Source organism: Pinus tabuliformis, chromosome 8 (assembly GCF_031772625.1).
Source record: "Pinus tabuliformis cultivar Carrire ecotype Pingquan chromosome 8, CPIR1, whole genome shotgun sequence".
NCBI classification, from domain to species: domain Eukaryota; kingdom Viridiplantae; phylum Streptophyta; class Pinopsida; order Pinales; family Pinaceae; genus Pinus; species Pinus tabuliformis.
In genome coordinates, this window is record NC_142294.1 from 770,439,174 (window position 1) to 771,015,889 (window position 576,716).

At 38.8% G+C, this 576,716-nt stretch overlaps 4 protein-coding genes and 1 long non-coding RNA gene across 6 annotated transcripts; 2 read left to right on the forward strand and 3 right to left on the reverse strand.

Moving 5' to 3' along the window:
• Positions 1 to 12,124: 12,124 nt before the first annotated feature.
• COQ3 (coenzyme Q 3) lies at positions 12,125 to 304,822 on the reverse strand. The gene is made up of 9 exons (XM_089366879.1): positions 304,430 to 304,822; positions 224,171 to 224,260; positions 199,194 to 199,272; positions 179,980 to 180,057; positions 106,976 to 107,024; positions 91,037 to 91,086; positions 33,943 to 34,092; positions 12,661 to 12,741; positions 12,125 to 12,515 (listed from the first exon to the last, which is right to left on the reverse strand). The coding sequence occupies exons 1-9, from the start codon at positions 304,690 to 304,692 to the stop codon at positions 12,408 to 12,410; spliced, it is 948 nt and encodes a 315-aa protein (XP_089223005.1). The 5' UTR covers positions 304,693 to 304,822; the 3' UTR covers positions 12,125 to 12,407.
• On the forward strand, positions 80,121 to 81,232 carry LOC149237863 (uncharacterized). The gene is made up of 2 exons (XM_089366878.1): positions 80,121 to 80,403; positions 80,535 to 81,232. Exons 1-2 carry the CDS (start codon positions 80,276 to 80,278, stop codon positions 81,010 to 81,012), a joined length of 606 nt encoding a protein of 201 aa, XP_089223004.1. The 5' UTR covers positions 80,121 to 80,275; the 3' UTR covers positions 81,013 to 81,232.
• A 92,639-nt stretch (positions 304,823 to 397,461) lies between the features above and the next one.
• On the reverse strand, positions 397,462 to 398,091 carry LOC149237864 (uncharacterized). Its single transcript, XM_089369413.1, has one exon. The coding sequence runs from the start codon at positions 398,089 to 398,091 to the stop codon at positions 397,462 to 397,464; it is 630 nt and encodes a 209-aa protein (XP_089225539.1).
• Positions 398,092 to 487,202: 89,111 nt separating this feature from the next.
• On the forward strand, positions 487,203 to 500,266 carry LOC149237865 (malate dehydrogenase, mitochondrial-like). Of its 2 annotated transcripts, none has more exons than XM_089372847.1 (6): positions 487,203 to 487,627; positions 496,957 to 497,130; positions 497,967 to 498,135; positions 498,497 to 498,558; positions 498,715 to 498,842; positions 500,022 to 500,266. In XM_089372847.1, the coding sequence occupies exons 1-6, from the start codon at positions 487,358 to 487,360 to the stop codon at positions 500,029 to 500,031; spliced, it is 813 nt and encodes a 270-aa protein (XP_089228973.1). In that variant the 5' UTR covers positions 487,203 to 487,357; the 3' UTR covers positions 500,032 to 500,266. The 2 variants fall into 2 exon arrangements, with proteins under 2 accessions (XP_089228973.1, XP_089228972.1); XM_089372846.1 differs by lacking the exon at positions 500,022 to 500,266 and adding an exon at positions 499,734 to 499,847.
• A 53,203-nt stretch (positions 500,267 to 553,469) lies between these two features.
• LOC149237866 (uncharacterized) lies at positions 553,470 to 554,349 on the reverse strand. Its single transcript, XR_016245318.1, has 2 exons — positions 553,677 to 554,349; positions 553,470 to 553,564 (listed from the first exon to the last, which is right to left on the reverse strand). It is a non-coding gene; the product is annotated as an uncharacterized LOC149237866 (long non-coding RNA).
• Positions 554,350 to 576,716: the final 22,367 nt, after the last annotated feature.

Here is a 576,716-nt window from a genome sequence, read left to right on the forward strand (position 1 = left end):
GCATTTATTACTTGGAATAAAATCCAATCATTCTGAGCAGAATTTATCAGGAGCACAGCTCCTTGCACCTACACTTGTCCTTGTTTTTTCTCTAGAGTTGTCTCACTCTATCTATCAAGTGTTTAGCTCCTCCTCAAATCTTATTGTTTGATGTTCTCTCTTCTTCTCTTTCCCTCACCTCCTTTATTTTCCTCTAAGCTCTTTGTGCCCCCACATGGTACTATTTGTTTCCCATCCGCTTCACATCATGGAAGCAGGGAAACATGGGAATCTCCTCTACCTTTCCATTTCTTTCCAATTGTTTGGTGGTGTGAATTCAACTAAGCCAACCAACACCACTAACAAATCTCCTTTAGACTATGAATTTGTTATGTCCCTATAATACTAGTGTATCCCCCTTATTGTTGTTGTTAGTGTAGCCCCCTATTGTTATTTTTGTACCCATGTATCCCTCATGTTGTTATTTTTGTGCCCCATAGAATCCCACTATTGTTATTGTTGTTCCCTTGCATTATTATTGTTATGTAGGCTCTGATTATATTGTGACCCCTTAAAATCCTGTCCATACCAAGGAGGTGTTATCATTTGTATCATCCAAGAATTGTTCATTTATGTGATGTAAAGGAGATTCCCCCCTTGAATAGGTTATTTCTCAATTCATTGATCTATCTTTTCTTCTATTTTGTGAGTTGGTCGCATAACATTTGGTATCAGAGATTTGGATTTTAGGGTTTCACTGTCACAAATAGGACATCTTGGAATTTTCGCTATAAATTTTTTATACGAAGGTTCAGAAGCTGAAATTGCAACCACGTGCAACCAAAATCTTGATGAACTACCTGTAAAAATTTCAGATCTTGGTTCACTATATTTTCAGATATATGGTTTGAAGAAGTTAGGGTATTTTCATGCTCTATAATTCAGTCTCAAACATGTGACCTTGGGAAAATCGTCATAAATTTTGTTCTGAGCATTGGATTTGAATTTAGTAAAAAGTAATGGAACAAAATTTAGTTTTTCATGTATCATTTTCAGGGTCGAAGGTCGAAACAATGACATGTGGCACTTCATACAAATTCTCTCTATCGAACCAGTCTATAATCAAGTCATCGTGGGAGATTGGGCATAAAATTATCTTGAAGAATCTAATTTTGGTCTAACTTGTGGCCTTTAAATAAATACTTAAAGGGATACCACAATTCAGAATTTCAGATCTTGGAGATACGAAATTACAAAGATACAACAGTTTCAATATCATGCTCCAAAAAAGCAATAAAAATGTGTGTATTTTTTAAATTGTGCATAAATTTTGTTTGAAAAATCAATTTGAAGTAATTTAAAGGGCATAGTGAAACATAGATATCATTATTTTATTCCAAAATGCCTCTAAATTAAAAAAAAAAAAAAATGGGCACACCTGGTAAGCAACTAGAAATCTCTTCTATGATGCATGAAGAAGAGGTAGAAATGCAACATGATATATCAAAATTATGAGACCAAGTGCAACAAATTTCTCTCTCGCAAAGAGTAACCAAAAATGAACTGGAAGCTAAGATGGACGGTATAGAAGCAAAAATGAAAGGCAGCATGGAAGATTTGAAAAATTGTTTAAAAGAAGACCTGGAAGGTTTGAAGGAAGGTTTGACAAAGTTGTTACAAGAAATGCTTCCTACTGGTGACAAGGTACTCCATGAACATCAGGATGAGGACAAAAAGAGTATGAAATATGATTTTAGAGACTCCAACATTGGCTTTAAGACCCACCACATTCCAGACATAGATATGAGGAAGTTTGATGGCAAGTATCCTGTAACATGGATACTATAGATGGAGCAATATTTTGATATCCATGATGTGAAACACACACAAAAGGTACACATTGCATCTTTATATTTAGAACCCAATCAGTTTGTATGGTATCCATGGCTTTTTTCTCTTAAACCACTTTTCACTTGGTCAATTTTTACGGAGGAAATGATAGCACATTATGAGGATACAAATATAAACACCTTCTTTAGCCAATTGATAAATCTAAAATAAAAGGGTTCAATGGTGTAGAATATTGAGGAATTCCAAAAATTGAATATCAGGGTAATTGATATTTCATAGGAGCATAAGATTGATGTCTTCATAGGAACCTTAAAGGATAACATCCAACATGAGGTTCGTCTTTAGGAACCTGATTCATTGGAGAAGGCATTTAGGGTGGCAAGAAATGTTGAAAGTAAAATTATGGCAACAAGGAAGTATACCACTCACAACTATAAAGATGGATGTGTTGTTTCTCCTATCCTTCCACAACCTACAAGGTTGACACCACAACAATTGGAGGAAAAAAGAGAAAAAGGGCTTTGTTACATTTGTGATAGAAAATACATTAAAGGCCATAAGGGTGTTGAAAAGGAACAAGAAACATCAAAAGAGGGGCATATACACTAGAAACCAACCCCATAGAAAGAACAAATGAATCTGACCATATCTTGTAATTCATTGGCAGGAATTACCACTCCTCAAACTCTCAAGATAGAAGGATATATCAAGAAGAAAAGGTAATAGTGTTGATTGATTTAGGTAGTACCCATAATTTTATTCATTGTAATATAGCTAAGGAATTGAATTGCTTCCTATATCCAGCACTAGAGTTTCAAGTGATGGTTGCAAATGGAGGAACTATAAACTTCTCTAAGAAGTCCCATAATATCAAGCTAACCATGGGTGAATATGTATTGAATATTCAAATTATTTCCATTACAATGGGTGGTGTTGATGTTGTTCTAGGATTATAATGGCTACAACCTTTGGGGACGATAGATTTTAATTTTCAAGAAATTTTCTTGAATTTTTTTTGGGAAGGAAAGGAAGTTGAATTAAGGGGTATCACATGGAAACCAAAAAAGATAATCAGTTCTAATGGCATGACAAAGCTTCTTAAGAAAGAAAAACGAGGCATAATTGCACAATTATGTTCACTAGAGGTTCAAACATCGAAATCATCTATCTATTTCTCCATTTCAAGGTATTTGAGGCTTCCAAAGGCCTCGCACCTATTCGTGATCATGATCATGTTATTCATTTGAATCCAGGAAGTCTTCCTCTTAAAATCAGACCTTACAAATATCACTATGCCCAAAAGAGTGAAATTGAACGTATGGTTACAAAAATGCTAGAGGGTGGTATAATTCGACCTAGTCAAAGTTCTTTCTCTTCTCCAGTAGTATTGGTGCACAAGAAGGATGGATCATGGAATTATAGGGAGCTCAACAAGGTCACTATTAAAGATAAATTTATCATTCTTGTTAATGATGAATTGTTGGATGGATTACATGGAGCAATTTACTTCACCAAGTTGGATCTTCATTCAGGATATCATAAAATTAGAATGAAGACTAAAGACATTATGAAAATAGCATTCAGAAGTCATGAGGGTCATTATGAATTTTTGGTCATGCCTTTTGACCTTACTAATGCACCTTCCACATTTCAAGGTTTGATGAATTCCATTTTAAAACCCATCCTTAGAAAATTTATTTTAGTTTTTTTCATGATATACTAATCTACAACAAGTCTTGGAAGGATCATGTTCAACGTGTTGATAGGGTGCTCAAACTATTGGAGGAGAAAAAATTATATGCAAAAACATGCAAGTGTTTTTTTGGAGTACAAGAGGTGGAATATTTGGGTCATATTGTATCTCATGAGGGTGTTAAGATAGGCCCTAAAAAAAATTAAATCCATCAAGGAATGGAAAATCCCCACAACCATAAAGCATCTTCGAGAATTTCTCGTGTCGACGGGGCATTAATGCAAGTTTGTTAATAATTATGGGAGAATAGCAGATCCTCTAACAACATTACTAAAGAAAGATGCATTTTCTTGGACTCCGGAAGAAACTAAGGCCTTTGAACATCTTAAAGAGGAAATGTGCCAAGCACTGGTCTTAGCTATGCCAAACTTCACAAAAACCTTTATTGTAGAATGTGATGCCTCGGGAAATGGAATTGGTGTTGTTTTAATGCAAGAAGAAAGACCCATTGCTTTTTAAAATCGTCCAATCAAAGGAAAGTATTTACACAAACCTATTTATGAGAAGGAAATGTTGGAAATACTGCATGCACTAAAGCAATGACGACCTTACCTAATGGGGAGACACTTCAAGGTAAAAACATATCATGATAGTCTTAAATATTTTTTGGAACAAATATTATCTTCAGAGGAGTATCAAAAATGGGTCACAAAGATGTTGGGTTATGACTTTGAAATCATCTACAAAAAATGGAAGAAATATGTTGTTGTAGATCCACTCTCAGTCATTCTACACATCCAAGTGAGCAACACAAAGGCTACGAGCACAAGAAGATTGCCTCTATTTAGGCCGCAGGCTAGGGCAGATTCCAACGAAGGAGAAGAGGGTTAGTTCAGGCCTCTTTGTGACTGTTTGGATGCCTATGTGACCTTGGAACAGGGTCGAGTAGGAGAGCATGTTTTGTGCACTGTTTTGGGTATGATTGCAAGAGAAATACATCTATGTGGAGGCCGCAAATTAGATGCTACTTCACCAAAGGAGAGTGAGCATGTTGGGGTCCTCTTATCACTATTTTGGAGTGTGAGTCAATCTGGAGGAAGGCCAAGTAGAGAGGGAGTTGTTCTAAGCTTGTTGTGGCATGATAAACTCTTCCTAAACATGTCTTAATGGTAACTATTTTGCTGTGATTGAGCCGCAGTCCTGTAGTGGTTGTTTGGAGGGCCAAATAAACCTAGAATGGGGTATTGGAGTAGTCTATGAGGGCAATGAGTTACCAGACTCAAAGAAGGGAGGAGGACGCAGTCTTTTGTGGAGGTTTTGATCACAAATGGTGGGTTGTTATGGGCTGCAAGGATGCCCTAGCAAGCAACCACACTTCAGTCCATGGACAACAGTTGAAAGGTATGTTATTTCTCCTTTCTTGCCTTGTGCTGGGTCGAGTTTTTGGACCAGTGTGGATGGTTGATTTGACAAGGTCTTAGGACAACCCAAGGGCAAGTTCATCAACAATAGTGCATGTGTCAAGAGGAGAAACAAGAGGTTGCAGAGCAGAGGTATGTTAGTCCTCTTGAGTTGATGTGACTTGTAGGTGGATGGTGTCCTTGGAGACGCAGATTTGAGGAGTCAGTTAGCAATCATGTGGAAGGGTCTCCATAGGTGTTGGATGCCCTAACTAGGAGTAGATGCTACAACAAGGCTTGGTCACTCATGGTATGTTGGAGTGCAGTGTGAGAGTGGACCAAGTGTGGACAGTGGATTGACCATTTATGGTATGTTGGAGGGCAACGTGATAGTGCCCAAGTTGGAGCCCAGTGTGCACCATCATCATGGATTTCGGTGGTTGCTAGAGTGGCAGTTGTATGAGCTCAACAATCTGATCAGCCAGGAGCAGTTTGAGTAGCCCTTGACTTGTGTGTGGAGAAGGACATCTACAGTAGAAAATGGGCAGTCCTCATAACCCGTGTTCATTATGAGAGATGGGCATCTTGTGGTGATAGGTGGTAGCCCTTTGTGCCCTATGTTAGTCTTCATTGGAGCAACGCAGGAAGACTATAGTGGGTTGGAGTCCCTGAGTAGCTGAGGAGCAATAGTGGGCAGTTGAGAATTGTTCACAAATGGAGGTGTGAACAACTCGACAAGAGTCTCGATGTGTTGTGTCCATGATGGACTAAGGCACAACTAGTGAGAAGATTGGATAGTTGAGGTTCAGTGACCAGATGGACTTGGATCGTTGTTAGAGGCAGTGCTACAAATCGGGAGCCATAGGACCAGGCAGATACAGGGTACAACCGAGAGGAGCTGAGAGAGCATGCGATAGCTAGATGGGTAGAGTATCTTGTTGAGGGTAGATTGGTTGTCGATGGATTAACACCAAGCCCAAGTTTTGTATTCTTCTACTAGTGGATATTTGAGGGCCATTATCCCTGGTATGGGAGCCCTAGGCAATTGTATTATTCAGTAGGATTAATATAACGAAGTTGGGTTATCATACAAACTTGTGTATATTTTGTGCACTAGTAGATTTACTATTGTTTATATTTTGTTGTGCAAATGAGCTTCATTGTGATTCTTGGTTTGATAGCATCATTGATTTAAGATTCTATCCTAAACACCAGGATCATGGAAAAACAACATGGTATTAGAGCGTAAATGAGCAACTTTGAGGGACAGTGAATTAGAGTGTGCACAACGAAGCAACTCAGAGGGAGATGAGATTCTAGACCATGGAGCAGAGGGTTCAGCTGAAGACATCGAGATGTGGTCTTGACTGGGTTGGCGTCAATATTGGTTGGGAGTTTTGGTGGATTGGTGGTGAGTCTGGAGAACAAAATTTTGTTGTAGTACAAGTTGATGATCATGGACTTCATATGATTTTCCATGGATCATTGGGGCAACTCAAGGATTGCTTTGGCATGGATGAGATCAAGATGATCGAGATTGCTTCATGTGATGGACTACATATTAGCACGCTAGAGTCTTCATCAGATCATGATGTTGCATATCTGAGATTGGAGGAATTTGCACGAGTGGTATTTGATCCATGAGGATGAGTGCTTGCAAGACTGAGCCAGTGGAGATCATGTAGGCTCAGCAGGGGTCTAGCCTCAGAGGGAGCAACCCTATGGAGGTTTGGGATCTTTCGGTTCATATGTGATAATGTAGAGGCACTATCAATATTATCGGGTTCATTCTACTAAGCACGTTGCGGTGATGGACGCCAGATGGGCTATTGTCGGCGGATGACGATGGTTACTTCCTAGTCTTGGCAGTACCTCCCTCGCTAAGAGGGAGTGTTGATTTTTGTAGCTTGGAAGGTACTACAACCCTTAAGGATCAAGGGTTTGGAGGAAGGAGCTCTCAGCAAGTGGCTTTGTGGGCTTGAAACCCAAGCTTGGGATTTTGCACCCATCGATGGTTGGGGCAAAACCATGGAACATTTTGGACATGTGATGGATGGAGATGATAGATGATGACGAGTCGAATACAACGCATCGAGAATCATCAAAATCTGAGTTGTCGAAAGAGAGATATTAATTTTTGAAGTTAATGAGTGGGCTCGTGTCACAAATTTTAGGTCAACCTAGTGTTTTTGGTCACCTTATGACAGTTGGTAGCCCACCTTCATGAGATTCATTGAAGCTCTTGACAAGGCTATATATTAAGGGCATGTGTGAGGTTATTCTACACCCAAGTGAGAAACACAAAGGCTACGAGCACAAGAATACAGACTCTGTTTGGGCCGCATGCTAAGGCATATTCCAGGGAAGGAGAAGAGGGCTAGTTTAAGCCTTTTTGTGATTGTTTGGATGCCTAAGTGACCTCGCAGCAGGGCCGAGGAGGAGAGCATGTTTTGTGGACCGTTTTGGGTATGATTATAGGAGAAATACATCTATGTGGAGACCGCATTTTAGAAGCTACTTCAGCAAAGGAGAGAGGGCACATTAGGGCTCCTCTTGTGACTGTTTTGGAGTGCAAGTCAATCTGGAGGAACGCCAAGTGGGGAGGGAGTTGTTCTGGGCTTGATGTGGCATGATAAACTCTTCCTAAACAAGTATGAATGGTAACTATTTTGTTCTGATTGAGCCACAGTCTTGTAGTGGTTGTTTGGAGGGCCAAATAAGCCTAGAATGGGGTGTTGGAGCAGTCTATGAGGGCAACGAGTTACCAGACTCAAAGAAGGCAGGAGGTCATAGTCTTTTGTGGAGGTTTTCATCACAAATGGTGGGTTGTTGTGGGTTGCAAGGATGCCTTAACTAGTGACCAAGCTTCAGTCCATGGACAACAATTGAAAGGTATGTTATTTCTCCATTCTTTGCCTTGTGTTGGGTCAAGTTTTTGGACCAGTTTGGATGGTTGATTTGATTAGATCCTAGGATAGCCCAAGTGCAAGTTCATCAACCATAGTGCATGTGTCAAGAGGAGGAGCAAGATGTTGCAGAGTAGAGGTATATTAGAACTCGAGTTGATGTGACTTGCAGATGGATGGTGTCCTTGGAGAGGCAGATTTGAGGAGTCGATTAGCAGACATGTGGAAGTGTCTCCATTGGTTTTGGATGCCCTAACTAGGAGTAGATGATACAACAAGGATTAGTCACTCATGGTCTATTGCAAGGCTACGTGAGAGTGGACCAAGTGTTGATAGGACCAAGTGTTGATAGTGGATTGGGAATTTATGGTCTACTGGAGTGCAGTGTGATAGTGCCCAAGTTGGAACCTGATGTGCACCATCTTCATGGACTTGGGTGGTTGCTACAATGGAAGTTCTATGAGCTCAAGGGTCTGATCAGCCAAGAGCAGTTTGAGTAGTCCTAGACTTATGTGTGGAGAAGGACATCTACAACAGAAGATGGGTAGTCCTCCTAGCCCATGTTCATTGTGAGAGATGGGCATCTTACAGTGATAGGTGGCAACCCTTCGTGCCCTATGTTAGTCTTCATTGGAGTAGCTCAGGAAGACTATAGTGGATCGAAGTCCCTAAGTAGTTGAAGAGCAACAATGGGTAGTTGAGAGTTGTTCACAAACAGAGTTGTGAACAACTCGACATGAGTCTCAATGTGTTGTGACCTTGATGGACTAAGCGACAACCAATGAGCATATTGATAGTCGAGGTTCAGTGGCCAAATGGACTTGGATTGTTGATAGAGGCAGTGCTGCAAATCGGGAGTCAAATGAGTGGGAAGGTACAAGGTACAATTGAGAGGAGCTAAGAGAGAATGTGATAGCTAGATGGTGAGAGTATCTTGTTGAGGGTAGATTGATTGTCAATGGATTGACACCAAACCCCAGTTTTGTATTCTTGTACTAGTGGATATTTGAGAGCCATTGTCCCTGGTATGGGAGACCTAGACTATCGTATTATTCAATTGGATTAATATAACGAAGTTGTGTTATTATACACACTTGTGTAAAAGGTTGTGTATATTTTGTGCACTAGTATATTTATTGTTGTTTATATTATGTTGTGCAAAGTAGTTTCGTTGTGATTCTTTTTTTGTAGCGTCAATGATTTAAAATTCTATCCTAGACACCAGAATCGTGGAAAAACAACAAGAGCTGGAGCAAGTGTGAAGGACAAAATCTAATCAAGATGAGGAGATCTTCAAGCAAAGAGAAAGAGCACTTCAGCTACATGTTGATCATACATTGGTGGCTTTATTCATTTTCATTCTCTCTCTCTCTCTCTCTCTTTGTACTATGATGGACAATTGAAGAAATTTAATAAAGAATCATTTGGATTTTCCCCGTGCGAGATTTGCCTGTTCATTGGACATAACTCTTAGTCTCTCATATTTGTACTTGGTTGTCTTCATATTATCCTTAAGTTTATGCCCTATCTACAATTGTTGATTTGAAAAGTTGTGAAAAAGAAATTTGCATTCTAAGTAATTATAATAGCGCAAAACATTCCATTTTCTAAAAAGTACATTCAGTTCCATTTAGTTTTCTGCAAAGTAAATTTAATTTTTTGCAAGTACACTCAGTTTTCTACATAGGACTTTCAAGTTTCTACCAAAAAAAAATTAAATTTCTGCATAGAACTTTCATATTTCAACATATTTCAATAGTTGCATATCCCAATGCGACTAAAACAGTTTGCCAATTTTATAAACTTTTTTGCCTAAAAAAACATACCAATAATCCTTCTATCAAACAAATTTATGCCCAGGAAATGATGAAAGTCGGTTATAAAGGCCCATATACATTGATGAATAAGTGACGAGTACCGAAACTGAGATCTACATAGTGGGCATGAGAATTGATGAAAAAACCATTTCGTGGTGCAACTATTATGAAAAAATTAGTACACGTCAATTGTTTCATGTATTGTCTAATGAAAACTATTTCATGACGAATTGCGCATAACAATCCATCACAATCACCATCTCTCAATCGATCACTATCATGATCACCACCTTTCATAGCTACGAGTGAAGGGGCAACTTCAATTATATACCCATCGCCACAAAATTCAACAAAAGACGTGAGAAATGTAAAAAGGAAAGGTATTAATAAAACATGTCAATCACTACTCTAATTCCGACTGTTCTCTCTATCCATCATGTGCCAGCTTGCTTGGAACATATATCAGGACAAACTATCAGCCATTAAAAGACTAAAGGAGATTTCACTTGTGCCATCTCATGCAACGTAGGGTATTATTTTCACAGCATGCCATAGTAGTTGGTCGTCACTCGCAACACAACTTGGAATCGACAATGAAACATTCATTAATTGGAATGTATTTATCGCTGGGGCTACGCGGATAATACCCTCATTGGCACCGATTTCTTCTTAACAAGTGAACAATAGTGAACCACCATCTTTGAAAGCTCGACAATTTTATCAACGAAAGGAGAAAAATACCATTACTCTCGGATCATATCAGAGATAATATTATTAATATATCAGGACATTAACACATCGGATCAAAGATGAGCATAATCATCAACTATTGAGTCACTTGATCTAATCTCACTGGAACAAAAACGCCACATCGCATATGCTATCTTGATCTGAAAACATTCACGAAGAAATTGTAACCTAACTAACAACCATAAGAAACACCACACTTGCATCTGCGCATTGAATCACACTCAATCGTTCTCAATCCTCAGTAGAACCACCCCTCTTAAGAGTCTAAACTACATGTTGCTTGATCCCATCGCTTGAACTTTGTATTGATTCAAAAAACTCTTGGTTGCATATGAGATCACACTCTCTTGCTTACTTTAATGCCTCTCGGGCATACAATCTAAGGCCCTCAACCTGTCTTGCTTGTCCAGGCTTGCGGTCCTTGGTGCTACGGCCCTGAGGTCGGGCCTTTGGTCTTCGGCCCTCCAACTCGTTCGCTTGACAAAAGTTTAATTCGGTCTTCTTCTTCCTATTGGCAACGACTTCTCTCTAGGACAGATCTTCAATGGCTGTTTTTTTTAACAAGGCTCTACCATGTTGAATTTTCTACATTTTCTGATCTGATAATTACATCTAATGATCCTTAATTAATTCTCCTTATCTCAATGATACCATTAAGCAATTATACACAGAATCTTAACAACGTAGTATAAACAATAAAGATCATAAAGAGTGAGACGTAGTATAAACAATAAAGATCATAAAGAGAGAGTCATTCACAATAGAGACAACAAAATTTTCCCCGGGAAATCCAAACTTGGGAGGAAACCCAGCAACTTGTCTTCTATGAGAAATTCTTCTTCAACAATGTTTACAATAAAATGTCTAAACATCCATGCCAAAAACCAAGTCCAAAATTTAGCCATTTCATCATTTTTTTGCTCCCACCAGTGCCTTCTATATAAGAGAAATGATGAGTGACTGAGATAAATGAAGTGTCACATCATGTGTATACATACAAGTTGAATGGGTGCATTTACCCCAATGCCTTGTATGTATAAACTGCAAAAAGAAATACATCCACAGAGATGTTGCAAATAAACAAACTGAAATCTATTCAAGCATTTAAACTGATGCCACTATCATTACTCCTTCATATGATATCAAGCATCCATGTGTCCAGTTACTGCCAATATTATTTCACTTAAATTATTACCAGTATTGTGACCAATCCATTCTTTGCATGATATCAAGCATCCATGTGTCCAGTTGCCAGGAATATGAGTTTATAAACAATGTTGTGCTCTACATTCAACTGTAAATGTTGCTGAGAATCTTCAAATTATGGTTTTAAAACTGAGAATTTACAGAATCTATGTGAGATTTTTCACGCTTCACAACATCTATAGCATGCTCATATACATAAGAAAACCGGAAGGGTCCATGCAGTACTGCCAACATATTTAGACAGGTTTTCTAGCAAGAGAGTACTTAACCATAAGATATTATAACAAGATAATGTCATCAGTCAGTGACCCGATTCAAATAGTATATCATAGTGATGAATTCGGGATTTGCATACTGATAGCAGCTCCAGAGTAGCTACGCAATAAATTGGATAACTGCCTTGATAACAAGAGAAACTAATCTGACTCCTGAGAAAGCCTGCTGAGATAAATATTTAAGCATATATTTTCTCTGGAGTGAAATTTTTTATGAAGCAGCTATTCATTTTTTTTATTCATCATAAACCTGTAAAAATCACTTTATTAGAAATATCTCTCATTTTCAACAATATCTTTTCTCTGGAGTGAAATGTTTGTTGAATCAGTTATTTATTTTTTTAATTCACCATAAACCTGTAGACATTACTTTATTAGAAATATCTCCAATATTCAAGAAGCCCCCTACCGAACACTTTATGGACACAGGTTTGTTTTGAGATGAAAATTTCATTAAAAGAAATAACAAGCGTTTGCAGGATTGGAAGTTATGTTTGCGAATAAATCACGTCGACATGAAAATAGTAACGTCATAGATTCTGCTTTACTCCAAAGACAATATAGTTGACATCTGTATCATCAGATAATGCCCAATCATTCCTCAAAGGATTGTAGACAAGTCCTGCCATTTCATGAACCTGTATTTGCCAAGAAAGTATGATATTTTTTGTCTTCCAAGAAAAAAATTTAGGATAAAAATATGACAACTTTCGTTCTCATTTTAATTTAATGTGAAATGGCTAAAATAAAACGGCAAAGACCTAATGTGTATTTGGTTCTTACCGAAATAGAAGCACGTTTCATCAGCAAAACAAGCTCGACGGGTGTAATTAAATTGGACCAATCATGTGTTCCTCTTGGCAACTGCATCGTATTAAACGAGTTTCCATGTCAGGAATAAATCACATAGAAAGCTAATGTCAATTCAGTCATGTTGATTGTTAAAATCAGAGAATAGACATTATTGAACACACAAAAATGTCAGAGCGCTCTACACAATGTAATGGTACAAATATAAAATTTAAATACACAAAATGTTGTCTCAAGATAGGAAAACTCTCTTGGACACAATCACAGTTGAGATAATATCTCAACCACACTCCAATCTAGGAAGCTAACTACTTGGAGAGAATCTCTCATCCAATTAGGCCTCAAACAACCTCCTAACTAATAAGAACAGCCTCTTTGTGGAGACTAGAAATCTACCAACAATGATCAATAATTCAATAATTAAACATATGATTACACAAACATGACAAGTAGTAGTTACATATTCCAACACTCACCCTTAACAACTACTTGCCATAAACTTCATCAGCTAAGGTCTTCAACATCTTCCTTTGTGCAACAAATGCATAACTCCAAACTAAAGAACCTCCTAATCAGCAAATTTTGTCGCTGCTCCATCCTGGGATTTTACCTCATACATCGATCATGCAGACATCACCAAATTGTTGACATCCATATAAATGAACAACCATCCACTGAAATGCATGGGTACCTAACTGTTGCAACTTCTGATCTAGTAGGATGTCCTTCACGTACATGATTCATTCGACTTATTGATGAACTCCCCCTAAATGGAAAACTTCACATCTCAGAGTCTACAACCAATATCATCCACTCAAGTGTATCCAACCAACACATGGCCCACTCTTCAGAGTGTTAATGAACTCCCTAACAAAGGCTATTGAACTAAAACTAGACAAGAATGTTGAAAAATGTGTAACTAGGTTCGGTCTTCATAAATATGAAATGTACTTTTGATTCTTGTAAATTGTAAAATGAAAGAAAATTTATTATTATTTTATTTGGAGCATGGGTTTCATGCTCAAGGTCTTTTCTTTTCTAGGTCAAGCACCCATTGAGTGCTTCTAGGGTTTGCCCCAGGTCAAGAAGTCAAAAGAGTCATTGTCATAAGTTGAAGACCCTTTGGGCACATTGTCACTTGTAAAGAAAATTATTTTTGTCATTTAAAGAGTCAAAATACCCTCCAAGACCAAAACGGCCTAACAGTTGGCAAGTCGGCCTAAAAGAAAGAGCCACATCCACCTTGAAGAGCATATATATAGGAGGAAACTCGACCTCCTTGAGAGACATTCATCCATCACTCATTCTAGTGAAGAAGGAGGAAGAAGAAGGCAACGAAGAAGGAAGAGGACGAAGGAGACTTTTGTTTGGGCTATTTCTCTCTCACATGTGCTAAGGAGGACTAGGGTTTCTACAACAAATCTGGGGTTTCTATCTATAAGATTCGATCTTGAACAAAAGAAGGCAAGAAGGTCAAGTGAAGGTCACCAAGGGTCATCCTCAAGCTCCAGAAGTCAGGGAAAGGCAAGCAAAGGTCAAAGGAAGGCTTAGAAGGCAGATCGAAGCTCACACGTGTGGTAGCAGCAACTGATGGGGGGGGCCAAAATTCCAGATCTGCAATGGGCCAAAATTCTCCAGCTGGAGGTCGAAAAAGCGCTACTGGAAGAGATTTGATTGGGTTTCACTGGATCAAGGTTAGCACATCATCCGAAGAGGTTGGTCTTGGTCTTGGAAGGTATTGGGTTCAATCTTAAGATCTTGGAATTCATCAATTGAAGAATCTATAAGGAAGAGAAGAGATTTGCGAGTTTTCCTCACAAGTGGAGAGGTGTTAACCCTGGCTTGCAGCGTATATTTTGTGTTCTTGTTCTTCTTGCTTTGGTAGTTGTTTGATGATACACACACATAATAATAAGTAACAAAGCTAACAAGTAAAAAGACATCACAAGCAGTTATCAAGTAAAGATAAATCACTGTAATCATTGCCCTATAAATTTCTCAACATGGAATCAAAGCCAGGTTGGCTAAGGGCATTATGAAGATCTCCACTTCATTAAAGAAGTTCCTCAAGAAGTGTTCAAAGGTAGCAAGTCATTTCAAGAAAGGCATGGAATCTTCTATTTACCACAAAGAAGGAAGTAATCAAGACAAAGGATGAAGGTCTCTTCTCAACACTCATTGGCTCATGCCAAGACGAGAGTATTTTGGGTCATCGATAGTGGTGCATCAAGACACATGACTATTCATCACAAACAACTAAAAACATTATCAAAGGAAAAATCTTCTTACTCAGTGGAACTTGGAGATAATCCTGTAAGAGAAATTTGATCAACCTCTATAGAGTTGGAAAATGGAAGCAACATTCATCTCAACAGCATCCTATTTGTTCGAGGTTTGCATAAAAACTTACTTTCTATTTCAAGTTTAGAAGACAAGGGTGATAGAGTAGCTTTCATTGACGGAAAAGTTGTAGTATGGAGTAAGAACTCAAGCATAGAGAATGCTAGAGTAATTGGTATTCGTGAAGGAAGACTTTATAGGTTGATATCTCCTCTTGCACAAGCTTTGGTTCACATTGAAATCGGCCAATGTGAACTCCGGCATAGAAGATTTGGCCATCTTCATTTCAAAATCCTTCCAACTCTAAGTTCTATAGTAGATGGAATCCCCGAATTGAAAGAAGATCATGAAGGAGTATGCAAAGGATGTGCATTGGGTAAGAACACCAAGAGACCATTTGGAAGCAGTGCTTCACGGTTAAAAGAAATCTTGGATCTTATTCATTCTGATGTTTGTGGTCCTATGACTCTAAAATCACTTGGAGGTCATCTATATTATGTCACATTTATAGATGATCATTCAAGAAAAACTTGGGTTTACTTAATGAAATCTGAGGATGAAGTATTTACCAAATTTCAAGAATTCAAAGTTGAAGTAGAGAACCTTACAGAAAGGAGAATCAAGATACTAAGGTCCGATAATGGAGGAGAGCATGCATCCAAGGAAATCATAGCCTTTTGTAAGGAATCTGGGATTAAGAGGGCGTTGATAGTCCCATATAATCTGGGAAAAAATGGAGTTACAGAGCGAAAGAACTGATCCACTGAAGAAAGTGTAAAAGCAATGTTGCATGATCAAGATCTACTGAAATTTCTATGGGGAGAAGCCACTAAGACAGTTGTATATATTCAAAATTGAAGCCCCACAGGTCTCTAGATAACAAAACCTCCAAAGAAGTATTCACTAGAAAGAAACCAACTATGGATCATCTTTGAATCTTTGGTTGTCCTGTATATATTCATATACCAAAGGACAAAAGAAAGAAGTTGGACCCTTCAGGCATGAGAGGAACATTTGTTGGCTACAGTAACTCCTCTAAGGCCTATAGGATCTACATAAAGGAAGGACACCATATAGAAGTAAGTCGAGATGTTATATTTGACGAAAGCATCGCATTCAAGAAATCTAAGGAACTTCCTATGGACTCTGATGATGAAGAACTTCCAGTATTTGAAGAAGAAGTCACCAGGGAAGAAGAAGAATCTAATCATGAAGATGAAGGTCCCAGTGAACCTATTCAACCTGTGGTCATCCCTGAATCAAGAAAGAGACCTAACTGGTTGAAGTCTACACTACTTGATGCAGAGGGTCATGGAGCAACTCAAGGCACATTCAGGGAAAGCAAGAAGCCCAAACGATATTCTGGGTATGCAACCTACATGACAAAACTAATAGAAGTAGAGCCATCCACTTTTGAAGAAGTTGTCAATCATCAAGAATGGAAGGATGCCATGAATGAAGAATATCAATATATAATGAAGAATGGAGTTTGGGAGATTGTTCCTAGGCCCGAACACAAATCTATGGTAACTTCCAAATGGATCTATAAGATCAAACATGCAGCAAATGGAAGTATTGACAAGTATAAGGCAATATTTATAGCTAGGGGTTTCTCTCAACTAGAAGGCATCGACTATGAAGAGACATTTGCTCCGACAACAAGGTATACAACTATACGTTTGTTGGTCTCTTTGGCAGCATCGATGGGATGGAACATCCACCAAATGGATGTCAAGACTGCATTTCTGAATGGCACAATTGATGAGGAATTCTATATAGAACAACCCTTGGGATTTGAAGTTAAAGACAGAAAGGCATATGTTTGTAGATTGAAGAAGGCATTATATGGCCTCAAACAAGCACTAAGGGCATGGTATGCTAGGATGGATGCATATCTTCAGAGATTAAACTTCACAAAAGGTTTTGTTGATTCGAACCTTTATATTAAGGTTGTGAAGGGTGAACCGGTAATCATTCTTTTGTATGTAGATGATCTTCTCTTGATAGGTGTAGAAGGTCGAATTGAAGAATGTAAGAAGCAACTAGCAGCAAAATTTGACATGAAGGATTTAGGGCTAATGCATTACTAATGATGAAATCTATCTAGGTCAAGGTAAGTATGTGATTAAAATGTTGAAGAGGTTTGACATGATGGATTGCAAACCAATGACAACTCCGATGATCACAAGTTTGAAAAGACTAAGGAGTTCTGAATCGAGCCCTGTGGATCTTTCCAAGTAGAGACAATTGATTGGCTCGCTGATGTACTTGGTGAATACTCGACTAGACATATGCATTGCAGTAAATGCAATGTTACAGTTATCGTTATCAGGATATTATCAGAAAGGGAAAAAATCGGGAAAAAATCGTAATCGGGAAATAATCGTAAAATACAAAAATATTCAATTTTTTTCAATTTTTTCATATCTAAAGCATCTACAACATAAAATAAATACATTGACACATAAATATGATAAAAGAACTAATATATAAGATGTGTAATATCATTTCTAGTGCTACATCACACATAACAATGAATCATGTCCTAAATAGTAAATCCTGACTCCTGAGTCCCAACTCAGCCTCAAAATATCAACAAAAAATATAATAATGTATCTCATATCATGAGTCATAATGTCATATACAATGAAATGAACCAAATAACTAAAGTCTAATACTACTGATTTCCTCTGCCCCTCTTGCGAGAAAATGCAGGAGCTTTCCCTTTCCCTCTAGATGTAGATGTCGGTGGAGTTGGCAGTGGACTCTGTTGTGCTCTAGAAGCTGAAGAACTAGGAGCTACAGGAGGTAGACCATGTCCTCTACTGGTGAGGGGGGTAGCCTCGGTAGGTTGTGTCACGTCCTCCTCCTGTTGCTCCTCCTCCTCATCAAAAAATCGGAAAAAAAAAAAAAAGCGTTCTCGTTGAGGCAGAATATATTGCAACATGTGAGGTAAGCAAATAAGCGTTCACGTTGAGGAAGTTGTTATCTGACCTATTCAAAGGACCAATGGACCCTACAGAGATACATTGTGATAACACCAGTCATATACGATTGGTTGAAGACCCAGTGTTTCATGGAAAGACAAATCATATCAACAACAAGTATCACTACATTCGGAAGCTAGTACAAGATGGTGTATTGCAGCTACAGTATATCTCCACCAATGAATAGGTAGCTGACATATTGACAAAATCTCTCCCTAATAAGAAGGTTGTGTATTTGAGAGACAAGCTTGGTTTGGTTGATATATCCTCCCTAGTTGAAAGGGAGAGATAGGCACATCATTCTTTTCTTCACTTGGAAAGGCAAAATGGAGGATTGGGTAAAAGCATCTGGCATCTGATACTCTCTGAGGATGTGGTAGGGCATCCAAGATGAGAGTAGTCATGGACCGATATTCTTGCAGGACTGGCTATCCAAGATAATAATAGTCCAAAGAAGGTCATATTCTATGAACACCCGGGTGGAGTATGTACCTTGAGAGACAATAATGATGGTTTCTATAAATCATTGGTCTCACTAGCATTGTGCTCTGATCTTGTGGAGAGATAGAGTTGTTAGTCAAGGCCTTGCTATGTGACAATGTTGGTTGGTATGATGTTAAACAGATGGGTTACCAATCTAACTCTTCTTATGAGATCTCTTCAAATTGAGAATGTCCATGTACCATTTATGAATATCTCCCTAGTTAAGAGGGAGTGTTGAAAAATGTGTAACTAGGTTCGGTCTTCATAAATATGAAATGTACTTTTGATTCTTGTAAATTGTAAAATGAAAGAAAGATTATTATTATTGTATTTAGAGCATGGGTTTCATGCTCAAGGTCTTTTAAGCACCCATTGAGTGCTTCTAGGGTTTGTCCTAGGTCAAGAAGTCGAAAGAGTCATTGTCATAAGTTGAATACCCCTTCAGGCACATTGTAGCTTGTAAAGAAAAACTATTTTTGTCATTTAAAGAGTCAAAATACCCTGCAAGACCAAGTCGGCCTAACAACTGGCAAGTCAGCGTAAAAGAAAGAGCTATGTCCACCTTGAAAAGCCTATATATAGGAGGAAACTCGACCTCCTTGAGAGGCATTCATCCATCACTCATTCTAGTGAAGGAGGAAGAAGAAGGCAGCGAAGAACAAAGAAGATGAAGCAAACTTTTGTTTGGGCTACTTCTCTCTCACATGTGCTAAGGAGGACTAGGGTTTCTGCAGCAGATCTAGGGTTTCTATCTACAAGATTCGATATTGAAGAAAAGAAGGCAAGAAGGTCAAGCGAAGGTCACCAAGGGTCATCCTCAAGCTCCAGAAGTCAGGGAAAGGCAAGCGAAGGTCAAAGGAAGGCTTAGAGGGCAGATCGAAGCTCACACGTGTGGCAGTAACAACTGTTGGGGGGGCCGAAATTTCAGATCTGCAGTGGAGGCCGAAATTCTGCAGCTAGAGGTCAAAGAAGTGCTACTGGAAGAGATTTGACTGGGTTTGACTAGATCAAGGTTAGCACATCATCCAGAGAGGTTGGTCTTGGTCTTGGTCTTGGAGGGTATTGGGTTCAGTCTTAAGGTCTTCAAATTCGTCAATTGAAGAATCTATAAGGAAGAGAAGGGATTTGCGGGTTTTCCTCTCAAGTGAAGTGGTTTTGGCCCTGGCTTGCAGCCTATATTACGTGTTCTTGTTCTTCTTGTTTTGGTAGTTGTTTGATGATACACACATAATAATAAGTAACAAAGCTAATAAGTAAAAAGACATCACAAGCAGTTATCAAGTAAAGAGAAATCACTGTAATCATTGCCCTATAGATTTATCAATAAAGAATTACCAAATAATCATGGAAGCATGACAAAGGGGCATGCATGCCTCTCTAAGTCTTATAGCGATATGCCCTTTTCATTTTACATAGATCTAGGTACAACATTCCAACTCATGAAGATACCCCGTACATCAAACATTTCAAGCACTACTGCAAAACATCATATCAACACATGACATATAGACTTGCTAGAACTTTTCTCCTTGACATCTCTTCAACCGATAGCCAATAGCCCCTGATTGTTGATTTATTTTGGGCTAAAACAAATGAGATCTCCAAGACCCAGAAATCGTTTGGTGAAATTCCACCTGGATTGTATTTTATTAAAATAATTAATATTTTTAATGTGGCACCTAAGTCTAAACTTAGGAAAATTAAAATATTAATGGGTATTAATGAAAATATGGGTGAGAAGCTTCTAAGAGACGCAGATCAAGTCTAATTTAATCTTAGTTGTTGATTAGAGACTTAATCTCGGTCATTGATTTCTCAACGGGAAAAGTATAAAGGAAGGCTTGGGGTCAGTGGGAGAAGAAACACAGAGAGATTGAGGAAATCGATTTTCTGAGGGGAGAAGTTCTCAGTAGGAAAATCGATTGGGGAGATCTTGCAGCTGAGGGGCAAGGATAGTTCGGGAACACAGACAGAGAGGCGGAGAGAAGCTTGAGGAGGCAGCGCAGTAGCCAGGAGAGCTGACACTGTGCCAGTCTGGGCCCACGCAAACTTGTCGCAGAGCCGGAAGGACCAGTGCAGAGGGAGAAAGTTGCCTTCCACGCAAAGAGTCGGAACTGTCGGGAAAGCTGACGCAATGGGAAGACGAGTTGATGCAGAGCCTAAGAGAGCTCCACGGAGGCCCACGGAGTTACTGCGAAGGGGCAGCGCAGTTGTAGCCCGAGTTAGTCAGTTTTGTTGCCGAACCAGCCGGAATCTGCCAGGTCAAGTGAGGTAAAGCTCACTCAGGTTTTCCGCCATTGTATTTCTCTGTCACTGGTTTGCCGAGAGGGAAACCAACATTTGTATTCAGAACTACTGCTTAATAATAGAAAACCCTCAGAGTTGTTGAACCGGTTTTCACGCATTGGGTTTTTCCAGGGATGTTTAGTCCAAAAATAATGTGTCCTTTGTGTGTTTGTCTCATTTATTTTTCAGTACTTGATCTGTATATTGGTGTAGGTTGCAGTGTATTTGCATTAATATCTTCTGAATATTTCTGAAAATAACTTGATAAATGAAGAACACAAGTAGGTAATTCAAATTAGTCTACTACAATAGGATTTATGACTTGTTCGATTCAGAAATTTTCACATGGTATCCGAGCGATTGCAGATCACGGAGGACTAAAGCCATCAGCGAAAGAACAGAAGAAACTCTGTGTGCGAAGGCAGCTATCCCAAGAGACAGCGCAATTTCTGACCGAGAGAGAAGAGGAGGGGTGACGCAGTCACCAAGGGAGGCTCAAGCAGAGCCTGACTAGGTGGCGTTGTTGCTGCAGAGGGCAGCATAGTGATTGATGGGCCAGCGCAGAGACTGTTGAGGCTCATTTTACCGGTTATCGTGGCTAGAGGTGCATTGCAGATTTCATCTGGAGTTGTTGGTGGGGTGATGATTCTGTTGGTGCAGAACAATACCTAGTGGGGCAGAAGCAAAGTAGAGGGAATTAGTTCCTTAGAATATTTCTTGCCAAGAAATCTAAATCCAGTGCTGAGCAGCAACAAAGAGAGATCAGAGAGGAGTGGTTCAACAGTGGTTGGCAGAAAGATTTCCGTGAAGGAAATCAAAATTCATAGGGAGCTTGTTCCTTAGAGGATTTCTAGCACCAAAGAAATCCAGATCCGAGTTTTGTTGGGGCTGCAACAAAAAAGGAAGAAGAGAACCAGTTCGACATTCACTTGAGCAAAGACGACAGTTAATGGACTAAGGGATCAGGAAAGGTTGGATGGAGCATCCAACTTCGTCATCTGTAAGGCTAGGATCCTGGCAGTTTTGGATAAAAATTGCATCAAGGATTATGCCTTGAAGATGGTTGTTGTTCCGGTTGATGTTGATCCTCTCAAGAAGTACGAGGAGGCTTAGGCAAGAGCAAAGTGCATGATCTTGGAAGGGGTCAAAGATCATGTGATCCCACATATTACTAAGAAGGACACAACAAGGGAAATGTGGGAGGCCTTGACCACATTGTACGAGGGAACTTCCATTCAGCGGAAGATGTTGCTTGAGAGTCAGCTGAGACAGTTTCAGATGTAGAAGGGAGAAGAAATTGATCCCTTCCTTCTCAGGTTGCAAACGATCCGTGACCAGCTAACTTCCGTAGGGGCTACACAAGATCCTGAATTCATGGTCAGGACTGCCCTGAATGCAGTCACTGAAGACTGCAAAAACTTTGTAAAAAGCATCTTGGGTAGGGCTTCTCTTCCCAGTTGGGAGGAGATGTGGGCCTCTCTTCGACAGGAAGAGATCAGACTGTTGACCAAGGCAGGAAGCAGCAGCAAAGGGATCAGAGTCAAGAAGGAGGAAGAGGAGGATGCAGCTCTCGCATCAGCAGGACAACAAGGGCAGCAGAAGAGAAAGAAAAAGGACATATCCAAAGTCAGATGCTTCAAATGTGCAGAAATGGGTCATTTCACCACATAGTGCCCTTGGAAGAAGGGCAAAGAAGACAAGTCTGAATCAAAGGCTGCTCCAGCGCAAGCTGACAAGGAGGACGATGAGGATTGTTCCATGAGTGCTCATGCACCTCTAGAGAAGTGGTGGGGCGATATTGAGCTGTAGTCAGGAGGACTACAGTAAAGGGCAGGACCATTGAGGTGCCCAAACTCTTGGATCATATACGACTACGGGAGCCCTTAATGAGAGTAGCAGAATAACGGGAGTCAATTCATGCAAGGGATGATGAAGCAACAGTGAAAGAGCTAGAGTGCCAAAGTCTGAAGTAGCGCAGTGGAGTTTTGCAACAGTGCGGAAGGCACAAAGCAGATACAACAATAACGCAGTAGCATCAGAGGTTCGGCACAGATTAGTAGCAGAGGTAGCTTCAGTGTCTAGGGGCATCCAGACTTCCCAGCATATTGAGAGGGAGTTGTAGTACAAATGCAGGAGTGACAGTGGCAGTGTCATGTGTAGCAGTACAGATTGTAGTAGATGAGGGGCAGCAGGCCGAGCATCAACAGCACAGAGGACCGATGCCATAGACCAGTGTGATACTTCTGATGGGAAGTATTACTAGAGCACATTCCTCGCTAAGAGGGAGTGTTCATTTTTTTTGGATAGCATCAGATGTGCTCTAGCTCTGAAATTTTGTGGAGGGGCTAGAACACGTGAGATCTCCAAGACCCAGAATTCATTTGGTGAAATTCCACCCGAATTGTATTTTATTAAAATAATTAATATTTTTAATGTGGCTCCTAAGTCTAAACTTAGGAAAATTAAATATTAATGGGTATTAATGAAAATATGGGTGAGAAGCTTCTAAGAGACGAGGATCAAGTCTAATTAAATCTTAGTCGTTGATTAGAGACTTAATCTCGGCCTTTGATTTCTCAACAGGAAAAGTATAAAGGAAGGCTTTGTCGTTGATTAGAGATTTAATCTCAGCCTTTGATTTCTCAACAGGAAAAGTATAAAGGAAGGCTTGGGATCGGTTGGAGAAGACACACAGAGAGATTGAGAACATCGATTTTCTGAGGTGAGAAGTTCTCAGGAGGAAAATCGATTGGGGATATCTTGCAGCTGAGGGGCAAGGATAGTTCGGGAATACAGACAGAGAGGCAGAAAGAAGCCTGTGGAGGCAATGCAGTAGCCAAGAGAGTTGACGTTGGGCCAGTCTAGGCCCATGCAGCCTTGACGCAGAGCAAGAAGGGTCAGCGCAAAGGGAGAAAGTTGCCTTCCACGTAGATAGTCGGAACTGTCAGGAACTGTCGGAACAGCCGAAAAAGCTGACGCAGTGGGAAGAAGAGCTGACGCAGAGCCTCAGAGAGCTCCACGCAGGCCCACATAGTTACTGCAAAGGCATAGCGCAGTTGTAGCCGGGGCTAGCAAGTTTTGTTGTCGAATCAGTCGGAATATGCTGGGTGAAGTGAGGTAAAACTCACTCAGGTTTTCCTCCATTGTATTTCTTTGTCACTAGTTTGCCGAGAGGGAAACCAACATTTGTATTTAGAACTACTACTTAATAATAGAAAACCCTCAGAGCTGTTGCACCGGTTTTCCCGCATTGGGATTTTCCGGGGACATTTAGTACAAAAATAAGTGTGTCCTTTGTGTGTTTGTCTCATTATATTTTAGTACTTGACCCCGTATATTGGTGTAGGCTGCAGTGTATTTGCATTAATATTTTCCGAATATTTCTGAAAATGACTTGTTAAATGAATAACACAAGTAGGTAATTCAAATCAGTTTACTGTGGTAGGATTTTTAACTTGTTCAATTTAGAAATTTTCACATGGTATCAGAGTGATTATAGGTCAAGGAGGACTGAAGCCATCTACGAAAGAACAGAAGAAAATATGTGTGCAAAGGCAGTTGTCCCGAGAGACAGCGCAATTTCTGGCCAAGAGAGCAAAGGAGGGGTGACGCAGTCACTAAGCGAGGCTCACGCAGAGCCTGCGTCAGCCTAATTGGGTGACGTTGTTGTTGCAGAGGGCGGCGCAGTGATTGTTGAGCCAGCACAAAGACTGTGGAGACTTGTTTTTCCGATTGTCGTGGCTAGAGGTGCAGCACAGATTTCATCTGGAGTTGCTGGTGGGGTGTTGATTCTGTTGGTGCAGAATAGTACCTAGTGGGGCAGAAGCAAAGTAGAGGGAATCAATTCTTCAGAAGATTTATGTTGATTTGGGGTAGCATCGAATGCGCTCTAGCCATGAAATTTGGTGGAGAGGTTGGGGCACATGAGATATCCAATACCCAGAAAGGGTTTGGACAGATTCTACACAGATCAGGAGATATTAAAATAATTAATATTTTTAATGGAGTCCCTAAGTCTAAACTTAGGGAAAATAAAATATTGATGTGTATTAATATGAATCTCTGTTAGAGTGGTCCAAAAGACATGGATCAAGCCAGATCTAATCTTAGCCATTGATTAGGGACTTAATCTCAGTCGTTGAGATGTCAACAGGAAAAGTAAAAGAGGAGGCTTGAGGGTCACTTGGAGAGTACACCAGATGATCAGTCATTCTATTCTCTAGAGCGGGGTTTGGTAAGAGAGATAAAATCAGTGATCGGGAGAGCAGCTGAGGGGCATTGAGTACAGATAAACAGAGAAGGTAGAGATTGTGCCGGGAGAGCAGTGCAACATCCAAGGAGGGTGACGTAGAGCCAGCAAGGGCTCACGCAGGGCCACGCAGAGGCAGCGAAGTACTGCGGAGAGAACCAAAGGGGCCAATGCAGCTGACGCAAAGGCTCCCAAAGCTGACACAAGGCCTCCTGGGGCTAACACAGGCCAAGAAATGTTGACGTAGGGCCAGCGTGAGACAAAGAGGGGCTGACGCAGTCCAGATTGGGCAGACGTTGGGGTTGCAGGAGCAGTTTTGTGCTGAAGCGTTGCCGAAAGGATTTTCCGAAGTTTCAGCCATGAGATTTCTCTCAAACTATGAGGTATAGCTGCTAAGGAAATTCTCTGTTGGGTAGGCGAGTTTCGGCACCTAGATTGTACTCTGATATTGCTTAATAAGAAAACCCTCAGATAGTTGCACTGGTTTTCCCGCATTGGGTTTTTCCGGGGACAATGGTCCAAAAATAATGGTGTCATGTGGTGTGTTTGTTCTTGTTTCTTTTAGTTGTTGATCTGTACTATGTTGAGCACGCACTAGTGTTTATTTTCAGTATTTACTTTGTAAATAACTTGTTAAAGAAAAAATAACAAGTAGGTAGGAATAAATCAGAAAAAGTGCATGAAGGGTTTCTAACTAAGGAAAATTAGAAACTTCAACAATTTCTTACCAAGAAATCTAGATCCAGTGTTGAGCAGCAGCAAAAAAAGATTAGAGAGGAGTGTTTCAACAGTTGTTGGTAGAGAGATTTCTGTGAAGGAAATCAAAATTCAGAGGGAGCTTGGTCCTTAGAGGATTTCTAGCATCAAAGAAATCTGGATCCGAGTTTTGCTAGGGCTGCAACGAAAGAGGGAGAAGAGAACTAGTTCAAAATTCATTTGAGCAAAGATGGCAGTTAACGGATTGAGGGATCAGGATAGGTTTGATGGAGCATCCAACTTCGTCATCTGGAAGGCTAGGATCCTAGCAGTTTTGGATAAAAATCACATCAAGGATTATGCCTTGAACACTGTTGTTGTTCCGGTTGATGTTGATCCTCTCAAGAAGTACGAGGAGGCTCAGGAAAAAGCAAAGTGCATGATCTTGGATGAGGTCAAAGATCATGTGATCCCACATATTACTGAGAAGGACACATCAAGGGAAATGTGGGAGGCCTTAACCACATTATACGAGGGAACTTCTGTTCAGTGGAAGATGTTGCTTGAGAGTCAGTTGAGACTGTTTTAGATGCAAAAGGGAGAAGAAATCGATCCCTTCCTTCGTAGGTTGCAAACGATCCGTGACCAGCTAACTTTTGTAGGGGCTACACCAGATCTTGAATTCAGGGTTAGGACTGTCCTGACTACAATTACTGAAGACTGGGAAACCTTTGTCCAAAGCATCTTGGGCAGGGCTTCTCTTCCCAGTTGGGAGGAGATGTGGGAAGCTCTTCGACAGGAAGAGATCAGATAGTTGACCAAGGCGGGAAGCAACAACAAAGGGATCAAAGTCAAGAAGGAGGAAGAGGAGGATGCGGCTCTCGCATTAGTGGGACAGCGATAGCAGCAGAAGAGAGAAAAAAAGTACATATCCAAAGTCAGATGCTTCAAATGTGGAGAAATGGGTCATTTCGCCACACAATGCCCTCAAAAGAAGGGCAAAGAAGACAAGTTTGAATCAAAGGATGCTCCAGCGCAAGCTGACAAGGAGGACGATGAGGATTGAGCCATGAGTTCTCATGCACCCCTAGAGAAGAGGTGGGGTGATATTGAGTTGTAGTCTAGAGGACTATAGTAAAGGGCAGGACCCTTGAGGTGCCCAAACTCTTGGATCACATACGGCTACAGGAGCCCTTAATGACAGTAGCAAAATGACGGGAGTCAGTTGGTGCGAGGGATGATGGAGCAACAGTGGTAGAGCTAGAGTTGCAAAGTCTGAAGCAGCGCATTGGAGTGTTGCAGTAGGGCGAGAGGCACAAAGTAGATACAACAGCAGCGCAGTAACATCAGAGTGTCAGCACAGATTAGCAAAAGAGGTAACTTCAGCGTCTAGGGGCATCCAGACTAACCAAAATGTCATCTTTTGGTGGCTTTTCAGTTGCTTACATAGCAACTAAGTTGCAGTGCGGTAGTTAGCAGTGGCAGTGCTATGGGCAGCATGATGCAGCATATTGAGAGGGAGCTGTAGTACAGATGCACGAGTGATAGAGGCAATGTCATGGGCAGCAGTAGAGATTGTAGCAGGGCAGTAGATGAGGGGCAGCAGGTCGAGCATCAGCAACACAAAGGACCGATTCCATGGATCAGTGTGATACTTCTGCTAGGAAGTATTACTAGAACACATTCTTCGTTACGAGGGAGTGCTGATTTTTTTGGGTAGCATCGGATGTGCTCTAGCTCCAAAATTTTGTGGAGGGGCTAGAACACATGAGATCTCCAAGACCCAGAAATCGTTTGGTGAAATTGCACCCGGATTGTATTTTATTAAAATAATTTTTATTTTAATTAATTTTTAATGAGTATTAATGAAAATATGGGTGAGAAGCTTCTAAGAGACGAGGATCAAGTCTAATTTAATCTTAGCTGTTGATTAGAGACTTAATCTCGGTCGTTGATTTCTCAACAGGAAAAGTATAAAGGAAGGCTTGGGGTTAGTTGGAGAAGACACACAGAAAGATTAAGGAAATCAATTTTCTGAGGTGAAAAGTTCTCAGGAGGAATATCGATTGGGGAGATCTTGCAACTGAGGGGCAGGGATAGTTTGGGAATACAGACAGAGAGGCAAAGAGAAGCTTGTGGAGGCAACGCAGTAGCCAAGAGAGCTGACGTTGGGCCAGTCTGGGCCCATGTAGCCTTGACGCAGAGCTAGAATGGTCAGCGTAGAGGGAGAAAGTTGCCTTCCACGTAGATAGTCGGAACTGTCGAGAACTGCCGGAACAGCCGGGAAAGATGACGCAGTGGGAAGAAGAATTGATGCAGAGCCTCAGAGAGCTCTACGCAGGCCCACGCAGTTACTACGAAGGGGCAACGCAGTTGTAGCCGATGCTAGCCAGTTTTGCTGCTGAATCAGCCAGAATCTGCCAAGTGAAGTCAGGTAAAACTCACTCAGGTTTTCCCCCATTGTATTTCTCTATCACTAGTTTGTCGGGAGGGCAACCAGCATTTGTATTCAGAACTACTACTTAATAATAGAAAACCCTCAGAGTTGTTGCATAGGTTTTCCCGCATTGGGTTTTTCCGGGTCATTTAGTACAAAAATAAGTGTCCTTTGTGTGTTTGTCTCATTTATTTTTCAGTACTTGATCTGTATATTGGTGTAGGCTGCAGTGTATTTACATTAATATTTTATGAATATTTCTGAAAATGACTTGTTAAATGAAGAACACAAGTAGGTAATTCAAATCAGTTTACTGCAGTAGGATTTCTGACTTGTTCGATTCAGAAATTTTCACATGGTATCAAAGTGATTGCAGATCAAGGAGGACTGAAGCCATCGACAAAAGAATAGAAGAAAATTTGTGTGCGAAGGTTGTTATCCCAAGAGACAACACAGTTTCTGGCCGAGAGAGCAAAGGAGGGGTGACGCAGTGACCAAGGGATGCTCAAGCAGAGCCTATGTCAGCCTGATTGGGTGACGTTGTTGCTGCAGAGGCCAACGCAGTGATTGTTGGGCCAGAGCAGAGACTGTTGAGCCTCGTTTTTCTAGTTTTCGTGGCTAGAGGTGTAGCATAGATTTCATCTGGAGTTGTTGGTGGGGTGCTGATGTTGTTGGTGCAGAACAATACCTAGTGGGGTAGAAGCAAAGTAGAGGGAATCAGTCCCTCAGAAGATTTCTTGCCAAGAAATCTAGATCCAGTGCTGAGCAACAGCAAAGAGAGATCAAAGAGGAGTGGTTCGACAGTGGTTGGCAGAAGGATTTTCGTGAAGGAAATCAAAATTCAGAGGGAGCTTGTTCCTTAGAGGATTTCTAGCGCCAAAGAAATCCAGATCCGAGTTTTGCTAGGGCTGCAGTGAAAGAGGGAGAAGAGAACCATTTCGACATTCATTTGAGCAAAGATGGCCATTAATGGACTGAGGGATCAGGACAGCTTGGATGGAGCATCCAACTTCATCATCTAGAAGGCCAGGATCCTAGCAGTTTTGGATAAAAATGGCATCAAGGATTATGCCTTGAAGACAGTTGTTGTTCCGGTTGATGCTGATCCTCTCAAGAAGTACGAGGAGGCTCACGCAATAGCAAAGTGCATGATCTTGGACAGGGTAAAGAGCATGTGCTCCCACATATTACTAAGAAGGACACGGCAAGGGAAATGTGGGAGGCCTTGATCACATTGTACGAGGGAACTTCCATTTAGCAGAAGATGTTGCTTGAGAGTCAGTTGAGATAGTTTTAGATGCAAAAGGGAGAAGAAATCGATCCCTTCCTTCTCAAGTTGCAAACGATCCATGACCAGCTAATTTTCGTAGGGGCTACACCAGATCCTGAATTCATGGTCAGGACTACCCTGAATGCAGTCACTGAAGACTGGGAAACCTTTGTTCAAAGAATCTTGGGCAGGGCTTCTCTTCCTAGTTGGGAGGAGATGTTGGCAACTCTTTGACAGGAAGAGATCAGACGGTTGACCAACGCGGGAAGCAGAAGCAAAGGGATCAGAGTCAAGAAGGAGGAAGAGCAGGATGTGACTCTCGCATCGACGGGACAACAAGGGCAACAAAAGAGAAAGAAAAAGGACATATCCAAAGTCAGATGCTTCAGATGTGGAGAAATGGGCCATTTTGCCACAAAGTGCCCTCAAAAGAAGGGCAAAGAAGACAAGTCTAAATCAAAGGTTGCTCTAGCGCAAGCTAACAAGGAGGACGATGAGGATTGCGCAATGAGTGCTCATGCACATCTAGAGAAGAGGTAGGGCGATATTGAGCTGTAGTCGGGAGGACTACAGTAAAGGGCAGGATCCTTGACCTGCCCAAACTCTTGGATCACATATGGCTACGAGAGCCCTTAATGACAGTAGCAGAATGACGGGAGTCAGTTGGTGCGAGGGATGATGGAGCAACAATGGCAGAGCTAGAGTTCCAAAGTCTGAAGCAGCGCAGTGGAGTGTTGCAGCAGTGCAGGAGGCATAGAGCAGATACAACAACCGCACAGTAGCATCAGAAGTTCAGCACAAATTAGCAGTAGAGGTAGCTTTAGCGTCTAAGGGAATCCAAATTGACCAACATGTCAGCTTTGGGTGGCTTTTCAATTGCTTACTTCTCAGCAACTGAGCTGTAGTGCAGCAGTTATCAGTGGTAGTGTTATGGGCAGCATGATGCAGCATATTGAGAGGGACCTATAGTACAAATGCAGGAGTGACAGTGGCAGTGTCATGGGCCGCAGTACAGATTGCAGTAGCGTAGTAGATGAGGGGCAACAGGCCAAGCATAAGCAACGTAGAGGACTGATGCCATAGATCAGTGTGATATTTCTGCTAGGAAGTATTACTAGAGCACATTCCTTGCTAAGAGGGAGTGTTGATTTTTTTGGGTAGCATCGAATGTGCTCTAGCTCCGAAATTTTGTGGAGGGGCTAAAACACATGAGATCTCCAAGACCTAGAAATCGTTTGGTGAAATTCCAGATGGATTGTATTTTATTAAAATAATCAATATTTTAATGTGGCTCCTAAGTCTAAACTTAGGAAAATTAAAATATTAATGGATATTAATGAAAATATGGGTGAGAAGCTTCTAAGAGATGAGGATCAAGTCTAATTTAATCTTAGCCATTGATTAGAGACTTAACCTCAGTTGTTGATTTCTCAACAGGAAAAGTATAAAGGAAGGCTCGGGGTCAGATGGAGAAGACACACACAGAGATTGAGGAAATCGATTTTCTGAGGTGAGAAGTTCTCAAGAGGAAAATTGATTGGGGAGATCTTGCAGCTGAGGGGCAAGGATAGTTCGGGAATACAGACAGAGAGGCGGAGAGAAGCTTGTGGAGGTAGCTCAGTAGCCAGGAGAGCTGACGTTGGGCCACTTTGGGCCCACGCAGCCTTGACGTAGAGCCACAAGAGCCAGCGCAGATGGAGAAAGTTGCCTTCCACGCAGAGAGACCGAACTGTCGGGAAAGCTAACACAGTGGATAGAAGAGCTGACTCATAGCCTTAAAGAGCTCCATGCAAGCCCACACAGTTATTGCGAAGGGGCAGCGCAGTTGTAGTTGGGGCTAGCCAGTTTTGTTGCCGGATCAGCCGAAATCTACCGGGTGAAGTGAGGTAAAACTCACTCATGTTTTCCACCATTGTATTTCTCTGTCACTGGTTTGTCGAGAGGGCAACCAACATTTGTATTCAGAACTACTACTTAATGATAGAAAACCCTCAGAGTTGCTGCATCAGTTTTCCCGCATTGGGTTTTTCTGGGGACATTTAGTCCAAAAATAAGTGTGTCCTTTGTGTGTTTGTCTCATTTATTTTTCAATACTTGATCTGTATATTGTTGTAGACTGCAGTGTATTTGCATTAATATTTTCCCAATATTTCTGAAAATAGCTTGTTAAATGAAGAACACAAGTAGGTAATTCAAATCAGTTTACTGCAGTAGGACTTTTGACTTGTTCGATTCAGAAATTTTCACACTGACAGCCACCGATGTAGCCAATATATTGTGTCATTTTTCTCTGCTCTTTGAATCAGTCATATGTCCCCTCGCCCATCTGTTGAGAGCATATATTTGAAGGTGGGTATTCCAATTCTAAAGGTATATTTTTCATTGTGCAAATGGTTGTTTATGCTTGTTTTTCCTTGGGCATATTGGGGATGGAATACTGGGTGACTTGGAAAAAGGAAGGGTATTGACCCTAGTTTTGTTCCCTCACCTTAAATGGGGGGTTAATCCTCAATCCTAGTCTTGTTGGATCTCTCCTATTGGCCTATGGCTCTAGGAAGGGCACTACTTAGGAAACCCCAATTTTGGTAGCGCGGTCCTATTTTCCCATTCCATATTTTTCAATCCCCTTTGCACATTACAAGCTCTATTTCATCATCTTTCCCCTCTGGATCCACATGACCACTAGGTCCACAAGGCACTAGTACACCCCTTCCCCTTGTCCCAATGTTTGCAATGGGCCCGAAATGTTTCCTCGGAGGATGATGCAGCTAAAGGAACATTAAAAGCATATCATGACCACAAACAAGAAGAAACAAAAGAAAAGAATATTATAAAATGCAAAAGATGGGCAGGATATTAAAATAGCACGTGGGAAAAAGCCAAACATGAACTCTAGCCCTAGTTGGTGAGAATCTCTCATCCAACTAGGCCTCAAACAACCTCCTATCTAATAGGAAGAGACTCTTTCTCGTAGAGACTATAACTCTACCAACAATGACCAATAATTCAATAATTAAATATATGATCACACACATGACAAGTAATAGTTATATATTCTAACATTGATTACTTGTAGACAATCTTGGAAAGGTTTCTACTTGTTGACAATGGATTCAAGAAGTAGTCTTGAAATATTGTAACAATTTAACCTGTCATCCCCATCGCACTTGATGTCTTTGTTCATATTGAAAACCTTCAGTCCAGAGTTGGTATGAACCAGAACAAGAACCATGTTTAAACCCATTTGGTTTGAAGCAGTGTAGAACTCATGTTGTCTTCTCAAGGTAATTACAGGGTTAACAGATGAACAAGTTTCACCTAAGAACTTTCATTGCCTTTTCCATGGTATTAGTTTTACTATTCTTCCATAGGAACTATAGTTGTGAAGAACAAATTATCTGGTGTTTCTTAAATTTAAAAAAAAAAAATTAACTCGTCTAAAATGTTTGAGTAAGCATATTAAACTATAAAGTTTTATGAAACGTGGCTTCTCCCTATCCTGTTTAATTCTTTTGACCGTATTAAACTCAAAGAAAGAAGTGTTTCATGCTCTATTGCCTTACTCTCCAGACATTTTGTATTTTCTACTACCACCACTGTGGACAAGTCAGGTTTGTAAGAAGCAATATCCATACCTCATTTTCATTGCATTTATGCTTGTCCAGAGGCATGGATATTGCTTCTCACAAACCTGACTTATCCACAGCGGTGCTAGTAGAAAATGCTAAATGTCTAGAGAGCATTAAACACTTCTTGCTTTGAGGGAAATATGGTCACAAGAATTAAACAGGATATGGAGATGCCACTTTTGTAAATTGTTGTAGTCTAATATGCCTACTTAAAAATTCTTCAATAGGACCTGTAGTTGCAAAGGATAAATCTAGTGTTTCTTAATTTTATTAAAAAAGGGTTCAACTCTCTTCTAAAGTGTTTGAGTAAGCACATTAAATTATGACATTTTATGAAAAGTGGCACCTCCCTTTCCTGTTTAATTCTTTTGACTGTGTTTCACTTAAAGCAAGAAGTGTTCCATGTTCTGTTACCTTATTCTCTAGACATTTAGCATTTTCTACTAACACTGCTGTGGATAAGTCAGATTTGTAAGAAGCAATATCCATACCTCTGGAGAAGCATAAATGCAATGAACATGATCATAAAACAATAGTTTCACTAACAAAGCAGAAAATATAATCTAGAAAACTAAAATAAACAGATTCTACTCGTAATGCCAATTCAGGGAAAAAAGAATAAAAACATGCATCTTAAAATACCATCAAATGGTTACTCTATCCTAACATATGCTAGGTACTAAAAGTTTTCATAACTGAAAATAATACGATCAATATTTCTTGTCAGCCTAATACGTTCAATATTTCTAGTCAGCCTAACCATCACTTTGGTAAAGACAGCATAGCTTCACAACCAGCATCAACCAATTCACAGTTCCACATTATCCCTTAATAGTTATGTTGAAACAAACCAGTATTATAGGAATGCAAAAACATACCCAGCCTAGTATGTATTCAGCTGCAACAATGGCCATAAAATATGATCGAATGGTCCGGTTAATGGTTGAGATGACTACAGCACCATTATCAACAGTCAATGCTGCCAGCGACTTAACAAATTCCTGTGGATCTGCAACATGCTCAATTACCTGCAAGGAAATTTAATTACACACAAATAGGTTTATATGGTCTGCATATAATGTTCTATCTTGTTCAGAAGATGTGACTATGATTTCTTCTTTTTTCCTTGAATATTCCACTAATTTTTCTACCCTTGTTTTAATTTCATATTTAGTCCCTTTCTTTCAAGTAATAGACATTTGAATTATCACTTCTAAGCTAAGTCACATGACACGAGGGACACGTTTCATATATATATATATATAAAATACTGAAATATAGTGCTTGATCCATATAGATATGAACCATGATGATATTTATTTAATATTTAGTATACACTATTTAATATTTAGTAATTTACTACTTAGTTTATTAATTTACTACATCAATGATGTTCGCAGTTCAATGTTCATTGTTCATAATATAATTTTTGTTATTAACTTCAAACAAGTTTGATCATGTTCAAACTTCACATAAGGTAGTTTATGAACTACAAATTTATGTGTTCAAACTTCATTGTTGACCTGAGCATTAATCGAGTTTTCCCTTCCTTTAGACCTCGAAGGTGTAGTGAGAAATGAGCACATGATGGGGCGCTGGGATTTTTATTTCAACACACGATCTATACATGGTCATGCATGTATAATTAAGTTAAGTTCCATAGGCTATAACACAACTTACAGGAAATTTAAGTGTTCCAAACTCTCAGCGAAGCACACAAATGTTCATCTCCTGCATCTACAGGTCCAGGTTGATGTGAAGTTGTGAGCATTGCAGTCGAATCTGATGGAATTCCTCCCACTGCACAACAAATTGGATTTCGGCGGCAAGCAAACTCGACTTCGGTGGCGAACAATGACAAAAAAACCCAAAAATAAACCATGTTGCAGGTTTTAAATGTCACTTTTCATCGGACACGTGTCCTAAGAACCAAAAATGTTAGGGTACGTTTTCGCCACGTCCAAAACACGTGTCTTGATTGGAGGACACAAAGAAAAATGCTTTTGACACGTGAAATACGGGACACGAGACCCTGAGGAACGTGTCCTGTGACTTTAGCTTCTAAGAGAACTTTATCATTATCGTTATTGTTATTTATTAATATATGTACTACTAAAGTTTGGATTGCATTCACCATTTTCCACCACCATCGATGTGTTGTCGTCTCACACACACACCTAAGTTAGTGAGAAAAGCCCTTAATCCCACAAGGTGTGGTTGGTGGAAAAATTAAGAGATGGAGTTGTCATCTATTCCCAACTCTCTCCGTTTAAGCTCTCTCCTAGGTAAGCTAAAGGGGGTGGTCCCTAAATGAAAGAACTAAGTTATAAATGATGTGAGGTTTCTAGTAGATGTTATGGTCAATTTGGATTACTTGACATTATGAGCAAATATGATGAGCAATATGAAACGAAATATACTTCAATAACCATCAACACATAAATAAAAGATGAGCATATAAAACCAGTGCCTTCAATATTGCTTCAAAATAAATAATAATTGCTCTAGAAATGGAATGTTTCAAAGTGAAACACAAATAACCTTGTCAATCAAATAGATGTTAGAATAAGATGATATCACTTGCAAGATATAAAATTGCTTTCAAAGAAATGTTTTCAAAATATAACCATTCATTATTTCTAAAGCATGTAAAGAAGCAACATAAAACAACTTGCAAAAATGAAACAAACTAAAACTTCACTTGCAAAATGAAAGATATGGTACTTGCCCAAATGAGATATCAATTCAAACTATTTTCATCATGACAAGTATATAAATAAATTGCAAGTAAAATAGCTTGAAAAGTAAAGTGTGTTAATATGAAATGCACTTAACTAAGATTAGATGCAATTATCTTGGCTAAAACTAAGATTAGATGCAATTATCTTGGCTAATTTTAAGCTAAATGCCTACTCTAAGTGAGAAATATTCCTCTTGAACTCTTGCCAAAGGGTAAAGATTGGGGTGGTTGTAAGAAAGAGGGGTTGAAGACACGATGGTGTCGTTAACGATACCCTTCCCCTGAGTCTTACTAGTGAGCATGTGTTTTCATTCCTACAAGGGGACAAGCCACCTCCATAACTGCAAGGTCACACACTCTTTACTTTACTTCGTACCAATTGGAAGAATTTTCTAAGAAAGGCTTTTCCCTATGATGTCTATCAACCAAGCTTGTGTTTGGAAGTAAATTGAGTTAAAATGCAAACTATGTTAAAATGCCTAAATTCTATGCAAGTAAGTTTTCCCAATAGAGATTTGCAATGCTTCAATATAATGGAAATGAGATAGTGCTCAAATTAAGTTGCAAATGTGACTTCAATTGGAAAATGAATGAGCTTGAAAGTAAATTAAAGTGATGCAAGTAAGTTTGCTTTGAAAAAGAGGAATTGCCTCAAGTAAATGGAAATGCTCACAATGATATAACTTCAAAATTGTTCAAGACACATAAACATAAGCTTCATAAGCAAATGAAATTGTAAATTGCTCCAAGTAAATGATAAGCCAATAAACTCAAGCAAAATTTAAATGATATGGAGCCAACAATACAATACTTGCATGTAAAGTATGCTTGGAAAATAAGTGACCAAAATAATAAATGAGTCTATAGTGAGGCCATTGTATCCCAAAGAAAGCAAATTGTTAAGCAACTAAATTAAACTTCCCACATAACTCCAAATACTTGCATGTAAGAAATGACTTTCTCTCAAACAAAATATCGACTTGTACTTCAAAGCAAGAATGAAATGCAAAGCATCAAGTGAAACTTGTAGCAAAATTTAACTTATAAATTGAAATGTGATGGTAAGGTTGTGTTAATTTTAAGGCATGCAAAACGAGCTAAAAAGGAAAGTTAGAAAAGATGCAAAATTAATCCACCCACACAAAATTCTCCTTCTAAAAGAGGAGAAAGGATGCCTTAGGTAAACCCAAGCTCCCACAAGAAAAAGAGATCTTTTATTATGATATTATAATGGAGTTTGTTAAAATTGGCAACTAAGGCCAAACTCCATGTGGGTCTTCTTATTTATGGCAACTGATATTTTTCTTGGATTCCTGTCATCGAGAGGTGTAGGATTGATCTAAAGATCATCCGATTCTGACATGTATTCGTGGAGATATGAATTTATTTGTGTTACTTGACAATTCGTCAAGGTCAGCCAGCAACCAAATTACTCCCATCTATCCTCAACGTTTTACTATAAATAGAGGTGGCCTTCAAGTCATTTAGTCACTCATCTCTTGTGATTTCTTCTTCTCCACTCGTTTGGGTTTTGGTGGAAGGAGAAGTCACCAAGAATATACATTGCCTTACAGGGGGTGCCCTAGGCTCTACGTTGCCCTAATGTAAAAGTCCAAACATAGTCAATGAAGTAACCTTAACCTTGTCATGGAGGACAGCTCTTAACACAGTCATGGAGGAGTCTAAGAAAGGTTCCTACGCTGTCCTAAAGGAGACCTTTCTATGCAGCAAGGAGAAGCCTATATACCCTGCTAATGGATGCTCCAAAAGGAGCCCTAGTTGTAGTCTTCTTCTCACACAATTAGGCGCAGTCCTAATGAGAGGATATATCCTAGCCGCAGATAATAATGAGGGCTCTTCGCCGTCAGGGAAGGAGCTCTATAAACACTGTCCTAATAAAGGATGATCATCACATTGATCAAAAGGCTTATCACAGTCATAGGAGAGGCTTTAACACAAGTAAGGAGATGCCCTAGGAGCAGTCACAAACTCGGACGTGTGGTACAGGTCTGGATACATTCTTGAATGGATTTGACTTCTTGTTGTCAACCTCGAGTTAACCTCGCATGACAAGGAGCAATATCATATCTCGACATATGTATAGGCAGCATACCTGTAGGTGTTGTTTTGTCTCACAATCAAATGGATGGAGCAGAAGACCTTAAGACCTATAACAAGAAGTAGTATAGTCTCAGCATAGCTATAGTCTTTGGTGTAAGATCTCGGTGACTAATGCAGTCATGGATGGAGCGAGATTCATATTATAGAGGACAGTTTAGGATGTCCTTCTCGAAGGTATGATATCTCGGATGAGGTACAATAAGGTACCTCTGCTATATCATATTTACAAGTTACAGCTAGTTGATTTGCTAGGTTGTAAGCCATAGCAAGCAGATAAGGTTGTTCCATGATAGTATTGCAGTATGCAGCATGAATGGTGCAGCATAGTGATGATGGATGCATCATGTTGGGTGCAGCATAGTAATGAAGTGCTACATAGTGATGATAGGTGCAACATTGTAATGAAGTGTTGCATAGTGATGATAGGTGCAGCATAGTGATGAAGTGCAACACAGTGATGAAGTGCAGCATAGTGATGATAGGTGCAAGATTGTAATGAAGTGTTGCATAGTGATGATAGGTACAGCATAGTCATGAAGTGCAGCATAGTGATGATGGGTGCAGCATGGTGATGGAATCACCTTGGAGAATCTGTTGTAGAATGAGATCTGATAAGTGTGCCTTCACTTGAGTTTAGATTTGCAGTGCTTGTCATCAAAACTATTTTGTCATCTTCATGGTGAAGATCTCAGATGTCTGATCTTCTATCTTGTCAAGTCAAAGTGTTGACTTCTAATGTATATGTACTATCTCTCTCTCTTCTAAACTATTGAAGAATGTAAGAAGAATTGATCAAGGGTTTCCCCACATTGGTGTTTGTCCCTGGCTGACGCCACATCTCGTGTCCTCGTCTTGGCTTGTTTTCTACAATTTATGTTTATGTTCTATCTGCATTTTACTATCATGCTAAATGTGATTGCTAATCTGGAATTGATATTAAGCTAATATGGAAAATTGAAGTAAATTTGCTCTAAGCATAGAACATACCTAAAATTAATAGAGTTAAAAACTCTTAGAGGGCTGCCCAAAAGATGAAGGGAATTAGTACAAGATTTGGAGCTAGAAATAGCTATAATATCCCTCCAACAATAACAACCTGAAGGGCCAATGAAGACTTTCTAAAATCTGAAAATTACAATTTCAACGAAGGCCCACAGCCTATCCTTATTTGCAGCTCCTTCTATTGCTCAAGGCCTCCTTGAAATAAATCTTGCATGCTTGAGAGGTCCTACAAGAAAACTAGTTAGAGTTCAATAGTCTTTTCTCAAGGAACTTGTGTCAAAAACTCCAACTATGGGCTGCAAAACTAATATAAAATTAGTGTAGAAAAGCATGTAAGTATGATACGAAATAATATACAAAGCCAAATCGAGTGATGGGAGTGAATCCCATCACTTGTCTAGCTTGAGAAATGCTCTTAAATAGCTAAATAAATCAATGAAAGCACAATTTTTTTAAAGAGATTTAAATTAAGAAGTAGTTTCTTATATACAAGCTATGCCCAAGAAAATCCCTGCAAGAAAATCACTTCGTAAGATAAACTATGGAATTCAAAGAACCAATGAGAGCTCCTTGGAGAATGTGTCAAGAGTGGGTTGGTCTCTCCAAAGACTTCCCCTCACACTTGATATTTGATCCAACAAGATTTTCCTCTACAAAACTTCAATCCAATAATAGTCCCATATAGATTTAGCAAACAAGAAATGATAAGAAAAATCTAGAAATTTATTGGAAAATAGCGAGAGATTTCTACACCTAGAGCATGCTCATAAATCAATTGTCAATGCAAGATAGTTTTACATTAAAAAATCTACAAAAGCATATGGAAATAAAATAAGTCAAAGCATGAACAAAGGAAATTATACCAATAGTGGGTCAATCATCATACTCCAATGGAACAACTCATGAGTGAACCCTAAAGTCTTTTATTGCAATTGAGAACAAGTGTACATAAGAGAAGAGTTTTCCCAAGCACAATAGCTTGTAACATTGATTCATAGTGAGAGCCCATGGCTCTATTATATAGAAATTTGGGAGCCAATCCCAAGGCAAATGGTAACAATCACAATGCATCTACATCAAAATTCGAATTTCCCAAGTGGCCATTCGATTTCCTCTAGAGAGGCACACGAAATCCTTGATGAGGGAGCTCAAATTAGATGAGAGGACATGTGGGAGAGTGAAGTGGAGTGGTAGGAGACCACTCTCCACCTCACTCAAGTGAACTCTAATCCAATCTCAAGTCAACTCATGATATCTCCTTGAAGCTCGAGTTAATTTCCTCAAATCATGGATCTTGTCACTGGAACTCGTTGCCTTCTCCACAAAAAATTTGATTTGTTTGATTTGTGTCTTATGTGGAGTCCACATCACTTGGTAACTCAACTTTGATCTTTGGATGAATTTCCACCTCATTTCCACATCATTTGAGCATGTATGGATATTTATTTTTCTCCATTTATTTAATCGTTGGGATAATTTATTGCCACATTTTCCACTAAACATAGAAAAGTGGATTTTGAGGGTCTAGAACTTATTTTTTACCCCTCAAAGTATGTTATAGTAGAAATTTGAAGGTGAAAGGTGTAATTTTGAGCACACATACCCCATACATCTTCTCTAGACATCACTTATTAAGTTATTACATTTTACATTCAAATTTTTGCCCTGCAAAAAATTTAAAAAATTATAAAAATGACCCCTAGACTTAATCAAATTCCACGAAATTTTGTGTGATCTAGTATGGTAATATACAATGGCTCTAGACACTAGGACTCGCCCAAGGCCTCACCTTCAAGTCCTACTCCGGCTTTGGGGTTATGCTTGGAGGAAAAAATTCAATTAATTACTAAGTCTCCGTAAGGATATAATAATTAACAAAGTGAAAAAAACCTCCCACAGCAAACTCACTTGGTGACAAGGTTCCAAATTAACTAGGCTTATTACATTACTCAACTTCATCAAACTAGTATCACTTTACATCATCTCCACACTGTTTGTGGAATCTGAGTACAACAGAAGAAGATGAGGAAGAAGTAGAGTTGAAAAACTCTGATGATATGATGAACTCTGATGGTACATGAAGCCTCTAATACATCCTTGGGCATGGAGTCTTCAAAAAATCTTCAGGTGCCACTCTAGTGGTCAACAGGATGCAAAAGCGATAATCAATAAAACAATTACAGAAACAATGCAAAAGTTTATTGCCTTTCACGAAGAACTTTTCCTCAAGTAATAAAGATTACAAATGCAACTCTGCATTGTACATAAACTATTAGAACTTAACATAAAAGTGTTATCACTTGAAATTTCCCTTGAAGAGTTTAACTCCAAGGGCACTGAATGAACACTTAAGTGTCCATGCCACCTAACACAATCCCTTTTGCTTTGGGCTAGTGCTTGCTAGCCTCAAGGGGGGATCCTAGTGATGTGAAGTCTAAATTCTTCAAATATGCCCTACAAAATACTTCAAATCTGAAAAATAGACTCACTGAAATCTCTAAAATTATGCAGATTTCTGCCCCTAAAAACCTTAAAACAGCAAGTTCAGAGTTTTTTTCAGAGGAAAAAAACATTGGTTTCTATTAAAATAAAATACCAGTACATACGGTCACTTTTTTGAACTTAAAACTTATGAAAAATTGAAACCAAGGAGTTCTCTTTACGCCCTTTTCAAACTCCTTAAACATGAAAAGATTGTAGAGTACTTGATTGCTCAAACTCGTAAAAGTAAATGAACAACCGTCTATTTAGTATAAGTTTACTCCTGTCTGCAGCTCGGATCTGGAAAGATGGCTAGGGTTACCAAACAGATCTGCGCCGCCGAAGCACCACAGACCAGGGAAGCGGGCACCAGAAAAAGAATACGCAATCCGTCTAGGAGAATAGCAGCCGGGCTCTCCGAATCAGGCGCACAGTCAAAGCTTTTGTACTGTAACGAACCAATAAGAAATTACCCTGCGGCAAATCGCTCCTTGATCAGGTATCTATTCAATATTCATGAAAAATCCCAATTGACTTGGCCCGGATCCTCCACCGGGCAGGTTGAATCGAAACAGACGCTACAGACCCTGGCCATAGCCCATACTCTCTTGACCCAGGACGTCACGCACAGGATGGAGTTGGGGTATATTTTACCCAGCGCACAAAGCTTCGATGCAGCCATGAGGAAGGCGGAGGAGGGGAGCGCGAAAGCAATTGACCCGCAATGGAAGTCCAATAAAGTGCAGTTGAAAACAAAAACGCAGGGACGGAGACGACTTCGAGGAGACAAACCCCTCAGGGCAGATCGACCCCTGACGATAGATCGGCTATCTTACAGGGTTTTCAACCCACCCCCATTCAAATCTGCACAAGACTTAACATCCAGACTGGGAACGGCTGCTCCAACAATAGCCGCACAGAACGATACACCTCACATACGCCCAGACCCTGCAAATACAGGGATCAACAGGGGCGATCCACTGCGCAGGGGGACAGATCTGGCTCAACAGAGGATCCACAGAACCGATCCAACCCACACAGCTGCAGATCTAATACAGATCTTCATCAAAATGCTCGAAGGAAAACACTACTGCATGCGACTAAAGAAGGCAACAAGCATCCAGGAATTAAAAAAGGAAATACAGAGCCGCCATGGAATTCCAGAAAGATTACAAAATCTCATCTTCACAGGATACAATCTGCAAGACAATAAAACCCTGCAACATTATGGCATAGCGAATGACTCAACCATAAATCTAACCCTCCGACTGCGTGGCGGAAGTTCTGGAACCAGCTCCAAAAATACAGCTACCTTTCGTGATGCAGTGAAAGGAAAGGAAGAAAAACAAGAGAACAAAGCAGCACCAACAACAGAACTGCCAGGACCCTACATTGTCGAACAAAAGCCAGAATCACCAACTCTTCAGGTATCTATACCAGAGGTAAATAACCTATACATTGATTTATCAAATACTGCAGTCATATGTAGATTCAATGGCTTCTGGCCAAAAGCTGATGCTCTGCATCAATGGATTTACTCTACTTGGACACCAAACTGCGAAATTTACCTCTGCCCAAAAGGGTTTTTCATAGTAAAATTTGATACAGAACAGGAAAGAGACAGTATAATTAAACAGGGGCCTTGGTTTTGGGGCAGTGCTGGCCTCTTCACAACCCCCTGGTTCTCGGGATTTGATGCTACTATAATGGTAGTCTCAACCACGCCTGTATGGGTGAGGCTACACGGGCTCCCACTGCATTTCTGGCATCATAAAGTGCTAACTGCCATTGGGAACTCCCTAGGGAAATTCCTAAAAATGGATGAAGACAGAGCAACCAGAGGTATCTTTACATTCGCCAGAATATGCGTTGAAGTGGATTTGAGCCAGGGGCTACCTGACCACATCACGCTAAATTTCAACAATACCCAATGGATACAACAGCTTGACTACGAAAACACAGCATTTCGATGCAGGAACTGTTTACAGACAGGGCATCTCCAAAATGACTGTCCAACAGCTCGAAAGGTCCCAAGGAAAACCAAGAAACAACAAAAAAAGCCCAAAGGCTGGCAACACACAGAGCCTTTGGAAGAAGAGGACATCAAGGAGGACCCTCCAGAGAATCACATGGAACCAGAACCAGAAATGGGACAGAAACAAACACAGGAAGCAAAAGACCATCACACACATACAGGGCTGATTATTACAGATCTACATCATGAGCTGCAAATGGAAGTTAGTGGCATAAAAAGAACCCATAGTTCGGAGGGCTCAGAATCAGATAAAGAACAACAAATAATCACCATGGACAACCAGCTAGTTATACCCACAGCAGATTCGGGAGGATGGCGCCGGGTGGAGAAGAAAAAGGGAAGAAAAGAATAGGCTGGCTGGAATATTATTTTACTTTTTTCTGTTACTCTGTTTTTGTTAGGATGAACAGCTCAATACAGTGAATGATAACATACCCTGCGTGGTATACAGCAAACTGCAATTGAAGATACTCTGTAAAAAACTGCTTTTTAATGAAATACATATTGATTTTTCCAGTGGAAAAAAAAAAAAAAATACCAGTACATACATCTTGATGTGTTCAAATTGTTTCCATTATGGCCATCATCCTATGTAGCCCACCTACAAAACCAAAACATCAAGGCGAGAAAAACTAACAAAATTTTTGAGATTACAACAAGACAGTTATAGTTACCTAGGCACCAAAAAAATACCAAAAGGTCCCAGATTATTCTATATTAACAGTCTCAACTTCTGTGATCACATTGGCCTCCATCAGCTGGAAATGGATAAAACCAGGTGGGGCGTTCAGTTCACAGTTTGATAGGGAGTCAGCAAGCTCATTCCAGCATCTGAATATATGCAGAAATGTGATATCCCTGAAAGACTTAGACAACATGGAGATGTGTTCCAGCAAGTTGATCAGAGAGTTATTGGAAAGAATAACACGACCGTTAACCACATCTATGATGACTTTGGACTCTGGAGTCTCCATTATTGGCAATACAATGGATTTATAGTTGTTGAGCAAATTGTAATAAGCCCCAAAGTGGCAAGGGTTCAGCCCGAGTGTTGCTGCCAGAGCCACCATTCCAGTGAAGGTGAAAAGAAGAATGTGAATTGATCCTGATAACCGCCCCACAGCCACATTTTCCGGCTTGAGCAACCCCATCAAAAAAACCTGCAGACAAAATATAATGGAAAAAGGGTTCTCGAACACTGGGTAGAGTAGAAGAGGTATTCTTGTATGTCGAGTCCATCCAGACAATGATGCGAGATCGAGAACAGATATTATGGAAAATAGGCACAGTGTTGTCAAATATCAGTGGATTCCCCGGTTTCCAAATCTCCCAACATCTGAAGAAAGAAAGTGATTTAATCTTTCCATTCTGGGCTGCCCACCAAGAGAAACAGGGGATGACAGATAAGTATCATGGAGAAGGGGCACGAAAATGAGCAATAAGAAAACTCCAAACAGCCTTCGAGAAGGCGCAAAGGAGGAATAAGTGTCTTACACTTTCTAGACCACCATTACACAGCGAACACCAGCTCGGCCCTATGAAGCCACGTTTGGAAAGATTATCCCACGTGAGAATGCAGTTGTGCCAGGCGAGCCAGCCAAACATAATAATCTTGAGAGGTACCTGCCATTTCCAGTAGGAAAAAACCAACATCGACCAATAAAAGGATTTTGAACACGGGAAAAAAGTTTGTAAGCATCAGCGACTAATGCAACCCCATCATGTAGAAGCCCAACCCAGGCTATAGAATCCTCCCCCGGTTTCCTCTATAATCCTGCCAAATAGATTTGCAAGGTATATGCATTCTAATTAATCTCATCTGCCCCATAAAATCTGAGGTCAGCAGCCTCCTTCCAAATAGGCTGAATGGAAGTCTCATTCTTGAAATAACAGACTTGGTCCAAGTAAAATAACCCTCTAGAGTGTAGGCGTAGTATGGTGCTGACCAGTAATGTAGAATCAACCACTCCCAAAATGTCATCAATACCTAAAAGAATCTTATTACTACCAGCAAAAGTCCATTTCAGGTTTGATAGGAAAGATGTACTCACTTTGTAGAAATTGAGCCAGATGTATGAACCTAAATTGGTACCAAGTGTGCCCAATCTGAAGCAATCAGTGATATCTCTTCTCTTGAGGTGCTTATCTTGCAGGATGTCTTTCCAAATGCTTGTACCCAAGAAAGCTCTCCATATGATCTTCATAAGCAAAACCCGACCAAAAACACTGATGTCTAGAATTCCCCAGCCTCTAGCTTCCTTGCTCTTGGTTAGTACATCAAATTTGACAAGGTGGAATTTTGAACCCCCTTTTGCACCAGACCAAAGAAATCGAGCCATAATTTCTTTGATTTCCTGGGCTACTTTCACCGAAACATGAAATATATGCATCCAATAAAAAGCCAGTTGTTGAAGTACAGATTCGATAAGGGTCAGTCTGCCCCCCAAATATAACCATTGATGTGTCCAGTTTGTGAGTCTCCTCTGGAATTTCTCCAAGAGCCAGGACCAATCAACGTATCTATAGTCACATGGCTTTAATTTAAAGCCAAGGTATGAGAAACCATCTTTCACATGAGAAATCTTAAACCCTGAATTGTTCAGCAATGTATTGGACAATGTTGAAATCACCCTCTGAATAGATCAGGATTGATTTGGATCCATTGATATATAGGCCAGAAGTCGCTCCGAATCTAGAAAAGATGTGAAAAAGGCATATCCATTGCTCCTTATCAAGTTGACCAAATGTAAGAATATCATCCACAAAGAAGGAATATGAAGTGTAGACAGCTCGGGAGACCCTTAGTTCGTGGAAGTTACCTAATTCCCAGGCCAGTCTAATCTTCCGACTCAAGCAATCCATAACCAAAATGAACAGTAAAGGGGGCAGTGAACACCCCTATTGCAGGCCACACATTGCCCTAAAAAATTCTGATGGGAATCCATTGATCAGAAATGCATAGTTGACCAATTCCACACACGCCATAATCCAATCAACTATCTCCCCAGATAAGCAGATCTTGACAAGAATCAAACGGAGGAACGACCAATCTAAACAATGATATGCCTTATGAAGGTCAAGTTTCATAATCAAAGCCTTCAACTTTCGAGAGTGAATGGTATGTAAACATTCTTGTGCAATGGAAATAGTGTCGTGTATCTGACGCTTGGGAAGAAAACCATACTGTTCGGGAGAGATGTGGGAGGATAAGACATTGCAGATACGGAGGGTAATGATCTTGGAGATGAGCTTATAGGTGATGTTGCAGAGGGAGTTGGGCCAGAAATCCAGGAAAGTGGTGGGCAAAGTGGATTTAGGAATTAAGGCAATGAATGTGGAATTGATGGCTCTAGAGACCTTCCCCTGTATGCGAGACTCCTCAACCATGTCCAAAAGAGCACCACTCATAATATCAAAAATATGTAAGAATAGTTCAACTGTGCAACCGTCCAAGCCGGGACATTTATCCTTGGAGAAAGATTTCAGAACAACGAAGATTTCATCTGTAGTGGCAGACCGAAAGATCTCCACATTCAATTCTAGAGTGAACATGGTAGGCAGAGACTCAATACCCCACACAGCAAGTTCAAAGTTAGATGCAATAATATTAAATCGACCTGTGTCCTATGTAAATATGCAAAAACACACTTCAAATTTGCAGCAAAAAGTTGCAGATACGCAATTAAAATAGTAAAACATCAGCTAAGAAAATAATTAATTTATCTAAGTTGCATGGTACAAGAAAATGACAATATATATATATATATATAACACTATAAGCATTAAAATCAGATAGAAAAAACTTAACATGTCAAATCCAGATTTTGTTTGAGTAATGGGCACACTTGTATTAGGGTCATGATCAGTGTTGATAATATCGGTATCGGCAAAATATAGGTGAGGGTCTAGAAAACATCTTATCAGCAATATCGGTGAAAATATCGGCAAATATCAGCAAGCATAAAAAATGCATAATGTATTCATTTTTTTCAGATGTTTAAACATATAAAGCAATAACAACATGAAATAAACACATTGGCACATAAATATGAAGAAAGCATTGATATATATGATGTCAAATAGAAATGATACATCAAAGGCGATACCAAATCCTACTGATCCCTGATAATTGTCCAATAAAGGACTCAAATGTGGAGAACCAATACAAAATAACATCACATATATAAAAGTATCTCATCATCATGAGTTATATGTAGCAAAACAAATAAAACTAGCAGCTCTCTATCTGAAATCAGTGCCCTCTCCTTCTACAGGAAAACATGATGGGTTGTTTGCCAGGCCTGCCCCTAGTAGTAGAAGACCCTAGCCCTGCCCCTGCACCTAATGTCAAATAATGAGTGCTAGGTATGGAGTTGTGCCCTCCTATATCTATAGCGGATGGTGTTGATGCTAATGCTCCCACAGCCTCCTCCTCCTCCTCTGCCTCCTGCTCCTCCTCCTCTTGCTGCCCCTGTTCTAATGGATCATCTGGCTCTAACCATGAAGGTGACTCCTCCAAGATGGGCTCTTCAGACTCCACCCTCCAATGAGACGATAAATCAATATTGTCTAAGGAAATGGCATCTGGATCCAGTGGTGCTTCTATTTGCTTCACTCGAAGTCGGATATTGTAATGCACATAAACTAAATCATTGAGGCGTGCGAACTCCAACCTGTAAGAGTGTCAAAAAAACTAATGAGTCTTGAATCTTGACTCTGGACACTTGAAGGTCATAAATTAAAAATTTTAAATTACAATAAGTGTAATTGCTCAACTGAACGCTGGAGCTCAAAGTTATACCTGTTGCGCTTTTTTGCGTGTATTTTCTCAAATACACTCCAATTGCACTCACACCCTGAAGAGCTACATGTTTGACTCAAGATTCTTATGGCCAATTTCTGCAAATTTGGCGCCCTTGCACCATAGCTTCGTCACCAAATATCTACAACAGAATAAAGAAATAAAAAATTCAAAAACTTAAAACATAATTAAACTTTCAAATAAAAGTAAAATAAGCGAATTTTAAAAATCTAGAATTATAAGTAAGGAAATTCTAAATTGAAAATTCTAATTTCTAATGAGTGATGACTTGTCACTTACGTGGCATGAAGAGGGTCCTTTCCCTAATAGCATCATCAAAGCCAAATAGGCCAACACAATCCCGATAAAACTGTATCTCACAATTGATTTTGCTACGAAGCTCAGGATCAGGTACCATCCTATGAATACAGGAATGGAGCCCTTCCATCACCTCGCCATCAAAATCAAAGCCACATTTGTATGAAAATGCGGGGTTGAGGAAGAGTGTTGTTGCATGAATGGGTCGATGAAGCATCCCTGTCCACTGACTATCAATCACATCCCATAACATCATATGCCTATCAAGCCCAGCAGAACCCTTGTCTGCATAATAAGAACGAATGGCCTCCTTGGCCCTATCCATGGCCTCATACAAATAAGCCATTGCAGGCTTCTCCCCATCTACCAATCTCAGAACCTTTACTATAGGTTCACTAACTAAGCATGCTTCTTCTACTCCCTGCCAAAACGTGTTAGAGTACACCATTTTTGCAATGGCTCTCCCGTCCTATCTCTTGTTGTATCTACAATCACGCCACTCATCAGAAACAAACATTTGCTTCAACTCGAACTGGCATCGAAGCAAAGACTGAAGAGTAATAAAGTTTGTGGCAAAACATGTGATTGTAGGACGCTGCAACTCCTTGTTTCTAGTGAACCTCCTCATGAGGCTAAGAACAAAAGCATGGTTATAAATAAACTTGGGGACGCTCCTAGCCATATCAACCACCTCCTTGATGAAGGAGAGTTTCCCCATATCCTCAAGTAGCAAATCGATACAATGTGCTTACACACAGAGTCCAGAACAATGTGTGATGCCTCTCCATAAGCATCTTGCCAACAGACACATAATTAGCTACATTGTCTGCTATGACTTGCACCACATTCTGCACACCAATCTCCCGAATGAACCCATCTAACAACTCACATATCGTTACTGCATCTTTGATATGTGCTGATGCATCCACTGATTTAATAAACATGGTACCTTTAGGACAATGTACCAAGAAATTTAGAAGGGTCCTACCCTTCCTATCTATCCAACCATCAGACATCACTGTGCATCTAGAAACTTCCCATGTTTTTTTCAACTCCGCCAATCTAGAGTTGATGTCCTGCTTTTCTGCTTGAAGAATTGGCCCCCGCAACTCCTCATATGTAGCACTTTTGTACCCTAGGCCCACAACAACAATAGCATCACACATTGGCTGCCAAAATGGATTGGTTTTGGTGATGTTGAGAGGTAAGTCGCTCCAGAAAAGACACCTCCCCGTGACTCTCTCTGCTTCTTGCTTCTCCTTTTTTTAACAATTGATTTTATGCCAGGTTGTGCTGCATGTTGTGTTCGTGGAACAAAAAATGATGACTTCGCACTAGCAATAGGAGGTGATGTTGTAGAGCCCCTCCCACTACCCTCAGCCTCAAAATCAGAAGAAGATATCCCGAAAGATCTACCTGCACGTTCAGCCTTGTTTCTTTCTACTTCTTCCTTCTTTCTGTCTTTTTCATCAATTGCTTCAAGAGCTTTTTGTATAAGCTCCGAACTAGAAACTGTACAAATCCCAACATCATGTCCAGTGAGTCTAGCCAGATGGTATTTCAATTGCGTAACCCCTCCTGTCATCCTGGTCCCACACAATTTGCATGATAGATATGCCCGATTTGTCCCACCATCAGGCTCCCCATACTCCCAAAATGGGTCCAAGGCTTTTGGCATATTTGAATTTTGTAGTGAGCTAACTCAAACCTAGGGCACCAAAAAAAAATGGAATTAATAAGTAATAACCACCTCATTTTACAAATTAAACTTTTTGCTACATTATTTGCAATGTGAATTCAATGAAAAATGACAATAAGAGGGTGCATTTGAAAGTTAAAAAAAAATGGAGTTTGATGCCCAAATATGGAGAAAACCCTTGCATTGGCTCATGGGCATGAAAATCATAGCAAATGGTAAAAAAAAAAAAAAGCAAAATGTTTGTAGGCAAAGAGGCAAGCAAGAATCACCCTAAATCTATCAAAAAATCATTACATAGGGGTTTTTTAGAACAAACCTCTTAATGGAAGAAATGAAGATTGTCTCACTGTTCTTAAATCTTTGATCAACAAAAAATTTGTTGTGGGTGTCGATTCCTCCTTGACAGCAAGCACAATGCTCTCCCCTTCCTTCTCCAACAACCAGAAAACAAAAATGAGGAAAAAAAATCTAAATTTGCCTTTTTTAAGCCGCCGCGCTGCATTTTTTACCCGTCTGGCGATATTTTGGGTCATAGCGTGATATTTTCCCGAAATATCGCTATATTTTCGGGGAGAGAAAATATCACGATATTTCCTTGGCGATGTTTCGTCTCCCCGAAAATATTGCGATATTTGCAATAATCGGCGATATTATATACAATGGTCATGATAGAGAAGTTAAAAAATCAATGCCACTAATGTACATAGAGGGCTTGGTGCTTTTGATTAAATTCTAGTTCCATACAATCGTACACAACATAATCCAATGGAAACATTGCAAACCCCTCAATCTTGAAATCTTAGAAATTGTTAAGTTTGCCTGATTTAGAGTGGGATCTAAAATTCTACTTTTTCCATATAAAATTCAATGAGGTTGGAACCACTCTCAAACATTTTGAGTCAATTAATGGTGATGTTAAAAATTTAAGTAAAAGGATGAATCCTTTCAATTTAAGAATTTAACATCACCATCAATTGCATAGCATATTCTTAACATTACCATTAATTACATAGCATTAATAGGGCCCTAGGGATGCCTCACTCACAAATTATTGTTTTTGTCATGTCCTCATTTTTATTCTTCTTCATGGTACAGCCAGAGTGGATTTCCAGGACAGGGGATGGCCAAGTACCTGGCCAGGTCAATGGAGCAGGTTTATGTCATAAGGGGTCTCGATGGAGCTTTGAGGAGTTTTTATGGGATTGATGGCATTCGCTTGGCATATTCCATCATCAGCACAGTTTGCCTTTCGTTCTGTTGCATTCCAACAACTTTCAAAAATCAGCATTATTATTAGACATAACTTAATTAATTATGCTTGAGGTGGCATTCCGAGGAGATTAATTGATGGAGCACCTCAGTGTAATAGCTCGTTGGAACCAGAACGAGAAGATCTACATGATGGGACTACTCTAGCAGTAGCCCCAGGACGGAAACCCTCAAGTGATTCAGTGAGAGTGGGCGAGCACCCATCTCTTCCCTTGGTGGATCCATTCAAGGTTCACAGGTTGTAGTGTATTGTTTTTTAGTTTGTTTTGGGAGGCCCATTGTGGCATTATTGCAGATCTGTTGAGGTTAGCTATCTCAGCGATTTTTCCAGTATGTAAAACCCAATTCTTATATTATAATAAAGTTGAGATTGTTTCTGCTTATCGTATTATCAAATTGCATGCATTTTATATGTTATATTTTACATGGCAATCTTCTGTTTATGAATAGAATTTTTATCTGGAGATTTTCTGCGTTAAAATTCGAGTTGTTCCAAATTTATTTCAATTGGGAAATTATAGTTTTTTATACAAATAATTTGTGTTCAACCCACACACACCACACAAGCATGTTGTACCAGCTTGCACGTCCCATACAAATGTTCAAAAGCAAGGTTTGGTGCCTGAAACACGTTTCATCCAGGCCAAAATGTGTTTCCCAATTGAAACATGTTTCACTTTTTTGAAACGCATTTCAGGGTTTCATATCGAAATGTGATTGGGACGGGTGGGGGCATCCCACATTTCCTGCAACTTAGATTGTTATCTATTTTCTCGACATGCAATCATAAGAGAAGAAAATTGATGAGGTGAGTGTTACTTGAAGCTCATCAATTCATAAACTTTTACATGGAACCATTAATTTTGTCCATAACAAAGAGTTGGTTTCTAAAAGAGTTATTTCAAAGTTGTAAATGCAAAATCTAAGAATTTTAAATCAACACCATAAGAACTCGGGGAGATGTGAAATCATTGCAAAAGTGCTTTACCCTCACAATACTCGGGGACAATGACACATGAAGACTATGAGAGAAACTCCCAAAACTCAATCACAAACTCGAATATTTGGCATAGGATTCTGAAAGTGGATTATGGAAGGAAGTGGAAGAATGGAGAATGAGAGGATTTGAAGGTCACCAATCCCTATCTCAATGAATTTTCATCTCTTATAAAATTCTAATGGATCAATACAAAGAAAATTCCCTAGAACACTACAACGCACATAATAGAAACCCCATAAGAATGCTAAATCAATAAAAAGAGAGCCCTTAGCTTTGAATAGTATGACACATTCAGGAGAGTTAAAACAAGTGGAGTGCTCAACACATGCATAATATTTATTCTCATAAAATAAACCAAATGCTTTAGGCAATGCACCCTCATATGCTTGCAATAGAATGGATGAAGGAATGAAATAATATGCCATGAATAACCATTGGAATTGTTATCGCTCAAATAGTACATTAAGGTGATGAAAGCTCCAACCCACACTGTACAGTCTGAGTGGAACCTCAATAGGTCACCCACAGTCACATTAGTGACCTACCTTGCCTCTTCAAGATGGCTCTACTCCAATTTTGAAGGGGCCACCCTACTCATTGTAGCATAAATAATGAGAAAGGTGGGATCACCAGTAACTTTAGTGAATGAATTGGTTTTTCAAAGAAAAAGGGAAATAGTTGTGATGAAGGGATGTGAAGTCTGCGCCAATATTCAAGAGTGATGAAGTCAAGGGAATCTTAGGATGAGAGGATATCAAGAAGAGTAACCTTCCTTAGGTCAATTATCCAGAATAATGGATTAGGGAGGAGGAATTAGTATCTAAGGATGAGTAGTTTGCTGACCAATTATGGTAAATTATAAGGTCAAGAACCCACTAGAAAAGATTCCTAAATAGGATATCCCTAAGCCCAAGGATCGACTATGGCATAAAACAAGCTAAGCATTTAATTTGGAAAACCCCCCCAAAGTTTTCCTAGAAAATAAGCTCAATGACTAGTTCATGCCAACAAAAGGGAAATAAAGACCTAAGTCTTTGACACCCCCTTCCACATGACCATCATCCCTTAATGGATTGATCTGAGGCTTGAACGGTTTTGATTCTTGAAGGTCTAATAGAAGAGTTTTGATTCACCATTCTTGAAATCTTCGTCTTGTTATCACTCAAACTAGCAAGGGTCCTAGGAGGGGATCCTATAGAACAACTACTAGGTCAAGTGGCAACAATGGAGCAATAGCCCATTGTCACCTTAGCTAAAGCTCCCTGCTCTTTACGGACCTTTACCGATGGGAATGTTGAGAAATCTAGGGCATAGTAATTATGTGATTTCTCTTCTATTAATCACTGCTTGTTAGTGATTTTTACTTCTTTACATTAGGATCTTATTTTACTTAGATTATTAGTGTTCTTCTTCATCAAACATCTACCAATGCATACACCATAAAGAGACAAGAGACACAAAATATAGGCTATCAGCCAGGGCCAAAACATCTCACTCTTTGAGAGGAAAACCAGAGCAAATTCTTCTTATAGAGATTCCAATTGACGAATACCAAGACCAAGACCCTTGACCTATTTTCCACTCTAGGACCAAGACACAAAGCCTTCTTTTTCTTCCTTGAGTCAACGCTAGTCAAACCCCTTTGCTTCTTCTATTTCTCGGTTTGCCTTCTGAATTTCAACCACTTGATTTAGTCCTGCAACTTTTGGTTCCAAATAAGAAGCCATCAATTGTATAGTTGACTACCTTAGACCCTTAACAAGCCTCTCTTTAGAAGGAGACTTCTTCCTTTTGATTTGGCTTCTCTTTGACTTGTCCTTCAACCCAACTTGGTTACCTTTTGATGCTTGTAACCTTCTTGGCCTCCTTGCTACGATAGACAGTTCTGAAACTTCGTATGTGTAGAAATTCCTTAGCCCAAAATAGTGACAAAACAATACTGGAATACTTTGCAACCTCTTCCTCTCTCTTTGTTGGTTCTTAGGCTCCTTTATCACCTTCGCACTGTTTTATTTCAGACTTGTTGTACCTCGCACTTTAGACTGTGATGACCGAAAATATGCCTCGGAAATGATGTTGAGAACGGCTATTTATAGTTGTTGCCCAAGGTAATTAGCCGACCGGACATGTAGGTGAGCCGAAGTCACTGTTGGAGGAGACAATTAATTCCACTTTGAAGCCAACTTGAGGTTAATGCTTGTGCTTGGTCTTGGAGGCCTACTTGACATATTCATTGACTCATATACAAATATAATACGCCCAAGAAGGGTCCTTCATACATGACATAGACTCAAATTGACTTTTATGACTAGATAACAAATTCTAAAGGCTCACAATGGAAGCTGTTGTCGCGCAAACTGGCACGACAACGCTCAGACCGGGGCTGTCACTCTGATCCCCGGTCTCTCCGTTTAAGCCTGTCTCCCACGGCTAAGGGGGGTAGACCCTGTAAAATGATGACGGCTAACTGCCAAACAGCTAGGCTGGGAGACGAGAAGCACTAAGATGATTTTATTAATTTGATAGATCCAGTGCCTTAAGAGATTTGGTGCTTAAATGATTACTAACTGGACGATATAAGAATATGAACCACAGGCAGCAATCACTTACATCAAATAAGAGAACAATGCTTCATATATCCAGTAAAAACCACAAAGCTCTTCGAATGACGATATCCAGCAAAACTAAGAGATAATTTCGCTTCAAATAACAGTAAAACCAGATATCTAATTTAGATTCAGATCTCAGCGTAAAGATATGCAATGACAAACGACTGAATGCAATAAAAGTAATTCTCCACACACACAATTTTTTTTTTTTTTTTTTTTTTTTTTTTTTTTTTAAAAAAGAAAATATAAAAATCTATCTAAAACTAAACTATAAAACTAAATCTAAAAAAAAATCCCTTTTTTTTTTTTTTTATATAAAAATCAAATCTAAAAAAAAAAATCTACAATCTCTAAAACCTAATTCCTATAAAAATTTAAAATCTTTTTTTTTTTTTTTTTTTATAACAAAATTTAAAACTATTTTGAAATCTAAGTAAAAACACAACCTAAACTAAATCTAAAGACTAAATATTAAAATCTATTTTAAATATAAATGAAAATATATAAATTTTAAATCTAAAACATTAAACCTACGCTAAACCTTTTGGATTAAATTTGAAATACAAAATCCTAACAAAATGAAAACGAAACTATGAATCAAACTATGAATCGAAACCCTCATCTACAGCTACGCTATTAACATGAATCAAATAAAAATCAAAACACGTGGAATTTCTTTTTTTATTTTTATTTTTTTTGTTTGAAAACTTATAAACGTAAATCGTAAGCGACGGGTGAGCTATGGCAGACGGCGGAGGGGGTGAAAGGATGCGACGGCGGGGGTGCTTGCAGGTATACGAGACAGAGCTCCGACAGGCACGGGGCCGCAGGCCAAAACTCAGAAAGAAAACGCGGATGGACACGCTGATCACTGAGAGACCTCGACCTAAGACACCAAAACGCAAACGATATTGACACGAAAGGTCCTATGGCGTGCTCAGAAAAAAAAAACGATGGGGACGTGATCCACAACTGAAACTCAACAGCGGGCTCTGCAGGTGTGAACGATAACTTCGTTGTGGTGATACGCATTACCAGATGCGTGGGACGGCTCAGACACAGCCAAAACCAGAATCTATTGCAGCCACAGGACAATGCGTGGGAGGAAGGCTTGATTTTGCTGATGTTTAGAGCAAAAGGGTGGCGTAATACAAGCCTCAGCACGTCAATACAGGAAGCCGAAAGATGAATGGATACTAGAAATAGGAAAATCGTGACCCTGCGTTTGCTTGGAAAATGTGTTTGAAATGCGCAGTCATATGAAAACGACAAGCAGAGGGTGATAGCAGCAAAAGAAATGGTTTGGTACTTACCTGATATGCGTACACAACAATGGCGATCAAGACAAATATGCTCAGAACGTTTTCTGTTTGCTGACTTGCAGGTATTCAACAGTAACAAGGATCCACCGCCTTCTTTTCCAGCTAAATGTTATGCTCCTTTTTTGGAAAAATGCAGCCGGCGGTTTGGAGACAGTCAACAGCTCTCAGATGCACTGCTATTTCAAGTTGAGATGCTGGAAATAAAACCCTGCCGCTTCTAGCAACAATGACCTACGCACTGCCACTGCAAGGAAACCCCAATATCTGGCAGATACATATGCAAAATTTCACAGTAAACCTTTCACAAAAAATTGACTAAATTCAAAATTTTCACAGCTCTAAGACAGCCAGATTTGGCAATAATGACAGCAATGTTCTTGAAATATCAGAAGAAAATTCACTGTGAACTTCACTGTAAATCAGAAAGAAGAAGTTCTCAATGTAAAACATGAAATGAACTTAAAAAAAAATTAACCCAGGGCACAATCAGCTGGGCTCTGCACAGAACAGCCTGTGGGAGTCGGCTGGTTCAGCCCAGAACTTCCCCAAACGCCCACAAATACCCTTCACCTCAATGCTTTCCTGCACACCTCGAGCAAACATCAGCAAAAAGGGCAAGAAATGCTGCTAGATTTCAAGAAAAAATGGAGATACCTGCCATTTTCCAGAAACCCTACAACATTTCAGACCCTAGCACGTGAGCAAGATACCTGTACTCACAATGCTCTGAAAAAAAACAGCTATTTTAACTGCTGAAAACTAAAACATGCAGGAAAGCAATAATCTCACAGCAATTCCAGAGAGTAACACCAGCCAGTTTGAACCCCAAAGTCTTCTTTATTAATCAGAAATCAGATTTACAAGAGCTTTTCAGTACAGACTCACAGATCAGATAAACCTGTAAAATGACCCCCTAAGACCCTATAAGAAGGAAATGATCCCAACGGCTAGTTTTGGGTGATCCATGTAGAACTGATCTCGACCGTTGATGAGGATCAAGACACCTCTTGATCTCATCCGTCGATTTTATTTAAAAAGATATTTTGCATGTGTCCACAAAAATATTATTATTTTATTATTTAGGGTTTTTGCTTTGTTTTATGAATTTTTTATTATATTTTTTTTTTTATATTTTATATTTTTTATTATTATTTTTATTTTTTTAATTTTTTAATTTTTTAATTTTATTTTTTAATTTTATTTATGTTCTAAATGGATCATTTGAACCAAACCGTTGGAAACATCCCCTAAGACGTAGGACCTAGGACTCACGAGGGGATTTAAACATTTCTCAACCCTCAAGACACATTACATCATGACTTTTACAATTTACATCTTAAGGGGACGAACCCACTTTAACATAGACCCTCATAGGCCACCCAGATCTGCGACACAACTATAATCTAGCAGATTAACACGCTAGGATTCTCCTAAAGTCCTAATAACGAAATGCATCCCGGCTTTGGGGTTGGGTTTGAAGGAAAACTCTGCCGATCCATGGATCGGTGAGACTAAAAACCTCCCGGGACGCAGATTGTCATTAGAAAGTTAGGTCCACCTAGGCAACTTTACATACATGACTCTGATCTGCTTAGATTATTTACAATTCAAACGTGCAGACTGGGTTTACAACAGGAAAAATCAAGCTGTCGATGACTGTAGGCTGGCACAGACATGTCGCTCAGGAGCTACCCTTCTCTGCCAACAGAAAGGAGATGCACTGCATGGGTAGTTGACCAGTAGTGGTCAACATCTGGCTCTACTTGGGGACACGTTGTTGCACTGGTAGGAATGTGAGAATCCAGAATCTGCATCCATACAACACACAAATAAAAATAAGTAGCGTCCATTCCCAAATCATCATATGCATTAAGTACAGGAAAAAATAAAAGCTCTTCATTTATTGACTAACTAATAACATGAAAAGTAAATCTAATCCTAAAAACAGAAATAAAATGCTGAAAAGACAAGGAGTAGGGATAGAAATACAATACAAAAGATGCCCCATGGCATCAGATATCATCTCTGAAGAACAGCTTGAGCATTTGGCCGTTCGCTGGTAGATGAAGTGGTTCACCATCCAATCTGCTCAAGTGGAATGAGTTTGGTCCAGCTATGTCTCTAATGATGTACGGTCCTAACCACAAGCTGTCAAACTTTTTATGCTTTCCTGGTTTTTCATTTTTGCGATCCCAAAGTAAAACCATATCTCCAACCTGCAAAGATCTAGATCTAGAGCATTTATCAAAGCTTTTCTTAATATTAGATTGATTTTTACATATATTTTCAAAAGCTGTCCGACGAGTCTCATCTAATTCCACAATCTGATCTATCCTATTCTGAACAACATCTTTATCAGTGGAAAAATTTTGGAGAAGCTGATAGGCTGGCAATTTTAGGTGCACAGGTAAGGTAACATCCAAGCCATAAACCAATTCAAAGGGAGATTTACCAGTAGATTTCTTCTTAGTAATTCTGTCTGCCCACAAAGCATACTTGATTTTGCTGTCCCAAGACTTCTTGTTATCTCCTACTATTTTCTTGATAATGGTTATGAGATTTTTATTACTTGATTCAGCCAAACCATTACCCTGAGGATAGTAATTCGATGAATGAGATAAGACGATGCCATATTTGAAACAGAAAGATGTAAACTCTGAAGAACTAAAAGCCTTGGCATTGTCCGTAGTGATTTTAGCGGGGACACCAAATCTAGTAATGATGTTATTCTCAATGAAATCCATAATCACCATTTCAGTGGCATTCTTAGCCGGAATGGCTTCTACCCATTTAGTGAAGTAATCAGTAGCAGTCAAAATCCAAGAGTAGCCATTGCTAGAATTTTCATGGAACTTGCCTATGAAGTCCAGACCCCAATGCTGAAAAGGTGCCTCTACAATGACAGGCTGTAGAGGAAGGGCAGCAAGCTTCTGTTTCCCAGTGAACAGTTGACAGGCTTGACACGATCTAACAAACTTGTGCACATCAGAAAAAATTGAAGGCCAATAATAGCCAGCTCTCAGGATTTTGTGGGCAGTAGTTCTAGCGGCATAATGACCACCACAAAATCCTGAATGAAATTCGGAGATCAATCTTTTGGACTCAACATCGTCAACACACCTAAGCACTATGCCCTCTGGATTTCTCCATCCAAGGCCATCCTTCATAAGGCAGTACTTAGTGGCTTTTAGTCTAAGAGCCCTTCTTCTATGAGCGACTAAGTGGTTAGGACAAGCAAGATTTGTTAAGTAGTAAACTATGTCCTGATACCATTCATGCTCAGCTAACCTTCTTAATTCTGGTGAAGAAAGATCGTCAAGGCAAAACAGACCAAGAGTCTTTTCATTACTTTCAGCTAACATTTGAGCTAAACCTCGTCCTTTGATCAGCTTAGTGGGTCTAATCTCTAAATCATACTCCTGTATCTTAGTAACCCACCTAGCGCGAGTCCCTAAGCAATCAGTTTGAGTTAATATGTCTTTAACAGCAGAATGTGGGACGAAAGCGATGATCTTAGAATAACCCACATAAGTTTTAAAATGCTTAAGAGACTTGACTAGGGCATAGGCCTGCTTTTCCATGGCATTGTACTTCAATTCGGAATTTTGAAGTGCTCTACTCATGAAAGCGATAGGCTGCTCGTGACCTTCTCTATTCTTTTGAAGTAAGACACCGGCAATGGTATCCTCAGAAGCGAAAGAAAAAATCATGAAATCTTTGGAGTAATCAGGACTAACAAGGACAGGAGCCTTCGCGATAGCAGACTTGATTTCTTGGAAAGCCCTTTTGCCCTCTTCTTGCCAGACAAATTTCACATCCTTCTTCAGAAGACTTTGAATGGGCTTGGCTATTTCCGCATAATTCGGGATAAATCTTCTAATAAAATTTATCTTTCCAAGGAAAGACTGAAGGGACTTGAGGTTATGCGGGAGAGGAATCTTTTGAATTGCTTCAACTCGTTCAGGATCGACCCTGACTCCTTCCTTAGAGATGATATGACCCAGAAGTTTCCCTTCAGTTACCCCAAAGACAGATTTAGCCGGATTCAAAGAAATTCCATATTCTCTACATCTATCGAAAACTTGCCTAAGATGATCTATATGACCGATACCATCTTTAGAGAAAACAGTAAGATCATCTTGATATATTTCGATAATTTTCCCGATCAATCCTTTGAAGGCATAGTCCATGGCCCTCTGGAAAGTAGCTCCAGCGTTTGTTAACCCAAATGGCATTCTGATGTATTCAAAAGTGCCCCATGGTGTTGTGAACGTGGTCTTGTGTCGATCTTCCTTTTTAACCCAAACTTGATTATACCCAGAAAAACCGTCTAGCAATGACATCATTCCAGACCCAGTTACTCTTTGCAACAAAGTTTCCATTTTTGGCAAAGGGTAATTATCCTTCTTGCACGCTAGATTAAGGTTTCTAAAATCGACACAAAGTCTTATTGTACCATTCTTCTTCCTGACAATCACCAAATTCGAACACCATGTCGAATGCCTAGTTTGAGCGATGATTCCTGCTGCAAGCATCTTCGCAAGTTCTTTTTGGACCAGAGGGGCTAACTTAGGATTAATCTGCCTAAGTTTCTGCCGAAAAGGTTTAGCATTTTCGTCCTTTAAGGGAATAGTATGCTCCATAATATCTTCCCTGTAGCCCTTCAACTCATCATAGGAAAAAGCCAAAACATCTCGATATTCACGAAGTAAACCAATTAACTTTTTCCTTTCCTCCAGACTAGTACCTTTACCGATTTTAACCATTTTCGGACTTTCAAAAGTACCAATGTTAACTTCAAGGTACTCGCCTGGGTCCAACTTGTCTTCTTCTCTCAGCTTCGTGGCATCATGCCGATCAAAATATTGCTCTAAGGCAACTACATTTCTGGGAGTGGGATTTATGATATGTCCTTGATCTAAAGACCCATCCTCGCCAGAAACTAGCCGGAAATCCTCAAACTCGTCTAAACTATTGAGAAAACGAACGACTTGCTTTTCATCATTAAAAACTTGCCAATGCTCTGAGTTGTCTGGGACAGATGGTCTGAATATTATCTCCATTTTAATTTTATCGTTGATTAACTCATCAGACAACTGGAAAGTGCTAGCAGCTACGGCAAGTTCATCTGCCGAACTATTTAGCTCTCTAGGAATTGCTTCAAGGTTAAGGGCATCGAAGTGCTCCATAGTATCCCACACAGCATTTCGATAGTTTCTTAATCTCTGATTTCTACATGTGAATTTGTTCTTAAGCTGCATGATAACCAGATCGGAATCCCCCTTTATGTTAAGCAATTTAATCTTCAAAGCTTTGGCCAATTCAAGGCCCAACAATATGGCTTCATACTCAGCGACATTGTTGGTTGCTTCAAATTCTAGACGATAGGCAAACTTGAATACGTGACCAAGGGGAGACTTAAGCACAATCCCAGCACCCTTACCATGACTAGAGGAAGCACCGTCGAAATACATATACCAGACTTCATCCTTAAGATCTTTAATCTCATCATCGGGAGGAATTATGAAATTGGACATGATAGCATAGTTCCCGATGTCAGATTTTTCTTTAATTATCTCGTTATGAGGCTTTTTAGGATTTTCAACATGAAATTTCCTCTCAGGCTCTCTATTTAGTCTAACAAAACCGTCTCCGCTAGGAGAAGGAATCATAGCATATGACCAATTCATCTGAATGCTTCCCCCTAGATCAGAGGCCCACTTCCTAGATAACAGCATACCCCAAGCATCAGGTACATCAACGACAACAATATCCATAACAACCATGATGTCTGGGTAGACCGAAAGATGAACTTGCAAATCCTTGATTAAACCATGTACCTCGATCTTCTTAGAATCCATGGCGCATATATTATAGTAGGGTCTGGAAACTCTTAAGTTAAGCTGTTCCATAACCCTTTTAGTCATAACACAAGCAGATGCGCCTGAATCCAACATGCAGTTATTCAATTTATACCCATTGACTAATAAGGTGATAAAGAAGGGTTGATGATCCTTGTTATCAGCATCTACGCTTTGCAGATAAATAGGAGCATCATGATAGTCAACCTCACGAATCTTCTGCTGAGAAGCGTTGACTTGAGGACCCTGAATTGCTTTTAGTAACTTGTCCCTTTGGGAAGGGATCTTAGCGATCTCAGACACGGGAACCCAGATTTTAGCATTATTAAACCAATTCCCCAAATCGACATCTATTCCAGAGTTCATACCAGGGCTTAGAGTTCGAGGAGGAATTTGATTTCCGCTCTGATCTTTATCCCTTCTCTGGTATGTTAAACCCCTATCTCTAGCAATTTCCAGAATTTTCTCAGGAGAAGGTTTCTCACCATATATCCTAGCCAAAATGTCATCTTCGTCTTCAAGGTTATTTATGCTAAAAGCGGATTGAGGATTCACAACATCATAGCTCCTTTCCTTAACCTCTATCCAATCATTCATGGGCAAAGGGAACTTGCTCCCTACTACATTTATTTGCTCACCTGTCCCAAGCATTCCATTATCGAGAAGTCTTCTGATAATGGGACAAGAGGACTCTTCGTGAAAATCAGCACAAGCACGACAGTAGGGAGGAGCATCATCCACCAGATTGGTAAGCGGATTAGGGGGCCTCTGCTCACTAGTTTGACCCTTTCTTTGCCAGTTACTATTTCTGTTATTATTATTTCGAGGCTGAAAATTTTGCGGTTGCGCTCTTTCCATTTGAATTAACCTATTCTGCAAAGTGTTTATCTCCTTGTTATGATTAATTTCCATGGTTTCAATTTTCTGAAGCAATTTGAGAACAAGTTCATTTTCAGGCTCTTGGGCTGCTTTTCCCTTAGTTTCCTTCAGTTTTGTAGCAGCCCTGTCATAACCTGGGATTTCAGACTTCCCAGAAGCTGCCTTGTCCTTCTCAAGTTCTACAGCTAAGGTTTGGCAAGCTCGATAATCAGTAAGTTTAGCACGCCTTAACTCATAAGATGGCTCAGGACCAAAGGCATCAATATAAAAATCTTGGAGAGTTTTATCTGAAGGTTTATAATCTTGAGGTAGTTCTTTAATAATGCTATTAAACCTTCTATTAAATTCCTCAACAGTTTCGTCTTCTCTCTTTCTCATCAGAGTAAGAGCTCTTACAAGATGTCGTCCCTCTCTTTTATCTCCATATTTTTCTCTAAATGAATTAACGATTGATTGTAAAGAGTCAAAAGAATTAGGAGGTTTTTCTGTAAACCAGTCATGAGCATCACCTCCTAGAGTCAAGATAAAAAGGGTCATCCTGACATCCTCATGATCAAAATCAGGAGATCTAGCGTACTTAGCCATCCATATGTTGAAATCTCGCAAATGGGAATTAACAGTAATGGCATTATCTCCATGAAAGCTAGGCAATTTGTCTATCCCAACAGATGGAATATCATTGGGGGCTCCAGGAATGTTAGAGAAATCACAAGGACCCAACAGACTCATGGTGTTGCGCCTAACTTGACCCCTAAAGAGCAGATGAACGTCAGAAAGGGCTTCTTGTCCAAGATTTGTAAGGAGTGCACGAGAAGCGAGTTTGTGTGATCGCACCCTGTAAACCTTTTCAGGATCCGGAGTGGGGTTGCACAGACTGCCTGGATGTCTTCTAGTGTACACTCTCGCAGATAATAATGGAAGTGGAGTCGCCACTTGAACAAGAAGTTAAGCACAGCAGAGCTTGAAAAACAAGGACCAAGGACAGAAAAACTCTATCCCCGGCAACGGCGCCAAAAAATGTTGTCGCGCAAACTGGCACGACAACGCTCAGACCGGGGGCTGTCACTCTGATCCCCGGTCTCTCCGTTTAAGCCTGTCTCCCACGGCTAAGGGGGGTAGACCCTGTAAAATGATGACGGCTAACTGCCAAACAGCTAGGCTGGGAGACGAGAAGCACTAAGATGATTTTATTAATTTGATAGATCCAGTGCCTTAAGAGATTTGGTGCTTAAATGATTACTAACTGGACGATATAAGAATATGAACCACAGGCAGCAATCACTTACATCAAATAAGAGAACAATGCTTCATATATCCAGTAAAAACCACAAAGCTCTTCGAATGACGATATCCAGCAAAACTAAGAGATAATTTCGCTTCAAATAACAGTAAAACCAGATATCTAATTTAGATTCAGATCTCAGCGTAAAGATATGCAATGACAAACGACTGAATGCAGTAAAAGTAATTCTCCACACACACAATTTTTTTTTTTTAAAAAAGAAAATATAAAAATCTATCTAAAACTAAACTATAAAACTAAATCTAAAAAAAAATCCCTTTTTTTTTTTTTTTTTATATAAAAATCAAATCTAAAAAAAAAAATCTACAATCTCTAAAACCTAATTCCTATAAAAATTTAAAATCTTTTTTTTTTTTTTTTTTATAACAAAATTTAAAACTATTTTGAAATCTAAGTAAAAACACAACCTAAACTAAATCTAAAGACTAAATATTAAAATCTATTTTAAATATAAATGAAAATATATAAATTTTAAATCTAAAACATTAAACCTACGCTAAACCTTTTGGATTAAATTTGAAATACAAAATCCTAACAAAATGAAAACGAAACTATGAATCAAACTATGAATCGAAACCCTCATCTACAGCTACGCTATTAACATGAATCAAATAAAAATCAAAACACGTGGAATTTCTTTTTTTATTTTTATTTTTTTTGTTTGAAAACTTATAAACGTAAATCGTAAGCGACGGGTGAGCTATGGCAGACGGCGGAGGGGGTGAAAGGATGCGACGGCGGGGGTGCTTGCAGGTATACGAGACAGAGCTCCGACAGGCACGGGGCCGCAGGCCAAAACTCAGAAAGAAAACGCGGATGGACACGCTGATCACTGAGAGACCTCGACCTAAGACACCAAAACGCAAACGATATTGACACGAAAGGTCCTATGGCGTGCTCAGAAAAAAAAAACGATGGGGACGTGATCCACAACTGAAACTCAACAGCGGGCTCTGCAGGTGTGAACGATAACTTCGTTGTGGTGATACGCATTACCAGATGCGTGGGACGGCTCAGACACAGCCAAAACCAGAATCTATTGCAGCCACAGGACAATGCGTGGGAGGAAGGCTTGATTTTGCTGATGTTTAGAGCAAAAGGGTGGCGTAATACAAGCCTCAGCACGTCAATACAGGAAGCCGAAAGATGAATGGATACTAGAAATAGGAAAATCGTGACCCTGCGCTTGCTTGGAAAATATATTTGAAATGCGCAGTCATAAGAAAACGACAGGCAGAGGATGATAGCAGCAAAAGAAATGGTTTGGTACTTACCTGATATGCGTACACACAATGGCGATCAAGACAAATATACTCAGAACGTTTTCTGTTGTTGACTTGCAGGTATTCGACATTAACAAGGATCCACCGCCTTCTTTTCCAGCTAAATGTTATGCTCCTTTTTGGAAAATTGCAGCCGGCGGTTTGGAGACAGTCAACAGCTCTCAGATGCACTGCTATTTCAAGTCGAGATGCTGGAAATAAAACCCTGCCGCTTCTAGCAACAATGACCTACGCACTGCCACTGCAAGGAAACCCCAATATCTGGCAGATACATATGCAAAATTTCACAGTAAACCTTTCACAAAAATCGACTAAATTCAAAATTTTCACAGCTCTAAGACAGCCAGATTTGACAATAATGACAGCAATGTTCTTGAAATATCAGAAGAAAATTCACTGTGAACTTCACTGTAAATCAGAAAGAAAATTTCTCAATGTAAAACATGAAATGAACTTAAAAAAATTAACCCAGGGCACAATCAGCTGGGCTCTGCACAGAACAGCCTGTGGGAGTCGGCTGGTTCAGCCCAGAACTTCCCCAAACGCCCACAAATACCCTTCACCTCAATGCTTTCCTGCACACCTCAAGCAAACATCAGCAAAAAGGGCAAGAAATGCTGCTAGATTTCAAGAGAAAATGGAGATACCTGCCATTTTCCAGAAACCCTACAACATTTCAGACCCTAGCACGTGAGCAAGATACCTGTACTCACAATGCTCTGAAAAAAAACAGCTATTTTAACTGCTGAAAACTAAAACATGCAGGAAAGCAATAATCTCACAGCAATTCCAGAGAGTAACACCAGCCAGTTTGAACCCCAAAGTCTTCTTTATTAATCAGAAATCAGATTTACAAGAGCTTTTCAGTACAGACTCACAGATCAGATAAACCTGTAAAATGACCCCCTAAGACCCTATAAGAAGGAAATGATCCCAACGGCTAGTTTTGGGTGATCCATGTAGAACTGATCTCGACCGTTGATGAGGATCAAGACACCTCTTGATCTCATCCGTCGATTTTATTTAAAAAGATATTTTGCATGTGTCCACAAAAATATTATTATTTTATTATTTAGGGTTTTTGCTTTGTTTTATGAATTTTTTATTATATATTTTTTTTTATATTTTATATTTTTTATTATTATTTTTATTTTTTAATTTTTTAATTTTTTAATTTTATTTTTTAATTTTATTTATGTTCTAAATGGATCATTTGAACCAAACCGTTGGAAACATCCCCTAAGACGTAGGACCTAGGACTCACGAGGGGATTTAAACATTTCTCAACCCTCAAGACACATTACATCATGACTTTTACAATTTACATCTTAAGGGGACGAACCCACTTTAACATAGACCCTCATAGGCCACCCAGATCTGCGACACAACTATAATCTAGCAGATTAACACGCTAGGATTCTCCTAAAGTCCTAATAACGAAATGCATCCCGGCTTTGGGGTCGGGTTTGAAGGAAAACTCTGCCGATCCATGGATCGGTGAGACTAAAAACCTCCCGGGACGCAGATTGTCATTAGAAAGTTAGGTCCACCTAGGCAACTTTACATACATGACTCTGATCTGCTTAGATTATTTACAATTCAAACGTGCAGACTGGGTTTACAACAGGAAAAATCAAGCTGTCGATGACTGTAGGCTGGCACAGACATGTCGCTCAGGAGCTACCCTTCTCTGCCAACAGAAAGGAGATGCACTGCATGGGTAGTTGACCAGTAGTGGTCAACAGAAGCCATCATTAAAAATGAAATTCCTTGCTCATGAAACCCATGAGACAAGCATAACAATAACTTTATTTTTCTTCTTTTCATCAATTACATAAAATCACAATTACACATGTCATTATGAAGACCGAACTTAGTTACTTTTCAACACTCCCTCTTAACTAGGGAGGTATTCATAATGGTACTTGGTCATTCTCAATCTGAAGAATTTCTCATAAGAAGAGTCGAATTGGTAACCCATTTGTTTAGCATCATATCAACCAGCATTGTCACATAGCAAGGCCTTGACTAACATCTCTATCTCTCCACGAGATCTGAGCACAATTCTGGCGAGACCAATGATTTATAGACACCCTCATCATTGTCTCTCTCAGAACATACCCCACCCGGGTTCTCAGAGTGTGTTCCACCAAGACTATTCTTATCTTGGATTCCCAGTCCTCAAAGAATATCAGTCCTCAACGACTACTCTTATCTTGGATGCCCTAATACATCCTCAAAGAGCATCAAATGCCAGATGTTTACCCAATCCTCCATTATGTCTTCCCAAGTGAAGACAAGAATGATGTGTCTATCTCTCCCTCTTAATTAGGGAGGACATATCTATTCCAATAAAGGAATGTACTCATTCCTACGGAAGTAATGTACCTAAGCTCCCTCTTGGCTTAGGAATTTCCAAGTTTCTTCCAAGTGAGAAACTTGTTTCTAGGCTCCCTCTTAATTAGAGACCTACAGCAGCTTCTCAGGTGGAGATGATGGAACAACCGACTGCTTGAAGAACTCTTCACAATGTCATGAACTTCTTTTCGTCATCTAGGAGAGTCTTCATGTTTGGGACTTCTACATAGGGCACCGACCATCCATCACTTTCATTCATGAGTCAGCCATGTCATCATCGGAAAGTGATCCATCAGTCCATATCTGGCCTTCCTTTATGCCATGTTGCTTTCGTCATGTCATGTTTACTAAAGGATCTTTCATCCTACTACATGTGCATCAATGGTGGAAGACATCCATAGATCTTCCCTCAGCAGCCTTGCATAAACCCATCCAAATATTTGTTCAAAAATAAAGGAATGAACATTAACATTACCTTTGTGATGGTCTTTCATCATGACATCTTCTAGTTTGCATCAACATCCTACATACATATCGACACATCTCCCAAAGATATATATTGTCAAGGGTCTCTTTCTTTTTTAGACTCCATCAGAGTCTTCATATCTTCCATGGAGATATCCTAGTCAAATCTTCTTGGTCTTTCAGATGTTGATTGTCTTTACCATGGTTGCATATTCCATGATCTCTTCCTTCCTTTCTTCACAAATTTCATTCCGAGGAGCTTTCAATCAGAGCTCCTCAATTGTAGTCAACCACCTCATACTTCATACGAGGACATATTATGTTGATTTCATCTAGTGAATGTGTGACCCATGCATTCCTGCATCCCTTTAAGGGAGGAGATCCTTTCATTGATCATGCTCTTAAGATAGAGTATTGGTTCATGATACCTGCAACCATATGACATGACTTCCACAATATCAAATGCAAGCATACATACCACAATTTTCCTTTGGGTCATCTAGACTTCCTGCAGCAGCTTCCTTGATTGAAAGAGCTTCAATCCCTTGATCTGCTTCACTTTTATGTCATCATACCATCATCCCATGAATTCCACAAGATTGGAATTCTTGATGAAACACTTGCTTTTCCTCATGATCGTTGAACCTTTCAATGAAGATTCCATTAGAGAATATTAAGGATCTAAAGTATCCCCATCAGCAGATGTTTCCTTTTGATGAACCTTGTACTAGATGACCTTGTCACTTATGTTCCTAATGATATTCCCAAGAGCTATATCCTTGACTTCCAAACCCTCTTTCGTGCTTCTCTATGATGATCTATCGAGCTCTTGCTTTCAATGCTTCTATAATGCCTTGATGCATCCCATTTAGTGAATCGTGATAGCCATATCTTACAACAGAAGACTTAGGAATTTATGTGAACTTAAGTGAGGAAGACTATCTCAGTAATAGAGATCTCTTACTTTCTCTATCTTAGACTTCTTTTTTTCAGCTTCCTCTACTTCTTTGGCAATATGGGTTTCTTCTCTTCCTCCCTTGTTGTCCTTCTTGACCTTAGGATGATCTCTTTTGTAGTGCCCATATTCCTGACACCCATAGCATTGAATCTTGGCTATGTTCTTTTTTCAAGGACCAAACTTTCCAAATTGTCCCTTTCTTCTTGTCATTGTAGCATAAGCTTGATTTTGCTCCCCTGCTCCCACCTCGGATTTGGCCTTTAGTCTAGATTCTTCAATCTTGCACAGTGACCATAGATCCTGGAATGGAGTAGCTTCTTTCTTCCCATAAATACTTTAAGTAAAGTTACCCCACTCGCCTGGTAGTGCATTTAATACCACTGTAGTCATTTCATTATCAAACATGACTTCTCCCATATCTTGTAGTTGATCCCAAATCTCAGATATCTTCATAAAGTATGAGGCTATTCCATCTTCCCTAGACATCTTCAGCTTGTAGAGTTATTGCCTTAATGAGATGACTTCTCCAACAGTGCTTATGGAATACAACTCTACCAGTTTGTCATAGATTTGTTTTGAAGTTTCGAGTTTAGATACATATGGGATGAGAGGATCCTTGATGGATTCTATGAGAATCCTTTGAGCCCTAACTTCCTCTTTCATATACTTGGCAAGAGCTTGAGCATCTTCCTCTCTTGGTTTGGTGATAGATCCTTTGACATGTTCCATCACCTCATTTTCAATGAGATTCAGATCTGTCCTTTTCTTCCATGCAAGATAGTTTGAAGCGCCAACCAATTTGTTGTTTTCCTTGCAAAAAAACATTTTGACAGATTCGGGTGTGGACATAATATACTTACTTGATAGGATGCCCCTTCTTCTTATTACTTTCTTGATGTTGATGAGGATATAGAGGATATAAAACTTCTCCTTAATGAAGGTAGTTTTCTTCAAGAATGATCCTTGATCCCACAGAGAGTGAGATGACACTGCCTTTTGATCAAGCTTCCTTTGGATGAATAGTCTTCACTTTAACTTGGTTTTGGCCTTCTCCCTTTTCGATGATGATCCCAATACTTCCTTGTAGACTTCTTTGATCTAGGGTTTTGACTTCAAGATGTTCTTCGCCTTGCTGCCTTCCTTGAGATTTGATCCTTGAGTGTCCCTTCATAAGATTTCCTTCCTTGACTTAGTCACCTTGGCTCTGATACCATGTTGAGAAACCTAGGGCATTGAAATTATGTGATTTCTCTTTTATTAGTAACAGCTTGTGAGTACTTTTTACTTCTTTAAATTAGGATCTTCTTTTACTTAGATTATTAGTGTTCTTCTTCATCAAATAGCTACCAATGCATACACCATAAAGAGACAAGGGACACAAAATATAGGCTATCAGCCAAAGCCAAAACCTCTCACTCTTTGAGAGGAAAATCCGAACAAATTCTTTTTCTTATAGAGATTCCAATTGATGAATACCAAGACCAAGACCCTTAACCTATTTGCCACTCCAAGACCAAGACACAAAGCCTTCTTTTTCTTCCTTAAGTCAACGCTAGTCAAACCCCTTTGCTTCTTCTATTTCTCGGCTTGCCTTCTTAATTTTGACCACTTGATTTAGTTCTGCAACTTTTGGTTCCAAATCACAAACCCTTGATCGTATAGTTGACTACCTTGGACCCTTAACAAGCCTCTCTTTAGAAGGAGACTTCTTCCATTTGATTTGGCTTCCCTTTGACTTGCCCTTCACCCCAACTTGGTTACCTTTTGATGCTTGTAACCTTCTCGGCCTCCTTGTTGCGACAAATAGTTCTGAAACTTCGTATGTGTAGAGATTTCTTAGCCAAAAATAGTCACAAAACAATACTCCAATACTTTGCAACCTCTTCCTCTCTCTTTGCTGGTTCTTAGGCTCCTTTATCACCTTCGCACTGTTTTATTTCAGACTCGTTGTACCTCGCACTTAAGACTGTGATGACAATCTACCTCTGGAATGATGTCGAGCACTCCTATTTATAGTTGTTTCCCAAGGTAATTAGCCGACCTGACATGTAGGTGAGCCAACGTGACTGTTCGAGGAGACAATTAATTCCACTTTGAAGCCGACTTGAGGTTAATGCTTGTACTTGGTCTTGGAGGCCTACTTGACATATTCATTGACTCATACAAATATAATATGCCCAAGAAGGGTCCTTCATACATGACATAGTCTCAAATTGACTTTTATGACTAGATGACAAATCCTAAAGGCTCACAATGGGAACCATCACTAAAAATAAAATTCCTTGCTCATGAAACCCATGAGACAAGCATAATAATAATTTTATTTTTTTTCTTTTCATCAATTACATAAAATCACAATTATACATGTCATTATGAAGACCGAACTTAGTTACTTTTCAATGGGGAGGAGTCTTGATTTGGGAAGAATCACGAAGATAGATAGATCAATAATAAGATGTGGAGTGATTCCTAAAGCCTATCCACAAGACAGGCTCAGATAATTGGCTTACTTGCTTAGAAAGAAAGGTGATGGGCTCTCTAAGAAGGGCTGAGGGGATACCTAGATCTAGGTTCAGAGAATATCCCTTAACAAGAGGTATCCTAGGCCTAAGAATCCTAAAGGAAAAATGGTTTCTATGTAATCCTTGTGGAATTTGAGTCACAAAGTTTTGGGACCACAAAGAACCCAAGTGGACACAAACTACATCAGGGGTGTGGAGTTGATCAACAATAGAGGGACTTAACCAAGTTAGGGAAGAGAATAGGATAAAAGGAATAATTTTCTTTGGAAAATATAAGTGCAATATTCCAAGTGAAGTCACTAACCCAAGGTATCATAGGGAGAAGAATGGTCTTCGGGCTAGGTCTTGCAATAGCTTTGGATTCAATTCAAGAAGAATGGTCTTCGGGCTAGGGCTTGCAATAGCTTGGGATTCAATTCAATGTTCTTAAATTGCTTACATAAATTATCGACCGGAGTTGGTAAACTTGTGAAGTGCAAGTGCACTATATATGCTAGAAGCCTTTTTGAGTTTATTAAGATGATGATCGTGTTTGTTGCTTTATTCCTATGTTCCTAATGAAAACTGAAGATTTACAATTAAATTCCTACAATCAACTCTTGAAAAGGAAAGTAAGACAAGCTATCATGATCCTATTTAACTGACTATTGTTAGTTTCAAAAGAATTACTATGCAAGGTGATGGAAAAGCAAAACTATTTTGTAAATTCTGTGAATACTTCTTAAAGATAAATTGTGTTTTTGAAAAGAACTAAAAGAAAGTTATTCTGGAATCTATAACTAAACTACTTATGTTCTAGAAAGACAATTATTTCTGCTCTAAAAAGAATCTCTTCTATTCAAGAATAAATTTATAAAGCAATCTATGTTAAGATCTACACATACTGCAATTAACAATTCTATTTGAAATAATAAATTGAAAACAGAATGAATGTGATCTGATCAAACGTAATTGCTATGGAAAGAAGAGGGTTATGTACATAGTCCTATTTTAGAAAGCATACAAATGACTTGAAATTGACAGACAACAAACGAAAGACTGTAAACAAATAATTACAAAGAAATTGAAGCTGCGATAATGCAATTCTGGAAATAACGAAAGTGAAATGAACTGAGCTAGAAATAAAAGAAAGAACCTCGATTGTTTGCAGGGGCCCTCCACAAAACAGCAGGTTTTAAGACTTTAATTCAATAGCTAACTGCGCATGAGATTGACGAGAATACTTCTTCAATTAAAAAGAACAGAGTTATGAAACTTCAAACTGTTAATTAATGATTACATATATGCGTCCTCGCTTTCTATTTTCAGAGTTATATATATAGAATTCGTGCTCAACAGATTGAGACTTTTATGCCTTAAAAACTTAAAACAATCCTAATCTGAATTCTAATCTTATAACAGAGAAATAATGTTTCTCGATGATTTTCTATTTGGAAAGCAAATCGAAGAGTCGTGATCTATTTGAACTCTCACTGCTCTGTTTATCCACGTATTGACCTGCTTCTTTGACTGCACCACTGGGCGATTTCCTTGATGATTTGGCTTGGGCGAATAGGAGGAGATCCATGAGGAGATCAATCCCCATCTGCCCATGTGCTTCTTTGCTTGGCTGGCGTACTGGAATCTGGCAAACCATGGAGATAGCTGCGGAATCATGAAACAACTGCAGAATCGTGTTAATTTCGTAGCTATTACAATCTTTAACTTAATAATAAGGCACATTAATAAATATGAAAAATAAGACATCTAAGTACCTTACCATGTCAAAATCTATAGTTTTATTGTTTATTTGAGTTGATAGCAATTATAAAAAGAGGAAAAATGGATGGAAATGGTGTCAAAAACAAAACAGTCATGAGACTCTACATTCCCCCATGTTGAGGTCTTTGCATGTCCTCATGCAAAACACAAAACTGATGTCTCCTGTTTAATTACTGCATTTCTTTTGAGACCTCTGCAAGTACATCCAACTTCATCTTTTTCCCTTTCTTTCCAACCACTGCCATCCTTGGCTTTTTCATGAGAATCTTGTACTTCAGGTTGATGACTTGTCTTTGTAAAGCTTTGTTTCTCTGCTTCAGCTTCTTATTTTTCTTATACCACAGACTTAGGTGTAAAAGGAGATTGTCACTCTTAGCTATTTGGATTTCACTTTGCGCCTTTAGGGTTTGATTCTCCTTCTGAATGTACCTGTTTAGTGTCTCCAACTCGAAAATTTCTTGTTTTAAAATATTTATTACTAGAGGTTCTTATGGTTTACTAAACTAGACTTCTTCTTGATTTGAAGCTGATGTTTTTGCCGCATCTCTTTTCTCCAGGGACTCAATATAATCATAAATCTCCTGTTGTACAGGATCAATTTCAAGTGTTCTTTGGCCTGGACTCTGAGGAGGTGTGATGAAAGTTGGCGAAGAAACCCTTGAATCTTCCTTTGCTTCTAAGTTGATATGCTCCATACTTTTCGAAGGTCGTTCTTTTGTTTCTGGATTGAGTCTAGTACGTCTTCTTAAGCTTGTCACAGGAGGCATTTGAACTTTTTCTTTCTTTCTTTCTATCTTAGGCTTCTTTGTTCTGGATGTATTCTCTGTCTTTTGGCTAGCTTTCTTTCTTCTAACATCTTTCTTGTTCATATTCTCTAAAATTTCTGCAAGAGGAATGTCATCCTCCAACTGCTCTCGTGACTATTGTTGTCCTTGTTCTACTAGTCCTTCAGTTTTTCTTTTTCTCCCTCTCTTGGCCTTGCCACTGCTCAGTTGTTCTTGGTTATCTTCCTTAAAATGGTTCCTCACTAAAACAATTTCCCAATTATCACCCATATTTTTAAGATGAAATTCAACAAGGATTTTAACAAGACCATGGTGATACATGGTGTTCTCTATAAACTGAATTTTCCTTTGAACATTCCCTAACATCTTTCCTAGACTATTAAGTAAGAAATATGGAAGATTTATTTCATTATCTTCAATAAAATTCATGAACATTCGAATATGATAGAAAAACATGCATCCAAACATCCCTCCGCAAGTAACAAATTTTTGAATTATCAAAAGTAAATTTTTCCACTTACTTTTCAATGTTGTGCTCGGAATGCCCTTCTTGACAATGGTGGTGTCCATGCTAGGGTTCTTCAAAAAAACCTTTTAGTCTTCTCTCTCAATAGTACCAGTGTGGAAAAAGTCAGGAAAAAATCGGGATTAAATCCCCAAAACGCGATTTTTTGGCTGGCCGATTAAATTGGCCGATTTTTTCCCAACTGAAAAAATCAGGATTAAATCGGGACTTTTTCCAAAAAATCGTGAATGAGGTAATTTCTTTAACGATTTTTTAATTTTTTTTTAATGGGATTTTATTGAAAAAGTCTAGATTTTTTCAAAAATGAATATTTTATAATTTTTTTAATTTTGCCGACTTTTTCAAAAAACTCCCGACTTTAATGACTTTTTCAACTTTTGGACCCTTGCCGATTTAATCCTGACTTCGACTTCTTCCACATTGCTCAATACCTTTGTTTTTAAACCATTTTTCTCCAATTCGAGGCAATCCAGTAGCTTCGGCAACAAAGGATTTTGTCACTGTAAATTTTATGTCCCCTATCTCGACTTCCACCCAATCAAAGGCTCTGGCGAAGGATTTGGTTACTTCTTTGTGGAAACCGTCAAATTTCTCCACAAACTCCAGCCACTGCGCTTTCTGCAACAATTCTCTTGTCTGTGGATATCCTTCTAAAAATTTTCTTCCTGTTGGTTTTGTTCTAACTATAACTCCCATGGCTGAGAAGCTTTGTCTCAAGACTGTTTGTTTGACAGGGTATGAAGGTTTCAGAGGGTTTCAGAGTAATGAGGACGAGAGTGTGAATGATGGGAGTGTAAGTGGTAAGGGTATGAAGAAGTGTGACATAATCTAACCGTTGAGAGCATGAATGAGCATGATTTGGGCGATCGGATCAATAAAATCAGGATGTGGGTTGGAGCGTAGGTATAATGATGAGTGAATGGTGGATTAGATCCAATTTGACACGATAATATCAACTCTTAGTAATAATGATTTTGAATTTGGTAGTATGATGTCTATATAATTCATACAATTAATGTTTTTGATCCCTATTATCAAATTAAAGAATTGCATACCTTTGAATTATTGCTTTCTAACCTTTGGTTGTTGTCCTTTGTATTGTCTTCAGGTGCTTTGCAGTGGAGGGAGTCAATCACTCTTTCAATTATTCCATCAAAAATTTCTATCAAATTGGCTGCAGAAATCTGTTAGAGCTGCAGAAACTCAATAATTCTATAGCTATTTTATTTTTGAAAAAGAAAAGAGTGGGACATAAAGAAAATGGGTTTAGAACAAATGTGAAGAAAATTTAAGGTGTCAAAAATTGATTTTCACCTTAGATTTTCTGTATAAACATGCCAACCATTGTTGGTTTTCAAGTTTATACATTTTTTTATGATTATATATATATATATATATATATATATATATATATTTCTCAGAAAGAAAAAGACTTTTGGAGATCAAGTTGGAGAAGAAGGAAAATCCTTCTTCACCAACTTTAAATCAGTATTATCTTGCAAATATTTGATAAATTCTTCCTTGGTCAATGGCTTATGATAGATTCTCAGTCGATGACCATTCAAAAGAAAAGTGATCCTTTCTTCATCAATAGTTCTAATCCTAACTGTATCATTGTCAAAGACTGTTTCAATCTCATAAGAACCAAGTCAATGAGTTTGAAATTTCCCCTGGAAATCTTTGAACTTTGAATCAAACAGTAATGCCCAATCTCCTGGCTGGAATTCTCTCTCTTTGATATATTTGTCATGCCATATGGATCTTTGTTGTTGAACTAGTTTGGTTCTTTGGATTGCATCTTGTCTTATCTCATCAAGTTCATTTAGTTGCTTCATTATCTGTTTTTGTGCTTCTGAAAGATCAAGACGCAATTTGACTGTTGTCTTGAAAGTTTTGACTTGAAACTCAATAGGAAACAGGACTTGTTTTCCATAGACAAGCTCATAGGAGTATGTCCTATAGTATTTCTCCATGTGGTACGGTATGCCCGTAGAGCTTCTAGAAGATTTTCTGCCCAATCTCTTTTATGCAAATGCACAGTTTTGGTGAGAATTGCTCCAATGACTTTATTGGTGGACTCCACCTGTCCATTTGCTTGAGGATGATATGGAGTAGACTTTCGACGTTTGATTTTGTATTCATCCATTATCTTCTATACCAACTTGGATGTGAATTGAGTACCTTGATTTGTTACAATTTCTCTTGGAACACCAAAACGGGTAAAAATATCCTCAAAAAGAAATGAAACTACAACATTTTCAGTAGCAGAAAGAAGTGCTTTAGCTTCAACCCATTTTGTGTAATGATCCTAAATAGAAATACAAGTGATATTAAACAAATAAACTATGCAACAATTTATAAAAACGAAATTCACATTTAGGCATTCACAAAAAGCTGCAAATATGGAATTGCTGAGCCATTTTATTAACTTTCTAAAGGCCAAATACAATAGATGATGAAATGGTGCACCTGGGCTTGTCTCAATGGACAAGCACGACCAAACCCAGGTAGGAAAATGGTTGCGCTGCCCAAAAAACTGTTGCTCTGCTGAAGTTTGAATGGCTGGAAAGTGCACTTATATCGCCCAAAAAATTGTATGCTTTTAACCAGTGTTGTTAAAATCGCGATTTTTTCCTCTGCCCGATCAAATCGCGATTTTTATCCGTAAAAATCGCCACTTTTTTTTTATACCGATTTTTATCGAAAAAATCGCGATTTTTTGAAAAAATCGCGATTTTTTCTAAAAAATCGGCAGAGGCGCGGGCAGCGGGCTTTTTATATGCAAAATCGATTTTTTTTTTATTCATTGTGCTGTCCGCGCGGAGGAGGAGGAGAAGAGGTGAGGGAGAGGAGCTGAAGGGTTTCCGTCGGATTTGGGAGCGAATCCAAGCGTTTTTAGGAGGAATCCAAGCCAAGATCACCAATTTGTCCATAAAAGAGGTATGTAGATTAATTTTTTTTGGTTTTGCTTCTATAAAAACTTTGGTTTTCATTGTTTTTAAAGAATTTTTTGAAATTTTTCATTGATTTGGGATGGGTAATTTGTTATGACTATGAGAACCAATTTTTTATTTTTATTTTCTCATTTTTTTTAAACATTGTTTATTTTTTTTTAATTTTCATTGTTTTTTGGCATTTGCCATTGGCATTTGGTTGGGTAACTTGGGTTTAGAAATTGGGATTTTGGAAATAATTAACTTGTAATTTTGTAAATGCTAAATTGTAATTTGTATTATGTAATCCTAAATTCCTATTTCCTAATCCTTATTTTTCCATAGGCTTGCAAATTCAAAATTCAAAAACAAACATGCCAAGGAAATTGGATCCTTTCTGGGAATATGGTGACCCTAAAACTCCGAATGATAGACAAAACTTGTATTGCAAGTTGTGTGGAAAGGAAATATTCGGGGGGGTGTACAGGTTGAAGTTCCACCTTGCACAAATCCCTGGACATGATGTGGGGCCCTGTCTAAATACAAATGCTGAAATTATCCAAAAAGCCATGAGAGCATTGGGAGAATTAGAGCACACTAGAGAGGCCAAAGAAGAACTCAAAAGGCAACTAAAAAGGTCAGTTGAAGGAAGTGGGCCAAGTGGCACTGGTTCTACTGCAGCGTCAGTCAATCCGGTAGCTGCATCATCATATTTTGTTCCTCGAACCACACCTGGTTCACAACCAACTATTGGTTCAATGCTAAAAAGAACTGAAAAAGAACAAGCTGACAAGTTGATGACAAAATTTCTCCTCTGGAGTGATATTCCTTTCAGCATTATAAGGAATAATCCATTTTTCCAACCTATTGTTGATGCTATTGCCAGTGTTGGCCCGGGGTACAAAATCCCTTCTCTTCATGATTTCAGAGGCCGGCTTCTTCAAGATGAAAAGCGTGACTGCACCCAAAGATTGGAGGATTTTAGGGCATCATGGGCACAAACAGGATGCACTGTTATGTCAGATGGTTGGACTGACCAAAAGGGGAGAACCCTTATAAACTTCTTGGTTAGTTGTCCCAAGGGGACTATGTTTATCAAATCTGTTGATGCAACTCATCAAATCAAAGATGCAAGAACTTTATGTGATTTGCTGGATGTGTTTATTTTGGAGGTGGGTGCAGAAAATGTTGTCCAAGTCATAACGGACAATGCTGCAAATTATGTTGCTGCTGGTAGAATGCTTATGGACAGGCATCCTGCTTTATTTTGGACACCTTGTGCTGCCCATTGTATTGATTTGATGTTAGAGGACATAGGGAAAATTCCCTTTGTCAAAGAGGTTGTTGACTCATCAAAAAGCATCACAAAATTTATTTACAATCACACATCTGTGCTTAGCTTGATGAGAAAATGCACCAACAACAAAGAGTTGGTGCACCCCGCCATTACACGGTTTGCGACGAGTTTCATATCTCTTCAATCCCTCTTGAATTCTATGTGGGATTTGAAGAGAATGTTTCTTTCAGAGGAGTGGCGTGCTTCGTCAATGAGCCGCAAACCAGAAGGAGAGGCCGTCTGCAGACTAGTTTCATACCAGGAAGACTTCTGGGCGGGAGTGCAGGAGGTGTGCGCTGTTACAGAACCTTTGGTAAAGGTTCTTCGGTTGGTTGATGGTGAGAAGCCCGCAATGGGCTATTTGTATGAAGCCATGGACAGGGCCAAAGAAGCCATTCGGTCCTACTATGATGATAAGGGAGATGATGGGTTTCAGAGACAACTCCTTCTATGGGAAGTCATTGATGAGCGATGGAACAACACACTCCATCGTCCCATTCATGCTGCTGGGCTTTTCCTGAACCCTGCATTTTCTTATGCATGTGGGTTTAATTTTGATGTTGAGGTCGTGGAAGGATTATTAACCTGTGTCCAGAAGATGGTGAGATCTCCAGAAGTACGTATGGAGATCTCTAGACAAATTGAGCAATATAAGTTGTCAGGTGGCACATTTGGCTTTGAGATGGCTGTCATTGATAGGACGATTAAAATGCCAGGTATTTTTTAGTTTGTAGTATGTACTTTGTAACTTTGTTTCAAATTTCATTGTTTCTTCAAATTCCATTTTTTTCTTATGTTTATTTAAAATTTTATTTGTAATTTTGTTGTAGACGCATGGTGGAAGATGTATGGTGGCAGAGTACCCCTTTTGCAAAATCTTGCCGTACGCATCCTCAGCCAAACATGCAGCTCCTCGGGATGTGAGCGCAATTGGAGTGTATTTGAAAAAATACACAACAAGAAGCGCAATAGGTTAACACTTAAACATTTAAAATATTGCAAATTTCCAAATAAATTTTTGAATTCATTAAAGTTTTAAACAATATTTTTTTTATAATATTAATTATTAATTATTAATTTATTATTTCATGAACTTTGTACAGGTTGGAGTCCCATAGACTTAATGACATGGTCTATGTCTACTACAATCTTCGATTGTGGGTGAAACAACTAGAGAAGACACCTGATACGGAAGCCATCTCATTGGATGGGATTGACACCACTGCTGAATGGAGGGTTGAGACCGAGAGGCCTCTCATGGATCCCACTGAGGATTGGTTAGTGCAGGATGAGGGGGAGGAGGAGGAGGAGGAGGAGCAGGAGCAGGAGGAGGAGGAGTTGGAGGAGCAGGAGGAGGAGGTGACACCGCCTACCCGGGCTACCCGGGCTACCACTACCACCAGTAGAGGACGTGGTCTCCGTCCACCTCAGCCTCCTGTAGCTGCTACTACTAGTTCTTCAGCTTCTAGAGCACGTCAGACTCCACTGCCATTTCCACCAGCACAGGCACCAGCTTCTACATCTAGAGGGAAAGAGAAAGCTGTGCCATTTTCTCGCAAGAGGGGCAGAGGAAATCAATAGGATTAGACTTTCATTTTATTGTATATGACATTATGACATGATGAGATACATTATCATATTTTTTGTTGATATTTTGAGGCTGAGTTGGACTTGGGACTCAGGACTTACTATTCAGGACATGATTCAATGTTATGTGTGATTTTAGCGCTAGAAATGATATTAAACATCTTATATATTAGTTTTTTTATCATATTTATGTGTCAATGTATTTATTTTATGTTGTAGATGGTTTAGATATTAAAAAAATTGAAAAAAAATGAATATTTTTGTGCCAAACGCTTTTTTCCCGCTTTTGTCGATTTTTTCCGCTTTTTTCCCAGCGCCGATTAAATCCCGATCGCGCTTTGTGCAACATTGCTTTTAACCTCGGACTCCTTGGCCTAAACCTACAAAAACCCAGAAGGGATTTTAGCTAGTTTGGACCTCTGATTTTCGACCTGCTTGGAGCCTCACCTCAGTGGTAACTGCAAAACTCAGCTTGCTGGAAACTGCCTATAAATCCCCCTGAAATCTCCTCCAAAATGTTGATTTCACCCTTGCTATCCAACCCCTGTCTTCCCAGATGAGCTCTTAGCCAAAATCACCTATTCCCAAGCTCCACGAAAATCTGCTAAGTGGCCTCTGCATTGTCCCTCGGGCCTCAGCCCAACGATTCAGATTGCTAGAATGTTGGCTCAGCTGGTTGTAAAACCCAGCGAGAATGTTGGTCTAGTGTTGCTACCTTAGCTCCCTAACTCCCCAACAAGCAATATGATCTCTACTGGCCTCAATCTCCCTCTATGTGTTTCCTGGCTACCCAGAAATATGCACTCCTTGCTCTGCGCTAGCTGCTAGTACTATGTCACTGCCCGGAACTCCTGAAAATCCTTGTGGAACAGCCTCCCTAGGGCGGGCACGGATGGTCCCCCGAAGTAGAGGATGAATCTCCCGCTTGAGAGACTCGTGGCTAAATAGCTGGTTGACTCAGCTAAACAGCAGAGTGAACAGTTGAGTGGTTGTTTGCAAATGTCAAAGATAAAACCAAAATGAGAGTTGATATCTCCTTATAGCTCCTTGGGCCTCCTTAGCCTCATGTGGGCCCCTCCATCCACCCATTCAATTTTCCCTCCAAGCATATCGAATGGCTAATTCGAACTCCCATGTGGGTGGCCCCCACATTCCACTAGCTGCTAAATAAAGTCGATTTGGCCCCAAAGTCCCTAAGTCGAAAGTGTGGGGTCCTCTTCCTTAGTCAAAAATGTGAAAAATTGTGGAGCAGCACCCAGTTACTAATGTCTTTGAGAAGGGGCATGATAGTCCTCCCCTCCCAAATGTTGTTTGCCCTCAAGCAACCTCAAAGTTGGGTGCTCCAACATGTGCTCACCTTCCCAAGTGGCATCCTCATCTGGCAAGTTCTTCCAGCACACAAAGAACTCCCTAATGGTCCTGCTCCTCAGTTTCCTCTCCCTACTCTCCAAAATGACCTCTAGTTCCAACACCAAGTGGCCCTCATCATCTAGTGGGGGTAGATCAGCTGTTGCTATTACCTGTTGTCCCAACACCCTCTTAAGGCATGAGACATGAAAAACATTGTGGATACTACTCCCCTGAGGCAGCTCCAGCTCATAAGCCACCTCCCCAACTCATCTAATCACTCGATAGGGCCCGTAGAAGCATGGTTGTAGCTTCTCGACCTCGTTTTGTTTCAGTGTGCCCTGCCTGTAAGGCTGCAGCCGGAGGTATACCAAGTCCCGCTCCTCAAAATGTCTCTTTGTCCTGTGTCGGTCTGCATAAAGTTTCTGCTGATTTTGGGTTGTCACGAAATTATCCTTGAGAGCCTTGAGGATATCTTGGCTTTCTTGGACCCAGTCTTTGGCCTTTGGGGCCCGACTGTCTCCAAAAACAATATCAGCAAAAGACAATGCGTCATATCCATAAAGGGCACGGAAAGGAGTCATACCAATGGACATGTGGTGTGTGGTGTTGTAGCAGTACTCGCTCAAATGCAACCACCGAATCCAAGTCCTCTGCTGACCGGTCACGTAGTTCCTCAGGTACCTCTCCAACCACTGATTAACTCTCTCCGTCTGGTCATCTGTCTGAGGGTGATAGCTGGTGCTAGGAGTGAGCTCCGTCCCAACCAACCTGAAGAGTTCCTGCCAAAAGCCTCCCATGAATCTGTTGTCCCTGTCACTCACTATGTTCTTGGGGAGCCCATGCAATCTGAAAATCTCCCGGAAGAACAGCTCGGCAACCTGTGCAACCGTGTACCTGGTGGGGATGGCGAAGAAGTGGGCAAATTTGGTCAACCTGTCAACCACTACATATATGCAATCCTTCCCCTGCACTGTGGGGAGCCCTGTGATGAAATCCATCGAAATACTTTCCCATTTCCCCTCCGGGATGGGAAGTGGCTGTAGCAAACCTGCAGGGTGGATCATCTCCCCCTTATTCCTCTTACAAGCCTCACACTCCTGTACGTGTTGTTGCACATCCTCCTTGAGGCCCTTCCACGTGAAACTCTCTTGAACAACCATATAAGTCTTCTGGAACCCCTGGTGCCCGGACAGTGGTGAATCATGTGCTGCTTGGAGTACCCTCTCCCTCAACTGCAAGTTAGGCGCTAAGTAAATGCACCCCTTGTAATAGATGACCGCATCCATCACACGGTAACGCTCATATGCATGGGTACCCTCCAATACCTTGCATGCCCTCCTGTCTTTGGAGTACTCCACCAACAACTAAGCCTTCTAATCATGGCAGATGCTCATGAGAGATAACCCAGTTGGTCTTCGAGATAGAGCATCGGCCACCACATTGTGCTTTCCCCGCATGTACTCTATATCAAAGTCATAGACCTACACCTTGCTGAACCATCTCTATTTCCTATTATTGAGGCCTTACTGCCCCATGAAATGTCAAAGACTGTTGTGCTCAGTGTTCATTCGAAACCGGTTGCCCACCAAGTACTGGCGGAACTTGGACAATGCATGCATAATGGCCAGCATCTCCTTGTCATATATGGAATATGACAGCTCATGCAGTAGGAGCTTTCGACTCTCGAAAGCAATGGGATATCCCTCCTGTGACAATATTGCTCCAAGTCCTACCCCGAATGCATCACACTCCACCATGAATGGCTGGGAAAAATCCGGAAGTGCCAAAACAGGGCAACTTCTCATCACCTCCTTGAGGCGATCGAAGGCAACTTGTGCTCCATTAGTCCATGCGAAGGCCCCCTTCTTGGTCAAGTCGGTCAAGAGCGCTGTCAACTGTGAGAACCCCTTGACAAACTTTCTGTAGTAGGTGCAAATACCCAAGAAGCCCCTCAACGTAGTCACATCTTAGGGTGTTGGTCAATCCCGGATGGCCCGAATCTTCTCCCCGTGGACCTTCACCCCATTAGCGCCAATGATATGCCCTAGGCAGAGCATCTCTGTCAACCCAAACTCACACTTGGAGAGCTTAGCATAAAACTATTGCTCCTCTAGAATGCGCAATACCTCCTCCAAGTGTTGGAGGTGCTCCTCCCATGTCCGGCTATAAATCAGAATGTCATCGAAGAAAATTAGCACGAACCTCCTCAACTGTCCCTGGAAGACATGGTTCATGCATGACTAGAATGTGGCCGGAGCGTTGGTCAGCCCAAATGGCGTGACCAAAAACTCAAAGTGCCCATAGTGGCACCAAAAAGATTTCTTAGGGATATCCTGATCCCTCACCCTGATCTGGTGGTACCCTGAACGCAAATCAATCTTAGAGAAGTACTTGGCTCCTCTAAGCTCATCCATCAGCTCATCAATGCGGGGAATGGGGTACCGGTTCTTTAGTGTCTTCCGGTTGAGGGCCCGGTAGTCAATGCACATCTGAAGGGTTCCATCCTTCTTCTTCACCAGCACCACTGAAGAAGCGAAAGGACTGGAACTTGGCTTGATATGGCCCAATGCTATCAACTCCTGGATGGCCTTCTCTATCTCGTCCTTATAGGCTTTGGGATGCTTGTAAGGAGTGGTGATCATTGCCTGCACACCTGGCTCCAACTCAATAGTGTGCTCAAATCCTCTGTCTGGTGGCTGCCCTGGTGGAATGTCCCCAAACACTACTGCGTATCTGTCCAGCAAGGCCTGTATGTCTGTCGATGGTGGCTGAGCCCGTCCTCCAACCTCTAAGATCCTTAGCTCAACTGCCCATGCAATGTCCCCATGTCGTAAATCCACCTCCATCTTGTGGGCTGAAACTGTCTAAAGTGGATAAGACTACATGCCTCTCAAGACTACCAATTTTCCATCCGGCCCAATGAACTCCATCTTCGACTTCCTCCAATCTGTTAAGGGAATACAGCCACTAGACACCCATCACCACATTGGTGTTTGGCACATCGACCACAAAGAAATGGTCTGTCATCGAGTAGTTTCCCATAACTACTGTCAAGGAGGGCACATATCTAGTGCACTGTATGGTATGGTCACCTGGTACTAGGACTGAGAAGCCCTCGAACTCTGTTGTGGTGAGGCCCCTCCTCTGGACCAACTAGGCATCTATGAAATTGTGGGTAGCCCCACTGTCCACTAGTACTGACACCCTCTGTCCCTATACAGTGCCTCTGATCCTCAGTGTCAAAAATTTGGGAATCCCGCATAAGGAAGCGAGAACTCCCCCTGCTGGGGCAAGGGATGCCCCACCCTATGGAGGTGGTGGTGGTGGCCCTCTGTCTGTCGGACTCTCGCCATCTACCCCACCACAATCCTGCTCCACCTCGTCCTCCTAGTCACTATCAGAAAAAACCTCAATGTAGTGTTCTCTCCCAGCAGTAAATCGATGGCTTGGTGCCCATGGCTCTCTGCATGTGAAGCATAGTGTCCTTCTCCGAAGGTCCTTTCGTGTCTCATCTAACTGCCCTCTCCCCTGTGTGGTCCTCTGAGGTGGAGGTCTAGTCTCATGCCCCTTTTGTGGGAAAGGGGTTCGTGCAGGAAATTGTGCTCTAGTCTTGGGGATGGCCCCCTGCAGATCTTTGGCACACAAGACTGCTTCCTGCAGCGTGGAGGGTCTGCATGACTTCACCAGTCCACGCAGGGGCTCAAGCGAACCCTTAATGAAGGTATACACCCTCCTTGCAAATAGATTTGGGACCATCACTGACACCCGCAAAAAATCTGAGAAGTACTGCTCTGGCTTGCCTGTTTGGCGCAGTTGGGTTAGCTCTTTGAAATGAGCCTCTGGATCCCTCAGATCAAATCGCTCCACCACCCTCTTGGTGAAATCCTCATAAGAAACTATGTGGGCATGCCCTATGGTGGTCAAGCTATGAAACCACCAATCATGGGCTTCCCCCTCCATGTGCACTGTGGCCATCTTAATGGCTTCCTGATCTGTCATCTGATTGAGTTGGAAGTAGGTGTCCATCTTGTCCTGACGATGGATCCCGGTTGGGATTCGAAACGTTGGCAGAAAATGGTTCTTACTGTGGATTCTCCGGTGACTAAGTTGAAAATAATAAACCACAGAGGTCTTAAATCCAGGTGTCCATCTTCTCAACCCAAGCCCTGGTCATGCACTTGGAAGTGCCATCAAAAGTAGGGAAATACATCCTCCCCATGGTTCTCTGCAGCTCGTAGTTTTGGGTCCCTTATCCTCCATACCCCTAGTTCTTCTCACTCGGCTTGAGCTTGCAGTAATCTCTGAAGGAGAGGGCTTCTTTAAAGTCCTCATCCATAGACTACCACTCTCTAAAGTAATCTCCCATTTGAGGGGGGTCTTCCTCCCTTGCAGGCTCGATTTGTGCCACTGGCACGAAGGAAGGTAGTGTAGCACGAGTTGGCACACTGACTGAAGGGCACTGCACTGCTGGTGAGGGGTGATCAAATGGCTGAGAGGCCACAAAAGTTTCCCCACACAGAAACCCTCTAGGCGTGGTCCTCCTTCTGTTTTCTTTTCTGGGTTTTGCTCCGCTTGTTTAGCAAGCCTAGGTTCCACTACTCCTTCATGTTGACGTACTCTTTCTGGTGGATTAATAAAATGGCTTAGTGATTTTATTGGCATCTATTCATGTATCAAATTGCTAATTGTGTGTCTATTTGCGATCATTTTGCTATTCAAGTTCATTTTTAGAATCTACTGTTAAATTTTCCATTAGGGATACTACGAAATTCTTTCTAACAAACTCGAATGTTAGGGGAATTCCAATAGATTGCACCAGTGTTTATAAAATTGTTGATTTTTTAGCGATGTGCTGAAAAATTGTGGTTTTTTCAACCAATTGATTTTTTAGCCTGAAAAAATCGTGATTTTTTCCTTTGGCGATTTTTTCCCATTTTGAAAAAATGAATATATTTTGTATTTTTTAATGTTTGCCACGGTTTGCCAACTTTTTCGCCAATGTTTCCAAAAAGATGTTTTCTGAAACCTCATCGATTTTTTGCCGATGCCAAATTTTTCCACGTTAGATCGCACAAAGTACTGTGCACCAATGTCCTATCACAAAATTATTTCTAACAACCTCGAGTGTTACAGTAGTTTATGTGGATGAGAACCATCTGCCAAAGATCTCACAATCCAACCCCCTAGATCTTCTCTAAATTCTTCAAATGACATCATCATTCTTCTCATTTGTCCCTTTTCAACCACTAGTGACAAGGGGGGGTTCCCCTTCTCCCCTCTACTCCTACTTGTATCTCAATCTATGATGTGGATATTGAGCTAGGGCCATGCTAAATATCTAGCCAACACCTTTTCATTCTTTATTTTGACATTATATCTTCATTCCCCCTCATGTAGTTCTCATGTACCTATTACTTTAGCCTTAGATACTCATGTAGGAGATAATTGTGAAAATTCCTACACTCGAAGGAACCCCTACTGCAGCAAATCTGAATCTACTTCACCTACTTGATTTTTAAATTACATTCATCAAGTTATTCTTCTGAATATTGAAGCAAATTACTTCTACAGCCACACTAATTAAATACTTGATCTCATGAAACAGAAAACAGAGCGAAGAACAAGATACATAGAACACACTTATTTTTGGACACAATAGTCCCCAGAAAAACCCAATGCGGGAAAACCGGTGCAACAACTCTGAGGGTTTATTATTATGCAAGAGAAATATCTGAATACAAATCCAGGATGCTCATCTAGCAATCCTTTACAAAGAAAATACTAACAAAAAATCTGAGTGAGTTTTACCTCACTTCACACAACAAAATTCCATCTGATTCAGCAAAAGACTGGCTAACCCCAGCTATTTCTGCACTGGCCCCGCATAGGCCATGCGTCAGCCTTACAGGATCTGCGTCAGCTCTCTCGGCTACTGAGTTGCCTCTGCATCATCTCTCCTGGTTGTTCCGGCAATTCCCAGTAGTTTCGATTGTTCTGGCAGTTCTGGATTCTGCGTGATAGGTAGCTTTTCTGCGTCAACTCTCCTGGCTACTACGTTGCCTCTGCATCAACTCTCCCGGCTATTCCGATAGTTCCCGACAGTGCCCAGCAGTTCCGGCAATTTCGGTTGTTCCGGCAGTGTTGGATTCTTCGTGATAGGCAGCTTTACTGCATCAACTCTCCCGACTACTGCAATGCCTCTTTGCAAGCTCTCTTCGCCTCTCTGTTCTGTATTTTCCGAAAAGTCCTCCTTCCAAATTCTCTCTATCCCTCAGCTACAAGATTTCCCCAATCGATTTTCCTCCAGAGAACTTCTCACCTCAGAAAATCGATTTCCTCAATCTCTCTGTGTGTCTTTCCAAATGAACCCCAAGCCTCCATTTTATACTTTTCATGTTGAGTCTTCAACAGCCGAGATTAAGTCTCTAATCAACAACTACGACTAAAACATGACTTGATCCGCCTTCTAGATCATTCTCACCCATATTTTGATAAATTGCCATTAATATTTTAATTTCCCTAAGTTTAGACTTAGGAATTCCATTAAAAATATTAATTATTTTAATAAAATACAATCTGGGTGGAATTTCACCAAACGGTTTCTGGGTTCTTTAGAGCTCATGTGCCTTAGCTTTGCCAATTTTCAAGGCTAGAGCACTTCCGACGCTACCAAAAACTAATAATAATCACTGATTGTACTTTTTTATTTTCAATCCCACTTACCATTTGTTGATTTGGGGTAGCATCGGATGTGCTCTAGCCACAAAATTTGGTGGAGAGGTTGGGGCACATGAAATCTCCAATACCCAGAAAGGGTTTGGGCAGATTCTAGACAGTTTAGGTGATATTAAAGTAATTAATATTTTAATGGAGTCCCTAAGTCTAAACTTAGGAAAAATAAAATATTAATGGGAATTAATAGGAAACTGTGTTAGAATGGTCCAAAAGACATGGATCAAGCCAGATCTAATCTTAGCCATTGATTAGGGACTTAATCTCAGCCGTTGATATGTCAACGGGAAAAGTATAAGAGGAGGCTTGAGGGTCACTTGGAGAAGACACCAGAGTGATCAGTCATTCTATTCTCTAGAGCGGGGTTTGCTAAGAGAGATAGAATCAATGATCGGGAGAGCAGCTGAGGGGCATTGAGTACAGAGAGACAGAGAGGCAGAGATAGTGTCGGAGAGCAGCAGAGCAGCCAGAGAGAGAGACGCAGGAGCAGCCAATGCTCACGCAGGGCCACGCAGAGGCAGCTAAGTGTTGCGCAGAGCACCAGAGGGGCCAGCGTAGCTGACGCAGAGGCTCAGAGAGCTGACGCAGGGCCTCCTGGGGCTGACGCAGGCCAAGATAGGCTGACGCAGGGCCAGCACTGGGCTAGGAGAGGCTGACACAGTCCAGATTGGGCAGACGCTAGGGTTTCTGAGGCAAATTGGTGCTGAGTAGCTGCTAGAAGGATTATCCGGGGTTTCAGCCAATAGATTTGTTAGAAACTGAGAGGTATTACTGCCAAAGAAATTCCCTGTTGGGTAGGCCAGTTTTGGCACCCAGATTGTACTCTGATATTGCTTAATAAGAAAACCCTCAGATAGTTGCACCGGTTTTCCCACATTGGGTTTTTCCGGGGACATTAGTCCAAAAACAATGGTGTCATATGGTGTGTTTGTTCTTGTTTCTTTTAATTGTTGATCTGTAATATGTTGAGCATGCACTGGTGTTTATTTTCAGTATTTACATTGTAAATAACTTGTTAAAAATAACAAGTAGGTAGGAATAAATCAGATAGAGTGCATGGAGGGTTTCTAACTAAGTAAACTTAGAAACTTCAACACCATCCTTTTTGGTCATTCATTGGAAATTAATATAATTATATTATCTTATCTAGCAATGCATATTTATTTATTTCATGCTTATTTCAAGTATATACCATGTAGATCAAGGAATAGGTTTTGGTGGATTAACTTATTCACCTATCCTTTCTTCTGATTGTTGGATCACCTTACTTCACAGTAGTAGCTAGCTATAACAGATCCATCAAAATTACATGCCAGACAATTAAAAAAAATCATCTAGGCATCCTTGCAAAGATTTCAAGTAGAGGAAATGTAACAAGAACATTGAGTAATCCCGATCAAGATGCAGGATGGCCAGGAAGGTCAATAGAAAGTTGGTTAGTCAAGAGATGAGAAACCTAGTATTTCACATCCATGAATGCATATCATATTCCATAACTGCGTATTCTTAAGAGCTTATGGGATCAAACTGTTCACTTAGAGAACTTGAATGGAGAATTAGAAATGCTAGCCATAAAATTGCAATCCTTCCTGCAAGGGAAAGTTACAGATTCAAGTCCCAGTGAAAAAGGATGCCAATAAGGGACTTGCATGAATTGCTCCATTTTGTTTGGCTGATGGGAAGACAATTTTACATGTATGGCTCACATATATTAATATATACCATTTAGAAAACTATAACAGGACATGCCATAATTGCAAGTAGAATACTGTTGACGTGGCAAGAAATGTATTTAGAATCTAGTGATTGCACAATCTATTTGTAACTGCTCTCTCTCCATATTTATGAGCAAATATATGAAAACCATTTTATGACCATCATCAGAGAAGAATTCAATTGGAAACTACTATTTTTGCTCTCATGCAACAAAATATACCTCTAGTGAAATCACAGCATCGAACTGTTCTTTCTCTTGTACCAGCTGCTCTGTCCAAATAGCATGCATACACATTAGCTCTCTTTGACAATCTCTCGTGAAAATATCACTCCAACCATGGATAAAAAAGATCTTGTTCAGATAATATAATCATATTGAACTTCCTTGTTACTATGCCATCCACAATTCATAATACAAATCATGAACAAAAGAAACATATCTTAGGAATCTGTATTATTAAAATTAGTATGGTTATTCTACATAAAGTCAGCAAAAAATTATATACTGATTGCATCGTTTTGATATCTCACTATTCCTGATTTTACTCCCATAATATTTCATCAACTGTTCTCAAATTTTTACCATATGGGTTTAGTAAACAAGTAATGACTTGATCAATCTATTCCATCAAAACAACATATAGAAAATAGTTATTTTCCATCTAAAAATTTTAAAGTTTAATCGATTGGAATCTTCTCCCTTATTAGTAAAGTCTGTCCATGTGGCATCCTTGCAGAGTCTTCATCATATTGTTATATTTCAAATATGTGTTTCGTTATTTTGCAACTTTTTTCTTATAGAATTTTGATTACTTTTTTCCTGTAGAATATAGAGGATTATCAATGCAATAAGAGGGTCGAACACCACCTATTAAAATTACCATTTAAGCAAGTGAGATAGACGTTGACAAAAGTGAGTGCATAAGAATAAAGTACACTACTAGCACATCCCCCAAGTAGAGAGAATAAAACAAGAAGAGTAGATACTCAATAAAAAGACTCAAGACCAACTACCTTTGGATATGTGTCCTTAACGAAAATGCCAAACTAGGACTGTGAACAAAGTACCCAGATCATTGGAAGAAATTCAACCCATGCAATTGTGCGTGGAGTTCTAATGATGCATAAGTGCCACTCGAGCCATCAAACTCAAGAAAAATACCTATGGATATGGGTCCTATTACCCCTCTTTCATCTGGGGTACCTATATTCTATTGCAACATTTTTTCACATCATTCTAAGCCCAAGGTCACAAGTCAAAAGCCATGTAACAACATGTGAGGCCCTGTATGGGGCATAAAGACCTTGTGTCATATTGTGTCAATTTGTTTTCATCGGACCATGGCCTGTCTCTTTGAGTTCATTGGAGGACCTTTGATGGGCTTATATGAGGACTCATGGTTTTACGAGAGATTGTTTTTGTAGAGGTTATCATTGGTGTATGTACCAATACAATGCATGTCAAGGTGTACCTATGTCTCAACACATGGCTATGAGTCTATTGAGTCTGTATGTGGACTTGGCCTTGGTCTAGTATCCCTCAAATGTTTCTCAAACATGGTCGTCTCACAGTCGGTGACATTTCACGCTTTCCAAGGTAGTTCGCGTTTCCCAATGCAAAGTAGTCCTAAAAGCAAAAGGTCAACCAAGTCTTAGATTGCAGAGCTTGATGAGAGGATGACATGCCAAATGGAACTTTTTCATTTTGATGAGGCATTATCAAGTTATGATTGGTCAAAGTTGGTCAACAACAAGATGCAAGTTTCCAAAGGGAAAAACAAGTGGAGTGTTACAATGTTTTGGACATGCATTACATCCAAAGTGGTCTACTCAGTGAGAGGAACGAAACTCATCATTCGATTTTTCCAAATCTTCGTGGACATTAGAGACCATCCATTTGGATCTGATGACGTGGCAGAACAGGTTTCCAAGTGTTAGAAAATCAAAAAGGCAGAAATATTTTCTTATATACATAATTACTCGTGATTCTTTTATCTTTATGTTCTTCTTTCATCTTTTAGTTTATCAAGCAATTACCAAAACAATAACACAAAGACACCAGATATAGGCGGACAGCTAGGGCAAATCACCTATCTAGGGGAAAACCCAGTCAACAATTCTTCCTTCAATAGTTTCATGAGATAATCCAAGACTCTTGACCTAGACAAAGACTTCCTCCATACCAAGTCAACCCTCTCTTCCCTCTTGCAGATGATAACCCTTCAACAGCAACTTTGACCTGGCAGCAACAACTTGTAGCAGCAGCTTCAACCCAACAACTAACAACAATTGGCAGTAGCAACAACTTCGATTTGGAGATAAAGACTTTGATCTTCATAGATACTTCACTTGAGTGAGAGATAGATGGCCCAAAATTTCGATTTTGATGTCTTCTTCCTTCCTTCCAAATTTCGTACCCTTTTCCATCTCTTTTCCGACTTCACACTTTTTAGCTGCCTTGTCTTGAAAGTCGAACTTGTGTGTCTCAAATGAATTGCACTACACTGTATATATAGCCTTCTACTAAGGTCGAATTACCCTTCTTGAAGCTGACTTGATCTCCTTGAGGTCGACTTGGTGTGGAGGGGACAAATAGCATATTTGACTCAATATTAATTCTTTTTACATGATTCAAAAGCCCAAGAAGGGTCTCTTTAAATGGCCAATGACTCTAATGACTCAGAATAAATCCTAGAAGTCCTCAACGGGGACTTTGACCTAAAACATTATGACCCAAGCATGAAACCCATACTTTAATAAGTCATAATAATAATAATAATATCTTCTTCATTCTTTCGATAAATATATTTCATTGTGACTCAAATGCATTTATGAAGACCGAACCTAGTTACATTTTTCAATACCAAGTGGCATAACAGAGGTAAATCTTGACAGAATTTGACATGCAAAATGTCAAAATTGGTCTACAAAAGAAGAGTAACAAAACCCATGTCTAAGTGTCTCCAAATTTTCAAGGGCATTATAGATCCATCACATGGTAGGCGATGATTGTGTGGCAATGCAAGGCATAATTTGGTCAAACAAAGCAAGACCCAGATGAAATTAGGCCAAGTTACAACAAACATTGGTGGCAAAATTGGCAAATTCATGAAGGCGTTGGAAAGCTAGAAAGAGGTGGTCAAGGTTGAGTTACTATGCATAGAAAACTTAAGTCAAAGGGTGAGACAGTTGTTGGAAAGGTTAAGGAGAACGTTGGAGCACTAAAGGCTACTACTTGTTGACTTTTGGATCCTTTACAAGTGGAGCATTTGTTGGAAATACTGAGAGGGCGTGAATCAGTATTCCTTAGCAATTAGCACTTTTAAATATTTTCAGAGCATTAGTTAATCCTCAATTATTATTATTGTTAATGCAATAATAATAGTAAATTAAAAAAGGAACAATAGCGGGCTTCTGGCAAAGGAAGACGGGGGGAGCCATGACGACGGGTCCTGGGGTTCGATGCCGCGACCAACTGCAGGCCGCATCCTCTGTTGCCCGCCTTCACCTGCCCCCGTAACCTGTGAACAAACCCCTACTCCCCTCTACGTTACTAGCACCGGTTAACCGTTTGACCGACCCCAGCTATTGCGGTATACTTCTACCTCTCAGGGTTTCATCCCTTCCCGTTTACTAACCTTCACAGTTTTCTGTTGTGTTTTTGTCCTCTTCTGGCAGCTGTCATAAACAATTCTCGACAGTTATGGATGAGCTGGGCGACTTTCCGGATCCTTCGGAGGATGTGCCCATATGGACACCCACCAGGACCACCGCTGTCGATTTTTTCCCTTTCATGTCCGACCTTACCGACGAGATAGAAGCTCTCCCACCGTTTTCTCGCCCTCACATTCCGTCGGTTTCTCTCCCTGAAGACGCGCCCTCTCCCCCTGAGTTCATCTCTCAACCCCTCTCGCCACGCTCTCTGGCCCTTATCGACCCTCCGCTTAAGCCTATCTGCCCGACTCTCGGAGGCGTTTCTGCCCATAACCCTCCTCCGGCGGTGACTAGCCCTATTCCCTCTGAAATTCCCCAGGGTTTTGCGGTCCTTGGTCCAGTTCCATCTGCTCTGTTGTTCTCTTCGGCTCCCTCTAGGGGGCATTATACAGGCATTGGACCAATTTCTGGCATTTTTGCTTCTATTCTGCAGGCGGTGACTGAAAACCCTAGGGTTTCTCCTTCGTCGGGACCTTCTCAACCCTCCTCGACTCAGGAAGCGTCGGCTGTAGGGGGTTCTGGGCTTTCAAGAAAGAAAAGGGGTCTAAAGCTTCGGGCCTGTGCGGTGCCCCTCAATTTTGCAGAGGACATTAAATTACTGGACGCCATGGACATAGCCGAGAAGGTGTTAGTCGGTCGGGTTCGTGGCAGACACTACAGTGTGGCAAAATTACAGCAATGGGTCTCGGAGGTCTGGGGCGAAAACCTGAAGGATATCCCGAAGGTACAAACCCTAGTCAAAGGATGGTTTGCTTTGCATTTCAGCTGTTTGGAGCACACCAACTGGGTGCTCTCCACGGTCTGGCACCTTGACCTAGCTCCCGTTCTTCTCAGAAGATGGACTCCCCTTTTTGACCCGGAGCGGGAGAGGGTCGATGCAGGCCCTATATGGGTTCGCCTGCTTGGACTACCCTTGCATTTTTGGACAGAAGATGTCTTCAAGCGCATTGGGAATGCCCTCGGTGTTTACCTCACATTTGACGATTCATACCAGACTTCGGGGAAATTGGCTTATGCCAGGATATTGGTTCATCTGGACCTCTCAGAGGGCTTGCTCGAGTACATAGACATCCGTTGGAGGAACAACACCAGAAGACAACTACTGGACTATGAGGGCGTCCCATTTCGATGCCGGAGGTGCCATAAGGTAGGGCATCTCTATAAAGACTGCCCCCTGCTGGGCAAAAAGAAAAATCAGGCCTCGGCACCGGAAAATGCCTCCCACCTGCATTCTCATCAGGACGCTCAGCCTAGGAGACAGGCTCCTACGGCTCCAAAAAACCCGGCTGCTTCAGAGATCCCAACCGGCCAGCAGAAGAACCCAGCAGAAGAGATAGTGGCTCCCCCACAGCCGAAGAAGAGAGGGTGGCCTCCCAACCGTTCTCAGCCGCCTCCACCTTCTCGACCTCAGTCGCCATCCGAGGGCTTGCCCTCGTCGGGTATGATTCCTCCCTCCATCCCTGTTTCCTCTTGCTGCTCATCTCATATTGATTGCATTTTATCTAGCTCTTTTTCTGAACTACATGTCATGAACCCATCTTCTGAACATCTGGGTCTGGGTTTGGATTCTGACCCCCCTTTCATCGCACCGCTCACCTGCCTGATTTCATCCAACCCCATTTTCTCACCTGCACCCTCCTCGACTTCTCCCTCTCACCTCCCATCTACTACTCCTTCCCTCCAGGTCCCCCCACCTGGGAGATACTTGACTCGCTCGAAAACTAAGAGACAAGCCCAGGATCATGTTGGGCTTGAGATACTCCACTCTCCCCCTCCCCCTAAACTCCACAGGGGCCGACCTTCCAATCTTTCTAAAGCCCAAGGCACAGCTGAAGATGAGATTGCTTTGGGGGTTCAATCTACCATCCCAGGGACACTTAGAGCCAGAGAATCCCAGCCTGCCCCCCCTCCATGAAGATCTTCTCTTACAATTGTAGAGGGCTGGCTAGGCTGGATAAAAAACTAGCTCTTCGTCGTCTGTTAAAAATTGTTCCACTTGATATTATTTTTCTACAAGAAACCCTGGGACCTGTATTAGACATCTCACAGTCCCTCCAAAACATGCTTCCTGGTTGGATTTTTATTGGACTTGATGCTCATGGGAGGTCGGGAGGTTTAGCTTTGGGCTATAACTCCCATACCATAAATATGCTCAATTGCATGGCAAATTCTTCCACCTCACCAAGAATTCCCGGACCGTCCTGCTCCGCCGCTGCCTCTCCCTGGTATCAATGATAGCGTCCGGCTGCAATACCAAATGCCCCTCATCATCCATGGGCGGTAACTCATCTGTCACTGTCACCTGCTGCCCCAATGCTTTCTTCAAGCATGATACAAGAAAAATGTTATGAATCTTGTTGCCTTGGGGCAGCTCCAACTCATATGCAACTTGTCCAATCCTGTGTATCACCCTGTATGGTCCATAAAAGCAGGGCTTGAGCTTCTCAGCCCCCTTATGCTTCAGTGACGATTGTCGGTATGGCTGTAATCATAGGTAGACCATGTCCCCTACCTTGAACTGTCTCTCCACCCGACCCTTGTCGGCATACAGCTTTTGCTGGTTCTGTGCTGTAGCCATGTTATCCTTGAGAGCTCGGAGGATATCCTGACTCTCTTGGATCCGAATCTTGGCTGTAGGAGCCCTAATATCACCAAACATCACGTCAACAAAAGATAAAGGATGATACCCATATAAGGCATAGAATGGTGACATACCAATGGACATGTGATGTGAAGTATTGTAGCAGTACTCCCCCAGATGCAGCCACTTCAGCCATGCTTGTTGTTGCCCACTGACATAGTTACGCAAGTAGCCCTCTAGCCACTTGTTAACTATCTTTGTCTGCCCATCTGTCTGTGGGTGATAACTGGTACTCGGTGTCAACTCCGTCCTCACCAACCAGAAAAGCTCCTGACAAAACCCGCCCATGAAACGGTTGTCCCTATCACTGACGATGGTCTTAGGAAGACCATGTAGCCTAAAGATCTCCCTGAAGAACAGCTCGGCCACCTGTGCTGCTGTGTAGTGTGCGGATATGGCAAAAAAATGTGCGTACTTCATCAATCGATCAACGATGACAAAGATACAATCCTTGCCCTGTACCATGGGCAACCCTGTGATGAAGTCCATCGAAATACTCTCCCATTTCCCCTCCAGAATGGGCAGAGGCTACAATAAACCCGCAGGATGCCTCATCTCTCCCTTCTTCCTCTGGCAAACATCGCACTCTCGGATGTGCTAGAGTACATCCTCCTTGAGGCCCTTCCATGAGAACCTCTCTCGAATGGCCCTGTAAGTTTTGGTAAACACCTGATGTCCTGCCAAAGGTGAATCATGTGATGCCTGGAGTATCTTCTTCTGGAGCTGAGACCCCTCTGTCAAGAAGATCCGGTCCCTATAATAGATGATCTCATCGACCACCCTATACCTATCATCTGCCACCTACCCATCCAGAACCTCACATGCAAACCTGTCCTTGGAGTACTCTACTAAGAGTCGAGCCCTCCAATCCGTATCCAAGCTCATAAGAGACAACGTGGCTGGTCTACGTGAAAGGGCATCTGCTACCACGTTGTTCTTACCCTTGACATACTCAATGTCGAAGTCATATGCTTGGATCTTACTGATCCACTTCTGCTACCTCTCCTGTAGCTGCTTCTGCTCCAAAAAGAACTTGAGGCTGTTGTGATCAGTCCTCACCCTAAACCTGTTGCCCACCAAATACTGCCGGTACTTAGCCAATGCATGCATGATGGCCAGCATCACCTTGTTGTATATAGAATACAACCTCTCGTGCGGAAGGAGCTTTCGGCTCTCAAAGGCTATAGGGTGACCTCCCTGCATCAATACTGCGCCGATCCCCTCTCCCGACGCATCACACTCCAAAACAAATGGCTGCGTAAAATCTGGGAACGCAAGCACTGGGCAGCTGCTCATAACCTCCTTGAGCCTGTTAAAGGCTCGCTGCACTATATTCGACCAACTGAATGGCCCCTTCCTCGTCAAATCTGTCAAGGGTGCAGCGAGCTGTGAGAAACCTTTAATGAACTTCTGATACTAAGTACAAATGCCAATGAATCCTCGAAGTTCCGTCACGTTTCTCGGCTCCGGCCATTCTCTGATGGCCCTGATCTTCTCCTCGTGGACTCTCACTCCGTCCACCCCTATGATGTGTCCCAGATATAGCATCTCCGTCAACCCAAACTCACACTTGGAGAGTTTGGCATAGAACTGCTGCTCCTGTAGGATACGCAATACTGTCTCAATGTGCTGGAGATGCTCCTCCCAAGTCCTGCTGTATATGAGAATATCATCAAAGAATACCGACACAAACTTCCTCAAGTGACTACCGAAGATGTGATTCATGCAGGACTGAAATGTAGCGGGGGCGTTGGTTAGCCCAAAGGGCATCACCAAGAACTCAAAGTACCCATAATGACACCTGAAGGCGGTCTTGGGAAATGTCCTGCTCCCTCATGCGAATCTGATGGTACCCAGATCTCAAATCAATCTTTGAGAAGAAACATGCTCCTCTCAACTCGTCCATCAACTCATCGATCCTGGGTATGAGGTATCTGTTCTTCAGGGTCTTCTTGTTCAAGGCCCTGTAGTCAATGCACATCCACAAAGTACTGTCCTTCTTCTTCACCAACACCACAGAAGAAGCAAAAGGACTCGTGCTCGGTCGAATGTGCCCAAGAGCCAGCAACTCCTAGATAGCCCTCTCAATCTCATCCCGATAGGCCTTGGGGTGCCTATAGGGGGTGGTGATCACTGCCTGTATGCCCTGCTCAAGCTCGATGGTGTGCTCAAACCCCCGATTTGGTGGCTATCCTGGAGGAATCTCCCCAAACACTATGGCATACCAATCAAGGATGGACTGTATCTCTGGATGTACCGTCTACCCTGTAGTCCCTGCCTCTGAAGCACGCAGCTCCACTGCCCACTCTATGTCTCCCTTCCAAAAGACTGCCTCCATCCGATGAGCCGAAACAGTCTGAGGCGGATATGTGTGTTGTCCCCGTATCTTCTCATGCCTCCCACTCCATCTCTAGGGTCTTCCAATCCGTCGTGACCTTCCCTGGAGTGATAAGCCACTAAACACCCAATATCATGTTGGTGTCCGAAATATCGACCACGAAAAAGTGGTCAGTCAATGTGTAGGTGCCCATCGTCACTAAAAGCTCTGGAACATAATGAGCACACGTCATGGTCTGATCTCCTGGGACCAAGACTGAAAACCCATCGAAGCTCTCTGTCTGTATACCTCTCCGCTCAACCATTTGTGCATCAATGAAGTTGTGGGTCGCCCCACTGTCAACCAAAACTGATACTCGTTGGCCACGTCCTGTCCCTCGTACGCGTAGCGTCAGATACTTGGGAACTCCTCGCAATGCTGCAAGGGCCCCTCCGGTGGGTGCAAAAGATGCACCACCTGCTGCTGCTAGTGGCGGTGGTAAAGGTCCCTATACGGCATGGCTATCTCCTGCCTCCACATCATCCTCGTCATCCTCTTCTCCACTGCTCTCAGAGAAGACCTCAATAAAATGTGCTTTGCCAACAGCACATCTATGTCCTGGTGCCCACGGCTCCTGACATATGAAGCACAACCATTTCTTCTTCAGCTCCCTCCTGGCATCATCATCAAGCTGTACTCGTCCTGGATTCCCCTTTGGAGGTGGAATCCTCACGTCCTTCCCCTTAGACTGGAAAGTCTGTCTCTAGGGGTAAGGTGTCCAGGTCCTGGGTAAGACATCCTGTAAGTCCCGAGTCCTACTGATAGCGTCCTAGAGTGTGGCTGGTCTAGTGGATCGAACTAGACCCCGAAGTGGCTCTGCTAACCCCTCAACATACATATAGACCCTCCGCACCATGGATAGGTTTGGCACCATCACGGAGACCCTCAAGAAATCTGCAATGTAGGTCTCTGGGCTCCCTCTCTGTTTGAGCCTCGTCAACTCAACAAGATGTTGCTCTGGATGCCTCCGATCAAATCGCTCCATCAATCTCTTGGTAAACTCAGCATATGTCGTCACTGTAGAGTGCCCGAGTGTAACCATCCCATGAAACCACCAATCCTGGGCCTCACCGTCCAAATGCAATGTTGCCACCTTGATGGCCTTTGTCTCCAACATCTGGTTAAGCTAGAAATAAATGTCCAGCTTCTCCACCCAGGACTTTGCCGAACTGTTTGATGAACCATCAAACGTAGGCAAGTGGAATCTACTTGCTGCACGGTGGGTGTCACCATCATGGTAATGCCGGTACCCTCTGTGATGGTCACAGGGTCTACTATCCCGCTGGAGCTAAACAAAATCTCTGAATGAGAGGGCTTCCCTGAACTCCTGCCCATAGGCCTGGTACTCGGCAAAATAATCGCCCATATGTCTGAGCTCTGCCTCCTGTTGGGCTATGGCCCCCGTGTCTGCTCCCAAGAAAGTGGGCATGGTAGAGCGTGTTAGGGCATGTGAGGCCACCTGCTGCGCAGTATCACGCTGCTCTGGCAAATGGTGGGATGCGCCTAATCCCTCACCAACCTGGAAAACCCGTGTGCTCTCACGCTGTCTGGCCTCTACTGCCATGAATCTTTGCCCCATCACCTCAATCTGCCTCGACAGATCCTGCACTGATTTGAGGAGCATATCCGTAAATCTCTTCCCGTCATCATCTGCCATCGGAGCCTCCCGTTCTGCGTCCACCACAGGCTCCCTCTGTTCTGCATCTACCACAGGCTCCTCCTATTCTGCGTCCACCACTGGAACACAGTCTCCTTCTCCGTAGGTGTTCTCCAACCTACGCCCAGTGTCTCTATACCTCCGACCTCTGTAACAGATATAGGGTTTTTCCCTTGCTGTCATAGATTGCTAGCTCCACAGGCTGAGCCAAATCTATGCTCTGATACCACTGTAATATCCCTTACCAGGAATATTCCTCAAACACAAGCAAAACTCCACCCAGAGATGGACTGGGAGGGCGTTTATCAGATATGTCGCCTCAGAAAATAGCATGAGATCCGGAGGCTACCTGGCCCTTTCCAAACTCTATCTAAGAGTATACGAGAAACACACAAGTGGTATAATAGCCGAGAATGCACAAAGAGATACAAATAACAATGATGCAACATATAACCATATAACCATAAGCAGATACTCAAGAAATGCAGAGAGAATGCTGAGCCATTTTATTATACTGAGTAATAGAATGAGTACAGGAGGTGATCAGGAAGATGGCACCTCAACTTGCACCAGGCAAGTGAAGAAATATACTCAGAATAGCAAAGGAATGTCCCTTCTCTGAACTGCGTCCAAGCTGCTAGAGAACTGTCGTGCTGCTGCTGCTACTAGAAATCAAATGAGGATTTGGGACTGCTCCCCTCCTCAGAAAAGGCTGAAACTCTGGAATCGGACTCTACTCAAGAAACCCAGAAAAGCCCAGAAAGCTTTCCTGAAATGGCTGACCCCCAGAAATCACCCCCTTGGGGTTCTGCGCAGTCCCTCAATGCTCTGCGCTGCCAGTGAATGAAACCCTCCAGAAAACTGCCTAAAACCCCTGCCAAAACTCTCCAATATGCAAGAGCTAAACCCCTGCTCTACCTCTCAGCACAAATCCTCCTGCAAACCCTCAACCCAGACTCCTGCGAGAAAGAACTGCGTCATCCTCTCAGTGTTGCGCAATCCTCCAAAACGCTAATGAAACTACTTCTGAAATGCTGAAGAAACTACTGCTAGAATGCCAATGGAAATACCTTGCCCGAGCAGGCACTCGAAGTCCCCCGGGGCTAAGGGTGAGATCTCCAAACATTGACACTCAATGCACTAAACAGTGTTGCAGACTAGCTAAACAGCCAGCGTGCTCTAAGTCGAAATGACTATCACAAATGCTCATAACTGGAATGATCAAAATGAGGGGGCTCCTCTCTCTTTTATAGCCCTTGCCTCTCTCAATCCCAAGGCTCACCTCCTCCTGCGTGATTCCCCTCTTGCCACGTGTTTCTTCCCTCCTGCGCAGTCCCTCCTTGTGTCTGCGTGGGCTCCATTTTTGCGTCCCCCTTTGGCCCCCTTGGTTCCCCTTTAAGTCACAACATTGTGCTACTAGGAAGTGACTTTTTATTCTAAAAGTGAGTTATGTCCCCCTTCCTCACTTTTTTATTTACAAATAACTATATAAGGCAATAATTGAACAAAATCGAATATTCCAATTAGCCATGGCTAATTAGGAATATTACACAATTTTCGGACACGAATCCGAAAATCAAGAACCCGCACGGCGTTATAAAGGCGTATTTCCCCATTCTATTTGCACATTCACCTATTTAGTTTGTTGTGGGTGTTTGGGAGCAAGGAGCAAAGGGTGTGGGAGCATTTTCAAGGAGATTCAAGCAACAAGTGCGTGCTAGATCCTGTCAGATTTGATGATAGCGATACTATAGAGGGGTCATCCTCCACACTAGCAAATGCAGAGATGACTTTGGATACAGAGGAGGATGCAGCAGAGGAGAGCAGTGGTGACCATGATGATGAGGACAGTGATGTTGATTTTGATGATGACTATGAGGATTGATGACTCATGAGTCATGAGCTACCTACTGCCTTGAGGCTTGTATACTTGTAGACTTGTAGTTGTAGTTGTTTTGTATTTGCTATTTCTATTTGCCATTGGCATTGCACTACCTATGTAAACAGTAACACATTTTGATTTTGATGACTTAATGAGAAAACTACAATATCTTTATCTTACTATCTTGTCTTTCTCCTATTGGATCATTGATGAATTGAATATGTATTATAAATTTATAATTTATCATTTATCATTTATGTCACAATTGTATTTGTAATTTTGTATGCATAATGTTACTTTGTAAAACTTACATCTAGATGAAGATCTATGTTTGAATCAATGAATTTGTATCATGAATGAGAATTTGTGTAAGAAATATCTAATTTTTAATATATATATATATATATATATCTTTTTAATAAAATAATATATAATGTATCCGAACGTGTCCTATTCCAAGGGGTCAGTGTGTCCGTATCCGACACTCGAATCCTCGTATCCGTCGAATCTCGAATCCACGTGTCAGGTGACTTAGGATGAATGTAATCAAGTATTAAGCATGTTAGCATAGTATTTGTTTCATTATTCTTCTTAAACAAACACTTCTTCCAAATTTTAGAGAAGTAGCATGTCAGCCCCTTCCCTTAAGTTCATCTTTGGAAATTGAGCGCCTTGATTCAAAACTCTAGGATAAGTAGGTTAACTTGCCCTAGTCTTTGGAGTCTTGCATCTACTCTCAATTTCCCAAAGTTTGTTTGTTCCTCAACTCCATTAACCCTCGATTGAGAAGGAACTAATCCTCTCTCTCTCTTAAAACAATCAATTATACTCTTTAAAAAAAATATTGTTTGAGGGTAAATTAGGGTTTTATTACAGAAAAATCATATATTTTCAGCATTTATTAACTTGGATGTTATTGTCCTAGGGTTAGGAATTGTTTGAAATGCATTAAATAAATAAAAATTACATGTTATGAGCATTTTCTGGCTATTACTGGGGCTGAAGTCAAGGCTTTATTTGTTGTCATATGCCTATTTAACCATTGAAATTTATTGTAATTTAGTTTCTTATTTACTCTTTATCTTACCCCTCATTTTACACTTAATGATAACCAAGTGTAATTTCCTGATTGTGTGTGTTTGAGAACCTATCTTGAGCCTTTATTAGTTGATATAAGCCTCTAGGAGAGCCATAGGAACCTTTAAACTCAAATATGGAAATTACTCACAAATCCACCTTAAACACTAAATTTCTATGTTTATCCTTTCGTGGTGAAATATTGTAGAACCCAATGTTGCGAACATCGACATCGGGATAAAATCGGCAAGGGTCCGGAAAACCAAAAAATCATAAAAAACGGGAAAATATTGATAAAAAACGACAAACATCGACAAAATCAAGGTACCATCAAAATATCGGTAAAAATCAGCAATCGGCTAGGCCAAAAAATCGTGATTTCAAGATAAAATCGGGATGTTATCTAGATGTTCGCAACACTGGTAGAACCCTTAGGGGGCACTTAGCTTAAGTTGAGTAGGTTATTTGACCCCTAAGATCTACTAAGGAAGTCTTGTTTGTGTTGGATTGTGTCCATCATTAAAATTAGGAGAGTAGTTGTTGAGGTGATAGTGGTGACACTTCCATTGTTGCACTTTGTCTTGGTCACCCAGTGACACTTTATGCTAAGGTGCTAGATTTTGTTTAACGGGCCCTAACTCCATAGTCTTGATAATCCTACCTAAGGGAAGCCCCCTTGTTGGAGAAAATCTTACCTAAAGTGTGAGGAAGCATTATTAAGGTGATAGTGGGCAAGCTTCCTAATTTACACAAAGCTATCACCTTGGTGATTGGGATTTTACTTTTGTTAGTGCTAGATTTTGTCGTAATGTAACCAATTTTTCCAAAATAGATTCACAAACATTCTTCAAAAAGCAAAACTACCTATCATATCAATATTCTACCTTTACCAAAATTTGCATTAGTAAGATAATATATACACCCCTCTTAAAATATTTCTTCATAAACTACATATATGTATCATTTTTTATATTATAAAAAATCTTTCCAACCACTAGAATTTTGTAAATGTTTCCATTCCTTAGAGATTATTTCCTAGTTGTCAAAAGATGCTTGTTGTTAGAATAATCTATAAGTACTATTTTCTCAAGTACATGATCATACTATAATTTTTAACTACATCTGCAATATATCAAGGTAACTTAGCTCAACCAGTTTTTGCCAAAGTTGTTGGGTGATTGACCAGTTTTGTGCCAACATGTGCCCAATTTGAATTACCTTGGCTTAGGCAGGCTAATCTATATTGACTGGTTTACTAAGGACGCCATCCACAAATGTGGAGAAGCATCCCTAAGGTTTCCCTTGATAAAAAATGGCCCTGCGGGCTAAGCTGAGTGGTTGGGTGGTTTGAGCTTCATGGAGGAGGTCTCAAAGTCGATCCCCCATGCTAGTAGCTTTTGTTGTGTGGCTCACCTGATGTCCCTACTAGGTAAAACATATACTAGGTACCCTCCATGAAATGTGTTTATGTGTCTAGGGGTTTCTCTCCAAGGTTTTCCTCTGAAAAAATTATATCATATTAACTTAGAAGGTACTAGAAAGCCTGCCAATCTTTACAACATATCTTTTGGCAGAATTCAGCAATAGGTTAAAGCACATATTTCATGAAATTCCTTATTCGGCAAGGAGATCAATTTACCTACAGGTCTTCAAATCGCAATTTCAAACTTTGTTTGCATGTGATCACCAAACTAAGGAATTTTCAATAATTTGGTTCAAGTAGTTTTGACTCCTGCATATTTGTTCCAAGACTCCTACATATTTGTTCCAACACATACTAGAAGTCTAGAATTACCTCTTGGCACCTTCTGAATTCATACAAGCTGATACACCTAAATATGTTGCTCATATAAAATAGAGTTTATATGCCTCCGGAGTCCAGGTGACTTCACCTACACAATTAGAATACTATTGTCACATTTCCTACAAACCATCTTGACACATGTCAACCAGTTTATAAGAGACCAAATTCAAAATAAGTTTTGATGGTGCAAAACAACAATTGAGTTAGATTTAGAAGAATTCGCTGTTGACTTTGTATGATTGTTAAAGGCATCAATGTTGCACAACTCATGCTCATATAAGACTCGTTTGGCTATTGACTTGGTGACCCGTATAAGAGTCATATAAGACTTGGCAAAATACAGAGGTGCTTATAAATCATTTTCTTCCCTCCATTTGCCCTTTCCCTACACATGATCTCCAAAAAACAAAACAAACAAACAAACAAACAAAAATCAAATTTTGAGGGTCTTTACAGGTCTTATGCATGTTCAATGCGAGTTTAATGCGGGTCTTCACGGGTACGGGTGAGAACCGTGGGTTCTACGCGAGTGACCCGTTTCGCTATAAGACTCGTCAAGACCCGCGGGTACTTGCGGGTCTTATAAAAGGCATAGACAATGGTACAACAATTGGTGATTGGAAAGTATTTGATTCCTGGACATAGGAACTGAACTTTAATCTCTAAAGAAAATGACAAAATCTAACCAAATTGGCAATAGAATATACGCACAAGCAATAACAATTGCTAAATAATGTAAATTCAAAAACTTAACAAAAGAATATTTAATATTTTAGACAGCTTGAACTTTAATCTTGCCATTTCAATCTGAATGTGACCTTAACAGTTCCAAGGATTCTGCACATGGAATAGATGCTATGATCTGAAGCAATGGTGCTTCCATCACAACGACAAAAGAAAATTTCACTGAAAAAATAGATGATAAATAACAATATAGCAATGATTAATCATAAGAGATTCAAAATCAGATATTTAGCATGCAGGACTAAGAAGAATTTGCCATGTACCAGCTGTCGTGCACCGATAATCTATCGATGCAGTCAAAGGATCTCGCACCTGCATTTTAGAACAATCAGATTAGCTCACGCCTCCAGATCACTGGCTAAAGACCACACACATAGCATGACATAACTAGAAAAGACCACAGAATACTCTTTGAGGCAGCCTTCATTCTGAAACATAAATGCATAATCATTCCCAAGACATGCTATACCTGACAACGTAAACTTAAATGTAGACATTTCATACTTTAACAATTTATTTGGTAAGCCATGAGATAGGAACTTGGCTTATGATAACTTATAAGCCTGTACAACAAGTCCTGAGCCTTCAAATTGAATGCATCAAAGGAAATTTTCCTACATAGAATGGGTATGTTGGTATGGGGATATGCAAGGTACAGGTGCAGATCCCCAAAAACTGAGTACACCACTACGGGGGTACAGCATGCATGCATCCTTGACATAAAGTGGAAACTCTGCCCACAGTTGGAAATAAAACATAGATAAGAAAAATGCAGCCAACAAGTGCGTCCACAGAAGAGGAACAAAATCTTCCTATACGAGACAAAGACAGCCAATATGAGAAAGAAAACTCAGCCCACGTGACTGTCGAAATGATGGTCAATCTTCACACACAGCCATGGCGAACCTCACTTTGTAATCATTATTATTGCATAATAGAGTGTTTTTAGGGTTGAGCTTAAATCTAACCTAGTCAACACTAGTTTATTATATACCTACGTAATTAAGACAAACTAGGCATTATGTGGGTCAATAGCCACTCATGGGGAGGACAGCCTACCTCTTGAGTTGTGCATAAATACACACTCAAGTCTCACATGTAATATCTAACCTCGTGATCCTCGATCTCTCTAATACATTTGATAGCATACAAGCACCAAAGGTTTTTTGTTTACTCTCTTGTTCTTGGGTTGCATCTTCTTTCTAGCACAATTTATCATTCTACTCTCAACAGCATTTATTAGTGTTTTATGTTGTGCTGCCCTGGTGCTGTTTTCTCCCCTTTTATTGCAGGAATTAGGATTTGCAGTTTGTTTCTAAATGATCCCTTCACTCTCTTATCATCTCAACTTGGTAATACAGTGGGTGTGAACCTCGTCCTACTCATTTCACTGCTGACTAAGTTTCTTTTCTTGGCTGTTCATGCTAGTATTTGTTTCACACCTTGGATGCAGAAGACTCCCTAAATTGAGGAGTCCTACAGCTGTTTTTTTTTATCATGCTATTGTTCACTGGAGAAAGACACCTCACCGAGGCTGTTTGGACCTGTTTAATCACCTCTTGAAGATCCTGTGCATAGGGTTGAGACACCCACCTTCAGGGTTTACAAGATGATTAAATTCAGTTTTTTCTCAGCAGCTGATTAGGCTTTTGGCCAGTGGCATGACTGTTGTTTTATGACTGCATAACCAGGATTTCAAATTTTTTGCAGCTTAATTTTAGGCCAACGCCTTCTTTTTAGGGTATTCCTAGGGTATGAACACTCCTTCAAGGCCAGTGCCTCTTTGCTAGGGTTTCCGATGGTTTAAAAAGCATAAATCCAGTGTTCTTTCCTCTAAACTTTTAGCTGATACATACTGCAGATTTGCTGATTTCTGAAAGAACCTGGTACTCATATTCTTTTAGTCTACAGAGGTAGATTAACACCTATCGATTCAAAATAGTTGTTTCCCCACCTAAATGGCACATATTATGATATTTTGGCAATCACATAATTTCCATTCTTCAAAGCAAGAATTTGTGGATGTATGCAATAAAAATACTCTTTCCTAATATTCAAGGTATATCTTCATTAATTCTGCATTCCAATGTGTTTGGATCAAGTACATGAGCCCATCTTCTAGGATATTGGTTATATGAACCTTCTACTCATGTGGCGATTGACATCACAAATTTTATTTTTTATGAAGTCCTTATTGACCCTGCCACATTTGGAGACGCTCTACTTGTTCCAACAGTTGGTGGCTTTCAATTTATTATGATACAAGGCATGATCCTTAGCAATTGATTAATAGTGACATTTTTGAGCCTATGAACACTTGTTTTCGAGCGGGAGCTAAGTGCTTCCTCACCTTTGTTGATGGAGTTTATATTCATAATTCTCCAAATGTCCTGCTAGCTTTTATAGATAATCTATGGATGACTCTTTTCATATTTCATTGGATATTTTCTTTTCACATTATGACATTGGTCCTTTTTGGATGTACTATATTCAGCAACTTCATCTTCAATGATATCTTGAGCCGTTCTTAGTACCTACAGCCGATCAACATGTTACAATGGATCTTTCTTATAAACCTCTACTAGAGCCCCCCTTCACCAAGTTATGGAGTCATGTTGGTGTGAGAAATATGGCACTCATGAGGCATTATAAGTGACATTTTCACTGTCACACACCCATGTGGGTAACCCCTAGAAGAATTTTGTTTTCCTACTGTTTCAGCTTGCCAGCTGGCATCCCTGTAATGATCCATAGTTACCTAGCCTCAGAATGCCTCTCATACAAGCTCCAGCCAGTGCTTATTTTCATCTATCCTATTCATCCGAAGAAGGTGAGTCATCTATTACAAGGTAAATTAACCATTTTTTATTCAAGTGCTTTCATTTAATGTTTAAAGGGAATTCTAGTATGAATCACAGGTTGAATTAGATGACAGACCACTTATAGTTGTACTCTTATTCCCATACTTCACCTTGGTGATTATCTCTTGACACTAATCTAGTGTGACCTTCCTTGAGCCCTTTCTTTCACTGTCTAGGAGGGGCACAAATAGGAGGCTTTTATTGATGCTTTGTTGTTGATGTTTGTAGATTGGGCCGGTACTTCTACAAAGGCCTAAGTGTCTAGGCGTGGAAAAGTCGCCCACAGTCTCCTTAAATACTTGCTCTAGTGTGAGAAAGTTGTTTTTGTAACTTAGCCTAAGTTAGACTTAGGAAAAGCACATAATTATTATGTTGCCTTATTGAGCTAAGTAAATCTAGGAAAAGTAAAGTAAATTACTTTAATGAACATGTTTTAATGTCAACCCTTGATCTCAAGTGACACGAAATCTAGTCTTGGTTGTCAATCACTTTGGAGATTAGGGTTTGGGATTTAGCTCAATGTAAAGTATCATTCAATAATTACATAGAAAGACATCAACCATTACAGTGAGATCATAAAGAGACAAATACACAAGTACACAAGAAATTTACCCTGGGAAATGTGAAATTTTACAAGTCTAATTGCAGCAACTGAAAATTTATTCATCTAACTGTAAATTAATTATGCAGTTTATTTGCTACGGCAAATAACAAATAAATCACACTGCAATTTTTCACCATATATATACTGCGGAAAATAAAATGTTGGAAATGAAGAAATGCTAGCACACACACATAAAACATGACACCATTATTTTTGGACAATTGTCCCCAGAAAAACCCAATGTGAGAAAACCAGTGCAGTAGATCAGGGTTTTATTATTAAATTGTCCCTGGAAAAACCCAACGTGAGAAAACCGGTGCAGTAGATGAGGGTTTTATTATTAAGCAGCAGCAGAAATTCTAAGTACAATAAAATGATCGCCAAATTGGTGATCCTCTCTGAGAGAAATACTGGAAAAAATATCTAACGAAAATTACCCTCGTCCACAAACAATCCTAGCTCAATCTAACAACTCGAAGTCAATTGTCCAAGCCCACTGTGCAGGCTTCTGTGTCACCCCTGCACAACCTGTAACTCGCACTGCCTTGATCTTCTGTTGCTCAAGTCGTTTTGCCTGTTATTGCCCTTGAAACAATCCTCCCGGCCTTTGGCACCTGAAACCACCTCCATCTCAGTTAAATTGAATTGCCTCTTAGAGGCTCTGCGCAACCTCCTAGAGAAACTATACAGCCTCCTCTCCTGACTCTTCCAGAACTGGAAACTCCTCTGGAAATCTGCTACTCTGCCACCTACTTCCCAATCACTGGCTCGATTTCGTTGTTGAATCACCTGCTACTAGAAAACCAAACTACCTTGATCACTGAGTATTTACACTGTTGTATTCTCCATCTACCCATTGACCTCTTCTTATAATCTCTAGTTGAGACTTCAACGACCACGATTAAATCTTAATCGATGGTTGAGATCATCTTTAAGTCGATTCGTGTGAGTTTCTAAAGAATTCTCACCATTCTTGCAATATCCCTAAGGAAAATTAACAGCAAATATGAAAAGCAAACGTAGACAAAAACTCCATAAATGGTGAACACACATTCAGACCATAAAATTGCACCAAAAACTGCGTTGTTGAGCTCTTTTATTAATAAATAAGAGGGTACAATGAGCTGCTGGAAACAGTGCACCTGGGCTTGCTCAAGGAAAGCTAACTAAGCCCAAATGAATAATAAGAAGTCCCCCTCAAATATGTTGCTGCTCTGTCTCCTGGCTCTGCGTTGAACTGCCCAGAAATACGCTACTGGTTGAATGGATCTACTGCTAGGGCCCTCTCCGATGCTCAGAAAATTCTAGGAAATTAATCTCAACCTCTCCACCAATAACCCACAAAAACAGACGAAGGAATTGGCCAATGCTTGACTTCAAAAATTCGGCCTTATTTCCCCTGGCTCCTCTAACAACTCGCTAAATTGAGACCCCTGTTTGACCCCTCAAATCTACCCAAAAAATTCTAGGAATTCGGGATTGTGATCCTTGCCCAAAACCCAAAAAAACTCAGAAGAGGTTTCCCTTGGTTCCAACCTTCAAAAATTGACCCTTCACAACGTAGCCCTCCTCCAATTTCGAATTATGTTGCTATGACTGACCCTGTCAATCTCTGCTCTCCCAACTCCAACAATCCTCCTCAAATGGCCCCCCAAATGATCTCCCAACAACCCAATTCCAAACTCCCCCGGATAGTGTTTCCCCAAAGAGTCTCACTCCAATGACTACGCAGTCATGGAGGAGATGATGCAGTCTTGCATGGGATGAAATGAGAGTTGCATGTAGGATGGACCTCTTGTCTACAGTTTCCCTCTATCCTCCTGAAAATCGACCCTCCTGCAAAAAGGCAAGATGAAACTCCCTCCTTGGGCTGGCACTCGAAGTCCACTGAAGCAAGGGTTGAGATCTCCGCTAGGAGACACTCATGTGCTAAACAGCACTGCAGACTTGGCTTCAGCTCAAGCGTGCTAAGTCAAAGACATAATTTCTAAATAGATGAATGAATGACCAAAATGAGTGCCTCTTACTCTATTTATAATTTGTGGCCCCTTCTCTCCTTGTGGTCCCCACTCTCTCTCTCTCCTAATTTGTATTCCCTTCTCTTTCCTCTCTCCTCCAAGAGTGCGAGTTCGCTTCGTTGGATCGAATTCTCTCTCTTATGGTCCCCACTTTCCACTAGAGCCACAATATTCTCTTTTCCTCCTAAATCTCGGTGTCGGAATGGCGTCCTATCCCCAAACGCATCTCTAATGCTGAAAATCGAAATTGGGGATATTACAATTCTCAATTAATTCCTATTAATTAACTAATTTTCCTAAGTTAGACTTAGGAAAAATTTAAATGATGGTCAATTAATTTAATTGAGTTACCTCTAGGTGCAATTTCCATAAACGATTATGGGTTTTGGAGATCTCCTGTGTTTTAGCCTCTCCACAAAGTTTGAGACTAGAACACCATCTGATTCTACAAAAACTAACACTTGCTCTTAGCGAGGAAGGTGTTCTAGTGTTGCACTACTACAACACCCTGTCTCTGCGTCATCCTCCCATACACATTGTTGATGTCTGAAAACTATAGCTGCCTGCCATTGTCCATCAACCATTGCGTTAACTTTGATTCATCTTCTACTGACTGTAGTTGAACCATGTTGCATCTGTGCCGCTACTAACACTGCACTGTACAACCTGTATTGTTTCCAACTCTGCATCTGCACTATAACCCAACTAACACTCCCTCACATTGTTATTACTACTGTTGTAATTGAGAAGTATCCAAAATACTCTATCCCTGCTACTGAAACAGATTCTCCACTATACCTATCTGTTCTCTGAAATATATGAACTTAGCTCTTACCAAGATTTTGTGAGTATATTTGCAACCTGCTCTTCTATGGAAACAAACTGTAATTGGACTGCTCCACGCTGCACACAATCTCTGATTAAATGACACTGAATATCTGTGTTTAGACATGTCATGAAACACTAGATTTTCAAAGAGCTTGATGCAACTATGATTATCATAGTAGACATTAGTCACCTCCATCCTCTCCCTGAACAAGCTCACCAACAGCTTCCAAAGCCATATAGCCTTGCACGTAGTTGTGTTTGCTGCCATACACTCTGCTTCTGCAGAGATCAGTGCTATTGACTTCTACTTCCTACTGCACCAAGAAACCATCCCTGATCCAACATTGAAGCAGTACACAGAGGTACTTATCCTGTCCACTGAACTGCCTTCCCAATCTGCATCTATGAATCCACATAATATGACATCATCCCCTCGGGTATATTTCAACCCATACTCTATTGTGTTGCGCAAATACCTCAAAATGTGCCTCGCTATTGTCCAATGCACTCTCTTCAGTTCCACCATAAACTCACAGAGAGCATTGACCGCGACACAGATATCTAGCCTAGTGTTGACCAAATACATGAGAGAACCGATGAGTTATCTATACAAGGTGGGATCAACATCCTTGTCCTTTGATGCATCTATCTTCTTCCAATTGGTGATCATGGGAGTAGACATGGGTCTACAATCCTGATTCCTGAATCTCACAGAAAATCTGTAGCATATCTTCCTTTACCAAGGAAGATAACACCGTCCTTTTGCCACCTTTTCAAGCCTAGGAAGTAATGCATCAACCCCAAGTCCTTCACGTCAAACTTTGTTGCCAGGTTCCTCTTGCAGTCCTCTATGAGCCCCAATGACCCTATCAAGAAGAGGTCATCTACATACAACACTAGGATGATTGGCTCATCCTTTACCATCAAATAGTAAAGGTTGGGATCTGCGTCACTCTTGACAAACCCCATCTGTTGCAAGTAGCTATCAATCTGACCATACCATGCCCTGTGAGCCTGTATAGAGCTTTCTTCAGCCTGCACACGTGTGCACCTCTAATTCATCTCAAAACCCTCTGGTTGTTCTATATATACCTCCTCCTCTATCACCTCCTTCAAGAAGGCGGTCTTCACATCCATCTGGTGAATCTGCCATGCCATTTGCGTTGATAGGGATATAATTGACTGGATAGAAGTATATCTGGCAACTGGGGCAAAGGTCTCCTCATAGTCTATTCCTTCCTTTTGTGCATGCCCCTTTGCCACGAACCTAACCTTATACTTTTCCACATTGACATCTACAACGTACTTGATCTTATAGATCCATCGAGAACCCACAACTGATCTATCCTCAAGCCTCGGCACTACCTCCCAAACATCATTAGTCATGATAGAGCTATACTCCACCATGGCATCTATCCACACCTGATGTTGTGCGGCCTTCTGATAGCTGGAAGGTTCTCCAACCTGTGCCACCAATGCTTGGTACCTATCTGGTTGTTTGCGTTCTATCTTGTTCGTCCTAGGAGCTCCAACAAACTCCTTTGCATCTCTCAATGTCTAACGAGCTTCCCTGCTGGTTCGACCACTAGTGGTGGGAGGTTCAACCAACTCCTCATCCTGCCTTTGCTTCTCTGTCTGTTGTGGACTCACTGGATCTGCTTCACATGAGGATATGCTAGTACTAGTAATTGTATTGGATCCATGTGATTGTCCTATCGGTTGCCCCTGTTGTTGGACCAATGGAGCTAATGTTGGCTCATTCTGATCACCTGTTAGCATCTCGCAAGAATTCTTGAAGGCTCTATCCTTAATGAACTTCACGTCCTGTCTCACTATGATCTTCCTACTACTAGGAACATAGATCCTGTATGCCTTAGAAGTTTCGTTATACAAAAGTAAATAACCTCTTTCTACAATCTGATCCAACTTGGTGCACTTCTCATTTGGTACATGGAAATAAGTTATGCCACCAAAGATCCTGAAGAAACTGACTGTTGGCTTCTTCCCTAAGAAGGCTTCTTCTCGTGTCATCTTCCCCAATGCCTTGTGAGCAACCCTGTTCTAAATATACATATTGTGTTACATGCCTCTGCCCATAGGAATCTGGGCAAATCCTGGTCATATAACATCGCCTTTGGAGCCCCAACTATAGATTTGTTCTTCCGCTCCGCTACTCCATTCTGTTGTGGATTGTATGGAGTTGTCCACTCTCTTCTGATGCCTTCCTTTGCACAGAAATTCGTCAAGTCTTTATCTGTGTACTTTCCACAATTATCTGAGCGAAGCACCTTAATCTTCTTCCCAGTCGTATCCTCCACCAGAGCCTTAAACTCCTTGAAGCGATCGAAGACCTCATCCTTGGTCTTCAAGAAGTAGATCCAAGTTTTCCTAGAATGGTCATTAATAAAGGTGACGAAGTACCCGGCCCCACCGATAGCTCCTGTGGACATAGGACCGCAAATGTTTGAGTGTATAAGTTGTAATGCACCATCTTCTTTGTTGTCACTCCTTGGGAATGTTGCCTTAGCATATTTCCCAAGCACACACACCCTGCACACATTATCGTGTTTCGTGCCTACTTTTGGAACACCTGTCACTGTCTCCCTGAGCATTCTAAGTGCTCCATGATGTAAATGTCGCATCCTCCTATGCCATAGCTCATTCAGGTCCTTTCCATTGTTACTGTTGTTGCCTATCTGTGCCATCGGAGAATCGAGTTGCAACTTGTACAACCTGTTGCTTCGAACTCCAATCTGTTTTACCTTCTTCCAATTCGGGTGTTTGATGAACACCTTCTTCCCTATGAAGTGGACATCATATCCCTTATATTGTAGCTAGAATACTGAAATCAAGTTCATACCCAATCCCAGCACATGCAGTACATCCGTAACGTTGGTACTTTCTCTTGACTCCCTCTAAAGATTGATGGTACCTCTCCCTACTAGACTAAACTTGGTCCTATTTCCCATCGTTATCTGGAAGTCCATCTGCTCTGCATTGTAGCTAGAGAAATATTCTCTAACACCTATCATGTGAGTCGACGCTCCACTGTCTATATACTAGATACCCTGTGAAGTTGTGCTAGTCAAGCAAGCTATCTGAGCAACTTCGTTTTCCAATCTGGAAGACAATTTTGTAGCTCCCTGAATGTCAATTTTTTCTATGAACATACTGCAGAAATCTGAGGAATCTACTAAAGACATCCCGAGTATAATTCTGTGTGTTGCTTCTCTTCCATCCAGCACTAAATTTTCTCTAGCAAATTGTTGCAAACCCTCTGTTCCCAGACCAAGAGTCTACTCTACGAAAAAACTGAATTGTTGCTTCCTCTGCCTGTTGGAATCACTTTCTGGACAAATCGACCCTTCCTGCACTCTGCAAGTGGAAATTTGACCCTTTGTCCAGCGATTCACTGCTTAGCTAGGCACTACGAAGCCCGTGGGAAATTCATGTTGTTGCTCCCTCTAAGCAGCAAATTTCTCCCTCTTTGTCTCTAAACCTCTATTCCTTCAAATACACTCTGATACCATGTGAAAATTTAAAAGTCTAATTGCAGCAACTAGAAATTTATTCTTCTAACTATAAAATAATTATGCATTTTAATTGGTACGGCAAATAATGAATAAATCACACTGCAATTTTTCACCATAAAAATACTGCAAAAAATGAAATTTTGGAAACTGAGAGATGCTAGCACACACAAAATATGACACCGTTATTTTTGGACAATTGTCCCCGGAAAATCATTGTGCGAAAATTGGTGCAGTAGATGGTGGTTTTATTATTATGCAGCAACAGAAATTCTAAGTATAATAAAATGAACATCAAACTGTCGATCCTCTCTGAGATAAATACTCGCAAAAATATGAGGGAAATTTCCCTTCTCCACAAGCAATCCCAGCTCAATCTGACAACTCTAAGTCAGTCGTCCAAGCCCCCTGCGTGGGCTTCTGCGTCACCCCTGCGCAGCCTATAACTCGAATTGCCCATATCTTCTGTTGCTCAAGTCGTTCTGCCTACTATTACTCTGGAAATGATCCTCCCAACCTCCGGCACCTGAAACCACCTTCAGCTCAGCTAAATCGAACTGCCTCTTTGAGGCTCTGCGTAGCATCCTAGAGAAACAATACAACCTCCTCTCCTGACTCTTCCAGAACTGGAAACTCCTCCATAAATCTGCTACTCTGCCCCTTTGCCACCCCTACTCGATCACTGGCTCAATTTCATTATTGAATCACTTGCTACTGAAAAATCAAATTGCCTTGATGACTAAGTATTTGCACTGGTGTATTCTCTATCTACCCATCGACCTCTTCTTATAATCTCCAGTTGAGACTTCAATGGCCATGATTTAATCTTAATCAATGGTTGAGATCATCTCTAAGTCGATCCGTGTGAGTTTCTAGAGAATTCTCAACTTTCTCAATTAAATCATATTAATTAACTAGTTTTCCTAAGTTGGAATTTCTAGAAACGATTTATGGGTTTTGGAGATCTTCTGTGTTTTAGCCTCTCCATAAAGTTTGAGACTAAAACACCATCCCATCCTACAACAACTAACAAGAAAACCCCCATGGGGAAAAGCCCAACAACCCTTTCGATAGAGAATTCTTTAATTCAACAGAGACACATCTAAGTCAATTATGTCAAACCTGGTCCATCCTCCTAGTCAAGCCAACTAGCCCGTTCTCTTCTTCTTCATTCAGAAAATCATTATCAGAATCTTGTCGACGGCTGCGGGGAAGCACGCCACCCCCGCCCCTCCTCTAATCCGCTCTCGAAGTGCGCTTCAAGAGGGAGCATGCTCCTGCAAAAAAAAATCACTCCCTAGATTTCTTCACAAAAAATTGTTCACAAAGACGTTCCAAATGCAAAAAAAAATTTCCAAAAAACAAGAATTTTTTAGTGGGGCAACCTAATATTCAAGCCTATGGCCCCAGTAAAATATGTAATTCACGGTAATGTTAAATTCTTAAAGTAAAAAGGATGAAAATGAAAGATAAAGGAGATTTTCATCCTTTTTACTAAATTTTTAACATTACCATGAAATGACTCAGGATGTTTGAGAGTGGTTCCGACCTCATTGGATTTCATATGGAGAAAGTAGAATTTTAGATTTCACTCAAAATCCAGCAAAGTTATCAGTTGTTCAAGATTTCAGAATTGGGGGGATCGCAATGCTTTCATTGGATTTTGTCATGTACTAGGGTATGGAATTCGTATTTCATCAAGATCACCAAGCCCTCTATGTACCTTGATGTTAGTGGCATTGGTTGTCGAACTCCTCTATCATGAACCTCCTAAAAATGTACCAATCACTCAAACAAAATCTTGACTTGACATGCTACATTTTTTCTATCTTATGTTAATGCTTAGAGGGTGATATTAATGACAAAGATCTCATGATAGGCAATGATTTTGATGATATGTAGGTATTTGTTGTAGCATGATTTTTTTGGATGCTAGAGGCCATCTAGAGCCTATTTGTTAATGTATTTTTGGTTCAGAGATGAATTGCACTTGATGTTATTTTAGTTATGTGCACCCTTATAGGCTATATAAATGAGAACTTATAATATGTGGACATGTGGTTGATGAAGATTATAACTACTAGATGAATGATGTTATATGGTTTAATCCATGTTTTTATGTTTTTTATCACTAATTCATCATTATACATGTTTTTGTTGACATATATGCATCAAAATATATAATAATAATAATAATAAAATATACATACATACATATATATATATATATATATATGATTCGCTCCTGACCCGGGAACTTTTGAAAATGCCACTCCCCGCTCCTGCTTCCACTCCCACTTCTGGCTTCCACTCCTGCTCCCAAGCAGCCATGATCTTACCTCAAGAATATGAGCCTTTGTGCCTCAGACTTCGCTTCTCTACTCTCTATGTTGCCTCAGATATGTACCATATGAAATCACAGAGATATTACATACGTTGTCACAGAGATGTTCCATATGTTGCCACAGATATCATGTATTCATTGCCTCAAGTCAACTCTTCGCATGCCTCAGAACATAGGCCTTAGAATAGGCCGAACCACAGAGAAAGGAGACCCAAAAATTATCTATGAGTTACCTCAAGATAGATATGCGAACTGCCTCAGAAGTTCCATACAAATTGCCTCGGATACACCCTGTGAACTGCCTCAGATGCACCCTACAAATTGCCTCGGACCTTCAGGAGATGCGAGCCTCAGAACTACCTCAAAGTAGGCCAAATAATACAGAGAAGAAGAGATTGAATTTTTGTCAGAGACATTAAGAATTTGCCTCAAACCATGCAACCTACCTCATATCATGTGAATCTATCTTTCCTTAGATAGATCCATAATTATGTCCTTGATGGAGACGAATTGGCTCTATTTATAGTGATTTGTCCCAGGGTTGCGGGGGAGCGCCCCCCCCCCCTCGATCCTGCTCCCAATCCGCGCTCCGGTCGAGAGCGACTTGGGAACAGGTCAGGAGTGCTCTCCCAACCCAAAACAAACTGCTCCCTGGTATTTTCAGGATCAAGGTCACCGCCGCTGAAGGAGCGACTCTCCCAACTGGGGAGCAATCGCTCTCGACCGCTCCCCAGTTGGAAAAGTCGCTCCCAACCGATGGAAAGCGACGCCTGCGCAGCCGAGAGAGAGGCAACGACGGCGTAGGAGAGAGGGAAAGGGAGGGAAAAAGGGAGAGAGGGAAGGGGAGGGGGGGAATAAATAAACCCTCTCCCCTCCCATTATTCACTTCATCCCATTGAAAGAGAGCAAGAGAATTTGGAGAGAGAGCAAGAGAGTTTGGAGAGAGTTTGAAGCAAGGAGAGGAGCTTGGTGAGAGAGGAGCTTGGTGAGAGAGGAGCTTGGAGGAGTTTGAAGAGCTTGCAAGGGGAGATTGGAGCTTGGGATTGGAGGCCAAAGAGGTAAGATCTACACTCTAATCTAGCAAATTTTTTTTATGTTCATTGCTAAATAAATAAATTTCTCTATTTCCCATTCCATTTTTTTGCAGATTCAAAACTTCAAATTTCAAACATCATGGTTATATTGCTTGGCATTTTTTTCTTCTTGGTTCCTTTTTTGGTTATTATGGTGTTGGAGAGTAGAAAAAGGAGGGTTGAACATGAAGAAGGGGATGAAGAAGTGGGTTATAGTGGATTTGATGAAAACCCCGGAGAGGAGTACCTTGGTGAGGAGGAGCTGGAGGAGAGTGAACATGATTCAACTCAAAAAACTAAACAAGACCAAACCCCATTGTGGAAATATGTTACTAGACCTGAAGCAGGGAAAGGGGGTGGAACCACTAAATTTCACTGCCCCCATTGCAACAATAATTACACAGGTTCATACACCCGTGCCAGAAAGCACCTCTGTGGGAAAAGGCCATGGGATGGAGATAAACAAATAGGAATCAAAACTTGTGCAGGTGTGTCAGCAACAGAGAGAGCCAAATACATAAGGGAAGACGAGGAAGCCCAATACAAATCTAAAAAATCAAAGGGTTTCTTTGAACCAAGCTCACAATCACATGCACAAGAACTCCTTTAGCATCCTCCCATGGCAGTGGATATGGAGGCACAAGGTCACCAAACATCTCTTTAAGCCATAGAACCATATCAGATTTCCTTGCTGAAGGGTGTAGGAATTATGTGGATTCAAAAGTTTACTGGTTTCTCTATGCATGTGGGATACCATTCAATGTTCTTTGCTCACCTTATTGGCATGAAATGGTTTCTACAATAAATGATGCCCTTAAAGGATACAAGAGCCCTGGGTATGACAAGGCTAGAATCGTTGGACTTGATCATGAAAAAGCAAAAATATCACATTCTTTGAGTAGAATGACAAATTCTTGGACTGAGCATGGGGTGTCCATTGTATCTGATGGATGGACAAATGTAAAAGGCAAGCCATTGATAAGTGTTCTTGTTGTGTCTGTTAGTGGTGCCATCTTTCTTTCAGCGTATGATTACTCAAACAAGTTCAAGACCGACATCAACATTGCAGAACCATTACTTGAAACAATTGAACGTATTGGGCCATACAATGTCATCCAAGTCATCACTAATAATGTTGCTAATTGTAAGGCAGCGAGAGCAATTATTGAGGATAAATACCCCAACATATTTTGGTTTGGGTGTTTGGTTCACACAATGAACCTTTTGATGCATGATATTATTAAGAACAAAAACCAACAATACAAATGGATTGGTGATTTGTACAAGAGAGGCAAACAAATGATAAAATTTATTGCAAATCATAGCAATACTCATGGGCTTTTCCGCAGTCACTCAAGATTGGAGTTGTTGAAGATTGTGAAGGCTAGATTTGCTAGCTATTACCTCACCTTCAGGCGCCTTTTGAAGGTAAGAGAGTCATTGGCTAGCATGTATCAAGTCCACACTAGCAGGTATTAAAGGAAAGAGCTACAAATGCAGCTAACAAGCAAGGTTTTGAACAGGTGGAGGAGACCGATCTTGATGGTCAGTTTTGGGCACGTGTGAGGCAAGTATTGGTATTCACCATGCCCATTTATCACATGACTCGTTTTGCAAATACAGATAAACTAGTGATTGGGGAGGTGGATGAGCAGATGGATACCATGTTGGGACAAATAAAAGATATTGTTCAGAAAGATGATCCCAACTTGTATACACTGATTCACAATTGTGTGTGTACACAGTGGAATAAAATTAAGTTCCACTACATGTCTTAGCGTATATCCTTAAACCAAAATACTACTCTCCATCTTGGTTGGGCCAACCTGCACCTGGGTGTGGGGTTAGGGTCAAACCCCATATAGATCAAGAGGTATCTAAAGGATATTTGCAAGCATTAGACAAGTTGATACCTGACAAGGAGGAATGTGCTAATCTGCATCTTGAATTAACTAGATACTTCAGTTGCACTAGTTTGTTTGGTTCTTTCCATGCAATGAAAGATAGAAACAGGTTTGATGCTCTCACATGGTGGGAAGCATATGGTGGCCAGGCACTTTTGCTAAAATTGGCAAAAAGAGTTATCTCACAGGTTGTAAATACTTCTTCTGCAGAGAGGCGTGGGAGCACCTACAGCGTCATACATAATGTGAGAAGAAACAGAGTCAATGAAAACCGGGCAAAAAGCTTGGTTTATGTGCACTACAACTTCAGGCTGTTGAGTCATTACTGTGATCGGGCTTATGAGGATCCAACATATAAAATTTGGGACAACCACCCAAAGGATGATAATTTGGAGGATGGCACTATACATCTTGAAGCACTGGAAGTAGAACTTATGAGAGAGGAAGATGAAGCAACAACCATGCCACCCCCACCATCCAGTAGCAGTGCTCGAGTTCCAAGTCTTGTTCCTTTGTTGTCGCCGCTTCCATGTACATCCTCACGTGGAGGGCATGTGCCTTCTGGTTCTAGTCATGGGACTGTGCGGGAGGAGACTCCTAGAAGACCACCACGACCTGCTCAGAAATTAGACATTATTCGTGGTGGCAATAGGAAGATGTAGATGATAGATTTACTTGTCTTTTCTAGTTTCTAGTAGTTTTTATCACTGTTGACTCTTTCATATTTATTATGATATTTTTTGTAAACAATATATGACAATTTAAGTTTGAAGTTTGTCGTTGGCAATTATAACTCATTGGTAATGAATTATGAATATGATGCTTCGTTAAAGTTGAAAGTTGTTTCATTTCATTTTATAACATTTCATTTCATGTTAGATATTATTTGTTGTAATGGTTACACTTAGCTTACAAGTACAACTTTGGTGATCAATGATGATAAATGTTATATATTGAATTTTGAAAGCTTGAAACTTTAAGATTGATGAGTCATGATTCATAAGACTCAATATGTTATATGTTACTAACTTGTAGACGTGGTTGATGAAGATTATAACTTCTAGATGATTGCTGTTATATGGTTCAATCTATCTTTTTATATCTAATTCATCATTCTACATGTTTTTGTTGACATATATGTATCAAAATATATATATATATATATATATATAAAACGCTCTGGGATTTGCTCCCAAACCGGGAGCTTCTGAAAATGTCGCTCTCGCTCCCAAGTAACCTTGATTTGTCCATATGAAGGGTCACATCGCTTGAGGAGACCGACCTTACATTCTGGAGCCAAAACCTTGATTTAAAAATTCAAATTTCTTCTTTTGAAAGTCACAACGGAAATTTGACGTATTAAAAACTAATTAAACAAAAAAAAACCTCTTTTGACTCTAAGCATTTAAAATATACTTTACAAATTCATAATGACTCAAACATACATTATGAAGACCGACCATAGTTACAAAAATGAACATAGTGTCTATGTCTTGATGTCTTGTTGAAATATCTCTTTAAGAAGGATTGTTGAGACTTTACCCCTTGTGGGTTTTCCCAGGATAAAATATTGTCTCTTGTTATTGTGCATTGTGATCTATACTTTCTTGACATGGCTATTTGTTGAATTTATGAATTGTAATTATTTGATGAAAAAGAATCAAAAGAATTCCTAATAATTCACAAATAATTATCAGTAATTCAGAAATAGTGCTTGTACACATTGTACTTGGTTTATCAACATGGCATCAGAGTAGGTTATTCGAAGAAATTAAATATCACAATCTGGTAGCTCTTTCTCTCTCAAGAATGAAGCTTATGGCTTCAACAAAGATAAGTAACCATTTTCCTTAACCTTTCTCTCATTGTAATTTTTCCGTTGTGGTTTTCATTACTAACTGATGGTGCTTTTCAAGGAGTCTTCAATCTTGGAAGACTGAACTTTTCTAACCTCAATTCAAGCTTATTTTAGGAGCTATGGTGAAGCAAGGAAGTTGAAGGCCACATCGAAATCTAGCAAGGAGTTGAATTTATCTTTGTCTGCAAGCAAAGCTAAGTAATCCTTTACTTTCATGATCGATTTGGTATCTTAAATTTGTAGTTCTCATATAGTGAAGTTGCCTCAGAGTGAAGGCCAAAGCCTTAAAACCTTAGATCGAACATGTTTAATGTTAAATACCAAGGATTAAATTCTCAAGCTGAAAATCTTCAACCTGAAGTATTCATAGAACTATTTTGTGATTTATATGTTAAAGCAAAGTCATTGATGCATGTAGTGTTGATTTTGGGTAGCATCGGATGTGCTCTAGCTCCGAAATTTTGTGGAGGGACTAAAACACATGAAATCTCCAAAACCCAGGAATCATTTGGAGAAATTCCACCCGCATGAGGAGTTATTAAAATAATTAATATTTTAATATTTTAATGGGTTCCTAAGTCTAAACTTAGGAAAATAAAAATATTAATGTGTATTAATAAGAATATGGGTGAGAAACTTCTAAGTGACGAGGATCAAGTTTGTTTTAATTTTAGCTGTTGATTAGGGACTTAATCTCAGCCGTTGATTCATCAACAAGAAAAGTATAAGAGGAGGCTTGAGGGTCAATTGGAGATACACGAAGAAATCAAAGAGTTCAATTTTTCTAGGGCGTGGTTCGCTGAGAAAATTGAGCTAGTGATCTGAGTTGCAGTGAGAGGGAGGCAGTTCGGCAAAGGGACTTCAGTCCAAGGCCGAGAATACATATCAGAGAGGCAGAGCAGCACCAGGAGAGACAGCGCAGCTCCAAAGAGGGTGACACAGAGGCCAGAGGGGCTTACGCAGTCATTTAGAGGCAGCGCTGGGGTTTCTATAAGGTAGAGAGAGCAGTTGTTCAGCATATCGATTTTTGAGCAAGGAAGGCTCACTGGGAGGATGACGCAATTCCTGGAGCAGGTGACGCAATTCTAGCGCAGAGCTTGGAGCAGCCATCGCTGTCCAGCACTGGGAACAACATTGTCATCTGTGGGGTTTGATCATCCAATTGTTGGATTTGCCAAAATATCTATCTTTGGATAGAGGTACTTCTGCCAGGTTTATTCTATGTTGGGTGAGACAAATTTGGCACCCTAGTTGTATTCAAAAATCTGCTTAATAATACAAACCCTCTATATGTTGCATCGGTTTTCCCGAATTGGGTTTTTCTGGGGACGATTGTCCAAAAATAACGATGTCCCTTGTGTGATTGTCTCATTCTATTTTAGTTCATGATCTGTATGTATGTGTAGTCTGCAATAGTGTTTTCATCGTTGTTTAAATAATTAAATAACTTGTTGAATGTAAAGAACAAGTAGGAGATGATAAACTAGTGATTGCAATAGGATTTCTGATGTGTAGATTCAAAAATTCTCACATGTAGTGCACAATCGAAGAAGTTCTTAACTTAATTTGGTAAAGCCATGACTGAGGATTCTAACTATTCAAGGACAAATATCTCAGGACCTCAGAAATAACTTCAAAGATCTGAAATATCTCCCAGTGTACGAAAAATTCAAGTCCTCAGTTTATCTCTAAATATGATTGAGAACATAAATTCATGATGGAAGATGCTTTGCAGAAGTCCAATCAGTTGTGTCTAGTTCAAATTTCAAAGGTCAAAAAATATCAGGTTCAAGGCTTGATCTATCAATTCTCTGTTCAAGATCAACATCTTAGAAGATGAGAGAAAGTCTACAATAGGCCCTAGTTCAATATCAAAGCTTGTTCTTGCCCTCAAGCTCTGGAGAAGGCTCTAATCCATCACATTAGCCTATATGTTTGGTTCAGAATCGAGATGATCTAGATCAAAGGATCAAACTTTGTTAAAGATCTATTGCTAGAAGTTGTCCTCCGAATCTCGAGTTTATCCTCTACAAGGGTAACCTCAAAAAGCCAGATCAAAACCTCAGGGAGCGGACATCATCCTCAGTCATATGATTTTAGAAGGACGATAAATGAAGTCATACCTCATTTTCTTCGAATCTCATAAGCCCTAAATCAAGAATCCAGTTCTCAGTTATGTGAAGCAAATTCTATGGAATAGTATTCAAAACTGAGACTTATGATGTGTCAAAAAGTCTCCTAGCCTGAGGTCGTTATTGTTGCTCTTGCAAATGGTTGTCATCACAGATCTCAAAAGGTCACTATGAAGTAAAGTCCAAGTATAGTTCAAGGTTCACTTCTGAGCAGAAGTCATTAGTGATAATCGAATCCTGAGTAGTCTGAGATCGAAAATTAACTACTATGAAAGAGTTTACAAGTCTCTGAGGCATCTGAAGGCAATCAAGTTTGTGAAACTTAGATAAGGTCAGACATATGGCTTCCGAATTGCACCTTTGTGGTTGAATCTATAGTATTGTTCAAGGCATAGTTCTATAAGGTTGAGACAAAGGATGAAGCTTTAATCCTCATGAAGATATAATCTCTAAGTTGACTTTAAATTTAACTTTTTTCTATACAAATGATGAAATACGTCGCAATAAAGTTGACCTAATCAATCTAGAAAGCATTATTTCTGTCATTATCAAAATCTGGTGCAGAAAGTGTGTTAAAAGTCTAAAAGCTTGTGAGAACCAAGTATCTCTTAATCTCTCCTTGAACTTCTACAAGTAATGAATAGCTTAGTTATAATGTTTTCAAGTGGAAGGAATCATGTATGCATTGCGCATGTTGACAGTAAATTAGATATGTCATAAGTGTTGCTTCATGACTCATACTCTGGTAACAAAGGTATCAATGTCAGCCTTCATGCAATGAAAGGAATATCAAGATTCATCATCTTGATCCTATTGTTGGAACAGAATCGAAAGACGATTTTAAGTTCAATTGTCAAAAGCAAAAGACTGAGTCGTTGCTTTGGGTACTGATGAGTGATGAAGACAGTCTCTTGAGACAAAAGTACATTGTTCTTAGTCATCCTTGACTGATTAATGTGTAAAGGTAACTAACATTAGAGGGTATAGGGTTTTGAAAACCCTAGCATGATAAGAATCCTTGATTGAAAACTAAGTGTTGACATGATAATGTTGCAAGAATAATATTGTTATTACAATGACACAAGGGTATCTTGATTTGAAGAGATCAAGGAGTTAAGACTGATTGAGATTCTACAACAGTTGAACGGTTGAACAAAATCTAGGGTTTGGAAGATTGAATGTTTTGACCAGATTCCAAGAATAGGGTTTGTAAACCCTAGACTAAACTTGAAAGAGTATTAGGGTTTGGAGTTCAAGCCATAGTTAAACAATTGCAAACCATATCAAGACAAATGGAGTTGGAAAAACCCTAGGGCTTATGGACTAAGCCCTAGAACTGATTGATTCAACTTAAAAGAAGATACCCTAGTTCCCTAATGATGATGTGGACAAGGCTGATTGGAAGCAAGAATGCTAAGATCAAGAGGGAGGAGATATACAAGAGATAAGTACTTTCTTGATTATTCCTATTATTGTTTTATTTTTAGTCTCTTGTCTTTGTATATCTTGCATGGTTGTATTTGTTCTTTCCTTGGCCTCCGAATGAGGATTGTAGGTACATAATAGAGATTGACAAATTCATGGAAATCAATGGAAGAACAACATGACAAGAAAACTTGTGATTGATGAGCATTAAACTCAGAGGGAGCAAACAAAATCAGCCTGATTAAAGTATTGATCTAAGAAGAAAAAGAAGTCTATTATGACTCCCAAGATGGCTAGAAGTTTTGAACAACAATGCTGATTCGAATCTGCTATATGTTGAATGTGTTTGATAAGAGCTGAGGTCCTTTATGCCTAGTATAAGAGGGAGTTGATTAAGTATGGAGCTTGGTGAACTCCTTATTGAAAGCTGGCAGGAAGCATTGTAAGTCTTGGACATCTTCATGTTTGAGAATTTGAAGAAACTAGAAGACTTTGCAGCTATTAGAATAATGCTATTTTTAGTGTTTAATGCTCATTTATGTAAATAAGATCGTCTGTGATCTAATTAGCAATTTCTTATTAGAAACTTGTTGATTCTGTAAATACTTTTGTATTATTTATTGAGCTTCATTGTTCATTGTAAATCAATTCAATTCATTCATTCATTATGGTATCAGAGCCTGGACCTAGGTTCGATTCCCCTGAGTTGCATTTGAGGGGGGTTTTGAAAGAATCACCGCTGCCTTCAGAGCGTAATATTTTAGAAGTTGCCGCGGTGGAATTTTCAATATTGAGCAGGGTTCTGTGCTTCTGTTTTGGGCGGATTTGCCTTCTGTGTATTTTTAAATATCGGAAATCCGAGTATTTGTCACAAAACATCTGATGCATCTTTGAAAAAAAAAAAAAATTGAATGTATGAAACACGATTTATGATGAAAAGCATCGCTGAGGAGACAGGGACATATTGCTGAAGGCGAAATTAATTATTTACTTGGCAAGGCCAAGTTTTCATTTTGGTTTTATTTCATATTGCACCAGCACTTGTCAAATTTTGTCCGGATCAACCAGCATCTGCATTGAAATCCGTGCCAGACTCCTTTGTTGTTTTCTGTGTCTTGGGAAACGTGCAGATGGCCTCACTAACCAACCTAATGTTGGAAGGCAGTCAACGCTTTAATGGCACCAATTATAACATCTGGAAACAGAGAATGTTGACCATTTTTGAATATAGGCGTCTTGACCAGCTCGTTTTGGGCAAAGAGCTCAGTCCTGGTACACCTGGTACACCTGGTACAGATCAAGATAAGTTTGATGATCGAAATCGAGAGGCTGTTATGCTTCTCAAACTCTCTGTGACTGATGATCAGTTACCACAGATTCGTTTCGGTAAGGCAGCTGCCGAAATCTGGCAAGAACATCTTAACAAGATTAAAGACATTTGAGATCAGCTCGAAGCCATTGGTCGGACCATGGAGGAAGAAGATATGGTAGTCATCACTCTGAAAAGTCTACCAAAACCTTATGAACACTTCATAGAAACACTCAACATTACCTCCACTAATGTTGATCTGAAGTTTCCGGAGTTATGCACCAAACTCCTGCAGTAGGATCATTGGAAACAACAGTTTGGTAGTGGTGCTTCATCAGCTTCCTCAGAAAATGCTTTTGTTGCCAAATATCAGTCCTCTCAGTCCTTTCAGCAGAAAGGTTCTTCTCAGCCTTCTGATCCTGCTAAGAAGAAAAATGTGCAGTGTAATTACTGTCGCAAGTTCGGCCACATGAAGAAAGATTGCCGACAGAGGATTGCTTCTGAACAAAAGAAGCAAGGAGGGTCTCATCAGCAAGTGAATGTTGCAGAACATTCCGAGCAGAAGGAATCTGGCTTTTACGCCTTTATGGCTAAGAGGCCCTCAGATCATGCCCCGTCTTCTGCCTGGTATGTTGACTCTGGTGCATCACGTCATTTTTCTCACAGGCGTCACTGGTTTATTGACTTCTCATCTTTCAGTGCTTCCGTGGTATTTGGCGGAGGTGAAGAGTACACAGTGGTTGGCAGAGGTAGAGTTCAGATCCAGTCTGATGGGCGCACACTCATCTTCCTGAATGTGTACTATGTTCCTGGTATGGAAATTAATCTGTTGTTTGTCAGCCAGACTATGAGGAACTCTCCTCAGCTTGATGTGGTGTTCAGTGCGCACAAGTGCTCCATTATTGACAAGGAAACTCGTCTTACGGTTGTTGTTGGCCTAGAGGATCATGGTCTATACAGACTTCTTGACAACTGGTGATTCTCTAGAAGTGGCTCTAGCAGCTCGTGTTTCTCCCATCAGCACCCTGTGGCATCAGCGATATGGGCATCTAAACATTCAGTATCTCTCTTAGCTATCTCGGGAGGGACTTGTGTCAGGGTTACCTGATATTCAGACTCAGCATTTGGGAGTTTGCGACGCCTGTCAAGCTGGCAAGCAACATCGGTGTTCATTCAAGGATGGCGAATCTTGGCGCGCATCTAAGGTACTCCAGTTAATTCATGCTGATATTTGTGGTCCTATGAATACATATTCAGTTACTGGTTGCAAATATTTTTTGCTTATTGTAGATGATTTCAGTAGAAAGATGTGGGTGTACTTTCTAAAACATGAATCTGATGTATTTAGTATCTTTCAGAAGTTTAAGTCCATAGATGAAAAAGAGTCTGGCTGTAATATCATAACTCTTAGGACAGATAACGGGGGGGAATTTTGTTCTTCTGCTTTCTCCAACTTCTGTAATACCCATGGCATCAAACGCCAGTTCACTACACCCTACACTCCTCAGCAGAACAGTGTTGTCGAACGTCGCAACCGTACGGTTGTTGAAATGGCTCGTTCCATGTTACAACACAGGAGTGTTCCGAACAAATTTTGGGCTGAAACAGTGTTTATTGATGTCTATCATCTTAACCGATCACCTACTCAAGCTGTTAAGGGGAAGACTCCAGAAGAGGTTTGGTCTGGCCGTAAGCCTACGATCAGTCACCTCAAAGTGTTTGGCTCGGTTGCATATGTTTGGATTCCAGCTGCTAAGCGCTCTAAGTTGGATTCCAAAAGCCAGAAACTCATGATGACAGGGTACAGTGATCACCACAAGGCCTATAGGCTGATAGATATAGACATTGATCGTCTTATCTTCAGTCGGGACGTAGTATTTGATGAAGACAAAGGGTTCTTTCAGTCCCCTCCTTTTGAGCAGTGTTCTGAGGATCAGCCTCACAGTGTTCTTCTTCCGTTAGGTCCACCTGATGGGAGGGATGATGCAGCATCAGCATTTGATGATGCACTACCTGAGTTCCCTCCGGAAAATAATCCTCCTCTCGCTGCTCCTGTTGTTCCTGAGCCTCCTCCACCTACTCCAGATATTGGTTCTTCTACTCTCTGGCCAAAATGGTGGGCTAAAACTATTGGTGATCTCCGGGATAAAGAGCTCCTTGAAGGTAGAACTTCCAAAAATAAGAGCAAACAGCAGCCTACAGTTAATTTTGCTCTTATGGCTAACCTAGACAGTGTTGTTGAGCCTCAAACCTATTCAGAGGCTAAGGGTATATCTGAGTGGGAACAGGCTATGGAAGCTGAATTCCAGAGTCTTCAAAAGAATCACACTTGGACCCTTTCTGATCTTCCTGCAGGGAAGAAACCCATTAGCTGCAAATGGGTGTATAAAGTGAAATACAAAGTTGACGAAACCCTAGACAAGTATAAGGCTCGCCTTGTTGCTCGAGGGTTCTCACAGAAGGAAGGCATAGACTATGAGGAGACCTTTGCTCCTACAGCCAAGATGAGTACCATACAGCTCGTCCTTGCCTTAGCAGCTCAGTTCAGTTGGAAAGTCCATCAGATGGATGTAAAGAGTGCTTTTCTGAATGGTGACTTACAGGAAGAAGTCTACATGACGCAGCCTCCAGGATTCAAGGTTGCCGGTCAAGAACAGAAAGTCTGTAGATTAGTCAAAGCACTCTATGGTCTGAAACAAGCCCCTCGGGCTTGGTACATGAAAATTGATAAGTACCTAACAGATCATGGCTTTCAGTGAAGTCCATCTGATGCAAACCAAACATACTAGTGATGATACTCTGTTTGTGGTTGTCTATGTGGATGATCTTATCATTACTGGCAGTTCAGCACATTTGATCCATGGGATCAAACAGGATTTGTGCAGCAGTTTTGATATGACAGATTTGGGACTTCTCCATTACTGTTTGCGGGTTGAAGTCTGGCAGACTGAGAACAACATCTTTCTCTCTCAGTCCAAGTATGCCAGAAGTCTTGTGGACAGCTTCAAGATGCAGGATTGCAAAGCTGCCATGACTCCTATGGAACCAGGGCTCAAACTTTCAGCTCAATCATCCTCACCACTTGTGGATGAATCTTTATTCAGGCAATTAGTAGGCAGCCTCATCTACCTCACTGCCACTAGACCTGATATCAGTTTTGCAGTGAGCTACATTTCACGCTTCATCACAGCTCCTAACGCTGATCATTGGATAACAGCGAAGCGTGTGCTGCGTTATGTGAGTGGCACTCCTGATTATGGACTTCTATACACTCGGAGTTCAGATCCTACACTCAGTGATTACACAGATTCCCACTGGGCAGGTTCGGTGATGATCGTAAATCTACAGCTGGGTATGTGTTTAGTCTGGGATCCGGTGCTGTCACATGGACTAGTAAGAAGCAGCAGGCAGTGGCTCTCTCCTCGACAGAAGCAGAGTATCGGGGAGCAGTTAAGGCATCTTGTGGGGCAATTTGGCTTCGACGCATGCTTGCGAATATGCATGTTTCCCAGGTCGGTCCTACTCCCCTATTCTGTGATAATCAGGGAGTGCTCAAACTCGCCAAGAATCCAGTCTTCCATGAACGAACAAAGCATGTGGAAACCCATGGTCACTACATTCGACAACTTGTTGAAGACGGATCTATTCAGTTGCTGTATGTTCCCACAACGGAGCAGCCAGCAAACATCTTCACCAAGCCCCTTGGTACTGATAAGTTTGTAAAATTCAGAGGATCTATAGGTATTGTAAATAGATTGAGCATTAAGGGAGGGTATTAGAATAATGCTATTTTTAGTGTTTAATGCTCATTTATGTAGATAAGATCGTCTCTGATCTTATTAGCAGTTTCTTATTAGAAACTTGTTGTTTCTATTTTCTTAGTAGAAACTTCCTGATTCTGTAAATACTTTTGTATTATTTATTGAGCTTCATTGCTCATTGTAAATCAATTCAATTCATTCATTGATTAGCGGCTAACTTGATAAATCATATTGATTGGCTCATTGAATTATCTGATGCATGAATCTGCTGACTCTATTTGAACTACAGGAAATGAGATCATATTGCAAGGATTCCTTGATTCTGACTATGGAAAGAGTACAACCGGTGGATGCTTCCGTCTTGGCTCTACAATGGTTTCTCAGATAAGCAGAAAATAGTCTTCTGTGGCATTCGGTTTTGCGGAAGCTGAATTCATGGCAACCTGTGTTGTGACTCGACAAGCAATTTGGCTTCGGAAATTACTTTCTGGATTGTTTGATCAGATGTTGGAAGCCACAGTGATATTTTGTGATAATCAAAGTTGTTGAAGTTGTCAAAGAATCCAATTTTCCATGTCAAGTCAAAGCATATTGGCATCAAGTATCACTATATTCGTGACATGGTGCAGAAGGGAGTAGTGAAGCTCCAGTACATTTCCATAAATGAGAAAATAGTTGATATTTTGACGAAGCCTCTCCCCAAAGAAAAGTTTGTGTGTTTCAAAGATAAGCTGGAACTTGTGGAGAATGCCTCTCTCGCTGAGAGGGAGCAGTGATCTACCTAGATCATGTTATTCTTCCTGTGTCACTTTGACAAGTATAGAGGCATTATCCCTGTGTTAATGTGACTAGTATATGAAGAATGGTTTGACAGATTGGATAACATCTTGGACATTCATTCTCCATGTGCCTTGTACTATGACCATAATAGGGATATTATCTTTGTGTCTTGTACCTTGACCAGTATAGGGAGAATGGCCCTGTGAGCATCTTCTTGTGTATTGTACTATGACAAGTATAGGGATATTATCCCTGTGTCAAGTACATTTACCAATATAGGAAGATGGACATTTTCTTGCGTCTAGTATTGTGACCAGTATAGGGTTGTTGTCCCTGTGACAAGTACAATGACCAGTATAGGAAAATGGGTTTAGAGGCTACCTGGTTGGATAGGAGCCTCCCAGCATCTAGCTCAGATCTCATTTTAGAGAGAGCTTATTGATGGAAATCATGCATGGATTTGATTAATGTCTCTTTAGTAGACTATGTATGGATATGATGGTACCATGGTTATGAGACACTGGTTGATTGATGTCTCTTGGAGAGACCATGCATGGATATGTTAGTACCATGGTGATTTGGTACTGGTTGATTAATGATGTTGGTGATGATGAACTATTGATGATGTTGATCTAATCTTGACCCTTCCTTAAAAAACCTTTCAACTTGTTTGACATCTTGACTGTGATTATGAATACCTCCCTAGCTAAGAGGGAGTGTTGAAATTGTAGCTATGGTCAATCTTCATAAATTATCTATCATCATTGTACTTGAGAAAGAACAAAATTAGCTAAGAGGAAGTGTTGAAATTGTAGCTATGGTCAATCTTCATAAATTATCTATCATCATTGTACTTGAGAAAGAACAAAATTATTATTTTTTCTAACATGTTCTTCATGCTTTTGATTTGGTCAAAATGTATTTTTGTAAAGAAGAAAAATATTATTTTTATTTATAATTTCAAGTGGCTCCACAAGTGCTAAGTCGGCCCTTCTAGATGGTCAAGTCAGCTTGCCAAAAAACACACCCATTCGGATCATCTAAAGGCTATATATAGAGCTCAATTCGTTCTCCTTGGCAAGCAATTCGATCACTCAAGCATCTCTCATCTCTTCATGTATGCGAAGGTCCTCTATGGAGTATTCAAGGGTTGGATCAAGCAAGAAGTCTCTCTTTTCTCTCCCACTGAAGTTTGTACTAATTCATGGCACTTGTGGAACAAGTATAAAGTCTAGAGTACTTGTGAAGAAGTTTGCTCTTGTCTAAGATTATTTTCTCTTGAAGATTGATCTCTAGGTCAAGTCCTGGAGAGGCATTATATGTCTCTTGCTCTGTGATCCAAATCTTCTTAGTAATCTGAGATTGGAGCTACCTCAGGCCTGTAATTAGGCCGAGATCTAAGGTCACCTGAAGTCCGCTTCTAGCCCGAGATCCTCTTTAGGATTATGACTGATCCTAGTCTTTGTGTTTCCACTGATCTACAATCAATCTAAAGTCTAAGCCTCAGAGGGAAGGAGATCTGAGCTTAGTTTTCTTGTTATGATGAGAGGATCACCCTCATGTTTGTGATCTTGTTGGAAGACATTGTGAAGAAGACCTTAGCACTTGTGTAAGCTATCTTGATTGGTTAGTATTGTCTATGTCTTAATGTTTTGTTGAAAGATCTCTTTAAGGAAAGGGTTGTTGTGTTTTTACCCCTTGTGGGTTTTCCCAAGATGAAATATTGTCTCTTGTTATTGTGCATTGTGATCTATACTTTCTTGACATTGTTATTGGTTGAATTTTTAAATTGTAATTATTTAATGAAGAAGAATTAAAACAAGCCCTAACAATTCACAAATAATTTTCAGTAGTTCAGAAATAGTGGTTGTACACATTGTACTTGGTTTTTCAACAAATCAAACCCTAGGTCTCGTGTTTCCCCAATTTGCCTCTCTAAGGAAAGTGAATTGCCTCCTCTTCATAGTTGGAGCTTTGAACCTAAATTATGCCTTTCCCTTAGAAGCCTTTTAGTCACCTTATACCTTTAAACCTATAATATCTATTAGGTGACCTATATACCGAGACTCCTCCCATTGGTGAAAGTCCATAAAGAGCAGGGAGCAGTAGTTGTGGTGATAGTGGGCTACTACCTGATTGTTGTCTCTTGGTCTAGTGATTGACTTGTAGGGTACCCCTCCCCAAGGCCTACTAGAATTTATGACAAGAAGCTAGAAAATTTTGCCCCTATGGTTGATGCAGCTACAAGAAAGATAAAAGCATAAGATAGCCACAACAAAATAAAAAGAAAATTTAAAATGCAAAAGATGGTCGAGACATAATTAACGTGTGAGACAAAGCCTAGCATGAGCTCTAAACCCCTCAGCCATCACTTGGTTCTCGAGCATTAGATGCTTCATCTCATCAAAAGGAACCCTTGCATGTCTTGACCCCGATGAGCGAAACATCAACTCATCCTTTAGGGATAAATAAATGTTATATTATAAAAAGAAGCTTGGACACCTAAGTTATGCTCCACATCAAAGCATTATCAAAAATAAGTAAAGGGCACACTAGAGGGTTGGAAAAACCAAGTTGAGGAATGGCGTAACTCATGCCTCCACGATTGCTCCCTCCATTACATATATACTCAGGATGTGGACCTCCATCAAATCGTCCCATGGCCATGTCACTTAGACATGAAGCCTTTCCCCTACATTGCCATTATAATCACTAGCACCTATGAACTGAACGATTGAACTTGGAAATTTCACCTCCCCTTAGGGCTTGGAAGCACCTAATAAGGTTGATTACCTAGCCACCTCTAGCAACGTAGGGAACACTATTATGGGACTTGGTATAGTTAGATATTTGAAGACCACACCTTGAAAGTATTTCTGCCCCCTCACTTGGATCTGATTTCCCACAAACCTATGCATACAAACAGATGCACAACCGCGTTCAAGACAAGGATAATCGAGCTCCCTTAGGGTCACGGCCCTCTCCACTTGTACCCAGAACTGAGCACACTTTTTAAGACCCTAGAACAGACTTTAGGGCTTGATTTTCCACGTACTGAAACAATCCTAAACTGGGGTAGAAACCTGTTGTTCAAAACCTTTCAATAGAGCTCCATCTCCTAGCAATCACAATGTTTTAAAACTCCGACTCGGCCGAGGGTCGACTCCGACTCCGACTCCGTATCGTCTCGATTGGCTCGATTTCAATGACTCGGTCGTTGTAAAAAATACATTAAATATTTATTTTTTTTATAAAAAGACATAATTTTAAAGATTTTCATTCATGTTTCCAAACACACAGCATTAGAATATAGATAGAAGACAACATATGATCAAAGTAGGCTCATGAATATATCCATTATATCAAAATGGCACCCAGTGCACTGTACTAAACTTTAAACAAGCAACTAATCATAATTTGACTAATAACCACAGACTTGCCATGTCCTTTGATTCTTGTATTGTATTGCGTTCAGAGATTCCAAGTGTCACAATAATGCAAGGGAATGGTTGATTATGTTCAACTAGATTGAATCAATCATTGCAAATTTAAAGATACTATAAGTTGAATTCCAAAGCATGATCTATGGTGCTATGCTTCATGCTTGTTTATTTTTTATAATTATTCTCCATAGATTGCAGTTATTCTGGAGTGAATCTTGGGAGATTAGTATGTACTCTTTAGGAAGACTGATGGCTTGGGCTGATTTAGGCACTAATCCTTCATCATCTCATAGCTGATTTAGGCACTAATCTGTTAACTTCTATGCTGAATCTGAAATAGATGTAGTATTATAATGTACCTTCACAATCCCATTAGCCACTTTTAGCTACTAATCGATATTCATATAATCCTTCTATCATACTTTTTTCCTATTAATTATATGTGGAACAGTGGGGGTTTATATTTATCCGTGTACTTTTTATCATGTTTTTGAAGGCTGTAAAAGTACCACGTTGAAATGACAATCTATTTATCCTGGCCTTTTTGAGATCAGAATTCAGTCGAAAGTCACCTAAAATGTATCTTATTGACAAACAACACATGATAAAACTGTTTTCACAAGTTTGAAAACTGAAAACAGAGAATGGAATGTCAAGTAAAAGACTGAAAGAGTGCTCATGAGAAGTTGTTGGACAACTTCCTGGATGCCCACCATGCTTGGACAAAAAATATTGCAGCAATATGTAGGACAAAGAAAAAGTTGCACTGCTCATAGCATGCCAAGGACCTGTTGTGCTCTGTTAACCAGCCTTCTGATCTGTTGTGAGGAGGAAATATGAAAATACAACCGAAGGATCCATTACATCCTGTAAAGACTTCCATTGTCCCTTGCCATTGTCCCTTGATATAGACTTATTACTATCTATATCTTTACCATCTATGCACATATTGTATATATTAGGAGTGTGTTAAGAGCCCAGTACGCAACCCGGCCGAGTTATTACAGACTCAGCTGAGTCGGTCAGGTTAATACCGAGCCGGCTGAGTTGTTAGACAACTCGGCCGGCTCAGTATTAACCCGGCCAGCCGAATTGTTTCCTAGGCCGGATCATAGCTGGGGGGTCTGGTTCGGACCAACTCGGCTGAGTCGGTTCCGAGCCAGCCATTTTTGAAAACACCGCTGCCAATAACTACGAAATTAGGCTCAACACAGAAAGGATCGAAGGATTCAAATTCAAATAGGCATTTAACTAAAATTAACAAAGATTCTTGCATCTCACATTAGCTTTTGGAGTTGCATTTCATATAAGATAGTCATTCATCTAAGCAGCAATTGCTAATAGATTACTTGGTCTTAATTTCCCTAGCAAGATCGTTGACTCCATAAGGCACTGTTATCAATCGCTTAAAATCTAATCAAATCCTATAAGTCTTGCTAAATCTTAATCAAGTACCTGGTCGCTTCATTGTGTCTCTCAAACTGGTTGTTTCCCAACTAGTTCTTCTTCATTCCATTTTTCCATAGGGTCTAACCCCCTTAGCCTCTTGTAGGGAGACATCTTAAACAGAGAGATTGAGGATCAAGGTGACAGCCACCGATCTGAGCCGTTGTCATGGTGCCTAGACATTCTGTGCGACAACATCTTTTGGCACTGTTGTCGAGGACCAATTTTTTGGACTTTGGCTTTACGGCATTCGACATTCATCTCATTTCATTCTTCTCATCGTTTCGCCTCTTGCCAGGATAAGTTCCTTGCCCTTGGTTCCTTTCTTTCGGGTTATTTCGAGTTAGAATTTTGTCTGAGTGGCGACTCCACTTCCTTTATCTTCTACAAGAGTGTGTACTAGAAGACATCCAAGCAATTTGGTTGATCCTGCTCCTGATCCTAAAAGGGCTCTCAGAGTACGATTACACAAACTCTCTTCTCGTACCCTTCTTGTTAATCTCGGACAAGAAGCTCTCTCTGATATCCATTTGCTTTTTCCTAACCCAATTGAGCACAACATCTTAGATGTGTTCACCCCTTGTAACTTTGCTAACATTCAAGGTTATCCCAATGATCTTCCAGACCATGGGATGGATAAATTGCCTTTCTTTCAGGGCAATAATGCAATTAGTGTTAATGCTCATCTGAAAGCTTTTGGTTCTTGGTTGGGTAATTATGCGAGGGTTGCTGATTATAATCATGAAGATGTGAAAATGAGCCTTTTGTTCTTACCTTGGAGGGGAATGCTTTGGATTGGTTTACGGAAAACCCTGATAATTCATTTGATTCTTTGCAATCGATTATTAATGCCTTCAAGGAAAAGTATGGAGATAAGAGAGAAGAAAGGCATCTCGTAAAAGCTACCAGTGTCATTAAAAGGAAAGAAAATGAGACCGTAAAAGAATTTAATAAGAGGTTCAATGATACTATTAAGGAATTACCTCAAGATTATAAACCTCCTGATAAATCTCTTCAGGACTTCTATATTGATGCTTTTAACGTTGATTCCTCTTATGAATTAAGACGTGCTAAACTCCCTAATTATAGGGATTATCAAACTTTAGCGGTAGAGCTTGATAAAGATAAGCAGGCATCTGGGAAGTCTGAAATCCAAGGTTTTGATAGGGCTTCAACAAAATTGAAAGAACCTAAAGGAAAAGAGGTTAAAGAATCTGATGACGACCCTATTCAAAAAATTACTACAAAAAATTGAAAGCATGGAGCTTAACCAAATGAAGTTAATCTCTAACCATGCTAAGGAGATAACTACTTTACAGTCTAGGTTGGTTCAAATGGAAAGAGCTCAAACGCAGAATTTCCAACCTAGAAATAATAATAATAATTGAAATAATAATTGGCAGAAGAAAGGTCAATCTAGTGAGCAGAGACCACCTAATTCGCTTGAATCTACTAATTTGGTTGATGAAGCTCCGCCTTATTGTCTGGCTTGTGATGCTCTTCATGAGGAGGCTACTTGCCCCACAGTTAAAAGGATTTTAGTGTTGATTTGACTAGCATCGGATGTGCTCTAGCGACGAAATTTGGTGGAGAGGTTGGGGCACATGAGATCTCCAATACCCAGAAAGGGTTTGGGCAGATTCTAAACAGATCAAGAGATATTAAAATAATTAATATTTTTAATGGAGTCCCTAAGTCTAAACTTTGGGAAAATAAAATATTAATGTGTATTAATATGAATCTGTGTTAGAGTGGTCCAAAAGACATGGGTCAAGCCAGATCTAATCTTAGCTGTTGATTAGGGACTTAATTTCGGCCGTTGAGATGTCAACAGGAAAAGTATAAGAGGAGGCTTGAGGGTCACTTGGAGGAGACACCAGAGGATCAGTCATTCTATTCTCTAGAGCGGGGTTTGCTAAGAGAGATAGAATCAGTCAGGAGAGCAACTGAGGGGCATTGAGTACAGAGAAACAAAGAAGGCAGAGATTGTGCCGGGAGAGCAGCGCAACAGCCAAGGAGAGTGACGCAGAGCCAGCAAGGGCTCATGCAAACGCAGCCAAGTGTTGTGCAGAGCACTAGAGAGGCCAATGTGTCTGACGCAGAGACCCAGAAAGCTGACATAGGGCCTCCTGGGGCTGACGTGGGCCAAGAAAGGCTGACGCAGTCCAGATTGGGCAGACGCTAGGGTTGCAGAGCAGTTTTGTGCTGAGGAGCTGTCGGAAGGATTTTCCGGGGTTTCAACCAGGAGATTTCTCTCAAATTGTGAGGTATAGCTGCTAAGGAAATTCTCTGTTGGGTAAGCCAGTTTCAGCACCCAGATTGTACTTTGATATTGCTTAATAAGAAAACCCTCAGATAGCTGCACCAGTTTTCCCACATTGGGTTTTTCCGGGGACATTGGTCCAAAAATAATGGTGTCATGTGGTGTGTTTGTTCTTGTTTCCTTTAGTTTTTGATCTGTAATATGTTGAGCATGCACTGGTGTTTATTTTCAGTATTTACATTGTAAATAACCTGTTAAGTAAAATAACAAGTGGGTAGGAATAAATCAGATAAAGTGCATGGAGGGTTTCTAACTAAGCAAAATTAGAAACTTCAACATGGCATCATAGGGTGATTGCAAATCACGGGAGGACTAAAAGACATCAGTCGAGCGGAGCAATAGCAGCAAAAAACAGCTGCCCTGAGGTGACAAAATTTGTTTCTAGCAGCGCAGAAGCCAAGAAGTGTGACGCAGAGCCAGCCAGAGCCATGCAGAAGAAGCCGGGAGCTGCGCAGAGCCTTAGAGAGGCCAGCGTTATCGTCACAAAGGGCCAGAGGGCTAAAGCAGGGCATCGCAGGGCTGACGCAGACCTATATGGGGTGACGTAGAGCCAGCGTGAGGCAGAGAGGGGCTGACGCAATTCACAGAGAGGCAGCTGCTGGAGTCTAGAAGGCTGCAGGAATATTGCAGAGTGGAGCTGGTGAGGTACTGTAGTCAGAACAGTACCTGACAGAGCAAGGACAGAGGAGTTGTTACCGAGGGTTTCTAGCTGAGGAACCTGGATCAGCAGTGCAGTCGCACAAGACGATCAGAGTAGGGGGCATCTCGACAAGTGGCAGAAGGATTTCCAGGAGGGAAATCAAGACTCAGAGGGAGTCCAGAAGAGAACTTCCAGACGAGAAGTAGAGACTTAGAGGAGTCGAACAGAGAACTTCCAAGAGGGAAGTAGAGGAGTGTCATGGCACTACACGGGGTAAGAGACCAGGATAGACTGGACATAGCATCGAACTTCGCAGTCTGGAACGCCAGAATCTTATCAGTGCTTGACAGGAATCGTGTCAAGAACTTCGCCTTGAAGGTTATAGCTATCCCAGTCGACCCCAATGATAACGACAAGTACAAAGAGGCCATGGCAAGGGCCAACTGCATTATCCTTGACGGGGTCAAGGATCATGTGGTACCACGTATAGCCGAGAAGGAAACGGCAGTTGAGATGTGGGAAGCTCTCAAGAACCTGTACCAGCATACTTCTGTGCAGAGAAGAATGTTGCTCGAGAACCAGATGAGGTCGTATCAAATGAAGAAGGGTCAATCAATTGACACCTTCCTCGGAGGACTGAATGAGATCCGAGACCAGTTGACTGTTATAGGAGCAACACCGGATCAGAAGCTTATGGTGAGGACAACCCTAAATGTTGTCTCAGAAGATTGGGAAGTGTTTGTCCAGAGTATCCTGGGCAGAGCGACTCTCCCACCTTGGGACGAGATGTGGGCAGCTCTTCGCCAGGAAGAGATCAGATGGCAATCGAAGACGGATAGCAGAAGCAAAGGGATCAAGGTAAAGCAGCAGCAGGAGGATGTGGCCCTAGCATCTGAGGGAAAGCAGGAGAAGCGGAAGAAGAAAGATCTCTCCAAGATCAAGTGCTTCCACTGTGGGGAGATGGGTCATTATGCGACCCAGTGCCCAAGGAAGAAGAGTAAGGGAGAGTCTTTCGAGACTAAGGCAGCGCCAACACGAGCAGAGAAGGAAGTTTTGACAGACGATGACTGTGCCATGAGTGCACACACGCCACTTGAGCGGAAGTGGGGAGACATCGAGCTGTAGTCAGGCGGACTACAGGCGATGAGGGGCAGGATCCTTGAGGTACCCAGCCTCTTGGATTAGACCTTGCTACGGGAGCCCCGACGAGGAGTAGCAGGATTGGCTGGGTGGGTAGAGACGGATGTGGATGGAGCGGCAAAGAGAGCTACAGTGCAGGAGTCCCAAGACAACACAGAGCTAGCAGGCTGCAGCAGTGCAAGAGGCAAAGGAGTGTTACACCAGTGCAGGAAGGCGTAGAGAGGTGTGAAATGGTGCGAGATGCAGGGAGTTGTTGCAGCAGCACAGAGGTCAGAGAGAGGGAGCACTTGTCAACGACAGAGGGAGCTTCAGCGTCAATGAGTGTTTCTAGCCCAACAGGGAGGTCAGTTGGGAGATCAGTTACTTACTTCTTAGTAACTGAGTTGCAGTGCAGCAGTGGGCAGCACGATGCAACATGATGAGAGGAGGTGCAGTGCAGATGCAGTGCTGGGAGGAAGGACCAGCAGCAGCACGGATGCAGAGGGAGTTGTCGTACAGATGCAGCAGTGGCAGTGGTAGAACCATGGGCAGCAGTGCAGAGGATGTTGGGCAGGAAGGCCTAGCATCAGCACAGGTACTGATGCCGGAGGATCAGAGTAATACTTAGTGGGGAGTATTGTTAGAGCACAGTCCTTGCTAAGAGGGAGTGTTGATTTGGGTAGCATCGGATGTGCTCTAGCTACGAAATTTGGTGGAGAGGTTGGGGCACATGAGATCTCCAATACCCAGAAAGGGTTTGGGCAGATTCTAAACAGATCATGAGATATTAAAATAATTAATATTTTTAATGGAGTCCCGAAGTCTAAACTTAGGGAAAATAAAATATTAATGTGTATTAATATGAATTTGTGTTAGAGTGGTCCAAAAGACATGGATCAAGCCAGATCTAATCTTAGTCGTTGATTAGGGACTTAATCTCGGCTGTTGAGATGTCAACAAGAAAAGTTTAAGAGGAGGCTTGAGGGTCACTTGGAGGAGACATCAGATGATCAGTCATTCTATTCTCTAGAGCGTGGTTTACTAAGAGAGATAGAATCAGTGATCGGGAGAGCAGCTAAGGGGCATTGAGTACAGAGAAACAGAGAAGGCAGAGATTGTGTCGGGAGAGCAACGCAACAGCGAAAGAGAGTCACACAGAGCCAACAAGGGCTCACGCAGGGCTACGCAGAGGCAGCCAAGTGCTACACAGAGCACCAGAGAGGCCAGCGTGTCTGACGCAGAGGCCCGGAAAGCTGATGCAGGGCCTCTTGGGACTGACGTGAGCCAAGAAAGGTTGACGCAGGGCCAGCGTGAGACAGCGAGGGGTTAACGCAGGGCCAGCGTGAGACAGCGAGGGGCTGACGCAGTCCAGATGGGCAAATGCTGGGGTTGCAGAGCAATTTTGTGCTAAGGAGCTGCCGGAAGGATTTTCCGGGGTTTCAGCCAGGAGATTTCTCTCAAACTGTAAGGTATAGCTACTAAGGAAATTCTCTGTTGGGTAGGCTAGTTTTGGCACCCAAATTGTACTCTGATATTGCTTAATAAGAAAACCCTCAGATAGCTGCACTGGTTTTCCCACATCGGGTTTTTCCGGGGACATTGGTCCAAAAATAATGGTGTCATGTGGTGTGTTTGTTCTTGTTTCTTTTAGTTGTTGATCTGTAATATGTTGAGCATGCACTGGTGTTTATTTTCAATATTTACATTGTAAATAACTTGTCAAGTAAAATAACAAGTGGGTAGGAATAAATCAGATAAAGTGCATGGAGGGTTTCTAACTAAGTAAAATTAGAAACTTCAACATCTAGATAGTGGAATGTTTGGGGCAAGTAATCAAATAAATGTAGTGGGTAATGAGTTTTCTTTGTCTATGGAAGATTGGATGGAAGTTAAGGAAAACAGTGAAGATGTTAGGCCTCCCACATCATCTTTTAGTATAAATAATTTTGATTGTGAAAAGGATGTGATGGTTAAATTATTTAGTGAAAAGCCTTCTCCAAAGCAAGTCATGGAAATTGCTAAAGGTAAGGGTTTAACGTATCAAAGAAGGGATAAAGATCAAAGTGGGAATCAAATTCCCCCTTGAAGTTTTAACCCGGGTTCAAACTCTAGATTAGATATCAATTTGAGGAGTTGGTTTAATAATTCAAAAATCTGGGTCCATGTCGCCGAGATTGCAAAGATTCCTTCCCAAAGGGCTAAGTTACTAAAAGCTATTGAAGCTCCTCAAGTGAATGTTTCTCAACAGAAGGCACCTGAAGCTGATTATCAGGATGCTCCTATATATTTGCAAAGTTTGGATTCAGATAACAAGGATCATCAGCCATTCTTTATTACTTTGATGGTTAATGGATATAAATTGAATAATTGTATGTTGGATTCTGGTGCATCAGCTTGTGTCATGACCAAGAGGGTCATGGAACAGCTTAATTTAAGAGTTTCTAGGCCTTACTACAATATATGTGCCATGGATTCTAAGAAGATTGAAGTTCATGGGTTAATCAAGGATTTACAAGTTCATTTATCGGTTTACCCTGACATTATGATTGTTATGGACATTGTTGTTGTTGATGTGCCTGATGCTTGGGGTATGCTTTTATCTAGAAAATGGGCCTCTGATCTAGGAGGGAGTATTCAAATGAATTGGTCATATGCTACGATTCCTTCTCCTAGAGGTGATGGGTTTGTAAGACTTAATAGAGAGCCCGAGAGAAGATTCCATGTTGAAGATCCTAAGAGACCTCATAATGAGATAATTAAAGAACAATCTGACATTGGAATTATGCTATTCTGTCTAATTCCATAGTTCTTCCTGATGATAAGGTTGATGAAAAGATTGGGGATCTCAAGGATAAAGTTTGGTACATGTATTTTGATGGTGCATCGTCTAGGCATGGTAAAGGTGCAAGAATAGTATTAAAATCTCCCCTTGGTCATATTTTCAAGTTTGCCTATCGATTGGAATTTGAAGCAACCAACAACGTTGCTGAATATGAAGCTTTGTTGTTGGGTCTTGAGTTGGCAAAGGATTTAAGGGTTAAGTTGCTTAGCATCAAGGGGGATTCTGACTTAGTTATCATGCAAATTAAAAATAAATTTACATGTAAAAATCAAAGGTTAAGGAATTATCGAAATGTTGTATGGGATACTATGGAATACTTTGATGCCCTTGACCTTGAAGCTATCCCAAGAGAACAGAATAGTTTGGCAGATGAGCTTGCCATAGCTGCTTCTACTTTGCAGTTATCTGATGGGTTGATCAAGGATAAGATAAAAATGGAAGTTATATTTAGGCCTTTTGTTCCAGATAATTTAGAGCAATGGCAAGTTTTTGATGATGAGAAACAAGTGATTCATTTTCTTGATAATTTGGATGAATTTGAAAATTTTCAGATAGATTCTAAGGAAGATGGAGCTAATGATCATTAAGATATTATAAATCCTACTCCTAGGAATGTTGTTTCTGTAGAACAACACTTTGATCGGCATTATGCCACAAAGATGAAAGAGGAAAATAAAATGGATCCATGCGAATTCATCGAGGTAAACATTGGTACCTCTAATGATCCCAAGATTATCAAAATTGGTAAGGGTACTAATGATGAAGAAACGAAAAAGTTAACCAATTTACTTCGTGAAAATCGGGATGTTTTAGTGTTTTCTTATGATTAATTAAAAGGTTATAGGGAAGATGTCATGGAGCATATTATCCCCTTGAAAGATGAAAATACTAAACCCTTTCGTTAAAAGCTTAGGCAAATAAATCCTAAGTTAGCCCCTTTGGTTCAAAAGGAGCTTTCAAAGATGCTTGCAGCAGGAATTATTGCTCAAACGAGGCATTCAACATGGTGTTCCAACCTGGTGATTGTTAGAAAAAAGAATGGTACAATTAGACTTTGTGTCGATTTTCGAAACCTTAATCTAGCATGTAAAAAAGATAATTACCCTTTGCCAAACATGGAAACTATGTTGCAAAGAGTCACAGGTTCTGGAATGATGTCATTGCTAGATAGTTTTTCTGGATATAATCAAGGATGGGTTAAGAAGGAGGATCGTCACAAAACTATATTCACCACACCATGGGGTACTTTCGAATATATTAGAATGCCATTTGGGTTAACCAATGCTGGGGCTATGTTTCAAAGGGCTATGGATTATGCCTTCAAGGGTTTAATTGGGAAGATTATCGAAATTTATCAGGATGATCTTACTGTTTTTTCTAAGGATGGTATTAGTCATATAGGTCATCTTAGGCAAGTTTTTGATAAATGTAGAGAGTATGGGATTTCCTTAAATCCGGCTAAGTCTGTTTTTGGAGTAACTGAAGGGAAATTACTTGGTCACATCATTTCTAAAGATGGAATCAAGATTGATCCTGAAAGGGTTGAGGCAATCCAAAAGATTCCTCTCCCCCATAATCTTAAATCCCTTCAGTCTTTTCTTGAAAAAACAAATTTTCTTAGAAGATTTATTCCAAATTACGCAAAAGTAGCTAAGCCTATTCAAAGTCTTCTGAAAAAGGATGTAAAATTTCTATGGAAAGAAGATGGCAAAAAGGCTTTTCAAGAAATCAAAGGTGCTATTGCCAAAGCTCCTGTTTTAGTTAGTCCCAATTACTCGAAGGATTTCATGATTTTCTCTTTCGCTTCTGAAGATACCATTGTTGGTGTCTTGTTGCAGAAAAATAAGGATGGTCATGAGCAGCCTATTGCTTTCATGAGTAGAGCGCTTCAAAATTCTGAATTAAATTACAGTACCATGGAAAAGCAAGCATATTCCTTAGTCAAGTCTCTTAAGCATTTCAGAACTTATGTGAGCTATTCCAAAAGCATCGCTTTTGTCCCACATTCTGTGGTTAAATATATATTAACACAAACTGATTGTTTAGGGACTCGTGCTGGGTGGGTTACCAAAATACAAGAATATGATTTAGAGATTAGAGCCACCAAGTTAGTCAAAGGCCAAGGTTTGGCTCAAATGATGACCGAAGGTAATGAGAAAGCTCTTGGTTTGGTTTGTCTTAACCATTCATCTTCCCCTGAGCTGCAAAGATTAGGAGAGCAAAAGTGGTACAAGGACATTATTTATTACTTGTTAAATCTTACATGTCCTAACCATTTAGTCGCTCATAAGAGAAGGGCTCTTAGATTAAAAGCCATTAGGTATTGCCTCATGAAGGATGGCCTTGGATGGAGAAATCCTGAGGGCATAGTGCTTAGGTGTGTGGATGAAATTGAGTCCAAAAAGTTAATTTCTGAGTTTAATTCGAGATTTTGTGGTGGTCATTATGCTGCTAGAACTACTGCCCACAAAATTCTGAGAGTTGGTTATTATTGGCCTTCGATTTTTTCTGATGTGCATAAAATTCTGAGAGCTTCATTGTGTCTCCCAAACTGGTTGTTTCCCAACTAGTTCTTCTTCATTCCATTTTTCCATAGGGTCTAACCCCCTTTGCCTCTTGTAGGAAGACAACTTAAACGAAGAGATTGGGGATTAAGGTGACAGCCCCCGATCTGAGCCGTTGTTGTGGTGCCTAGACATTCTGTGCGACAACAGGTGCCAAATGAGCTTGATCCCTTCTCTTTTTATAGTCTTCCATGGAGGTGACTTTAACCCCCAAGATTTACCTCTCAAGCCCACGCTGACTTGAATATCTTTGTGAAACCTCAACTAACTTAAGAAAAGAAATCGCTTTCATTTGATTTCGCCACATCATAAAACCCTTAAGTGCTCGTTAGCCCTTCAAGGGTGCCCCACTTGATTTTGATTATAAAACAAATATTTTCTTCACTTGGTTTCGCACCCATAACTTTGGGTGCAAAACCCACTACTAGGGTGCACTGTCCACAAAGCCCATGTGGGTCGAACTTCTCCCAAACCCAGTACCCTAGGGTGTAGTAGTACCTCCCAAGCTACACAAATCAATAGAATGATGGTGGACCAAGACTATTCTAGATACCATGTGTTAGGTAGCAACTTGAATTATGGCGACTAGTTGTATGCTAAATGATATCCCATGTATCTGAATTACGGACCCGAATTATGGTGAGCACAACATCATAGGTCTAAAGTACTGACTCGAATGATGGGATTGGTTAATGCAGATGATTTACCATGTATCTGAAGCATTGATCCGAATTATGGTGAGGATATACCATAGTTTTGAAGTGCTAACCCGAATTATGGTAAATGATTTGATGTTATTGGATTACCACGTGTCACTATCGTGATCCGATTATGGTGATGATTTGCTATAACCTTTTCTTAGAGAAATTTGTTCACCAGAAGAACATCTATCTAGTCATTGTGAATACCTCCCTAGCTAAGAGAGAGTGTTGAATTTTGTAGCGATGGTCAGTCTTCATAACTTGAATTTTAGCCCTTCTAATGTATAAAGAATTTGTAAGACATGTTCTTCATGTCATTTTGATTGTTCAGCCCTTGAAAGAATTATTGTAAGACATGTTATTCATGTTATATTTAAAAAAGAAAATTTTGAAATTTGAATTTTGAATTTTTGGCTCCAAAATAGTAAAGTCAGCCCTCCCTCAAGACAAGTCGGCCCCAGTGAAGAGACACACCCATTCGTGAAGGCAAAACACTATACAAAGGCATTCGACCTCCTCCACAAAGGCAACATTTGATCTCACACAATCAAGACAACTTTTAGGCATCTCGGTGAATCTAAAGTGCAGGACAAATCAATAGCATAGGATGTTGAGAAATCTAGGGAATAGAGATTAGGTGATTTCTCTTAGATAGATAATTGCTTTTGAATGCTTTTTACTTCTTGATTAGGATCTTCTTTTACTTATGTTATTATAATGTTATTCTTCATCAAATAGTTACCAAGCATAAACCAAAAAGCGACAAGAGACACAAAACATAGGCTATCAGCCAAGGCCATAACCTCTCCCACTTGAGAGGAAAACCCGAATAAATTCTTCTTCCTATAGAGACTTCAATTGACGAATACCAAGACCAAGACCCTTAACCTATTTGCCACTCCAAAACCAAGACACAAAGCTTCCTTGATAAGATCCTTAAAGATTGTCAACCTTCTGCTTCTTCTTCCTTGTCAACTACCCTTTTGACTTACTTATTTTTCAGACATGTGCCTTATTTTGGCCCTAATTGCAACATGTGAGAAGTATAACCAGCGTCTACACCTTGTCACCACTTCGCGTGGAGGGGTGACTCTCTCACATACTTCAGCTTGATGACTTCAGCTTCTCAAGTGACCTTATCAACCTTGGATCGTTCAATAATACTCTCGATTACTTCTGCAACAGTTGCTGCCTTTTTACTTCACACGTGTGATAAGATAGAGCCCAAAACAGATCTGAAATAGTTCGATCTTCTTCTTCTTTCATTTGCTAGTTATAGGATGCCTTCCTTGACCCTTTTCGCATTTCTACCAATTGCAGATCATGACCGAATTACTTGCTCTGAAATGAAGCCGAGTGGCCTATTTATAGTTGTTTCCCATGATAATAAGCCGACTTGTCAGCAAGCTAGGCCGACGTGTCATTTGGAGAGGTAATATTATTCTTTTTGAAGCTGACTTGAAGGGAGATGTTTGTGCTTCTCTTGGAGGGATATTTGACACTTTTATTGACTCATATACAAATGTAACATGCTCAAGAAGGGTCCTTTATACATGACATTGACCCTATTTGACTTTATGACCAATCATAACGCCTCACAATGGGAGCCATTACTAAAAATAAAATTCCTTGCTCATGAAACCCATGAGACAAGCATTATAATAATAAATTTGTTTTTCTTCTTTTCACCAATTACATAAAATCACAATTACATATATCATTATGAAGACCGAACCTAGTTACACTTTTCAACACTCCCTCTTAACTAGGGAGGTATTCATAATGGTACTTGGTCATTCTCAATCTAAAGAATTTCTCATAAGAAGAGTCGGATTGGTAACCCATCTGTTTAGCATCATATCAACCAGCATTGTCACATAGCAAGGCCTTGACTAACATCTCTATCTCTCCACAAGATCTGAGCACAATGCTGGTGAGACCAATGATGTATAGACACCCTCATCATTGTCTCTCTCGGAACATACCCCACCCGGGTTCTCAGGGTGTGTTCCACTAGGACTATTCTTATCTTGGATTCCCAGTCCTCAAAGAATATCGGTCCTCTACAACTACTCTTATCTTGGATGCCCTAACTCATCCTCAAAGACCTAAACATAAGAAAGTTAGTAATAAATTTCAAAATGATTGTATCCTTTAATGAAGAAGTTTTTATGGTCTTAGAAATACCTGGGGTTGCTCCTTTTACAATCCTTGTAGGGTTTCCTTCATTGAAGTGCCCCCTCTAAATTTAGCCATAATCTTTAAACCTTTGTCTTCTATGATTACTTGGACGTTGTTGTAGGACCTTCTACAAGATTTTGATTTCAAGAGTTCTCAAGACTGCCTTCAAGATCCTCCTTGCCAAATTTGCCACTACTAATATAGTTCTTCCAATTCATCCTTTATCCTTCTTCTAGATGCTACTTTTTTTAAGACTGAAAACCCCAAGGATCCCAAAGCCAACATTTGCCTTCGAAGATACAGCTTCTCTTTTCATTGAATTCATGATCTTCCTGAGAACAACTCCAAAACAAGATGCTCATCATAAGGTGACTATCTGTTGCTTATTGCTTCAAATCTTGGTTTCAACACCAATATATATACCTCTCCAAACTTGGTTCTTAGGGCACAGTCACTAATATTTCTTGAGACAAATGTCTTTTCATTCAGTGGACTTATATTCTTTTCATATTGACTGCTTCCTGGAGTAGATATCTCAAACTAGGGTTTTACACCTTATTGAATAATCTTTTAGAGCATGCCTAAAATGCCTTCCACAGAAGTCGGCCTAGTTTCCTCCACCAGATGATGACTATTTCTATCACAGAGATCTGAAAGATAATTCGTTGTCTTTGATTGTGCCATTAATCTGCAATTTGAGGTTTAGAATCTTCTTTAAGGTGACTTCCTTTTCCTGGAGTAGACTAACTGTAGTTTTCCTCACTGGTTTGGGCATCCAACCTTTTGTTACAGCTCTCGACAACTGCTTCAACAGCTCTCTGAAATGTTGCAGCCTTCCTCCCTTAATCTCTTATCATATACGTCGTCTTGATAGGTACCTACAGGATCCTATTTAGGCTTGTTTTAGCCCTTCAATCAGCCACTTCAGATCTGCGGCCTAGACTCCACAGGTTTGTGATCTCTTTGGCTTGTTCCAGCAAAAAGAACCACTTCAGAATATGCTCAGAGAAGCTCCCGTTTCTTCGACCTTAACTTCTGTTTGACTCGGCTTAATAATCTTGTAAGATGAACCCTAAAATAGGTTCGTCCTTCTTCTTTAATTCCTTCACTCTATTATCCCAGGTTTGCGGCCCTAGTTGTAGAGGTGTAAACTTATGAATGTGCACAGAAACATGTTCTTTTTGTAGCTTGGATTTTCCTTGTAAGAGCTCAGCCTATTAAGACTAGAATAAACAGTCCCTTTATCTTTCAAAATGTGATCTTCTAGTTGCTTTGTTTCACTGTCCTTACCTCTGAAACCATGTTGAGAAACATAAGGCAGCATATAAATTAGGTTTATTAAAATGATTTCTCTTTCCTTTTGAAAATTTCTTGTGATCATCATATTAGTTTTCATTATTATTATTGTGTTCTTGTTTATCATCAAGACAAATGCCAAACAAGAAGATCAAATAGGACACCAGAGATAGGCTCCAAGCCAAGGAAAAACCCTAAGAAGGGGAAAACACAGTCAAACTCTTCTTTCAGTAGAATCAAATCAAGTTGAGACAATCCTAAACCTTACATACTCTCCTTCAACCATAAAGTCAGCCTCCCAAGTCAAATCTTCCTTTAGTCAACATCAGCTCTTCAACAAAAATTCAGCCTTCTCTACAATCCTAAAGCTTAGCTAGCAATTTCGGTCCTATAATATCAGAAGTATATCCTGAGACTTCGGCCCCTGCAATTTAATCATGGATCCTTTACATGTGGCAGAGATTCCTTCACTTAACCTTTTCTCCTATTTCTTTTGACTTTGCATCCCTTTCTTTACATCTCAAATTGCAGAACAAATTTCAGAGTAAGTGCTTCCAGATAGGTCGACTTCATTTGCTATATATAGTGGTTGGAGTGTATTATTTTGAGGTCAACATGATCTGCTTGAAGTTGACTTGATGTCTTTGATGTGTTGGAGGCCAACTTGATGAAGAATTCGTTTACATGACCAAAATAATAATTCTTTCTTGACTTAAATATCCCAAGAAGGGTCTAGAATATATTGATTTAGACTTTGACACAATACAAAAATCCTAGAGCACTCAATGGGTGCTTTGACATATTAACTATTGATTTATGTAGCATCAGATGTGTTCTTGCGTCGAGATTTTGCAGAGGCTAAGACACATGCATTCTCCAATACCCAGAAATCGTTTGGGAAATTTCCACCTAGAGATGATTCAATTAAAATAATTAACTTTTTTAAATGGTTCCCTAAGTCTAGACTTAGGAAATCTAGTTAATTAAAGGGTATTAATTAAATCAGATGTGAATCTCCTAGAAGAAGACGAGGATCAACTCCCAATTAATCTTAGCCATTGATTATGTTTTAAATTTGGCCGTTGGAGCTCCAACAAGAGATTATAAAGAGTTCGATGGGCATTTGAAGAACACAATTATGCAGTTCGATTTTTGTTGGGAGGTCGATTTCCTGAGTAGCAGCTGTGAGTTGCCAGAAGTGACTCAGTAAAGTTGAAGTAGTGAGAGAGGGGCAGGGATAGTAGACCAGAGGAGAGTTTTCCAGATCCGAGGAGTGCAGGCAAAGAAAACAGAGAGAGGTTCAGAGAGGAAGCACAGTGCCACGCAGAGGCAGCGCAGAGCTTCAAAGGGAGTCCGAGATTCAGCTAGGAATTCGAATTCCTGACCCAAAAGTCGAGGTGTGAGAACGGAGGGCCCAAGGAGCGAAGTTCCAGACAGCAAGAGATCTGAGGAGGAGTTGACGTAGACCCCAAAGAGGTTGACGCAGACCTATGTAGGTTGACACAGAGGCTGCGTAAAGCCAACGTGGGGCCAGCGATCTAGAGCCTAGATGAAATTCGGATTGCTCGACAGTGTGAGATTTTTCCTCACTGTCTCCTTGTCAGTATTTCTTTGTATCAAATTGCTAGTTTGGGCATCTAACGATTTGTATTCAAATTACTACTGCATAATAAATAAAACCCTCAGTTGTTGCACCGGTTTTCCCAAGTTGGGTCTTTTCGGGGACATTTGTTCAAAAACAACAGTGTATATGTGTGTGTTTATTTCTCTCCAGGGTAGTATTTAGTTTCCATAGTATTTTATTTTGTGTAGGTTGCAGTGTATGTATTTCAATATTTGCCATAGAAAAATACAAGTAACTTGTTCAAGTAATTTAACAAGTAGGAGAAATATTATTAGTTTGATGCAGTAAGAATCGGGTAACCAATTTTTTACATAGTATCAGAGCACATATCATGAGCAAAAGAGCTCAGTTGTAGAAAGGAAAAAGGAGGTTCAAATTCCTGCCTTGGCAGCAATTCAAAACCCTAGAGGCAACACAGTCCTTGGGCCAAGGAGGTCGAAGTTTTGATGGAAGATCGATTTCTCTAAGTGAGTCGACAGAGAAATTCGATTTCTAGATCGAAGATTTCCAGAGGCAGAAGGGAGCAATGTATTTTCCTTGTAGAGCAGATCTCCAGCTGGGACGTAGATATTTTGCAGTAGTTGCTGTCAAAATAGTGTCAGAAGGAGAGAAAGAGCACAGACAGAGGGAATTCCTTCCTCAGAGGACTTCTAGGCAAGAAGTTCGAATTTTCTTAGCAAAACACCAGTAGTTGTGTGCGGGATTTCTCATTCCAGAAGGGAGTGTGAATAGCTGGGCAGCAGCTGTGCAGAGGAGAAGAGGAAGTAGTTCGACTTTTCCAGGAGAGATGGCATTAGTTGGGTTGAGAAATCAAGATCAGTTGGGCAGAGCCTCCAACTATGTGATCTGGAAGGCTAGGATCTCCGGCCTTCTAGATGAGCATGATCTCAAAACTTATGTCGATTGTGTGGTAGTTGTACCCGTCGATGTAGATCCGCTCAAGAAGTACAATACTAAGATGGCAAGAGCCAAGAGAATCTTTCTCGACGGAGTTCGAGATCATGTGGTATTCCATATAGCTGGCAAGGACACTGCTCGACAAATGTGGGAAGCATTAGCTACACTATACGAAGGATCTTCTGAGCAGTAGAAGATGTACTTGAAGGAGAAATTGAGATGCACGAGGATGCAGAAAGGGGAGCGAGTAGACCCCTTCCTTACGAGGCTTCAGAATGCCCAGGACTAGTTGGCTTCAGTAGGATTAGCACCCCAGCCCTCGGAGTTTGTACGATTGGCGTTGAATAGCGCTTCAGAAGATTGGCAAGTTTTCGTCCAAAGCATCCTGGGCAGAGAAAAAATGCCAGATTGGGAACGTGTATGGGCTTAACTGCAGCAAGAGGAAATGAGGCATGATCTGGTGAAGACCACCATCAATGGTAGTAGCAGCAGTGGGGTGACAGTAGTGAAGGAAGAGAAGGACACGGCCCTTGCGTCAATGGGGCAGCAGGAGCAGCACAGAAGAAAGAAGGATATTTCAAAGATCAAGTGCTTCCGGTGTGGTGAGTTGGGTCACTACAGCACCCAATGTCCTCTCAGAAAGAAGGAGAAGGAGGAGAAGCAGGATCAGCAAGCTGCATCCGCTGAGATCGACAGGTTGTCCTCCAGACTGGAGGAAGAGTTTGCCACAATTATTGAGATACCTCCAGGGGTGAGGTGGGGTGATTTGGAGTTGTAGCCCCAGAGAGCTACAAGATGGGCAAGATTCTTGAGGAGTTCCACCTCATGAATCAATACCTTGATACGAGAGCCCAAGGCACGCAGTAATAGGATGGACCAGTGGCAGTTGGTGCAGTCAGGTGAAAAACTAACAGATGCAATAGCTAGTAGCAGGTTAGAGACTGAACAGCGCAGATCATAGTTGGCAGCAGTGCAATTGGCACAGTGCAGAGTCAGCAACAGCGTAGAGGCTTCAGTGACAGCGCAGAGGCTAGCAGCAGTCAGAACTCGGACAACGGATGCATCATATTGACCACAGTTGGCTCAATATTTTGGATGGGATGGGTTGTAGTGCAGATGCAGTGTTGGCAACAGTCAGTAGGGCCAGCAGCAGCACAAATGCAACTCATATGAGAGTTGCACAGTAGTTGGTGAGCAGTAGAGCTAGACATCAACAGCGCAGTAGGAGATGGTGCAGAGACAAAGTGATGCTTCAGTGGGTTGCAGCACTAGAGCACATTCATCGCTAAGAGGGAGTGTTGATTTCTGTAGCATCATATGTGCTCTTGCCTCGAAATTTTGCAGAGAGGCTAAGATACATGCATTCTCCAGTACCCAGAAATCATTTGGGAAATTTCCACCTAGAGATGATTTAATTAAAATAATTAACCTTTTTAAATGGTTCCTTAACTCTAAACTTAGGAAATCTAGTTAATTAAAGGGTATTAAATTTTAATTAAATCAGATGTGAATCTTCTAGAAGAAGACGAGGATCAACTCTCAGTTAATCTTAGTCGTTGATTATGTTTTAATCTTGACCATTGGAGCTCCAATGAGAAATTATAAGGAGTTCGATGGGCACTGTTATGAAACCAGCTCAAGAAAAGATAGAAGAGATAGATCAACGCCTTAGAATTCAGCCTCTTCGAGGGGGCAACCTCCTTTACATTACATAAATGAAAAATTCTTGGATGATAAAAATGACAAAACCTCCTTTCTATATATAGGAGTCTAAGGAGTCACAATATAATCCAGCCGACCTAACATTAATAATATAAACCCACAAAAATAACAATAGAGGGATTCTATGGGGCACAGAAATAACAATATGGGGGTAATAGGGGCACAACAATATAAATAAGGGGTATAACTACAATAGTAATGGGGTAATCACTAGTATTATAGGGACCCAACATGCCCCTCTCCTTCAAAAAAGTGTTGTCCTCAACGCTTGAGTAGTTCTGGATACTTCTGCATAAAATTCTCATCCTCCCATGTGGAATCTTCAGCGGATAAGTTCTTCCACTTGATAAGATACTCTGAAATTGATCGATTTCGTAGCTGTCGAGTTCTTGTTTCTGTGACTGCTTCCGGTTCCAATATAATTTTTCCTTCCTCGTCAAGTTCTGGCAATATTGTTTGAACTGGGAGCTTGTCGCCTATAACCTTCTTTAAACATGAAACATGGAAAACTGGGTGCAATCGAGAAGCTGCAGGAAGCTCCAATTTGTATGCCATAGTACCAATCTTTTGCAACACCTTGTAAGGACCATAATACTTTGGTGATAATTTATTATCCTTCTTAGCTTGCTTTAGGGACATTTGCTTATATGGTTGTAGTCGTAGGAATACCCAATCACCTACATCAAAACTTCTTTCACTGCGATGTTGATCTGCCTGTTGTTTCATTCTATTTTGTGCCAACACGAGGTTATCCTTTAAGAGTTGGAGGACTTGTTGTTGATGTTCGATGTGATGTTCCACTGCCTGAACCTTAGAATTTTCTCTTAAATATGATGTGATGGATGGTGGTTGATACCCATAAAGTGCCATAAATGGGGTCATTTTTGTTGCTGTATGGAAGGAAGTGTTATACCACCATTCAGCCAGAGGCAACCATTTGACCCATTGTGTCTGTTTATCAGATACAAAGCAACGAAGATATCCTTCCAAACATTTGTTTACTATCTCAGTTTGCCCATCAGATTGAGGATGATAAGATGAGCTATGAGCTAACTGAGTACCAAGACAAGAAAATAATTCTGTCCAAAAATTTCCAGTGAAAATGGGATCTCTGTCACTTACAATAATCTTTGGGTTTCCATGTAGCTTTTGAACTGTTTCCATAAATGCAGTAGAAACTGTACTGGCTTTAAATGGATGTGATAATGCACAAAAGTGTGCATACTTGGTAAGTCTGTCAACTACCACCATGATGACACTCTTTCCCTCAGACTTGGGTAAACCTGTGATAAAATCCATTGAAACCTCCTCCCAACGTTGGCTTGGAATGGATAAAGGTTGTAATAGACCCGGTGTCTTAATTGTTTCAACTTTATTTTGTTGGAAAACCAAACATTCCGCCACAAACTTTTGAATATCTGATTTAAGGCCATCCCAAAAAAATTCCTTCTTAACCCTGTGGTAAGTTTTTAAAAATCCTGAGTGCCCTCCTAAGGGAGAAGTGTGCAATTCCATAAGAATCTTTTGTTTTAGCTGGGAATTCTTACAGAGGTATAAGCGATCTTTGTACCATAACAAATCATTTTGCCAGCTAAATGTATCAGAAGTACTGGAATCTTGTTGTAGCTTTCGAATAAGTGCCCACACTTCTTCGTCATTCTTCCATTCCTCCCTTGCTTCATTTATCCAATCTGGTTGGATAATAGAAATGGCACACAACAATGCTTCCACATCCTCATCCTTTCTTGAGAGTGCATCTGCCACCACATTTTGCTTCCCTTTTTTGTAGATGATTTCAAAGTCATAACCCAACATCTTTGTGACCCACTTTTGTTGCTCTTCAGAGGATAATCTTTGTTCTAAAAAGTATTTAAAGCTATCATGATCCGTTTTTACCTTGAAGTGTCTTCCCATTAGGTAGGGTCGCCATTTCTTAAGTGCATGGAGTATTGCCAACATTTCCTTCTCATAAATAGCTTTGCTTAAAAACTTTCCCTTGATTGGACGACTTTCAAAAGCAATGGGTCTTTCATCTTGCATTAGAACAGCACCAATTCCATTTCCTGAAGCATCACATTCCACAATAAAGGTTTTTGTGAAGTCTGGTGTAGCTAAGACCGGTGCTTGGCACATTGCCTCTTTAAGATGTTCAAAGGCCTTTGTTGCTTCCGGAGTCCATGAAAATGAATCTTTCTTCAATAATGTTGTTAGAGGTGCTGCTATTCTCCAATAATTCTTAACGAACTTGCGATAATACCCTGTCAACCCAAGAAATCCTCACAGATGCTTTATGGATGTGGGGATTTTCCATTCCTTAATGGCTTTAATTTTGCTAGGGTCTACCTTAACTCCTTCATGAGATACAATATGACCCAAATATTCCACCTCCTGGACTCCAAAGAAACATTTGGATCTTTTTGCATATAATTGTTTCTCCTCCAATAGTTGTAGCACCCTGTCAACATGTTCAACATGATCCTTCCAAGACTTGCTGTAGATTAGTATATCATCAAAAAATACTAACACAAATTTTCTAAGGAATGGTTTGAAAATTGAATTCATCAAACCTTGAAATGTTGAAGGTGCATTGGTAAGGCCAAAAGGCATGACCAAAAATTCATAATGACCCTCATGAGTTCTAAATGTCGTTTTCGGAATGTCTTCAATCTTCATTCTGATTTGATGATATCCCGAACGAAGATCCAACTTGGTGAAGTAAATTGATCCATGCAATTCATCTAGTAATTCATCAATGACAGGAATGGGGAACTTATCTTTAATAGTGAGCTTGTTGAGCTCCCTATAATCTGGACACATGCGCCATGATCCATCCTTCTTGTGCACCAATACTACTGGAGCTGAGAAAGAACTTTGACTCGGTTGAATTATACCAGCCTCTAGCATTTCTGCAACCATACGTTCAATTTCACTTTTTTGGACATAGGGATATCTGTATGGCCTGATGTTTGGAGGAACACTTCCTGGAATCAGATGAATAGCATGATCATGATCACGCATAGGTGGGAGACCTTTGGGAGTCTCAAATACCTTGGAATGATTGTCCAGGACTTTTTGGAGATCTGGAGAAATAGATGATTCCAATGTGGAAACATCTAGTGAACATAATTGTGCAATTACACCTCTTTGCTCCTTTTTTAGAAGCTTTGTCATGCCATTAGAGCTGATTATCTTTCCTGGTTTCCCTGCAATACCCCTTAATTCAACTTCCTTTCCTTCCACAGAAAATTTCATGAAAAGTTCTTGAAAATTAAAAGCTATTGTACCCAAGGATTGTAGCCATTGGACTCCTAGTACAACATCAGCACCTCCCATTGGAATGGAAAGCATTGGGCTAGTCAATACATATTCTCCCATGGATAGCTTGATATTATGGCACTTTCCAAAGCAATTTATTGTTCCTCCATTTGCAATCATCACTTGACACTCTGGTGCTGGATATAGGAAGCAATTCAATTCTTTTGCTACCCTACAATGAATAAAATTGTGGGTGCTTCCTGAATCAATCAACACTATTACCTTTTTCTTCTTGATTTGTCCTTCTATCTTGATGGTTTGAGGAGTGGTAATTCCCGCCAATGCATTACAAGATATGGTCGGATTTATTTGTTCTTCATCTAGGCTTTGTTCCTGGAGTATATCCTCTTCTTTTGACCTTTCTTGCTCCTTTTCTTCTTCCTCTTCACAATCTATGTAGAATAATTTCTTCTCAGCACACTTATGACCTTTTGTGTATTTGCTATCACAATTATAACAAAGCCGTTTTGCTCTTTTTTCTTCCAATTGTTGTGGTGTTAACCTTGTAGGTTGTGGAAGACTATGGGCAACAACACTTCCGTCTTTATAGTTATGAATAGTATGCTTCCTAGTTGCCATAATTTTGTTTTCCATTTTTCTTGCTAACCTGAATGCCTTCTCTAATGAATCAGGTTCCCAAAGGCGCACATCATGTTGGATATTATCCTTTAAAGACCCTATGAACACATCAATCCTATGCTCCTCTGGAATATCTTTTACCCTTATGTTCAATTTTTGGAACTCCTCAATGTGCTCCATTATTGAACCCTTTTGTTTGAGACTTATCAATTGGCTAAAAAAAGTGTTGCTTTTTGTATCCTCATAATGTGCTATCAATTCTTCCGTAAAAATTGCCCAAATGATAAATTGTTTACGAGAACAAAGCCATTGATACCATACAAACTAATTTGGTTCCAAATATACAGTTGCCATACGTACCTTTTGTGCGTTTTGCACATTATTGAGATCGAAGAATTGCTCCATCTGTAATATCCATGTGGCGGGATCCTTGCCATCAAACTTCCTCATATCGATTTTTGGAATATGGTGATTCTTCGATCCAACATTAGCGTCTATGGAATCATGATTAACATTCCTTTTGTTCTCATCATGACTTTCCTTTACTACCTTTTCACCATTAGTAAGTACTTCTTGTAGAAAATTTGTCAAATTTGTCTTCATATCTGCCATGTCTGTCTTCAAATTTGTGTTCAAATCTATCTTCAAATTGTCCATCTTAGCTTCCATGCCATTCATCTTAGCTTCCACGCCATTTATCTTAGCGTCTGTTAACTTTTGTGAGCGTGACATTTGTTGCACTTGTTCTTGTAATTTTGATATATCATGTAGCATTTCTTCCTCTTCTTCATGAGTCATGCTAGAGCTTTCAGGTTCCTTACTAGGTGTTTGCATTTTCTTTCCTCGGGGCATCAGTTACCGATAATAATGTTCTACTATGCCCTTTGAATTCCTTCAAAATAAATTTTCAAACCAAGCTTAAGCAAAAATTTTAAAAAATCTACACACCTTTTTTCACTTTGTAGGAGCTTGATATTGCCTCTGATGTATCTCTGTACTTTCCAATTATCTAGTTCTGAATTTGTGACCTGTAGTAGCTCTCTGTGTCCTCTTTCCAATGCCACCAACCTGATCCAAATTGGATTCTCCAAGAAAGAGTTATGCACAATCTCCCAAGATGACCTGATTATAGACCTTTCCAAAAGAGTGAACTTGTATGAAGTGCCACGTGTACAATTTTCGATCTTTGGTTCTGAAAAAGATATACAAGAAACTACAGTCCGTCCTCTTTCTGTACCTTCTTACGAAATTTCAATCTGATTCCCAGAGAGAAAGTTATGATGATTTTCCCCAGGTCACCTGTTTTGAATGTAATTCAGGAGTCTGCAAAAAGACCAACTTCCTCAGATCATATCTCCGCAAATATCGCGCGAAAAGCTCTGAAATTCGGACCCAAGGTTCAACGCGATTTCTTCTCAAATGGGTTTTTTTTGCGACTTCTGAAACGTCACAGAAAAAAAGTTATAGCGAAAATGCCAAGATGACCTGTTTGGAGCAGCGAAACCCTAGAATCCAAAGCTCTGATACCAAATGTTATGAAACCAGCTCAAGAGAAGATAGAAAAGATAGATCAACGCCTTAGAATTCAGCCTCTTCGAGGGGGCAACCTCCTTTACATTACATAAATGAACAATTCTTGGATGATAAAAATGACAAAACCTCCTTTCTATATATAGGAGTCTAAGGAGTCACAATATAATCCAGCCGACCTAACAATAATAATATAAAGCCACAAAAATAACAATAGAGGGATTCTATGGGGCACAGAAATAACAATATGGGGGTAATAGGGGCACAACAATATAAATAAGGGGTATAACTACAATAGTAATGGGATAATCACTAGTATTATAGGGACCCAACAGGCACTTGGAGAACACACATGCAATTCGATTTTTGCTAGGAGGTCGATTTCCTGAGTAGCAGCTATGAGTTGCCAGAAGTGACTTAGTAAAGTCGAAGCAGTGAGAAAGGGGCAGGGATAGTAGACCGAAGGAGAATTTTCTAGATCTGGGGAGTGCAATGTAGAGAAGACAGAGAGAGGTTCAGAGAGGCAGCGCAAAGCTTCAGAGGGAGTCTGAGATTCAGCTGGGAAGTCGAATTCCTGAGCCAGAATTTGGGGTGTGAGACCGAAGGGCCAGAGGCGCGAAGTTCCAGATAGCAGGAGATCAGAGGAGGAGGTGACGCAAACACCAGAGAGGTTGATGCAGATCTGCGTAGCTTGACACAGAGGTTGCGCAGATCTAGCGTGGGGCCAGCGATCCAGAGCCTGGACGAAATTCGGATTGCCCGACAGTGTGAGATTTTTCCTCACTATCTCCTTGTCCGTATTTCTTTGTATCAAATTGCCAGTTTTGGCATCTAACGATTTGTATTCAGATTACTACTACATAATAAATAAAACCCTCAACTACTGCACCGGTTTTCCCAAGTGGGGTTTTTCCGGGAACATTTGTCTAAAAACAACTATGTATATGTGTGTGTTTATTTCTCTCCAGTGCAGTGTTTAGTCTCCGCAGTATTTTATTTTGTGTAGGCTGCAGTGTATGTATTTCAGTATTTGCCATAGAAAACTACAAGTAATTTAACAAGTAGGAGAAATATTATCAATTTGTTGCAGTAGGAATCAAGTAACCGTTTTTTCACATTAACCATTGACCCAAGCATGAAACCAAATGCTTTAATAAGTCAATTTCTTTTATAATAAAATTCCATTTTCTTTTCTTTTGACAAATGCATTACATCATGACTCAAATATTGTTGAGAAATCTAAAGGGTTGCAACTAAGATGATTTCTCTTGCAACTTGATAACTGCTTGTGATGTATTTTTAATTTTCTTGATTATTAGCTTCATCTCTTGTTATTATGTTGTTCTTATCAACAATACAGAAGAACACGGGATGTAGGTTGCAAGCCAGGGCCAAAACCTCTCCACTTGACCAAGACCAATACCTATCTAAGACCAAGTTTGACCTTCTTGATGATGAGCTTCCTCTGTACAAGTCAAACCCAGTCAAATCTCTTCCAGCTACACAACTTCAACCCCCAACTACAGAGTTTCGGCCTCCATTGAAGGTCTAAAATTTTCGGCCCCTGCAACAGTTACTGCTTCCACACATGTGAGCAATTTCAAGGCTTCCAAGGCTTCCTTTCACCTTCGCTTGGGTTCCTCCTTCTTCTAGGGCTTGTAGGTGACCTAATAGACCTTTCATCCTTCTTTCTGCAATTTCCTCAACTCTGACCTTGCAGCATCAAAACCCTAGCCCTCCTTATTAGCACGTGAGAGAGAGAGAGAGAAATAACCCAAAACCTTCATCCTTCGTCCTTCTTCGCTAGCCTTCTTCTACTTCTCCTTTGCTTAATGATGAGAAGATGAGTGAGTGTCCATAGGAGGTCAAGTTCCCTCCTATATAAAGGCTTCCAAGCATGATGACAGGCCCTAATGAGGCTGACTTCTTAGCTGTTAGGCCGACTTGGTCTTGGAGGGTATTTTGACACTTTTAAATACAAAAATAGTTATTTTTACATGTTACAATGTGCCCGATGGGGTCTTCTTCATAGGGCAATGACTCTTTTGACTTCTTCACCCTAGGACAAACCCTAGAAGCACTCAATGGGTGTTTGACCTCTAGATAAAAGACCTTGTGCATGAAACCAATAATTTTTTCTTCTTTTTTTTTACATTATACAAGATTCAAAAGTACATTTCATATTTATGAAGACCGAACCTAGTTACACATTTCAACACTCCCTCTTAACTAGGGAGGTATTCATAATGGTACGTGGACATTCTCAAACTGGACATCTCATAAAAAGAGTCGGATTGGTAAGCCATCTCATAAGTTATCATTTCAGCTTATCTCTTTGCATCATACCAACCAGCGTTGTCGCATAGCAAGGCCTTGACTAACAGCTCTATCTCTCCACAAGATCAGAGAACAATGCTAGCGAGACCAATCACTGATAGACACCATCATCATTGTCTCTCAAGGCACATACCCCACCTGGGTGTTCACAGGGTATGTCCTTTTAGGACAATTCCTATCTTGGAATGACACATCCTCAAGGAATTTCCTCTTCGACTACTCTTACATCTTGGATGCCCTACCTCATCCTCAAAGAGTATCAAAAATCAGATGCTTACCCAATCCTCCATTCTTTCTTCACGAAGTGAAGACAAGAATGATGTGTCTATCTCTCCCTCTCAACTAGGGAGGATATATCAACCAATCCAAGCTTGTCTCTTAAATACACAATCTTCTTATTAGGAATAGATTTTGTCAAGATGTCAACTACCTACTCATCAGTGGAGATATACTGTAGCTGCAACACTCCATCTTGCACCAGCTTTCGTATGTAGTGATACTTGTTATTTATGTGCTTTGTCTTTCCATGGAACATTGGGTCTTTAGACAACCTTATACAGTTGGTGTTGTCACAATGTATCACCATAGGGTCCATTGGTCCTTCAAACAAGTCGGACAACAGCTTCCTCAACCAGACATCGCCTCTGCTTACTTCACACGCTGCAATGTATTCAACTTCAGCACTATTCAAAGCAATTGATTCTTGCTTTCTACTCATCCAAAAATATCATGGAGGATCCCAAACTAAAACATCTTCTAGTAGTGCTTCTCCCATCCATCTCACTGCCTCCCCAGTCAAAATATGTATATCCAATCAAGTGGAGATCATTCTTTCTATCATACTTCAAGCAATATTGATTTGTTCTTTGTAGATATCTCAGTATATGCTTACCTGCTATCCAATGATCATGCTTGGGTTCTACTTGGAACTGACTGAGAATATTCACTACAAAACAAATGTTTGGTCGAGTATTTACCAAATATATCAATGAGCCAACCAATTGTCTATACCTTGTCGGATCCATAGCGTTTGAATCAGAACTTCTTAGCCTCTTCAAATTTTTGATCATAGGGGTTGTCATAGGTTTGCAATCCATCATGTCAAACCTTTTCAGCATCTTGATCACATATTTTCCTTGACCTAGATATATCTCATCAGGTCCTTGCCAAACTTCCAACCCCAAATAATAGTGCATCAGCCCTATATCCTTCATATCGAATTTTACTACCAATTGCTTTTTACACTCTTGAATACGACCTTCCACACCTGTCATGAGAAGATCATCCACATATAGAAGAATGATTATGGGCTCATCCTTCACAACCTTGATATAGAGATTTGGATCAGCAGAACTCTTCGAGAAGCCCAATCTTTGTAGGTATGTGTCCATCCTTGCATACCAAGCCCTTGGTGCTTGCTTAAGGCCATAAAGTGCCTTCTTCAGCCTGCAGATATGAGTCTCTCTATCTTTTACTTCAAATCCCAAGGGTTGTTCTATATAGACTTTAGTACCATTCAATAATTTTGTCTTGACATCCATTTGATGGATGTTCCATCCTATCGATGTTGCCAAAGAGACCAATGATCGTATAGTTGTATACCTTGTTGTAGGTGCAAATGTCTCTTCATAATCAATGCCTTCTTGTTGGGAGAAACCCCTAGCCACAAATCTTGCCTTATATTTGTTAATACTTCCATTTGCTGCATGTTTAATCTTGTAGAGCCACTTTGAAGTTACCACAAATTTGACTTTAGGCCTGGGAATGATTTCCCAAAGTCCATTCTTCATTATTGATTGATATTCTTCATTCATGGCATCTTTCCATTCTTGATGTTTGACAGCCTCTTCAAAGGTGGATAGTTCTACTTCAATTAACTTTGTCATATATATTATAGGCTACATACCCTAAATATCTTTTAGGCTTCTTATTTTCCCTAAACGTACCCTCATCGATAGTACCATTCAAGAATGTTGTCTTGACATCCATTTGATGGATGTTCCATCCTATCGATGCTGCCAAAGAGACCAATGGTCATATAGTTGTATACCTTGTTGTAAGTGCAAGTGTCTCTTCATAATCAATGCCTTCTTGTTGGGAGAAACCCCTAGCCACAAATCTTGCCTTATATTTGTTAATACTTCCATCTGCTGCATGTTTAATCATGTAGAGCCACTTTGAAGTTACCACAAATTTGTCTTTAGGCCTGGGAATGATTTCCCAAACTCCATTCTTCATTATTGATTGATATTCTTCATTCATGGCATCTTTCCATTCTTGATGTTTGACAGCCTCTTCAAAGGTGGATAGTTTTGCTTCAATTAACTTTGCCATATAGGCTACATACCCTGAATATCCTTTAGGCTTCTTATTTGCCCTAAACATACCCTCGGTTGCTCCATGCCCCTCTGCGTCTAGAAGAGTAGACTTTAACCAATTAGGTATCTTTTTACTCTTGGAGATGATGACTTGTGGCACAGGTTCATTGGGACTTACTTCTTCATGATTTGAATCCTCTTCCTCCCTAGTGCATTCTTCTTCAAATATTGGAAGTTCTTCATCATCAAAGTCAATCAAGAGGTCCTTCAATTTCTTGAATGCAATACTTTCATCAAAGATTACATATCAGCTTACTTCTATCTGGTGCCCTTCCTTTATGTAGATCCTATATGCACTTGAAGTGTTACTATAGCCAACAAATATTCCCTTCATGCTTGTAGGATCCAACTTCTTTTTCTTATCTTTTGGAATGTGAATATAGACAGGACAACCGAATATTAGCCACAAGGGATAGCTCAGTTGGTCGAGTTCTTGTTGCTAAGTACCTCGCCTAACGGGAGGTCATGGGGTCAAATCTCCTCGACCTCCTCGGGGTTAGGCCTTGCTAGTTTGCTCGACGAATAGATCCCTTCGGGTTGATCTACCTGGATTTTCCCGTGGATGTAGCAGCCACTAAGTGTCTATGAACCACATTAAAAAAAAAGGACAGACAAATATTCAGACATGGTCTATGCTTGGTTTCTTCCCAGTGAATGCTCCCTTAGGAGTCATGTTGTCTAGTGATTTGTGAGGACTTTGATTTGGAACATACATAGCAGTTTTTGTTGCGTTGCCCCACAGAAATTTAGGCAAGTCTTGATCAGGTAGCATGGCTCTACCACTTTCCTAAATCAATTGATTCTTTCGTTCAGGAACTCCATTTTGTTCAAGATTATATGGGACTATCAACTCCCTCTTAATCAGAGCCTCCATAAAAAAGCTATGAGTTCCTTAGATGTGTATTCTCCTCCATTGTCAAATCTTAGTACCTTTATCCTCCTTTCTGTAAGGTTCTCTATTTCAACTTTGGATTCTTGAAATTTGTCGAATACTTCACCCTTGGACTTCGGCAAATAGATCCAAGTTTTCCTTGAGTGGTCATCAATGAATGTTAAATAGTATAGATGACCTCCAAGAGACTTTGTAGACATATGACCACAGACATCAGAGTGAATGAGATCAAGAATTTCTTTTGACCTTGAAGCAGTGCTTCCAAATGGTCTCTCAACATTTTTACCTAATGCACATCCCTTGCATACTCCTTCATGATCCTCCTTGAGTTCAGGGATGCCATTCACCATCGAATTTAGAGTTGGTAAGATTTTGTAGTGAAGGTGTCCAAACCTTCTATGCCAAAACTCAATGGACTTACTTCAATGTGAACCAAAGCTTGAGAGAGAGGGGTCAGTAATCTATAGAGTCTTCTTTCATGAATCCCAATGATTTTTGCATTGTGTTGAAGTTTCTAAATTTACTTAATTTCGAAACCCTTCATGCACTTTTTCTGATTTATTCCTACCTACTTGTTAATTTTCCTTTAACAAGTTTTTTACAAAGTAAATACTGAAAATAAACACCAGTGCATGCTCAAAACATATTACAGATCAATAACTAAAAGAAACAAGAACAAACACACCACATGACACCATTATTTTTGAACCAATGTCCCCGGAAAAACCCAATGCGGGAAAACCAGTGCAACTATCTAAGGGTTTTCTTATTAAGTAATATCAGAGAACAATCTGGGTGTCGTAACTGGCCTACCCAACAAAGAATTTCCTTAGCAGCTATACCTCATAGTTTGAGAGAAATCTCCTGGCTGAAACCCCGGAAAATCCTTCCGGTAGCTCCTCAGCACAACACTGCTCCTGCAACCCCAGCATCTGCCCAATCCAGACTGCGTCAGCCCCTCTCTGTCTCACGCTGGCCCTGCGTCAACCTTTCTTGGCCTGCGTCAGCCCCAGGAGGCCCTATGTCAGCTCTAGGAGCCTCTGCATCAGCACACTGGCCTCTCTGGTGCTCTGCAAAGCACTTGGCTGCCTCTGCGTGGCCCTGCGTGAGCCCTTTCTGGCTCTGCATCACTCTCCTTAGTTGTTGCGCTGCTCTCCCAGCACAATATCTGCCTTCTCTGTTTCTCTGTACTCAATGCCCCTCAGCTACTCTCCCAATCACCGATTCTATCTCTCTTAGCAAACCCTGCTCTAGAGAATAGAATGACTAATCATCTAGTGTGATCTCCAAGTGACCCTCAAGCCTCCTCTTATACTTTTCCTGTTGATGATTCAATGGCCGAGATTAAGTCCCTAATCAATGGCTAAGATTAGATCTCGCTTGATCCATGTCTTTTGGACCACTCTAACACAGATTCATATTAATACACATTAATATTTTATTTTCCCTAAGTTTAAACTTAGGGACTCCATTAACAATATTAATTATTTTAATATCTCTTGATCTGTTTAGAATTTGCCCAAAACCTTTATGGGTATTGGAGATCTCATGTGCCCCAACCTCTGCACCAAATTTCATGGCTAGAGCACATCCGATGCTACCCCAAATCAACACTCCCTCTTAGCTAGGACTCTGCTCTAGCAATACTCCTCACTGAGTATTGCTCTGATCATCTGGCATCGGTACATGTGCTGATGCTAGGCCTTCCTGCCCAACATCCTTTGCACGGCTGCCTCCTGTACTGCTGCCCATGGTCCTGCCACTGCCATTGCTGCATCTGTACGACAACTCCCTCTGCATCCGTGCTGCTGCTGGTTCTTTCTCCCAGCACTACATCCACACTGCACCTCCTCTCATCATGCTACATCGTGTTGCCCACTGCTGCACTGCAACTCAGTTACTAAGAAGTAACTGATCTCCCAACTGACCTCCCTGTTGGGCTAGAAACACCCACTAATGCTGAAGCTCCCTCTGTCGCTGACAAGTGCTCCCTCTCTCTGAGCTCTGCGTTGCTGCAACAACTCCCTGCATCTCACACCGTTGCACACCTCTCTGTGCCTTCCTGCATTGGTGCAACACTCCTATGCCTCTCGCACTGCTGCAACCTACTAGCTCTATGTTGTCTCGGGACTCCAACACTGTAGCTCTCTCTGCCGCTCCATCTGCATCTGTCTCTACCCACTCAGCCAGTCCTGCTACTCCTCGTCGGGGCTCCCGTAGCAAGGTCTAATCCAAGAGGCTGGGTACCTCGAGGATCCTGCCCCTCATCGCCTGTAGTCCTCCTGACTACAGCTCGATGTCTCCCCACTTCCGCTCAAGTGGTGCGTGTGCACTCATGGCACAGTCATCGTTTGTCAAAACTTCCTTCTCTACCCGTGCTGGCGCTGCCTTAGTCTTGGAAGACTCTCCCTTACTCTTCTTCCTTGGGCACTGGGTCGCATAATGACCCATCTCCCCACAATGGAAGCACTTGATCTTGGAGAGATATTTCTTCTTTCGCTTCTTCTAGTTTCCCTCAGATGCAAGGGCCACATCCTCCTCCTCCTGCATGACCTTGATCCCTTTGTTGCTGCTACCTGTCTTCGACTGTCGTCTAATCTCTTCCTAGCGAAGAGCTGCCCACATCTCGTCCCAAGGTGGGAGAGTCCCTCTGCCCAGGATACTCTAGACAAACACTTCCCAATCTTCTGAGACAGCATTCAGGGCTATCCTCACCATAAGTTCCTGATCTGGTGTCAATCCTATAGCAATCAACTGATCTCGAATCTCATTCAGTCCTCCGAGGAAGGAGTCAATCGATTGACCCTTCTTCATCTGATACGACCTCATCTGGTTCTCGAGCAGCATTCTTCTCTGCACAGAAGTATGTTGGTACAGGTTCTTGAAAGCCTCCCACATCTCAACTGTCGTTTCCTTCTCGGCTATATGCGGTACCACATGATCCTTGACCCCATCAAGGATAATGCACTTGGCCCTCGCCATCGCCTCTTCGTACTTGTCGTTATCGTTGGGGCCGACTGGGATAGCTATAACCTTCAAGGCAAAGTTCTTGACACGATCCCTGTCAAGCACTGATAAGATTTTGGCCTTCCAGACTGCGAAGTTCGATGCTCCGTCTAGTCTATCCTGGTCTCTTACCCCGTGTAGTGCCATGACGCTCCTCTACTTCCCTCCTGGAAGTTCTCTATTCGACTCCTCTGAGTCTTTACTTCCCGTCTGGAAGTTCTCTTCTGGACTCTCTTTGAGTCCTGATTTCCCTCCTGGAAATCCTTCTGCCGCTTGTCGAGATGCCTCGTACTCTAATCGTCTTGTGCAACTGCACTGTTGATCCGGGTTCCTCGGTAAGAACTCTAGCCCTGCTCTGTCAGGTACTGTTCTGACTACAGTACCTCACCAGCTCCACTCTGCAATATTCAAGCAGCCTTCTAGACCCCAGCAACTGCCTCTCTGTGAACTGCGTCAACCCCTCTCTACCTCACGCTGCCTCTGCGTCACTTTGGATGGGTCTGCGTCAGCCCTGGGATGCCCTGCGTTAGCCCTCTAGTCCTCTGCGTCAGCAACGCTAGCCTCTCTGAGGCTCTGCGCAATTCCCGACTTCTTCTGCATGGCTCTGGCTGGCTCTGCGTAACACTTCCTTGGCTTCTGCGCTGCTAGAAACAGCATTTGTCACCTTGGGACAACTGTTTTCTGTTGCTATTGCTCCGCTCGGCTGATGTCTTTTAGTCCTCCTGTGATCTGCAATCACGCTTTGATACCATGTTGAAGTTTCTAAATTTACTTAATTTAGAAACCCTTCATGCACTTTTTCTGATTTATTCCTACCTACTTGTTAATTTTTCTTTAACAAGTTATTTACAAAGAAAATACTAAAAATAAACATCAGTGCATGCTCAACATATCACAGATCAATAACTAAAGGAAACAAGAACAAACACACCACATGACACCATTATTTTTGTACCAGTGTCCACGGAAAAACCCAATGCGGGAAAACCAGTGCAGCTATCTGAGAGTTTTCTTATTAAGCAATATCAGAGTACAATCTGGGTGTCGTAACTGGCCTACCCAACAGAGAATTTCCTTAGTAGCTATACCTCACAGTTTGAGAGAAATCTCCTGGCTAAAACCCCGGAAAATCCTTTCGACAGCTCCTCAGCACAAAACTACTCCTGCAACCCAGCGTCTGCCCAATCTGGACTGCATCAACCCCTCTCTGTCTCACGCTGGCCCTGCGTCAGCCCCAGGAGGCCCTGCGTCAGCTCTGGGAGCCTCTGCGACAGCACGCTAGCCTCTCTGGTGCTCTGCGCAGCACTTGGCTGCCTCTGCGTGACCCTGCGTGAGCCCTTTCTGGCTCTGCGTCACTCTCCTTGGTTGTTGCGCTGCTCTCCCGACACAATCTCTGCCTTCTCTGTTTCTTTGTACTCAATGCCCCTCAGTTGCTCTCCCGACCAATTATTCTATCTCTCTTAGCAAACCCTGCTCTAGAGAATAGAATGACTAATCATTTGGTGTGATCTCCAAGTGACCCTTAAGCCTCCTCTTATACTTTTCCTATTGACGATTCAACGGTCGAGATTAAGTCCCTAATCAACGGCTAAGATTAGATCTGGCTTGATCCATGTCTTTTGGACCACTCTAACACGGATTCATATTAATACACATTAATATTTTATTTTTCCTAAGTTTAAACTTAGGGACTCCATTAAAAATATTAATTATTTTAATATCTCTTGATTTGTTTAGAATTTGCCCAAACCCTTTCTGGGTATTGGAGATCTCATGTGCCCCAACCTCTCCACCAAATTTTGTGGCTATAGCACATCCGATGCTACCCCAAATCAACACATTGTCGATGCTAGAGCTTTTATCCCATACCACAACCTTTCCATCTATAAAAGCGACTCTATCTCCCTTATCTTCTAGACATGAAATAGAAAGTAAGTTCTTTTGCAAACCTGGCACGAACAGAATGTTATTGAGATGAATGTTTCCTCCATTTTCTAGCTCCAACGAAGTTGATCCAATTCCTCTTATAGGATAGCTCTTCTTATCACCAAGTTCAACAGAGTAGGAGGATTTTCCTCTTAATAAGATCTTTAGTTGTTTGTGCTCACCTATCATATGTCTTGATGCTCCACTATCGATTACCCAAATATTTTCATCCTCAAATGTACCTGTAAGTGCTGAGAATAACCCTTTGTCCTTTGTAGAAGTCTTGGTCATACTATTCTTGATGGATAATAGGAGATTCCACAATGCCTTGATACCTTGCTTGAGATGACTTGCCACCATAGAACATTGCTTCAATGATTTCTTCAAGGATGTAGTGATCTTCATCATGCCCTTAGCCAACCTTAGCTCTGATACCATGTTGAGAAATCTAAAGGGTTGCAACTAAGATGATTTCTCTTCAACTTGATAACTGCTTGTGATGTATTTTTAATTTTCTTGATTATTAGCTTCTTCTCTTATTATTATGTTGTTCTTATCATCAAACAACTACCAAAACAAGAAGATCAATAATACACAAGAACATAGGATGTAGGCTGCAAGCCAGGGCCAAAACCTCTCCACTTGAGAGAAAAAGCCACAAATCTCTTCTTTTATTATAGATTCTTCAAATGACAAGTTCCAAGACATCTAGACCAAGAACAATACCCTTCCAAGACCAACTCTGACCTTCTTGATGATATGCTTCCTCTTGTTGATTTTTGGTAGCATCGGATGTGATCTAGCCATGAAAATTAGTGGAGAGGCTAAGGCACATGAGATCTCCAAGACCCAAAAATCGTTTGGGGAAATTCTACCCGGATGGAAAGATATTAAAATAATTAATATTTTTAAGGAGACCCTAAGTCTAAACTTAAGAAAAATAAAATATTAATGTGTATTAATATAATATGGGTGAGAAAGTTCTAAATAACGAGGATCAAGCCTAGTCTAATCTTAGTCGTTGATTAGGGACTTAATCTCGGTCGTTGAATCGTCAACGGGAGAAGTATAAGAGGAGGCTTGAGGGTCAGTTGGAGACACACCAAATTGATCAAGAATTCGATTTTCTGGGGCAGGGTTTGCTGACAAATCGAATTAGTGCTCTGTTGCAGCGAGGGGCAGTTCGGCAGAAGGCCGAGAATACATATCAGAGAGGCAGAGAAAGTGTCGGAGAGACAGCGCAAAGCCTTGGAAGATTGACGCAGAGGTAGCTAGGACTAACACAGAGGCTGAGTGGGCCGGCGCAGAAGACACAGAAGGCCAAGAGGCTGATGCAAAGGCAGTAGAGGATGCACAGAGGCTAGCAGAGCTGACGCTGGGCCGAAGAGGCAACGCTGAGGGATTTTTGTGGGGCAGATTGGGAGAGAAGAGGCAAACACAAAGCAGAAAAGGGTGGCGCAGTCCCTGGAGGGTGACGCAATTCCAGAGAGAAGCTTGGATCAGCTTTTGTTGTCCAGCTAAGGCACTGTCGAAGTTGTTGTGGGATCAATCCTCCGGTTGCTGATCAGCCGGAATATCTGTCTCCGAGGAGAGGTACTTCTGCCAAGGAAATTCTCTGAAGGGTGAACCATTTCTGGCACCCTAGTTGTATTCAGAAACTGCATAATAATAAAACCCTCATATTTGTTGCACCGATTTTCCCACAATGGGTTTTTCCAAGTACGTTTTTCCAAAAATAACAGTGTCCCTTGTGTGATTGTCTCAGTTATTTCAATTGTTGATATGTATATGTGTTAAGGCTGCATTTGTGTTTATTTTGGTATTATATTTATAAATAACTTATTAATGGAAAGAACAAGTAGGAGATAATAAACCAGATAATGCAGTAGGTATTTCTAATGTGTCAGAATTAAAAATTTCAACATGGTATCAGGGCATTACAGGTCACAGGAGAACTGAATACGCCAGCAGGAGAAATCTGAAGAATTTGTAGTAGAAGTAGCTGTCCCGAGAGACAACGTTGTTCCATAGCAGAAGCAGCAAGAGAAGTGACGCAGAGCTTGCATCATCATTTCGAGCTAGGAGGACGGTTAGCGCAGAGGCAGAAGGGCAGATCAGACCTACGCAGTGCCCGGTCATCTTTCTCAGCCAGGAAGGATCGACGTTGTGGCGAGGAGGAGCAGATTCAGCGTTTGTCGGGATTGCGCAGAGCCTGAAGGGCTCATTTTCTTCAGTTGTCAGGGCTTGGGGAGTTGTGGGCAGATTGTGATTTGAAGAGCTGGTGGGACGTTGTTTCTGTCAAAGCAGAACAACGTCTAAGGAGATAGAGCCAAGGTAAAGGGAGTCACTACCTCAACAGATTTCTAGACAAGGAATCCAAATCTGAGTTGCAGTTGCAAGGAGGATTGAAGAGGAGCGGTTCGACGGTTGGCCAGAGGATTTCCAGAAGGGAAATCAGGACTTAGACTTCCAGGAGGGGAGTCGAGACTCAAAGGGAGTCCAGAAGAGGAGATGAAATGGCAGTGAACGGACTAAGGGATCAGGATAGATTGGACAGGGCTTCCAACTTTGTCATCTGGAAGGCCAGGATCCTGGCAGTCCTGGATCGACATCGCATCAAGGACTATGCCTTGAAAACCATGGCTATCCCAGTTGACCCAGCTGAGAACGAGAAGTATGAGGATGCAATGGCAAGAGTGAAGTGCATGATCCTAGACGAGGTCAAAGATCATGTCATACCACATATTACTGAGAAGAACACAACAAAGGAGATGTGGGACACCCTGACCACCTTATACCAAGGCTCTTCCATGCAGCGGAAGATGCTATTGGAGAATCAATCGCGGTCATATCAAATGCAGAAGGGTGAACAAATAGATCCATTCCTTCTCAAGTTGCAGGAGATTCGCGACCAACTTACTTCCGTGGGATCTACACCGGATCTAGAATTTATGGTCAGGACTGCCCTGAATGCAGTCTCCAAGGAATGGCAAACATTTGTCCAAAGTATTTTGGGCAGGGCTACTCTTCCCAGTTGGGAGGATATGTGGGCAGCGCTTCGCCAGGAAGAGATCAGGAGGATGACCAAGGCAGGGAGTAGTGGCAAGGGAGGTCGAATCAAGAAAGAGGAGGAGGAGGATGCGGCTCTAGCATCTACGGGACAGCAAGGGAAGAGGAAGAAGAAGGACATCTCCAAGGTTAAGTGCTTCCATTGTGGGGAGCTGGGACATTATGCATCCCAGTGTCCTAGGAAGAAAAACAAGGGAGAGGCTTCTGATTCAAAGGCAGCTCCAGCTAAGGCGGAGAAAGAGGTCGAGACTGATGACGATTGTGCCATGAGTGCTCATGCACCTCTAGAGAAGAGGTGGGGTGACATCAAGTTGTAGTCAAGAGGACTACATACTAGGGGCAGGATCCTTGAGGTGCCCAAACTCTTGGATCACATCCGGCTACGGGAGCCCTTAACGACAGTAGCATGATGACAGGTGTCAAGTGGAGCAAAGTGTAGTGGAGTAGCAAGGCAATGCTTGAGTGCAAAAATCTGAGGCAGCGCAGCAGAGGTTGCTGCAGTGCGATAGGCACAGAGGTGTTTACAGCAGCACAATGGCAGCAGAGGGAGTACGAGTTAGCAACAGAGGCAGCTTCAGCATCACGAGGCTTCCAGACTGACCGGGATGTCAGTATTTGGGGGAAGTCAGTTACTTACTTCTCGATAATTGAGTTGCAGTATAGCAGTTAGAAGTGGCAATGCTAGGGGCAGCATGGGCAGCATGTTGAGAGGGAGCTGCAGTACAGATGTAGAAGTGGCAGTGGCAGTGTCATGGGCAGCAGTGCAGGGGATGTGAGGCAATAGGCCAAGCATCAGCACAAGTACCGATGCGGAGGATCAGTGTGATGTTTTTGTAGTGAAGGATTACTAAAGCACATTCCTCACTAAGAGGAGTGTTGATTTTTGATAGCATCATATGTGCTCTAGCCATGAAAATTGGTGGAGAGGCTAAGGCATATGAGATCTCCAAGACCCAGAAATCGTTTGGGGAAATTCCACCGAGATGGAGAGATATTAAAATAATTAATATTTTTAATGAGACCCTAAATCTAAACTTAGGAAAATTAAAATATTAATGTGTATTAATATAATATGGGTGAGAAAGTTCTAAATAACGAGGATCAAGTCTAATCTAATCTTAGATGTTGATTAGGGACTTACTCTCGGCCGTTGAATCGTCAATAGGAAAAGTATAAGAGGAGGCTTGAGGGTCAGTTGGAGACACACCAAGTTGATCAAGAATTCGATTTTCTGGGGCAAGGTTTGCTGAGAAATCGAGTTAGTGATCTGTTGCAGCGAGGGGCAATTCAGCAGAAGGTCGAGAATACATATCAGAGAGGCAGAGAAAGTGTTGGAGACACAGTGCAGAGCCTTGGAAGGCTGACGCAGAGGAAGTCAGGACTGACGCAAAGGCTGAGTGGGCCAACACAGAAGACGCAGAGGTCCAAGAGGCTAACGTAGAGGCAGTAGAGGCTGCGCAGAGGCTAGCAGAGCTGACGCTAGGCCAAAGAGGCAGCGCTGAGGGATTTCCGTGGGGCAGACTAGGAGCTGAGAGGCAGACACGGAGCAGAAAAGGGTGACGCGGTCCCTGGAGGGTGACGCAGTTCCAGAGAGAAGCTTGGATCATCTTTCGCTGTCCAGCTAAGGAACTGTCGAAGTTGTTGTGGGATCAGTCATCCATTTGCTGATCAGCCGGAATATCTGTGTCTGAGGAGAGGTACTTCTGCCAAGGAAATTCTCTGAAGGGTGAGTCCTTTCTAGCACCTTAGTTGTATTCAGAAACTGCATAATAATAAAACACTCATATCTGTTGCACCAGTTTTCCCGCATTGGGTTTTTCGGATTTCCCGGGGACATTTGTCCAAAAATAATGGTGTTCCTTGTGTGATTGTCTTAGTTATTTCAGTTGTTGATCTGTATATGTGTTAAGGCTGCATTTGTGTTTATTTCAGTATTTATATTTATAAATAACTTGTTAATGGAAAGAACAAGTAGTTGATAATAAACCAGATAATGCAGTAGGGATTTCTAATGTGTCAGACTTAGAAATTTCAACACCTCTGTCCAAGTCAAACCCAGTCAAATCTCTTCCAGCTGCACAATTTCGACTGCGAGCTACAGAATTTCGATCTCCACTGCAGGTCTAAAATTTTTGGCCCTTGCAACAGTGATTGCTTCCACACGTGTGAGCAATTTCAAGGCTTCCAAGGCTTCTTTTGACCTTTGCTTGGGTTCTTCCTTCTATGGCTTGTAGGTCACCTAATAGACCCTCTTTCGTCCTACTTTCTGCAATTTCCTCAACTTTGACCTTGTAGCATCAAAACCCTAGCCTTCCTTCTTTGTACATGTGAGAGAGTGAGAGAGAAATAATCCAAAACCTTCATCCTTCGTCCTTCTTATTCGCTAGCCTTCTTCTACTTCTCCTTCTCTTAGATGATGAGAAGATGAGTGTCCATAGGATGTCAAGTTCCCTCCTATACATAGGCTTCCAAGGAGGACGACATGCCCTAATGAGGCTGACTTCTTAGCTGCCAGACCGACTTGGTCTTGGAGGGTATTTTGACACTTTTAAATACAAAAATAATTCTCTTTACACGTTACAATGTGCCCAATGGGGTCTTCTTCATATGACAATGACTCTTTTGACTTCTTTACCCTTGGATAAACCCTAGAAGCACTCAATAGGTGCTTGACCCCTAAATAAAAGACCTTGAGCATGAAACCCATGCTACGAAAATAACAATAATAAGTTTTTCTTTCTTTTTACAATATACAAGAATCAAAAGTACATTTTTCAACATGATGTAGCAATTTTATTACCCCTTTAAGATGAGTCACTTTATCGTTCATCAAGGTTGGGACATTTCCTTTTTGATGTAATGGAGCATCATGTGCTCAAGAATCGGGTGATGGCCATATGAGGTAGGTAGAGCTCATGCTAGGCTTTTGACCACATGCTAATTTTATGTCCCAACCATCTTTTGCATATTCATTTTTCTTTCTTTATTTTATTGTGGCCACGATATGTATTTTCCTTTTCTTTAGCTGCATCAACCTCCCAAAGCAAAATTTCTAGGTCCTGCTCAAGGTACGTGAACATATGAATGTCAAATCCCCAAGAACCAATGACAAGTTGTACTAGAAGAATGGATGTGAGATATGGGGCTTGTAATGTGGGATGTAAAGTGTTAAATATGTTACAGTGAAAATAGAACACACCATCTCAATCATGGCTTCCCAAGTAGTGCCCCTCCTAGAACCCAAAGGGCCTTAAGGGAGGTCCCACTGAGCTAGGGTCAAATATTAACCCCCTGGTAAGGTGAGAGAACAAAATTACAGTCAAGGTCTGTTAATCTTCTGGATCACCCCATTATCCATATTAAATGCCCAAAACAAACATGTATAAGCACCCAATTGCAAAATTATCAAAGTAACTTTTGAATAATAGTCCACCTTCATTCCTGTCAGATGGTGAGAGACACATGATTGATGAAAGTTGTGGAGGCGCATGGAATATCATTGTCTAATGGTGGTTGGCAAGGATTGTTGGTTGTCTGATTTATCGGCTAGCTATCAAATGTAGGAACAACTTACCTCCTTTGGGGTTACCCATTTTTGTGAGTAACAGATAGCATTGCAAGGATGGAAAAACACCTTTTAGCCCACATGCAACCTATAATATGAGGTACGCAACGTATAACATGAGGTATGCAACATAAAATAAATTCTGCCACCCTTTTAGCCATTCATATGGCCCCTTTAGAAAATGAATTTTGCTTAAAATGTCATCTTTTTGCCAAAATTTCAGCATGCCATGTCAAGTAGGTATGATGTTGATCATTTTCAGCCACGATTGAATTTTGTTCCCAAGATCCCTATGCATTGGTATACATCTATTGCCCTATACAATATGGAATGTTGTGAACTATGAAATTGCCATGTGGAGAAACGGAATTATATTGTACCATAGCCAAATGATGCATACAAACTCTATGACACATGACCATGTGGAAAAAGACATAGCTATGCTCAATGTGCTAGGCAAGCCCTACATAGTGTGATCACCCCTACAAAACCAATGGCTCCTGCAAATCATGTGTCCAAGTAGATCCATCGCAAGACCTCCAATCCTATCCAGAGCGAAAGGACTTGAAAGTCGAGACTAAAAGGACTTGAAAGTCGAGACTAAAAGGACTAGGCATGGCCAACCATAATAGGCCTAGGATACCATAATACATAGTTATCACATGGCCTACAAGGCTTTTGACTTGCATCACTTTGGACTCACAATGGTGTTGTCACGAAAAGTACTAGGGTACCTCCCCGGGAGGTAGCAATGCATTCAATCTAAAGGACAGTTGGCTACTATGATATTGTTGTTGCTATTGCGTCATTCAAGGTCATTAATCTGATTTCACATAAAGTAGTAGGTCTCTAGAGGTATCATGATCTAATTAGTACTTCTTGTAGGACATATGGGCTAGAACTTAAATTGGGAACAAAAAAAGTATTGTCATATAATATGTTTAAAACAACCACTTTCAAATGATCCTACAAGGGTAATGAAGTTCAAATGACATCTCACATTTAGTTCTTTCTACAAAACTTTCATTAAACATGTCTCCCACCTCAAAGACAAGTTTGAAAAATGATTCTCTTGAAAATTTGGGAGAATGCTTCCATTTTTAATTCTAGAGCACTGAGAAAAAGATTAAACTCTTTCATACACTTGACACCATGAATTCTTCTTTTGTGCTATGGGGCACAACTTAAAATAGCCAACTTGGTATCATATCACAGGGTATTGTATTCTTGACAATAAAACATTTTCCATATTCCCTATATATTCAATGAAAATAGTGGGGAGTGACATAAGATGAATGTTATTTTCACTTGAATCCAAATATACATATAAAACAAATGATGCACAAGAGAAACTAAAACAGGTACCTACTTACACACAATCCCCAAAGGTGAGAATATGCATGCACCACTAATCAAGAATAATACAGCTAATCAGAGATGCTCACCGCATGTAGTAAAGCAATGTTGATATTTTTCTCCACTGCGTCAATTCCAGTCACCCGTGCTCCCATTCTTGATAAAGGCTGTAGCAGATAACAAGTTAGAGAAGACGCTCCTAAAACTCTAAACAACATGTATGACAAACAAAACATCAGTCTCAAGAACTCACATCTGTTATGATTAATAATAATTTTAGAGCTTCAACCCAGCACTTTGATGATTCTGTGTTACCTTATTATAAGAAAGAAATTGATTTGTTTCTTATCCTTTCCCTTAAGTATGTGTTCAGATGTATTTTACATGATCCTTTTTACTAAATTGAACATATATTTTTATTAACCACCCAGATTCCCAAGTTCTACTTGCAGACAACTAACCTAGTCCAAGCATTATTACATCTATAACATAGACAAGTACAAATGGGCAACAAAAAATGCCCAAAAGCAGGAATTTATCATAGTTGAAAATGTAAAATACTTTACCCATGTTTTTCCTACGAGGAGATACCCAATTATGGCACATGTCAACCATAATCCAAGTTGTACAACGGCCTTTTAGAAAGCTAAAACCGGAAAGGTACTCTAGCACAGGTCTATCATTTATACATCTTGTAGATTAAGGCCAAGTTGTTCAAGATAACCCTGGACTCTATGGAAACCTTTAGATGGTGAAACAAGCCAAAAACACTATCTTTAAAGAGTAAACAATATTATAAACTACTAGAGCAGGTCTGCACTAACACTGAGGACATGAATTATGGAGATCCATAAATTGGTAGAAAAATACAGAGTACAAGTTGTAGATAGCAATGAGTTAGCCTGCACCCCTATTTACATTTGGTACCACATGCCCTTATATGCTCACTGCAAATATGCGTGGATCTTAGCAATCTAATCTACAAGGAAATGACTTATTTCACTTTAGAAATGAACAATGTGATAAATACTATCTTCAAAGCACAAGCACGCTCCTACACTGGATCTGTTCCAAACCTGAGGATACGCGTTTGCAAAAAATTGTTTTATAGTTAAAAAATACACATTACAAGTTGCATTGCAATGAGGTACCGTGTGCAACAATTTACACTTTGTACCAAAACATCTATGAGTCATAATCACCATTCTCCAAGGAAGTAACCCATTTGTCTTTGCAACATGTCAGAAGGTCGTTTGACCCATTTACCAATGTCTGTTAACCCCAATTGAAAATTGACTTCCCTAACTGAGCTAAATACTTGCTTATCTTCCCCCCTCGATTATTTTGTGATGATTAAAATTTCGTCAGAATGGTACATAGCTTCTTGGTTTTCTTCCAGTATAGGCCTAGATTTTCTTGATCTACTCCTTCTCATGGCCTCTAACACTGCTCACACTAATGATTTCCCATTGGAAATTATTGTACATGACAAATCCCTCCACCGTTGTAAAGCAAATCAATGCCAATAAGCTATTCCTGATCTTGTTTTTCATTGTGGCCAAGTATGCCATATTTTTTATAAGATAGACATAATGTGACCCAACATATGGTTAGTGTCTGTAATATCCCAAACAGGATATTTGGCTGATTTTGCAGAAATCTAACTCAACCAAAATTTCTCCATAAAATTATCATTCAATTTACAGAAGATTACCATGTAAAATATAACAAATAGAGTGCATGCAATTCAACAATAGGATGAGCAGAAATAAACTCAGCTTTTATTATAATGAAAAATTGGGGTTTACATGCTGATACAACAAAATCACTGAAATGGGAAACTGGCCTCAAGAAATCTGCTCCAATGTTGTGCTAGCCTCCAAAACTGAACTGAAATGCCACAGCGAAGCTCTCTTGTGAATTCTGGATGAATTCACCAAGGGGAGATGGGTACTCGCCCAATCTCACTAAATCACCCAAGGGTTTTTGTTGTAGGGCTACCAATGAAGTAGAGAATCGGGTTCTCAACCTCTCATACAAGAAGAAAAATCAAATTCAAGATGTCCTCTAACGCCCTCCTCCCCCTCTTTTTATAAATCTGATGGACCCCTCTAAAACTTCCTATTTTATTATTATTTTAATCATTGAGCACGTTTCCCTCTTTTTATATCAATTAAAATATCATTTTAATGTGGGAAAATGGTAAATTGGCCACCATGTCTTATTAGGCCACTGAAACTCACTTTCTAACCATCCCATCCTATAGATCTTCTCGTTTCGGTTCCAACAATCTATTACACTAAGGTGTTATGTCAAGTACTCATCCCGGAATGCCACTTTAAGCGTAATTAATTGAGTCAGGCCCATTAATAACTATGTTTTTTGAAAGTTGTCGGAATGCCACCGAACGAAAGGCAAACTGTGCAGATGATGGAATATGTCAAGTGAATGCCATCGGACCTCACAAGAACACCTCAAAACCCCTCCAAAATCCCTTGGGCCCGCTAATAGAGTAAACCAGCGTTTCTGACCTAGTTGCCTCCAACACTAGAAGTCCATCCTGACCACATCCTAAGGGAAACCAAAAAAAGGAACATGACAAATCCTCCCACCCCAAGATTGCTTGCCCTCAAGCAATCCATATCTGTCGACCAATCTGGCAGTCTAGTGCAACTGAGAATCAATACTTAGATTGCATACAAACCATTGGGTGATACCATACCTCTGTGCCACCCAAACAAGAACGGATCCCTTAATGCCCGGATCCCAGACTAACTCTACCTCGTCCTACCATCAACAGATCCTCATGGATCCCAATGCCACCATGGCCAATCATCAGCACCCCTATCCCATGGCTCTAGTTGTGCTTTGTCTCCAGCTATAGTGTTGATTTAGGGTAGCATTGAATGTGCTCTAGCCATGAAAATTGGTGGAGAGGCTAAAGCACATGAGATCTCCAAGACCCAGAAATGGTTTGGGCAGATTCTAACCGGTTTGGGGGATATAAAATACTTAATATTTTTAATGGAGTTCCTAAGTCTAAACTTAGGAAAAATAAAATTTTAATGGGTATTAATATAAAACTGGGTTAGAATGTTCCAAAAGTCATGGATAAAGCCAAATCTAATCTTAGTCGTTGATTAGAGATTTAATCTCGGTCGTTGATGGACCAACAAGAAAAGTATAAGAGGAGGCTTGAGGATCAGTTGGAGCATACACCAGAGTGATCAGTCATTCAATTTTCTAGAGCGAAGTTTGCTAAGAGAAATCAAATCAATGATCAGCAGCAAGGGGCAGTGAATACATAGCAGAGAGGCAGAGTTAGTACCAGAGAGACAGCGCAGAGCCCGGAGAGATTGACGCAGAGGCAGCTGGGTGCTATGCAAAGGCAGTGAGGAGTTGCGCAGAGCCAGGAGAGGCCAGCGTGTGTGACGCAGAGGGTCTAAGGGCTGACGCAGAGGCTTCAGAAGCTGCGCAGAGGCTAGCAGAGCTAACGCCGGGCCAAGAGGCAGCGCTGGTAGGATTTCGTGGGACAGACTGGGAGCCGGTGAACCGGGTAGGGTAACGCAGTCCCTATCAGAGTGACGCAGAGCATTGGAAGCTTCAATTGTTGCTCTGGGCTCATCCATCCGGTGATTAATCAACCGGAATATCTATCTCTAAGGAGAGGTACTACTGTCGAGGGCATTCTCTGTTGGGTGAGCCATTTCTGGCACCCTATTTGTATTCTGAAAACTGCATAATAATAAAACCCTCTGAATAGCTACACAAGTTTCCCGCATTGGGTTTTTCCGAGGACATTGGTCCAAAAATAACGGTGTCACTTGTGTGCTTGTTTTCTTTCAGTTGATGATCTGTAAATGTTGATATTGTACTTGTGTTTATTTTCAGTATTTACATGGTAAATAACTTGTTAAGTAATTAAACAAGTAGGAAGAAATAAACCAGATAGTACAAGAAGAATTTCTAACAGGTTAAACTTACAAATTCCAACATGGTATCGAAGCGTGGTTGCAAATCACAGGATAACTGAGGGCATCAGCTGAGCAGAGCATTTGTAGCAGATTCAATTGTCCTGAGTGACAGAGCTGATCCTTGCAGAAGGCGACAAAGGAAGGAGTGACGCAGAGGGACTGCGTCATCATTCTGGGCCAGAGAAAGGCAGCGCAGAGGCTAAGGGAGGCAGAATCAGGCTCACGCAGAGCCACGCAGAGGCCAAGAGGGCTGACACAGTTGGTTGGGGGAGAAAATTTGTCGGTGTCGGGATTGCGCAGAGCCAAGTGGCTTAATCCTTCAGTTGTTGGGGCATAGGAGGCTGTGGGTAATTTGCGGAGTGAAACTGGTAGGGTATTGTGGTCAGAACAATACCTAACAAGGCAAGACCAAAGAGGAGGGAGTTGTTGTCGAGGCAGATTTCTAGCCAAGGAATCCGGATCAATGGTGCAGTTGCACAGACGATCGAAGTGGAGCAACTCGACATTAGCGGAGGGATTTCCAGAAGGGAAATCGAGACTCAGAGGGAGTCGAACCGAGAACTTCCAGATGGGAAGTTGAAAGACTCAGCAGGAGTCAAACAAAGGACTTCCAGGAGGGAAGTAGAGAGACTCGGAGGATTCGAAAGAAGAGCAGCGAGATGGCCATGAATGGGCTGAGAGATCAGGATAGGCTGGACGGAGCATCCAACTTTGTGGTTGATCTGGAATTTATCCAGGACAAAGAATTAAAGGTATTACAGACTCATGTGCATGGATGTGCCTATGTTACTTTATGCAATGGATCGATAAGATTGCTAGAATACATAGACACTGAGGCAGTTAGAGAAAACATAACAGTCAAACATGTAAACACAACAAGTTTAATAAGGAGTTCACCCAATGCTCTTGGGCTACGTCTCCTGGTCCAGCCTTCAGTGGTGGCCTCTCTATTATGTTTTCAAGCAGAGTTTTTACAACAGTGAGCTCAATTCGAGTCTCACTAAACAGATAAAAGTCAGTAGGAATGGAGTGCACAGACTCTCCTTACTGAAACTCGACCTCTGATGGTCACAGTAGTATGACAGGCCTATGCCGAGGAGTTTGCTTGAACCTCTCAAGCCTTCTATGGAGTACACAGACTCTCTGACTCTCTCTGGCTTTGTCTGGCTCGATGCTGCCTTCAGGTCAGCTCGGCTTCTACTCTCTGTTCTCTGCTCTTAGCTTTCTACGTCTAGCTAACTCTTGTCACTACCTCTCTCTCTCTGTCTGCTCTCTCTCTGTATGTTCGTAGCTTTAAAGCCAGTCTGTTCTTTGACTGTTCGTTTCCGCTTCCCGGCCTTCTGGTTTCCCTGCCTCTGTCCGTTCGAATTCCTCTACTCTGCGTCATCATCACTGGGTAACGCCTTGCAGGGAGGTGGCCACCTGTTTCCTAACAAACTGGGTGTCAGATTCCTTGAATCATATTTGAATGGCCGTTAATTCCGTTTGCTTCAAGATCGCCCACGAAACACGAATCGTTTGCCAACTCATCGTCCACGTCGGACTTCAAATCCCCTATAATCTTGCTTTTTGACTTGTCAAATCCGGTCATTTATCGAGACGCGCCTCCGCCGTTGATCTGGGCCCCCCAGATCCTACGGTCGTCGTTTGTATCGGGCGGGCAAGTTGCATGACGTTTACCCGTCCGATGCGGGTAGTTTTCTCTCTCATCCACCGAACGCGTGTCGCTCGATGTGTGGCATCGGGCGGGACTCAGTCAAAACTGCTTATCGCCTCGAGGCCTTCTGATATCCTGTCGGTTTGTGGAATCCCACACTATGGAACCGAATGCATTACTTTTCTGCATTTCATAGCGTTTTCGGGTTCGGGCGCTTCGGGGCTTTCCTTCACTGAGGGGGAGAAACCACCCCCATTTCTTGATTTGGCCTCCGGTTTTGCCAATTTGCGCCAACGCGCGTTACCATGGGCCAACGGTCTGCGCACTCGACCGAGGGTCCTCGTTGCTCCGCTCTGGCCACAACTACAACTGTTACGAGGATTCCTTCTGATAGCTTGATTTTTCTAAGACTTGAATCTTTTGGCATAATTTGAAACAGTCATGAAAACTTAGAGAGTGTTTAGGATCCAATTCGGATCAGTGGTCTGGAAGGCCAGGATCTTGTCCATTCTAGACAGACATCGCCTCAAGGGCTTTGTCACAAGAGTGATAGCTGTCCTAGTTGACCCGGTAGCTAATGAAAGGTACGAGGAGGCAATGGCAAAGGCTAAGTGCATCATCCTTGATGGGGTCAAGGATCATGTGGTACCACATATTGCCGAGAAGGAAACGGCAAAGGAGATGTGGGATGCCTTAAAGACATTGTACCAGGCTCCAGCATACTTCTGTGTAGAGGAAGATGCTCCTAGAGAATCAGCTAAGGGCATACCAGATGCAGAAAGGAGAGGAGATAGATGTCTTCCTCGGTTGCTTGAAGGAGATCTGTGACCAGCTTACTTCCATAGGGGCCACGCCGGATGAAGAATTAATGGTGAGGACCGCACTAAGCGCAGTTTCCGAGGATTGGGAAGTATTTGTCCAGAGCATATTGGGCAAGACAAGTCTTCCAGATTGGGAAGAACTGCGAGCGGCGCTTCGGCAAGAAGAGATCAAATGACTGACCAAGGCGCGGAGTAGCGGAAAAGGGGTCAGAATCAAGGAGGAGGAAGAAGAGGATGCAGCTCTAGCATTTGCGGGGAAGCAAGAGAAGAGGAAGAAGAAGGACCTCTCCAAGGTCAAGTGCTTCCATTGTGGGGAACTGGGTCATTTTGCGAACCAATGTCCTAGGAAGAAGAGCAAGGGAGAGGCTTCAGACTTGAAGGCAGTGTCTGCAAAGGCAGAGAAAGAAGTCGAGGAAGAGGACGATTGTGCCATGAGTGCTCATGTGCCACTTGAGAAGAAGTGGGGAGACAACGAGTTGTAGACAGACTACAGGCGATGAGGGGTAGGATCCTTGAGGTACATAACCTCTTGGATTATACCTTGCTACGGGGGCCCCGAAGAGGAGTAACAGGACTGGTAGATGTCGATAGAGACGGATGCAGATGGAGCGGCAGAGAGTGCTATAGTGCAGGAGTCCCGGGACAATGCGAGGCTAGCAGGATGCAACAGTGTAAGAGGCACGGGAATGTTGCACCAGTGCAGGATGGCACAAAGAGTTGTGCAATGATGTGAGATGCAGGGAGTTGTTCCAGCAGCACAGAGGTCAGTAAAAGGAGCACTTGTTAGCGGCAAAGGGAGCTTCAGCATCGGGAGTGTCTCTGTTGAAGTTTCTAAGTTTACTTAATTTAGAAACCCTTCATGCACCTTTTCTGATTTATTCCTACCTACTTGTTAATTTTTCTTTAACAAGTTATTTACAAAGTAAATACTGAAAATAAACACCAGTGCATGCTCAACATATTACAGATCAACAACTAAAAGAAACAAGAACAAACACACCAAATGACACCATTATTTTTGAACCAATGTCCCCGGAAAAACCCAATGCGGGAAAACTGGTGCAACTATCTAAGGGTTTTCTTATTAAGCAATATCAGAGTACAATCTGGGTGCCGTAACTGGCCTACCCAACAGAGAATTTCCTTAGCAGCTATACCTCACAGTTTGAGAGAAATCTCCTGGCTGAAACCCCGGAAAACCCTTCCGGCAGCTCCTCAGCACAAAACTGCTCCTGCAACCCCAACGTCTGCCCAATCTGGACTGCGTTAGCCCCTCTCTGTCTCACGTTGGCCCTGCGTCAGCCTTTCTTGGCCTGTGTCAGCCCCAGGAGGCCTTGCGTCAGCTCTGGGAGCCTCTGCGTCAGCGACGCTGGCCCATCTGGTGCTCTGCGCAGCGCTTGGCTGCCTCTGAGTGGCCCTACGTGAGCCCTTGTTGGCTCTGCGTCACTCTCCTTGGCTGCTGCGCTGCTCTCTCGGCACAATCTCTGCCTTCTCTGTTCCTCTGTACTCAATGCCCCTCAGCTGCTCTCCCGATCACTGACTCTATCTCTCTTTGCAAACCCCGCTCTAGAGAATAGAATGACTGATCATTTGGTGTAATCTCCAAGTGACCCTCAAGCCTCCTCTTATACTTTTCCTGTTCACGTCTCAACGGCCGAGATTAAGTCCGTAATCAACAGCGAAGATTAGATCTGGCTTGATCCATGTCTTTTGGACCACTCTAACACAGATTCATATTAATACACATTAATATTTTATTTTCCCTAAGTTTAGACTTAGGGACTCCATTAAAAATATTAATTATTTTAATATCTCCTAATCTGTTTAGAATCTGCCCAAACCCTTTCTAGGTATTGGAGATCTCATGTGCCCCAACCTCTCCACCAAAATTTGTGGCTAGAGCACATTCAATGCTACCCCAAATCAACAGTCTCTAGCTTGACAAGGATGTCAGAGTTGGGTGGATCAGTTACTTCTCTGTAACTGAGTTGCAGTGCAGTAGTTAGCAGTGGCAGTGCTATAGGCAGCACGATGCAGCGTGATGAGAGGGGGATGCAGTGCTGGGAGAATGGACCAGCAGCAGCACAGATGCAAAGGGAGCAGTCGTACGGATGCAGCAGTGGCAGTGGCAGGGCCATGGGCAGCAATACAAGATGCAGCAGTGCAGAGGATGTTGGGCAGGGAGGCCTAGCATCAGCACAGAGACTGGTGCTGGATAATCAGGGTGATACTCAGTGTGGAGTATTACTAGAGCATAGTACTCGCTAAGAGTGAGTGTTGAATTGGGGTAGCATCAGATGTGCTCTAGCCATGAAAATTGGTGGAGAGGCTAAAGCACATGAGATCTCCAAGACCCAAAAATGGTTTGGGCAGATTCTATCCAGTTTGGGAGATATTAAAATAATTAATATTTTTAATGGAGTTCCTAAGTCTAAACTTAGGAAAAATAAAATATTAATGGGTATTAATATAAAACTGGGTTAGAATGTTCCAAAAGTCATGGATCAAGCCAAATCTAATCTTAGCCGTTGATTAGAGATTTAATCTCGGTCGTTGATGGACCAACGAGAAAAGTATAAGAGGAGGCTTGAGGGTCAATTGGAGAATACACCAGAGTGATCAGTCATTCGATTTTCTAGAGCGGGGTTTGCTAAGAGAAATCGAATCAGTGATCAACAGCGAGGGGCAGTGAATACATAGTAGAGAGGCAGAGTTAGTACCAGAGAGACAGCGCAGAGCCCGGAGAGGTTGACGCAGAGGCAACTGGGTGCTACGCAGAGGCAGCTAGGAGCTGCGCAGAGCCAGGAGAGGCCAACGTGTGTGATGCAGAGGGTCTAAGGGCTAACACAGAGGCTTCAGAAGTTGCACAGAGGCTAGCAGAGCTGACGCGAGGCCAAGAGGCAGTGCTGGGAGGATTTCGTGGGACAGACTGGGAGCTGGTGAGCCGGGTAGGGTGACGCAGTCCCTATCAGAGTGACGCAGAGCAGTGGAAGCTTCAATTGTTGCTCTGGGCTCGTTCATCCGATGATTAATCAGCCGGAATATCTCTCTCCGAGGAGAGGTACCACTGCCGAGGGCATTCTCTATTGGGTGAGCCATTTCTGGCACCCTAGTTGTATTTTGAATATTGCACAATAATAAAACCCTCTGAATAGTTGCATCGGTTTTCCCTCATTGGGTTTTTCCGGGGACATTGGTCCAAAAATAACGATGTCACTTGTGTGCTTGTTTTCTTTCAATTGATGATCTGTAAATGTTGATATCATACTCGTGTTTATTTTCAGTATTTACATGGTAAATAACTTGTTAAGTAATTAAACAAGTAGGAAGAAATAAACCAAATAGTACAGGAAGAATTTCTAACGGGTTAAACTTAGAATTTCCAACATATAGCTGCTACTCCCTCAATAGAGTACCAACTGATTACCTCCCTCCAGTCTAACCCCTGACTCAATCCAATGCCATTCCCACTCTCTTGATGTTGGGATGGAATGATGAAGAGTTATCGACTTGTATCCCACTACCAACTGGGTCCCCGCTCTACTACACCCCTGACTGAGAATATCACACCATCAATAAAATACCAACTCATGATCTCTTGCCAATCTAATGTACGGACGCTTGTATAAGGAATAAGTCTAATAAGTTGATACTGGTCCATGCTCAACCCCTGATGCTTTGCCCGGTCAATCAACAAAATGTGTCCAAGAAATCTTGCCCCTCTCTCTCTAATGGGCAGAAGTGAACAAGTCGTGTTGCGAGCCTTGTCTATGTACTCCTGCAGAGCGTTGTTGTCTGAAAATACTACAACTTTGGTGGCTTCCACTGCATCTATTTGCACCTCATCAATGGGTAGGCCCAAAGATGGATGCACCACCATCTCCAAAAGATCCTCCCTCATCTGACCAAAAACTCCATGCTCCTCCAGTCTACCAACCTCCTCCCAAACTATCCCGTCAAACTCCTGCACCTCTCAATGACAAGAGTCTGCAAATACTGCCACCCTGCTGGCTAGCTGTATATCTACTTGCTCCTCATCAATGGTTGGCCCCCAAGGATGCCTACTCATCCTCCTTTGTCATGGGCTCAACATGAGCCTCCAACTGGTTCTCCAAGAATGGCTCCTCATGCCGACTGTGCACATCAACCTCCTCAATTGCCCCATGCTCCTCTATGTGCTCTCCATGTTGAATCATCAGTCGCTCATCTAGTAAGTCTGTCCCTCAGACAATCTACTGCTCATCATACTCCTCCATCTCACATGGATGCATATCCTGGTTGTTGTCATCAACTCCCCATGACTGCTCATGCTCCTCAAAGGTATCCTCATAAGAACCCATGGACTCAACCATAGAAGAAGAATCCTCATCCTGAAGGTCAAAAGGAATCTCTTATTGATCTACCCCTGTCATCTCCTCAGTGTCACTCAAGCATGAGTGGTCAAGTCCCCAAGGTTCCTTGCAGATGAAGCAAAGACCCTTCCTCCTCAACTCATTCCTGTTGCATGGTTGGTCATCACCAATCCTCTACAACTCCACCTGGGTCAATCCTCTCCTGAACAGGCTAATATTCTGCTTAACCAACCCTTCGGCTAGTTTGTAAGCAACAGGTGGGACCAATTGTTCTCTCCTCCAAATGGCCAACAATCTAGACTGTAACCTCCTACAGATGGCATCATAGCCTCCCATACATGAGGACAAAATGGACTGCATGTGTGTTATGACTGCCAGGATGATGTTTCCTAATGTTGAAGAAGCATTGGAACATTTGCAGGATCAAGTCGTCACACCCCAACTCAAACATGAGGTCATAAGATCTAACCAAGGCCATGACTTCTAGAATATCTAGCCTCTTCCTGAAGGTAGGGCACCAGTTGTTGTCCAAATCCTAAAAGGTCTCCACTATCAATCTAAAGATTCTCCTCATTATGTCATCACTGTAAGGAGGCATAGGTGCGGTCAACATCATGATACTACTGAGACAAGAGGCAACTGGAAGTTTGACTCCTACACAAGGATGCTCCAAAAATTTGTGTTGTATGCGAGAAAACATGGTTGGTTTTAGAGCCCAAATCAAACTCTTCCCATCTGATTGATGCACCTTGGAGAGGAGTGAAGCAAGTTCTTCTAGTTTGAGAAGGGCTTTTGTTGTAACCCCCATGAATCTCAAATTTGTCCCAAGTGTAAAGATTTTGTTTCCCATCTCTTGTTCTCTTTGTGGTTTCTCTTGTTGTAGCATAGAAAGTATTCCCTTGGAAAGGGTTTTGTTGATTGTTGTTGCTAGTTTACTAAGGGAATTGATGAAAGTTTCACCCATGTTTTAGTTCAATCAAGTCAAGTACATCAAGTTGTTTTAATTAACATCCTCCCAACTTATAACACAACCATACAATGATGAGGGATAATCATGGCAACTCAAGACTCTGACTCATACAAGACTTTGATTAACATATTACACTAATTACATGACCAATGCAAATCTCCTAGTTGTATATAATGAGTTTTGTCCTTTCGCCCCAAACATAGCAGCAGACTTGACTCATAAACATCTCACATTGTTCTCAATCACACTCAAGAACTTTACAAATTCTAACACAACCTCAAATTTGTCTAGCATAAATGATAGTGACCTCTACTAACCATTACAATAGCAATATTTGACTCAACACATAGCAGAGGATAATTACTAACCTTTCCTAATAGCAAAATACCTTGTCTATAGCCACGCAACAAATACCAACAACATAAATTTTCATTCAGCCAATGCATACTCTAGACTAACTTCATCAACCCAACCCTGATTCAACTGCATAAAGTATCTATGCAATGTCTCTATTCTGCCCTCACAAGACTACAAGACAATATTACAGTGTCATACATCAACAATACACTCGTACCACTTCAACAAGAGTGTCTACAAGACTCATGGACACCAAACCCTGACTGCAACTTATATCAAACCTACACACTAAGGCTTATGCTCATGAAACCCCGGTAATAAGACCAACACATTACAGGTTCTTCATATAGTGGCATTGAATTACTCAATCATCAACCTTGCAGTGACAACTTCTATCAGCAAATTCTCTGTCATGTGATTATGCAAACACACAACAATTGAATTCACAGGCATCTTAGCATCGTAAAATCTCTTAACATGGTTCAACATTCAGCATGTTATACACCAACACAAGATTCATGGAGCCATACGATTAGCCACACTATAATGACAATATAGCGCTCAATGCATTGTCTTTCAAAATATAAGGCAGCTATAGTAATATTCAACAGAGTAACAAGACATTATTACCCGCAACACCGCAACGTTAATTTGCCCCCTTGTGATTTGTCCAAATTCGTTGGGTAGCATTTCCTCCACGCAATCTGTCCACAGACGACTCAAAAAAATTCAGCTCCAATAAATGGCAACCCAATCCACATGTTCATGTATGTCCTTAGCCAATCATTTAGCCCTAGAGCCCACACATTCTCCTTTATGTCGATACCACTGTGAATATGTCAAAGCAAGTCGCCAGCATTTGATTCGATGGCTACTCAGCTTGCTGCAATAACTTCACATGACGTTGTGATGCTTTGATTGTTAATACTTGCGGCCTTTCAAATGATTGGATCGACCCAATCACCACTTCCAGTTTGCAAGACCTCAGTTCAACACTTCAATCGGAACTTCTGCACGAGCAAAAAGACTTTGGATCAATCAATCAAACACTATCATAGCTACAAGAATATGTTGATCTCTCCATTGATAATCCATTCATATGCACAGCACTCCCAACGCTTTGACTCTTTGCATACAAATGACAAGTTTGGAGCTACGCACACCAACTCAGAAACTACCACTACGCCCTTGGATGCATGGGCCTCTACGCCTGGAAAATTACATTACACGCACCAGCAATTTGACTTAGTATTTCGTCCTTACGACAACTTGTTCCCTCTCGCATCTCTTCTGATCTCGTAAATAGTTGCACAGATCCTTTTCTTCAACGCACTTTTGTCGGCCACGAACTTGCTGCAATTAGATTCGTCCACCGTGTTGTCACCTTTGTTGGTTGGTTGCATGAGAACTCACAGCCTGCCTTTACGAATTACAACTGCGCATGCATCTTCCTCACGCTCCCAATCTATTGGCGATTATATTCAGGCGTAAAATTAACTCTGGGTTGCAATACTACACATTCATTAAATCATAATTGTCAGCTAAACATGTCAGCCCCTAAACGACAAGAAGGTGGACTCCGCTCCTTTTGTTCTGTGATTAATATGCCAATACACCGCGTAACCAGATTTGGAGTTGCGTAATTTGGTTTTCACGTGAATTTGGGAGACGGCTCCTGATACTTCATTAAACTTTGTCTGATACACTCTGATCCAACTTGTAACAAATTGGCATGGGCGGATACTTAATTGGCTCCTGGAAATTCTTGCTCTATACTGTCATGCTCAGCCTCAACTTAATCGGACTGTATTAAGCTCCAATCGGATTGCCTGGACCAATCATCATCGAGCCTGGAAGAAAAACAACTTGGCTCTCTAATTTCACTCTTGGCCTCCACTTGAAAAGGTATGCACTCTAATAGCAACTACTCAGCCTTTAGAAAATAATATTAGCTTCGGCACTTGAGGAATAACCACAAACAACCTGAAACTCGTAAGTTTGGTCTTTCAAAAATGAACTTGGATCAAAATTGATTCTGCAACAAAACCCTCAGGCTGGCAAGAAAACCAGCTCGGATACCACTGTAATATCCCAAACGGGATATTTGGCTAATTGTGCAGAAATCTGACTCAACCAAAATTTCTCCATAAAATTATCATTCAATCTACAGAAGATTGCCATGTAAAATATAACGAGTGCATGTAATTCAATAATAGGATGAGCAGAACTAATCTTAGTTTTTATTATAATGAAAAAGTGGGGTTTACATGCTGATACAACAAAATAGCTGAGATGGGAAACTAGCCTCAAGAAATCTACTCCAATGTTGTGTTGGCCCTCCAAAATTGAACTGAAATGCCACAGCGAAGCTCTCCTATGATTTTTTTATGAATTCACCGAGGGGAGATGGGGACTCGCCCAATCTCACTAAATCACCCGAGGGTTTCTGTCCTAGGGCTACCAATGAAGTAGAGAATCGGGTTCTCAACCTCTCATAGAAGAAGAAAGATCAAATCCAAGATGTTCTCTAATGGCCTCCTCCCGCTCTTTTTATAGATCTTATGGACCCCTCTAGAACCTCCTATTTTATTATTATTTTTAATCATTGAGCATGTTTCCCTCTTTTTATTTCAATTAAAATATCTTTTTAATGTGGGAAAATGATAAATTGGCCACCATGCCTCCTCATGCCACTGAAACTCACTTCTCACCATCCCATCCTGTAGATCTTCTTGTTCTGGTCGCAACGAGCTATTACACTAAGGTGTTCTGTCAAGTATTCCTCCCGGAATGCCACTTTAAGCATAATTAACTGAGTCAGTCCCACTAATAACTTTGATTTTTGAAAGTTATCAGAATGCAACAGAACGAAAGGAAAATTGTGCGGATGAAGGAATATGCCAAGCGAATTCCATTGGACCTCATAAAAACTCCTCAAAACCCCTCCAAAAGCCCCTGGGCCTGTTGATAAAGTAAACCAGCTTCTGTGACCTAGCTGCCTCCAACCCTGGAAGTCCATCTTGACCACGTCGTAAGGGAAACCAGAAAAAGGAACATGACAGTGTCAATGCACTATGTTAGTAGAAAATAAAGGTCATTTTCTCCTAGTATTACAGTTAGATCTGTGATAGTAGATATAAAAGTTGGTACATCAACCACCCTATGTGTGTATGCTCCCTGTCAGTCGAAGTCCCAAGCCGCCACCTCTACCTGATTCCTGTATTGGCTATTGCAATTGGCCACCCCCTACACCCTAATCCACAACACTTAGTTTTTGTTGTTATCGGCCTATGCATATCTCGTTGCCTTTCCAGCCAGTCCTACTACAGGCTTGATCCACTGTCCCTTTTTTTGTTAGTTGAAACTTTCGCAAGCCCTTCTAGCTAGTAGTAGTTGACCAACAAGGCTACCGACTTATCTCCTTTACGTTGTTGAAGAATGTAACTAGGTTCGCTCTTCATAATTGTACTTGAATCAAAATGAAATATATTTTTCAAAAGAAAGCAAAAGAAATTTTATTATTATTTTAATTGACTTGTTAAAGCATGGGTTTCATGCTTGGGTCAATTGTTATAGGTCAAGCCTCCATTGTAGGCTTTAGGTTGTTGTCAAAGTCAATTGTTGTTTGGTCAAAGACTCCTCCATCAAGTCAGCCTCTTCATCTAGTCGGCCTAAATATAAAGACACTTCTCTTCAAGGAATCGTGTTGGCTCATCTATAATGGACAAGCAACTATATATACAAGCATAAGGACTTCGCTCAAATGACAAGTCGACAAGTTCAGATCAGTTTCAGAGAATGAAGATCAGTTAAATTACAGTCTAGTAAAGATGTAACTTCGCTCAAATCACAAAGAAGATTTTCGGAAGAATTAAGTGACAGGATTTCGATATACCTCAATGAAAGAATTCGGATCAATTTCAGAGAGAAGATTTCGTAAAATTGCAGAGATGAATTCTTGTGATCTCATAAACAAGTGCAGAAATTACAGGTGTAAGTTCAGTGCAAATCTCATAAGGAAATTCGGTTATTACAGTGATGGATTTCGATGTGCCTTACAGACATAGTTAAGATTATCTTTCAGAGAATGGGACCAAAGGCAGAATTGTATTGAAGTGTTGATCATCATTGCTTGAGCTATCTCCACAGCGCCATACTACAGAATAGTGTGAGTCATCACATAACTGAACTATGTCATCACATAAAGGACCGAAGAATGACTGAAAGGGTTATCTCATTGTTGCAAGGAAGACATGTTGAATACACATTGAAGAATAAGCTACTACTCACAGAACTAAGAACTGAAGAAGAATATAGAAGGTTGAATTGATGGAGGGAGTCTTGGGTCTAGGTTGTGAGGGTCTTCGTCATCTCGTCTTGTTTTGAATCTACTAAAGGAAGAATTCTTGACCAGGTTTTCCCCTAAAGTGGGGTTTTGCCCTGGTTGCGCGACTACAACTTGTGTCCTCTTCTATTTATTTGTTTGGCATTAGTCTTGATGATAATGAAAGATAAATCGAAAGAAAGAATAATAATAATAAACCATCACAAGATAATGTCATAATAAGAGAAATCAATTGACTTGCCACCCTATTGGATTTCCCAACATACATGTCATGACGACCGAATCTTTGCGCGCAGACAACTATTCGGTGGCCTGTCAACTGGTGACTGGGTGGGTCTGACAGCTCACTGAAGGTTGTTGACAACTCCCTTTTTCATTTTTTATTTTTAACTTGCAGCAAAATTTGAATTTGACCCTCTGTAAAAATTAGAAAATAAAATCATGTTTGTACAATGGTGTGAATCCATGTGGTCGAGATCCTTTCAGCCTTAAAAAAATTTCGCACCGTACAATTGCAGCCAAACCTGGCCCCAGTGATCTTGTACAAACCTGGCATCTAGTGATCAGTTCTCAGAGTTTACCACTCTGATACCATGTTAATTCTCTTGCAAACCTAGCACCCGGCAAACCATTGACCTAGTAGAATACAAATCTACTGAGTGAATTCATAGCTAGGTTCTTAACATTAATTAACAGAAGCAAAAACATAACCAATCTCAAAAAAATGACACAACAAATTATGCCCAATCAAATCAATTCATCATTAAAAAAATTCAGATTTTCCTTGGGCTTCCCTCCTAGGATAATGGCCCAACTAAGGAAAGATATGTCCAACAACGAGATCTAATCCAATTGATCAAGCCCTCCTTGGTTGATTTGAATACCCTTGTTGCCCCTTCCTCGAACCCAACACACTAGAATATCTTACTCCTCACTGAGATGCCTCTCTTAATCGTGTGTTGTCGTATGGTGTGTCTTCTCCTTCTCCTTAGCCTTGCTTTTATGTTTTTTTGTTTAGCTAAATCCCTAACCCTAATCTCCAAAGTGATTGATGGTCAAGATTAGATCTCCCCTAACTAGAGATCAAGGATTGAGATTAAAACATTATTACTAAACTAAATACTTTACTTTTCCTAATGTCCATTTACCTCAATTAGCCAACATAATAATATGTGATTTTCCTAAGTTAAAACTTAGGCTAAGTTACATTTGCAACTTGCTCACACTAGGCTAAGTATGTGGACATATAGGTGCCAAATCCCAAAGAACTAATGACAAGTTGAACCCGACGAATGGAGATGAGATATGAGCTTGTAATGTAAGATGGAAAGTGTTAAGTATGACATATGGGAATATGGAACTACGCTATCTCAACCAAGGCTTCCCAAGTAATGCGCCTCCTATGCCCATTGGGCCTTAATGGAGGTCCCGCTAGACTAGGGTCAAAGATTAACCCCCCAACTAAGGTGAGAGAACAAGATCACAGTCAAATCCCTTCATTCGTTCTAGATCATCCCATAATCCAGACTAAATGCACAAGAACAAACAAGTATAAGCACTTGATTGCAAAATGACCAAAGTCCTTTTGAGTGGAAGCCCAACTTCCTCCATGTACTCATGTTGGATGGGTGAGAAGCAATTGGCTAATGCAAGTGGCAGAGATATATGGCATATCATCAGCTAGTGGTGGTTGTCAAGGGTTGTTGGTTGTCTGGCTAACAAGCTAGTTGTCATGAATAGAAGAAAAAATTTCTCCTATAGGGTTACCCATTTTGGTGGGTAACAAACCTTTCATGCTCATTCAATTCATATGAACTAAGATGTGACACATTAAAGCTCCAGAACACTCTAACAAAGCCCCATCAATAGTTTTTGCATGACAACTTATGGAATTTGACATTGAAGTTTATGAAAGAGACTAAATATTCAAATAGGATCGAGACAATCATTTAAAGTCAACAATGGGATTCTAGCACTAGTCTTCTTCATTGCATTATAAACACAACAAATGGGAGAATACCCTCTACATGGACGACTCCTCTTCAAAGGTGACTAAAACTTTATTATTATTCATCAAAACATACGTGATTTTCTAGCTACAGATAATACCATAAAGTGTACTTGACATATGCCCTTTAGTATCTAGATGTTGTTTTCAAATTTCAATAAGTTGTCACATGCTAGTTTTGTGTTGTCAATTCATTCTCCCCCACGCCCTCACCCGCACCACCCCACACAAACCAATTCTAAGGATATGCATTGTGCATCATACAATTTATGCTTTTGCTTTGGTAATAAAGGACATTTGTAGGCCACAATAAACTCTACAATCCACTTAGAAGCCACAATCAAGGGCTCAAAATAACCCAGGACTTGCACTAGGCATCATCCATTGGGATACACTGCATCATAAACCTATCAACATTGTGAGAGCTTCCACCCAATCTAGGGTGCAATAATTAACTCCAACAATTGGTTGCATCAGAACAAACAACTCTATGGATGAGGAAGCTTGGAACATAAGCCTACATATTATACATATCACAAATTTATTTATTTTCAAGCATGTTTGCTTTTCTTTTTTTTCAATCCATGTTGTAATATTTCAAAAATTCTCTTTATATCTTTATTCAGTTAATAATAACATTGCCAACTACCAAGATTATAAAACATGCAACCATTCTTTATTCCAACTTTAGCTACGTAATATTAGCTCATTATGCTTCAATGCCATGAAAATGAACATGCTTCAAATTATCATCAGATCCACTTTTCATGGCCACCATATTATTATTAGTATCAAATAGGGAAATAATTTTAAAAGTACCTCACAAAGAAGGCCACCTCCACAACCAACATCAATTATTCTCAATCCTTCAAAAGGCTTCAAACTATTTGGATCTTTTCTGAAGATGCACAAAGGATGAAAAAAATGCTTATGTTAGAATTTATTGAGCAACATGCTAACTATTTCATTATATCAATGCATAAGAAGATAAGAAAAATAGTAAATACATTTTACAAACTAAACCAGTTCAAAGAGTTTAAGGTAAGTAATATTCCTTCGTGGCCTCCAAAAGACATTTTGTGGAAAACAAAATTAACGTTAGGGAATAATGTTTACCTGTAATAATTAGAATTATCCAAGCTATTTGAAATTTAGAAGAAAAAGAAAAATATGTTATTCACATTAAATGAAAATTTGAATGTTTTCACTTCCATAAAAAATGCAAAGATTTCAATATGGCATGTACCATTTAATTTCCTTAATCTCCTAAATATTGGGATTTCCTACCTTTTAGGAGCATCAATTTCTAGATTGTCAATGGACTAGTCAGTAACAATCATTTTTTTCATTTCCTATTTTTAAGGGACTTACTAGTTTTACACTAATTATGTTTAGAAATTCTATTTTTATATAGTTGTTTCACTAGTGATTAGTCATCATGCATTTAATACTAAGCCAAGCACTTTAATTAGAGAGAAAATTCTCTATATTAGTGTGCCTCACTCCTCATGTACAAGTCTGCCTTAACTAGAGAGGAAAATACAGATCTACTTCATAACAAAAGAAACCAAACACAAAAAAAAAAGACTAAGAACAAATTAGCACTTAGAAGAGAGATTCTTCTTGCATAATAAAATGAAGAGAGCACACCCTTGGTAAAGGATTGATAATTTTATAGTAAAAGAATGACATATATCTAGATGCATAAACCTTGACTTAAATGTAAGTCATTAATACAACACTAAAGCATAAATTAAACTAAGTTAACAATTGATTTTATTAATATGTCTAAGTCATTAGTCTAGATAACCAATATGAACTAAATAACTCTAATGTCCTCCCTTAATGCCCATTCTATAAACAACACTAAGTTTGTCTCTAAATTTTACAAATTTATCTGGGCCAAAAGACTTAGTAAAAAGGTTTGCAATGCGGATTAAGTTGGGCATCATTTCAACTCAACTTTTCCATCTTCTAGAAGTTGTCAAATGAAATGACAATGCACATCAATATGTTTTGTTCACTCAATCCACCAATCTCATACACGTGCACACAAGTTTTCGCCCTTCAACTATGTTGTTTCGCACACAAGTTTGTGCCCTTCAATTTTGTTGCTTCATTAATAAGTCTTCAGCATACAAGGGCTCACTTATTGGGATAATGGCCCTCTAAGGAAAAATAAAAATACAACAAAAATGAAGAGATTCTAGCTGATCAAACCCTCTACAATTTTTTCCTTCAATCTTGCTTGGTTGATCTAGATCCTTCGACATTGCTGCCCCCCGCACTCTTCCTCAAACTCTACATTGTGTCTTGTGCTCAAATGTGTGTCTTCTCCCTTAGCCTAGCCTTCATTTTATAAGTTTGAGTCATTGATCAAATCCGCAACCCTAATCTCCAAAGTGATTGTCAGTTGAGATTAATCTCAACATCACTTGAGATCAATGGATGGGATTCATCTAATTCACTAATGCAAATAACCTTTGCATTTTATTAGATTAACTCACTTTATCTTATAAAAGTCACTAACTTTGATAATTCCATTAATTAAAGTAATTTCTAAGGTTAAGAGACCTTTGGACAACTTCCACACATCTAGCCACTTAGACCTATGCAAAAGTATTATCATCAACACACCCTCTTAATGAGGAAGGTACTTCCTGAAGAGCTACCTGGAACTGGCATTCCCTCCAATCCTAGCACAATGTCCCATGAATCATCCTTCACCATGGCTTTCCTCCAAACCTCCTAGTCTATTTCTTCTTCGATGGCACTACTGATCAATGCCATGTAGTTTGGAAACTTCTTCGGAGGCTTGCTCTCCCTAAATGTCCTCCTAATAACCCTGTTGTTGCTCAAACTAGCAGGTGTCCTAGAGGGGCATTTGCTAGGTCAAGGGAAACAATGAAGCTAAAGCCCATTGTCACCACAGCTTAAGCTTCCTACTATTTATGGACTTTCACCGATGGGAGGAGACCTGATATATAGAGAATCATTCACGAAAGATAGACTAAATAAGATGGATATGAAGTGATTTCTATGACCCTTTCCCAGCAGAAACTCAAGATTGGGACTTGCTTGCTTCTTAAGCAAGGTGCAAAGTTCTCTAGGATAGGGGAAAAGGGATTTAAGGGATTGGCTTAGGGAATGCAACTTGCAAAGGAGATTCCTAATCCCTAAAATCCTTGTGGAACTTGGCTTCCCAAGTGATTTTTTGAAGAGTTGACTTTGATAAGATATGGGACCACACGGGACCAAGTGGACCCAGGTTAGGTCAAGATGAGGGAGTTTAGCAACCAATGATGAGATTGAACTAAACAAGGAAGAGAAGGCAATCAAAGAAAGGATCTTCACTTAAAAGTGCTAAAATGATCCCTATGAGGTACTAGCTTACGGAAACCTAGAGAAAAAATCGGTCTCAAGGCTAAGGCTTGGGATATCTCACAATCCCACCATCGGAATTCCTTCAAATTTGGAGGAGACCTAGGAGACACACCAACACAGAAATTCCCAAGAGATCGAAGTTTTTCTATGGGTAGTTTGCCAGGAAAATGATGCCGTAGGATCCCCAATTAGGCTAGACCTAGAATAAAGAAGGAAAGGTGAAGATAAATGGTTCTTAAAGTGATCACCTTATGGTAAACCAGTGCCTAAACCTTTGGGGAGATTGGAGGCAAGAAGAATAATGAGAATGGACTTCATTTCTAAGTCAAGGAGGCTTCAAGGACTACTTCGCTTAGAATTAGGGCAAAAGAGAGTGACCTTAAAGCTTTATAATTCGCTTTGCAAAATGAGATGGCTTATCAAGATGAATTCAACCATAGAATTATCCCTAGGAAAATTCATTCAACATACATAGCCCATACATAGAGAGATGCTATCTAGAAACAATAATTCCACAATTTCGCAATAATGCATGTAGCAATTAGCCCTAGTATAGCGAAAATCCCATTATCAATGCATGTGACAAAGTAAAAGAAAGAATAGCATTAAATTTGTACTTAAATGTATGAGAATATATCCAACCATCAACAAATTGCCAATCAAGAAGCTACAAGACAAGAATAGATAATCCAAACATCAAAATTCATTCCATGCTCCAAAATTTCGTCCACCAAGAAGGAATAGCGAAAATCTCTAAAGAGATACAAGTCCAAACCAAGTGATGATGATCAAATGAATCTTCATCACTTCTATTTATACACTTCTAATGAGTTTGATTTAGCTACTTGGGCCTACATTAGCCCCTAAAATATAAATAATGTGCAAATAACTAACTTTTGGTGACAAGCCCACCAAACTAGCTCATAAACAAAATAATAAGACTCTCAAGAGGTCGAATGATCAACAATACATGTTGTTGGGCCTTCTAAGAAGCCTAATGAAGTCCGTAAGTGCCATAATGATGAACAGGACTCCCAAAAGTAGTGGACAAGGGGTTGGCCCCTTGTTCTCCAAATAATAAATTGGTGGTGCTCCCAATGGGTGTGAGGGCACACAAGTGACCTCATGGGTCTCCAAGTAGGTCGAAGATGCTTGCAGACCATCTGTAAGGGCTCAAATAATGGTGTAAGTGATGCCACATCAGTATACAAGCCCTGGGTCATCTGTCAAGTGCATGGTACAATTATGGGGCTAGCTGGGCATGGTGAACCAACTGCATCTTCCTCGTCCAATATGTGAATCTCGAGCAATCTTTGAACATCTCTGGGGATCCATGGAGTGTTGTCTACTGTTGTGGAGGCCCATGGCTCTCAACACACACCCTACATGTGCCAATGTAGCCCTCTGGAGGGTTAGGACCCCGTATAGGGAGACCAAACCCAAAATGGAGACCATCTGCAATCCTGCATAAGATCCAATGCATCCCCTAGCCTTCTAGTACAACAATTCATCAAAGGAAATCGAGTAAAAGAGCTTACAAACCATGGACAACAGGTGGGCACTTCATAATGGCATGCCCTTCCATAGTGGGATTTGGCATGTGCTAATGTCTCTAAGCTCCAAATGGGGTTAACCAAGTATCCTATTAGGTGGTTTCTACTTTTAAAAGGGATAGTATGTCCAAGGTACATCCTTTAAAGGGTGACTGCATGTGATAAAGAGATGAATGGAGTAGGGAATGAAAGGGGCATCCCTAGGCCACACGCTGGGGTACAAGGGTAGCTAATAAAATGGAATCCCACACTTGGGTATATAATGTATAGGAGGGAGCAATTGTGGTACATGACGTGCCCCGGCCTTGGATTTTCCACCCTTCCTTATATGCCTTTTGCCTTTTATGATTTTTCTTTAATTCACTGCTCGTGACTCAAAGGCTAAGAGCATGATGTATAAGATATAGCAGTGGATACCCCCTTTAAGGTAGGGTGGTTCATTGCCTACCAAGGGTTGGGACAATCATGGGTTCCTAAATGATAAAGGAAGCTCATCTAGGGCCTATAAGAACCAGGGTGATGGCCATGATGATAGGGTAGAGCTCGTGTATTGGCTTTTTCCCACGTGCTAAATGTGTTTGTCCCGGCCATCTTTTGCATTTTGTGGTACATCTTTCTGTTGAATGTGGCCAATTATGCTTTATCTTTTCTTTTCAACTGCATCAACCTCTAGGGCATCATTCCAGGCCTGACCCAATGTGTGGGCAAGGGGAGGGGGAAGGCTAAGCCTATGTGGATCTAGTGGAGGAATGTGGACCAAAGTGGGAGAAATGATGAATGGGGTTATACTGAGTGAAAGGGGAGTGATATATGTGGATGAGGGAGCGGAAACACACAACCAAAATCAGGGTTTCTCATGTAGTACCATCCCTAAAGCCCAAAGGTCAGTAAAAGAGACCCCACGGGACTACGGTCCAAGGTTAACACCCAAAAGAGGTCTAGGGGACAAGAGCACAAACCTAGCCCACTCTTTCCGCCGAATCCCCCCATTTATCCATGCCCAGAAGTATCCATGATAAGCAAACTACAACACTCAATTACTAAATAACAAGGCATACCTTTAGGTTCGAGGCCCACCTTCAAACATATGATCATGACAAATGGATGAGGGACCACATGGCTGGCTCAGGTGGCGTAGAAATGGCACAACAAGCTAGTTGTTCGCTGCAAGGGGTTGTTGGCTACCGGCTGAGGACCATCTTGGAGAAAAAAATTCTCCTAGGGATATCACCCACAAAATGGTGGGTAACAAACCTATTATCCCTCTTTCAATAGTGATACATATGAGCACTCTCATTTTCTGGAAGCACCATTGTAAGCCCAAGGAATGCAAGTCTAAAGCCATGTATTACCCCTTTTGATGTTCATTATGTGAAAGTGTGTCCTAGATCCCGATGGTGTAAACAGTCATGGTCAATCTTCTTAGCTTCATTTCCATGGTGCTTGGTTTCATGGCACTATTGACATCCCCCTGGTGGGTGGTAACTCCCTGCTTTGATGGACATCCTTATGTCATAGGGTGGTATGCAAGTATCATGGAGGTGGACCTATTAGGACTCAGATTTACGAGACCACTCAATGTCATGTAAAGGCTATGTTACCAAATCCGTTAGGCCTAGTGACTAGATCAGTGAATCCCCGAATCAGAGACGGATTCGAATTTGCATCCGTTGAGATCCGCCCAGCATCTATCCATGGTTAAAACTGTCAACATCAGTGCAAAATTCCAAAGTAGGAATCAACACAAAATTCTAGAACAAAAGTTAATGGATGAGTTGCCTGATAATGGATAACACAATATGGGATAAGAAATGGATTACTCAACCAACATCAACAAAAATGGAAAAAAAATAGCGAAGTGAATAATAAACTGGGGACTTGGTCGGCAAGAGTTCATTATTTTTTCCTTAGTTAACCACATTATAGATCTTAATGCAGACCATATTATAAACTTTAATGCATATGAGGTAAAGATTATAAGCCACCGACATTTATTTGATATTAGAATTATTTTTTAAGTTTAATGTCGAGTGTAAAAGTAAGTTTAATAGCCACTTAATATAATAACTAATGTTTAAATATTTATATATGATGCATTAATTCTATTAGTATTAAATTAATAAAAAAAATAAAAGTATTATACAAAAGTTATATATTTTAAATTTTATATATGCTTTTTATTTTTATATAAATTTAATTAATCTTTAATTAATATTTATAAATGATACATTAATTCTGATATGATTCATCTAATAATTTTTTTTGAAGTATTATATTTAAAAATTAGCAAATGTTTTTATTTTTATTTTTTACATTTTTTTAAATATAAAATAATTTATATTTGTTTGTACTTGTATCCTAATCCTGGCTTTTCAAAAAACAAGTGAATCTATATCTGAATCTAGATTTGTATCTGCATTCGAATATGTTGGCACTTCACAGGGAAAAGATCCAAGGTTCAAGATTTTGCCAGCAAGACCCCCAAGGATATCGGCATTGTCAACGTCTGCAAGTAGACAAGGTCTCACCCGAGATATTCAATGGCATTGCAGAACCTGTGTAGGTTATGGTAGGAGACACTGTTGATTTTTCCACGACACTCAAGAATCAAGTTTGAGTCTAAGATCACGATCACAAACACACTCAAATTCCACAACACTTCTACTTTGCACAGCGGAAAACATAAATTAGTGAATCAATCTCGTGCACATGATAATTTTTAACTTTAACCCACTACTCGTTATATTACAAACTTTAATACAACAATCTTAGGGCTTCGATACCACGAATCATAGCCCTTACAATCAGTCTTGATACAAGACAACAACTAGGGCTTGGTAACAACTATGAGTACCAATTTGTCCCTGAACAAAGTACACTTGACCTACTTGTTGATGGTGCGCATCCACAGTCCTTTCAGTCCACGTACCTTGAACACATTTGGCTGGTACTTTGCCTCCCGATCTGTTGATCACGCAACTTCTGCTCCCTTAGAAAGTGTGCATCTCCAGCCACTCAACCTGCCACTATCAATCCTCCTGCTGTTCCAAGAGTGATTGAACATAGGCTCAACAATCTGCCCACTAGCATCCTTCTTGCTCCACCAAGATGTCTGCTCATAGGGTCTTCCAGATATTCCCTCTTATCAGTGATTTGCCACAACAAATCCCTGAACTAGGGCTCCATCAAATCTACCTCCTAACAGTCCCTTCGCTGCCCCAAGGATCATTGTACATGAGGTCTTCCAGATCTGCCCACTATCAATCTCCTTGCTGCTCCAATGGTGACAGAAGTTAGGGCTCAATAATCTGCCCTCATATCACTGAAGTTATCCATCTACAACCCACTGAACTAGGGCACACAATATGCCCTCTCGTTGTCTCTCGGCAGATCCAAGAATGACAAGCCTAGGGATTGCACAATCAGCCCTTTAACTACTAAAATGCCTCCTGCATTCACTAATCTAGGCCACAACAATCAAGCTGCCCACTAACAGTAACAAGTATGCCCTCTTGTTCACTGTACCAGTGCTTATTACACCAGCCCACTTGAATGCTCTCTTGACTACTTCAAAAGCCAACCCTTAGGGCATCCAACCTACCCTCTATCAATCCTTTATCTCACTATAAAGTGACTAACTTAGGGCTACACATAAGTCTGCCCACTAATCAATGAACTCACTGAACTAGGGCATATTAACCAGCTCTCATGACAGTCTTCTTCACTCCACAAGTTGACTGTCCTTAGGGCATACTTGGGATCCCACTTGACTGTGCTTCGTTGCACAGATATCACATCACCTAGGACAAACATTCCAACCCATACCACAGTGATATTACCACTTCAAAACACAATCACTAGGGCACAAATTTACTGTTGATCAAACTGTGAACAGCCCTACCATACTCTGCAATTTTATCAACCATAAGGCAAACCTTCATAACATACCTTGTTGTCCTCTGCTTAGCTCTGAGGTAACTCGGTTCAACACTACACAGCCTCTGAGATTCTCAATCTTATGATAGCCTTCTGCTCCCACTACAGGTTCAGTTCTGATCTCTCTGCAGTTGCCTCAGTTCGGCCTCAAAACACAGATTTGTGGTTGCTCCAGCAGTCTTGGACTAGGGTAATTCTCTATGCTGAAGGACAAGGAACTCGGTCCTTGTTTCTGCTTTGATACTAAACCTTGCGACCTCTCTTATTCATAGAAACTAGGGCTCCTGCCTTCACTATACTTCAGAGAATTCTCTCACCAAAACGCAGATCTTTCACCCACAAATCAACGTGCCAAACAATAGAACCCTAGTCAGATTTTCGGCTAGCTTCCCTTCTTCAGCCTATGCTAGAACATGAGACAAACAGAACCAACACATCTTTCTCCTTGTGCAGCTTGGCTCCTGAGGTTAGTAGTTATCTTGGCTTGCCTTCTTGTGATGAATTTCTCTTATGATTGGTGAGAAATGAGATCGAGTTGATCTCTATATATAACTTGATCTTAGGTGGGCTTGCATTCCACCGAGGGTCATGTCTTATGGTCAAGCCGACTTGATCCAAACACTAAAACCCCACTAACTTAGCAATTAATTCCATTTCATTTCTCCTTTCGCCAAATCATCAAACCCTTAGGTGCCCCTTAGCTCTTCAAGGGTGCCCCACTTGATTTTGATGATTAAATAATTAATTCTCTGCTTGGTTTCTCACCTACAACTTTGGGTGCAAAACCCACAACTTGGGTACATCGCCCACAAAACCTTTGTGGTCTATCTTCTCCCAAACCCAGTGCCCTGGGGTTGTGGGAGTACCTCCCAAGCTACACAAATCAACAAACACAGGCATAGGAGGCAGTTCTGATTCGCCATTACCCAACCCAAGCTATAGTAGTTTCTTATATGTTGCAAATAATCCCAGATGTAATGTCCCCATTTTCAATTTCCTCTATAGTACAGTCAGAATGGATCTCCAAGGTATGTGATGGCCAGGCCATAGGAATAGGATTACATCATCAAAGATCCCAGAGGGGTTTCGGGGGATTTTTATGGGATTCGACAACATTCGCTTGTCATATTCATCATCAGGAGCAGTTATGCACAGCCTGTTTTTGGTTCCATTGCTTTTTGATAATTCTCATAAAACAAAGTTATTATTGAGCATAATTTAATTAATTACGCTTACAATGGCATTCCGGGAGGAATATTTGACGGAACACCTTAGCGTAATATCTTGAAAAGTGTAACTAGGTTCAGTCTTCATAATGTCATGTGTAATTGTGATTTTATGTAATTTATGAAAATAAGAAAAATAAAATTATTATTATGCTTGTCTCATGGGTTTCATGAGCAAGGAATTTTATTTTAGTGATGGCTCCCATTGTGAGCCTTTTGTTGATTTGGGGTAGCATCGGATGTTCTCTAGCCACGAAATTTGGTGGAGAGGCTAAGGCACATGAGATCTCCAATACCCAGAAAGGGTTTGGGCAGATTCTAAACAGTTTGGGAGATATTAAAATAATTAATATTTTTAATGGAGTCCCTGAGTCTAAACTTAGGGAAAATAAAATATTAATGTGAATTAATATAAAACTGTGTTAGAATGGTCCAAAAGTCATGGATCAAGCCAGATCTAATCTTAGCCACTAATTAGGGACTTAATCTCGGCCGTTGATTTGTGAACAAGAAATGTATAAAGGGAGGCTTGAGGGTCACTTGGAGAACACACCAAGAGATCAAGATTTCAACTTTCTGGGGCTAAGTTTGCTGAGAAAGTTGAGAGAGTGATCTGGAGTTGCAGCTGAGGGGCAGTGAATACAGAAGCAGAGAAGCAGAGATAGTGCTGGGAGGATCAACGCAGCAACTGGGAAAGCTGACGCAGAGGGCAGAAGCCAAAACTGCCGAGAACAGCCGGAACTACTAGGAACTGACGGAACAGCCGGGAAAGCTGATGCAGAGGGCAAAAGCCGAAACTGCCGGGAACAGCTGGAACTGCCGAGAACTGCCGGAACTGCCAGGAAAGCTGACGCAGAGGGCAGAAGCCGGAACTATCGAAAACAGTCGGAACTGCCGGGAAAGCTGACGTAGAGGGCAGAAGCCGGAACTGCCGGGAACAGTCGAAACTGCTAGGAAAGCTGACGCAAAGGGCAGAAGAGGCTGATGCAGTCCCTAGAGGCTGACGCTGGGGTTTTTCATGGGGCAGATTGGAGCTGAGGAGCTGCCGGAGTGTTTATCCGAGGTTTCAGCCGAAGCATCTGTCTCCGAAGGAGAGGTACTACTGCCGAGATTATTCTCTGTTGGGTGAGCCGGTTTTGGCACCCAGATTGTATTCAGAAACTGCATAATAATAAAACCCTCAGATAGCTGCACTGGTTTTCCCGCATTGGGTTTTTCCGGGGACATTGGTCCAAAAACAACGATGTCACTTGTGTGCTTGTTTTGTTTCCTTCAGTTGATGATCTGTAATGTGTTGAGCATGTACTTGTATTTATTTCCAGTATTTACATGGTAAATAACTTGTTAATTAACAAAACAAGTAGGTAGGAATAAATTAGAAAGTACATGAAGGGTTTCTAACGGGTTAGACTTAGAAATTCTAACACCTTTAGGATTTGTCATCTAGTCATAAAAGTCAATTTGAGTCTATGTCATGTATGAAGGACCCTTCTTGGGCATGTTACAATTGTGTATGAGTCATTAATATGTATAGGATAAACCCTCCAAGACCAAGTGAAGTATCCTCCTCATGTCGGCTTCAAAAAGATTATTGCAAATTCCAAGTGACACGTCGGTTGAGCTTACAGTCATGTCGTCTTAATTATGATGGCAAACAAGTATAACTAGGCATATCGGCCTATTTCAGAAGACAGACTTTCGTTGGTCTGTAAGTCTGCAATTCGGTTAAGCATCAGAACATAGAGAATCTCGGACTAATTGCAAAGCTTATAGCGCAGATTACAGTGTGCATTACAGTGGGATTACAATGCGGATTATAGTGGAGATTATAGACAAAGTTTCGGTGATATATCACAATATGGTTCAGTGTTATTTCAGATGAGATGGTTCGGTGTTGTCAATAGTGAAAAGGTCTCGATGCTAACACAGTTTCGGTGCCAACATACCACAGTCCCGGTGCTAACAGTGCTACCATAATCTCGGTGCAATCTTTGTTTCAATTCCACCACAGTAAGAAGAGATCGTTGTCTCCACAATAAGGTTTTGTTTGTCATCACAGTAAGAAGGATTCGGTATAACTACAGTGAGAAGGTTTGGTTGTCATCATAGTAAGGAGATCTTGGTGTCATGACAGTAATGAGATCTCGGTGGTGATAATGTCTCAGTGCTAAGAAGGTCGAAGTGGAAGAGGAGTCAAGAAGAGGAAAAGAGCAAAAGGTTGAGTGTCAAGAGAACTTGTGTCCTGGTCTTGGAGTGGCAAATAGGTCAAGGGTCTTGGTCTTGGTATTCGTCAATTGGAATCTCTATAAGAAGAATTTGTGCGAGTTTTCCTCTCAAAGAGTGAGAGGTTTTGGCCCTGGCTGATAGCCTACATTCCATTCATGACATTCACCATTTACCACAGCATCACACATTAAAAACATATATTTGAGGCCAAAACTCCTGACAAGCTCTTATATTCATCTTAATAACAGAGATGTATACATAAACACCTAAGTCCGAAAACGGGACTTGGAAAGTAGATATTCCAATAGTACCTTTGGCCAACACCATAAACTGCATATCCATACAATGTTTACACCAGACATCATCATATTCCTATTTCGACTAAAAATATAAAAAATAGAATGGAGTATGCTAAAACAGAGTACTCGAACAGATTAGAACAAAAACTTAGCAAAACATCAAGAACTAGAACAGAATTGAGAACAGACTTCGGAACCCTTGATTAGCAAAGATCATCCTTTTTATCTTAGAGGTTGCCCAAATTCGTCTAGGGGAATCTTCTGCTAGCTCACCCAACTGAGTTGTTCTCGCACGTCGTCTTCAACTATTAGTCACTCCAATCCAAGTTGAATCCACCACCTTACCCCATGTCTAACATGTTGATTTTTGGGTAGCATCGGATGTGCTCTAGCTCTGAAATTTTGTGGAGGGGCTAGAACACATGAGATCTCCAAGACCCGGAAATGGTTTGGTGAAATTCCACCCAGATCGTATTTTATTAAAATAATTACTATTTTTAATGGGGTGCCTAACTCTAAACTTAGGAAAATTAAAATATTAATGGGTATTAATGAAAATATGGGTGAGAAGCTTCTATGAGACGAGGATCAAATCTAATTTAATCTTAGCCGTTGATTAGAGACTTAATCTCGGCCATTGATTTCTCAACAGGAAAAGTATAAATGGAGGCTTGGGGTTAGTTGGAGAACATACACGGAGAGATTGGGGAAATCGACTTTCTGAGGTGAGAAGTTCTCAGGAGGAAAAATGATTGGGGAGATCTTGCAGCAGAGGAGTAGGGATAGTTCGGGAATACTGACAGAGAGGCAGAGAGAAGCTACTGGAGGCAGCGCGGCAGCTAAGAGGATTGATGTTGGGCCAATCTGGGCCTACGCAGGACTGATGCAGAGCCAGAAGGGCCAGCGCAGAAGCAGAAAGTTGCCCTCCACGCAGAAAGTCAGAACTGTCAGGGAATTGTCGGAACAGCCGGGAAAGCTAACGCAGTGGGCAAAAGAGCTAACACAAAGCCTGAAAGGCTAACGCAGGGCCAACGCAGAAGTCGTCGAGGTTAGCCAGTTTTGTTGCCAAATCAGTCGGAATCTGTCGGGTGAAGTGAGGTAAATCTCACTCAGATTTTCCACCATTTTATTTCTCTGTCACTGGTTTGCCAGAAGGGCAACCAACATTTTTATTCAGAACTACTGCTTAATAATAGAAAACCCTCAAAGCTATTGCATCGTTTTCCCGCATTGGGTTTTTCCGGGGACTGTTTAGTCCAAACATAAGTGTGCCCTCTGTGTGTTTGCCTCATTTATTTTTCAGTACTTGATATGTATATTGGTGTAGGTTGCAGTGTATTTACATTAATATTTTCCTTATATTTCTGAAAATAACTTGTTAAATGAAGAACACAAGTAGGTAATGCAAATCAGTTTACTGCAATAGGATTTCTGACTTGTTCGATTCAGAATTTTTCACATGGTATCAGAGGGATTGCAGATCAAAGAGGACTGAAGCCATCAGTGAAAGGACAGAGGAAAATATGTGCTGAAGATAGTTGTCCCGAGAGACAGCACAGTTTCTGGCCGAGAGAGCAGAGGAGGGGTGACGCAGTCACCAAGGGAGGCTCACGCAGAGCCTACATCAGCTTGATTGGGTGACATTGTTGTTGCAGAGGGCAGCGCAATGATTACTGGGCCAGCGCAAAGACTGTTGAGTCTCGTTTTTCTAGTTGTCGGGGCTAGAGGTGCAGCGCAGACTTCATCTGGAGTTGCTAGTGGGGTGTTGATTCTGTTGGTGCAGAACAATACCTAGTGGGGCAGAAGCAAAGTAGAGGGAATCAATTCCTCAGAAGATTTCTTGCCAAGAAATTTAGATCCAGTGCTGAGCAACAGCAAGAGAGATCAGAGAGTGGTGGTTCGACAATGGTTGGCAGAAGGATTTCCATGAAGGAAATCGAAATTCAGAGGGAGCTTGTTCCTTAGAGGATTTCTAGAACCAAAGAAATCCAGATCCAAGTTTTGTTGGGGCAGCAGCAAAAGATGGAGAAAAGAACCAATTCGACATTCATTTGAGAAGAGATGGCAATTAACGAACTGAGGGATCAGGACAGGTTGGATGGAGCATCCAACTTCGTCATCTGGAAGGTCGGGATCCTGGCAATTTTGGATAAAAATTGCATCAAAGATTATGCCTTGAAGATGTTTGTTGTTCTGGTTGATGTTGATCCTCTCAAGAAGTACGAGGAGGCTCAAGCTAAAGCAAAGTGCATGATCTTCAACGGGGTCAAAGATCATGTGATACCACATATTGCTGAGAAAGACACAACAAGGGAAATGTGGGAGGCCTTGACCACTTTGTACAAGGGAACTTTTGTTCAACGGAAGATGTTGCTTGAGAGTCAGCTGAGACAGTTCCAAATGCAGAAGGGAGAAGAAATTGATCCCTTCCATCTCAGGTTGCAAGGGATCCGTGACCAACTAACTTCTGTAGGGGCTACACCAGATCCTGAATTTATGGTCAGGACAACCCTGAATGTAGTCACTGAAGATTGGGAAACTTTTGTCCAGAGCATCTTGGGCGGGGCTTCTCTTCCTAGTTGGGAGGAGATGTGGGCAGCGCTTCGACAGGAAGAGATCAGATAGCTGACCAAGGCGGGAAGCAGCAACAAAGGGATCAGAGTCAAGGAGGAAGAGGAGGATGCAGCTCTCTCGTCAACGGGACAACAAGGGCATCAGAAGAGGAAGAAAAAGGACATATCCAAATTCAGATGCTTCAGATGTCGAGAAATGGGTCATGGGTCATTTCACCACGCAGCGTCCTCGGAAGAAGGGCAAAGAAGAGAAGTTTGACTCAAAGGTTACTCCAGCGAAAGCTGACAAAGAGGACGATGATGAGGATTGCGCCATGAGTGCTCATGCACCTCTAGAGAAGAGGTGGGGTGATATTAAGCTGTAGTACTCGGGAAGACTACATAGGGGCAAGATCCTTGAGGTGCCCAAACTCTTGAATCACATACAGCTACGGGAGCCCTTAATGACAGTAGCAGAATGACAGGAGTCGGTTGGTGCGAGGGATGATGGAGCAACAGTGGCAGAGCTAGGGTGCCAAAGTCTGAAGCAGCGTAGTGGAGTGTTGCAGCAGTGCAGGAGGCATAGAGCAGATACAACAGCAACACAGTAGCATTAGAGGGTCAGCACAGATTAGAAGCAGAGGTAGCTTCAGCGTCATAGGGCGTCTAGACTGACCAGCATGTCAGCTTTTGGGTGGCTTTTCAGTTGCTTACTTCTCAGCAACTGAGTTGCAGTGCAGCAGTTAGCAGTGGTAGTGTTATGGGTAGCATGATGCAGCATATTGAGAGGGAGTTGCAGTACAGATGTAGCAGTGACAGTGGCAGTGTCATGGGCAACAGTACAGATTGTAGCAGCGCAGTGGATGAGGGGCAACAGGCCGAGCATCAGCAACGTAGAGGACCAATGTCGTGGATCAGTGTGATACTTCTGTTGGGAAGTATTGCTAGAGCACATTCCTCGCTAAGAGGGAGTGTTGATTTTTGGGTAGCATCAGATGTGCTCTAGCTTCGAAATTTTGTGGAGGGGCTAGAACACATGAGATCTCCAAGACCCAGAAATCGTTTGGTGAAATTCCACCTAGATTGTATTTTATTAAAATAATTAATATTTTTAATGGGGTTCCTAAGTCTAAACTTAGGAAAATTAAAATATTAATGGGTATTAATGAAAATATGGGTGAGAAGCTTCTAAGAGACAAGGATCAAGTCTAATTTAATCTTAGCCGTTGATTAGAGACTTAATCTCGGCCGTTGATTTCTCAACAGGAAAAGTATAAATGGAGGCTTGGGGTCAGTGGGAGAACACATAGAGAGATTGAGGAAACCGATTTTCCAAGGTGAGAAGTTCTCAGGAGGAAAATCGATTGGGGAGATCTTGCAACAGAGGGGCAGGGATAGTTCGGGAATACTGACAGAGAGGCAGAGAGAAGCTATTGGAGACAGCACAGTAGCTAAGAGGATTGACATTGGGCCAATCTGGGCCTACGCAGGCCTGACGCAGAGACAGAAGGGACAGCACCGAAGCAGAAAGCTTCCTTCCACGCAGAAAGTCAAAACTGTCGGGGAACTGTCGGAACAGCCGGGAAAGCTAACGCAATGGGCAGGAGAGCTGACGCAAGGCCAACGCAGAAGTAGCCGGGGTTAGCCAAATTTGCTGCCAGATTAGCCGAAATCTACTAGGCGAAGTGAGGTAAAACTCACTCAGATTTTCCGCCATTGTATTTCTCTGTCACTGGTTTTCCATAAGGGAAACCAGCATTTATATTCAAAACTGCTGCTTAATAATAGAAAACCATCAGAGTTTCTGCACCGGTTTTCCCGCATTGGGTTTTCCCGGGAACTGTTTAGTCCAAAAATAAGTGTGTCCTTTGTGTGTTTGCCTCATTTATTTTTCAGTACTTGATCTGCATATTAGTGTAGTCTGCAGTGTATTTACAATATATTTTCCAAATATTTCTGAAAATAGCTTGTTAAATGAAGAACACAAGTAGGTAATGCAAATTAGTTTACTGCAGTAGGATTTTTGGCTTGTTCGACTCATAAATATTCACATAACAACCTTGCATTGCTAATAGATACTCTTTCAGTTGAATAATAAAACGGTTACCGTGCGGTCTCTATTACATACTTATGTCGAGCATCTATCTTTCAAGCCTTTGCACTCTATGTCGAGCATAGACCTATCGAGCCTCTGTGCAGTCTTTTGCTCACGATATCTACTCCTTCCTGTGTAGTGCTTCCATACTTACACAAAAATTCAAAAAATTTCTCCTTACTGCTTCTTTGCCAAAATGTCTCCTTAATCGCTTTTTCACCCCAATAGTCCCCCAACACTATTTGTGGCTTGTCCCCGAGCCACTTTCTTGGTGTTGGATACAGAGGGAAGGGAGGATTTTCACAGTCTTGGCTAGAAATTTTTCAAATGTTTCTTTAGGTGCGCAATGACCTCCACCTTGGTTACAATGGCAAGAATGTTAGCAACAATGTTTATTTTTATAGAGGGAGCTTCGAAGAATGGCACACTTCGGGTTATCTTATTATGGGTCAAGCTCTGAGCAACAACAAGGTCATCAGTAACCTGCATTGCTCTGTCCTGTAATTGTTCAACTTTTTGCGCCAATTGTTGTTGCTCCACCCTCCATTGATTAATCTCCCAGCCCAGTGTTGTACTTTCTAGCATTACGACACGATGCTCTAATGCGGGCAAGGAGAGAAAAATGTTGCAAATGGTTTCATTGTGTTTTTCGGCAACCTGAATCTTAGCACCAAAATCCTTTAGTTTGGTGTTGCCTTATAACCTGTGCCATAACCCAACTCTTGCCTCACATAGTTGGGTACATTATTTTTCATTTTCGCAAGTAGTTTTGAGAGACTTGGCTACCTCTTGTTCCTTTTCTCTTCTTTCAACCTCCTCTGGCGGGGCGGTCGTCTTGATTTGTAGTTGTAATTCTTCTACCCTCGCCTCCTGACTGTGAACAACCTGTTCAATCTTAGACAATTTTTCTTCTAGTGGAACATCCACCTCCATGGGTACCCCAGGAATTTTGCTATATACAACTTCGACGGCTCGTCGAAGCACCTCTTCTCTAGCCTCTGCTTGAGGTTTCGCCTCCTTTATTTGGAAGTGCCTATTACCCACCAAAAGCGGGTGACCCCATAGGAGAAATTTTTCTCCCATCATCTCTTCCAGTTAGCAGCCAATAGCCACTAGTAGTCGATGACAATGTGCCATTCATGTCTACACCACCTTAATCAATCATATGTTTCCTCGCCCACTTGGCAAGAGCACCTGTTGGAAGGTCGGCTTCTGATCAAAAGGTACATTATTCATTTTGCAATCGAGTGCTTATGCTTGTTTTTATTTTGGGCATTTGACATGGATTATGGGGTAGACTAGAAGGAATAGGCGTTTTGACCGTCATCTTGTTTCCTCACCTTGCATGGGGGGTTAATTTTCCATCCTAGTCCAGTGGGACTTCCCCTAATGGCCCAATGGATATAGGAGGGGCAGTACTTAGGAAATCGTAATCTCATCTCACCCTATTCCATACTTACCACTTTCCATCTTACATTACAAGCACTATATTCCACCTCCCTTCTTCAAGTTCAACTAACCATTGGTTCTTTGGGATTTGGCACCATACATCCTCATACATGGGTAGGGCCCAGAATTTGGCCATGGGAGGTTGATGCAGCTAAAGAACAAGAAAAAGCATATGATGACCACAAGTGAAAAACAAAAGAAGATCAAAATGCAAAAGATGGTCGGACATACTGTTATGAATATAATTCATAACAATTAAATAAATAAAATAAATATAAATATTAAATAATTAAATATTAATTAGGTTAAATAGTCATTAAGTTAGGTGAAAAGGCATGTCTAAAAGACATGCCCATTCACGAAAGGTCACCTGCTGAGGTATAAAAGCAGGGCCTCATTGTAACATTCAAATCATCTTATATCATCTTATACAATTTTATATATAATAAATTATTATTATTAAATACCTGTGTGTATTTTAACAATTAAATCTACAAGCTATCAGTTTTCTTGCTTCAGCCTAAGTTTTTATGCTACAGTGGTATCAGAGCCATGGCACACGATATAATCATGCGGGCCTTTGAACGTAGTTCGCCGCACAATGTGCCATTACGTTCACATCTTGATTACGTTGAACAATTTAGTATTCAAGAAGCATTACAGCGTTTAGAAAAATCATTTGCAGAAGTTAAAGAATTTCCGAAAGAAATCAATAATAAGAAAGATGAAAGAAATGACGGGGATACTAATTCTGTTTATGAAGATCAATATGAAGCTGCGAAGGACGATGAATCACACGAGTCGCAAAAAAGACGGCCCCGAAATCACAAATTGATCAATCACTCGCCCGACAACGATAACAAACACGAAAATAGGAAGAAGGAAAAATATACGCAGAAAATCTCGAAACAAAAATCTATGACGCAGCCACCAGAGTCTTCAACTCTAAAACATAAAAACAACCCTCCCACATCTCCAAGGGACGCAGAAAAATCCAAGGCGCACCCACTCGAATCTTCAATGCTAAAACAGAAAAACAACCCTCCCACATCTCCAAGAAAACTTGTTAAGCGCAAGCACGTGGAAGCGGATCCTCCGGCTAGAATAGTATCGTTAGCATCATCTGATGGTTGCAATGAACAAAGGGAAGAAACCCTAGAAGAAGAAGAAGAAGTTGAAGACCGTTCCTTAAAGAGATCGAAACTGAATTCAGGAGTGCCAGAGAAGGTGAAGAGTAGCGCTACAAATTTGATGAGCTGCGATGAGCAGACTGCAAAGATTAAAGCAGCGGCAGAACGTCTGAGGAAAGGATACCAAGAAGCTGAAGAAAAGAGGACAAAAGGAAGCGTGAAGTTCGTTGATCCCAAGGATATTCCAAAACAAAGAATCGACAATCCCGATGGATCACCAACCATGGACCTGTATCACAAGGTCCAGAAATCCCTTTCATCAGGCAACGGAAGTACTGCTATCAAACCACTTCATCAGTTCATCAACCCTACTTTGCCCTCCGCAGGAACACACCAAGTTGTCGAACGAATGAGTAGATTATCAATCCAATCGGTGGTGAAATGCGGTGGTCAACAGTTGTGACCAGGACAGGTCAGCATCGAACCATCACGACGTTATCATTTGCGTAAAAATCAATTTAAACAGTGTTAATTTAGTTCAATTAAAACTATATATATATATATATATATATATATATATATATATATATCTATATATATATAACAACTATATTATATAATGGTAATTTAATTAATTAATTAATATATGTTAATTAATTAAATTTACGAAATATATGTATATATATTATTATTTTAAAAAAAATAGACTTATTAAAAGAATTATTATTTAAAAAAAAAAAAATCCAAGGAAATATTACTGATGACCTATAAGACGAGAGGATGGTCAGATTATAGACATCGAGACGACATACACTAAGTGAAGAAAACCCCCAGCATTAAAGCTTTGAGGACAAAGCTTCCGAAGGAAGAGGCTATGTTATGAATATAATTCATAACAATTAAATAAATAAAATAAATATAAATATTAAATAATTAAATATTAATTAGGTTAAATATTCATTAAGTTAGGTGAAAAGGCATGCCTAAAAGACATGCCCATTCACGAAAGGTCACCTGCTGAAGTATAAAAGCAGGGCCTCATTGTAACATTCAAATCATCATATATCATCTTATACAATTTTATATTTAATAAATTATTATTATTAAATACTTGTGTGTATTTTAACAATTAAATCTACAAGCTATCAGTTTTCTTGCTTCAGCCTAAGTTTTTATGCTACACATACACATTAGCATGTGGGCAAAAGCCTAGCATGAGCTCTACCTCACTCATTATCACCATCACCTGATTGTTGAACACATGTTATTTTTCATATTATGAGAAGGAACCCTTGCATGTCCCAACCCTTGGAGGGCAATGAGTTGCCTCACCATTAAGGGGGTAATAACTCTTATGCATCATACAAAGCAAGCTCTAACCCTTTAAGGTACAAGCAGTAATATAAAGAAAAATCAAGAAAAAGTAAACGGCACACAAGAGGGGTGGAAAAGCAAAGGCCAAGTTGGTAACTCAAGCATCCATGATTGCTCCCTCCCCACATCTATACACTCAGGATGAGAAGCCCGTCATAGTTGGTCCCTTTGACCATGGCACTTGGCCATGAAGTCTTCTGCCCTCTCTTCCATCACTATTCACGTGGCACCTATCAATTGACGGGTAGACCAAGGACATGCCACTTCCCCTTGGGGGATGGAAACACCTAATAGGCTGGTCTATTAGCCACTCCTACCTAGGGACGTAACAATATTAGGAGTTCAAAGCCTTAATTTTGGGAGGAAGAATTATTTGAAGTGTCAAATTACCCATTACTTTCAAGCTTGGTTCACTTTGATGCAAAAAAAAAGATTTAATCTACCTAGTAATGTAGTTACTAGCACTGGATATTGTGTGTAATTGTCAGGTGGTTCCACAGCCATGGCTTGGGCAACTTAACTGGGGCCCAAGTCTTTTAGAGGAGCATATTGACACCCACAAGTGGAGCGTTGAGAGCCATGGGTCTCCAAGTTGTAGCAGAGCATCACACATAGCCATGGGCACCTCCGACAACCACAGTGTTCTAGCACTTTTCCCTACATTGATGACATTTATGGAATGATGCACTCCGACCCAACATGCCCCCAGCTGGCTTAGCACTTCATGAGGGATTGCCAACTGATCTAGGGCCCAGAGGAGGATGGTCTCGCACCTTGAGACGTGGGATGGCTAGCACCACCTTGAAAGCCCCCAACGTTGGAGAGGAGACAGCCATTTTGACCACCTCGAGACCCATGAGACCACTTTTGTGCTCCAAGATGAAAATTGGGGTCCACATAGGAGCATTAACAAAAACCAAAGGGCCAACGCTTAGGAGGTGATTTTAGAGGGCTTCTACTCACATCTTGGCACCAAGAAGCCTCAACGCTAGCCCTAGAAGTGCTCACACATGCATGATGTCATCATTCTCTTACTTGCGGCTCACACATGTGGGCTAGATTTATGTTTTATCATTGGCTACTAGGTCAGCTTGTGACCTAGCTTGTTATTAGCAATGTTGCAAACATCAGCATCAGGATAAAATCAACAAGGGTCCGAATAACCAAAAAATTATAAAAATCGGGAAAATATCGGTAGAAATCGGCAAAATTAAGATACCATAAAAATATCTTTAAAAATCGGCAAACATTGGCTAGGGCAAAAAATCATGATTTCGAGATAAAATCGGGATGTTATCAAGATGTTCGCAAAACTAGTTATTAGGACATTATTTTATTATTATAGGGGGCAATAGGCTAAAATTGGAACTCGAATTCCTCGTATAAGTAGAGGAATAATTCATTTTTGTAAATCCTTGAGCAATTTGGCCTCTTCTTGGTGGAGAATTTGGAATCTATGAATGCATTTTGACCTAAAGTCACCTAACACAGGACACGTAGGAAACGCAAATATGAGAGTCCGACACAGGACACGGAGATGCCCCGGAACATGATACGTAGGACACATTATATACTATATTCAAATATATATATATATATATATATATTAAAAAAATTAACAAATAGCATACAAATTTTCATGATGATACAAATTTGATCATGATTCATGCATGTACATTGTAACATTATGCATACAATTATGATTCATCAATGATAAAAATTTACAACTAGCACTTACTACTGAGGCTTCTTGGCCACCTTGATCTTGGACTGAGGCCCTTTAGCCTACCTGCAAATGGCGCTAAGGCCATCAATAGAATCTCAGCCAGCACTTGGGCACAAACTTCAAAATTGCTCTTCAAACTTTTGAGGCCTTTTGTTCCTATGGCCTAATCTTTAAGGCCCTTTTATCTTGGTCCAAATAATATATTAACTTGAGGTTTTTAGGTCTCCTAGGGCTTTACTCCTCTTTCTTCAATCTTACTCAAAAAATACTAATTAGGGCTTGGCTCTAAAAATCATCATTTACTCCTTCAAATTTTTCTTAGGCATATAAGCTTGCAATAACTCAAGAGGACCTCCGAAAATGGTTTTAAGTCTACCCTAACCACGGCCGATTTCAGGTTGAGTCTCATTAAGTCCAATCTTTATTCAGACTATGAATTCAGTCAAAGAACAGACCTTACTCAGATCAAGGCTTGATACTCAGGGTGCGGCCTCCATAGGCTACTATGGCCCGAACAAAAGTTCAATTTTGATTTAGATAAGGTTAAGCTTTTATCTCAAATAATAATCATGATCCTTGTTTTCCATACAGAAAGAAAACTATCGTTGACTTGACTAGGGCTATATTTTTGGTGGCTACTCTTTAACCATAGCTCTAAAACCATGTTGATTTTTCAGGGTTTCCTAGACTGATAATTACTTCCAATGATTTCTCCATTAATTTATCTTGTGCCACATTCATCACTAAGCAATTATAAATAGAAAATCTTCAACAGTAAAACAATAATGACAATAGGGTCATGAAGCGATAATCAAACACAAGAGACACAAAATTTATCCTGGGAAACCCCTAAACAGGGAAAAAACCAATAACCTTTTCTTAGAGAAATTTTCCAGTTCAACAAGAGATACAATATGATTTCCCAGTCAAAAACAAAGTCAAACCAACCACAAACACACCTAGGTCAAACCTGGTCAACCAAAGACAACTTCAGCCTCCTGAAATTTCAGCCTCCTGCAATTTTGGCCTTCTGCACTTTCCTCAAAAATTTCAGTCTGCTGCCTCAGAGATTGTCCTTCTAATTCTGCCTTGGATTTGTCCTTCTGGTCTGCCTCAAATTCATTCTTATTTTGTCTCAGTGGTGGAGGAGAACAAATGGAGTATATATAGTTGGATTAGAGTACCCCAATGGGCACGTCCCTTGGGCTGGGCCAACATAAGCAGTTAGAGCCGACCTTACATTTTTCAGGAAAAATCCAAAATTCAAAATTCAAATTTTCCTTCTTTTGAAGCCGACTTGAAGTATACATTTGTATTTATCATTTCTTTCATATGAAGACCAACCATAGCTACAAAAATTCAATAAGATGAAGGTCCTTTCTCACCCTTGTTGTGTTCTCCTTGAATCATTGTCCTTTGCACTGTTGATAATATCAGCGATATTCGAAAATATCGCAATATTTTTGGCAAAACGATATATCGTCGAGAAAATATCGCGATATTTTCTGTTTTGAAAATATCGCGATATTTTCTGTTTTGAAAATATCACGATATTTTCAAAATATCGGCAAATATCGGCAAAATATCGGCTATGTTTAAAAATTTGAAAAAAATATTTTTTATGCTTGCCGATATTTTCGCCGATATTGCCGATAAGATGTTTTCTGGACCCTCGCCGATATTTTGCCAATACCAATATTTTCAACACTGGTCCTTTGTGATTCAATCTTCTCAAAGTCTCTTGTATGTCTTTTCCTTTAGGCTAACCTTGCTTTTATAAGTTTGAATAACCAAGTCAACAACCCTAGTCTCCAAAGTGAGTAACAGTTGAGATTATATCTCAACTTCACTTCAAATCAACAGTTGAGATTTATCTAATTCACTAATGCAAATAACCTTTGCATTTCATTGTCAATTGGGGTTATCATGGGTGGTTTGGAAGAAAGAATGGAATCCTCCCCAACCCAAGTGACATGACAGATGTTGACAGTATTGACAGTATATGTATATTACTCATATGGAATATATAGCGTTCTACTTGTGAAAAAGAAAATTTCGCATTTCATCAGATTAACTCATATTTTGTTACAAAAACACAAATATTTTTATAAATTATTTAATTAAAGTGATTTGTTAAGGTTAAAGGTCCTTGGATGGCCTCCACGTGTCTAAACACTTAGACTTGTGCGGAAATACCTGTCCGACGCCACCATCATCAGTATGTCTGCCTTCTTCCAAATGACTCGAGTGTATAAATGTGGCTCAAAAAACATACTTGCACTGTGGCTTTGATCTCATAGGATTCAAAACTCTGGTATATGCAAGTTATAAAATTAATGAAAGAAAGTTTGTAACATTATATTCTGCCATGATGGTCTGTAGTCACTGAAACCTAAAATATTATTAGCTCTAGAAATAGAATGTATAAAATTTGTAGTCTAGTAGGAAGCCAAAACAAATAATATCATTGAAGAAATCACAATCTGATATGCATCAGAGCTGCTCTCATGTCACATGATATAGATGTGCCTAGTTTCAAAAAATCTTAGCATTCAACATTTTAAATGTATTAATGACGTCTATTTCAAGCCTGTGTTTAATTTGAACTTTCATTTAAAATATTAAATTGGAATCAATTTTCTTCATGCGAAATGCTTATAAGTTATGGGATATACAATGTATATTCTCTACAAGGATATGCAAGCAAATGTGAAACCAGAATTCCACTAGCAACAAAAGACATGTCATGGTGGTAAAGAACATAATGGTCTCCGTAAAGAAAATAACAATCACTGAAAGACTCATGAAAGGCTCATCTAAAATGAAAACAACATATTTGCCCAAACCTGAAGTGTTGGCAAAGTGCTGAGCGAATGAAGGAAATTCTAGTAGGGTTCATTAAATGCAGTGGCTTGAAAGGCCCTTCATGATCCCACCTAACAAATACATAGACAACGTTAGATTTAAAAGAATGTTTCATTATGATGTGAGAAAAAACACAACTGTAGGATGGCATTCAATATTTGAAGCACCATAGATATTTATATATGCAGATAATTTTAGGATATAAATTCTTCAAATTCAAAAAGAAATGCCTACATTCTAGTTGACATTAGACCATAACAAAGAGTGGATTACTTAAACTTCATCTTCTAAACAAAAGCACTTTTATTCATTCAAAACATGAATGAGGTTGAATCTATTGACTGACCTTGGGATACCAGTAACATGGAAAGAATACCATTCCCAGTCAAGTTATTAAAGCAACAATCTTCCTTGATCCTTTGTACTGCATTGTTCATACCATTTTTCCAATTTCGTTGCAAAGAACCCAAATCATTACATTCCTCAACCTTATCATGCATTGCCCCTGATCATCTTGGTATGCTCATTTGAAAATATTATCATTTAAAAACCATAACAAATCATTTCCCTTTCCCAATCAATACTATCTAGCTTCATTTACCATTAAATTTTATACTTATGTTTGTTACTAATTTCAGTTCCCATCATTCCCAATATCTTTAATTTGATTTTCATCTCCCAACATTACTAACTCCAAATTGATACCACACACTTTTAACCACCTTCAATCATCTTCACAAACTTTCCAAGCCAAGTAATGTTTGAAAATCACTTAACAAATGTGGTTTCTGAGTTGTCTTGTATAAGACCTCAATGAACTATGAGAAAAATAGAATGATAATAATGCAGGTATGCAAAACCGTGTGTGTGTGTGTGCGCGTAAAGTAACTAAGTAGTCGAAATGTATGCATGTATAAGAAACTACAAAATAATTAAAGCATCAAAACCCTTGAATAGTCATATCTAAATAAATGGCATAACAATCACCCATTCAACAATGAACCCATATATTTTTCCAAGAAAACTCCTCTACATCATGGGCATTGTTCATTGCATAGTTTTGCCATTGATCAATTTGATGGTAAGAAAATAGCTGTTAGTAAAGAATTTTATCATATCCTTGTCTAAGGCATAGAATTGTGATTGCCCATATGTTTAATTATAATAGAAATAAGTTTGATAAACAATATCTTATGCCTCAAGGCAATGTATTTATCTACTTGTGTAATTAACGTGTTGACAAGCAACAAATTGCATCATTGGATCAATAGCTGCATCTACCTAACTTTCAAACTTTCATCATCCAATTGGCATAGAGTTCAGCAAAAGATAGGTGGGTTGTTCATTCTCTGTGAGTTTTACTATTGTTATACAACTGATATGTGCACAGTTAAATGACATGCACTCTATATCTCATTAGGTATATAAGGGTACAAAATTGTAGGATAGGAATATTTTTTGTAGTGGAAGGTGAGTGATCATCTTTTACCCAGTCTCCTATGAGATCTAGAAATATAAAATACACAGATAAGTCATCATCTTTGACCAAGTCTCCTACAGAATGTATAAACATAATATATCCTTTCACTATGTCAACTATAACTAAGTCTCATCATTTCCTCCCTTCAAAGAAATTACACCTGATTTCCAATAGAGTTGATGGCACACCCCTTCCATCAGAATACAGAATAATCCTTGACATGTGTAGTCAGAGTCTTGGCTTGGACCCACGTTCCGGATGAAAATCGTGTTTCAACCAATGGCAAAGCACTGTATCAAAGGGATGAGGTTCAAGGAAGAAAAGCATTGGATGCCTTTTCTACTTGAGAACAAAACCAGTAGAAGAGTGTTAAGGTCGAGAAAGGGAAGCATTGATGCAAAAGATATCAATTTTGTTGCAAAGGAAACATGAACAGGGTTGGAACGAAACAAGTAGAAGAGTGTTAAGGTCGAGAAAGGGAAGCATTGATGCAAAAGATCTCAATTTTGTTGCAAAGGAAACATGAACAAGGTTGGAACGAAACAAGTAGCATTATACTCTAGAGGGTATAACTCATTCTTCTTCATACCTGAGGTGCATGGGAGCAAGAAGTTGAGTGACTCCTTGTCTACAAAAGTATATGGATTTGACAGATTAGTTGGCATCAGAAGTTTTGCCTCAAAATCTAGCAGGTCTTCTGAGGGGAGTTCACAAGACAAGAACTAGACTATGTGACAACACTATGAGGTGTGGCCAACTGTCACCACAGCCACTACCTCCTGCTCCTTAGTGGACTTTCACCACAAGAGAGGCTTCCCTATATTAGGTCACTTAAAGGATATATCAAGTTCAAGGGATAAAGGTGACGATATAGACCAAGGAGGGTAGCTCTTCTTAAGAACAGGGCTTAGCTAGAACAATAAGGCAATGTGCATCCCCAAGAGGCCTATTTAGGGCACAACGTGACCTAGGGTTCAAGAATAAGAAAGGTCAATAGGTTTATCTAGGATCACAAAGCCAAGAAAAGGCTTGTAATATATGTGTAAAAACAATATATGGCACAACAAGCCTCAAGTTGAAGCATAGGGCAAGACTAGGGCTTAGCTAGGGCAAAGGACATCAGCCCCAAAAGGCAGAATCAGCCACAAAAAAAGGTTGATTTTGAGGCACATGCCTCACATCCAAGTGTTGAATCCCTCCACTAGTAAACATGGTCTCCACGGGTCTCCAACTGTCTAATAAAGCCACCTCCTCTCCAGCGTTAGGGCTAACCCTAGTGCAACAAGCCCTCCCTAGTCTCTCAATGGGAGACTATCCTCATCTGAGCTTTGAATCAGCGCCTATCCATAAGGTTTTGTCAAGGCCAGCCTGGGGGCACACTAGGTCTAGTGGTATCATCATGAAGAATCCTCAAAGCTAGGTCAAAGTTGACCAACGACCTGGGTCTTGGAGGTACTCTTGGACATGTATCATCTACCCATGTTGTCAGGAGGCTGCAATCTCTAAACATTGCACCTACTAAGGCCATGTGCTTCTTTGAAAGGCCTGGGTACCCGTGGACCACCTGACAAAAACAACATGAACTCAAGTGAAAGCAACCATCCATCAAAAACTAAGATCATATATGCATCTAAGTGGACCAAACTTGAATGTTAAGGCCACGATAATACTTCAAACAAGGATCACCTTCCGATATCTAACTAGATCGAGTCTCATAAAGGTGTTCCCTACCTTGATATAGGTGGCTAACAACCAACCCTATTAGGTACTCCCAAGTTCCAACCCTCTAAGGCATAGACCAAACCTAGGGTGCATGGATTTCTAACATGGTATCAAAACTACATTGAAGAGCAACTTGGTCAGATTTGTGCACAAGTGGCAACTCTAGGAGGGAGCTATGAGACTATTGCCAAGTGAGTTGGCTAGGTGTGCCTTGTGAGACATGGATCAAAAAGCTCAGGCAAAAAATTGTGCATTATTGTAGCTTGGGGTGACAAGATGGGAGTTTTGGTGGATTGGAGAAGAATTCGACACACAACAATCTATTGAGTGGCAAGTTGTCGATACCGTTGATGGCCTTCCATTGACTTGTCAAAGTAAGTTATGACAGCTCAAGTGCCTTGGCATGGAGTGCTTTGGAATGAACAAGGAAGCTTCGTGTGGATGGCAGGTTGATTGTGAGATAGTATCTTCATTGGGTTGTAGAGTTGCACATCCAACAATGGAGCTATGTACATATGAGGTGTTTGACCCAAGAGGATGAGGACATTTGCAAAGTTGAGTTGTGAAGATCTAGAGTGGACTAGGCCAAGTGTTCAACTGCAACTCGACACTGACCTTGAAAGGACACAAGTTCAATTGTAGCATGTGCATAGATTTTTATGAGGTCACTTTCCAAGAGAGAAAGCTGAGTAAGCCAGGGGAAAGTTATGTAGGCTCAGACAGAAACTAGCTTCAGAGAGAGATTGCGGGCTCATAGGGAGGGTCAGTCGCCCAAAGGAAGTCTAACCTTTAGGTTCAAGCGAGAAAGTGAAGTCTTCCAAGCCTTGCAAGGAAATTCGTGGTGCATGCAAGAAAAGTTGTAGACCATGCAAGGAAGTCATGGTGCACGCAACGAAAAGTCATGGTACATGGAAGGAAGACATGGACCAAGCAAGAAAAGTCATGGCACATGCAAGGAATTCATGGCCATGCAAGAAAAATTCATGGCACATGCAAGGAATTCATGGCCATGTTGAAAATAGTAGTGAGAGAAGGTCTTCTCTATGCATGTGCCTTAGCCAAAGAAAGACCATAATCAGTCTTTCTTTTATCATGGACGAGTTCGTGGTGTTAGTAAATTCATGTGCAAGTTTGGAGGGTTAGTTAATTGGATATCCAAGTGCTAGTTCGAAATTGGAAGAGAACGGAATTGGGAGCTTCAGTCTTGATTGAAGCATGGACGAGTTTAACTAGTAGTTTGACTTAGTTAACAAGTCAAACTCAACTCATGTTTTAAATTTGTACTTGCCAGAAATAGCATGGATCGAATCAATAAAAGGAGGACAAAAGGCACAAGTTTAATAAATTGTTTTGTGCACAAGGTTGTGAGACAAAGCAAGCTCACAAGTTTTGTGAGAGAGTGAGAGATCCTTCTTGTGAGAGCGTAATTTGGAGGAACCAATACACAGTGATAGAGAGACCTTCTTGCAACCAGATTTCCAATAGGATTTAGGAGGTCCATCCTAAAGAATAGGGAGGCCTTTGCACTCGGAAATAGGAGATCTCCTGCACAAGGAAAAAGGGCCAGGCATGCCGCAAGAAAGGAGTTGGGTCAAGGTTGTAGTAGGGTGTTTCTAGCTAGTGTAGTAGTGAGAACGATTGAGTTTTCAAGTGAAACGGTTTTCCCTGTAAGAAATTTGATTGCTCAGAATTCTATCAATAAAATTCTATAGCAAGGAGAGGGTTTTCCCAGTTGGTGTTCACTAGAAAAATAATTGTGTTTAATTGTGTGTGACTGTGTTTATCTTTGTGATTATTTCGCTACTTATGTGTGTTGAGAAATTCTTTGTCTTGGTGAAAAGAATTTTTGGTTTCAATTTGTAGTTGCCATTAGTTTTAGATTGTTCATTCAAGTAGTTGCAGAATTTCGTACAACTTCAACATGGTATCAAAGCAAAGATCAGCACACAGAGATCAGTTTGTGAGTTTTTGGAAGCAGGCAGTTTGGTTAAGTTCTGGTCTAGGAAGATACCATTGTTCTGTGAATTGATGATAAAGGACGCAGCCTACGAGAGGCCTGTAACACCTCAGATCGGAGACAAGGATAGGGTCAATATTTTTGTGTTTGGTGGAGCAGGGCCAAGGTACAAGAGTATTGGTACATAAGACTGAGAAGCCTCTCTCAAGTGCAAATTGAAGGTCTGAGTTACCTCAGGCAAGAGCGAGGAGGATACATGTTAGTGAGGATGAAGTTAAGGGCTTTCACAGTATGCTTTAGGTCTGAAGATTGGTCACAGAGTTTGAGACGTGTATCTACAGCAGGATGAGGCTAGAAGGTATTTTTGATGCTCATGATTTGTGGAGAAGATTGTTGGTGGAATAGGTCTATCCTAAAGGGCGTTTAGGGCAGCAATTTGTGATATCCACAAGTGCAACTCTACTCAAGAAAACAGAGAGAAAGGAGCAATGCGAGGAGCCTAAAGTGTCTCAAGCAAAGAGGAGGAAGTTTGTAGCAAATTCAAGTTGCTTGAACAAGCAAGGTTATCTCTGTGCATCAGAGTTTGAAGAGCAGAGCAGAACCGTTCCTTGGATAGCAGTATGGTGTTCCTTGGACTAAGGTGAGATGTTAATTTTAGCTTAACATGTTCTTTTCTTAGGTCAATTACTTCAATGATCCACATTAGCCCAATTTACATTTTCATTGCAATCACATAAGCCATTATAATTTATTATATTGACAGTAACTGACAAAAGAACATAAACCATATACGCAGAAGACAAGCCAAGACAAGAGAACACAAAATTGGCACAAGCCAGGGAAAAACCCCAAGATGGGGAAAACCCTTGATCAATCTTCATTATTATCAGTATCAAATGTTCAGCAGAGAAAGAGAGAGAGAGAGTACACTCAAAGTCAAAATTGACTTGCCAATATGTTGATCAATACCACTGTCCAGATGTCAAGGAAATAACCCAGTCAAGTCTGTACTTCTGTCTTCTGAACTAACCAGTGGTCAACAATAGTTAAAGCAGCTCGATCCTGGATCTATATATGCGGCCTTCTTTGCTGAAGATGAGGAACCCAAAGCAATTTGATTTTGGGTTGAATACAGATCTGGCTAAGGCATACATCAGCCCTGACCTACAGCAGCAAATTTATGTGTTTAACTTCTAAACAACTCACTCTTCCTTGCTGTGAGAGCGACTCAGACCAGGCTAATATCTTGGTCTCTTTTCTTCCACTAAACATAGGTCTGAACCTGGAAAACTCCATAGTAGGTCTGCAGCCAGCAAGAAAAGATGAATATTGTCCAGAACAGTCCTTAAATACTCATCGATTTAGTCCAGACATGCTTCCAACTGCCTTGGCCTTTTGCCTAAGGAACTTGGCCTGTTGTAGGGGAAGGTTTTCCATATAAAACTAGCCCAAAAATCCTCCTCAAGGATGCGGCCTTTCCTGCAATGACCCAGACCTGCATAAGAAACAAAAATGGCCCAAAGACATGCTCTTCGTCCTCTTTGATCGATCTCCTAGGAAAGCGGCCAACTTCAAAGAGAAGAAGAAGAAGTTATGGATGTGTCAAATGAGGATGGAGGTCTCTTCTATATATAGGAGATGGAGAGGGTTTTAATTTGATTAATTTGCCCCAAGCCAACCTTAACAAATTACACATGAGGGGTTTGCCTTTCAAAAATATATTTTTCCTTGTCCAAATTTAGTGATCTTTAGGTCAATTTTGGTCGTCTGGAAAAGAGGAATTCAATGCCACAATTATCTTCTTCAAAAGAGTTTCCCAAAGTGGAATTTGGCCCTAGTTGCCAATTTTAACACTCCCTCTCAACTAGGGAGAATTCCACTTGCCAAACCATCCATCATCATGCCATCCTGCCATCATGAATCATCTTTGATTCTCGTCTCTGCTCTGCTGAACACTAATATAGATAATGAAGAAGAATCGATCGAAAGTGAGTCACAAGACCTTACCACTCTCTAGTGACAAAAGTCAGTCCGAGGGAAAAAATCCCAATCAGACTTGATCCCAGGTCAAGTTGTTGAACACCATCCATCCTAGACATAGGGAGTACGACAATACACGATGCGTCCATCGGTAGTGCTATGGTCCCTAATACCTATCCACTTTTCCCAACTCATTGGCCAGATGAGAGGTACTTCCCATGTGTCCCGGACTACATGGGTAGGATGATGTTGGGGCAATAGCAGGGAAAGAATAAATCACATCTTGCTCACAACCACACGTAGGGAAAGGATGAACCACATCCTACAGTCACATGTCACAACCATTGTAGGGAAAGGATAAACCACATCCTACGTGCATGCAAACCACCGAGAGTAGGGAAAGGATGAACCACGTCCTACATGCATGCCAACCAACAATCGTAGGAAGGATCCTACACGTGGGGAAAGGATGAACCACATCCCACCGACATGTCAACCACAGATCATAGGGAATGAGCATCCTACACGTGGGGAAAGGATGAACCATGTCCCACCGACATGTCCATATGTGACAACAAGCAGATGCTTATATGCATCTCTCACTGGGGTACCCGCTGGAGAAGGTGAACCACTCATCCTGCCCATATGCCATAGGAGAAGGTGAACCACTCATCCTATGCATATGTCATCAATAGTAGGGGAAGGTCAACCACTCACCCTACACACATATCATCCGTCACAGGGGAAGGTGAACCACTTAAGTTGTACACTGCGCGTGAACCACTAACCCTATGGTCGCTCATAGCTCAAGAAGTACCTCAAACCCCAAGGAGCTCCCAAAGCTCAATGTTCAATCTAACCAAAGATCCCTTCATATAGGGAATAGTGCCAGGCTGCTTTCTGAAAACCAAGACTAGATCTTGGTGATGATATTGATGACTGGATTGTCAATGGGAGCCTCATAGCTCCACCCAGTAGCTTTCTACAAACATATTGAGTTACAACTACCCATTTTAGCAGCAAAGATCTTAGCAGCACTTAGCAATCCTCTGTTTCTTGCATATCTTGTTGAAGAAAATACTTAACTGTTCTTACTCCCTCTTACTCAGGGAAATCACAAGCCTAAGCTTGTCTTTCCAGAGTGCAAAGTGTCCATCTGGCAACCTGCTCATCATGAGATCCATTCACTTTGTAGATAATTTATTAATGCAATCAAACATTCCATGATTCTGGCAGTGCTCTTCCACAAACAGGAATATCCTTTGTTGGGAGGGTTCAACAAACAACTCGCTCTGAGACTCAATATGTAATCATTAGTCTCTTATTCATTTTCTTCAAAGTTCGAAGGTAGCTTGAAAGGAGCTTCATCCTTATAAGCATCAATAATTAACAATGCATGAGAGGATCCTATCATGGTCCTATCCTTTTTGAGGTGAGAAATCAGGGAGTCTTCAAATCTTTCTCCAAGGTATGGGCTTTTGCCTTTTCTTCAAGTATCATTCCAATCCTGATGTTTTGTACAGTTATTCAATCAATTATCCGGGCTATATTGTAACATCTGAGTACTGAAATGGATTCAGTGTAAGATCTGCATGTTGTAAATTATATATCGTAAAACATCCTTGGACTTATCACAGACCAGTTTTAATATGTAGATCCTCAGCAAGACATATCTTCAGTGAGGCACTGCATCCTAACTACAATTGTAGCATATACTTCATTTAGTAAAGGGTCTTGGTGAGCTTATGTATTCATACCCTTATTCTAGTTATCATTCTTTGTCCAGACTCCAATCATCACATGATCATATCTTAACCTATAACCATAACTCCTGCATGTTGTATTCCATTTGATTCAGTCAAACTATAAATAATCTCAGCAGTGTAGATTCTGGTTTCCTGTAGCATTTTGATAATATATCCTTGATACATCCTGTAACTATTTTAATTCTCAAAATAACCTCAGATGGCATACTATAACTTAGGATGGCACATACTACAGTAATTCAAACACCTGTATATTGAGTAATATATATAGTATCTCTTGGACTACTTAAACCGAGATCATCAACCAATTGATGTACTTTTTGGACATTTTGAACCTCATCATATGACAACCAATGCCTTAGCCAAGTATAATATAAATTACTTTTTATTGCAACTTCGATTTAGAAAGGCTTTGAATGGTGCCATAACATGACTCCTTAGATCCCATGCGATATCATTTGGATATGTGTCCTAGTTCAGTTGGGACAGGTATCACAATTCTCCTTAACAGAGGTCTAGATATGAATGTCATAAGAGATCAAGCAACACTCTTCAACAAGGATCTGAACAGTACCTCATAATGGAGGAGGGTCCGGCAAAGTTCTAATACTCTTTTTAAGGTCATCTTCACTGGAACAACGAAGTCCTTTCTTTGTTGAGGCTTGACCTTTCTACAAAAGAGAGCAGACTTTTCAAGACAACAGGCCAAATCAACTCCCTCTGGGTCAGTTAATCTTCTTACTGCATAAGGTATGAAATTGTATAAAGGATCTTGGCCTCTGTAACACAGATCTGCACTTTTGAAGACACTGTATCATGGTAATCAACAAAATTATACACCTTTAGGACTGCTTCTCTTAATGATGCTACTACAGGGCTCCAAGATAAGTTACAGTATAGAGAATTCAAAACAAAAAGAGGATAAATGTTGATGCAAAATATCAAATGCCCTTGATGCCTATAGATTTCCTTCATTCCAATGTGACCAAATGTTTACTGATATACAGTAAGGTTTCAATATAAATATCACCACTGCAAATAAATGAAGATTCCACAGATCGGCTTAATTGATTCAAACTGAGACAATATATATGTGTTGATCACGATAATGTTGAAGGTATATGTCATGGATCTCATATCCAGCTACTCATACTATCTCAAAAAGACTGAGAGCAAGGAGATGAGCTTTCTTAAAACCACTCATGAGATGATAAGACTAATGATCCTTCATGCATAGGAGTCTCAGCTTCTGTTCCTTTGAGACAGAGTCTCGAATTTGAGATGAAACGAGCTAGGCTTCTTCTTTTCTGGGTTATGGTCAGAATTTTGAAGGGAATTACAGTCCTTATGTTCAGGTATGATTCATGCTCAAAATATCCTTTCTGTGGTAAAGACCATTTTAAATATTTACACAGAAAGAGACTCAGGATTTCAATTGCTCTTTACGGATTCTCATAGATACATATGTATCATAAAATTTTGGATCAAGAACAAAAGATTTTCCTCCCTTCTAAGATGTCAATAGAAAGTCTTTGAATGCCTTACAATTCTAGGACAGTCCCTTCACAAAACTATGGTGAATTCATCTGATCAATAATGATTATAATGTACATACCAGAGTTGCTCAGAAAATTGGAGATATGGATGAACGATGCAGACCTAGTGGTCTCTCTACTTCCAGGGTGAGGCCTCTCTTCTGTAAGACCTTTTTAATCCTTCACTTTTGTACTCCTCATGCCTTCGCTTGACTAGGTCTTCGGCCTTTGATGCAGAGATAAGGATTCTGATCAGAATTCAATGAAATGAAGCACTTAGATCATACTTGAAATTTCTTTCTAGGAAACCGGATCAAGGTATGCTACAGAGTGAGTGACCTTTCCAGCCTTCTCTGAAACTCACAAGTTTGAATCCTCAACAGTGGCTACTTCAGTATGTCCAGCAAACCTCTTTTCCTTCCATGCCTTACTTCGATCTTTCTATTGCTGAACAAGCCCCAATAACCCACATATTCTCCAAGAGAAAGAGCCTTAAAACAGACCTTATTGAGACTCGGTCTTGCACAGGGTTACCTACAAGTTTCGATAGAGATCTCAACCTTGTAGAACACTTCTCCATCTTAGAACAAAGATACTTAATTTGGCATTATTACAGCTGAACACTTCAAGGAAATCCATCCTCCTTCTGCTGTTAATCAATTTGGCAGTCTGTACTCATAGACACTTCATGAAGTCTTACCTTCAGGCTGGCAGAGGGAGGAGGTCATGGAGGCTTGACAACAAACTTCTCTTAGTGATTTCTTTCTCTTATACTCCTGCTTGGGCTTGTCCTCACCTAAGCTCCGATACCATGTTAATTTTAGGTTAACATGTTCTTTGCTTAAGTCAATTACTTCAATGATCCACATTAGCCCAATTTACATTTTCATTGCAATCACATAAACCATTATTATATTGACAGTAACTAACAAAAGAACATAAACCATATACGCAGAAGACAAGAGAGCACAAAATTGGCACAAGCCAAGGAAAAACCCCAAGATGGGGAAAACCCTTGATCAATCTTCATTATTATCAGTATCAAATGTTCAGCAGAGAAAGAGAGAGACAGTACACTCAAAGTCAAAATTGACTTGCCAATATGTTGATCAATGCCACTGTCCAGATGTCAAGGAAATAACCCAGTCAAGTCTGCACTTCTGTCTTCTAACCTAACCAGTGGTCAACAATAGTTAAAGCGGCTACAAAACTGACTTCAAAAGTAGCTCGATCTTAGATCTATATATGCGGCCTTCTTTGCTGAAGATGAGGAACCCAAAGCAGTTTGATTATAGGCTGAATACAGATCTGGCTAGGGCATACATCAGCCCTGACCTACAGCAGCAAACTTATGTGTTTAACCTCAAAACAATTCACTCTTCCTTGTTGTGAGCGCAGCTCAGGCCAGGCTAATATCTTGGCCTCTTTTCTTCCACTAAACTTAGCGCTGAACCTGGCAAACTCCATAGTAGGTCTGCAGCCAGCAAGAAAAGATGAATACTATCTAGAACAGTCCTTAAACACTCATCGATTTAGTCCAGACATGCTTCCAACTGCCTCGGCCTTCTGCTTGAGGAACTTGGCATGTTGAAGGGAAGGTTTTCCATATAAAACTAGCCCAGAAATTCTCCTCAAGGATGTGGCCTTTCCTGCAATGACCCAGACCTGCATAAGAAACAAAAATGGCCCAACGACATGTTCTTCGTTCTCCTTGATTGTTCTCCTAGGGCAACGGCCAACTTCAGAGAGAAGAACAAGAAGTTGTGAATGTGTCAAATGAGGATGGAGGTCTCTTCTATATATAGGAGATGGAGAGGGTTTTACTTTGATTAATTCACCCCAAGCTGACCTTAACAAATTATACATGAGGGGCTTGCCTTTCAAAAATATATTTTTCCTTATCCAAATTTAGTGATCTTTAGGTCAATTTTGGTCCTCTCAAAAAGTGGAATTCAATTCCACAATTATCTTCTTCAAATGAGCTGCCCAAAGTGGAATTGGGCCCTAGTTGCCAATTTTAACATTTAGGTCTGAAGATTGGTGTAATGTCCCAAATCAGAAATTTTTGGAACAGACACTTCATATAAAACTATCATGCATTTTCCAGAAGATTGCCATGTAAAACCCAAATCATAAATCTATAAATTGCACAAAATCTCATTAAAAATCACAACATGAGGAACAATGAGAAATGCAGCAACCAAAATCCAGCTTTATTATATATAGATATATGCCAATACAATAGCTGGGAATGACCCTCCGGTCTCCAAACTGAAACAGAAAAACAATCACTACACCTGTGGATTCTGAATGAATCCACCAAGGGGAGATGGGTGCTCGCCCAATCTCTCTAAATCACCCGAGGGTTTTCGTCCTGGGGCTATCAATGGAGTAGAGAACCGGGTTCTCAACCTCTCATACAAGAAACAATATCAAAATCCCAGATGTCCTCCAATGGTGTCCTCCTCTTTTATAGATTTTATGGACTCCTCTAGAACATTCTAATTTATTATTATTTTAATCATGGAGCATTTTTCCCTCTTTTATTTCAATTAAAATATTCTTTTAATGCAGGAGAAAGGTAAATTGGCCACCATGTCTCCTCAAGTCACTGAAACTCACATCTAACCATCCCATCCTGTAGATCTTCCCATTCTGGTTCCAACGAGCTATTACACTAAGGTGTTCCACCAATTAATCTCCTCAGAATGCCACCTCGAGCATAATTAATTAAGTTATGCCCAATAATAATGCTAATTTCTGAAAGTTGTCAGAATGCAACAGAACAAAAGGCAAACTTTGCTAATGGTGGAATATGCCAAGCAAATGCCATCAAATCCCATAAAAACTCCTCAAAACTCCATCGGGACCCCTGATGACATAAGCCTGCTCCACTGACCTAGCCATCCCCTGTCTTGGGAATCCACCTTGGTTGTACTATGGAGAAGAATAAAAATGGGGACATGACAGTCCTTCCGCCCCAATATTGCTTGCCCTCAAGCAATCCAAATCTATGGACCAATCTGGTGGCCCAACGCCACTGAGACCCAATGCCCGAATCCCATATGAACCACTGGTCCATGTCATGTCTCCAAGCTATCGAAACATGACTGGATCCTCCAATACCTGGATCCCATGTCCATCTCTGACTCAACCTGCTGCTAGTAGATCCACCTGGATCCCAATGCCACCAAGAAGGAGTGTTAATGCTACATGGCTCCTGTTGTGTTGTAGCTCCAACTGTGAATGTTGCCCTACCAACTGTGTACCAACTCATCACCTCTCTCCAATCCAATCCTTGGCATACCCCAAGGTCAGTCTCACCATACTGATGTTGCGCTGAGATATTGATGATCTACCAACCCGCATTCTGCTGCTCACTGGAGTGTGTAATATCCCCCACCTCTAAGGGCTCTTGTAGTACACTACTCCCAACTAAGAATGATACTCCATCAATAGGATATCAACTCATGATCTCACGCCAATCTAAGTCATGGACTCCTGTGTAAGGAACAAGTCTACTATGTTGATGCTGGTCCATGCTCAACTCATGCTGCCCTATCTGGTTGGTCAACAATATCCATCAAGAAAGTCCTGCCTCTCTCCTTGTAATGGGTACAAGTAGCCAAACTATGCTACAAGCCCTGTCTATGTACTCCTGGAGAGGGTTGCTGCCTGAAAATGTTGCAGCTTGGCTAGCTGCCACTACACCTGTTTGCACCTCATCAATGGGTAGACCCAAAGATGGATGCACTGCCATCTCCCTTGCTTGGTAGGAAACTCCACGCTCTTCCAATCCACCAATCTCCTGCCAAATTGTCCTGTCATACTCCAGCATCTCCTGAGGACAAGTGTCAGCGAACATCGTCACCCTGCCAACTGTCTGTACATCTATCTGCTCCTCATCAACGACTGACCCCAAGGGTGGTTGCTCATCCTCCATCATCATGGGTTCAATATGAACCTCCAACTGGCTCTCCCAAAAAGGCTCATCATGCATATTGTGCACCTCATCCTCCTCAGCTGACTCACGCTCCATCATATGCTGCTCATGCTAACTCATCACTAGTGACACACTATCCTGAATGTCTCTCCTAGGACCCATGGACTGCTCATCATATGAATCTGGCCTGATGTCAATGACTCGCCATGACTCATGCTCCTCTATGTGCTCTCTATGCTGAATCATCAGCCGCTCATCTACTCCCTGATCTCTTTCCCACATGGGAACAATCAGCTGCTCCTTGTACTCCTCTACCACACATGGATGCATATCTGGGCTACTGTCATCAACTCCATATGACTGCTCATGCTCCTCTAAGGTATCATTGTATGAACCCATGGACTCGTCCAACGAAGAGTCTTCATCCTAACATAAAGAATATCTCCCTGCTCTACCGTTGCCATCTCCTCAGTGTCACTCAAGCATGAGTGGTCAGGTCCACAAGGTCCTTTGCAGATGAAGCAAAGTCCCATCCTCCTCATCTCATTCTTGCTGCATGAGCCCCCAAACCTAAGTTGCTCCTCCCTGGTCAATTGTCTCCTGAATAGCCCAATGTTCTACTCAACCAACTTCATGGCTAGATCATAAGCAGCAGGTGAGACAAACTGCTCTCTCCTCCAAACAGACAACAATCGAGACTGCAACTCTCGACAAATGGCATCACGGCCTCTCATACATGAGGACAAGATGGACTGCATGTGTGCTATGACTCCATCAGGATGATGTTTCCTAATGCTGAAGAAGCATTGGAACATCTGTAGGATCAAATCGTCACACTCCATATCAAACAGGATCTCATAAGTCCTAGACATGGCCATGTCTCTTAGAATATCAAGCTTCTTCCCAAAGGTAGAGCCTGCACTGTTGTCCAAGTCCTAGAAAGTTTCTACTATCAGCCTGAAAACGCTCTTCATAATATCATCAATGTAAGGAGCTATAGGGGTTGTTAGTCTCATGATGTTACTGAGACAAGATACAACTAGAAGTCTCACCCCTTCACAAGGTTCCTCCAAAAATTTGTGTTGTATGAGAGCAAGCATAGCTGGTTTTAGAGCCCAAATTAGTTTCTTCCCTTCTAACTAGCTCACTTTGGAAAGGAGGGCATCTAGTTCATTAAGTTTGAAGAGAACTTTCCATGTGACCTTCATGTGCTTCAAATCTGTCCCAAGAGCAAAAATCTGGTGTCCTATTTCCTGCCCCTCCTACACATCTCTTGGCTGTTTTTTCTGAAAAATGGCATAGAGCCCTTTTGAGAAGGGTCTACTGATTTCTGTTGTTAGTTTATTAAGGGAGCTTAGGAAGTTGTGATCCATGTTTTAGTCTAACAGGACTTTGACTGTCAGCTTATCAAAAGCACCTAACAGACCTCTCACTCAACTCAGCAATGGTTGGGCACTTAATAATTCTTATACATGCATCATACTATTAGACCCTAGCTCAAAGTTTTATGACAGACTTTACAACAACAATTACTCAGACCTCAACACATCACCCATACATGTTTGCAAGCTGCAATAATAGTAGTAGCAGTTAGCACAAGACTCACCTCAACAATCACAAGCCTACTGCCCTAACTCGCTGTTGCTTAGACATACAAATGATATTACTAGCTGACTTACCAATGACATACCGTAGCATTGCACATACATTGTTCAATTTAGAAGACTCATCTTTCTCATCATATACCAAATTCTGGCAGCGTATTTCCACACTGTTTCCAGCACCAATTTTCAGCCCAATTACATAGAGGGTGCTTCATTTATGACTCACTCATTCAGCAGAGATATATTACAGCTTTAAAGACACTTGCAAGCATGCCCCTTGAAGTTTTAATTTCAAATGAGGACTATGATTCCAGAAACACATACAAGTTTTTGAGTAAGAAATGCGAACATGAACACCCTTAAATTTAATATGAAATATGCAATGGATATCAAGGAAAAGGAACCTGGTGCATGGCCCTGCGAGGTATTCTTCAACGTCAGGCTACAGGGTCGCACAAGTTTGCCACTCCAACTCATACGAGTGTTAGGTACCAGCGTAACCATCTCTGTTTGATCAAGTTTTTGTCACACCAGAATAAGGAATTATGATTACCGAAGATACCAATGAAGTCAGATCTGCTAATTAAATAAATGTCGTAACCACTTCTTATTGGGAACTCTGAGAAACAATTCTGAAATAAGTTCAGCCACAAAATTTCTGGTACACTCAGTGCTATTGGCTGAGTATGCCCAGTTGTTTCCATCAACAACGTCCAACATTTACAGCCTCATATTCTTCATCGCACCATTAGAATTCATCACAGTCTGCTACAGGTAAACACGTACATGCAGGGTGCATACATTGATTTCACGCAAGCATCCAGCTATGGCGTCTGCTCCCCGCTTTTCCCAACAGAGACAATTTCAATCATGATAAATTATAAACCGGAAGCATAAATTGTCTCCTCTGATATCAACAGACTCCCTGCGTGCAACAGGAATTTTCCTCACTTACTGCTAGGCAGTGTACTGCTTCAGGCATTCGACCAAGAGATTGATTGCCAGCCGGGTTGGCCCACCACATGGATAAAACAGTTTCAAGTTGGCCTAAGAGATACTTTTGTTGGGATTGTCACAACACTTTGTATAGATCTTTGTTTTCTCAGAAGTGACAGAAATAAAAGTCGACCATCACTAATCTACCACCTCCAAGCGATGCATCTAGGGCTGCGACTTTATTAACTCAGCGCTCAAGAAAAGGTGTGCGTGCTATTCGGCCCCAACTTCCACATAAATCGACCTTCATATACCAAGAGAAGACGGCATCATAAACTATGGAAAAGCACCATTGATTCTGCTCAATAAACCCTTTGCTCTGACACAAGGAATGCGGCTATTACTGAGGGAGTTTTCTACAAAATTTGTGGCAGTGTAGCTCTGAAAAGGCCCAGAATTGCCAAGGACCTCTGAGATCTTGAAATGGCGGTTGCCTCTTCAATAGAAATTCGGCTGTCGGCTCCTTACCATCTTGACGACAATCACAATATATTCGAACCTCAAATAGTTTGCTTAACTTGACCTTGTCATGACTTTCACAGTCACGATTTTAAGAAAATCACACTCTCCCTTTAAAATTCTCACGGCCCATTAAAAATAACATGCTGGGACCCTCAAGATAATTCAACATTTTTTAATAAAATTTGGGTTAAGCTGATAAAGCAGCTGATGTAATATTGGTCTTCATCAATCAGAAGCCCTCAGCCTCTTTATGGAATTACTTGATGCCCTTTAAAATCAGAAATTTAGAGAGTCGGCCCAATAAAATAATGATGCTCATTGTCTTGCAAAATACAATAAACTTCACTGGGAAAAGAAGAGAAAACATGGAAATGACTCCGGTCAAGCAGCAATCGACTTCCCAATAGTTTAGTCGGTTGTTGTCCGATCTGTAGTGTCACAGTCGACCTCAATCTGATTGGATCGCACTGCCCGGACCAAACATCGTGGAGCCTTCAGACTTTTAACGAACCCACAAATTTGGCTTTCAAACTTTAATTAGTGGTTGCCACACAAAACTTCTGCCGCGGAAAGGAAACAACTCGACTCTCCGATTTAGCTCGTGGCCTCCACTTCAGAATTATGTCATTGGCCTCATGAGAAAGTATGCACTACAATAACTACTCAGTCTTCGGAAAATAATATTAGCTTTGGCACATGCAGGAATGACTGCAAACAACCTGAGACTCTCAAGCTTGGCCTTTCAAAATGAACTTGGGTCAGATTGATCTGCAATAAACCCTCAGGTTGAGCCAAGAACAATGCTCTGATACCACTGTAATGTCCCAAATCAGAAATTTTTGGAACATACATCATGCATTTTCCAGAAGATTGCCATGTAAAACCCAGATCATAAATCTATAAATTGCACAAAATCTCATTAAAAATCAGAACATGAGGAACAATGAGAAATGCAGCAACGAAAATCCAGCGTTATTATATATAGATATAAGCCAATACAATAGCTGGGAATGACCCTCCAGTCTCCAAACTGAAACAGAAAAGCAATCACTACACCTGTGGATTTTGAATGAATCCACCAAGGGGAGATGGGTGCTCGCCAGTGTTTTACAACCAGGACCAGGACTCCGACCAGGCCGAGGATCGACTCCGACTCCGACCAGGATTCGGTAATGACTCGGCCTAGTCGATTTCAATGACTCGGTCGTTGTAAAAAATACATTAAATATTTATTTTTTTTATAAAAAAACATAATTTTAAATATTTTAAACATAATTTTAAAGATTTTCATTCATGTTTCCAAACACATAGCATTATAATATAGATGGAAGACAACATGTGATCAAAGTAGGCTCATGAACCAATCCATTATATCAAAATGGTACCCAATGGCAATACATAGTCAACTGTCATACATGATCAAAGACTCAAAACAAAATACAAATAACCAAGGATTAAACATAGTCAACTGTCATACAAGGATTAAACCGACTCTTAGTCTGATCTAAACACCTTCAAAAATTCCTCAAAGACTCTTCCAAATTCTGCTAATAGCTCTGTCCCCTAGATGCCTCTATAAGTACTCAAGGTAGGCTTCAGATCATCCCCAAGAACTTGCATTAGAATCACTTGAAGTCCTGCTTAAGAAGTCTTCAAGATCTGCACCAACAGGCTTTCAAGTCTGCTCAAGAGATCTTCTAAGGGCTATCCCAGTAATGGCTTCCAAGGCACTTCAATACTGCTTTAGATGTTATCTTCAGAGCCCTTCAAAATCTGCTCCAAGGTGCTTGCATGTCTACAAAATGCTGCTTCAGAATCTTTTCAAGGGCTGCTCTAAAGACATCAAGGGAGTGCTGCAAAATGCCTCCTAGGTCTGCTCAAATTGTCTCAAAGGGCTGCTTAAAACTGTTTCAAAAGACTGTCCATGTCAAGAAGAGATGCTCCACAGATCTGCTGATGTTCTATATTGGACCAAACTATTTTCAACAGATCTGAGCTTCAATGGTTCAAAGAAAATGTCCTCCACAGTGCAAAACTTTGTCACCACGGATCTGATTTTAAATGCTTCCACAAGTCCAAAAAATCCCACTACAAATCCAAGCTACAACAGGTTTAAATTCTTTCACAGATCCACTAATTCGTTTTACAAGCAGAAGACACCATAGTTCTGAAAAAGTGTGAGATTTGTGGGCCCAAACAGTACTCAGGTTCTGTCCTACGTTTCCAAATTATGCTTGTGACACAAGTCTCAGGTTTGCACAGTATATCGATCAAATCCCAATCACAGAATCTTCACCAAAATTCATCCTTTTTTAACTCTTTGCTCTTTTCTGCAATTCACCTCTTCTTAACCAATTTTTTCTGTACTCTCTTGACTGAAAATTTCAGAGCTAAAATGGACAAGTTCAGTTGGGTATATATACTTGTTTGAGTCTATGAAGAGACATGTCTATTTGGAGGATCCAACATGCCTTAGTGAGCCTATTCAACTTGGCTGGCAGCCTTTTTCAATTTTTAACATACACATATTTCAAAAAGTAAAATCTCTGCAATGACACACAGTTATGAGGTAAAAAAGTGAAAAAAAAAACATGATTTACGCTGCCCAGCCGGTTTTCATTGACCCGGCCTGGTCAATACGGACTCGGCCTGGTTGACCGAGTCAACTATGACTCGGCCTGGTCATTGGATGACTAGGCCGAGTCATAGTTGACTCGGCCAACCTAGCCGGTTACTTGGCCTGGTCGTAAATTTTTTTATCGGCTCGGTTTGACCAGGCCGTTTCCGAGTTGACTCGGCCTGGTTGTAAAACACTGGTGCTCGCCCAATCTCTAATCACTTGAGGGTTTTCGTCCTAGAGCTACCAATGGAGTAGAGAACTGGGTTCTCAACCTCTCATACAAGAAACAATATCAAAATCCCAAATGTCCTCCAATGGTGTCCTCCTCCTCTTTAATAGATTTGATGGACTCCTCTAGAACCTTCTATTTTATTATTATTTTAATCATGGAGCACTTTTCCCTCTTTTATTTCAATTAAAATATTATTTTAATGCAGGAAAAATGTAAATTGGCCACCATGTCTCCTCAGGTCGCTGAAACTCATATCTAACCATCCCATCCTGTAGATCTTCTCATTCCGATTCCAACGAGCTATTACACTGAGGTGTTCCACCAATTAATCTCCTCGGAATGCCACCTCGAGCATAATTAATTAAGTTATGCCCAATAATAATGTTGATTTTTGAAAGTTGTCGGAATGCAACGGAACGAAAGGCAATCTATGCTGATGATGGAATATGCCAAGCAAATGCCGTCAAATCCCATAAAAACTCCTCAAAACTCCATTGGGACCCCTAATGACATAAACCTGCTCCACTGACCTGGCCATCCCCTGTCCTGGAAATCCACCCTGGTTGTCTATGGAGAAGAATAAAAATGGAGACATGACAATTGGTCACAGAGTTTGAGACGTGTATCTACAGCAGGCCGAGGCTAGAAGGTATTTTTGATGTTCATGTTTTGTGGAGAAGATTGTTGGTGGAATAGGTCTATCCTAAAGGGCTTTTAGGGCAGCAGTTTGTGATATCCACAAGTGCAACTCTACTCAAGAAAACAGAGAGCAAGGAGAAGTGCGAGGAGCCTAAAGTGTCTCAAGCAAAGAGGAGGAAGTTTGTAGCAAATTCGAGTTGCTTGAACCAAGCAAGGTTATCTCTGCGCATCAGAGTTTGAAGAGCAGAGCAGAACAGTTCCTTGGATAGTAGTATGGCATTCCTTGGACTAAGGTAATATCACAGTCTAGAGGGAGGCTCGAATTTCTATGCATGGGAAGAGTGAATCACAATAGTGTTGGAAGATAATGGGGTGGGAGAGTTTATCAAGAACGCCATACCACCACCACAAGATGCCCAACAATTGAGACAGAATACTAAGAATGACAACAAGGCGAAGAGGATCATTCTAGAGGGGGTCAGAGACCACATTATTCCTCATCTCTATGAGAAGAAGACAGCGTATGAGATGTTCAAAACCATCTCAGATCTATTTCAGGGTACCAATGATGCCAAGAAGCTTGCTCTCAAAGAGAAGCTGAGAAGTATCCAGATGAGCAAAGATGAGCCCATCATCACATATCTTTCAAAGTTCACTCAGGTTCGAGATGAGCTAGGTGGTGTGGGTGAGACAATAACAGAAAAAGACCTTGTGAGTATTATGCTTCTAGGACTCCATAAGTCTTGGTATGGCTTCCAAGATGCAGTAAGTGTCCGAGAAAATTTTCCTAGTTAGGAAAGGTTATGGAGTGATTGCGTTTAAGAGGAAATCCGAAGAGGGACCAGAGATGGCAGATCAACAAAGACAGAGGGGGAGGAGAACCTTGCTGTAACAGGCAAAGCCAAGGGCAAAAAGGGCCAATTAGAGACCAAGTCTAATCAGAAGGGCGAGAAGAAGGATATAAGCAAGATCAAGTGCTTCCATTGCCATGAGCTTGGACATTATGCCACTAAGTGTCCTAATTGGAAGAAGTTGTCCAGGAAAGATCATGTAGCTACATCAACGGAGGTAGATGCATTTTCTACCCAGTTCGAGAAAGATTTCTCATTGATTGCTTGCATGGCAAGCTCAGCAGATAGCAATGTATGGTATATTGATTCAGGAGCATCCTTCCACATGACCCGGAGCAACAAGAATTCCATCCACCTGAAGGAGAAGGACATGCAGTGTCAGATTGAGCTAGGAGATGATGGCAAGTACACAACTAGAGTTGGTATTGTCATATTTCAGAGGGAGTCAGGTGATCCTCTTCATCTCAGAGATGTTCAGGATTAAAGCAAAATCTTGTTTCGGTATCTACCCTTGAGGGCAAGGGTTATGATGTCATCTTCAGCAAAGGTAAGGCTTATCTCCAACACTTAGCTTACAGGTGTAAGAAGCAAATAGGTGTGAGGATGATGAATCTCTACAAGTTCCAGGTAGAGACAGGCACAGTCTTGAGCAGCAAGGTAGGAAGCTCTCAGAGTAGAGAAGTTATGGCTGAACGAGAACGGGATAGAGCTCTCAAGATGGAGCCTAAGCCAATATCTCAGTTTGAGTCTCAGCTAGTTGGTAGTTGGGCCAACTAGCAAGATGATGAGCATAGCCCGGGGCAAGTGGAGACAGCCACTCGGTCAATGACTCCCAGTAAAGGGAGAGTTCAAGCCAAGTGGGTAGAGGAGTTATTTAAGGGTAGCATCGGATGTGTTCTAGCCACGAAAATTGGTGGAGAGGCTAAAGCACATGAGATCTCCAATACCCATAAATGGTTTGGGCAGATTCTAAGCAGTTTGGGAGATATTAAAATAATTAATATTTTTAATGGAGTCCCTAAGTCTAAACTTAGGGAAAATAAAATATTAAAGTGAATTAATATAGCACTGTGTTAGAATGGTCCAAAATTTATGGATCAAGCCAGATCTAATCTTAGCCGTTGATTAGGACCTTAATCTCAGCGGTTGATTTGTCAACGAGAAAATTATAAGAGGAGGCTTGAGGGTCACTTGGTGACACACAAAGAGATCAAGATTTCGACTTTCTGGTGCTGGGTTTGCTGAGAAAGTTGAGAGAGTGATCAAAGTTGCAGCTGAGGGGCAATGAATACAGAAGAAGAGAGGTAGAGGTAGCACCGGGAGGATCAGCGCAATAGCCGGAGGAGAGAGGGACGCAGAAGCAGCCAAGGGTTCACGCAGAGCCAGCCAAGGCTCACGTAGAGGCAACCAGGAGCTGCGCAGTGCCTCAGAGGACCAGCGTGGCAGAGGGCCAGAGGGCCGACGCAGTGCCTCCAGAGGCTGACGCAAGCCAAGCCAGAGTGACGCTGGGCTAGAGAGAGGCTGACACAGTCCCTAGAGGTTGACGTTGGGGTTTCGTGGGGCAAATTGGAGTTGTGGAGCTGCCGGAGTGTTTATCCGGGGTTTCAGCCGGAATATCTGCTTCCGAGTAGAGAGGTACTACTACCGAGATTTTTCTCTGTTGGGTGAGCCGGATTTGGCACTCAGATTGTATTCTGAAACTGCTTCATAAATCAAACCCTCAGGTAGCTACACCAGTTTTCCCACATTGGGTTTTTCCGAGGACATTAGTCCAAAAACAACGGTGTCACTTGTGTGCTTGTTTCTATTTCCTTCAGTTGATGATCTGTAATGTGTTGAGCATGTACTTGTATTTATTTCCATTATTTACATGGTAAATAACTTGTTAATTAACAGAACAAGTAGGTAGGAATAAATCTGTAAAGTACATGAAGGGTTTCTAACCAATAGACTTAGAAATTCCAACATATTTCAAAGGAGTCAGGTAATCCTCTTCATCTCAAAGATGTTCAGGATTAAAGCAAAATCTTGTTTAGGTATCTACCCTTGAGGGCAAGGGTTATGATGTCATCTTCAGCAAAGGTAAGGCTTACCTCCAACACTTAGCTTATGGGTGTAAGAAGCAAATAGGTGTGAAGATGATGAATCTCTACAAGTTCCAGGTAGAGACAGGCACAGTCTTGAGCAGCAAGGTAGGAAGCTCTTAGAGTAGAGAAGTTATGGTTGAACGAGAGCGGGATAGAGCTCTCAAGATGGAGCCTCGGCCAGTATCTCAGTTTGAGTCTCAGCTAGTTGGTAGTTGGGCCAACTAGCAAGATGATGAACATAGTCTGGGGCAAGTAGAGACAACCACTTGGTCAATGACTCCCAGTAAAGGGAGAGTTCAAGCCAAGTGGGTAGAAGAGTTGTTTAAGGGAGATCAGGAGAAAGCTGGATCTTGGGTACATGGCACTAATGACTGAAGAGATGGACTCCCATAGCATGGTTGGAAAGAATGGGTCTTTAGATCAAATTTCATAGAAGAAAGTAGGGAAGTCTTCTAGTTCAAAGGGAGCAGTTGCGGTAGTGGAGAACATGGCACTCTTGGAGATAGATCTAAGTGGACAAGGTTCTTCCAAAAGCACCTTCCTCGCTAAGAGGGAGTGTTGAAAATAGTAGCGAGAAAAGCTCTTCTATGTGTGTGTGCCTTAGCTAGAGAAAGACCACGATCAGTCTTCCTTTTATCATGGACAAGTTTGTGGAGTTAGTAAATTCATGCACAAGTTTGGAGGGACAGTTAAGTGAACCTCCAAGTGCCAGTTTGAGTTTGGAAAAGAATGAAATTGGGAGCTTCAGTCTTGACTGAAGCATTGGCGAATTTAACCAGCAGTTTGACTTAATTAACAAGTCAATCTCAACTCGTGTTCTAAATTTGTACTTGCTAGAAATAGCATGGATCGTATTATAAAAGGAGGACGAAAGGCACAAGTTTAATAAGTTGTTTTGTGCACGAGATTATGAGATAAAGGAAGCTCACGAGTTTTGTGAAAGACTGAGAGATCCTTGTTGTGAGAACGTATTTTGGAGGAGCCAATATGCAGTGATAGAGAGACCTTCTTGCAGCCGGATTTGTGCTAGGGTTTAGGAGGTCTGTCCTAAAGAATAGGGAGGCCTTTGTGCTAGGAAATAGGAGATCTTTTGCACAAGGAAGAAGGGCCAAACAGGCCGCAAGCAAGGAGGAGTTGGGTCAAGGTTGTAGCAGGGTGTTTCTAGCTAATGTAGCAGTGAGAACAAGTGAGTTTTCAAGTGAAATAGTTTTCCCTATAAAAATTTGATTGCTCAAAATTCTATCAATAAAATTCTACAGCAAGGAAAAGGTTTTCCCTAGAAAAATAATTGTGTTTAATTGTGTGTGACTATGTCTTTATCTCTGTCATTATTTCGCTACTTATGTGTGTTGAGAAATTTTGTGTCTTGGTGAAAAGAATTTTTGGTTTCAGTTTGTAGTTGCCATTAGTTTCAAATTGCTCATTCAAGCAGTCGCAGAATTTCATGGAACTTCAACAGGCCATGCAAGGAAAAGTCATGGAGCTGGAGATTTCTAAGAACAAGAAAAGTCATGGTTTGGATGGCCATGCAAGATGCTTCTAGGAGCATGGTATCTTCGAAGATCCAGGTCTTCTAGAAGGATGTGGTTGCGAATTAGATTTGAAGACAGTGCCACTTTTAAGTGATGGTGGTGGTGCCACTACAAGTTAAGGAAGGTCGAGGCCTGCTTGTCTAAATACCAAGAAGAGGAAGCCTGAAGGAGACAGCCGCAGGCATCTGGGACTGACAGAGGTCTATAGTGGTGACAGTCGTGTCGAGAAAAGGGTACATCAATAATTGAGGGATGAGTTGGGCATACCAAGAGGGTTGCCAAGTCAATAGGAAGCAATCCAGAGGTGGTTGTAGGCTACTACAGCCAGAAGGAGTTGCTTAGGCAGTTTTATGAGGGCCAGAAGTGCCTGACTTTGCTACCGCTGGTGGCTATAGGTTTCTGAGACAGGATAGCCTCAGAACATTGGTTGTTGGGCAGTTGAGGGCCTGAAGGATTTGGTGTCAACCCTAGGTAATTTAGTCAAAAGAAAGATATTGAATAGTACAAGGATTGTAAAGGGGTTATTTTCCCTAGTATGGGAGCCCTGAGGTTTTCTTATTAATGGACTTGTAAGAAACATGTTTGGGAAATAACTCTTGTGTCTTATGCATTGATATAATTGCTAATATATTCCACTATGTAAAAGTTGTTTAAAGTTAGGCATCTTCAGTGTGTTTATGTTTCCTAGCTAAGGCATAGATCAGAGCCAAGGTGTGTAGATTTATAACATATCCTATAATACATTAAACGCACAGTGTTATCATTATTTCTAACAATCCTCACAAGGATAAATGCACAAATGATTATCAAAACTTCGCACGAAATACGAAAATTTAAAAAGAGAAAATGAAGAAATTAGGAAAAGTCGAGGTTGATCTTAAAAAGTTTTATTAATGACTTGTTGTAGTCATAACCAATGTTGCATGATCCTCCCCCCACCAAGGATCTAAGGCTGGAACCATGTCTTGTATGGATTTGCAGTCACAGTTCCATCGGTTTGGGGCAATTCCTGGAATTCCATAGTTGCACGGGCCCAGTCCGCGGTTGCAAATTTCCGATCCACGAATCCAGAAAAGGATTCGCCTCAAATCCGTGGAGGATCAAGCACAAATCCGAGCAGATTGCAAGCATATCCAGAGGGAGACAAGCGGTTCCGCGGGGGGGGGGGCCAATTTCCATTTTTTTTCTTTGTCTTTTAAGTTAGGTTGGGATGGGTTTAAAGTGGGTTTATGGCAAGTTAGGGAAAAGATAGATGGGGTTAAAAGGAATTTCCCCTCTCTTTTCCTCATTCTTGCATCTTTAGAGATCTTGGAGAAGAGAGGTTTGAAGAGAGCTTGGAGGAGTGAAGGAGGAGTAAAGAGGGCTACCATCTACAAGAGCTAAAGAAGTGCAAACCCCAAACTCAATAAAAAAAATTGTCATTGTTGTTTTTATTTTTTCTCCTCCCTCTCCTACTCTTTCCCATTCTTTCTTATTGTTCATTTCATTGCAGGTTGTTCATCTATATTCATATTCCAAAATGGTGTTCTTTTGGCTTATATGTGTCATTCCACTTTTGGTTTTCATGATGGTGTTGGAGAGTAGAAATAGAAGGGAAGAAGAACAAGAGGATAGTGATTCCCATATGAGTGACCCAATGTATGATGAAGAGGAAGGGGATGAAGAGGACATTGAAATGCAAGAGGGGAAAGCTACATTGACACCCTTGTGGAATTATATGACAAAACTTGAGGGGGGAAGAGGTGGTGGAAGCTACAAGTTTGTGTGCCCTCATGGTTGTCATGGAGGAAAACCATCAAGTGGTTCATATACCTATGTGAGGAGGCATCTTTGTGGGGTAATGTGTTGAAATTGTAACTAGGTTCCGTCTTCATAATTATTGTACTTTGATAAATATGTATTTCATGTAAAAATAAAAAGATTGGTTTAGGGCCTAGTGATCCGATGTGGATTGCGGTAAGCCTGAGAGACTAGGAGACAAGAAAATTCCTCACGGTGTAGGTGGAGAAATCCGATGGCATCCATGCTTGTTTGGCCTAGTGATCGGGTGGAGATCATGGTAAAGCCTGTTATTACATGTTTATTGTGTTGGCCTAGTGATTCGGGATGGATTACGATAAAACTTGCTTTCTATTGATGAGGGTGAGGTGGTTTAGCCTCGGGATGCCCTGGTTGGTTCTTTTGGTTTGAGTCTCACATTCATGCTTGGAATATGGCATGGGGGTGAATGGCTAAAGAGAGTTTTGGTTCATCTATTTTATGGTCGGGTGGAAAGTGGTAGTCCCATCCCGAGCTTGGATTTTGCATCATCAATATGAGGTTACTTCTCCTTGTGTTTCTATGAATATTATACTAGTTTATATGTGGATCATATGGATGTGATTTCGTTGGTATTTATGTTACTATTATGTTGTTTATGTATGAGTTTTATGACAGTGACTATGTATGGCTCTCATCATGTTTTTACTTGTAAATGAATGGACAATGTATCTATGACCTAATAGATGATAATGCAGCAAATGATATGAGGGAACAATGGTTCTTAGCGATTCTCAGATAAGTATGAGATCCCTATGCTTAAATCTATTGTTTACACCTGTAGATTACATATTTGTGATATGTTTGACGAAATGCTTGTCATGGCTAGTAGGGGTCTGGTTAAGGGCTTGTTCAATTATTTACTTTTGCATCATTGTTTCCCTGATTTCTTACTGATCTGAAGGTGTCATTCAATTCTAGGCAGTGACCTGGGCTCTAGGCCTGAAAAAGTGGCCCAAATCCCAGGGACACTGGCACAGCACTGAGCAAAATAGTCCCTCGACATTGGCATGCCTTGTCCTGAGAGCGTCCAGAGCCTCCTGGACGCTAGCAGGCCTATAGCATGAGAGCATCCAAAGTTTAAGTGGTTAAAAACTTCAGTGGGTCCCAGGGGCTAGCTACCGAAGTGGTTGGGATGGTTCCTAGGAGTCCTGTAGTTGATGTGAAAGGTTTGTATATAGTGTTTCCATCGATTCCACTTCCTCAAGGTCACATAAGAGGTTGAATCTAATCATAGTAGCCTCTCGTCACATATTTACCCTAGTTGGTCGGTTACTTGGATAGATGTGGGAGGAGGGTGTTACAGAGTGGTATGTGAAGGTTGATGGTGTTATTGTGGGATATGTCATCATGAGTGTATGGTTGTATATGCATTTGATATGCATTTCAGAATGTATATGTTGTTATGCATGCATGGTCATGGTTATGATTATGCATGTATGGTAGGTTACTGTTAGACATGCATTGTGAGGTCATTGTATGCAATTAAGTCATCATGATGTAGTTGTTATGTTATGATTCTAATGTGTTGGCTGAGATAGAGCAGGAGATGTAGATCACTAGAGCGAGATTGCGGCATTAAACTTCGAGGTAAGAGCAGATCATCATACAGGTTTGTATGGTGCGCATGCAGGTATGTAGTTAAGGATTGTTATATGCATTAGGGTTATATACACTATGGCGATGTGTATGCCTTTCATTCTGTTTATGTTATGGTTAGATGTTATCATGTTAGTTGATTAGTGTAGTCATATGCACATGTGTTAGATAGTCATGAGTGGTAGTAGCATGTGGTTGTATACATTGCTCTTGTGTTTTATGTTAGATAGCTTGATGATTAGATTATATGTTGTTGATGAGCATGATATATAACTTCTCCTTGTTATATGCTAGTAACTTGATGATTAGGGTTATTACATTAAGGTCTTGATGTTATATGTATTTTTTTAACCTGGATTCGTCTACGCAGGTGGTTATGGTTACAGTATTCAGGTATGAGCCGACATATTTGTGATATGATGTTGTATTGATCTAGATTCACTGTGCATATGTGATTGTTATGCATGAATGACAATTGTTTGAGCTTATGATGTGAACATGTTAGATGGTTACTGTCATGGATATCATAATCTTATTTATGTTGAGTTGATATGTCGTGAAATTATGTCATGCTAATCTAGATTGATTGTGTAGACAAGATAGCCCCCTGAGATACATTAAGGTATGAGCTTGCTTATGTCGTCTACTTTGTGCTTGAATGATTGATTATGACGTTTATTTGGTCTTTGACTGTTTGGTGTCTATTATGTCGTCTATCTATTGTATGAATGTTTGATTACTTGAATGATATGAGTATGTGTCTATAAGATTTCTTGCCGAAATGATCTTGTTTTAAGATGGTTGTACTAACATATATGTTTTGAGATAGTTGATATGTACTTGAGTGTAGTAGGTGATAGTTGTAGCAATATGTCTGATGACTATGAGTTGACTATGGATTATGACATGATTGTTAGTCTTGGTAAAGGTTGATTTCAATTGATAGATATGATTGCCTTGATATTTGGAACATGTGGTTAACATGTGTGAGCAGTTACAGGAAACATGTTTGGTATTAGCGTGACAAGGTAACAACTGATATGTTTACATAAATAACAGTTGGGTGAAAGAAAGGAATTGGGCAAGAATTCCTTTGGCTATGTTTGGAAACCCTAATTGCAAACGAATGTGTCTTTTGCATACGAGAAGTCTTCTTAACCTTAATCTTGTCTGACATTATGTGGATATGTACTAGACTCGTGAACATGTACCTGACAGGTATATCAGCTAGTCTCTAGTTACAGGTGGATCTATCAAGGGAATTGGAGTCCCTTGAGAGATGGCGTGGATGTGTTCAGTTACAAGCAACATGCTTGGCACAGCGAAATAAGGTAACCAGTGTATTGTTATATTTATTTATACATTGACAATTATGTGTTTATGGCAGTGTGATGCAAGGATGGCAAGGCAAAATAGGTTGCCATGAAATCTTGAAGAAGGCTCAGATTGAGCTTTCCCTTGGAGGCTTTGGGAACCATGGGGATTGAGTCATGGACCATGGTGTTTGTTCCCAATCTTGTGTTTTTGGTCTTTTGTGATTTCTTGCGCTTGATTTGTGACTTTGTTTATGTCTAGTGTATGGTCATGCCACTTTGTTCGCAGTGTCATATTATTATTGGTTTTCATGCTTTTCTCTTGTTTTCTTCTTGGTCTTGCCTTTTATGTTTTGAGAGTCTTGGGAATTGGTTGGGAAAGAGGAAAGTTAGTGGAGCTCGGAAAGAGCTTAATGAAATCCAGTAGGTAATGTAATACTTCGATGAAGTCGGTGCGTGTATAAAGGAAGTTGAAGGCAAGAATATGACAGCCAGTTGGACTGGTTGGGTCCATTTGTGTAAATAGACGACGACGGGACAAACATGGGAAAGGTAATCAAGAAAGGTAAGGTGAATGGATTTGAGGCGTCATATGCCTTGGCTATGATTGGGAACTATTGTTCTCGATGTTGCGCATGTGTTGCACGCACAAAGGGAGTTCTCTTAACCTTGACCTTATGATATCTAGTAATTACGTTGTGATCATGATTATGCTAATGTCTATATGTGTATACAAGTATGTATGTATGTCATGTCCAATAGGGCATCATAGATCATGATTATTTTATGCTAATGTTTATACGTATGTATGTGTGTGTGTATGTCGTTTTCTAACAAGATCATGATTGTTTTGTGCTAATGTTATGTATCTATGTATCTATGTATCTATGTCACTGTCCGGCAGGGTTGTCATGGATCATTCTTGTGGAGGAATGATTGCCTATGCAGGTGAATGGCATGATGAGGTCCCTGGTTCATGAGGAATCAAGTGGGAAGAGTAGCCTAACAAATCTCTGAGGTCAGTATTAGGTGGATATGAATTGATATTATGATTATACTATGTCTATGTTTATGTTATGGACAGGCTAATGCTGAGACAAACATCAGCGAAGTGAAAACAGCGTGATGCACGGCATGCTAGGATAAGCATGGATCACGAAGAGACACTGAAAGCAAGGTTGCTTGGTAGAGACAGTGTGGTTTTGGATGTGTGGTACTATTGTTGTGCATATATTGTTTATGTTGTACATGTTGCATTTGTGATGTTGTGCGCATGCAGTGTTGTGTATATATAGTGTGTGTACATGTTGTTATGCAATGTTATGTACAAGGTGGTACAAATAGTGTTGTGTGAATTTTGCATATGCAATGTTGAGTATAGATGGTGCTATGTACATATGGTGTTGTGTGCATGATTGTACAAGTGGTGTTGTGAGCATGTGGTGTTGTGTACATGTTGTACATATGGTGATGTGTGCAGCTGGTGTTGTGTACATGTCATGCATATGGTGTTGTGTACATGTGGTGTCGTGTACATGTTGTGCATGTGGTATTGTGTACGTCTGGCATTGTGTACATGTTGTGCATGTGGTATTGTATACGTCTGGCATTGTGTACATGTTGCACATGTTGTGTTGTGTACACATTGTGCAGGTGGTGCCGTGTAGATGTGATGTTGTGTAGGTGGTGTTGTGTACAAGTGGTATTGTGTACATGTTGTACATATGGTACTAGTGTACATGTGGTATTGTGTGCATGTCGTACATGCTGTGTTGCGGGCATGCACCATGTACATTGTGTAGTTGTGGTATCGTAATATGTGTATTTGTTGTGTTGTACTCTGTGTACGTATATGTATTGTGTTGTACACCGGATGTAGGGATATGTAGTGTTGTGTTGTACAGTGGGTGTAGGTGTATGAGTTGTATGTCAAGTGTGGGTGCATGTATTGCATGGTGTTGTATATGTGTGATACACACTATGTGTATGTGCACATGGTTGAGAATAAGGCATTGAATGTTTGTCGGGTGTGGCAATCAATTTGGAGTGTGTGCGAAATAAGGACAAAGGTAGAAGCTAAGGATTGATTAAAAGATAGGTATCAATATTTTATTTCAGTTTTATTATGCATGTTATCTATGATTATGGTTTATGATGGCTACATGTGATTTATGATTCAGATCTATGTTGGTTGTGTTTTGAGCTAACCTGATGTGATATGTTTATACATGATGATTTGGTCAAAGATGCTAATTTGACTTGTTGTGACAGAAAGCAAACAGAATTGCAAGTGTACCTTGTTGACGGGCCACCAATGAGGTATGATTTGAAGTTATTTCAAATTATTTTAAATCTAATGGAAGTTATGTGATTGGTACAGGAAGCGCGGAAATGCTCGGTTGGGTGGTTGAAACTAGCTGCAAGTATTAGAAGCAACAACAAAAGGAATTGGAACATGCAGCAGTGTGTTGGTAAAGCACTTAAGTGTTGATTTTGGGTAGCATCAGATGTGATCTAGCCTTTGGTGGAGAGGCTAAGGCACATGAGATCTCTAAGGCCCTAAAATCGTTTGGAGAAATTCCACCCAGATGAGGAGTTATTAAAATAATTAATATTTTTAATGGGTTTCTAAGTTTAAACTTAGAAAAATAAAAATATTAATGTGTATTAATAAAATATGGGTGAGAAAGTTCTAAGTGACGAGGATCAAGCTAATTCTAATATTAGCCGTTGATTAGGGACTTAATCTCGACCGTTGATTCGTCAAGAGGAAAAGTATAAGAGGAGGCTTGAGAGTCAGTTGGAGACACACCAAGTGATCAAAGAATTCGATTTTCTGGGCCGAGGTTTGCCGAGGAAATCGAGTTCGTGATCAGAGTTGCAGTGAGGGACAGTTCAACAAGGGATTTTCATCCGAGGTTGAAGAATACATAGCAGAGAGGCAGCGTAGTGCCGCGAGAGACAACGCAGGCCCTAGAAGGGCTGACGCAGAGTATGCAGAAGGCTGATGCAAGTGACGCAGAAGCCGTATAGGCTGACACTTGGCCTCAGAGGCAGCACTGGGAAGATTATGTGGGGCAGACTGGGAGCAGATCCGCAGATTCTGAGCCGGGAGAGGGTGACGCAGCTCCTGGAGGAGTGACACAATTCCAGAGCAGTGCTTGGAGTAGCATTCGCTATCCAGCATAAGGAACAGCTGGAGTCGTTGTGGGGTTTGATCATCCGGTTGCTGATTTGCCAAAATATCTGTCTCTGGATAAAGGTACTACTACCGAGGATATTCTCTGTTGGGTGAGCCCAGTGTTACTTGGGAGCGGGAGCGACATTTTCAGAAGCTCCCGGTTTGGGAGCGAATCCCGGAGCGTTTTTTATATAATATATATATTTCTGAGCCAGGAAGGATTGACACAGTTGGCCGGGAGGAGCAGATTCAGCCCATGCAGAGCTTGAAGGGCTCAGATTCTTGGAGTTGTCGAGGCTAAGGGCACTGTGCAGATTTTGATTTGAGGAGCTGGTGGGACGTTGTTTCCGTCGGTGCAGAACAGTGTCTAAGGAGACTAAACCAAGGTAGAGGGAAGCACTACCTCGACAGATTTCTAGCCAAGAAATATAGATCCGGGTTGCAGCAGCAAAGGAGGATTGGAGAGGAGTGATTCGACGGTTGGCCGGAGGATTTCCGAGAGGAAAATCAGGACTCAGAGGGAGTCTAGAGAAGAGGAGAAGAGATGGCAGTGAATGCATTGAGGGATCAGGACAGATTGGATAGGGCTTCCAAGTTTGTCATCTGGAAGGCCAGGATCCTAGCAATCCTAGATAAACATCGCATCAAGGACTATGCCTTGAAAGTAGTAGCTGTCCCAGTTGACGCTAATGCAACTGAGAAGTATGAGGAGGCCCAGGCGAAGGCGAAATGCATGATCTTAGACGGGGTCAAGGATCATGTCATACCACATATTGCTGAGAAGAAAACAACAAAGGAGATGTGGGACACCCTGACCACCTTATACCAGGGATCTTCTGTGCAGCGAAAGATGTTATTGGAGAATCAGCTGAGGTCATATCAGATGCAAAAAGGAGAGGAGATAGATCCCTTCCTTCTCAGATTGCAAGGGATTCGCGACCAGCTTACTTCCGTGGGGTCTACTCCAGATCCAGAGTTCTTAGTCAGGACTGCCCTGAATGTAGTATCTGAGGAGTGGGAGACGTTTGTCCAAAGCATTTTGGGTAGAGCAACTCTCCCCAGTTGGGAGGAGATGTGGGCAGCTCTTCGACAGGAAGAGCTCAGGAGATTGACCAAGGCAAGGAGTAGCGATAAGGGAGTTCGAATCAAGGAGGAGGAGGAGGATGCAGCACTCGCATCAGCGAGACAGCAGGGGCTACAGAAGAGGAAGAAGAAAGACAACTCCAAGGTCAAATGCTTCAACTATGGGGAGCTGAGACATTATGCCTCTTAGTGCCTCAGGAAGAGAGGCAAGGGAGATGCTTCTGACTCAAAGGCTGCACCAGCAAAGGCGAAGAAGGATGTCGAGACTGATGACAATTGTGCCATGAGTGCTCATGCGTCTCTAGAGAAGAGGTGGGGAGACTTGGAGTTGTAGTCAAGAGGACTACGAAAGGGGCCAGGATCCTTGAGGTACCCAAACTCTTGGATCACATACGGCTACGGGAGCCCAAAGACAGTAGCATGATGACAGGTTTCGGGTGGAGCAAGGTGTGATGGAGCGGCAAAGCAGTGCTACAGTGCAGAAGTCTATAGCAGCGCAGTGGAGGTTGCAGTAGTGCGAGAGGCACAAAAGAGGTTGCAGCAATGCGAGAGGCACAGAGGAGGTTGCAGCAGCGCAATAGCAGTAAAGGGAGCAAAGGATAGCAGAAGAGGTAGCTTTAGCATCACAAGGCTTCCAGATTGACCAGGGTGCCAATATTTGGGTGAATGAAGTTACTTACTTCTTGGTCACTGAGCTGCAGTGCAGCAGTTAGCAGTGGCAGTGCTATGGGCAGCATGGGCAGCATTTTTGAGAGGGAGTTGTGGTATCGATGTCGCAGTGGCAGTGGTAGTGTCATAAGCAGCAGTACAGTTAGCAGCAGTGAAGTGGATGTGGGGCAACAGGCCAAGCATCAACACAGAGGACCGAGGCGGAGGATCAGTGTGATGCTTCTATGGTGAAGCATTGCTAGAGCACATTCCTCGCTAAGAGGGAGTGTTGATTTTGGGTAGCATCAGATGTGATCTAGACTTGAAAATTGGTGGAGAGGCTAAGGCACGTGAGATCTCCAAGACCCGGAAATCGTTTGGAGAAATTCCACCCAAATGAGGAATTATTAAAATAATTAATATTTTTAATGGGTTCCTAAGTTTAAACTTAGGAAAATAAAAATATTAATGTGTATTAATAAAATATGGGTGAGAAAGTTCTAAGTGACGAGGATCAAGCTAGTTCTAATATTAGCCGTTGATTAGGGACTTAATCTCGACTGTTGATTCATCAACAGGAAAAGTATAAGAGGAGGCTTGAGGGTCAGTTGGAGACACACCAAGTGATCAAAGAATTCGATTTTTTGGGGCGAGGTTTGCTGAGGAAATCGAGTTAGTGATCAGAGTTGTAGTGAGGGGCAGTTCAGCAAGGGATTTTCATCTGAGGCTGAAGAATACATAGCAAAGAGGCAACGCAGTGCCGGGAGAGATAACGCAGGCCCTAGAAGGGCTGACGCAGAGGTCGAAGAGTTGATGCAGAGGACGCAAAAGGCTGATGCAAGTGATGCAGAAGCCGTAGAGGCTGACGCTGGGCCTCAGAGGCAGCGTTGGGGAGATTCTGTGGGGCAGACTGGGAGTAGATCAGCAGATTCTGAGCCGAGAGAGGGTGACGCAGCTCCTAGAGGAGTGATGCAGTTCCAAAGCAGTGCTTGGAGCAGCTTTTGTTGTCCAGCATAAGGAACAATCGGAGTCGTTGTGGGGTTTGATCATCCAGTTGTTGATTTGTCAAAATATCTGTCTCCAGATAGAGGTACTACTACCGAGGATATTCTCTGTTGGGTGAGCCATTTCTGGCACCCTAGTTGTATTCATGAAATCTGCTTAATAATACAAACCCTCTATATGTTGCACTGGTTTTCCCGAATTGGGTTTTTTCGGGGACAATTGTCCAAAAATAATGGTGTCCCTTGTGTTATTGTCTCAGTTTATTTCAGTGCATGATCTGTATATTTGTGAAGGTTGCAATAGTGTTTACTTCGATGTTTATGCAATTAAATAACTTGTTAATGTAAAGAACAAGTAGGAGATTGTAAACCAGTAATTGCAGTAGGGATTTCTGATGTGTTAGATTCAGGAATTTTCACATTCAAGAGTAGGGCCATTGTGGGACACTAGTACCCAATAGTGTCCACTAATTGCCATGAGCATGCTATGACTGGTATGATGATTTTGAGGCAAGGATATGCCTTGATTGTTGACCTTCCGATGCGAGGAAGCCTTTCCAAAGGATGGATTGCACGGGATAGGGGATGTCGGGGAACCTAGAAGGTGAGTGACTGCACAGAAGGGGGTGACCAGATTGCCCGAGGGATTGTGTAGCAGAGAAGGGAAGGTCAGGGATATATTTGTTTTGGTCATTAGCATTGCCAGATGGAATCAAATGCACATTGGGAGTGTGCCCTGGAACAATGAGCCGGTAACTGTTCACTGAGAGGACAAGTGGTGCAGGATTATAGCGCTGGACATTGGATGCAGATTTGACTTTGAAGTGGATTCTGGACTTCCTGGGAATGAGGTGAATCCCGGTACTACTTTTGAGGGTGGAGGTGTGAGCCTCTGGATTCCCTTGTTGTGGATGCAGGCATCATATCCTTTTATTTGTTGGTTGAGCAAATACGCATATCTGTAGATGTGTATATTATTGTAAATACTGTATCGAGTTGGATTTATAAAGCTCCACAGACAGTGTGATTATTTGTTGGGTGAAGCAAATGTGTATGTGTGTATACGTGGTTATTATTGTAAATATAGTAATGAGTTGTGTTATAAAGCTCTAGTAAACAGTATGTTTGTCATGTTTTAGCAGATGATCATTGTAAATACTGCAACGAGTTGTGTTATTAAGCTCCATGGGCAGTATGTTTTGTTTTCAGCGGCCTTGTTGGTTATAGGTGTCATTGAACATCGAGGACGGTGTTCCCCCAAGGGGGAGGGTTCTGTAACAGCCCTGGTTAAAAATCCATGTAAAAATATATAAGACCACGGTGATGGGACATGTATTCCAAGCTGAAGGTTGGGAAAGACATCCTAGTGTGTGTGTTCATCAGTTTAGTATGGCTAAAGGAAAATGGCAAAGGCTTTGGAAAGGCAAAATGGCATTTTGGCACATTTATTTATGAAAATAATGGAAATTATGAGAAAATGAAGGTGAAAGATCACAGGTTGCATGTGAGGAGGAAAATGAAGGAAAATGAAGAAAATGGGGGCCTCATTAATAAAAAGGCTTTTGAAGATCAGTTGGCAAGCTTTTGCTCAGCATTGGATCAAGAAAGGCAAAGAAGGCAAGAGGAAGGAAGGAGCAAGCAAGGAAGAGCAAGATCAAGCAGGTACAGTGGGATTCTTTGCAAATATCGATTTGCATGTGTGTTTTCCTTGCTAGATTTGGCATGCATGGTATTGCATGTGGTTCTTTGTTGTTATGGAATGGGTTTTGCCAAGTGTAACAGTGTTTTCAACCTAGCCATGCCATTTCCGGATAGCCATGGTGTGACAGGGTTCTCATGTTTTAGTTGAGCTGGATTACCGGATGGATTCGAAACTGAGTGAGGTGGATCTCTGAATGATAGAACACATGGCCTAATGGTTCCTAAACCGGACTATGGATGACGATAAAGCCACTGGCCTAGTAACCCCTGAGTCAGATTATGGGTTGCAGTAAAGCCAGGATTGCGTGCCTTGGTGGGCCTAGGAATCCTTGTCGGTGAATGGCGGGATATACGGTAAAGCCAAGAGGTGGATTGCTCTCCGTTGGGCCTAATAATCCCGGGATGGGATATGTGGTAAAGGCTGGAGAGTGGGTCTCGGTTTAGGGCCTAGTGATCCGATGAGGATTGTGGTAAAGCTTGAGATTGGTGTCTCGGTTTAGGGCCTAGTGATCTGGTGTGGATTGCGGTAAAGCCTGAGACTAGTGTCTCGGTTTAGGGGCTAGGAGACAAGAAAATTCCTCACGGTGTAGGTGGAGAAATCTAGTGGCATCCATGCTTGTTTGGCCTAGTGATCGGGTGGAGATCATGGTAAAGCATGTTATTACATGTTTATTGTGTTGGCCTAGTGATCCGAGATGGATTACGGTAAAGCCTGGTTTCTATTGATGAGGGTGAGGTGGTTTAGCCTCGGGATGCCCTGGTTGGTTCTCTTGGTTTGAGTCCCACATTCATGCTTGGAATATGGCACAGGGGTGAATGACTTATGAGAGATTTGGCTCATCCCTTCCATAGTCGAGTGGAACGTGCTAGTTCCATCTCGAGTTTGGATTTTGCATCATCAATATGAAGTTATTTCTCCTTGTGTTTCTATGAATATTATACAGGTTTATATGTGGATCATATGGATGTGATTTTGTTGGTATTTATGTTGCTATTATGTTGGTTATGTATGAGTTTTATGACAGTGACTATATATGGCTCTCATCATGTTTTTACTTGTAAATGAATGGACAATGTATTTATGACCTAATATATGATAATGCAACAAATGATATGAGGGAACAATGGTTCTTAACAATTCTCAGATAAGTATGAGATCCCTATGCTTAAATCTGTTGTTTACACCTGTAGATTACATATTTGTGATATGTTTGACGAAATGTTTGTCATGGCTAATAGGGGTCCGATTAAGGGCTTGTTCAAGTATTTACTTTTGCATCATTGTTTCCCTGTTATCTTACTGATCTGAAGGTGTCATTCAATTCTGGGCAATGACCTGGGCTCTGGGCCTGAAAAAGAGGCTCAAATCACAGAGACATTGCCACAACACTGAGCAAAATAGTCCCTGGACGTTGGCATGCCTTGTCATGAGAGCGTCCAGAGCCTCCTGGACGTTGGCAGGCCTATAGCATGAGAGCGTCCAGAGGTTAAGTGGTCAAAAACTTCAGTGGGACCCAGAGGCTAGCTGCCGAAGTGGTTCGGATGGTTCCTAGGAGTCCTGTAGCTGGTGTGGAAGGTTTGTATATTGTGTTTCCCTCGATTCTGTTATCCCCAACAATGTCCCAGGCTTAGAGGAATTAACGGAGGTAACCACAAACCAAGCTTTTAGTTTGGTAGCTAGCCCTACCAAACCAGAGAGGGCTCTCTCCATGAAATCTCGCAATCAATTTGGGATGATTGGAGATTATTCAAAGTTTTAGGCTAGATCTTATGCTCAGTGTGTTTGAAAATTTGGGATAATGATGCTGGATCAAGGAAAGTCTCACTGTAGCTAGGGTTTGAGATGGCAGAAGGATTATAGCACAACCAAGAATAGGAGAAAGGTAGCAACAAGTCAGTGATAGATTTAGATTTTAAGTCGAAGTAGTGTAGGGTATGAAAATGCAGAGAGTTCCTGGTGAGCATGAGGGTCATGAATTCACCAATTCTTGAAGAAAAACATACAAAATGATATCTCCAAAAAAAATAGAGCTTCAAAAGCAAGAATTATGTTTATTAAACTTATGGAAAATCACTGAAGACATGAAATATGGAAAGATGGCATATATAACAATCATAGATAACCATAACATGAGAAAAACATTATCAAAAACTTACTGCACAAGAATTCCTATAATATGGCTGCAACTAGTTCCTTTGATTAATCCAAAAGATGAAGTCCAAGCTACAATACTCTAGATCTTTGATGTCCAACCCTTCAAATGAATGAGAAAATGATACATATAGACCAAAACAACCTTTCCCATCTCTCATGGGTCGAATCCATGAGATGGGAGGCAGTTCCCAAAGCATCTTTGACTAAAACCTAGTAACTAGGGAGGTTATGAACTGATTCCTCTTTTAGCTAATAACCAAGAGGGAATCTCTCCATACATTAAATAGAGGTAAAGACACCTATTTACCCATATAGTAACCCATTTACATTTACATTTGACCATTTACATTCATCCACTTTCACCTTTTGACTTTTACAAAAGTCAAACTAGAAACTCTGAAAAATTACACAGTGAAAATTTTAATTAAAATCTCATAAAATTGCAAAAGCGTAGCGCCAAGTTTGAGGCCATTTTTAGGTGCCTTCCTGAAGTCAAAATTGAAATCTGAAAGAACAGTAAACTAGCCTTGTCTGTCTAGTTTCCAGAACATCTTGAATTTTTTAAAATGACCCATGGGAAGGCCTCCAAAAACTCATTCTCCCAAGGTGTCTCTAGAAGGGTCGCACCAGCATGCACCAAAACAAGAAATTTTGCATAAGGGTCATGCCAGTTGAGAGCTGATTTTGGCAGACTTTTAGGAGTCCATTCTGCATTTTGAAAGCTGGGTCAAGTAGCCCCACGTGTCTACTTTCCAATGAGCCATCAAGCTCCAAAAAATACCCATGGGAAGGCCTCCAAAACTTGATTTTGCTAACCTTACTCAGAAGCGCCACGCCAATCCAGATTTAGTGGAAAAGGAATGAAAAAGGTGAGATTTTTTGAGTTTCTGATCAAAATAGGAAGCTTTAATGCAAAACTAAGCTTAGATTTGGCATGTACTCATCATTATGCACTCATCCATGTAAGAAAAACTTCATTTGGATGTCCAGGGAAAAAGGGTCGCACCTCTGCGCGGCACTTCTGTGTGCCATTTCCTGCAAAATTTCATAAAAATTTCAAATTGCTCCAAAATTTTCAAAATTTTCTCCTTGGCTGCTATGGATGATAGGCTAAACATCCTTGGATGTTTTAGCCACCAATTTCATTCTTTTACCCCTTTTTCTTGACTCCCTTTGCTTGTCTTGGACTTCTTTCAGTTTTGTTTTCAATTTCTCAATTTTGATTTGTGCAATCTGATTCCTTGTTTGATAACGGGCAACCATGAGTTTATATATCTTGTTATCTCTGTTGGCCTTTTCAAGGAGTTTCTCCAGATGATCATTGACCCTGCTTAGCCAATATTCCTTGTCTTCATTGATTTCTTTGTCAATGAGCTTTGATGTAGGGTTGGTAGAATTGGGCATCCAACTCTTGAGTTTTGAACCACTTTTCACCAATGTTAGGTATCCCAGTAGCTGTTGCTATGATATCAGTTGAGATAGAGAATGTGACCCCTTGCCATTTTCCCACCCTTGTTGTAAGGCCTCTTTTCCTTCTGCATGGTAAATTTGTGAGTGCAAACCCTAGAGGGCAAAACAGGGGAAGGGAATGAGGTAATAGGTTGAAGGGGTTAGGGAGTAGGAATGGGTGTAGGAAAAATTTATGAGATGGGGAGGGATGTTAGGGAACTTAGGGAAGTGGAAGGAAGTGAAAAGAGTGAGGGAATAGAGCTAGGGAATTTATACACAGTCCCAGCTATGAAGGCTGCCAAAAATGCAACGTAGGGCTAGGTTTTAGGTATAGAAGGTTTTAGGATTGAGAGTGAGGGGGTGTGAGGATTTTAGGAGTGTGTTTGAGTGTGAGGGAGGATAGAATATATAGGAATAGGGTTTGTAGGCTTGCAAACATGAAAAGGAGGGCTTCCTTGACAATGTGATGAATGAGAGAAATGAGAGAAAAATGGTCTTTATAGGCTATAGAACTCAACTTTGTAATGGTAGGGTGGCCCACCATAATTTTCATTTTGCTTTTTGATGTAAACTATGTAGCTTGGAACTTTTTCATGCAGCTTTGAAACATAACTTATTACATCATTCTGAAGTGAATTACACTTAGAAACATAACTTTTTGATCAAATCCTACCACTATTCCTCCATTTCCCAGTTTATCGAATGAAATGACAACCTTGATGATTCTAACCCTAATGACCTAGTGGAGACACTAAGCTGAATGAAGACCATGGTGACATGATTGAAATGATGATGATGATTTGTTCAATGATGGCACATCCAACTGAGTGATGGCAGTGACCGGACATGGAAATCTTGAAGGAGCAACAGTAGAAATAACCCTAGACACACTAACCAGTGACCAAATTTTATTTTGAAAACCTAGTGACATGATAAAATTTTACTTTGAGACCTTAAACCCTAATGGACATTCTTAAAGAGAACATTTGATCACTGGTGGAAGGAAAAACTGACTGACACTAACATTGGCTCCAGCTGGGGATGGCAACTCCATATGAGGTGTCAAGAACACCGTAGACCTAGTAGCCTTATTCATTGGGCAATGGAGTCAAAATGCAAAAGACCAAATTTCAAAACTAAAAACTGACTGACTAACTGACCTTATTATAAAAAACACACTGACTGAACTTACTTATGGCAGCAGACCATCGGGATCTTAGGGCCTTCACCTCGGGCTTCAAATCCTGATGATAACTGCCCCCCTGCTGAAGATATATATATATATATATACAATCATGTGTAATGATCCCTCCAGTCTAACCAATCCAGCAAATGGCTATTTACTTGAATTATGCTCGTAGTTTCCTTGAGCAGGCAGAAAAAACAAATGCTAGGCCACTCCAAGTGTCCACTGAACATGTTTACATGATCCATAAATATAATAAAACTCATCTCCCTTGATGACTGCAGCAACTTAACAAAAGGATCCTGAAACTCGTGAATGGCTACCTTTTCTTAATGATCAACAACGAGACAAGAATCTTCTTCCTTTTTAGACATTGGTTGTTTTATAAAATGAAATTTGTCATTCTCAAGCAAAACAGATGTAGACTGCAAATTTTTGGATGAACTTTTTAACGAGACTCCTGCTGAACAAGACAAAGAAGCCAGCTGCCTGATCAAATTCGTGTCATCTTTGTTTCGAAGCTCATAGTTAACAAATGGGAAAGGACTTTGACTACAAATACCATCCACAACATCAGCTACTGGATCAAGGAGAACTTGAGAAGACTGCTGCAACTTGTCATACATTGGTTACAATGAGACTTGTTGACCACCACGTGTCAACTACCCATAGCAGTACACCCCCTTTTCTTCGCAAAAGGGATAGCGCTTGATCGACGTGTCCGTGCCATTCGACAGTCATCGTCGACCTGATCATGTTATGTTGTAAACCCAGTCTGCATGTGTAAATTGTAAATAATCTTAGCAGATCTAAGTAATGTATGTAAATTGCCTAGGTGGACCTAATTTTCTAGTGATAATCTACGTTCCGGAAGGTTTTTTATCTCACCAATCCATGATCGGCAGAGTTTTCCTTCACCCTAACCCCAAAGCCGAAATGAATTTTGTCATTAGAATCTTAAGGGAATCCTAGTGCGTTGATCTGCTAGATTATATCTGTGTCACAAGACTGGGTGGTCTATGAGGGTCTATGTCAAATAGGTTTTCCCCCTTGAGATGTAAAATTGTAAAAGTCATGATGTAAAGTGTCTTGAGGGTTAGAAAATGTTTTAATCCCCTCATAAATCTGAAGTCCTAAGTCCTAGGTGATTTTTCCAAAGGCTAAGTTCGAGGATCCAAAAATAAAAAATAATAAAACAATAAAAAATAAAAGATATAAATAATAAAAAAATTAAAATTAAAAATAACTAAAAAAAATATTTAAAAAAGAATAAAAATTTTAAAAATAAAAAATAAGATAAAATAAAATTTTAAAAAATAAATTAAAAAATAAATAAAAATTTGAAAAATAAAATAAAATAATAATAAGTCAAATTTTTGAGTAAATAAATGCAGAATTTTAATTGTTTAATATATTAAAATGCATTTAAAAATTCGATGGGCGAGATTAAAAGAAATCTTGATCCTCATCGACGGTCAAGATTAGTTTGACATGGATCACTCGAACTAGCCGTTGGGAATTTTTCCTTTAAATAGGGTGTTAGGGGTCATTTGAGATCAGATTTGATCTGAGAGTCTGGTGCTAAAGAAAGTTCTCTTGTAGTCATTTTTTGTGCAATAAAGAAAGACTTTGGGGTTGAAAATATTGCTAGTGTTACTCTTCTGAAAACGTTGTAAGATGTTTTATTTTTCTGCATAGTTTTATTTTCAACCATTAATAATAGCTTGATGAAGATTGATCTAGGCACAGGTATCTTGCCTGATCTCTGGGGTTTGAATGACAGTTTAAATTCTGAAATATAATGGCAGGTATCACCATTTGATCTGGATTTCACTATTGTTTTCTCCCTCTATGTTAATGGTTGATTTTAAGCTGTGCAGGAAATCTTAGTTTTGAGTTTACCGGGCGTTAGGGGAAGTTTTCGGCTGAACTAGCCAACTCCCGGATTGTGTTTTCTGAAAGAGCCCAGCCAGTTCTTGATCCCGGGCTTATCATCTGAATTTTTTTATGAATGCATGCAGGGTTTTGTGAAGTATCTCACATTAAGTTTAAAATTCTGAAAATATTACTGTGGATTATTGACAAATCTGGCTGCTTAGAGTCACTAATCTGTAAATACTGTAATTATGTAGCTGGTTTGTAGGGTTTTCGTCTTAATCCTTGCATATATATTCTCTGGGTGTTTGTTTTTCCATTGCAGGTTGCAGATCTGAAGTCAAAATTGGATTTTGAAGCCAGATCTAGGCCCTGGGGGGTAAGATCTGGCCTCAGAATCAGCTATTGCAGGAATACTTATTTCAAAGCTAGAAAATTTTTGTGGGGTTTGTTAACTGGAAATTCTGAAGCAGGGGGGTATCACTTTAATTGCAAATTCCTGAGAAATTTTAAAGAGTCTACCAGTTTCTGGCTGCATGTTATATTTCTCTGGAAAAATTATAAAAAAAAAAATTGTTTGCCCTCTGGGATCTGTTCAGGCATAGTTATTTTCGAGTTTGTTTTTGAGCGTTTGATGCTTTGCGAGCTATCCCTAGCCTCTGGCTATTCCTTCATCTCATCTCCCCTCCTTGCAGGCTTGCGTTTTTTCTTTTTCTTCAAATCCATCGCTCAGACCCTCACACGCATCCTCCATCTACGCAAATCTTCCTCCACCATTCATCTTGTCGTTTCCCTTACCATCGTGCCCACTGCATTTCAATCTGCAGCTCGATCCTCCTCTGCCAGCGTGTTGTTTTTCCCACGCATTTATTTATTTTTTCTCATCTAGCTCTTCTGCAGCCCATGTCTTCACCTGCAAATCGATTCAACCTTCATGCCAATAGTCCCTTCACGCTACCATTCCTGTATTATTTCCATGCTCAGCTCGAGTTTACACCTGCAAACTGCAAGCATTTGAAATATCTCTGCCTGCGTCTGCCCAGCCTTCTCATACGTTGCTTGCTCTATACGCTCACGCCATTCCTCTCCACCGCAGCCTGGCTCACTGTCTCTGCACGCAGTCTTTTCGCTGCGCCTTACCTCGTCGTCCCTCCGTTTGACCTCCAGCCTGCAGCAAGCTTGTTTCTTCCTGCGTACTCTTCCGCTGTCTACCTTCGAATTCTCCAAACCTGCACACGATAAGCACTTAAACCAAATTTCGATTTCAGATTTTATTTTTACGTTGTAAATGTAATACGTTTAGGTTTTAGTTCTTTTATTTTTTATTTTTTTTATATGTATATGCGATTAGAAGTTAGGTTTTGTTCAATATATAGAGTATGTTTTAATATATAAAAAAATAAAAACGTAAAAAAATTTCATTTTGTTTTTTGGTCCTAGTTTAGCCTAGGTTTTGATTTTAGATATTTAGATTTTAAATTTTATTTTTAATTTTAGATTTATTTAATTTTGTTTAGATTTAGATTTTAACAATAAAAAATCATAAAAATATAAAGATTTAGAACTTTCCTTTTTGTTTGTTCTATTTAGTTTTCATTTAATTTAGCATTCATATTTTGTTTCATATATATTAGATGTTAGTTTAGATTAGCTTTTATTTTAGATTTAGTTAGTTTGAAATTTTGACTTTAAAAAATAATATTGATAGAAAAAAAAAAAATAATAATAATAATATATCAAAATCATAAAAAGTCGTTTCTTTTTTTGAAATATTTTTTGTGTTGTATTTAGTCTTAGAACATTTTTTCACGTCTCCAAATTTTGGTGTATTTCGCTAAGGCTAAATTGATTTTTGATGTGGGATTAATATTTATCATTTTTATGTGGTTAAACATGCTTAAATGTTCATTTGAAGATTAGCTATATGAAAGTGGTAGCTCGTTTGCATTTAAAATTGCGTGGTTATTTAAAAAATTTAATCTTCCGAATTTTAATTGTTGGATTATTGTTAAGCCATCGAGCATTTATCGATTATCTCGCATTTGGTAAAAGTTAATCTTTGTATGAGTTATTTGATGGTAAATGATTGTTAATGAGTTCATGTTTCTGCAGCATTTGATAAATAATCATTCAGTCATTAACTACAAAAGGCACTGGTCTATTAACTTAATAAAATCAATTAAGTGCTTGTTTCCCCTCGTGTCTCCCAACCCAACTGGTCCACAGTTGGTCATCTATTGTCCCATAGGGTCTACCCCCCTTAGCCACGGGAGACAGGCTTAAACGGAGAGATCGGGGATCAGGGTGACAGCCCCCGGTCTGAGCGTTGTCGTGACAATCTGTGCGATAACAAGACTACATGATTTTCTATAAACTCTTCATGTTCCACACTTTCGGTTGTATTTTCACACTGAATGTTGCTTGGTAACTGTGATTGCGGACTGAAAAACGGCTTTATATTACAAACAACATTCTCAACAATTTCAAGACAAGGTTGTCTATTGCTGTTAACTTGCTTATTTTCTTCCTTGGTAACCTTATAGTTTTCTCTTATTATTTCGAATGAAGAGAAACACAAAGGTAAGGAGTCCTGGTCAAGAATTTCATGATCTTCTCTGTGCTCCATATCAAAACTAAAAGATTGCTTAATTAAAACTTCCTCACCCTTGTTTTCAGTTTCACAAACAACTAAAGGAGGATCACTAGGGCTGCAGAACCCATCCAAATAATCAGATATCAAATCATTCAAAATCAAAGAAGGTTGTTGCCATTTTAAACTAGCTTTAGACTGCTTCTCTGCTTTGGTGAGTTTATGATCTTCCTTTATTAATTCAAATGCAGCATAACATAAAGGTAAAGAGTTACCGTCATCCATTTCATTACTCTCTTTGTGTTCACTGTCCAAGCTGTAAAACTGCTTACCTAATTTAGAGTTTTCATCAAACTCCTCCTCTCTATCATAAACCACATGTGCAAGCTGACTGTCTTCCTTAAAGTGCTGAAAACATGCTATTGGTTTCTCATCGAAATCATCATCATATTCATCGTACTTAGGCAAATCAGGGTCAGGAGAAACATTATCAAACATGAACATTGATAAAGAACACTATTCTCCTTCATGTTTATCTATGAATCAAGCTTCGGGACTGTCTTCAAGCAAATACATAAAACAATCATTTTTTGATCTATGATAACTGAGATTAGCAGCAAAATGGTTAGGATCAGCAACCTCTTCTTCTTTTGCAATAAGTGGGACATGTTGTCTTTGAATAACAAGTTCATCTCTCATGGTGACCTTTTGCATCATTTCTTCCATTGTGCTTACCAAAATGTCGAGCTTCACTTTTGAAGATGTTAGATGTTCCTTCTCTATGTTCTCCCTCTCTTCTTCTTTCAACTTTGACCTTTTGACAAGCAGATTAGCTTCCACAGCTATTGCATTATCCTGCATTTCTTCGAGTGTGGTAGGATCCCTTTCTCTCAATTGAAATTCCATTTCCGGGTCAAAGGCATCTGGGTAGTGTAAGAGAGCTAAACCGGGAGGCAGTTTTATATCAGCAGGCATTGAATGGTATACTTGATTGAACTTGGCTGAAAAGTGTTGCACTGTTTCTCCTAGTTGTCTTTCCAAATGATTTTATTCTTCTAAAATCAAAAAAAGTTTCCTCCTGATCACCCATTTATCAAGGAAGACTTTCACAAACTGATGGGAATCGAAAATGCTTGCAGCCGACAATTTCTTGAACCATTGCTTAGCTTCACCTTGCAAAGATAAAGCAAAAATCCTGATACTAACATCATCTTCTTCAACCTCAAAAAGGTCGAGAAAATTTTCAAAATTCTGAATGTGTTTCTCAGCAATGATGTTACCACATTCTCCATCGAACCTGGACAGATATTTGTAATCATTTTCAGGGAAATCATGGAGTATAGGAGGTAAGATGAGTGGCTTGTATCTATCTGGAATTTTACAAGGTATAGGAGTATGTACAAAAGCTATAGGATTAGTCTTGATCTCTTGAGGCTCATCAAGTTGAAGATGGTCATCATAAGATTCAGAAGAAGGGTCTTGACCAAGATCAAAGGCGTACGGAGAGTTTGTATTCACAACCTTCAAAGGAAAGGAATCAAATGCGGGTCTGGGATATTTTCTCAAATACAGTATACTCTGGAAAACCTTCTTGACATTCTCAAGAAAAGAAAAGAAATAATTTACAACAAAGAACATGAAGTCTTGGATGAAAGTCCAATTTGAATACCTGATCTTCCCATATTGTCCTTTCATTTTTCTGCTGGTAAGGTTCATCCTCCAGTGGAGTCTTTGAATTAAATTTGAAACTAATTTGGAGTCGCCAAGTGAATGATTTCAGCCTTCATGTGTCTGACCGCTATCCACCATCAACAATCAGATCTGATCCTTGTCGTTCTTTCCCAGGGAAGGTATGATCTCTCGTTTCCCCGCCAACGGCGCCAAAATGTTATCCCCCACAATGTCCCAGGTTGAGAGGAATCGACGGAGGTAACCACAGACCAAGTTTTTAGTTTGGTAGCTAGCCCTACCAACCCAGAGAGGGCTCTCTCCATGAAATCTCGCAATCAATTTGGGATGATTGGAGATCAGTGAAAGTTTTAGGCTAGATCTTATGCTCAGTGTGTTTGAAAATTTGGGATGATGATGCTAGATCAGGGAAAGTCTCACTGTAGCTAGGGTTTGAGATGGCAGAAGGATTATAGCACAACCAAGAATAGGAGCAAGGTAGCAACAAGTCAGTGATAGATTAAGATTTTAAGTCGAAGTAGTGTAGGGTCTGAAAATGCAAAGAGGTCCTGGTGAGCATGAGGGTCATGAATTCACCGATTCTTGAAGAAAAACATACAAAGTGATATCTCCAAAAAAAATAGAGCTTCAAAAGCAAGAATTATGTTTATTAAACTTATGGAAAATCATTGAAGACATGAAATATGGAAAGATGGAATATATAACAATCATAGATAACCATAACATGAGAAAAACATTATCAAAAACTTACTGCACAAGGATTCCTATAATATCGCTGCAACTAGTTCCTTTGATTAATCCAAAAGATGAAGTCCAAGCTACAATACTCTAGATCTTTGATGTCCAACCCTTCAAATGAATGAGAAAATGATACATATAGAACAAAACCTTTCCCCTCTCTCATGGGTCGAATCCATGAGATGGGGAGCGGTTCCCAAAGCATCTTTGACTAAAACCTAGTAACTAGGGATGTTATGAACGGATTCCTCTTTCAGCTAATAACCAAGAGGGAATCTCTCCATACATTAAATAGAGCTAAAGACACCTATTTACCAATATAGTAACCCATTTACATTTACATTTGACCATTTACATTCATCCACTTTCACCTTTTGACTTTTACAAAAGTCAAACTAGAAACTCTGAAAAATTACACAGTGAAAATTTTAATTAAAATCTCATAAAATTGCAGAAGCGTAGCGCCAAGTTTGAGGTCATTTTTAGGTGCCTCCCTCAAGTCAAATTTGAAATCTGAAAGAACGGTAAACTAGCTTTGTCTGTTTAGTTTCCAGAACATCTTGAATTTTTTTAAATGACCCATGGGAAGGCCTCCAAAAACTCATTCTCCCAAGGTGTCTCCAGAAGAGTCGCGCCAAGACCAGAAGGGTCGCACCGGCATGGACCAAAACAAGAATTTTTGCAAAAGGGTTGCGCCAGTAGAGAGCTGATTTTGGCAAACTTTTAGGAGTCCATTATGCATTCTGAAAGCTGGGTCAAGTAGCCCCACGTGTCTACTTTCCAATGAGCCATCAAGCTCCAAAAAATACCCATGGGAAGGCCTCCAAAACTTGATTTTTCCAACCTTACTCAGAAGCGTCGCGCCAGTCCAGATTTAGTGGCAGAGGCATGAAAAAGGTGAGGTTTTTTGAGTTTCTGATCAAAATAGGAAGCTTTAATGCAAAACTAAGCTTAGATTTGGCATGTACTCATCATTATGCACTCATCCATGTAAGAAAAACTTCATTTGGATGTCTAGGGAAAAAGGGTCGCGCCTCTACGCGGCGCTTCTGTGTGCCATTTCCTGCAAAATTTCATAAAAATTTCAAATTGCTCCAAAATTTTCAAAATTTTCTCCTTGGCTGCTATGGATGATAGGCTAAACATCCTTGGATGTTTTAGCCACCAATTTCATTCTTTTACCCCTTTTTCTTGACTCCCTTTGCTTGTCTTGGACTTCTTTCAGTTTTGTTTTCAATTTCTCAATTTTGATTTGTGCAATATGATTCCTTGTTTGATAGCGGGCAGCCATGAGTTTATGTATCTTGTTATCTCTGTTGGCCTTTTCAAGGAGTTTCTCCAGATGATCATTGACCCTGCTTAGCCAATATTCCTCGTCTTCATTGATTTCTTTGTCAATGACCTTTGATGTAGGGTTGGTAGAATTGGGCATCCAACTCTTGAGTTTTGAACCACTTTTCACCAATGTTAGGTATCCCAGTAGCTCCTACTATCCATTTGCCCACCCTTGTTGTAAGGCCTCTTTTCCTTCTCCATAGTAAACTTGTGAGTGCAAACCCTAGAGGGAAAAACAGGGGAAGGAAATGAGGGAATATGATGAAGGGGTTAGGGAGTAGGAATGGGTGTAGGAAAAATTTATGAGATGGGGAGGTATGTTAGGGAACTTAGGGAAGTGGTGGGAAGTGAAAAGAGTGAGGGAGTAGAGCTAGGGAATTTATACACAATCCCAGCTATGAAGGCTGCCAAAAACACAGTGTAGGGCTAGGATTTAGGTATAGAAGGTTTTAGGATTGAGAGTGAGGGGGTGTGAGGGTTTGAGGAGTGTGTTTGAGTGTGAGGGAGGATAGAATATATAGGAGTAGGGTTTGTAGGCTTGCAAAGTTCAAACATGAAAAGGAGGGCTTCCTTAACAATGTGATGAATGAGAGGAATGAGAGAAAAATGGTCTTTATAGGCTATAGAACTCAACTTTGTAATGGTAGGGTGGCCCACCATAATTTTCATTTTGCTTTTTGATGTAAACTATGTAGCTTGGAACTTTTTCATGCAACTTTGAAACATAACTTATTACATCATTCTGAAGTGAATTACACTTAGAAACATAACTTTTTGATCAAACCCTACCACTACTCCTTCATTTCCCGGTTTATTGAATGAAATGACAACCTTGATGACTCTAACCCTAATGACCTAGTGGAGACACTGAGCTGAATGAAGACCATGGTGACATGACTGAAATGATGATGATGATTTGTTCAATGATGGCACATCCAACTGAGTGATGGCAGTGACTGGACATGGAAATCTTGAAGGAGCAGCAGCAGAAATAACCCTAGAAACACTAACTAGTGACCAAATTTTATTCTGAAAACCTAGTGACATGATAAAATTTTACTTTGAAGCCTTAAACCCTAATGGACATTCTGAAAGAGAACATTTGATCACTGGTGGAAGGAAAAACTGACTGACACTATCAAATTCCACTTCCTTAAGGTCACATCAGAGGTTGAATCTAATCATAGTAGCCTCTCATCACATATTTATCCCGATTGGTTGGTTACTTGGGTAAGATGTGGGAGGAGGGTGTTACAGAGGTTCAAGATTGAAGGACACATGTATGCAGATTGAAGAAAGCCCTCTATGCGTTGAAGCAAGCCCTTAGGGCTTGGTATGAGAGGATTGATAACTATTTTATGAAGCTAGGATTTAGGAGGAGTTATGTTGATCCTAACCTATACATCAAGGTTGAAAAGGACATGCCTTTCATTTTGGTCCTTTATGTTGATGATCTCTTTTTGACTGATGTGGACCCTTTCATTTATCAATGTAAGAGGGAGTTGACTTCCGAGTTCAAGATGAAGGACCTAGGACTGATGCACTACTTCCTAGGTCTGGCAAAAGCCAAGCGAGATTTTCCTTTCTCAAGGAAAATACATTGTGAAGCTACTAGAGAGATGTGGGATGGTCAATTGCAAGTTTGTGTCTACTCCAATGGAACTCAACTTCAAGAAGCTATGCGGAAGTGTTGTAGGGCCCGAATTGGCAAACCCTTCGGAGTATCGACAACTTGTGGGGGGCCTGATGTTCTTGGTAAACTCTTGACTAGACAAATGCTTTGTTGTGAATACATTCAGTCAATTTATGGTTGAGACTCATCACATACATTAGATTGCTGCTAAGAATCTCTTGAGATATCTCCGTGGCACATTCAACTATGGGCTGAGATACACTAGCAGGAATTTGAGGCTACATGGATATACTAATGCTGACTGGGTTGACAGTGTGGTGGATCGAAAGAGCACATCTGGACACATCATGTACTGCGGTACTCCCTATGTCTAGGATGCATAGTGTTCAACAACTTGATCTGGGATCAAGTCTGATTGGGGTTCTACCCCTGGAGTGACTTTTGTCAGTAGAGAGTGGTAAGGTCTTGTGACTCACTCTCGATTGATTCTTCTTCATTATTTATATCAATGTTCAGCAAAGAAGAGAAGAGATACAGAGATGGTACATGACGACAGGATGGCATGATGATCGATGATGATGGATGGATTGGCAGGTGGAATTCTCCCTAGTTGAACAGGAGTGTTAAAATTGGCAACTAGGGCCAAATTCCACTTTAGATAGCTCATTTGATGGAGATGATGATTGCATTGAATTCCTCTTTTCGAGAGGACCAAAATTGAACTAAAGATCATCATATTTGGACAAGCGGAAATGTGTTTTTGAATTTATGCCCACACATGTAAACTGTCAAGGTCGGCCACATCATCATGTAGGCTCATGAAGCCCAAGAGACATGTCACTTCACCCTCAACGACTTGTATAAATATAAGTGACCTCCAACCTCATTTGGCATCTCATTCACTCACACATTCTTCTCCCTCCTTCTCTCATTGGTTCGTATAGCTATTGGGCAGCTCTTCTCTCTCACACGTGTGGCAAGAAGGATCAATTTTTTGGGCAGATTACACGGCCGAAATTTCAGAGTTGTTGCATGGTTTGATCAGCGTTGACCAGGCACTTTGACTCATCCTTTCACTGCAATTTTTACAAGAAAATTTTGTTTTTTCCAGGCCGTACTATTCGGCACAGAAACTGAGAATTTTTGGGCACTTTGACTTGCGTTGACCGCAGGCTTGTTTGACCGCAAAAGTTGACTTCAGTTGACCAAGTTTGACTGTTGTTTGGATGACTGTTTTGCAATGTTCCACCAAGGTTCCAGGACGAGGGGGCGAGGGAGCGAGGGGGCGCGGGAGCGGCCTATGCAAAAGCTCCCTACCATTTTTTAGGAAACGTGGGGGAGCGTCAGGGTCTTAAAAATTTATAAATATAAAATATAATTTATTAATTGAGTCCACTATGACAATTTGGTTTGAATTGAAAAGCTGCACGATCATTGATATGAATTCCTGGAGCAAGAAAGCAATGAATTTGAAAATTTACACAGTCCTTCTTAGAAGAAAACTTGAACAAAGAGAGAACTATCCTTCTTGGAAGAAAACTTAAACATAGAGAGAACTCAGAACTATAGTGGATTATGTATAATGAATTTGAGAAACTGGACTTCTAAGTTCTTGACATATTAGTTAGGCAGGTCGTAGATTTTCAACTGATAATATTAATATATGAATAGCCTATTTGGCAATGCTTCCATAGGACTAGCCCATAGGTCTGATATACCTTAACAATTTTGTTTTAGATACTGCTAACCTAGAGAAAAAGTCCAAAAGAAATCATTTTTGGAACTTGGACTAAACGGAACCTGGATGCTTTTTCCACAGGTAAAGACCATAGGCCTAATATAGTAATAGGCTGACTGTCTATTGTTTATTCAGTTCCCAGGTAACCATTGCGACAGCCATAACCTTCTGCCATAGATTTTTCCCTCGGCAATCTCATGAAAAAAATGATAGACACGTAAGTGGAAGTTACTTTCTTCTTTTCATGTTGTTAGACTGCTTAGTTAGTTTCCATTTTACAGATCCTGTTGGTTTCTTTCTTTGAGCGAATGTATATTTTGAACCCTTTAAGTTCTCATGGGATCAAAATTAGATGTCAAGGCGGAATTTTGAGAAATCATATAGGAAAGTAGTTGGGTGGCTGGTGGAATATTAACATTTGGTATTTTAATCAGGTCTTATTATATCAACAATATTATATTTCAGTCAGGTCTCATCAACACAACGCATGGTAGTCAAGGAGGCAGACTTTTAAGTTTTTACAAGTCGGATTTTTCACGCATACTTGTGGTTAATTGGTTCCTGGAAACAAAATACTAAAATAGTCAGATCCACTTTTCAGAACATGTGACAGTAGGCTATTTTCCTAAACCTACTATCACCATGAACGGGGAGAGCCCATATTGAACTGATTCAAGGTCTTGGTTTTCCTAGCTTGCACTTTCAACAAATTGTATTAATTCACTGACTTTTTTTAGGTAATTTACCTTTTGTATACAATTCCTAATACAATCAATAATGATACAGGAACTGTTTATTAAAATCCGAACAGTGAAATCCAACGCTGTGAGTGTGTTGTTCATGGTTCAGGGTGTCGTTTTTATAACATGAAACAACGGTTGTCCAGAACCCTAAACGTTAATTAACTCTTAATTAAAGATTAAGTTCAGCATTTAGTTAATTAAAATGGTTTTTAATGCATTAAAGGTGTGCCACGTCCCCCCACGTCCCCTCTCGCCCCCCCTCGTCCCCTCTCGTCCCCCCACGCACCCCCACGTCCCCCCACGTCCCCCTTTTCGGAAACGCCCCCTCAGGGAAGGGAAACGTTTTCCTGGCACGTCCCCCTGAGTTTCCTCCATTTTGGGAGCATGGGGAAACGTCCCCTACTCGTCCCCAAGTCCCCGGAGGGCGGGGGAGCGAGGAAACTAGACCCCTGGGGGGGGGCGAGTCCCCATGGAACACTGTTGTTTTGACTGTTATTTGACCAGCTAAGGAGGTTGAGTTTGACTGCAGTTGACTGCAAATTTGACAAGTCTATTTTGACTTTGATTTGGCAAGTCTATTTTGACTTTTTGTACTCTCTCTCTCTCTGTTGAACATTTGATATAATAATAAGAAGAATTGATCAAAGGGTTTTCCCCATCTTGGGGTTTTTCCCTGGCATCCGCCAAATCTGGTGTTCTCTTGTCTTGGCTTGTCTTCTGCATTTTATTGTTCATGTTCTATCTACAATTGTTGTCAATGTGATTTATGGTTAATGTGATTGCTATTGGAAAACTAAATTAGAAATTATCATTGGGCAACTAAAGGAACATTGAAGTAATTGTGCTAAGCATAGAACATACCATTGTTAACTAAAATTAACATTCACCTATTAGAAGAACCAAGTGTCTCGCCGAGAATTCCACCTTGTATGGGATTGATGGAATGATGGTATGATGTCAAAAGAAGTGAAGCAGGTCAAGGTGATTGAAGTTCTTTCAATCAAGGAAGCTATTGAAGGAAGTCTATATGACCAAAAGGAAGAGATGAGGTATGTATGCTTATAATTGATAAAATTGAGTCATGTCATATAGTTGCAGATAGCATGGATAAATGCTCCACCTCATGAGCATGATCAAGAGAAAAGGAATCTCCTCCTTTGGAAGGATGCATAAAAGCATGGTTCACATATTGACTAGATGAAATCAACATAATAAGTTCTCATATGGAATATGAGGTAGTTGATAAAAATGAAGGAACTATGAATGGAAGTTCCTGAGAAGCAATATGTGAAAAAGGTAAGGAGAGACCGTGAAATATGAAACTATTGTCATACATAAAAGGAAATCAACATCTGAAAATTAGAAGAGTTGACCGTGACATCTCCATGGAAAAGGTATGAAGACTGCGAAGAAGTATGGAAAGGAAGATGACCCTTGACATTTAATATCTTTTTGGAGATGTGTCAATATGAATGCAGGATGTTGATACAACAAGCAGATGTCATGATGTAAGACCATCACAAAGGTAATTTGATGTTCATTTTTTTTATTTTTGAACAATATCTAGATGGGCTAATGCAGGGCTACCAAAGGAAGAGTTGTAGATGTCATCTACAATTGATACTCATGTGGTGGGATGATAATATCCTAAAGAAAACATGATGTGGAGAAGGTACTTGTATGAAGGAAAGCCAGATATGGATTAGTGAATCACTTTTCGATGAAAGAAAGGATGACATGACTGACATGATTCATGAATGAAAGTGATGGATGGCCGATGCCCTACGAAGAAGTCCCAAAAGATGTAGGCTCCATAACAAAGAAGAAATTCATGACATTGAAAGAGGGAGTCCTACAAGCAGTTGGTTGTCCCATGATCTCCACCTAGAGAGCTGCTGGAAGCAAGTCCCTAGTTAAGGGGAGGCTTGGTCAAGTCCCTGGTTAAGAGGGAGCTTGGGTACATTCCTTTTATAGGAATGGGTGCATTCCTTCATTGGAATGGGTATATCCTCCCTAATTGAGAGGAAGAGGTAGACACATCATTCTTGTCTTCACTTGGGAAGAAAGAATGGAGGATTGGGTAAGCATCTGACATCCTGATAAGTTAGGTATTTTCTATGCTTAAAGCAATTTATTTCAATTTTCACAGTTAGCTCAATAACTTTTCCAGATTAGCAATCACATCAACATTAAAGTAAACTGCAGATAGAACATAAACATAAATCGCAGAAGACAAGCCAAAACAAGAGGACACAAGATGTGGCGCTTGCCAGGGACAAATTCCAATGTGGGGAAACCCTTGATCAATTCTTCTTATATGTTCTTCAATATTTCAGCAGAGGGAGAGAGATAGTACATAAACATCAAAACTCAACACTTTGACTTGACAAGATAAGGACATAGATCTTCTCTAAGAAGATGTCTCGTGAGGTAACTGATATGGACTCATGTGATTCCATCACCCTATCATAGTGTTGCACCATGTTGCACCATCATACCATGTCCATCATCACAAAGCTTATCACTGTTGAGTTGTGCCTCATCATGTTGTACCCATCTTGTCGTTCTTCATCATCATGTTGCACACATCATGTTGTTGCACCATATCATCATGTTGCACCTCCTTGTGCTGCATCTTCAAATTGTACCTTACTATGCCCATCGTGTTGCACCCCCTTGTGCTGCATCTTCAAACTGTACCTTACTATGCCCATCGTGTTGCACCCCCTTGTGCTGCATCTTGATACACTTATGTTGCACCTTAATGCACCATGCTGCACTTGATACACTTGTGTTGCACACCCTGATACACTTATGTTGCACCTTGATACACTTGTGATGCACACACTGATACACTTATGCTGCACCTTGATACACTTGTGTTGCACACCCTGATACACATATGTTGCGCCTTGATTCACTTGTGCTGCACACCCTGATACATTGTCCATAACAACTCTTGCTATGATGCTATGGCCTGCGGCCTAGAACATAGCAACAAACGTATCCCAGATAGTGTCCAATCATTATTAACACAGCAACATTTAGTCTATAGAAATGTCAACTCTTGAACATGCTCTAATGCTGCAATTCAGGGACTGGTTAGGGTACTGACCATAGTCCCTAACATCCCATCTAAGTTGGCCCAGAATTGCTCTTAATGACTGTGGTTGTCCTCTAATGAGATGTTGCCCTCCACGCTGCATCATTACAGTCCTTCTTGATATAGTAGACCTCCCAAATAGTCCCACTAATGAACTGTTGTAACCTTCTATTTTCCTGTGGCTAGGGCAGTCATGAGACTACATATAAGGAACCATTCAGATCCCTTCTCACAGCAGTCTAAGGGCACATGAAACCCTCCACAAAATGCAGTCTAGAACAGTGTTAAGGTGACTGCGTTTAGGCCTGCGTTCAGCCATGTATAGACTGCGTCTAGGGCACATTTAACCCTTCCTTAGATATGTAGCTAAGGCTCCTTTAAGGCCTCCTCATGTCTACGGATTAGGGCTGCCTTGATGCATGTAGAAGTTCCCCTAAACAGCACACGCAGTTCCCCTAAACAGTGGGTAGATCTCCCTTCTTTGCTGCGGCTAAGAAGCCTTTTTTGACTGCAGTTTAGGGCATCCTTTAGGCAACTTATTAGGCCAGGGTTGGGTAGCGTATTGGAGCCTCTTTAGGCTGTGAATAGGAGCCTCTTTACTGCGGCTAGATCTCCTTCATGACTGCGGCTAGGCTTCTCTAGACAGCGTATTAGCTAAGGCATCCTCACCATCTTCATGTCTGCGTTTTAGGCCTTCTTTACCATGACAGCCTTAGCGTAGACCATCTTTACATTAGGGCAACGTAGATTCTTGGTGATGTCTCCTTCCACCAAAACCCAGACAAGTGAAGAGGAGAGATCTCAAGAGTGTGTCTAAATGGCTATCATGCCACCTCCTTTTATACTAAAACATTGAGCACAAGTGGGGGTTATTTGGTTGATGGCCGACCTTGACGAATTGTCCCATAACACAAATAGATTCATATCTCCATGAATGCTTATCGGAATCGGATGATCTTTAGATCAATCCTACACCTCTCGATGAGAGGGATCCAAGAAAAATATCAGCTGCCATTAATAAGATGACCCACATGGAGTTTGGCCCTAGTTGCCAATTTTAACACTCCCTCTCAACTAGGGAGAACTCCATCCGCTGATCCATCTGTCCGACTGTACTATCTCTGCCATCAGTGCCCTGCACTACTCTTCTCTGCTTTGCTGAGCTCTGCTCTGCTGAACCATGAAGAAGAAGAATTGATCAAGAATGTCTCATACCATTCTCTACTGACCCGAAGTTAGTTTCATCTGAAGAGAGTGTGTCATATCCCTCTCACTGACCCGAAGTCAGTTTTATTGATCCCAGATCAATATCACAAGAGAGTGTCTCAAACCACTCATACTGATCCCAGATCAATGGAGGTCATCCTAGCATAGGGAGTACGATAGATACAACGATGCGTCCATTAATAGTACTACTATGGTCCCTAACCCCATTTCCCTGCTCATTGATCAGATGAGAGGTACTTCCCCTGAGTCCCAGACTGCATGGGTAGGATGCCTCGACAGGAGAACTAATCATCTTGTCCACAGGAGAACGAATCATCCTGTCCCACAGTCACCACGGGAGCACTAATCACCCCGGCCACAGGAGAACTAATCATCCTGTTCCACAGTCGCCACGGGGTATCACAGGGGAAGGTTGAACCTTTCACCCTATACATAGTGCACCACCAGGGGAAGAGTGAGTCGCCCTGTGGTCGTATGTCGCTCCAGTAAGTACCCCAAGCCCCCCAGAGCTCCCAGAGCTCAATGCATGCAACATGCAGGACCCTTGTAAGAAGGTCTCTCAACAACTCCAAGTCATTTTGGAAACTCACAGATTTGACCTTTCCCCGGGGCTTTGACAAAATGTCTGCGACCTGTACATCAGTCTCAATGCGATGGAGCCTCCTCGCTCATCGACTTACCATATCCCAGATAAGGTAGTATCTGATGTCTATCTGCTGGAGCAATCATCAAATACGGGATTCCTCAACAATCAAATCCCCCCTGGTTGTCACAGAGAATCACAGTGGTATTCATCATGTGTACAAACAACTCACTAAAGAGCTTCCACAACCAAGCAGCTTCATACGAGATCATACTCGTAGCTATGTATTCGTTCTCAGCGGTGCTTATAGCAACCAACTTCTGCTTCCTGCTCATCCATGATATTGAAGCAGAATCCAAAGAGAACAAGCACTGAGAAGTGCTCTAATGATCCTCCACACTGCCTGCCCAATCAACATTCGAATAATCATGCAGCTTCATAATTCCGACAGTGTATCTCAATCCATGAGAGATTGTGCCCCGAAGATATCTCAGAAGATTCTAGGCACCAATCCAGTAAGGCTCAACCAAATATGAGCTCACCATGCTAACTGCAAAACATATATCCGAACGAAAGTTCACCAAGAACATCAATGCAAATGAGTTTATGAAACTCGGAGGCATTTCCCAAACCTGGTCCGTCATCACCACCATATAACTTCTAAAAGTTAAGATCCTCGAGATAGTCACAGGCTTGCAGTTTACCATTCCACATCTGGAATCCAACTCCCTCTTACTTCTGCAAGTGAGAGGGTCTGCACCTGTCAGAAATAGGTCATCCTCAGAAGGTGTTGGTATGAGAGGTCTATCATCCACAACCTTTAAACAATGGTTTGGATCGACTTCACTCTTAGTGAATCTCAGCTTCATCTGACGGCTATCAATCCTCTCATATCAATCCGGGGTGGGTAGCTTCAAGCCATAAAGGGCTTTCTTCCACCTGCATACACGAGATTCGTGATGAATCTCAAACCCCACGAGTTGTTCCAAACCTGTGGACCCACTACATGAGGGCAATGGTCCCCTTGTGAGATTTTCCTTCGGTACATCTCAGACATGTGCCTTCATGCTCCTTTTGAATTCAGGCATCCCTGTCATCATCTGACTCACAGACCTCCGGTGCTATGTGTCAAATGACATGGTCCCCAATGGACTTTCTTTCCATCAATGAATGCCACCCTGAAACCTTTGACTTCCATTCCCGAAATGGACACCAGGTTCTTCTTGCGATCAGGTACATAAAAGAGATTCTATAAATGAATCGAGTTACCCTCATTCAATTGAGGAGTAACATCCTACACCCTTTTCGGAATAGGTGGCATCGGCTCCAAGTATAATCCCACGATTGTTTCCATCTCTACCAAATTCGAGAGAGCACCTTTCTATCCGATGAGGTGCTTTGAAGCACTATAATCAATAAGCCAGATTCCCAAAGAATCTGAAGGAGAGGGCCAATACAAGATAATGCTTCTTTATCTTATCAGAAACAAAATTTGATTCTTCATACCTGGGGTTCCTTGCTTTCATTGAAGAGTCGGTTGTATCCTTGATGACCTGCATTACCTGTCATTCCTCTGATCATTGAAGATGTCCCTAGAATGATTGTTATCGTCATCAAGTGATGTGTCCCTGCCAGTTGGACACTCCTTCGCATAATGGCCGAACTGCCTTTCCTTCCATCCTTAGATCCAGACTACCCATAAAAGTGATCTTCAAGTAGGCCATCAGAAACTTCCGCTACGCCATTCTGATATTTTCTCTCCTTCGGCTTCACCCTTGGTGAATTAGAAGAGGGATGAGGAATCCATTGATCCTTTTTCCCTTTCCCAACTGTCTTCGGTGATTGCTCTTTCACTTTTGCTTGGGCTTTGTCTTCACCTCAGCTCTGATACCATGTTAAGTTAGGTATGTTCTATGCTTAGAGCAATTTATTTCAATTTTCACAGTTAGCTCAATACCTTTTCCAGATTAGCAATCACATCAGCATTAAAGTAAACTGCAGATAGAACATAAACATAAATCGCAGAAGACAAGCCAAGACAAGAGGACACAAGATGTGGCGCTAGCCAGGGACAAACCCCAATGTGGGGAAACCCTTGATCAATTCTTCTTATATGTTCTTCAATAGTTCAGCAGAGAGAGAAAGAGAGATAGAACATATACATCAGAAGTCAACACTTTGACTTGACAAGATAAGGACATAGATCTTCTCTAAGGAGATGTCTCATGAGGTAACTGATATGGACTCATGTGATTCCATCACCCTATCATAGTGTTGCACCATGCTACACCATCATACCATGTCCATCATCACAGCGCTGCACCATGCTGCATCACTGCTGAGTTGTACCTCATCATGTTGTACCCATCTTGTTGTTCTTCATCATCATGCTGCTGCACAATATCATCATGCTGCACCTCCTTGTGCTGCATCTTCAAACTGTACCTTATTGTGCCCATCGTGCTGCATCCCCTTGTGCTGCATCTTGATACACTTGTGTTGCACCTAGATACACTTATGTTGCACCTTGATACACCATGCTGCGCCTTGATACACTTGTGCTGCACACCTGATACACTTATGTTGCACCTTGATACACTTATGTTGCACATTGATACACCATGCTACACCTTGATACACTTGTGTTGCACACCCTGACACACTTATGTTACACCTTGATACACTTGTGTTGCACACCCTAATACACATATGTTGCACCTTGATTCACTTGTGTTGCACACCCTGATACACTATCCATAACAACTCTTGCTATGATGCTATGGCCTGTTGCCTAGCACATAGCAACAAGCGTATCCCAAATAGTGTCCAATCATTATTAACGCAGCAACATTTAGTCTATAGAAATGTCAACTCTTGAACATGCTCTAATGTTGCAATTCAGGGACTGGTTAGGGTACTGACCACAGTGCCTAACATCCCATCTAAGTTGGCCCAGAATTGCTCTTAATGACTGCGGTTGTCCTCTAATGAGATGTTTCCCTCCACGCTACATCATTACAGTCCTTCTTGATATAGTAGACCTCCCAAATAGTCCCACTAATGAACTGTTGTAACCTTCTATTTTCCTGTGGCTAGGGCAGTCATGAGACTACATATAAGGAACCATTCAGATCCCTTCTCACAGCAGTGTAAGGGCACATGAAACCCTCCACAAAATGCGGCCTAGAACAGTGTTAAGGTGACTGTGTTTAGGCCTGCGTTCAGCCATGTATAGACTGCGTCTAGGGCACGTTTAACCCTTCCTTAGATATGTAGCTAAGGCTCCTTTAAGGCCTCCTCATGTCTGTGGATTAGGGCTGCCTTGCTGCATGTAGAAGTTCCCCTAAACAGTGGGTAGATCTCCCTTCTTTGTTGCGGCTAAGAAGCCTCTTTTGACTGCGGTTTAGGGCATCCTTTAGGCAGCGTATTAGGGCAGGTTTGGGTAGCGTATTGGAACCTCTTTAGGCTGTGAATAGGAGCCTCTTTACTGCGGCCAGATCTCCTTCATGACTGCGGCTAGGCTTCTCTGGACAGCGTATTAGCTAGGGCATCCTCATCATCTTCATGTCTGCATTTTAGGCCTTCTTTACCATGACAGCCTTAGCGTAGAGCATCTTTACATTAGGGCAACGTAGATTCTTGGTGATGTCTCCTTCCACCAAAACCCAGACGAGTGGAGAGGAGAGATCTCAAGAGTGTGTCTAAATGGCTATCATGCCACCTCCTTTTATACTAAAACGTTGAGCACAACAAGTGGGGGTTATTTGGTTGCTAGCCGACCTTGACGAATTGTCCCATAACACAAATAAATTCATATCTGCATGAATACTTATCGGAATCGGGTGATCTTTAGATCAATCCTACACCTCTCGATGAGAGGGATCCAAGAAAAATATCAACTGCCATTAATAAGATGACCCACATGGAGTTTGGCCCTAGTCGCCAATTTTAACACATCCAATATTCTTTGAGGATGTGGTAGGGCATCCAAGATAAGAGTAGTCGTAGAGGACCGATATTCTTTGAGCACTGGGAATCCAAGATGAGAATAGTCCTGGTGGAACATGCTCAGAGAGAACCCGAATGGGGGATGTCCCAAGAGAGACAATGATGAGGGTGTCTATAAATCATTGGTCTCGCTAGCATTATGCTATGATCTTGTGGAGAGATAGAGTTGTTAGTCAAGGCCTTGCTATGTGACAATGTTGGATGATATGATGCTATACATATGGGTTACCAATCCGACTCTTCTTATGAGAATTCTTCAGATTGAGAATGTCCAAGTACCTTGTATGGATTATAAATACCTCCTTAGTTAAGAGAGAGTGTTGAAATATGTAACTAGGTTCGGTCTTCATAATGGAATATGTAATCGTGATTTTATGCATTTAATAGAAAGAGAAAAATAAATTTATTATTGTGTTCTTGAGGCATGGGTTTCATGCTCAAGGGAAATTTATTTTTAGGTCAAGCACCCATTGAGTGCTTCTAGGTTTGTCATAAAGTCAATTGAGTCATTCTCATGTATTGAAGACCCCTTTGGGCATGTTACATATTGTAAAGAAAAATTTATTGAGTCAAAATAGAGTCAAAAGACCCTCCAAGACCTCGTCATGGCTCAAAGATCAAGTCGGCCTCAAGATAGCAATTTCAACCCCTCACAAGCCTATAAATAGAAAGGAATTCGACCTCATTTGTACACTCACTCAAGCAAGTTCGATCTCCTCAAGATAGAAGTTGGAATAAGACGAAGAAGAAGAAGAAGATCAAGATCAAAGTTTTTGGGCCTCTCTCTCTCTCTCGTTAGGGTTTCTATAGTTTCTAGTCTAAACGAAATTTTGAAGCTGCATCGAAGTTGTGAAGCTGCAAGGTCGAAGTTGTGAAGTTGCCTCTAGATCGAAGTTGTGAAGCTGCTAGGTCGAAGTTGTTGAAGTTGCACCAAGGTCGAAGCTGTGACGCTGCTAGGTCGAAGTTGTTGACGCTGTTAGGTCAAAGTTACAGAAATTATTGTTGGGCTCGAAGTTGGTGGAGAAGTTGCTAGAAGGCAAAAGTTTGTTGATGGAAGCTGTGTAAGGAAACCTCATCAAGAAGGAAGGATGACTTGGTCTTGGAGGGTCTTGGTCAAGGGTCATAGGTCTTGGAATTCGTCAATTGAAGTTTTATAAGAAGAGAAGGATTCTAGTGGGTTTTCCTCTCAGTTGGAGAGATTTTGGCCCTACCTGGTCGCCTATATCTTGTGTCCTAATGTCTCATTGTTCTTTGTGATTTGCTAGTTGTTTGATGATAGAGAACACTAATAATAATAAAGGAAAGAAGTTAAGTAAAAATAGATCACAAGCAATTATCAAAGTAAGAGAAATCACCTACACTTGTTGCCCCCTAGATTTCTTACATTTTTCACACATGCAAGGAGGAAGGAAGGCAAATTACTGGTGGCCAAAAATCTAAAGCTAATCTGCACTTTGACCACCGTTGACTTTAACTTTTTGATCTAATTTTGGGTTTGATCTTTTGGGAGCATTTATGTTTGGGCAGGCCACATTCTTTGGCACAAAAAATGAGACATTTGAAGTTGTTTGACTTGGGTTGACCGCAAGAAAAATTGCAGACTTCGACCGTAGAAGTTTCTCTCTCCTTTGACTGAGTTTGACTGGGATTTCTTGCACTGTTTTGGGTTGACTTTGACCAGCATTTGAGGTCGAGTTGGAGGATTGTTGACCAAGCCCTTGAAAGGTTGAATTGACCGTTGACATGGGACTAGTTAGGGCACGTTCACTGTTGTTGGACATTGACCAAAATTGTAGAATATGACAGTTGACCAGATTTGACTTTTTCATCATTAGCACATTGAAACTTCGTTGGTTGCTTTGTTGATAAGTCAAGGCTTTGACTTTGACTGTTATTTATGAATGTGGGCTTATTGTACTCTCTGCTGAACATTTTATGACAATCTAATAGAAGAAGAATTTTCAAAGGGTTTTCCCCCTTGTGGGGTTTTTCCTTGGTCTTTGACCAAAATCAGTGTCTCTTGTTGATGTTCTTGATTGTCTCCTATTGTCATTGCATTACCGGTCTATCTTACTATTGATTATTGAAAGAATTAATTGTTATTGAAAACGTTGCTATTTGAAGAATTGAATTGGGCTAAAGTATTTGATCCAGCATAGAGCAATGAAAAATTAACATATTTCACATACCACCTGCCATTTGATGGATATACCATGGACCTGTCACTCCCTTAGAGGTTGAAACCATCTAATAGGGTCCTTTATTAACCTCTCTTGTCGAGCAAGGTAACACCTGTACATTCTAAAGCCCATTTGGAAGGGCATGCCACTATGAAGTGTCCACTTTTTCCCCTGATTAGCAAGCTTATTTACTCAATTGCACTAATGGATTGTTGTACTGGAAGGTGAGGAGATGCATTGGATCTTATACAGGATTGCAGGTGGGTCTCCATCTTGGACTTGGCCTCCTTATACAGGATCCAAGCCCTCCAAAGGGTCATAATGGCACTTGTAGGGTGAGTGTTGAGAGCCATGGGCCTCCACCACAACAGAGCATTGATTGCCACACCATGGGCTTCTTGAGCACCACATATTGCATGATCGTGCCCCAGCCATACAGAGACGATGATGCACTTGGACCACGTTGCCCAGACAGCTACACACTTGCAGCGGACACTTTGCAGCTGATCCAAGGCCTAGATGGGGTTTGTCTCATCCGGAGAGACATGGGAGGGCATGCATCATTTTCTAGCCCTCACTTATGGAGTATCGAGTTGTTATTGAGCCACTGGAGACCCATGAGACCATTGATTGTGCCCCGCAGTCACTTGGGAGCACCACAGGATGTTTTGCTTGGAAATCAAGGGGCCACTCCATTGATCATCATTTTTGGAGCCCTCCTCTTTATCATGGCACACTGAGGACTCATCTTGGCCTTCCAACAGCCCTTTACACCATTATTTTATCATTTCTACCTCAGTAGGAAGGCTTCTTTTACACATTTGAGTTATTTGGTGGGCTTGTCACCAAAAGGGTTGTTATTTGCACATTAGAATATTTTTAGGGGCTTAAATAGGCTAATTAGACCAATCCAAACTTGTGAGAGGCTCATATAAATTAAAGAGACCTCATTTGTATTTGGACATCACACTTGGGATTTTCGCTAGCTCTCTTAGAGAATTTGGACCTCCAATTTGTGGAATGATTTGGATGATTAAATGCATTTAATGTGTGGAAAAATTTTGCTATCTCTCTTAGAGCTTCTCTTTGACATTCTTGTGGATAGATATATTCTTCATTCTGTTGTAAGTGTCTTTTAATGCTATATTTCTGAAATAATAAATGTTTAATGCATGGAATTTTTGTCTTATGATCATTATTGTGCCCCAATTCATGAAAGATTGGTTAAGGCCTGATACTATTGGAAAATTTTGCATGTGTAACTCATAAGATAATGAAAGAATGAATGTTCCTAGAGGATGATTTGCATGCGCATCCTTGAAACTCCATAGTAATTGCCATCAAAGTATAAAGTCTAAAGTTGTTGTGTAGTTGCATCCATAAAGAGCAAAGTTGCTTCTTCAGGCCTCCTTGAAGAGCGAAGTTTCCAATCTTGATCATTTTGACTCCAATCTTCCCAATTGCTAGGCGTCGATCTTAATCCTAGGTGATCAACCTTGAAACATTTTATTTTTCACCTTTTTCCTAAAATCTGCCCTAACCCTAGACGACTAACTAGGGCCTAGTGTGAATTGCATTAGGAAGGTCACCTTGAGAAGCGATTTGATAGGGTATTGCGTTGTAGTTTGTTCTAGCTACCCTCAAAATTTGATGCAATTCCCATGGCTAGTTTGAGAGAAATCTCAATCCCTAGCTCTCATCCTGAAATTTGTCTTGATCCTCTTAGGTTAGTGGCATTTCGAAGGTCATTTGCTCTTGAAAACTCAAAGGAAGTTAATCATTTGTACCTTCTCCTTTCTCCTTGCTAGACCTAGTAATCACATGGCAGTTCATTCTCTTTAAGTTCTAGGCCTTGATTGGATTTTCCCTAGGTCTCTCTAATTGTGTTAAAGCCTTGTTTGGGAATCATCTTATGAAGCCCTTAGAGAGGTCTTGCCTTTAGGAAGCCTCATGTCTAGGAGTATCCCTTGTAATTGAATAATCCTTCCTCCTAGGTCTAGGTCTCCTCATATGCCTTTCTTGGAGAGCCATTAGCTTCCTCTTGAAGCATTGAGCCATTATTTGAGCCTCTCCTTCGAATTGGCCTAGGAAATCACATCATACCTTGCTATTGATCCTATCATTCAAGTGATTTCCTCCATACTAGGACTCCTCCCATTGGTGAAAACCCGTAAAGAGTAGGGGACATTGACTGAGGTGACAGTGGGTTTGTGTCCCGGTGTTGCCCTTAGGTCTAGTAGTTGTCCTTTAGGTACTCCTCCTAGGACCCCTACAAGATTGAGTGGTAACAAGCATGATATGGTTAAGGCCATCAATGAAACCCCAAAAGGATACAAGAGCCCTAACTATGAGAAAGCTAGAATTGTGTTATTAGAAAGAGAAAAAGCAAAGCTTCAAGGAGCTTTGACACGTTTTACAAATGAGTGGGTGGATTGTGGGGTATCCATTGTATCATATGGTTAGACAAATGTTAGAAACCAATATTTGATAAAAGTTTGTGGTGTTTCTGCTAGCAATGCAGTGTTTCTTGCAAGTCATGACTCCTCCATCAGTCTCATTTCTACCCTTGATTAACAAGCTTATTCACTCAATTGCACTAACGAATTATTGTATCTGAAAGTGTGGAGATGCATTGGATCTTATACAGGATTGGCAAGTGGTTTCATCACAGGCTGAGCAACTTCATTGGGGCCCAAGACCACCAAAGGGTCATATTGACACTTGTAGGGGATGTATTGAGAGCCATGGGTTTCCAATGTGACAGAGCATTATCTCATGCCATGGGCAGCCTTAGCACCTTCAGTGGCTTGTTCATTGCCCCACATTATATGCAAGATGATGCACTTGGACCAATAGTGCCCCCAACCATCTTAGCATTGCATACAGGGTTTGGCAATTGATCCAAGGCCTAGAGGAGGTTTGTCTCATCCTCGAGACATGGGAGGGCAAACACTATCTTTCGTGACCTCATTTGGAGCAGTCTATGGACTTATTTTACACCAGGGGACCCATGAGACCACTACGTGTGCCCTAGAGCCACTTTGGAGCACCATGTAATGTTTTACTTGGAGATCAAGGGGCCACCTGGCCATCATTCATGGAGCCCTCTTCTTCATCGTGGCACCTTGAGGATGTTGAGAATTCAATAGGGCAATGAATATGTTAATTCTCTTAACTTGATAACTGTTTGTGTTACCTTTTACTTATTAGCTTTGTTCATTATTATTCCAATGTGCAATACATCAAACAACTACCAAAACAGTAAGAACAGTGACACAATATATAGGCTACAAGCCAGGGCCAAAATCCCTCCTCTTGAGGGGAAAACCCATAAATCTCTTCTTATCTTTCAGATCTTACAATTGATGAACACCATGACCTAGACTCAGACAAATACCCTCCAAGATCAAGTCTACCACAGCCTCCTGCTGCAATATCCTTGACCTCCAAATAGATCCAAAATCTTGCTACCCAACAACTGCTACAACTGTTGTTGCTTCTCTAGGAGACTTTGATCTCCCTCTAATAGCCTTCCTCTTGACTTTGCTTGCCTTGACTTGAGTCCTAGGGCTAGTAAGATGCCCTAAGAGACCTTCGCTTGCCTTCCCTTCTCTTCTGCTTCCAAAATCAAACCCCAAAAGATCCAGCGCAGAAACCCTAACTTCGATCTTCCCAGAAGAATAGATAAGGCCCAAAAACACTTCGACTTCTTTGACTTCCTCTTCTTCACACTTCCTTCTTCGACTTCTCTTTCTTCTACTTCTTCGCATAAGAGATGAGAGAGTGAGTGATCCAAATGGAGGACGAGTTCTTCTTATATATAGGCTTCCTCAAGGGTGGACGTGGCTCTTCATGTAGGCCAAATTGATAGCTCATTAGGCCGACTTGATCTTGGAGGTATTTTGACACTTTAAAGACAAAATAATTTTTTCTTTACAATTTACAATGTGCCCATAGGGTCTTCAATATATGACAATGACTCTTAAACCTAGGACAAACCCTAGAAGCACTCAATGGGTGCTTGACTTATAAAATAAAAGAGCTTGAGCATGAATACCATGCTCCAATAATAATAATAATTTATTTTCCATTTTATATTTACAAGAATACATTTCATACTTATTAAGACCGAACCTAGTTACACATTTTTCAACACTCCCTCTTAACTCGAGAAGTACTCATAAGAGGTACATGGTTATTCTTAATCTGAAGAGATCTCATAAGAAGAGTCGGATTGGTAGCCCATCTGTCTAGCATCATATTAACCAGCATTGTCACATAGCAAGGCCTTGACTAACAACTCTATCTCTCCATAATATCAGAGCACAATGCTGGCAAGACCAATGATGTATAGACACCATCATCATTGTCTCCCAAGGTACATACCCCACCCGAGTGTTCACAGAGTATGACCTCCCATTGGACTATTCTTATCTTGGGTAGCTAATCCTCAAAGAATATCGGTCCACGACTACTCTTGTCTTGAATGCCCTACCACATTCTCAAAGAGTATCAAATGCCAGATGGTTACCCAATCCTCCATTCTTTCTTCCCAAGTGAAGACAAGAATGTAGTGTCTATCTCTCCCTCTCAATTAGGGAGGACAAATCCACCAAACCAAGCTTGTCCCTTAAGTATACAAGCTTCTTGTTCGGAAGTGATTTCGTCAATATGTCAGCTACCTGTTCATCAGTGGAGATATACCATAGCTGCAACACACCATTTTGTACTAGCTCTCGAATATAGTGATACTTGTTGTTGATGTGCTTTGTCTTTCCATGAAACACTGGATCCTCAGACAAACGAATACAACTGGTGTTATCACAAAGTATCATTATAGGGTTCATCAATCCTTCAAACAAGTCGGATAGCAGCTTCCTTAACCATACTGCTTCTCTGCTTACTTCACATGTTGCAACATATTCAGCCTCAGCACTACTCAAAGCAACGGTGTCTTGCTTTCTGCTCATCCATGAGACCATGGAGGATCCTAAACTGAAACATCCTCCCATAGTGCTTCTTCCATCCTGTTCACTGCCTCCCCAGTTGGAATCTGTATAACCAATCAATTGGACATCATTCCTTCTATCATATTTCAGACAGTAGTTGATGGTTCCTCGCAGATATCTCAGAATATGCTTTGCTGTTATCCAATGATCATGCTTCAGCTCCACTTGGAATTGACTGAGTACATTTACTGCAAAACATATGTCTAGTCGAGTATTCACCAAGTATATCAATGAGCCAACATGTTGTCTAAACCTGGAAGGATCCACAGGGCTTGATTCAGAACTCCTTAGTCTCTTCAAGTTTGTGATCATCAGAGTGGTCATATGTTTACAGTCCATCATGTTGAACTTCTTTAGAATCTTCATCACATACTTTCCTTGACCCAAATAGATTTGATTCAGTCCTTGCCAAACTTCTAGTCCCAAATAGTAATGCATCAACCCAAGATCCTTCAAGTCAAATTATGTTGCCAATTGCTTCTTATATTCTTCAAGTCAACCTTCTACACTTGTCAAGAGAAGATCATCTACATACAGAAGAATAATTACAGGTTCATTATTTTCAACCTTAACATAAAGGTTCGAGTCAGCAAAACTTTTTGCCTATTCTTTGAGTAAGAGTAACATATGCCATTTAGGGGAGTGTAACTCATGCCATTAAGGAGAGAAACGAATGCCTTCGTAACTCATGACATAAAGGAGATCAACGCATGCCTTAGTAACTTTGCCATAAAGGAGAGAATGTAACATATGCATTAAAGAGTGCATAAGAGGAATCTTTTATGACGTGCTTTAATGGGTGCGTAAGAGGATTATGCCATGCTTTCAATGAGTGCATAAGAGAGAGTGTAACATATCCATTAAGTGAGAGAGGGTAACATATGCATTAATTGAGGGGAGTTATATATGACATGATTGAGTGCCATGATTGAGAGACATGAATTTCTTTTTAACAATAATATAATAGTATCACAAAGGATAATAATAATAATAATAATATTGATGATTAAGTCAAGATTGAACTATTAGGATTGATTAACAATAAGTGATTTTCTATCAACTATGTTTGATTACCAATTGATGCAAGATGATTTACTATTTTTGAAAAGTCAAACTTGAGATGCTAAACATGACTTTCTATTTTTAGAAAGTCACTCCAGAATTGTCAAAAATGAGATTTTAGATAAGGAAATTCATCCTTGAGCTACCAATTTTCAACATTAGGCTATTCGAACTCTTAGAGGCCCATATAAATAAAGTTAAGCCTCATTTGTATCAAACATCATCATCACACTTGGATATCTCTCCCTTGAGAATTTCGCACTTTTCTTTGGATGTCTACTGGAGATCTTTTGATGCATTTCGATATTTTTGGGAGTTGAAATCTTGTTCTTTCTTGGAGCCGCTATCTTGATCTTAGATTGGATATATCTCTTGTTGTCTTGTAAGTAATTTTGTTGAAAAAATTTCATATAATAATGTCTAATGTGTGGAAATTTCGCAACTAGCTAGTTATTCTTGTGCCCTAATTATTGAAAATATTGTTAGATTGCAAATTTGTGCATGTTACTCATTGAATAACAAGTAGACGAATCTTCCTAGTGGATTGAAAACTTGTTTTATTCCATAAAAGTCCATAGATATTGGGTGGGTAAATGTTAAAGAGTGATTGTTAGGGCATCACAATTTAGCCTCCTTGAAGACAATTTTAGCCGAATTTCCAATCACATAGACTCCATAGCCTAAGGGTAAGGCACTGATCCAAGTAAATTTGGTGATTAACCCTATTCTCCTTCTCTTTTTCAAATATGAAATTTCAGCCTCCCATCCTAGATGGCCTAACTAGGGTCGCCTGTGAAATCCATTAGAGGGACTATTTTTCGAATCCATCTAGACAAGGAACTGCGCTAGTGTCTCCTCTTGTTGATCTCTGGGTTTGGTTGAATTCCCACGATCAGTTTGCAAGAAAACTCAAGCCCTAGCTCTGAATTTGGAAGCTTATCTTTAGTGTCATAGGTGGTGATCTTATTAAGGGTCATTTCCACATAAAGCTCAAAGAAGTCAATCATTCTTGACCCTTTCTCTATCTTTGTTTGGCCTAGTGATCAAATTGGAGGACTTCCACCCACGCTTACTCAAAAACCCTAGGTCTAGCTTGGATTTCTTCCTAGGTCTCTCTAGTGGAGCAAAATCCCTATTTAGGAGAAGAATCATCTTGCAAAGCCCCTAGAGAAGCCTTGCCTCATCTTGGAAGTCTTGATCCTAGGCATACTCATCATTATTGAATATTTACAACCCTAGGTCTAGGTCTTCCTCTTAGGTCTTTCTTGGAGAACTTTTCCTCTGTCAAGCCATAATTGAGCCTCTCCTTTGAATGGGCCTTCGAAATCACATCATACCTTGTTATTCATCCTATCATTATTGGTAATTTCCTTCATACCGAGACTCCTCCCATCAGTAAAAGTCAGCAAAGAGCAGGGGACACTGACTGAGGTGACAGTGGGTCTTTGTCCCGATGTTGTCATTTGGTCTAGTAGTTGTCCCTTTAGTACCCCTCCTAGGACCCCTACTAGATTGTGTGGCAACAAGTTCCACAACCTCCACAGCCACCATCTTCATCATTGCCACCAGATGGAGGCTCACGTAGTGGTCGTGGTGGAAGGAGGAGAGATTGGTATAAATATTCACAATTTACTACTTTTGTCATAGATTAGACATGTGAATTTGAACTTTTCCATCTTACTCTTCCTAGTTTAGTGTGTACTTGGTAGTGGCCAGGTGGCCTATTTTGTAAACATTACTATTTGAATTTTCGACATGACTCATGTTGACAGTTCCTCACTTGCTAGATAAGTTATTTGAATGTTTTATGATTTTATCTTCTAAATGTTTTACATTTTATGATATGCTTAAAAATTTGATGTATTTTTGTAATTGCTAGAATCTAGATGGTTGATCATTGATGCTCGAATAATTAATCATTGATGTACAATGGATGTCATATCTATCTTGATTTATGTACAAATATGAATGTTTTCATATCTTCTACAACTAATTTGATATTTTGATGTTTTTTTTAATATAAATGAAAAAAAATATTATATATGTATAGTAGATGCTTCGCTTCTTAGATTTTTGGAAAATGACGCTTCCAACACTTTGCTTCCAAAAAAATGTCCCCGCTCCGTCCTTGCTTCGTGCAACATTAGTCATAACTAACATAAGACATTAATATAAAAGAGAGAAAATTTGTGTGAAAAGGAAGTTCATTGGCATTCTCCTAATGACCATAGTTATAGTTTCTCCCCAATGTTGATTTGCTTTTCTCTTTTGTTGTGACAAGCCCACAAAAAGCAAGGTACTTTCATACAGACCTAAAGCGAAGGAAGGAAACAAGCATAAATTCGTTACAATAAAAAGAAAGAAGAAATGAAGAGAGAAAGAGTTGTGGATACCCCACATATTGCCAACAAAGAGATTATCATCTCAAATTATAAGTGGTATATTTCCCGAAAGTAGGAAATTGGTGGCAAGTTAATCGTCAAAACATGCATCTTTTCTCATTGTTGAGCTACATAGAGTTATTTACCATATTTGTCTTTGGTAGAATTTATAATATTTAAATGGATTAATAAATTGTTATGCTTTGCAAAAAAGCAATTATATTGTTACCAACTTACCTTACATAATGTTTTTTGGAGCCAGAAGGCATCCACCGACTATTGATCATGAATGATTGATTCAAAACTAACCCCTATTGGCACCAATTCTTGATTGAAAACCTTCTCCTTCGTATTAAGTTTCCCAAGAGCTTTCCAAATCCAAGTCTGAGTTTGGATGAGTGTGATATGGTCACTTTACAACTATAAGCACATTGTGTCTTCTAGGCAATTTAATTAATCAATCAACTTTCAAGCCAAACTATTCATAATTGACTATCAATTTCAACCTATAATCACTTCCTCTATATGTACTTTTTAAACTAGTTTTGAGCAAGAATTTGATATCATAGGGCACCATTATTGAAAATATTAGCGAGAAAAGGGTTCCTCGAATTGTTCCTTAATCATAGGAGCCAGATGAGTTCCTTCTTGTGCATGACTCGAGTTCCTAAAAATTAGGAGATTCCCTATAGATTAGGACGAGTTCCTATAATTTAGGAACCAGTCCCTAAAAATTAGGACAAGTTAGGTCACAGTTAACTAATGTGTTGAAATTGAAGGTCGAGTTCTTGATTTTCTATTGTCAGTTAATTGAGGAAAAACACAAGTTGTTAACTTGAAATAGGACGAGTTGCATGAGAAGTTAACTCATGCTAACTCAATCAATCACAAAATCATTCCTTAATTAGAAGACTCATTTATTTTAACCATTTGAATTACCTTTAAAAGGAGGAGTGAAGGCAAAAGTTTAATCATTGTTTTGGTGAGCACGAGTTAGTGAGACCAAGCAATAGGAAGCACAAGGTTGTGTGTGGAGCTTGTGAGAGGAGTACGAGCCTAGAAAAGGCTTGTGGGAATTGGAGAAGCACAAATTCCTTGAGTAAGGAAGCAAAGATCAGAATTCTTGCACAAGGTTTCAAGCTTAGTTTAAGCAGGAAAAACAAGGTTGTTTTCAGATTGAAATAGTTTGCATTGTAAGAGATCTACTGCTCAATTTTCTTCAATAAATTTTCAATAATCAAGCAGAGGGTTTTCCCAATTGGGTTCCCTATAAAAATTGTGCTGTTCATTTGTGTGATCATGTTTTTATTTCTGTTACTAATTCCGTTGCACTCTAGTAGAGAATTTGGGTGTCTTATGAATAGAACTAGGTTCAGAATTGTTCATTAAGCAGTAACAGAAATTCGTGGAAAATCTACATGGTATCAAAGCTCTTGGAACAGATTTAAGATCATCACAAGTGCATCACATAAGGAAAAGGAGGTTTGTGGCAATCAAGTCCCTTAGGTGTTGGTCTGAAGTGAAAGGAGGCCGAGATAGTGTTTCTTCTTGTGTTTTAGGGCAGCCGAGATTGGGCAGGTGGTGGTTGTGTGACAAGGTTGAAGTCTGGAAGGTTTTCTGTGCAGGATTAGTGGGCATATTCTCTTCAGAACAGGCTGCAATAGCTTTGTGTCTCTTGGAGATAGACCAAGCTCAAGTAACAAAGATTTGGGGGCGTCGTAAGGCCTCAAAAGACGCTGCTACAAGGGCCAAGTAGAACCCAGGCACAATGCAAGTGGAAAGGGTGATAGAAGAACACTTAGCGCAGGTGTTGAAGCAATAGAAGGTCAAGAGGAGGGTTGTAGCAGCTACTACAGCAATCCTAATCAAGGCCAACGGTTGCTAACACTTGTACAAGCACATGTCCAGAAGAATTGAGTAAGAAATTGATCCTTCAAGTATGATATTGCTCCTTTCAAGTATTGTGTTGATGCTAGGTTGGTAGGGGTCCTGTTTGGACAAAAGCGGGCAGCTCGTATACAGGTTGGAAGATTGTTAGAGGGTTGCTAGAAGAAGCCCTAAGTTCAATCCTTGTGAAAGACTACAAGACTGATAGGAGAGGCAGAATTATTTGAGCCCTAAGTATAGCTTCTTGTGAAGGATTACAAGGTTGTTAGTGGACAGGTTTTAGAGAGCTCTTAGGGGAAGCGGTATGGCTTAACAAGGGTTGAGAGCAGATCACTGTCTAGAGGGAGCATCGAACTTCATAGCTTGGAAAGGGAGGATCACAATAGTGCTGGAAAATAATAGAGTGGGAGAGTACATCAAGCAAGCGACGGCACCACCTCAAGACCCCCAGCAATTAGCCCAGCATAATAAGAACGATATCAAGGCAGAGAGGATCATTCTAGTAGGGGTCAAAGATCATATAGTGCCTCATATCCATAAGAAGAACACAACGTTTGAGATGTACGATACAATCCTGAAGTTGTATCAGAGTACCAGTGATACCACGAAGCTCGCTCTTAAGGAGAAATTGAGGAGTACTCAGATGAGCAAGGATGAGCCCATCGTCCCATATTTGACAAGGTTCACTCGGGTACAAGATGAACTAAGTGGGGTGGGCGTGGTTGTATCTGATCATGATCTTGTGAGTTTTGCCTTACTTGGACTTCACAAGTCTTGGAAGGGGTTCTACAACGCTATTAGTGGGAGAGAGAACTTTCCAAATCGAGAAAGGTTTTGCACTGATTGCATATAGGAAGAGATCTAAAGAGGAACCATAGAAGGGAGATCAGTTATAACTTATGACAGAGGACGAAGAAAATTGTACCCTGGCAAGCAAGAGCAGCAAGGCTAAGGGCAAGAAGGGCCAAGGAGAGGTTGGGTCCAATGAGAAGGGAAAGAAGAAGGATCTAAGTAAGATCAAGTGCTTCCATTGCCATGAGTTTGGACACTATGCTTCTAAGTATCCTGGTAAGAAGAAGGGGGCCAGGAAGAATCATGTTGGTAAATCAGCGGAGGTAGATGAGTTTTCTGCCCAGTTCGAGAAAGATTTCTCATTGATTTCTTGCATGGCAAGCTTAGCAAATAGCAGTTTATGGTATATTGATTCAAGGGCTTCCTTCCACATGACCAGGAACAATAAGAGTTTCAGCCACCTGAAGGAGAAGGACACGCAGTTTCAGATTGAGCTAGGAGATGATGGTCAGTATGCGACTAGAGGAGTTGGTACTGTCAGCTTTCAGAGGGAGTCACGTAATGCTCTTCATCTCAGATATGTTCTCTATGTTCCAAGATTGAGGTTGAATCTTGTTTCGGTAGCTACCCTTGAGGACAAGGGTTATGATGTCATCTTCAATAGAGATTAGGCTTACCTCCAACGCTTAGCTTCTGGATGCAAGAAGAAGATAGGTGTGAGGGTGACGAATCTCTACAAGTTGCAGGTAGAGACAGGTGCAGCCTTGAGCAACAAGGCAAGGATTTATCATAGTAGAGATGTGGTGATTGAGTGAGAGCACGATAGAGCTCTTAGGATGGAGCCCCAACCAGTATCTTAGTTTCAATCTAAGCTAGTTGGAAATTGGGTTGACCAGCAATGTGATGATAATGAGGACCATAGCCTAGGGCAAGTAGGAAACCACTCAGTCAGAGACTTCCAGTATAGGGAGAGTTCGAGCCCAAGTGGGCAGAGGATTTGGTTAAGGAAGATCAAAGGAGAGTTGAGTCTTCCAACATCAAGAAGCAGCCACAAAGATACACAGGGTACATGGCACTTGTGACTAAAGTGGTGGACTCGCAGAGCATGGTGGGAAAGAACAAGTCTTCAAAGCAGGTTCTGCAAAAGAAAGCGGGGAAGACTTCTAGTTCAGAGGGAACAGCTGCAGCAGTGGAGAACTTGGTAGAGTTGAAGACAGATCCAGGTGGACGAGGTTCTTCCAGGAACACCTTCCTTGCTAAGAGGGAGTGTTGAAAATATTAGCGAGAAAAGGGTTCCTTGATTTGTGCCTTAATCATAGGAGCCAGAACAAGTTCCTTCTTGTGCATGACTCGAGTTCCTAAAAATTAGGAGATTCCCTATAAATTAGGACGAGTTCCTATAATTTAGGAATCAGTCCCTAAAAATTAGGATGAGTTAGGTTGCAGTTAATTGATGTGTTGAAATTGAAGGTCGAGTTCTTGATTTTCTAGTGTGAGTTAATTGAGGAAAAACACAAGTGATTGAGTTTCAAGTGGTTGACTTGAAATAGGACGAGTTGCATGAGCAGTTAACTCATGCTAACTCAATCAATCACAAAATCATTCCTTAATTAGAAAACTCACTAATTTTAACCATTCGAATTGCTTTTAAAAGGAGGAGCGAAGGCATAAATTTAATCATTGTTTTGATGAGCACGAGTTGGTGAGACCAAGCAATCGGAAGCACAAGGTTGTGCGTGGAGCTTATGAGAGAAGGAGTACGAGCCTAGGAAAGGCTTGTGGGAATTGGAGAAGGACAAATTCCTTGAGTAAGGAAGCAAAGATCGGAATTCTTGTACAAAGTTTCAAGATTAGTTTAAGCAGAGAAAACAAGGTTGTTTTCAGATTGAAACAGTTTGTATTGTAAGAGATCTGCTCAATTTTCTTCAATAAATTCTCAATAATCAAGCAGAGGGTTTTCCCAATTGGGTTCCCTGTAAAATTTGTGTTGTTCATCTGCGTGATCATGATTTGATTTCTGTTCCTAATTCCGCTGCACTCTAGTAGAGAATTTTTGTGTCTTATGAACAGAACTAGGTTCAGAATTGTTCATTAAGCAGTAGCAGAAATTCGTGAAAAATCTACAACCATTATACACTGATCATACCGCAAGAAGGTCAGTTTCGTATGGAAACCTGCTGCCCCCACCCTCTCCTTACACGCAGATAGTAAATGGGGTTTGCAGACCATTTGCAAGTACCTCAAACGAACATTATGGGTTGTTTGAGCAGAAAAATGAGGCTTGCAGACCATTTGCAAGTACCACAAAATGAACATTAGGGGTCCTTTGGGCAGGAAAATGAGGCTTGCGGGTCATTTGCCAGTCGTGCAAAAGAGGATTGCACAACATTTGTCAGTCGCATAGATGAAAGTTACGCACTCCAAAGAACAGAAAGGCGATTTCAGCACGCGCTAACTTTGTCATATCTTGACAAATTTGTGTTATTTAACCTATCAAACCGATCGGCAATATATGTATTTTCCAATGGACCGAGTTTCAAATACGAATTCAAAGTCGTTTAGGCACATGAATCACCAAAAAACAGGGCGGGTCATTTTTTCAAATTCCAACAAATGTGGGTATTGTAAATGCCCTAAATTCAATAATCGTAACTTTCTTAATCCTCGGCAGAATGGAGCATACCATATCTCATTGGAAAGCTTAGAAACTCTATTTCCGATCGTACTAATTTCAGATGATTCTCGGTGGTAGTTTCCACTTGTTACTAGCTATACACTATCAGGCACTACTATCCTAGTAACTGAAAATTTTCACGCATTGTTCTACATAGTCAATTAGTTTCTCCTCATTAGTGCTTTGGCAATACAAACAACTGAATATTGCATCAGAGAGCCTTATGTCTCTCTTGAAGTCGGACAGGACTGTTTTTATCTTCGGCTATTTTGTAGCCCTGGCTATGTTATTTTAATAGAAGAAAAACAGGATCTTCAACTTGCCACTTCTTTTCAAAATTTGCTTTTTGTACATGTTGCTGTGCTTTCGGGGAATAAATACTCAAAAACAAAAACATATAAAATAAAACCTAATTGAATCTATTGTCCAATGGAATTTGATTTAACGTACCATGTGTCTGCCATGGCAGCAAATTTGGCAGCTTCGGCGGCTTTCACGGAGTTTTTGAAAAACACCTCATTACCAGCAGCAGTTGACGCACTTGAATCGGCAGCATTTGCAAAATTCCGTTGCTGGGAGGTTGTAGGTTCGAGTCCATTTCCACAAACTGAGTATCTGCCTGCAAGTAGCTCAACCAAGGAGTTGCTCTTGAAGAAATAACGAGAACATTGACGTCTTAGTCCACAGAATTTGGATCCCTCAACTATCGCCATTGCCCAAAACGTACAATTTGTAAATAAAAAGCTGAGAAGATCGTTACTTTAGCTTCAAAGTTTTCTTCCTGAAGGTTAGATTGTTTTTTGTTTTTTTCCGTTGTTTTGTTAAGGCGTTGTCTACCCAGCGGACGAATTGCCCCCATGGTCAAAAGTGGTCCGAAGTTAGGGAAAAAAAATTCAAAGTGTCTTGTAGAGACACTGTTTGAATCTTGGTTTTATAATGAAAATGGATTCAGCACCGTCAAAAAAACGTTTAGGACACCTAAAATTTTGAAGTTTAACAACTATAGCTTAGATTTACAAAAATCCTTGCAAGATTTTTTCTAAATATCACCGGAATATCCATAACTTTCGGAGCAATTCCTCCAGCTAGTTAGACTACGGCTTTGGGGCAATCAAAGTTTTTAAAGGATTATTAAATTTTTGAAAAAAAATAAATATTAAATCAAATATTTAAAAAAAAATAATTTTTAATATTTTTAAATGTAAATTATTTTTTTCAAGTTAAGCGATGATTATTTTTATGTGATTATAAATAGAGTTGTCAAATATAAAAACTATAAAAAAAAATTACAAAAAAAAAAATGTTAAAGTCATAATAATTTAGAATTATTATAATATCATAGTTTATCAATATCATATTTTTAAAAGTAATAATTTATTTCAAAATCAAAATATTTTACAGATATTTCATTTTGATTTAATTTTATAACATTTTTTAAATTAAAACATAATACTTACAATATAACAAAAATTTTAATTATGAATATTTACTTTTATTTTACCATGGATATTATTAATTTGTAAATAGATTTGTTACAATACCATGGATCAATACAATAGGTTATTAATACCACTTGCCCAAAAACCATAACTCATATCAAAATCAAAATATTTTACAAATATTTTATTTTATAATATTTTTATTTTCATTAAATTCTCAAATTCAAAATAAATTTTGATATATATAAACTTGATCTCGCAAAAAGATTATGAAATAACTTTATTATATTAAAATTTTATATTAGTTTTTAATATTATATTAATTTAAGAGTATATTAAAGTAGTATACATATAAAGTTATATAAATTTAAAATTATCCCTAAAATTATCATTATTATTTAAAATTATTAATTACTTTTTGCATAAGACGTGAGTACTAAGTAGCAATGTTGTTGCATATTACACTTGTTTATTTTAATGATCAAAACATTTATTTGGAGATTGTTTGAAACTAATTGTTTGTGTTTCTAAGAGAAAGGAGGATTTTTATATTGTAACATTTAAAATTATTTTTGATTGATTAAGAGTTGGATTTTCTTGGATTTTTTCCAAAAATGAAAGTTTATTTTTTTTTTTTCATAAAAAAAAGTAGTGCATCCAAAGGACCTCGTTGTACCTAAGAGGTGAAAGTCAAAATTAGAACTTCAGGAGGCATTTCTGAAAGTTTTAGAAGCCATATTGAGGTCAAACAAGGTTGCCCACTCTCTCCTACCATTTTTGGTTTATATATCGACAAGCATGAGGAGTGGTTAAATTCACAAAGGGGTGATGGTATCTATTTGGGCAAGTTTGTTATAAGGTTCCTTTTTTATGCAGATGACTTTATTCTGATTACTAAATATGCTCTTGGTTTGCAAGAGCACTTACTATCCCTTGAGCACTTTTGTAAAAGGCTGGGGATCCAAGTCAACATTAGCAAAACGAAAGTAGTGGTTTTCTCTATAAAAAAACGTAACCAACATAAGTTCTACTTTGAAGGCAACATTCCATAAGAAGTTGCGGATTACAAATACCAAGGAATTGACTTCAACAAAAATCTAAGTTGGGATGGTTCTAGAAAGAAAAGAACTTTGGGGGGGTGGAAAGCATTTTATGTTTTTCAAAATAGGTGTAGAGAGGCAGAGTTATGGGACTAGAAAACCACTCAAACTATTTTTGGGCTTCTGGTGATTCTCTATGGTTGTGAACTATGGGTCAGCAGTACATCCGACATGCAGTGGAAACAAATTCAGAAAAATCAGTAGCATTTCATTACAAACAAATTCAAAATTAAAAGTGCAGTTCCTTATGCTATCTTGTTAAGTGAAATAGGGGTTGCTCTTATTGAAGCAATTATTATGGTGCGAGTCATAAAGGTATTTAAAAAAAATTGAGCAAGTGGAAGAGGGCAGATGGCCTAAGGTTGTTTTTAATGACATATTGTGCAAAAGAAAAAAGACTTGGATGTAGCAAAATAACAAATGGTTTAGTAAATGGTGTATTTGCTTAAACATGTGTCCCATAAATATTAAAGAGATAAAAGCTTTTGTTATGGATAAGTTCCACAAATGTACTTGGGAGAAAGAAAAAGTACTATATTGAAGTGTTTAATCCCACTCATAATCATCAACAAAAAGCGTATACATAGGCCAATATTTCTTGGAAAGCCAAAATTCTTATTACTCAGTTCAGGACTAATTTTCATCAAATCTGTTGTGAAACCAGGCGCTGGAAAAGGCAAAAAGAAGTGTGGGAGGAAAGAGTATGTATTTTTTGTTCTTCCATAAAAGTGGAAACAAAAAACAATTTCATTTTAGAATGTGATGCCTTCAAAGACAACAGGGAAAGTTATGCAGATATTATGGCAACTAGCTCTTGGGATAATCTATTTAGCAAGGGGTTTGTCGAGAAGTTGAGAGCATTTATTGTGAGGCTTCACAGGAAAAGGGTCGAATACATCAACCAGATGAAGAAGCAATATGTCCCAGAGGCTATATTTAGCCTCGTGGACGTAAAATAATTTTCTTTCTTTCTTTATATGTATCTGAGACTTCAGTATCTACAAAAAGAGGCAGAGAGACTAGAAAACCAAGTCAAAAACACAATACATAGAACTTGTTCAATGTTAATAACAGTATATAGCAGTGCCTTTAAAAATGAACAGAAGTTAGAAAATTGTCCAAAGGTTGACTTAACAATTGTCGTACCACAAAATTACAAAAACTCTACATAGATTTGATAAAACCAACATAAATTAATGCCAATTTCACTCAAGGAAATTGATTTTGTTGCAGTTGATGACCATAGGTGATTGGGAGTCTCCCTCTTCTTAGAAGTTGGATGCCCTGTCTCTGTATAGCCTTCCTCCACTTGAATGGCTTTCTTTGAAAGAAAGTTTACCATATGATTTCATTCCCTGTAAATATGTTGAAAGAAGAAAGAGTGTAAGTGATCCTTTAATATATTAATTCTCTCCATCCAAGATTATAGAATGAGGGCCTGAAGGAAGTTTCTCCCATTTAGCCACTCATTGACACATTTTGAATCCTCATACACTTGCAAAGAAACAAGATTAATAGAAGTTGCAAAATGTAGAAGGGCCCAATAGGCTATGATTTCTACTTTCGTGTTGGTACGATCCCCAAGATTCAGCAAAATATGATAAGTGTGATTCCCTTGGAGAAGCAATAGAGCCCCAACTCCACAATACCATCATGTTGGGCACCATAAAAAAAGCCAACATTCCTAAATCGAGGGAACGGAGATATGTAATGTGTTGAGACTTCTTGAGCTTCAAAGGCTTAATATAATCAAAGAAGAAGCCAAGAATCTACATCAGGATACCATAAGTATTGATAGTAAGACCCTTAAAGATCCTTTTATTATAAACCTTCCATATGCCCCATGCCAAGAAGATAGGAAAAGCTTTTAACTTCCCCATGTTTAGGTCCCACCATTGGATACAAGATTCAAGAAAATTGTTTGGCCCACCATCCAGCAAATTGAGTGAAAACAAGACTTCATTCCATAGGTCTTTAGAAAACTCACATTGAAAAAAGAGATGATCAATCCATTTGGGACCTCTCCAACATAAAGCAAAGACATTAGGACCATGAAATCCACAACAAAGTAGATTATGCCATGTCAAGATTATCTTTCTAGATCCAACTAGATAAAACACCTAAGCTTAGGAGGAATGGGCCACTGCCAGATTCTTCTAGTCAACAATTTGTCCCTGTGTTGTCCCTGGGGTGAATAGTGTGGCAGAAATCGCATCATATGCAAGACTGGTAGTGACTTATACAGAAGAGGAATTCCAACACCAAACAATTTCATCCTCTTTGTGAGATAAAATGAGCCCATTACGTATCAACTTGGTAATAAAGGTGTCCCATTCAAAGGCGGGTAATCCTTGTAATCCCATATTTGTAGAGTACTTCCACCTATGTATGAGCAAGCCCTGATAATAGTGCAGATAAGCTTGGCATAGCCTATAATCACCATGAGCATTTAGCTATGCTCAAAGCTCATTTGATAAAACATAGAAGGACGACCCACAAATAAAAGGATCATACCTAAGGATGACATGTTCATTGTGTCCAACCTTGCATGAAAGCCAATTAGTAAGCCAAGGAAGGGCTTCCACCAAACCTCTCCATATATTCAAACCAACAATATAACTCAAAGGTTGATACAACCATGGCCACTTTGTAAATCAACGGTTTTGAAAATAGTTATCTGCAATAATATTGCTCGAGAGACCAGAGCTTGTAATGACCTTCCATAGACTTTTCACAGCTAAAGCTAATCCAGAACAATGAAGGTTTTTAAAACCCCAACCTCCACAACATTTAGGTTGGGAGAGAAAATCCCATTTTACCAAGTGAAATCTTACATGATTTCTCTTTCTAGACCAGAGGAAGTTAAACATAGATTGCCTAATCTTATTAATGGTACATTTAGTGATCTTTGAAAGAGAGAGCCAATAAACATGAATACTCTCCAAAACCAACTTGATCAGAGTCATCCTCCCTCCAAGAGAAAGCGACCTATGGCACTACTAATATGATGATCAGTGTGCTTTTGTATCCAATACCAATCCTCTATTGAGTAGCAATTAGGCTTGAGGTTAAAGCCAAGGTATGTGAAATCTTGATCCAACCGAGCCACCATATGTGGAAGAAAACTAACAATAGAAGCAATAGTCTATTCAGACATGTTTTTGTAGAAAAAGGAAGATTTGGATTGACTGATCAACATACCAGTAGCAGAGCAGAATGTAGAAAAAGTACCATTGTAGGATTTCCATTCAAGCACGGAGCCATCACCAAAGATTAGCACATCATCCACAAAGTGTGTTGATAATGTGGGCATCGATGTCAAATGATGTGTTGATTATGTTAACATTAATTGCAGTTGAATAACATTGTTACAAGGATTGATTGGAGCATTGATGTCAAATGATCAAGTTAAGGTCATTAATTGCAGTTGAATGTGTTAACATTAATTTGTGTTGATTGTGTTAACATTAATTGCAATTGAATGTCATTGTTATAAGGTTGATTGGAGCAAAGGTTGAAAGTGATGTGAAGTGCAAAGGCTATGATAATCAATGTGAAGGCTAAACATTGTCAAATGGAACATAAAATATTGAGACGCAAGCTTAAAAGTATATGCTTTCCTTGAAGAGAAAAATGTATGATACAAGATAATACAAATATGCTTTGTCTCTTGTAATCATTACTAGTGAGTTGTTTTATTTCAACACTATTTTATATTACAAATTATGTTTTTAAGATCTGAAAATGAAGAGACAAGTTTGTAAACAGTGTTAGAAAACCAAGAGACAATGTCTCATTTCATATTTCTGTAGAGAATACAAACAACCAATAAGCCTCACTTATAAGAGGTACATTGCTTAATGGAAAAAGAACTTTTGAAGTGAAGTAGTTTGCATGAGAGAGTTGTTGAGCAGTAGCAAAATAGGCACAAAGTTGAAGAGGAGAAGCAATGAATATTTGTTGTAGACTTGACAACATAATTGTATATCAGGTAACCAATGCTTTTGACTTGATATTGTGATTGAGAGATTGCAGTCCCTGTCTATGTTGTAGCTTGATAAAAAACAGATTGTAGCCTATTGAGGTAGGATACTCCTGTGGGTTGTAGCCTGCAAAAAAATTGTGGGAGTTGGAGCTTCCTTTAAGATAGGAGCCTCTAGTAGGTTGGAGCCTACAAAAATCTATTGTAATAAGGAAGTAGTAGCTTGCCTTCACATCACTTTCAACCTAAAATTCATGGTTTTCTCCCTTCGGGATTTCCACTATATTTGGTTTCTTCATGTGTTTTCTCTTGAAAGTTGTGTGAATGTTCTTGAATTCTGGATAAGTATATCTGCAAATTTCTCTCTCTGACAATTGCAAAAGGAAATCAATAACAATAGGGCATATACATAAACTATTAGTTGCATAAGAAGAAAATTAAGTTGAGCAAAAAGTAAAGTTTTAAAATTATTGATTCACCACCCCCCCCCCCTTAGTAATTTCCAAACATAAATATAAATTGGTATCAGAGCCAAGTTCCTTCATTAGTAATCTAACAATTGGAAGGAGTTCCTAAGTCAGTAAAATGGCTAGTCAATAAGGATGCTCAGCAAATAAAGACCCCCTATTTACTGGTACAAACTATGCCTTTTGGAAATTGAGAATGAAGACATATTTAATGTCTCTTGGAGTAGAAGTTTGGGCTAATGTAATGGTAGGGTATGAAGTACCAAAGGAAACAACTACTGACAAAGATGCCAAACTATATTTTATAGCTAATGAAAAAGTTATGAATGCATTTATGAGTGTTCTATGTGAGGCTGAATTTATTAAAGGAATGCATTGTGAGGCAACCAAAGATATCTGGGTTAAATTAAAAACTATTCATGAAGGAGATAAAAAGGTAAAGATGGCCAAATTACAAGTATATAGAACACGGTTTGAGACTTTAAAAATGAATGAAGATGAAGATATAGCTAAATTCTTTAAGAGTTGATGAAGTCGTAAATGTCATGATGGGTCCAGGAGAAACAATCAAAGAAAATGTAATAGTTCAGAAAATATTGAGGTCATTACCGTCTAAGTTCAATCCATAGGTTTCAACTATAGAAGAGACAACAAATTTTGAGACTTTGAACAGGGATCAACTACTTGGTTCCTTAACAACATATGAGATGAGGATTTCAAGAGGGAAGCCAATCACTGGAGAGGCAACTTTCAAGGCAGACAAGTCCATAGAAGAAAAAGAATGTTCATGCTTAGGTTCTGATAAAGAAGAAGCAAAAAATTTTAGAAGGTTGAAGAATGGTATAGGTAAGTACAAAGGAAAACTTCCATTAGGTGTTTTAATTGTGGAAGAGTGGGACATTATGCCTCAAAATGTCCTTAAATGGAAAGAAAAGAATAAGTCTAACAAAATGCAGAAAGAGAAAAAGTTTAAAAGAAAAGCTTTTATGCTCAAGAAGAAAGCAGTGTATCTAAAAATACCAAAGAATGCTCTAATGAAGATGGAACTAATGAATTCATGTTGATGGCCTTGGAAGAACTTGAAAAAAATTGTGAATATGAAGAAGAAGAGGAAGGAGAGGTAGATCTTGAGGGGGAGTTGATCAGTGCACTAGATGAAATAGAAAGGATTAAACAAAAGAATAGAAAGAAGAAAGAGATCATATTGAAATATGTAAAAAAAGAATCAAATTCAGAAGAAATTATCAAGTTGAAAGTTGAACTTGAAGAAGCAAAGAAGGTGGAAGACATTTTGATGTAGAAAATAAAGGATAAAATCCAGGAGTGTCAGAGGTTGGAAGAAGAGGTGGTAAGTCTGAAGAATAAGCTAGAGAAGGTACAAACTAAATTAAACATGAATATTCAGCAGATAAAAGGGTCTGAAAAACTGGATGTGATATTAAATGCTCATAGGTCTCCACTCATAAAGACTGGGTTAGGCTATGAAGGAGAATCTGGTGAATCCAAGGCAGAGGATAAAAGAACAATCACTTTTGTAAAAGATATCAAGCGAGACAATGATAGCTCACATCAATCTGAGAATAAGAACTTGACCATCACTTCAACACCAAATGAGCATCTGCAAAGAAACATTTCCGAAAAAAAGTGCAAAAGACAAAAGGAATGGACAATCAAACAACAAACTATTAGAGATTGTATTTCTTTAGGAGATAGGATTATCAAAAGTCAAGATGGTTATATCCTCAAACGACATCTACTATGAGGTACAAATATTTTTTCTATGGATATTGTTACTGCTGTAAAAATTTTGGACATAAAGCCATAGATTGTGGAGCTTATGTCAGAAGAAATTGTCTTTTAAATTATAAGAGAAGTGAGGCTAATAAGACATTCACAAACATCAAAACGAAGTTCATGAAACCAAACATAAATGCATTTTCTCCTCTCCTTTATATCATTGAATGTTTCTATTGTCAAAACTTTGGGCACAAGTCATACGAATGCTAGCTTAAAAACAGTAGATTATCATCTCATAACTATTATAGAACATATAGATGTATGCAATGGAGAAAGAAGAAGGAAGAAAAGAAAGTTGATAAGTGTGACCTAGTTCTATATGCTCAAGATCAAAACAATAAATGATACGTGGACAGTGGTTGCTCTAGACATATGACATGAGATAAAAACAAGTTTGTATCCTTAGATGAAAATAAAACTTGAAATCTCACATTTGGAAATGTTGAAGCAAGAAGAATTAGAGGAAAGGGCACAATTAGTATGAATAATGGAAGAGGAAAGGCTCTGGATGTATTGTTTGTTGATGGTCTAAAACATAATTTGTTGAGTGTAAGTTAGATGTGTGACAAAGTGTTGGGAATGGGATCCCCCAATGACAGTTTTGGGGCTAAAAGCCCATGTTTTGGGTTGAATTTTGTAAATAAACTTGTAAAGTCTTCGCATTTTGTGGTCGTAGAGCGTGAAGGTGTCATGAGTCATAAAGGGTTGTCCACCCTTATTTTGTAAAGTAAAGTCGGTTGTAAATATCTACCCATGGTCTGCGAACCATGGGATTGTATAAAAAGAGCTAAGTAAGTAAGCTCTAAGTAGTCATAAGAAGTCTTGAGCGATAAGGGGAGAAGTCTAAGTTTCGGGTCGTAGCGTAGGTAGAGGCTTTGCAGCTGAGTGTGCGGAGGCCTAGGGTAGAAGTCTGCAGCTGAGTGCGCGGACCCCTACAACTGTGTGCGCAGGGCAGATAGAGTCTGTAATCATCTGAAGATATCAATAAAGAGAAGAATTCTGCAAATTCTGTGTCTTTGTTTCCTGTTAATGCATCTTGTCATATTGTGTATGAATTTCATTTATAATGCTTATGTGATGCGTGAAACTATGTAATTACGTTGATTAATTGAATGCAAGTAACAATATCTATTTACGCGGTGCTAATTTGTGATTGTTTAATAAGATAAGTAAGACGCTTAAGATAATTAGGAAATCTGCATGATATGTTGCCCTAGCATCGCGAAAGTACCTGAACCATAGGTTAGGGTTGCGCGAAGGCTAATTGTACCCCTTCACGAAGGTACTGAAGGGCGGAGTAAAGGGCTAGACAGACAGAGCCCTAGAACTCAACGATCTGCGCGAAAGTAGGAATAGAAGAGATAAACCGATATCATGACCATCTTAGGGTGCAGAAACTTGGTTCCAATATCCCCCCATACTGATTCAGGTGAGACTTTGGGCTGCTCTCCATGGGCTGATGCCGAAAGGGCCAGTAGTGTAGGGATTTGTTTGGATAACTAACGCTGAACCTGGGTCAGGCCCTACCAAGCCAACAAATGGTTCCATTGTCGGGACCAGAATCTGCATAAGAGATGTGTGATGTTGTATCATTGGAATCTAATTAAGAAAGAGATCGAGGACTGGATGGATAGGAAGATCCACGAATTCGTGGCGCAGGAGAACAGAAACCCGCGATTGACAAAGGAACAGTGGTTGGACACGTACCTATATACAGAAATTCACGAGATCTTTTTATGTTCCTTTCGGTTGATCTATACGAGTGGATCGTGAAGCTAGCAGAGAGCCAAGGAAGGTGGAGACTTGACGGTCCTATTATTTGGACCCCGGAGTTAAATCAGAGACTGGAAGCCTCTGAGGATAAGATCACTCGCGCTATCGATCATTAGCTTGATCGCATCATAGGAGTATTTGACCGAATTCACAGTCAATACCTCAGTCAGCTACAGCGAGGCGGAGCGACACTTTTTCAAAGGACTGCGAGGTAAGTACTTGAAATCTTTGAATACCTGGATTAAGATGTTATTGTGCGAAAAAACGGGTTATGCAGCTATCTTGATGTTCGGAGCTACGCGAAGCGGAAAAACTTACAGGTACGAAGGAAGAAAGGGTCCCGAATATAGTCCATTGATTTCACCTCCATTGGGTGACGAAGAGGGAGTAGCGCATGCTTCTCCGCGAAGTGTTATTCAGTTAATAAGACAAGGATTCCCGCAACTTCCACCTCCACCCACGCCACCTCCAACCTCACCCCCATCACCTGCGACTTTACCCATACCGCCTCCATCTCCACCGCAGTTCAGTATGGCAAATTCAGTAAAGCTACCTTTGCTCAAAGGCTTGGGAAATGAGGACCCAGACCAGTTCTGGTTCGTCATGAAAGTTGTATGGGAAGCTCAGGGAGTTATAGATGATCACATGAAGAAGGAAACACTGGTTAGCGCTCTACAAGATCACGCGCTAAATTGGTACATTAAATACTCTAATGATAACCCAAACGCTGGGGTGGCGAACATCCAAACTGTGCTGAATAAAGAATTCAGTAGGCCTAAATCTAAGGCACAGTCGATTGCAGGGTTCAAAGAAATCGTGATGAAACCAGGCGAGACACCTTGGGAGTTAGATCAGAGGTTGAAGTGCAAGATCCGTGAAGCTAACATGAACTTAACAGACGAACAACACCGCGAGTGGTTCATGGCTTCGGTCCTGCCACACCTAAGGGTTGCACTGTCACAATAGAAGATAATGACTTAGGCCAAGGCCTTGGATATTGCAATGAGACTGCATGAAACACCGATGCAAGATCCGAATTTGGGGGTTCAACAGATCCATGCACAGTTGCAAAATCTTTGCCTTGAGAGGCAAAGTTTGAAACAGGACAGAAGAATTCAACCAAAGGTGCACGAAGAGGTATGGTGCCTGAAATGCAAAGGTTAGGGACATGACAAAGACCATTGCCTGGTCTTTGCGAACTACATTGCAGGGGGGGACCGATGCCTTTGAGGTCAGAAACTCAAGCAGGACCAAGCGCAGGGCCTGCATTGTGGTGTGCTATATGCCAGGTAGCAGGAAAACATACGATGGATAACTGTCATTTGCTGCAGAAGTTTGTACAAACCCCACAACAACTGTTCTACAACTTCTGCAGGTCGGTAGGGCATGATAAATGCAACTGCAAAAGTTATGAATTGATGATGGATAGAACACCCGCTTATAGGGTTCAGGAAGAAATGCGACCCCCTGACCAGAGCGCAGGGATGGCGCGAACAGGCTTTCAGGGGTGTGGACGAGGCCGAGGCGAAGGAGGACCTGGCAGAGGTCGAGGACAGCTAATTTGCTACAATTGCGAAGGACTAGGACACTATGCCCGTGATTGCACTAACCCAACACGTCTGTCGTGCAAGTATTGCACTCTATTTGACCATGAGACAAAAGACTGTCCTACGCTGATAGCAATGATATGTGACAAAGGGGCGCTACCATCTCAGCTGACTCAGAACCTATTGATGATGAGGTCCGAGCCTCGTGAAGAGGATCCAAATGTGAATATAGTGCTCCAAAGTGGAATTGCAACAGGGGATGATAAGGGGAAACAACCCGAAGACAACGCATGGGTTCGCAAAGCTCCAACGAAGGAGGCTGAATTTGATTTGGAGCATGCACGTGAAACGTTCATGGAAGCAAAGAAGAGCTTCGTTGAGGCCTCCACCTTAGGGAGCAAGGATAAGCCGGATCAGGAGATGGACCCTTCTATGCTTACAACATTTCTAGAGACCTGCATGAAGTTGCTATGTGATAGCAAGGCTGTGAAGGGATTACAAGAGCTTATAAATAGATGCGCCGGAAACACTCCGGGTGAGCCACGCGTGGTATGAAAGATTGGTATGCATAAAACAAGGACAAGGCGAGAGATGAGGCTGACCACGCAGATAGGAGAATACGAAATGGATCAGGTTATTTTGGACTTGGAGTCAGAAGCGAACGTCCTACCGAGACTTGGGAACGGATGGGAAGACCCGCGCTGCAGTGGTCTCCGATTCATTTGAGAATGGAAAATCAATAGAAGATCATCCCCATGGGGTGGCTGCAAGGGGTGACTGTAGATATTGAAGGCGCAAGCGCGCTGGATGATTTTGAGGTAATAGAAATTGTGGATGACAACAACCCCTATCCTGCGCTCCTTGGCATTGATTGGGCTACTGATACGAATGGGGTAATCAACCTAAAGAAGAGAAAGATGATATTTGAGAAGAAATCGCTCCGCGTAATAGTACCCCTAGATCCTGTTGAAGGCTCGCGCTATACTGAACCAATCCACGATTATGAGAGCGATGACGATCTAGACTGTATCTATAAGATTACAGCACGAGACCAAGAATGGGTGAATCCAACGACAGATGGACGAGTTACACGGGATCGCGAGAGTTCCTGCACCTCGGACTCTGATGAAGAATTAGAGCACTGGCATAATCGGTTACATGAAGTAACCATACTAAGTTGTAACATGATGACCCAAACGTTGCGTTGTGTGTCGTCAGAGGTAAGAAATATGCCCACTTATGATGGCCTGAATGATGTAGATATATTCTTGGATGCATTTGAGAGGGAGGTACCAGAAAAGCAGCGCTTCTAGGCTTAGTTTTGATGATTGGCGCTAATGTAGGAGGATGATGAGAACACGCTTTGGAAAGTTGAAGGTACGAATGACAGACAAATATGATGGGCAGGATGATCCACGTGCGCACTTGGCCAAATGGGCTCGGGCTTATGGAGAGAAGCCCCAACTTGAATGGGTGCACTTGTTCTGTCACGCCCTGGATGTCATCCCGATGAACTGGTACTTAGAAACAGAGCTCTACCATGGTACAGGTGAATGGGATATTCTGCGCGAAGGATTCATAATGACATTCAACTTTGATGACGGGTTTGATTGTATTGACGCAGCGCTACAAGAAGTAAAAGCAGCAATCTTTAGGATACTACAAGATCCTTTGGACTTGATTCAACCTGATTGGACTACTCAGCTGAGTCACACGCTGGAATGTTATAACGTAACCGCTGAAGAAGAAGATGAGGATCCGCAAAAGATTAACATCCCTGAAACAGAAGGTCATCACGAGGTTGAAGGACCACAGATTGAGAAACCTGATATCACTACGCCATTAAAAACAAAACAAGTGAATATTGGTACAGAGGCAGAGTCCAAATTCGCGAAGATTGGATATTACTGGGATGACGCGACGGTGGATAAGGTCGTTGAATTGCTCCGTGAATACCAAGATTTATTCCCTACTAAGTTTACGGATCTAAAAGGGATAATCGGGGACCTAGGTGTTATGAATATCACGTTGAAACCCAATGCGAAGCCGGTTAAGCAAAGACCTTACCGTCTCAATCCGAAGTATAAGGAGAAGGTCCGCTTAGAGCTAGATAAGATGCTTGCGGCAGGCATCATTGAGCCTGTGGAAGAATCTGATTGGGTAAGCCCAATGGTGGTATAGGAAAAGAAGCAGAAGGATGAAATAAGGATATGCGTAGATCTTAGGAAGTTGAATGATGCTTGTGTACATGATCCTTTCCCGACTCCATTCACTGATGAAGTGTTGGACAATGTAGGTGGCCAGGAAGCATATTCCTTCACTAATGGGTTCTCTGGGTACCATCAGATCAAAATCGTCTGGAGGATAGGAGCAAGACAACCTTCGCGACTGAGTGGGGGTGTTTTCAGTACACTGTAATGCCTTTTGGATTGAAGAATGTGCCTGCGATTTTTTCGCACGTAGTCGTTGCGGCGTTCAAGGAATTTATTCATAAGTTCCTGGAAGTGTACTTTGATGACTGGACTGTGTTTGGGCTGGTGAAACGCCATGTTGCCAGTTTACGCCTGATGCTAGATACTTGTCGAAGATACCAGATCACGCTTAATCTGAAGAAGTGCCTGTTTTGTGTTCCTTTTGGGACCTTGTTGGGTCATGTGGTTTGTAGACATGGACTGATGGTAAATCCTGCTAAGATCGCGGTGATACTTAACTTGGAAGCGCGAGGAGCGTGAAACAGCTGCGTGCTACCCTAGGACATATTGGATATTACATAAAGTTTATCAAAGGCTATGCTCGGATCACCGTGCCTATGGAAAAGTTGTTGAAAAAGGATGTCACATTCTATTGGAACGAGGACTGTAAGAAAAGCTTGGATGTATTGAAAGAAAAGATGGTCACCGTGCCGATTTTAGTCTTCCCGGATTGGAAGAAGGAGTTTCATGTACATGTCGACGCATCATGTATAGCGTTGGGAGCAGTCCTGACATAAGCTGGGGGAGGAGACTTGGACCATCCTATAGCGTTCGCAAGCAGAAGGTTATCTAAGGCAGAGAAGAACTATTCCACCACCAAGCGCGAAGGGTTAGCCATGGTATACATGCTCTAGAAGTTTAGACACTACTTTCTGGGTGGCCATTTTAAGATGTATATGGATCATTCCGCATTGAAGTACTTGGTCAATAAGCCTGTGTTGGGTGGGAGAATCTGTAGGTGTTTGTTATTGTTCCAGGAGTATGATTTTGAAGTTATTGTGAAACCTAGACGACTGAACACGGGACCAGACCATTTGTCGTGCATTGAGACAGGGGAGGAACCCACTAATTTGGAAGAAGGATTGTCTCACGCGCAATTATTTGTAGTGCGCATCACGGATGGTCATTTTGAAGATATCATACACTTCCTAACAATAGGGACTGCCCTAGAAGGTTACACCGTCCAACAAAAGAAGGAGTTAGTGGTGCGTGCAGCAGATTTTTCTGTCATTGTTGGGCATCTGTACAAAATGGGGTCTAATGAAATATTGCGACGATATGTACCGGAGTTTGAAAGAAGCAGTATCCTTGTGGACGCTCATGGGGGCGCCGCGGGAGGACATTATGCAAGGAGAGCGACCGCGCAAAAGATTCTACGCGCAGGGTTGTGGTGGCCAACCCTCCATCAAGATTCAAAAGCGTACTGCAAAGCATGTGATGTATGTCAAAGGACTGGTAGGCCATCGCGGAGGGATGAGTTGCCTCTGAATCCATAGATGACGTTACAACCCTTTGAAAAATGGGTGATAGATTTTGTGGGACCCATTTAGCCTCAAGGGAAGAAGACGGGAGCGAGGTACATTATCACCGCGACAGATTATTTGACTCGATGGGCAGAGGCACAGCCTGTGAAGGATTGCACAGGCACGACTGCTGCAAAGTTCCTCTTTGAGTATGTACTGACGTGATTTGGGTGTCCAAATATTTTGATGAGTGATCGCGGTACGCACTTTCTGAATGAGACGATTAGCGCGCTGACAGAAGAATTTAATGTATATCACCAGAAGAGCACGCCTTGTCACCCGCAGGCTAACGGGACGGTGGAAGCATTCAATAAAGTGTTGGAGAACGCGCTGACCAAGGTCTGCAACGCTCAGCTAAGTGATTGGGACCTGCGCATATCCGCAATACTATGGGCCTATCGAACGACATGCAAGAAGTTGACCGAACAAACACCTTTTAGGCTTGTATATGGTGTTGAAGCGGTGATGCCCATGGAATAAATTGTGCCTAGTCTACACATAGTAGCACTCACGGGTATGACAGATCGCGGAACCCTGGAAGAGAGCCTCGTGCAACTATCTGAGCTTGAGGAAGAAAGATTTCTAGCTGGATTTCACCAACAGGTCCAAAAGAAGTGCGAAAAAGCATGGCATGATCGACACATTAAGCTACACACCTTTAAGGTAAATGACTTAATTTGGTTATATGACAACAAGCTTGATAAATTTCCAGGGAAATTCAGAATGCACTAGTTAGGACCCTATGTCATTGAGGAGATTACCGACGGAGGAGCGGTTCAGTTGGTTAAATTGAATGGAGATCCCTTCCTAGGAAAGGTGAATGGCAGTCGCTTGAAGCCATACACCGGTGGTCCAACCATGTGACTATATGAAGGTAGCACAGTCTTAGTGCTCCAGGCAGCTGAAAGGAGGCACGAGACTATAAACTACATTGCCCCGGTTGAGGAGCTACGTGATTGGAAGATTACGCAAAGTAGGGAAGTGTCACAGGGTTCGTGGCAGCGTAGAGGGAGCTACGCTACCCAGGGAGAAATCGCGCAGGTTAGCCGAAAAGTGACCGTTAAAGTCACTGTTCATGATTTGACAGTAGAAATACGGCTAAATGGAGCGGGCGGCTGACATTTAAGATGGAATTTATGGGTTAGATCCTTGAAAATCTGTCGCCAATCTAGCATTAATGAACTGAATTTGGGGGGAACGGTCGGATTTGAATTCAAAATGCCCTATAAATTATAGATGGCTGCCCAACGAAAAACACTTGGCATTTTGAGAATTGAGTTGTTGAGCTCTCAGACATGAACCGAGAATTCTTCGAGGCTCTAATAGCGAGTTCAGCGTTTGAAAACTTACCTGAGATGTCATGAGCACTGTTGGAAAGCGTTATGTCGACACCTGCAACAGTTATAGATACCGAAGAAGCGATAGCAGAGGAGTCGGTGCCGAAAGTGGTAATGGAGGGTGAACAAGCTTCTCTAGAAGTTGTCGAAGTATTAGTAGAAGTCCCCAATTCACTAAGGACGACGAGACCAAAGCACACCCCATCCAAGGAAAGCGTGAAGGATAAGAAGGGCAAGCAGCCTACGATACCGGGCGTGCATTGCTGAGAAGAAACCCATGAAGGCCACCACACAGGAAAAGGGAAAATCCATCAATTTGGAGCCGAAGGAGGAAGAAATCGAAGACATCTTGGTGGATGAGGAGGACGTGGGGATAGATGTGGAGGAATTTGGAGCCCAGGGTGTTGACCTATCACTCGGTTGGATGAGTACGTCCCTCCACACAAAGGTAAGACCAAGGTCCTGAAAGATATCAACGATAGCAAGGTCCCGTTGCAAACCCCTCTGCTACAGGATGAAATTGTTTTTTAGGGCCGCGCTTGGGGCGGTTCCTCTGTTAAAGCTCGAAGACTGGGATTTGGTCGACCATGAGAAGTTCCCATACCTGGCGATCGAGCAATTGATGCGTCGCATTATCGATACAACCACCGAAATGACGGAATTGGAGCCGTGGAGGTGGCTCGGAGGAGTAAACAAGGCAGGTTTTCTCAACTTGCTATGGGTGCCGCACTAAAACCACACCCCAATTACAGTACTAGTCATCAAGCAGCTGCTAAGCTTGGTGCATGATGGGTGTCTGTGGCTGAAGGAGCTAATACCCATCACTAAGAGGTTGATACACATGATCACGCAGTTGCCTTACATAAGAGAAAATCCAGCCATGATATTTGGCGGGAAAGGTGGTGAGTAGGCCCTCGTGGAGGCCATGAAAGAGAAGTTTAAGCTGGTAAAGAAGCTGCGTGGATATGCCATATCCAGCATCTGTGACCCTGCTGTGAAGGTGGCTACGTAGATTTTAGCAGGGAAAGTGATGAGGAAGTGTCGCACCGATGAGGTGCCAGCACCTGTCGTCGCGCTAGTAGCCTAGTGTGCTGAAGGAGTTCAGTTTAATTGGGCAGACTATCTCTGCGGTGAGTTCCTTGCGAACTACCGCGAAGCACAGGAGCTCAGCAAGACGTTCCATTACGCATGGCTCTTGCTTTCTATTGTGTTGGTAGCATGGGAGCTGCCAGAGGACAGTCAATTCCCTTTGGTCGTGCCAGACCTACCAGAAGCAGTGAAGTACGCTTCGCTGTGGGCGACCAAGGATGCGCAGCGAATCAAGGACAACAAGATCTTCTGGATCTTGATGGAGATGAACATCTGGATGGCCATCAATTGCAAACTGCGATCATCACCTACGATGTTTTCCAACCTGTAGGGCTACACAAAGTTTAAAACAAACTTTCACCATGTGTCCATCAGGGCACAGAAGGACCCTGCGTAGAAATGGTATGACTTGCCTTACCTGGAAACGGATGACGCCATTGATGCAATACTTGATCGATGGCCGACAGAATGGCGCACCACATCAGACTTGGCGGTGGGAGGGAGCAAGCACGCCGCACAGAAAAAGGAGGAGGAGGCCAAGCTCAAGATGACACAGCTGGTAGAAAAGAGAAAGAAGGAGGTCGCCAACAAGGCCCAGGCAGAATGCGATGCCGCTCAACAGACAAAGAAGCAGACAGGTGGAACAGAGCGAGGCTTTGACAAAGGCATGAGGTCACCTTCACCCGAGACAGAGGAAGAGATGGACGAGCAGACATAACAGCACGGTGCGGACCCACAGGCGACGTCTGCCCGCATCAAGCGTCCAAGGGAGCAAGAGAAAGGAGGGTCCAGGAAGAAATCCAAGGCTACTAAGACATCACTGGACCCAATCACCCTCACAGAGGGCGATTTGCATGACATCGGTGACATGGTGCGGGATGTCACCACAGAGGCCCTACAACAGTTTGAGCAGTAACAACAAATAATCTTGGGGGCTATCTAGACAGGTTTGCAGGAGTTGCAGACCCGCGCGTCACAGGCTGGCACGATGTCCACCAACCTTGCTATCGGCACTTCAGAAGTTTCCGAGATGCTGCGTGCCAAGACCTCTAGTGCGATAATGTTGCCTGATGGAGCACTAGCCATGTAGAATGAAGTTGACAGGTCCACTGTTAGCACCCTGAAGGGAGTAGGGTTGAATTTGGCAGCGCTCCCTGGCAAGGCACTCCACCTTTTGTAGGATGGAGTGATTTCGGAGCTGAGGGCCCATGAGCACCGCACCCTCTAGGTGATTAGTGAGCAACGGATTAACAATGAGTAGATGGCACTACAACGAGACTCTGCCATCACCGCTGTGACCGAGGCGACCAACCAGAACAAGCATATAATGCAGGTCGTCGAGGAGGCATGCCGAATGGTCCTAGAGTTGGCCATTCCTGAGGAAGAACCAATCGAGGTACACATTCGCAAGCTGGCTACAGGGGTGCGCGACGCACAGACAGAAATGACGAGGGTTCAGTTGGATTTCAACCTGCAGATCACCGAGTTATAGTTAAAGGCCCAACCTTCAACCCTGCTAGAAGTAAAGGAGAAACGAGTGATCGTTGTCACAGAGGAAATAATGGCGGTTGATAGTGCAGTAGCAGATTGCACGCAACTTTTTGAGTAGTCGTTCGAGGTCTTGACGAGCTTGCAGGAGGACCCTAATGTAAAATGACTAGAGACAGAAGCGCGTGAGCTACAACAACGCTATGATGAAGTCAAAGGCACAGCGCAAACTGTCGCACTCACACAGAGACTGGCAAAGCTGTAGGAGGCCAAGCAGCTAAAGGAACAGGTGGATGCAGCGCTGCACAAGGAAGCAGTGCTGAAGGCACAACTGAAGCCCTGGCTGGATGAGGCTTACACGGTCACAACCTCTATTGAAGGAAAGCTTGCGACTTTGCAAGCAACTCAGCAAAAGCTTCAGGCCGACAGTTCAGGAGCAGTGACCGAGCAGATGGTTGAAGATGCGAAGCAGGCGGCCGCACAGTGCACTGCTGAGGTTGCGGTCATACGGGTCGAGCTGGGAGGTCTTCGCGCTAAGATCTCTACACTTGCTGAGTGACTCAAGGGCAAGTCACGATGTTTGTGTTGGGGGCCTGTTGGGAACAGGATCCCCCAAGGACAGTTTTGGGGCTAAAAGCCCATGTTTTGGGTCAAATTTTGTAATAAAGTTGTAAAGTCTCCGCATTTTGTGGTCGCAGAGCGTGAAGGTGTCATGAGTCATAAAGGGTTGTCCGCCCTTATTTTGTAAAGTAAAGTCAGCTGTAAAGATCTACCCATGGTTCGCGGACCATGGGATTGTATAAAAAGAGCTAAGTAAGTAAGCTCTAAGTAGTCATAAGAAGTTTGGTAGAAGTAAGAAGTCTTGAGCGATAAGGAGAGAAGTCTAAGTTTTGGGTCATAGCGTAGGTAGAGGCTCTGCAACTGAGTGCGTAGAGGCCTAGGGTAGAAGTCCGTAACTGAGTGCACGAACCCCTACAACTGTGTGCACAGGGCAGATAGAGTCTATAATCATCTGAAGATATTAATAAAGAGAAGCATTTTGAAAATTTTGTGTCTTTGTTTCCTGTTAATGCATCTTGTCATATTGTGTATGAATTTCATTTATAATGCTTATGTGATGCGCGAATGTATGTAATTATGTTGGTTAATTGAACGCATTTACGCGGCGCTAACCGTGATTGTTTAATAAGATAAGTAAGATGCTTAAAATAATTAGGAAATCTGCACAATACACTGCCCTAGCAGCGTGAAAGTACCTGAACCACAGGTTAGGGCCGCACGAAGGCTAATCGTACCCCTTCGTGGAGGTACTGAATGGCAGAGTAAAGGGCTAGACAAATAGAGCCCTCGAACTTAACGACCTACGCGGAAGCAGGAATAGAAGAGATAAACCGACATCATGACCATCTCAGGGTGCAGAAACTTGGTTCCAACATCCCCCCATACTGCTTCAGGTGAGACTTCGGTCCGCTCTCTGTGGGATAATGCCGAAAGGGCCAGTAGTGTAGGTATTTGTTTGGCTAACTAACGTTGAACCTGGGTCAAGTCCCACCAAGCCAACATAAAGGTTGTGATGTTCTCTTCAGAAAGAGTGTGAAATCAGGACAAAAACTATGGGGAAGATTATGGCTAAAGTAATTTGAATAGAGAATAATGTATATATCTTGAAGGAAGAGAATGAAGAATACTAGTTCAGCAAACAAGATGAATCTTGGCTATGGCATGGGAAATTGGGGCATCTCAATTTTGATCACATTATCAGGCTTAGTAAGAAGACATCAGTTAGAGATCTACCAACAATAAAGAAGCCTCAAAACACTTTGTGCAAGTCATGTCAAATGTGAAAACAAACTCGAACATCATTCAAAGAAAAAAGATAAAATGTCAAGTAGTATGCCTTTGTAGATAGTTCATATGGATTTGTGTGGGCCTTCCAGAACAAAAGCACAAGGAGGAGAAAAATATTTTATGTTGATAATTGGTGACTATTCCAATTGACATGGGTGGAATTTCTCATAAATAAGTCAGAAGCATTTTAAAAATTCAAAAAATTTAAGGCACTCGCAAAAAAATCAAACAGGGTGCAAGATAAAGTGCATAAGGTCAGACAAAGGAGGTGAATTTACTTCAGATGAATTTGTAGACTTTTGTGATGAACTTGGCATAAAATGACAATATACTATTGCAGACACACCTCAATAGAATGGAGTTGCAGAGAGACAAAACATATATGTTTAGCAAATGGCCAGAGCCATGATGCAAGAAAAAAACATTTCTCAAACCTAATGGGTAGAAGTAGTACATACAACAATACACATTCTCAATAAGGCACATCTTAGACCAAACTGTGATAAGACACCTTATGAGTTGTAGCATGGGAAGCCAACACCAATCAAGCATTTTAAAGTATTTGGGAGTAAATGGTATATCGAAAATAATGATGAAAAGTAATGGGAGTTTGATGCTCGATCAGATGAGGGAATATTCTCGGGATATTCGTGAAAAAGTAAGGGATATAGGTGTTATAATAAAAGACTACACAAGTTTGTGGAATGCATAGATGTAAAGTTTGATGAAGAGCTACCTAATAGGAATAAAAGCACGTGTTTTATTAATCCTCCAGATCATCACCATCACGATAGTAAAGAAAATGGCATAAAACAACAATATACTATTGGAGACACACCTCAACAGAATGGAGTTGCAGAGAGACAAAACATATATGTTTAGACAAATAAAACTTGTGTGATGAACTTGGCATAAAACAATAATATACTATTGTAGACACATAGAATGGAGTTGCAGAGAGACAAAACATATATGTTCAGCAAATGGCTACAGCCATGATGCAAGAAAAAAATATTTCTCAAACCTAATGGACAGAAGTAGTACATACAACAATACACATTCTCAATAAGGCACATCTCAGACCAAACTGTGATAAGACACCTTATGAGTTGTGGCATGGGAAGCCAACATCAATCAAGAATTTTAAAGTATTTGGGAGTAAATGGTATATAAAAAATAATGATGAAAAGTTAGGGAAGTTTGATGCTCGATCAAATGAGGGAATATTTTTGGGATATTCATGAAAAAGTAAGGGATATAGGTGTTATAATAAAAGACTACATAAGTTTGTGGAATACATAGATGTAAAGTTTGATGAAGAGTTACATGATAAGAAAAAAAGCACGTGTTTTATTAATCCTCCAGATCATCACCATCACGATAGTGAAGTACAAGATGAAGAACTAGAAAATACAGAGACTCATGCAAAAGGCCCCTGAAGGCACACACAAGAAAATCATTATGAAAGTTAAATTATTGGAGATAAAAGTGAAGGAGCACAAACAAGGAGACAACTAGTAGAAAAATCAGACCAAGTTCATATTGCTATGTTGTCACGGATTGAACCAAAGAACTTTGATGAAGCAAGCAAAGACAAAAAATGGATAGATGCCATGAATGAGGAGTTAGACCAAATCGAAAAGAACAAGACCTGGGAACTAACACCACGACCTATTGGGAAGAATGTCATTGGTACAAAATGGGTATTCAAAAACAAGATGAATGAACAGGGCCAAATTGCTATAAATAAATCCATACTAGTGTGCAAGGGTTACTCACAAGTAGGTGGTCTTGATTATAAAAAATTTTTGCACTAGTTGTAAGATTGGAGGCAATCAAGATGTTTTTGGCATTTGCTTGTTACAATGGTTTCAAAGTATATCAAATGGATGTGAAGTCTTCTTTTCTAAATGGATAACTTGAGGAAGAAGTTTATATGGAACAACATGAAGGATTTTTATTGTTAGATAAGCCTAACTATGTTTGCAAGTTAAAGAAGGCACTTTATGGTCTTAAACAAGCACCACGAGCTTGGTACTTTAGACTAGACAAGTACCTTCAAAAATAGGGTTTCAAGAGAGGAGGAGCTTATAGTAATATGTACATAAAGGTTGAATGAGATGAATTACTAGTTATGTTTGTGTATGTGGATGATATTATTTTTGGCAGCAATAAAGATCATCTAGTAAAATGGTTTGCTGAAGAGATGAAGTCTAAGTTTGAGATGTCAATGATTGGAGAACTTACCTTCTACCTAGGGCTGAAAATCCTACAAAAGCCTGGAGGCATATTCATTTCTCAAGAGAAATATCTAAGATATATGTTGAAAAAGTTTCAAATGGAAGACTGTAAACATGTCTCAACCCCCATGGAAATTGGATGCAAGTTGTGTGCAGATGATGAATCACATGTTGTGGATCAAAAACTTTATAGATATATGATAGGAATTTTGCTATACCTAACAGCTTCTAGGCCAGATATAACATTGGCAGTCAGATTAGTGGCAATATATCAATCAACACCTAAATAGAGTCATTTATTAGCCTCAAAGAGGATATTCATATAGTTGAAAGGAACTATAGACTATGGATTATGGTATCCAAAAGGGACGAACTTTACATTGACAACATACACAGATGCGGATTGAGCCAGTTGTGTGGATGACAAAAGAAGTACAAGCGGTGGTGTGTTGTACTTAGGAGAGTCTCTGGTGGCATGGTTAAGCAAGAAACAATCATCAATTTCCCTATCTACAACAGAAGTCGAATACATAGCAAATGTCGCTTGTTGTACACAAGCGTTGTGGATGAAACAAACTCTACAAGATATGAAAGTAAATTTCAGTGAACCTATATCTATCAAGTGCGACAATATAAGTGCAATAAGAATTTCGAAAAACCATGTGATTCATTTAAAGACCAAACATATCCCCATAAAGTACCACTTCCTCAGAGAAAAAGTAGCTGAGAAAACAATGAAGATGGAGTACATACCTACAAAAGAACAAATAACATATATATTTACAACCTTTTAAATATCCGAAAACAAATTAGGGATAATTCATGCAGATTCTTCTCACTAATATGACATCAAAAGGAGAGTCTAAATCACTATAGGGAACATAAATTTGATTGCACCATCTAAGGGGGAGACTACAGGAGCAGGAAGAAGTAAGAAGAGGAACACGAAGCATATGAGTGTGGCAAGAACCTTAATGAGTAAAGAAGCAGTGAGAGTAAAGGACCACCATCAAGTTGATGAAGACATATTCCTCATAAACTAGCAACATCAATCTGGTTCTTCATTCAGAGGCATATTCTTGATTCAAATTCTTTTTCCCCATATCTATGTATATTCTATATATAAGCATGTAAATAAAACATTCTCAAATGTACATAGTTGAGTTATATTCTTGCATATCCAGTCAAACCATGCTGAAAGATGAGTCTAACTCATTTCATTTTGGCATCATCAGAATTTCCTCAAAAATCTTCGGCTATTGTTGAGTTCAAATATGTATATTTCATATATCAATGTATATCTCATGTATTCAACTCACATTTGATCTATGAAAAAAAATAAAAAATAAAAATGAGATCTATGTAAATATATGTACATGCAAGCAAAATCAAAGGTATTGTCATCAAGGAGAGGAGCATATTTGATCCAAAGAATCATCATGAAACAATGTAAACTTTGAAACGGGAACTATAAACTCAAAACAATGTAAACTTTGAAACGTGAACTATAAACTCAAAACGGGAACTCTGGCCAAAAAACCCCGAAAAAACATGAAAAACAGTGCTAAAAACGAAAAGTGTGTATACTGGAACGATGATTTTTTTTAGGGTCAATTTTGAACATGTTCTAAAAATGAGTGAAAACTATTTTTTTGTGCGAAAATTGTGCAAAAAACACCCTGAAAATGAATAGTGTTGATACTCGAATGATGGAATTTTTTTAGGGTCGATTTTCAACATTTTTAAAAAATGCCAGTAAAACCGAATTTTTATGTGCAAAAAAACCCTCAAAACGAAAAGTGTTGATGCCGGAAGAACACTTTTTTTTTTTTTTTTTTAAGGGTAAATTTTCAACATTTTGAAATAATGGTGTAAAAGATTTTATCATGATTTTGAAAAACATCAAAATTTCAAAAGAATAATGAAAACACAAAATTAAAAATAAAAACAATGAAAAAAAAACAAAAAAAAAGTTAAAAGAAATTGCAAAACGTAAATAAAAATATATATTAAAAACAAAACATAAAAAAAAATTAACAAAAAAGAAAAAAATCAATCATAGAAATGTTAAAAAAAACAAAATTAACCTATAAAAGATAAGATATATATATATATATATATATATATATATATAGATAAAGAGTTAAATAATAAGAAAAACGTATTTAAAAAAAACTACAATTTTTTATTTTTTTATTTTTATTTATTTATTTTTATATAAGTAAACCATAAAAAATTTGGAAAAAAAAAAAACAAAATTTAAAAAAACTATAAAATTAAGTAAGTAATTTTTTTTTTTTTTTTTAAAGCATAAACAAAAACTAAAAAAACCATTTTTTTTAAAACAAACTAGATTAAAAAAATAGAAAATTAACAAAAAGAAATTGAAAAATTTGAAAAACTACTAAAATAAAGATTAAAAACATTTAAAAAAAAAGCCTCAAAAAAAAATTAAGTTTTATATTAAAAAAATTTAAATTTTAAATTTAGACCTAGTCTTAGGTTACACCTAACTCTTGTTCTATCTTGTGTAGACCCACAACCCGCCCCCTATAATTCTCCCATGTTAAAGTAGTTTACATGGAGTCCTTTCCAAATATTTTCCCATAAATTCCTCAAGAAGTTTAGAGTTATCTCCATATTTCTATAGGGAGGTTTATCGAATAGCATAAACCACATATCGATCCATTTTTCTATAAATAGTTGGTAGGTGCACCAACACATACAAATTCATATTTTGGTTACATGTAAAGGTTGATTTTCTCTTGTGGCAAAAAAAAAAGAAAATCTTGTGTAGCAATGTTAAATTATCTCATTTGGTCTTTATTAGACCAATTCTATTGTGTTGATATTATTCGAGACCTGCAATTAGAAATTTTGGTTGACTAACAATGGGCATTGAAGATTCATGATACAATTGAATTTATGACCTTGCAAGAGACACTCATGATGACACTCTAGTGTTTTGGAGGTACTATATCAATGACCTCAATGTAGCTAAGGAAGCATGAATTTCATCATTTGGATTTCTTAGTTAATGGTTTGGGTTTGGTTTTTCTAAAATTTTGTTTTGGTGATTGTGGGTTTTGGTTCTTATTAGTTAACATATTAAAATATTTCCTACAATTCAATATAGTGATTGTTTTTAGGATATTATTTTGATAAGTTTTTGAAATTTTAAAGAATATTTAAAAAAAATAAAAAGATGAAAGAAAAAAAGTAGAATTATTACCTATACTCAAAAGAAGAGGTTTGGTATTGATTTGGTTGTTGAGCTTATTCGAAAAGCAACACTTTTTCTCAATGTATCGTAAAAACACATAAAGTAATCCCAATATGGTAAAAAAGGGGTAGCGGGTGCATAAATAAAAATTGTTATAAGGAATATGTGGGTGTTCCTATGAACACATGCACGTTCTTATTGTTTTTATGCATTTATGGAGTGTATGCATGTTCCTAGAGTGTGTGTGCACTACTAATAATACATCCACGTTCCTAAGCCATGTTAAGTTGGTGTCTTGGCTAGTGTCCTAGTTGGTAGCTTAGGCCTTGCTATGCCTTGATGCTAAGGCAAGTGCATTCATTGCTATGAAACTACATGCATTCCCATAAGTACACATTCATGATGCTCCTATTTTCAGTTTTGACGCCATCACCTTTGTGCACCCACCTGTAATGATCACTACTTTAACTTTACATATCACAAATTATTGATATATTTTATTTTTATTACATTCCCTATAAAAAAAATTTGCATATTACATCACTTGACCCTAAATTATTTATTATATATGCATACATACATTTCTAATTCAATGATAAATACTAGAATATTAGATATCTCATAATCTCATTATGCACCACACTCCCTCTTTGATCCAAGCTAAAGGTAAATATAAGTTATATATTTATAGAAAATAGCATTAGAGTACTCATTTAAGTCATTATGCACCACACTCCCTCTTTGATCCAAGCTAAAGGTAAATATAAGTTATATATTTGTATAAGTTATATATTTGTAGAAAATAGCATTAGAGTATTCATTTATTGACTTACAGATTTTAGAAATTCACACTTTATTCCACAAACAAATACTTTAACCCCATTCAAACATTTTCTTTTATAATGTTAAAGCACCATGGAAATAATGTTTTCTACTCGTAAGTCAAATAGTCTCATTCCAATGTGCTCCCAAAGAGAAATATGAGGAAACGACAAATGAAGATGCATAAAAACACCATGCATGTGTGGCATGAAGCAAGTCCTATCCCACAAGTGCATAATTGTTGAATTGTCTAGCCATGTCAAAAACATGTTCTCTCCACAACATAACATTGATTCAATTGTTTATTAAAGAAAGTTTTTTTCTTATTCTACTAAACGTCTAATCTTTACTTTACAATTGGAATGCAAGATTTGATACGTTCTAGATACAAAATGCATAGTATTAGGGATAACCAAAATAGCTAAGGTTTTTTTCTCATTTTGTTGGAATTCTGATGTTCTTTTGGTTTAGAATATGAAACATAAGTCACATTCTCTTGAGGTCTTCTAAAGGGTGAGATGATGAAAGCTTATTTTAAGTGTTTGGTTGTAAATAGTACTAATTGCAATAAAATTGTGCTAATGCATAAAAGTGTTTGTTTTTAGTGGGAAAAATGTAAATCAGTAAAATTTTGTATTTTGAATAAATTTTTCAATTTCACAAATAAGTTAAATTTTGTATGTTGTGAAAAAATTTCTATAAAAAATACTTTTATATTTTTTCCAAAATTAATCATCTCGTATTCGTGTATTCATTTATTGCATCTTGTAGGAAACCCATAATGTTATCCTAAATGAGTTAGTCTTATATACCATCCTTATTATTCATAAGGAAAAAAACCATTTCTTCCATTGCTCCACAACCATTGCATAATCCAAGTTCCTACCGCCTTGTATCAATCCTAGAGTGGTTTTCCTCATAATCAAACTAAATACAAAAGAAAATAATTAATGCCATGAGGATGACAAAGAATGTTATAAGGACAATAAAAGATTACTATATTTAAAAATAACATTTGCAATGATTAGGAGAAATTTAAGAGATAGGCTTATGCACACGGTGTCAACCATCTAATTGTAACATGGCTAATATGCAAGCAAACATATGTGACAAATTTAGTTGGAAAAATTATATGAAATAAATAAAAAAGTAATTTTATTCTTTTTTTTCTCATTTTACTTATTTTTTCTTCATATTTATTTACCATTTTTGTTGATTGTTTTTTTTCATTCTATTTATTTATTTGTTATTTATTTTTTAAATAATAAGAGTTTTTTTTTAACGGATTTTTTTTTTGAATATTTTATGATATATTATATTGATTATTTCAAATAAGTGATTGAATATTTATTATTATAATAATATGATAATATATTGACCTACTTTTTTAATTAAAATATTTTATTTATGCTATTTAAACAAGATGATAGACTATTTTTTTCATCATAACAAATTCTTTCGGAAACAATCACATAGGAGCAATTCCGTAGAAACACGTCGAGGGAATTGCTCCTATGTATTTGTTTCCGAAAGAATTTGTTATGATAAATAAGGATCACAAAAGTCTAAACTCAAATATTTTTTTCATCTTTGTCTTGAAATGAACCACATTACTTGGTTCCAAACATTGACCAACAAATTAAAATATGATTAATAGAAAAAATATTATCAAAATCAATATGAATCACAAAATTCTAAAATCAATTAAAATACAATAAATTAATATATATATATATATATAAATATAATTTTTATTTTTTATTTTTACTCATAAAACCCGATTAAAAAGTTAAAATAAAAACCCAACTTCATTATCTTACGGAGAAAATTGCCCTCGATAAAATAATATTTTTAACCTTTTAACTCACTTTGATAATAACGCAACTCACTTGATAATAGTGATAATAAAATAATAAAATAAATTACATTGGATAACGTTATTCCAAAACCCGAAAACATCTGCATGATTTATACACGAGTGCAAATAACTAAGACCCCATTCATATTTTGGCATTTCCCTTTTCACGTTTATTTGGTGACTTATTCGAAAGGTTGCGTGCAATTTCTGGAGACTGCCTACGGGAAAACAAGTAGGGAGGAGTAGGTATATTACTAACTCCATCTAGTCCATATGTTAATATGACCATCATCTCAACTATGTTATTAATTCAAACTTGAAGACCACGTGGACACCTCTTCACATATTTGGAAAAACATATATCACAGTGGACACCTGCAATCGGCCTCATATGAACAGTGGGTGAGTGGGTAGAAACAGTTTTTCAAGATTTCTACACTACTATATTAAAAAATCTCTGACAATAAAAGCTATTTCATAGCTTCGTGATCACTGCACCTTATATCTGAGAGTAACAAAGCTGAGGGCCATCCGAGAGACCACAGATGATATGTGCAGGTACACATCTAAAAAGAAGGCTTTGGGATGTTTTTTTTTAAAGCCATAAAAATGAAAAAAATTAATGGGAACTAGCATCGTCTTAAGAAACTTGCAAAAACTCACCAGTAATATATTTCAGAAATTTATAGTTTATCCTAAATCTTTGAGATGTTTATCTTTTCAGCCTTATTATAACAAATCATAAATCATATATTTTAGAAATTCATAGTTCAACCTAAATCCTTCAGATGTTATCCTTTTAGCTTTACTATGACTAAACTAATCATGGTGTCTCACAAGATTTGAAACAAGGTGAAAGGCATGACATCCAATGCAACAACCACCTGATTGTCCCACCAGAAAATCACAGGGACAAAAAGATGTTTCAATCGTTTTTGACTGGTATTTCTTTTGTTGAAACCACTCATACCATGCTTCAAAATCCATAGTCCTAATTACTTCCTGGCTTGCTTCGTACCGATCAGGAATCCAAGGCTTTGAATAGCTAACTGAGGGATTGTTACAGATTTCTAAAGGAGGCATGGATAGATCGTCATGCTCTCTGTCATGGGTCATCACAAATCTCGACATAACATGGGTGTCTACATGGCTAGTCGTGTCCCAATTGCTCTGCAGATCCATATAATAAGGCAACAATATGTCATCTGAAATGCTTTGCTTCTCCTTATTTTTATGACTCGATGCTCAATATATATCTCGGGGTATTTGTATTCAAGATTTCAAAATGATCAGCACCTGAGATTTCACCTGCAGTTGCGTCGCCCACAGCCGCGCCCTAGGCCGTGGGCGACGCAGCTGCGGGTGAAATGTCAGGTGTTGATCGTTTGGCTGGCGATTCAGGATCCTTGGCGGCACAGCTACTTGTAGCTGCACCACCACTGGCGGCCGTGCGGCGGCTGGGTGATTCCCAGAATCGCCCAGCCGGCCCCTGATCGCCGGTGGGAGCGCGGCTTTAAGCCTGGTCCATTTAAAATGAAAAATAAAAATTGATACTAAAAAAAATAAAACAAATATTTTATAAAAAAAATAAAAAAATGCATTTAATTTTTTGAAACAAATAATATTTATTTTTAAAAAATTTGTAAATGTTTTTTTTTTTTAATTTTTCTTTTTTTTTAACAATGTTAAAAAAATATTAAATCGAAAATTTAAATTTTTTAATATAAAATTTAAAATGTATTTTGGTTATTTTACTTTATTTTATTTTATTTTTGGGATATATTTTTGTTTTTTTTAAATGTTTTTAATCTTTATTTTAGTAGTTTTTTAAATTTTTTTATTTATTTTTTTAAATCTAGTTTGTTTTTAATTTTATTTATTTTTTAATGTTTTTTATTTTATTATTATTATTATTATTTTTTTTACTTACTTAATTTTACATGTTTTTTGTTTTTGTTTTTTTGTTTTTCGTTTTTACCACATTCTTTTATGGTTTACGAGATTTTTTATTTATTTATTTATTATTATTATTATTATTTAGCTAAATTTCGTGTGATAGGTTATTGATTGACCATCGATCACTATAAGGATCGATGGCGATCTAATGATAATATGATATCATAGAGTGAGTTGTTATATGAGTAACGTCACCTTAAACGAGTATGGCAGAGATAAATGTGTTGTAACGTAATTCCACCAATAAGCGAATGAGAGATCCGTTAAAACGGCAAAGAACGAAAACCGTCGGATCAACCAGATCGATGGATAATAACGATGGAAGAGGAATGGCGGAGGAATCATCATAGCCGTCCGATGAAAGAAGATCCACGGTGATCGTGTGGAAACTTGCAAGCAAGTTATCTCGGCTAACGGACCCGAGAAAATCATTAAAACGAGTTTAAACTTTAGAGTGATCGAACCGTCTGTTAATGGATGATCGGACACATATCGCATGCCAACAAGAGTGACCGTTAATTCAGAAATCGGACGCGATGAGGTCTTATACAATGGGCTTAAAACCTCGTTGAGTTCCGACCATCGAGATGTTCGTTGATTGAATGATCAGATGATAATCACGCTCGAATGTGCGCACGGGTTAACATTTCTGGAGGACCCGATATGGTATGAACTAGGGTTTATTTCCTTTTGGGTTCCGGTCATAAGCATTCAAAGGACCGTTGGGTGATTGGTCGGGTTTTCTTTGTGATTCTGCTAATTTGAATGCTTTCGATATATACGTGGGCCCATAACCCACAGGTCCACGCACGCAAATTATGTGAAGATACAACTTTGCTGCGTAAAAGAGGCTTAGCTGTCATCAATTTTGGTATCTGAGCAAAACAAGATTCTGTGTTCAGAAGGAGGTACAATTATGTTGAAGATTGGTGAGTTTATGGTCTTATATTATCGTACAAATAGCGGCAGAAGAAGGTGAGAAGATTTCAGCAACCTAGAGCCTGGAGTGCTTAAATGGTTCCAAAGAAGAGAGAACCAGAGAAATGACGAATGACTAAGCTCAAAGGAGAGAAGCTTAGTGAGGTATCGTGTAGCAAGGAAGACTTGTTACTGCAAAGGTTTTGTTGCAGCTCACAGAAAGATCATAAAAGAAATTCCACAGAGAATGTGGGTAGAATTGCTAAGGGATGGAGAAGCATATGACCAAGAGGTCATAAATTTTTGTGTCTTAGGAGTCTGATGTAGGAGCATCTAACCACCCTTAATCAAAATTGAAATTCTGAGCTGTGAAAAGGGAAACGTGGACAATCATTGTAAACCGGGGCAAATTCTGTTTAAACAGAGCTAAATTGATGGAATTGATAAGGCATGATTAAATGTAATTATCTGCCATGTATGCATAATGAGAGATTTAGGGGTTTGATTGAGTGATTGTGGGAGAAACTCATGGATCGTAAACGATCCCTCCCTTTGTAATTTCCTATATAAAGAGAGTCTGTGTTGTGAGATAGGGAGAGAGATAGGATACAATGTAGCTGCAGGGGAATTTGTGACTAAGGCCGTGAGGCCTTAGCCTGTAATCGAATTATGTATATAATTGAAATATGTGTGTTATCTATATTTTGTGTGTCTTTGTGTTGTTTTACCTATAATCTGGATGTATGAAATGGAAAAGCTAAATTTCCTGTGACAAGTTATTGATCGACCATCTATAACTATAAGGATTGATGTCGATCCAATGATAATACGATATCATAGAGTGAGTTGTTGTATGAGTGATGTCTCCTTAAATGAGTATGGCGGAGATAAATGTGTTGTAACGTAATTCCACCAATAAGCGAATGAGAGATCCGTTAAAACAACAAAGAACGAAAACCGTCGGATCGGCTAGATCGAAGGATAATAACAATGGAAGAGGAATGGCGGAGGAATCATCATAGCCGTCTGATGAAAGAAGATCCACAATGATCGCGTGGAAACTTGCAAGCAAGTTATCTCGGCTAACGAACCCGAGAAAATCACTAAAATGAGTTTAAACTTCAGAGTGATCGGACCATATGTTAATGGATGAACGGACGCATATCACATGCCAACAAGCATGACTGTTAATTCCAAAATCGGACGCGATGAGGTCTTATACAACGGGCTTAAAACCTCGTTGAGTTCTGGCCATTGAGACTGTTTGTTGATTGAATGATCGGACGGTAATTGCGCTTGAATGTGCACACGGGTTATTTCTAGCGGACCCGATATGGTATGAACTGGGGTTTATTTCCTTTTTTCCGGTCATAAACATTCAAAGGACCGTTGGGTGATTGGTTGGGTTTTCTTTGTGATTCCACCAATTAGAATGCTTCCGATATATACGTGGGCCCATAACCCACAGGTCCACGCACACAAATTATGTAAAGATACAACTTTGTTGCGTAAAAGTGGCTTAGCTGTTATCAATGGGTAACTTAGCAATTAATCAAATATTTCTTTGATGTAGAGGATGATTTCATACATATATCTCTCATGATTACAAGAAACTGCTATAGAAATGAAAATGGTTCTACAACAAAACAAACAATAAGTAATTAAACAACAATGCCACTCTCCATAGCATCATCAGGACTTCTCTAAATCCTTCAGCTTTGTACCATGAAGGAATTTGAATGCGAGAATTTGAATGTATACAAATGGTGAATGTTTGAAGTATTAAAATAAACTCTTCTGCAACATACAGTTCACTTGCAAAAGAAGAAGGGTCTTCATATGCGAAAAGAATTCTCTAAATCTCTAAAAGAAATCATACATGTGGTAGTGAATATGGATCATTTATGTCATTAGCCATACCTCCCTTACTTTATTATATTCTCTATTTGAAATAGATCTAAGTGGTCAGCTTTTCATAGTGAACTACAGGCAACTTAAGCTTGGCGGGTGAACAAAGATAGCAGGACGTTGTGCTAATCAGTGTGTAACACCCTCTTCCAACATCTACCCAAGTAACCGACCAATTGGGGTAAACATGTGACGAAGAGTTACTATGATATGATTCAACTCCATGCGTGTCAGTTAAGGAAGTGGAACTGACCAAACGCACTACACAAACCTTCCATACATACTGCAGAACCCCCAGGAGCCATCCAAACTTTCCAAGTGACTAGCCCCTAAGACAAATTGACCTTTTACTACATTAAACCCTTAGTCGCTCCCATAACATGGGCATGAGTGCGATTGGAACCCTATAGTTGCTCCCACAACATGGGCATGCATGCAACTAGGGACTTTCCCAAGTAGTTCTGTGCTCGCGACTCTGAATTATGTGTCCCTTTTTTTGGGCCAGGGCTCAAGCACTACCTAGAACTCCATGAAACTTCTAAAAATGAAATATAACATTAGAACAATGGTACAAACATAGTTACTTGAACAAGGACTTGACTAGACCCCTATTAGCCATGATAGACATTTCGTCAAACATGTCACAAATATGCATTCTACAGGTTTAAACAATAGATCTTAGCATAAGGGTCTCATACTTATCTGAGAATCATTATGAAGCATTGTTGTCTCGTCACAATAACTGCATTACCTTCTATTAAGCCATATATTCATTGCACATTCAGTGATTAACCAAAACATGATGAGAGCCAGACATTCTCGTTGTCATAAAACTCATTCATAACCAACATATAACCAACAGAAATACGAAGGATATAACAGCGATATAAGGCACATATAAACAACTATATTTAACCATAAAATACCAAGGAGAAAGAGAACTCTTATTGATGATTGCATAGGTCGATCAAGTATGGGACTTCCACGAACCACCCGGCTGTAGATTAGGCTGAACCAAATCTTTCTTTCAGCTAGTCACCCCCGTTCCATATTCAAAGCATGAATGTGGGATCTCATAAAAAAAATCAATCTGATCTGTAAACTGTCATGGATATTCCACTGGACAATTCATCACAACAAATCTAATAATATTATATTAAAACTCTGAAAATTCTACAGTGTTATAGCTTTATTTAAATTATATATATGTAGGTTTTAAGGTAATTAGTGCATGCACGTGAATGGAAATTATGCAGAAAAGTAGAGAAAGAAAAATGAGATCACACACACATAAGACACAAGATATACTCTCAAGGAAACCCTTTCGGGAGAAAATCCAGCTAGAAGGTGAGGCCAATTTGCTCTCTTTCTCTGTCTAGAAATATGGTTGCAGATACAAAGAAGTAATACCTGTGGCCCGTGGGCTGCTACAATGCACATATCCTCTCTACGTGCTCTACCTCCTATCTCTCATTGCTATCTTTGCTCAGCTATGGAACAAAATTCTCTCGAAAGAATGGAATGCCTATTACTCCTAGTGACTCGGTCATAACGCAGGCTGATAGCCTACTAGTGGTTAAGTTTGACTACATCAACTCTCAACTAGAGTTACAAAATAGACTCTTATAGATTATTTTACATCACAAACACGTGGGTATACCCTTTTCCATGAATAATGGGGGTTGACGCGGCATCCTCTTGAACTATAGGTGTGAAAACAGGAAGGCCAACTCCTGAGTGGCATAAGTTTTGTATACAGACTCTGATTGACATGCTTCTAGCGCCGTTGGAAAGGTCTTTGTGTGTAGAATAACATGAAAAAGTGCTTCCCCAAAGCAACTATGTTTGACCCCCTAAAAATGTCGTTTGATGCCTCAAAACTCTCCTGGAAGGTTTCAGACCCTATTTCGCCAAATTGGGTCCTGTCAATAAAAACGGTCCTGTGAGTTGTTTCCTCCACTTTTTCCACTCCAAATGCATCGAGATGGATAAAAAACAATATAATGATCCAATTCGGATCACAATCAAACCATCCAGGGCTTTCAGAGGCCAAACCACCTCAACCCTCAACCAGTGATTCTACGGCACGGTCAGACATCACTAACCATCACCAGATTGGTCTCTACCCAAGTTTTCCAGGGTTCCAGAGTGTTTGTTCCAACCAGGGCTTCTAGGACTAGTAAATCAACCCACAACTGTCACTAGGCTTCCATAGTGTTTGTCCAACCAGAGCTTCCAGGACTAGTAACTCAACCCACCAAGGGCTTCGAGAGTGTTTATCCAACCAAGGCTTCTAGGACTAGTAACTCAACCCAAGTTGTTACAGGGCTTCCAAAACGTTTGTCCAACCAAGGCTTCCAAGAACTAGTAACTCAACCCACATCCAAAGGCACAAGAAAACCAACCGGGAAACAAAAGTAAAACCCACAACACCATGGCTATCTAGGAAATGGCAAGGCTAGGCAAATCCACTGTCAATCTAGGAAATCCTCCATGCCAAAGACATATCATGGCCAAGAAACCACATGCATATTCCATGCATGCCAAAACTAGTGATTAAAACATACATGCAACTCGGTACCTACAAGAAAAACCTGCTGTAGTTGTTGATCTTGATGTCCTCTTGTGCTTTCCTACTCTTCCTTTGCCTTCTTGCTCCAAAACTCCAAGTATGCCATACTCCTCCAAGAGTTCTCCAAGAAAACTCTAAGTGTACAAGAGTATGAGAGAGAGAGAGAATCGAGAAAGAGCTCCAAAAATGAACTGACAAAAGGTATCAACTGATCCTTAGAAGACTTTTTATCGATGAGGCCTATATTTTCTTCATTTTCCATTATTTTCCTTCATTTTCCTCCTCACATGCAACCTGTGACCTTTCACCTCCCTTCTCCTAATTTCCATTATTTTCATAAATAAAATTCCAATAAATGCCTCATGCCTTTCCAAAGCCTTTTCCAATTTCCTTAGCCATTAATTAATCACAAGTGATCCCCATGACTATGTTTTTTCCCAACATTCAGCTTGGAATACGTGTCCCATGACCTTGGTAAATTATTTTGTCTTTATTAAATTTTACATGGGTTTTTTGACTAGGGCTGTTATAGAACCCTCCCCCTTGGGGGAACACCGTCCTTAGTGTTCAATGACACCAACAACCAAGAAGATTGTTGTAAGAAAAACATAATGCCCACGGAGCTTTATAACTTAGCTCATTGCAATATTTACAATGATAAGCATGCTGAGAAGCAAACCAACATGAGAACATAACAACAACTATAATGACATGAAACCCATACTGCTTATTGGAGCTTTATAACACATCTTGTGGCGGTATTTACATCCATATACATATACCAAAATATCATACCAAAACATATACCGAAACATATATCAAAGACATATACCAAAACCTTCGCTCAACCAATGAATAGAGAAGGATACATAGCTCGCATCTAATCTGCCATCTCCCATGTATCTTCATCGGGCCCAAAGCGCTTCCACTATATTGTAACCTGCTCGATTACATGAGCATATTTCTTTGAAAAATGCACTTAGGTTCCGATAGTAATTATCCTTCTGGCTCCACCTACAATACTGACTAGTTAATCACATGATAAACATCTTTAACATACTTCTTAAGAAATGACACATGGAAAACATCATGGAATTTCACTGTCATAGGCAATGCAAGTCGATAGGCTAATGACCCAATCCTCTCAAGAATCTTGAAAAGTCCACAAAACCAGGGTGCCAACTTGGCACACGATCCAATCTGCAAGGAGTTCTTCTTCGACTTGATGTGCAACACTTGCTCCCAAACCTGAAACTCCTTAAACAACTTGTTTCGATCTGCATAACTCTTCATCCCATCTTGTGTTGCTTTCAGATTCTTCTCGATTTCTTACATTTCCTATTCCATTTTTGCTAACACGTCCAGTCGAATCAATACCCTGTAACTGGATCACTCCAACTAATAGGAGTATTACAACTCTGCCCATACAATGCCTCAAACATACTCATCACCAAAGATTCCTGATACCCATTATTGTAAGCAAACTCTACCAGTGGAAGAAACTCTTCCCACTTCTATTGTTGATGCATCACATACATCCTTAACATGTCCTCAATATCAATTTGACCCTCTTTGTCTGTCCATTTGTTTGTGAATGATAAGTTGTACCAAAAGGCCAACTTTGTACCTAATCTTGCAAAAAAATCCTTCCAAAACTTGGAAGTGAACTTGAAATCCCTCTCTGACACAATCTTGTTCGGAACACCATGCAATCTCACCACATCTTTGATGAATACCTGTGCTACATCATTAACTGAGTATGTAGACTTCACTAGAATGAAGTGTGTTACCTTCATCAACCTATCCACCACAACCATGATGGAACCATGTTGTCTAGATGTTCTCGGCAAACATGTGATAAATTCCATGGAAATGACCTCCCATTTCCACTCTGGAATCGGAATCGGCTGTAGTAGCCCGCCTAGATGCTTACACTCTACCTTTACCTGTTGACAATCCAAGCATCTTGCTATGAACTCTACCACTTTTTTCTTCAATTTCGGCCAGTATTATAACTTCTTCACCGTTGTCAATGTCTCTTGTTATCCAAAGTGACCTGAATATGGTTTCGGATGAAACTCTCCCAAGGTAAGCTTCTTGAGCTCACTATCATCTAGCACATATATCAAGTCCCTAAATATGACCAATCCATATGTTGTGAGACAATAGCCCACATTATGTGCACCTGTACCTGCACATGTACCTATACTCTATTGTAACATGTACCTGAGCTCCATGTACCTGTTATCCTGCTTACCTGCCTGTAAGATCCGAGCCTGTAAATCTGTCCCATAGGAGCTCATAGCTGCTATATAACTCACCTGCATCCACCTGCTAAGAGCATCTCCAACCCTGTTCTCTTTACCTTTAATATACCTAATCTCAAAATCAAACTCACTGATCGTGGCTAACCATCTAGCTTGCCTGACATTCAGATTCAGTTGGTCAAACAGATACCGCAATCCACTGTGATCACTCATCAATACAAATCGTCTTCCAAGAAGACAGTGCCTCCACATATTCAATGCATGAATGATCGTTTCCAACTCAAGACCATGTGTCAGGTAGTTCTGCTTGTACTCATTTAGTTGTAGGTTTTAACCCCGTACAGAAATTACCTGTATACGAATTCTAAAACACAGAAAATAAACAATGCGAGAGAATAACACATAAAACACATATACACAGAGATTTTCCTCTGGATCCCAAAACCGGGACTACCAGATTGATTTTTCATTATGTTCCTTTCAATGTTACAATACATATTTATACATGTCAAAGCATCCAATACCATGGACCTAAAACCATCGCGTCAAAAACCATTGCATCCAAAACCATGGACCAAAAACCATCACGTCCAAAACCATGTGCGAAAACCATGCACAAAACCATAGGTAGGTCCGCCCAACCTAATATAGTGTCCAAATTTTTTTTCCCCGAGCCGCTGCCCTGGACCCTGTAGAGGGGGGCTACCCGCCCCCCTCAAACCCCCGGGGGGGCTGCCACCCCCCTTGTGACCCCCCCGCTGTGCAATCGACACAATGAAAGGGGGGCTCTGCCCCCCCTCTAACACCCCGGTTGACTACGTGGGCTAGTCGTGGAAAGAATATAACACAACCCAAAATTAGTTTATGTGATTGATAGCATACTACTTGTCCTTCCTACATAAGAACTCCACCAAGTACTCTATTGCAATCATTTGTACATACCACAAATTCTTTGTCTAAACCTGCGATCTTTAACATTGGAGCATGTGTCAACAACTAATTACTGCTCAAAACTGGCTACATGTTCTTCTGTCCATTCAAACCTATTTCCTTTCCTTTGCAATGATGTGATAGGATAAGAAATATGCAAGAAGTTCCTCATGAACCTCCTGTAATACCCTGCTAACCCCATGAAGGATCTCACCTCATTCACATTCTTAGGAGCTTCCCACTCCATGATATCTCTTACCTTTTCTAGGTCCACTATGATGCCTTCTTTGGAAACCACATGTCCCAAGTAATGTGCCTCAGTTTGAAAGAAATTGTACTTGTTGAGCTTAGCATACAATTGATGCTCTCTCAACAACCTCAATACTGTTGTTAAGTATTCGACATGCTCTTCTTCATTTTTAGAATATACCAATATATCATCAATGAACGCAATAAAAAACTTGTCCAAATAAAGATGCAACACACTATTCATCAAGCACATAAAAGTAGTTGAAGAATTAGTCAAGCCAAATGGAACTACAACAAACTCGTAATGCCCATACCTGGTCTAAAAAGCAGTCTTATGGATGTCCTCCTCTTTAATGTGTACCTGATGATACCCGGATCTCAGATCAATCTTTGATAACATTGCTGCTCTCTTCAATTGATCGAACAAGTCATCAATCCTTGACATCGAATACCTGTTCTTGATGGTCACTTTGTTCAACTATTTTGTAATCAATGCATAACCTGAGAGTACCATCCTTCTTCTTTATAAACAATATCGGTGCACCCCAAGGCGATACACTTGGCCTAACATATCCATTGTCCAACATTTCCTTCAACTGCAACTTCAACTCTACCAAATCCGGTGTGCTCATCCTATAAGGTGCCTTAGATGCTGGTGTTGCGCCTGTTACCAACTCAGTAGAAAAGTCTACTTCCCTGTGAGGTGGAAACTCTGAAGTCTCTGCGGGAAATACATCCTGAAATTGTTGTAGAACTGGGTACCTGCTCAAAACATATGCATCTTCAACTTCCTTAGCTTTATCACTAGAAATATGTATTGCAAATAACACACATCCTTTCCTGTGACTACACTTGGCCTACATAGTTGTCACCATTCTCACTAATGTTGCTTTCTTCTTACCTTGTAAGATTATTTGTTCTCCATTATCATTCAAACACTCAATAAATTTGTCATAATACTCCACCTTGGTCCTATGAAGATACAACCAGTCCATGCCCAACAACATAATGTATGATCCCAACGACAATACATTAAAATGTGCTGAGGTAGGAATACCATTCAAGTCAAATGCACAAGCTCTTACCCAATGATGAACTCTCTTCTTGGTACTTGTAGCCAACTGCACTAACCAAGACTCTGCATGTACTTCTTTATTCATACCACACGTATCCACCAGGTCAGGGTTAACATAACTATAATTAGATCTAGGGTTAATCAAAATAGAAACAACTTGATCACAAAGCTTACCATCCATCTCGATAATACACGTCTGGTGATCTTCCTGCTTGTTATCCAGCGCTGCATAGATCCTAAGAATACTTTTTCCAACATCTCCCACTGTCTATGCCTCCTAAGAATTATATATCTGGGGTCTACCACCCTAATGTTGTGGAAAATCTCTCCTGTGATGCTCTCCTCTAGAAGTCCAACACTGCAAAGGCTTCTAGCCTTCATCCTTATTTTGCTCCTCAGATCGAAGTCCCTATCCTCTATCAGATGCATTAAACTTCTTAGATGATGTTGCATTCTTTTTATCACATGTACCCCGAGGTCTTGTTGGCTTCTTGTCCTATTTTCTTTTATTCTTTGCATTACCTTTCCAGTTTGAGTTAGTCTCAGGTTTGTGATTTGATTGCTTATAATAATGTTTTAGTTTTCGAATGGCCTCCTCTAATGATCTAGGCTCATCAAACTCAATCCTGTTTTTGAATGCTATCGACAACCCACTGATGAATCTCTGAATCTTGGCCTTCTCCTCCTTGAGGTAAGGCACATACCTCAACAACTCCAAAAATCTGCTAGTGTACTCCTCATCAGTCATAGATCCCATCTTTAGCTCATAAAACTCTTTTTCCCTGTCATCATAGTACCTCTCTGATAGATACTTCTTCCTGAATAGTCTCTCAAATTCACTCCAAGTCAACTCCTCCTCATAAATATCTCTAACGTTCTTTACATCTTCCCACCAGATATTTTCTTTACCTTTAAGACTGAATGTAGCTATTTTGGCTTTCATTTTTTCTGAGTAATCATGCAATCTGGAGAACTTATTCATTCCAAGCAACCATGTTTCTACATCATGTGACTTCTTAATCTTTCCATCAAATGTAGGTGGCTTTGCTTTCTTAAACTCACCCGACAAATATCCCTTATAACCCCTCCTATAAGGATGATAACAATGACGATCATAGTGCCCGTCAGAACCAGAACTAGAATAGTACCTGTGTCTATCACCTCTCCTATCCAGAGTTTCCAAGGACCTGCCATATTTAATCACGTCCTCTCTATCTGACTTGTGCCCACCATTAGATCTACTTACATATGCCCCATTAGTTCTATCTCTGCAATTCTGACAAAATCTAAAGGATTATTGCATTGACTTTTGCTTGTTTCTCATGTGCCTGCATGATTATGTCATTGTTTGCTTTACAAGTCCTTATTTCTGCCTTCAAGTTTCTCAGTGTGTTTGCTAAGTTAGAAGAATTCCCAACACCACGTTGCGCATATGATCCATAAGGAGAATCTTGTGAACTGTAGTCTACCATCTTGTTAGTCATCTTGATCTCTTTCCTACAAGGCACCTTATGTCAAGTAAACCAAATCATAAACAAAATCAATGTACCTTGGCATAATTCGGGGAGGATATCTCATCTGCGAGATAAATCGATTGAGTGTGATACGTATATAAACATAATCATAACAACATATAGACATCATCCTAACCATAGTCCAGTCATCAAGACCTGACCATATCAACTACACATCATGACCTCATGTATGACAACAACAACCATATCAATGTACACTTGACAACATGTAAGCACTAACTTGCATAAACAATGCATAACCAATCATACACTCATGATGACACATTCCACAACAACACCATCAACCTTCACATGGCGACATCACTACAACCATGATCAACACCATGCATATGCAACAATCACATAGACCACATGTATGAGTAACACATATGCAACCGACATGAATGAATGACCAACACACCGCCCATCCAGTCCGAGGGGTGAACCATGCTCTAATACCACTCTGTAACACCCTCCTCCCACCGCTACCAAAGTAACCGACCAACAGGGGCAAACATGTGACAAAGAGTTACTATGATATGATTCAACTCCCTATGTGTTAGTTAAGGAAGCAGAATCGACAGAAAACACTACACAAACCTTCCAGACATACTGCAAAACCCCTAGTATCCATCCAAACCTTCCAGGTGACTAGCCCCTAAGACAAACTGACCTTTTACTGCATTAAACCCTTAGTCTCTCCCATAACATTGGCATGAGTGTGATTGGAACCCTATAGTCGCTCCCAAATCATGGGCATGCATGCGACTGGGGACTTTCCTAAGTAGTTTTGTGCCTGCGACTCCGAATTTTGTGCCACTTTTTTAGGGCCAGGGCTCAGGTCACTCCCGATAACTCCATGAAACTTCCAAAATGAAAGATAACATTAGAAAAATGGTACAAATGCATTTACTTGAACAAGGACTTGACTAGACCCCTACTAGCCATGTTAAGCATTTCGTCAAACACGTCACAAATATGCATTCTACAGGTTTAAACAATAGATTTGAGCATAAGGGTCTCATACTTATATGAGAATCACTAAGAAGCATTGATGTCTCATCACAATAACTGCATAACCATCTATTAAGCCATATATTCATTGTACATTAAGTGATTAACCAAAACTGATGAGAGCCATACATTCTCACTGTTATAAAGCTCATTCATAACCAACATATAACCAACACAAATATCAATGATATAATAGCCATATAATCCACATATAAACAAGTATATTTACCCATAAAATACCAAGGAGAAAGAGAGCTCTTATTGATGATTTCATAGGTCGACCAGGTATGAGACTTCTAAGAGCCACCTGACTGTAGACTAGGCTGAACCAAATATTTCTTTCAACCAATCACGTAAATGTCATATTCCAAGCATGAATGTAGGATCTCATAAAAAAATCAATCGAACCATCCAGGGCTTCCAGGGTCCAAACCTCCTTAACCCTCAACTAGTGATTCCACCTCACGGTCGGACATCACTAACCATCACCATATTTGGTCTCTACCCAAGTTGTCCATGGCTCTAGAGCATTTGTTCCAACCAGGGCCTCCAGGACTAGTAATTCAACCCACAACTATGTCGGGCTTCCAGAGCGTTTGTCCAACCAGGGCTTCTAAGACTAGTAACTCAACCCATCAAGGGCTTCTGGAGAATTTTTTAAACCAAGGATTCTAGGACTAGTAACTTAACCCAAGTTGTTACAAGGCTTCTAGAGCGTATGTCCAACCAAGGGTTCCAGGAATTAGTAACTCAACCCACAACCAAAGGCACATGAAAACCAACCAAAAAACCAAAGTAAAACCCACAACACCATGGCTATCCAGGAAATGGAAAGGCTAGGAGAATCCATCGTCAATCCAAGCAATCCTCCATGCCAATGACAGATCATGATCAAGAAGCCACATGCATATGCCATGCATGCAAAAACTAGTGAGGAAAACGTACATGCAACTCGGTACCTGCAAGAAAAATTCGTTGTAGCTGTTGATCCCTATGTCCTCTTGTGCTTTCCTGCTCTTCCTTTTCCTTCTTGCTCCAAAACTCCAAGTATTCCACACTCCTCCAAGAGTGCTCCAAGAAAACTCTAAGTGTCAAAGAGTATGAGAGAGAGAGAATAAAGAGAGCTCCAAAACTAAATGAACAAAAGGTACCAACTGATCCTCGAAAGCCTTTTTATCAATGAGGCCTCTATTTTCTTCATTTTCCATTATTTTTCTTCAATTTTCTCCTCACATGCAACCTGTGACCTTTCACCTCCATTTTCTCCTAATTTCCATTATTTTCATAAATAAAATGCCAATAAGCCTTATGTCTTTCCAAAGCCTTTGCCAATTTACTTAGCCATTAATTAATCACAAGTTATCCCCATCGTTATGTTTTTGTCCAACATTCAACTTGGAATACGTGTCCCATGACCTTGGTAAATTATTTCGCCTTTATTAAATTTTACATGGATTTTTTGACCAAGGTTGTTACACAATGATCACTAAATCCCCTGTGGCTCATGGAACATGGTTAGTCCCGAGTCTTACTATTGGCTTTTTTCATGTAGTTGTTTAGTCATGGAAAAGATGGAAAAAAATATCCTAGTCTAGTTGGTCCATTGAAGAAGATTCATCAATTCTGTAACCAAAAGCTTTGTATCTTTGGCCTGAATCATCAGTTCTTTTTGCTAGACAGGCTAGATAAGAAAAACATGTGCAATCTCAAGAAGCTCAACTTGTGCTATTGGGTTAGTTTCCCAATAGGGCGGCCCATAGCACAAAGAAAAAAACTATGTATCTTTTTAGAATAGTAATATAAATTCAAACCTTTACGTAAAAAAATCGTAGGACGATAGGACCAAGAGAGTGTGTTCACTGAGTTAGAAGCCCATATAAAATGTGTGAATACAAGTACAAGCAAATATTTAGTTATAATTATTAAACTCGATTAGAATATTAATAATTATGGTCGATGATTTTAATGTTGCTTTTGCTCCATGGGTTCATAGGTTATTAAGCACGAGTTGCTTTTATATGGGTTGGGTATATAGGTTTACGGTGTTAATAAGATGAGCCAAACAAAATGCTTACTTATCTACAAGGTAGTTTATGTCATTATTGATTATCTACAAGCACATAAGTATTTTCAATCCTCAAAGGGGCCCTATAAATTGTAGATCTAAGAATGAGATCTATACATGTTTGTAAGATTTGTAAGGGGATCTTTGTGGATATGGGTGGTTGTCACATTTGACATACATAGGGATTGCATGGAAGTACCCCTTCATGACATTACTGTGCATTATCTTCAACATAGATGCAACATTTCTTTGTTTCACCCTATGCACTTTTTAAATTATAATTTGGCTCCTTACACTAAAACTTGAACTTATGCATACACTCAGATCGATGACCCTTCTTGAGTTAGAAATGGTTATCCTTACTTCTACATACAAGTGTGGAAAATTCATTTTTATCTAATATGAGATGAATCATTCAACATGTGTATTTTGTTGTCCTTACATAATTGTATAAAATATAATAATGATGGCCTTATTTGGTGTGTGTATTTTAATCTTCTTTTCTACAACATCATCCTTCTCTATTAATGTGTTGAACTTTTGATTAACCACATTGGGGGATTTAGGCTAAATTATGCATGCCTACAATAAAAGTGTATTGTAAGGTAATAATGGCTCCAAATTGATGATCACATAAATTTTAGGTATGGTGATAAGTTTAACCCAATTGCTATGTCACGAACCTATTTGAATTTGATGATGATGTAAGGGTAACAACAAGGCAAATCTACCTTTCTAAGGGGTCCTTTTAATTTCCCTTTCTAGATGTGCAACTAGATTTTATCTCCAATATTTAACCATGAGGGACACAATATTTATCATGATGTTACACATTATTAATGATTGTTTGCTCCAAAAGTTATGGACTTGGAGTTGGACATTCTAAACTCATTCATTGAAGATGGTTACTTTGTTAATCTCCTTATTTGATGAAGTTGAAGTGCGTACCATGAATTATATTAATTGACATCCTTGATTGGACCATGATGCAAGCGTAAAAAAGATTGCACCTAGTAGAATTGTATTGATCTCTACTATAAATGTGTTGAATATATGCCAAGTTACTATCCCTATTTCATGTGTTCTTACGACTCTTAATGTGTAATAGAAGTGAAATGATTTTATTTACCATTTATGTCTTACAATCAATATGTCAATACAAAGTTGTTTAATCTCAAGTTTTATATTCCACACATTCTACATTGGTTTAAGTGTTAAGATATTTGGAATCTCTTTCTAAAACAATAAATACATAAAAACATGTATCTCAAAGTGAACCCACATATTTTAAGAATACTTAGTTGTGTTTTCTGTTAAATCAATCTTGCGCAAGAGCATGAATATTGTAATTTTAAAAAACCTATAAAGTGCATGAGGAATAATACCATAGTTGCATCTCAAAGGCCTTCAAAGAAATCCATTGAGATAGACCCTCAAGATTATTGTTATACTACTTGAGGCATGCACAACATTTACTTGTTATTTATTGGCTTAATTATTATGCATGCAAATTAAGAGTTTGTGGTAATTCTACATTGTGCAATAAAGTACCATTGTTGGGAAATAAAGGGAGTCGTGGACATTGAAGTGACCTACTCATGTGGAGAAATGTGCCTCATATATAAGCTTCTAGTGTTGTTCATCATTTAGTGCACAAAAATGTCCAAAATAATAGATAAGGTCCTTTAAATCCCAATTTTCACTTAAACGTTTAAGAAAAGACTTAGATAGACAAAGGTTTAGACATTTTTTACAGTAAAATATTAGGGTTTATATGCCACAATTAATATTGATGGGGACATAAATAAGGTGGATTATGGGTGGAGTACAAAAAATCAACTACAAGTTTTCCCATGGATGAAGAACTGATTAAATACTGGAGCTTGGGCGGAAGGATGGACAACAAGACAAGTAAAAGTCTTTGTGAAATAAATGCCAATCCTAGACCTAGGGAATCTACATTATCTTTAGGGTTTGGAGGCTCGTTAGAGGAAACAATCATAACTACCTCCCCAATGTACACTAAATTTTTTAATCCTAGAATTGGACTTTCTAGAAAGATGAATAACTTGTTAACGTGTGGTGATATGACTGTAACCGCCTCACCCTACACTCACCTGCCTTTACAAGCTCTCCAGGGTAAACATGAGACCGATGTTACTATTACATGACCCTACCTCCAAGTTCCAGTTATGGAAGTGGGACCTATTAACTAGAAACACATTGTCATCCCTCAGGGACCATTGATCACCTAGGTGTTTGGCAACCACCCCTGGTGATCGATCCCTGAGTTGGAACTTATTTTCTCATGCTTTACACCCCAACCACACCCATGACACATTGTGCAAGTGGTTATGAGGCTCCAATCGCACCCATACGCCTTCCTTCATGCGGTTATGACTGAAATATTCCAGTTCTGAGCATGCAGTTGCGAGAAAAATGCCACTTTTTCATGGATAGCCCATAGGTCACTGCCCAAAACCACCCAAAATTTTCCAGAATCAGGTCTAGAATCAAAACAAGTCTTAGCAATGAATGCTAAGGCTAGAACTTTCTAAAAACAAGTCAGTCACATGGTAAACATTTTGTCAAACATGTAGTAAACATAGTAGTTACAAGTTATGAATGTATATATGATCTTAATCATCTTATCTTCACCAAAGAATTATCAAGAAGGCTCAATTCCCTCTCAAGCTAGTTGCAACCACACTTGTTAGACTATGCATTCATACATCATTCAATAACTTGTCAAATCATGAAAACATCATATAACCAAAATAGAACCCATGACAAGCCAACCATAAGTTCAACATATTAGCCAATACATGAGCTCATTATTCTCAATAGGAATTGATACGAAAATACATAAGCAAAATCCAACCAAGTCAGGGACTTCCACGTACCACCCGACCTATTGAGTTGAATATAATCAAATAGGGAATCTAGAGGTTAAACCACCTCCACCCTCAAGTTATCGTGATCTCACCTAAACCGGTCCAAAGATCACAAAAGAAAAACAAGCTTGGATGCCTCAGAATTCCTTCATCATACCCAGAGGAATTTTCCTATCTCTTCCCACCTGTCAAAGGCTTCCTAAAGAAAACCATCTCCACCCCCAACACTTGGAATTTTCCTGAGACCACCTCACCTGGATCCAAAATCTTCTGGCAATCAAAAGCTCAACCAAGAATGAATCCCATCACAACATGGCTATCCAGGAAATGGCAAGGCAAGGCTGAAACCATTGTCAATGATCCAGGTGGATATTGGTGGCCACCTTCCTATTCCACTCGGACCCTGAACATTATTGCCTTTCAATTTCCTAATTTCTAGCATAGTTACTACTTTTGGTAGTTTCTCGGGTCTTCAACTTCCGGAGCTGTTTTGAGGCCCTAAATGACATTTTTTGAAAAGAGAATTGAGCCCACAACCCATGGGTAGCAACTCATAAATAAGTTTTAATATCCTCAGATAGGTCTTTCTAATGAGGTATCGTGCACGCCAAACTGAGATCATATATCCAAAATACGATCCCAAGAAGTTTGCATTCCAACTAACCCTAGCGGGGCCTTTGGCGCTTCATCTCCTAGGGTTAGGTTTTTGGACGTTTGGGGTTTTCCATTGTTTCTCAATAATAAAGAATATCTGCAAGCCTCATTGTAAAATAGTTTAGAGGCATGTAGTGACCACATCTCTTCTCAGAGATAACCTACCATCGCCTGAGCTAGCTTATTTCCATTATGCATGCAAACAATTTTCAGTACTTTGTTATTAATGAATTGAAGTTATGTTTTCGTTGTATCTCTGTGTTTTTGTTTATATTTGTATTTCAATTCATTCCTGCATAAATTTGGATCAGTGGTATCAAAGCAATTTTCTCTTCCTCTATCTTTTGTGTATGTCCCCAATGTGGTTAAGGTCTAAGGAGTTATGGCTTGAACTGATTTAACCCTTGCAAGACCGGCCTCACCGACCCCGATGACATCGCATGGTGGAAGAAAACAAAGATGAGGGAGTAGGAGATCTTTCAAAATGTTGCTTGAAAAAGCCCTCGAGTGATAAAGTAACGAGATGATGGATAACTTTTCCCAGATCCTTCGGTGGGTAGTAGTGGGTGCCACCCCCTTCAAGGTACAAGTGAACTTTGACATTCCTATATTTGAAGGCCAAATAGATGCAGAAGTCGTAGATAAAAGGTTAAATCTATTAGAAGTATATTTTTCAGTCCATGATTTTTTGATAGGGAAAAGATTACTTTTACACCCCTCAAAGCTTCCCCCCACATCAAGGACTGGTGGGAAACCTATTGCAAGCAAAGGGATAAGAGGGAACCCTCACTATTTTCTGTCGTGCCTACTTGGAATTATTTTCAGGATGTAATCAAGGAACAATATTACCTAGTTGACAACTATGAGGATAAGTACATAAAATGGACTACACTGCGACAGGGAAGGGACCAGGGTGTGCTAGAGTTCACAAAAAAATTTCATACCTGTCGCATGAAGTTGGGTATCAAGGATTCTCAACGACATCTAGTATTCAAGTACTGTGACTTTTTACACATATATATCGAGGAATATATGGAGTTCTTGGACATCTCCTCACTGGGCACCGCATACCAATATGTTGTCAAGATCAAGCAGAAATTTAAACAAAAGAAGCACGACTTTGGATCTGTGAACCCAAAGCAAGGGAAAGGCCCATCCAAACCACAGGAAAAAGGACAAAGCCAAGGTGGAGTGACTCAAGACAACCCATCAAAGCCACCAACAAAGAATAACACAATGAAGACGAAGAAGGACACAAGAAAATGGAGTGAGTTACATAAGAGCCCCACTCACAACACAAATGAGTGTCATTCCAAATAGTCATTGGTGGTCGAGTTGAATGCTTCAGAGTTAGATGCATGCTTCGACTTTGAGATAAAAATTGACAAGGGGAAGCAAATTATTGATGCGGAGCCCAACGCCACTATTGGCACCACCAAGGTCTAAAATATTGAGGCCAAATACCCAAAGGAGGGGGAGTGCCTCTTCGACTCATAGATGTAGGTGAAGGGTTCTCCACTATAACACCCTCCTCCCACATCTACCCAAGTAATCTACCAACAAGTGTAAACATGTGATGAGAGGCTACTATGATCTGATTCAACCTTCTAGGTCAAGGACCTTCCAGGTGACCAACCCCCCGAGTAAACTCAGAAGTTCAAGGACCTAGAGCGCCAGTCGCTCCCTTGCCAAGCGAGTGCGACTGCAACCTTTTTTTACCATTGTTATGCCAACGACTCTAAGATTTAAGGCTAAATTCTAATGCTAGGATCCAGTCATTGCCCAAAACTTCATGGAATTCAAAGAAATGAAAAGAAACATAGAGACAATGATGCCAATGCAAATTCTTAAGCAAGGACTTGACTAGACCCTACTAGCCATGACAGGCATTTCATCAAACATATCACAATTATACATTATATAGGTTTAAACAACAAATTTGAGCATAAGGGTCTCATACTTATATGAGAATCACTAAGAAGAATTGGTGCCTTATCACATTAGTTGCATTATCATCTATTGGGTCATATATTCATTTCTCATTCATTCACAAATCAAAACATGATGAAAATCATAATTTTTCTCTATCATCAAACATATTCATAACCAACATATAAACAATAAGAATAATGAGGATACAACAACCATAAATGCCACATATAATCCAATACATTTGCTCATAAAATACTAAGGAAAGAAACACTTAGTAATGAACACAAAAGACAACTCGGTATGGGACTACCACGTTCCACCCAATTGTAGATTGGCTGAGCCAAGTCTCTCTTCAGCCAATCACCCTCATTCCATATACGAAGCATGAATGTGGGACTCAAACCAAAAGAACCAACAAGGGCTTTCTGAGGCTAAACCACCTCACCCTCATCAATAGAATCATGCTTTACTGTAATCCTCACCAGATCACTAGGCGATAAACAAGCATGGATGCCATCGAATTTCCCCACTTACACTGTGAGGAATTTTCCTGTCTCCTTGTCTCTAGGCTTTACCGCAACCCATAGTCCGATCCAGGGGTCACTAGGCCATAATCAAGACACCACCCTCCAGGCTTTAATGTATATCCTGCCATTCATTGGCAAAGATTCGTAGGCCTGATCAAGGGAAACTACCTCTAAGATTTATCGTATATCCTGTCATTCACTGGTTGAGGATTCCTAGACCCACCGAGGAACACAATACTTGGATTTACCACAACCCATAGTCTGGTTCAGGGGTCACTAGGCTAGTGGCTTTACCACAATCCACAATCAGTTTAGGGATCACTAGGCCATGTGTTCTTTCATTCAGAGATTCACCTCACCGAGCTTCGAATCCATCCGACAATCCACCTCGACAAAAAATGAGAACCCCATCTCTCCATGGCTATCCAGAAATTGAAAGGCAAGGTTGAAGAACACTGTCACACCTTGCAAAATCCACGCCCATAACAAAAAGAGAACCAAGAACACACATGCATAACTATGCATGCCAAATCTAGCAAGGAAATCACACATACAAATTGATATCTACAAGTAAACCCGTTGTAGCTTCTTGATCCTGCTCTTCCTTGCTTGATCTTTGCTTCCTCTTTGCCTTATTTTCCTTTCTTGATCCAATGCTGAAGTGCTCCAAGAAAACTCTAAGTGTCCAAGAGTGTGAGAGAGAGAGCTCCAAAACTAAATTGGAAAAGGGTACCAATTGATCCTTAAAAGCCTTTTAATAATGAGGCCTCTGTTTTCTTCATTTTCCATTATTTTCCTTCATTTTCCTCCTCACATTCACCTTGTGACCTTTTACCTTCATTTTCTCCTAATTTCCATTATTTTCATAAATAAATTGCCAAAAATGTCATTTTTCCTTTCCAAAGCCTTTTCCAGTGTCTTTGACAATTTCCTTACCACAATAAACCAAATGAACACCCACACTAGGATGTTTTTCCCAACATTCAACTTGGAATAAGTGTTCCATAACCGTGGTTATTATTTTTCCTTTATTAACTTTTATTACGTGGAATTTTCACTAGGGTTGTTACAGAACACTCCCCCTTGGGGGAACATCATCCTTGATGTTCAATGACACCTATAACCAACAAAACTATTGTAAGCAAAACATACTACCCATGGAGATTTATAACTTATCTTGTTGCAATATTTATAATGATCAACCTGCTGAGAAGCAAACCAACATGACAACATAACAACATGACATCCATACCACTTATTAGATCTTTATAACTACTCATGGTGGTATTTACATCCATATACATATGTACACATAAAAAAACATCACCAACACATATACCCAAAACATATACCAAATCATATATCAAGGACATTCGCTCAACCAACGAATAAAGAAGGATATGTAGCCCGCATCTAATCCATCATCTCCCATGTAGCTTTATCGGGCCCAAAGTGCTTCCACTACACTTTAACCTGCTCGATTGCTCCATTCCAGAGCACGAGTACCTTTTTCTACAATTTACATTGAGATTTTGACTGGATTTCTCCATCTGGCTCCACCTGCAATACATACGAGTCAATCACATGATCAACATCTTTAACATACTTCTTAAGTAATGACACATGGAAAACATCATGGACTTTCATTGTTGGAGGCAGTGTAAGTTGATAGGATATTGGTCCAATCCTTTCAAGGATCTTGAAAGGTCTACAAAATTGAGGTGCCAGCTTAGCACATGATCCAATCTGCAAGGAGCTTGGGCTTCATACACAAGTATACCTGTTCCCCAACCTGAAACTCCTTAAACAATTAGTTTTGATCTGCATAGCTTTTCTATCTATCCTATGCTTTAGATTCCTTTTGATCACCTGCATTTCCTGTTCCATTTATGCTAGCATATCTGGTCCAATCAACACCCTATTCATTGGATCACTCCAACTGATGGGAGTATTGCAACTTCGCCCATAGAGTGCCTCAAACGAACTCATCCTTAAAGACTCACGGTACCCATTGTTGTAAGAAAACTCAACCAATGGAAGACACCCTTCCCACTTTCATTATTGATGCATCACATACATACTTAACATATCCTCCAATATCATGTCGACCCTCTCTATGTGTTCATATTTTTGTAGATGATAAGTTGTGTTGAATGCCATCTTTGTACCTAAACCTGCAAACAACTCCTTCCAAAACTAGGAAATGAACTTTGCATCCCTGTCTGACACAATCTTCCTTGGAACACCATGCAAATCTGACCACATCTCTGATGAACACCTATGCCACATCACTAGCTGAATACGTAGTCTTCACTGGAACGAAGTGTGCTACCTTAGTCAACTTGTCCACCACCACCATGATGGAATCATGCTGTCTAGATGTCCTTGACAAATCTGTAATGAAATCCATGGAAATGAGCTCCCATTTCCATTTTGGAATTGTAATTGGCTATAGTAGTCCACCTAGATGCTTACATTCTACCTTTACCCGTTGACAGTCGAAACATCTAGCCACAAATTCTGCCACATCCTTCTTCAGATTTGACCAATAATAAAAATTATTTACTATTGTCAATGTCTTTTGGTAGCCTGGGTGACCTGAATACAGTTTCACATGAAACTCCCTCAAGATAATCTTCTTGAGCTCACTATTGTCTAGCACATTTCTCTTATCCCTAAATATAATCAAACCATATGCTGAGAGATGATATTCCACATCCTATGCACATGTACTTGTACTCTGCTGTAACATGTGCATAAGCTCTCTATACCTCTCATCCTGTTGACCTGCCTGTAAAATCTAATTTTGTAAGTCTGTCCCGTAAGAACTCATAGCTGCAGTGTGATTTACCTGTGTCTGCCTGCTAAGAGCACCTGTAACTCTGTTCTCTTTACCCTTAATATACCTGATCTCAAATTCAAACTCATTGATCGTGTCCAACCATCTATCTTGCATGGCATTCATATTCAACTGGTCAAACACGTAACTCAACCCACTATGATCAATCATCAATACAAACCTCCTACCAAGAAGATAGTGCCTCCACATCTTCAATGCATGAATGATCGCTGCCAACTCAAGATCATATGTCAGATAGTTATGCTCATGCTCATTCAATTTTCACGACTCATAACATACTACTTGTTCCTCCTGCATGAGGAATCCACCAAGTCCTCTCTTGCAAGCATAAATACACACTACAAACTCTTTGTCTGGGTCTAAAATCTTTAACACTGGAGCATTTGTCAACAACTTCTTTAACTTGTCGAAAATTGTTGCACATTCCTCTGTCCATTCAAATCTCTTACCTTTCCTATGTAATGACGTAAGAGGATATGCAATCCGAGAGAAGTTCCTGATGAACCTCCTATAATAGCCTACTAGCCCCATGAATGATCTTACCTCATCCACATTTCTAGGAGTTTCCTACTCCATGATAGCTCTTATCTTCTCTGGATCTACTGTTATGCCTTCCTTGGAGACCACATGTCCCAAGTAATGTACCTTTGTATGAAAGACATTGCATTTATTAAGCTTATCATACAACTGATGTTCTCTCAAGATTCTCAACATTGTTGGTAAATGATCGACATGCTCTTCCTCATTATTAAAATATATCAAAATGTCGTCAATGAATATAATAACAAACTTATCCAAATAAGGGCGCAACACACTATTCATCAAGCATATAAAGGTAGTTGGGGCATTAGTCAAACCAAATGGAACTACAACAAACTCATAATGCCCATATCTGGTCCAGAAAGTTGTCTTGTAAATGTCCTCTTCCTTGATGCATACTTGATGATATCCGGATCTCAAATCATTCTTTGAGAACACCACTGCTCCCTTTAGCGATAAAATAGGTCATCAATCCTCGACAATGGGTACTTGTTCTTGATGGTCACCTTGTTCAACTGTCTATAATCAATGCATAACCTGAGATTACCATGTTTCTTCTTCACAAACAATATCGGTGCACCCTAAGGTGATATACTTGGCCTAATGTATCACTTGTCAAGTATTTCCTTCAACTACAACTTTAACTCTACTAGCTCTGGAGTGCTCATTATGTATGGTGCCTTTGATGCTGGTGTTTCTCCTGGTACCAACTCAATAGAAAAATCTACTTCCTTGTGAGGTGGCAACTTTGAAATCTCTGCTGCAAACACATCTTGAAACTACTGCAAGATCGGGTACCTATTCAACATATCTACATCCTCATCCTCCTTACCTTTATCACTAGAAATGTGTACTGCAAATACCACACATCCTTTTCTGCAACTACGTCTTGCCTGCATAGTTGTCACCATCCTAACTAATGTTGCTTTCTTCTTACCTTGCAAGATTCTCTGCTCCCCATTGTCATCTAAACACTCAATGGTTTTGTCATAACAATGCCCTTTGGTCCAATGAAGATATAACCAATCCATACACAAAAGCATACTATATGACCTTAATGGTAATACATTCAAGTGTGTTTTTGTAGGCATACCATTCAGTTCAAATGCACAAGCTCTTACCCAATATTGAACTCTCTTCTTTATACCTGTAGCCAACGGTACTAACCAAGATTCTACATGCACTTCTTTATTCAAACCACACTCATCCACCAAGTCAGGACTAATATAACTATAATTAGATCCAAGGTCAATCAAAACAGAAGCAACTTGATCACAAAGCTTACAGTCCATCTCAATGATAGATGCCTGATGATCTGCATGCCTATTATCCAGCACTGCATAGATATGAGGATTTATCTACCCAACATCCCCAACAGTGTATGCCTCATGTGCACATTGCTTCACCCTCCACGCAGTTCTGCCCTACGCACAACCTTCATCCTCTTTCTGCAGCCTCCATCCATGTGCTATCTCCCTGGTTGCGTGTCCATTCCCTCTGTGTATCTAAGCTCACCTCTCCATGCTGCTAGAGGGTCGAAGTCTCCTCCATACTCTGCGTCCTTCTCATTGCATTTCCCCGCTGCCATCCCTGCGGCTCTCCCATAGAACCCTCATTTGCTACCATCTCCACGCATTGCCATACCTATTCCGCGTCCCTAGCTCCATCCTTCATGCACATTTACTCTGCTCTCAAACCTGCATACACATCAACGCAAAACACATTACGACTTTGTATTCCCTTTTTTTGTTTTTTATTTGTTTGTGAGTGGGTGGGGTTAGTTAAGGTAGATTAGGTTTGATGTATTTTGATTTTCATTTCGTTTTGTTTCATTTATTTTATTTTTTATTTGAAATCTAAAGCATAAACAAAACAAAAAAAAAGCTTTTGACTTTTATTTTATGTATGTGTATTATATTTGTGGGTTAGTTTAAGTCTTCTTCTTAAGTAATTTAGTCAGTCCCTTTTTGTTTTAATTTTATCTATTTACATTTGTATATAATGGTTAGAGTTAATTTTGAATTTCGATTTTGACTTGCCTTTTTCAATTTTCATCACTTGCGTTAATTAGATTCATTTCTCTATTTTGATTTTCTATTTTCACTTTGATTTATTTTTGATTTTGAATTCTTCCTTTATTTGACTTTTATTCATTAAAATAAAAATAAACAAAAAATTGATTTTGTTTTCTTTTGATTTGAACTTTTTTTTTTTTTTTTTTTTTTTTTTTTTTTTTTTTTAAGTTTAAAAAATCCAAAAAAAATTAAAAAAATATATATATAAAATTAGAAAAATTTTAAAACATTAAAAATTTCTAAAAGATTAAGAAAATCTAAAAAGATTTTGTGACTGAGAATAAACAAAATTAAGGGGTTTATTCGCTTAAACTTTAGAATTATTAAAAATTTTAATTTTTTAACCCTTTGATTAAATTAAATTCCTAAGGAATAATTAAAAAATTTTAACCTAAAAGTTCCTTAGTGTTAGTTGGTCATTAAATTCATTTTTTATGATTTTCCTATGGTCAAAGTGGGATAAATATTTTTAATCATATTTGGTTGTTGAAGAAAATTTATTAAATCTAGATTTGGGCAGTTAATGAAAACCATTTAAAATCTAGAATATCTTGCGTGATAAAGTGTTTGGCATTTATATGGATTATTTATGATTGTCACTTTTCATCACATATTGAAAATCGTTTTGGGTAACTTGTTTTATTTGATGGTTAATTCAAATATCAAAGGCACTGGTCTATAATTGTTTCTATCTTGTGGTCATGTCTTGTTTACATTGGCGTTTAATCTATCAATTTGATTTAATCAGTTAGATTCATCAAGTTATGCATCATTAAAATCTCCTAGAGCCCATGATCCATAGGCTTTCTCATCCATTTACCTTAGGGACTACCCCCCTTGACTTACCTAGGAGAGAGTCTAAACGGAGTAAGGATTAAGAGTGACAACCCTTACTCTGAGCGTTGTCGCGCTACCTAGACACTTTGTGCGAAAACATTTTTTGGCGCCATTGCTGGGGATATTTTATTCTTGGCACTTCAACGAAATTTTATTTTCATTCTCCTCATATCATCTTTATCATTTTTACTCGCAACGCCAACATTTTTTGGCGCTATTGCCGGGGAACGATTTATTGGGCTTGGGCTTTATGACATTCATCTTTCATCTTTCATCTTTCTATCATTCATTTGAGCTGGCAACGACCACATTTTTTGGCGCCGTTTCCAGGGATAGAGTTTTTTATGTCCTTGGTCCTCATGACATTTCCTCATCGTTTTTAATCATCTCATATTTTCCGCCATTCATTTGCCTGTCAAGAGACACAAATTTTCCTGGCGTCATTTGATCTTTTCATCGCCCTATCTTTCGTCATCTCGTTAATCGTTTCATCTGCACCTTTAGCACTTAGACATCTCGGTTTGTTTCTTGTTTGGGTGGTGACTCCATTTCTTTTCATTTATTTTTTCTCAGATAAGAAGCCCTCCCTTATATCTGGTTGTTTGTTTCCTTTTGGATCCTACAGTTAGATTCCTGTTCAAGTGGCGACTCCACTTCTTTTATTTCTAGAAGAATTTCTACTCGAAGCTCGCTTCTTGCGGATCTCTTGATTTTCTTGAGCAGAGGTCTCTCTCTATCATCCATTTGGTCCCTTATTATTCATCATGGATTATTCGTTTACCTGTGTCATTTTACTGATGTTCTCCATGATATTCCGGAAGTGGCCATTCATAAATTGTCTTTGTTCTCGGGTGCTGATTCAGTCGTTGTTAGAAAGAATCTATGCAGGTTTTCTCGTATACTGTTCATATATTGTAGTTCTCCTTAGTATGATCATGAAGATGTCAAAATGCGTCTATTTGTCTTTTCTTTAGAGGGTGATGCTTTGAATTGGTTTAATAATTGTCATGAAGATTCTTTCACTTCTTTACAAGACATCGTTCATGCTTTTAAAGATAGATATGGTTATCAAGATAGCCCGCCTTGTACCCCTAAAATTATGCAACAGGATGAAAGTTCTCTTGTGAAGGATCCAGCTGTCGATGAAAGATTTCAAGACAATTCTCCATGTCAGAATGAGCCATCCACTTGCACCGTTATAGATCAAATCCATGATAGTGGAAAAGTAGGGACAAATTGTCAAATCAGTGTCAACAATGAAAGGGAAAATCAGAAGCAAATTATAGAGGAACTAATGCGGCTCGTAAAAAATATGGAGATTAATGAAGAAAATTTGTAGCTGATTACGTCAATTAAATGAGAACTTTATACACCCACCTGGAAAAGCGAGATAAGGAGATGGAAACCATGAAAGCTAATCATGATAGGGAAATTAATTCTATGCAAAACAAGTTATTAACTATCGATGAAGAAATGACTATTATGACATTCGATTATAATAATCAGTTGGCTACCATGCAAGCAAATCATAAGAAAGAGATGAACTCTATTCAACATTGCTTGATGACCATAAAGGAAAAGAATGATAAAGTAATAAAAGATATGGAAGCTAATCAGATATGTCTTCAGAATAAGTTATTGACCGTGGAGGAAGATCATGCCAGGGAAATCAGTGCTATGAAGGTTGAACACTCTAGCCAGATGGATGCCATTACAATACAGGTACAGAAATTTCAATAGCGGTCAGAGGATTAAAAAAAAAAGGAGATGTCAATAGATCAAAAGCCTCCTTATCTGCTGCAACAAGCTCCATCTTATTATGAGGAGGTCATTGGTTCCATTGAAAAGTGGTTAATTGAATGTGACCCAGATAAAACATAAAATGATAAAGATCAGATGCAAAATGAAGAAAGACATGTCATGCATATCTTACATACTTCATCTGAGAGTTTTGAAGCAGAATGTTCCACATCATCAGTGATACAGCCTGCCACAAATAAAAGACGCAAAAGAAAGAGAATGAGAAAGCAATTTGATGCATAATATGGTCATAAAAAGCTTGATTTTCGGATAGGAAAAAGTCCCACTTTATGCAGGATTGGACATGGCACATCCGAGAAACAGCCGATAGATTTGCCTAAAAGCAGGCAAATGCTTAGTATACACTATATTGAACGCATCTGATGCCATGGGGCATCCTCTGTATTTCTAGCCCTAATCCTTGTATTTTTAGCATTTCATTTCTGTCTTAGGATTAGATTTACTTTTCATGTTACTAGATAGTTAATAAATGAAGAGCTTATATCTTTCCTTTTCTTAACGTTATACGATGATTTTTGGATGGATGCTACTTATATTATGTTGTGTGTTGTGTGGATGCAGATTCTGGATTCTCACATTCCTCCAGTGCAGCCACATGTCCCCAAGTAGAGCCAGATGTTGACCACTACGTGTCAACTACCCATAGTAGTACACCCCCTTTTTTCACAAAAGGGATAGCGCCTAATTGATGTGTTCCTGCCATCATCATCAGCCTGATCATGTTATATTGTAAACCCAGTCTGTATGTGTAAATTGTAAATAATCTCAGCAGATCTGTGTCATGTATATAATTGCCTAGGTAAGCCTAATTTTCTAGTGATGATCTACATTCTGGAAGGTTTTTTGTCTCATCGATCCATGATCGGTAGAGTTTTCCTTCTGCCTAACCCCAAAGTCAGAATGGATTTTGTCATTAGAATCTTAGGGGAGTCCCAATGTGCTAGATCGATTCTATGTAAAAGTGATTTGGGAATAATCCTAACTATTTGGTTAGGTTACTTTATTACAAATTGCTTGATCTGCTGAATTATATTTGTGTCGCAAGACTGGGTAGTCTGTGAGGGTCTATATCAAATGGGTTTTCCCCCTTGAGATATAAAAATGTAAAAATCATGATGTAAAGTGTCTTGAGGGTTAGAAAAATATTTTATCCTCATAAGTCCTAAGTCTTAAGTCCTAGGTCCTAGGTAATTTTAATTTTTCCAAAGGCTAAGATCGAGGGTCCTTTAAAAAATTAAATTTTAAGAGGTCCAGGGACTAAGGTTAAATGATTATTTTGCTAAATTTTATGCCCTTGGTCCCTAGGGTTAAGTCAAAGTCAAAATTTTGAGGAAATTAATTCAAAAATTAAAATTTTGAGTTAATTAAAATGCATTTAAATGATAATTTCGAATTTCCTCATTATTTTAATTTCGACTGATGAGATTAAAAGATTTTTTGATCCTCATCAATGGTTGAGATCGCTTTGACAAGGATCACTCGAACTAGTCATTGGGAATTATTTCTTTAAATAGGAGGTCAGTGGTCAGTTGAGATGATTCGATCTTGGAGTCGTGTTCTAAATGAAAGCTCTCTTGTAATCGTTTTTCATGTGCAATAAAGAAAGACTTTGGGGTTAATTGCTGCTGGTGTTACTCTTCGTGGAAATGCTGGAAGATGTTTTATTTTCATGCATAAATTTCCTTTCAGCCATTGATGATAGCTTTATGAAGAGTGATTTAAGCACATGTATCTTGTTTGATCACTGGGGTTTGAATGGTAGTTTAAATTCTGAATTATAATGGCTGGTATCTCCATTAAATATAAATTTTATTGTCGTTTTCTCTCTGTATGTTAATGGTTGAATTGAGCTATGCAGGGAATCCTTGATTTTGAGATCATCGAGTGTTTGGGGAAGTTTTCAGTTGGACCAGCCAACTCCTGATTTGCATTTTCTAAAGAGCCCAGCTTGATTGAATCCCGGGCTTATCATTAGAAATTTCATTGTCGATGCATGAAGGGTTTTCTCTGAAGCACCTCATTTTAAATCATAAATTAAAAATAAAGAAATAAAAAAATGTGTGGCATAATGATAAATCTGGCTACTTAGAGCCTTCAGCTTGTAATTACTGTAATTATTTAGCTAGGGTTTTTGATTTTTTTTTTTTTTTAATTTCATCATTGTATATATTGTTTCTGGGTGTTTTGTTTTTGTCGTTGCAGATCTAAAGGTGAAGTTCAATCTTGAAGCCAGATCTAGGCCCTGGAGGGTGAGATCTGGCCTCAGAACCAATTTTTTGCAGGTGTACAGTTCTGTTGTTCAAGGGTTTGAATTTTATTTATTTATTTATTTTTTTAAATCTAGAAATTTTTATAAGGGTTTAATTGATAAATTTGAAGCATAAGAATTTGAAATTTTATTGCCGAGGTTTCCTGGCAATCATTTGTCCAGTTGTTCTTAATCTACTGCTTGGGTTTTGGGTTTGTTGCAAAATTCAAATTTTTTTTAGGACCCTCAAGCCTCTCTCATCGTTGTTGGTGCCTTCAAAATCCCTCTGCGACTGCCTCGTCTGGTTCCCATTGTTCATTTCCCCTCGCTGTCACCTCCGCACCTGCAAAACACATCAAAATCACGTGGCATCCATCATTTTCTTCCTACGTTGGCCATTCCACTCCATTCCGCAGCTCCCATACCTTCTACGCATTAATCATCTGCTCCTCCATCCATCGATTTACCAAAAATCCCTTGCAGTCCCTATTTCCTCTCATTGCATTTCTTTCTGCCTGTCAAATTTTCCCTTGCTGCTGCCATATCTTCGCAACCTCCACGCTGCTAGCATTGCTTCACCCTCCACGCAGTTCTGCCCTACGCACAACCTTCATCCTCTTTCCACAACCTCCATTCACATGCTATCTCCCTGGCTGCGTGTCCATTCCCTCTGCGTATCCAAGCTCACCTCTCCATCCTGCTAGAGGGTCGAAGTCTCCTCCATACTCTGCGTCCTTCTCATTGCATTTCCCCACTGCCATCCCTATGGCTCTCCCATAGAACCCTCATTTGCTACTATCTCCATGCATTGCCAAACTTGTTCTGCGTCCCTAGCTCCATCCTTCATGCACATTTACGCTACTCTCAAACCTGCAGACACATCAACGCAAAACACATTACGACTTTGTATTCCATTTTTTTGTTTTTTATTTGTTTTTGAGTGGGTGGGGTTAGTTAGGGTAGATTAGGTTTAACGTATTTTGATTTTCATTTCGTTTTGTTTCATTTATTTTTATTTTTTATTTGAAATCTAAAGCATAAACAAAAAAAAGAAAAGAAGCTTTTGACTTTTATTTTATGTATGTGTATTATATTTGTGGGTTAGTTTAAGTCTTCTTCTTAGTAATTTAGTTAGTCGCTTTTTGTTTTAATTTTATCTATGTACATTTGTATATAATGGTTAGAGTTAATTTTGAATTTCGATTTTGACTTGCCTTTTTCAATTTTCATTATTTGTGTTAACTAGATTCATTTATGTATTTTGATTTTCTATTTTCACTTTTATTTATTTTTGATTTTGAATTCCTCCTTTATTTGACTTTTATTCATTAAAATAAAAATAAACAAAAATTCGATTTTGTTTTCTTTTGATTTCATTTCATTTCATATATATATATATATATATATATATAATTTATTTATTTATTTTTTTAAGTTTAAAAAATCCAAAAAAAATAAAAAAAATATAAAATTAGAAAAATTTTAAAAAATTAAAAATTTCTAAAAGATTAAGAAAATCTAAAAAGATTTTGTAACCGAGAATAAATAAAATTAAGGGGTTTATTCGCTTAAACTTTAGAATTTTTAATGTGGCCTATGGCCCATTAAAAGTTTTAATTTTTTAACCCTTTGATAAAATTAAATTCCTAAGGATTAATTAAAAAATTTTAACCTAAAAGTTCCTCAGTGTCATTTGGTCATTAAATGCCTTTTTTATGATTTTCCTATGGTCAAAGTGGGATAAATATTTTTAATCATATTTGGCTGTTGAAGAAAATTTATTAAATCTAGATTTGGGCAGTTAATGAAAACCATTTAAAATATAGAATATCTTGCGTGATAAAGTGTTCAGCATTTATATGGATTTTTTATGATTGTCACTTTTCGTCTCATATTGCTCATATTGAAAATCGTTTTGGGTGACTTGTTTTATTTGATGGTTAATTCAAATATCGAAGGCACTGGTCTATAATTGTTTCTATCTTTTGGTCATGTCTTGTTTACGTTGGCCTTTAATCTATCAATCTGATTTAATTATTTAGATTCATCAAGTTATCCGTCATTAAAATCTCCTAGAGCCCGTGATCCATAGGCTTTCTCATCCATTTACCTTAGGGACTACCCCCCTTGACTTACCTAGGAGAGAGTCTAAACGGAGTGAGTAAGGATTAAGAGTGACAGCCCTTACTCTGAGCATTGTCACGCTGCCTAGAGACTCTATGCGACAACATTTTTTGGCGCCGTTACCGGGGATATTTTATTCTCGGCACTTCAACGACATTTTATCTTCATTCTCTTCATATCATCTTTATCATTTTTACTGGCAACGCCAACATTTTTTGGCGCTGTTGTCGGGGAACGATTTATTGGGCTTGTGCTTTACGACATTCATCATTCATCTTTCATCTTTCTATCATTCATTTGAGCCGGCAATGACCACATTTTTTGGCGCCGTTTCCGGGGATAAAGTTTTTTTCTGTCCTTGGTCCTCACGACATTTCCTCATCGTTTTTAATCCTCTCATATTTTCCGCCATTCACTTGCCTGTCAAGCGACACAGATTTCCCTGGCATCATTTGATCTTTTCATCGCCATATCTTTCGTCATCTCATTAATCGTTTCATCTGCACCTTTAGCACCTGGACATCTTGGTTCGTTTCTTTTTTGGGTGGCGACTTCATTTCTTTTCATGTATTTTTTCTTAGACAAGAAGCCCTCCCTTATATTTGGTTGTTTGTTGCCTTTTGGATCCTAGAGTTAGATTCATGTTCAAGTGGCAACTCCACTTCTTTCATTTCTACAAGAATTTCTACTCGAAGCTCGCTTCTTGCGGATCTCTTGGTTTTCTTGAGCAGAGGTGTCTCTCTATCATCCATTTGGTCCCTCATTATTCATCATGGATTATTCGTTTACCTCGTGTCATTTTACTGATGTTCTCCATGAGATTCCAGAAGTGGCCATTCATAAATTGTCTTTGTTCTCGGGTGCTGATTCAGTCACTGTTAGAAAGCATGTATGCAGGTTTTCTCGTATAATGCTCATATATTGTAGTTCTCCTCAGTATGATCATGAAGATGTCAAAATGCGTCTATTTGTCTTTTCTTTAGAGGGTGATGCTTTGAATTGGTTTAATAATTGTCCTGAAGATTCTTTCACTTTTTTTTTTTTTTTTTTCTAAGTCAGGCTTATTATATTACAAAAAGTCAAAATTACAGCAGTTTTACAACAGGGCCGTGGCCCTGCGTCTCCAGAGAGATTGGCATTTTCTCATATTTGGACATATCCAGAGTGGAACAGGTACAAAAATTGGATTGTATGATGAACATTACTAACATTGCGACCCTTGACTTTGTATATTTCCGACACAGAGAACATATGGACCAACATAAAGACGAACAGACACAGAGAACAGAAAAGACGAACAAACACAGAGAGAAGCTTTCCTTTCCAGGCAGCGAAGAGCGAACTATTGGCGGAGTTATTCATCGTCTGTGGTGTATGGCTCATCCTCCATTTTGCATTTGAATTTCTGAGATTCTTCCGAGTCGGAGAGCAGAGTCCTCTGAGCCGGTTCACTGGGGCCTGCGCAGGCAGCCTGAGTAGCTGGGGGGATGCTTTCTCTTGTAGGGCGCTGCATATCAACAACTGGCACCTGCATATCTACTATGGGTGCCGTCCTTTGAACCTGAGGAGGGTTACCATGCGTGTCTTCCAATTGTCCTCTGAAATTGCTACAATGTTCAACAGAAACAGAAACGATGAGAGTAGTATTCGCCATAGTGCAAGGAATTCTGTATCTGACTGTAGGATGCTCTGTATGGCCGCAGTCCATTATTTCTCCCCGCCCATGCACATTGCCACGGCCTGCTGGTCTGCCTTGGCTCCGATTCTGGTCGGAGGTTGCTTCCACTGAGGAGGAGGGTGAGATGGCGGGCTGGTGAGTTGAAGCACGACCCCGTGAACTTCCTCGGCGGCTACTCATTCTGAGCCGTTCACGCTGCATTGTCCAATTCACGACCAAGCAGGAATTCCTCTGAGAAATCCACCACAGAACCAGAGAATGTTCCTTCTCTGCCAGCGTTTGCCCCGACACTTCGAGGGAATACCGGAAAGCGGCTGGGGTATCGAGCTTATGAAGCGCCATCACTCCAAGTTGCAGGTAAACAATGAATGCAGACAAGACTTGCATCAAACCTCACTTGAGTTCACCTTCCGGCGTCTTAATGAAACCAACGACCAGGTACTGCGTGGCTCGTCCGGGCTGACACCTGCCCATGTGACGAGCCACTGGTCTTCTACGCGTGGAGAGCACCCGCATCCGGGAGATTCTTTCACTTCTTTACAAGACATCGTTCATCTTTTAAAGATAGATATGGTTATCAAGATAGCCCGCCTTGTACCCCTAAAATTATGCAACAGGATGAAAGTGATCTTGTGAAGGGTCCAGCTGTCAATGAAAGATTTAAAGACAATTCTCCATGTCAGAATGTGCCATCCACTTGCACCGTTACAGATCAAATCCATGATAGTGGAAAAGTAGGGACAAATTGTCAAATCAGTGTCGACAATGAAAGGGAAAATCAGAAGCAAATTATAGAGGAACTAATGCGGATGGTAAAAAATATGGAGATTAATCAAGAAAAAATTGTAGCTGATTACGTCTATGATATGAGAACTTTATACACCCACCTGGAAAAGCAAGATAAGGAGAAGAAACCATGAAAGCTAATCATGATACATAAATTAATTCTATGCAAAACAAGTTATTAACTATGGATGAAGAAATGACTATCATGACATTCGATTATAATAATCAGTCGGCCACCATGCAAGCAAATCATAAGAAAGAGATAAACTCTATGCAACATTGCTTGATGACCATAAAGGAAAAGAACGATAAATTAATAAAAGATATGGAAGCTAGTCAGATATGTCTTCAGAATAAGTTATTGACCATGGAGGAAGACCATGCCAGGGAAATCAATTCTATGAAGGTTGAACACTCTAGCTAGATGGATGCCATTACAATACAGGTACAGAAATTTCAACAATGGTCAGAGGATAAAAAAAAAGGAGATGTTAATAGATCAGAAGCCTCCTTATCTGCTACAACAAGCTTCATCTTATTATGAGGAGGTAATTGGTTCCATTGAAAAGTGGTTAATTGAAGGTGACCCAGATAAAATAGAAAACGATAAAGATCAGATGCAAAATGAAGAAAGACATGTCACGCATATCTTACATACTTCATCTGAGATTTTTGAAGCAGAATGTTCCACATCATCAGTGATACAACCTGCCACAAAGAAAAGATGCAAAAGAAAGAGAATAAGAAAGCAATTTGATGCATCAGATGGTCATAAGCAGCTTGATTTTCGGATAGGAAAAAGTCCCACTTTATGCAGGAATGGACATGGCACATCCGAGAAACAATCGACAGATTTGCCTGAAAGCAAGCAAATGCTAAGTATACACTATATTGAATGCATCTAATGCCATGGGGCATCCTCTGAATTTCTAACCCTACTCCTTGTCTTTTTAGCATTTCATTTCTGTCTTAGGATTAGATTTACTTTTCATGTTACTAGATAGTTAATAAATGAAGAGCTTATATCTTTCCTTTGCTTAACGTTATATGATGATTTTTGGATGGACGCTACTTATATTATGTTGTGTGTTGTGTGGAAGCAGATTATAGATTCTCACATTCCTCCAGTGTAGCAACGTGTCCCCATGTAGAGCCAGATGTTGACCACTACATGTCAACTACCCATAGCAGTACACCCCCTTTTTTTGCAAAAGGAATAGTGCCTAATCGATGTGTTCATGCCATCATCATCAGCCTAATCATGTTATATTGTAACCCCAGTCTGCATGTGTAAATTGTAAATAATCTCAGCAGATCTGTGTCATGTTTATAATTGCCTAGGTAAGCCTAATTTTCTAATGATGATCTACATTCCAGAATGTTTTTTGTCTCAGCGATCTATGATCGGCAGAGTTTTCCTTCAGCCTAACCCCAAAGCCAGAATGGATTTTGTCATTAGAATCTTAGGGGAGTCCTAGTGTGCTACATCGAGTCTATGTAAAAGTGATTTAGGAATAATCCTAACTATTTGGTTAGGTTATTTTATTACAAATTGCTTGATCTGCTGGATTATATTTGTGTTGCAAGACTGGGTAGTCTGTGAGGGTCTATATTAAATGGGTTCCCCCCTTGAGATGTAAAAATGTAAAAATCATGATGTAAAGTGTCTTGAGGGTTAGAAAAATATTTTATCCTCATAAGTCCTAAGTCCTAAGTCCTAGGTCATAGGTAATTTTAAATTTTCCAAAGGCTAAGATCGAGGGTCCTTTAAAAAATTAAATTTTAAGAGGTCCAGGGATTAAGGTTAAATGATTATTTTGCTAAATTTTATGCCCTTGGTCCCTAGGGTTAAGTCAAAATCAAAATTTTGAGGAATTAATTCAAAAATTAAAATTTTGAATTAATTAAAATGCATTTAAATGATAATTTCAAATTTCCTCATTATTTTAATTTCGATGGATGAGATTAAAAGATTTTTTGATCCTCATCAATGGTTGAGATCGCTTTGACAAGGATTACTCGAACTAGCCGTTGGGAATTTTTTCTTTAAATAGGAGGTCAGTGGTCAGTTGAGATGATTCGATCTTGGAGTCGTGTGCTAAGTGAAAGCTCTCTTGTAATTGTTTTTCATGTGCAATAAAGAAAGACTTTGGGGTTAATTTCTGCTGGTGTTACTCTTCGTGGAAATGTTGTAAGATGTTTTATTTTCATGCATAAATTTCCTTTTAGCCATTGATGATATCTTTATGAAGAGTGATTTAAGCACAAGTATCTTGTTTGATCACTAGGGTTTGAATGGTAATTTAACTTCTGAATTATAATGGCAGGCATCTCCATTAAATCTGAATTTTATTGTCGTTTTCTCTCTCTACGTTAATGGTTGAAATGAGATGTGTAGGGAATCCTTTATTTTGAAGTCATTGGGCATTTGGGGAAGTTTTCAGTTGGACCAACCAACTCCAGATTTGCATTTTATAAAGAGCCCAACTTGATTGAATCCCGGGCTTATCATTAGAAATTTCATTGTCGATGCATGAAGGGTTTTCTCTGAAGCACCTCATTTTAAATCATAAATTAAAAAAAAAAATATGTGTGGCATAATGATAAATCTGGCTACTTAGAGCCTTCAGCTTGTAATTACTGTAATTATTTAGCTAGGGTTTTTGATTTTTTTTTTTTAAATTTCATCATTGTATATATTGTTTCTCGGTTCCCGGATGCGGGTGCCTCGAAGGTTGACGGCATGGTGCCACATGACAAGCACTCGATGCCACGTGAAGAGGACGGGGGTATTAAATACTCAAGCCGGCGGATTTCTGGTTCAAGCGAGCCGCCCCAGAGCATCCTTAATGGAGCAGCTGAGGACGATGGCAGGCCTGCGTAAGGCATTCAATGTGGTTATCTTATCAAGAAATGGGCAAGAGAATAAATATGAATGCTGGCCGGCAAAGGAATTGCATTGTGGTTCAGGGAATGTTTATTGTTCATGTTTCATTAGAGTGGCGAAGTGCAGGGGTGAAAACAGGTCCCCCCCTGAGCACCTTTGCCTGTGTCTACGCTCTCCGGAGCTCTGTCTGGCTGTATCTAGGAAGTGGCAAGAGAAGGAGGGTGTTCGCCTACTGTTTAGGGGAGCCGGAGTCACGATGGTTCGGGAAAGAATGCCGTGCAGGAGGGGAAGTGGGAATGGCCAATTCCCCCGCCCACCCGCAGCAAACTTACACCATCACTGCTGTTGTGTTTATTGCCATCGCCGGGGGGGTGCCAACCCAATTCCTGCAAGGCAAATTCTGGAAGTTGGTAATTCTGTTGAGATGGCACCCAGTCTTCCAGCTTTTGGTTCGGTTGTGTTTTCACTGGGCAGCTCTGAGGGCTCTGCAGGGGTCAACGCACACATCTCTGTGCTTTTCACCAAATCTCCTGAGGTGGATGATGATGGGTCTTCGCTGGTTCTTATGGGGGAAGTCGCAGGGCAGGAGAAGGGGAAACTCCCTCTGGGGGAGTCGTCAACGATGGGAGCCCCCTCTGAGAAGGGTAAAGGAAAAGCTGTGTTGGGGGAGTCATCCACTGCTGTGGGCACTTCTGGAGGTGCATATCTGCCGCCTCACCCCCAATCTCCATATCACATTCTGTCATCCCCTTCGCAAAGCACACCAGCCACGGGAGATAGCGAGGCTGAAGGAGACGGAGGCAGCAGAAGTATGGAGGAAGAGACCGAGGATTAAATCACACCATCGCTCTCCTGTTCTTGTCTTCTTTGCTCAGGTCGAGTCCTTTCATGCTGGGTTCGGGTGTCAGGTTAATTTTCAATCTCATGTTTCTGTTATGTTAATCTTGTGTCTAGGAGCCAAGTCCTGCGGGCGGTTTCCACTAACGCAGCAGGCGCGTGGTAATGTTTCGAGTCTTTGTCAATTTCTGTCACAGTGTGTCTCGGGCTATAAATATGGTGTTAGATGCCCCTGGGCAGGCCATCAAAGTGTTTTTAGAATAGCTCTCAGGGTCAAGTATTTTGTTTCTTTTGTTAACATTGCCCTGCGCGGCAATTCCATGAAACGGTCAATGTCACCCATGGTTACGCCTGTGGCCATGGGCAGCCAGCATATCAAGATGTAAATTATTTTGCTGTACATATTAATATATAAGTAGCTAGTTTTACCGATAAAAAAAAAATATATTGTTTCTGGGTGTTTTGTTTTTGTCATTGCAGGTTGCAGATCTGAAGATGAAGTTCAATCTTGAAGCCAGATCTAGGCCCTGGAGGGTAAGATCTAACCTCAGAACCAGTTTTTTGCAAGTGTACAGTTCTGTTGTCCAAGGGTTTGAATTTTTTTTTTTTTTTTAAATCTTGAAATTTTTTATAAGGGTTTAATTGATAAATTTGAAGCAGAAGAATTTGACATTTTATTGCTGAGGTTTCTTGACTATCATTTGTCTAATTGTTCTTAATCTACTGCCTGGGTTTTGGGTTTGTTACAAAATTCAATTTTTTTTAGGACCCTCAAGCCTCTATCATCACTGTTGATGCCTTCAAAATCCCTCTTCGGCTGCCTCATCTGGTTCCCATCATTCATTTCCCCTTGCTGTCACCTCCGCACCTACAAATCACATCAAAATCACGCGACATCCATTATTTTCTGCCTACGCTGGCCATTCCACTCCATTCCGCAGCTCCGATACCTTCCACGCATTCATCATCTGCTCCTCCCTCCATCGATTTACCAAAAATCCCTTGCAGTCCCTATTTCCTCACGCTGCATTTCTTTCTGCCAGTCGAATTTTCCCTTGCTGCTGCCATATCTGCCCAACCTCCACACTACTAGCATTGCTTCACCCTCCACGCAATTCTGACCTACGCATAGCCTTCATCCTCTTTCCACAGCCTCCATCCACGTGCTATCTCCCTGGCTGCGTGTCCATTCCCTCTGCGTATCCAAGCTCACCTCTCCACACTGCGAGAGGGTCGAAGTCTCCTCCATACTCTACGTCCTTCTCATTTCATTTCCCCGCTGCCATCCTTGCAGCTCTCCCATAGAACCCTCATTTGTTGCCATCTCCATGCATTGCCATACCTATTCCACATCCCTATTTCCATCCTTCATGCACATTTACGCTGTTCTCGAACCTGCAGACACATCAATGCAAAACACATTACGATTTTGTATTCCCTTTTTTTGTTTTTTATTTGTTTGTGAGTGGGTGGGGTTAGTTAGGGTAGATTAGGTTTAACGTATTTTGATTTTCATTTGCGTTTTGTTTCATTTATTTTTATTTTTTATTTGAAATCTAAAGCATAAACAAAACAAAAAAAAAGCTTTTGACTTTTATTTTATGTATGTGTATTATATTTGTGGGTTAGTTTAAGTCTTCTTCTTAGGTAATTTAGTCAGTCCCTTTTTGTTTTAATTTTATCTATTTACATTTGTATATAATGGTTAGAGTTAATTTTGAATTTCGATTTTGACTTGCCTTTTTCAATTTTCATCATTTGCGTTAACTAGATTCATTTCTCTATTTTGATTTTCTATTTTCACTTTTATTTATTTTTGATTTTGAATTCTTCCTTTATTTGACTTTTATTCATTAAAATAACAATAAACAAAAAATCAATTTTGTTTTCTTTTGATTTGATTTGATTTGATTTTTTTTAGTTTAAAATATCCAAAAAATTAAAAATAAAAATATAAAATTAGAAAAATTTTAAAACATTAAAAATTTCTAAAAGATTAAGAAAATCTAAAAAGATTTTGTGACTGAGAATAAACAAAATTAAGGGGTTTATTCGCTTAAACTTCAGAATTTTTAATGTGGCCCCATTAAAAATTTTGATTTTTTAACCCTTTGATTAAATTAAATTCCAAAGGAATAATTAAAAATTTTTAACCTAAAAGTTCCTTAGTGTCATTTGGTCATTAAATGCCTTTTTATGATTTTCCTATGGTCAAAGTGGGATAAATATTCTTAATCATATTTGGCTGTTGAAGAAAATCTATTAAATCTAGATTTGGGCAGTGAATGAAAACCATTTAAAATCTAGAATATCTTGCGTGATAAAGTGTTCGACAATTATATGGATTATTTATGATTGTCACTTTTCGTCACATATTGAAAATCGTTTCGGGTAACTTGTTTTATTTGATGGTTAATTCAAATATCAAAGGCACTGGTCTATAATTGTTTCTATCTTGTGGTCGTGTCTTGTTTACGTTGGCGTTTAATCTATCAATCTTATTTAATCATTTAGATTCATCAAGTTATCCATCATTAAATTCTCCTAGAGCCCGCGATCCACATGCTTTCTCATCCATTTACCTTAGGGACTACCCCCCTTGACTTACCTAGGAAAGAGTCTAAACGGAGTAAGGATTAAGAGTGGCAGCCCTTACTCTGAGCGTTGTCGCGTTGCCTAAACACTTTGTGCAACAACATTTATGGAGTGCAATATGAGGTTAAAACTAGACAAAAAGATATTATAATTACCGAGTTGCTGCACCCAATCCCTATGTTTACCGCTCCTCTTCAGCACACATGTAACAACCAGATGCAGCATATTTCTTTCTGAATTTATCAACAACCCAACTATTAGGGCATGTCATTGTCATATTTTCTTTTAAATGATCAGGATAAGGCACACTTCTACTATTCAATTGTTTGAATTATTTCCTATCACTATTCCATTTCCTCCTTTTCTCTTCGTACAATGCGACCCACGGTTGTGTCGCTTCCATATTGTAAAGAATGAATTTGTTGATGGCTTTAAGTTCTAAATTCACTGATGAAATCAAACCAATATATATATATATCGATCAAACGAGAAAGTGAACTGGTACCCATTTTTCTTGAGGTAGCAAAAAATCACCTGATTTTGAAAAGTGGTAACACTTTTTTTTTTTTTTTTTTTGAGCATATTTTTGACACTTTAAATTTTCTTATGCATCAAGTATGAACATTTTTTTTCGATGTTAGTGATTTTCATGCTGATTTTGAAAAGTGTTGATGCAACATCAACACATTTTTTTAGAGGCCTTATTTTTGACACTTTTTTTTTTTTTTTATGTATCAAGTGTGAACGTTTTTTTTTTGTTAGTGATTTTCATCTTGATTTTGAAAAAGTGTTGATGAGCATCAACCCTTTTTGTTGAGAGGGCTTAGTTTTTACACTTTAAATTTTCTAATGAATTAAGCGTGGATAATGTTTTTTAAATGTTGGTGATTTTCATGTTAGTAATAAAACATAAAATAATAATAATAATAAAAATATGATAAAAAAAGTCAATTTTTTGAAGAATCTTCAACGAAAATCACATAGAAAAACATTTGTTGACGCGTTTCGAACAATATAGTGTGGTTCATCGTCAGGACAAGTTGAATGAGAAGATCTCATTTAGCACATTAAATACACAGGGCAGAGAATCCATTACTCAACAACGAAAAAATAACAGCCAGAATTGACTTGATAACGACTAGTTTGACGAAGATAAAGGGAAATTATTATTATTATTATTCATTTTTAAAATTTAAAATTAAAATGAAAGGGGACAATAATAAATAATAAGTAAATAAAAAAATAAATAATTTCAAATGTGTTGATAAATATAAATTAAAATGAATTAAATTAAAAAATTATATAAAATAAATTACTTTCAAAATTAATAGTTAGTTATAAACGTAAAAGATAGAGTAATATATACTTTAATAAATATTCGTCAAAAAAGAAAAATAAAAATATTACAATATTAACAATTAATTTAAGGAACCAAAAATAGTATATTAGTTTTAATTCGCGCATGTAAATTTGATAGTTGATTTTTAAATTTTTTTTGCAATGTATCAAGTTGTGTTAGGCTAAGATTTCAAAATCGCTATACATTAAGGATTTAAAAAAATTTACTCTTGGTATAATAACTCTTTCATTTAGGTGTTCATTTTAAAAGTTTTTTTAGTCATAAATTTTTTCCATAATGTCATGGTTAAAATATTTTGAAAATTTAAGATTGTTTTGTAGTCATAATCTTTGGTTTTAATTCCATGGTTGAAACAAGATTTTTAATGTTTTTTAAGTCGTGATATTTTATCTTTAATGTTATGGCTAAAAACAATTATAAATATTTTTTCTTAGCACCATGCTTGAAAATTGTTGGAATTTTAAGGTTTTTCAAAGAAATGATATTTTAAATTTAATGTCATGCTTAAAAATCATTGGAATTTTAAGGGTTTGCAAAGACGTGATACTTTATTGTTAATGTCATGCTTGAAAATCATTGGAAATTTAAAGTTTTTCAGAGTCACAATATTTTGTTTTTAAAATCATTACTAAAAAGTGTTGAAAATGTACCTTGAGAAAAAAAATTAAAAAAATCTGTTATTCCGGCATCAACACTTTTCGATTTCAAGGTGTTTTTTGCACCAAAAATGGCTTTTATTGTTTTTTGCTGTTATTTTTAAAAAATATTGAAAATTTACTCTAAAAAAAAGCTTTATTTCGGCATCAACCCTTTTGCACCAAATAAAATGGCTTTTATTGTTTTTTACTGTTATTTTAAAAAAATATTGAAAATTTACTCTTAAAAAAAAAATTTATTCTGACATCAACACTTTTTGATTTCAAGGTATTTTTTAGGGATTTTTGGGCTCGAGAAACCATTTAGAGGTAATAGTTCCCGTTTGATCAGTAACTATATATATATATATATATAGATCAAAATATACATTAATATGAATTTCAATGTAAATAATTATTGTGTAGTAATTTGACAAATGATAAGCCTGTACTTACTCTTTATCATGCACCTCTTTCCATTTGTTTTGAGAAGCCCCCCTTCTCTTTTGTCTTCATTCCTTTCGTCATCCCATATCCATGCACCTAGTGTGTTGTCAACTTGCTTGAAGTACTCACTGGCATAATAGAAAGACTCATATGATATATACCCCTCTGCCATAGACCCTTCAAGTTTTTCCCTTTTTCGAACAAAACCTTTTAATTTCTTCATGTACCTCTCTAAGAAGAACATCCAATGAGAAGAAACGACCCCAACTAATTCAAAATCATCTACTATGTGAATTAGAAGATGAACTTGCAAGTCAATGAAGGTCGTCAACAATTCCTTGTCAAACGTGCAAACAATCTCAACTATCTCTTGATGCCATTGTGGAATGCTAGCCATATGAATCTCCTTTGATGTGATCCAACGTACAAATGCAGATAACTTAGATATGACACATCATAGGTCTTCGGTGAAGTCATGGTTCACACAACCACGCATAAGAAAAGGATAATGACACTGCACAATAAATGGTACATTATACAAAAATTAATTATAAAATATACCATTACATAAAAATAAAAAAATTAATAAAATCATGTTTTTGATCTACGTACTCTTGGAAGTTCAAATAGTCATGTGATTTCAACCCCGACAAAAGGTCATCCAAAGTGAAGTAGCGTCTAGTGAAGACCTATATAAAGAAGGCACCCTCACATTCATTATAACTTCCTTTGCCAAAGAAAGATAATCTTTCTTTAAAATCCACGGGACATCACCTTATTTGAAAGATTAAGAGGGTCCAATCTCTCCTCTAATTTCTTGTCTTGGCCAATGTTTCTTTTTAGTTTTTGAAGAAATAACATCTCTCCTAACAACCAATGTGTCACTTTCTTTCGATGATATGTGCCTCCATAAATAAGACGAAACATTTTTAAATATTTGCATGGGATATAGTAAGCGGGTAATCTTAATATGCTCCCAATATGGGAGCTCATAAAAGTAAAATTTCTTTTTCATCCCAATGGGAAATTTCTCAACATGGGTGTCGAATAAATCTGGATCATTTAACATAGGCTCCCCATTTGAATTGAACATTTATGAAAACTCCTTCTCCTTCTCTATCTCATATGCTTTAAGCCATCCATCTGGTGTCATTATTGCAGGCCTTTGGGTTCTCTTTGGTTTTCCATTTAAAGTGAATGTTTCTCTCCTATAAGGGTTTTCTTCTGGGAGGAATACCCTGCAACAGTCATACATTGGCTTTCGTAGGTGGTCGGACCACCTAGCCTTTAGAGAAGGTCCACAAAATTTACATCCATTATATCCTTTTGTTACAAGACCTGCAAAATTATTGTATACAAGCCGACATGTTAGAGACCATGTAGATATGAAAAATTGTAACGAATTAAATTAATATGCGAAACAATATTGTTATTGAACAAATCAATAAGAATTCAATTTACTAGGGAAAACTCCTAAGCCTGGATAATCATGTATGGTGTAAGCACATATTCCATACAATGTAAAACTCCTCTTTATTACAATGGGTCTTGATACATCGTACACATGTATCCCTTCCCATAATTCCTTAAATTCATCAACCAATGGTTGTAAGTAGACATCCATATTCTTCACTTGTCTTCTACCAGAGATTATGAGAGCTAACATAAGATGTTCATTCTTCACAGAAAACCATGGGGCGATATTGTTATTGATCACTACTACATTCCAAACATAATAGTTGGTGTTTTGGAGGGAATATGGGTTGACGCCATCCATGGCTATCCTTGAATTTTTAATGCAATGTATCCTATATATGCTTCATGGCTATTAAATTTGTTGGGATTCACATAAATCCCGAATCACTTCTATGTGAGGCATGACATCCATGCAACATAGCTAACTATTTACAACAAAAGAATCTTTAAATCCTTGGGATTATAGGCACATGCATCAATATATTATTTGGAGGACCATGTGATTTACCTTTTTTTTATAATTACGATACATGTAATTGTTAGGATATTCCGACACATAGGAAATAGTTAAGTTCAACTTGGTCTAGTATAGAGTTAGGTAAAGTGTGTTTCTTTACCGTTGTACATTTTGTAACTTACAATCCGACGGTCACGATATGTAGTGATCCGACGGTTCACTCTCTCCTCGGTATTACCGACACTTGATCCGTGGCTTGACACCCGATTGGTCCATGAGTTCTATTTAAAGCGCATGGAGGGTCATTGTTCGGGTAATCCGTGCATGAGAGAAGCTTATGTAAATTTTCATTCTTTGATTAATAAATTGCCTGTAGTAGCCACGTTGGCGCAGGCCGTGGACTGTTTCCCTCTTTGAGGGTTTTAACCACGTCAAAAATACTGGTGTATTGATCTGTGATCTGGTTGTGAGCGGTGTCCTTTTGGTGTTCTTTCTGAGGAACTTACCCTGTAAATTCCTACATGGTATCAAAGCTATTTGAGGGCCGCGTCCATTCGTGATCCAAATCTGAAGCCGGTAGAACTGCATCCGACTGCCGTTTCCTAGATCTGCTGTTTCTGACTGCTTTCGGGCCGAGAGGACTGCTCTGTTGTGTTCGGAGCATCTGTTCCAGTGAGGAACCCATTTCGTTTCACGCGAAAAGGTTTCCGGTAGCCCTAGCTGCGTCTTTTTTAAGATCTGGAGGTATACAATGTTTATTTGCAGTTTACTGTTATTTTCTCTCTGCTTATTTCGGTTTCGGTTTATTTAGTTTTTTTTTAACCGGATCTATACCTTTCATTTCTGCGTATGCTCTTTGCCCTGCGACTCTGTGCGATCTGGGCAAATCAGAAACAGAAAGGAAGGATTTTTCTCATGCGTATGCTCTTTTCCCTGCACCTTAGTGTGATCTCGGAAAATCAGAAACATTGAGAAAAATATTTAGTTTTTCGGCTAAAGCTAAATTTGAGCCGCAAGGTTCATTTTTTAAAATATCTATTTTTTGGCTAAAGCTAACTTCGAGCCATAAGGTTCGTTTTCTTTGCATGTCCGTGTTGGGTTTTGTGTTTTGTGTTTTGTAGGGAAAAAGAGCTTTCTCAAGGCAAGCACGCAAACCAAGGCCCCCCCCTCTCTCTCTCTCTCTCTCTCTCTCTCTCAAATTTTTTGTATAGATCAATTGGTTCAAAGCTATTTTAAGAGAGTAGAGGTCTTGGGTTCAAGTCTCCATTTTGTGGGGGCGAATTTTTTCATTTCCGCACATTCGCGCACTTTGCCAGCAACTTCAACAATTTTTTTTCAAAAAGCCATAACTTCTTCATCCGGAAGCCTTTTTCAGAGCCGTTTTTTTTAAAACTGCCTAATTTTTCGAGATCTATCCATTGGAACACTTACTTTCAGCATCTTCAGCTTCAGTTTTAAAAAAAAATGGAAAGTCCATGCCAAGTCATTCTTGACAGCACTAACTACTTCCAATGGATAGCCTACATGGAAGATTTACTTAGAAGTAAAGGTCTCTACAGAATAGCCACAGACCAAGAGAAGAAACCAAAAGATGAAGACAAGGCTGCAAAATGGGAAAATAGACAAGATCAAGCACGTGGTTTGATAGGGATGTCTATTTCTCCTGATCTTAGATTCCATATTGCAGAACTTGAGACTCCTCATGAAGCATTGGAACAACTCACTAAAGTTTTTGGGATTAAAAATGAAATTAGAGCCCATCAACTTGAAAATGAGTTGCTTACATTGGATCCTAATAATTTTTCCTGCATTGAAGATTTCTTGTCCAAATTCAAGACCCTTAGATATCTCTTGGAAGGTGTTAAGGTTAAGAAAGAAGATAGTAACCTTATTTATTCCATCCTTACTAAGTTGGGACCAGCCTACTCTGTATTTGTTTCCACCTTCCATTCTACAAGGGAAGCTTTCATTTGTCAAGGAAAAGACTACAAGGCCCCTTCCTTTGACTCTTTTTGTGATTCTTTAATAAGAGAACAAGAAAAACTCTTACACCTTGGTCTTCTTAATCTTGGAAACTCTTCCAAGAAAGCGTTAGCCGCCCAGCAGCAACCAAATTCAAAGAATCCTAAGAAGTCATATCCTAAAAAGAATGGTCCTAAAACAAACAAGGGTCCTAAGCAAACTCACCCTCAAAATGAAAGATCATTTCAGCAAAATGATAAGACCAATAAAAACAAATGGAAGAAGACTGATAGACATTGTAACTTTTGTAATCGAGATGGCCACTTAGAATCTAAATGCTTTAAGAAGATGGAAGCTTTGGAAACCGCAATGAAGAAACATAACATCCATGTGGAGCATTCTTCAACTTCAACTTCAACTTCATCTTCAGGAATGGCACTTTCTGCATGTCGCTGTCAATCATCTCAGTCTGGTTATGCATTAAATGTATCTTCTTCTTCTCATTCTCATGAGTGGCTCATTAATTCTGGAGCCTCTTATCACATGGCCAAAAACCAAGCCATGTTTTCTTCTTTAAATGATTGTAACACCAAAAATATATATGTTGGTGATGATAGATCTCTTAATGTTGTAGGGACTGGAACTGTTCATCTAGACAATGGTCAGTTTAATGATGTCTTATGTGTTCCAACCTTATCGTGCAACCTTCTATCTGTATATCAGATAACTCATTCAGGTGAAGGTAAAATTGTTGAATTTTCACCTCATGATGTTGTAATCAAGGATCTGAGAGATCCTAAACAGATTCTAGCTACTGGTATTGCTGATGATTCCACAAGGTTGTATAAGTTTCACAACTTTGGGTCATCAAATCTTCCCTCAGTATTTGTTGCTCATAATGATGAAGTGAGCAAACTTTGGCATGAGCGATTTGGTCACTTAAACTATCGCTCCCTTCAGCATCTATGTAAAGAAAATATGGTGACAGGTCTTCCTATGGTATCTTGCAGAGATGGTGTTTGTTCCGGATGTGTACTCGGAAAACATCATCGGGACAGTTTTGAAAAACGTGCCTCTTGGCACGCCTCAACCCCTTTACAGCTTGTGCACAGTGATTTATGTGGTCCACTTCCTGTTGCTTCATTCTCTGGCTGCAAGTATTTCTTAACTTTCATTGATGATTTCTCCAGACGCACTTGGTATACTTCTTAAAACTCAAGAGCGAAGTATTTAACACCTTTTTGGCCTTCAAAGCCTTTGTTGAAAAACAATCTGGACATCAAATTCTTAAGCTAAGAACTAATAATGGTGGAGAATATGTTAAAAACACATTCATCAACTTTTGCACCGAAAATGGAATTCAAATGCAACATACTGTTCCATACACTCCACAAAAAAATGGTGTAGCTGAAAGGAAACATCGCACCTTAAAGGAAATGGCTAATTGTATGCTGCAATCTAAAGGACTCAGTCTTAGTTTTTGGGCCGAAGCAATTAATTGTGCAAATTATATAATCAATCGCACTCCTACTAAGGTTCTAAAGAATATCACTCCAGAAGAAGCTTGGAGTTCCATTAAACCAGATGTAAGTCACTTTCGTGTTTTTGGAAGTGAAGCATGGGCCCATATTCCAGATGAAAAGCATAAAGCTTTAGAACCTAAGAGTGAGAAATGTACTTTTGTTGGATATTCTGAAGATGTAAAAGGTTATAGACTTATTCCATTTAAGTCCAAAAATGTTATCATTAGAAGAGATGTAAAATTTGATGAAAATAAATCGGCCTGCGAGCCTAGTCCGGCGGATGTGCCACCTCTTCCTATCTCTTCTACTTTTGAAAACATTTCTTCTTCAGATGATGAAAGTGAGGATGACAATCCTCCCCCACCTTCTCAGGATCCTCAACTTCCAAGATGGGTCCGTGCTACTCGGGATGCAGCAGGTGATCTTGCCGGTGATCCTACAGATCAGCGACGTACACGTTCTCAGTTTGAAAGAGCCTCTTCTTTACTGGCTCAAGCTCCAGTAAATCATGATCCTGACACTTTTGCAGAAGCTTCAGGCCATCCACATTGGGAAGCAGCTATGAATGAAGAATATCATTCATTGTTGACAAATGATACATGGGATCTTGTTCCTCTACCAAAGGGACGCAAACTTGTTAGATGTAAATGGGTTTACAGAACCAAGTATGGACCAGATGGGAAAGTTGATAAACATAAAGCTCGTCTTGTTGCTAAGGGCTTTTCACAGGTTGAAGGCATTGACTACACTGAAACCTTCTCCCCTGTTGCCAAAATGAACTCTATCCGCCTTGTTCTTTCCCTTGCCACCTCTTTAAAATGGGAAGTCCATCAGATGGATGTTAAATCTGCCTTCTTGCATGGGGACTTGCATGAAGAAATCTATATGGAACAACCCATTGGCTTCATCCAAACAGACTCCAGCCTTGTATGTCGACTTAAGAAATCCCTTTATGGTCTCAAGCAAGCTCCTCGGGCTTGGTATGCCAAAATGGATAGCTTTCTTTTAGAATCTGGCTTTTCTAGGTGTTATTCTGACAATACTGTCTACACCAAGAAAGTGGGCAACTCTCTTATCATCCTTGTTCTTTATGTTGATGATCTTATTCTTACTGGTAGTGATCCCAACCTTATAAACCATGTGAAGTCCAGCCTTAAAAAGAAATTTGAAATGACAGACTTAGGACACTTACACTATTTTCTCGGTCTTCAAGTCTTGCAATCCAAGGAGGGTATTTCCCTTTCCCAGTCCAAGTATGCTTGTGATATTCTTCGTCATTTTCACATGGAAGACTGTAAGCCAACCCCTTCTCCCTTTCAGTCTGGAGTCAAACTCTCAGTCACTTGTACTTCTCCTGAAGTTGATGCTACCTTATACCGTCAACTTGTAGGAAAACTTTTGTATCTAACCCATACTCGTCCTGACCTTTCCTTTGCTGTTGGCCTTGTTTCTCGGTTCATGCAAAACCCCCGTGAAAGTCATTGGAAAGCAGCTAAAAGAATACTTCGTTATGTTCGAGGTACAGTTCAGTTTGGTATTCATTATAGTGTCGAAGCAGCTCCTCTATTGGTTGGTTTCACTGATTCTGATTGGGCTGGTGACCCTGATGATTGGAAGTCTACTGCAGGTTATGTCTTCACTCTTGGTTCAGGACCTATTACATGGGCTTGTAAGAAACAGGCTGCCATTTCTCTTTCGTCAGCAGAAGCAGAGTATCGTGGTGCCGTGGAAGCTAGTAAGGAAGCCTTGTGGCTTCGTCAGATCCTATCAGAGTTTGGCTTTGAGCAGCAGCATCCAACCACACTTTGGTGTGATAATCAAAGTGCCATTCAGCTATGCAAAGATCCAGTCCAGCATCAGCGCAGCAAACACATTGAACTACACATGCACTTCATCAGAAAGCTCATTCATGACCATGTTCTTGAAGTGCAATATTGTTCAACAGATGATCAGGTTGCAGACATCTTCACAAAGGCTCTCACAGAGGCGAAGTTCACTAAACTTCGATATATGCTTGGAGTTCAGGAAGTTGTCACTAAGGGGGGATAGGCTCTAGTGCCTCCTTCCTTCTCCTATTGTGTCATATTTGTAAATCCTTCAATCCTATCCCAAGTTGTTCTTAAGGGGGGATGTTAGGATATTCCGACACATAGGAAATAGTTAAGTTCAACTTGGTCTAGTATAGAGTTAGGTAAAGTGTGTTTCTTTACCGTTGTACATTTTGTAACTTACAATCCGACGGTCACGATATGTAGTGATCCGACGGTTCACTCTCTCCTCGGTATTACCGACACTTGATCCGTGGCTTGACACCCGATTGGTCCATGAGTTCTATTTAAAGTGCATGGAGGGTCATTGTTTGGGTAATCTGTGCATGAGAGAAGCTTATGTAAATTTTCATTCTTTGATTAATAAATTGCCTGTAGTAGCCACGTTGGCGCAGGCCGTGGACTGTTTCCCTCTTTGAGGGTTTTAACCACGTCAAAAATACTGGTGTATTGATCTGTGATCTGGTTGTGAGCGGTGTCCTTTTGGTGTTCTTTCTGAGGAACTTACCCTGTAAATTCCTACAGTAATGCCCACATTTCATACATATCTCTTTTTCTGCATATTCTCCTCTACATAGAATACAAACATTCAGACATGCATGATATGATATGTACTTAACACCCAACATATTCAACAACTGCTTTGCCTCTTCGTAACTACCTAACAAGACATTATCACTCATAAGAACCTTATCTTTGAATATCATGCAGTTGGTGGGGAATATAATTATACAATGTCAATATTTAACATTCATAAAATTGACAATTTTTAAATTTGATTGCGTAGAAAAATATAAGGAACTTGTTCGATCATGCAAATCAATCACCTCAATATTGTTGAGACACATGCATTCGACATGCCAAATTTTTCTTTCATATTGTACAACAACATCATTGTCCCCAGTTGAGTAGACTTTGACTTGTCGCTAGGTCCAAAGAGAGGGGTGGTGGAAGCATATTTTAGAATTTTGAATAAGGTATCAATGATATGAGCATCATCATTTTGGAATGCATTTAACAACATTGCCTCCATGGTAGTCATATCCTGTAAGTAATCATCCATACCAACCTCCATTTGATTGAATCCATTGCCAACTTGAGATGAAGAACTAATATTGTTGTAGTCATTCCTAATTGGTGAATTTGGACGAAGTGTGAATTGAATAGGTGGTTCATTCAACCATTATTTGTATGTTTCCTCTCCGAGTCTTGCTTTTAATGCAACCTTCTCTTCATTTAACGTTGTAGTGGGGTGCATTGGAAGATGGTAGGTGGGCCACTCATCATCAATAGAATCCTAATTTCAAAAAATATCGAACAGCACTAGTACAATATCAATGATATTAGTAAGCATGAAAAATGCAATTGGTTTGTTGAAATTTCAGTATACGAAACAATTTTTACCATTGTTGACCCATGATTGCGGCTTGAAGATTTTATGTTCCAATTGGTAAGGTGGCAAGGTTGTCCATTTTCATCTACCAACAGCTCGCGATATGATGCTCCTGATAAGAGCTTTTGACATTTTTGAAAATAATATGCAGTAATATTTTCTACATCTAAACTTGATTCTAAATCTGGATCCTACAAATAATTTGCATACATTTTTTATTCTAATTTATATGGATTAAAATAAATAAATTCAATTAGATAATCGAAATATAAATAAAATCATAACTTAGTTGAGTTGGAAAGGGAGAACTCCGCGAAGGACTTTGATCAACAGCATGGAATGAGCTGGAAATTGAAGAATTGACCATTTGATATTATTGAGATTTTGTCCCTGTATTTGAGAAAAATCAGAAATAAAATTTTGTGTGAATATCTAAAATTAATCTCGAGAACCATATAACCACAATCTGAATTTCAATATAGTTTTGAAACAATTTTTCAAGAACAAGCTGTCTTTAAGCGAAAAAATGTGTACTATGAACTACTGTATTTCATGTGGATGTGTCCTAAAGGATAATTTGAGATTAATATGTCATTTTGTGTGAAAATAAAATTTCAGATAACTTCTAAATCTTATCGGTGTGCTAATCAGAATAAATTGCACTGGTCTGTTTAAATAATAAGAGCACGAGGGCATTTAAATAATGTCTGCATCAATTTTCGGCATTCTGAAAAAATAAAAATAAGTTGTCATATCAGTGTTTTTTCACATAAAAACGCACTAGTACATCTAAATAAAAAACAACACCGATGCACAATTGTTTCCTGATTTTAGAAAATAAAAACGAATTCAACCATCTCGGTGCTCTTTTTAATATATACTGCACCAATGCATTGAAAAAAATAATCGCATCGTTTTGGGATTTAGGAAATGGAAAAAAAAATTGAATCATGTTAGTGTGTTGAAAAAATATGGTGCCTCGAAAATGTCAGTGCGCTTTTATATAATCGCACCGATGCGATTGACTATCGAATGCACAAATGTACGGAGAAATTGAACAAATAAAAAAAACACAACTTTTTTTCTTTATCTAAAATTAAAAATTGAGTGACAATTGATTTTTCGAAATCCAATTTCATAAAGTCTTTTAAATAGTAAAAAGTTATTCACCATTTCATTATTTTACCAAAAATTTCAAGGTAGTGATTTGTAATATAGATATACCATGAGCACTGTGCAATAACAACAAAATACTTTGGAGTAGCAAAACTATTCAAAAGATCAAAAACTAAAAGATATGGTGATTCACTCAAAAACTTGCATAGTAAGTTTTAAATTTTATTGTTTATTTTACTAATAAAAAAATTATGTTTTCTATTAGGGTTTAATTAAAAGAGATCATTTGCAAGAGAAGATCATATCAGAGTTGCAAAATATTTTGGATTCGCCGAAAGATCAAAAGTTGAAAGTTATGGTGATTCACTCAAAACCCTGGATAACAAGAATCTTAAATTTTATTCTTAAAATATTTTACAATTTCTGCTAGATTTATTCACAATTGAGAAAAAATAAAAATAAAAACCCTATATAATAAAAATTTACTATAGATTTTACTAGTAAATTTTTTTACGATCTCTCTTCCTATTTAAATTTCATTAAAATTCAGAAAAAAAAAACAGAAAAAATCAATACTTATCGTAAACCCTTGCTTGTTCTTGCAAAATTTCACATTAAGGTTTTTCAATTTAGGCATTTTAGATTTAATTGGTTTGTGTAATTACTATATATATAGGGAATTTAACATATAATGTATGGGAATCACTTATTGAATTAGATCGAAACCTTGTCGGTCCTCTCTGTTTTTTTTTTAAAACAACTATATGTTGTGCGGTGCACCATGTATAACATAACACACCGATGCTACAGGAGTAATACATTGCATCAGAATATTATAACACTTTCGATTTTGTCTAGTCTATTCATCATTGCTCCCTGTTTAATGCACATGTTCCTAATAGGACAGTTAAATCATTGTGGTGCATTGAGCCTTACAAATCGTACCGCTAGCCCTCTCCGATTTTGAGAAACGACTATATATTTCGCGGTGCACCCTATGTAAAATAATGCACTGGGGCTACTTAAGTAACACAATGCGCCAATAATAAAACATTTTGGATTTTGTCTAGTATTTTCATAATTTTTCCTGGTGTAATATAATGCACCGACGCGCCAATTCCTAATAGCATCGTTAAATCATTCCACTGCGTTTAGCCTTATAAATCACACTGTCAACCCTTTCCTTTGTTTTTAAAAATGACTATATGTTATGCGACATGCCCTATGTAATATAATGCACCAGGGATACCTGAGTATTTCAACGCACTGATATATTATAACACTTTCGATTCTGTCTAGTCTGTTCATTGTTGCTCCCGATGTAATATAACACATCGACACGTTTGTTCTTAATAGCACCGTTAAATCAGTGAGGTGCATTTAGTCTTACAAATTGCACCATCCTAATTTAAAATTATTTTCAAAAAATAATTTTCTATCATGGTGCTGAATAATTAAAATCTCGATGCATTTAATCTCATAAATGCATTAGTGTGTTTATTCAGATGAATGCACTGGTTACCAAAGTTTTTTTTTGAAAATTATTTGATTTATTTGTAAAATATATCTAATGGCTTATGTATTGAATGATAAAAGTTGTATATTGATAATTTTTTTTGATAAGGTCTCAAGTAATAAAAATATTGATCAACACAATGATAATACATCAAAAAAATCAGAGAAAGGAAGTTTTTTGTAAATTCTTTACAAAATTAATATGTTTGAACTATATGAAAGTTTAACTAATATATATTAGTTGGTGTGTGTTATGCAAAGCCACAAAATGAAGAGGGTTGATAATATTATTTCTAATCTACGTGGAAAAGAGCATAAAAGTATGATAGAAAAATTGTAGAATGATGAATAAGGTGAATAAAAAAATATTATTCAATATGAGTTTTTTTTTTGAATTTTCATTAATAATACACTTAATAATATTAGATAACATGTTTCAAACAATCTTTTAATTCATATATGTTTAATTTTCTACATGGAGCAACAACAAAGGAAAATATCAATGTCGTTGTAAGAAAAGAAAAATTATGGAACATGAAAATGACGATGAATTGGTTCTTAGCTCATCTCGAGTGGTCCTTGAGGTTAATGGAAGGGGAGATTTTTTTTACAGAACTATGAAGGATCTAGTGGAATGAATGTATAGATGTACTTTCCACTTATAATACAAGAATCAATGCAATGCTTTTAAGAACAAAAATATATCTAAACTACATGAAGCGTTTGCAGAGCAATGGTCAATGAGACATGTCAGACTTGCAATAGCAAAAACATACAACCAAAGAAAGAATTATTCAAAAGGTAATATTCCTAATTGTATAAAATGATTTTCTAGAATTATATGTATGTATTACTACAAACCATTAATTTATTAATATCAATTTTGTTATATTTAGTTTTCATATATCATTATAAAATAGTTTATTATTTTTTTCAAGAAGATTATGAAAATCCCAAATGATCAACGCGCTGATATACGAAACATGCCAGTAGGAATGTACAAAAAAGTGTATAAAGAGATGGTCAAAGAAATTGACATAATTGCATCACAGGAGGAGCTATCTCAACAACATCATGCTTCAAATGTATGTAATCATGATTGACTTTGTACATATAAAAGAATAATTTAGCATTAAATATTATTTTTCAAGTTTTTTCTTGCAAAAAAAAAAACAAGATGGAACTCATTCAACACATAAAACAGGACGAAAAGGAAGAAAATGATTGATTTCAAAGTTTGTGAGTAATTGTTAATATTTCGTTATGATAACTCAAGTTCCATTTTTGTATATTTTAAGTTATTTTACAACAACCATCCTTGAATGTCTTCAAATATGTGCTTACATAGAAAGAAGATCCATAAGAAGAATTGATTGACATTGGGTCAAAAAACGATTGTGAGTATATGTTGGCATATCAAAAAATAATTGTGGAATTTGTAAGTATCTATGTTGTTTTACTTCTCTGAGTTTATAATTAATAGAACAAAAAAATCCTTTATATTAAATATATGATTTATTATGGGGTATAAAACTTACATGAAACAAAGTATGGAATTACGCCAATAGAAGAGTTGTTGAAAGAAGACATGGGATTTCGTTTTGAAAGAATGTGTATAATTCACGAGTCACTTCTTGCTATGGTACATTGTTTTTCGATTTACATTGATGTATATTATTTATTTCAATTTTCATTATTCTCACTAATGTAGATACACTCATTACATTTTATTTTTATGTTTGTAGATGGAACTAGATCAAGAAGATGAAATCAATCGATGTAATCAACAAAAAATTCCTCCAAATAACCTAATTCATGGAAGTAGCTCGAGCACTTACAACAACTCCAATGAAGAATGATGATTTATTTGGATATCAATGCAACATGTTGTATTACCTGGATGCGGGTGACCATCGAGGTAATAAATGTGGACTCGACTGTTAGGCGGCGTTCGGATGGGCCAAATGGTAGCCAACGCACCATCTCATGCCCACCTACGCCGAATTCAGGCTCGCCTGCACGCAACATTTAATGGATGCTTGGGCTGAGACTTGGACATCATTTGCCTGAAAATGGAGCTTCCCAACCACTTAGTTGTCCCTCCTTCCCTCTGTATCTGCCTACCCCAAGCTAGAGAACCCTGCAATCGAACTGTTACCGGGAGCCACTGCTGGCTGCTGTGTTGTGTTGACCTTGGCAATGGGCATCACTACTCCCATTCTAGGCTTTGCCCTTTGAATCCTGCCCAAACATCCCCTGTTCATCCTTTTCTTTTTTCCTCTACCTTCTCACCCTATGAATTCTCGACCCGCCATTTTGCCATGGTACGCCATCGCATGAGGAGTCATAGGGGTGGCACTTGCAGTGGAAGCACTCGCCCACAGGTGGCACAGAGCCCCGAACCTGCCTCCCCTTCTCCTCCCCATGAAAATCCTCCCCCTCATAGCTCGGTTCACAGCCGTCATCCTAACACTTGTAGTGGTCGAGGCCGTGCACAGGCTTCAGGTGCTGGACACAATGATTTCAGGCTTCATACTGCTACCTTCCCTTTGCCCCCTCTTCCTGTCCCCCATTCGACCCAATTCAGGTTTCGTAGCAACCTGAACAGACCTATCATCACTGCCAACATAACCATTGTCTTCTATGAAGGAATCGAGCTGCAAAACGCTCCATTGAGAAGCTCTGAAGCACAACATCAGGAGGAGAGCAGACAAGGAATTGACCGAGACTCAGGGAAGCTCCCGACGGAAGAGGGAAGGGGAATTCAGAGTGGCGGTCTACATGTAGAGGGTGGACATTCTGAAGACACTCAGCCACCAAGTGGCAGCTCGGTTGAAGCGTTTGGTTTGCTAAATATAGCTGGAAGCACGAGTGGCATTCATCTTGCGCGGGCACCACAAGGTGGCGTGTCAGAGGAGGAAGAAGACTGGTATCAATATGCATGCCGTGTAGAGGAGACTCCAGCCTCGGATGAGCTCAAATGAATTCACGTGGCATCCATTGCCACCCATACTCCAGCTAAGGTCTCAGCTGCTGACTCGTTTAGTTAAGTCAATTGTTATGATAGTATTTTTGTCTGGATGAAGGGCTGTTTTGTCAAAACTTCTTCTGTTTTATTATGTGTTGTTTTGAGGTTTGTTGTATGGTTTCTTTTGCTACGGCAAACTGGTTTCCCCAAAAATGGGGCAGTTTAGATACTCCTGATGAATAATGTTTATAAAGGTTGAGGCTGGGGCCTCATTGTAATTTTACTTTTGTTTATTTTTTAATAGAATTAGCCTTACTTAGAAAAAAATGCAACATGTTGTATTTTTTTAAATAGTTGTTTGTGAAAATTAGACATTTTGTTTAATGTAATGATGGACATAATGTCCCAATTGAAAGACAAGGGGTTACCAATAACAATCCCATTATGTATGACAAAGAGCCTCTTATTGATTTATAATAAAATACATTTTAATTTATTCTATTGTGTTATCCAATGTTGCTATGAAATGTTACATCATTGATTAAATATATGGATGGTTAAATATTATAATGAAAAGATGTGAAATTTGATAATATAAAAAATTAATCCAAACATCATATACAAATTCACTAATCAAATATTAATTTATATGAATATTGTTATAAGATATATGTCGATTTCTCAATGAATAATGGATTTTAAAAATTACAATAATTACACTGTGAGAGGTTGATGTCTCCAAAAAAAGAGAAAATCTCATACCAAAACACTAGTGCGTCCATAACATAAAAACACACCGGAGCTTTACTTTAAATAAAAGCATCGTGACGTCATCTTTTAGAATAACCTGTGCCTTTAAATCAAAGCATCGCATTGTAACTCTTAACGCGCTAGTGTAGAACTAACAGCATTCATTTCCATTCTCGGTGCTCTATTAAAAATAATAATACCGAGCCTTCTATATAACAAACAGATTGGTGTGTTTATATAAACAAGATGTGCTGATGTTGCGTGTTTAAGAGAAATCACTGGAACTGCAATTATTTTTTGCATGCCTCACAACCGTTCCTTCATCAAAGAAAGACTGATTCTTTTTTTATATAAGAAACGACACGGTATACATTTCAAGATCTAGTGTGTTGATTTTTGAGCAGCCTGGGAGGTACTCCAAGCCTTACGGTTTAGGGTTTGGATGGTGGAGCACCACAAGAGTCACATGTGGTCTTGAAACCCAAGGTTGGGGTTTTGCACCCATCATGATTTGGGCCAAACCATATATCATTTTGGACATGTGATGGGATGAGATGATAGAGACAAAAAATAAGAATCAAACACTTCGAGAATCGTCGAATTTTGAGATGTCTTTGATGAGTTATGAATTTCTTGATACAATCTCCAGTTATGATACAATCTCTAGTGTTCAACTTCCTTTTATTCAAGGGACCACCGATAAGATTTCTCATATCCTCAAAAAGAACAAAGTTTCTGCTACCTTCAAACCCCTTAATACCATTAGAAATTCTCTTAGATCTGTCAAAGACCCTGTAAACCCTAAAGACATGAAAGGGGTCTACTCCATCCCATGTTCTTATGGGATTCCCTACATTGGGGAAACTAGTTGCTCCACTATCCGGAGAATCCAAGAACATGCAACATATATTAAGCATAACCGCTCTCATTCCTCGGCTTTAGCTGAACATGCAGTGAAATCCAATCACCATGTCTGCATCGAGGATTCCCGGGTCATCACCAAGATTGATCACTTCCATCATAGGAAGCTTCGAGAATCCATTGAAATTGAAAAATGTGCTATTAATCTTAACAGGGACGATGGTTGGAAGTTAAGTAGAAGTTGGATCCCCGCCCTCTTTTTGTATTTTTTTTTTAATAAATATAATAATTAATAATTGATATTTTTACTTTTATATTACAGTTTATATCCTCTTTGACCTCCCTATTAAAATATTATGCAATCTTTTAATATACTAATTTTTAAATCTAATTGTTGAATATTATTCATTTTTAATAATAACCATATCAAACTTATTTTTAATTATATATTTACAAATATTCAATTCTTATTATATTATTAAATTATTCTAACTGATTTTGAATTCAATATTATTTTAATTAAAAATATTAATTAAAAAAAAAAAAAACAAAAAAAAAAAAAAACATAACAAAATAATAATAAATTTATTCAACTAATTTTTTAACAGCTAATTCATAACAGCTATTTCCTAACGGCTAACTTTGGAACAGATGCATCCTTGCTATTTAAACATTCTAACTGACTGATTTTTTCACCTTTGTCCTGATGATGAACCACATTAGATGGTTCAAACGTCGACCAAAAACTCATGATGTGATTAATCCAAAAGAATTTATCAAAATAATAATAATAATAATAATAATAATAATATATATATATATATATATATATATTTTTTTTTTTTTCGTGGAAAAAGTCGTAATTTCCATTAAAAAGATGAAAATTACATTCTGTATATGCATACGCATTACTTTGATAAGGCATTGCCTTTCCAAAAAAAGATGAAACTGTGCATTCCTCCACGCAAGGAGTACATGAAAATGTCAAAAAATAGTTTAAGCTATCTAGCCCCTTCTCAGAAGGGATATGATAAGTGCTAATAGCTATCTACAAATAGTCAAAAAAGATTTATCATCAAAACTTGAAGAAAAACTGTCCCTTTCCATTGCTGCTTTCATGGTGCTTCAGGGTCTACAAACGGCCTGTGGTAGTGCTGATAAATGACCCCATCCAATTCCTCGCAGATCATCCAAGAGTCGTCGTCCCTGATCGTTGCTTCTTTGGATAGGAAGTCAGCAGTGGTGTTCCCCTCCCCGTGGTGTGAGCGTCTCCTGTAGCCGCCCGTGCTCTAGTTAGAGGCGGAGAGGGTGGCCGGAGAGGTGCATTCCCACGCTTCTTCTTTTGGTCTTTCTCGTGTATCTTGTCCACTTCAGTCATATCTTGAGGGCACGACTCTTCCCTTTCTGTAGTAGATTGAGGTTCCTACCATGGGGATCGAACATCTTGAATGTTTTCCACCGGCTGTTGTACTTGCTTGTTGACCAGAGGGCAATCTTTGTAATCGTGCCCCACTTTGTGACATCGACGACATCTGTATGGAATGCCCTCATAGTCCAGAGGTTGCTTCCGAGTGAAGGACCTCCATTGAATCGTTATGAATTCTTGCAGCCCTCCTCGAGTATCCATATGAACCAAGATCCTGGTGAAGGCCATCTTACCAGTAGACAGATATGACTTATCAAATTCCATATATGAGCCGATGGAATTCCCTATTCGCTTGAATATGTCCTCCGACCAAAAGTGTAATGGGAGACCTGGTAATCTTACCCAGATCGGCGCAACTCCAAGTTGCTCTGTGTCCGGGTCGAAAAGAGGGGACCAACGTTTCAGAAGAACAGGGGCATGCTCAAAATGCCAATACGAAGAAAGGACCCAATTCGTGAGGTCAGGCTTGGAGAACCGGAGAGCAAACCACCCCTTTACGAACATTTGCACAGTGGGCAGATTAGCCAGATGATTCCCCCAGACCTCTGAAACCCAAGTTTTCAATCGGGCCGCTGTATAGCTCCGGCCCCTAATTCTGCCCACCAGAACCCTATCAGCAAAATCCATGGTCTCTCCCAGCCGAATGTCTTCCTCCAATCTGAGGAAAGTGTCCACCTCCTTTGTCCGGAAACACCACATCTTCTTGATTGTTCTGTCCTCAGATGTAGGATTTCCACGGCCATGTGTAGAAATGCTCCTGGGCAAGGGGATTCACCGGGGGAGGAGAAGAAGCTATGGGGAGGCTTTCCGCAAGAGGGGGGATGCTAGTGAAACTGCCGGAGGGGAGGGGGGATGTACACAGTGAGTTCAGGGGAGGTGAGGAGGAACGAGGAGCACGGGGAGAGGGGGGGATAATGGAAAACCCGGGTTGCGAAAAATGACCAGGGACGGGGGACAGAGTGTTAGGGTTAAGGCAACCCATAGCAAACCCTAGGGACGCCGGGGAAGGCGGGGGAGTTGAGAGAGATGGCCAGATTTGGGGGTCATCCGGCAAAATTAACTGATGTTCCAGTGGTCCAGAGAGTGAGGGGAGGCCTAAGATAGCCTCATGCAGATTGTTGCTAAATGAGATAGACCCCAACTTAGCAGGACTCGAGGTCGCCCAGATGGTGCCTTCCGCTATCTCATCTTTTGAATAGTCTACCATATCTAGGTCCATCACTGTCCGGGTAAAGTAAGTGCCAGCTACCTTGGTAACAGCTAGAGGGAGGAGCAGCTAGTCGACAAAAACCGACAAAGAAGGCCAGAGGTCAACCAGGAGGGCCGTAGGGCAGGAACGGGCGTCTAGGTAAAAAAATATGTAAAAAACCCCAGTAATGGCCCATGGTTAAAGGTGAATAGCAGCACTTGTGTTGATGGGGACATGTACACTATAAGTACAAGCCAGCTGCTACCTTCTGCTGCATCCACGCACCTGCTACCCATTTCCGCCTGCTAACCTATCCGATGCCTCCATTGCTTCGCTTCTCATCCAAAAAATCCATCATAATAATTATTATTAAATAGATCTTTATTATAATATTTTATAATTTTATTAAATAATAATTAAATAAATATTTATGATAATATATATGTGTATGTATGGGAAACGATTAAATATATTTTTAATATTTATTATATTATAATTTGATTAATTTTAATATACTATAAAAATTATTTTATATATTGATATGTTAGGATAATATAAATAATTTAGATATTTTTAAATAAATGATAAAGTTAATTATAGATATAAGGGAAAATTATATTGATTATTTAAAATTGGTGATTTATTATTATTTAAAATTTGATAAATAAAAGTATATAAATAATAGTTTCTTTATATTTAAAAGGAACTTCTCTTGGCTTCGATAATTTTGTGATATAAATTCTCTACTAACGAGGCCAACCACGTGAAGGTGGAAGTTCATTTGGCCCCTACCCTCACTCCTAATTTATGGTTTACTACAATTTCACTCATCACTCCCCCAACCCCACCTTCTTTGTGATTTCCCTAAGCAATAGATTAAAGTTCATTTGAGCTACCCCTCACTTAAAGCTTCTCTAATATTACTATTTCACTCAACACTCTCCCAATTGCAGGTAGCTTGGCTAGTTATTGCAGGTGCCCATGTTTTTTTTCTCTTTCTACACAACACAACAATGGGTCCTTCATTCAAGTTGGTCATTGTGTTACCTTATGCATCCTCCCAAATCACCGACTCTGCGGGTATCTCATTTAGTTGTCTGGTCTCGATCTGTGTTTTCTAGTACTCGAGCACATTTTCAATTTGGTTTTGATACAATTACGAGCCTAGCCTTCCCAAGTCTATTTGGTATAGCTCTCACACATCATTCCAAACTGAAAATCTAGTGTCAAAAGGAAGTTTCCATTCACAGGGGTGTAGGGTTATTCACCTTGTTTGTGGTTGAGGATGCCCTTCTAATGTTTCAACTTCCCTCTCATTCTAGTTCCTACATTCCCAAAATATCACATCTCCATTCTTGTAGTGTCTAGGTTCGATTTTTGGTTATACCAATTACATCTGATTACACCATTTGTTTCACCGTAGTTTGGTCACCCCAACCGAGTTTGTTTATAACAATTGCTTTCATGGCTCCTCAGATGCACCAATCCAGTCATCAGGGTGGTGTTGTAGGAGCATCAACCTCTCGTTGCTGATGTCTATTCGGTTGGAACATAGTGGATTAACACTTCGACTATGTTCCCCCGGAAGTGAGGAATGAAATCCTTCACTTGGAATCCAAGGAATCCGATGATCACACATATTTTTCTGATACTAAAATCAATCGCATCACCTTCAGGTGGACTTCGGATCCTAGAAATTTTCATAAAAGGAGACTTCATTTTATACACTCAGTGGCTCTGTATCGTCAACTAGAAACCTTGATGCAAATGGTCATCCATGACAAACAAGTCGACCACTACCAATTATTTGGAGGAAAAGAGGAGATCAAATGAATCCTCTAGGACATCATGTATAATCTAGACGATATTGTAACTAGATTAATGTGGGTGGAACATTATGTGATGTCTGATTCAGATTCTGGATCAGAATGGAAACCTCACACCCCAACTGTTATCAATGCACCAACAGAGGATTCACCCCAAGGAAACTCCAATGCTCTTTCTGTAGTCATTGTATTAGACTAATAGTCTTTTATGGCACTTGACTCCTCTTTTTTGTATTTTCTATGTCTACTTCTCCTATGTTTTTATGGCTCCCAATATGCCTTCATATGCTATATGTGAATACTTATTTTTTTTATTGCCTAACATGCACCAATGCATGTAATTACCAATGGGCTAAATAGTTTGAACACTAGTTTTTCTTGTTGTCTTTTATGGATAAACCTGGGATCACGAGAATATGGTTTCTTCAATCTACTTGTCTATGGGATCCCACAGATTTTTTTGGAAACAAAATCTATCAATGTAATATTTGTTGTTTCATAATATAAATATCTTTCTAAAGTTTACCAAAAAATATATATTTATAATTCTTTTTAATATAAATTTTGATAACATGTTTTTATTTTTAGAATGAAATTTATAGTTTTATATTATATTTAACTTTTTTCTTTTTTCTTTTTGTTAGTCAAAAGTTATCTATTATATTATCATGAAAATAGATAGTACAAAATGTGTCTTTATGACTCCCTTGTCTTCACTCCGACCATATTTGTTAGCTAAGGGAGCCAGAGTATGCAGAAGATATTTCCATTTAACCATTATTTTTGACAGGATGATTAGCCATAAAAACAAAAAAGGAGACAAAATGAGTAGATAAACTGTAAACAACATATCATGGAGATTCCTAAGGAGGAAGCATGGGAGGTGCCGCAAATAATATGGCTTTCTCATGCATGTGAAAATATATATTCTCTACACGGGCTTCTAAATCACGAAGGCAACTGGTCATTGGTATGATGCTGGTTGCGACGAATGTTGTCTAGTTGTTCTAGAATTCATTTTGGATGAATTGGATGTCGTTCATGTAAGCCACCAGTTTGTTTCGATCCTCATATTTATGTTCCCTAAGGATGTCCAGGCTGTCCTGGATTCCTTGCAGCTGCTCAGCTATTGATTCTAGAGTTGTCGAGCATCCACATCTCCTGGGGAGCGACCTTGGGCATGGGCCACTTCCCCCGCATGTTCAACACTTGCCGAATCTTTCGTGGATGAACTATGGATATTATCCTGGTGCCCTGCATGGTCATGCTTCCCTCCACCATAGTGAAGCTGCCCTCTCTGATGCGACATGATTGCCTATGCAATACAATTCCAAACTGATTGCGTGGAGGGAACCCCAAATTTCTCACCAGAGCTAAATGCTGTAGTGTAATCTAAGAACCCAAGGACCCAACACTGATGTTGGTCACCATACCCAATGTTGAGATGATCCCCAAGCTAAGAAGGGGTGACTACAATCGATTCCAACCCCCAGAATATGCACCACATGCAAAGAAAGAAGTAGATTCCAAGAAGCTCAAACACCACAACCCCCAAGCCAAGACACCCAACAACGAGATGCCCACCAAGGACCAGTAAAGGATATCTAAAGAGTTGAGACTGAAACTAGAACTAGGCAAGTCAAAGGGAAGGTAAGCTAGAAAAGAACTCAAATGCGCGAATATGCTATAATTATATTATATAAATTTAATAATAATTTTTTTTAAATATAATAAAACATAAATAAAATTATGATGTAGTGATATAAAATGGATTATAATATTAAATCAAATTGGTATATTTATAGAACATTTTTATATTATATAAATTTTGATAATAAATATTATTAAATTTATATATTTTCTTAATAACTTACAAAATTAAAAAATATAATAAAGTATAAATTACAATAATGATATAGTGATATACAATGAATTATAATATTAAATAAAATTGGTATATTTATAAAACATCCTTGTATTATATAAATTTTGATAACATGATTTTATGTTGCTTTTGTTTTTAAAATGGAATTTATGGTTATATATTTTAAGAATAATTTAGAATATTAAATTTATATATTTATAAAATTTTTAATATAAATTTTGATAACGTTTATTTAAGTTGCTTTTATATATATTTATATATTTTTTAATATAATTTTGAGAACATATTTTTATGTTACTTTTATTAGAATAACATTTATAGTTGTATGTTATACTTAACTTTTATATTATTATCCATTTATTTAAATTTATCAATTAATATTTATTTTTTTACAACAAAAATATTGATTAATTTTAATGTTTAATATTTAAGTATGGGATTTTTATTTAAATGTTTAAATATGTAATTTTAATGTTGATGTATTTCACTTCTATTTAGAATGATTTTTATTTTTATTTTTATTTTTTTTTAATTATGTTGAGTGTGTTGATGTGATTTTTATTTTCCATGTTTAAGATAAATATTATAAAAATATTAAATTAAAATAAATATTATAATTTATATATTGAAAAAATATTTTGTTTACATAAATTTTTTTATGTGGTGAAATACAATATTAATTTTAATAAATTTATAACCATTTAAAAAATAAAAAATAAAATAATAATAGTATATGTTTTTTAGAAAAAGATATTAATTTATTTATTTTTAAATTAATTCAAGGAGACGTGAGATTGAGTTAGTGGGACCCCTCTATATTTTTGAGCCAAGTACAACTTGCCCATAAATCTCGTTAGATAGGTAAATCAAAATTTGAACTAGGGCGAGGCTCCTATATTGGTTAGAAAACAAATTCTGTTTCAATATATCTACCATTCAAGAGTTTAATTGATTGATTAGTTTTAAATCTCCCATTCTTAATTTACACTCTTCATTCACACGCAAGTCCACATATTTATTGAGATCACATAGAACATGAAAATATGTTATTGAAGAGAACCCTTCCTAATTATTTTCAAATGCCTTTCTAATGTTTTGTGCCTCAGAGAGGAGTCTTTCACTAAATACTGAATATAGAGGGAGTCTCAAAACAGTGAGTGAAGCTACCTGATTTCTTTGGATAACTGAATCCCCTCATAGAGGGTATAAGCTTAAGCTTGGTTGTTAGTTATGCAGCATAAGCCCAATGAATACTGCAAATTTAACTTGCTCGAGGCCATAGAGCACATCTCCCCTTTTGCCACCACTTACATTTTTTTAAATTTCATAAATTAATTATATAATTTTAGAATAAAAAAAATATTATGAAATTAAAAAAATATAGTTAAAAATTAAATTTTAAACTCTTTATGAATAATATTATCATATATGTCAAATAAATTTTTTGTTGTTTTTGTTTAAAGTTCGTCTTTATATTATATGGCCTTTGGGTGTGGAGGTCTCGACAAGTCTCAGTGGGTTGGACTCTGAAAATTGCTGGGGTATTTGGCTCTCCTGGACTGTTCAATATGCGACCTTCCTCACGTCGTGGGCTCTCCTCCCCCCTACCAAACCAGGCTCTGCGAGTTGCGGGGACCAGGCGAGGCATTAGGGGAGTTTTGAGGTCTAAAATGGACCTACTAAGGAAATTATAAAATAATAGTGGAAATAATAAAATAAGATTAGATTACATCATCAAAGTTTAGAGGAAAAAAAAAAAAAAAACTATTTTTTTTTTAACTCGTATTTTCAACTTATCTCTCTGTGGGTTTACTCAAATTTCGAGCGAAAACACTCGTTGGATGCAGAATTTGATTCCTCTTCCAAGGAGTACCTATGTCGCATACTTTCGATGGACTGTAATACATTAAAAATGAGAAATACATGAAAAATGTGATTATAATCACATTTTCCATGTATTTCTCATTTTTCATGAGGCAAGGTCCATCAAAAGTATACAACATGGGTACTCCTTGGATGAGGAATTAAATTTTGTATCCAATGAGTACTCCAACTCGAAATTTAAGTAAAACCTTAGGGAGATAAGTGTTAGGCCAGGAGGTAACTTCTCAAATGAAATTTGTTTATTCATTTAGATTGCTCATAGTTATATACATAAGGGAGTGACTCTTGAGTTTCATCTCCCGATGACTCTTCCTTTTCCATTATTTATTATCTACACTATTTTCCAACTGTTCACCCAATCCCCATGATTAGGTGTCAACATTCCCCCCCCTTAATATGAAGGTATGTTGGTGAGTCCAAGCATCATTCTGAATCTTTCAAGCTTTTCTCTTCCAAGTGCTTTGGTGAAGATGTCTGCAATCTGCTCATTAGTGGAACAATGACATAGATGGATTGTTTTGGCCTCAACATGATGTCGAATCAGATGATATTTTGTATTGATGTATTTCGTTTGATCATGGAACTTTGGGTTCTTGGCCAACTTTATTGCAGAGGTGTTGTCAATCATGAGTGGAGTCAAATGTAGTTGTTTTACTTGCAAATCTTCCAAGATTTTCCTAATCCACACAATTTATTTTGTTGCCTCAGCTGCTACACATATTCTGCCTCTATTGTGGAATCAGCTGGAACTGATTGTTTGCGTGATTTGTAGGAGACATCTCCTGATCCAAGACTCATAGCATAACCAGAAGTAGATACTCCCGTTTCTTTGTCTCCATCAAAGTCTGAATCAGAGTATCTAATCAAGCTGAAGTCGCCCACCTATGTATACTTGAGTCCAAAGTCTTGAGTTCCCTTCAATTACTTTAGAGCTCTTTTTGCAGCAGACCAATGTCCCTCACAAGGCTTTTGCATAAACCTGGAGAGGATTCCAACAACAAACGAAATGTTTTGTCTGGTAGTAGTAAGGTAGTTGAGACTTCCTACAAGTTGTCTATACTTTGTTGCATCCTCAAATTCTTTTCCTTCAATGGATGTAAGCTTTAAGTTTTTTTCCATTGGAGTAGTTAGAGGATTACATTCAGTCTTGCCAAATCTGTTCAACAGATCTCCAATGTACTTCTTTTGAGAAAGGAATATAGACTTCGGACATTGAGTTACTTCAATACCAAGATAGTAATGAACATACCCCAAATCATTCATTTCAAAACCTTTCCTCAATTCCTTCTTTATAGATGCAATGTAGCTCTCATTGTTCCCTGTCATCAAAAGATCATCTACATATACCACAAGATATACAACTATTTTTCCAACTTTATTGACAAACAAAGTTGCATCATCAAGATCATAATGTTTGAAGTTGAGTTTCAAAAGATGCTCAGTTAATTTTTCATACCAGGCTCGCGGTGCTTGCTTGAGGCCATACAAGGATTTCACAAGTTTGCATACTTTATGTTCATGTCCTTTCACAACAAATCCTTCAGGTTGGGACATAAAAAAGTTATCTTTTAGATCTCCATTCAAGAAAGAATTTCTTACATCCATTTGATGGACTTTCCAACTGTCCTGAGTTGCTAGGGAAAAGAGTGTCCGGATGGTAGCCCATTTTGCTGTGGGGGAAAAGTCTCCTCATAATCGACCCATTCCTTCTGTGCAAAACCTTTTGCCACAAGCCTAGCTTTGTGCTTGTCAAGTGATCCATCAACTTTATACTTGTTCTTGTAGACCCAATTGCAGCCAATTGGTTTGGTTCCAAATGGTGGATCAACTTGCTTCCAAGTGCAATTCTTTATCAAGGCATCATACTCCTTTTGCATCGCTTCTTTCCATTCATCATGAGAAGCGGCTTCTTTGAAGGAAGTTGGTTCAAAATCTGTAGACAAATTCAATTCACAATCATAATAAACATCCATATCAACAGGTGAATCAGAGTCATCTACATCACCTCCATTTTTCCAAGTTGAATTTCTTGTTCCTGTCTTTCCAACCTCATAAGGATGAACACTTTCAAGTGCCTTTGTTAGCCACTTTGGGGGACCTTTCTGAGATGGTCCAGGCTACTCAATTGATTGAGTTGGGACTGAATCAAGATTGAGTCTCCCAATTATGTCAATCACATCACTCAATGTGTCATCATTGGTTGGAGTTTCATGTGGGCGAGAGAGTGCTTCAGAAGAAGATTCCACAGATTGATCCAATATAGGAATCCCCCTTTAATATGTGGAATCTTATTATCAAATTCTTGAAATGATTTTTCATTTGCGAATCTTTCCAAGCGATCAAATTGCCTCTCAACAACGTTGTCAGATTTGGAAGATTCAAGAAAGATTACATCTCTAGATACAACAAACTTTTTATTAACTTCATCATAGAGACGGTATGCTTTGGAGGTGTTTGAATACCCCATGAAGATACACTTACGACTCATTGCACCAAGTTTGTTTCTATGTACCTTTGGTATCAAGGCATAACAGGTGGAACCAAAGACCCTGAGATGCTTTACCAAAGGAATGTGCCCATACCACATTTCATAAGGAGTCTTGTTTCTATTAGCATTAGATGGACATCTATTCTTTACATATACAACACATAGAACTGCATCATCCCAAAACATCAATTTTACATTCTTGAAAAACATCATGGAGCACAACATATTTAATATTGTCTTATTCATTCTTTCAGCTACTCCATTCTCTTGGGGATTATAAGGCACAGTTGTTTGATGTTTGATCCCACGTTGGTGAAGATAGTTTTAAAAATAATTTGAAGTGTATTATTTTCCATTATCAGTGTGAATAGAGCCAATATGAGATTTTGCATCATTTTCAATCCATGTATGAAAGTTCTTGAATGTTTGAAAAGCGTCATATTTGTTCTTCAATAAATAAAACAAACACATTGTGGTGTAGTCATCAATAAATGTCATCATATATTTATTTCCATTTGCAGAAGGAATAGGCATTGGACCACATAAATTTGAATGAATGAGTTCAATTTTTCTATGTGCTCTGGAATGTGAATCATGAAAAGGCTGTTTGATATGCTTTCCTAGAATGCAAGCATCACATTTCTTAAGTTTCCTAGGAATTGTAGGCAAACCAGTAACACAATTTTTCTTCAACAAGTGGAGGCTGTCATAGTTTAAGTGTCAAAATCTAGCATGCCATAATAAACTTGATGTAAATGTACCTTCATCATAATGAGAATTGTATGAGAGATTTTGTGCACGAGCCGAGGTACCTTGCAGATTGAGAAGCCTTTCTTCTTCTATCCTCGTCATGACAAGTGAGTGATTTGATGCTTTTCTCACCTCAACCTTTCCATCAAACATATGAATGGAGTGACCTTGCTGGAAGATGTGGACCAAGGACAACAAGTTTCTCCTCAGCTGTGGGAGATATAAAACCTCATGCAGAAGAAAGTCTGGAAGACCAGGTAATTTGAGCCTGATTTTACCAAGCCCTGATGGCTTGAGTTTTGATTTGTCTGCAAAATAATATGATCCATCAATATTGTCAATAAATTCTTCAAAAAAGTCTCTTCTAAAAGTCATGTGGCAAGTTGCTCCTCAGTCAAGCAACCAATTATTTTACCAAGAAGCAAGTGAAGCATTAAACAAGTCTTCATTTACTCCAATATTACAATTTTCCACAACATAGTGAGCGGATTCATGTGCTTTACCTTTCTCTTTTTCATTAGTTTTACCTTTGGGTTGATTTATTTCTTGCTTAATTATGTCCCAAGGAAACTTGCATGTGGATGCATCATGTGATCCATCTCTATTGTAATGTATGAAATGCAAATATGACTTTTCTCCTTGTGAGTGTCTGTCCCCCTTGTCTATGAAATTTCTTCTTCCTCTTCCTCTTCGACCACCTCTTCCTATGGAAGAATCTTGAGCAAGATTATCTTCTCTATGTGAAAGACACACAACATCTTTAGAAGACATAGGAGTTGTCTTCTTCCCAAAATCTTTCTCTCTTTCAGCAAATTTATTCACAAGGGATTCAAAGGTAATTTCTTTGAGGTTTCCATTTTCTTGCAATGACTCAAGATAATTTAAGTAAGTGGGATAAAGTTCCTTGACAAAAGCTATAAGAGGAATTTCCAATTCAACATTAGTGACTTTGATATCATGCATCATATATTGTACTTCTGATGCAAGAGTGTGGTGTAGATAAATTCTCGATGCGGACAAAGTTAATTCCTCTAGTCGAAGAGAGTGGGTCTAGCCACAAACAAACAATCTAATGTAAAATTCCTTAGACTATAATCGAATAATAGGGCCTACGTCTTAGAACGCTAATCCACTTGATGATGATCCTGCTTCCTTGCTCCAACTTCCTTTCGTTTCTTCCTTTAGATACCTGAAACAAATACATAAGAGAAAACAACAAATGTGATAGCATACAATCACATTCAATCTACTTAAAAAGTCAAGGAGTATTGAGCCATTAAATGTAACATAGCACTCAATGTAGGAAATAAACCATTAGTTTTATTTATATAACTTTAGAAAGAGATACAACCAAAGCCTTGACGTTGCAGGTCTCCTCCGACGTATCTGGGTTCCCACACCTCTTCTAGCATCTCATGGATAGCCCCAACAATCGAAGTTTTAAGGCTTCTTCCCTTTAGTTCCAAACCAAACCAAACACACTATTCTCCCTTCATAAACATAAACTAGAAGGCTACAAGCTATAGATATCTTTCTGGTTATTCAAGCTCCAAAAAAGACTAGTTCAGCGTGGAAAATGATGAGTTTATATAGCTTTGATGGAGGGGAGATGGTTCCTATTATTATGGAAGAGGCCTTAGATATTGGGTTTTTTCCATCTTAATAGGGGAAAGGAGCCCAAACTGAATTCCTCAGCTCTATCTAGCCCAACCATTTACTAGACTTCCGTTATGAAGCTTCTAGATTTAGAAGCTTCGACTCCATATTTAAAAAACTTTCCAAAAGAGGATCGACGTGAGTGATGAAGGGATTATTTGTGCCGTACAATGCCAGGCCTACCTCTTAGAATGCTAATATGCTTGATGACGATCTCGATTCCTTGCTCCAACTTCCTTTCTTTTCTTCCTTTAGATCCCTGAAACAAATACAGAAGAGAGAACAACAAACATGATAACATACAATCGCATTCAATCTACTTAAAAAGTCAAGGAGTCTTAATCCATTAAATGTAACATAACACTCAATGTAGGAAATAAACCATTAGTTGTATTGATATAACTTCAGAAAGAGATACAACCAAATCCTTGACATTGCAGATCTCCTATGACATATCCGAGTTCCCACTCCTCTGCTAACTTCAGAAAGAGATACAACCAAATCCTTGACATTGCAGATCTCCTCTGACATATCCGGGTTCCCACTCCTTTGCTAGCATCTCATGGATAGCCCCAACAATGGAATTTTTAAGGCTTCTTCCCTTTAGTTCCAAACTAAACCAGACACAATATTATCCCTTCACAAACATAAACTAGAAGGCGACAAGCTATAGATATTGTTGGGTTGTTTTATATTCTTTTCACGACTAGCCCACGTAGTTAATCAGGGGGGTTAGAGGGGGGGGGGGGCAGATCCCCCCCTTCGTTGCACCGATTGTGTAACAGGGGGGTCACAGGGGGTTTGAGGGGTGCAGGTAACCCCCCTCTATATTAGGTTGGGCGGACCTACCTATGGTTTTGTGCATTATTTTCGCACATGGTTTTGGACGCGATGGTTTTCGGTCCATGGTTTTGGATGTGATGGTTTTCGGTCCATGGTATTGGATGCTTTGGCATGTATAAATATGTATTGTAACATTTAAAGGAACATAATGAAAAATCAAGCTGATAGTCCCGATTTTTGGATCCAGGGGAAAATCTCTGTGTATGTGTTTTATGTGTTATGCTCTCGCATTGTTTATTTCTGTGTTTTAGAATTCGTGTGCAGGTAATTTTTGTATAGGGTTAAAACCTACATTTGGTATCAGAGCTATTTTGGCTTCAAGGGGACGCCTTTGTTGTTGAGGGGTTTTGCTCGGGCCTGTGGTAGACCCTATTCAGTGGGAGATTTGCAAGATCGATTCTGGTGGTGAAAGAAGATGGCGAGCAGTGGAAAGATAGAGATCGAGAAATTTAATGGTCAGAGTTTTGAGTTGTGGAAACTCAAGATGGAGGATTTTTTGGTGGATAAAGATTAGTGGATCGCGGTAGATCCGGGTACTAAACCGACGGGAGCGTCTGATGAAGAATGGGAGAAGTTGGATTGGAAGGCAAAGAGCACAATATGATTGTGTGTCTCAGATTCAATATTGCTGAATGTATCAGGGGAAGCTACGGTGAAGGCTTTATGGGACAAGTTAGGGACTTTGTACCAATCTAAGTCTCTGGTGAATAAACTGTTCCTATGGAAAAAGCTGTATAACCTAAGGATGAAAGATGACTCGATGACAGAGCATCTGAATGCATTTAATACTGTGGTAAGTCAGTTATTATCTGTTGATATTAAAATTTCAGATGAAGGTAAGTGCATCAGTTTATTGTGTTCTCTACCAGATTCGTGGGATAGTCTGGTTATTGTAATAGGTAGCAATGCAACTGCCTTGCAGTTTGATGAAATAGTCTCATCATTGCCGACAGAGGAAATGAGACGGAAAAATATGGAGAACCATAATGGTGATGCCTTATCTGTACAAGAACGGTCCCAGAACAGAAACAAAAATAAGTCATCGAGTGGGAGGTCTAAATCTAGAGGGAGAACTAAATCTCCAGGAAAACCTGTAAAGGTGGTGTGCTGGAAATGCATAAAGGAAGGGCACTACAAAAGGGACTATAAATCTAAAGCTCCTAATAAAGGAAAAGGATCTGATGATGCTCCTTCTGCAGAGGTAAAAACCACCTCAGATGAAGGTGGGGATGTGTACTTGGCTTCTTCAAGTACACATGTAGATCATGAGGTATGGTTGATTGACTTAGGTGCATCCTTTCTTCACTCCCCATAGAGAGTGGTTTTGTGAGTATGAGAAATATAATGGTGGTGATGTCTTCTTAGGGGATGATAGGAAGGCTAGAATCGTTGGTCGAGGAAGGGTTAGAACACTTCTGGGTGTTCTGCATATTCCTGCATTGGCCAGAAATCTGATTTCTGTAAGCAAGCTGGATGATGCAGGTGTAAAAATAGTGTTCGAGAAGGATACCTGCAAGATGGTTCGGGGAGCACTGGTATTGATGTGAGGAGTTCGGATTAGAACTCTGTACAAGCTGCAAGGTAGCACTATTGTTGATGGGTGCAACAGCTATGTGGTTCCTGAAAGTGGAGCATAAAATCTAGTGGTCTCTGGAGAGAAGACCATGCTGTGGCATCAAAGGCTTGGACATGTTGGAGAGAAGGGCCTTCAAATACTTCATGGTAAAGGTATGGTAGAAGGTATGAGTAATAGCTCTCTGGATTTTGATTTCTGTGAAAATTGTGTATATGGGAAGCAGAATTGGGTGAGTTTCCCCTGTGGTGGTAAGAGGGTGAAACATATATTATAACTTGTGCACAATGATGTGTTTGGACCTGTGAAGGTTCCATCACTGGGTAAGTCTGTGTGCTATGTATCATTTATAAATGAATTCTCAAGGAATACATGGATATATTTCCTTAAGAATAAATCTGAAGTCTTTGACAGGTTTAAAGAATTTAAGGCTCTGGTGGAAAACCAGACAGAGAAGAAGATAAAGGTGTTGAGGACAGATAACGGTGGAGAGTTTCGCAGTAAGGAATTTGAAGAATTCTATAAGAAGTGTGGTATAGCACGGTAGAAGAATACTCCATACACACATGAGCAAAATGGAGTTGTAGAAAGGATGAACAAGACATTGATGGAAAGGGCAAGAAGCATGCTAAGTGGTGCCGGGTTAGGACAGGAATTCTGGGTAGAGGTGGTGGAGACAACATGTTACCTGGTCAACATATCACCTTCATCAGCGTTGGAGGATAAGACTCCACAAGAGGTATGGACTGGTAAGAAACCCTCTCTTTCACATCTGAGGGTATTTGGATGTGATGCATATGTACATGTTCCAAAGGAGAAACGAACCAAGTTGGATAGTAAATCTGAAAAGTGCATCTTTATTGGGTATAAGGATGGTTTAAAGGGTTATAAGCTTTGGAACCTATTAACAAGGAAGGTTATGTACAACCGAGATGTGGTGTTCAGAGAGGTAAAAGATGTTATTAAACATGAAGTCCAACCAAAGGAATCTGAGAAGATAGAGTTTGAGCTTAAGGAGGAAGAATCAGACTCTACAATAGAGGAGGAATCAAAAGATGAAGAGCCACAAACTCCGGGTGTGAGAAGATCAGTTCGAGAAAGAAGGCAGCCAGAAAGGTATAGTCCATCTGCTTTCTGTTCAAATTTTTATTTATCTATTACTGGCGATGATCCCAAAACTGTGAAGGAAGTAGTAGATTCAGAGGATGAAAACTCTGGAAAGAGGCCATGGTTGACGAAATGGCATCTTTGCACACAAATGAGGCTTGGGATTTGGTGTAGTTTCCGGCTGGAAGGAAACTAATTGGTAGCAAATGGGTGTTCAAGAAGAAGAAAAATACAGAAGGAAAGGTGGAGAAATACAAAGCTCAGTTGGTAGAAAAAGGTTATTCCCAGGTGCCGGGAATTGATTTTGGTGATATGTTTTCTCCTATTGCCAAGGTAACTTCTAGTAGATTACTTTTATTTGTTGTTTCTGCTTTTGATTTTGAGGTAGACTAGATGGATGTGAAGACAACATTTCTTCACGGGGATCTAGAAAAGGAAATCTACATGAAGTAACCTGAAGGCGTTGTGGTAAAGGGTAAGAAAGAATTGGTATGCAAGTTAAAGACATCTCTGTATGGGTTAAAATAGTGACCAAGGATGTGGTATCAGAAATTTGATACATTTGTACGGGGACTTGGCTTCACTAGAAGCAAAGCAGATCACTGTGTGTATTTTAAATTAATTGGTGACCATGTTATTTATCTGGTCTTGTATGTGGATGATATGTTGCTGGTTGGAAATGACAAAGAAATTATCCAAGATTTGAAGACCCAATTGTCCTCCAAATTCGACATGAAAGATCTTGGTTCTGCAAACTATATTTTGGGCATGGAAATTAAAAGAGATTAGGCAAAGAGGAAGCTTTGGTTAAACCAGAGGAAGTATGTTGAGACAATACTGCAGAGGTTTAATATGCAGGATGGTAAACCAGTGAAGGTTCCTATTCCTGTAGGTGTGAAGTTATCTTCTGAACAGTGTCCCAAGACACAAGAAGAGGAAGAGGACATGTCCCGTGTTCCATATGCAAGTGCAGTCGGTAGCCTGATGTATGCAATGGTCTTTATTAGACCAGAAATTGCACATGCAGTGGGAGTATTGAGCAGGTTTATGTCAAAACCAGGGAAGGAGCACTGAACATCAGTAAAGCGAGTTTTCAGGTATTTTTGTGGCACTAGTGATTATGGTTTGTGCTACCAAGGAAGACCAAGATTGGATAGAGTGTTGGATATTCATGGCTTTGTTGATGCTGACTAGGTTGGAGATCTAGATCAGAGAAGATCTACAAGTGGGTATGTGTTTAACCTATTTGGAGGTGCAGTCAGTTGGATGAGTAAGAAACAATATGTAGTGGCACTATCAACTACAAAGGCAAAATACATGGCAGCCACTCATGCAAGCAAGGAAGCAGTTTGGTTGCAGATATTGTGTTCAAGTATGGGGTTAGTACAGGGAGCTATAAGGATAGACTGTGACAGCCAAAGTGCAATTTTCCTCGCAAAGAACCCTGCATATCATTTAAAGACAAAGCACATTGATGTTCAGTATCACTTTGTGAGGAATATGATAGAAGAAAAAAAGGTGTTGCTGGTAAAGGTGGACAATTTGAAGAATACTGCAGATGCATTGACAAAATCTGTGAGCTCTGAGAAGTTCTCTTGGTGTAGAGAAACAATGGGCATTGCAGAGCTGGATAAATGACTAAGCTCTCTTGCGGTCCCTTGTGGAATGAAAACAACAGGAGGGAGAATGTTGGGTTGTGTTATATTATTTCCACGACTAGTCCACGTAGTTAGCCGGGGGGTTAGAGGGGGGGCAGAGCCCCCCCTTCATTGTGCTGATTGCGTAGCGGGGGGGTCACAGGGGGTTTGAGGGGTGCAGGTAAGGAAAATTTTGTTTTTTGGACCCTATATTAGGTTGGGTGGACCTACCTATGGTTTTGTGCATGATTTTCACACATGGTTTTGGACGCGATGGTTTTCGGTCCATGGTTTTGGACACGATGGTTTTCGGTCCATGGTATTGGATGCTTCGGCATGTATAAATATGTATTGTAACATTGAAAGGAACATAATGAAAAATCAAGCTGGTAGTCCTGGTTTTGGGATCTAGGGGAAAATATCTGTGTATATATGTTTTATGTGTTATGCTCTCGCATTGTTTATTTTCTGTGTTTTAGAATTCATATGCAAGTAATTTCTGTACAGGGTTAAAACCTATAGATATCTTGCTGGTTATTCAAGCTCCAAAAAAGACTAGTTTAGCTTGGAAAAGGAGGAGTTTATATAGCTTTGATGGAGGGGAGATGGTTCCTCTTATTATGGGAGAGGCCTTATCTCTTGGGTTTGTTCCATCTTAATAGGGGAAAGGCGCCCAAACTGAATTCCTCGGTTCTATCCAACCCAACCATTTACTAGACTTCCGTTACAAAGCTTCTAGACTTGGAAGCTTTGACTCCATATTTAAAAAACTTCCAAAAAGAGGATCACACTAGTGATGAAGGGCTAATTTGCACTATACGGCGCTAGGCCTGGTTTCAAACCCTGCAAATCACTGCGAGGAAGGAATCGAACACTAGCGTCGGTCTTGTAAACTGGGAAAAAGGAATATTCTTGGGAAATGATGCGAAAGGGAAATGTTCTACTCATGAAGAGGGACATAAGGGCAGTTTCTTCAAGATGGGAAAGCATGTAGGGTTCACTGTAGAGGTCCTCCAGGATTGAGGAATGGGGAGTACAGGGAAAGTGACAAAATGATGTGTAACAGATGCCCCCTAATGCATGAAGGCCGAACTAGAGTGAGGGGTGAAATGCTTTATAATTAGATGTGGGGAACCAGAGTCCATCATCGGAAAACCTGCAAGCAAGCATAGATACATATACATCACTGAAAAGTCTGAGAAATGATACATGAATCGTGGTATGGACACAACCATCTAGAGAATGATCATGTAAATGGATCCAAGGCATGGGCATAGCCATCTAGTAAAGAGGATCATATCGAACCCAAGGTATGGTCACAACCATCTGATAATGAGAAGGATCACATATAACAACTCATGGTATGGTTGCAACCATCCATCTGAGAGAGACATGTATATCAGCATGATCATGTCACATCGCCTTGCAACCTAGACTTTTCTAATCTGAGCCTAGGGTCTTGTGCTCCAACACGACCCAATCAAAGTACAAATTCTAACATGTGAATAAATTTGTTGAGGTCGAACATGCTAGAAAGTCGCTTGATTACCGGTTAATGATGTGAACCATTAACAAGTGCGAGAGAAGCCACCAATAATGAGAATGGCTCTCAAGGTACCAACAACACAATCCATGGAATGCGAATAAAGGAACTGAAGTCGAACACCCATAAAATCAGCGGATCGAAAGCCAATGATGTGAACTTATCGTCGAGTAAGCTCTAAGGTATTGGAAGGGAGTCTCTCGGCCGACTTCCCAGATAATGAGCTGAAGTCGATAGGAAGTGACCGTGTTGAAGGAGGGCCATGATGTATCCCATATCATCAACACGAGACAAAGATATGTAATGATTATTGATGATATAGAGAATCAGGAATGAGTGTAACTACAGAAGGACAACTCTTAAACATATTGGCGACATGACTCTGGAGTTTGGAAGCTTTTGGATCCATAGGATCAGAGGTCATGATAACATGGTAGAGATCAAATGGAAGGCAATAATGAAATGGCCCAACCCAGCAAAGTCAATGATGAAGTGAGGATATCCCAACCTAACACTAAGAAAAAAGGTATCATGTTCAAGAGTGAGCTGCTGACACAACTAATAGAATTTCCTGTTTCCCCCCACCATTTTTGGCAGGTACCCCAATTATTTTTAATCGCAAGCTTGAAGGGGATAACATGTGCTTGCACTGTAAGTCCATCCTTCGGATGAATCCGGCCTAGTAAGATTAACAAGCCCTAGGAAGGAGAAGCTCATGTCCATCATGGTGGTGAATCCGATATCATTTAATCCTTTAACGAGTTCGACAAAGGTGTAACTCGGTATCCTTTTCATATTTAGAGAGTTTGAAAAAGACACGGAAAAGAAAAATCCAAACGGTCCCTTTTCGTACATTTGTGTCTCTCGAGCCCGAAAAGGTAGAAAATGATACTTGAGAGAACCGCTTGACCATTTCAGTTAAGGAGTACCTTTTTTGTAAATAGTTTATCCCAGCCCAAAAAAGGGGTAAACGTATATTGGGTAAACGACGTTTCATAGCCTTTAACGAGTTCAAAATGACAAGAGCTCGACAATATTTTTGTGTTTAAAGAGTCGGAAAAGAGCTTGAAAGAAGACCCCCCATTTTTATTCTCTTTAACGAGTTAAAAAGGGAAAAATACTCGGCGATCTTTTCATTTGAGTTTTTATGAGTTGAGAAAAGAGCTTAAATATGACTCCAGTGCCATCATCAACAATTTGTCACCTGTCACTACATAAGAGGAAAACATATTATCCAATTTATGAGGTAAAAATAGATGAAAAATGCTTTTAAGACCCTAAAATATCATGAAAATTGAATAAAACGAGGAAAAGTAAATAATTTTTTACCATTTTACCTTTTTACCTTGTGTGGAGAATTTTTTAACCATTTGTGCCCTAGATTTTCAAGAGCAGATTGTGGCAGATCCAGGAGGCCATTCAACGATCCGTCAGTTGCAGGTAAGAGCTGAGACCCTTAGCTTCATTTTCATGCTTATGTTTCCTGTTTTTAACCTTTTCTTGGATTCCCGGAGAAGATCTTAGCAAAAAAATTCTGCCCTTGGTCGGCGCGATTTCCAGGCTCAGGATCGTGCCGATCGAGGGTTATTAACACGATCAAGTGCGTCGTTGAAGTTACTATTGTTAAAACAGTCGTGGCGGTGCCGCGAGTAGAAAAATATCATTTTTTTGCCCAATTTACCTGCTTTGAATCCAAATTTCCTCAGTCAAGGATGAATGTTGACTTGATTCCATGGTTTTTGCAGGCAAAATACAGTGAAAAATGGTCAATTGGAAAGAATGTGAGCATGAGGAAATTGATTCACAGGCATTGGAAGATCCAAACTGTTTAAATGCCCTGAGGAACTGTGGGCTCCTCAAATTCTTCTTCACATTGGGCCTTCGGGCTCAACCCGAGCTGCTGCAATATTTGATCAGTATTTTGGACATTAATCGGGAATTTTTTGTGACCTGGGACCAAGAATTGGAATTAAAAACTTCAAACATCTATTTCATCACCGAACTGTCCTGAAGAGAGGAACCAGTCAATTTGTATGGGGTTAGGCCTATTCGGGCAAGTGTGAACATGTTGCTTGCAGAATACTTCCAACAAGCACTGAAATCAAAGAGCGGTAAGGTAGATATCATGACCATTCGCGAACTTGTACTAAAGGTGCTGCTCTTGACCATAAACAGAGTTGCTGGGGCTCAAGCATTGCACGAGTCCAATAAGTCCAAATTGCAGTATGCCATAGACTGTACGACACCGACTATCTTCAACTGGGTGGAAGCCAAGAAGGTAAACATGAAGCACCAATTATCCAAAGCCAAGGCAAGAAACCTGAGGTAGTTCGGATATGGTTTCATTCTAGTGACCTTATTTTTGGAGCGGATCCCACTATTTCACTATCAGCTTGCAGAGGTGAACCCTCCATTGCCACGAGATCCACGGATGGTCCGTTGGAGTGAACTGATGCCTAGAATCACTGGGGGCCATGATATGTCATACAAGCCTGCCTTCTTTTCGTGGCCGAGGCATCAACTAATTGTAGTAGAGGATTGGCCCTATAGTGGTATCGAATTTCGTGGCAATCTTGATATGCCGCTCCCAGAGGGAGAAGATTATGATCACGGAGGTAAGAGAAATAGTTTTAATTTTTAATTTTTTATTGTTTTTGAAATATATGCATTCATGACATTTTGATTTTTTAAATATAGATGTGGGACTAGAGCGACCAGCCGGGATGTCCCTGATTGCCAGGTGCATTGCTTGACAGTTTGATATCGCTCCTTATCAGGAAAGATTCGATAATGAGGAGGAAATCGTGCGGAACCTTGAGGGATTGAATAGAGGTATCCCAGAGTATTCCCGGTTGGGTGACATCTGACACCAGTATTAGCGGCACATAGTGGGGGTATTAAACCAGATCCGCCACCTACTGACTCATGTAGTACGGGCAGTGACGTGCTATCATGAGCACTATGCTGAGTAGTCCATAGGTTTAGCATTTTACAGTTTTGAGGCCTGCGAGCCATGGATGTACTTGGAACACATATATTATTTTTTGGGGTTTTGATGTATGACACTCAAACATTATCGACATATATATATATATATATATATATATATATATATATATATATATATATATATATATATATATATATATGCTATATGCTATATTTTCTTGCTTACTATGATACAAATGTTTTGTTTTTTCACATATTTCACAAATGTCTGTCCAACACATAATTAGCTAATGCATATATTAATGTATTCATATGCCTAGGAATATGATGATATGTGATGTAATCAAAATTTCTTTCTAAGAGATGAATATGCAAATACATTCTCAATATTTGAGGGTTTCTGATGGAATATTGCCTGTTGAGCTGAAGAACAACAAGTTGTGAATCAAGGTTGACAACCAATTCCTGAATGTCAAGAGAAATGGCTTCTGACAACAGTTCGATAACTGCGCTATACTCAACAATGTTATTAGTTGTTCGACCCAAACAAATACCTTGAAGATCGATCAACTCACCATGGGGGTCATAAATGGCCCATGTCGAGGATGATAGATTCCGGGTACTATGAAAAGCACCATCAGCGAAACCGATGTGAGGAGTCACAGACATATGCAAAGTAGGTGAAGACATAATAAGCAGGAAAGCTGCTTGAAAACCAACACACCAAGCCACACTGAAAAAAATGAATAACACACTATTGTACAAAAGTAGCCCTGCGAGATGACTGAGGCATAATACTTTTTAAGAGAATCCATGCTCGGACTCGGATAATTAATCAACAAAGAGGAAAACTGAGGTTTTACTGTTGACATGATGAGTAAGCATCGAATTGGCCAAATAAGATAGTAGAACTCATATAAGGTTGTGTCCCCATGCCCCTTGGGCGAGGGAGGGTTACGAGTCATAAGATGAAAATCCCATTGCAAGAATGGGCAATCGTTAAAAACTCGGGGAGGGAAGAAAAACCTATCCTATGAGGAGGTAAAGGTGCCTCTAGTTGAAAGATCTTGACAATATCAGGATAAACTGACATGCTAATAGGCAACAGAGAAGATAACTTCTCAAGACAAGTAGACATGACCGCCGGGCTAGGCAAGAACGAGTAATGATGATGAGTATCATTCCAAGGTACTTCCTCCAGAGACATAACTCCCATAATAATTTCGTTAGAAATAAAAGTCTCGGCTAAGGGATCGGGAGATTCTGAAGAACCAAGCCACGAGGATTGAGAATACGCATCGAGAGATGTACTTGAAACAGAATGATCAGAGGATACTGAAGTTGAAGCGGAAACAATATCCACATAATTAATTTCAGCAGGGCTTAGCAACATAACATCGCCCCATGTATCAACGAGATCCGGCAAGGGAATGACCCAAGGATCAGACTTGACCGAGATCATGTTGATAGAGGCAACATACGGAGGTGAAAGTGGAAAAATACCCCATCAAGGTGAGATATTTAAAAATTCCTACCCCCACACTCTCATAAGGAGCACTGGTGTGCTTGACATAAGGAACGTTGTCATCCAAGGAGGAAGAGGTAAAGAAGGACAGTTGGTCGACCGTGACAATATTCCCTTGATGGGGAAATGAATCATGCGGAAAAGGGAGGAGGCTACAACATGCATGGCATGGGTCCAACTCTGTCCGAGTAGAAGATTATAGTTAAGATTAGCGTCAACAATATCTACTTCGACGTGTACTATATTACCTTCCAAAGTGATAGAAAGGTTTGCGAGGACAGCGAATGGCCGAGAATCGCATCCGTCAAAAGCTTCCAAAGTGTCAGGGGATTGGTTTAGGGTAGGAGAACCAATTTCCTTCCAACAAGCAATAGACATGATGCAGGTAGAAGCACCTTCATCAATGACGATCCTATGAATGGTTTTCTTATTTATGATCACCTGAATGAGAAAGGCAATCTGATGAGGTAAGTGTGGAACGTGGTTTTCCAGATCAAAACAAATGAGATTAGAATAAGTTGGATCAATACCTCCAATAGCCGATAGTAATGATTTCCGCTGAGAAGGAAAGCTTTGAAGGACCTCGAGAGCAAACATAGATGATGGCGCCTGAGCCAAATCCTCAACAATGTTATAATGCTGAGTGGCTCGAGAATTTGGATTGTACGAGGACTTTTGCAGCACACCTTGAGAAAGTGGTTGAATGTTAGAATCAAGATTAGGTCGCTCTATATGAAGAGGACCAGAAATTGATGGGATAGAGGAGGAAGGGGTGCTTTCTTTCTATTTCCCTGCTGTTGGGGTAGGTGTTTGATAATGTTTTGATCTGGTAGCCAAATTGATAGGTGTAATCATCATGAACACTTGGGAACCTGAGGAAGCAAATGATTGAGGTTGGTCTACCATTTGGGTCTGCCGGGATGGAAAGGGATCTTTCAGGACAACTGGGGTCCCTTTGAGCAAACGTCTAACTTCAGATCTTCTGGGACAATATTTAGTATAGTGATCCTCCTCATAGATTAGGCATGGATACTAGGGTTTCCGTTGAGAAGCATTGCCAATAGATGACTTAGGAGGGCCCTATTTCAGGGCATCGACTTTACCCTTGCCTTTGCCATTCTTTTTACCTTTAGAGGATTTGTCCGCCGTGGTAGACTGGACAACGTGAACCTTTGAGGTTTTACCAGGACCAGGTGAATTTCGAGAGGAATCATTGGATGCAGTGTTTGAGACCTACCTCTGATTGGAAGAATATTTTGCGGGGGTCTAGGACACTAAACCAATTACTCCAACAATAGGAGGTGTAGTCAGAGACTTGGATGTCATCAGATCATATGATGGTATGAGCGCATCAGGTAACATATCATATAACGTGCCAGTTTGTGAATAGATGAGGTCTAGATACTGGGCACACGCGATGGCTTGTTCCTCAGTGACACATCCATCCATAGCAATGTACTCAACAATTTTTCTAACGAATGATTTGGTGAACCATTCAGTCAACAACTGATCAACAATTTCAGACTTGATCAGGTGACGCTGATGTCTCCATTCATGGATGTGATCGGAGATGTGGGTCACAGTGTCTTGCTTGAGTGACGTAAGGAGATGGGTGCTAGTTTCATAGCAAACCGGCAGCTGGAAATGTGTGAGAAAGGCCATAGCGAGAGTATTAAAGTCATTATAGGTACTTCAAGGCAGTTCGATGTACCACTTGGCTGCAGCACCTGTGAGAGTTCGTTGGAAAAGCTGGAGATGAATAGAGGAGCACCAGAGGTGATATGTCATCACATGGGCTTGTGGATCCTCTTTCGCTTTTCCTTCAAACTTCGGACAATCACTCCGAATCTTGGATGGGCCTGGAGGCCAGTATGGCGAATGAAGAATTGGATCATTCGTGAGTCTAGACACATCTAGCAACTCCAACGTGGCCAAGAATGGAAATTGGGTATTGAAAGGAATTTGAGGCCTCTAAGCGGGCCCGGACTGCAGAACCCATCCTTGTTGGTAACGAATTTTCCCCATAGTGGAGGATTTTGTCCATATGGCATTTGATTTTTCCCCCGCTGTAGGTTACCTTGCCCGTAGGGAGGATTTTGTCCTTGTTAAACTTGAAACTGTCCAGTCATAAGCTGCTGATAATCAACATATGGGTTAAAAGGCTATTGAGCCTGTTGACCTTGGATATATGGATTTTTCACCTACTGCCCCTGAGAATAAGGGTTTTGAACCTGTTTCCCTTAGACATAAGGGTTTTGAACTTGCTTCCCTTGGACATAAGGATTCTACACTTGCTACCCTTGGACATAAGGATTTTTCACCTGCTGCCCTTAGACATAAGGATTATGAACCTGTTTCCCTTGGACATAAGGAATTTCGGCCCGCTGCTGTAAGACTTGACCTTGCCCTTGCCCTTGCAAAGGTTGACCCTTTTGATATGAGTATAAGGGTTGCTGTTGCCTAGGTTGACCTTGTTGCTGCAAGGGCTGACCTTGCAGTTATAAAGGTTGTCCCTGTGGCTGTAGAGGTTGAACTTGCGAGGACATAGCTGGGAGGATTGATGAGCATACTGCATCTGCGGCTGCAAGGTTTGTTGCGATTATTGTAAGGGTTTCCCCTGCGGTTGTTGCAATGGTGCTTGCTGCTGCACTGTCTGCCCTTGCTGTTGCAAGGATAGCCCTTGCTGTGACGAAGGTTGCCCTTGCTGATGCAAAAGCTGTCCTTACTGCTGCAAGGGTACTTGGATAGTTCCCGATGTGACACCTTGAGGGTAATGAAAGTTCCCTAACTGGATCTGGCCATATCCGCTAGGCGTGATGAATGTACTAGGCTGAACATAAGGTCCAGCTTGAGGGATGTAAGGCGGATTTACCATTGCTTGTGAACCATATGGAACATAAGGAGGTTGTTATTGAACCTGAGCCACATACGGCTACTGGTACTAGACGTTACTTGACCCAGAAGGACCAACAGGGTTCGACTGTTGGTACTGGACATTACTCGATCCAGCCGGATCAACAAGGTTCAGAATGGAACCAAAAGAGGTCTGGTTCATCCTAACCATGTGAGTTTGTGAGACAATCACATTAGTTGTGCCAGACATCATAGAAACATTTGGATTTTGCCCCCCAGGCGGTGGCACAGCCTGTCCACTTACTGGAGGGGTCGAAGAACTAATAGAGACTTGACTTGAGACCGTCGGTTGAATCAGATGAGTAACTTGGACCAACGCAACAAGTGGATTCAGAATGGTGGGTTGCACTAGAACTGAAGTGGCTGCAGAATGAAAAATCAACTTAGAGGTCGGGTTTGGAACGAATGGACTTGAGGTGGGCATAGTGCCAAACAACCAGATAGAGTTGTGATATAACGATGAGGCACTAGGAATACCTGAAACCAACTGAGCTAAAGACACATAATCACACGGTAACTCAGGGTAAACATTGGTTAGAGTACTTCCTGTGTAAGGGAAACCTTCAGGAGGGAAAGGATATCCCTGATCATCAACAATGTGAGGAGTGTGTGCAGTAGGAACCTCCGAGTGACCCGCAAGGAGAATGGGATCTCGCCTTCTGATTCCATGGGTGGAAATAAACGACGATGAACAAATGAAGATGTTCATGGGGATAATTCCAAAGGAATACCCAGACGATCATATGGATTGTACAAACACTGCGATGATATGACAACAGTATTGAACAAAGGATTCAGAGGATAAACAACTATTCCTAGCTGACCTTCAGAAGTCGGTAGACTCTCAGGAGTCTGGATAGGATTATCCGGAGATTCCGGGCCAGGTTCGGAAAGTGACCCAGTATCTGATGAAGGAGGAGGATGAGACGACAAAGGTTGAATACTCAGAACAATTTCAAGTTCAACACCTTGATCCTCGAGTGATTGTGGGAGTTCAAGAAAAGGCCCCTCAGATGATCTTTCAGACAGAGGAGAGGAAGAGGAAATATGTGAACCTGATGGTTCAACCACGATGACTTTGTCTCAAACAATAGGAAGAGAGATATTAATTTTAGGGATTTTAAAGTGTATTTAAAGGTATACTCACAATGTGGTCCAGAATAAGACTAATTATCTGATCGTGGGCAACAATTTTTAAGACGTTGAAACAAACTGGTATTTTTTCATGTTTTAAGAGTCGAGAAAAAAGAAAAGGTGACTCTATCACTTTCAGTTTGAAACGAGCTTGAAAGGACAAGCGCTCGGTGATATTTTTAAATTTAGGGAGTCAAAAAGATCAAAATGACTGCTCAGGATAATCTAGACAAAAATGATTACTAGGTAACCGCGAACTGCAGAATACCTCCCGGTGAACCGAGAAGTACGGGCAGGCAATCTCCCTAAATGATGTGTTCGCTGTATCACGTTTACAAGGTAGTAGACTCGGCTTCCAATGGATAAAGGATTGACCTAGTGGGATCTCCCTTTATATATGCGACGGTACGGGGAGCACAAGTCCGTACTAGCACTGTCTAGTGTCGAAGCGAATGACAACAGCTAGGTTTAAAGACGGAGGAACACATCTCTAGACTATACCTTCTACATGTGATCGTTAAGTTTCAAATTTGGATTAGGTTAATTGAATACATTTTTAAGTTTATCTTGAAATTATGTCTCAATTTTTAGGCCTTATCGATGTGACTCAAAAAAACTCCTATATGTAGCAAAATGAGACAAAACCATTTCAATTCGATGAATGTTTACGTTAGTGAGAGTAGAGAACATGATTAATGCAACAAATAAGCAACTGAAAGCAAGATGACCTTTTTACTACTTTGCTTCTTAAAACAAAATAATGTAAGTTCTTTTCCACTTCCTATCTTTCCTATCAAATGCACTTCAAGTAGTCCTTTCAACAGTAGAGGGAATTCATTTCTTTTCGAATGCAAGTGATGATGCAATTATAATTCTCAATGATGCTATCTTAATGAAACATATTGATCCAGCAAACTAGAATTATGTATTTTTAATGGAATGATAAAATGAATTTTTCAAACACTCCAGCGAAATTTTTTCAATACTATCAACACCAATCAAATGCAAAGCATAAAAAGAGAACTCTTTCCAAATCAATGATGCAACGAATCAATAAAAAACAAGAAGAGAAATGTAATATATGCCCAAAAAGAGACACGTAATTAGGAGAAGAACAAACTAAACTTTTCAAACTTGTTTAATTGAAATCAAAGCAATAAAAGGACTAAAACACGAAATGCAAGGAGAAGATAACCAACAACTTGACTTGCTGAGCACACAAACAACTGAATGGAAAATGACCTAGATGCCCTAGGGCCACAAGCCATCCAAAAGACTCAAAAAATCAAGTAAGGAAATCACAAACCAAACAAGCACACAAACCAAGCTAGTGAAGCTTTCCAGTCAGGGAGAACACAGGCAAAATTGGCTAAGAGGCAGAAATTAAGAGGGCAAGACACACTGGTTATGATTCAAGAGAAACCCTAATCTTCACCTACAGTAATCAACGTGATTGCCTAACTGACGACAATCACCACAAGGGGGTACGACGCGACTGTTTGAGAGCAAATCACGCTGGTTGGTGTGACTGTCAGAAAATTAAATGCGCTAACCGAGGATTTCAAGAGAAAAATAAAAATTTTCAAAGGCCAAAACTAGACCTGCCACTATAAATTTAAGACTCAGAGCAGTAAACCAGGTAAAGAAGATAAAAGCAAAGGGAAATGGCTATACTGCAAAATTTCATACAAACCATGAAATGAAAATCAATCAAACGAGAGGATTTTATCCCCAGCAGAGTTGCCAATTTGTGGTGTAGGTAAATTCTCGATGCAGATAAATACAATTCTTATAGCCCGAGCGAGCAAGTCTAGCCACAAAAAAACAATCTAATGTAAACTTCCTTAGACTATAATCGAATAAGAGGTCCTACCTCTCAGAACGCTAATCCGCTTGATGATGATCTCGCTTCCTTGCTCCAACTTCCTTTCGTTTCTTCCTTTAGACACCTGAAACAAATACACAAGAGACAATAGAAAACATGATAGCATATAATCGCATTCAATCTACTTAAAAAGTCAAGGAGTCTTAAGCCATTAATTGTAACATAACACTCAATGTAGGAAATAAATTATTAGTTGTATTGATATAACTTCAGAAAGAGATACAACCAAAGCCTTGATGTTGCAGGTCTCTTCTGACATATCCGGGTTCCCACAGATCTGCTAGCATCTCATGGATAGCCCCAACAATGGAATATTTAAGGCTTCTTCCCTTTAGTTCCAAACCAAATCAAACACACTATTCTCCCTTCACAAACATAAACTAGAAGGCTACAAGCTATAGATATCTTGTTGGTTATTCAAGCTCCAAAAAAACTAGTTCAGCTTGGAAAAGGAGGAATTTATATAGCTTTGATGGAGGGGAGATGGTTCCTATTATTATGGGATAGGCCTTATCTCTTGGGTTTGTTCCATCTTAATAGGGGAAAGGGGCCCAAATTGAATTCCTTGGCTCTATCCAACCCAACGATTTACCAGACTTCCGTTACAAAGCTTCTAGACCTAGGAGCTTTGACTCCATATTTAAAAAACTTGCCAAAAGAGGATCAACATGAGTGATGAAGGGCTCATTTGTGTCGTACAACAGTAGGCCTGGTTTCAAACCCTGAAAATCGGTGTGAGGAAGGTATTAATCACTATTGTCGGTCTTGTAAACTGGGAAAAAAGGAAGATTCATGGGAAATCATGCAAAATGGAAATGTTCTACTCATGAAGAGGGACATAAGGGTAGTCTCTTCATGATGGGAAAGCATATAGGGTTCACTATAGAGGTCCTCCAAGATCGAGGAATAGGGAGTACAGACACAGTGAAAAAATGATGTGTAACAAAGAGCAATAGGATCATCATTTTGTAATTCAAGGCTAAACAATTTAATCATGAGTTGAACAACTTCAAGTGGAGAGTGTGAGTCATAGAGTTCCTTCAGTTTTTGTAAGGCTTCGAAAGCATTTGAAAATGGTGAAATATGGTGACTCACCTCTTCGTTTACTGATGCTGCAATCAAGACATAAGCCTTGTTGTTCTTATTTTCCCAAATGGCGAATTCCTTGTCTCAGGTAGGTTGTTGTGGTTCTTTGTCTCCTTCTCCAAAACACACTCCTTTCCACATCTCATTAAAAATGAGAGTGTGTTTGATTTTCCGTGACCATTCTGGATAGTTCTCCTTCCCGTTGAGAACCACTCCCACAATAGATATCAATGAAGGCATTGTAAAATCTGTGTACTGTAAAAAAAAATACTTCTGCTACCAATATGTTGTAAGAAATAACACTTCCCGTAGTAGTTTTGTAATTTTTTTTTACAGATCTCATATAAATATAGTAGAGGTATTATATGGAGAGGGGATTATATGAGGGAGGCGGTGGGAGCCACACAATAATATATAAAACACAATATTAAAAAGTGGTAGGAGTGAGAATGGAACAAACTCGAGTATGGTGGTATGGGGAGGTAAGGTTATATGAACCAGGGGTTGATGTATTGACCTGGACTGAATGGTGGGTGATGTATTGAAAATACGCGTTGAAAAAGTAGTTTTATTATTTTTTAATCTTTTTACTTTTTTACTCCAAAAATGGTGAACCATCCCCCACGGTTGACATCATCATCTTGAATCCTTATTGGTTCTTATAAAGTTTATTTTTGTTGTACATTTTTCTTAGGAGGCCCACTTTAGACCTCAAAATTCCCCTAATCATGGCTCCTTTAGAATATTTGGTAATGGTGGCAGCCAGGACGAATCAGGGTGGCAAGACTATTAGCCACTCCCAGCTATCGACTATTGGAATGCGTGGTGGTCATGGTGGTAGAAAGCAGGCTTCTCATGGAGTTGGAGGTGGGAGGTCTCAACAACCTCAATGAAGTGGTGGTGTGAGGTGAGGTGGAATAACTAGTCGGGGGGCCTAGTCAATGTGTATCTCCCAGCCCGCAGGTAATTCAACATTGATGTTTGGAGAATTGCTAGGAACTAATTGAATCTCTGCTAAATCGAGTGGAGTTGGTTGAACGGGTTTGAAGGGAGGAGCATGCTGGTGGCCACCTTAGACAAGATGCACTACATTCAGTGCCAATTTAGAGAGCAAGTGGTGGTGGTCTGGTGAGGCCAAAACCACCTTGCAGAAAAGGTGGAAAAGGTGGAGACTTGGCCGACACATTTCCAAGGGCACGTCTAGTGAAACTTCTACCCTCCACCACCTTCAGGAACTGCCCCAGATAACCCGAATTCCATTACGTCAGATGACTAATATGCTATCAAGTGTTTTTTAAAGTATTTTATGTCTTTTGGTGCCTTTGGTCCTTTTGTTTATGGATGTTGTCCTTAGCCTCCTTTTTGTATTTTTGTCACCTTTTACAAAGATTGGTCAACAAACCCAGTCAAGGTGATACCACCTGCTTTTTTGTCTATTGGATGTACATATTTTTTACCATATGAATAAAATATCGACTAACAAAAAAATGGTTCATCTTTATATTACTAATGCAAGGAGTTACAAAGAGGTAGTCCATACGTTATGGGCTGCCTAGTTGGGAGAATGACCCAATAACACAGTTTGAGTTGTTTTATATTGCTAATGTATTTCTTATCAACATGTCATATACTGTGAAAGAGTAATTGTAGCTAAATCTGTTATATCAAGGATTAAAAAAGTGTTGACTCAGATCAGCTTGACCTTCTAGGCCACAACAAAAATTAACATAGTTTTCCATGCTTAAACTAATACAGTAGGTAAAGACATAAGATAACTTGGAGATCACAACGAGTTGACTTGTCGGATGGAGTCATGAATGCTAGAACTGCCAAGAGTTTCCAAGAATTTTTGTTTCAAAGTGCTACCACCGTACTCATACGCTCCAAGAGCTCTACCTTCGTATTCAGGAAAATTGATGAGGAGCAACAATCTAGGCACAAACGACTAAGCACTGACATTAAGTTTAGGCATCACGAACAATGTTCCAACTGAATCCATCCATTCCATCTGTTGTATGGGATTGGTCTGCATCCATGTTTTGAGCAACATTGCTCACTAGGTGATCCCATCTGATTGTCCAAAAGAGTGTTGACAAAATTGAACCCACGAACTCTCAATAGTAGAGGTTCTTTAATGATAGGGACTTGACTGATCAAACTAACCATCAAAGCTAAAATTAAGGCTATTAGATATTATTAAAATGATTATTTTTTTAATAATTAATAAATTATAAAATTAAAATTAATTAAATTCTTTTAATAGTTACTAAATTACAGAATTAAAAAAAAAATATATATATATATAGATAGATATATCTTCATTTTTTAATAAATTATGGAATTACAAAATTAATTGATTTAATATAAAAATATATATTTATTTAATTAATAAAAAAATTATGAAAAACATTTATATATATATATATATATATATATTATATATATAAAATTATATTTCAAATTTTTAATTTAAATTAGATATCAAAACATGCCATCATTAAACTTAAATTTTATATATATATATATATATATATATATATATATATATAGATAGATAGATAGATATAATATTAAAGTGTAAAGAAAATTAATATTATTTTTCTAAATTATGAAATTAAAAAAGTTATAATTTTATTAAATTATAATAACAATATAATAAATATTATTTTTAATATTGATTAAATAAAAAATAATAAGAAAATAAATATTTACAATTTTTTTATTCATGTATAATTGAAATTAGTAAATTTTATTAAATATATATATTTTTTAAATATGTTTTTTCACTGCAATACTTGAAATTCATTTCATTAATATAGTACAAAGAACCTGGCATTTCATACAACAAATAGAGAGACTGAACATAAAGACAACTCCATAAGATGGTAAGAAACAAAATGAGACCTTTCTAATGAACACTAAATTATACAACATATTGTCCATTTTTAAAGTGACATAAACACGATATTTCCATAAACGAGACACACTAAAGGAGCGAACCAATAATGTAAAAGTAACCACAAGTACATGTAGATCTGGAGGAGAAGAACACACATGAAATGCTTCTCATAGCACCCTCAAGTATGAGCCTCCCTCGCCATAAGATCTGTAATTGGATGGTCATCAACATACTCATATATCCAAAGCGACTAATACCAAAAATACCAAAACCAATACTTAAACTGACATAAAAAATTTCATGAATGACATGGACATGATAGTGAAAATAGGAAGTCATAGACATACATAACACTAGAAATGTTGAGCATTTCAATCCTACAGAAAATCCAAAGAGACCATCTCGCGTCCGGTAGCCGTGACTAATAAAAAATGAATAACACTGAAGATACCTTAAATTTATAGAAATATAATTCAAATTTCTCCATGACAATGCAATCCCAAAACACGCACCAGTAACCTTCACACTAATCTGATTAACCAAACCAAGTTGAAAGCGTCATAATGAAACCATACCTCGAGATGGATGACCAAAATTGAAGCAAAAAGAAGAAGACCAACAAAAGTTAATCTTAATTAGAGAAGATAATTGTCAAGTATTGTGCATTGTCCATTGGAGGGTTAGTGTGATCACCAAGCAGGTCAGTGAGGTCACCTAAAGCTGAATCCGACACAAGAAAACTTTCAACCTTGGTTAATAACGAATCCATAATATAAACATAATTGTTTATTCATGAGCATATGTTTGGTGTCTTCAAGTGAAAAAAATACATTATAATTCTCGAACTACTTATCCCTAAAAATTAAATGCAACAAGGTATCCATTTGTTGGTGAAGAGCTAAGAAACTCAAGAAATGAAACCTGAGTTTCCTGAATCTACCAGGAATAGGGACCCTAGTAATATATTCGCCAACAATATTCAGATCTGAGTGATATGGATGTTCCCTAGACTCTAACTCCAACAAGAGAATTTCCTTTCTCACTTCTAAGGGAATCACATTGAAAAAAGTCTCAACTGAATCATAAGCAAAAGAACGAATACATTTATGCTCAACAATACCCAAGTCTCCCCTTGTGCTCAACATTCTCTCGTGAGGAGGCATAACCATAATGACAAAATAACAAATAGGACCACTCAGAGACCCTCAGGGAAAATTTTAAGAACCCCCCCTAAATTTATAAATATAATAAATGGGCGAATCTCCATGGTATATAGGAAAAATGGAAGGCGATTTTATCAATAATATAATATGTATATATAATTTTTTGGCGAATCTCTCACCAGGCATGGCGAATATTTTACTCAATTATAATATCTTGTAAGATCTTGGCGAGCCTTTCACTAAATAATAAAACTTTGTAAAGTCCTAGTGAATCTTAGCATAGGCTACATGTTGGTTTAATTCCCCCATTTAAATAGGCTACATTCCAGGTGAATACCATGGGTCAATACCATGTGCCATTTTTATTTTTATTAATTCTAATATTAGGGTTAATAATGGTTTTTTGCATGGTATTAATAACAATCTAGTCCATGGTATTTGTCCCATAGTATTTTGGCCATAGGTTTCACCTAAATATAACCCATTTTTTGAGTGTTTGTAAATATAAGGTGACTTATGGAGTAAATATAAAAAAATGTTTTATTTGTTTACCATACCTCTCGTTTATTTATATTTTTATTAATTTACCATACCTCTTTTACAAATATGGTATTTGGCCCATAGGATTCACTTAAATAAAACCTCTTTCTTGAGCCTTCATAAATAGAACGAGGGTTATGGACTCCTTCATAAATAGAACGAGGGTTATGGACTAAATATAAAAAGAGGTTTTATTTATTTACGATATGTCTAATTTATTTATATTTTTATTTATTTACCATACCTTTTGAGTAATTTACCATACCTCTTTTACAAATATGGTATTTGGCCCATAGGATTCACTTAAATAAAACCTCTTTCTTGAGCCTTCATAAATAGAACGAGGGTTATGGACTCCTTCATAAATAGAACGAGGGTTATGGACTAAATATAAAAAGAGGTTTTATTTATTTACGATACGTCTAGTTTATTTATATTTTTATTTATTTACCATACCTTTTGAGTAAGTATAAAAAGTCGTTTCATTTATTTACCATACCTCCACTTTACTTATATTTTTATTTGTTTACACCCTTACATCTATATAAGGTGACTTATGGAGTAAATATAAAAAATGTTTTATTTATTTACCATACCTCTCATTTATTTATATTTTTATTAATTTACCATACCTCTTTTATAAATATGGTATTTGGCCCATAGGATTCACTTAAATAAAACCATTCTTGGAAATGGGCGAATGGATTCACTTAAATAAAACCTATTCTTGAAAATGGGCGAATGGAAGGTTGTAAGTCCTAATTTCAAGGGCTAAATTTACCTTTTTTACCCTCTCCCTTAAAATAAGGTGGGCTATTTGAGGTGATTTGTAAAAATGTACTATGATACAAAATATTCGCCCACTAAAAATTTAAAACCCCTTAATTTTGCCAAAGGGCGAACATTCGCCCCTAAAATTATCCTTGGAGACCCTCTACCCATGAAGCAAGATGAAGAACAAAACATCGATCTTGAAACCCTGACTAAAATATTAGCAGGTCGTGACCCACTAGCCACAACAGAGGACTAAACCCCAACAAATTATCAAATTCCCCACAACAAAAAGACATAAAACATTATAATCTCCAATACCTTATTAGAGAGATTGACACAAACAAAGGACAAGAGAAAACTCAACACTCTGACCCAGAGGAAGGGTGAATCCAATGCTTAAAAAGCTCAGAAACACTAGCAAGGCGAAAGCAAATACTACCATATATAACCTCTACTTTGCAAAGCTGAAGGATAACAATAAAGAGGTACATATGCAACCAATGAAAACAACCTAGAGCAAAGACACCCTAATTGATAAAACAATGACCTATGTAGAGATAATAAGCTCCCAACCTTTGACATAATTCAGAACCAAAAAATGGGACAGAAGTACCTCCAAACTTGCTACCAAAGGCCTAGACTCAAATCGAAGTAGAAACCCAGACTTTGCAACCACACAACAATAAACACAACACAACGTGGACTCATTGAATAAAAAACCCAAACAATACATCCATGCAACAAGAAACAACACACAACAACCACAAAAGAATCCAAAGGAAGGAGGTCGAGGATAACTCCTCACCTCCAATCTCACAGTTCATGTACTTTGGCCACCCCAATGTCATTTAACATGCATTTAAAATGACGAGGCTGATATCGTGCAAACCCAAAACCATCAAATGGTGACTGCCATGCCTCCCCCAAATTGTGACACCTATTATATATTCCTCACCCAAATCGTAGAAGTTGCTTTTGAAGAGTTATCATCTGCCAAAAGGATTGAGGGTTGAATTGGTGTGAAGGAAGTCATTCTCTAGGTCAAGAATCTTGGATTATCTCGAGAAACTATTGAAGGAATGATTGTTGACTATGTTTTCCCCAAATAGGGTTTTTTCCCTAGCTGTACACATACATTTTTTTTCCTTGTGATATTTTTTGATAATTGCTTGATGAAATAAAAGATAAAAGAAGAAAATAAATATAAAACAATCACAATTAATTATCTATATAAGAAAATATTTCTGTCTTTCTAATTTTATAACATATACTTAGATAGATTCGCCAAATCAGGTCGTGCAACTTATCCATATAGCTTCATGAAATTATTTTCCATTGGTGTGTCCAAGGACTTCCATTCTGTCATTCCAAATCTTTCCAACAACTTCACGACATATTTCCCCAATGAAAGGAGGATCTCACTGGGACTTTTCCAAACCTCAAGGCCTAGGAAGTCGCGCATTAGTCCAAGGTCCCTCATCTCAAATTCAGAGGCCAACTCCCTCTTGCACTTAATCATCAGGGGCTAACTACCTGTCAAAAATAGATCGCCAACATATACAAATAAAATCAAAGGAAAACCTTGGACCACCATAAAGTAGAGGTTGGGATCAAAACTACTTCTTATGAATCCAAGCTTCACCAGGTAACTATCTATGCGGTCATACCATGCTTTGCAGGCTTTCTTCAAGCCATACAATGACTTCTTCAATCTACAAATGTGTGTCTTTCGATTCTCCACTTCAAATCCCACAAACCACAAACCACTTGGAAGTTGGAATCTAGCCCTTCCAACTTCAAAGAGGGCTCTCTCTGTCTGAAATGTTCAATCAATTGGATATTAGGCTAGATATGCTCCTCAATGGGGTATAAGTTTTAAAGGTTTGATGGCAGGAAAGAAAAGAGATCCATTGGGAAATATAATTAATAAAATTAATGATATCTAGTGAGAGGATGAAGGGAAAGAGGGATCTTCCTCTTGGGCAAGGTAGCTAGTCTTTTTGGAGTTTTTCAGTCAAAATTGTTGTAGGAGGGTGACTAGAAGATAAATGGAAAATGATATATGAAGAATCAAACAACAAAATGAATCATAAATTCCATTGTAGAAAAAAACATAAATGCTTAGAACACTGAAACATAACACTTTTTTTGAAGGAATTCTGAGTCAATATATTTGTTTTACTAAACAAGAAGACACATTTTAAGGCATGATTGATAATAGAAGGTAACGTAAAAAACCAAGAATCACATCTCTGAAGCAACTAACGCAGGAATCCTTGTAAAATTCGGCCTCTGTCCTTTCATTCATGGGAAAAAGTCAACAAAATTCAATACACACAGTGTTCTTTCTTCTCAAACCTGACCAACCCTTTTCTCAATTACAATTACAACATAAATAGGTGAAAAAAAATTAGTTCCCACCTCTAGGAACAAAATTTCCTAATAGGATTTTTGCTTCTAACTAATGCAGAGAATATAGAACTGTTTTTGACCCAATTAACTCAACCTCTAAGGATATTAATGATTATTTTCTTGACCCTTCAATCTTTTTGACATAATTACATTCAATAATGAAACTTTTATTCTGTACTAATACCAATAGGTTGATCTCTACAAGATTATAGCAAGACGTTTGTACACTTACCAAAATAATTCAAAAGACAAAACTTGTTTTTTGACTACTATAATTATAGGATATTAACACTGGCTCCAATGGGGATGGCATCCTCCCTGTGAGGTGCCAAGAACATCGTAGAAGATGTGTCTCACCATTAGACTTATTGATTCCTTAACTATACTCAAAACAGATGCATGACTGACTCAAAACTTATTACATTCTACAAAATCACAGCAGGCCATCAAAATCTTAGGGCCTTCTCTTCGGGCTTCAACTTCTTGTGTTAGTTGCCCACATATGCAAATCCATACTAAATATGCAAGCTGAAAGCTAAAGGCTGACTTAGAAAAAATGTTTGAAAGACTTAAAACCAAATTCTAAAACTGACTGCACATTCTTTATTCACACCTACTTACTAAACCATAACATGGGCTGCTCATTCATGTAAATTCAAAGAGCCAATGTAAGCATGAAAGCAAATGGCCACTTTCTTGAATTCTTCTCAAACTTTCCTTGATTAGGGAGAACAATAAGAGAATGGAAACTCATATATTAACTGAGACTGATATTATTGGTGCAAGAATGCTGCAAAATCTACCTTCATTGATGATTGTGACAAACTGGCAAAAGGATCTTGAAAATCATGAATGCTTACCTTTTCTTGATGATCAACAAAAAGAAGGGAGCAACCTTCAAGTATAATGGCTAATTATTGTTCTTCATTAGACTTCTATTTTCTGAACCTTGAATTACTTTTCCTGTGTTCTAATTGTTTTTATTATGAAACCTGGAATCATTTACAAAAGAAAAGATGACAGTTTGTTTGATAAAATCTTCATTCATATTATCCACAAGTAAAAGCTTTGAATACTCATGAAAAGCTTTAATCAGAATCACTGTATCCTGGATGTTTATTTCCTCATTCAAATCACCAGGGATATCAATTTTCTTTTCAAAATCTCATAATTTATCACTTCAAAGAATTTGTAATCTTGAATAATATTTTAATTTTCAAAAGGATTTAAAATAACCCTTTCTTCCTCATTATTTCTCCCAATTTTTAAGCCACAACTATCATGTGTGGGCATGAGCTTTTTATCTATAGTAAACTTAATTTTTTTCTCAGACTTGTCATAAATAATTCCTTGAAAAAATAGCATATTTGATTGATTTTGTAGACAATGATCATCATTGTCTTCATGTGTTTCTATTTGAAGAGCGTCATATACTGGATTGTGTATTTCTTGAAGCTTTATGATATGTGATGTTTTGGTGTCTAAAGCTTCTACAATTGTTGCTTCAGAAAATTGATTCTGATCAATTTGTTCTTGAATCAAAGATTCAGGAAATGAACAATATGAAGAAACATATGAATGAATATCTTCATACTTTTGATCACAAAAATACTGACAAGACTGCTGCAAATTTTCATCAACTTCAGAGGATGGAACATGACTATCATCATTAAAATCTTATTCAGTTTTATTTTCATCCAAGAGAGAAACTATGATTTCTTCTTGGTGATGAAAAGGGTTCTCGTACAAAGCTTCCAAGATTTTTTCATCCACGAACTCTTCATTTGCATAAGAAATTTCCAAATTTTGAATGAAATCCTCAAAATGGTCACAACAATTCTCAACCAATGACAAAGAAGGATGAGATTATTTGTATTTCTCAAAAAATACTAAATGAAAATCTTTAAGGGAATATAAGCTACTAGGTGACAAACCTTCATACTGGAATCTCTTTTTTCCCTCCAAATTAACCAGAAACATCTTCATCAGGCAATGTTCATGGAATTGAACCTTAAGTCTACGCACATGCATGTGAAATTTACAAGTGAAGAACATCATCATCTCCTTTTCCATATTTGAATCTAGGAAGATAAGTTATCCAATCTACACAAGGCATGTGATTTGGAAAACCTGGAATACGAAAACAATTTAAAGGAGCATATCTTGAAGATATAGAACTCATATTGAACCAGTAGAGTTTCCAGTAAAACACTGATTTATGGACCCTGCTGTTACTGTATTCTTTGGATCAGGCTGAAATTTGATTAGAGTCGATAGGTGAATTGTACAAAATTTATGTGTTTGGCTTATGTTCACCATTAGAAATCAAATATGATCCTTAGGATTCTTTCCTGGGGAAGATGGAACCTTTTGCTCCCCGGAAACGACGCCACTATGTTAGCACTCAATAATTTTCAGAAACCGAGAGGTAACCACAAACTACTTGGGTGTTGGAATCTAGCCCTTCCAAATTTAGAGAGGGCTCTCTCTCTCTATTTGAAATGTTCAATCACTTGGATATTTGTCTAGGTATGGTGCTTAGTGGGGTATAAGTTTTAAAGGTTTGCTGGTAGGAAGGAAAAGATATACAATGGGCAATATAGTCAATAAAGTTGATGATTTCCTGTGAGACGATGAAGAGAAAGAGGGATCTTCTATAGAGGAAAGGTAGCTAGTTTTTTTGGAATTTTTTTTCAGTAAAAATCATTGTAGTAGGGTGAGTAGAAGATAAATGGAAAATGACATAGAAAGCATAAAAAATATGATGAATTCTAAGTGCCATTCTAGCAGAAAACATAAATGCTTAGAAAACTAAAACAAATAATTTTTTTGAAGTGAATTATTAGTCAATATCCTTGTTTGACTAAACAAGAAGACACATTTTAAAGAATTATTGATAACAAAAGGTAAATTGCAAAACCAAGAATCACGTCTCCAAAGAAACTAACATAGGAATCCCTGTAAAATTTGGCCTTTGTCCCTTCATTCACTGGAAAAAATCAAGAAAATTTAATACACGCTGTGTTCTTTCTTCTCAAACATGACCACCCTTTGCTCAATTACAATTACATCATAAATGGATGAAAACAAATTAGTTCCCACCTCTAGGAATTGAATTCCCTAATAGGATTTCTATTTCTATCTAATGCAAAGAATATAGAACCATTTTTTTAGGAAAATGGGAATTGTTTGACCCAATCTTTTTAAAGCATATTTACACTAAATACTAAGTCTAAATCAAGCTTATGAGTCCTTAGATGCATCATAAAATTGGCCATGAGCATAAAAAAAAATTACAAGAAGTTTTGGCATGAAAATCTTTGTCAAAAGAATGACTGTGTGGAAGTGCAACGCTGATGCTATGCAACCTCCTAGTTCAGTAGAAACACAAAAATGCAGCAGGAAAGTGCAACACTTGTATTTTTTTAATATATCCAAAAAGGTAAGACAGATTGAGTCTACTTTTTGACAGCAGGTTAATAGCATTATAACCCTTCTCCACACAATTGTTGAGCCAAATATGACTCACAGATCTTGAGAAAATCCAAAAAATGGTTGTAGATGACGATGGCTCATTTATGAAAAATCGTGAAGCATTTTGACCTAAAATTAAGTGGGCTTATTCATCTTGCCCCCATGCATCTCCTGTAAAGATTTCATGGAAAATAGGTACAGATTGTAAGAGATATCGTGAAAATACTGTGATTATGTGAAAGCACAATGCTCCAATTTTATATTATCTATGGCCATCCTCCGCCATGCCTCCCCCAAATGGTAGAAGTTGCTTTTGAAGAGTTATCATCTGCAAGAAGGATTGAGGGTTGACTTGGCATGGAGGAATTCTTTGTTTAGGTCAAGAATCTTGGATTATCTCAAGAAGCTATTGAAGTAAGAATTATTGACTGTATTTTTCCCCAAATATGGCTTTTTCCCTAGTTGTCCGCATACATCTGTTTTCATTGTGCTATTGTTTTGATAATTTCTTGATGAACTAAAAGATAAAAGAATAAAATAAAGATAAAATAAACACAAGTAATTATCTATATAAGAATCTGCCTTTCTAATTTTATAACATATACTTAGATAGATTTGCCAAATTGGGTCTCGCAGCATCTCCACATTGCTTCATGAAATTATTTTCCATTTGTTTGTCCAAGGAATTTCATTATGTCATTCCAAATCTTTCCAACAACTTCATGACATATTTTCCCCATGAAAGGAAGATCTCACTGGGAATTTTCCAAACCTCAAGGCCTAGGAAGTAGTGCATTAGTCCAAGGTCCTTCATCTCAAATTCAGAGGCCAACTCCCTCTTACACTCAATCATCCGGGGCTAACTACCTATAAAAAATAGATCACCAACATATAAAAATAAAATCAAAGGAATGCCTTGGACCACCTTAAAGTAGAGGTTGGGATCAACACTACTTCTTATGAATCCAAGCTTCACCGACTAACTATCTATGTGGGCATACCATGCTTTGGGGGCGTTCTTCAAGCCATACAATTCCTTCTTCAATATGAAAATGTGTGTCTTTAGATCCTACACTTCAAATCCCACAAACCACTTGGAAGTTGGAATCTAGCCCTTCCAACTTTAGAGAGGGCTCTCTCTGTTTGAAATGTTCAATCAATTGGATATTAGGCTAGATATTCTCCTCAATGGGGTATAAGTTTTAAAGGTTTGATGGCAGGAAAGAAAATAGATCCATTGGGCAAGACAATCAATAACATTGATGATTTCCAGTGAGAGGATGAAGAGAAAGAGGGATCTTCTACAGGGGCAAGGTAGCTAGTCTTTTTGGAGTTTTTCAATCAAAACTATTGTAGGAGGGTGAGTAGAAGATAAATGGAAAATGTCATACAAAGAATCAAACAAAAAAAAGAATCCTAAATGCCATTGTAGCAGAAAACATAAATGTTTAGAAAACTGAAACATAACACTCTTTTGAAGTGAATTATGAGTCAATATATTTGTTTTACTAAACAAGAAGACAAATTTTAAAGCATGATTGATAACAGAAGGTAACTTACAAAACCAAGAATCACATATCTGAAGCAACTAACACAGGAATCCCTGTGAAATTCGACCTCTATCCTTTCATTCACGGGAAAAAGTCAACAAAATTCAATACACACAATGTTCTTTCTTCTCAAACCTGACCCACCCTTTGCTCAATTACAATTACATCATAAGTAGATGAAAACAAATCAGTTCCCACCTCTAGGAGTGAGAATGGAATAAACTCGAGTATGGTGGTATGGGGAGGTAAGGTTATATGAACCAGGGGTCGATGTATTGACTTGGACTTAATGGTGGGCGATGTATTGAAAATACGAGTTGAAAAAGTATTTTTATTATTTTATTATTTTAATCTTTTTACTTTTTTACTCCAAAAATGGTGAATCATCCCCCATGCTTGACATCATCATATTGAATCTTATTAGTTCTTATAAAGTTTATTTTTGTTGTACATTTTTCTTAGGAGGATCATTTTAAACCTCAAAATTCCCCTAATGCTTGCTCCTTTAGAAGATTCGGCAATGGTGCCATTCGGGACGCGTCAGGGTGGCAAGACTGTTAACCGTTCCCAGTTATCGACTATTGGAATGCGTGGCGGTCATGGTGGAAGAAAGAAGGCTTCCCATGGAGGTGGAGGTGGGAGGTCTCAGTAACCTCAATGAAGTGGTGGTGTGCGGTGAGGTGGAATGACTAGTTGAGGGTCTAGTCGGCGTGTAGCTCCCAGCCCACAGGTAATTCAACATTATTGTCAGGAGAATTGCTAGGAACTAATTGAATCTCTGCTAGATCGGGTGGAATCGGCTAAACGGGTTTGAAGGGAGGAGCATGTTGAGTTGGTGACCACCTTGGAAAGGATCCACTACTTTCTTTGCCAGTTCAGAGAGCGAGTCGTGGTGGTGTGGTGAGGCCAAAACCACCTTGCAGAAAAAGTGGAAAAGCTAGAGACTTGGTCATCGCACTTCGAAGGACATGTCTAGTGAAACTTCTGGCCTCCACCACCTTTAAGAATTACCCTGGATAACCCAACTTCCATTATGTCGGATGGCTAGTATGCTATCAAGTGTTTTCTATGTTTTTTATGTCTTTTGGTGCCTTTGGCCCTTTCATTTATGGACATTGTCCTTAGCCTCATTTTTGTATTTTTGTCGCTTGCTACAAACATTGGTCAACAAACCTAGTCGAGGTGAGACCACCTGCTTTTTCTCTACTGGATGTACATCTTTTTAACAATATGAATAAAATATCGACTTACAAAAAAATGGTTCGTCTTTATATTACTAATGCAAGGAGTTACAAAGAGGTAGTCCATACGTTATGGGCTGCCTAGTTGGGAGAATGACCCAATAACACAGTTTGAGTTGTTTTATATTGCTAATGTATTTCTAATCGACATGTCCTATAGTTTGAAAGAGTAATTGTAGCTAAAGTAGTTATATCAAGGATTAAAAAAGTGTTGACTGAGATCATCTCGGCCTTCCAGGCCACAACAAAAATTAACGTATTTTTCCATGCTTAAACTAAGAAAGTAGGTAAAGCCATAAGATAACTTGGAGATCACCACGATTTGACCTGTCGGATGGATTCATGAATGCTAGAACCGCCAAGAGTTTCAAAAAATGCTCGTTTCCAGGCGCCACCACCATGCTCATACCCTCCAAGAGCTCTACCTTCGCATTCAAGAAAATTGATGAAGAGCAACAATCTAGGCACAAATGACTAAGCACTAGAATTAAGTTTAGGCATCATGAACAATGTTCCAACTGAATCCATCCATTCCATCTATTGTATGGGATTGGTCTGCATCCATGTTTTGAGCAACATTTTTCGCTAGGTGATCCCATATGATTGTCCACAGGAGTGTTGACAAAATTGAACCCGCGACTGCTCAATAGTAGAGGTTCTTTAACGATAGGGACTTGACTAATAAAACTAACCATCAAAGTTAAAATTAAGAGTATTAGATATTATTAAAATGATTATTTTTTTAATAATTAATAAATTATAAAATTAAAATTAATTAAATTTTTTAATAGTTACTAAATTATAGAATTAAAATCAATTAATTATATATATATATATATATATATATATATATATATATATATATATATATATATATATATATATATATTCATTTTTTAATAAATTATGGAATTACAAAATTAATTGATTTAATATAAAAATATATATTTATTTAATTAATAAAAAATTATGAAAAACATATATATATATATTATTAACACTAAAATTATTTTAAATTTTTTAATTTAAATTAGATATCAAAACATACCATCATTAAACTATATATATATATATATATATATAATATTAAAGTGTAAAGAAAATTAATATTATTTTTCTAAATTATGAAATTAAAAAAGTTATAATTTTATTAAATTATAATAACAATATAATAAATATTATTTTTAATATTGATTAAATAAAAAATAATAAGAAAATAAATATTTATAATTTTTTTATTCATGTATAATTGAAATTAGTAAATTTTATATATATTATATATATATATATTTAAATAGGTTTTTTCACTGCAATACTTGAAATTTATTTCAATAATATAGTACAAAGAACTTGACATTTCCTACAAAATAGAGACATTGAGCATAAAGACAACTCCATAATATGGTAAGAAAAAAATTGAGACCTTTCTAATCAACACTAAATTATACAATACGTTGTCCATTTTTAAAGTAACATAAATGTCATATTTCCCCATAAACCAGACACCAAAAAGGAGCGAACCAATAATGTAAAAGTAACCACAAGTACATGTAAATCCGGAGGAGAAGAACACACGTGAAATGCTTTTCATAACACCCTCAAGTCTGAGCTCCGCTCTCCATAAGATCTGTAACTGGATGATTGTCAACATACTCATATATCCAAAGTGACTAATACCAAAGAGACCACCAAAAAGACCAAAACCAATACCTATACTGACATAACAAATTTCATGAATGAAATGGACATGATAGTGAAAATAGGAAGTCATAGACATACATAATACTGGAAATGTTGAGCATCTTAATCCTACAGAAAATCCAAAGAGACCATCTCGCATCCGGTAGTCGTGACTAATAAAAAAAGAATAGCATTGGAGATACCTTAAATTTATAGAAACATAATTCAAATTTATCCATGACAATGTAATCCAAAAACACACACCAATAACCTTCACACTAAGCTGATGAATGAAACCAAGTTGAAACCATCATAATGAAACCATACTAGGATATAGATGACCAAAATCTTAGAAAAAATTAGAATACCAATGAAAGCTAATCCTAATTAGAGGAGAAAATTGTCAAGTATTGTGCATTGTCCATTGGAGGGTTAGTGTGATCACCAAGCAGGTCAGTGAGGTCACCTAAAGCTGAATCCGACACAAGAAAACTTTCAACCTTGGTTAATAACGAATCCATAATATAAACATAATTGTTTATTCATGAGCATATGTTTGGTGTCTTCAAGTGAAAAAAATACATTATAATTCTCGAACTACTTATCCCTAAAAATTAAATGCAACAAGGTATCCATTTGTTGGTGAAGAGCTAAGAAACTCAAGAAATGAAACCCGAGTTTCCTGAATCTACCAGGAATAGGGACCCTAGTAATATCTTCATCAGCAATATTTGAATCTGAGTGATATGGATGCTCAATAGACTCTAACTCCAACAAGAGAATTTCCTTTCTCACTTCTAAGGGAATCACATTGAAAAAAGTCTCAACTGAATCATAAGCAAAAGAACGAATACATTTATGCTCAACAATACCCAAGTCGCCCCTTGTGCTCAACATTCTCTCGTGAGGAGGCATAAGCACAATGACAAAAGAACAAATAGAACCACGAAGAGACCCTCTACCCACGAAGCAAGATGACGATTAGCAGGTTGTGACCCACTAGCCACACCAGAGGATCGAACTCCAACAAATTATCAAATTCCCCACAAAAAAGAGGCATAAAACATTTTAATCCCCAATACCTTATTAGAGAGATTGACACAAACAAAGGACAACAACAAACTCAATACTCCAACCAAGAGCAAGGGTGAATCCAACGCTTAAAGAACTTAGCAACACTAGCAAGGCGAAAGTAGGCACTACCATATATAACCTCTACTTTACAAAGTTGAAGGATAATTATTAAGGATTATTAATTAATTTATCTATTTAAGATATGATTAAAATCAAACAATTAAAATAATTAAAACTATAAATAATCAAAATTAAAATAATTAAACTAAAATTATTATAATAATTAAAATAAAAATAAAAGAATTCATTTGTGTAAGGGTCAGCTTCTACATAAAAAATTATCAATTTCTAGGTTTATATATACTCTGGTCGGAAGATTCTTCTCTCAAGAAACTATCTTTCATATTCTATCAATTTTGGTCCTGATGATGGACCCCCTTTGGGGTTCGAAACGTTGACAGAATGAACATAATACTGTGGATAATCCGGATCTTGCTACTCCAAAAAACTACCACAGAAGCTTAAAGTCTAAAATAATAAGATACATATGCAACCAATGAAAACAACCTAGAGAAAAGACACCCTAATTGATAAAACAATGACCTATGTAGAGATAATAAGCTCCCAACCTTTGACATAATTCAAAACCAAAAAATGGGACAGAAGTACCTCCAAACTTGCTACCAAAGGCCTAGACTCAAATCGAAGTAGAAACCCAGACTTTGCAACCACACAACAATAAACACAACACAACATGGACTCATTGAATAAAAAACCCAAACAATACATCCATGCAACAAGAAACAACACACAACAACCACAAAAGAATCCAAAGGAAGGAGGTCGAGGATAACTCCTCACCTCCAATCTCACAGTTCATGTACTTTGGCCACCCCAGTGTCATTTAACATGCATTTAAAATGATGAGGCTGATATCGTTCAAACCCAAAACCATCAAATGGTGACTGCCATGCCTTCCCCAAATTGTGACACATGTTATCTATTCCTCCCCCAAATCGTAGAAGTTGCTTTTGAAGAGTTATCATCTGCCAGAAGGATTGAGGGTTGAATTGGGTGGAGGAAGTCTTTGTCTAGGTCAAGAATCTTGGATTATCTTGAGAAACTATTGAAGGAATAATTGTTGACTGTGTTTTTCCCCAAATAGGGTTTTTTCCCTAGCTCTCCACATACATTTGTTTTCCTTGTGCTATTGTTTTGATAATTTCTTTATGAACTAAAAGATAAAAGAAGAAAATAAATATAAAATAATCACAATTAATTATCTCTATAAGAAAATATTTCTGTCTTTCTAATTTTTTAACATATACTTAAATAGATTTGCCAAATTAGATCGTGCAGCTTCTCCACATAGCTTCATGAAATTATTTTCCATTGGTGTGTCCAAGGACTTGCATTCTGTCATTCCAAATCTTTCCAACAACTTCACGACATATTTCCCCTATGAAAGGAGGATCTCGCTGGGACTTTTCCAAACCTCAAGGCCTAGGAAGTCCCGCATTAGTCCAAGGTCCCTCATCTCAAATTCAGAGGCCAACTCCCTCTTACACTTGATCATCTGGGGCTAACTACCTATCAAAAATAGATTTCCAACATATAAAAATAAAATCAAAGGAATACCTTGGACCACCATAAAGTAGAGGTTGGGATCAAAACTACTTCTTATGAATCCAACCTTCACCAGGTAACTATCTATGCGGGCATACTGTGCTTTGCGGGCTTTCTTCAAGCCATACCATGACTTCTTCAATCTACAAATGTGTGTCTTTTGATCCTCCACCTCAAATCCCACAAACCAAAAACCGCTTGGAAGTTGGAATCTATCCCTTCCAACTTCAAAGAGGGCTCTCTCTGACTGAAATGTTCAATCAATTGGATATTAGGCTAGATATGCTCCTCAATGGGGTATAAGTTTTAAAGGTTTGATGGCAGGAAAGAAAAGAGATCCATAGGGAAATATAATTAATAACATTGATTATTTCCAGTGAGAGGATGAAGAGAACGAGGGATCTTCTTCTAGGGCAAGGTAGCTAGTCTTTTTGGAGTTTTTCAGTTAAAATTGTTGTAGGAGGGTGACTAGAAGATAAATGGAAAATCATATACAAAGAATCAAACAAAAAAATGAATCATAAATTCCATTGTAGCAGAAAACATAAATGTTTGGAACACTGAAACATAACACTTTTTAAAGGGAATTATGAGTCAATATATTTGTTTTACTAAACAAGAAGACAAATTTTAAAGCATGATTGATAACAAAAGGTAACTTACAAAACCAATAATCACATCTCTGAAGCAACTAACATAGGAATCCCTGTAAAATTCGGCCTCTGTCCTTTCATTCACGGGAAAAAGTCAACAAAATTCAATACACACAATGTTCTTTCTTCTCAAACCTAACCAACCCTTTTCTCAATTAAAATTACATCATAAATAGATGAAAACAAATTAGTTCCCACCTATAGGAACTTAATTTACTAATAGGATTTTTGCTTCTAGCTAATGCAGAGAATATAGAACTGTTTTTCAGAAAAATAGGAATTGTTTGACCAAATATTTTTTAAGCATATTTACACTAAATACTAAGTCTAAATCAAACTTATGAGTCCTTAGATTCCTCATAACATTTACCATTATCATAAGAACAAATTACAAGAAGTTTTTGCATGAAAATATCGATCAAAAGGATGACTGTGTGGAAGCGCAGCGCCCGTGTTGCGCAACCTCCTGGTTTAGAAGAAACACGAAAAAGCAGCAGAAAAGCGTAACACTTGTATTTTTTGAATATATCATAAAACGTAAGACAAATTGAGCTGAGTTTTTGACATAAATATAATATCATTATAACCCTTCTCCACACAAATTTTGAGCTAAATCAGACTCACAGATCTCGAGAAAATACAAAAATGGTTGTAGCTGACAATGGCTCATTTCTCGAAAAACATGAAGCATTTTGACATGAAATTAAGTGGGTTTATTCATATCATCCCCATGAATTTCTTGTAAATATTTCATGGAAAGTAGGTACATTTTTTAAGATATATGGTGAAAATACGGTGACTATGTGATAGCGCAATTCTCCAAGCTTATACTATCTCCGACCATCATCTAACATGCCGAGGTACTAGGATGGCATAGAATGGTCCATATAATGTTTCAAAACCATTAGAAAAATTCTAGGTTGTATACAAACCTTCAAACCCCAAACCTTCTTCTTGCAACAAAAGCACAACATAGTTGGCAGCGCATTGATGGTTGATGTTGCTCTGGTCACTCGAGTTGCTTGATGCCTGGTACATGTGTGAAATGGCTTGGACATGATCAAATTCCTCCTTAGAAACTTTCTTTCATCACACTAAGCTCCCAAATCTAAAAATTTTACCTACATCAAAAGCGCAACGCTAGTGAGAAAGTGCAACACGACCTGTTCTTCATGGTTTTGATTGATGTTGAGATCTCTGAGCAAGACACTTCCTACTAATGATGTTGACATGATGTTGATACTCCTTTTAAAACCTGCACTCACCAAAAATATGACAATTTCTTGATTTCCAACAAAATCATAAGCTTAATGCTTGGCCAAAATACAAAAGTTGTTGTTTAAGCTTCTCTTTAAAAAAAGTTTCATGGTTTCTTGAGTTTGATTGATTGTACCCTCAAGAAATCTTAAAAAAGTACATGACCTCCTTATACAACCTCGTTCAACCAAAAATGATATCTCAATCCCAAAATAGTAGCTGAAATGTTGCTTGGTCACATTGGCAGAATTAAAAACACAGGCGCAATGACAAAAGCACGACACATGGGGGGGGGGATGCTTCTTGACCTCTAGATAAGAAATTTGACCACTGACATGGAAAAATGCAACACTTGTCTACAAGTGCAAAACCTCCCCTACCACCTTTGATGAGTGAATATTAAGTGATGCTCAACGACCTTTCGATGGATAAAATGAATGGCTTTGTGGTGCATTTGGAAGTTAACCCGACATTTGAACTCCCATGGTGGTTAAATTAGAATTTCAAGAATGATGATGACAATATTTGAACCTCAATCATAAAACACAACAATTGTCAGAAGCACAACATTATCCTCCCAACTTTTGTACCAATGTGATGTCATGGCAAGTTGTGATTTGACATACTAACTTACACAAGTGACCCTACAAATTTGTGCCAATGATGACAAGACATGACACCATGACCTTGCTTTTGAATTTTTGGTAAAACATGAACCTAGACCCAATTAACTCAACCTCTAAGGATATTAATGATTATTTTCATGACCCTTGAATCCTTTTGATAATATTACATTCAATAATGAAACTTTTATTCTATACTAATACCAATAGGTTGATTTCTACAAGATTATAGCAAGACTTTTGTACACTTACCAAAATAATTCAAAAGACAAAACTTGTTTTTTGACTACTATAATTATAGGATATTAACACTAGCTCCAATGGGGATGGCATCCTCCCTGTGAGGTGCCAAGAACATCATAGAAGATGTGTCTCAACATTAGACTTATTGATTCCTTAACTATACTCAAAACAGATGCATGACTGACTCAAAACTTATTACATTCTACAAAATCACAATAGGCCATCAAAATCTTAGGGCCTTCTCTTCGGGCTTCAACTTCTTGTGTTAGTTGCTCACATATGCAAATCCATACTAAAGATGCAAGCTGAAAGCTAAAGGCTGACTTAGAAAAAATGTTTGAAAGACTTAAAACCAAATTCTAAAACTGACTGCACATTCTTTATTCACACCTACTTACTAAACCAAAACATGCGCTGCTCATTCATGTAAATTCAAAGAGCCACTGTAAGCATGAAATCAAATGGCCACTTTCTTGAATTCTTCTCAAACTTCCTTGATTAGGGAGAAAAATAAGAGAATGGAAACTCATATTGTAACTGAGACTGATATTATTAGTGCAAGGCTGCTGCAAAATCTATCTTCTTTGATGATTGTGACAAACTAGCAAGAGGATCTTGAAAATCATGAATGCTTATCGTTTCTTGATGATCAACAAAAATAAGGGAGCAACCTTCAAGTATAATGGCTAATTATTTCTCTTCATTAGACTTCTATTTTTCAGAACCTTGAATTAATTTTCCTGTGTTCTAAGTGTTTTTATTATGAAACCTAGAATCATTTACAAAAGAAAATATCACAGTTTGTTTGATAAAATCTTCATTCATATTATCCACAAGTAAAAGCTTTGAATACTCATGAAAAGCTTTAATCAGAACAACTGTATCCCAGATGTTTATTTCCTCATTCAAATCACCAGGGATATCAATTTTCTTTTTCGAAATCTCATAATTTATCACTTCAAATAATTTGTAATCTTGAATAATATTTTCATTTTCAAAGGGATTTAAAACAACCCTTTCTTCCTCATTATTTCTCCCAATTTTTAAACCACAACTATCATGTGTGTGCATGAGCTTTTTATCTAAAGTAAACTTAATGTTTTTCTGAGACTCGTCGTAAATAATTCCTTGACAAAATAACATATTTGATTGATTTTGTAGACAATGATCGTCATTGTCTTCATGTGTTTCTATTTGAAGAGCGTCATATACTGGGTTGTTTATTTCTTGAAGCTTTATGATATGTGATGTTTTAGTGTGTTGCTTCAGAAAATTGATTCTGATCAATTTGTTCTTGAATCAAAGATTTAGGAAATGAACAATATGAAGAAACATATGAATGACTATCTTCATAATTTTGATCACAAAAAGATTGACAAGACTGCTACAAATTTTGATCAACTTCAGAGGATGGATCATGACTATCATCATTAAAATCTTACTTGGTTTCATTTTCATCCAAGAGAGAAACTATGATTTCTTCTTGGTGATGAAAAGGGTTCTCGTACAAAGCTTCCAAGATTTTTTCATCCACGAACTCTTCATCTGCATAAGAATTTTCCAGATTTTGAATGAAATCCTCAAAATGGTCACAACAATTCTCAACCAATGACAAAGAAGGATGAGATTCTTTGTATTTCTCAAAAAATACTAAATGAAAATCTTTAAGGGAATATAAGCTACCAGGTGACAAACCTTCATACCAAAATCTCTCTTTTCCCTCCAAATTAACCATAAACATCTTCATTAGGCAATGTTCATGGAATTGAACCTTAAGTCTACGCACATGCATGTGAAATTTACAAGTGAAGAACATCATCGTCTCCTTTTCCATATTTGAATCTAGGAAGATAAGTTCTCCAATCTACACGAGGCACATGATTTGGAAAACCTGGAATATGAAAACGATTTAAAGGAGAATATCTTGAAGATATGGAACTCATATTGAACCAATAGAGTTTCTAGTAAAACCCTGATTTACAAATCCTGCTGTTACTGTATTCTTTGGATCAGGATGAAACTTGATTAGAGTTGCTAGGTGAATTGTACAAAATTTATGTGTTTGGCTTATGTTCACCATGAGAAGTCAAATATGATCCTTAGGATTCTTTCCTGGGGAAGATGGAACCTTTCGCTCCCCGGAAATGATGCCACTATGTTAGCACTCAGTAATTTTCGGAAACCCAGACGTAACCACAAACTACTTGGAAGTTGGAATCTAGCCCTTCCAAATTTAGAGAGGGCTCTCTCTCTGTCTGAAATGTTCAATCACTTGGATATTAGTCTAGGTATGGTTCTTAGTGGGGTATAAGTTTTAAAGGTTTGCTGGTAGGAAGAAAAAGATATACAATGGGCAATATAGTCAATAAAGTTGATGATTTCCAGTGAGACGATGAAGAGAAAGATGGATTTTCTATAGAGGAAAGGTAGCTAGTTTTTTTGTACCTTTTTCAGTAAAAATAATTGTAGTAGGGTGAGTATAATATAAATGGAAAATGACATAGAAAGCATAAAAAAACAGGATGAATTCTAAATGCCATTCTAGCAGAAAACATAAATGCTTAGAAAACTGAAATAAATAATTTTTTTGAAGCGAATTATTAGTCAATATCCTTGTTTGACTAAACAAGAAGAAACATTTTAAAGCATGATTGATAACAAAAGGTAACTTATAAAACCAAGAATCACATCTCCAAAGAAACTAACATAGGAATCCCTGTAAAATTTGGCCTTTGTCCTCTCATTCACTGGAAAAAATCAAGAAAATTTAATACACACTGTGTTATTTATTCTCAAACATGACCACCCTTTGCTAAATTACAATTACATCATAAATAGATGAAAAAAAATTAGTTCCCACCTCTAGGAATTGAATTCCCTAATATGATTTCTATTTCTAGCTAATGCAAAGAATATAGAACTGTTTTTTCAGAAAAATAGGAATTGTTTGACCAAATCTTTTTTAAGCATATTTACACTAAATACTAAGTCTAAATCAAGCTTATGAGTCCTTAGATGCATCATGAAATTGACCATGAGCATAAAAATAAATTACAAGAAGTTTTGGCATGAAAATCTTGGTCAAAAGAATGACTTTGTGGAAGCGCAACGGATGCTATGCAACCTCCTAGTTCAATAGAAACACAAAAATGCAGCAGGAAAGTGCAACACTTGTATTTTTTAATATATCCAAAAAGGTAAGACAGATTGAGTTTACTTTTTGACAGCACGTTAATAGCATTATAACCCTTCCCCACACAATTGTTGAGCCAAATATGACTCACAGATCTCGAGAAAATCCAAAAAATGGTTGTAGATGACGATGGCTCATTTATGAAAAATCGTGAAGCATTTTGACTTAAAATTAAGTGGGCTTAGACATCTTGACCCCATGCATCTCTTGTAAAAATTTCATGAAAAATAGGTACAGGTTGTAAGAGATATCGTGAAAATATGGTGATTATGTGAAAGCACAATGCTCCAATTTTATATTATCTACGACCATCCCCCACAATGCCTCCCCCAAATGGTAGAAGTTGCTTTTGAAGAGTTATCATCTGCAAGAAGGATTGAGGGTTGACTTGGCTTGGAGGAAGTCTTTGTTTAGGTCAAGAATCTTGGATTATCTCAAGAAGCTATTGAAGGAAGAATTATTGATTGTATTTTTCCCCAAATATGGTTTTTTCCCTGGTTGTCCGCATACATTTGTTTTCATTGTGCATTGTTTTGATAATTTCTTGATGAACTAAAAGATAAAAGAATAAAATAAAGATAAAATAATCACAAGTAATTATCTATATAAGAATCCGTCTTTCTAATTTTCTAACATATACTTAGATATATTCGCCAAATCGGGTCTTGTAGCTTCTCCACATAGCTTCATGAAATTATTTTCCATTGGTGTGTCCAAGGAATTTCATTATGTCATTCCAAATCTTTCTAACAACTTCATGACATATTTTCCCTGTGAAAGGAAGATCTCACTAGGAATTTTCCAAACCTCAAGGCCTAGGAAGCAGTGCATTAGTCCAAGGTCCTTCATCTCAAATTCAGAGGCCAACTCCCTCTTACACTTGATCATCCGGGGCTAACTACCTATAAAAAATAGATCACCAACATATAAAAATAAAATCAAAGGAATACCTTGGACCACCTTAAAGTAGAGGTTGGGATCAACACTACTTCTTATGAATCCAAGCTTCACCAAATAACTATCTATGCAGGCATACCATGCTTTGGGGGCTTTCTTCAAGCCATACAATTCCTTCTTCAATATGAAAATGTGTGTCTTTCCATCCTCCACTTCAAATCCCACAAACCACTTGGAAGTTGGAATCTAGCCCTTCCAACTTCAGAGAGGGCTCTCTTTGTCTGAAATGTTCAATCAATTGGATATTAGGCTAGATATGCTCCTCAATGGGGTATAAGTTTTAAAGGTTTGATGGCAAGAAAGAAAAGAGATCCATTGGGCAAGACAATCAATAACCTTGATGATTTCCAGTGAGAGGATGAAGAGAAAGAGGGATATTCTACAGGGGCAAGGTAGCTAGTATTTTTGGAGTTTTTCAATCAAAAATGTTGTAGGAGGGTGAGTAGAAGATAAATGGAAAATGACATACAAAGAATCAAACAAAAAAATGAATCCTAAATGCCATTGTAGCAGGAAACATAAATGTTTAGAAAACTAAAACATAACACTTATTTGAAGTGAATTATGAGTCAACGTATTTGTTTTACTAAACAAGAAGACACATTTTAAAGCATGATTGATAACAGAAGGTAACTTACAAAACCAAGAATCACATCTCTGAAGAAACTAACACAGGAATCCTTGTAAAATTCGGCCTCTGTCCTTTCATTCACGGAAAAAAGTCAACAAAATTCAATATACACAATGTTCTTTCTTTGTAAACCTAACCAAACCTTTGCTCAATTACAATTACATCATAAGTATATGAAAAAAAATTAGTTCCCACCTCTAGGAACAAAATTTCCTAATAGGATTTTTGTTTCTAGCTAATGCAGAGAATATAGAACTTCTTTTTCAGAAAAATAGGAATTGTTTGACCAAATCTTTTTTAAGCATATTTACACTAAATACTAAGTATAAATTGAACTTTTGAGTCCTTAGATGCCTCATAAAATTTACCATTATCATAAGAACAAATTACAAGAAGTTTTTGGAAGAAAATATCGATCAAAAGGATGACTGTCTAGAAGTGCAACGCCAATGCTGCGCAACCTCCTAGTACAACAAAAACACAAAAATGCAACTGAAAAGTGTAATTATTGTGTTTTTTGAATATATCCTAAAAGTTAAGACAAATTGAGCTGAGTTTTTGACATAAAGATAATATCATTATAACCCTTCCCACACAAATTGTGAGCTAAATTAGACTCACGGATCTCAAGAAAATACAAAAATGGTTGTAGATGACGATGGCTCATTTCTTGAAAACCATGAAGAATTTTGACCTGAAATTAAGTGGGTTTATTCATCTCACCCCCATGAAACTCCTGTAAATATTTCATGGAAAATAGGTACATGTTTTAAGAGATATGGTGAAAATACGGTGACTATGTGAAAGCACAATTCTCCAAGCTTATACTATCTCCGGCCATCATCTGACATGCTGAGGGTACTAGGATGGCATAGAATGGTCCATACAATGTTTCAAAACCATGAGAAAAATTCTAGGTTGTACATAAACCTACAAACCCCAAACCTTCTTCTTGCAGCAGAAGCACAACACAGTTGCGCAACACATTGATGGTTGATGTTGCTCTAGTCGCTCCTTGAGTTGCTTGATGACTAGTACATGTGTGAAATGGCCTGGACATGATCAAATTCCTCCTTAGAAACTTTTTTTATCACTAAGCTCCCAACTCTCAAAATTTTACCTACATCAAAAGCGCAACGCCTGTGAGAAAGCACAACACGACCTGTTCTTCATGGTTTTGATTGATGTTGAGATCTCTGAGAAAGACACTTCCTACTAATGATGTTGACATGATGTTGATACTCCTTTTCAAACCTCCACTCACAAAAAAATGACAATTTCTTGATTTCAACAAAACCCTAAGCTTAATGCTTGGCCAAAATACAAAATTTGTTTTTTAAGTTTCTCTTCAAACAAAGTTTCACGGTTTCTTGAGTTTGATTGATTGTACCATCAAGAAAGCTTCAAACAGTACATGACCTTCTTATACAACCTCGTTACACCAAAAATGATCTCTTAATCCCAAAATAGTAGCTAAAATGTTGCTTGGTAACATTGGCAGAATTAAAAACACAGGCACAACGACAAAAGCACGATGCATGGGGGGAAATTCTTCTTGACCTCTAGATAAGAAATTTGACCACTGACATGGAAAAACGTAGCACCTGTCTACAAGTGCAACACCTCCCCTACCACCTTTGATGAATGAACCTTAAGTGATGCTCAATGACCTTTCGATGGATAAAATGAATGGCTTTTTGGTGCATTTGGAAGTTAACCCGACATTTGAACTCTGAAGGTAGCTAAATTAGAATTTCAAGAATGACGATGACAATATTTGAACCTCAATAATAAAACACAACAGTTGTTAGAAGCACAACATTATCCTCCCAAATGTTGTACTAATGTGATGTCATGGAAAGTTGCGATTTGACATTCTAACTTACACAACTGACCCTACAAATTTGTGCCAATGATGACATGACACCATGACCTTGCTTTTGATTTTTTGGTAAAACATGAACCTAGACCCAATTAACTCAACCTCTAAGGATATTAATGATTATTTTCATGACCCTTCAATTTTTTTGACGTAATTACATTTAATAATGAAACTTTTATTCTATACTAATACCAATAGCTTGATCTCTACAAGATTATAGAAATACCTATGTACACTTACCAAAATAATTCAAAAGTCAAAACTTGGTTTTTGACTACTATAATTATAGGATATTAACACTAGCTCCAATGGGGATGACATCCTCCCTGTGAGGTGCCAAGAACATCGTAGAAGATGTATCTGACCATTAGACTTATTGATTCCTTAACTAGGCTCAAAACAAACTCATGACTAACTCAAAACTTATTACATTCTGCAAAATGAAAACATGCCATTAAAATCTTAGGGCCTTCTCTTCGGGCTTCAAATTCTTGTGTCATCTACCCACATCTGCAAATCCATACTAAAGCTACAAGCTGAAAGCTGAAGAATGACTTAGACAAAATGTTTGAAAGACTTAAAACCAATTTCTAAAACTGACTGTACATTGTTTATTCACACCTACTTACTGAACCGAAACATGGGCTGCTCATTCATGTAAATTCAAAGAGCCAGTGTAACCATGAAAGCAGATGGCCACTTTCATGAATTATTCTCACACTTTACTTGAGTAGGGAGAAAAATAAGAGAATGAAAACTCATATTGTAATTAAGACTGATATTCTTGGTGCAAGAATGCTGCAAAATCTACCTTCATTGATGATTGTGACAAACTGAAAAGAGGTTATTGAAAATCATGAATGATTACCTTTTCTTGATGATCAACAAAAAGAAGGGAGCAACCTTCAAGCATAATGGCTAATTGTTGTTCTTCATTAGACTTCTATTTCTCTAAACCTTGAATGACTTTTCCCGTGTTCTCAATGCTTTTATTATGAAACATGGAATCATTTACAAAAGAAAATATGACAGTTTGTTTAATAAAATCTTCATTCATATTATCCACAAGTAAAAGCTTTGAATACTCATGAAAAGCTTTAATCAAAACAACTATATCCCGTATGTTTATTTCCTCATTCAAGTCATCAGGGATATCAATTTTCTTTTTCAAAATCTCAGAATTTATCACTTCAAAGAATGTGTAATCTTGAATAATATTTTCATTTTCAAACAGATTTAAAACAACCCTTTCTTCCTCATTACTTCTCCCTGTTTCTAAGCCACAACTGTCATGTGTGGGCATGAGATCTTTATCTAAAGTAAACTTAATGTTTTTCTGAGACACATCATAAACAATTTCTTGAAAAAATAACATATTTGATTGATTTTGTAGACTATGATCATCATTGCCTTCATGTGTTTCTGTTTGAAGAGAATCATATACTAGGTTGTTTCATTCTTGAAACTTTATCATATGTGATGTTTTAGTGTCTAAAGCTTATACACTTGTTGCTTCAGAAAACTGATTTTGATCAATTTGTTCTTGAATCAAAGATTCAAGAAATGAAAAATATGAATAAACATATGAATGACTATCCTCATACTTTTGATCACAAAAAGACTGAAACAATTGCTACAAATTTTCATCAACTTCAAAGGATGGAACATGGCTATTATCATTAAAATATTACTCAGTTTCATTTTCATCCAAGAGAGAAACTATGATTTCTTCTTGGTGATGAAAAGGGTTCTCGTACAAAGCTTCCAAGATTTTTTCATCAATGAACTCTTCATCTCCATAAGAATTTTCGAGATTTTGAATGAAATCCTCAAAATGGTCACAACAATTCTCAACCAATGACAAAGAAGGATAAGATTCTTTGTATTTCTCAAAAAATACTAAATGAAAATCTTTAAGGGAATATAAGCTACTAGGTGACAAACCTTCATACCAAAATCTCTCTTTTCCCTCCAAATTAACCATAAACATCTTCATCAGGCAATGTTCATGGAATTGAACCTTAAGTCTACGCACATGCATGTGAAATTTACAAGTGAAGAACATCATTGTCTCCTTTTCCATATTTGAATCTAGGAAGATAAGTTCTCCAATCTACACGAGGCACATGATTTGGAAAACCTGGAATATGAAAATGATTTAAAGGAGAATATCTTGCAGATATAGAACTCATATTGAACCAGTAGAGTTTCTAGTAAAACCCTGATTTATGGATCCTGCTGTTACTGTATTCTTTGGATCAGGCTGAAACTTGATTAGAGTTGCTAGGTGAATTGTACAGAATTTATGTGTTTGGCTTATGTTCACCATTAGAAGTCAAATATGATCCTTAGGATTATTTCTTGGGGAAGATGGAACCTTTCGCTCCTCGGAAACGATGCCACTATGTTAGCACTCAGTAATTTTCGGAAACCCAGACGTAACCACAAACTACTTGGAAGTTGGAATCTAGCCCTTCCAAATTTAGAGAGGGCTCTCTCTCTCTCTATCTGAAATGTTCAATCACTTGGATATTAGTCTAGGTATGGTGCTTAGTGGGGTATAAGTTTTAAAGGTTTGCTGGTAGGAAGGAAAAGATATATGTTGAAAAGTGTGCAACAAGAAATGCTTGTTGAGAATGCAACAAGATGATGGAGCTTAGTGAAAAGAGTCGCCTTCACTAAGTGGGCCCGCATGCAAATTATGGCGCAAGTTCTATTTTTGATCCCAGCAGGGATGATCACAATGTGGGTGATCACAGTGTGGGTGATCACAGTGTGGGTGATCACAGTGTGGGTGACCACAGTGTGAGTGATCACAGTGTGAGTGATCAAAGTCTATTTTTAGACTGGCTGTCAAAAATAGAAAAGTCAAATATTATTGTCTCATAAAAATATTTGGACTATAAACTTGATCTTATTCTCTTGGAGCACTTCAGGATGAGCTACGGATGTGGTACATGCAGATCCCAGAGGGAAATACATGGTTACCTATGGGATGACTAATATTTGCATGCAGGACTTCAGTTAGAACTCAAGTGAGTTGAGTTTAGTGGACTGGAGGTGCAGTTGACAGAGTTGTGTTCAGTTTAGCCTTGTTAAACTAGTTGTATTTAGTCTAACTGATCAATAGACTAGAGATGAGTTGGGTGAATTAGTTATTAATTAATTCACAAATTATTAACTCATAATGCAACTATAGAATACATCAGTTAACTCAGTTGCATGTCAGTGCATGTTCAGTTCAGCAGGGACAGGTGTTAGAGGATCAGATTGCTATCAGTTGTGACTATAGCTGTGCATGATGATTTGCACAATCAGAGGGATTGAGTATGCCAATGAATTGGCCAATATCAAGAACTGTAGCCTGTGCTCACGTCCAACAGAGTGTGAGTGATTATTTTCAGGTCAAATACGAGTTTGGTAAACCATTCTCATCAGTTCTTGAGCAGGTATTGAGCTGGAGAGGCAGGCAAGCAGTGGAATAGATTTGGAGATCAGATCTGAGTTGTATTGTGTGTAACAGGTGGAGCTGGTACTGGATTGCTTGTGATAAGCATTGTACTTTGTAATGTTACATGATTCAATCAATATAATATATAGATAGTTGGGGTTTTTAGCGAGATGCTTTCCCCGAGAAAATACTGTGTTGATATGTGTGATTGATGCTTCTATGTATGCCTATGAATGTTTCTGCTTCTATAAATTGGTGATCAACGTAGAGGAGGTTATGTATTATGCATGTTCCGCTTATAAGTGTATAATCAGGATAATCTCTGTGAATATGTGTCATATTATTCAAAATTTCTACATGGTATCAGAGCTAGATGATTTGTAGAAAAAGTTTCTACATGGTATCGGAGCTGCTTGATTTGTAGAAGAGATTTTTATAGGATATCAAGCGAGGATTGATCATCAGATCTATTTTTTTTTTTCCACTGGAAAAATCCATAATTTTCATTAATATGAAAAATTTACATGTGTAGATGCATTGAAGCATATGCCATAGTCTTTCTGTACATCTGTGCTTTTTGCAATAAGATCGATATGAGTTGCTGTATAGATTTACCACGCAGGGTATTCTGTTTTGAGCAGATCACAGTGTGCCTTTCCGGCATCTATCTAACTGAAAAAACAAAAATTACAGGTTGTCAATATATATACTGCTGTCATAAACATGCGAATTCATTTATACTGTTAGATGACCCGTAGTTGGATATCCCGGGTCTATGTATGGACGGTGGTAAAATTTTTGTTCCTGATGATCTTGGACCTCAGTGATCTCCCAGATGCCTTTGTCCATCATCGCGGCCTCCTTGGATAATTTATCAGCGCCTTTGTTATGTTCCCTGTAGATGTGAGAAACAGTGATATTGTTAAATGCCGCTTTGAGTTCGAGAACTTCATTCAAAATAATGCTGAGTGTGTGTATGTGACATGTGGATATGCCATTGAACCAATTTATGATGATCTGAGAATCCCCGAATATGTTGATACTAGTGCAATGGTGACTCAGTGCAAAATGAAGTAAGTGGCGCAGTGTGATTAGTTCCGCATAGTTGTTGGTTCCAGCACCCAGTCCAGCCTTAATTTTGAATAGGTGATGCTCTGATATATGGATAATGATGCCTCCCCCACAGCTCTGCATGTTTGCGGCTCCGTCGAAGTAGGCCCAAGGTGTGCCTTGATCGATGTGAGGGGGAGGAGTAGGATGTCGAGATTTTGGAGGGGGCGGGTCCGGAAGCTCTCTTAGGGCAGTGATGATACCTGCCTCAATCAATGGCCAGTGAATCGGCTTGTCCTCAAAAATTAATCGATTTCTTGATTTCCATATGGACCAGTTAACAATTATGGGCAGATTGATATTCTTTGAACCTTTATGTCTCCTTTCCCATTCGGTCCAGGCACTAATGAGGTCAGTTCCGTTCCATTCACCAGTGTAATTTGTGAAGTTCTTAAGATTTTTCCATAAATTCAGAGTGGTACGGCATCTCAAGAATATATGCTCTGTTGTTTCTGAGGCCTCTTTGCATAGAGCACACCAGGTAGGTCCATACTGTGCCCTGTGCATAAGATGTTCTCCTGTGGGTATTTTATTTCTCAAGATGCACCAGGTGAAGAGCTTGGAGCGTGGCGAAGTGGAATGTTTCCAAATACTCTGCCACCAGCTAGCTAGGACTTCGGGTTTCTTATGGATGATTAGCTGGTTGTAGCCTGCCTTGGGGGTGTAAAGACCGCATTCAGCCTGGTTCCAAATGAGTTCGTCCGGCCCCTCTATAATTCTGATATGTGATTCAATCAGGGCCTCTCTGAATTCCCTCCAAGCTGGGTGCCATCTTCTGGGAAGGTTTAGTTGATGCGCAGATTTCCATGCCTGATGGAATATATCAGTATGATCATGATCCGCGATCTGCGCGATCACTTTTATATCTTGTGCAGAGAGATAATCCACCAAATCTCGAGGGAGTAAATGCCTCCCGCCACTGCCAGTCCAAGGGTCGAGCCCGATCCGAGCTCTATTTCCGTCTCTGATACGCCATACCAGGTTGTCTCTAATTAGAGGCAGAGAGTGTAATAGGGCCTTCCAGATGGAGGATATGCCTATTTTGTTCCATGATGGAAGTCTAACCCAATCCATAGTGCTGAGAGGCCATATGTATTTATGGTAGGTAAGTCTGGTCCATAAGCTTTGTGTCGTCAGCAGAGCCCAGCCCATTTTCCCTGCCAGGGCTTTAGCAAAAGTAGGGAGCTCCTTTAACCCCCAGCCGCCCCATTTCTTTGGTAAAGCTATCTTATTCCATCCGATCCAGGCAAAGATACGCTTGTCTTGATTTCCTGCCCATAAATATCTATTGCATAATTGCTGTAGTTTTGCCAGTATGTTCCGAGGGATCCAGGCAAGTGCCATCCAGAATACCGGCGTCGCTTCTAGTACTGATTTGATCAGGGTTAACCTCCCAGCCCTGGATAGATATCTGTGGCTCCAGCAAGATAACCTTTTTTCCACTTTAGCTACAAGCCAAACCCAGTCTGCAATCTTTTGGCTTGTCGGCTTTAACCAATATCCGAGATATTTTAGCCCCCTGTCCAATGGCTGAGTAGTGTATGGGAAAGCCTGCCTTGCAATATAGGTTTCGTTAGCTGAAGTACCAACCAGAGTGATAGTAGATTTCAACCGATTGACTTCCATACCCGTAGCATGAGAGAAGAGACCTAGAATGCGGATGAAGGTAGATGTGTCCTGTATGCTGCCATCCAATAAGATTAGGACATCATCTACAAACAGTAGGTGAGTGAGGTAGCATTCATCAGTAATTTTGAGGCCTCTGATTGTCCCTTCCCTTTTTGCCGAGATGATTAGCCGACTTAGAGCTTCCATGACCAAGAGGAAAAGGAGAGGCGATAGTGGACAGCCCTGTCGCAGCCCTCTTTCAGAGTGAAAGAAGTGTGAGGCAGATCCATTGATCAAGATACTGAAGGTGGGAGATGTAATGCAGGCCATGATCCAATTGATGAGAGCGAGGGGGAAACCTAAGTGAATAAGAATCATCTTGATAAAAAGCCAACTGACTCGGTCAAATGCCTTAGATAGGTCAATCTTCAGCAGAATACACTTAAGGTGTTTGGTCCAAATGGAATGAATTGCTTCTTGGGCGGAGCCAATGGCTTCATGGATCTGCCTATCTTCCAGGAAAGCAAATTGCTGAGGGGCGATATGCCTTGACAGGATGGGCTTGATCCTATTGGCGATGATCTTAGAGATAATTTTATAGAGTACATTGCACAGGGAGATGGGACGGAAGTCGTCAAAGGAGGAAGGGGAGTCTGATTTAGGGATGAGGGCAATGAAGGTGGAGTTTATAGCATTATAGAGATGGCCCGATGTTCTGCTTTCCTCGACCACCTTTAGGATATCTCCTCCCATGAGATCAAAAAAGGCAATGTAGAACTCTATGGTCCAGCCATCCGGCCCAGGGCTCTTTTCCTTTTGAAACCATTTGAGAGTGCTTTCCAGCTCTTCCATAGAGACGGGGGCTGATAGACCTTCAGAGTCCTCCTCATCTACAAATCTGGGGAAGTGAGAGGCCACATTGATGATTTCAGCCAGATTTGTGCCAGCTGGGCTCTTGTATAATCCTCTGAAGTGTGCGGTACCGAGCTGAGAGAGCTTGTTAAAGGAATCCGCCAGTCCACCTTCAGGAAGGGGAAGGTTCCAAATGGTGTTTGCCACTTTCCTTCCTTTTGCAAAATTGTGGAAGAATCTTGTGTTTTCATCCCCAGCTTTAAGCCAAGTTGCCCTGCTGCGCAGTCTGAGTGACTCCTCCCTATTCTTGAGAATATTGTTCTTCTGGTTTTCCAGTTCCACCAGGCGAGCCTTGTCTTCTTGCGAAATGAATCCCAGATTTCGCTCATCCAGAAGAGCTTTCAATTCTTCTTCCACTGTAGTGAGCTGCACATCTTCTCTTGTCTTCTTGTCTTTAGCCCAGTTGATCACAATATGTTTTAGATCAGTGAGATTTTTAACGAATCCCCTAGCCATAGAAGATTCTCTGTCAATGGGATGTGCTTTCCAGAAATCTGTGACCAATTTAGAGAAGCTTTGGTCCAGAAGCCACATGTGATTAAACTTGAACGGGGCTTTTGGCTTCAGATGAGGGCCCAGAATTTCCACTAAAATAGGGGAATGGTCAGATATACCACCATTTCCCACCCATTGTTTGTAGAAATGTAACTGTTGAATCAGAGGGCCTTTCAGCAGGAATCGATCCAGCCTGCGAGCCAGAGCTGCTGTCCCCACCCTTCTGTTTCTCCACGTGGGAAGGGGTTTCTGCATGGGAATGTCAATGAAGTCGTGCTGCTCCAAGATGCTCCTCATGAAATCTGTGATGGAATCTACTTGGGCCATTGATCCCCATGACTCCCTGAATCCCAGAGAAAAATTCAAGTCTCCTCCCAAAATGATGCGGTCAAGTGTCAATAGGTTACAATTGAGGAGTTGTCTCCAAAATCTTTCCCGCTGTTGACAGGGGCCATATACATTGACAATGCGAAGGGTAAGGCCAAGGTCCATAGAGAAGATGTCCACACCCATAAAGCCTTGGCCTCCCCAAGAGGAGTCCAATCTGATAGATTTGGGATTATACCCTATCGCCAGCCCCCCCGATCTGCCAATAGCATCAGTAGCCAGGAAATTCCATCTTGCCGACAGGGAGGTGAGGGTGTGAGTAGTGGACTCTGCAGAGCCGAGGGTTTCTTGTAGTAGAATGATATCAGGTGATTCGACCTCAAAAAGTCGTTTGAGCGCCAGTTTCTTAGGGGAACTAGCCAGGCCCCGGCAGTTAAAGGAGAGGCACTTCATGGGGGACCAATCTTAGGGGGTTTTGATGCTCTAAGGACCCCGTCAATGGTGGCTTGGCGCCCAGCTGCCACCTCCGCTCCTGCATGCCTGATGGCTTTGTTGAGATTGGATTTACGGCCCCGGGTGGATAGGAACCCAGGACCCAGAGGGACAATACCCAACCCGAATTGTGTATCAGAAGCCTCCAATTGGGAGGACCGAGGGCGAAGGGAGTATGGATGGGAGGGTGTCGATCTAGATGATGAATGCGAGGAAGGCGAAGATGTGAGGGGCAATGAGGGCGGAGGAGTAGATGGGATCAGAGGGGGCGGAGGGATAGTGCACTGTGCCATGGTACATGCAATTGAATTCACATATACAGATGAGAGATCTAAAGAGTTAGAGGGAGGGATAAGTGAGGTACCCGAAGCCTGCGCTGCCGCTGCTGCTGCCCGAGCCCTTTTCAGTGGAGGCGAGGGCGGGGCTGTCTTGTGCATGTCTGCTTTCTCTGGGGAGCCTTGTGGTGCCGCGCTGCCTTGTGGCGGACGGGGGATGATTGGGGAGACACCTCTGGATGCTGTGGGCGAGATTTTTGGAGATCCTTCCTGACTTTTGTTTAATGGACAGTCCTTGAAGAGGTGTCCCACTTGGTGACATCGATTGCAGCGGAATGGAACACCTTCATAATCAAGAATCTGTGTTCTGCTGAATTTTCCCCATTTCAGTGTGATTTTTTCTTCCAAGCCATCCCGCGTGTCCAGGTGCACCAGAATTCTAGCTAGGGTTCTTTTCTTTGTTTCCACATACGAACGATCATGGTCCAAATACGTGCCCAGTGCGTTCCCGATTCTGATAAATGCTTCCTCATTCCAATATTGTAAAGGCAGCCCCGGCAGGCGCACCCACAGTGGCCCTGCACCTATCTGTTCGCGCTCAGGATCGAATAGGGGACTCCACCGTTTCAATAGCACAGGTGCCATTTCTATATGCCAGTACTGTGCCAGTACTGTATCCGTGTAGCCCTCGTTCGCAAAGTGGAGTGAGAACCATCCCCTCGGAAGTTCCTGTACCTCTGGCAATTCTGTGAAAAGGGCACCCCATATTTCTTTGACCCATTGCGTCAATCTGCCCGCCGAGAAGGTATGCCCCCGCACATGTCCAACCAGGACCGTCCGAGCCAGTGCCATAGTATCCTCAAAATCGGTGGGGTCACCGAAGGCTATGGTGATGTCTTTTGCCGTCGCTCTGATGCACTTCGATTTCCGCTTCTTTGTGCGGGGTGCCGTCGGGTGATCTACAAGTGGATTTGAAACCCTAACCGGAGGAGAGGGTTTAGAGGGCTGTACATTGAGGGCCGGAGTACTGAAACAACCGGATGGCCTAATCCCAGCTTCCTGTTGGGGATTTGCTTCTGTCTCCCGAGTCTCTTCTTGAGCCGATGAAGGTTCGAATCGCGGCGATGGGATCGGGTCGAAAGCCAAGGAGTCAGGTGAGAGAGTGGAGAGTAGGAGGGCTGTCCCAGGCGAGAGTGGCGGAGCTTCCAGTCCGATCGTCGAGGAGAGAGGATCAGGCAGGGTAACCACAGGTAAGGTATCCTGTGTGGAGGCCTCTTCTGCAGATGGTGTAATGAGACCCGGGGACGCCGCATTAGGGTTTCCGAATATTTTATACCCGTCCAGTGGATCCTCGGAATAATCCACGAGATCCGTCGCGCTGAAGTCTTCCATGCCGGTCAAACCGCAGATAACCGTCTTCGGTAACTGAACAAACCCAAACCCCGTTGTCCGATTTCTGTGCTGGCTGATCTGTATGTGGCAGCCTGAGGTCCTGCGGTTCCTGCAACTTAATTAACCTAATCCTTCGCGGTCGCGGCGCGCGATCTCCATCAGATCCCTCCTATTCCTTGTGTATGTTATGTTTGATCATCAGATCTATTATTCAGAAAGTGTTTACATTTTATTTCTTCAGGCAGAGTCTGTGATCGGGCCAGGTAGCCCCTGGATTCATCCTTCTTTTGGAAGGTGAGATATCCGGTGAATGCCCATACAGTCGATCTTTGTACAAGAAATACCTTGTTCTCACGAATTCTAGATCAAAAGCGGTTGAGTTTTTGAGCTGGTGGAATTCGAATTTAATTCCAAAGCAAGAGATAAAACTCAGAAACATTAAGTGTGAGAATGGAGACAGTATGCCCCAGTATCTCACGAAGTTCACCCAATGCCGGGATGAGCTGGGAAGTGTGGGGGTAACTATCGGATGAGGATGGTGAGTCTAGCAGTCCTTGACCTTCCTAAGAGTTGGCATAGCTACTAGGACTCGGTGAATGGAAGGGAGAAATTGCCAGGATGGGAGAGACTTTGGTTGGATCTTGTGCAGGAGGAGATTAGATGGAGCACCAGAGATAGTTCTTTATCCATGTAGGATGAGGAGAACTGTGCCTTAGCGAGTAAGGTGAAGAAGGGGAAGGGGAAAGTTTCTCTTTCTGAATCCAGTTCTTCTAGTGGTGGGAAGAAGGTTGACAAATCGAAAGTGCGATGCTTTCGTTGTCATGATGGAGACTTGGTGGTTGAGAGGGAGCATTCATTACCTTTCAACATGCAGAGCCAAAAGAAGTCTCAGACGATTGTGGAGGAACCACGATTGGTGCAACAACTTCAGGAGGTTGTGGAGCAGCCACAACAAGGGAAGCTGAGAGGAGATCGAGTAGAAACATCTACTCATGCAGAGACCTCGAGTAGGGGGAAACTTCGAGCCAGGTGGGCTGAGGGATCGCATGCAGCCATACCTCCAGGTAGGAGGTGGGGTGATATGGATTGATCGTCCCAAGGAGGAGGGGCAGGATCCTTGAGGTACCAAACCTCTTGGATGAGACCTTGCTATGGGAGCACCAGATGTGTAGTAGCAGGAACTGACTGATTGGGTAGAGACAGATGCGGATGGAGTGGCAGAGAGAGCGACAGTGCAGGGAATCCCAGGACAACGCATAGCTAGTAGGCTGCAGCAATGCGAGAGGCACAAGTGTTTTGCACAGTGCTAGGTGGCACAGAGAGGTGTGCAATGGTGCGAGATGCATGGAGATGTTGCAGTAGCATAGATGTCAGAGAGGGAGCACTTGTCAGTAGCAGGTAGAGCTTCAACATCAGAGGGTGTTTCTAGCCCAACAGGGAGGTCAGTTGGGAGGTGCAGTGCGGATGCAATGCTAGAAGATAGAACCAACAGCAACACGGATGCAGTCAGAGATCAAAGTGACAGAGGCTAGAGCAGTCAGATACTGAAGAGCACAAAGATGTAGAATCTTCAGTCGACAAAGGCAATAGCAGTCAGAGACTTTGATGATAGAGCAAGTGGACCGGCCAGATGTGTTGCATGGAGAACATTCCAGAGTTACAGGATCGGGTTTGAGAGGAAGCCTTTCTTGTTGAGAGGGAGTGTTGAAAAGTGTGCAACAAGAAATGCTTGTTGAGAATGCAACAAGATGATGGAGCTTAGTGAAAAGAGTCGCCTTCACTAAGTGGGCCTGCAGGCAAATTATGGCGCAAGTTCTATTTTTGATCCCAGCAGGGATGATCACAGTATGAGTGATCATAGTGTGGGTGATCACAGTGTGGGTGACCACATTGTGAGTGATCACAGTGTGAGTGATCAAAGTCTACTTTTAGACTGGCTGTCAAAAATAGAAAAGTCAAATATTATTTTCTCATAATAATATTTGGACTATAAACTTGATCTTATTCTCTTGGAGCACTTCAGGATGAGCTATGGATGTGGTACATGCAGATCCCAGAGGGAAATACGTGGTTACCTATGGGATGACTAATATTTGCATGCAGGACTTTAGTTAGAACTCAAGTGAGTTGAGTTTAGTGGACTGGAGGTGCAGTTGATGGAGTTGTGTTCAGTTTAGCCTTGTTAAACTAGTTGTATTTAGTCTAACTGATCAATAGACTAGAGATGAGTTGGGTGAATTAGTTATTAATTAATTCACAAGTTATTAACTCATAATGAAACTATAGAATACATCAGTTAACTAAGTTTCATGTCAGTGCATGTTAAGTTCAGCAGGGATAGGTGTTAGAGGATCAGATTGCTATCAGTTGTGACTATAGCTGTGCATGATGATTTGCATAATCAGAGGGATTGAGTATGCCAATGAATTGGCCAATATCAAGAATTGTAGCCTGTGCTCATGTCCAATAGAGTGTGAGTGATTATTTGCAGGTCAAATACGAGTTTGGTAAACCATTCTCATCAGTTCTTGAGCAGGTATTGAGCTGGAGAGGCAGGCAAGCAGTGGAATAGATTTGGAGATCAGATCTGAGTTGTATTGTGTGTAACAGGTGGAGCTGGTACTGGATTGCTTGTGATAAGCATTGTACTTTGTAATGTTACATGATTCAATCAATATAATATACAGATAGTTGGGGTTTTTAGCGAGATGCTTTCCCCGAGAAAATACTGTGTTGATATGTGTGATTGATGCTTCTATGTATGCCTGTGAATGTTTCTGCTTCTGTAAATTGATGATCAATGCAGAGGAGGTTATGTATTATGCATGTTCCACTTACAAGTGTATAATCAGGATAGTCTCTATGAATATGTGTCATATTATCCAAAATTTCTACATGGTATCAAAGCTAGATGATTTGTAGAAAAAGTTTCTACATGGTATCGGAGCTGCTTGATTTGTAGAAGAGATTTTTACAGGATATCAAGCGAGGATTGATCATCGGATCTATTATTCAGAAAGTGCTTACATTTTATTTCTTCAGGCAGAGTCTGTGATCGGGCCAGGTAGCCTCTGGATTCATCCTTCTTTTGGAAGGTGAGATATCCGGTGAATGCCCATACAGTCGATCTCTGTACAAGAAATACCTTGTTCTCACGAATTCTAGATCGGAAGCGGTTGAGTTTTTGAGCTGGTGGAATTCGAATTTAATTCCAAAGCAAGAGATAAAACTCAGAAACATTAAGTGTGAGAATGGAGACAATATGCCCCAGTATCTCACGAAGTTCACCCAATGCCGGGATGCACTGGGAACTGTGGGGGTGACTGTCGAATGAGGATGGTGAGTCTAGCACTCCTTGACCTTCCTAAGAGCTGGCATAGCTACTAGGACTCGGTGAATGGAAGGGAGAAACTGCCAAGATGGGAGAGACTTTGGTTGGATCTTGTGCAGGAGGAGATTAGATGGAGCACCAGAGACAGTTCTTCATCCATGCAGGATGAGGAGAACTGTGCCTTAGCGAGTAAGGTGAAGAAGGGGAAGGGGAAGGTTTCTCTTTCCGAATCTAGTTCTTCCAGTGGTGGGAAGAAGGTTGACAAATCGAAAGTGCGATGATTTCATTGCCATGATGGAGACTTGGTGGTTGAGAGGGAGCATTCATTACCTTTCAACATGCAGAGCCAGAAGAAGTCTCAGACGATTGTGGAGGAGCCACGATTGGTGCATCAGCTTCAGGAGGTTGTGGAGCAGCCACAACAAGGGAAGCTGAGAGGAGATCGAGTAGAGACATCTACTCATGTAGAGACCTCCAGTAGGGGGAAACTTCGAGCCAGGTGGGCTGAGGGATCGCATGCAGCCATACCTCCAGGTAGGAGGTGGGGTGATATGGATTGATCGTCCCAAGGAGGAGGGGCAGGATCCTTGAGGTACCCAACCTCTTGGATGAGACCTTGCTACGGGAGCCCCATATGTGTAGTAGCAGGAACTGACTGATTGGGTAGAGACAGATGTGGATGGAGCGGCAGAGAGAGCTACAGTTCAGGGAATCCCAGGACAGTGCATAGCTAGGAGGTTGCAGCAATGCGAGAGGCACAAGTGTTTTGCACAGTGCTAGGTGGCACAGAGAGGTGTGCAATGGTGCGAGATGCATGAAGATGTTGCAGTAGCGTAGATGTCAGAGAGGGAGCACTTGTCAGCAGCAGGTAGAGCTTCAACATCAGAGGGTGTTTCTAGCCCAACGGGGAGGTCAGTTGGGAGGTGCAGTGCGGATGCAATGCTGGGAGATAGAACCAACAACAACACGGATGTAGTCAGAGATCAAAGTGACAGAGGCTAGAGCAATCAGATACTAAAGAGCACAAAGATGCAGAGTCTTCAGTCGACAGAGGCAATAGCAGTCAGAGACTTTGATGACATGGCAAGTGGACCGACCAGATGTGTTACATGGAGAACATTCCAGAGTTACAGGATCGGGTTTGAGAGGAAGCCTTTCTTGGTTAGAGGGAGTGTTGAAAAGTGTGCAAGATGATGGAGCTTAGTGAAAAGATTCGCCTTCACTAAGTGGGCCCGCAGGCAAATTATGGCGCAAGTTCTATTTTTGATCCCAGCAGGGATGATCATAGTATGAGTGATCACAGTGTGGGTGATCACAGTGTGGGTGATCACAGTGTGGGTGATCACAGTGTGGGTGACCACAGTGTGGGTGACCACAGTGTGAGTGATCACAGTGTGAGTGATCAAAGTCTATTTTTAGACTGGCTGTCAAAAATAGAAAAGTCAAATATTATTGTCTCATAATAATATTTGGACTATAAACTTGATCTTATTCTCTTGGAGCACTTCAGGATGAGCTACGGATGTGGTACATGCAGATCCCAGAGGGAAATACGTGGTTACCTATGGGATGACTAATATTTTCATGCAGGACTTCAGTTAGAACTCAAGTGAGTTGAGTTTAGTGGACTGGAAGTGCAGTTGATGGAGTTGTGTTCAGTTTAGCCTTGTTAAACTAGTTGTATTTAGTCTAACTGATCAATAGACTAGAGATGAGTTGGGTGAATTAGTTATTAATTAATTCACAAGTTATTAAATCATAATGCAACTATAGAATACATCAGTTAACTCAGTTGCATGTCAATGCATGTTCAGTTCAGCAGGGACAGGTGTTAGAGGATCAGATTGCTATCAGTTGTGACTATAGCTGTGCATGATGATTTGCACAATCAGAGGGATTGAGTATGCCAATGAATTGGCCAATATCAAGAATTGTAGCCTATTCTCACGTCCAACAGAGTGTGAGTGATTATTTGCAGGTCAAATACGAGTTTGGTAAACCATTCTCATCAATTCTTGAGCAGGTATTGAGCTGGAGAGGCAGGCAAGCAGTGGAATAGATTTGGAGATCAGATCTGAGCTGTATTGTGTGTAACAGGTGGAGCTGGTACTGGATTGCTTGTGATAAGCATTGTAATTTGTAATGGTACATGATTCAATCAATATAATATACAGATAGTTGGGGTTTTTAGCGAGATGCTTTCCCCGAGAAAATACTGTGTTGATATGTGTGATTGATGCTTCTATGTATGCCTGTGAATGTTTCTGCTTCTGTAAATTGATGATCAACGTAGAGAAGGTTATGTATTATGCATGTTCTGCTTATAAGTGTATAATCAGGATAATCTCTGTGAATATGTGTCATATTATTCAAAATTTCTACAATATACAATGGGCAATACAGTCAATAAAGTTGATGATTTTCAGTGAGACGATGAAGAGAAAGAGGGATTTTCTACAGAGGAAAGGTAGCTAGTTTTTTTGGACCTTTTTCAGTAAAAATCACTGTAGTAGGGTGAGTATAATATAAATGGAAAATGACATAGAAAGCATAAAAAAACAGGATGAATTCTAAATGCCATTCTAGCAGAAGACATAAATGCTTACAAAACATAAACAAATAATTTTTTTGAATCGAATTATTAGTCAAAATCCTTGTTTGACTAAACAAGAAGACACATTTTAAAGCATGATTGATAACAAAAGGTAACTTATAAAACCAAGAATCACATCTCCAAAGAAACTAACATAGGAATCCCTGTAAAAATTGGCCTTTGTCCTTTCATTCATTGGAAAAATCAAGAAAATTTAATACACACTCTGTTCTTTCTTCTCAAACATGACCGCCCTTTGCTCAATTACAATTACATCATAAATAGATGAAAACAAATTAGTTCCCACCTCTAGGAATTGAATTCCCTAATAGGATTTCTATTTCTAGCTAATGCAAAGAATATAGAACCGTTTTTTTAGAAAAATAGGAATTGTTTGACCAAATCTTTTTTAAGCATATTTACACTAAATACTAAGTCTAAATCAAGCTTATGAGTCCTTAGATGCATCATAAAATTGAACATGAGCATAAAAACAAATTACAAGAAGTTTTGGCATGAAAATCTTGGTCAAAAGAATGACTGTGTGGAAGCGCAACTAAATGAAAATCTTTAAGGGAATAAAAGCTACCAGGGGACAAATATTTGTACTAGAATCTCGATTTTCCCTCCAAATTAGCCATAAACATCTTCATCAGGCAATGTTCATGGAATTGAACCTTAAGTCTACGCACATGCATGTGAAATTTATAAGTGAAGAGAATCATTGTCTCCTTTTCCATCTTTGAATCTAGGAAGATAAGTTATCCAATCTACACGAGGCATGTGATTTGGAAAACCTGGAATATGCATACGATTTAAAGGAGCATACCTTGAAGATATAGAACTCATATTGAGCTAGTAGAGTTGCCAGTAAAACCTTGATTTATGGATCCTATTGTTAATGTAGTCTTTGGATCAGGTTGAAACTTGATTTGAGTCACGAGGTGAATTGTATAAACTTTATGTGTTTGGCTTATGTTCACCATTAGAATTCAAATATGATCCTTAGGATTCTTTCCTGGGGAAGATGGAACCTTTCACTCCCTGGAAACGACGCCACTATGTTAAGACTCTGTAATTTTTGGAAACCCAGAGGTAACCAAAAACCACTTAGAAGTTGGAATCTAGCCCTTCCAACTTTAGAGAGGGATCTCTCTCTATCTGAAATGATCAATCACTTGGATATTAGTCTAGGTATGGTGCTCAGTGGGGTATACATTTTAAAGGTTTGCTGGTAGGAAGGAAAAGAGATCCAAAGGGCAATACATTCAATAAAGTTGATGATTTCTAGTGAGAGGATGAAGAGAAAGAGGGATCTTCTACAAGGGAAAGGTAGCTAGTTTTTTTTTTTTTTTTTTTTTTTTTTTGTTTTTTTTTTTTTTTTTTTTCAGTAAAAGTCATTGTAGTAGGGTGAGTAGAAGATAAATGGAAAGTGACATAGAAAGCATAAAAAATAGGATGAATTCTAAATGCCATTCTAGCAGAAAACATAAATGCTTAGAAAACTGAAACAAAGAAATTTTTTGAAGCAAATTCTGAGCCAATATCCTTGTTTGACTAAACAAGAAGATGCATTGTAAAGCATGATTGATAATAGAAGGTAACTTACAAAACCAATAATAACATCTCCAAAGAAACTAACATAGGAATCCCTTTTAAGCATATTTACACTAAATACTAAGTCTAAATCAAGCTTATGAGTCCTTAGATGCCTCATAAAATTATGATGAGCATAAAAACAAATACAAGAAGTTTTGGCATGAAAATATCAGTCAAAAGAATGACTGTGTAGAAGCGCAACGCCGATGCTATGTAACCTCCTAGTTCAACAGAAACACAAAAATGCAGCAGGAAAGCGCAACACTTGTATTTTTTTAATATATCAAAAAAGGTAAGACAGATTGAGTTGATTTTTTGATAACAGGTTAATAGCATTATAACCCTTCCCCCCACAATTTTTGAGCCAAATATGACTCACGGATCTTAAGAAAATCCAAAAATGGTTGTATATGATGATGGCTCATTTATGAAAAATCATGAAGAATTTTGATGTAAAATTAAGTGGGTTTATTCATCTCACCCCCATGCATCTCCTGTAAATATTTCATGGCAAATAGGTACAGGGTTTAAGATATATTGTGAAAATACCGTGATTATGTGAAAACACAATGCTCCAAGTTTATACTATCTACGACCATCATCTAACATGCTAGGGGTATTGATATGGAATGGGATGGTCCATACAACATTTCAATCCCATGAGAAAACTTCTAGGCCATACACATACCTTCAAACCCCAAACCTTCTTCTTGCAGCAGAAGCGCAACATAGTTGCACAACAAATTGACAGTTGATGTTGCTCCAGTCACTCCCTGAGTTTGTTGATGACTGGTACATGTGTGAAGAGGCTTTGGAATCATCAAATTCCTCCTTAGAAACTTTATTTAATCACACGAAGTTCCCAAATCTCAAAATTTCACCTACATCAAAAGTGCATCACTAGTAAGAAAGCGCAACGCGACTATTCTTCATGGTTTTGATCGATGTTGAGATATTTGAGCAAGACACTTCTTGTTGATGATGTTGAAATGATGCTGGTACTCCTTTTCAAACCTATACAACCCAAAAAGATGGAAAATTTCCTAATTTCCAACAAAACCCTAACTTTAATGCTTGGCGAAAATACAAAAAATGTTGTTTAAGCTGCTCTTTAAACAAAGTTTTATGATTTCTTTAGTCTGATTGATTGTACTCTCAAGAAAGCTTCAAACAGTACATGACCTCCTTATACAACCTCGTTCAACCAAAAATGATCTCTTAATCCCAAAACAATAGCTGAAATGTTGCTTGGTCATAGTGGCAAAATTAAAAACATAGGCGCAGTGCCAAAGGCACAACACATGGGGGAAAAATGCTTCTTGACCTCTGGATAAGAAATTTGACCACTGACTTGGAAAAAAAGCAGAACATGTCTGCAAGTGCAGTGCCTCCCCTACCTCCTTTGCGTAGTGAAACTTAAGTGATGCTCATCGACCTTTTGATGGAAAAAATGAATGGCTTTGTGGTGCATTTGGAATTTAACCTGACATTTTAACTCCCAAGGTGGCTAGATTCGAATTTCAAGAATGATGATGACAATATTTGAACCTCAATCATAAAACGCAACAGATGTCAGAAACGCGATGCTATCCTTCCAACTGTTGTACCAATGTGATGTCATGGCAAGTTGTGATTTAACATTCTAACTAACTCAAGTGACCCTACAAATTTGTGCCATTGATGACAAGACATGACACCATGACCTTGCTCTTGATTTTTTGGTGAAACATGAACGTAGACCCAATTAACTTGGCCTCCCAGGATATTAACGCTTATTTTCATGATCCTTCACAATTTTTGACATAATTATATTCAATAATGAAACTTTTATTCTATACTAAGACCAATAGCTTGATCTCTACAAGATCATAGCAAGACCTATGTATGCTTACCAAAATAATTCAAAAGACAAAAATGTTTTTTGACTACTATAATTATAGGATACTAAAAGGCATCAAGTTTCCTTGAAATTGATGGACCCCCTTTTCGTTCCTGTTTCTTGTTATGAGTAACGAAAGAAGCAAGCTCTCCTTCTTCATTTTTTTGTATCCTCTTGAGATTGTGCCAAATTCTTCTTAGGTGAGTTTTCCAACAAGCTCACCAAATGACGAGAAACTATTTTTATTGCTTATGGTGGTAATGAAGTTTCCCCAAATAGGAGGGAGACCTATGAGGGTTACCAACACCAACTCCCTATTAGGGACTGTTAGTGTCAGTCTTTACAGCCTTCCTCCAGTGATCAAACATGCTCTTACAAAGTGATTTTAAGGTGTCAAGGTCAAATTTTGTCATTTCAGCGAGTCTTCAAGCAAAATTTGGTCCCTAGGGATTAGGTCTAGGGTGTGCTTTCACTCCTTCCAAAGTCGCCCAAATGTCAGTCTATGTCACTATTTAGCTGAGTGTACCATCATTCAAAGGGTTGTCATCATCATGTTAGGTTCCAATGGGTCATTTTACACCTTGTTCATGCTTCAGTTGCGCCTAGGTAAGGTCATTTCCCTGTCCTAGGGTTTTGAAGGCAATTTCTCTTGGATGGTAAAATCATCGGCAAAACTTGTATCCTGATGTTCATACAACTTCCCCTATCCTTAAAATACCTTATCAAACACTTCCCATCACTGAGATTACCCAAATTCCTCATTTTCGCACAAACCCTAGTTTCTTGCTACAACCTGGCAGTTTTCTAGGTTGGGCTTGTGTTTTGCCTTTTTGGACCCCTTCCCCTCACTCAATTTCAGATATTACACTTTCTCCTACTTCATAACATCCCTCCCTACTTGCAAAAATTTCCTCAAGAATTTAGAAGCTCCCTATCCCCTTCATTTCGCTTCATTTCGACAAATCCCTTGTTCCACACATCGGGGCAGGTTTCACTCAAATGATGTTTCTGAGAAATCAAAGATGAATTTAGGAAAATTGAGAGAATTTTTTGTCCCCAATAGGCCAAGGAATAAAAACCTCCTTCACTTTTTACACAGGTGTCATGGTTTTAGAGAGATGTCAAAAATACAATTGCCTCGGGAGAATTGATGCACCTCTAAAGTGACCTTGGGAAAATCAAGTTTTCTCCTAGCTAAGTTGGCCAAGTGACTTTCTTGATGAGTCAAATGATAACTAGACATGAATATATTTCCAATGAGCTATCATGAGCTCAATTTTGAGTTGAGGAAGGCATTCAAAAGTTGACTGTAACAGCACTCTGCCTTGAGGCAGCCTCACTGGGCACGTTTTGACCAGTCTTGAGATTCTGGTTGGGTTAGAAAACAGACTCAAATACCTTTCCAACGAGCTATCTTGCGCCCAATTTGGACTCCGGGAAGGCCTCCAAAAGTCACATGGAAAAGAGCGCGACGCACAAAGGGAGCGCGGCGCACTGGGAGAGATTTTCCAGTGTAAAATTTACACTGGCGCGACGCACACAGAGAGCATGGCGCACAGGGAAAAAAGGGCCTGAAATTGTGCCAAAATGCCTAAAATTTCTTGTGAAGCCCATCAAATTGCAAGGTAGTCTCCATAAACTCACTTGTGCATCAAATTTGATAGAGATATGATGGTTTATTGCCTGTGATTGAATGCAAAAAGTTTCATAAAGCAAACACAAGAAGACATCAAAGAAAGACTGTTCTGCTAGGGTTTTTGCTACAGTGTTGTTGCTGCTAAGGTTATTCTTCCTACCCTACCCCTGCTCCTTATTCCCCTATGCCATTGTCCCCATAATCATTACCCTAACATTACCAAGATCATACTCCCTTTCCCCTCCTCCTATTGCTCAATAAACACAAACCCTACCTTACAAACCCCAAAACCCTACCTTGCTAAAAACCCCTGTATGTCCCTAAAAAAAATTCTCCTATAAACCCCTATTCCCATTATATTATCCCCATCCTAATACTCCCTGTTTAATTGTCCCCTTGGTGGCAGATTGTCAAAGCAACTACCAGCTTCATTTAAATCAAAGGACAGCCTAAAAGTCAGTGTACAAACAATAGTCATGGCATCTGAGGGTTCATCAGAGTATGAGATGGAGACTCAAAGTGATACATCCCCAGAAGAACAGGCTCCCAGGAGGACAAGGACAAGAAGCCCATGCATGAGGAGGGGCCATCAGGTGAACAGGAGGCCGATTTCATCCTCATTCAGTATGATGATGCAGATGTGGAGAGGGCCAAATGGATCATCAAGTATTTGGAGCAGAGAAAGAAGCAGCTTGAGGACCAACATGAGATCATGGAGCTGCAAAACATTCGTGAAGACCAGTAGGCTGCCCAAAGAAGCCTAAACGAGAAGACACATATTCAGCAGGAGATAGAGGCTGATTGAGAGATTTGGCTCGAGAGGATCCACATCCACTTAGAGAAGCTGTCGACGAAAGCACACAAGGACATAGACATGCTCAGGAACATGAACAACCACTATTGGGCATGGAACAAGGTTTGCAAGGCACAAATAAGGAATTTGAAGGCAAACCTAAGGAAGGCATCAAAAAGGCAAAAGAGGAAAAAAGAGCATGATCAACTCCAGATATTGGCCGAGGCAATCCTTGGCCCACCATAACACTTAATGAAGAAGCTCCAAACCAAATTTTAAGAAATTTGGAGCACATTTTTTCATTTTGAAATTTTTTTGTGCAAAAAACAGGGTTTTCCTCCTGTGCGCCGTGCCACTGGCGCGACCCTAAAATTCTAGAGCTCCAAATGAGGAATGGCTTGCATATTTGGATTCAACATCAAAAATTATGACTACTGGTGTCCGGGCAAGAAATTTTGACAAGATCTCGGTCTCCTAAAGGTCAAAAAACACCCAAAAATGGCCTCTCTACCACTTTTTTGACACACAGAAAGCAGTCTTGGGAGAATGAAGATTTGGAGGGGAAAATGAGCACCAAATTGGGAAATTCTAGTGGGGTTAGAAAGTAGACAGGACAAGATTTCCAACAAGCCCACTTGGGAACATTTTTGACACCTGCAAGTGCCCCAAAACAGGCTCCAAAGTGGCACGATGCACAGAGAATTTGGCACGACACACAGAGGAAAAAACTGCCAATTTTCTCCCGTTTCGTGAAATTTCGGGTCGCGACTTCTCCAAGTGGGCCCGGTCATCTACACTTCAGTTTTTTGGCACCAAGGATGGATTTTAAAGAATTTTCTCTCCAGGTGGGCATCTATCCAAGTGGCAAAAGAATGCAAAGGGTCACCCCAGCCAAATGTCATGCTTGAGAGCACTGCACCTGTAGCTGATGGTTGGCTCTCCATCTCCTTTTCGAAATGATTTGAGTAACTTCCCAACCCCTGGGCATTCCATCTCTTCTCTACACTTTCTATATATTGTATGCAAGTTATTTGCAAAGGGTTGGCTGGCTTGTAACTTCTGGGAGACTGTGGGAAAGAAACTCTGTTTCTACACTGTGTATTTTTGACAGAGGATTAATGAAAGGCAGCGGCTCTGTTTCATGAGATTCTTGTGGTCATGAGTGTAGCAAATGTGTTCTTATGTTCCATATGTATCTTGTTATGTTTCATATTTCATTTCATGCTTCATTTCAGTGAAATTTTCTAAGTGAGATTAGGTAGAATTCAATTTATATTGCTCTGCTTGTGGGAAAATTTCATGTGCAGTGTTATTCTTCTGTTGAAAAGGATTCATGCGACCATGCCCTTTTCACCCTCTTCAACAATATTCCCATTCCGCGTTACCTCAAGTCGAAATTGTTGCGCTTGTGGCCTACCTTGCCTCACGGAATAATCTGTGCCTTCATTTTCAATTCTCTGTTCTTTGTTGAGCGCCAGTCCCATTTACATCCCAGAATCTCGGTCACTTCATAAAACCTTTTCCAAAATCCCTTTTCACTTACTAGCCTAAGGTAAATATTGCATTGTAAGTCATCTCAAACCATTTTGCATATCCATTCGCTGAGCGTGACTCGGAGAGAGCCCTCTCTTGCTCTGGTAGAGCTAGCTACCAGAATGAGCGTGGTTTGTGGTTACCCTAATTTTAGCCTTCCTTCAGCCTAAGGTAGATTTAGGTGCTAACAGGGACAATTTCCCCAACTCTCTATAATTAGTCTTTAAGACGAGATATCCTCATGATATAGGATTGCACAAATTCTCCTTTATTCATTTTCATATCTTTGAGTTGATCTATCCAGGAGATTATTTCATTCAAATTGGTAACTTCATACATGTCATCTAGCTTATCATACATATCCTTATACTTCTTGAAATTCCTAACAACAAGTAAATGATCTTGTAAACCATTAGCTATAATTTTGTTTGCTTTTAACTCACCTTTCATGTACTTGTTCTTGGCAGCAACGAGAGAATTTTCAGGAGGCTTAGGAACATTTCCTTGTATGTACTCCAAAACATCATTGTCCTTTGATATTATTTCTAATTTTATCTTCCAGGCAACAAAATTTGATGAGTCACCCTACTTCTCACTCTCCTTGAAGTAAGAGGTAATCATCTTGACTTGATTAGATGGACTTCTTCAACTTTTCCTAAGATTATTTTTCTCACTCTTGTCTCCTTTGGGCTAGTTCTTCACCTTAGCTCTTGATACCATGTTAATTTTTCCCTACTCTATGCTATATCAATTACTTTAGCCCAATTCAATTCTTCAATAAGCAATCTTTTCAACAATTATTGATTATTCCAATCATCAATAGTAATTGAAGATAGAATGGTAAATGTAATGACGATAGGAGACAATCAAAACATCAACAAGAGACACCGATTTTGTGAAAGACCAAGGAAAACCCTTTGAAATTCTTCTTCTATTAGATTGTCATAAAATGTTCAACATATAGTACAATGAGCCCAAGTCCATAAATGATAATCAAAGTCAAATTTTGACTTATCCAACAATACAAGCAACCAAACTCTAATAGTCAAATATGCTCAATGTCAATGTTGGTCAAAGTCAATGACAAAAAAAATTGTCAATAGTCCTCCAAAAGAACTTGGCCAATAGTAAATAAATGTAGCCTGATCAGCTGGTCGAAGTGCCACAAAACAATCCAAAATTTTTCCTTCAATCTTGGTCAAAGTCAAAGTCAAAGGAATTTGAAACCCTAGTTGCAGATATGAAATCAACCCAAGTTAATGTGCCAAGAAATCAAGCCCTCCAAAAGAATCCAAGAACCCAAGTCAAAATGAGTCAAAACAAGTCCAACCTCCAAAAGTTAACCTTAGTCAAAGCACTGGTCAAAGTAGACTTCATCCCTGTGAAATTTCTCATTCCTATTGCTTGCACGTGTCAAGAGTGACTTGCAATTTTGGATGTATAAAATCAGATAGGAAAAAAATGCTTGTGTTGAGTTGATGTCCAAATGAGCTTGAGGTGACTTGAATTTATAGGCTTTGAAGGAGGGCTAATTTGTCCTCTAGGCCGACTTGATCAAATGTGACATTGTGAACTTCACTACAAAAAAACACTTTCCCTTGTCCAAATTCAGTGCTTCAAAGGTCAATTTTGGTCCTCTCAGAAAGAGGAATATAGTCCAATGATTAGAATTTGTCATTGAACTGCCAAATTAACACCTTATGGCTATTATGCTATACAAAAGAAAATAGTGGAGACAATGGACAATATTTCAATTCTTAACACCCTAACCTTCTAGGCAATCCAAAAGAAAGATACCAAAATGTTCTTTATAAGTTTCAGCCTTCTAGGGAAATCTCATTATGACTAAACCAAATCTAGAAATCTGACTTATTGCATCACTGGAAATATGGAAATGAATTAGGATCATAAATCACTTAATATAATTCACTACAACAAAACCAGCGATTAGCGTCCCTTTTTACTTCTTTTTTTGCATCTAGAACCCATTTTTGGTGCTATTTGCATCCATTTATCAAATATGGTGCAAAACTTGACACAAAATTTGCATCAAGTTTTGCACCAAATCTTACACCAAGTTTAGCACCAGGTATTGCAATAGGTTTTGCACCACGTTTTGCACCAAATTTTATGCCAAGTTTTGTGTCATCCTTTACACCAGGTTTTGTTCCAGGTTTTGCATCAAGTTTGGCACCTAATTTTGTTTGACATACTTTTGCATCCTCATTTGCATCCACTTTTTGCACCTACACTTGCATCAACTTTTGCATCGACTTTTGCATCCTTTTTTAAATCATTTTTTGCATCCATTTGTGCATCCCTTTTGCGCCAAGTTTTACATCGAGTTTTGTGTCTAGTTTTGCATAAAATTTTGCATCTACTTTTGTTGCATCCACTTTTCCCTCTTGTTTGGCATCCATATTTACATCCTCTTTTGCATCTATTATTGTACCCACTATTGCATCTAATATTTTTGTGCCACAATTAGCGCCTAGTTTGGCACCTCCTTTTGCACCCACTTTTGATTATAATTTTGCATCCACGTTTGCATCCTCATTTGCGTCTAGGTTTTCATCAACTACTACATCTATTTTTGCATCCCTTTTTGTATCCAATTTTGGATCGGGATTTGCATCGGGTTTTGTGTCTCGTTTTGCATCTACTTTTGCATCGACTTCTATTGCATCCACTTTTGCACACAATTTTGCATCCACTGTTGCACCCATTTTAAATTTCACTTTTTGCATCCCTTTTTACATCTTCATTTGCATCATACTTTGATTCTTTTTTTGCATCTATCATTACATCCACTTTTGTTATGCCACAATTTGCCCATGTTTTGCACTCACTGTTGTATCCACGTTTGCTTCCAATTTTGCATCCATGTTCACATCCTCTTTTGCATCAAATATTGCATCTATTTTTGCATCCACTTTTATGTCAGGTTTATGCATTGGGTTTTGCATCTCGTTTTGTATCTACTTTTGCATCTACTTACATTATATCCATTTTTTGCATCCAATTTTGTTTTGCCTGTTGCATCAATGTTTGCTTCCACTTTTACATCCATTTTTGCATCTTATTTTGCATATTTTTTGTCTATTGTTACATCCACTTTTGTTGCACCATATCTTACGCCTACCATTGCAACCAAATTTGCTTCCACGTTTGCATCCACTTTTGTTTCATCCATTTTTGCATATACTTTTGTTTCCGTTGTTGCATCCACATTTGTTTCACCACAATTTGTGCCAAGTTTTACACCTACCATTGGACCCATGTTTACTTCCACTTTTGCCTTCATGGTTGCATCCAAGTTTGCATTGACAACTGCATCTACTTTTGCATCCACTTTTGTGTCAGGTTTTTCATGTTGTTGTGCATCTACTTATGTTGTATCCACTTTTCATCCAATTTTACTTCTATTGTTGCCCCCATTTCTATGTTCGATTTTGCATCCCTTTTCCAACACTCATCATATTTTCTGCATTGATGATATTCCTTATGGCATTGACAATTATGAACAATTGATGACAATGTCAATAATATTGACAATGATGAAAATGAAGATGATGGCGATGACATGAATTGTGATTATGATGATAAAGACGATAGTGGTTACAATCACAATGATGATGATGGCAATGATTATGATGATGACGATGCTAATGACGTTGGCGAATCTTCCCAATTTTAGATGTTGTCATTTTCATAATCATAAGCATTATCTTTGGTGTCATGATCATCATTTTCATCTAGGTCATCATCAAAAACAATAATGGCATGAATGATGATGATGCATGATTACAACAATGTCGATAGAAATTACATTAATGATGATGATGGGGATGATAAAAATGACAATGACGATGATAATGGTGGTGATGATGATCATCATCGATCATCTGTCAAAAATAGAGTTGTTATTTCTCTTACGTATATCAATGTGTCCTAAACAACCCTTTTCTAGCACTGATCACATTTTTTGGGTTGATGATATTTCTTACAACATCTACAATTATGAACAATTGCAAACAATGTCCATAATGATGATGATGATGGCATGAATGGTGATTATGATGATAATGTAATGATGGCAATAACAATGACAAGGATGATGGTGATGATGATGACAATGATTATGATAATGAGAATGACCTTACAATCTTATGGATTCGTGAACAATTACTAGTTTCAATACCATCTTCTGGATACGTATTACTATCATTCTTCATGCATTACATTTCCATCGACATCTCTACTCTGAGTAGTGGATGGCATGTCATCAATGTATGCTAATTTCATCAATTCCTCAAATTTTTCACGTGGTAGTGCTCTCTTCAATGCTTCTCTTCTTCTCCTAGTATGGTTTAAAGGATGAATTGGATCATCTCGTTGAATTCTTAATGGTCTAGTTGGATCTTGATCATTAATAGGTGTATCATCAACATTGTTTACCTATAATTAAATGCAACCATTATTTAATGTTAGATAGCAATTACTGTATAGAACATGGATCCATTTCAAAGATATATGCAATAAATTACTCAACAAAACAACATTATACATGTATACAATAAATTAAAAATATTATTTTTGAACACATTATTTTAAAAACAAGCCACATTAATTTCATATTCTTAGATTTTCTACCTTAGGAACATCCAAAAACAACAATTGTCTCAAATTATTCATCTATGCATGTAGTATCATCATGACCAACCTCTTGTTCATTGTGTTGATTTTCTATTTCATTTACAAACTCCATTGTCATATCCTCTTCCACCCATTTCTTTTTGCGTGATTTAATTGTACGGCGTAGGCCACGTCCATATGCAGGTATTTGTATTGGTCTATCAAAATGATTAAACTCCTCATTTGTTCTGATTCCATTGCCAACCTAAAATAATTGATACATGCATTATTTTTTCCAAGGTTAGAGATTAGACTATATGATGTACTTATATCGTCCATTAATTTATAACTGAACTTATTTATAACACCCACAAAGTATAACAATTGTATCAAAGTATTCATTCCATGTATTATCATCATGACTAACCTCTTGTTCATTCCCAACTTTGGTTGAAGATTAAGATGTCATCTAAATACACCACCACAAATGCATTGGTGAAGGGTCACAAGATGTCATCCATCAACTTCATGAAGGTTGCAGTAACATTCGTCAACTTGAAAGGCATGACCAACCATTCGAAAAGTCCCTCCTTGGATTTGAAGGCAGTCTTCCACACATCAGAATTAACCAAACTTCAAGTTAATATTGCTGGAATATTTGGCCCCCTTGAGCTGGTCCAGAAGGTCATCAATCCATGGGATTGGGTACCTATTATAGACAATGATTTTGTTTGGCACCCGATAGTCAATATAGAGTCTCCAGGTCCCATCCTTCTTATGTACCAATACAATCAGACTCCCACAGGGTGATGAGCTTTTCCTAATGTGCCCTTTCTGCAACAACTCCTGAATTTTCCTCTTGATCTCATTCTTATCCAGAACACAACGTCGATATATTGATCCATTGGGAATGACGCGCTTGGGGTCAGATCGATGGAGTGCTTGACCTGACAATGGAGAGGTACCCCCGCAGGTGAGGTGAAAATGTCCTTGTACTCCTCCATGACCTTGTCCATCTGCTACTACTGTGCGGAGGAGCCATGTTTGGAATTTGTGGCCACAATCTTCTTCTTGTCCTGAGGGTGAATCATAAGGAAAACAAATTTCCTAGTCTATGAAATGATCTTACTACATTTCTTTGCAGAGATCAAATAGATGGTGGTAGGCGGGGCTACTCGAGCTAAAGGAGTTGGAGACTTTTGGCTAGTCTAGAGAATATCACAAAACAACTCCTAAACTTCAATGCACTCGCTTTCCAACACATACTAAGAAAGGGCAACAAGTTGGTAAACATGATTGCCAATGAAGGACTCAACTTCACTTTAGAGGTCATGGAATCTCTATGGGAACAAATTTTTGTTGCTCAATGGAAGCATGAATGTCAGGACATTGTTGAACAAGACAAAGTTCCCTAAGGTGGGTGCACAACATTAATTTTCCTGATTGACCATGATCTGTAGTAATCATATGAGAGGGACGCAAGATGCCCACACCCAACGACCTGCATGGCATATCTGCCACCACCATCACAATTCTCAGTAGAGGATGATATTTATGGTATTAGAGGCATTTGTACGAAAGGAGGTGGGCTACTATCATTTCGTAGATCTCACACTCTTCGAATCGAGCACACATTCATGGTTTTGTGTAGGTGGGTACACCACTGTCATTTAAAGAAGCAAAGCATATCATGTTGGATCATTAAGAGAAAAATACAGCCAATTCTCGAAGCCTTTAAAATAGGGCATATGGTCATGGGGTCCTGCAACACTCTATCAATGAATCTAGCTTGCAAGCGCCATGTAATCCCCGACGTTTGCACTTGCAATCAACCCCTTAGGATCTCCACTTTTGGTTATCATCCATGCCTCTCCTTTACAAGGATCTCTATCAATCAAGTTTGGTCTTCTCCTTTACTCCCCTTGCAACTCACTTCAAGATTGGTTCTTTTCCACAACCTCTCTTCTTGCTCCGATTTGGAATTTCGGATCTTGTCTCTCTGTCCCCATGCTTGGCTTTATTTTTGTTGCAGGTTTCCTCACCTGAGCCTCCTCACAATTTTAACCCCCCCCCCCCCACTTTCAGTTAGAAAGGTTAACCTCTATCTAGTTTATTTTTACCCACCATCGACTTGTTCCTCCTTTCAATCGACTTTCTGCCGCCCCTACCTCTCACTCAGTCATGGTTCGATGTTGCACCACCATCTCCACAGAGGCAGAACATAGGGGCAGATCGAGTCAACTCCCCTCTCCTACTCCTCCCTCCCTGCATGCCTCCCATGCTCAGGATTCCACCGGAGCCATCGTGGACCATTATCAACGTCTCGTTCTTGAGGTCATGTAGTGAGCTATCGCTTACATCAAAGGGCAAGTTCGCTAGGCTAGAAGATACGTGCCAAATCATCACGTGGAGCGAGAAACACAAGATTATATTCATGATAACATAAACTCCACCAGGGCGAGGGCCTCTGCTTAAGAATATTAACTTGTAATGGCATACTGAGACACTCATGGGCCGGGTACTTACTGACAGGGTTGACACCTAACAAGAGCTCCTTATTTGATGTGAGAACTCCTGGACAGAATGAACAACATGGAGAACATGCTGAATGACATGGATGACAACCTCAACCAAATTCTATCTACTACCCAGCCTCCATCAACCACAGGAGATGACTCTCACCCTCGAGCTCATACTTAACACCCTGTAGAATGACAACTCAAGTGCAACTCTAGGAAAAATGATAACTCTCTCTATACCGTCTCTATTCTTCTACTTGTTTCAGAATGTATTTTGGTCTCTTAGTTTATGTAATTTTGTCTATGTATATCCTTGTTTTTGGTTTAAATTCCCAGACTCTTAGGTCAGAAAGAATGCGAGCAATATGAAAATTTTGTTTATGTGCTATTGCTTTGACCTCCCTAACGATAGACCAAACCAATCCATCTATGTTATAATCACGTTTTTTCTCGCAGTAATATAATCTAAATCCTCTAATCTTACAAAAATATGTCATTATTAGCTCAAGGCTGAACTCTTATGGGATTAATACCCTTACTTACCGGATTTTATTTTAAAATACTCGTTTATCTAACTTACTTGCTACATTAACCCAACTACCTTGTTATTTACTGCGCTAAGCGCATGAAATAACTCCATTCTTTCAAACAATTCTATCTCTTTATTTATCCTGTAAACTATTTATAACAACATTCTTTAACCCTACCTTATACCTTTATAAAAAGATTTAATTATCATTATAAATCTCCATCAACAATTATATTTTTATAATATCTTTCCTCAATGATCTTATTACTTTGAAATAAAAATTAAAAACTATCCTAATCCCTAAATATAAACCTTTCCCTTTCCCTAGAATGGAAAATGGTCCTTCGCACTCTTATAACCCCTAAAAACATATTCTTTTAAAATATATAGCTATCTCAATTATCACTCCCTTTTAAAAAACACCCTAACATCATATTCACCACTTTTAAAGATTCTCTGCAAAGATTCACCACTTTCGAGGATTCCTTGGGATTGGACTATTCGACATACATAACAAACAACTAAAATGGTCCAATATCAATCAAAATATCCACAATATGACATATTCCATAAATAACTAACACCCCTGAAAAAAAAAAACACTTTCCTTTTAAACACACCGAGATTTGCAATGTTTAAATACATTGTAAACTACTCTGACCCCTAACCAGAGTTTGATAAAAATCTCCTAATATTATTAAATTTATTTAAAAAAATAAAATAAAAAATATCTCTATTTTATAATAACTTAATTAACATTTGACCAACTGAAAATTTCGATCACATGATGTTCCATTCCCGAACCTCGTCCCCCCAAAAGAGGGATTTCTATCACGAGCTGTCTGATTGTCAATAACTAAGAATTTCGCAATAAAATAGATTAAACCAAAGCCCTGCATAGTACCGTGAGGCTTTAAAATCCCTTTTAACAAAGTCGTATCCACACATCTCCATTGATTCGGCCTTTAAGCTCTGGAATCTCCCCCTTCTTCTTCATCTGCCTTCAGCTTGCATTCTTTCAGTGTTACCAGCGGCAAAAATGAGTTCTGCAATGCGACGATTGGTGGGATCTGCACTGAAGAATGCATCATCTTCTTCTTTCAAAACTAATGTTATGCCGAGAAGGTTTTATTCGAGTGGTGGAAGTCCGCCACGCAAGGTTGTTGTGTTGGGAGCTGCTGGGGGTATCGGGCAGCCATTGGCTCTTCTGATGAAACTCAATCCTCTGGTGTCAAAATTGGCGCTCTATGATATCGCTGGCACTCCAGGTGTGGCTGCAGATGTCGGCCACATCAACAGCCGTGCTGAGGTGGGTTCCTCTTTTCCTACTGCGTTTTTTTCGTTCTCTGTATGCTGGATCTGTTCTCTCTGCGAACGATAGAGATGTTTTGATTTTAGTTTCAAGGGATCTCCATTGGGATCGATCGTACGACGACCCACTTGGTAGGATCTACTTTTCGTTAGTGTTTTACCTGTTATTAGTTCTTTGATTTTACGTTTCTGATATTGTCCATGGTCAGATTCTTCATCATTTTGCATAACAGAGTCATCACCTGAAAGACAACCAACATGATAAAAAGTGAAATCGGGTGCTAGAGACAAGGATTTTGCTGGAACAAGACCTTCACCTCAAGCCAAACATGGTTAATCCCACACAAATCGACCATCATTGTGTAGTGAAGAAGAGACACCCACTCCATCTGGAAATGCAAGAACAATTGTATACCCCCATTTCCCTAGTTTGTGCAAAGCAAGAGAAAAATAAACATCTCATGAAATCAATAAAATGGTAGAGGGAAGATGATTATCAAGAGAAAATGAAAACATATACACTAAAATCGATTTATATGCTGCATCTTTCCTTCCATTGGGAAGGTCAATGAGGTTGACTCCAGTCTTTTGACAGCCTTCTCTCAGTCTTGGAGGAAAATTATTAAAATCTCCATAATGCCGAGAGCATAGTGACAACACCTGTAACCATTGGATGCAACCCAAGAGCCATCCTAATATTACCTGCTACATCCTCTGGATGGACTTCCCCAGGAATAGGGCAATTTTCAATATCCCAATTTAGAAATATCCTCCGACTTTATTAACCAGTACTTATTCAGTGACCAGTAACACATGGGATAGTATTATTTGCAATTTTCTTAAGGAACTTCATCAAGCTTGAAAGACGAGCCATGTCTATTTTGCAATATAACTTTTACGCATCTTGCACATTCAAAAATGCCATTGCTCGAAAGATGCATTTAAACAAGCTGACCCCAGACAATTTTGTCTCATGAACACATGCCCACTACTAGAACAATACTAATGTGGACCTATGCACTGAGAGGAAACCGAAACCATGTTGCGGAGACCTGAAACAGAAAATCCCCAAATATATCCTCAGAAGGTCAAAGTCCAGGTTTATTTGGAAATCAGGAAATTCTGTTCCTTTCAAATACGTTTATATAATCTGTTCAGAAAATGGGAAATATCATCTTTATGGGGTCACATGTCCTGTACATCCTGCATTAGTTAATAACAAGTCATGAAATAAAATTGATCAGTAATCAAACAAGTCATGTTGCTAGAATCACATCACAAGAGACTAAAAAACAAAATCATTATGTCAGCCTTCAACTTTCTCACAATATAAAAGCTCTCATTTCATCTTATATATTTGTAATAAGAATTCCTCAATACAATATATAAATTACATCTTCCAAAATGCAAACCATAACCTCTACTCTGCATATTTATATGTCGCTATAGATAAATTACAAACCTGTAATTCTCAATATCATTTAGAGCTTTGTTCCATAACTCTAGCATTTTCTTTTTAGAAACAGCTTCAAACTCTTGAGAAGCCAAGAACTTCAAAATGCTGTTGAGAATCAAGATGTCAATTACTTGCTTAGTTAACTCTTTAAAAAATGTATTTTGACAATGCTCTAAATAGTTTGAAATCATCTATCCTGAGACATTAAGATTTGATACTTACATCTAGACAAAGAATGGTGACTGCAACATCGGTGGATTGTTAATTTTAATAAACTTTAGAACCACCGTCAGCAACAATGAATTTCCTTTTAATGTCGCGTTCCTCCATCACAATTGCAACATCTATAAATTTTTGAATTAGTGCTTCAAGTTATTAAACACCAAATACATTGTAATCAAGATCTTCGGTGTATCTTTGTTAGTCCAGTGTTGAAAAATTTGGCAGCAGAATTGCACAGGAATGGCTTACCAAAATCCCATGCAGTTCTCGTTTGAATATTTCTAGGCTTGCTTCTGCTGCATATTCATCAACATTCAAATCTCCTTGGAGGATCATCTCTCCATCCCCATCTTCGTCATCTTGTTCACTTCAACTTCCATCATCTGAACCTCCATCTCAATGTGAAGCCATTTTCACTTCTATGCCATATGCATCAAAGTCATCACATAGGTCATTACAAGCACCTAAATCTGTGAATTCTTGGACTCCTTTAAACTTTTCCCTTCTCTAACTTTCCAGTATGTTCTTTCTTCCTAAGCACATCTCTTGAATCATTGGTAGAAGAGTTCATTTTTATATTACCTTGTATGAACTTGTTTGATAACTCTCTTAAAGACACAAACTTATTGTTTCCTTTTCTTTCAATGATGTGGTGAAGACATCATGCATCTTTTCTATCAAATTAACTAGATTATAAGAACCATACTCCAATAAATATAGAGGTCTGCCAAAGACCTTTTGATATTCAGATGGAACATGTACAAGAAGCATACTTCCTCTATATATATTGAGAATGTGGACAAGTTGTCTTTTTAAACCTTGAATATCGCTAGGTTGCACCCAAAAATATGAAGTTTGTCCTGCATTTGTTTCATTAGAAGGCATTCCATGTTGACCAGAATCTGTGACAGATAATGTCTGCATAGGCTTATCAAGTGCAGACAATATGACACTAGCTGTTTGAATCCTTTGCAATGAGGAAGATTTACCTACATGAGTGGGTAGAGTCCTTGAAATAGGAGCTGGATATTGTGTTGACCATGAATGCACTATAACATTATTATCATTTCTTATGAAAGAATTTGGGTTATATTCTCCAACCACATGAGAAGTTTTTGTCAAATCCATCGAAACATGCTTTGGATTTTTACAATAAATTTGGTTTGGAGTATTTCCAATGTTGTATCCATTCTTGAAGCTCCCTCTATAGACAATAGCTTCTTCATCATTTTGCATATCAGAGTCATCACCTGAAAGTTGGGAAGATGGTATTTTTGAATATGCAATTCACATTCCTACAGCGAACTCTTAAGCGTGTCTTCATGAAAATGGCACGTAGCACGGTCAAAGAGCAGCTTTGGTCTTGGGTTGGGTTTGATTCCTAGCTTGTAAAATTTTCCAGATGTTGTAGTTCGAACTTCGAAGATGAAAGTACAAAACATTGGTAGACAAACTGCTTAAGAGTCATTAAGCATGTAAAGGGTTAACGGCTGAGTATTATATTTTGTGTGAAACAAGAAAACAGGAAATTAACCGTTTCCCTGAGAAAATGCTTCAGGGACTGCTTGCCAACCTACTTTCTCTATCCAGGACTCTGGCTTCTTTTTTGGTGACTTGTGTACAAAATGCGTTTGATTGCTGCGACTGCCAACTTGACACCACGTACAGCTCTAGAAGAAGATCAGTGAGAGCTTAAGAACATGTGTTTCTTCCGGTTAAAATCCAGAGTAGTGTGGATTATGTATGCTTTTGTATATTTTCAACTGTTGGTAATACTCGTCCTGGTTCCTCTTTCTTCTCCTTCATACCAAGTTAATTTTGTTTGCCTGAGTTTGGTTATGGTATTGTGTTTAATGATGGTGTGATTCCTGGCTGATTTTACATGCCTGAATTCCATGTGTTAGACCTATGAACCAAAGGAATCCTACTGAAGTAGTTAAAACCTCTTTGATTTGAAAAGCAAATACCCATTAAGCTAAGTAGGTTCCCGAATCCCTTGATAGTTCCAAGAACAAAATGGAGGTGTATTCTACAACCTGAGTTGTGTCCACTGCCCCACGCCCCCTGCTCCCACCAAGCGTGTATTGAATCAAATCCATGCATTTGGTACATTTATGATTTAATATGGATACTGGACTCAGTGTGCAGCTTCAGAAATCCCAAATACATATTTCCAGTTTAGCTTCAGAAATCCCAAATGCATATTTCCAGTTTATCCAAATAACATAGTGTTTTGGCTTTTGTCAATTTTACTCGAAATCTAATGAGCGGAGCTTTACAGCCTCTAAGAAAGAGGGAAATAGTCATAGACACAATACAGCTAGAAAGGTTCAGGCTGTCTATGTAAGAGGGAAATAGACACAATACAGCTAGAACTGTAAGAGATGGCTTCTTATTTAAATGCTTTGAGTAAGCATCCCTGACTATGTACGGGAGATCGTCTTTAGACCAAGTGTTGACCCTGGCTGTCGAAAAAGAGTCTCCATCGTAGGCTTTGAAGCTCCATGGCTACTAGCTTGTGCAACATGTTATTGTTGCTACGGGGTAGTGTAAACTATGTAATGTCTTAAGAGCAGAAACGATTCATCATGCAAAAGGGATTAATAAAGTTTAGTAAAGCAAGAACTTTTTTGAACTTTATGGTTTTATGCCATGGTCCTTTTATTGAAAGAGTGGTTGTCAATGATCAAGTTTGGTGTCTTGAGTCCCTTCTTTAATATTATTTTATAAAAGTTGGCCCTTTTCCTCTGCCTTCAAATTGCAGGGAAGATGGTATTTTTGAATATGCAATTCACATTCCTACAGTGAACTCTTAAGCGTGTCTTCATGAAAATGGCACGTAGCACGGTCAAAGAGCAGCTTTGGTCTTGGGTTGGGTTTGATTCCTAGCTTGTAAAATTTTCCAGATGTTGTAGTTCGAACTTCGAAGATTAAAGTACAAAACATTGGTAGACAAACTGGTTAAGAGTCATTAAGCATGTAAAGGGTTAACGGCTGAGTATTACATTTTGTGTGAAACAAGAAAACAGGAAATTAACCGTTTCCCTGAGAAAATGCTTCAGGGACTGCTTGCCAACCTACTTTCTCTATCTGGGACTCTGGCTTCTTTTTTGGTGACTTGTGTACAAAATGCGGTTGATTGCTGCGACTGCCAACTTGACACCACGTACAGCTCTAGAAGAAGATCAGTGAGAACTTAAGAACATGTGTTTCTTCCTGTTAAAATCCAGAGTAGTGTGGATTATGTATGCTTTTGTATATTTTAGTAGTACAATGGCTGCCTGAAGGATCCAATGGCTACTTAAAGGTAGGTCCCTTGTCGCACAAACAAAAAGATCTTATACATGAATTTGATGTCTCGGTTGGCTGTGACCTTAAAAGTTGGATTATTAATATATATCCCTCAGAGACTGGGACCCCTCTCAAAAGTTTGTAGATCTCTCAAAGGTCTGCAAGTCTGGTCATGGATGCAACTACCTTTGATACAGTTGCAGATTCTTTTATGGATCCTCTTAATGAGCCCAAAGGGGTCTAATCACTTGTCCAAATCTTGTAGTCAAGGAATGCAGACAGAAGGTGTGCCTTTCCCATCATGTTGCTTACAACTGTTGCCTGAAAATGCCAAAACACAATGCCAATGCCCTGCATGCTAGATAAAGTTAATAACAGTCTGAAGAAAGGTACAGATATAGATGACAAGACCTCCTTCTAGGGAATCAAAATGGAAAATGACGCTTAAATATCCAATCAACGAATTAGAATTTCACCACTGAAGTTCAACCCAGATTAAATTGCTTGCTAGGAAATGTTGATCTAGAAATCATCAACAAGAATTCAGATGGGAGAAGAGAACAGTTGAAATCCAAGATTGCTTTGAATGCACTCTGTCAATTGCTAAAACAAGAACAATGCTTTTCTTTAGATTGTGGGTTGTTCAAGAGAGGAGAACTATAATATTTATTTCTGCAGATTCGGTCCTCTTAAGGCATTTAAAACAGAAAACATTTAAAGATAGTTTTACATTTTAAGGATAAAATATCTGGAACCTTTCATCATGACACCTGTAATGTCATTTAACAGGCATTGAGCTTTGCAAGTTTGATCCTCAGGTTACACCGCAGTAGAGCATAATTTCCAGGGTCATACGCTAAAATTATAAATTGGATCCTGGGGTTCTGCTGATAACTGTACAAGTATGTATATGTCATTTTCAGACAGAAATGGTTTCCCCTGTGAAATCATCTCCAAATCAGCTACAACAGCAGGGAAGGTTTACTTAACATCTCAACTACAAGCTGTCTCCACGAGAGCAACGACTGACAAATGATGCAAGGTAAGCTTCTGAAGATGTAATCTAAGGTTAGATTTTTCGATTTTCTTTTGGATTAAATTTAATATGGTTCATTTGTTTTAAAATGGGTCCCACGATGTCACTTTGCTGAAGCACCACTTTTCTTCCCTTAAAAGCAAAGATTAGCAGGTTCATTGCTCCCTGTACACTGACAAGGAGCAATGCATCGCCCTTGTCCTTACTCCAAGGAGCAATGATTGCCTAATGCCCTTCAGCAGCAATGACCTGGTCAAGCTTTTAGATTTGTTCATTTTTTAGGGGATCACTTTGAAGAGGTTTGAATTTTCAATTACCTCATCTAATCGCTTGGGAACTCGTACTAAACTTTGAATTCACTAGGACAAAGGGTCTGGAATCATCCTCCTCTCCTCTCCTCACCAAGTCTATATAATGAAGTCATTCCTAAGGGACAGAAAGAAAGCTCTCTCTAAGATTTTTCAGCAGCATGTAATTATCTCTCTCTAGAGTGGCTTCATTATATAGACTTGGTGAGGAGAGGAGAGGATGAATCTAGACCCTTAGGTCTTGCCATTGCCAGCCCATAGCGCTTTCCAGCCTTGTTCTTTCATCACTGCTTTTTCTCATAGTAATGATAAAATTCAACTATTTTGATTCATTGTAATGTATGGTTCAAAATGCTGGTATGAAAAATATATGACAAAATACACATAAAAATTGAATACACATAAAAATTGTTACAGATGTATAGTAAAGGACTGGAATTTCCCTTTAGATTCAATTTATTGTTTTTATTCAATAATTATTTACTGGAGAGCCGCTTATGAACCACCTGTGGACTTTAATATAGTTTCTTTCTTTCATTCTTAATATTGGGTTTCCTAAGATTGAGATTGTTCTATTTAACAGATGTTTGTGGATGAAGTGCTGGAGCTTGTAGAGCTTGATAGCTTGAGAGACACATTGGTGGGTCTTCCTGGTGTGACTGGTCTATCAACTGAGTAATGGAAGAGACTAACCATTGCTGTAGAACTTGTTGCAAATCCTTCAATCATATTCATGGATGAGCCGACATCTGGTCTGGATGCCAGAGCTGCAACTATAGCGATGCATACAGTTAGGAATACAGTGGACACAGGCCGAATTGTAGTCTGTACTATCCATCAGCCAAGTATAGATATTTTTGAAGGATTTGATGAGGTAAGATACATCTCTAACTCCTTACAGGTTGTTAATATAGCCAAATCTGAAATTGTGATCAGACACCCACAAAAAAAATATGAAAGCATGCATGAGACCACATGTCATGGAAGGAAAAATATTTTTCACTAGAAATCCAAACCACTGACAATAATCATAGGGGGCCAATTGGTAGTGATGTATCTAGAGTTCGGAGAGCTATATTTAAATTTCAAATCCAAGGCCATGGAGTAAAATATTTAATATCAAAGGTCTTCAGCAAAATGGCTAGTTTTGAAAAGGTTATAAGATGGATTGTAGGAAGAAGTAGATGGTTCTGTAAATTTCTAGAAAGGAAGATCTTTTAGAAGCCCACCAATATCAATATTTAAAACAATTTTCACTGCCCACTTTGAAGGGCAATGCATTTGGACACCTAGGTAAAACCTGATAATCATGTGTGTAAAGCAATGCTTATTGAACAAAACCTTGCAAATATTTAATGATGCTTACTTTCCCAAAAAATCCCAACTACAATAGCATTCTTTCTTTTTTTGCAGCTGCTGTTGATGAAACAAGGTGGTCAAATTATATATGGCGGTCCACTAGGTTGCCATTCAATCCATGTCATAGAGTACTTCCAGGTATATGATTAATGTTTGCTAATGCAGCATATGTTATTAAGGCATCTTACAATTTATTCAAGTCTCATTGAATCTAGCAACTTGAAATGTCCTGGACAGGCTATTGAAGGTGTGGCAAATGTCTTTCTGTTAACATAGTGGGTTTTGCCCTCATTGTAGATGCTACAAACATAGAATCTCTATTCCACCAATTTCATGCAGGATTTGCACCAGATCTTGTCTGTTGAATCTCAATATGGTAGTTAACTCCGATGGTGAGATAATGCCGCAACATACTTCTAAGAGGGCACTGAAAGTGCTATGATTTAACTACTTGACTACAATCTGCCTGACATTTATGGCTAGATTGAAATTTGGGCTGTGCTTATTATTATTATTAGCAGTAGTAGTATTTGCTATTGATAGAAGAAGGTTGAAATTGAGGTTGGGCTCACACTATTATTGTTTTTGTTTGGTCAAGGCCTTTTGATTGGCGTGGGTGAAACACCTTAATTGCATCTATTCATCAAAGTCACGCATGACTTGCATATGGGCTCATCTGTGCAAACCTCAATAGCACAGGGGTCATCATTAACAACACCTCTTCATTATCATTGAACTGGTGTTTATCACGTTAACCCGACTTCATATTTTGGAATGACATGGGTAGCCACATTATCATGGGAATATGCCTCCTGGGTTTTGAACCTGGGTCATCCTCATGACAAGCACCCTACAACTTGCCACTAAACCACAACCCAATGGACGAGGTAGTTCATATTTTTTTGATGAAAAGTGCATCTATATTTTTAGCAGAATCCACGGCTGGATCATATGCCTCTGCTTAATAGGACTTTTTGATCTAATGGATCTAAGTCATACTTGGCCTAATGACTACTTAGAAGTTAGAATAGTCTCATTGCATTGTCAATTTGTTATTTTGTGAGGATTGAATTGATGACCCTCTGCATATTGGATTTGCCTCTATATCCAACCTTTTTGGGGTCGTTTATATTTGCCTCTTTATCCATGAGTAGATTAAATCAAAATAGTCTTCATAGCGTAAATTAAACTAAGGTTGAATAAACTCCCTAAAGTGGCTTGTGAGATGCTAATTATTTATCACAGCATCACTTTTATACCTGGATTGGATAAGACTATACCCTGATTGAAATGTCGTATACCTGGATTGGACAAGATTATACCCTGATTGAAACGTGGGTTGGTATAGGTCTTCAATCTCCTACGAGCATAATCATTGCTTTTGGTGCTCTATCTCCTCGGTAAAAGCCAAAAGGTGGATTTTACTATAGAATACAAATAATCCTATTCTTGTTCACTATGAGGAGGACATACCATTGCTTGGGTCATGGAACAAGGATAACAAGTTTTACTTCTTTTGGAACTTTGCGATAATAATTTCTTTTCTTATTTTTTGGTCTACATATTTATCATTTAATTTGGTACTGCCATATTGATTTTATCATGCTTGTGTCACGACCTTGTCAGTAATTCACAGCAGTGTGACATGGGTGCAGGTTGCAGGATATATGGGAGAGGAACAACTTGGCACGGCATTGGAGAATGCAGATGTTGTGATCATTCCTGCTGGTGTGCCTCGAAAACCTGGCATGACCCGTGATGATCTCTTCAACATCAATGCAGGGATTGTTAAATCTCTTTGCTCTGCAATTGCAAAATACTGCCCAGAGGTAAGTTGTCATGATTTATGATCTTCTTTGAAGTTTTTGTTTTCATGCGATTTTCTTATTGACTATTTCATAGGAATAAGCATGACGTTCATTGTAAGTTGCTTTGTCGAAGGCTTTGTATGTTTGAGATCTATAGAGATGGCAATATATACAAATACATATTTGCAAGAATCTTTAAGCAAGTTGTTGATCTAGATTTACATACTGTTCTTGTATATAATCAATTCTACTGGAGAGGTTAACGAAGCTTGAAGACTTCTTTGAGTCAAACGAATAGGTGATTGACTCATTATTGACTCTTTATTTAGACAAATTGCAGCTAACTTTTGCCCATAAGAAGGAAATACTAATTGAAATGAACTTAAGAGTAATTAGCTGTGTAGTCCAATGCAAGTTTGCAGCCACTGTTAAAGCCCTGTTATTCTTGTTTCTCCTCTTGTAGTTAGTAACTTAGCTTTTGGACTTTTGAGAAAATTGGCATATGAATATCAATATAAAAAATATCCTTGGTCTTCTATTTAACTGTGCACAAATCCACTGATCACGAGGTATCCTCTATAACATTATATATTACATACAATCAGTATGTACTACCATTAGTGTGGCAAGTTAATAGATAAAGAAGTATGTTTCACAATTATTTGTTTTGTTCATGTACTGGTGTGTGTGTACAGTATGTATAGTATATTGTTACATATTATATAGATAGAGATATGGAGAGGGGGGAGAGTGTACTGGATAACGTTTTCCTTCTATCAGGAATGGTATATTTGGATTCAAGAAATCATCTAGAATTGGTTTTTATGGCATTGCTGAGGACTTGATATCCATGGCAGGCAATTGTAAATATGATCAGCAATCCTGTAAATTCTACTGTACCAATAGCTGCTGAGGTTTTTAAGAAGGCAGGGACCTATAATGAAAAGAAACTCTTTGGTGTTACTACTCTTGATGTTGTCCGTGCAAAGACGTTCTATGCTTCAAAAGCAGGGGTTCCTGTTGAAGGTATTTAAAATTCTGGCTTGTTATGCTTAGCTACTCTCAAATATTTAGTATTCTGTAAAATATTTTTATTTTTTATAATTTAATCATGAAATATGCATCCTAGGCAAACATGCCAGGCACTTCTCCTCATTTCAAGGATGGTATCATAGGGCTCAAGGCCATCATAAATATAGTCAGCTCAAGATGTCACTTGAGGGAATTGAACCCGGGTGGGAAGGATAACAGTCTTTGCACACAACCATCTGGGCTAGACCCAATACATGATATGCTGCAGGATCTTACCAACATCATGCTTTTTTTAACATTAGATACAATTCTCAGTTTTATGTTTGTTGTTGATGTCATCCTATGCTGTCTGCAGAAGTTGATGTTCCTGTTGTAGGTGGACATGCGGGTGTTACAATTCTTCCACTTTTTTCACATGTATATGACTTTGTTGGATCCTCATCTTGAGTTTGTTCTTTACTCTTGGATATTAGAAGATTAATTTATCAAAGATAAAATGAGATCATAATTACCTACCCTTCAATACAGTTAAAAAGGGAACATACACTTTTTTGTTTTGATAATTTTTTTTAGGCAACACCAAAGCCAAACTCTGTATTATCTGAGGAGGACATTAAAGCCTTGACAAAGCGCACACAGGATGGAGGAACTGAAGTTGTTGAAGCAAAAGCAGGGAAAGGTTCAGCCACACTGTCTATGGCGTAAGTTTATGTTTTGGTCCTCTATAGTGGCTAATATGCATTCATATCTTTTGAATGTTTTTTTATTCTTATATGACTGTCTAGAGTGCTGAATTTTTCATCTTGATGCAGTAGTTGGAGTCAGATAATCTTATCATGGTGTGTGCTTCATGATTTCATGCTTGGCATGCAACATGATTTCATGCTTGATAAGTACCTAATCTGAGATTCACTGTCAGTGAGAATATGGCATGAAGGAGCTTCTTTCTCTTTATCTGAATCTTGTACTTCATACATTTGCATGTCTCAAATCTTTTGCCTTAAGCTTAGGTACTTATCCTACATGAAATCATGTAGCATGCATGTCTCAAATCTTTTCCCTTAGGCTTTCTCATTTGTGTGAAACTCAGCGGGTGCTTTTAACCTGTGAGGTTTGACCGATGGATTGTTGCCTTTCATTTACCTTAGTTTGATTGAAATGTTCAGAGTTAATCTAGATTCTGCATGCAAAGATCCTTCCCTAAGAAAAGCCATGAGTCTCTTCAAGGATGTTATTCCTTCTTAAACATAAGATATGTCAAATGGATCCCGCAAAAGTTGTGTGCTTGATGATGGGTAAATCTGGGTATGAGATTTACAAATTTGCACTTACATGTATGCCTGTGGTTGCAATTCACAGATAGGTGCATAACATCCATTCATTACCTCATCTTGAGCATTTGAGCATGGTTCATGCAAAAAACATTGCTGGTCAGTTAAATCCATTAGTTGAAAACTTGGAAGTGAAGAGTAGTGTTGTAGTCTTCTCTATGTTGATGAATGCTTTTTGAGACTTCAAAATGTTTAGACATGCAATTCCTTTTTCATCTTGCTCCTGTGTTCTCAATTTTTTTTTTTCTACTGTTTTTTAAGGCCAAATATAAACCATGGGATATATATTTTTACCCTGAAGACCTCCAAATCATTTGGAAAAGGAGGTGCTGCAGCAAAAGAGATGGGTTGAATTTGTTGTTTGGATGGACTCTATGGTATGTAATCTTAGTTGGATTTCCAATATACTTTTAAACCATATTTTCATTTTATTTTTTAGTACTATTAGATATTATATCTTACCTCATTTTATGGTTAACATTGTATAACAAAAACATGCGTTGTGTTATGTAATTAATACTAACATGTAATATTGATTTTTTTTGTCAGAATGCTATAGGTAATGATTGCCAAGACGATGATCCAAATTATGTTCAACATATATCAGGAGATGATGAGGATGAGGATGAGGATGATGGTGGTGAAGGAGGAGATGATGATGATAGTTGCGGTGTTGGTGATGATGTGGATCAGAGTAATGAGGATGGTCAAGATGATCATGAGGATGATCTTGGTGGTGGTAGCTAGGCATGCACATGCATTGTTTTTTATGAAGAAATTATTGTGTAGAATGACATTGTTATGTTTAGATGGGTGTTGTGAATTTACCCTATATCAATGAGACATTTTGATTTTGTAATCATACGATGAGTTTGATTTATGTATGTTGTTAATTTATCGTAACGATATTCATGAAATATTTTGATTTGTTAATCATATTTGAATTTTAGTTGTTTTGATTAAAAATAATACTGATTTTATTAGTATTATGTTGCTATTTTATACATGTTTTGAAAATTGTTAATGGCACATTGTTATTTTTTTGGATGTATGTTGTCAATTTCTCTTAAATTTCTTTACAAATAATTTTGAATTGTGATATCTGCCTTAATGATATTTAGAAAATATCATATATTTCACTATGAATCTATAAAGGGGGTCATATATGTAAAGAAAAATATACTCTATATAAGAAGTCAAATGCGGATGTAACCATGGATGCAAAATTGAAAGTAAAATTGGATGTTAAACTAGGAATTAATACAAAATGCAAACAATTGACATACAAAGTGTTTTAAATTAGAAGTGAAAAATTGTGCAATAGTTGACACAAAGAAGGGAACAAAACATGGCATACAAAAGGATATCAAATTGGGCAAAAACAAGGACACATAAATGGGCACCAAATTAGATGCAAAAAAAGACAACAACTAGATGTAAAATAAGATGCAAAGTTGAGCGTTAAAAAGAAACAAAAAATGTTACAAATTAATATGCCAAATGATGATGCAAATAATGGTGTAAATTTGGGATGCAAACTTGGGTGCAAAAAAGGAAAAAAAAAAGATGTAAGAAAAGACATAAAACAAGATGCAAAATGGGGCTGAAAAAAGGTGAAACCAAGGATGCCATATTGGATGTAAAAAATGATTCCTAATCACATGCAAATTTAGGCTCGAACTCAGACACAAAATTATATGCAAATGTGGACACAAAATGAGGCAAAAAAAGATGCAAATTTGGATGGTGAAAACGATGTAAAACTAGACACCAAAAAAATGCAAAATTGGATGAAAAAGTCGGTGTAAATAATGGTGCAACATTGGACACAAGTAGACACAAAAAAATGGTGCAAAAAGGGGCATAAAATAGCTTAAAATTGGATGCAAAACTTGGTGCAAAAACAAATACAAAAGTAGACGTAAAAAATGGCTCTAAATTGAATGTACCATTAGACACAAAATAAGATGCAAAGGTGGACACAACACATGACTCAACATAAGATGCAAATATAAATGCAAATTTCGATGCTCAAAATGATGTAACATTAGATGCAAGAGATGGTGTTAAAAATGATGCAAAATTAGATGAAACAAATGACGCAAAATATGGTGCAAAATGAGATGGGAAAAATGGAGACAAATCAAACGTAAATGTGGATGTAAAAAATGGCCAAAAAAAGATGCAAAAATGGGCACAAAAATGGATGCAAAATTTGGTGCTAAATCAAATTCAACACATGGTGCAAAGATAGGCACCAAAGCTGGTGCAAAAATAGAAGCAAAAACTAGTGTAAGACTAGATACAAAACCTGGCGTAAGACTAGATGCAAAAACTGACACAAAATGGATGCATAAAAAGACGTTAAATTGGATTCAAAATACAGTGTAAACTTGATGCAAATGATGGTGCAAAAATGGAAGCAAAGAATGACACAAAATAGGAAGCAAAAGAGAATGAAAAATAGATGCAAAAAATGACACAAAACTAGAAGCAAAACCTGTCATAAAATAAGATGCAAATCTTGGTTCAAAATTTGACGCAAAAAATGATGCATAGTTTGGTGTAAAAAATGATGCAAAATCTAGCGTGAAAAGGGATGCAAAATCAGGTGCAAAAAAGGACGCTTTAAAAATTGTACAATAGAGCCAGATTTAGCGCCAGGTTGCTCATCACAATTACAAAAAAAATGCACTAAAATCTGGCGCTAAATATGGCGCAAATCGCTGGTTTTGTTGTAGTGATTTCCCCTATATTTTGTCAAATTAACAAGACATATATAGCTGGAAATTACAAACCAGGAAGAACACAAATGGAAGAAAATCAAATCTGAAATTTAGACAAAGATTGGATAGTTGAAAGATTCATGAACATGTATAAGATAAACTTCATGTATCATAACATAACCTTAATAGGATTCAAGACAATTAGACTCCACACTACATGATGAAAACCAAAAACCATGGTTAGGCTTAGTTTTGAAATGTGAGTTTGAGACTTCCTTTGGGTGATCAAATTTTCCCAGAATTTGTCTTACATAACATGGGTATTCCCGTTTATAAGATAATAGATTCAAGATGTAACATTATCTTCATTATAAAATATTCTATCTTATTAAATATTTTTGAGCATTTCTTATTCTATTAGTTCAACTCAAGCAAAATAGTTCTCTCTTATCAACCATTTTGGATTATATCATGTTGTTTTTTCACTTATATTCAAGCTTCAATATTTCAGGTATGCAACTTAATTGGCTTGCACCAACAATTTCTTCACATCCTTCAGCCATTGACAACATGTTAAACTTTTTCCATTGACCCGTACTTTCTCTGATTATTTATCCCTTGGAAATTTTGGTAAATGAATTCAGTTTGGATGAGGGTGACACTGGCTGGAAAATATGAGGGGTGTATGGCCACTTTTATACTGCCATTTAGTGCTGGATATCATGCCCTAGAGATGAGAAACCTCGCTACAAATTCTAAGAATAAAACACAAAATTTCAATGCCCAAATGGATTTTTCTACGAGCTGTCTTATCTCCTCTTTATAAGTTGACTTGGGCCCCACCTTGCACTCTCAAAGGATGAGAATAATTTATAATATAAGGCTTAAATCAAATTATAAATTGACTCTAGAAAAAAAAATCATAGTCAATACATAGGAAATAAATAAAATCTGCATAGTGGAAGCCTTTGGGTCCCTTTTCTAGTCTAGGCATCATAGACTAGGCAGAACCCTTGCTCTCTAACTCCATTCAACACTCCCTCTTAGAGAGGAAGTTGCTTTGTACTATTCCTAGTTTATCCCTGAAGTAGACAAATCTCCCTCTAGACAGTGCTTTAGTCAAGATATTTTTTGTTTTCTACTTTGTAGGCATGTACTGAAGTGTGACTATACCCCTTTGAACACAATCTCTGATATGGTGGTACCAAAACTCGATGTACTTAGAGTGGTAAGGAAACATTACATTTTCAGAGAGCTTAATGTAACTTTAATTGTCATAGTGAAAAATTGTGGGCTCCAACTCCTAGTCGAACAACCCAACAAGTAGCTTCCTAAACCAAATAGTCTCACAAGTTACCAGGCTAGCAACCATGTACTTGGTCTCGACTAAGCTCAATTCCACTGATCTTTGTTTTTTTTTGAACTAGGAAACATATGCTGACCCAACATTGAAGGTATAACTTGAAGTTCTCTTCCTGTCTATAGAGATCCTTTCCCAATCTACATTTGTGAAGCCTTCTAGGTTCACTCCATCAACCTACTTTTACAACAACCCATAATATGTTGTGCCCATGAGATACCTCAACAAGTGCTTTGAAGCAACCCAATGCACTTTGGCAGGCTCAACTAGTTAACTCCAAACAAAATTTCAGGCTGTATGTTCACCAGATACATCAAATACCCTATATGTTGCTTGTAAAGTGTGGCATCAACTCGCTCTACTCTGGTAGCATCCACTTTCCTCTAGTTTGTTACTAGAGGCGTGGTCATGGCTTGCAATCCTACATGTGGAACCTCCTAGGAATCTCTAGTGTGTACTTGCCCTATCCCAAGAAAATATCCCCATCACCTTGCCGTACCTCTAGCCTAAGGAAATAATGCATCAACACTAAATCCTTCATCTCAAACCCTTTTGCAAGATCTCTCTTACATTCCTAGATTAGGTTGTCTGCTCTTGTCAATATCAGGTGATCTACATACAACCCTAGAATGAGTGGAATACGTCCAACCACAATATAGTATAAGTTGGGGTCTACTTCACTCTTAGTGAAGCCCAATGCCAGAAGGTAGCTGTCTATCTAGACATACCATGCCCTTGGTCCCTGCTTGAGCCCATATAGGGTTCTATTCAACCTAAATACATACATGTCTTTGTTGAAAGTATCAAACCCCTCAAGTTTCTCAATATATATCTCTTCCTCAACAACTCGATTAAGGAAGGTAGACTTTACATCCATTTGGTGGACCTTCCACCCCATCTGTGTGCAATCACTAATATGGTTTTAATGGACAAGTACTTCACCGGAGGTGCAAACATCTCATTGTAGTCTATCTCCTCAACCTGTGAGAACCCTTTGGCCATGAATCTAGCCTTGTACTTCTCCACACTCCCATCAGCTACATGCTTGATCTTATAGATCCAATGTGATCCAACCACTGATTTTCCAACTAGTCTTGGCACTACCTCCCAAACATCATTCTTCATGATGGTAGAATACTCCTCCACCATAGAATCTCACCATACATGCTTAGAGGCTGCCTCCTTGTAACAAGAAGGCTTTGAGTCTAACAACTCAGTCATTAGTGCCATGTACCCTATATACCTTTGTGGCTACTACTCTATTTAAGTGTGGAGCTAGGGGCTCCAACTCTCTCCAGAGCCTCGTTTATCAATTGATCTTCCCACTTGGCTCATCTTCTCCCTGTGCTGGAAATCACTAGATGAGTGGGTTCCACTCGTTCCTCTTAGTCCTCTGCTTTCTGCTCATTTGCATGTTTCTCGGCTTGCCCAACAACTGGATGTGATTGAATCTATGGCGTTGGCTGAGCCTCTTGCTTGGGAGCCTACTCCTCCTCCTGTGTTATAGCCTACTCATGCTCCAAGGACTTCTTGAGAGCCCTTTCCTCCTCAAAATTCATGTTAATATTGATCACATTATTCCTAATTATGGGGACTTACACCCTATATGCCTTAGACATCTCGATGTAACCTACAAAAACTCCCTTCTCTGCCATGGGTTTCAACTTCTTCTAGTTCTCAGAAGGAACATGGCAGTAAACAAGAATACCAAAAATCCAGAAGTGAGATATGCCAGGCTTCTTGCTTGTGAAATCCTCCTTTGGTGTGACTCTTCCTAGTAGCCTGTCTGGAATTTTATTTTGCAAAAGAATGGAGTGTCGCATGCCTCTGCCCAAAGGAACATGGGCAGTCCCTGGTCATTCAACATGGCCTTAGCTTCTCCAACAATAATTCGGTTGTTGCACTTAACCACCCTATTTTGCTACGAGTTATAGGGTGTATTCATCTCCCTTGTGATTCCCTCCTTGTCACATAAGTCCATGAAGGCGTTGGAGATGTACTCCCCACTATTTTCTGACCGTAGTGGCTTGGTATTTTTACCTCTATAGTTCTTCACCAATGATTTGAACTCCATGAATTCTTTAGGAATAAGATCTAAGTCTTTCTCAAGTGGTCATTAATTAAGGTGACATAATATATGTATCCCATAAGGGTTGGAGAGGAAAATGGGCCACAAACATTTGAATGAACCAACTCCAATATGCTCTTGGTCCTATTGTCTTTGCTAGGGAAGGATGTCATGGCATACTTGCCAAGTGTGAAACCCTTTCACATGTCATGTTGGTTTATGCTACATTGTGGTATCCTAGTGGAAATATCTTTGAGATTCTTCATTGCTCCATGGTGTAAGCGACCATATGCCTATGCCAAAGCTCCTTAAGGTCACAACCCTGCTCATTGCCTCCTCTGTTACTCAAGGCCACAACTATCTCAAACTGAATCATGTCGAGGTTTTTCACCCTAACTCCAATCTACTTGGATGCTCCAGAGTTAGAAGGCTTGATGAAGGCCTTTCCCTTATTGAAGATAACCTCATAACCCTTGTCTTCTAAGGCTGAGGCCGAAAAATGTTTTTCTCCAACCTTTGGATGTAGAGGACATCTTTGAAATAGAGAGGGTTCTTGAAGTCCCTCTCAAACTTGACAGTACCCATGCACTTGGCTAGGCAGGTCTTGCGATCATCTCCAAGCTCTATGTGAAACTGCATGTGCTTCTTGGTCAATTGGCTAAAATAATCCTTGTTCTCAGTTCTATGACAGGAAGCTCCACTGTCAATATACCACATGCTGCTAGCCACTAAGCTTTCCATGCAAGATATGAGCGAAAACTCCCTCTTAAAGTGAGAAGAGAACTCTTCCACCTCTATTGATGTTGCTATATGGTCCTTGGACCTCTTCTTCCTATTTGGGCACATGGTGGAGTAGTGCCCAAACTGATGGCACGAGAAGCACTTTATCTAGATGGTATTTTTCTTTTTTTTCTTGCCTCTAGTGTTGGACTCAGTCCCTCCTGTGCCTTTCTTACCCTTAGCCTTGCCCCTTTTTCCAGCTAGGGAAAATTTATCCTCTTATTTTGTCTTCATGTGAGATCCAACTTTAGCCTACCTCTGGATCTCCTCTTAGATGCAGTCACCCCATAGTCGCTCCAAATATGGCAGCTTTTCTCTTCCACTCACTATGTCAATGAATTTTTCCCATCACTTGTTAAAACCCAACAATGAAAACCTGGAAAGATCTTTGTCTGAGACTATCTCCCCAACTCCTACTATCTCATCTCTCACTTGAGTGAACCTGGTATGCAAGATCATTGTCTGAGACTATCTCCCTAACTCCTGCTAGCTAATCCCTCACTTGAGTGAACCTAGTAAGGTATGATACCATGGACTTAGACTTCACCATCTTTATGTTTGTAATTTTATCCTTAAGTACCAATTTTTTGGCCTCACCCGCACCTTGGTACATCCCTATAATAGTTGCCCACATGTCCTTGAGCGGTCTTCTTCTCGTACAGGTGAGGTATGATGTGGTTCTTGACTCCCCCAAGCATAATTCTTTTGGATTTCACATATTTCTTGTTGTGCCGAGCTAGGTATTGAGGGTCAATAGGTTGGGCAGGTGGATTTTCCAAAAAATCCCAAATTCCTTGCTCCTCCAACACTACACCAATCCTCTCCCTCCAAGAACATAAATTTGAGGCCCCATCTAGGCATTCCTTAAACCTTAGCCCTAGATACCTATGCTAGTGTTCGAATTTCTCAGAAAAACCCTAGCATCCAAATGACCGGTACGTTGTGCCTTTGCTACCTTTAGTCTGCTTTTGAGGAAGTAAACACTTGTGTTTTTGTCTTAATTAGAGGTTGAGCTCTAATACAATATTAGTTTTTAAATACCCAACAACTAATTCAGTGAATTTAAAACAATGAAAGAAAATGATAATAAAACCTTCAAATACATTCCCCAAACATATTGAGTATTATAACCTAGCATGGACAATGGAAAATAAAATTTGAGACTAACACCATAAAAACACAATGACACCAGAGATACCCAGGAAACCCCAACTGGGGAAAACCTGCAATGTGTGTGTTCTTATTTCTTCTTTAGCAATTAATCTTTCAAAAAATTACAATGGCAAGGGAGAAACTTCCCTTTCACTCACAAACCTTTGAAAACCCTCTACACCCAAATTGGAGTACACCTTGCACTTTTGGACTTCTTCACTTATCGTGGCCCTCTCTACCTACTCACTGTACGAAATTCGTACATATTCGTACACCCTCTACGTGGCCCCCTTTGTGGACCTCAACGTAAATGAACTCACCCTAAATGAATGTGATGTTGGATGGAAAATATAAGGGGTGTATGGCCTCTTTTCTTCTGTCCTTCAACACTGGAAATGATGCCCAAGAGATGAGAAACCTAAATACAAATGTTGAGAAGAAAACACACAATTCTGATGCCCAAATTGATCTTTCCACCAATTGCCTTATCTCTCCTTTATAGGTTGAATTGAGCCCCACCTACCACTCCCAAAGGATGATAACACTTTAGAAGGCTTAGATCAAATTATGAATTGACTTTGGAAAAATTAAAATTTCCTAAGTCAATACATAGGAAATAAATAAAATCTACATAATGGAAATCAACGTCTCCCTCTGCTAGTCTAGGCATCATAGGCTAGGAAAAACCCTTGCTCTCTAACTCCATTCAACAAAATAAAAGATAGAACTTGTGAACTTTTATTAAATATGTCACTGTATATTTGGAGATGTTGTTTTATTAAATTCAACTAATGAAATCTTATGTAGGATTTTGACATTTTTTCTCTCTAGGATCTCTAGTTTCTCAAGCTAAATTGTATTCTCATCTACATAGTTTAGCCAAATACAAATGAAAATTGTGTTAGTTAGGTGGATAGATAGGTAGGCTTCTAGCTCTGGGTTTTTTCAAATGTAACTATCAGGGTTACCATATCAAGAATAATCATTGTTCTTACTCATAAGAAATTTGATTTAGAATATTGCATGGACCTTTTAATGCGGTATTCATTTGAGTTATTTTTTGAAATTGTTTACTCAGTTGTGGCTATATTATAATATTATTTTGGACTCATTTTTTATGATTGCCTGTATAGGTTTTGTTTGTTAAAGGTTTGAAATCTATGTGGAGTACTTTATATCTCAAAATTATTATCAATGCTAACATTAATTCATGCATATTAAAAAATTGGAGACCAAATGTTATTTTGTTGTTTTTCTTAATGCGGTTGGATGCAAATATATTGTTTATAGAACTAGAAACTAGATAATGAGTTCTATTTGTAGTTTTTTGGTGTTTTTAGGTTGTGCCTTGCATTTTTTTTTGAATTTGTAATAGTTGTGCTCAAATTATATATATTATCTTTCATTTTTTGATTTTATAGGATTGGCTTTGTATTCCCTCTAAGTATCCTTATGTATTGAGCAGTCTCGTCAGCCTACTTCTGGTGATTGGTTGGACATTTATATACTAATCTTGTCTTTTTTCTTTGCAGATGTGGAATTCAAGAAATATTCTTCTAGCTAAAGTTGTGCTTACTCTTACAGTTCCATAAGAGTTATGTTTTCATACAAAGCAATGTTTTCAGACTCATCGAGGAAAATATTTTCATATTTTTGCATGGGTATTATGATGCTAATGTGTGGCCATATTTGTCATTTGTGTAGTTTTGGACCTTTGTTGGAAGTTTTGAGATTGAATGCATTATTTTTCTTATATATTATACCAAACTTGTGAATAATTACCCATTGAATTTGTATATGAGCTAATGATTTCCATATACCCATATTGATGTGATGAATAGTGAAATAGGGATTGCAAATTTGTATGTTAGTTGATTTGAAGATTCTTGTCTTCTTTCAGTTGATGAAGCCTGTGATACTTTTAGTTGATTCTTTATTTTTCAAAATCACTTGGGGGTTTGTCTTAATTTCTTACTTTTATCGATAAACCACACATCCCTCTACAACCCCAGAGATACAAACATGAATCACACATAGATGTAATTAAAATAACATCTATCTTTTACACTTGAAATGGATACAATGACTAGATTCCTATCAAGAGAAACATAAACATGTGGAAAGTTCCATGTGTAGATTAATGTTGTCCTAGACACAACTTATGTGTTGTTCTATACAGAGCTGAAGAGAAGCCTTCAAAAAAATCCCATCTTAGGTCTCTTAAGAAACATAAAAATAGCATGATAGAAAGTTTAAAGTTATGAACCTAGATAAAAAAAAGATGAAGTAAATATTGAAAATTATGATCATCCTTGTGTTCTTCGATATTGTGTGAACTGAGGTCTAGCTTCAGACCTGTGTTAGAGAGACCATCTACTTCATTTCTTCCCCTATAAATGTGTCAAAAATAAAATTAATTAAATATTGTTTTGAACATTTGTATCTCTTGAAAGACGGGCCTTAAAAGATAATTTTCTAGACTGTTAATGCACATCATCTAGTATTTTACTACCATAGAATCACCAAAAATTTGAAATTTGGTGATCACTTTTAAGCAATGTTACCAAACTCAGAATCAACAATAAGTCAGTGAGGAAAAAGAGCGAAGATTTTTAATCGGATTGAGAAAAAATCGGTGAATTCAATACCCAAAGATATACACATATATTGAATAAAAAAATATTTTTTTCATTGATATTCACTAAAGCCATGTTCAAACAATGCATAATATCAATAGATGTCCAAAATATCATGAATAAATAAGTATCTCATATATGTTATGAGTCCAAACATGATCCAAAGTACTGAGTCCTGACTCATAACTAGTGACTACATAGAACCAAAAGCATCTACTTCTAAAGGTTTACAAGATACTGCATACTAATCAGTAAAAAAAAAATAACTAAGAGTATAAGACTCTAAGAGTGATTCCTCCTACTCCTTCGCTTCCTTGACTCTCAAATTTCTCCAAGTCATGTAGGCTTAAAAGAGGAACCTCCTCTAATTAGACCCAATCTGCTACATTTGTAATTTGCATATCTATCTCTTCAAGGTCAATTGGTGAATGATCCAAACACGACATTATCATCAAAAATTGAAATGTGAATTAAAGTTTGAACTTTAAAGCGCAAATCAGATTATGAAACCTTCAAATTCAGGTTCTCACCTAGTATTTTCTTGTTGCGAAGTCATAAATTGTAATGGACAAATACAAGGTCATTTAAGTGCTTTTGTGTTAGTAAATTTCACTTCTTAGAATGTATTTTCTCAAACATGCTCCAGTTGCACTCACAACCTAAAGCATTGCATGATTGGTTTAATATTTGAATGGTGAATCTCTTCAAATATGTTGTATCACTACCAAAGTTTTTCCACTAAATACCTAGCAAGTGGCAAGGGTTCAAGAGTAGTATGTAGTAAATACTTAATAGTAAAAACTTAAAAAGACAACAAAATTTAATAAAACAATTAACATACGAAATAAAGTTTAAACAAATTTAATGAATTGATGAAGCCTTCAAGCCTCAAAGTCCACCTGGAAACATATTAGAACTTTCTCATATAGCATTGGTATAGGAAAATAATTTAGTTGGTGCCCTATAATATTGTAGTCAGGCAAAGACATGACTTTGAAATAGGATCACGGAAGCACCTTTCAATGCATGTCATAAGTCCTCTTCCAACCTCCCCATCCTTATTAAATATGCTCTTATCATAAAAATATTGCGGGTTTATGAAGTACCCAGGAACATGTAAGGGAGAATGCAATTGCTTATCCCAACTTGAATCAATAATGTCCCAAAGAGGCATATACTTTGCCTCCTCATCCCCATATCTTCTTTTGATGTCCTCCTTTACAAGATCCATCTCCTCATAAATGTAACGCATAGAGGGTTTGTCAACATCAACCATCCTGAAAGTTCAAGCTTTCAAATTTAATGAAATATGAAATTTGAAAAGAAGAAGAAGCTTGAAATGAAATTTTAAAAATGAAAAATTTAAAAGACTTGAAGTACCTGAGAACTATGACAAGGGACTCTACCACAACAATAATCTCTTCGACATCTTTCTAGAAACCATAATTAAACAAAAGTGAAACAATTTCAATGCCCTCAAGGTCCTTGGAATGTTTAGATAGCATCCACTCATGTCCCAAGAACATTGTCTCCAGATTTATCTTTTTCTCAACCACAGATTACAATGATATGAAATTTGTTACAAATCTAGTCACTGCCGGTCGAACAATTTCTTTACCTTCAGTGTATTTTCTCATAGTGTTTATGAAAATAGTGTGGTTGTACAGGTAATTTCTTATGGATTTTTCCTTCTCCACAACCTCATGTATCCAATGAAGCTTACCAATGTCCTCAAGCATTAACTCTATGCAATGGGAAGCACAATAGGTCCAAAAAATAGTGGAGTTCCTAATCTCAAAAATTCTACCAACAACCATAAAATTAGTTGCATTGTGGGTAACAATCTGCATAACATGTTCTTCTCCCACTTCTTGAACGAATTCATCCATTATTTCACAAATAAGTTGGGCAGTCTTAACCTTGTATGAGGCATCCACTAATTTGAGAACCATTGTGCTTGTTGGACAAAATACAAGGAAATTTATTAAAGTTCTATTCCTTTGATTTGTCCATCCTGTTGAGTCAAATTATAGACTTACAATTTGTCAACATAAATCATCAATCCAAGGCAGGTAAGCTTGTGAGATGTTGTGCAAAATATATGCAGTCTTTATACCTTGAGTGCTTACTAATCAAACTAGTCAAATCATACACAAAACTAATGCCTCTTTTTTGCATCAACATTTGGAAACAAAAGGATATGGAGTGGATTTAAACATTCCTCTGCAACTCTTAGTATTGTTGATGTTTATTAGAAAAGATAGGAAATCAAACTTATAGCAATAAAGGAATCAATTTAACAATGTAAATCAAATTTTTGATTTAATGAAATCAACACATTAACATGGAAACTTAATCATTCAATCAATAGAACATTGCTGTTGAAATGTTAGAAAGAGTACATTAGTTGTGTAAACAAATTATTACTGCATAAAAGAATTAAAATGCAGACACTCTACAACTAAGGGAGTTGTGAGAAAAGGGGGTCCTCCCTCACTACCCTTCAAAATTAGAAGGGCTTGCTCAGTAGAATAGACAGAACATAAAGTCTTATATTAATCTGAAGATATTACAACCAAGTACAATTTGATATGTGCTATCAACAAATCCAACCCAACCCCTTACAATATAAAACATAATCTAATTTATACAAGTTCAAAAGCCCATATTTGGCTCGAATGAGGGAAACTACTAATTTGAGCTATTAACTATCAATACTGGTACAGACTATAAAAATTAACTCTACTGAGTCTAATCCATGACAGAAAGCATGGATTAGAAAAAATTTCTTACATAGCTGGAGTTTCCCTCATGTGGCCAACAAGAAGAGGTCTGAAAATCTGGGTAGTTTCGATGGTGGATTTGAAAGAGCCAATAGGCAACATCCATGTATGAGGAATTCCCCACAAAACCCATGTTCTCATTTGATTTGGAAGTGAGTGGAACATAGCTAACCATCTATTTTGTTGCAGGAAATGTAGGCGGTTGCAGGAAATCCGTGCTTGCAGGAATTTTGAAGCGTTTGCAGGAAATATGACCGCATGAGCTGTCTATAGGAATTTGTGGGACCATTTCGAAACAAAGAAAATCTGCATAAGATTTCTAGATTAGTTGGCATGATAATTCAATAAGGAAACACCTAGCTTAAGGAATGCTTAAGATTAAGGTAAAATGACACATTTTTATGTTAATTTGCATACCTCAAGCATATAACACCCTTTTGGCCAAAACCTAGATGATATAACCGAAATAAGCACAATTAGGGGTTAAGGAGAGTTCAAAATGGGAGAGGTAAAGTCTAGGAAAGCTATCAAAATTAGGCAAAACTGGGCCTAAACATCTCCCCCACACCTAGCTTCTTGCATGTACCTTATGCAATAAATTTTTTTGCACCCTCCAAAAAAGAAAGGAAATCAGTCCTTGTCCCGGGCTGCAGCTACTGCAGCCAATTGATCCAATTGTTGTCGGAATCTGACCCCTGTATAACTCATTTTTATTCTTTAGATGATCAATCTGACACTGCTTCTTCTTCATGATTCGGTCCGCCTTATGAAGCCATTCCTCATGTTCTTTCTACATGCGTAGGCTGTTTTCTTTTAGAGTCTCATTCTCCTTCCTCAAAGCCCGTTCCAAAATAGTGAGCTCAGTGATAATCTCCTCTAATTCCTGTAGAGACCACTTTTTCTGGGGAGTTACTTCCCCTTCATGATGCTCTTGGAAATATTGGGGCATACTAAGGTCCTCCTGTCCTTGTTGTTCTTCTACTGTTTCATATCCGCTTTCATGCAGTGGGGGATCCTGGAAGGACATTACTTCTCCACCAATGAATTTAACCGACTCTACCTTTTCTTTTCCTTTAGGTGGGCCGTGAAGCTTTTATTTATTTTTATCAAATTTCTCGGGCATTTCCTCCCCTTCTATAGTGTCTTTTATGGCCAGCTTGACATCCTAGCTCCTTGTGAATCTCTTGGCGGGGGTGGAAGTGCCCTTCAACTTAGGATTTTTACCTGTAGTCTCCCCAGTCACCACTACTTCTTCATCTTTTTCTTCCTCATTTGTCTGTGACCCACGAGTCCGTAGCTTCTTCCTTATATTTTCTGTTGGCTTTCCTCCATGGGCTCTGAAGGGTCATAGTCTTCGTCCTTCACAAAATAATTCTCGGCTAGAAAATCCTCCCACATCTTCTTCCTATCCTTTAGAAACTCCTCTAGGATGATTTTTACCAGCCCATGGTGATAGATGTTTTCCTCCAAATTGGCTGCCCTTTCCTTAGCGGTCGTTGACATTTTCATCAGGGACATCTTTGAATAATATGGAAAATTCAAAGGCTTATCTTGAAAATGTGCGAGAAGCCGAATGTGAAATAAAAGCGCAAGCCCAAAGTGAACTTCACATGTTATATACTTCTGTAGGAAAAATAACAGGTGCCGATACTTACTTCTAAGGAATTCCTGCGAAATCCATTTCCTCCAGTTAGGGTTTGAATGCTCCTTCCAGAGAAAGGATGTGCATATACCCTTATTGAAATGTTGATTCTTAAACCAACGTTCCCCCTCCTGTGGAATTCTGCATGCCTGAGCTACCAAACCCTCTATTAGTATGAACTAGACGTTCCCGACTTGTGCTTTGTTACCATTCAAATTCAGGGGGAGGGACTTTGTAACCTATGAATTGTGGTCACTGAATTTTTGGAACAATGGTAACCACCCTTCTTTCTCCAGTGTTGCCTTAATGTGAGGGCCGACTTCCAATAGTGCAGGGCCTTGCGGCTCAAATCAGACAGAGGCACGCAACTTTGACATAATGAAGGACGGGAGAGACAAGATGAATGCATCTCACATAAATGTCATACTAAGACTTTGCAATGGATCACTCGATAAGGGAGGGTTAAATTCGAAATATCGGAAAGCAAAAAGATTTCAAGAAACAGGTCGTGATCATGATTATCATCATGATCCGACCCGAGAAAGGATATCGAGAGTAAAACCACAAGTCATGATAATCGAGCATGGAGCTTAATTTATGATGTAACAGTTGACGACCGCATTTTTTCGCAAGGGTTACCATAACTTAAATCATACAAATTTTTAAAATTAAAGCATCAATTACCTCTTACCTTAAGTGTCCTGTCACTGGTTGTACCTTACTAGGCTTACCTTCCAACGGTCCAGTTCTTGGATGACGTTTGCTTAATTCTTGAAATGATAACCCACTTAAAAGTTAAATCAGAAGTATAATCTCACAAGCATGACCTCGACCAATAATAAAACTGTCATTATTTTATCAAATAATTTAAACTAATGTTCTGTCTATGACTTTTGTTCTTCAAGAAACCCAGGACGTTGCTACAGGAAATGGAACCGTGACTGCTGAACATTCTGCAGGAAATTCTTCTATAGGAAAAATCGTTTCTCCCTCGTTTATGTACAGTTCATTGCATATGAGTAAACATGTTGATGTCAAATGTGAAATGATATCATTGGATTACCAACCATTAAGGTCAACTATTAACCAATGCGAGGCCCATCACCATTAATGAGAGTGAGGACCAAGGTACCCTGATGCATCCTATTGGGTGTGAATTTATGAGTTGTTGTCAAACCCCCTATAGGATCCAACAATCAAGGAGCCATAGTGATTCCCCATTATTGCTGGAGAGATAGCCTGTCATTAGGGAATATAAGCTTCAAGGCATCATAAGACTCTTATCTTACACCTAGATAATTTGCTGATGTCGATGGGCTAAGATTGTTGGAAGGAGGGCCTTAAGAAATCCCACATCAGTCCAACATGAGCAATCCAAAATTAACTGAGAGGATCCCAGAGGATCTATTGACCCATAGTTTTAACGAGCCCAGGGCAGTCCATGCTCGCCAAATTTCAATTTTAGAGAGTCTGAAATACTTGGAAAAGAAGACTCCAAGGGGGCTCCTTTTCCGTAACTAGTCCATTAGGCTCGGAAAAGGAATAAACCTGTACCCAATAGACATTCCTCTCATGGTTTACTGAGCACGAGGAGGAACAAAGTGAGCTCATTGTATCAACAGGAAATTAGGAAGAGATAGTGGAAGGAATGACTCCTTCTCCCACCATTTCCAGCTCTTTTTTCTTCACAATTTCTTCCACAAATTCCTCCTTAGATTGGGGTTTTTGATATAGCTTGAGTCTGTTCCCATTCACCAAGAAGGTAACATTCCCATCACCAATGGTTTCGAACATATCCATTGTCAAAAACTTTCTCAATTTCATAGGGGCCTAGCCAATGTGTGTTGAATTTCCATTTAAATTTCTTAAATTATTAATCATACAACATAGTCGAGTCTCCCTCTTTGAATTTCTTCTTTTTAATGTATCTATCGTGCCATTTAGCCTCTTGTTGTTGGATCAAGTCAGTATGTTGAAAAGCATCCTGCCTAATCTCATCCAACTCATTGAGCTGCAATATTCTCTGCTGCTGAGCTTCATCAAGGTCTATACCCAAATCTGTTTCCATTTTGAAAGTTTTGATATGAAATTCAATGGGCAATAAAACTTGCTTTCCATACACCAATTCGTACGAAGAGAAGCCAGTGGTATTTCTCCATGTGATCCTATAAGCCCACAATGTTTCAGGAAGTCAGTTAGACCAATCCTTCCTATGTAATTGTATTATCTTGGTAAGGATTGTCTCCAACACCTTATTTGTTGATTCCACCTGCCCATTGGCCTGTGGATGGTAAGGGGTGGACAAATGAAGAGTAATCTGATATTTTTGCACAATTCCCTTCATAAGATTTGACACAAAATGAGTACCTTGATCAGTAACTATTTCCCTAGGTACCCCAAATATTACAAAAATATCAGATAAAATAAAATCCACCACTTCTTTCTCCATTGCTCTTGGTAGTGCTCTTGCCTCCACCCACTTCATAACATAATCAATACAAACTAAAATATACTTCTTACCTTTGGACATAAGATTGATGGGACCTACAAAATCAAGAGCCCACCTCTCAAAAGGTTCTATAAGAACCTATGGTTGCAAAGGCGTCTCGCTTGATTGTATAGGCCACCCCATTCTTTGGACGCTATCACACTTCCGGACATACTCTTTTGCATCTTTAAAAAGACTTGGCCAATAGTAACCTAACCGGAGGATCTTATAGGCTGTCCGCTTGACTGCAAAGTGTCCTCCACAAGTTTCATCGTGACAGGCTCTCAAGATTTCATAGATCTCATCTTCCCTGACACACCTGCGAATAATCAAAGCAAGTCCAGTGAAAAAGAGATCTCCCGTAATCCAAGAGTAATCAACATCTTTCCTAATAATTCTCTTTTTCTGATTAGATGAAAAGTAAGGTGGAAACTTTCCTGTAGCAAGGTAGTGGGCCATGTCTACAAACCAAGGTGTTTTGACAGAAATAGCAAACAAATTTTCATCGGGAAAGCTATCATTAACAGGAACGTCCTCACCTACATGGTTGAGCCCAGATAAGAAATCAGCTACCTTATTTTCTTTTCCTGGTCTATCTAATACCATGATGTCAAATTCCTGTAGCAACAAAAGCCACCTAGTAATCTTGCCATTAGTGACTGGTTTATTCATGAGATATCGAATGGAAGAATGATTAGTGTGTATAAAAACATCATAACCCGCTATGTAATGTCTAAACTTATTAATAGCATAAATTACAATAAGGAATTATTTTTCAGTTACCATGTAATTCAGTTCTGAAGGAGTTAAATTTTTACTAAAATAATAAATAGCATGGGTTACAAGATCCTCCTTTTGACCCAATACTGCTCCTATGGTTGAATCATAGGCATCAGTGGAAATATGAAAGGGAAATTTCCAATCTGGGCCTCTCAAGATAGGTGTTGAAGAAACCTTTCCTTGAGTGTTTCAAATGCAGCTTGACACTCATCATTCCATTGAAATTCATATTCTTTATTCAATAATTTGAACATTGGAGAGGCTACCTTTGTAAAATTTTCAACAAACCTTCTGTAGTAGCCTGCATGTCCAAGGAAACTTCAAACTCCCTTTTGACTGGTTGGTGGGGGCATCTTTTCAATAACTTCAATCTTTGCCGAATCAACTTTAATTCCTACAGCAGAAACATGACGACCCGAAACAATACCTTCAATCATAACCATAAAACCTTTTTCATTACTTAATGAAATATTAGTTTCTCTACATTTCTACAAAACTTTCTCAAGATTATGTAAAGCCTCTTCAAAAGTATCGCCCGTTACTGTAAAATCATCCATATAGACCTCTACGCAATCATGCAAAAGGTTAGAGAAAATACCAAGGATCGCCCGCTGGAATGTGGTTGGTGTGTTGCATAGAAAAATGGTAATACCCTATATGCATAAGTACCCGAGGGGCATGTGAATGTTGTCTTCTCCTGGTTCTTTGGAGCTATCCTAATTTGATTGTATCCACTGAACCCATCTAAGAAGGAAAAATATTTTTTCCCTGCTAAAGTGTCCAACACTTGATCTATAGAAGGCAAGTGAAAGTGATCTTTTAAGGTATCTTTGTTCAGTTCACTATAATCTACACACAATCACCATTTACCATTGTTTTTGGGGACAATAACCAGCGGAGATACCCACTGGCTATATGAGATAGGATAAATGAACCCTACATTTAACAATTTTTGTAATTCATCTTTCACAATTTCCCTTAAAGCGGGGTTCATCCTCCTTTGTGGCTATCTCATAGGCCTAGCATTTTCTTCTATATAGATATGATGAATGCATGTGCTTGGGTGAATGCCTCTCATATCTGTATATTCCCAAGAAAATGTGTCTGAAAAGTTTTCCAATGCTTGAATTAACTGTTTTTCTTGTTTAGGGGTTAAGGCACAATTAATGTTTAAAGGGTTTTCAGGGAAAATTTCAATTACCTTACTCCCCCATTCAGTCAAGGAATATGCAGGAAATGTAGATAAGAGGGCTGAATGTAGTTTGGATATTGTACTATGTTCATGAAAATCCTATAGATTAGTAATGATATCCAAATTATGACTAGAACGCCCTTCTAATTTCTGCGGAAAATCAGGATTAGAAATACAACAATTTATCAAATTTTCTTCTAAATTTTCTTTAAGGCTAATATCTTTGGCTATTGTCAAAACTGGTCAGGTACATTCTAAATCATGCTCCTCTTCTTTCAACCCAATGTGTATTTTCTGATCTCAAGAGGGGTTGAGCAGGGGGATACAAATTAATGTGCTTTGTTTAAGCTCTATGAGTGATGGTCATGTTTCCAGACCTACACCCTATGTAGGCATCTGCCGTGGCTAACCACGACCTCCCCAAGATCAAAGGATACCCTCCCAAGTTGGTTTTGGGTTAAAGAACATAAAAGTCCACAGGGTACTCCCAAGAATCTAATGAAATGACAATGTCTTCTAATACCCTCTTTGGCTTTACCTTAGACCTTTCTGCTAGTTCTAACATGGTGGGAGTAGGTAATAAGTCAAAGGATCCTATATGAGATAAAGTCTCCATAGTCATCACATTAATGGCTACACCTAAATCAATCGAAGTGTTCTTTATGGGATATCCATTGATAAAGGTGGTAACCACATGGATTCCAAGGTCTGCATATTTTTCAGTAACAAATCCAGTAAACGTTAAACTTGCAAGCTTTCCATCTTTGAATTGTAAAGAGTTCCCTCTTTTGTTTTCCTGGCTTCTTGGTACATAGCTCCCTCACTATTTTGGCATAAATTGGGATATCCTTAATTGTTTGCAGTAACTAGATCTTAATGCACATATTTCTTAGTTCAGACACAAGATCAAACTCGGGTTGTTTTAATTTCATTTCCAACCTCTCTGGAAAAGGAGGCTGGACCGTATGGGATGAGGAAGGTTCTTGTGGCCTTGAAGTAGGTTGTTCTGCTGGTTCAAGTGTGGTTTCAACTTCAGGCATTTCCAGAGTATCTTCCTCTACAATATCTTCAATCCTTTCGGGTGGAGTCACCATTTTTTCCGACCTAAGTTTAATTTCCTACAGAGACACAGGAAGTTCCTGTAATACAGGAACATAAATTTCCTGCAGTGGTTGTGGTGCAATAAAATAGGTAGGAAAAGTGGGATAAGTGATCAATCCAATGTTGTGAGAAGATTGGATGGTTTTATTGTTGGGGTTAGACACTAGTTGAGTAGGAAGTTGTGTGGGACGAGGTTGATTTGGTGGGGTAGGCAACTAAAGTTGTTGCTGTTGAGGTTGAATCATTTGTTGTGGTGTGGGTTGTGGTGGATACAAGTTCTGAGAGGGAAAATTCTATGCGGTAGAGTAAGAAAATTTACCTTGCCAAGGATGTTGTGGAGGCCAAGGCTGTGAGGGCATTGGAATATTCTACATCTGATTCTGAGTATAAGGAACTTGAAAATACGATTGGGACATACCTGTAGGATGTGGTTTCCATGGTCTTTGAGGTGCCATTGCATAAAGTGCATTGACAACTCCTTGATCTGCTAGATATGCTACTTTAATCTCAGGAAGTGAAGGACATTGATCAGTGGAATGCTCCGCTTCACAGATTTGGCATACCTCTATACTATCTGTAGGACATTCCCTCAAGGCATGCTTCTTCCTGCATTTTGAGCAAAACACGGCCATGGATTTCTCCAGTTCCTCCTGTTTCTCTTGTTTCTTCTTAGCCTGCAAAACATGTAATTGTGAAGATAAAGTGATAAGAATATAAATTTTAAAATTTTCAAATAGATTACCCATTTCAGCTCTGGTTACTCCAGCTCCAGCAACTGACTTGACAAGTTTGGAAGAAGTATCTCTTGTTCCTCCTCCAACTTTAGACTTTCCTCTTCAATATTGTCGACACAACTCACACACATCATTCCAAAAAATTCTTCCCCGAGGTCCCTAGTTTTGCAATAATCTCGATATTTCTTCAAGAATACCTTTTTCATGTCATCCTAGGTTGTAATGGAGTTTGAAGCCAACCCTATAAACTAGCTGAGAGCTTCATCCTTCAATGTTATAGGAAACAACTTCAACTTTTTAGCATTGGAAGAATAGACATAGCTCCTGCATAACACGTCAAACTTGAACAAAAAGGCAACAGGATCTTCACTGGAGACTCCATGAAATTTAGGCAAGGCCGAGGGAGGAATATTTTTCATCTGAGTTGCTCCACCAGTCTCCCTGATAGGGAATTCAAATGTGACCAGTTCCTCTTCCTTCTCATCATAGCCTCCATTTGTATTACCAGTTCCTTCTTCATGAGCCATATTGGACCAAAAAGGAGTAGGACCTTTGTAAACTACAAATTCTATAGAATCAATGGTTTGAAATTCTGGTTCTTGAATATGATTAATGAGGAATTCCTTTTCAGGCTGACCACTAAGCAGAGATGTTGTCTTCCTTGTAAGGGGAGGTTCTAAATGGGTAGCAACAGAAGATTTTCCTACAGAAGATTCTACTATGGAAGTAGGAATATGCTCTGGGCTCTTTTCAGGACCACAGACCTCCTGTCCAGACTCTTCTTCCCTTTTTGCCTTGTTTCTTGTAGACTTATTTTTCCTTGCCAGTTTATTAGTAAATCAAGTGGTTCTCACAGCATCATAAAAGACATTTGTAAATATTGGACCCTATCATCTCTCATGTAAACAAATTCAAAGAAAAACTACTTACCAAGCAATCAGGACACGACTTTGGTGAATTTCTGACCTCTACAAGTGCGTAGGCTTTTCCCTTCGTCTTACCACCTCAAATCCCCCAGTTTTGAAAATTTCAAGCAACACAAATAATACTAAAACACTTTCATTATTATCCCTTAGCACCTCCCCGACAACGGCGCCAAAATGCTGAGTCAAATTATAGACTTATAATTTGTTGACATAAATCATCAACCCAGGGCAGGTAATCTTGTGAGATGTTGTGAAAAATATATGCAGGCTTAATACCTTGAGCGCTTACTAATCAAACCAGTCAAATCATACACATAACTAATGCCTCTTTTCTGAATCAACATTTGGCAACAAAAGGATATGGAGTGGATTTAAACATTCCTCTGCAACTCTTAGTATTGCTGATGTTGATTAGAAAAGATAGGAAATCAAACTTATATCAATAAAGGAATCAATTTAACAATGTAAATCAAATTTTTGATTTAATGAAATCAACACATTAACATGGAAACTTAATCATTCAATTGATAAAACATTACTGCTGAAATGTCAGAAAGAGTACATTAGCTATATAAACAAATTATTACTGCATAAAAGAATTAAAATGCACACACACAACAACTAAGGGAGTTGTGAGCAAAGGGGGCCCTCCCTCGCTCACAACCCCTTCAAAATTAAAATGGCTTGCTCAATAGAATAGATAGAACATAAAGTCTTATATTAATATGAAGATATTATATCTGAGTACAATCTAATATGTGCTATCAGTAAATCCAACCCAACCTCTTACAATATAAAACATAATCGAATTTATACAAGTTCGAAAGCCCATATTTGTATTGAACAAGGAAAACTACTAATCTGAGCTATTAGCTATCAATATTGGTACAAACTGTCAAAATTAGCTCTATTGAGTCTAATCCATGACTGAAATCATGGATTAGACAAAATTCGTTACATAGTTGGAGTTTCCCTCATGTAGCCAACGAGAAGAGGTCTGCAAATTTGGGTAGTTTCGATGGTGGATTTTGAACAACCAATAGTACAACATCCGTGTATGACGAATTCCCCACAAAACCCATGTTCTCATTTGATTTGGAAGTGAGTGGAACATAGCTAACCACCGATTTTGTTGCAGGAAATTTGGGAGGTTGCAGGAAATCCACGTTTGCAGGAATTTCAGAGCTCTGTAGAAAATATGATAGCACGATCTGTCTACAGGAAATTGTGCGAATGTTTCAAACCAAATAAAATCTGCATAAGGTTTCTAGATTAGTTGGTATGATAATTCAATAAAGAAACAAATATCTTAAGGAATTCTTAAGATTAAGGTAAAATGACACTTTTTTATGTTAATTTGCATACCTCAAGCATATAACACCCTTTTGGCCAAAACCTAGATGATATAACCAAAATAAGCACAATTAGGGGTCAAGGAGAGTTCAAAATGGGAGAGGTAAAGTCTATGAATGCTGTCAAAATTAGGCAAAACTGGGCCTTAACACATCCATCACTCATGATGGCGCACTCCGTTTCTACCCATGATGAACGAAACTCAGATATCACAAGCATGACATCTTCAACACTCTCTAACAACAAATCTATGCTAAGGCTCTATGACAAAGGGGCTTTGAACCCTGGACTTGCAACATCAACTACATCAATCATAAATTGCTAATAAGAACTTCTAGCATAGTGGAAAGGTATGTCAGAATGGTAACAAAGTTAACAATGACCTTCCTTGCCTGACTATGGATATTTTCTTTTCCAACCAATGGCATCCAAGGTAAGTTGGGAACTAGGTTTTGTGTGGGGAGAGAAAAAAGGTGTTCATGTTTCCACCTCCAGTGTTGAATGTAGGAGGATTCATTTGGCCTTGAGTTTGACTTCGAATTGGAGGCATTTATGTGAAACTTGGGAACGACATTAAGGATTCAATAGAGGGAGATGACAAGTGGGTATTGGAAGAAGAATGGTCATCTCCAAGAATTCTATTCTGCTTTGCTTTCTTGGCTTTATGGTCACTCAACATATCAAGGGGCAAGGTTGCTTGGTGTTTGATATTTTCATCAACCTTGTTGCAGAGACTTATGTCATGGTTGGGTATCTATGTAAGGTGGTACTTGAATCTATAAACGCCTCCACTACATTTCACTTTCATAAATACACAAAGGAACCTGGGGTCTCTGAGACTCTTGTCACAATAAGCCTAAGGAAAGTCCTTCTCCCTCAACATTGTTGTTGTTTTCGACTTGTGTTTAAATTGTGGTTTCTGTTAAGATTTGGAGTTGTGCCTTTTGTTTAATTTGGCTCTTGTAAAAGATAATAAAAAATTAAAATTACATTAACGAAATTTTGAGGTCTAAAATGGGCCTCCTAAGAAGAATGTACAACCAAAATAAACTTTATAAGAACCAATAGGATTCAAGATGATGATGTCAATCATGGGGGATGATTCACCATTTTTGGAGTAAAAAAGTAAAAAGATTAAAAAATAATAAAATAATAAAACTACTTTTTCAACTCGTATTTTCAACTTATCTCCCTAAGGTTTTACTCAAATTTCAAGAGGGAGTACTCATTGGATGCAAAATCAATTCCTCAGCCAAGGAGTACCCATGAAACATACTTTTGATGTACCCTGCTACACAAAAAATGAGAAATACATGAAAAAACGTGATTGCAATCACATTTTCCCATGTATTTCTCATCTTTCATGTAGAAGGTTCCATCGAAAGTATGCAACATGGCTAAGACTTGGATGTGGAATAAAATAATTCATCTAACGAGTGTTGCCACTTGAAATTTGAGTAAACCCATAGGGAGATAAGTTGAAAATATGAGTTGAAAAAATAGTTTTTTCTTTTTTCCTTCTAAAATTTGATGATGTAATCTAATTTTATTTTATTATTTCCACTACTATTTTATAATTTCCTTAGGAGGTCCATTTTAGACCTCAAAAATCTTCTAATGAAAATGACATATATAAATTTGCAAAAAAGAGGGATGGTTTTAACTTTTAACTTTTAAAGGATATGAGGTTGTATTTAAGATCAAAGAGGAGTTTGTCCACCAACACAATCACATTTCGACCTTCTATATCCTTATGACTTTGAAAGTTGAAACTTGTAAGTTAATAAGGCCTAACTTAAATCTAGTGATAAGGTCCAATTATTATTGTATCTTCATGGAGTCCAAGGTCAGAAGGGAATATAAGAAACCTTCTGGTGTCTATTGTTTATTAATTTAAAAAAAGTTTCATTCTATTGAATACCATTATTTCTAGATCACTATAAGTATGTCTAAAGTCTAGAGTCAAAATACAATTAGGTGCAAATAAAACAAATAAACCACGATACCTTGATTGCTCTCACTAGAAATCGGCTAAGTCTAAAGGTAACGCGCGGTTGCTCAAGGCTCGATATGGAGTCTAGAATCTGGATAGAGCACACACTAACTTGGAGTCTAGAGTCTGAATAGAGGCTCACGCTAGCAGCTGCACGATATGAAGTCAACTTTGTAAGGAACAACCGACTACATGATATGTATTATGGAGTCGTCTATGTAATGAAAAGATGATTGTGTAATGGACAAAGGCTCACACTGGCGGCTACATGATATGGTATCAATTTGTTTGTTGTGGGACTGAAGTTCAAAAAACTTGAAATAAACAATTGGCATTTAAAAACCTAAACCTGTGAAAACCTATGACACTCTTGCCCATTGAGTCAATTGGATCAATCTAGAAAAATTGTAGGAATCGACAATAATTGGGGACTCACGAGTCAAACCTGCATTGAACATGAGTTGAACTCGATCAACGCGAGTTTGACTTGTAGAGTCTTAATTCAGATCGTTTGTCAAGCGAGCAGAGTATGACTCACGATTAGTCATGACTGATCGGTGAGTCCTGTTTCACTGCTTTTAAGTTTTTCCACACAGAGGATGAACAATAATCTAACATTGATCAGTTCAATTTTTTTTTTTGAAACCCCCTTTTAGACCAACTTTAAATTTTAAACTATGTGAATCATTCACATGAATTATACCTCCAGCTCAGCATGAAGAGGGCTCTCCTTGGCCTAATCAAAATGTGCACATGCTTCTTCTCATAGATGTCCTTTTACATGAAACTTTTCATGATGCTTCTTAGGCATTTCCATTCTCATTTTCATACCAGAGACCTTTACTATAAGGAACGAAGCTTCAGTCTACATGTTTCAGCAACAATCGGTCTTCATCCTCTTCATATTATTTTTAGAATACTCTATGTGAATGGCTCAGGCTTCATGATAGTGCCCAGACTTGTGATTTGTTTCCTTGGAGGTCCAAAATTATATATGTTATCTATAGGCGACTCCATTATTCTTTTTGATAGCCAAGTGAAAATGTTGCAATACCCTTGTCCAATTGAAATGATTTGTTTGTTTAAGCTTCTTTTGTATTTACAAATATTGAAGAGGTTGATGATCACTATGGGTGATTGTTTCCTTTCTGATGAGGAAGTGCTTGTAGGGGTGCATACAATTATGTGGAGGATGGTCCAAAATTGCACTTGAAATTTGTTTGGAATGGTAGCAAGCCAATATCCCCCCTGAGTTGAGAATGGCTCCCATTGAAAACCTTGCATCAACCTCAATATCAAAATATTGCCTAAAATTAGATAGTGCCATAATAGTTGAATGTAGTGTGTTGTAAATTCTCTTAATTCCATGTTTAGCACGAAAACTATTGAATCCTTTGGAATATAATTTTCCAACATTATCAGACCTAAGAGTGGTAATGTGAGAACCAGATTCTTTGTATGCTAAGGCTTTGAACTCTCGAAATTCATTAAACATTTCAGATGTAACAAACAAAGTTCGTACTTAGAGGAATTTTCAAAACCTATGGAATATGGAATTATCCATTATATGACAATTAATATTCATATATAGGAATGTTGAATGTACAACATATATGATATTTACAAATGAGGGACCTGTTTATATATTATAGGTTCCCCTTCATGAATGGGAATTCCCTTCAAAGGTAGGCCTTAAAAGATAATTTTATAGACTGTTGATGACCACCATAGAATCGCCAAAGTTTTGAAATTTGGTGATCACTTTTTTCACACATTGTATGAACAATAACCTAACAAACATTATTTCGAAAACATTGTTGGAACCCCCTTTCAGACCAACTTTAAATTTTAAACTATGGGAATCATTTACATGAATTATACCTCCAACTCAACATGTAGAGGGCTTGCCTTGATTGGCCCCATTAAAATAATGCCCATGCTTCTGCTCATAGTTGTCCTTTTACATGAAACTTTTCCTGATACTTCTTAGAAATTTCCATTCTCATTTCTAGACTAGAAACCTTTACTATAAGGAACAAAGCCTCAGTCTAAATGTTTTACTAACAATATGTCTTCATTTTCTTCATATTATTCTTGGAATACTCTATGTGTGAATGGCTCAGACTTCATGGTAGCACCTAGACTTGTGATTTTTTTCATTGGAGGTCCAAAAGTATACATGTTATCTTATAGGCGTATCCCTTATTCTATTTCATAGCCAAGTGAAAATGTTGCAATACCCTTGTCTATTTGAAGTGCTTTATTTTTTTAAGTTTCCTTTGTGTTTACAAATATTGAAGGGGTTTATGATCACTATGGGTGATTGTTTCCTTTCAATTGAAAAAGTGCTTCTAGGGGTACATGCAATTCTGCGATGGGGGATAGTATGAGATTCCACTTGAAAAAAGATCGAAATGGTAGCAAGCCAATATCCTCCCTTCCTTAATAATGGTTCCCATTGTAACCCTTGCATCAACCTAAATATGAAAGGATTTCCTAAAATTAGGTAGTGCTATAATAGTGGAATGTAGCATGTAGTGATTTGTTTATGAATTCCATGTTTAGCACAAAAGTTATTGAATTATTTGGAATAGAATTTTCCACCATTATCAGATCTAAGAGTGGTAATGTAACAACCTGATTCTTTTTTACTAAGGCTTTAAACTTTTTAAATTCATTAAATATGTTAGATGTAACAAATAAAATTCGTATTTAGTGGGATATTTAGAATAATTTGGAATATGTAATTATCCATTATAGGACAAGTCATTTTTATATATAAGAATGTTGAATGTACAAGAGATATGATGTTTAGAAATGCGGTCATTGTTTATATATTAGAGAATTTTCCCCTACATGAATGGTAATGCCATTTTAAGACATGCCTTTTCATAACTATCTACACATATTAATCATTATTTATTTATTATTTATACATAGTTATATTCATAACATTACCTTTCCCTTTAGAAGACCTTTGTCCCCAAATCTTACTGGAAAAGCTTCTTGTCTTTCTCAATTATTGGAACTATCATCCTTGATGATACAAGACGATATGAATTCATAAGTGTGGTACAAAATTTCAGCATTGTACAATGATCTAACCATCCCAAATCAATCTTTTGCAGAACCTTGTGATTATTGGATACTCAGGATGAATTGTTATCGTAAGACTGGATTATGCTGACATCAATATTCTTTAGAACATAAGTCAATTGTTTCTAGCTGAGTGATATGGATATGTATAGTAGTTGAGATGTCTACTTTTATGATTTGGGTGTCAATAAGGAGTTCTTGTGATATGATTTCCCATTATCTTTCTTGTAGTGATTTCTTGATTTACTTGAGGCATTTGATTTCTTTCACGCACGAATAGTGCTTGGTTAATTGTTGGATCTTCACACAAAATTTCTATCGTTTGAAATGTAAAGTCTGAGTATGTCTTCACTTCAATTTGATTGGGATATTTTTTAATCATGATACTGTCTATATCATTACTTGTTCCTTTTTCTTCATTTTATGATAATCTTCCATTGAGTTTCTTCTCGAGAACTTTATTTTCTTGTTCTAATTTTTGCTTTGTAGCATTACACTTATGACTATGATATTTTAAACAAGAAATTTCTTTATTTTTATTAGGGATGACTTCACGTTCTTTCTGCTTCTTTGACATTGTTTTTTATTTTGTTGAAGCCTCAGTTTTGAAATATCTTTAAAGTATTATGATGAAGGCATTATCGATTTTGACTTCATTTTCATGTCCCAAAATGTGGTCATATTCTTCTTATAAGGAAACATGAAAAAGGTTTTCACCATGTTTAACACGAAAGTTCCTAGTTCTTTAAACCAAGGTAAACCAAAAATTATGTCAATCTATGTCAATCTCTTTGTTAAACATAATTTCTACATTGAATTGAGATACACATTCACAATAACCAATTATTACTTGCAAGTTCTTAATTTTGTATTTTTATTTAAAAAAAGAGGCATCATTATTCTCAATAATATTTGGTTCTGAAATTAATAATTGATTTTCCAATTTAATATTGATTTAGTTTCCTTGTTGCTCGTGTTTATAATAATATTAGTTTCTTTCACTTGGGTCCTCCCTTTTACTGTAAAAAATCTGTAATCTACAATTGGAAAACTTTTATTAGAAAATCTTCTTCCATTTTTGAGTTATAATCAATTATTGGTCTCAAATATTTATATATTTTTGATTTTTTTCTTTAAAATAAAAACAAAAATCAACGAGAATATGTATACTATTAAAGCCCTTCTCACTTCTACTTGCAAAAAATACCTTTTTTTTAATTACTTTTTGTATCCCTTAACTTCAATAATGATGCGTGGCCTTTTTTTCTAACTTAATATTCTTCTAATAATAATAGTTTTAAAAATTATTCAACTTTAAATTAGAACTTGTTTACTAATGCTAATGCTTTAATACTAATGTAATGAACAAGGTTCGTATACTCAGGAATATTTAGAATACCAAGAATATGTAATTATCCATTATAGGACAAGTAATAGTTATATATAAGAATGCTGAATATACAAGATATATGATGGTTACAAATGAGGCCTCTTTTTATATACTAAGCTATTAATTTTAGGGTTAGCTTGTTCTTTATCGTAGATAATCACATTTTTAAACTTTTTCAACAATTTACACATTAGATTCACCCCATGTCATCATAAGAAATAAAATAGAGAGAACAAAAACATAAAAAATGCAACGAAACAGTAAGAAACAACAGAAGAAAAGCATACACAATAGAGACACTAGGATTTAGGTCAGAGACCAGGGCAAAACCCCACAAGGGGAAAAACCAAAAATCAATTATTCTTATTCTCTAGATATTCATCAAATGTTCAACTGAGATACAAAGTATAATACAAATGAGACACAAGCCTTTCAACATCAGGCGACCTAGGACCAATGCAAGATGTTCAATCACAAGACCTCTGATAGATCTCCATAGCATTGTCATAAGTAACATATATCTATGTCACATATAACTATCATAAATGGCGTTGTCATAAGGACAAGTTTCATCGTCATCCGTTCTTCTCATCGACACACTGCCATATATCTTTGTCATAAGGATATGGCCATACATCACTAACATATGAATACTATCACACATCACATTATTGTCATTAAAACATTTCCTTACATTACTACCACATCATTAGAACGTTGCCTTATATGTACAAATGTCATAGTCAAGTATCAAAGTCATATGGGAACAATTATCACTACTATATAGGAACTAGAATCTCCGTCAATTGTCACAAGATCACTACCATACATCCTGACCATGCAAAAATGTCATACATTACTAGAAACTTTGTTATGCACTACTACCATACATTACAAGAATCACAGCCCAAATATCATAGTCATAGGAACTAGAATCTCTACCTAGACATTACTGACACAAGCACCAAAGACCTTCCCAAAAAATTTCTGCCACTAGCATTGATTGTCATCTCAAACATCTCGAACACAAGCACTAAAGATCTTCCCGAAACATCTCTACCACTAGCACTGAAGATCATCTCAAACATCACAGGAATAAGGGCACATAAACCCTTGACATAGGGCTGCTCAAATAATACTAACATACATCATAAAGACCACATAAAATAGGCCTTAAGTATCACATAAATAATACCCTAGCCACAGAGGGTTAGGGCCATTTGGGCTACAAATAAGGTCCTCATAACCTCACTAGAACAATCCTCATATTCATTGATAGAGACCACATGTAAATAAGACAAAAATATAGAGAGAAGACCACATATAAACCTTAGAAGAGGGCCACACAAACCACAGGAAAAGGTTGCAAAAATCACAAAGAATAGGCAGCAGAAACCTTAGATTATAGGCTACAAAAATCATGGAGAATAGGCTACGTAAGTCACAGAAAATAGGCCACATATGCCTCGGAGAATAGGCCACACATACTTAAAAAAATATGTTGTAAAATGTCAGAGAAGATAGGTCATGAATTCCTTAGAAAATAGGCTGCAAAATATGCTCTACTAGGCTATATAAAATTCCCTAGTAGGCCGCAGAAGAGACACCATAGTAGGTCGTAGAGGGATTCCATAGTAGCTGCATATGGATGCCACACAAAGCCGTAAAGATGCATCATATATGTTGTAGATAGAAGCCATAGAGAAGTTCGAATTGAATGGCAAGTGATGGAGTTAAGGTCCCAATTTATAGTTTTTTCCATATGCGAAAGGTCACGACCTTTGGGGCAAGCCGACTTGAAACATTATGAGGCCGACACATGAATTTGGAGGGAAACACATAAATTTAAATTGCTAATAAATGCCTGGCAAATTGCTTGCCCAAATAAATTTGTCACATCACATAATAATGAGAGGAGTTCCAAAATTATAATTTCCTTTGACTAAATTGAATTCTTCCTTGGGGGAATGTGGGCTTGTTTTGGGGTAATTGGATTTCTCTTGGGGAAAGTCACCCCAGAGCTACGCCGAATTTCAAGACTCCCTCTCAACTAGGGAGAAATTTTTGGCTGCACCATGTGTCTCATGTCATATGTACATGACTCAACATGAGGGAATCTCATCCCATCCCATCTTATCTCATAGATTAATATTAATCTAAAACCAATGATATGGGAGATTGATTTACCACAACTAAGTCCATGGTAATCATAAGTGACATTAGTAAAGATCATCCAAACCCTACAAGTCTCCAGGTCAAGCTCCATGACCTCATCTTAGTTGAACAATGATGACTCGATCTATAGAAAATAAAGAATGATCGACACAACAATAGGGGAGATCAATATACCACAACCAATTCCATCGAAGTCATAAATTACCTTGGTAGAGATCATACAAACCCCATGTCCACTAATTGACCCTCACCCAAATTGATCTGAATGACCAAGTGGTAGAACACCTACATCGAATACTTAAGGGAGATAAATTTACCATAACCAAGTACATGGTAGGTGTGTCCACCATTAGGAAAATATCTTCCAAACCCTAAGTCTCCTCACCCACTAGCTAGATGGGTAGCAATATTGGAAAGCTTAACCACCTCGGTGTGGCCCTTTTTCAATAATGACACGAAGATGACTTGTAGGTAGAATGCATACTAGGGCATGTACTCAGCCAAGTGCATGGCTTCAAGGAGTACCCTCACACCTAGGAGCGTCAGCACAACCCATTTCACCAAGTCCATGACTAGTCATAAAGATAGAGGAAGGCTTATGTTCAATGTTCTCGATTAGCAGTGTTCCCTCTTGTGGAAGAATACATTCTATTTCATTCCAAGTTTCTCTTTGAATAATATGAAATTTTCTCTCAATAAAGGCTTGGTGAGAATGTCTACAATTTTCTCATCTGGTAAAGCCTCACTACTTCAGTTATGCAATAAGTCACTGTCGGAGCCTCACTGCTCCCTTTGTACTATATCCCCATCACTCCCTCTGTGCTAGAGCCTCTTTACTCCATCAATGGCACCATGTCTAACAATCATGTGGATAACTTTCAAAGCCACATTGCTTGCAATATGGTTGGCCACTATAGAGTGACCTCATTGAGGGATCTACCAAATCTGAATCTGAATGGTCCATTCATGTAAATATTTATCTTCAACATCTCATCTAACAGTCTACTTCCTCTGAATCGGAAGCCTCTATAGTCATAGTCACCAACCTAGGAGAATGCAATCTTTCCTTTGAGGTCTGATCTCTTGTTCATTTTCAAGCGCCACTCTAACCATGGGATGGTTCTACATCCTCCCCACTCTCGATATTGAGGACGAGGTCCTTACATCCATCTAAAGTACCTGTTGACCCTAGAATGAGAGACAGAGCAATAATAGCAAAGTAAATCAACATAATGAATGTGTACATGATGATAAGGTAGGATTTTCCTTCCTCTCTAGATATGAGAGTAGCTTCTTCATTTTATTGCACCAACTCCTTCTTGGAACTAACTCTTCTTGCATTATTTTTCATATTGATGGCACTCAAGATAGATTTATTTTCCTTGATCACATTCTTTAATTCAAGAATTTAGGAAATAAGAATTTAGTTATCCAATCACTCATGTAGGAAGAATAAACACAAATCAAATTAAATAATAACAATGTCATAAAGAAATAAGATAAGTCTTGAAAGTACTTATTTTTAATGAGGATTGTAGGAAGCTATCAACTCCCTCTTGATCCTGCCTCCATGAGTCACCACTGTCCATCAACCATATGTTAATGTCCTCTTCAAAAAAAATGCATCCTCTTGAGAACCACCTGTATTCTCATTACAGATCCTTCCAAGCCTGGCTATCAACGTACAAGATGACCATAGGATTTGCATCATACCATCTCCTATTGGAAGATCAACCCATCTAGGGTTACTCTAAATTTGTCATAGGTGCTTAAATAAGTCAATGGATTCTCACTGATCATATGATATGATAAAGAAATTATGAATCACAGTAGGGTTCCAAGGCCTTTTCAATATCCAAGGCCACTCTTGGGGTTTTCTCTCAAACCCTAACCTTTATCTACATTCCAAATCTACATAACACATTCTTAGTGATCAAATAATTGGGGGAAATTACTCAAAATGGATTATCATTCTTCAAGAGTTCAATTTGGAGTTTATCACTTCAAAATCCAAGAAGTCATTGGCCTTCAAAGAGTTAATGTATGATCTTCCATAGGCTCTTTAGGAAAATGTGATTGATGATATGTTCACAAATGAGTCATTATTCCTCATTAGCTTGTCTAATACATATTATGTATATGTCTTGTTATATATTCAAACAAATTTCGTTTAGCCTCAACTATCTCATGGTGAGTGTCAATGTATATGCCATCAGGCTACTTAATATCATATTATCATTGATAATCTTTATCACCAAAAATTTGACTTGGTATTAGACTAATTTCTTACTCATAAAGAAGTTGAACAAGTCTTAAATGATTACCATGTTGGAGCATGTGGTGGTCATCTATATGGGTTTTTCACTCCCTAATAAATCTTGCATGCCAATTTATTTTTTCCTTCGATATATAAATATTGTGTAATTACAAGGGCTACCTAGGGTTTCCTCCAAACCCTATAATTCTTTCAGGTCTCCAATATCTTCATCTCTTTCACTCTTCTCGGTCAAAAAATCCATCATAGGTGTCTACATGGGGGTGATCTCAAAGAATTTTCTTTAGCCCAACTCTGATGCCATGTTAATTTTAGGGCTAGATTGTTCTCTTCTGTAGATAATCACATTTTTAAACTTTTTCAACAATTTACACATTACATTCACCCCATGTTATCATTATCAATAATATAAAGAGAATAATGACATAAGCAAGTTTCCCTTTCATGAACGATATGTCCTTTTAAGACATGCCTTTTCATAACTAACTACACTTATTAATCATTATTTATTATTATTTATGCATAATTATATTCACAACATCAAATTTTAGTTTCAAAAAATACATCCATATTTTGCGACTATAATCGTCAACAAAAAGAAGTATATACTTGACACTGATGATGGATGCCATATTGATTAATTGGTCCACAAATGTATGCATGAATCGGCTGGAGCCTCCCTACTCTCCAAACTTTCCCTTCAAATGGCTTCATATGTTACTTCTTTGTGTTGATGATAGTAATATCAAATAGATACTTTCACACTGGTCTAAGTGTCTAGAGGTGTGGAAGTTGTCAAAATGATATTTAACATTAAATTAAAGGAATTATTAAAGAATTTACATTTATATGAAAAAGTGAGTTAATCTAATGAAATGCATTGGTCATTACCGAATTATATGAAGCTCAACTATTGATTTTAACTGGAGTTGAGATCTAATCTCAATTTTCAATCACTTAGATTAGAGTTGTGGATTTGGTCAATGAATTAAACTTATAAGAGGAAGGATATGCTAAGTGAGAAGACACACCAAATGAGCACAAGACAATGATATAACTAGATCTCAGTGATTGGATGGACAAGATTCAATCCAAGCTTGCAGAGTCCGAAGAAGAAGAACATGAGGCAACAAGGGAGAAGGATCCAATGACCAACAAGATCAAAGGGAATGTTTTGAGGATTTAATCAACGAACAAATTTCTAGGTTTTTTTTGTTTGTATATTTTCTCAAGAGATAATTTTCCCAGTAAGGGAACCCTTATATGTTGAAGATTTTAATCAATGAAACATCATATTTAAAGGGAAAGATTTATTGGTATTCACATGTATTTTATTTATCTTAATTTTGTTTTTCTATTTATCTTTTTTTATTTGTTAAAATTCTAGTGATTTTTATTCACTATATTAGAAGTGAAGTAATTTATAGTAATTGAATTTACTAAGTTATAAATTTCAAGTAGCTAGGGTTAAAAATTAACACTTTGTCTGGAAAGCTTCACACATACCTTGAATTATCAAACCTAAGAGTGGAATGTGACAACTAGACTCTTTTTCTACTAAGGACTTTGAACTTTTGAAATTCTTTGATATATGCAATTTGGGGCATCAATATAAGCATGAACATATTGGATTTTCTCCAAATTCTTCTTAATTGATCCTGGCTTCAAATGACTTGAAAAACTATTTTGGCTCTTTAATGTATCATGCTAGCAATCCCTCTATCCATATTTGTCGATAGTAGTAATTCCTAGGCCTTTATGCTCACAAAGACTCCATGACACCTAGAATATTGAAGCCTTAAGAGTGGAAACCTTTATCTTTCATAGGCTTGAGACTCTTGATGCAACTTTGAAACTGTTAAAGTTACAAGAGTGAAAACCTTGTCTTTCAATGACCCAAAAATCTTGATATGACTATGAGAACATTGGGATTAAATACCATATAATGATAACACAAACACATAAAGAGAACCAAGATTGCATTGACAATGAGAAAGCATAAGGTTCCTTATGTTAAAATTTGGCAGCTCAGGGATGGATTTCTCTTAGAAGAAATCATATCTTTAAGTTTTGTTTGAACCACCTATATTAAAATTTCATTTATGACAATTCTAATATGACTTTCCAAAAATAGTAAGTCACATCTCAATTTGGAAGTGACTTTCCAAAAATAGTAAGTCACATCTCAATTTGGAAGTGACATTCTAAGAATAGAAAGTCATGTCTAAATGATCAAGGATGATCTCGACATATGAAATCCACCTTAAAATCAAATCAAACATGATTATACAAGTCAAGAATTAATATTTTATCATTACTAGTATTATTATTATTATTATGATGCTATTATTTATAAAATAGTCTAAAGTCATTCACCTTTAATGGATTAATAAAAATGAATTCTCTCATTGAATAAGTAAATTAAATTGAGAATATCTTACTTGGAAAATCAAACCTCTCTCTTGGAATAAAATAGTAACTCAACACTTAAGAGAATGTAACTCTCCCTCACTAATTCAATGTATGGCAAAAGTGTAACTCCTCCTCATTAAATGCACTAGTAACTCTCTCATTCAATTTTATTTGTAACTCTCACAAAATATTCTCTCATGTCTACGTGTAACTCTCTCTCTCTCTCCCTAATTTGAATTGTAACTCGTTGAGACAAGTGTACCTCTCTCTATATTCTTGGGATGAATTACACATCTCCTTAACTAACTCCTCCCTCATGGAATTTGATTCTCCTATTATTGGCTCAAGGCATGAATTCATTTTATAACTCCTCTCCTTTCTCATCTATTTAAGCAAGAACAAGTGAGAGTTGAGTGTAACATGTTCATTGTGAAGAAAGAGAGCAAGTGTTGAGTGTGTGCAAGAGAAGTGTGAGAGCTACTGAAGAGAAAGAGCAAGGGAAGAGCTAGAGAAAGTGTGAAGGACATGATCTGATCAAGAGGAGGATATGTTCAAGAAAAGAGCAAGTTCACTTCAGCTGCAAGTTGATTAGACATTGGTGAATTTATTAATTGTCATTATTTGTGTAACTGTGTACTTTGTTGAACAATTGAAGAAATCTAATAGAAGAAGAATCATTAGGGTTCCCCCCCTGGAGGGGTTTTTCCCTGGTCATTGGACCAAAAACTCAGTTTCTCATTTTGTGCTTAGCTTTCTTCATATGATCCTTAAGTTTATGTTCTATCTACAATTGTTGATCTGAAAAGTTTTGAAGAAGAAATTTACATTCTAAGTAATTGTAACAACATAGAACATTCAATTTTTTGCAAAGTACATTCAATTTTTTGCAAAGTACATTCAATTTTCTGCAAAGTCCGTTCAATTTTCTTTAAAGTACATTCAATTTTGTGCATAGAACTTTCAAGTTTCTGCAAAGAATTTTTAAATTCCTACATAGAACTTTCAAATTTTAACACCTTATAAATACTTACATGAAAATTTGAACTCTCACCATTGCTTTATATTAGATATGGAAATAATAAACTTGATGGTATATATAGCTCAGACTCACTCTTGAACCATGATGATGTTATGCCTTTCTTCTCTATAGACTCGGAAGAAGAAAGGTACAGTGAATCTAAACACATGCACAACAATGCCTCAACTAATGATATCAAAACTTAACCCTTACACACCTTTCTTCCATGGATAAATGATCCAAGTAAAGAGTTCCTCCATTGGAGATGAAATGAGATATGCAAACATGCATCCTCTTAGAGATTTTCCTCTGTAATTGAGGCTGAGAATCCACATGCAAGGGTGCCTAGCTAGTCTAAGGCATCATGCCCTTTAATTGAGCATGAAAAATACTAAATAAAGCAAAACTAATAATCAAAATTGCATTGAAAGAGAAAACATATAAACTAGAAATGAGCTAAACCCCTTACGATTGTCCTCCATAAATGCTCTTCCATCTTGATTATCATATAAAACTACTAAATGCAAGTGATTTTTGTTATTGTTTAGTTTATTGGAAGATGTGTGTTGTAGATAGAACATAGTGCTAGATACACATAGGTAAAGCTAACACTTACTCTTTGCAAGGAAAGTGTTCTCCACCGCACTAAGCATCTCCTTGAACATCTCCAACTTCCCTTTTTCCATGAGCTTTGTCAAGATACCTTCATCCTATTTATTTGCAAGAGTGTATTGAATATCTACTATGAACAAGAAAAATTATCCTCATCTCACCTTCTAGAAATACAAACAACAATTTAAAGGGAGATCTTGTATACACTCTCCTGCCTTCTTTGTGATCTTAATATTTTTTTATAACATGTGGACTTATGTTTAGTGTTGTATTTTCACTGTTGTTTATCTTGTATTTTTATTTATCTTATACATAACATCATGGTGCACAATCAATTACTTGTATTCTATAGAACAAATAAAGTTTGCATAAAGGATGTAGCTTTGAAATAGTCAAAAGTCAAATTTCTAGGTTTGTGGGTATTGTATTGAGGCCTTAATGAAGTTGATTTTTTGTGTTATTGGAGTAGGAAAATGATAGGAATTTGAAAATTATGGGAGGGAATAGTGTGTTAAATTAGGTTCATTGTGAATTGGGAAGAAAGTGTGATAAATTGGGTTCATTGTGAATTGGGGAAGGGGGAGTGCATAAAAGAAAATGATGGGAGGGAGGAGTGAGATAAATTGGGTTGGTTGTGAATTAGGTTTGTTATTGATCAACTAATTTATTCTTAAAATGAAATCATTCGCTTGAATTGGTTAATTTCGATCTTTATTTTATGTTTAGATGTTTTATATTCAATATTAAACAAGGTTCACAAGTTTAAAATTAAACTAAATGAGCACATTTTCACTGTATTATATTAACATTGAATTGAATGATTTAAGTTTTTGAAGTAAACATGCAACCAAGGTTCTAAATTTTAATAACATATTTTCACCGAAGTATTATGTTTTGTTCTTTTCTTTTTTAATTTTATTTTAAAATTTACCTTTTAATCATTTTAAACCGTTTTTAGAAATATATTTAACTTGATTTTTATATCCATAACATAAAAGGAATATATATATATATATATATATATATATATATATATATATTAAATTAGATGGATAAATAGGAAATACTATTTTATTTTTATATTCTAAAGTATTATGTTTTGTTTTAATTTTATTTTAAAATGTACACTTTTAATCCTTTTAAATTGTTTTTAGAAGTAGATTTAGATGGATAAATATGAAACATTATTTTATTTTTATATTCTAATTTTATTTTAATATGGCTTTTCATTTAATTATTTTAAAAAACCGTAATTTTATTAGTAATTTTTTATTTCATTAATAAAAAATACCATAATTTTATTTATATATCAAAATGATGGTTCCCTTGTATGATAATATAATGATTAACGATATATTCGTAAAAATATAAAATATTCTCATATTGTGTTATATAAATTTTGATAATAAATATTCTAGAAAAATACAAGTTAAACTTATGGTTTGTCTTGTTGATGTGAGTAGTATTTGAAAGTCTTCTATAATTTCTTATTGTCTTAACATGTGGATGTCAATATTTTCCTCTTCTAGTGATTTAAGTTTTCTTTTCTAAGTTTAATTTAATGTACAATAATTAAAGTTACTTAATTATTTTGGATTATTGAGTTATTTTCTAAGGACAAATAATTTAATTATTTAAGTGACTTAGAAATAATCTAAACTCTTGATCTTTAAGATGTTTCTAGAAGGAATCTTCAAAATGTTTCTAGAGAGAAGATTGGGGTTAGAGATTTGAACTCAATGAAGATTATAAATGGAGGCTAGCGATGGAGGTGAAGGCACAACAAAGGGCACAAGTGTGTGAATGAATCATCACAAGAGAGAAATTCTCTTTGCAATGTGAGTGACGAGTGCACAGAGGACAATGCAAAAGGGTTTGAGCAAATCCAAGAGACCCAAGTTGGAGGAGATTATCAAGAGGAGATTGAGTTTGTCTACAGGAGGCTGAGTTATTAGAGTGTTGGGATTTTTCTAGTGCATATTATTGCAGGGTGCAAATATGATTGTTGTAGGTCGATTTCTTTAGAGTGATTTCATTTGGAAACTGATTTCCTTGAGATTTATTTACCTGGGCCAAAGTCATTCTGAGGGAGCCGAGTTGCATGTTCCAAATTATATTTCTCCTTGTATCTTTGTGGGTCGAAAAACCTAGATTTTCTGGATAATGAAATGATTAAGTTATGGGTTAATTAATTTTTGCAATGTATCATTGATCTCTCTAGATTATTTCCATTGCATATTTTTAATTTGGGTAAATAAATAATAAACTAGAGATAAATTAAATTGTTGTGAAAAAATAAATCGACTGGTATCAGAAATTTAACATGTCTCAAATAAAAAGATCTATAATATTGAATTTATATATTTATAAAACATTTTCAAATTATATTTATATAAATTTTAACAATATTTTAAATATAATCAAAATATAAATTAAAATTATGATATGGTGATATATAATGAATTATAATACTAAATTAAATTAATATATTTATAAAATATTCATATATTATATAAATTTTGATAATAAATATTCTTAAATTTATATATTTTCAATATATGTAATAATTATTTTTAATGTAAATTTTGATAACATATTTTTAAGTTTCTTTTATATATATTTATAATTTTTTCCTCGATGGGATGTCTTTAAGGTTACCAAGGGCATTAGCAAGAATGATTGACATGCACGAGAAGACAATGGAGAAGAGAAAGGTGTGCTTGGGGAAGAGAGTTGACGTCACCACCTGTCCAACCCTTACCATGCGTGGTCTCCTTACTGTCTTTAAGCTCAACCACATCAAATTTCGAAAAATCAATTTAAATTTAGGCAAGTCTGTTAACATGCATAACATGACACACACGAGGGTGGTGGATTTTCATTAGTGTTTTCAGGTCTGCATTGGTTCAAGTTATGTATTGCTCACCAACATTGGCACTCTGCAAATTCGGTGAAGGGCCATCTATATATTTACATCCTTTTTGCTTCAGCATTTGTTGGCAATTCACTAGTTATTGCGTATCATTTTGGTTTGGTAGCCTGGTTGGTTATTGCAGGTGCCCATGTTTTTTTCTCTTTCTACACAACACAACAATGGGTCCTTCATTCGAGCTGGTTGTTGTGTTGCCTTCTACATCCTCCCAAATCACCGACTCTACGGGTATCTCATTTAGTTATTCGGTCTTGGTCTGTGGTTTCTGGTACTCATGCACATTTTGAAATTGGTTTTGATAGAATTATGGGCATAGCCTTCCAATGGTTATTTGGTACAATCCTCACACGTCATTCCCAACTGAAATCCAGTGTCAAAAATAAGTTTCCATTCACAGGGGTGTAGGGTTATTCACCTTGTTTTTGGTTGACGACACCCTTATAACGTTTCAACTTCCCTCTCATTCCAGTTCCTACATTCCCCAAATATCACCTATCCATTATTGTAGTGTCCAGGTTCTATTTCTAGTCATACCAATTGTGTCTGATTATACCATTTGTTTGACCCTAGTTTGGTCACCCAAACCAAGTCTATTTATAACAATTGTTTTCATGGCTCCTCGGATCCACCAATCCAGTCATCGGGGTGGTGTTGTAGGAGCATCCACCTCTCATCACAAACGTCTATTTAGTTGGCACTTAATGGCTTACCACTTCGACTTTGTTCCCCCAGAAGTGAGGAATGATATCCTTCACTTGGAGAGGGTATACCTCTATTGTAGCTAAACTACACTTAATAGACTTGGAAGCCCAAAAATTCAAGATTTTGCTGGATCTGGAAGACACATGGAGGCTCAGGAGCAAAGTGATATGGCTACAAGCTGGGGATGGAAACACCAAGTTCTTTCATAAATTTGCCAATGGAAGGAGGGCCTGCAATACTATTTGGCATATGCCCATGGAACAGGGGCCAACACCTATAATTAGCTGGCATAGATGGGAAACACACACTTCAAGCAGTTATTCAAAGCCCCACCAGGTGCAACACTTGCAGATATTATTCATATTGCGGGGAATTTCCCTATATTTGTGGAGCTAGACTCTGAGGAGGACCTTATCAAACTAGTTACCATAGGGGAACTGGAGGGCACCCTGAAGTGGTTCAAGAAGGATAAAAGTCCAGGGCTGGACGGATGGTCTGTGGAATTCTATCTAACTTTTTTCGACATTATTGGCCTGGACCTACTCAAGGTGATTGAGAAATGTCGATCATCGGGGAGAATGTATGAAGCCATAAACTCCACCTTTATAGCACTGATTCCCAAGACGGACTCCCCTCTATCTTTCAGCGACTTCTGGCCCATCTCTCTCTACAATTTCCTCTATAAGATTATTTCCAAGATTATAGCTAACTGTATCAATCTGATCCTATCCGATAATATATCCTCTAAACAATTTTCATTTCTCCATTATCGTCAAATACATGAGGCCATAGGCACAACCCAAGACGTCCTTCATTCCATCAAACATAAGAATCTGAAAGGATCCATACTTAAAAGAGATCTCTCTAAGGCCTTTGATCGAGTTAGTTGGCTTTTCATAGGATGATTCTTACTCACCTGGGCTTCCCTATTCCTTTCATTAGATGGATTATGTGTTGCATTACATCTGTTTCATTTGGTACTCTCATCAATGGATCAGACTCCAATTTTTTTCATGTAGAACGAGGTCTCAGATAGGTATGCCCACTATCCCTGCTGCTTTTCTTGATTGTTATGGAAGGGTTAAGTAAGCCGATCTCATTGGAAAAAATATCAGGGAGGCTTATGGGACTCAAGATCATGGATCAATGCACTCTTACGCACTTGCTGTTTGTGGATGATATATTGATCTTCCTTAATGGGGGCATACAAGACAATAACACTCTCTCTGAGGTGTTCCATTTATTCTTCTCTGCGACGGGGATGGAAATTAACAGACCCAAAACCACCATCACCCTATCTACTTGCTCCCCACAAGATTCCTATCATGCACACCTAAAATTTCCCTTCCAGAGATTACAACTGGTGGATGGATTGAAATACCTGGGATTCAGGATTAAATCTCATGGATACAAAATAGTTGATTTGACTTGGTTACTCGCCAAGGTTGAAAGAAGATTGAACAATTGGAGCTATCGACTATTATCTAGAGCAAGTTGTCTGGTAGTCATAAAATCTGTTCTAGAAGCCACCTTGGTCTACTGGATGTCTCTAGCCTAGATTCCTCAAGATATCTTATCCCAGATACAAAGATTATGTTGCAATTTATTATGGAAGGGGCACAAGGAAGGGAAACCCTTTGCATGGGTTAAATGGAGCAGAATTGTAGTCCCCAAAAAATGGGGAGGATGGGGCCTCAAGAATCTCTCTTCCTTTGCTCAAGCACTTACGACCAAATTAGGTTGGCTTCTCTTGAAGCACAAAATCCTATACACAGATGGGGTTACCTATAAATATATTTTGCCTTGCAATATTATGGAATAGGTTCGGCTACCTGCTTGGAACAAACAATGAATATCAATGATCTAGAAAACTATCATACTTGCTTGGCAATGGTATGACTGTCCGCATAGGGGCTGATCCATGCATCGGTTGCAGCAACCTATACAATCTTCCTCTAGAACTGACAGACTACCTAAAAAACAGAGGAGTGGCTTCCATTGCTGGGGACCGATTGAATACATCAATCTATCAACAAGCTTGACTATCTGCTAAAGATATTGGTATACCGAATCAGTGGAGTATGGAGTGGAGGCAATTCACTGATGCCTTAAAAGAATCTCATGTGAGGCTCAGGGACGATGAGGATGAACTGACTTGGGCTCCTACGGTGAGGGGGTCATATACACCAAAAGACGGTTATCCTATCATTCATGTTGCCCATAAACCCATCTCACTGGAAAGCTGGTGGTTTTTGTTATGGAAGCTAAAAGGCCCGCCACGCACTCGTCTCATGATGTGGAACATCATTATGGATAAAAGACTCCATTTGGTACAAATCTTAGAAAATGCTCCTTCCAGGCTCCATCCCGGTGTGTACTATGTCAAAGGGAGGAGGAATCGAACAATCACCTGTTCCTATCTTGCACCATCACTTAACAGCTTTGGGAACAAGCGTTGCATGTGCTAAATATAAATCAATGATGGGATGGGGATAGTATATCGAATGCCTGAAATAACTAGTGGATCGAAGCACCCACCATGAAAGCTCGTAATCTCCCATTAATCATGTTCAGGAATATATGGATCTGCAGAAATAACATCATTTTTCATAGCAAACACATTAGATGGCCTCTCATTGTCTTGAAAATATGCAACAATTACAATGAAATTATGGATGATGAACAGGCTGCCACAATTCATACAATCATCCCGAAGGTCATTGATCAAGATCACCCATTGACCTACTTTGACGGCTCCGCACAAGACCAAGGGTGTGGAGAGGGCATTATACTACACCTATCTGAGACACATATTTTCTATATTTGTATGGGTTTGGGTGTTGACACAAACAATTTCGCTGAGCTACTATCGCTTCGGCATCTTTTATACTTTGCATTAAATCAAAACTGTCGACAATTACAAGTCTTTGGGGACTCTAAGATTGTCATAAATTGGTTCAACTGCATTACTTCATGCCATGTTCATACACTCAGGAAAATATTGGATGATGCATTGTTTTTAAAAACTCATTTTGAACAAATTTCATGTTCTCATATTTGCAGGGAGCGCAACAAACTTGCGGATCAACTTTCTAAAGAGGCTACACACCATCCTCGAGGGGAATTGCTGATTCGGGAGGAAAGACGGGGACAGGCCTACCAGTTCTACCACAGGCCATATATTGAACAGGATTTTTAAAGGGTTGATAGGCCCTAACTTATCATAGTTTATTTTGAGACAACTGAATAACGACCCATAGATTGTGAATTTTTTGGTCATTTTTGAAATTTTGTAACATATATGTATATGCATACAGACACATGATGGTACACCCACTTTCGAGATTTTATTGTATAGACTACTATAGACTTTTATGCTTATAGATGACTTCGATCACTAGTTCTGCATATGCCAATGGCATCTACAACATGTAATTTTCCACTATAATGAAAATTACGATTTTTCCCAGAAAAGTATATTAATAAAATATAAATTTTATTTTAAAACTTTAGATTTAAATTAGTTTTTAAAACTTATCACATTAAAGTTAAATTAATCTGTTTATTTATGAAATTATTATTATTATTTTTAATTAATTAATTAATTAATTTTTTTTTTTTTTTATTATTATTTTATAAAATAATAATAATAATAATATATTTTTATAATGATAATAATTAAATAAAATTTTATAATATATTTGCCAATTTTATTTAATAATAATAATAAAATAATAATGATATTTTATAAATTTATTAAATAATAATGAAATAAATATTTACCATATTAATAATTAATTAAATATTTATATACCACTTTAAAATTAAATTAATATATTTTATTTATTCATTTATGAAATAAAAATATTTCTTTTTTTATAAAATAATAATAATAGCATTTAAAATGACGACGCTGATATTGTGCAAACCCAAAACCATAAAATGGTGACCGCCATGCCTCCCCCAAATTGTGACACCTGTTATCTATTTCGCATTTCTTCCAACAAAACTCCTCATCTGCCCACATAACGACCCCATCATAACCACCCATCAAAGAAAATAAATCATAAAATTAAAAAAGTATTAAAAAATGTAATATGGAAATTATTTATATAATTTCAAATTTTTTATATTAATATATTTTAATATTCTAAAAATATTATTTATGCAAAAAAAATTATAAATAAATTTTAATATATTAAATGTTAATATAACATATTAATCAAATATGAAATTTACTTTAAAAATTTAGATTTAAATTGGTTTTTAAAACTTACCACATTAAAGTTAAATTAATATATACTTTAAAAATTTAGATTTAAATTGGTTTTTAAAACTTACCACATTAAAGTTAAATTAATATATTTATTTATGAAATAGTAAATATTTCTTTTTTATAAAATAATAATAATAATATATATTTGAAATGATAATAATTAAATAATTTTTTATAATAATATTTGTCAATTTATTTAATAATAATAATAATAATAATAATAATATTTTATTAATTTATTAAATAATAATGAAATAAATATTTATCATATTAATAATTAATTAAATATTTATATACCACATTAAAATTAAATTAATATATTTTATGTATTTATTTATGAAATAAAAAATATATGATTTTTTATAGAATAATAATAATAGTATTTAAAATGACGAGGCTAATGTCATTCAAACCCAAAACCATCTGGTGACTGCCATGCCTCCCCCATATTGTGACACTTGTTATCTATTCCGCATTTCTTCCAACGAAACTCCCTATATACCCACATAACCACCCCATCGCAGAAAATAAATTATAAAATTAAAAAGGTATTAATAAAAATGTAATATGGAAATTATTTATATACTTTTTAATTTTTTATATTAATATATTTTAATATTCTAAAAATATTATTTATACAAAAAAATTATAAATAAATTTTAGTATATTAAATATTAATATAGTATATTAATAAAATATGAAATTTATTTTAGTCCATGGGGCTTTGGATTAATGGTGAATGTGTGCACTGTTAAGGCACTTCTTGCGATAGGTTACCGGTTCAAATCCCCATGGATGCTTACCTACCAAAAAAATATGAAATTTATTTTAAAAATTTAGATTTAAATTAGTTTTCAAAACTTACCACATTAAAGTTAAATTAATTAATTAATTAATTAACTCATTTATTTATGAAATAAAAAAAATATTTCTTTCTTATAAAATAATAATAATAATATATATTTATGATGATAATAATTAAATAACTTTTTATAATAATATTTGTCAATTATATTTAATAATAATAATATTTTATAAATTTATTAAATAATAATGGAATAAATATTTATAAATATTTAATAATTAATTAATATATTTATTTATACCACATTAAAATTAATAATAATATATTTTATTAATAATAAATAATTAAATAATTTGTAATAATAATAATAATAATAATAATAATATTTTATAAATTTATTAAATAATAATGGAATAAATATTTATCATATTAATAATTAATTAAATATTTATAATGATAATAATTAAATAATTTTTTTAATATAATAATAATTTTATTAAATAACTATGAAATAAATATTTATCATAAAATTAATTAAATAAATATTTATAATTAATATTTTATAATTTTATTTGAATATAATAATAAGTTAAATATTATTTTTAGTAATAGTGAATTAATACTTATAATAATAATAATTAAATAAATATTTATAAAAATATTTTATTTAGATTGAAAATCATAATAATTATTATTAAATAGATTTTTATTATAATATTTTATTAAATTAATTAAATAAATATTTATGATAATATATATATGTATGGATGGGAAAAGATTAAATATATTTAATATTCATTATATTATAATTTGATTAATTTTAATATACTATAAAATAATTGTTAGGATAATATAAATAATTTAGATATTTTTAAATAAATGATGAAGTTAATTATAGATATAACGGAAAATTATATTGATTATTTAAAATTGGGGATTTATTATTATTTAAAATTTGATAAATAAAAGTATATAAATAATAGTTTCTTTATATTTCAAAGGAACTTCTCTTGGCTTCGAGAATTTTGCAATATAAATTCTCTACTAACGAGGCCAACCACGTGAAGGTGGAAGTTCGTTTGGCCCCTCCCCCTCACTCCTAATTTATGGTTTACTACTATTTCACTCATCACTCCCCCAGCCCCACCTTCTATGTGATTTCCCTAAGAAATATACTAAAGTTCATTTGAGCTACCCCCTCACTTGTAGATTCTATAATATTACTATTTCACTCAACACTCTCCCAATCCCCCCTTTTAATTTCATGTGCAATAAATTTAAATTGAAAATAGGCATCAAATTTTGATCATTACAAAAATATTATTGCAAATACAAAATGATCCCATATCAAATTTTTCTCATTCTCACACATTCCAAGCATATACCAATTTACAATCAACAATCATCATTACATTAAAAAATATTATATATATGCAAGCATCACATCAAATTTTCATCATTCCATTAAAAACCATATAGATACACAAGTACTAAAACATCATATCATATTTCCATCATTACATTCGAAAACATTATAAATACACAAACACATAAACATTCCTTGATATTTTACTACAAACATGATAAAGAATACAAACACATACTAAAAAATGCATACAATCAAGAGTACAAATACACATACAATTAATAGTACAAACACACAATCAAGAGTACAATTCAAGTTTTAATCATTACAAACAAGATTGTATGTACAAAAATAACACAAACACACAATAAATACACAAACATAACAAACATAACAAACATTAAAAATACACAAATATTCAAACATCAAAAGCATTGCAAATAATCAAGAGTACAATTCAAGTTTTAATCATTACAAACAAGATTGTAAGTACAAAAACAACACAAACATAAGAAGCATTACAAATACACAAACATTCAAACATCAAAAGCATTGCAAATACACAAGCATACAAACATCCCATCAAAATCTTCTTATTACACACATAAATTTATAAATACTACAAACATTGCATATCAAATATTGATCATCATACATAGAAAATTGTAAATATCCAAACATACAAAGTTGATGTAGACACTAAATCAAACCATATGCTAAAGAAAATTCACACACATTTCAAAGTACATACCAAGCATGTCATCCACATCCATTGTAAACGCATAACTATGCAAATGAATCCCAAACAACAACCATTGTCATACACATCACAAATACACATCAAATAATGAATATCACAAAAAGCATTGTAAACACACAAAGATACAAACATTAGATATCAAGCCTTGGCCATCCCACACATTGTAAACACACAAAGATACAAACATTGCATATGAAATTTTAGTCACCACGCACAAAAATATACACATCAAATAATGAACATCACAAAAAGAATTGTAAACACACAAAGATACAAACATTGCATATGAAATTTTGGTCCTCACACACAAAAATATACACATGAAATAATGAGCATCACATAAAGCATTGTAAACAGACAAAGATACAAACATTAGATATCAAGTCTTGGCCATCCCGCACATTGTAAACACACAAAGATACAAACATTGCATATCAAATTTTGGTCATCACACACAAAAATATACACATCAAATAATGAACATCACAAAAAGCATTGTAAACACACAAAGATACAAACATTAGATATCATGTCTTGGCCATCCCACACATTGTAAGCACACAAAGATACAAACATTGCATATCAAATTTTGGTCATCACACACAAAAATATACACATCAAATAATGAACATCACAAAAAGCATTGTAAACACACAAAGATACAAACATTGCATATCAAATTTTGGTCCTCACAGACAAAAAAATATATACATCAAATAATGAACATCACAAAAAGCATTGTAAACACACAAAGATACAAACATTAGATATCAAGCCTTGGCCATCCCACATATTGTAAAAACACAAAGATACAAACATTGCATATCAAATTTTGGTCATCACACACAAAAATATACACATCAAATAATGAACATCACAAAAAACATTGTAAACACACAAAGATACAAACATTGCATATCAAATTTTGGTCATCACACACAAAAATATACACATCAAATAATGAACATCACAAAAAGCATTGTAAACACACAAAGATACAAACATTAGATATCAAGTCTTGGCCATCCCACACAGATACAAACATTAGATATCAAGTCTTGGCCATCCCACACATTGTAAACACACAAAGATACAAACATTGCATATGAAATTTTGGTCCTCACACACAAAAATATACACATCAAATAATGAGGATCACAAAAAGCATTGTAAACACACAAAGATACAAACATTAGACATCAAGTCTGGGCCATCCTACACATTGTAAACACACAAAGATACAAACATTGCATATCAAATTTTCGCCATCACACACAAAAATATACACATCAAATAATGAACATTACTAAAAGCATTGTAAACACACAAAGATACAAACATTAGATATCATGTCTTGGCCATCCCACACATTGTAAGCACACAAAGATACAAACATTGCATATCAAATTTTGGTCATCACACACAAAAATATACACATCAAATAATGAACATCACAAAAAGCATTGTAAACACACAAAGATACAAACATTAGATATCAAGTCTTGGCCATCCCACACATTGTAAACACACAAAGATACAAACATTGCATATCAAATTTTGGTTGTCACACACAAAAATGTTTTAAATATGCAAACATAATATAGACACCAAGCATTAACAAATAAAATTCTCACACATTTCAAAATACAAATTAACATACATCAGAAATTCATTGTAAACGCAATCGTATAAATGAAACTCAAAAAACAATCATTCCACAAAATTCTACATGTAAATTCAAGTAACAGAAAAACACATCAATCAATCTATGCATTAAAAGATTTTAGTTTGCAATCTATTAAACTAAAAGTATCTAGTTCTAAAATAAGTAAATGAAAAAGTAAGGCGGAGAGAAGGACACAAACCCTTGAGGACGGCCATGGTCCATCCTCAAGAGCAATGAGAAAGGGCTTTTAGCCCTTTCAAACAAAATAATACTTTTATTATAATGATAATGTTTTTAGAGTAATTACAAAATAAAGATGAAAAACAAATCACTACTAGTTTAATTTGGGTCATAATAACATAATGAATTCATATCTTATGTCATGACATGTAGATAGTTCATCTATCCTAGCATGCTTGTATTTTCTTCATGTCTTTAAATCATCTGCAAAAAAACACAACAATTATTAAAATTTAGTGGTCATCTATGGGTTATCTATAAAGTATCATTAAATATGTATTTCAAAAAAATGCTTACCTTTGCCAGAAGAAATTAAATGGTTTCCTCTTTTCCCTACACTTAGATTCAATGTCACTGGGAGAAGGGACGCTGCTGCACTGTCAGGAATGATCCGGGAGAAGGGACACTGCACTGGGAGATCGGGCAAGGGAGAATGGACGCTACAGTGGGAGAACTAATGGTAAGCCCATTATTTGATACGTCAAGGGAGAAACAGAAAAACCATCAATTTAATCTATTTGGCAACACAAAAACCATCAATACGTTCACATAGCATATAATATATAATCTATTTGGCATGGGCTCCACCACATGATATGCAAGGGTGTACAAATTCTTATGAAATTCGAGATGTATCCCCCACATATTTTTTTTTACAATGGCAAGTTAATTTTTTACAAAATAACTAGTCCAACATATTCACTATATGCATCCAAAATAAAATAATAGCCAGACATATTCACTGTCACTGTATATGCATCCAAAATATATGCAGCCGGTGACTGACAGTGACTATTCTAAGGCATGTAAACTAACAGAGATGAGTAAATTTCTTACAAATGCAACCCCTACCAAAAGGCAAAGTTCCCTAGAAACTTTGGAGTAGAGTTGGAGTTCCGTGGTCTAGACTAGAATCTCTATAAATAGCTGTTAGCAAATCCAAGCACCCAAACCCAAGAAATCAATAAAACTGCGAATCTGGAAAAATAGAAAACACTGGTGGTGCCAAAACCAGTTTAATCAAACTTCTCCAAATATAATGAATAATTAATTTAGCATTTATGTTGTATTCCAAGTTCCCAAAACCACTGTAATTCAAGTTCTCCGGATATAATGAATAATTTAGCAAATTTTGTTAGCTTTATTATAAAAGGCCAGAAGGAAGCTTTTGGATTATGGGAGGAATGATTATGGTTTTGGATTATGGGAGGAATGATTATGGTTTTGACTTTGAGGTTTCAAAAATTGATTCAAGGTCATTTAGGAGGATTGTTCAGGTCAATTGCAAATAATTGTGAACAAATCCAAGCACCCAAGTCCAAGAAATCAATAATTGCAAATAACTGTTAAGCAAATCCAACCACCCAAGCCCAAAAAATCAATAACTGCAATTGCAAAGTTGAACAAATCCAAGCACCCAAGTCCAAGAAATCAATAATTGCAAATAACTGTTAAGCAAATCCAACCACCCAAGCCCAAAAAATCAATAACTGCAAATTTGGACAAATAGAAAACACTCTTGGACCGACACCAATAAAGGCCATCTTAGGATTTTTCATGTCTATTTGGTGCTGCTCACATCTAACACCAAATAAATTATGGTTATGCCGATTATGAGAAACCTCGGCCCAGGTTTATGATATATCCTTAGCTATAGTATGCAAGGGCAAGGAGATGAGTTTCAAGGATGTTCTGAGACAGAACCCAAGTCATCATACACCGGGAATATAACCTACAACTCAGTGGGAATATTTATCAAATTAGAAGATATAATCAATTAAATGCAAAACATCTGCAAAATAGAGTTTGACCATTTTAGATTTTGGAAGGTTGGAGTAGGAGAATCAACGTTTTATTCACAGCAATACATAAATTTATTATCAGAATCATGACATCATCACAGCCATGACTATAAATTCATCATAAATGAATGAATTATCTTACAAGAAAAAGAACATTCTCTTTATCACACATGTATGTATGCATTTCTCATGAAATCCCCTATTCTCCTTGGTTCAATCGACAATGACACCCAACAAAATTAATCCGTCAAGAAAATGCTTACAGGCTTACCTGTGAGGGATGAATCCACATAGACATGATATTTGCAAGGGTTAGGGCGTTCCTCAATCCCTTTTTCTTTGCCCTTAGATTCAATGTCGTCTACGTAACAGGAATAATCTGAGAGAATGGCCAGACGATGCGTAAAAAAATGGGCGACCAACCGTAAGTCCACTACTGGATACCACACCGTAGAAACCCATTCTGGAGCAAGCACCGGCCTATTATTGTACCAACACTATGCACCGTATACGCCCTCCAACTCCATCTTTTAACATCTTCACTTTACAGCAGGATCTCAGGAATTTCTCCTGAAAATCGCTTCGACGCCGGCCATATTGAATTTGGTTTCTCTCGCTTTCTGTGGAACGAGGGATCTATGTTGCCGCCTCAGAGATGACCTAATTTAAAAAACCAAGGAAACCGCCTCACCATGGATTCAAAGGATTTAACTCAAAAAACCAAGAAACATGGATTCAGAGGACTTAATTAAAAAAACCAAGAAACCGCCTCACCATCGATCGATGCAGAGGATCTGATCCTCTGGCACAGCGAGGCACTCTGACTGTAATCTGGGTTCAGCATAGGATTCCTGTGGAATATGAATATGAAACCGCCTCAGCATGGATGCACAAGATTTAATTTAAAAAACCGAAAAACATGGATTCAGAGGATCTAAATTACAAAATCAAGAAACCGCTCACCATGCCAAGAAACCGCAGGCTCTGAGGAATTTCTCCTCCAGAATAATGCTCCCAGTGGCCAGTATTTGACGATGGCCGCCGCCCAGATCCATATTGGCAGGCCCTGTTTCTCTCCATTTCTGTGCAATTAAGGATCTATACTGCCGCCTCACCAAGAATGCGGAAAATCTAATTTAAAAAACCATACAACTCTGAACATCAAGTTACCGGAATTAAATTTCTAAAATCAAATCGATTCCTCTCTCGTTCACCTAATTTTATTTGCAGCCCACAACCCATAATCAGAGTGATCTATACCAGAATGCTTCATTTAACTGTGATCGGATGCCTCAGTTAATTGTGATCCCTGGGCAGAGTTCGGATGCCTCATTTAACTGTCATCCCTGGGCAAAGTTGTCTTGATTCAGTAATTGATAGGCTACCTGCCTCTGCCTCTATGAAAACACAAGCACGCCTCTGCCTCCAGCTCTCAGAGAATACAACCACACCACACAGATAGACACACCAAACAGATGACAGAAACACACATAACAACAGAGACCAGACCACATTCATACACACACAACACATGGAGCTCCAAACATACAGACGCACGAGACTAGACCACACAATGCAGAAACTCTGAGAGGAGGAGGAGAGGCACAACAATGCCAATGCCAATATGAATCCAAAAATTAAATCGAATTAAAGCAATCAATAACTTGAACCGTTGAGATAACCCGTTTGATAAGCAGCACCCTTTATCTCGCGCACTCTGCTATCACAGGGCCAATTTTACTAGGAGCGAAGGGTTGGGATTGCAGCGCTGCTTATCTCATAGATGTTGATGCCAATTCTATTTGCAACGGACGACTCGGATTATCTCTTACAAAGATTCTCCAGCTTTTTTCACAAAAGAACTAGTAAAAAGCACCATCCCTGTCATCCTAGCAAAAATAGTAATAAAAGCACAATCCATGTCATCCCAATAGTAAAAAAACATAATCCCTGTCATCCCAACAGAAATAGTAATAAAACTAGACAACAAAAGCACAATCCCTGTCTTTCTAGCAAAAATAGTAATAAAAGTACAATCCAGCTCATCTCAACAGAAATAGTAGTAAAAGCATAATCCGTGTCATTGAAGCAAAAATAGTAATAAAAACACAATCCATGTGATGGAATTAAAAATAGAATCCACTATATAATATTGAGTATTTTTTTATTTTTTTTAAATAGAAGCATGCAATATACAAAAATGGTCAAAACCCCTTTTCATGTCATCACAAAGATATTTTCATGTCTTAGTTTAGGAATTAAATAATGAACTTGATTAAAACAAGTAGAGAGCATTTGCGTTAATTGAGGGTTGGGATTGCAAGATGTGGAAGGATACCCCACCCAATGGAGGATGTAGCCACCTTTTACAACTAAACAACAAAAGCAAACCCTTTTGCATAAAGTATACTTTAGGTTTGCTTTCTCACAACAATGCAAAGCTCAAACTCTTCCCAATTTCCTTCTTGGAACATCCCTCCTAAATATCTTCCAAGACGCTAAGCTGCTCGCTATTGCTCACAATCAAGAAACACTTTGGTTGTGAAGGGGCGAAGAAACATCGATTCTATCATTGGAGGTATTGTCATTTTGATAATGAATGTTGTGACTTGTAGGAAAAATGGTTAATGGGGTGAGAGAAGATTGGGGTTAGAGATTTGAACTCAATGAAGATTATAAATGGAGGCTAGCGATGGAGGTGAAGGCACAACAAAGGGCACAAGTGTGTGAATGAATCATCACAAGAGAGAATTCTCTTTGCAATGTGAGTGACGAGTGCACAGAGGACAATGCAAAAGGGTTTGAGCAAATCCAAGAGACCCAAGTTGGAGGAGATTATCAGGAGGAGATTGAGTTTGTCTACAGGAGGCTGAGTTATTAGAGTGTTGGGATTTTTCTAGTGCATATTATTGCAGGGCGCAAATATGATTGTTGTAGTTCGATTTCTTTAGAGTGATTTCATTTGGAAACTGATTTCCTTGAGATTTATTTACCTGGGCCAAAGTCATTCTGAGGGAGCCGAGTTGCAGGTTCCAAATTATATATCTCGTTGTATCTTTCTGGGTCGAAAAACCTAGATTTTCTGATAATGAAATGATTAAGTTATGGGTTAATTAATTTTTGCAATGTACCATTGATCTCTCTAGATTATTTCCATTGCATATTTTTAATTTGGGTAAATAAATAATAAACTAGAGATAAATTAAATTGTTGTGAAAAAATAAATCGGCTGGTATCAGAAATTTAACATGTCTCAAATAAAAAGATCTATAATATTGAATTTATATATTTATAAAACATTTTCAAATTATATTTATATAAATTTTAACAATATTTTAAATATAATCAAAATATAAATTAAAATTATGATAGGGTGATATATAATGAATTATAATATTAAATTAAATTAATATATTTATAAAAGATTCATATATTATATAAATTTTGATAATAAATATTCTTAAATTTATATATTTTCAATATATGTAATAATTATTTTTAATGTAAATTTTGATAACATATTTTAAAGTTTCTTTTATATATATTTATAATTTTTTCCTCGATGGGATGTCTTTAAGGTTACCAAGGGCGTCAGCAAGCATGATTGACATGCACGAGAAGACAATGGAGAAGAGAAAGGTGTGCTTGGGCAAGAGAGTTGACGTCACCACCTGTCCAACCCTTACCCATGCGTGGTCTCCTTACTGTCTTTAAGCTCAACCACATCAAATTTCGAAAAATCAATTTAAATTTAGGCAAGTCTGTTAACATGCATAGCATGACACACACGAGGGTGGTGGATTTTCATTAGTGTTTTCAGGTCTGCATTGGTTCAAGTTATGTATTGCTCACCAACATTGACACTCTGCAAATTCGGTGAAGGGCCATCTATATATTTACATCCTTTTTGCTTCAGCATTTGTTGGCAATTCACTAGTTATTGCGTATCATTTTGGTTTGGTAGCCTGGTTGGTTATTGCAAGTGCCCATGTTTTTTTCTCTTTCTACACAACAAAACAATGGGTCCTTCATTCGAGCTGGTTGTTGTGTTGCCTTCTACATCCTCCCAAATCACCGACTCTACGGGTATCTCATTTAGTTATTCGGTCCTAGTCTGTGGTTTCTGGTACTCATGCACATTTTCAAATTGGTTTTGATAGAATTATGGGCATAGCCTTCCAATGGTTATTTGGTACAATCCTCACACGTCATTCCCAACTGAAATCCAGTGTCAAAAAGAAGTTTCCATTCACAGGGGTGTAGGGCTATTCACCTTGTTTTTGGTTGACGACACCCTTATAACGTTTCAACTTCCCTCTCATTCCAGTTCCTACATTCCCCAAATATCACCTATCCATTATTGTAGTGTCCAGGTTCTATTTCTAGTCATACCAATTGTGTCTGATTATACCATTTGTTTGACCCTAGTTTGGTCACCCAAACCAAGTCTATTTATAACAATTGTTTTCATGGCTCCTCGGATCCACCAATCCAGTCATCGGGGTGGTGTTGTAGGAGCATCCACCTCTCGTCACAAACGTCTATTTAGTTGGCACTTAATGGCTTACCACTTCGACTTTGTTCCCCCAGAAGTGAGGAATGATATCCTTCACTTGGAGAGGGTATACCTCTATTGTAGCTAAACTACACTTAATAGACATGGAAGCCCAGAAATTCAAGATTTTGCTGGATCTGGAAGACACATGGAGGCTCAGGAGAAAAGTGATATGGCTACAAGCTGCGGATGGAAACACCAAGTTCTTTCATAAATTTGCCAATGGAAGGAGGGCCTGCAATACTATTTGGCAGATGCCCATGGAACAAGGGCAGATTTCCAACACCTATAATTAGCTGGCATAGATGGGAAACACACACTTCAAGCAGTTATTCAAAGCCCCACCAGGTGCAACACTTGCAGATATTATTCATATTGCGGGGAATTTCCCTATATTTGTGGAGCTAGACTCTGAGGAGGACCTTATCAAACTAGTTACCATAGGGGAACTGGATGGCACCCTGAAGTGGTTCAAGAAGGATAAAAGTCAAGGGCTGGACGGATGGTCTGTGGAATTCTATCTAACTTTTTTCGACATTATTGGCCCAGACCTACTCAAGGTGATTGAGAAATGTCGATCATCGGGGAGAATGTATGAAGCCATAAACTCCACCTTTATAGCACTGATTCCTAAGACGGACTCCCCTCTATCTTTCAGCGACTTCTGGCCCATCTCTCTCTGCAATTTCCTCTATAAGATTATTTCCAAGATTATAGCTAACTGTATCAATATGATCCTATCCGATAATATATCCTCTAAACAATTTTCATTTCTCCATAATCGTCAAATACATGAGGCCATAGGCACAACCCAGGACGTCCTTCATTCCATCAAACATAAGAATCTGAAAGGATCCATACTTAAAAGAGATATCTCTAAGGCCTTTGATCGAGTCAGTTGGCTTTTCATAGGATGATTCTTACTCACCTGGGCTTCCCTATTCCTTTCATTAGATGGATTATGTGTTGCATTACATCTGTTTCATTTGGTACTCTCATCAATGGATCAGACTCCAATTTTTTTCATGCAAAACGAGGTCTCAGACAGGTATGCCCACTATCCCCGCTGCTTTTCTTGATTGTTATGGAAGGGTTAAGTAAGCCGATCTCATTGGAAAAAATATCAGGGAGGCTTATGGGACTCAAGATCATGGATCAATGCACTCTTACGCACTTGCTGTTTGTGGATGATATATTGATCTTCCTTAATGGGGGCATACAAGACAATAACACTCTCTCTGAGGTGTTCCATTTATTCTTCTCTGCGACGGGGATGGAAATTAACAGACCCAAAATCACCATCACCCTATCTGCTTGCTCCCCACAAGATTCCTATCATGCACACATAAAATTTTCCTTCCAGAGATTACAACTGGTGGATGGATTGAAATACCTGGGATTCAGGATTAAATCTCATGGATACAAAATAGTTGATTTGACTTGGTTACTCGCCAAGGTTGAAAGAAGATTGAACAATTGGAGCTATCGACTACTATCTAGAGCAAGTTGTCTTGTACTTATAAAATCTATTCTAGAAGCCACCTTGGTCTACTGGATGTCTCTAGCCTAGATTCTTCAAGATATCTTATCCCAGATACAAAGATTATGTTGCAATTTATTATGGAAGGGGCACAAGGAAGGGAAACCCTTTGCATGGGTTAAATGGAGCAGAATTGTAGTCCCCAAAAAATGGGGAGGATGGGGCCTCAAGAATCTCTCTTCCTTTGCTCAAGCACTTACGACCAAATTAGGTTGGCTTCTCTTGAAGCACAAAATCCTATGGACAGATGGGGTTACCTATAAATATATTTGGCCTTGCAATATTATGGAATAGGTTCGGCTACCTGCTTGGAACAAAAAAGGAATATCAATGATCTAGAAAACTATCATACTTGCTTGGCAATGGTACGACTGTCTGCATTGGGGCTGATCCATGCATCGGTTGTAGCAACCTATACAATCTTCCTCTAGAACTGACAGACTACCTAAAACACAGAGGAGTGGCTTCCATTGCTGGGGACCGATTGAATACATCCATCTATCAACAAGCTTGACTATCTGCTAAAGATATTGGTATACCGAATCAATGGAGTATGGAGTGGAGGCAATTCACTGATGCCTTAAAAGGATCTCATGTGAGGCTCAGGGACGATGAGGATGAACTGACTTGGGCTCCTGCAGTGAGGGGGTCATATACACCAAAAGACGGTTATCCTATCATTCATGTTGCCCATAAACCCATCTCACTGGAAAGCTGGTGGTTTTTGTTATGGAAGCTAAAAGGCCTGCCACGCACTCGTCTCATGATGTGGAACATCATTATGGACAAGACTCCATTTGGTACAAATCTTAGAAAATGCTCCTTCCAGGCTCCATCCCGGTGTGTACTATGTCAAAGGGAGGAGGAATCGAACAATCACCTGTTCCTATCTTGCACGATCACTTAACAGCTCTGGGAACGAGCGTTGCATGTGCTAAATATAAATCAATGATGGGATGGGGATAGTATATCGAATGCCTGAAATAACTGGTGGATCGAAGCACCCACCATGAAAGCTCGTAATCTCCCATTAATCATGTTCGGGAATATATGGATCTGCAGAAATAACATCATTTTTCATAGCAAACACATTAGATGGCCTCTCATTGTCTTGAAAATATGCAACAATTACAATGAAATTCTGGATGATGAACATGCTGCCACAATTCATACAATCATCCCGGAGGTCATTGATCAAGATCACCCATTGACCTACTTTGACGGCTCCGCACAAGACCAAGGGTGTGGAGAGGGTATTATACTACACCTATCTGAGACACATATTTTCTATATTTGTATGGGTTTGGGTGCTGACACAAACAATTTCGCTGAGCTCCTATCGCTTCGGCATCTTTTATACTTTGCATTAAATCAAAACTGTCGACAATTACAAGTCTTTGGGGACTCTAAGATTGTCATAAATTGGTTCAACTGCATTACTTCATGCCATGTTCATACACTCAGGAAAATATTGGATGATGCATTGTTTTTAAAAACTCATTTTGATCAAATTTCATGTTCTCATATTTGCACGGAGCGCAACAAACTTGCGGATCAACTTTCTAAAGAGGCAACACACCATCCTCGAGGGGAATCGCTGATTCGGGAGGAAAGAGGGGGACAGGCCTACCAGTTCTACCACAGGCCATATATTGAACAGATTTGCAAAGGGTTGATAGGCCCTAACTTATCATAGTTTATTTTGAGACAACTGAACAACGACCCATAGATTGTGAATTTTTTGGTCATTTTTTGAAATTTTGTAACATATATGTATATGCATACAGACACATGATGGTACACCCACTTCCGGGATTTTATTGTACAGACTACTATAGACTTTTATGCTTATAGATGACTTCGATCACTAGTTCTGCATATGCCAATGGCATCTACAACATGTAATTTTCCACTATAATGAAAATTATGATTTTTCCCAGAAAAGTATATTAATAAAATATAAATTTTATTTTAAAAATTTAGATTTAAATTAGTTTTTAAAACTTATCACATTAAAGTTAAATTAATCTGTTTATTTATGAAATTATTATTATTATCATTCTTATTATTATTATTTTTAATTAATTAATTAATTAATTTTTATTTGTTTTATTTATTATTATTTTATAAAATAATAATAATAATAATAATATATTTTTATAATGATAATAATTAAATAAAATTTTATAATATATTTGTCAATTTTATTTAATAATAATAATAAAATAATAATGATATTTTATAAATTTATTAAATAATAATGAAATAAATATTTACCATATTAATAATTAATTAAATATTTATATACCACTTTAAAATTAAATTAATATATTTTATTTATTCATTTATGAAATAAAAATATTTCTTTTTTTATAAAATAATAATAATAGCATTTAAAATAACGACAATGATATCGTGCAAACCCAAAACCATAAAATGGTGACCGCCATGCCTCCCCCAAATTGTGACACCTGTTATCTATTTCGCATTTCTTCCAACGGAACTCCCTATCTGCCCACATAACGACCCCACAATAACCACCCCATGAGAGAAAATAAATCATAAAATTAAAAAAATATTAAAAAATGTAATATGGAAATTATTTATATAATTTTAAATTTTTTATATTAATATATTTTAATATTCTAAAAATTTTATTTATGCAAAAAAAATTATAAATAAATTTTAATATATTAAATGTTAATATAACATATTAATCAAATATGAAATTTACTTTAAAAATTTAGATTTAAATTGGTTTTTAAAACTTACCACATTAAAGTTAAATTAATATATTTATTTATGAAATAGTATATATTTCGTTAAATTAATATATTTATTTATGAAATAGTAAATATTTCTTTTTTATAAAATAATAATAATAATATATATTTGAAATGATAATAATTAAATAATTTTTTATAATAATATTTCTCAATTTTATTTAATAATAATAATAATATTTTATTAATTTATTAAATAATAATGAAATAAATATTTATCGTATTAATAATTAATTAAATATTTATATACCACATTAAAATTAAATTAATATATTTTATTTATGAAATAAAAAATATATGATTTTTTATAGAATAATAATAATAGTATTTAAAATGACGAGGCTGATGTCATTCAAACCCAAAAACATCTGGTGACTGCCATGCCTCCCCCAAATTGTGACACTTGTTATCTATTCCGCATTTCTTCCAACGAAACTTCCTATATACCCACATAACCACCCCATCGGAGAAAATAAATTATAAAATTAAAAAGGTATTAATAAAAATGTAATATGGAAATTATTTATATACTTTTTAATTTTTTATATTAGTATATTTTAATATTTTAAAAATATTTTTTTTTTGTAAGCTTAGGTAGGACCCTCTCATTTTCGAGTTTTTACATGTCCGTTATTCACCCCATTTCCAGGGAGGGTAGCACAAGAATCGAACCCAAGATCTCCAGTTCGGTGAGACTTCATTTCCACGGCCATTGCCACTTGAGCTACCCCATACGGACTAATATTCTAAAATATTATTTATAAAAGAAATTATAAATAAATTTTAGTATATTAAATATTAATATAGTATATTAATAAAATATGAAATTTATTTTAGTCGATAGGGCTTTGAATTAATGGTGAATTGTCCACTGTTAAGGCACTTCTTGCGATAGGTCACTGGTTCAAATCCCCGTGGGTGGTTACCTACCAAAAGAATATGAAATTTATTTTTAAAATTTAGATTTAAATTAATTTTCAAAACTTACCACATTAAAGTTAAATTAATTAATTAATTTATATATTTATTTATGAAATAAAAATAATATTTCTTTCTTATAAAATAATAATAATATAGATTTATGATGATAATAATTAAATAACTTTTTATAATAATATTTGTCAATTTTATTTAATAATAATAATATTTTATAAATTTATTAAATAATAATGGAATAAATATTTATCATATTAATAATTAATTAAATATTTATATACCACATTAAAATTAAATTAATATATTTTATTTATTTATTTATGAAATAATATATATATATATATATATATATATATATATATATATATATATATATTAATAATAATAATAATAATAATAATAATAATTTTTTATAATAATATTTGTCAATCCTATTTAATAATAATAATAATAAAAAAAAGCCCCAAGGGTTAGTCCAACTGGTCAAGTCGTGCCTCGCCAAAACGGGAGGTCACAGGGTCGATTCTACCCGAAGCGCTTGGGGTTAGGTCTGTGATGGCCGAGGGGTGTGATCCTAGAGATCAGCCCTAGTTATTTCGTGGACGTAGCCTGCACCCCCTGACCACGGGTGTACGTGAACCACCGGGAAAAAAAAAAAAAAATAATAATAAAAAATAATAATAATATTTTATAAATTTATTAAATAATAATGGAATAAATATTTATCATATTAATAATTAATTAAATATTTATAATGATAATAATTAAATATTTTTTTAATAATAATAATAATTTTATTAAATAAATATGAAATAAATATTTATCATAAAATTAATTAAATAAATATTTATAATAATATTTTATAATTTTATTTGAATATAATAAGAAGTTAAATAATATTTTTAGTAATAGTGAATTAATACTTATAATAATAATAACTAAGTAAATATTTATAAAAATATTTTAATTAGATTGAAAATCATAATAATTATTATTAAATAGATTTTTATTATAATATTTTTATTAAATAATAATTAAATAAATATTTATGATAATATATATATATATATATATATATATGTATGGGGAAAAGATTAAATATATTTTAATATTCATTATATTATAATTTGATTAATTTTAATATACTATAAAATTATTTTATATATTGATATGCTAGGATAATATAAATAATTTAGATATTTTTAAATAAATGATGAAGTTAGTTATAGATATAAGGGAAAATTATATTGATTATTTAAAATTGGGAAATTATTATAATATAAAATTTGATAAATAAAAGTATATAACTAATAGTTTCTTTATATTTAGAAGGAAATTCTCTTGGCTTTGAGAATTTTGCGATACAAATTCCCTACTAACGAGGCCAACCACGTGAAGGTGGAAGTTCATTTGGCCCCTCCCCCTCACTCCTAATTTATGGTTATACTACTATTTCACTCATCACTCCCCCAACCCCACCTTCTATGTGATTTCCCTAAGCAATACATTAAAGTTCATTTGAGCTACCCCCTCACTTATAGATTCTATAATATTACTATTTCACTCAACACTCTCCCAATCCCCCCTTTTAATTTCATGTGCAATAAATTTAAATTGAAAATAGGCATCAAATTTTGATCATTACAAAAATATTATTGCAAATACAAAATGATCCCATATAAAAATAGACATTCTCACATTCCAAGCATATACCAATTTACAATCAACAATCATCATTACATTAAAAAATATTATAGATATGCAAGCATCACATCAAATTTTCATCATTCCATTAAAAACCATATAGATACACAAGTACTAAAACATCATATCATATTTCCATCATTACATTCGAAAACATTATAAATACACAAACACATAAACATTCCTTGATATTTTACTACAAACATGATAAAGAATACAAACACATAATAAAAAATGCATACAATCAAGAGTACACAACACACATACAATGAAGAGTACAAACATACAATCAAGAGTACAATTCAAGTTTTAATCATTACAAACAATATTGTAACTACATAATCAATACAAACACACAATAAATACACAAACATAACAAACATTACAAACACGCAATTATTCAAACATCAAAAGCATTGCAAATAATCAAGAGTACAATTCAAGTTTTTAATCATTACAAACAAGATTGTAAGTACAAAAACAATACAAACACACAAGCATTACAAATACACAAACATTCGAACATCAAAAGCATTGCAAATACACAAGCATACAAACATCCCATCAAATTTCTTATTACACACACAAAATTATAAATACATACAAACATTTGCATATCAAATTTTGATCATCATACATAGAAGATTGTAAATATCCAAACATACAAAGTTGATGTAGACACTAAATAAAACCATATGCTAAAGAAAATTCACACACATTTCAAAGTACATACCAAGCATGTCATCCACATCCATTGTAAACGCATAACTATGCAAATGAATCCCAAACAACAACCATTGTCATACACATCACAAATACACATCAAATAATGAATATCACAAAAAGCATTGTAAACACACAAAGATACAAACATTAGATATCAAGCCTTGGCCATCCCACACATTGTAAACACACAAAGATACAAACATTGCATATGAAATTTTAGTCACCACACACAAAAATATACACATCAAATAATGGACATCACAAAAAGAATTGTAAACACACAAAGATACAAACATTGCATATGAAATTTTGGTCCTCACACACAAAAATATACACATGAAATAATGAGCATCACATAAAGCATTGTAAACAGACAAAGATACACACATTAGATATCAAGTCTTGGCCATCCCGCACATTGTAAACACACACAGATACAAACATTTCATATCAAATTTTGGTCACCACACACAAAAATATACACATGAAATAATGAACATCACAAAAAGCATTGTAAACACACAAAGATACAAACATTAGATATCAAGTCTTGGCCATCCCACACATTGTAAACACACAAAGATACAAACATTGCATGTGAAATTTTGGTCACCACACACAAAAATATACAAATCAAATAATGAACATCACAAAGAGCATCGTAAACACACAAAGATACAAACATTGCATATGAAATTTTGGTCCTCAGAGACAAAAATATATACATCAAATAATGAACATCACAAAAAGCATTGTAAACACACAAAGATACAAACATTAGATATCAAGCCTTGGCCATCCCACATATTGTAAAAACACAAAGATACAAACATCGCATATCAAATTTTGGCCACCACACACAAAAATATACACATAAAATAATGAACATCACAAAAAGCATTGTAAACACACAAAGATACAAACATTGAATATGAAATTTTGGTCCTCACACACAAAAATATACACATCAAATAATGAACATCACAAAAAGCATTGTATACACACACAGATACAAACATTAGATATCAAGTCTTGGCCATCCCACACATTGTAAACACACAAAGATACAAACATTGCATATGAAATTTTGGTCCTCACACACAAAAATATACACATCAAATAATGAGCATCACAAAAAGCATTGTAAACACACAAAGATACAAACATTAGACATCAAGTCTGGGCCATCCTACACATTGTAAACACACAAAGATACAAACATTGCATATCAAATTTTCGCCATCACACACAAAAATATACACATCAAATAATTAACATTGCAAAAAGCATTGTAAACACACAAAGATACAAACATTAGATATCAAGTCTTGGCCATCCCACACATTGTAAACACACAAAGATACAAACATTGCATATGAAATTTTGGTCACCACACACAAAAATATACACATTAAATAATGAACATCACAAAAAGCATTGTAAACACACAAAGATACAAACATTAGATATCAAGTCTTGGCCATTCCACACATTGTAAACACACAAAGATACAAACATTGCATATCAAATTTTGGTTGTCACACACAAAGATACAAACATTGCATATCAAATTTTGGTTGTCACACACAAAAATGTTTTAAATATGCAAACATAATATAGACACCAAGCATTAACAAATAAAATTCTCACACATTTCAAAATACAAATTAACATACATCAGAAAATCATTGTAAACACAATCATATAAATGAAACTCAAAAAACAATCATTCCACAAAATTCTACATGTAAATTCAAGTAATAGAAAAATACATCAATCAATCGATACATTAAAAGCTTTTAGTTTGCAATCTATTAAACTAAAAGTATCTAGTTCTAAAATAAATAAATAAAAGTAAATGAAAAAATAAGGTGGAGAGAAGGACACAAACCCTTGAGGACGGCCATGGTCCATCCTCGAGAGCAATGAGAAAGGGCTTTTAGCCCTTTCAAACAAAATATTACTTTTTATTATAATGATAAATTTTTTAGAGTAATTACAAAAGAAAGATGAAAAATAAATCACTACTAGTTTATTTTGGGTCATAATAACATAATGAATTCATATCTTCTGTCATGACATGTAGATAGTTCATCTATCCTAGCATGCTTGTATTTTCTTCATGTCTGCAAAAAAACACAACAATTATTAAACTTTAGTGGTCATCTATGGGTTATCTATAAAGTATCATTAAATATGTATTTCAAAAAAATGCTTACCTTTGCCGGAAGAAATTAAATGGTTTCCTCTTTTCCCTATGGTTAGATTCATTGTCACTGGGAGAAGGGATGCTGCTGCACTGTCAAGAATGATTTGGGAGAAGGGACGCTGCTGCACTGTCAGGAATGATCCGGGAGAAGGGACGCTGCACTGGTAGACCGCGCAAGGGAGAACGGACGCTACAGCGGGAGAACTAATGGTAAGCCCATTATTTGATACGTCAAGGGAGAAACAGAAAAACCATCAATTTAATCTATTTGGCAACACAAAAACCATCAATACATCCACATAACATATAATATATAATCTATTTGGCATGGGCTCCACCACATAATATGCAAAGGTGTACAAATTCTTATGAAATTCCAGATGTATCCCCCTATATTTTTTTTTTACAATGGCAAGTTAATTTTTTACAAAATAACTAGTCCAACATATTATTCACTGTCACTGTATATGCATCCAAAATAAAATAATAGCGAGACATATTCACTGTCACTGTATATGCATCCAAAATATATGCAGCCGGTGACTGACAGTGACTATTCTAAGGCATGTAAACTAACAGAGATGAGTAAATTTCTTACAAATGCAACCCCTACCAAAAGGCAAAGTTCCCTAGAAACTTTGGAGTAGAGTTGGAGTTCCGTGGTCTAGACTAGAATCTCTATAAATAGCTGTTAGCAAATCCAAGCACCCAAACCCAAGAAATCAATAAAACTGCGAATCTGGAAAAATAGAAAACACTGGTGGTGCCAAAACCAGTTTAATCAAACTTCTCCAAATATAGTGAATAATTAATTTAGCATTTATGTTGTAATCCAAGTTCCCAAAGCCACTGTAATTCAAGTTCGTTCTCCAGATATAATGAATAATTTAGCAAATTTTGTTCGCTTTATTATAAAAGGCCCGAAGGAAGCTTTTGGATTATGAGAGGAATGATTATGGTTTTGACTTTGAGGTTTCAAAAAGTGATTCAAGGTCAATTAGGAGGATTGTTCAAGTCAATTGCCAATAACTGTAAACAAGTCCAAGAAATCAATAATGGCAAATAGCTGTTAAGCCAATCCAAGCCCAAAAAATCAATAACTGCGATTGCAAATAAATAACTGTGAACAAATCCAAGCACCTAAGTCCAAGAAATCAATAATTGCAAATAACTGTTAAGCAAATCCAAGCCCAAAAACTCAATAACCGCACATTTGGACAAATAGAAAACACTGTGGGCCCAACACCAAATAAAGGCCATTTTAGGATTTTTCATGTCTATTTGGTGCTTCTCACATCTAACATGAGACATGAGGTACAAGTAAATTGGTCTAAGGGAGAACGTCAGATCATGGTTATGCCGATTATGAGAAACCTCGGCCCAGGTTTATGATATATCTTTAGCTATAGTATGCCAAGACTCAGGGCAAGGAGATGAGTTTCAAGGATGTTCTGAGACAGAACCCAAGTCATCATACACCGGGAATATAACCTACAACTCAGTGGGAATAACTTACAACTCAGTGGGAATATTTATCAAATTAGAAGATATAATCAATTAAATGCAAAACATCTGCAAAATAGAGTTTGACGGTTTTGGATTTTGGAAGCTTGGATTAGGAGAATCCATGTTTTTTTCACAGCAGTACATAAATTTATTATCAGAATCATGACATCATCACAGCGATGACTATAAATTATAAATGAATGAATTATCTTACAAGAAAAAGAACATTCTCTTTATCACACATGTATGTATGCATTTCTCATGAAATCCCCTATTCTCCTTGGTTCAATCGACAATGACACCCAACAAAATTAATCCGTCAAGAAAATGCTTACAGGCTTACCTGAGGGATGAATCCACATAGACATGATATTTGCAAGGGGCGTTCCTCAATCCCTTTTTCTTTGCCCTTAGATTCAATGTCGTCTACGTAACAGGAATAATCTGAGAGAATGGCCAGACGATGCGTAAAAAAATGGGCGACCAACCGTAAGTCCACTACTGGATACCACACCGTAGAAACCCATTCTGGAGCAAGAACCGGCCTATTATTGTACCAACACTATGCACCGTATACGCCCTCCAACTCCATCTTTTAACATCTTCACTTTACAGCAGGATCTCAGGAATTTCTCCTGAAAAACGCTTCGACGCCGGCCATATTGAATTTGGTTTCTCTCGCTTTCTGTGGAACGAGGGATCTATGTTGCCGCCTCAGCATGGATGCAGATGATCTAATTTAAAAAACCAGAGGAAACCGCCTCAGCATGGATTCAAAGGATTTAATTAAAAAAACCAAGAAACATGGATTCAGAGGACTTAATTTAAGAAACCAAGAAACCGCCTCACATCGATGCACACTGACTGCAATCTGGGATCAGCATAGGATTCCTGTGGAATATGAATATGAAACCGCCTCAGCATGGATGCACAAGATTTAATTTAAAAAACCGAAAAACATGGATTCAGAGGATCTAAATTACAAAATCAAGAAACCGCTCACCATGCCAAGAAACCGCAGGCTCTGAGGAATTTCTCCTCCAGAATAATGCTCCCAGTGGCCAGTATTTGACGATGGCCGCCGCCCAGATCCATATTGGCAGGCCCTGTTTCTCTCCATTTCTGTGCAATTAAGGATCTATACTGCCGCCTCACCAAGAATGCGGAAAATCTAATTTAAAAAACCATACAACTCTGAACATCAAGTTACCGGAATTAAATTTCTAAAATCAAATCGATTCCTCTCTCGTTCACCTAATTTTATTCGCAGCCCACAACCCATAATCAGAGTGATCTATACAAAGGGTTTAAAAATAAATTTACCAGAATGCCTCATTTACCTGTGATCGAGTCAGTCCGACGCCTCAGTTAATTGTGATCCCTGGGCAGAGTTCGGATGCCTCATTTAACTGTGATCCCTGGGCAAAGTTGTCTTGATTCAATAATTGATAGGCTACCTGCCTCTGCCTCTATGAGAACACAAGCACGCCTCTGCCTCCAGCTCTCAGAGAATACAACCACACCACACAGATAGACACACCAAACAGATGACAGAAACACACATAACAACAGAGACCAGACCACATTCATACACACACAACACATGGAGCTCCAAACATACAGACGCACGAGACTAGACCACACAATGCAGAAACTCTGAGAGGAGGAGGAGAGGCACAACAATGCCAATCCAATGCCAATATGAATCCAAAAATTAAATCGAATTAAAGCAATCAAGAACTTTAACCGTTGAGATAACCCGTTTGATAAGCAGCACCCTTTATCTCTCGCACTCTGCTATCACAGAGCCAATTTTACTAGGAGCGAAGGGTTGGGATTGCAGCGCTGCTTATCTCATAGATGTTGATGCCAATTCTATTTGCAACGGACGACTCGGATTATCTCTTACAAAGATTCTCCAGCTTTTTTAACAAACTAGAGAACAAAAGCACAATCCCTGTCATCCTAACAAAAATAGTAATAAAAGCACAATCCATGTCATCCCAATAGTAATAAAAACATAATCCATGTCATCCCGACAGAAATAGTAATAAAACTAGACAACAAAAGCACAATCCCGGTCTTCCTAGCAAAAATAGTAATAAAAGTACAATCCAGCTCATCTCAACAGAAATAGTAGTAAAAGCATAATCCGTGTCATTGAAGCAAAAATAGTAATAAAAACACTATCCATGTGATGAAATTAAAAATAGAATCCACTATATAATATTTAGTATTTTTTTATTTTTTTTAAATAGAAGCATGCAGATATAGAAGAAAGCTCAAAACCCTTTTTCATGTCATCACAATGATATTTTCATGTCTTAATTTAGGAATTAAATAATGAACTTGATTAAAACAAGTAGAGAGCATTTGCGTTAATTGAGGGTTGGGATTGCAAGATGTGGAAAGATACACCACCCAATGGAGGATGTAGCCACCTTTTACAACTAAACAACAAAAGCAAACCCTTTTGCATAAAGTATACTTTAGGTTTGCTTTCTCACAACAATGCAAAGCTCAAACTCTTCCCAATTTCCTTCTTGGAACATCCCTCCTAAATATCTTCCAAGACACTACGCTACTCGCTATTGCTCACAATCAAGAAACACTTGGTTGTGAAGGGGAGAAGAAACATCGATCCTATCATTGGAGATATTGTCATTTTGATAATGAATGTTGTGACTTGTAGGAAAAATGGTTAATGGGGTGAGAGAAGATTGGGGTTAGAGATTTGAACTCAATGAAGATTATAAATGGAGGCTAGCGATGGAGGTGAAGGCACAACAAAGGGCACAAGTGTGTGAATGAATCATCACAAGAGAGAAATTCTCTTTGCAATGTGAGTGACGAGTGCACAGAGGACAATGCAAAAGGGTTTGAGCAAATCCAAGAGACCCAAGTTGGAGGAGATTATCAGGAGGAGATTGAGTTTGTCTACAGGAGGCTGAGTTATTAGAGTGTTGGGATTTTTCTAGTGCATATTATTGCAGGGCGCAAATATGATTGTTGTAGTTCGATTTCTTTAGAGTGATTTCATTTGGAAACTGATTTCCTTGAGATTTATTTACCTGGGCCAAAGTCATTCTGAGGGAGCCGAGTTGCAGGTTCCAAATTATATTTCTCCTTGTATCTTTCTGGGTCGAAAAACCTAGATTTTCTGATAATGAAATGATTAAGTTATGGGTTAATTAATTTTTGCAATGTACCATTGATCTCTCTAGATTATTTCCATTGCATATTTTTAATTTGGGTAAATAAATAATAAACTAGAGATAAATTAAATTGTTGTGAAAAAATAAATCGGCTGGTATCAGAAATTTAACATGTCTCAAATAAAAAGATCTATAATATTGAATTTATATATTTATAAAACATTTTCAAATTATATTTATATAAATTTTAACAATATTTTAAATATAATCAAAATATAAATTAAAATTATGATAGGGTGATATATAATGAATTATAATATTAAATTAAATTAATATATTTATAAAAGATTCATATATTATATAAATTTTGATAATAAATATTCTTAAATTTATATATTTTCAATATATGTAATAATTATTTTTAATGTAAATTTTGATAACATATTTTAAAGTTTCTTTTATATATATTTATAATTTTTTCCTCGATGGGATGTCTTTAAGGTTACCAAGGGCGTCAGCAAGCATGATTGACATGCACGAGAAGACAATGGAGAAGAGAAAGGTGTGCTTGGGCAAGAGAGTTGACGTCACCACCTGTCCAACCCTTACCCATGCGTGGTCTCCTTACTGTCTTTAAGCTCAACCACATCAAATTTCGAAAAATCAATTTAAATTTAGGCAAGTCTGTTAACATGCATAGCATGACACACACGAGGGTGGTGGATTTTCATTAGTGTTTTCAGGTCTGCATTGGTTCAAGTTATGTATTGCTCACCAACATTGACACTCTGCAAATTCGGTGAAGGGCCATCTATATATTTACATCCTTTTTGCTTCAGCATTTGTTGGCAATTCACTAGTTATTGCGTATCATTTTGGTTTGGTAGCCTGGTTGGTTATTGCAAGTGCCCATGTTTTTTTCTCTTTCTACACAACAAAACAATGGGTCCTTCATTCGAGCTGGTTGTTGTGTTGCCTTCTACATCCTCCCAAATCACCGACTCTACGGGTATCTCATTTAGTTATTCGGTCCTAGTCTGTGGTTTCTGGTACTCATGCACATTTTCAAATTGGTTTTGATAGAATTATGGGCATAGCCTTCCAATGGTTATTTGGTACAATCCTCACACGTCATTCCCAACTGAAATCCAGTGTCAAAAAGAAGTTTCCATTCACAGGGGTGTAGGGCTATTCACCTTGTTTTTGGTTGACGACACCCTTATAACGTTTCAACTTCCCTCTCATTCCAGTTCCTACATTCCCCAAATATCACCTATCCATTATTGCAGTGTCCAGGTTCTATTTCTAGTCATACCAATTGTGTCTGATTATACCATTTGTTTGACCCTAGTTTGGTCACCCAAACCAAGTCTATTTATAACAATTGTTTTCATGGCTCCTCGGATCCACCAATCCAGTCATCGGGGTGGTGTTGTAGGAGCATCCACCTCTCGTCACAAACGTCTATTTAGTTGGCACTTAATGGCTTACCACTTCGACTTTGTTCCCCCAGAAGTGAGGAATGATATCCTTCACTTGGAGAGGGTATACCTCTATTGTAGCTAAACTACACTTAATAGACTTGGAAGCCCAGAAATTCAAGATTTTGCTGGATCTGGAAGACACATGGAGGCTCAGAAGAAAAGTGATATGGCTACAAGCTGGGGATGGAAACACCAAGTTCTTTCATAAATTTTCCAATGGAAGGAGGGCCTGCAATACTATTTGGCAGATGCCCATGGAATAGGGGCAGATTTCCAACACCTATAATTAGCTGGCATAGATGGGAAACACACACTTCAAGCAGTTATTCAAAGCCCCACCAGGTGCAACACTTGCAGATATTATTCATATTGCGGGGAATTTCCCTATATTTGTGGAGCTAGACTCTGAGGAGGACCTTATCAAACTAGTTACCATAGGGGAACTGGAGGGCACCCTGAAGTGGTTCAAGAAGGATAAAAGTCAAGGGCTGGACGGATGGTCTGTGGAATTCTATCTAACTTTTTTCGACATTATTGGCCTAGACCTACTCAAGGTGATTGAGAAATGTTGATCATCGGGGAGAATGTATGAAGCCATAAACTCCACCTTTATAGCACTGATTCCCAAGACGGACTCCCCTCTATCTTTCAGCGACTTCTGGCCCATCTCTCTCTACAATTTCCTCTATAAGATTATTTCCAAGATTATAGCTAACTGTATCAATCTGATCCTATCCGATAATATATCCTCTAAACAATTTTCATTTCTCCATAATCGTCAAATACATGAGGCCACAGGCACAACCCAGGACGTCCTTCATTCCATCAAACATAAGAATCTGAAAGGATCCATACTTAAAAGAGATCTCTCTAAGGCCTTTGATCGAGTCAGCTGGCTTTTCATAGGATGATTCTTACTCACCTGAGCTTCCCTATTCCTTTCATTAGATGGATTATGTGTTGCATTACATCTGTTTCATTTGGTACTCTCATCAATGGATCAGACTCCAATTTTTTTCATGCAAAACGAGGTCTCAGACAGGTATGCCCACTATCCCCGCTGCTTTTCTTGATTGTTATGGAAGGGTTAAGTAAGCCGATCTCATTGGAAAAAATATCAGGGAGGCTTATGGGACTCAAGATCATGGATCAATGCACTCTTACGCACTTGCTGTTTGTGGATGATATATTGATCTTCCTTAATGGGGGCATACAAGACAATAACACTCTCTCTGAGGTGTTCCATTTATTCTTCTCTGCGACGGGGATGGAAATTAACAGACCCAAAACCACCATCACCCTATCTGCTTGCTCCCCACAAGATTCCTATCATGCACACCTAAAATTTTCCTTCCAGAGATTACAACTGGTGGATGGATTGAAATACCTGGGATTCATGATTAAATCTCATGGATACAAAATAGTTGATTTGACTTGGTTACTCGCCAAGGTTGAAAGAAGATTGAACAATTGGAGCTATCGACTACTATCTAGAGCAAGTTGTCTCGTACTCATAAAATCTATTCTAGAAGCCACCTTGGTCTACTGGATGTCTCTAGCCTAGATTCCTCAAGATATCTTATCCCGGATACAAAGATTATGTTGCAATTTATTATGGAAGGGGCACAAGGAAGGGAAACCCTTTGCATGGGTTAAATGGAGAATTGTAGTCCCCAAAAAATGGGGAGGATGGGGCCTCAAGAATCTCTCTTCCATTGCTCAAGCACTTACGGCCAAATTAGGTTGGCTTCTCTTGAAGCACAAAATCCTATGGACAGATGGGGTTACCTATAAATATATTTGGCCTTGCAATATTATGGAATAGGTTCGGCTACCTTCTTGGAACAAACAAGGAATATCAATGATCTAGAAAACTATCATACTTGCTTGGCAATGGTACAACTGTCTGCATAGGGGCTGATCCATGCATCGGTTGTAGCAACCTATACAATCTTCCTCTAGAACTGACAGACTACCTAAAACACAGAGGAGTGGCTTCCATTGCTGGGGACCGATTGAATACATCCATCTATCAACAAGCTTGACTTTCTGCTAAATATATTGGTATACCGAATCAATGGAGTATGGAGTGGAGGCAATTCACTGATGCCTTAAAAGAATCTCATGTGAGGCTCAGGGACGATGAGGATGAACTGACTTGGGCTCCTGCGGTGAGGGGGTCATATACACCAAAAGACGGTTATCCTATCATTCATGCTGCCCATAAACCCATCTCACTGGAAAGCTGGCGGTTTTTGTTATGGAAGCTAAAAGGCCCGCCACGCACTCGTCTCATGATGTGGAACATCATTATGGACAAGACTCCATTTGGTACAAATCTTAGAAAATGCTCCTTCCAGGCTCCATCCCGGTGTGTACTATGTCAAAGGGAGGAGGAATCGAACAATCACCTGTTCCTATCTTGCACCATCACTTAACAGCTCTGGGAACAAGCGTTGCATGTGCTAAATATAAATCAATGATGGGATGGGGATAGTATATCGAATGCCTGAAATAACTGGTGGATCGAAGCACCCACCATGAAAGCTCGTAATCTCCCATTAATCATGTTCGGGAATATATGGATCTGCATAAATAACATCATTTTTCATAGCAAACACATTAGATGGCCTCTCATTGTCTTGAAAATATGCAACAATTACAATGAAATTCTGGATGATGAACAGGCTGCCACAATTCATACAATCATCCCGGAGGTCATTGATCAAGATCACCCATTGACCTACTTTGACGGCTCCGCACAAGACCAAGGGTGTGGAGAGGGTATTATACTACACCTATCTGAGACACATATTTTCTATATTTGTATGGGTTTGGGTGCTGACACAAACAATTTCGCTGAGCTCCTATCGCTTCGGCATCTTTTATACTTTGCATTAAATCAAAACTGTCGACAATTACAAGTCTTTGGGGACTCTAAGATTGTCATAAATTGGTTCAACTGCATTACTTCATGCCATGTTCATACACTCAGGAAAATATTGGATGATGCATTGTTTTTAAAAACTCATTTTGATCAAATTTCATGTTCTCATATTTGCAGGGAGCACAACAAATTGCGGATCAACTTTCTAAAGAGGCAACACACCATCCTCGAGGCGAATCGCTGATTCGGGAGGAAAGATGGGGACAGGCCTACCAGTTCTACCACAGGCCATATATTGAACAGGATTTGCAAAGGGTTGATAGGCCCTAACTTATCATAGTTTATTTTGAGACAACTGAACAACGACCCATAGATTGTGAATTTTTTGGTCATTTTTTGAAATTTTGTAACATATATGTATATGCATACAGACACATGATGGTACACCCACTTCCGGGATTTTATTGTACAGACTACTATAGACTTTTATGCTTATAGATGACTTCGATCACTAGTTC

Excerpts from the sequence above, each read along its gene's own strand:
- LOC149237863 (XM_089366878.1), top strand. The coding sequence starts at position 80,276 with ATGTATGGTGGCAGAGTACCCCTTTTGCAAAATCTTGCCGTACGCATC. Across the intron at positions 80,404-80,534 it reads CACAACAAGAAGCGCAATAG|GTTGGAGTCCCATAGACTTA; the intron begins GTTAACACTTAA and ends AACTTTGTACAG.
- COQ3 (XM_089366879.1), bottom strand. The coding sequence starts at position 304,692 with ATGGCGATAGTTGAGGGATCCAAATTCTGTGGACTAAGACGTCAATGT. Across the intron at positions 107,025-179,979 it reads ACATTGCTTTACTACATGCG|GTGCGAGATCCTTTGACTGC; the intron begins GTGAGCATCTCT and ends TCTAAAATGCAG. Across the intron at positions 12,516-12,660 it reads TGAAACGTGCTTCTATTTCG|GTTCATGAAATGGCAGGACT; the intron begins GTAAGAACCAAA and ends TGGCAAATACAG.
- LOC149237864 (XM_089369413.1), bottom strand. The coding sequence starts at position 398,091 with ATGGATTTTGCTGATAGGGTTCTGGTGGGCAGAATTAGGGGCCGGAGC.
- LOC149237865 (XM_089372846.1), top strand. The coding sequence starts at position 487,358 with ATGAGTTCTGCAATGCGACGATTGGTGGGATCTGCACTGAAGAATGCA. Across the intron at positions 487,628-496,956 it reads ACATCAACAGCCGTGCTGAG|GTTGCAGGATATATGGGAGA; the intron begins GTGGGTTCCTCT and ends ACATGGGTGCAG. Across the intron at positions 497,131-497,966 it reads TTGCAAAATACTGCCCAGAG|GCAATTGTAAATATGATCAG; the intron begins GTAAGTTGTCAT and ends TATCCATGGCAG.